Source organism: Vanessa atalanta, chromosome 8, assembly GCF_905147765.1.
Source record: "Vanessa atalanta chromosome 8, ilVanAtal1.2, whole genome shotgun sequence".
NCBI classification, from domain to species: domain Eukaryota; kingdom Metazoa; phylum Arthropoda; class Insecta; order Lepidoptera; family Nymphalidae; genus Vanessa; species Vanessa atalanta.
In genome coordinates, this window is record NC_061878.1 from 658,129 (window position 1) to 1,147,768 (window position 489,640).

A 489,640-nucleotide genomic window follows, 5' to 3' on the forward strand; every position below is an offset into this window, starting at 1 on the left:
TGAGATTTGGTGTACTGGACTGTCGCAAACTAGTTCATTTCTATCCCACAACTATTGCTACTTTATTTATCCATACCTTTCGACTATGCGAGCGCCATTTTAAACAACCTTTGAACTATTTACTGCTAGACACTTTGTAACCTGTATCCCATATGATATATATTTCCTTGCCTCTATACTCCATACTCTTAGATAAGAACGACAATAAGATTGAGACAGACAATAATAATATTTTTTACTAATTTGATATACCTATTCCTAACAATAGCAGCGCAAGATTTGTAGTATATAAATATTACCCTTACTCTCGAAGACAGACGGTAAATTAAATCAGACACGACATGCGAAAATACCGGCTCAGGACCATCAGCACAACATATTTTTGGAGATTCTAAATACTTCTTCTATGTTTTCGATCTCCGGGATGCTTTTGTGGTTTTCTTGACATAAAACTGGCCAGATAATAAGACGTCGGGGCGCAGAACCAATAATATTTATTTATTGAATATTAGCGTATTGTGTAGATTTCTAAATGATTTGTAACAACTACTGATAAATTTTATCCTATATAAAAATATATTTTAACTATTTTTTTTTTTTTGTCAAGAGATGTGTACCTACTTGTCCATGACAGTTCTGTTAAATTGAAAACGTATGACAAATATGCATTCTTTGTGCGTTTTCAACAGCGAGGTCAATATAATAAAACAACTTAAATTTGTTAATGAAGCAAGTAGCAACCCTAAAGGAAGCATCAACCGATGCGCGAAGGTCGTACGTTGTTCTCACGGAATAAAAACTGTCCTTTGTCTATGCGGCGCGAAGACCACAAGGCTGCAGTTCAAATCTGACCCCGCTTATAAATTATATTTTGTAAACATATTTAATTTTTTCATAAATACGAGCATCGTTAATTTTTTTTTTATTATCACAACCACAGGGTTGTTAAACGTAAAAAAAAACTGTTCACGTATGTAACCCCTGTTAACTCAATAAACGATGAATTAATTTGAAAACCACTTGATAAAGCAGAATGAGTTTTCTTAGACTTAAAATAATATTATTTTTAAACGCAATTTATACACAATAATAATATTTTGATCCGCTGTTATATATTTTATTAATTAGAATGTATTTGTTCAGAACCTTAACTTGCTCTAGTAATTTAAAAAAAGACCTCTTGTTACTATATAAAAGATATAATTACTATGTTTTAGATACTACAAATATTTATACTATTACTTTATAATTTCCCAACAAAAAAATCTAATTAAAGTGATAACTGCGAAGTTCAAGAATTAGACTATATAAAGCTTTTCATTTCGTCTAATAACTATGAATACCTTATTCTTAGTTTCATCTACATTAAACTAAGAATAGACAGTGGATGAACAGAAACAGAAGAAGCAGTGGTATCAGCTTGGTATCAGCAGTGAAATGTGGCCAACGCCGTTTCCGCTAGGGTTCCGATATATTATCTTACGAGAATAATAACTTGTCTAAAATTTCTGAATTGTTGCTATTTACATAGTCCATTAATATATTCTTGAAAATTTAACATCATTCAATTATATCAAAGAACCAGGAAAACAAGCTTTAAAATGTATTCTCAGTCGACGGAAAAACCAATTCATTTTCAATTATCTTCGCCGCCAAATAAGTTCGTATCCGTCACATTTTCCGCCATATCTAATTGCTATAATATTTAAGTACAGTATAAACCACAGAATATATAACACATTATTATTCATCTTAATGTTCTTAGATCACAATAATTGTAACACCTAAACTATTATTATGTGACGCTTTACAAGGCTGGAGTTACGCGTGAGAACTTTACCGTCGAAGTCATCTCAGCGCCATACGCGTTAGCCAGATTTAATTTACACTTGATTGTTTAATAATCTCTTCCTTGTGTTTATCTGTATTGTTGTTATCATTATATCTGTTCATTTGTTTTAATTAATGTTATTGTCATGTTTTTTTTTTAAACATCAATTCTATGTATTACTATGTTCCGTGAGTTCACAAGAGACAACATGTATTAGGAGTTTATTTATACTTCTTGAAGCGATAAGTCTACCATTACGAAAAATGGTGGATGACACATTTCTATTAATGAAAATAATTAAAAATAATCGTCAATACAATAGTTGTTACATACTTTCAATTTATCTATCGCATAATACCTAATGCGATAGATAAATTGAAAGTGACCTTTAGGACTTTTAGAAGCGGTCAACAAACCGTCTACCGAACAAAACTAAAAAATCACTTAAACTGATTACGCCTACTAAGTGACATGTTCTTTGAGAAGTACGCCGTCACGCACGTCTCACGTAACTTGAAATCAATTAATTCACAAAAAAACACACGATTTTCCAATCAATGAAGAGTGTCTTACAATGAAACTCTAAGTTAAAGGTCAAGTTTAAGGTCTTAAACCAATAGCTCTATAATTGACCTATTGTGATATAAGCCCACTCTTTGAATTCGGAGGTCCCTTTAATTAACACAAATATGAAACACTCAACATAAGCTCTTGTGAAATTCATTCATAATTCATAGCAAGTTTAGTTGCTATTTTCAATTTAAATACCAATCAATCTAAAGCGAACATGACATTTTAGACCTTTAAAAATATTTGATATAACAGACAGTAACTGCTATTCATTTATTCGAAAGTATAAAGGCCAAAAAATTCTGATGCCTTTAAAATGAAATATTTATAGCAGGCATTGTCGGAATTTTAGTCATTTTGGTTTTTTATTACAAAAAGTAAAATTAACCAAGTGAATTTTTAAGATAAGATTTTTTCTAAAAAGGTACGATATGTACCTACTACTGTGGGTACCTACTGAAGATCAATTGTATAGAATGTTTTCATTCAATCATGCCAAAATCTATACTTTAAGAAAAATGAGACTTGTATTAAGTTACTATAGTTCTATAACGATCATAAACATCATTCAATTATAAAAAAAAAAATCTTTTGAAAATAGTATCTATTGAGTGAGAGGCAAAGACAAGATTTTTACAAAACTCAATAGAAACTTATTATAAAATTTTCGATTTAAATTTGAAATTTGTATTCTAATAATTAGCATGTAGTAAAAGCCAAATGAAAGTAACGTTCTTAAGCTCGGATTTCAATGAACATTCTCATGAGAAAGAAACAATAAGCATACGCTCGTAGAAAGAGGTTACTGATAATGTTCTTAATTACCGCGTTAAAGTTATCTTAGTGCACGCAGCACGACATATATACTTGACACTGCTCGCTATTCGATTTTCAAATATTTTTTTCTTTTTCATTACTATTTACAGGACAAAGACCAAAATATATACACATCATGCACTTCAAAAAAAGCATATTTTGATTTGGTTTCTCCATTGAAATAAAATATAAATTAGACAATTGTACGTAAAATAAATTAAATCCATTGTTGACATTGTTATGTTGACTTTAATTTATTTTACCTACACTCGTATAATTTTATTGTATATCATAAATTGAGACACATTAAAGACCATGACAATTAACCTCTACATAGACTTGCAGCTAACACCTCGGAGGTTAGATACCTACAAATTTTTAAATATCATTTTTATGTTAATCATATAAATAAATGCGTCAGATCGAGGCCCAGTGATTAGAACACGTGAATCTTAATTGAAGATTGCAGGTTTAAACTTGGAGGAAGAAATATTGAGTTTTCATGAGCTTAATGTGCTTCGTATTTATTTATAATAAAAATAATTTTCACGCGGTGAGAAAGATATGTCCTGAGATGTCTTGTATAACCCTGTCCTGGGTAGGTACCAACCACTCATATATTCTACCGCCAGACGTCAATACTCAGTAATCATGCATTCTGAATTAAAAGCTGAGTGAACCAGTGTAATACAGACAACGGATATAACGTCTCTGTTGAAGTATAGACCTTAGTTAAGGTTGGCGGCGTAAAGGAATGGTTAATATTTCTTATACCGCAAATGCCATGGGTGGTGGTGACCACTTACCATCAGGTGGCCCATTTCCCAATCCCACATACACCACTTTACATAACTTACTCCTTATAAAATTCTATCATCCACGAGTAATATTTTCGTAAGATATAAAAATGTATAACCCGTACAAAAGTATATATCACACTGAATAACACGTTCTACAAATAACATAAGACGAATGTTGGCTAAAGTAAAACGTTGTAATTGAACAACGACTTATGTTAAATCGTTGTCTCACGTGTATTGTCGCACCGTGTTGTCGCAGGCTCATTATTTTCAAATTAACTTTAATCTTCCACTTAAGAGCAACGAACTTCCGTCGCCAGTCGAGGTTTAAAACCCATGACTATTAATTCTTTTGTCTTTAACGAATAGCTGAACAATTTTCATTAGGAGGTATTTCCAACAACAAAAACATAATTAAAATACGTAAACGAAATAATTTATTATGAACACAAAAAAATTGTAGATATCAAATAATACAAACTATATTACTTTATCTTATGTATGGGAACTAATTACAATGTATTCTAGCTAAAGTCTTAATGTAATGAGTCACACTTATATACAAAAACAAAGACACTGGAAATACAAGTGACGACTGTAGCTCTAATGTCTGAAACATTGTCGAATTATATATTCCCAATTAAATAATTACCTCCTAATCCATCTTGAATTATAACTATATTTTCACACATACGTACAAAGCTAAAATAAGACATACAATTAAAATTTGTTGTAATTAAATCAGTGTTTTGGGTAGTTAAAAGAACTTCAATGAAAATACTTCCATCAATAATAAATGAAGTTAGAAAACCTTTCTAATAAAAGTATTTTATTTGACTCGTGTAAACAAAAACAAAATCTGATATAGGTACCCGATTGTATTTTCAATAAATTAAATTCAAGTGTGTGATCAATTTAAGTTCAATCGATTGAAAGGACTTGGTTTAAAGTTCAGTTGCAAGATTCATCAAACACGCACTATACCAGATATAGTTAAATAGAAGCTTGTAAAACGATAATTATCATATGAAATTGGTTTCGGTAAATACTGTACACATAAACAACTATGACACCAGACTATGGCAGCATATATTTGGTTAACAATTAATTAGCCGAACATACAAGCCGGAAAACTTATTCAACAGTCGACAGTCGCTCTCGGGCACTCGTCAGCTCTACCACTAATTGCACGGCCACTCATTAATCACGCCACATCGAGTTCGCGTCTCGCGATGACTAATTCCAGTCGTCGGGCATCATTATTTAATTCACTGCGTCGGACTGTGCCTGGGCGTCCGTATTTGCCTGCCTTTGTCGGGCCACCTGCCCGCCGTGTACTGCACGTAACCGGGATCCGTGGGGGTGCCGGTCGCTCTCCCTTCTACATCCGGCCCTTCCCTATCTTTCTCCTCGATCGGCTCCATCGGGAATAAGGCTGGAGTTTCAGACCGTCTCGACCTGTTGGAACTCCGTAAATAGTCTTCAAGTTGTTGAATCGTCGGTGAAGGGACCGTCTTCGCTCTCGTCGGAGACTTCGATTGACGTTTCTTTTCATACGTCAGCGAGAGGTCCTCGTGCAAATGTTTCAATCGGCCCGATTTCACTTTGGAAAACACCGGTGTTTGTAATTCAGGCAAATAGTCTTCTTTCACCGGCAATCGCCCCGCTACGTTATCTAAATAGTCTCTCAGATATTTTTCATTGAATTTGGCAAGTTCCTGTTCGTAATGCAGCTTGTCTGGTATTGACAATGGATCTGAGAGCCGAACGTAAGTTCCTGCCTCGACGCCGTTGCGCAAAGATCCAAACTTTGATCTTTCTAGATCTTTCTCTATAGGAAGGTTGTCTATTTTCGTAAACACACTATCGGGTTCGTCGAACAAGCTGCTCTCTTCGTTTTTCGTTTCTTTTTCTTTAGCTTTGTTAAGATCTAAATCCTTCGGCCTCTCGGCGGGTACGTGTCCGTTTTGCTTTCCGTTAGGCACGTGGCCATTAGTTGCTGGCGTTGTATGGGACAGTATGGAAACTTTCTTTTCGGGTTTCGGCGAAGAAAATGAATCGGTTTGCGAAGGTCGTGTCGCTGTGTACACTCTGGGTCCCAGGAGATCTATTAGAAATAGAATAGCGGTAGCGAGCGACAGCGAACCCAGTACAGACGCGTTTACTATTAGGTTTCTTGGGACTGAGTCTAGTGACGCTAACTCTAGACCACCTGTGGAAACGAAACAATTTACAATAATCCATAACATTCCTTTAATACTTACATGAAATTCTTCTTACTTAATTTAAACTTACCCAAAATTAAAAAGAAAAGCATTCCAATACCGAGGAGAAAACCTTCCAATATCCGTCGTCCCTTTGGTACTTCTTGAAAGATCCGACCCAATATAAGTCCGAAGGTTATTATCACGTAACCTGTTACGAAAGGTTATGAAATAAATAAAACAATTTTAAAAATACTTGTAATTACATATTTTGAGAGACGCTAATATTTTATTGAGATAAAAATAAATTTTATCGGAGGCTAATCTGTGACAGGCTATCTTAACCCTTATAATTATTTTAACTACTAATTTAAATAGGTAAAAATAATTATATTAAAAATACCAGGAATAAAGTTACTAGCACTGTTCCTAATTAATTCTTACTATCATATAAATAAAATCCACGAAGTAATATCGAGCTGCAAGTGCACTACTATAGGTAGTTATTTAATGAGAATAAATGATGTTTACCTGACAATATCAATATCGGCCTTGAAATTCTTGCAACTAGTTAACTAAGTTTATACAATATTGGATAAAATAAAAACTGTATTTATTAAGAGTAAAAATAAAATAAATGCAAAAATAGCCTGGATAATGGATGATGGATAACTCAAATAAAGTTAACCTATTGGCTTGTTTACTTTTGATATATGTAATATAATTATTAATTACTAAAAAAAATATGTAAGTAATCACAACTCTTAAAGAACTTGACAATATTATGTACAGACACCCTCTACTCCTACAACAGGTATTTAAACGCAATCTTACCCCCATATGTAGCATCAGCAAAGGCTCCGCCAACGGAGTCCCAGGTAACGGACGTGAGAAGGGACCACTCCCGCGAAAACTTCTGCAAGAGCAGCGCCAGGCGAGCCTCGTCGTCAGAGGACACTCGCTTTGCAACCAGGCACGCCACGCAGAACAACTACGCACGACATTATGTAATGGTTATATCGAAACGTGTTTTGAATTAATATTACAACGATCTGACGAACGATCTTACGAGAGTAGTATGTGTTACCTGCTTAAACTATCGTCAATAAATAAATACCAAGCAAAAGTTTCCACTCTATTCTACAAGAATTTCTTTGCACAAGCGTTGCTTAATAAGTGATAAATTATTCGCTTTTATATTACTCAAATATTTTTAAAGCACATTGAAGCACGAATAACAATTAATTAAAATTAACCAAACAAATATTACAAATTCCGAAGCAGAGGAATATCTAGCAAACATCCTGCGACACCTATCAAAATGTATTTAAATGTAAGACAGGAGAAATTTACTTATATTGGGTTTTAACCTCTGATAAATAGTAATTAGGTATGTCTAATCGTAAGTGCAATTTTATTGAACATTTAATATTTTTTTAAGAAAATTCGTCCACACTCATACCACTTTTACTACTCTCTGTTCTAAGCTCTTAACTCGTATATCAATATTGTGCAATTGGTTTCAACTTCGTAGGTGGAAGGTGCCTAATATAACATACATCGTTTGTAAGCTAAATAATTTTATTCAAAAAAAAAAACAAGCAAGACGTGCCATATTTTCATTACGTAGGTGTATAACAGATTAGTATAAATTGTAAAACATGGTATACTTCAAAAAGAAATAACTATTCGTTTTCAGTCTCGTTGCAACCGGTGACAACCATGTTATAAACTTTCATGATCGACATTAAGTGTAATATTACTACTCCACCAAATACAACATGCAATGTCGAGTGTGAAATAATACTATAAACTAATAAATATTTCATGCAGGCCTCAATATTGTTTGCTAATTACTAGTATACAGCTCCTTCAAAGGAAGTCTGTTTAAAAATCCTTTCGAACAATACCCAGCTTACAATAGCTGGCGATTTGTCAGCATTTAGCCCTACACTTACCTTCAGAGCTACGACCTCTCGTAAGACTATCGTTACGTCATTGTCCACCGTGGGATCGGCATTGAAACGCATGTATTAATAAGGAAATTTTACAGCGAAAATGAGATAAGGGAAACTATATGCACACATTAATTTTAAATTATCTTTAATTAATCCTGCGAGCTCTAGGAATAAAAAAAATACCTATTAGTTTCAAACTTGTGACCTATGACAGTAAAGATGTTCAGGTCCCTTGGCTAGAATTATTATCTCCGCGAAAAACCATTACAAGTTTTCACAATTTAAAAACAAGTTAAAAATAATTAAATAATTAAAAAATAATTAAATTGTGCAAAATCAATCATATCGTAATTGGTATACCTTCCAAATGGAACGCAGGTAACTCAAGTAAGCCATCTACATAACATGTTGTGAAACTAAACATTTGGTAATATGCATGCTATAATGTCAACACTGGCCAGAGGCGAACGAAATGGAAAGAAGTTTTTGAACAACACTCGAAAATAACTTATTTCTGTTAGATATACTTTAATACTTGCTCAATTTATTTTTCTAAATTATATATTAATTGAACTTAGCTGAAGCTTTTATTTAAACAATATGTACCCTACCTAATATTATTAATTTCTACCTAACTTGATTAGATACTTGAGTAAGAACGAAGCCTGTAATCGGCAGAATAGTAAACATAAGATATAGTTAGTCAACTAGTTTTGGGTGTGTGGTGTTATGTGAAGCGGTAGTGCGGGCAGCGCTATCGGCCTGGCCCGATGTACTCACGAACTCTAGGATCTTGAGCGCGACCCACTTGTCGCACAGCGGCATGGCGCGTGCTGCAGGCGGACGACCGAGCGACGCAAGCGCGCACTTTTGTTTGACACCAACCGACTTGTATTTTCACGCGCTTCTGCGTGTGACATTGAATGAAAACGTACTCACCTGAGACGCGTCGCGCCGCACGGTCGGGGGATACGTTAAAATGAAACACGGCGGTAAATCATTGTACTTAAATTTATTAATCGACCGATCGATAGCGTCGTGCGATATTGTTTTGAACACCGAGAGCCGAGCTAAATTCATATCGTCTCGTTGCGGAATGATTAGATTTTGCCGATTCTAGTTAATTTCATAATGCCGCATTCGTTCGATGCCGACAAAATGGTTCCAAATTGATTCTACTTATAACCTGATTTTATATAGAATTGTACACAAATAGTAAACTACGATATTAATGAACATTTCGTTGAAAAAACATCAAAAAAGTACAGATCGTTGTGCAATAATACTATCGCTATATGCCCTTAATTCATATTCTACCGTAACATAAAAATATTAAATAATGACAGAATCGTTCTTAAATATACCGATGCTGGCTTAAAAGCTTGAAATTTAATTAAATACATAAATTAAAAACATATTGAAATTGGATTCTTAAATTTAAAATATCGTACTTGAAAAATTAATAATAAATGTCAATCATTAAAAACCTGTACCCACATAATAATGTGGAGCGCAAGAGACGAATTCTATAGTCCTGCAATTATTATATGGACGCTGAATAAATATAAGGCAAAGCAATTGAATTCTTATAGTAAATAAAATCACTCGTAACAAGTACATAAGGTAGGGAAAAATACAAATCAATTTAACACATTAATCAAATCCACATGCTACTTGATAAAACGTCATCTCTTACGCGCCAGAAACTCCTCCTTAACCATATAAAATATTTCGAACATGTTTACATGCATTAAAATAATTTAATTACATACAGTGCTGCAGAGACAGAAACTTGAATGAAAATGATAGAACATTTTTCAAAATAGATCTTTCATGCAAGTAAATTTAATTTAAGCATTTGCAAATATTTATGCAATTCTTCAGCGCGTACCGATAAGGCGATACACCTAAGTAGATACGAACGGTTTCGCAAATAGAAAATTATCTTCAAGTTTTATTCCAATTTCCGCCTGTGCCTCACTGTTCAATATACTATGGTATATTGAGTGCATTAAGCTTATGTTAAAATAACAAAACACCAGTTAGTGCAAAAAGAAATAAGTGCAATCTTAATTCATGCAATAAATAATCAACATTAAAAAAATAAACAAAAAGATGCAGAAATTGACCATGGGTTAACTGTAAAGTTAATATTGGTACAAGTCTGAAACTATTGCCTTAATAAGCTGGACTATGAGCACAATATTTTTAAAATGAACTCAACCTAAAAAAGTACAACCATTATCCCACAATATTCAAGTTAGTACTTCATCTAGTTTTGTAAAGTCAGATATACTTACAATCAAAATAAAATGCTCATAGTCCAGGTCCATGACCAAAAATATTATTGTTAAAAGAGTTTCGAGACAACTTGTAAAAAATAGCAACCATTCAGAATATAAAGACTGCAAGCAACCGACAATTTCGTTTATATTGTTTACAAATCGCATCGAAACTTTGTCTGCGAGTGTCCCAGGCGGTCGCGACTCACTGGTGGCCCCGAGCGGGCGTCATGAACTCCCCGAGAGGGTATCGCGTGGTCCACGGGTTGAAATCCCGCTGCGGCGGAGCGGCTGGCGGTGACCACACGCGCGCCTCTGACATGCCCAGCGTGGACATGGACGACACCAGAGACTCCATGCTATGCAACTGACTCGACCAGCTGTGGACAACGACTTAAGGTAAAGTAAGTAATGTCATATAAATAAAATCATAGAAATATCCAATTATATAAATGAATTTTGAGGATAAATAAATAATGTATTAACATCTTTATATTCCTGTTAAAGTATATATTATAGTATACAATTAAAGAGTAAGAGATTTATGTAGTTGATGGAAGTAAAAATTCACTAACTCCAAAGACGCGGAATGCGAGGGCGGCGTTTGCGGCTGCGCGGCGCGTTGCGCCTCCCGGATCATGCGCAGGCGGCGCGCCGCCGACCAGCGCTCCAGTGAGTACGAGCCGCCCGAGCCCGGCGACGCCGCCACGCTCGTCGCCGCGCCCTCGTCGTCCACGCGGGACAGCTCCACGCCACGCTCGGGGCTCCAGCGACCGATCTAAAATTGATTTCATATCAAGTTGAAGACTAATATAGTCCCGTTATACTTTAATTCTTTTTTACCATGTGTAAATTAAATGAAAAAATAATCATCAGTATTTTTTTAATAATTACCTCTCTATACTGTCGCAGCAACTGGGGGGACTGTGGCAGTGACCAGTCTACGGCGGGTCGCGCGCCACAGCCCCAGGCTGCCGCCGCCGCTGCCACCAGCGCCTTGCGCGCCATAGCTGCGCCGCGGTGTGAGCGGTACTCCACGATGGCGGCGCAAGATGCGGCGCCACGTCGAACGCGAACCTCTTGGACCTCGTCCGTCAGCGCATACAATAAGCGAATTATCTCCGCAGTGGGGGTGGTCGGTGGGATGCGGGATATGAATATGCGACAGTTATTGATCGATGGACAAACGCCTGGAATTTCGTTTTATTTTATATGTCGTCCAGTTAAGCTAAGAAATTAAAAAAAGCCGCCAAAATCAATTACCCAATTGCCAAGAAGGCCTGATCATGTAATTGTTGAACATGCGTATAGCATTTCCCGCCTCTGCCTCCGTGGTGTACATCGCGAAAGCATACCTAAATAATATATTTATGCTTTTACTGTTACATTATCAGATTTCTTACAAAACATTTCGATAATTATTATAGTTTTAAAACACAAAACATTTTAAAAGTATCTGTAGGTACAAAACGTTACATACAAAATTTAATCACAGACTTACCCTCTATTCCACCCGGAGAAATTGATCATCAGACGAAATTCAAACAGTTCGCCAGCCTGTCGAAATAGAGGTACAAGCGTGTCCTCGAAGCAATCGTGGGGAATGCGTCCAATAAAGACCTAATATTAAAAAAGGATAAATAATTTAATAATATGCATAATTTGTAACGTGAAATCTAGCCATAAAATATAAAAATATTTTAATGCTCCGCCGGAACGATACGTCTAGTGAGGCGCTCATGGTGTCCGTCCAGACCAAACAATATTAAAACATAAATTACAGTTGGACATTAAAAAATCATTCCCCATGAAGAAATTAGTTAATTTGTACTGATCGTCATTTATAGACAATATTTTACTGAGAATACGTTTACGTTTTATACAAAAATTATACTAAAAATAGAATAATTGTAGAGATTTTTAATGTAACGGTAAAAAAGGTTATAAAAAATCTTCAAAATTCTTAATACTAATGTTATTAACGCTAAGTTTGGGAACAAAATTTCCATATAATTCACTCATGAGGTAAATTTTATTAGTACCACTACTTGTAGTTTCGAGTATAAAAATTATCGAGTAACACGTCTACCTCCACGATATCGCTCCGTTGTTAGTTCATAGCGCTTCGAATTTATTATATCACAACTTTGAGTAGGATTGCGCGGAGTTACATATATATTTTACCTTAGAAATTTATAGACCACGGACTATTATCGTTTAAGTTTTCTTGGGGTGCTTATTTTTATTGCTCTATTAAAAACAATGTAAACAAGTAAAAAAATATATGCTATACAAATTGCATTGCATGACCAATTGACTAGAACCCGTATCCCTGACATTAAACGATTAGAAACATGGTCAAATCAGAAGTTCAACAAAACAAGCAGTAACTGACGACGGTGGTATATAAGGTATATAACTACTACTGAATACTAATTTTTATTTACGTCTACTGGACGCTTCTATACAATTCAATATTTCGAGACAATGAATGGTACCAAACAAACAAAGGTTCTTTTTTTCATAATTATTAGATAGCAGCTCTTAAGAACTAAAATAAAAGTCTAAGGCGCGTAAACAATACACATTATAAAATCAATCTATATAGAATATTGTAGCTCAATATTTTAACAATTTATTTAAAAGGAAATATTAAAAGTGTATTAATTATAAATTGGCGTACATAATTGCAGACTAGATGATTCGTAAGAGTAAATGGGATGGGAGTTATAGATTTTTTTATGCAATGATAAAACTATAATTATGCTCTATACGCGCAATGCTATATATAAGTTGAAAACCAAATGATACGAACACTAAAAAGAAGACTACTTTCATAATAAGTAACACCTAACTAACACAAGCTCAAAATAATTTTAGCGTCTAATATTTTAAGATACACAATGATGGTGGCGGGTAAATCAAATAGGCCAAATACGTTATATAGGCTTATGTTAAAAGTTCATACGTTTAACTGAAAAATAATTACCTCACAATTCCTTGAAGGTTCAGGGCCACTCCAAGCATGAGGAGCCTTTCTGTATATTCTTTGACCATTTATTTGTGTTAGTGTATAAGATGTGTTATTTTCTGTTAAGGATAATAATCTTGATGATAATTCATATTGATTTACTTCACTTGACGAATAATGCTTAACGGATGGCATTTTTAATATATTTTAAGCTTATAATAAATATTTATTATTTTTTTAATATACGTGCCCTTCTGATGAGCAAGAAAAATGAAAGAACTTCAAAGAAAGCATTTCTAAAATGGCGAGCAACAAAATGGCGATATTAATATGACCTTGAAACTAAATCAATTCAATGTTTCTTTATTTGGTCATCATTTAAAAATATTTTTTAATAATCTACAAACATTAAAGTAATAATTAAAACACAGCTTAATACTTATTTCTTGCTACTTAATATTGTTAGGTTTTATTTTGAATTATAAAACGGATGTTTATACTAAGCTGTTTATTACTTGTCTATTTTTAAATTTACATTTCCTTCTCATAAATTCAGTTCCGTATATTTACTATAGTTATAATTATTCATCAACATTCCTATTAAATTTATAAAGTGAATTGATTTTACTATACTAATATTAGAATATTATAACTTTACATCCAAATGTTTGTGTATTTCCTACTATGTCCTATTCAAAACCAATATTTATATTAAAAAACATTATGGAAATATTTAAACATACAATACAGATACTTGGATAGTAACAATAAGGGTATTATATTGTAAAATTAATATTCCAATTACACCTGTTCCAATGTTGAGGCAATTAATTCGTTAATTGATGTTTTAATCTTTTACGATATAATTGGAAACAATAAATAAGACAAAAATACATGTACACGTATTTATTTAGATAAATCGATCAAGTAATTTATAACAAGTATAATATAGTATAATATTTAACAAAAATTATTCTATAATTGCAAGTAGTACTAGGGTAACTATGAATTTTACAAGGATATTTGTTTTAATATTTTGAATACTTTTTTTAGCTATTTGACTAGTATCTAGGCTATTTTTTAATTGCATACGTAAAATATAAATTCTTCGCGTTTTTTGATTCATTCTCAGTATCTGTGGTTTAGTAAAAAAATCCAACTTATTCTGTTTAATTAGTTTCATTACATTTGGACTAATGGCTGTGATCGCTTCCAGTTGTATAGAACTTATTTTTTGCTTAGGAACGCCTGTAAAGATTTTTTTTTAATATTTTTTTTGGCAAATACATTCAACAGACATTACTAACATTTATAGTTTTTGAATCTTGACTTACAAGGTGAATAACGATTTATAATTGCAGGCAACAGCAGGCCGTCTTAACTTAGGATGACGGGCGTGCAAAAACTCGGGCGCGGCTATTTGGGGGTACCTCAAAGATAATGGTAAAGTCTTGACCTATTGGTATGTTTTTTGCGAGGAGGGCAGATTGCCAGAATAATGCTTGCACGTGGACGCTTTTTGTGGTTAAAATGGGGTTGGGCATAAGCGACATAACATTCTATGAGTGATCTTAGATCCCATAATTGACGGCTCGTTGACTGACAGTGTAAAGAATGATTTATACAATACTGCAATAAGTTCAGTGCCAGAGTCAAGCCATCGAAAGTGGCGTGAGCGAGTTAGTCTTCACTCATCTATATTTGTGAAATAATAAAAAAACACTATGATCTTTTTTATTATTTTGAGGTAGTAAATTTTGATAATCATTATAAGATATACTCAATACCTACACGTAAACAAGGTATTTAATCGGCCAACTTCATGTGAAGACCATGTATATGGCTCCCCGTAAGCATTCGGATGTATAGCAATGTCATATAAAGTCTGAAAAAACAAAAAATAATTGCATATTTCATTTTTAATGACATATTATCATGTTTCATCATCATCATTGATTAAGGCTAATAAATAAGGTTAATTATATATGGCTATTAGATAGAAGTGCAATTTTACAGAAAAATTCTGACTTTTCTGTAAAATTGCACTTCTACCTCGTAAATATCTATCGTATAGATATAATGTTAATTTATAATGAGAGGGCTGCCATTCATAGCCTTTATTTAATGTATCATCAACTATGAAAACTAAGATCATAACGATCTCCCTTGTAATAACACCTGTATTTTGAAGCATAATATGGCACCTTTGTTTGTTCAGGATTACATCGCCCAAGTTTGCTCAAGACATCAAATGTAAGTTCCTTAAATGTTACGGGTGATATTCTTCTAAGATCATTTGAAGGGAATCCACACAATAGATATCCTAATTCATTAATTTCAGAACCACTTTTAAACCAGCTATTACCATAGTAACGCCTATAAGCTGCAGCCAAAATGCCAATCTGTAATAAAAAAAAAAACACTTATACCGTAATGTAGTAATATTTTATATATTGGTTTCTTATTTTAAAGTACAGTTTATTTATTTAAAATTGCATTACAATGCTCTACAAATGCAGTTGTAACACACAATGATTAAACTATATAGTTAACTATTCTGCCAGTTAGAGAAGGAGTCAATTAATACTAATATCGACAGATTAACGCCAGATATATGTTTAAGACGGCAACTTTTACAAATAAATCTTATTATTAACACAGCTAACCTTGCGCTTGCTTAAGTCTACATTATTCTTCGAAAAGTACTTGTGAACAGATGGGTCACCAAAATTAACATAGTATAGATCTTCTTCCGGTATGACATTTAAAAGACTTCCAAATGCCAAAAACTCTCTGCCTTGTAAAAATGCTGCAGTTTTTCCATCTATCAAAATTTTGACCATGACTTTTATTAAGTTCTTCTACTGAACTCTTACTGCAACCTTAATATCATAAATTTACAGATAGGCGGACAGGCAAATGGGCCACCTGTTAGTAATTGACATGGAGCTGGTAACCATTTTTACATCAACAATCGACAATAATAAATATTGCTTTTTTGTTGAATACTTGACGAGACATTTCAAAACGGGCGTTCACAAAGTAGACTGTGAACGCTCGAATGCCTCACATGCTGAGACTATTCACAGCATGTGAATATTTAAATATATTAATTATAAGTCTTTAACTATGAGTATAACTCAAATATCGCAGTGACTATGTATTATTAGTACAAATACCCACCGGTTACAATGTCCCATGCTAATAACGCTCTTGATATTGGTATTAAATTTTTCTTTGTATTAATTAATATGTGCAGTATTGTCTCAGGATCGATCCTCGAAAATGAACTGGATGGTCCAAAAAAGACAATATCCATTGAGTTTTCAATTTTTATTCTGTTATCTACTTCATCATAAAAGTCATCATAAAAAGTTTCGTCTGCTGAGATAAAAATAAGATAAAACAACTGAATATTTTAAATGCTCAATAATACGTAGTTTTGTATATAAATATAAGTAGATTAAACCTACCAGTTTCTGTTATTGCAATCATAGAATTCTTTTCGTCCTCATAAGCTAACTCCAATTCCTCTATAGATCGAGTTTGAAGCTCTTGAGTATTAATTCTGAATGGATTAAGCAAAACAATTAGTGAAAAAGGTCACAATTTAATGTATTGTATATGAATTAATAATTATGACACGAAAATCAAACGTTCCTTCCTATACTATATACTGTAAATTGTTTTCCTTTAAAATTATATCAGAGAGTCATCCTAATTAATGTTGTTGTTTTAATACACTAGATGGCGTCCTTAACTCCTAATTAAGGTTCCTCGACAAAACATATAAAACCTTCCGTCAGTTAAAAGATATTTCTATTAAAAATAGAGAATAAATAATAATGATGAAAGATAACAAATAAAAAGTTCAAAAATATTAATGATACTTCTTGTAACATATATATGAAAATGTTGTAATTTCATTACTATATTTGTGAAATAATGTTGTACATTACCTTCTGATTATTAAGAGCAATATTAATTTTAATATATACATTTCGTAATAGTGTTTAATAATCTAGTAGACTATGGAAAATATGTTAATCAGGGAAATTGAAAGAGATTTTTGAATAATTCGAAATTAAATAATAATCTTTAAATATTTAGTTGTAGATAAGATTGGATCAATTAATCAGGTAAATTTTATTCCTTATTTCATTTATTATACATATTTACATAAAGTGTTTATTTATCTGAAATACCTTTAAATTTATACAAAAAATCGATAGAATAACGTCACTAACGATAGTGACTACTGTCAATGTTTAAAAAAAGAAATGTTGCTGACATGTTGACATCACTAAATTGATAACCTAACTTTACAATCCTACATTATTTTTTAAATAATAATTAAGTACAAATATACAAGAAAGATAATCTATATGCCTTAAATCGAAATGATATTTGTGTCGTAGTAGTCTTTTAGTATATACTTTTTGTGTAGGATTATACTAATTTAGTTTTGTTTTAACATTGTTAAAAATTTTGGTCTTGTACCATGGGTATTTTAGAAAAGATATCTGAAATTGAGAAAGAAATAGCAAGGACTCAGAAGAATAAAGGTACACTATAACATATTATTCTATTCCATTATTCATTTAGGCTTACAGTGTTTGTTACTATCAAGTTACGACCAGGCTAGACTATACAAGAAATTTTTAAATTTTTTGATCATGAAACTTTTAATTCAAATCAATTGTGGAAAGTCTCGCTAGCACTTTTACACACAAATAAAATAGGTTATGTTTCAATTAGAGTTTTTTTTTACTTACCTCAATTTCTGCTTCTTATTCAAGTTACACCATTGATAGCTTTTGTATTCAAAAGTACTTGCCCATACAATATTTATAAATAAATAACATTGTTCTTAATTTGTATTCGATTCCATAGCTATGCACCTAAACTTTTTGCACTATTAAGCATTTTTCTATGCGCATCTAGTAATGTAAAATTTTTTATTACAGCAACTGAATATCATTTGGGTTTATTAAAAGCTAAATTAGCTAAATATAGATCCCAGTTACTTGAACCATCTAAAAAAGGAGGTGATAAAGGGGAGGGTTTTGATGTGCTCAAATCAGGTGATGCCCGAGTCGCTCTTATAGGATTCCCATCAGTTGGTAAGGTGAGAATTGTAAAATGATTAATAATAATATTTATTTTTACTAAATATTTTTCAAAAATTATAATTTTGTAAATGTAGACTGTGGAACTTCAGAAAAATCACATAAACTGTTACTTAAATTATAAACACAGTTTTAAACAACAAACAAAATTAAAATAAATAGCATGCATTAATTAAATAAGTTGCAAGTATTTAATTCTTTATCTGTATCTGATTTTCTCGAAAGCATAATTTTTATTATATTTAAAGTAATCATGTTAAGTTAAGTTAGATCACTGATATATAAATGCTTTAAATTAAATAATAAATATTAATTGAGTGCATAAAATATTACCTCACCCACTCATCAGATATTCTATCACCTAATGGTAGTACTCAGTACTGTTGTGTTTCAGTTTGAAGGGTAAGTGAGCCAGTGTAACTATAAGCACAAGGGACATTTATTCTTAGTTCCCAAAGTTAGGGGCGCATTGTCGACGTTTAGTATTTGTTACAGCGCCATCATCTATTGGGTGGTGGTACCATTTAACATCAGGTGGTCCAGTTGCCCGTCCTTCTATGTATAATATAATAAAAAAAGGACAAGTGTTCATTCCATCGTGATGCTCCATTGTATTTTGATGGACGTAGCTATGACATATACAATTTCTTTACTGTGTTTTCCTTAACTAATGCGCCGAAGTTTTCGAAGCGCTACATGACATGTTTACGCAAATTGTCATTCATCAAAATATGTATGGTGAGTAAATTTTGACTTGGTTTTATTTTTTAAATTCTAGTCAACCCTCTTGTCCACGTTGACGCACACGCACTCAGAAGCTGCTAGTTATGAGTTCACAACGTTGACATGTATTCCTGGAGTTATTGAATACCGCGGTGCAAATATACAACTGCTCGACTTGCCTGGTATCATCGAAGGTGCCGCTCAGGGCAAGGGTAGAGGGCGACAGGTGAGGTGATCATTTCATTTATGATAATACTGAATTATTTCTTACGTTGTAGTATTCGAATTTCAGAAATACAAAAGATCACGAATAGTGTCAATACCACATTTTTACCGAGATTAATTTCTTTCCTGAAATAAGATGACGTCACGTGAATCTTAATGATGTACACTGTATAAACTAGGTCGTTTTACATTTATAATTTGTAATAGTATAAAATTTTATTATTATCAATTAGCTTCTTCTAAAAATATTTATGCACATACATCGAAATAATCTTAGCACTAAAAAAGATTGAATAATTTAATTTCCTTCATTGTAACCTGTAATTATATATCATACTTAAAATAGTAAAAACCATTTCAACTTTGAATATATTGTTAATTATCGCAACAGGTGATAGCGGTCGCCCGTACAGCGGACTTGGTGCTGATGATGTTGGATGCGACCAAACCGTACGTGCATCGGCAGCTGTTGGAGCGAGAGCTGGAAAGTGTGGGCATCAGACTGAATAAGAACAAGCCCAATATATACTTTAAGGTAAACAATTGTACAAGCTTCCACTCATTACATATCCTACCGCAAAACAGCAATAAAATAGGTTATTTTCGGTAGTGAAAAATAAATTATGAAATTTGATATTGAGATAGCGATTGTTATTCATTATTTTCGCAAAAAACATCAATTATTTTGTAATGATTTAATTGTTAATGTTGAGTGAGTAACGGTCGTACATACAAGACTGTTGTTTTTAATAATCTGACGTCATCAAAAGGACTGACAGCATTTTTGCGGGAATAGAAAAGTAACTTGAGGCAAAAGACATAACATCCTAGCTAAGGTTGGTGTCGCATTGGCGAAGCAAGAAATCAGTAATGATTCATATAATAGTTCAGGATCCATGGTCCATTTTTGCCCTTGATTAACCGGGGTAACGTAACACGAAATTTAATCAATAAATTTAAAAAATACGTTACTATTAATCGGAAATATTTATGAACACTAGTTATCTATCAGATCTATCTGTTGTTGTTACCTTATTCTCAAGTATGTGACGACTGTATATTGATTTATTGACGTAATTTTCTTTAAACCTAATTATACTGGAACACAGTCATATAGAATATTGACAGGGGTAGAATGAAGGGGATCCTACCCAAACAAAAACTGGCCTGCACAAACTCTTTCTACAATTCAAAAATGTTTGTAAAGATGAACATTTTATTTTTTCAATAAAATGTATAAAAATAAGTTAACTGTACTATATTGTAACTGACCCCCCCCCCCCCCACACGCAAGCAAGCGAAAACTAATAATAAATAAAAAAATAAATAATAAATAAAAACTGATAGATGATTAAAATATGTATTAATATGATTTCAGATTAAGAAAGGCGGCGGACTGTCCTTTAACTCAACGTGTCAACTCACTAAAGTAGATGAGAAAATGGTGCAGATGATACTGCACGAGTATAAAATATTCAATGCTGAGGTAATTTCATAAGTCATACTAATCTTTAAACAACATAAAAAACAAATTTACACTACTAGAGTTTGATGTATTGGACCTTAACCAAAGATGGCGGCTACTAAGTTTACAGCAATAGCTTAGTCGATAAATATTTGTTAAGAGTTAAGTAATAACGTTCCAGGTGCTATTCCGCGAGGACTGCACTCCGGACGAGCTGATCGACGTGATCCTCGGCAACCGCGTGTACCTGCCGTGCCTCTACGTGTACAACAAAATCGATCAGATCTCCATACAGGAGGTCGACCGGATAGCGCGCCAGGCGCACTCCGTCGTCGTCAGGTACGGCGACACTCTGATGTACTTTAACTGAAACAAGTCGAATCGCGTTAAAAAAGAATCTTTACATTTGGTAGATAGTCATTGCGTGGTTTATGTGTAAGTTATAGTTAAAGCCTTCACACTCCATATTTCCAAAAAAATTAGGCTGTTTTTCAAATTTTTTAAAACACAAAGTTAACTTTCTAGTAGTTCTGGCTGTGAGTTGATATATATATAATTTTACATGTTTTTGTAATATTTGTAAAGTCAAAATAACTTCCTTATTCCGTAGTTGTAACATGAAGCTGAACTTAGACTACCTCCTGGAGACCCTCTGGGAATATTTATCTCTTATCAGAGTTTACACCAAGAAGCCCGGTCAACCTCCAGATTTTGACGATGGACTTATTTTAAGAAGGGTATTTTTATTAAATTACATATAGCATTAACCTAAAATAATAATTAAAATATTTTTTTTTAAAGCAATATAACAAAACTAAGAATTTAATACTAAAAAAATACTGATTTATTAGTATATCAACTTATCTATATTTATCATATGAGACTATTCGACTTTACCTGCTGTGGTTGTTTGGTTGGCTATACACACCAAAGACTGTATGTTTCTATAATTATGGGAAATGAGTGTGTCTGTGTGTGCAGGGCGTGTCCATCGAGCACGTGTGCCACTCGATCCACCGCTCGCTGGCGGCGCAGCTGAAGTACGCGCTGGTGTGGGGCACGAGCACCAAGTACTCCCCGCAGCGCGTGGGGCTGGCGCACGCCGTGCACGACCAGGACGTCGTGCAGCTCATCAAGAAGTAGTGCACACTCTTACGGATACTTTTAGTTCATTTCATTTTATTTGTAAGTGGAAAGCTAACCGGCGACTCGCTGACTAGATGGTAAGTGTTCACCATCGTCCATAGACATAATTGGCACTGAGAAATATTAATTATTCTGTACACCACTTGAGCGCCGACAACTGAAGTATCTAAGATGTTACTTCTCATGTGGCTGTAACTATAATTGCTTGCTCATTTTAATAGCTAAGAAGGGGGCGATACCGACCTTGATGAAATTTCACAAAGACCCAAATTGATAATAAACATTTTAAAAATTAGTTTCTATATCAATTGAAATGTCAGTATGATATTTTATTACATCCTTCGAAGTCATGTCAAAATATTACGTTTTTCATTTTTTTTTATCTATAAAACTTAACCCTTGCTGTTTTTATATGTACCAAATACATAAGAGGTGACCACTCAAAACTAGAATATCTCAAGTACTTTAAGTGTACTGCAAACCGTCTTGTGTCCATGATACCTATTTGCCATAATTATATGGAAACAAACAACTTAATAAAATTGATCATTGTAAATTATTTGTTTTAGCGTGTACAGATTGACTTCATGCGTAAATATATATACAACGTAATATATATAAAACTGAAACATTTTTGTCACAGGTTTTCAAATGTGATTCACAAGTTATAAAAAACGGCATTAATCTTAAATAGTGATGTCCACTAAGCCTACAAAATATGAAATACTTTACAGGTCAAACTCTAGCAATATTGTACACCAGTAAAATATAAAGAAAATGTCAACTATGTATGTACTTGATTTCCAAATATCAGGGGGTATTAACTAAATTAATTAATCATTTTTTTTGTTATTTTATGCATGCTTATATATATATATATATTTCAGCTATTTTGCAATGTGTATCCGAAATGAATTATTTGGTACATTGCATATTTTTCACATGTATACCGAATTATAACACAACTCAATGGACAGTATATACTAAGAGTTACATTTAGTAATAATAATTCAATAAAAAATCAATAGAATGGTTAACATGGGTTAAGAGCAGTGTATCATTTTTCTCTTTTGATGTATAAATAAAGACATGATGCCTTTATACAGGTGTATTTTAAAACTCCTGTTAACCAGATCACGATTGATATATACATGAACTGTTGCAATAAAATTATTTATTAAATTTTTATAATGCATTTTATTTGTTTGACTTGTTTGTTTATCTATTTAATAATTCCTTTCCTCCTACCAGTTATAAGTATTATTATATAAATTATTAATCTATATTCAAAAGAAAACACAGCACACTGAGTAGCAGCACAGTAACAGAGTGTTGCTGTTTTGTGGTAAGTGTTTTCTAGCCAGGCCAGTTTTGCACAGCCCCCTTAAAATGTAATTATATGAAGGCAATTGAATGTTTGTTTACAATTTTTTATGTAGGCATTCATTTATAACTTTTAAATCTGAATGAGGAAAACAAAATTGTGCCATTATAATTTATTATTCCAATAGTGACATAGTTTAATAAACAGTTTTGAGAAGACATAAGTTCAACTAATATTGAACCCTTTTCACTTAAAATTACTAAGATATAATAAATAACGAAACAAATTAGTTTACATTAATTTTAATTCAATTTTATAGTTGAAATTCCTATTTCACAGTTCACCAAAATAGTTGATTAAATAAACATTTAATCTAACTTAATGTTGTTATTGTTCCTTTGCTTCATTAACAAGCAAGTCAGCCTCTGCCGTGGCCAGAGCCCAGCGATGCTCGGTGATCTCTAAAGCTTCCCACTCAGCTTTGAATGCAGCTTTAGGATCAGGAGGCATGGCCATTGCTGCTCCTGACATTTGCTCCTGCATCACTTTTGATTGATCTGCAGCTGTAATAAATATGTATAAAAATAAGTAACTTTAATGTAATTATAAAAGGAAATTAAACATTAATTCAAAAACAAATGCTTACCATTATTCTCTCCAAGTACAAGTGTATAAATTGTGCGTAGACCAAAGACATTTAAAAAGTACCATGAAGCTGATGAGACCCAGGATGCATCAAGATAGGCCAGTTCCACACCACGTTGCAACATGGGCTTGAAGCGAAGAGTCAGTGGAAATGGTACTTTTGCTGTGGAATTTGTATAAAACTTTAAGAATGCCTTTTGGACAAGATTTTTATCTAACATTACCTTAAAAGTTTTATTAATAAATAAAATTGTCTTAAAGTATTCAATCATATTACTGTTTAAAAAACTTAAAACTTACTTGTTAAGAATCCACTGAACATCCAATTAATCCAACCCCCAATGACAATCATTGGTAGTACATTTGTAACATTACCCTTCAACATATCAGTCATCATACCTGGGTCAGTCATGGGGTTCTAAAAAGTAAACAATTTGTAGATAAAACTCACGTTGACACTATTTAATCCAAGATGTATTTAGCAAATATTATTCTAGCATATTTCTATAGCCCTGATGAAAATATTTGGCGTCAGCAAAAAACGGCCAAAATAATTTTTAAATATATGGCAATCAATCCCTACTTGTGAAGCTGCTGCTCGTTTTTGAACTTTGAAATATCCCGTATCCTCATTGTTAAACCAATGTCGTCTCATTGCAAAGGACTGTCTCGGCAAATACTTGCCGTTCTCACGCAGTAGCCGAGCACGAATCATCACTTGACTGAAAGTAAGGTTATTTTACTATTTGATATTTGCTAAAATTATACAAAATAACTTACTAATATAAATATACCTATCCTGAACTTGGATTATTTCTATCTTCTTCTGTGATGATAATATAATCGATACATAATGTCTAACAATTCCAACCAAAAATGTTATAATCACAATGGGTAAAAATACCCATAAACGTATTTTCGGATCCAATAATAACTCTGCCATTTTTTACTATAGTTAACTTATTATTTCATTAAATATTACTCTTAGTAAATAATCCTACACCAACATTACATTCATTCAATTTCAAACACCTTAACAATTTCTAATTATATAGTAATTAAATAATGACTTGTCATGTCAAAATTGACAAACGTCATTTGCTGGATTCTGAACAAATTTGGATACGGATCTTTTAAGCCAAGACCATGTTAGCCATCGTGTTCCGTCGATACACTAGGTTACATATAAGAATGGAGTACAGTTCAGTGTGTTTGGTATTGACATTTGGCCGTTTGATAAAACGATGTAGAAAGTATTTATTGCATGCTAACAAATATAATAAATACGAAAGTGAGTTGTTATTTTGTTTGCTTTTTATGTTTTAACTTCTGAACTCTTGTCAGGGGTTCAAAAAGGATAAGATTTGACTGACTTGCACTTTTTTTTATACTCTTTATGCATGACATTTCCTTGTTATAATATTATTATCATCTATAAATTATATTATCTGTTTCTGTTGTGTTTTGAACAATTTGAACCACTTCTTTTATTTGTTGTGGATGTAGATTGTTTTGAATATTGTAAATTGGTCACTGAATCGCTAAACATATACATTTTTATTAGTAAATAAGTTATTACATATTAAAATACCAGATTTATTTACCAATAAACATAACAGTACTTACATACTAAAAAAGTCGTTAACGTAAATTATATTTTATTTAATAATGCCTCGCAAAAATGCTAACTCAATAGAAGCTGTCGGAAATATAGTTAAAAAAAGTACTAAAGCGACTAAACAAATAGTTTCAGAAAATGTTAAAGAATCTGATGATTTATGCGCTAAACCTAAGCATGTTTTAGATTTGAATCAATTTAAATTTGAAAAGAAACCACCTGTAAAAATTGAATTTGAAAATGACTCCCCAGGCAAGGAGGTAAAGTATATTTTATATGTTTAATTGTGTGTAGCATTTCGGTTTTTATTATTTATTTTTATTGTTAAATGAACGAATTTTATTCACAACTTTAATATAATTTTAAACATAAAAAATTATTATCTTTTAAAATCAAAAACTGGTTTGTCAAGGAGAAACAACAATTTTCTTATTAATAAAACAATATTATGTTATATATTCATAACTAAAGTACATGCACTTTTTGCACTTGAATCTATATTCAACTACTGTACTCAAATAAACCACCTAAGTAAGATCACCTTTTATTATTATGAATCTCATTTTCATTGACATGTTGCGAACCATGGCATCTAAGATGTTATCTGGATGCCATGGATAGACTAAGCTCTACCTAGGCTCAGTGGTTGTTTTCTATAGACAGAACATTCTAATTGTCCACTGCTATTTAAATAAAATTTATTTGGAAAGAGACTTAAATAACTTATTTTATTTTTAGAAAGGAAAAGGTTTATGGGAGCCAAACAATTGGAAAGACTTCTTAATAAATTTAAGAATTATGAGATCAAATAATGATGCACCTGTGGATACTATGGGATGTCATATGAGTATGGATGAAAATGCACCACCCAAAGTAATTTTATAGTATTTTCTTCAGTTTTAATTTGGAACTATCATTAAAAACTTTTTATGAAAACTAAGCAAAATAAATTACACTCATTTATGGCTTTGGAATAAAAACAATTATTTTAAACATCTAACCTGTGCTAAAATAACCAAATTACACTAATATTATTTCTTTGCTCTTAGGTCATAAGGTACCAGAGCTTAATATCACTAATGTTGTCAAGTCAGACAAAAGATCAAGTGACATTTGCTGCCATGGAACGTCTCCGGGCCAGAGGTCTCACAATTGACAATGTGCTGAAAATGAGTGATGAAGAACTTGGTAAACTCATTTATCCGGTTGGATTTTGGAAGGTTACATTAATGCATTAATTACCCACTTACAGCTATGTAAATTTAATTATTTTCTTGAACTGAAATTCGAAAATATTCATGAGTCTTATGATATAAACTTTTACCTCTAAATATATTTAAATTAACCCTTGGCTCTTTTTCTATTTAGACAAAAGTGCAATACATAAAAAAGACAACACAAACATTAAAAGACCAGTATGATGGGGACATACCAGACACAGCTGAAAAACTTTGTAAACTAACAGGTGTTGGACCAAAAATGGCTCACATCTGCATGAAGGTTGCATGGAATAAAGTTACAGGAATTGGTAATTGTATATTATATATAATTCTTTTTTAATTTATTAAAATATGTAACTAATATCTATTTATACCTGTATCCAAGATTTCATACAAATATATTGTTGTGAAAAATGTGCAAAATGTTTATTAAAAGTATAAATATAAGATAATATTAAAGAAGCAAAGAAATTCTGAAAACATATTCTAAATCAATTTGTATTCCGCAGGTGTAGACACACATGTCCACAGAATAAGCAACCGAATAGGTTGGGTGAAGAAACCCACTGCTACACCAGAAGACACCCGTAAATCATTACAAACTTGGCTACCATTTGATTTGTGGAGTGAAGTCAACCATTTAATGGTTGGCTTTGGGCAAACAATATGTTTACCTGTGGGGCCAATGTGTCACGAGTGCTTAAACAGAGATATTTGTCCTTCAAGTGATAAAGGAAGAAAATCACCCAATAAGAAATCACCAAAGGTTTTAAAAGAAGTAAAAGCTGAAAAACTAGATCATGTTTTACCCACTTCGTTAAAGGATTTTGAAGAAACCCCAACAGATCCAAGTAAAAGCAACATAGATATAAAAATAAAAACTGAAAATTCTGTTACCGAAAACTTAGCCTCAGAAATAAAAGATACTAAAGTTGATATTGAGTTATCTAAAAAATCTGTGGCTGGACAAAATGTGTTAAAACGGAAGTCACCAAGAATAGCCAAACAAAACATAAAAACGAAAAAAGAGGCTTAATTGTCACTAAGAAAATAATAAAGAGTATTTCAGAAAGATCATTTGCTTAAAGCTCAATACAAAGTTGAAACATGTTAATTGTGAAAGAATAAAATTTTTTAATAATAGTTTGGTCATAAGTGTTTCCAATATTAATATTGTTTGAGAATAAAAACAATAATAAAATTTGGTTGAATCAATTTTTAATTTTCCTGTGATTTTTTTTCTTAGATTTTTCTTTCCTTTGATCTGTTTTTGCTTTCTTTTTATGAGTTTTTTTATTTTGTATCCTATCTAACTTAGTTTTCATCTGGAATACTTTGCTTTTTTGCAGTTTCTTAGTTGCTTGTTTCTTTAATATTTTTTTAACATCCTTTTTGGACTTTAAATTTTCATCATTGTCCTCTTCTTCCGACTCTGCAGCTTCAGATTCATTTTGTTCAGAGGAAGCCATCCCAAGAATTTCTTTACTAAGATCAACTTTCATTTTTGCTTTTACTTTTTTCTCTACAGCTTCCTTCGGTCTGTTCTCCCCAATGACAATATCTTTCTTTTGAAGTGTATCAGAAGAAAGTTCTACAATTTTAACATTCACATCTTCATCTTCATATTCTTCTTGAAGCAGCTGCTCAATATCAGGTATAGGACGGCTGGATACCACAAGTTTTTTGTATGATTCTTTATTCTAAAATAATAAAATAAAACTATGACTTTTTATTTGTTTTTGTTATTTTGCCCTAGATACCTAAGGCTATAGGTAACTTATCCATTATTAAACTATAAAAGGATGGTCGCTGTGTACGATATTAAGTAGACTACATTTTTCTATTACTAAATTTAAACATAACTTACCTCTTGTTTTATGCGTCGCTTTTCCTCTTTTAACATTCTCTGTAGATCCTCTTGTGCTTTCTTTTTTCTTTCCAATTTTCTTTTACGAAATCCGCATAAGAAATCCCTAAAAATAATAAATAGGTAAATTGGTTCAATGTAAAATTTAAAAAGCTAAAACTATATAATAGTAATAATAAAATATTTACTTTCTTTTGGTTTCATCAAAAACCAAACTAATTTTTCGCTTGTTTTCATTATTTTTATTCCGTTTCTTGCCCATAGTTCAATTTGAAATAGAAAATTACTAATAAAATATTTGTTGTTATTTTTTAACACGAGTACTTGACAAATGTAACCTTAAAATCAATTTTGACATTTTTGATTTTTTTATAATATAGTAGAAGTAAAACAATATACAGTCTTGAACATATATTTTACCTTTATAAAAATGAACGTTCGATTACATATAAATAGTAAGAATAGTATACTTAAAAAAAATCTCTTGATTTTATCGCGTAAAACTCAACAATCATAATTATACTATTTTAATATCAATGTTATGAATAAAGATAGTTTTTCTTAATTGAAATTAAAACTATTATTTATTTGACACTTATAATATTATAAATAAAAGTAATAATAAAAAAAAACCTTTTTTTATGAGAATAAACAGAAAAACTTAAATATTATTAAATAATTTATATTTATATTGCATAAAATGCCAATGTGAGTAATTTTTTGGCAACACATCAAGAATTTGAAAATGTTAGTTTGTGATTGGTCCATGCGATTTTTTTATACTCTGTTTTCTGCCAATCAGCACACAAGTGCACAATAAAGACGGACTCATCAGCAGCATGGCTGTCAGTATATATTTGAAGCTTGGACGATGCGTTTCCTCTCGTCACGTTGTTTTTTTTTGTTTGTGCATTTTGACGAAAATGTTATCGTGTATGAATTTCAGTGGTTTAAAATATGGAAAGATTTCGGTGCAGTGACGTGATATGTGCCTTATTACGCAAGGTAAGCGCTTATGAAAACTTTCAACCAAACGCAATTTTAAAAAGATGTTTAGATACGAGACAATATCAAAAATATTATCATGGCAAAATTTAACACATTTCAATTCAAGTCTTTACTAAATACTTTTAGAATTATCTGATTTAGAAGCAACTGAGTTGAAAGGTTATTATGAAAGAGTTACCTAGTGGTAATACCCTTTTTTCGAATCAATACTATTATATAGTACAGCCATATGTTAACGTGTGTGTCTGTGTGAGGGCCTCACGTTATGTTATATATACCGTTATTAAACCATTTCATTCAACTGATCTATTCAATAATGTTCTGTTAGCTTCAATTTATTCACACTTGATATAACTCCGTGGGATACAAAAATATGTTATGACGTTATATTTTGTTTTTGCGGGTGAAAATTTTCACAAGTGACATATCGATTGACGATTTTAGACCATAGGCCGTTCTGCTTTTATGAAAAAAAAACACTAAAGACTTATATTTAGATGAACTGATTATGTAAATTTGATATTTGATACGAAAATTGGTTTACGTTGAAGTCAATAAAATGTAAGACAGGAAACAATTATATCATGAGCAACTGTGCATTTTCTTTAGTACGCGAGTTTTTTAGTTTAATTAAGTAGTATTTGTAAGTTTTGATGTAAACTGTCGATTTACATGTTCTCATAACAGTTTTTATGTAGTACCAACGTTTTATATTACTGGATTCCATTTTAGCATAATTTTTAGGGCGAGTGGCAAAATATATTTTTATATTTTAACATATTTTCCTGGTATATATATAAAATAGTATCTTGATGTATATATAGATGTAGGTACATATCAGGTTAATATTTATATCTGAATCAATAAAAATATAATTTTATGTAGGCTCCGATTGCACTCCAAATCTATCTTTTATTACTTGAATTATATATATATATATATATTAATAATTAAATAATATATGTTCCAAAGACAATTAAGTGGTTACTCTATGTACTAAGTACCAAAAATAATTGTAATAAATATCTTAACTCACTAACACAAACCTATGTTGATCTACTGTTCATCCCGAGGTCTTCGTTTCAGATCTGGGTCTAGACAATACATACCTATTGGATAGTTTTTTGAAAATCTCAGTACTAGCTAGGAATTTAGAAGTTCCCAGTGTTTACACTTAAATGCTTGAAGTCTGTATAGCTGTTGGTTCTGCCCCTTAATTATCACCAGCCTTGTCAGATTTTTTTTTCAATGCTTATCATGTTGTCATATCAAGAGATGACATTTGTGCATGATATTTTTTTTTTTTTTTAATAATTTTTGATAAATATTTTAGTACATCAGTACTTATCATCGAGTGTGATTGATACATAAACATTCATTAAAAAATAAAATAAACATTAAACAAATCATTATTACTCAAATCAAATATTTCAGTTCTCCATCCTTCCTTTTACTAACTAGGTAATGGGTCTGAATGAAAATGCCAATAAGAATATAGTTTTTAATTTGTGTGATTAATGATTATACAGAATATTTTATTTTAGAAAAAGGCTTTGGAGTATGCATAAACATGGATGTTTATTTGATGTTATATTATAATGTAAAAATTAAAGTCCATTTGAACTACGATATCTTTACCATATACTTTCACATTCGCATTTTGAATTATTAAATTTCAGGTAAATATGAGCAAACACAATATGCAGTCATTGTAGATTTCTATATCAATACTATGCCTACCTGATTCTATTGTTCCAATATGTTATACTATGATATTCAGGTGACTTTATGTGTTGTAATAAATAACTAGTAAAGTAAATTTGTATATAAAGTCTATCAATTTATTTTCTTCAAAAATATTTAATAATATTTACTAACAACTGACATACTACATTATTGAAGTAGGTTTGATTTTTGATTCCCGTGGAAAACAACAAATACTAACTCGTTATTCAATTACAAGCTTTTTTAATGTTTTTTTTTTGGTTTTTAAAAATACTGTACCTATACACATTTTTTATAAAACATATTTTATTTTGTCTAATTTTCCATACAAACTGCTATTGAACAAATAAACCTTATGTGGTTTTGTTGTATGTGTACAATGTGTTTGAGAAAATGATGATATTTCCATCTTTTTGAAATTGATTGTACTTTAGGCGGATAATAAAAAAAAAAATCGGTATTATTACTGAATTGAGGCTTTATATCAATAAATTTAAAGACAAAAGTGTGCCAATGGTGTTAGTGCTCGAGATAACACGTTTATTGACCTCAAAAACTGTTGACGCTTAAGAATAGGTTATCGGCGACATCTTGTAATCTATCAAGATAGAAGATTATAATGTTGTCAATCGAGATATAGACTTAAGCTTATTGTTAAATTACAATGTTAAATTTTAACAATGCCAACACGCCAATAGTTAACAAAATTAAAAATTGCAAGGGTCACGAAAGGTCACAGATACTTTTTTGTAACTGTCGCTTAGATGGCGCTGCATTAACTTCTATACAGATCAACGGTTCGCAATGACTGTTGTTATGTATCTTAGGTGTGATATTATGCAGGATAACCCTGCCAGCTGTTATTAGCGTAGTATAATAATATTTTGTCGTAACATTTACCTGCAACGAAAACGGAAGAGCTGATTCTTGCAATAAAAGGCTGATAACGAATTTTTTACCAATACCCTTCAAGATCATCCTTGGAAATTAAAACAAAGAATCGTTCAATTTAATATATATGAGGAAGCTGTTTTTGTTATTTTTTATATTTTACAAGTAGACACTGGACGAATGAAGATAATGATGCACTTATATGTAACTCTGTTGCGCAACTTGTACACAACCTCTGAATTCCGGAATATCTATAATCTCTTTTACGTGTTTGGAATATTAGATTTGCTAATCACCTAGATAGTCAGTGTATACTCAATACTAGCCAGTTATTCTACCGTCAAACAATAACTTTGTATTGCTATTTTGCGGTTTGAATGCTGAGTGAGCCAGTGTAATTACAGAAATAGGTGACGAAATATTTTACAAACGCTTGTTAGCGGCGCCTTACTCATATGCTGGCCTGCCTTCCAAAAATAATTGGTTATCTTACACAACAGAATTGAATTTTCTAATCAAAGAGGAACAATGATTTACAAACCTTAAAAATACATATTTCATGTTAATAACTCTGTTATATCATGCACTACAAACAGTTCTTGATTAATATATCTTTATTTATAATACGACACTATTCCACTTAAATCAACTTTAGTCTTACTTTCAAAACTCAAACGACTACAACGACATTAAAACCGCCAGCTTTAGAGAATCCATAACGAATACCATGAATTCTACAAGATATCGACCAATAGTATCGCGTCAATTCAATGTCAAAATTATTTATTTGTCTTTACTTACTTTGTGGTTGGATTAGGCTTTACCTCATGTCCAAGGCCTATTAATAAAAAGTAGTATTATATGCTTCAAATCTGTCATGACCGAGGAACGATCGTTTTGCCTAAAGATCAATAACAAAATAAAAAAATATTTTAATAAATCATAATGTTACATTAAATCTGTATAATTATAAGGTCTTTCTGCTTTTTGACAAGTCCTAGTTTACGATACACATATAAAACAATTGTGTTTTTTTATGTATATGGTATATTTATTAGAGCCAGTCATATATATTGATAAACTAAATAAAATTTTTAATCTATATCATATTATTATTTTGTTCTAGGTAGAAATATAGACAGTCTGCTGTTATTTTGATTCAACAATATGACGTCACGGTAAGTTGCCTGATATGTTTAATAAGCTTTAATAATTAAAATTCTTCTGATAGTAAAGGATTTTTTCATTTTTTTTTATAGGATATAATTGTAATGAAATGTTACGAAGTAACTTCATATTGTAAATTAAAACTTCATCCGGTTTGGAATAGAATTATAGATCTAAGTGTATGTACATATATGTTACTTTAGAAGTCAAATGATGTTTGTTTAGCACGGTACATTTCTTAGTCCTGAACCGTATATAAATGTATGTATGTTTAGTTTTCAATTGAAAGAATAGCTGATTTGGTGGATACATTTCGAATTCGCACTGTTTGTTACAATTAGTTCTAATCAATTAATTTCGCATTATCAATTAAAGTTATACATTGCGAGAGTTGACCTACGTTGACATCAGTATTTTCAATGAAGCTTATCTATTGATAGGTACTATCGATTACATCCACATCAATTAAATTAACATAGCCGAGTAAAAACAAATGAAAATAATGAGTGCACATAAACGTAAAATTATATTATTCAAGCCTTTCTTACATTAATAACTGTATTTAAAACGGGATATTTACCATGTTTTTTATTTTTATTTGGTGGAGCTCGATATTTCGACTTTACCTACGAATGTCTTGTTCATGAGTCTTTCTTACATTACTATGAATTAGAGAATATATATTTTAATCTATGAACCACGAAAATTGTCGCAACAATTTCTTATTTATCGGTGTACTATACCATGGTTGAGGCACAAATTCAGGTTAAGACCTGTCCAATGGTAATAAATTTAACAAAAAGAAAACATTTTATTAATAGTACGCTGTGACAATATTTTCCTTAATTTCTTAATCATATAATTTCAAAACGCCGAGCTTCGGGTTTATTCCGCATTGGCTGAGCCATGAGTCGTCCGATAAAATAATTAGGCATAACCTTTTTTAAAGTTAAAAACAAAAGCAACAAAATTTCAAAAGCTATCTAATCTTAAGTGCAGTAGATTCGAAGGTATTTTGTGACATCGTAGAGTTATCCTGTTAGGTCAAGTAACGAGTTTATCAAGCGTTAACGTCTAAGTCAATAGAAGGAAATATATAAATACGATTACGGAGGATTTTTATATATTTAGCTGAGAACATTAACAACACGGTACAATGTCGTCGCAATATATGACATAGGAGGAAGTATTTTTTGACATCTGTCATGAACGTCAGATAATATTTACCTTTATGAACAGTTTCAACACTAACCTTATATGTATGTAGGTATATCTGAATCAACATAAATATTGAAATACAGCGCACCAAAGGCTAATATTTATATTAGTTTTATTCATTGCTATAAAAATTGATCAGGCTAGATCGGTTGTTCGTGTTGCTGGAGGCGGGCGCCGGTGCCGCCACACGGCGGGCCGCGGCCCGTCAGCTCGGCGAGGTGCAGAAAGCCCGCCCAGAGGAGCTGCACCGTCTGCTCGCTCGCCTTATGAAGCACCTGCGCTCGCCCGCCTGGGAGACGAGGATTGCGGCCACGCAGGTTGGTTACATAACGTTTTTGGATCAAGATTTTTTATGAGTCCTATTTATCTCTTTCTTAAAATCTCGACCCATATTGTATTCTATACCGAGTACCTACTTAATTATGATAAAGAAAGAAGAAATGGTTCTAAAGTATAGACTATATATAATAAATAATACTATATATAATAATAGATATAAAATACTTTAAATACGTTTTTCGCAGGCTGTTGGAGCGATATTGTCAAATGTTCCAGAATGGCATCCACCCCTCGTTACCGTTGTCAAAGGTAAACTAACTATAAATTAATAAGTGTTTTTTTTTTAATTTATATTAGCAATCAATTCAGATTTTTTTTCTTTTATATTAATAATGAAAGCAAATAATAAAATATTTTTATCGACGATGTAATTTAAAAAAAAAGAAATAATATTTAAAGTATATAGCAATAATATAGTATATAGCAGCAATAAATAGCAAATAATATAATCAAAATCTATATAAAAACGTAAACTTGCAAAGAATTTCAAATTTTGAGCTTAACTCATATAATAAATATATTTTGAATAAATAGGAAAACCATATGTCCAGTTTCAATGTTACATCAGAGTAGTGTACTACTAGAATTGATAGACATGAGATATCTAATTTTAGCACACGACTTCGGTCCTTTCTCGAGAGGAGAGCGAGGTCACTGTTAGTCTGTAGGATATTTCCAGACTGTTTATTCGGTCCTTTTGGAATATTCGCGGATAAAAGTAATATAATATGAGACTGTTAGGTGTCAATTGTTGGTTGAAATGTAAAACAGAAATAGATGTAGCGAAATGATATCGTATACACACAAAGTTAATATTTTTATTAGCGGATGTGTCGTAACAGCATTATAGTGAAACGACGCTGATAAGCTAAGCAAATGGGTTTTTCGAATTTTATCAATTTTTAAATAATAAATAATATTATGGAATTTTAATGATCACGAATCTGAGTTTTATGAGAATTTGACTCAATAATTCTTGGTAGTAATTGCTCGTATCCAAACTTTTTTAAATTTAAATAGCACTCAAGCAAGACGATTTTTAGCTGTGCAATGTATCAGGTCTAAGTTTATTAGTCATTAGCCTTGTATTAAACATATACAAATGTATGTAACTTATTGTAAAAAAATGACTAAATTTTATTATAATTGACCAATATTATTTAGTTGTAAAAAATAAAGATAAAATTTGAAAATCTAGTGTTATTCGTAAATTATATTAAGTAAAGAGAGAAAATAAAAGGATAAGTATAAAATTGTGTACATTGATCTTGATAGAAAGTTATACTGGAAAAAGGAAATTAATGAAAAATTAGGCGTCATTATTGAATGCGAAACATATCGTTCCGTTCAGTTACAGTACGTTTATTATATTCGGTACTATTCCACGTCCACGAATTTGATTTTTTTTACGGTGCTATCAGCTGGTGCAGTACCCATATCGAGAAATATATCTTCTTAAAGCGATTCTCGATTTATTGGACTTTCATATTGGGCTATTTACGTACTTGTAAATTACTATAGTCCACTCAACCATAATATGACAAAAGGCAGATAAACAATATTTGACATTGGAACTATCCAATCTGCCGTTATGTCATTGGTCGAGAGCTTCACTAATCTACGATATTTATTTTGGATTGTCGAAAAAATGTCGTTATGAAAGATGAAGTTGATATAAGTCGATATAGTCGTTAAGTGGAACAATGTTGAATATTATAAAAAAATACATTGATCAAGAACTGTCAGCAGTGCACAATATAGCCGAGCTATTAGCAAATCGCATGAAATAAGTTAATCTAAGGTTTGTTCATCTTTTTTCCTTCCACGATTGGAAGACTGTATATCGTCTTATTGATTTTCAATTGGATTATCAGACCTGAAGATGGACGAGAACTATTATCAGAATGTATCCTCAACAATGACATGACATTAACCCACCTTATATCTTACCGACAATCATTGTGACAACAAACGTTGTATTCATCTGAAAGTGGAACACAGAAATACACAGAAATATGTTGAAGGAATTTTCCCATTACTAAAATAACTTTTAACATAATTTTTTTGCCCTTGAAACCTTTGTTCAAACATTACAATCCATGTTAGCTGACGTGTCGTGAAATAAGCGGATTAAGGAACGTTTCCCTGTTTCCTGACCAGTCGGCGCGTGAATTTGAAATCTTAACTTAAAAACCCTTCACAGTTGACTTAAACGTAACGTATTCGTCAAATATATTTCTACTGGCACAAAAATCGTGTTATTTAACTGGATACTATTGTAGGTCCACATAGTATTGGTATACTATATTATCGGTTGGTGTTTGCTGAAGCGTTATTAGAACAAACAGATATTTTGATTATTTGTGTATGTCATTTAAAATTATATGTCAGTCGTGTCTCCAATAAACACGAGCTATAATCCAATCCAAGGATCTCGCATACAATAAATAAATAAATTGAAAAAACAAATATTGGTACACAGATGACGTCCAAGGGTAACTATTTTTCCGTGTCATTGTGTTTTATGTAAGTTGACCTAGTTTAAAGTCTATTCGACTCGATCTTGGTTGACGTTTGCTACAATAGCCTAATAGACGGAGCTTTAAATTTAGACTCGGACCTAGGGTTGTTGGCTTTATTAAATAAATGTCTATTGTGTAAGTCGGTCACACTGATCCTTACGTAACTAAAGACGTGTAATCTTCTTAAAGACATTTATTTCATTCACGTGACGGAAAAAGTACACGTTCAATATTTGTTTGAAGTTTTTTAATTTTGTACGGTGAAGGTTAATCTAAAATAATATTATAAATGCGAAAGTAACTCTGTCTCTCAGTCTGTTGCTCTTTCACGACCAATCCATTACCGAGAAATTGATGTGATTTGGTGCGAAGCAAACTGGAACTACGAAAGGACATAGAAACACACACTTAAAACGCGTGCGAAGCCGCAGTTGACACTTAGAATGATATTGATTGTATCATTCTGTAAATACTTCTCTTGGGAAGTTGGTTTGGTAATTATTCCATCACACTGTTCCAATGCAGGATATTTACGCTCTCCTTCACCGCAGAGCACGAAATAAAATAAAAATTATAGAAGTAATAGTGGACGTGTAGAAGGTCTCGACGACACGCCAAACTCTGTTCAAATGTATGACAAAATAATAAAAAATCCTTGTTCAAAGCCGAATATAATATATCAATTTCTTACAGTTCTAAGACAAATTCCCATCAGATGGCCTTTTTTACTCCTTTCCTATATTGAATATATCTGAGATTTCGCATTCGTATTATTAAAATCTCTGAAAATTAATAAATATAATTACAAAGTTTTTGTTTTATTTATTGAAAGTTTGATACAGTCTTCTAAATGTCTTTAATATTTTCTAATGTTAGAACAAGGCGCGATAACAATTTAACAGGTATATTAGTAACTACCGGTTCTTACGTAAATCGATTGTCGTATGACCTCATCGAGTCAAGGGCGAGCCAATAGCAACTGAGGGTTTGGTGATCTAGTTTATTTTAATTCGGAGACAGGACAATAAAGCAACCTACATTTCAAAAGCTATTATTATCTGACTACTGGGCAAAGCTCTACATTCTTGCAGAGAAGGATTGGAGATTGTTCTCCAATATAACTCCTGTTCCTACTGCTGTTGGTGGATACAAGCGTATCAGAATTTCATCTGAAAAATGCAGATTTATTAACGTTTTATTTTCCTGCGCAGGATATATAATAAGTGTACATTATTGCCTTATTCTCAATACATATCATCGACGGAACGTAAAATCTGACGCGATTGGAAAAAGTTCAGATGCAGGACTCTAATCTGTACCTATAAACATTATTTAGTTAATGATTACTTAAACAATGTCTCCTTTTTAATGTGAAATCAATAATGACGGAATGAAAGAAATGAGTAATTAATCAAATCTCGCCTAACAAAGATTTTAAGTTAGGCCGTCATCGTCCGCCAAGCAAAAATATCTTCTACTAAAATGTTCTAATTCTAAAAACTATTAGTATAGCAGCATTTATAAACGGATCTAAGACACATTTTTGAGAATTACTTATTAAATTACAATAACAATGTTCGAATAGCGGTCATTTATGTATTCTTGGAAGCGCGCCCAACACGAAACGTTTATTAAAATCATAGTAATCATAAAAAAAGCGTGTTAATATTTCGGTAAATCTTAAGCGAGACTATGCAATTGCGTGGGACACCGCAATATATCTGCTTCTGGGTATATTTAAAAATAAATCCCCAATAACTTGTCGACCCGATCCGGTATTTGAACCCTCAGAACCTAAGGCCATATAAATATAAGATAGCTATTACTAGAACAGCTATTCTCAAACATCAACTTGCGTTTTGCTGAGCTTTTGGGAGTGGACCAGATTGTAAAGTATTTTATGTAAAGTGACAACAATTTTAAATTTCCCGCTGATCTAGAGAAGGCGTAGACGCGCTGAGTGAAATTTCAGGATAAGATTCACTTTTAATATTTTCAATTATGACAAATAAAATGTTAGCTTATCTAGCCAGACCGATTAATTAAGAACACTGCAAATAAAACCGTTAAATATAAATTACGATTTTTTTATAAATTTCTTTATTAAAAAAAGTTCGTACCTTCGATGCAATTGTTTGCGTTATCATTTCCCCCTTTTATGTATAATATATATTATAATGATACATTATTATATATATATTAATACATTGTACATGATACAAAATATATAAACTGTTCATATTATAAAAGTGTATGATAAGCTTGTTCATTTCCGCGCAGGAAATCGTCATGTCGGAGAATCGATTGTTGCTTGCCCTTCATTCTGTATTCCCTAGAAGCGGTTCTCTTTTTAAATACGTTCAGTTACGTCTGTTGGGAGTTATGAAACGTGTACGGTTTTTATATTAGGACACAATTTATCTATATTTATGAAATCGTCTGTCCTGATCAACTATCAACGCACAGCCAAGCAATCTGCTGTCAAGAAAAACAAAATTAAGAACATTTATTTTATAACATAAACTTTTTTATAACATAAACTTATACTATACTATATAATATGCTATAGACGAAACGCCTTTTATCTCGAAACCAAAGGGTCTTCTTATAAGTTCGCAAAACATTTCAACAATTCAATAATTCAATAAACAAAACATCTTACAGTTGAGTAGGTGGCTTTTATCAGGCACTACGAATTTTGAGAGCTCAACCAACGCAGGCGCTTCAATGACGCCTCAAAAATATTTTTTATCGTTATCTCAGGATAGGTTTTTCCTACTTTACGACAAACAAGAATCTTGATGCTGCCCACATTTAAAAGTTCGGGTCAGTATTGAGATCTTTTTTGGAAGAAAAATACAGCAACTTTTTGTTGGCCTGACCTAGAGTTTTAACATAATATATATAGTATTCACTAAACCAAAGATATGTACATCTTTCGAACACGCCAAAACATGAAAAGTTTATTGTTTTTCCACAGATCTTGATAACATTTATCGATTTCACCTTCCCTTAATGAAAATTAACTCAATAATCGACTGCGCGTGCTTCACATATAGTATCGTATACACATTTGACCTTTTGTGATATTGCTAGCAATGGACACCTCAGTACTATTATTTGTGGACTATGTACGATATGATTGTCAAAATTCGAGATTAAATATTTGGCCGTGATCACTGTTCGAAACGAAAAAGAAAGTGTTTTTTTATTATCTATTTTTATTATCTGTACTAGCTATACTAATATTTCTTAATTCATTCATACTTTAGCTTCATCTTTACATTCTTGAATCCCATCCAAGGGTTATACATAAAATTTGTTCTTCAGAATTGAAAATGTTCATATGGGTATGTAGGTCCTTCTCACAGGCGGACGATGTCATTATTATTATCTGATGTTGTGACGTTTAACACATGCATCCATTTTATTCCTTAGTGATTTTTTTGGAAATAAGTCTCTTTATTTGTTGTAGAAGAGGAATCGGAACCAGATGACAACGGTCGACTGCGTTGTGAAACATTTGACATTGAACGTGTCCTCGAACATGGCGCTCACCTCATGGGTTCCGAAGGACACGAGTATGATATGGACGAAGAATCGCTGTCAGCTTCAGGTGAGAAGAAATACTTGATATAAATATTTTAATTATATACAAACTCTTTACATGAATTGTGAATATAAATTTCGACACAGAGTACTTATAGTCTTATTTATTTATTAAAGGCTTAAGATTGATAGTTATTTTTATGTTTGCACGCAATAATGGCGCTCCAAGAAGTTTAAGCCATATTGTGTCTCATTTAAAAAAAAGCATACGTTCAGTTACTTTTGCCGATTCTAATCAGTTCTAAATAATTTATTCCGAACCGTCGGTTGATTGTTGATCAATAAGCAAGTGTTTCTATATTATCTTAATTAAATATCATTTTCATATTGAAATTAGACCTGAAGGAGAGTTTGGCGAAGCAAAGGCAGCAACTCAACGCACGGTTGGGGTTAGATGTTGCGTGTTCATTGGGAGTGGATTTGAGTGGGATGTACACCAACGAAGACCTTTGTCCTGTGAAGACACCCCCGAAGGTTGAGGTGACAAGGGTAAGCCTTATTTTAAATATATATTTTATATATGAAGGCCAATTGAAAATAACTGATTCCAAAATTAGCACTTTTAGTATAAGTATTATGAAATAGACATTGTATTTATTAAGACTATTGCATTAACTCCTTTTGTAACGTTCTAGCGTCCGGTACAGGAGCTGGTCGCCTGCAAGGGTCTAAGTTCGCGCGAAATGAACCTCGCCAAGCGTCGCGCGCGCGCCGCCTTCAGTAAGCAAAAGTCACGCGACTGCGACGACGGCGCATCGACCGCCCCCCTCACTCCCGTCACCCCCACGGGCCCCGCGCCACCCTCCCCTCTCGAACCAGAGCGAAAGAAGATGAAGACCGAGCCCGTCGATGAATCACTGGGTGAGTTTGATTGATCATGTATGAAGTGAGTTGATCAGTAATCTATAAATCAGTCCGTCTAGCGTGATTCGGGCTCGGTATTGGGTCACATTTTTTAAAATTTAAAATTACGTACATTTAAGGCGAGGTCGCTTTTGCGGTTCCACGACGTGACGGTTCGTGGGGCGAAGGCGCGCGCTGGCCCCTGGAGGCGTGGTGCAGCGCACTGCAGGCGCAGCTGTTCAGCGCCGCCTGGGAGGCCAGGCACGGGGCGGCCGGCGCGCTGCGCGAGCTGCTGCGAGCCAGGATAGCGGCCTCCGCGGGGCAGCGCGCCGGCATGACCGTGCAGCAGGTGAGGGTCACCCTCGACCACTCCACACTCGCCTAGTCGCAGGAGACGATATCGATGGTACTAATTCTAACCCTCATTAATTCAGATGGAAGATGCTCATCAGGAGTGGTTGGAGGATATGTCGCTGCGGTTGCTCTGCGTGCTCGCGCTGGATAGATTCGGCGACTTCGTATCGGATCAGGTATAGTCGTAAAACGAACGCCTTCGAGAAGGAGCTCCGGTCCGCGGCAGCGAACGACGCGATCTCAACATACCCCTCGCGGCCGCCAGGTGGTGGCGCCGGTGCGCGAGACGTGCGCGCAGACGCTGGGCGTGGCGCTGGCGCAGCTGCGGGCGGCGCGCGTGCGCCTCGTGGCCGAGCGCGCGGCGGCGCTGGCGCGGCAGCCGCAGTGGGAGGCCCGCCACGGCGCGCTGCTGGCCTTCAAGTACCTGCTGGCCGCCCGGCAGCAGCTGGCCGTGGAGTGCGGCGCGCTGGAGCTGCTGACGGCGGGGCTGGAGGACGGCGCCGAGGACGTGTCGGGCGCGGCGGCGGGCGCGCTGGCGCCGGCGGCCACGGCGCTGGCGGCGGCGCGGCCCGAGCGCCTGGCGCGCCTGGCGGGCCGCCTGTGGCGCCTGCTGCGCGACCAGGACGACCTGGCGGCGCCCGCGCACGCCTACATGGCGCTGCTGGCCGAGCTCATGGCGCTGCCGGCCGCCGCCTCCGAGCTGCAGTCAGTATTTGTTGTTTTGTTTTATGAACACAGTTACAGAAAACTGTTACTGCCACTTAAGCACAGCCCTGCCTTCACGTTGTCTAGAAGATTTTGTCATGAGAAACATCGTTTGAAACTACGTTTTTTATTAATTTTAAATGTGTTTATTTTTGCAGTCCCATCGATCTGACGGACGTTCTGCCGAGGCTTTGGCCGTACCTCGATCACTCGACCAGCTCCGTGCGAAAAGCGACGTTGCAAACTCTGCGCACTCTCACGCGACCCCTAGTTACGGCTGGCACTAATGGTCAGACCAACGGCAACACAGAAAGTAGTGAAACCAAGTGCGACACGAATAACACAAAATGTGAAAATGCCGGTGACGGTACAAAGGACACAAGTGAAGTGAAAAATTGTGAGGTAAAGTGTGATAATGGTGAAAACGGTCAGTACCTGAATTGGACGCCAGAGTTGTTGCAAGAGGCTATGAGACACATATATCAGAGGGTACTCTTCGAGCATGTGCATGAGATACAAGAGATTGCCGTGCAGGTGAATATACAAGATGAATAATTGGTATAAGATTATATCTATTTATTATATAAATAAATAGATTGAAAAATTATTTAAAAATCAAAACCAATAATAAATGGATTCAAATAGATGATGTTATAATGAATATTCATGTAGCCATTGGCTATAGTATAAACTTTAGATAGACTGTATCCAAATTAAATTTCGAAGTTCTGAGGTTTGGTTAGGTTTTTTATTTGAAATTTAATTTAGCTTACCGCTAGTCATATTGAATATGCTAACATATGTTAATGCTCATAGTGGCTACCGTTGTTAGGGCTCTGTAGAGATCTTGGTAGGCTTCAGTTTTTCTAACATCGAAAGCAATTTGAACGGTTTTGTTTAGGGTACGTTGTTAGTATGATGTAGTTTATATAACTGAAACTCTCACTATCATCGGGCACTGGCGAATTCCAATATGGCGGTTCATATGTTTGTCTGTTTTTTTCCAACAAATAAAACAATATATAGGTAAAACAGTATAATACCCATATATACCACTAAAAGGTAATGTGTTGGTGTGATCCAGGTGTGGGAGAACATCCTGCGGCACGCGGCGCTGGGCACGGTGCTGGTGGCCACGTGTCCGCTGCTGGCGCTGTGGCTGTGCCTCGCCATGCAGCCCGCCCGCCTGCCGCTGGAGCCCGCGCTGCTGCTGCACCCGCCGCCCAAGGTACATTGACTTTGTCACAAACGGGGACATATTCAGTAACATTAATTTTACCCAATGATAATGAAATTCCGGGTGTATTATCAATGTGTATTTGAAATGCCGGTTAGTTTACCTCAGCATATAGATTAAATTATAAGCTTATGACATAAGAATCATTCAAAATCAAAAATATTTTTATTAAAAAAAAATTTCAACGTGGCTCATAAAAGTACTCTTAAATTGACACGTTACAGCGTTGAATTCAATGTAAATCTACCACCACCGCCATAATGTGAGCTGTAATTATATCAAAAATATGTTCTTATAAAATCACCCCTCAGGAGCGGCGAGCGCGCGTCACGAGCGGCAGCGGCGAGGCGCTGGCGGGCGAGGCGGGGGAGGGCGAGCTGCGCGCCGGCCAGAAGTGGTACCTCGGCGGGGGGGAGAGCCAGCCCGCCGCGCTGCGGGACGCCAACGTCACTCGCGCGCGCTGCCTCGCCGCCGACATGCTGGGTGAGGGCGTCTAATCTCTGTATGATAGCGAAGTACCACTCGCTGATTAATCACCAAATCTCAGAAACTGTAACACCTACGATTTTGAAATTTGGCTGGGCATCCGCTGAGAACGAATTTTACGAAACTTCACCCCTAGGGGGGGGTAAAACGGGAGTTGGGAGTTTGTTTTACATTTCACGCGGCTATAGCCGCAGGTCAGATAGTAAATAATATAATCAATATTTCTTTTTTCCTCGTGATCATCTTTTTCTCATACTTTACGACCCTTGTGGAGGATCAGGACAGAAATTGTTTACAATTTTTCAACTTATACGTTTAAAAAAACGGTCAATAAACGTTTCTGTGGTAAAAGTAATTATAACATTAACACCTTTATAGATGAAACGCCTACGTAAAAATATAAAATCCTTATAATAATATATTTTATTGAAATTTCAGGTTACCTATCCTGCTATCTCGTCCAGCCGGCGCCCGGCATCGAATACAAGGCAGAGGACGAGAGTCCGATTGATTGCTACGTGAAGGTAAATGTATAGCTAGTATGAGATCATCGATGGCACTATTTTAAATAGGCGTGTTTTAATGACTGCCACTGTGCAAACCTGCAGGTGATGGTGGTGTACCTGCGCTCGGGCAGCGCGCTGCAGCGGCTGGTGGCCGGGCTCGTGGTGTCGGCCTGGGCGCGCCGCAGCCGCACGCACGACCGCTTCCCGACCGACACGCAGGTGCGTGTTCTTATCCGTAGCTTACTCGCTCCTGTGGGATAGATCGCTGTACGCTTTGATAGGATAGCGTGTATTGTGTAAAATAAACTGTCTGTATCATGTTTGATGATTTATTATCATAGTACGCTCGAATCATACCGACGCAATTATGCAAATGATATGTTTACACACACACACACACACACACACACACATCAGCCCGCATTCGTCCACTGCTGGACATAGGCCTCTCCAAATGCACGCCACTGTGGTCTTTCTTCGGCAACTCGCATCCAGCTCCTGCCAGCCGTCTTGCGCAAATCGTCACTCCACCGAGCCTGAGGACGTCCTACACTACGTTTGCCGAGACGCGGTCTCCACTCTAGAACACGTTTTCCCCAACGGTTATCGGTTCTACGACAAATATGGCCAGCCCACTGCCACTTCAGCTTACTAATCCGGTGGGCTATGTCGATGACCTTGGTTCTCTGACGGATCACCTCATTTCTGATGCGATCCCTCAGAGATACTCCGAGCATAGCCCTTTCCATAGCACGCTGAGCGACTTTAACCCGGTGGACCAGCTTTGTCGTGAGTGTCCACGTTTCGGCTCCGTATGTCATGACGGGTAGGACGCACTGGTTGAAGACTTTCGTCTTAAGGCACTGTGGGATCGACGATGTGAAGATTCGTCGTAACTTCCCAAATGCTGCCCAACCTAGCTGAATTCTTCTATTCAACTCGTCCTCAAAGTTGTTTCTACCTAATCGCAATGTCTGCCCGAGGTAGACATATTTTTGAACAACTTCGAGAACGGTACCGTGTATCGCAATCGGTTCCGGTAGAACATGTTCATTGAACATGACCTTGGTTTTATCCAAGTTCATCCGTAGGCCGATGCGCATAGAAGAATCAGCCAGCTCATTCAGCATCTGTTGTAGGTCCTGCAGCGTTTCTGCCATGATGACGATGTCATCTGCGAATCTCAAGTGAGAGATGTACTCGCCATTGATGTTGATGCCACGCCCTTTCCAGTTCAGCGTCTTGAACATGTCCTCCATTGCATTAGTGAACAATTTGGGGGAAATAACGTCCCCTTGTCTCACTCCTCGATGCAATGGTATGGGATTCGTTTGCCGACTCTGTACTTGGACGGACATGGTGGCGGCCTTGTAGAGACATCTCATCACTTGGATGTATCGCCAATCAACTTGGCAACGCTGCAGGGACTCCAGAACAGCCCAGATTTCAACCGAGTCAAAGGCCTTCTCATAGTCCACGAATGCGAGACACAGGGGCCGATTATACTCATGGGACTTCTGTATAATCTGCCGCACTGTGTGGATGTGGTCTATGGTGCCGTATCCGCTCCGAAATCCGGCCTGTTCCGGGGGTTGGAATTCGTCGAATCTTCGCGCAAGACGGTTCGTGATCACTATGATATGTTTAAGAGAATATAATGATGTAATGTAATTAAATAATAGTAAATAAAGCACGCACGACGATTGTATAGTCTAGTCATTAATGAATAAAATAAAACATTATACACACATTATAAAAAGTGCCAGTCGACATTTAAAAGCGATATTTTAAACTGATTTATTTTCGTTAACAGGATGAGGGCGATTTGAATGAAAAACAAAACGGTATGTCGAAGCTGGCGTCACCTCTCCTCGTCACGACTCTCCACACCGCTTTAAACCAAAACCTGTATTATGATGAAGTCGCCTTGAACTGTAATCGGTAAGGCTGTTTACAACTTTTAGTCTCTCTCTCAGGTGTAATTTTATTTATTTATATTCAATTGAGAAAAATACATTTATATTGTTATATATATTTTATAGAATCGCGAAAAAATAGCAAACAGTAAAAAATACTACCGAACTTTTTCTTTTTTTCGAAGTTTTTTCTACATACAAACAACGATTAATAATACATGATAGGTTTTACTTAATATTAAAATGAATGTTACAAATATTTCAGGATATTGCAAGAAGCACGCGATTTATTGGCTATGATGAAGCATTACAAGCTGCCAGTGGATAATGAAGAATTCAACAATATCATGAGACTTGAACAGGTATTGCTTTTTTTCAGGTATAAGTAGGCGGACTGAAAATGGGCGATCTGATGGTAAGTGACTGCCACCGCCCATAGATTAAAGATAATTTATTCAAAGAGATGTCGATAATCGTCCATAGTTATGGAATAATTATGTTACATCAAATTACCATACGGAGCCGTAAAATGTATAAATGTAGTATCCAACCAGCGTAATCGGCGCAGGTGTCGGCGATGACGACGACGACGCAGCCGCTGGTGGCGGCGCTGAAAACGAAGCGCGTGGCCAGCTCGCTGGAGGAGCGGCGCGCCGCGCTGGCCGCCGCCGTGGCCGCGTGCGCGCGCGAACAGGCCGCGCTCAACGTGGCGTGAGTGTGCCGTGCCCGCCCGGAACCATTCTTAATCTTGTTCATTTCGGTTACGACCAAATAAATATTTTTTCACATGAGCTGAGGGGTATACCGGATGACCCGAGGTTGTGAATGTTAACATGGATCGTTTTCAATTTCAGCGTCCAGGCGGCGCTGAGCGGCGCGGTGGCGCACATGGGCGCGCTGCCCGAGCGCCTCAACCCCGTGGTGCGACCGCTCATGGACAGCGTGAAGCGCGAGTGGTCCGAGGAGTTGCAGCGCAGCTCGGCGCGCACGCTGGCGGCGCTGCTGGCGCAACTCGTGCGCCGGGATCCCTGCCCCAACAACAAGGTGCTCGTCAACCTGAAGGCTTTTCTCAGGTATGCACTGCCGCCTCATAGAAGGACTAATTCCGATTCATTTTACAGAGTGGGATTCATCTGGATAAATTATTAGTTTTGTCTGATCAGTTTAAGTGATAGAAATGATTCAATGTGATTCGATTTACATGATATATACCTTTACAGATGTGATCCTGAGTTTACACCTCGTATATCACTCGAGAACTCGGAAGATGCAAACGGTGATTCGGGCAGTGGGGATAGCGGAGCTGAATGCAAGACCGACGTGCATTCTAGTCATGGACCTGCTTGTGAGGACAAATCTCGATTATTAATCTGGATTAAATATTTTTATCTGGATTTAACTTTTTAAGCGTACATGTATTATTATTAAATAATTAAAATATGATACTATACTACTTGTGATAAAAATCGCATATTCTTTTTAGTGGATAAGTATAACGGTATCCTCACACTGCGAGAGCAACATCGCAGCGCAGAGCGGGTAGTGCCGCGCCGCGGACGGCCGCCCGCCGCGCACAACGTGCACAACACGCACAACGCACACAACGCGCACAACACGCATAGCGAACTGGGACTCGAACAGCTACTGCCGCATGAAGATGAGGTATGTTTTAACAATTACTGTAAAATAGTACTTCGTACGTTTACTTCGACTTTACTAGTTTAATACTTATAGTATTTCCTATTAGTAATTATAGTAATTTTTTTATTTTTTTTCATTCGTCAAATACGTTACAGGCACGAAAGTTACTCAGAATACAGAGACGGGGCGCCACAATGGCTCTTACTAGTCTAACTGAATATTTCGGTGAAGAACTTCCAGAGAAATTGCCTAAGCTATGGGAATTCATCACGCAACCATTCGAGAAAGTGATGACCGATAATGGTAAGTAATTTTTTTAATTTGCAATATGGATACCTAAAAATTTTTAATGTCTATAATAATATGTTACTATATAAAAACACGAAATACTAAAAACATCATAGTGCAACAGAAAAATTGGAAACGGAAACAGCTGGTCGAATGAATGAAGGGCTTTTTGATTACCGCAGAATGTTTGTCCTTTAGAATGATTCCTTAAAGTCGCTCTAATACGCTACTGATGTAACACTTCGCGTAACGTTTTTTACAGAATTGGAAAATTTAGAAGAGGAAGCCGGCGAGGAGTTGGTCTCTCGCCTGCAGGTGGTGGAGGCGGTGAGCGGGCACGTGTGCGGCGCGCTGTGGGCGCGCGTGGCGGGCGGCGCGCGCGCGTGCGTGGCGCTCACCCGCGCGCGCCACACGGCGCTGCGGCACATGGCGGCGCGCGCCCTGGCCGCGCTCGCCGCGCGCGACCCGCACGCCGTCATGCAGACCGTCGTCACCGAGGTCAGCCCAGGCCTCAGTACACTGCCCCTCTAGTGATACTATTTATTTATAAATGGTAGCTTCTGCAGTTGTCGCACTATACGAATTACCTTTGAAATACTTCGTACTCTTTAGGGTCTCGCTGAGGAGATATACACTTAAAGGCTGCTTATTTACAGAAGCAGCCTTAAACATAATAATCTGGAATCTATTTATAGCGATGAAGCTATAGAACTAAACAATGCCTATAACACCTTATTAAAGCAATAATTCGCAGAGACATATAGGCGTTTATAATTATATACAATGAATCAGCTTAAGCAGCTTAAGTAGATGATAGCCAATGTCGCGTGTCCGCCGGCAGGTGATCGAGGCGCTGTCGGACGTGCGCAGCGAGCGCGTGCGGTGCGGCGCGGCGGAGGCGCTGGCGCGCGCGGTGGACGCGCTGCAGCTGCAGCTCGTGCCCTACATTGCGCTACTCGTCGTGCCGCTGCTAGGTACTACTGCCACACTGATTCTATGAACCAACTTTGTAACGATTTCGTTTGCATTTTATTATAGGTTTATCAGATACATTTTTAATAATATTTAATCTTATATGAATACAATTTTCTTTAATTAATTTTACATTATATGAATATAGAGCCACATTACACAGATATTACTATCCTAGTCGGTGACTCATATGTAATAAATATAAATATCGATTTGATTGACCCATTTGCTATTTTGCTATGTTACAGGACGTATGAGCGACCACAATGAGGCAGTCCGCATGATGTCGACTCGTTGCTTTGCTACATTAATTCAGCTCATGCCGCTCGACGGCGCCATTCCGGAACCCGCGGGACTCTCGCAGGAGCTTCGGGAAAGACGACAGCGAGATAAACATTTTCTGGAACAGCTTTTCAACCCCAAGTTCATCAAGGATTATAAAATACCTGTTCCTGTCTCCGCTGAACTAAGAAGCTACCAACAGGTGAGTGTTGATTATTCCTAATGAATGAATTGAATCGAACAAGTAAAGTAAGCTTTATAAATTATATGATATAATAAACAGGCCGGCGTGAACTGGTTGCGGTTCCTGAACGAGTACAAGCTGCACGGCGTGCTGTGCGACGACATGGGGCTGGGCAAGACGCTTCAGTCCATCGTGGTGGTGGCGGGCTCGCATCACGAGCGTGACGCGCGTGCGCTGCCCGCCCTGCCCTCGCTCGTCGTGTGCCCGCCCACTCTCACCGGTTACTATCAGCTGCTCATTCGCACGTCCCATGTATTCTGGTTCAAGAGTGTGCTAATGACATGGATAGATTTGCTAACGTGTTTTGCTGTTGTAAAGGCGTAGGATAAGCGAGGCGCTTAAAAATAATTGTTTAGTCTTATTTTACGAAACACGACCCACGGGTCGAGATTTTATGTTTACAAAACAATAATATAATAAAATCTATAATACTACTACACTTTTATTCTTAAAACCTCATGTAAAATAAAAATTGTTTTTACAGGTCATTGGGTGTTTGAAGTGAACAAATTTATACCATCAAAATTTTTGAAACCTCTTCAATACGTTGGGCCGCCTGTGGAGCGTGAACGATTGCGGACCCACGTACAATTCTACAACCTCATCGTGGCCTCATACGACATAGTGCGGAAGGATATTGAATTCTTCAGCAGTATTAAATGGAATTACTGTATATTGGACGAGGGTCATGTAATCAAGAACGGAAAAACTAAGGCGTTCAAGGCGATAAAGCAAATCGTAGCAAACCATCGGTTGATCTTATCAGGAACACCTATACAGGTATTGTTAAAGACAATTAGTATGTTAAGGTTTATTCTGAGTTAAAGTATTTTGCCATCCATATCACTAAATCAATATACTCAAGAGATTAGTATTGTGAAAACATTAAAAGCTGTTTATCTACAATTGTTTTATGTATGATAATGTTATGAATAAAAAACCCAAACAATTAAGACTTATTTATTTGTAAATAAGATAAAAGTAAGAAAATTAAATATATCGATTATAGAACAACGTGCTGGAGCTATGGTCGCTGTTCGACTTCCTGATGCCCGGCCTGCTGGGCACGGAGCGACAGTTCACGGCGCGCTACTCGCGCCCCATCCTCGCCGCCCGCGACCCGCGGGCCTCCCCGCACCACCTGCAGGCCGGCGCGCTCGCCTGCGAGGCTCTGCACCGACAGGTACCGTCGAATGGTCGCCGCATCCCAGCGATGTACACAGACACTGTTGATAATAAAATTGATCTTCTTGTAAAATAGATTGCTTTTTTTTTAAACAACGATTTATTTATTACTGGACATAAAAGTTGGTTAATTTTGTACAAAATCAAATCGATTATTATAACTGTAATTAAATTAAATTGCAGGTACTGCCGTTCCTACTACGACGTGTGAAGGAAGACGTGCTACGGGAACTTCCACCGAAGATCACTCAAGACTACTACTGTGACCTGAGCCCGCTGCAGCGCCGACTCTATGAGCACTTCTCGCGCGAGCACATGCCGCAAGACATCTCAAACACCTCCGCGCACACTCACGTCTTCCAGGTCAATATATGATTTTATTTTTTGTGTATAATATGGTTTCTCCTTTTTTTCTAATTAACGCAATAATGTTCTCTCAAACTATCGTATACTGATGATAGTTGCTATGCTATGCAATGTTAACAAAATGTACAATATTTCGTACAGGCGCTGCACTACCTGCAGAACGTGTGCAACCATCCAAAACTAGTGCTGATGGCGGAGCATCCGGAGGCGACGCGCGTGGCGCGACAGCTCGCCGCGCAGGGCTCTTCTCTCGACGACATCGAACACGGGGCCAAGCTACCAGCACTAAAGTCAGTTCGAAAGAATTTGTATTACTTAATTAAGCTAACTATTTTATATTTAAAACTATCAATTTAATTTCTAATTACGAAATTTATCGAGAAGTGCTTGAAACGCTTCCGAAAGACTACGATAAGCACGACTACATTGCAGGCGTAATTTCAACGTATTGTGAACCGTTTACTTCTGTAACGCCTCGACCCTAAAACCGTTCGACTAAGTTGATAACTAAAAATATATCTATTGTCATATTAAGTATGTATTCTTGTATTGCAGGCAACTTCTGCTTGATTGCGGAATTGGAACATCAGCAACTGTCGGCGAGTCCGGCGCAGTCGTGTCACAGCACCGTGCGCTGATCTTCTGCCAGCTAAAGAAGATGCTGAATATAGTGGAGCGTGACTTACTGCAGAAGCATCTGCCATCCGTCACGTATTTGCGGCTGGACGGCAGCGTACCGCCACACCAACGACACGCTATCGTTACGCGTTTCAATACGGATGTGTCTATTGACGTGCTACTGTTGACTACTGCTGTTAGTATTACTTATTAGTAAAATAGTAATAAGTTACTACTATTAATTATACACTTATTGATATTTTAATAAAAACATTACAAAAATTTGATGTGACCTAAAAACGTCAAATCTACTTTTCTGAGTCAATGAATATAGCAGTTACTGCTTAAACATTTTGTTTGAATATTAGTATTTCTGAAATATTTTTTAAATCATAGTCTATTTGGAAAATGTATTATTATGGTAGAAATTTTTAGAAGTAATTATAGATCAATTTTATGAACAATCACATAGAAATGCTTGAGTAATCATTTTTAAGTATTTTATCAACTACTGTACCTAGAACAATGTAATTAATTTTGTTTAGGTGGGCGGTCTGGGTTTGAACCTCACCGGTGCGGATACGGTTATTTTCGTGGAGCACGACTGGAATCCCATGAAGGATCTTCAGGCCATGGACCGCGCTCACCGAATAGGACAGAAACGGGTCGTCAACGTGTATCGACTCATCACTAGGGACACACTCGAGGAGAAGATCATGGGGTTCGTATTTTTGTGTTATTAAAAATCCTATTTTGTTACAGTAACTTTTCGTTTTGACTGATATCGTTCTATATGAAAATAATAAATGTTTTCTTGGTTATTATTATATTATATGGTTAAATATGTATATATAATGATTCTTTATTTCAGCTTACAAAAATTCAAACTAATGACTGCAAACACGGTGATAAGTAGTGAAAACGCAGCAATGGAGACAATGGGGACGGATCAGCTGCTTGACCTTTTCCAACTGTCCAGTGGCCCTGCGCCTTCCACCTCACAGGCCTCCACGACAGGTGCCAAGTCCCTCATAGAAACCCTTCCTGACCTTTGGGACGACAAACAGTATGAAGAAGAGTATGATATGACGAATTTTGTCAAGAATCTAAAAAAAATGAAAACATAAATTTACGTAAATTGAGCAAATAAATTATTTAATTTAATTGTATGTATGATGTGAGGCCAGTGAGGTACAGAAACGAATAGATTTATAATATGAATAATTTATTTTGATAGCTTCCCATTTTGTATGTTTGTATAAAAACTATTTATTTTTAATTAAATTTAACAGTTTGAAATGAGATTGGTAAACAAAATAAGGGCTTTTTGCTGCCTTAAAAAGGTTATCGTAATTGGTTAATACGAGATTTGCATAAGAGACTACACATTTAAAGTTAAAGCTTTCTTTTGTATATTACATGCTTAAATACAAATATTCTATATTTATTCCAATAGTAAAAGAAGGAAATGTAAAATACACTTATACAATTATTCTAGCTTAATTTGTAACAAAATAAAATAAATGTTTCGATAACAATTTCATTAATTTAATTAGTCATTACATATATCTAAATAACATATATTATTATCATGACAAACGTGTTCGTGAAATATGTGATGAATGAAAGAACTTTAATGATTTAAATATAGTTTTGTGATAATTAAATTTTGGACACAATCTCTGGCCTTATTTAATTAGATTTAGAGAATATTTTGCAAAAAGTTTTTCAATATAACATGTGATATTTTTTGAATGAAAAAATAAGTCTCTACTTCTTAATTAATGTAATTCTTAAGCAATTCATTCAGTACTTTCTCCACTATTTGAAACTTAAATGTCATATCAGTGCAAAGTAAAAAATGTTAATTGACTTATTTCTCTATCGGATTTACTACAAGCTTAATTATATTCGTTTTGTCTTTTATTAAAAATAATATATTTTAAGAAATAATAGCATATGCGATAAAATGAAATAAATTGTCTCATACCAAATTATTTTATACCCTTTATTGTATTAGTAACTATGCTGTAGTTTTACAAGTAATTAAACTTATATTATTGTAGAGGCTGATACTGTGATGAGAGCAATAAACAGTCTAAGTGTTACATAACTTTTTAGTGTATTATATTGTTTCATGTAAATTTTGTATATTTTTTATACATTGTCACATGATTTTATAATCAATGATACTATTATCAAATGATTATACGAAATTACATCGAGAATTCAAAAAGAAATTGATTTCGAAAAATTTTCGTTGCTTGAAAAATTAGAAAACATAAGTACTGCATATCAGTACTTAATATTATTTTTAATTTGCCTAAAATAACAAGTTTTTTTTTACTTTGTCGCGGCTTGTATAGTAACAAGATAATTACATTTTAAATATGTAATATTATAAATTTTCATGTTAAAAAAAATAGTTAAGACTTATTTAAAGATATATGTTTACAGATTAAGATTGATTGATGAAGTGCAGCATATAAGGTTTTTAATGAGAGTCTTAAATTAAGAAGTTTTATATACTAAAAAAAATTAGTCATTGGACATCGTATCAAAGCATAAGTAATGAGTTCGAATTCCATGCGCACTGTCGATGAATTGCGAATTTTTATGAAGCATCTGAGTGTGGAATTGAGGATGCTTGTCCATCCGCGCATTGCAGATGTGCGCCGACCCTTAGTATCCTTAAAATAAAATATAATTGATCTATCATTTTGAATTGTCTATGCTCACAATATATTCCCAGTGTACATTTTTGAAATCAAATTATAAATATGTCTATACTGTAAACTGTACTAAGTTCTAAAACTTTCGATTATAAGTTAGTAGTAACGAAACCAAAATTAAATCTGTTAGATATAATTATTATTAAAGTAGTCTTATAATGCCTCACTGACCTATTTTGTACATCTAAAAAAACTACATATGCAATATTGCTTGTGAATACATTTAATATATTTTTTTTATATAAGTTCCTTTATAAGATATACCTCAATATTTCATTCTCTAACAGAAATGTTTTTATTTATTATAATATTTTAGTTAAGTGTTAAGATAAAGTCACATCGCTTAGTCATTTTCGTAGTTCTAGATAGGACCTGGAACGGATTTGTGATTTAAAATATATATATATTATTTCATTATTTTGCTATTTAGTACCTGCTCAACAATACGACGAAATCTGCACTATTTTCCTATCAATTAAAAAGCACTGACAATTTATTTCACAGTTGCCAATCGAATTGTAATAGGATAAGATTTAATAACTGCCGTGTAACGTTTAATAAGACGTGTTTCGCGTAATTTATGCAATGTGTAGATGAATAATGTTTTCTTTTTGTATTTAAAGTTCAACGGTTTTTGTTACAAAATATCAAAAAGTTTTCTTGAAATGTTTGTTTTTTTTTCTTTAACTTAGTTTGAAGTTTTTTATTGTAACCGTATTTCTTTAATAAATTTGATGATGTCATTTGTGTTTTATTCAAAACACTCTTAATTAAATCTATAAAGTTAATAACAAAAATATCCGTCTCATAATCCAACGCTATTAGCGTTATAATAATTCTAAACCAAAAAAAGTTTATCCACTTTCAAATTCACTTAAAATTATGAATCAAAACCGATTAAGTAAGAAATTGACCGAAGAATTAGATTTTAACTAATACATATCATCAATAATTTTATTGCTTTTCTTAAAATATAAAATATTTGTTTAAATTATCTATTATACATCTTAGTCAAGAAACAATTAATCTTGTCTATGGCTACTATATTAACTTTGAATATGTACTTATCCATTTTTTAACTAGATACTTTACAGCTGCTAAAGCTAAGTTAGTTTTGAATTTAGTCCCAAAATCTTTACACTAAGCAACAAATACAAAAACATTTATCTTAAATAATATCTACTAAATTAATTACATTTAAAAAGTATAGTTACAATTTCAAAATTTAAACAGAATAGTAATTAACACACAGTATATAATTAAAATAAATTTGAGAAAGAAGCTAATTTAGTAGTTACAATAATATTAATAAATGGGAACATTAACAGACAACTGCATAAAAAGAATTTACGTTTGAGTAAGAAAATGCGATACTAGATGGCGCTAACGTCTATCAACACCATGGCGAAAGCAACGTCAACCGTGTGTGGATAAATTTTTGTTTTTAAAGGAAAACTCTTGTTTCATGTTTGTTTATAAGTGAAAAGACGTTCCGATAAGTTACTTAAAGTGTCGTATACATATTAAGTGTAAAGGTTTTTATGAGAAAGTTTAAAGTTAAGTGTAAAAAGTTGTAACGAACTCTGGGATCAGTTGAGAATTCAGGTGTCAACGAGGTAAGAAACCGAAGCTTATTTCAAGATTACGACTTCTAAAATTAACGCTTTACGCATTAAAGCATGTTTAACCGCTCTTGAACTTAGTAATTATCTTTATTTGTACGGTTTATGAGACTCCGAAAACAGGTAATGTTTAAAAATAATTTTGTGTAAGGTTATGTCTCGACTACTCAAATAACTAGTAAGTATATACTTAAAAGTTTGAACATTTTTGTGTATTGCAAGTATTTTCATAAGTTAATATTGGCATGAAAATGTTAAAACTCCGTGCTTCCCGCGTTTAAGTTTGTTGTTTCTTTTGTTTACCTATTGACTTGTTATAACTTTCAAACTCATTGAATAGCAAAAATAAACAAAGTGGTGTACCTGTGATTATATTAATTCTTGGGAACATTTTGAATGAATAAAAACAAAGTATCTTAATAAACTCAATCAAAAGTATCTCAATTAATTATATAATGTTATAAAATGCTTAAAAAAATCTTGCTAGGAACTTAATAATTTCAATTTCTTTAGAAATAGTTCCTTTTCTTCACATATTGTATGTGACATAATATAAAACTTCAATGACATTATTACCTGAAGCATTTTAAAAGAACAAAAAAATATATATATACAAAAATGATGTATGACAAATAGCTTACTTCTATGCAATTATAAATTGTTCAGAATTTTATAAAATAATAGAGATAAATCTTAATTATTACGTATACCAAAATACATTTTAAAGGATTATTATTATCAACTCAGATTTTTATTTGATTTCATTGGGTGTTATATAATAAAGTTGCTAAAAATGTTTCATCATAAAAAAATCTTACAATTTAAATTCAATAAAATAAAACAAAATAGTATTTTATATATATTTCATAAATTAAATTAATTTTAGAATAAAATTCAACGACAATTAAATAGTTTCATACATTGCAACCCAAGTATCTGCTCTAGGTTAGGAGGAAGTAGCATCAAACTTAACATTGGCAAGCTGTTTATAATATACTAAAATATATAATAGAATAAGTTTGATATGATTGAAATGTAATTGTCATAATTTCAAAAGTTATCATATTTTAACGTCAACAAATACTAAGTACTATTATTTAATATACAAAAAGACAATAATAGATTTGAATATAGTTGTTTTGCTTCAATAAAGATATCTCAAAAAGTTAATCTTGTAATATTAGTTTACCGAGCAATTATTTTATTTATTTAAATACAGAGTATTGTAATTGTCTTTCATCAATTGATATTAAATTATAAGAGTCGAATTAAATAAGTATTCAAACATATGCTAATTTAAAAACAAATGTTTATTACTCATTATAATAAACATAACCTCATCAATCATTCTCTGTTACAACAGACTAATAAAAAAGGCAGATGTGTGATCGATCCTTTCTCTTTATATCTAGTTTTTTTTTTTTAAAAAGAGGTTTGCAACAATCAATTCCCTTTGTGCGCGACATCAATGGGAGCGGTTGCTGTGTACCTATCCTTTGATCTCGCCGCCCTCTGAAGATGCGACATTGCGCTAATACCGCCCTCGCGCCGAACAAAGACCTAAGCGACACGAGTCGCGACACTAAACATTTATTAAAATAAACCCTTTCTTTATAGTTATAAGGGCTATTAACGGTTTTATTATCTTGCTGTTTCACATGATAGTGTGATTTTTCGCCTTTGTTTCTAATATTTTATTTACAAATCGTGTAGGAAAAAAGAAATGAATTTAAAAAATCAAAAACAAGTTTTCATTACCTTATCAATAAAAAATATGACTAATTAAGAATTTTAGTTAAATATCGTTTTACAGTATCAATGTTGGTTTTAACCAAGAGTGATGTGACGTGACTAAAATTAGTTTGTAAAACTCAAACAATATACGAAGAAAATAATTACAGCCCGAAGACAACTGTTAGGACGTTTCAATAATGAGACAAAAGGAGTCAGATTGCAAAGGGGACGATCACAGAGTACGATTCATAGCTTTGTCGTCTAAGTGGGACTTACTGTCCTGCCGACTTACGGAACGAGCTCAAAAAAGCGCCAAGCTTACATTTTTTTCACAATGCAAGAATCATCGTGTCTGGCTCGAAGTTTGTATCTTAAATGATTCAGTTTTGCATCTGAATTTTACTAATTTAAATATTATAAAGGTTAATTTTCTCTTTTTCGAAAGGAGATTCCTTTTTTTTTGTATTAAATAGTGTTTTACGTAAAAGGGTTTCAGATTTATAAGCGAAATATTCGCTTTTATTACATGTGCTATTTATTATATAAAACCCATATAGACGAGAACTAATCGTTACGAAATCGTTACTCTAATACATTATGTAATGTAACTAAAAGCTTTTAGTTATACTGCCAGAATTACGCAAATATAAAAGTTTCGATGCTAATGTTATCTACTGTGGATTCAATCCTCTAATATAAAAGTTGGTACGCAGTCGATATGCGGGCTCTCTCCCTCATATAATTCATCAAGTTTTCAACTCTTTCATCGCAACTGAAGTAAACACAAAGTTTCTGTAATGTCCCTGAAAATACTCTCGTAAATGCATTTCGACAGTTATCGATAAATGCGGGCTGCTTTTTAAAAAATACAAACCTATTGAAGTTTTACCAACGTCTTGCTTAGTCACGACTATCAAAGTGACTAAATCGTTGTCACGATAATAATCCGGCCATGTATGTAATTACTCTTTATTCAAATATTAATTAAATTGAAATTGATTGTCTCGTATTCGATGTTAATTATATAACATGTTGGAATAGTAATTGTAATAACAGTTAAATACGATCAAACAGAACAAGCGTTGCCGTGACACTGGCGCCCGAGCCGGGTCTGACAAATTGGCTTCACAATTAATGGCCACCTGGGCCGCTACTAATCGACCGATAGAATTAAATGAACGGACTGCACTAATTGCCTGGTAAGACAAAGGGGCAAACACTCGCCTTTGAGACCGATGTCTAGTGTCACTCGAGGCGTAGATCTGTATGTAGGCAGAGGATGCGTTTCTCCTATACCTGATATTGAATCGAGATGCAGACAATTGTTGTTGATATGAGATTGGCAAACGTCTCCCTTAAGAGCTTTTGATCTTTGTGTTGATTGGGATTACATGTTATGTTAACAAAGGGATTAACATACATGAGCTATGCAATTTAAGTCCGTACAATAATTAACCAAAAATGAAGATCGTCATAAAGAAAAATATCATTAATTATGATAATGTATCACCTAAGATTATTGGGCATTATGCGTCTGAGATATGATCTAATAGCTCCAAAACATACCTTCGTATATAATAGTTTATCTATATAGTTAAACGTCAACGAGCATCTTCAAATTATAACACCAAAAAAGTACCATAATTTTAGAAAACCTCAAATTTTGACGGGTCATTAAGGCTCTTATCGAGCATTTCATTCGATGTATTTCGGAAACGATGGTCCGAACAAGGCCAAGGCGAGGAGGCCGAAATAACAGCTTATAATTACCACAACACAATTTACATCTAGGTTGAGTAATAACAACAAGCAATTAACAATTCAGAGAATGCAATTACTCTGTTTAGTCACAATAATAAGCATCAAAGGAGTCCCGGTTCACTTGCTACCACTTTTTCAATAGCCTCTGTTAGACGCGCCAATTACTTGTTTCATCTGTTCGAAGGGCGGGAAAACAATGCGTTCGGTTGGAGAGATTTTTTATATAAACATTCGAGCATATTGAATATTAATTAATAATCATTTTGTTTACAAACTGCTGATTGGTTATTTTACGTAGATTGATGTCTTTGGAATTTTAGTTTTCTTGAATTTTAATGTTAAGTTAAAAGCTTTCTCGAGAAGAAGTATTCAACCTAGAACCATTATATTTGCTTATTGATCGTGAAAAATCTATCACCGCTTCGAAATACCTCAGACCTGATAAGAACCGACGAAAGAAAATCTTTATCAATACATCTCGTAAATAGATGCAAAAAAAAACTTTTGATAAACTTGCGAGAAAAACTAGAGTATTTTGTCTTAAAAATTGATTCATCATGCGATGTTCTTTTCAATGGATTTCTTAAATACGCCATCGGTGGAATTAGTATATGTTAGGTATGACGATAATATCATCACTGTGTATATATTTTTTTATTAAGTAAGGCTGCATGTTAATTTTTATTACTATATTTTCATTTTTTATTTGAAATATATTACAATGTATGTTAAGTTATCATAAGTAAACATTTTATTATTTTTATAAGTATGTTTTATTTAAGTGGAAGTCACAATAATCCGTCGTCGGTAAAATGTAAATAATCAAGTTATAAATTAATTTACAAAACTTTGTAGACAAACGAATTCCATTAAGTGAAATAAATGTTTCTTTAAAGACAATACTTAGGTTTAACGTTTTTAATTTAATCAATTGTATTGAAATACTTAGCTTATCTAAAACAGCTTTTTAATGATTTAATTAATATTTTCATCGATGATTCAGCTCAGGGTTTGAAAAAGTTACGATATTTAAAATTATCTAAAACGATGCATGACTGACGTATTTTAAATATAACAAAATATATAAAGCAAAGAAACAGCTGGTAAATTACCAACTTCTGAGTTAACCTCCTACCTCCTTGAAAGAACCCTCCTTTACTGCTGATCAAGAGTTGTATTATATATAGTCTATTCCAACTATAACATGAAAAAAGCCAAATAAACAACATTGGATATCATTGGTTGAGAGCTTGATTAATTTATGATATTCACTATGGATTTGCCATTTTACCAATGAAAAAATGGCGTTTTAAACATCGACAAAACTGTTATCGGAATTTTGGAAGTAAAATTAAAGTAGAAATAAGTAGTTAAATTTAATAGTGCTGTATTATAAATAAAGATATATTAATCATAAACTCTTAGTAGTATACAATGTAGCTGAATTATGAGCAAATCGCTTGAAATATGTAAATCTAAGGTTTGTTTATCTTTTTTCCTACTTCCATTGGAATAGGCTAAAGTGATGCTGGGATCAGCAATCTTCGGTACACGTCATCTAGTCACTGGGCCATATCGACTTACAAAAAACCAGCAAGTACTAAATGCGAAATAATTTTTGGTTCTTCTCAGAGAAATGTGATATTTTAGTACGCACCTACTTATTTGTGGAGCTTCAAGTGGTCAAGTTTTAAATCTTTTTTATGCTCAGGTAACACATGAATATTATTTATTTTAAATTATATACAAATAATAAAAAAAAGCTACTGTACAAGTCATGACTGCGTGAGTTGGTGGCAAGAATCCTAGCAGCATTTCCCCGTTGAGTCGTAATTCCGATCCTCTGGGCAAAAAGTTAACTTAAAATAAATTGTAAATAAATTAACACGATTATCTACATCCCATCTCATCGAAACATTCAAATATTTAATCGAATTATATTCATTTGAATAAAAAAATATATATTTTAATTGAATTAAGTATGTATAATTTATGAGTAAACGATAAATCATAATAATCAATAAATTAACACCGGTTTGTTAAATGTAAAAAATGCTGAACAAAGACATAAACCCTTTGAGTTTATTTTTCTGGTTCTTCACACGTTTTAGGTATTTGTTTCCTATTTTCCCGCTGTTAGATTTTTAACAATAAACAAGCAAGTTATATGCTTCGACGTAAATTTTGCCGTTCCGCTTACACAGAATATACGAATTCTAAATAATGAATTAATGTGTAATTCGTTTACGCGTGTGATAGCTACCTACTAAGCTTCTTGTCGGTTCTCTCGGTAGAATTTACCTTACGAAGCGATGGGAGCTTTACATTTAATTTTAGTTTGTGTCACGACGATTCCAAAGAACTCGTAGAAGCATTTTATACCTGAACAAATTATATTTTTATATTATGCACAATATAAAAATGAAATCGCGGATGCATCGACCATTACGTTCGGCAGTCGACACTCGAGCGTGTCGTTAGATGGTGTTATGTTGGATGTGAGACGCGAGACGGTGTCAGAGACGAGGCCGAGAGTGCGATAACGAGCCACTCCAGCATCGCTACATCGCTGCATCGCTCCAACCGCACTGATTTCAACCCGATACACGAGTGCCGACGAGATGTAACAACCTTTACACTCGTCGCCACTTCCCATGTAAAATGTCTTGTATTTTTTTGAAAACTCTCATAATAGAAAAATACAAAGTAACATTTCGAAGAAAGCTCTAAGGACACGTTATATTGCGCTGGACTTTTTACACGATGCTGTTATACGATATGATTTTCTACGACGTCGAATGCATTTTGCTCTTTATCTATTGAGTAAATTGATAAAGTTATTTAACTAGAATGATATAATATATTTAATTGTTACTTTTTATAATATAATATGATAAAAAGTAATAATTAAATACATTCGATTTTATGGAAATATATTTTTAAGATTAAAAGTCCTAAAAGTTTTTATCGTAAAAAATCAGTCGTCTATTGAACTGCAGGTTGAAATACTTTATCGGATTCGACTCCTGTACCAACGTATGAATGAAATATCTGTTGCCACGAAACTTTATAAAGCCATCACTAAATCACTATCGAACAAAAACTTACAAAGCAAAAGCCCGGAAGGCGCGACGCCCGTCCAAATACGGGAGTCATTGATTAATTGGTATCAGTGCGGGAGTGAGGGCCGTCGCCGAATCATTTTTAGTGCTTGTAACGTAAAACTCGTTAAAGTTAAACGTATAACGTTATAATTAATAAACGATAATAATAAAAATATTATAAAAAAATTTCAAGCATACGTTCAAGGTCACTGCATTCAGTGTTACCAAAACTAAAAGGTATGTTAATTAAAAATTACGCTCTCAATCAAAGTAATTAAGGTCATGCATCGAATAGAAAATTTACCGGTTTTTCGTTTAGCGCTATTAAAAAATATACTCAAAAGTTAAAAAAGTACGCTGTGACACACCTTTAGTAGCTCGCGGGGCGTCGCGCGGGAGGGTAGTGGGAGTGTCGGCTCGGTCAAAGGGCCCTTTGATGTTTGCCGCCGGCTTAATGCACCGCCCGCGGGCCCCGCTCCGCTCATCATTAGCAATTTCCCCGTAATTTGTTATCTTTACCGCTATTTATTTGTACAATTTCACGCTCGGATCGACGTTTCGCACCTCGGTGTGTGCAAGGCGAGTCATTATGGTCTTCTTTGGATTTTTATTATCCCCGTAGCCGTGAGGTTCCTTTGACAGTTATAGCATAATAAGCGGGAAACTTCGTGCAGAGGTTTCAATCATTTTACTTGAATCTAGTTTACGGTAACTCCGGCGGTCGTGTCCCATTTTCACTTGCGAAAGACGACTTATTTTCTTGATTAAGAAATTAAGGTTTATTCGTTTCGCGTATACTTAGTTATAAAATATAACATTATTTTAGTAAGTCGAATTACGATTAATGTCTTTAAAAAAATCCTTATTCATAATCTCTTAAATAAACTTTTAAACATGAATTATGAATATATTTCGCAATGATGATACAAATATTATAATGAGTATTCAACTCTTGTTTATCTCGTCACCGTCAGATCACGTAACATCTGTTGTAACAACTCGATTCGCTTTAAAACACATTAGCAGCTGAAACGGTCCTCAGTCAATCTTACATTATTAACAGCACTGTTTCTTGATATGTAATTCATAATAAAACAGAATTCGCGAAAGTGGGAACATAATTTGAACACTGGATAAATTATTACTCATTTCTCCATAGAATAAAAAATCCAGCTTTATCAGCTAGGTAAGTCTGTGGGGACGGCTGCCTGAAATGTAGATCCTGTGCGTTATAAATAATAAACTAAAATTTAAACCTTGTTAATTTTAAATAGGTCACATTCCGTCTATTTTAATCGTGTGTCGTGTCGTGTTTGATCGGCGTTCGCATTAATGGCGAATGTAGTGAAATCAATCAAGGGCCGCGGAAGGCGTGAGAGCGGCTTCAGATCAAAGGAAACTCACCGCCTACGATAGGGTTGACTGCAACTGTGTTATTTAAACGTTCGTGACTTCGTTGATCCGACTATAGATTTTGTTCAATTAATAATCCGTTTTTATTAATTTTATATTTGAACATTTTATTTCTTTCTAGATATTTCGATTTCAAATTAATATTATTAAATTTATTTATATTTTAATATTTTTTGTTCAGTCTGGAAAGCTTCTTGACTTAAAAATATTTTGATTTTTCATTTTATTATTAAACTCGACTTTAACAATGTCAACTTAAGAACATAAGATTTGTGTAAATATTGATAAATTTACACTTCTATTATAAAAATCATATTGACATTGGAAGACGTGAACAAATACATCTTAACTAATTTTATCTACCTAATCATTCTAGAATAATAATAAAAATATATTCTAATTATTCTTTATAGAAATATTTAAGACAGGACTTCATAATCACAACAATGGGTTTCATTTCAATAAATCAAATGAAGAAAAACAAAATACTTTTTTATTAAATCATCATTTACTACATTTTATTTATATGCATATGAAACGTATCACGTATCGTGTGGTTACATTATTCCAACCACAAGAGGAATAAAGATAAATAAACAACAATTGACATTGAATTGACGCGACATCATTGGTCGAGAAAGCTCTCGAATCATAAATCATAGATTATACAAGCTCTTATCATATTCATTATGGATTTTCGGGAAAATGGCGTTTTTGAATGCAGAATTTTTTTGGTACATATTGATTTTGAAAATTAAGGCGGAAAAAATGGACTAGTGTTTAGTATAAATTATAAAAATATAAATTATAGAGAACTGTTCTTTGCACAATAATAGGTAAATCTAAGGTGTGTTTGTCTGTGGTCTTTCTTCGATTGGCTATAGTCTACAGTCAGATTGCAGCAGCCCTGTGAAATGCTCCACACAGCTCCGCCTCGTCTCGCTATCGTCCAGGGGATCTTGCTCGCTGTGTCACTGGCTTGTTGTTTACGAGCAGAATGATATATATTTTATAATCCTTATTACATGTTATAATTTATTTATGAACATCAGAGCGTCGAATGTTGCAGTGCAAAATATATTACATTATAACTTTGTGTTTGGTTTACAAAGGCTTTGTTTTATTTTGTTTCTTGAATGTTAATTTTCTCGTAATACAATATGCATGCACAAGTTGCATGTAGTTACTTTAAACTGATTAAATGTCATTACCTACCGACATAATTACATCATGTACCTACGTAAATGTCGCTACATTATACATATTTTTTAATTTGTGTCTTGAAGTTGATTCCTCCTTTTTAATTCTTTTAGAAAAAATATAAACGATTTTTGATTAAAACTTCAATTAAATAATAAAATGTTTTTTTTTTAAATACATTTATCTGGAGAAATAGAAACAGTAATCATTAACGTTGACTATAGCAACCGAGACGTCAAATAAATACCTGCGCGTCGAAAATGAACAAACAAAAGTGGCAAAAACGACTTTATCAAGCGCGGATGATGTCAGCGCTCAAAGCGCTTTGAGGTTTCCGTCAAAGGCTCAGCCTCACACGACACACGGTTAGATCATAACGATTGTCTGCTGTTTACACGGCGGGCACCGCACACGATTTATGATGTTTGAGTTGGGACGACACCAAGGAACTTCGCACTAAGACCTGCTCCACTTGCCAATGAAGTCACTGCGACCGTTAGTTATAGTCAAAAATGAAAAATTACATTCATTCGTTTCCTTCCTTTCATTTTTCTCCGTCTCTTGTTAAGCAACAGAGCAAAACTTGAAGTTTAATAATAAGTTTTGATAAATTGTTTTTTTCGGTGATCTTACGTCTTATAATATATTTTACGTTTTATGCATTCTGTGTATATGATCAATATTACAAACGCTGTCTGTTACGCTTTCTCGGCTAAACTATTAAACCTATTTTGATGAAATTTGGTCTGAAATAAGCTTGAATACAAATGAAGGATATGGGCTAATTTTTTAAATTCACACATTCATGGGGCTTAAGTTTGGATTAAATTGTTAAATATAAAAAGTACAAATGTGTATGCTCCCTACACACGGGCGAAGTCGCGACCGTACCTAAAACTAGTTAATAACACTCTAAATGCAAAGGTCTGAGGCAAATGATTAATTTTTGATGATCGCTCAAGTTCGAACGGTTCTAGAAGACGGATTCCTTGAATAGTTTTTCATAGAAGTTGATTATGTCTTTTAGACTTCCCTATGACATTCCACATTTATCGTATAATTATTATATTAATTAAATATATATCATGTCATAAAATTTAAATCATTACGAATGTAAGTGACGGATAACAGCTATAATAATTCCATTTAATTTACAAACGTAAAATTGAAATAAATTTACATTTAAAATATCGTTGACATGACCTGATAAAAATTAAACATGAGGTATTCGACAATGTTTTGACATGGGGTGAAGAAATCTTTGTAATATTGTCAAGAGTCGGTATGTAGTGAACTCGCCACAATATTTATCGGCGGCTCGGTATCAGCGCGCCACAAAGCGACTCCGGAAGCTCACCTTGCCACGCGAGTGCACGTTCGCTAAACATGAGAAATAGCGTGCTGTTTCATATGAAATAGGTATATCGTTATGATATACTCACTGCATAATTATAACACCTAATCGATATTACTCTAAATGTAAGTGCGTGGGTATGCACGCAGATAAACATTTAAGATTTTTTTTAGATATCTAAGATGAGGATATACATAGATATATTCTTTGAATGAAAACATGTTTTGTGATCAATTAGACTATTCTTTAAAAATAAACTCGAAACTCACCGCAGAATACGAGTTTGAAATGTCAGAATGTGATTTATGACCTCACACGACAACAATTATTAAATTTATATGATACAAGTATCAAAATGTATCAATGTTAGTCGGTTGTCAATATTTCACGTGTGAGATGTTTTTTCTTCAGAATCGCACTGCAGTCTTTTAACAAATTCACTGATAGACTATTGTTATATCTGTTAATTGATTCAGAATTTAATTTATGATTTATTATTTACGCTCTACAATACCAGACGATATTCAATTCAATAATAGTCGACATGAGATTATTTTCTAAATGTCTCTCGAATATCCGCTGTCGCCTTTGTCCTGAGGCGAAAGCTCCGGCCCATTGTCGACTACCTCTATCACTGGATTCCTTTTTACACAGAGCCTTTGACGCCCGAGCTTTGTTTGCTACAAGATCAGAATGAGACCCGGTAGTCGGCCTAACGCGTGCCTCCATTTGTGGCGTCTGCAATCGATTACTGTTATAGATTCTTATAGAGGTGCTATCTAGGCGCCGTGACGCTGAGACACCTCTCAACTTCGGTCTGATTGAAATCTCGAATTCTATTATACGTCAGCATTATTTATTCCTTCTTAAATACAGACAAGCATCAGATTATTCTTATATACTTCTATTTGTGTCTATAATATAGATTTAAATGTTAAACATTTTGAATGATGCTAATAAATATCATGTTTGAAACAATTTATAAGTGTAACTCGAAGTAATTTAGTTATATATAATCTGTCCAATGTATACAAACAACAAGTTCAGTCGCGACTCTCGTTGACAATGCAATTTTAGCTAATTCGATCGCAAGCCGCGAGTCGGACGACGCGCGCGCGGCACGCCGCCGGACGAATATTAAACTAATTATGAACAAACCGTCGGCCACGCAAATTAACCGTTGAACTCCATTAGTGCTCTTGTCCAACTATCTTCCGCTATCAATGCACTGGCCACTTTGTACTTTAAAACGTGCTTTCAAACAATGACTCGTCGATGGGTTATCGTTATTCAATGAATGACGCCTACGCCGAGCTTAGTTTGCAATGTACATAAAGTTAGTTCCCATGCAATATTGAAAATTCGTATAGGTATTATTATGACATACAAGGAAATAATTGAAGCGATTTCACTTGGTTATGAAAAGCTTGAGCTAGCTTACTCGACGCCAGGTTTCGGGAACGAATTTTAAGTTTTGCCAATGTATATATATGTCACAGCGGGACGAGAAAACAGCTGTTGGTATAGCCATAACGTAGCCATATATGGAAGTGTTTAAACTCCCGTGTCTCAGAAACACCGTAATTCCCGCCGTGTTGTATCAAATCGATCCCATTGGATATTATGGAAACACAGAATGTACTAGACTCAGACACATACACTTGTGCTCTTATCAGCGCAAATGTCTTTGACACTGGTCGCTGTAGCCAAAATCCGTTCAGGAGCAACACTGAACGGGTTATCTCAGACATCGACAAACCTAATGGAAGATAGTATTGGGTTTGATGCCCGAGGACAATCGAATACGAGCATAACAACAAATTAACATAAAATAATTTAATAAATAAATAAAAAACTTAATTAATTGATAAAAATTGTTTTTAAATATGAAAATGATATCATTAGATTTTATGCAACATGAATATAGTATGATCTCCAAGCGAGAAATTAATAAAGGCGTTATAAGGCTTTTGTCTATGCTTCACAATCAATTCATTGTATTACGAGGATTCCACCGCCTCGCCTCTCCGATATCACCAATTTTCGCTATAACAGGGTTGCTAAACAATTACTGTCTCGTTTATAATATTATAAATTTGATAGTCACACATATATTATTATATTAAAACCCCAAAGTATGTAAACAGTCACTAATTGTTTTACAGTAGCTAGATTTGAATTGTAAAGCGCAATACTGATAAAATTAATTTCAAACGAAAGTATAATAATGTTGTTCAAAGACATTTTTTCAATTAAATGTTAATTTGTTTAGTTATTTTTAATTTATTTTACATCCGAGAGAGTGAAGCTTAAAGACAAGCGATAATGTATTCATTTAAACATCGCAACCCTGAACCGGTTGTGTTCGGTTCGTCTCAAAGGAGAATTTATTATTTAAAGTGAAAGTTATTGAGTTTCGCTAAGGTTAAGTGAGCCTTTTGACTTGCTTTGCCTATCGAGAGAGGGGTGTGAGGAAACGGTGTCAGCTTCCTCTTTATATGACTCTCAGTATCTACAAATTAGCTCATATTGGATTGTCGAAAGGAAATGTAATTGGCCTCTTTAAACAGACACGTGGTATTTTCCATTAAACAGATTTCCTGTAATGATATTTTTGTAACGTCTTTGTGCTGTTTCAATTTTTTTATTTTCTAATCATTTCTTTGTTGACTCGGATGGCTATAAATATAAATTATAATTACCTTTTATATGTTTGCTTTGTACAATAATATATTTAACGTTTAAATTATTGTTCATATTTTTAGTTTTTATTATTCGTGTTAATATTGATGTAATTTTAAATGAGTCAAGGTTGTTGTCTAACATTTATCAACACCTTATCTTAAATGAAATGTTCTCCCCTACCATTTACCCTTGAACTCTGTGCAATAGGCCATAGGCCATAGGCTTAGTTTTATATCGTGTTCTGTCTTTGACCGATTGCTTGAATTGTCGCATCGCAACCTAATGGATGTATGTGTGATACCCACTGATATAAATGATATCTGACTAATAAATACCTGAAGCCTATTGAAGAAGGAATAAATATAAGGAAATATTAGGTTTAATTCAATGTAATTTGCTAATATCTCAGCTATATTGTACAGCACTAACAGTTCCTGATTAATATATATTATTTATATAATATCTAATTTAATTTTACTCCCAAAGTACCGACAACAGCTTCGTCGAATTTCAATACGCTATTTTTTTCGCAAATCCCTAATGAATATTATAGATTTTTCAAGCTTTCGTAAAATGTTGTTTATTTGGCTTTTGTTCTCTTGTGGTTGGCCCTGTGTAGTCGGTTGTAATATCGCTTATAAAATGTAATCAAAGTATCTTTAGTAAGGTAAGTTGAATTAGTTCGCGTTCATCACTCACCTCGTCTATATGATCATAAGGCTCGTAACTTTGATAACATCGACTGCAGCATTAGCTTAAACTTCAACATCATATTCCATCAGTTTAGATGTTCCGAAACTTATCCTTTCATTATCAGTCACACGAACATGGAAATTTCTTTGTTAATTTCGTCCACTTTAAATTCTGTATTTGTAAGAATACTATGCGAATTGAAAAGAAGGTAAGGTTTTATAACAGTCAGGCGTTTTTATTCATATTGAATATATTTGTTTATGATTTGTATCAAAATATTATGCTCTTGGACTAATATTCAAATTGTTCATAAATTCTATGAAAATTGGTGAGACAGAAATGGCGAGGAGGTCTTCGATAGTTCATGAACATTATTTTCGAATTGTTATAACAACTGAACAGTCGTGCCATGCATCGGCTAAAAATTTACCTTTACAAAATGTTTATAAACATTTCATACTTTCTATAGGTAGCCTCAAAGCCGTTGTATGTTGCTCCATGTAACCCAAAAATAATAAATCAGAGAGCAAAGTATTTTTCAATTTTTTCGTAGTCATGGTTTTTTTTTTAGTTAATGAAACGACGGCAACTACATCTTTGAGCAAATTATATATTAGAGTTTATTTATTTCCATTTTTACAACATCGTTTCGTTGTCTGTCGGGGTGTATTTATTTATTTATTTATTGTTTCATTTGGCAATCCAACAGTGTTACAATATCTTATAAAATTTAACAATATAATGCAAAAATTATGACCAAAAAAGGATTACACTATTATAACATGAATTCGAAAAGCAGTTACAATATGAAAATTTTATACTAGTTATTTATAGAGTTAAACAAATTGTGATAGGTAAAGGTACTGTTCATAAACTGAATATTTGTGAAATTGTGTGTGTGTGTGTGTATGTTTGTGAAATTGTGTGTGTGTGTCTGTGTGTGTGTGTCTGTGTGTGTGTGTGTGTGTGTGTGTGTGTGTGTGTGTGTGTGTGTGTGTGTTTGTGTCATTATTGAGTAAGCTCACCTAACATTTGCTTTTTATTGCTTTTTTAAACGCTCCTTTAGGTAAATTAAATAAATCTATGTCAGCATAAAATTTATTGTATGTTTTAACCGAACGATTTAAAACTGAGGTTTGTGCATAGTTCGTATTAACTGTATTATATAATATACCCTGGTATATTTTTTTATTTGAAGTAATTTAACTTGTAATCGCAGCGACACTTGTTTTCAATAGGCTGAGTAATGTCGATCTGAGCCTTAATCCTGTCTATGTTTTGGACAAATGATAGATATTTATGTAAAAAATTGCCGCCAAATGCCTGACCATTGAGACTAAACCACATAAATGTTAACGAATTGTGCCAAAAGCCAGTGTTCAAGGAGTTCAAAGTTGTTAATTTAGTTAATAAGGGTTAATTCATTTAGCAACCTTCCTGTTTCGGTTTTGATTTTGTAATAAAATATACATATATATCATTTTAAGTAAACTGTAATATTCTAAAGTTCTGTAAACTTAAGAAAAATGTAAACGAATCCTTCCAATGAATCTCCTCTACCTCTGAAATGGTCTAATGTCGGTAACAATGCAATTTAGTGGCATCCGCTATCCGTCGGCTCGTGCATTATGTAGATTGTTGGCATCGGAGGCGCGGGCGCCGCGCCGTCTGCCGCAAACCGAATTTATCGCATTGACTATTCAATTCGCGAGAAACATCTGCCTGCCGCTGAATAGAAAAATGTACCGGAGTGCCTCTCGACAACGGTGAAACTGAAATCTCTTCCTATTTTTATATTTTTGCTAAATTGACAATTTAAGCAATAACCTTTTTTTGTTTCAGCTGTTAGAAACGGTTTTATGATATATTGCATGCACTGAATTTAGAATCATATGTGTATCCCACGATATTATAAAGAGTAGTTTGTATTTAAAACCAGTGAACTAGTGACCACTTAACATCGTTTGGCTAGCAAAATTCTCGATATAGACTGTAGCTTAAGTAAATTATATCAGAGTTGGTACGTGCTTTTATACCGAATCAATCTTCAAACTTATTAAAGAGAATTCCCCAAGGATTTCGTTATTATAAGGATGAGTATAGGACACATCTCGTCTGTGGTTTGTTTGATCTAGCTTTAAACTTGTCAATAATTAGAATTTCCAATATTAAATCCTTTGACATGTAATTTATATATATGTTGAAACGGAGCCATGATCTTGTAACGTTATATGTACATCTAGCGACAAGATAATATCGATACTTCTTCGTATCAATCGAAAATGAAATTTAATTAATTTAGTTAGCGTATAAGTTACTAGAAAACTCCAAAACACTAGAAGTATGGTCAGTTCTTTTAACTATTTGATGTTAAGAATTAAAGTGATATTATTCTCACCGTGTCCCAACTTCTTCTCCGTAATTTTCAGTTGCCTCATAATTTTATCCGCGCGTGCCACATATCGGCGCTGTTCGAAGTGAATTTGTTTAGTCTCGCGAAGTGCACGGTTCCCGCCCAAATTACTATTTCAATCTGAATCACGACTCCGCTCCGCCTGCAGCTCGGGGACAATCAAATGTCGCGCTTATGGAACTTTTATTACTATTTGAGAATGAGGTACGCGGAAAGTTATAGTAGCTATAAATACGTGTCGCTAAAGGGATTCATTGTTATCCTTTTAAATCTTTTATGGAATGTATATTATTGACTTATTTTTGTGTTACACGTAATGTAAATAGTTAAGCACTCAGTATTTTTTTTTCGTATAATTAATGCACTAAAAATGTATACATATTTATATATTAAAGGCGACGTCTGTAATGAATGAAATTCAAAGACAATAAGTTACAAAACATTGTTAACGTGATAACTTTGAGCGGGTAATTTATTTCGTATTTTTAACATGAAAATATGGTATGAAGGTGTTCAAAAGAACCCCATATGTATGACAAAGGGCTGTTGTCTAAAGGGCGCTTGTGAAGTGACGTAGTGGATGGTACAGTTGTACAATATAGCACTTTTGATGGTTAACTCTTTCACACATTCGAAGTACAGTCGCCTAGATTATAGTGATGTCACTCTGATGACCTTCTAATTTCTAAATTTGTATTTTTATGTTCATAAATAAACCGATTTTGGCATTTATTGTATTCTATTATGAAGATAACGCTACATATTCACAGTCGAAACTATCACAATTATTAATATGTTGCATTGATTGAAATACATAATAATTATACTTTTTACAGTAAAATCGAACCGAAATTGTGGTTCAATTGTCTAATGTGAAGTGAACAGTCAACATAAAGACAGACATGCATAATATGTTTAATGTATAGTCACAATTACATAATTTTACCGGGCACCGGCTATTCTTCGAAAAACTATCGTGAGTTCGGTCGAGGTCCTCAGTAAGCATAAGCAAGCATCACAAAGGCGCCGCTGTGTACCGACGAATGTCGCGTATATTTTACCTACTAATACAAACGAGAAAATTCTCTTTTATCCTCCGTCCGTGCCCTGTGTTCCACTGAGCTTTATTTTAAAAACGCGAAGATTCTGTTCTCTTATTACACGGAGTCTGTGATAACTCGACTAGAATTGCCAAGGCCCCTTTGTGAGCGCCGCTTCAAGTATGTGCACACACGGAGTATTTGTTTAGTAATTAATGCTTGTATTTAATGACGTCCGTGACTCTTTTGTAGGAAATTCTCTTTTAAATTTTTTATTCGAACGCAAAGCGCTGGACATGTGTGCTCAGTTAGAATGTTCCACGGCACGATTGTCTCAAGGCCGGTGGACACCTCTGCCAGCATCCGTCGATTATAAATTTGTAATCGAATAGAGAAAGTAATTGTTTGTAAAATAAAATGCTTTATTTAACAGTATTGACGCTTTGCGCCATCAGGCTTCAATAAACGCGTGACAAATCGCTGTGTAAAGTTTTAATTCGAGTCGTATGCTCGATGATGATGGCGCGCACAAAGGGCACAAAAGTAATAAAGGGGTGTCAAGTGTTCATCGCGCACCGCCCTCGCTTTGCTCGCAAACATAGCGCTCCGGAAACCTGCGATACATTATCACCGGAACGATTCACATTGATTGAAATTTGTTGGATTAATGCATTGCATATTATTTAATAAGCGCATTATTCGAAAAACAACGGATTTCTTCTTCGCGAACACAATGTGATACAAGTAATTGACTCGATCCAAAGGAAGTGATATTTATACCTTCCCACCTAATTAAGTTCGTATCATGTAAGCGGCCTCTAGTCGGACTATAAAACAATTAATACCTCTTAAAAACATTCGGTTTAGACTTTATTAATATTTGCATTATGTATATTTTACTTGTGATAGTTTGAATGACAAACAACAGCCGTCGAGTGACTTTCAATATCGTGACGTTGGCGTCGTAATAACGCTCAGTCCCGTCCGGCGTTAACGTCTCAGTGGTCAGAGGGCAGAGAGCGCGGCCGCTAATCTCAAAGAGACGGCTCAAAGTGGAGCGTGCAAATTCGAGGCCGAGCGGGAACAATAAAAGTGCAGGTGGACCGGCCGCCCCGTGTCTCCTCGCTTCACATCAAAGGGAAGCTCGCGATACTATACAAAAGCCCTAATGAGACAAACCCGTGGCGTAATCGAGGCGACGGAAAAAGATGAGACCCGAGAGGTACGAGGCAAATTTTAATAATTGTCAAAGCGGCGGCACCGATCAAACGCGGGGCGGACACCCACCCGCCCCCTCGCGCGCCGGGCTTCCCCGCATCCGTGACGTGTGCTCACCGCGGGCCTCATTAGCGCCGCTGATCTAATGCAACTTCGAACTCCGGCGACGTCTAATTAAACTTAAACAGAATTTCAATTTTACGTTTGAAATTTTAATACGCAAAGCCTTCGCCGCGACGGCCCCGCAAAGGAGACGCGTTCAAAGGCGACGCCGTGTACGTTTTCGCAGATATTAAATGTGTTGACAATTTAATTTTTCATTTCCTCTAGGCGCGGGGCGGCGGGCGGCGAGTCGGGCGCGGGACGGCTCTCCTTTGACGTCGCGATATTGTCTTTGTGCGGCGCGTGGGGTGAGGCGGGCCGCCGCCGACGGAGACTTTGTCGCAATACAATGTGTATCAATAAAACTTAGGATTGGCTTTTAGTGGTTGCACTTACGCTTTGTGAGGCGGCGCGCTCACCCTTTGACATTATATGAGAACGCGTGTGCGAGCGCTGCCAGTGTGTGCGCTACGGGTGGCGCGGCGTGCGGGAGCTAGTAATAATGCAAGCCGAGACGTACCGGCGCCGCCAGCTAGCCGCAACCTGTGCGCAACCGCAAGTGATGCTCGCGAAAAACGTAACACTTTATTACACAAATATCGTTTTTTCTCTTTGAGAAGGGTAAAGTTATTTGAAATTAAGGGTTGGAATATGATATAATTATTTTCATATTTATGCTAATTATATTTGCTAGATTATATGGTATGATCTGTTCCCACACTTCATGACGAACAGAAAGCCATTTCCCTAGCTAAGAACATGTACCTACATACGTGGTTCGAGACGCGAGCGTTTTTGTTTGAATACTGTGTTGACACAAGCCGCGGTTGCGCTCAAGTCGATATCTTTATTAATATCAGATCGTATTGCGATGCGTTTGCGGGTCGCTGATGCAGTCGGCACCGTTGCTTTATGAGCTTTGAATCGGTCGTGATGAGCCATTTGTAAATATCCTTCGTCTGTACCAACTTATCTATACGAGTATGTTAAATAGCTCTTGGGAATGCGAAACTCCTAGTCGTGTGAAGTTGCAGCTTCAGTCCTGACTCCTTGGTCTTTCGGCTCCGTTTTTAAAACAAACTTGATCCTATTAACTGATGGCAAATGTACTAGTGATGTCTAAAAAATTAGCACACTTTTCAGTAGAGCCCTGGTAAGAAGAAATTTAGAGTTGGTCCACCAAGATCGTTACTTCGCACATAATTAGAAACTATTAGTTTCATTTGCCGCCATATCCAAGATGCATCTCGTATTTTACTTACTTACAAAACAAAACATCAGTTTCATGTCTCTCTCTCATGTCTAACTTTTAAAAAGAAGAACTTGCAAACTTTATAAACTATGATCACCAATTTTACCTCCTTAAGAGATGAGTTTTATCGTCTGACCTTTATTCACAAACACAAGCCTCAATACCGATTTTTATATGTAAACCTTAGAAAAAAGGCGAACAAACGACACAAACTTTCTCCCTTTATTTTTTTACCCTCTTGTGGTGTACTCATGAATGGAAGACTAAATACCGATAAAAAAAAATCTATGCCATCTGACTTTAACTAATTAACCGATTTTCAAACAAAATTTAAGAGATGAATATAAAAAAAAAGCTTTCTTAGTGCTCACCTATATTTAATATGGAATTTGTGGGCAATTTTTCATCCTGTTAGATCCACGTCTAACAGGATGAAAACCTGTGGATGTTTAGACTGTGCGTTGTATGTCAGTTAGACATTTAAAAAATATATTTAGTAGAAGATACTTAAAAGTAATTCGCAAGCAGTTTTCGCTTAATGACGTCTGATTGTTCATTTAAAATTCCCTATGTAAAAATATCGATTCAGTCGGACTTTTACTTCCAGTTCTCTACTTTATTAATATGCAGTGATTATGTTTGAGGTAATTTGTAAAGAAAATTGACGTTTATCATTTTATAATCATGTGTCATATATATAAATTATTATTAAGAAATAAATAATAATTAAAAAACGGAAAAAAATCACGTCTCTTTGTTGTGCTGACTGTCTCGGTCTGGTAGCAAGTACGGAAGGCTGCAGATAAGAACCTTTGTCGGATTGCAGTTCCATCGGGCTATGAAACCGAGGGAATAGAGAGTATACCTCTCGGGTCCCTCTCTTGGGCCATTGAGGTCGACTAACCTAACCTAAAGGTAGAAATCTTGTCAGGAGGGTTTTATTATTATTTATTAATATATTATTATTAATATTTTATTATTATTATTGAAGAAGTTCAATGGCCTCTGACAACCGTATTTTATAATTACACGCTACCAGAAAACTTTAAAACAAAGCGAAAGCGTACAAACTCAATTAACTTACTGTAAACCATTAAGTAGCCCTTGCCTACATTAATTTTATTTTTATTCAATATGTTTAGGCACGCTGGCGCAAAGACCACCTGATGTACAGTTACGTCGCCTACGTACCACACACCTTGAGAACTAATATAGTTTGTCCCTCGTGAGTTGTGACTAACACTCGCTCTTCAAAAAGAAATCAAACCAAATCTCCGTTACCATACCTTTTTTTTTATTATTTGCATTTTCTATACTTTCTATTTGTAAGTGGTCTTCACGGCTTAAAAATGTTGAGACACTAATTGGAACAACTAAATATTTTACAATTGTAGTAGGACGTGAGAGGAATCGCTAAATGTCTTAAAACTATTAATGTTTTATTATTACAATTGTTACACTTCATTTTCAAAATAATTGTATTTTCCTTAAAAATAAAATAATATAATTAAAGTAGTAAGCAAAAATTAAACCATTAGACGTTTTCGAAAGTTCGTCGAACGAATCGCCTTTTTTATCAGTCAATTTAATATTATGAAGAAATTGTTTCTGAGTAAATCGTCTTAAAACATCAAATAATTAAGGCCTGATTGTCAATAATTCTTATGTCTTTGATATAGATTATATTTTTACCAATTTTATTGAATTCTAGAAAGAGTGGAGCGGTGAAAATTTTACCTACGACATATGCTTTATTCAACAAATTACTTAAAACCAAAACTAGTTAAATTTTTATTCTTATTTGTAACAAGAATTGTTAAAATAATATATCGAATCACTTGTTACAAAATACTCATTTTTATGAGCCTTTGAAATGTAGAACGGTAATGAACTTATCTTCGTGTGGGAGTTGTCTTAGCGTCTCCTTATTAGATATGACTCGAGTCAATATTAAATTCAGTCTCTACATTTAGAACACATGAGGCTCTTTCTTTGGTTTTCATGCAATGTCTTTGATGTACGGTTATCAAAGGGATGCGTACAATTTTTAAAAACGGCTTACTACGACAAAAAAGGCTACCTTTTATCCTTTGACCAGGGCTGCGTAATACGTTATCGGGATTGCATTCGCCGTCAGTTGCCCCGTGGACCTGCATAGAAAAATAGCCCCAAACCGAAGGACTTTATCGGTCGCAATGCTTGCTCGACTGCCCATAAAAAGTATCCACGTTTTTTAATAAAATTACCTGTTTTAAAGGACGTTACTACCGAGATTAAGGCGCAAAGAGACGTTGTTAGTTGCCGGCGGCATATCAAAAGGAACGCTCGTCCAATAGATTACGTCGTTCGTGGCTAGCCCCGCCTTCTTTTGTGGCCACGTGCGACGCGCGCACGTTTGCAGCGGTCTTCTGACAGTTCCTTCTGTATCTCGGTACGGGCTGGTTACTTCGCGCGGAGAAATATTTCGTGTGACGAAATACGTAACTCTGTGAAAGATAGTTTCAAACTTTTCGTTTGGTAAATATTAAATAGAGGTTAATTAAATTTAAATGCGTGTTGGAAAATGTGGTGTAGTGTCAAGTGAGTTAAGTGTTAAATAATCTAAAGAGGATTTTCTTTAATATTTGGATTTGTACGCGATAAGTCAGGTATAAATATTGAGGTTTTTGGGAGGTTGTGTTGATTTAAAAAGGACTAAGTTTTTAGGAGCGTTACGTCGCCGGCATCCCTCGACGGTACGCAGGCATTGTTTCAAGGGACTTCTAGAGTCCTTGTGTCAAATGTTTATTAGAATGACCTATTGTTTTAGACCCCTTCATTGTTGCCTATTGTTTATAAAAGCTTTGCTTGTTTAAAATAAGGATTGATTGTTTCAGTAATACTTTGTTTTTATGTTCATTTGTTTCAACGTGTTATTTCTTTTTAAATTACGTTACTTGAATTTTGAATGCCTTTGTAAATTATAAAATGTTAGAGCTTTTATGCATGTGAATGTTGAGTGTATTCCATTGATTTTTTCCTATTGATTACTTTCAAAGAAAAGACATCAACGCGATCTTATTCTTATCATGTTCGGTTATCGTTGATTTTTAAAATGTTTCATATGTAAATGTTTATGTTTAGCTAGTAGCTTGTTGTTATATAATTTTGGAAACTACTGAAAATATTTTAATTTCTACATAAAAGTAGGAGAAAGTTAATTAAAAATTATACGAAGTAGATGTTCAGATTAATAATGAAGAAAAGTTCAAAATTAACATGTCGGTAAAATATATAATATAATACTAGACGAAAAATATTTAATTTAATAAACAGTCAACGTAGATCTGTTAAAACGTAGCACGCGAGCTTTAAGATCCCACAGTAAATTTCCTAAAAGTTAATATCAATATATTCTATGTTAACAGTACACCGCGGGGAATTCCCAGAAATTAAAATGTTTTGGCAACCGTAGCGAACATAGGTCAAAATTAGCCAACATTCGCGTTTATAGTTAAACTCGAAAGCATTTCATTTACTACTCGGGAGTTTGTCTAACCCGTGCAACATCAAAGTGAACCCTTCAAAAATACGTATTTAAATTAAAACATGAAGCAAGGAAACGAGCAGGAGCGCAGCCAAACCTACATTTCATTAAAAGCCGGCTAAAACTTGAAAAATCATTCACACAGCACTCCGCTCCGCATAATCCCGACACATTACCGTTTCGCCTTTGAATTAAGCGAACTCGGCGCTTTAAAGCCTGAATAAAATATGTCATTAGCTACATTATCGCATTACCTCTGTCCGTTTGTAGAGAAAAACTTGTCATGAAAACGTAATGCTAAAAGCGACTGAAAGGGTGCGCAGGCGTCTTTGATTCGCCAAGAAGGATCGCTCTGCTAATTTCCAAACTCGGTGCGCACAGATAAGGCTAGAAACGGGAGGTGTCTTTGATGTAGCCGCCCGGCCCTCCGACTTCGAGGATGAGAGCTTTCAATGAAAGGATTTTTTCATCTTCTTTCCCTTTGTACTTAATTTAAATTTCGTTTATATCAATGTTGCGAGTTTCCTTCGATGTGTTTCCCGTTTTACTTTGTCGCGTTTATCCTCTTCAGTTTGTTGTGTTCGAGTTCGCTCTCTAATTAAATTTAGTGTCCGTAATCTGTTTCTAAATTTTTCACCCCTCAGTCGTCGAATCGACATCCTGACGTAATTGCAATTGTATGAGCTACCTTTGAATTCGTTTAAAAATATTTTATTTGTAGTCTAATAAATTTTTATTGGTGCTTACCTTTCACGCCGCTTCGAAGAATCAACGAAGAATGTTTCTTAGAACGTGCTTTGTCTATTATAATAAGTTAACTATATTGAGATACTTAAGAGCATAGTTCTTATCCTCACTAGAGAAGTCTTTATGATCTTTTACATTTAGTAGGAAAAAGTACTCTTAATTGTTGACGTTTTAAAATAGATACTCATTGAATAAAATAAAAATTATAAAGAATTAAATTTGAATAGTATAAAATTTAGTTTTTTATATTATAATATATAAAAATATAACATTTGGGCCAAAATAATAAATAATATGAGAGATATGATGATGATATATTTATATTATTCTACGTCAAAAGTTTCGAAATAGAAATTCATATTTTTCCTAAAATCCTAAACAATCTTGTGATTTACTTCTGTAATGAGGATGTTTAATATGCAAGTGTAAGTCCGTTGGTTTTTCATCAGAGGCCGAGCGCCGTCCACTCTTTGTCCCAAGTCCCGTCGCGTTAAGAGGCCGGCACAAAGTTACCTCTAACTAAAACACAGAGCTCATACGAATTTCAACGACAAAGACATCACTCCAGTCTTTTTAGAATTAAACATCAAAGTGTACCTTAGGGTCTTTGATCTCCAACATCATCGATACAGGCGAGCTCAAGTAATATCGTGCCTTCTGATGTTAATTGTACGTATACTAGCCAAGTTCAAAGAAGAGCTATTATTTCAATAAAATTTAATCGTTGTACCGTGAATTTCAAATTTCATAGGACAAACTTGATTAAATCTACGGGTTGCCTTTTGTCCATATTTGTTTATAGAATTTAATCGATTAATCTAGTACTAGTTGAGAATTGTATTGTTAAGGCGTCAGAAGACAAAGGGTTTGTCGTATGTAGCGAATAGAAACACACGGTGTTTCCCGCGTCGGCGGCGGCGCTCACAAAGGCGCCACTTTGTGGAGTCTTCTTTGCCTGTGACTTTGAGTCTAGGGATCGTGTGATATAACATTAATAACCTACTAATAGCTCTTTTTCGCTAATCTTTTAACATATGGAATATGTAATTAATGCGCTGCTTTGTTCAGTGCGATATTAATATTAATTATAGTAAATATTTTACGTCTATCTAAGACGTCAAAGAGAATTAGTCTAATATCTGTCTCCTCGCGTTCATTACTTAAACTTCGTAAAGAAACATTTAATTTTTTCGCATAATTATATTAGTGACAGTTTAATTAGCACAGCTTTCATCGGAGCCGCTTTGAGTTTGAACGTTTCAAATAGATTTCAGAAGAAGCACTTTCAAAGAGAGCACCCCTAATAAGTACTGAAGAGTCCTCGCACGTGTTTATCAAAGACAGCCTTTCGTTATTCACCGTCTGAATGGCCTCAAAAGAAACTCGTGTAAAATGCTCCACAAAGTGCTGTATCAAAGGGAAAGGCGGGCGCAAATATCTGTTTCGTAAACTAGTAAAAACGAAGCTCTCAAAGGTACTGCGTACTCGCGGCAAATTAGGCGGAGTTAAATACGAGCGCCGCTCTCACAAATGTATAACTCTGAAAGTCGCTCGCTCATTATTTATGTAAGTCGTTGTAATCGTCAAACGCTCCCTCGAGATTTATTTTTGACAATATCACCCGTTCGGTCAGAACGAAGGCCGGGCTCGCTGTACGTACGCGTACGTCTCGCATGTGTATCCATTTAATGCTCAATTCCCATATAATTTAACTTTGCGATCAAAGCGAAATTTTGCAAAGAGCTTCCCGGCGGCGGCGGGCCGGGAGGCGGTGTGAGCGAGACGCCGTCATCGGAGTTCCCGAGATCAAATGCTGGGCCAAATTAGTCACTCTCCGTCTCTCTATCTCAAAGCCGATCCGTAGTAAAGTTTGCGCGAAGATGACATCAAAAGGAAACCACACACCGGGGAGGCGCCGCCCGACCCCCCGGCCCCGTACTTAAATCCGCCGTGTCTCTAGCTGTCTTATTGACACGCGACTGACAACTTGCAAGTCGCCAACGTCGTCTGTTTCAGAAGCTCGCTCGCTTTGGCAGACTTATTTAGTTAATTAATACGGAATGTCCTATCAACTCTCAACTCCCGCAAGGCTGATATACACTTACACGGCTCAACTGTAAGGAAACTAATCGGGCGACCCTGTCCCTGGATGTAATGTCTTTAATTAGCTACAGAGATTGATGGAATTGGTTTTCAAATACAGAATACTTGTGTTCTCATGTTCAACCTTGCGCTCAACTCTACGCTTGTACGAACCTTTAACTAATTACGAAACTAGGATTCCGTAGATAATAACAAATAATTTTGATAGACAAGAACAAATAATTTAAATGTAAACATTTTTAAAGTAAAACATTTCGTTAGCTAATCAAGAACCACAAAAGTGAATCGTTTTGTTCTAAAATTTAATTGGAGTTTTGAATTTTGTAAAAGGCTCGCTTAGGTTTCCCAAAGTTCCGAAACCTTAAAAACAAACTCATTTCGGAACATTTTGTTGCGAAAGATTTTTTGATTGTTTGTCTATTTTTAGAAAAATATTACTTTTTTTCATAATAAATAAATAAGTTCATGTTGTAAATTTTTGCATTGCCGGTATATTTTTCATTTTTTTTGTTTTCCTCAACAATATTTCACAAGCAACTTGGTACATGTCGCCTGCCAACTTATTAATAAGAGTTCCGAATGAAGAACTATCGAAGCTGGAATGTCCCCCTGAAATAGGGTTCAATTAATAGTTGTTAATTTCTAAATCAACTTTTTCAAATGTCATAAATGGATGGATAAACAAAAACAGAAAATTAAATTTAACGTTATTGTTGTAATTGATGTTTCAATAATTAAAATTTGCTGCGTTGAAACGAACGGAAAGTCAAATTCATATTAATATTGCAATAAAATTAATAGCGATGATTCAAAATGAGATGTTTGATTGAATTTATTATATCTACAAAAAAAAAAGTTATTTATTTGCTAAATATTCGCAGATCACGGTGCCTTTAAAAAGAGAAATCTGTTAAGTATTTTTATAAATTAACTCAAAGGAAGTTCCCTTTTGAAACCCTTTTTATCTTCGCCCATGTCCATTTCGCTTATTTGCAAAACTTGCTCGTGTTGCTTTCAAGATTTGTTTTCGCATTTTTTACTTTTTAACGTAAAAATGCTATTTAATAGAGTGCATAAATGTAATTATATAATTGATTAATTTAATTAATATAAGTGTTACTATGATATACTTGTGAGAGTTCACTCAGTGCAGGTAGCTAAGAACCCGTTTGCGAAGAACTGTGAAGAACCGAATATTTTTAAAATAAGGAGCGAATGATTTGTTCTATATCAATTTTTATCAGAACATTGATGGTGAGAAGCAAACTAACTCGTTTCGAAATTTAAATAATCGATTCAATCAAAATATGATGCTTTCTTATTATCATCATTACTACTAGGACCATCCCAGTAAGTTGGGGAAAAATATTTGGGGTGTGCTGTATCTTCTATGCACCTATGTGTTATTGAGTTACTGCGTGTAATAATATATAATCAAAACATAATAGCTGCCAGTCTATCTACAGTCGATCCAACACTTTTTTCCAGTATTTAAGCGCCGTCTCCATCAAATATGATGGAATGTATAAGAAGAGTCTGTACAGTCTCAAAGTAATAGTCGCAGATACGTACGGATACTAAATCAGCTGAATACTATCTATACAGCAATGTATTACTAATGGCTCAAAATTTTTGGGAAAGCTGCATGTGTCTTATGAATTTAATCCAGTAATTGGAAAACGCGGTAGAATAACTTAGGACCTCCTTTCCAAGAAGAGAGGAGCAATGGGACATTAACCGACTGTTACTTTACTTTTTACTGTAAATTCGAAATTTGCATCAACATTTATGGAAAAGTATGTGTCCTTTCTATAAACAAGATGTTTGCTATTCTTAAAATTAAATTCTAATTCGCTTTAAACATCAAAAATGCCGATTTTATCTTTACGTTAACCAAAAGTTATCATTCCAAAGGGAGCAAAAAATCAAATACCATCTTATATCTGTTAGCGTCCGGCGCGCGGCGACCGTCGGCATTGTGCGCAAGAGTTTACGACACGGCCCGTTTCCAGGAACGGCAGGCAACTACCTACGGCGCCCTTTTGTGACGTCACCTCAACTTGGTTCCTTCGCCTACCCCTAATTAAACTATGCTATGTAAATGTTTCGGCTCCAATATTTGATTTTTGTGTAATGTTTAACGAAACCCGCTGTTACTTCATATAAATCATAAATTCATGGTTTAAAGTTTTAAATTACAGTTCTTAATAAAAAAATGTTACGAAGTATGAGTATATCGAAAGAAATGATTTAAATGGGTGCTTGTAAGTTGTTTGAAATGTAAGCATTCGAAGAGATGGTATGTTATCTTGGCATGATGGAGCATCCGATACCTATTAGCTCTAGTGATCACCTTGTTCAAACTTGTTTTTATCGTGACTGCGAGACCACCGGAGAAGTCTCTCATATGAAGCGATAATGACACACTGCTATCATGGAATTCCTTACTTCTTACGTAAACTAAAATACCATTGATAGGAAAAAAAAATCGTGAGCCTCTTTATGTCTTTAAAGTTATGTAAAGGAATAAAAATAAAAACGATACCTTTTTAACTTTCATTGGCAATTCATCAATCAAATCTCCATCGGTTACGAGTCGAACACTAACGTCCATTTGATATTCTGCATCGCTGCTATCATTCAACTTTTTGTTCGGTATTGCTCTTGTAATATGATTATAATATCCTTACATCTGCTACACTGCCTAGTTTTGTTTTACACGATTTTCAATCTTCTATAATTGACTAGGAAGGTTGATATTTGATTGCGCACGCCACGTGTAAATGCTCGCATCGGCTTCCATTGAGCCGGGACCGGTTTCGTGGCGGAATGCAGCAGTGCCAGCGGCTTTTTGCTTTGGATGCGTGCTGCCCACGCGGTCGTCCCTCGGCCCGCCGGCGCCAACGTCGCTGCCTTCGTTCGGGGCCTGATAAAGGACACGTTGCAAATATTTGATGTAACCTTATACTTTTATCGTGACATTTGAGTTTGTTCAGGACTAGTTTATGATTAACAAGTAGTGAAACGTATTTCTTCTTTGGAAGATGTGATAGAGGGCCGTTTTGTTTAAGGCATGAATTCAAATGTTGGTGAAGTTTTTTATTTTAGTTGTTCTAAAAGTTAATTGCTATATATAAAATAAATATTCAATAATTTTAGTCTGTTAATATGGCTAATGTCCTTATATTCCCAACCAGCAATGAAGTAACGTGATAACATTAAGTCTTCTCTATAGGAAAGAGGCATTTGCTCCGTGGTGGAAAATTCACTGTTTCCTACTTTAAGATCGTACACATAACCCGACAAAGTGTGTTGCGTTTGTTTACTATTTACTTCCTTAGGATGGTTTTTACATAAAAGAAATAATAGTTACATGTACGTCACGATCTTACCAAAATTAAAATGTATATTTTCAAAATCATATAAGCAGGCACTGATAGTATCAAGGACAATCGTTGCAATTACACTGGAGGTGTCACTCAAGATTCTGCGAAGCTAATTCAGTGAACTCGTTCCTATAATAGAATTCCGTAGGTAAATTTAAAATTACGTCAAAAGTAATTAAAAATCAAGGTTTTTTACGTATATACGGATAAAGCGTAGAGTTAGTGTTCAGTAATTTTCAAACAAAAAAATATATTTGTACGGGAAAATACTAAAGTAGGTGGTTATGTATGTATGTTTAATAGAGTTATTGATACTGTTTGTTTAGTTATGCTTCAATTTAGTACGATGAATTGGGTGAATACTGATACCACGTGTTGTCTTCACAATAGCTTTATTGAGACTAAAATACAAGTTTATATTCTGAGCAAAAGTATCGAACATATACCCTTTAATATATTCCTTTAATATGGCTATGGAATGCTTGTAAAATCCTACTTGAATAAAATACATTTTGAATTTATAATCTAAACAATCTCTACATAATTAATAACGCATTTCCTGTACTTCACTTACTCAAACAAAGAGAGACTTAATCTATCCATTTTATAATTTGTCCAAATAATGTTAATAAGATAATATATTATTTCGCGAGAGTACCGCTACTCGCGAGGTGCACTAGACTGGCTCTGAATAGCACTGTAAACAAGTAGAGATCATCTGCCATTAGCTGATTATCATGGTACCTGTCTGTTTGCGCTAGCAGTGGCTTATTTGTTTATTTACTTATTATAATACGGATTTTTTTAAGAATATTTACTAAATGTTTGCACAGCACAGGTTTTCGGGTTTTATGTTAAAAATAGTGAATTTAATTGTGAAAAAAATATATCAAAAAGTATTCTGCGAAATTTTGGTTTTGAAGGAGCGCATTGTACTCCCTCAATATTCAACTTCATCGAACCCACACGTTCAAAGTTTCGTTTTATAAATATCAAGATACATATATAAATACCTATTGCGCTATTGATATAAGGCTAACGATTCGAGCTGAAAACAATAATATATTAACTCTCCACGCGTGATGCCGCGATCTGTACTGCTACAAAACTACTAGACAGGCTTAGCAGGCACTTAGTTTAGACGGTGTTTAGCGGCTATATATTAAAAAGTTTTTGTCTCTAGCCTATTTCAACGGAAGTAGGGAAAAAGTATAAATAAACTTTAGATTTACGTACTTCCTGCGATTTGCTAATAACTCGCTACATCGTGCATATGGGCGCAAGTCGCCATTTATCGGCAATGGTTTAAAATATTAATAATATAAAATAATAATTATAAGTATATTGTCAATTATCATTTTAATGTTTATATTTTATTATGTAAGTAAAACTTAATTTGGATTCGTCTTGTAGCGCCACCTGTAATGTGTCATAACGGACTATGTAATAAAAATATTATATTATTTTTTAAGTAATTCAATTGTAATTAATTAAGAGCTATAATTAATAATAATAACCAAATAGATATTCATCTTTAATATTAAACTATATTTTAAGAATGAATTTGCAGTAATTGCATTAATTTATTATAAAAAGTTGTAGTTGTGAATATCCGTTTGATTCATTCGAAAAGGACGCCTTAGAAACGGGCATTGTTATAGCAACGCCATATTGCATTGACACATTTTTAAAAAAGACAATAAATTGTTAACAGAACTAATAAAGATTATTTATATTGTTTGCGTTTCACTGCGATGGAAGCTGTAAACCCGTCTACTTCTCCGACAGCAGCGGTGGGATCACAGCCCCGAGACTCTTCAAGACCTCCGGATGAGTCAATATTCACTATGGAACAAGTTATGGGTCTTCTAACATCTATTACGAGGACAGCTGCGACAAGCGCTGCAAGAGCAACATTAACTGAGGAGATCGTAACTATGCGGCGACACCATGACTTTTATCTTCCGCCGTTCAACCCTGATGAGAGATCACATGACATCAGGGACTGGTGCGCTAATGTTGATCAAATCATTATAAAATTGAATATTTCGCCACACGAAGCTCGAATGAAGGCCATTCTGCAATTGAGAGGACGAGCCAAGATATGGGCCGACACCTGGTCGTTGCACTCAACGACGTGGGAGCAAGTGAAGCAGGAGCTGATCCATACGTTTGGTGAAGAGTTCCGGTACGCGGATGATGTGCAAAAATGGCGCATCTACACTTCGGACCAGGCGAGCAGCTACGCTGAATATGCTACGACGGCCTGGACGCTTTTCAAGAGAGTTAGACCAGAAGCTTCCGCGGCCGAGGTGATAGATGCACTGATCACAGGTATTTATCCTGAGTTTATTCGGTCGGAGTTGTTGAGAAATACACCCGAATCGCTCCCCAAATTAGTATCGATTTTAAAAACATTTCGGAAACGTAAAATTGAAAATAGAGAGAGTAAATATAACGATTCTAAAAAAGTACGTCTTACAGGACCTTCAAAGGATCAAATTATATGTTTCAATTGCAATAAGCCTGGTCATTTGTCAGGAGATTGTAGAGATAAAAATCTCTCTAAGCATAACTCTCTTTTATTGCAATCAAATAACAATCCCGGTACCAGTGGTAGTTATAGTAATGCTAAGATTATTGAGTGTAGTTATTGTCATCGTACGGGACATTCAGAGAAAAATTGTTTCCGGCGAAAAAGTGACGAACGTAACTCCTCGAACAAAAACGCGATTCAACCCTAGCTAATATTGTAGAACAATTGAATAGTGATTCGATTCCCAAAAATAGAGCAGATACTCACGTTATACTTCAGGATAAATTACTGAGACGTAAAGTACATATAAATAATAAAACACACACACACACACACACACATCAGCCCGCATTCGTCCACTGCTGGACATAGGCCTCCCCAAATGCACGCCACTGTGGTCTTTCTTCGGCAACTCGCATCCAGCTCCTGCCAGCCGTCTTGCGCAAATCGTCACTCCACCGTGCCTGAGGACGTCCTACACTACGTTTGCCGAGACGCGGTCTCCACTCTAGAACACGTTTTCCCCAACGGTTATCGGTTCTACGACAAATATGGCCAGCCCACTGCCACTTCAGCTTACTAATCCGGTGGGCTATGTCGATAAATAAATAATAAAACACATAAATGAATTATAGTTCCACGTAATTACTGGTGAAAATCTTATATCCTATTATCATGATAATCTTCAACACTTTAGTTGAGAAAATATCCTTGAAAAATTGCGAGAGCAGTATTAGTTCCCTAATATGACTAGATTAGTTAGAAAGTTTGTAGAAAACTGTATTATGTGTAGAGTAAGAAAGGAGATATCGGGCGCTAGACAGGTTACTTTTCATCCAATTGATAAAATAGCTGTGCCCTTCCATACAGTTCATGCTGATATAACCGGATGAATGAACGGGAAATGCAACGAACCTGAATATGCTTTTGTATTTATTGATGGTTTCACTAAGTATGTCCATATGCTTTATACCAATGATCGTACAAGCGAAACTGCTATCAAATGTTTTCAAAATTTATTACTTAATTTTTATTTATTATTAATTGCCGATCAGGATAAAAGCATGACATCTACAGAGCTTAAAAATTTTTGCTAACAATATGAGATTCAATACTATGTAATAGGTAAGGGAGCTAGTAGGGCTAACGGGCGAGTTGAACGATTAATGAAAGTCTTAAAAGATAATATGACTAATAGGCCATGGCACACCGCTTTACAAAAATTACAACTAGCTATTAACTGTACAGTATAAAAAGTACAGGAATAAATCCAATGGAATAATTATTAGGTAAAAGATGTTTCCCACCTGCCATCAAAATGCTACAAATTGACGATGACATATTGACAGACAACTTAGAGGACATTAGATCAAATGCTTAAAAACGGATGGACGAGCGGTCCCTTAATGATAAAATGCGCTTTGGTAGAAGTAAAGTCGGTAATTTCGTCTTGATGCAGCGCCATGAACGACACACCACTAAATTAGGCCCTAAATTTGAAGGCCCGATGAAAATTTTAGATATATTGGCAAAAGATCGATACAGACTTAAACATGTTAACCTTCGTAGGTGTTCAGAAAAAATTGTAAGTCATAATGCCTTACGGCCTGCCCCTACAGCTCAATCAGACCCTTTTAATGATTCTGTCAACTCGGACGAATTTACCGTATGGGCGGAGGAATCAAATGAGACTGATTAACGTGACGGTGCTTCTATTTCCGCTCCGGTCAATGTTGATACTGTATGATACATTCTGTTGATATGATTTATTTTATGTTGTAATTAACATATATATTTTTTTTGTTGATATGTTTTATTTTATGGCGTAATTAACATCATTTTTTGTTGATATGATTTATTTAATGACATAATTAATATGTGCGTGTATGTGTTAATTTATTTTTCCTAACCTATCCTATCCTATATCCCTTCCTAAAACGCTGGTTGGCCACCATGCGTATCCTTAAACCTGGTCTTGTTGGCTAGATCCCTGGATGGGTGATGCCTTATGTGTTGGCTAGATCCCAGGATGGGTGATGCCTTATGTGTTGGCTAGATCCCAGGATGGGTGATGCCTTATGTGTTGGCTAGATCCCAGGATGGGTGATGCCTTGTGTGTTGGCTAGATCCCAGCATGGGTGATGCCTTGTGTGTTGGCTAGATCCCAGCATGGTCGATGCCTTGTGTGTTGGCTAGATCACAGCATGGGTGATGCCTTGTGTGTTGGCTAGATCCCAGCATGGTCGATGCCTTGTATGAAATTATATCATAACATGTAACAGCGCAGGGGACGCGCTGGAGTCAGTATGGCCGTATGGGCGCAAGTCGCCATTTATCGGCAATGGTTTAAAATATTAATAATATAAAATAATAATTATAAGTATATTGTCAATTATCATTTTAATGTTTATATTTTATTATGTAAGTAAAACTTAATTTGGATTCGTCTTGTAGCGCCACCTGTAATGTGTCATAACGGACTATGTAATAAAAATATTATATTATTTTTTAAGTAATTCAATTGTAATTAATTAAGAGCTATAATTAATAATAATAACCAAATAGATATTCATCTTTAATATTAAACTATATTTTAAGAATGAATTTGCAGTAATTGCATTAATTTATTATAAAAAGTTGTAGTTGTGAATATCCGTTTGATTCATTCGAAAAGGACGCCTTAGAAACGGGCATTGTTATAGCAACGCCATATTGCATTGACACATTTTTAAAAAAGACAATAAATTGTTAACAGAACTAATAAAGATTATTTATATTGTTTGCGTTTCACTGCGATGGAAGCTGTAAACCCGTCTACTTCTCCGACATGCACTACTAAGACTTTATGATCAATATATCTTTACTTATAACACAACACTATTAGACTTAACTACTTATTTCCACATTAATTTTACTTCAAAAACAGATCCGATAACAGTTCCGTCGACTTTCAAAACGCCATTTTTTCCCAAATCCATAGTGAATACCATAGATTAATCGAGCTCTCGACCAATGACATCGCGTCAATTTGCTGTCAAATGTTGTTTATTTGGCTTTTCTCCTCTTATGGTTGGAATAGAGTATATATGAATTTTATATCAATATTTCTTTGTTCACAGGATGTTATACTCCTCATACACGGCACCTTTCAGCTGAATTTTGAAGGTAAATAATATTGTCTTTATTAAATTTGTAGTATTCACTAGGCTTTAGCCATTAAATGTGTGAATGCATATATTGCATTAATTCATAGAAAAAAAAAATAAAGCATTTGGGACACCTAAATTAGCCCATATTCGAAAGGCTTTAGTAGACATATTAGCTCCTCCGAACTTTGTTATCAGATCAGTTTGATGATATCAAATTATTTGTATTGCCATCTAAAAGAAATACTTGTGTAATTTTCTTAATTTTAAAGTAAAATAAAATATGTTTCAAAACCAATCACCCACTACCAACTCAATGAAGATTTGTTAACATGATGACCTTAACATATACAATCGTGTGTATGACAAACAAACGCTATTCAGTCGTGATTTATTCAAAAATAATCGATATCGTATGTCATATGTTATATTATGTTCATATATCTATCTTCATATAACATAATCTATCATTTGTTTTTGTCATATATTAAAGTTGGAGCTTGCGTTGGTTAAATTTACTACGTTCTCCTTACCATATCTCACTTCGAATTTTATTTTAGCGTGCTTTGAAGTAAATTTCGAATTTGTTCTTATAGAAGATCTTTTTATGATTAAACTCTTTCTGTAAATATGTTAGTGGATGGTATGGCTTCGTGCAAGCCCGTCTGGGTAATTACCACCCACTCATAAGATATTCTACCACCAAACAGCAATACTTCGTATTGTTGTATTCCGGTTTAAAAGGTAGGTCAGCCAGTGTAACTACAGGTACAAGGGAGATATCATCTTAGTTTCTAAGGTCGATCGCGCATTGGCGATGCAAGAAATGTTTATTACTTCTTACAGCGCTAATGTCTATGGCCGGTGACCTCTTAGCAGAATATCAAAAAAATTAAGAATTTTGGTTTTGATAATTCATAACAATGCGGTTAGTGTCCCTTTAACCAGTAAACTGCTTCATACCTGACATGAACCTTAATTTTAATTTTTTAATGATCATGTTAATAACATAATAATTGAAAAATCGAAAAGTGTACACACCTATCATTGAAATGATAAAAAAAAAATCAATTTTACTTATTGCCTAATGTTAAAGTTTTAATTTATACAATAAAAATCTTTTGTTTCTTTTTAATCAATTATAATTAAAAGACACTGAGTCAAGTCAAGGGACAAGAGAGCTATTTGCAATAAGAGACCTACAATTACATACTTAAATATATATAATAAAAAAAAAAATTACTCAATTAGTGTTTTCGCAAGTTACAGGTTTTCAGATTATATACTTGATTGACGGGAAAAGTTTTACGACAGTGAGGTATATTATTTATTGAATCAATTTTTAAAATCGCAGTATGTTTCTACATTAAATTGTCTTTACAATGGTATGCAAACTATCTTGATTCCGTGAACTAATAAGATTAATAAGAACAGTTAACGAAATGAGACGAAAATCTTTATTCGATCGTAATGAGCTGTCTCACGCTTCGCATCACGAGTCATGCGATGTGAAAACATGACATAATTAATATTTTAATGTAATTGTGTTATTTATTTTTGATGTATTGCATTTGCATTTAAATGGTTATCATTATTTCTTAAGAGGTATAATGGCCTTGGTCTTGTACAATTAAGCATTACCAATGAATATGCCGCGCATAAACCCCTCTGCCCTGTATCTGTAAAGGAAATTGTCACAAGCCCGTTCTGCTCAAGGTTTCGTCTCATACCGATTTATTAGGTGAAAGACGAAGGTTTCCTTGGTGATATATAATATTCCACGTTAAAAAAAATTAGGAAAATAGGTAATAACAATTCACACTTAGGTACTTTGCATTTATTTATTTCTATGTCTTCTATTTGTGAAATATAATTGATTTCAACAGGACGTAACAAATATAATTATGTTTATCGTTTTTGCTTTAATATAGTTAGCACATTAAAAATAAAAGTGTTATGAAATGTAGCAACGAACAGCAAACCTTAATAAAAAAACCCAATGGTCGGTACTAATTGAATTCCATAAGTATTTTTAGTTCCGTCGTCAGGATTAATAAAACGAAATAACAACGACTCCTGTTGCAAGTTGTTGGTCAATAATTGTCAACGTCAGCGTTTTTAACGCTGTCGATACGTTAGTTAGTTTCGTTAACCGTCATAAAAACCTAACCTAACCTTTGTAGTAAGTACGTTTTCCGTTATCGAGTTGTGCTGACGTACTATATTTTTTTGTTCAATGACGTAATAGGGTATGTTTTTTTTGTGATATTTTAATTAAACGGCAAATACTCTTTCATTTATTTAAGTTGAACATATTAATATTTAATATATCTTGCTTAGTTTTTTTTTGTTTAACCGACAAGTACATTTGTAATATAAGTACTACTTAAGCATCGAAATGTTGATTATTATTAGGTTTTTACTATCGTTATTAAGCGAACGATTATAAGAGTTCGAAGCAAGTGAAGTATTAAATTTTGCCGTATAATTCTCCACTTCGCCATCGGGCCTATGAATTTTGATTTCAATTTAGCTTCATATAATTTAATTTCCCTTTAAAACCTTCCTAGCGAAAACCAAAACTACCGATCTCATAATCCCATTACTTCTACGCGTTTACTCTCAAAAGAGGCAACAGTAAAACGTATAATCCCGCGTCACGGAAAAAAAACGAGCGAATTTTTATATTAAACCAGCTCTCGTAAGCTGCATTCACCTGAGGAGCCTCTAGACGGCAAATTAAGTGACATTAGAGGCATAATGCCGGTCGAGGGAGACGTGAAAGCCGAGTGCTGAGGACAATCAACGCGGATTACACCGCTCAGCGGCACCGTTCAGGCTAATATCGTCGTTATTCCCGCCCGAAAATGCTTAATTTTCTACGTAAGAAAATGTTCGTTTGTGTAGAATTGTCGAGTCCCGTAGGTAAGTCGCAACGCAACGGTAGTCGCAGTAGTGCGTGGTTGGCCCAGTCCATATAGTCGTAAATCTAGGATGAATATCGTTGCGAGGAATGAAGCTGTAGTCGAAAAGCGCTTTGTTTTGCTACAAGTGCGGTTAACTTATACAAAACGTGCGAACTCTGGTTTTTTTCACGAAGCAGAGTCAATTCACACATTTCATTTCGTGGAGCCAAAACAACGAGTTACTACCATCGTAATATTATGCCTATTTTTGAACCCGTGTTCTTTAAAATAACTTTTTAGGATTTTCGAGCAAGACCAAGAAATGAAAGCTAAAAAAGAAAGACAATTACACTACTGCTAAACATATTATTTATAGTGTTTATTAGATGCCAATATTCAATTTAATGTATTAAAATATAGGAAAATAAAAATTAGAATAATGACTTAAAACTAAAGCCAAGCCTGAATGCTGAGCCTAAAGAAGTATTTCAAAACAATCGTTACAGAAATTGTCTTAAATTGAAAAAAATTTGAGCACCACTTTGCACAATTACAGACATCGTATAAGGCAGCTGCGTTTCCTGAAGAAATAGCTTTTATCTAATTTCCTTCTCATTTCTTTTCGATTTATTTTTTCTGGCAACATTATATTATCTGTATTCTGTATTCATTTTGTAGTTTTTTTTTTTATTTCGTCGTACGTAACGTTTAGGCGATCAATTTATTTTGTAGTCTTTTGTCGATTTGTATTATGCAGTGACTTCATCACTTGGTGGTAGGGCTTTGCGCAAGCCTTTCTAGGCAGGTACCACCCACTCATCAGATATTCTACCGCCAAACAGCATTACTCTTTATTGCTGTGTTCCGGTTTGAAGGGTGAGTGAGCCAATGTAACTAACACAACGGACATATCATCTTAGTTCCCAAGGTTGGAGGCGCATTGGCGATGTAAGGAATGGTTAAAAAAATTTTCAGCGCCATTGTCTATGGGTGTTGATAACCAATTATCATCAGGTGGCCCATATGCTCGTCCGCCACACTATACGATAAAAGAAATGAAATGAAAAGCTTTTAGTATAAGGTAATTAATACTAGTATAAAGTATGACAAACAGACTTGAGTATTTATGAAAAGTTTTCCTAAAATATTATATAAAGTAGAGTAAATTTCATCTTGGAGTTGTATTACATGGGATCAAAAGACTAATATACTTTTCTACCATTCGTCTAGTTGAATCAAGATAATTTTTTTCTATATTATCACAAAGTGAGGCAGACAAGCGAAAATAAAGCCCCTCAACTCTTCTATCCCGGGAGGCTTTTCTGACAATTATACTGTGTCCACAATGGCTTTTGCAACGTCTTCCCGGTGTAATAACGCGGCAGATTAAAGCATTGTGTCGCATAGTGGACGATGAACCTTTATATTGGGGATAATTGCTTTCGGACTTTCCATTAACGTACCGGCTCAGCCCCTTTTATTAAAAAGAACATTTTTCGTATAGCCCTCGACAGCAAATAATAAACGTTTGTTGCTACTTAAATTTCATTGTTTTTGTTCGATTTAATTACAACACACTATTGTTAGACTAAATTTTACAGTGAAAGTAATTGTATTCGTTTAATTTTTTCATAGTATTTGAATATTCGGCAAAAAAAAATCATTTGATTTGGGATGTTTATGAATTCGTATTGACTGACAGCTTCAGCACTTCCATCGATATTGTGTCTTGCAATAGATATGAAATGTACAGATGTAGTTAACTTAAGAAATGTGCACTCTCGTATTTTCATGTCTCCGCAATATGATTACCGCGGATTGCTTCGTAGCCTACAGTCTACAAATGAGATCTGGTATAACCCCTGAACTTTATATTACGTATCGTACGAGGGTACTCGTCTATCGACGCTGTGCTGAATGTACGACTGAAAAAATAATATTCATTCGTACGAGATATACCGACGTTTGAAATTATATTTTGTTATGTAACGCTTTTATACTTCTATTTAGAGTATTTAAATAAATACATAAATGAAAGAAAAGGGAATATTAAATGCATCTGATGCATCGCTTAGTTGACCTCATACCAACTATCAGATGGCATAAAAGTAATGCCAATGCACTTATCTCAAAAAAGTTGGACATTTTGCTGCGACGAATTCGTTTAATTTGAATAATGATGAAATAGTATCTGCAAGAGACACCGCTCATTTGTTTTCATTGCATTAAATATTCATTTCACGATACCGAGAGCCATAGATGTCAGTCGCAGATGCACCTGACTGCGTCGACGGGCGGTCGGCGGTCCCTCGCAGGGCCGAGTCTTGAGACCGCTATTGTTTGTTATTGCCATTATTGCTAGTACCGTTATTTCTGCGCTTGTAGGGAAAAAAGTGCAATTTACATAGTATTTGATCGATTTATTAGAATATTGTCGGTAGTTGTAGTTAATAATAATTTGAGTAATATTCTGCTATTTGTCCTTTTGTTAAATGTAGTTGAAAATATTTTTTACTAATAGTATATGATTAAATACGAGTCTTGAATTTATTTTTTATTAACAAATTATAATAGAACAATATGTTGTTTGAAGTATTTGTAGATCTTAATGTGTACAGAAATAATTGAGTCGCAATAATCCTATTTTAATACTACATAATACAACCCTTTATCGTGAAATAGACATGCGTCAGGCGCAATCGGAACGCATGAATGGAATTCAATGACTTGTACAGAAAAACCGGACGGCTAGATTGTCGTTTGCGATTAATTACATTCGTGAAATATTGTACACAAAGTTATGTCTGTCGCCAACCCTTGGGAGTTCTATATCAATTACAAAAAATACTAAGTCTTTCTAATATAATAAATCTGTTATCGTAATCGTTTTTGGATTATTTGTTAATATAAACTTTAAAGACTGAATAGATTGTAATAAAATTTTCCCTGATAGTCGTTTAATACATGCGATAGTACAACTGATTTAAAATAACAAATCAATTTACGCCGAGCCAATAGGAAAGCTAAAACATCTAGTTTTTAACAAAATATAATATGAATGATGTGTTTGCATTGGGTCGGCGGATTAAATTATATACCGAAATCATCCGTCGCAACAACTAACAATATTTATAATAAATTATATAATTGTATAAAACGAAAATCATTTTTCTCATGAAATATAATTGAATATCAAACAATTTTTATTTAGCATTCATACGTTTAGAATCTTCAGTGATTTTTATTCGAGTCCAGAATAATTGAATGGTGCATAATTGTCCGCTCGCCTTATATTATACAAATTGCTGTATCTTTTATTCATCAATCCAATCATCCATACCACAGAGTGCTATCTAGAGGCGTCGCAGACGAAAGTATTAAAATCATTTTTGTTACCCTCTTTAAATGTTGTTAATAATTCCTCGTTAAAAGCGACGTCAGCGCTGAGACCACAAATTATTGGCTTAGTTAACCACTGCTTGATTATATTCGTGTCTACGAATTGTTTTATAATATTTTGAGTTTTTGTGAAAGCAATTGTCTCAATGTTTATCGTCACTTTTATTTGACGGCGCCGTGACACTGACGCGCCCGCTTGTAGCACACGTTTTTGATGTGTCGCGGTGAAAACCTATCAAAACTGTCGATTCATACAACAAGTTATATTCGAAATATGACAAAACTAAATCAGTTTTGACCGCATCATATTGCATCCCTTCCTCGTTTTCCAATGATTTAGTTAGAACGAACGACTTCGAGCGACTGTAAAAAAATATGTAAATTGAAAAAATAACCTTAGGTAGGCTTTTCTTTTGAAAAACAGCGATACTTTTTATGTAGCTAGCTAGGGTTAGGAAATTTACCTGTCCTAATATCTTAAAAAACTGCAAAGGACCTGTCACGTTTTCCCCATCTCGACCCACTCGGGCTGTCACGCGACAAGACATTGTATGCAAAACGTCGCGTGCAAGCGATGTCATTGTTCTTCAAGATTAAGGTGGATTCCATTATTCCAAAACCCGAACCCCCGGGGATTCCGTATTTCATTGTACGGCTGATTGCAGGATTTCTTTGCCTGGTCGGTCTACAAGTTTAATCAGGCTTGCAATTGGAAAAACAATATGCACCGGCGGATTGGTTAGACAGGTAGGCAGTTGCCTGAAGGCTCGTTTTCTTTATGGCAATTACCTATATGTCCCAATCTCGTTTTAGACTTGTAAGTGACGTGAATAATCCTGTTAAAACCATTGAGTAAATTAGCTTTTTATTCCTTATCGTAAAATCCTTTTACTAAACTATTTCGAATAGTGTTAACGTAACAGTATTTTTATAAAGGAGCCAATTCATTTGAAATATTTTCAACACGTCTGAATTCACTTTCATGATTTTTAATGGTTGTTCCATGGTAATAAGAGCGACTCTCCTGTGCATGTCATAATACGTTTATTCACGTGAGATTAACGTGTTCAGCACGTGCGATGGCCAATTTCCCTTCGGCGAGTAAATGGACGAATCGCGTCCACTCGGAACGGAAGGCAGGCGACACTTCAACACGCCCGATCGGATTCCTTGATTTGTGAAACCCATCTCAATTAAATACTAGGATCTATTCGTATTTAACTAACATGGTCCGATATTTTTATTAATTAAACCGAAATCATTATAGTCATAACTTTCAGATGTGTAAGGATTTGTGTTGGTATTGAATAACCTAAGATGATTATTGTTAAATTTATCTCAGTACGTTCAAAATACTCATCATCTGATGAATTCCTTTGAAAATTAACATTTATTTTATACAATTATTAATGATATTTACAATGAATACCAAAATATGAGTTCGAGTTGACGACTACCAAGAATCATGTTTGATCTTTGACAATGAAATTAATATTTAAGCCTCGATAAAACTATTGGAATAATAATAAAAATAACTTCCTTTTAAACATATTTCAGCAGATATGTACGAATATTACAGACAAAAGAGGAGGACATACGTAGTTAATAAGTGCAGACTTGTATGTGTACGTAAACACAAGTGTATACTTGAGTTACATTTGTACAAGTATTATATGTGTGAAATTAACTGAGTTATCATTAAACTTAATGTTATTTATTTAAAAAAAAAAATCTGTTTCTTTTTAAACCGTCAATCGTTACCTATTACCGATTCCAAATTTGGATTCTACCGAGAAAAACCAGCAAAAACTCAGTAGCTTTTGATCTGCCTCCTGAAATACCATATCAAGTGTATTCGTGTTAATCCTGGAAAAACGAGCACGTAAACTCTTTATCATGAACTAAAATATCCGTATTAAATTTATTGATAAACATACTAATGATAAACGGAGGAATTATTTATACGCTATTGGAATTTTGAAATTGCAAATGCTTCGAATCGAACAATATGCAAAATATTCAATATGGAAATACGTAGGTAGTGGTATTTCATATGATACGAACGCAATCGTCGGTGATGCCGTGGTCAAGATGCGACGATAAAAATGTTCTCGCCTCACTGAAGATCTGCCGGCGACGCGCGCCGTCATGCTCCGATGATCAGATATTTATGTATTTTCGTGTGCGATCAAGATTTTCGTTTTAAGCAATGTTTTATGATATTTCCTTTAAACTATATAAATATTAGTTACAAAAAATGCGTGTTTATCAAATCTGTTTATGTCACCGAAAATGTTTGTTACGTCGTCGCCGAGAAAAAAAAAAACAGAATTCAAACAAAACAAAGATTCCAAATAACTTCTTCAATTAAAGAATCTTTTAGTACTATTACGTCAGCTACAAAAGTATTTTGTATAATATTGATGTATTGAGTTTTTGTGTTGCGGTGATTTAGTTTGCTTGCTGCGCCTACGTCAGATGATTTAATTTGGTCATACATATACCTAATACGTACATATTTGTTCGTGTGTGGCATTGAGTTGTATTTTCATTGTTGTTTGGTGATTTTATGATCATCTTAATTTAATTTTATACTTATCTATGTATACTTAGTTCAAATGTCGAATCGTATTCTTTCAATTTTGAAAACCGTTAATTTTTTTTTTAACTATAATTTAATTATTAACAAATGTTTATTTTGGAGATTTATTTCTTATGTTTTATTTTATAAAGAGAGAAACAATTTAATTTATTTCTCTGCGTTGTCCGCTGGCCGACGGACAAATGAGCAACCCCATTTCAAGTGGTGACCATCTCCCAAATAAATTAACAGTGAAAGAAATATTAACCATTTTTTACATTGCCATTTCGCCACCATACTTCCAAGCTAAGATGTTGTCTTTTGTGCTATTACAAGCACTAACTACGGGCACAAAACAAGACTCGTGCAGCCTTTAAACCGATTTACAACAGTACTAAGTATCGCTGTTTGTTATCACCTTAATAAAGATTAATTATCGAATTTTAAACATACTCGTATCGTAAACTAAGATAGTCGTGTTGCCTCATTTGGTGTTCAGAAGAAGTATATTAGTGTTAATTATAATTAGCCTAGTACTAATGTAGCTACTAAGTTCTTATCGTAAATTTATTTATTTAAATTTTAATATTTATATGGCAACTTTCTATACGTATATTATAAGGGCGGGGCCATATCTGCCACGTTTTGCTTGTATTATGATCGAAACTTTGGTCGCTCCCATACAAGTAATAAAGCAAGTGTACTGTGTGTCACTTAGATATAAATAGACATATAACTAGTGTCTGATGCCAGTAAAGTAGGAAACCTTTACCAAAAAGTAGAGCACCTAAGATGTTCATAAGAAAGAGTATTAGAATTCTCGTCTAGGGTTGTCAGGTCCTAAAACAAAAGGTAATCGTGATTTTATATAACCGGACGTATCTTATAGCCAAATATATCGTTACGCTCAACACCTATCTACTTTTATAATCTGAACTGTGCAAGGGTGAAAGCCGCTCTGAACTTTTATAATATAATTTCACATTAACCAACTTCCCTTCGCGCAGCTTCCACGACTACATGCAACATTGTACATTTAACAAAACTCGGATATCCCGAACACTGGCAACCCTATTCGCGTCTCAGAAAGTCTCAGACGACGCCGTTTAAGTGTGATGTTGCACTTTTCCTTTTTTCTCTCATCGAACTTTTAGTACAATACATGAACGTGACCTCAACACTAGTTTAGCCCATGATACTATAAAGTCACAACAAAAAAAAATGTATTCTAGTGTTAGACTGCTTTCATTTTTTAATCAAGTTTTAATACTTAACTACGATTATTTATATTGTAAATATTATTTAGTGTATTGCACAAGCTTATAGTTAACAAACCAAAATTAAAATTAAAAATATGCGTTTTTGACTGTTTTAGCAATTTTAAATTGTTGTTTTACAAGAGATGTTTTACATCAGATATCCTACCTACCAAAAAAAACCTAGAATTTATTTGGCGGAACATGCCCATTGAGTACAAATCAACAGGAATAATGTAACTATACAATAATCATGTAAAAGTTATATAAAATATATCAAAAGTTAGAAGGCTTAAATAATACAAGCGTAAACAAACCGCAGCCAAGTCTGGATATAAGAATACATATTTCATTACAGTGGCGGCGGAGCGGTTAACGAAGGTAATTATATCGATATGCGAGTGTCGTACGCGAAATAGTCGCGTAATGTCGCCTGTGAAATATAGTAATTAATATTGTTACATCTCGCGGTGATTCAGTTTGCGCGCTGCGCCTACGTCAGATGATTTTATTAAGTCATACTCTTACGTGTGGCGGTTCAATGTAATACACACAAAAGGGTATTCGTAATTAATTGTTACAAGCTGTACGCGTAGCTTCCCGCGGAAAGTTAATCGTAATATATAGCTGAACCAACGGCTTTAACAGCACGTAATTTTTTTTTTATTCTAAATATAGCACTCAAACCTTCAACCGCCATTTTATCCCCTGGATGGGTAAAGTGAAAAATACCTAAAACTAAATCGGTTCAGTGGTTAAAGCGTGAAGAGATATTGAGACAGTTGCTTTCGCATTTATAATAATACTAGCTGAACCCGCGGCTTTACCGGCGCGAAATTTATAAAACACCATCTCCAACCCCCGCTTAATCCCTTAGGGGAGAGTTTCGTAAAATCCATTCTTAGTGGTCGTCTACACCCTATAAGGAACCTAACTGCCAATTTCAAGTTTGTAGGCGTTATTTTTTCTGGGATTTCGTGATTAATTGATAGTGTATTTTCTTGTATATATTACAGTGTGACGCTTAGTGACGTCCCATAAAGATAGATATTACCAATGCATATCTGTTTGCCTCGGTCGCGTGAAAGAATGACAAATTGTACGAGTCGATTGGATGAAGTTGAAAATATGAGTGTAGCGCCTTTCTGTTCGTCAATCGTTTGTAAAACACGAATGTCTTCTTCGAATTTCAATCATTTTATATTTATATTCTAGAGTAAGATATGTTGGCAGTCATCTGAATTATATTAGCTTTCTGCCCGGCTAAGCTATTCAATCATAAATTCTTTAAAAATATTCGATAAAACAACTATTATGATAATGAGCAGGATCGCTTTTTCATACGTCATTTCTAATATCTTGTAATATCTCTCAAAGTATTTGTCTGATACGCAGAACACAAGCTGATTTTTGTATATATATTAATAAATACACATTCTATTTAAAAAAAAATGGTAAATATATTTTAGTGTTTGTCACAGCATCGTACATATATATTATGAGTACTGTTTGTACTAACATTATAAAAATATAAGTAAAGATAAACTCCAGCGAAGTTTCCGATTCCGTTAAGCATGTTACTTACAAAGTTTGGTTCTGTGATAAACATTTAATACTTCAAATTTGAACGTTCATAAGTGAAACGTTATCAGACATTAATTTTATATTTGTTTTGCAAAACTAAATTCAAACACTAATTTCAAAATTATAAAATTTAATTATTAATTATTATTGTTACATGATTTTAATTTGTTTATTTCCTGTTTTTAATTTTTTTATTATAATATAAGAAGCATCGGCTGTATTAATATAATTGTTGTGAGTAAACAGTGTACACATACTTAGGAAAGTAATCTAGCCCAAAATTGCGTAAATCCGTAATTTTTACGTATTTTCTGATTGCATTGCTTAAGATATTTATCGTTATGTTACTAGTCAATCTGCATCCTAATACGTATTTTTTTTTTAATTTAGCCAGCTTTTAAGAAATAAATTTGCTAGCGATATTAATAACGTACAGTTTCGTGGGTCACAGTAACGCGGCCGTCTCGTTCCGGGCGCATTGTATAAGCCTAGTGGTGACTGTGACAAATTTGTGACTGCCCGGATATTATATATTTCAAAATGAATATATTTTACTCAATAATTATTCTCTTAAGTATAAAATTATTGCATAATTTATAAATTGAAATACTGTTTATGAAACCGCCCGTTAAGAATCCTAAAAATATAACTTGTCCTCAGTAATGATATTTTACGTTTATTTGGTTTTTGTACATACTAAAACAGCCTTTTATTACTACAAAGATTTAGAAATTAATTATACGCTGAAATAATGAGAAAGTCCCATTTGAAGTTGTTTTTTTAGACGAAAGCAAATAAGAAGAAAATTAATTTCTCTGTAAACATATCTAGGAAAAATATTATATAATCGAGAAGTGTAGGTAGGAACTCTAAACGTGGTACGTGTCGCCGGCGAGCGGCGCGCGGCAGCGGTCTGCGGGCGGGCGCCCGGTCAAATAAATTACCTTCCTTTGAGAATTTGATTCTTTTGATCATCGCGAAATCAATTCCGTCGCCCCTACCATTAGTCGGTTTCGTTTAAGCGACATTTAATCTAAAACGGAACTCGCTCGTCATCGACTATTGTGTGATATTTGAAAATAATTCAAAAATGCATAAACAAGATTCGTACGCATTACGCAAATAAAAACATTCGCTTCCGTCGATAATTGGTTTTGTGTTTTTTTTTTTTTTGTAAAAGTGAACTAAGGAAGTTAATTAAATATTTTTTTAGTTTGAATTATTATTTCTTTTTTAACGAAGAACGATCATTTTTTGCTGTTTATATAGAAAAATAAATTTAATTCAAACGAATTTAAGTATACTTGAATATAAATTGCACGTATTATTCGTTATGCCGTAGTTATCATAAAAGAAAAATATACGCATCAAAGATATTAACTTAATAACGATACAAAGAAGTAATATATTTTTAATACACTTCAGCGCTAAAGCTGGTAGGTTACTAGGTAATGTTGGTATGGCTAATTCGTCAAAGGGCTTGCTGCCCTTTGTGCCAACTCATGGTAATCAGCGACCGGTCTCATTTCACTCACCTAGCTCGGACTAGCTCTGAAGTGAATTTTGTTTCTTATTATCATAATTAAAAGGAAAATTAACTAATAAAACTTATCTTACTTGTATATTTATAGCGATGTCGATTATTTAATGATTTCTATGACATATATTTAGTTCAGTTATTGTTTTATGGAACAGGAAATCTCAGAACGAGCTGATTACGATCCGGTGGCTGGACCACATGAATCTTTACTAAATAGTGCTGGTTCAAACCCGGGCAAAGCAACACTTTCCATTTGTTTAAAGGATTATTATTTCATCTCGTACTCAATAGTTAAGGAAAATATTGTGAGAATAAACCTGGGTAGGATGGATTTTTGGCACGTGTGACCACCGACCCACATTGGAGCAGCGAGGTGGAACCTTTAAAACGAGAGGAAACCTTAGCCCATCAGTGGGACATTTACTGAAGGTTGCTTGTTTACTTGTCGCAGAAAATGAATGAGTTATTTCATTTTCATTTTACTTTTTCTTTCAAGATGTAAATTATTTTATATGTTAATTATTTATGTAAACTCAATGCTTTAGAAAAGAAGCCGACTGCCTCTTTCCTTTAAAAATAAATAAGTGAATAGTTAATGCCGTCGCATGTTGTAAGGAGATGGTCTCTCCCATATTGATGTGTACATACATATCTATAGAACTTTGTTCCATTGTGGAGTAACTAGTGTGAACGGGGCGTAAATAATTCCATTCGGGCGATGACGTAAGCAGCTAACTAGTAATTATCTAATAAGTAGGTAATCTTAATAAAGTACCTCAGGTTTGTACGAAGACGGGATTTCAAATAACTATGATAACGTGAAATGTTACACACCCAAGAGGAACTCTCGTCGAGACAAATGAAAAAATAAATATTGATAATATATTTTGTTTATAATATTATAAATTTTATGGATAATAATTTCAAGATAAGATCCATATAAATTGAATTTCTTTACCTTTGCGAATTTATTATGTAAGACAGGTTGTGCTTTTAAGATGGCAAAGTAATGTCTGTGGCTAATTTATCAAAGGGTACGCCGCCCCACGATCTAGTTAATCGTATTCAAATTCTGCGACCTCTCTCGGTTTGACAGATTTAAAGTGAGAGCGGCAATTTGTTTCTTAATTATAGGAAGGTAGTTAAGTGTTCATACTTATTATTTTAAGACCCAATACCCATGTCAAATGTTCAACTTATCTTATCTCTTGTTTTAAATAAACACTAAATCCATCTTCATAAATGTTCCGTGATATACGAATAAAAAACAAGATCTCGTATAATTTTATGAGACTTGTCAAAATAAAACAAATCCAGTCCAGACTCGAGGAGTTTCCTAGTAGATCTGCTTTCGTTACTACATTCTCCTTCGCGCTCCGTTATCAAATTCACTTGATGGTTAAATATTGTATTGCCATCTGTATTATATATAGGATACTTGCAAATTTTTAAGTCGATTTGACTATAGTTGGAATTTCATTAATTACGTACAAACTAGTAATTATAAAATGTAAAAAAGATTTATTTTATTTCATAAAATTTTAAAGATATGTTATGAAAATAATATGATAGACATTTTATTATTGGTAATTAATTCATTGTTCATTATCCCCTTGTACTTTATTGTTAAATCGATGCACATAATAGCGAATGGCCAGTGCACAATACGCACATTGTCAATCGTTATTGTTCGCAGTTTAGGTGGTATCAGCGCTCAAAGGAAGCCGACAAAGAGACGCCGCGCAGTACGGACGCATTACCGGGCCGCTGCGGTGCCTCCCTCGACAGGGTTGTGCGATGTTCAATACTATATTTTATATAAAAGTAATATTTATATTAATACGTGAACGAATCGAACACTTTATACGTTTTTTTTTTAAATATTCATCGTAATAAAAGGTGAACTGAAATTATAACTTTTGAAATGCTCTACGTACAAAAAATGCGTCAACTTTTGTTCAAAAAAATAATTGACTTTCAACCTCGCAAAATACTATTAAAACCTAATGAGTGTTGGCGAATAAAAGCAATAAGTAGCGCGTACGAAGTAGAGACGAATCATTCAAAATAATATAGTCACGTTTTTTGTATTCTATTATCGAGTTCACACGAATCGTTTTTATTCGATAGGCTGGTAGGAAACAATTTGTATTATCTAAACTTTGAACATCTCTCAACTCAAAAAACTAATCACATAAAGTATTAAGTATCGCTATCCTTGTGATTGTTCGAGAAAGTCTTATGAGATGTTTCTCTTTAGAGTGAGTACATTTTTAAAACTGGCATTAATATAATGTGTAATATTCAATTGCAGGAGTAGCCCTGCTACGGTAAGAATTAATTTATTATAAACTCAAAGAGTGACTCTGAAGTAAATGAAAACCTTTCAAATATAAGTGTTCTTTTTGTTTTATAACATTCTAAAATTGTGTTCTTAGAAATCTCGATTCCATTTCGATGTAATCGTTTAGTTTCAACCTTTAATAGGTACGTAAGAATATTTAAATTCTTAGCATTTTAAAGTGCTTAAAGTGCTAGTAGCGTATTGACGCGGTTTGATTTCAGTCAGATTACATCTTACTGTTAAGCTCCTTTAAATCGATGTCATTGTACGACAATAGACAGTAATTATACAGGAAAGCGCTCGAATAACAGTTCGTGAAAGCAAGATGTCTAGATTTTTCATGTAACCTACATCGTAACGCGCTTCCGCTGCAACAATGTTTCCAAGACATTCTAGATCATTAAGGCGACAAAGTTGCGGAGACAGCCCTGACCTCTCCCTAGCTCAAAGTGAGTGTGTTACTCTTTAACCTGAGCGATTCGCGACCGGCTAAACTTACCACTCCGCTAAATAAAGTTAAAAGGCTCCTCGAGCTTTGTCTCGGTTCGCCTTTGATGTACGCCGAGGAGCTCCCACACCCCCGCGCGCCCCCTCACCCTCGCAAACAGTTCACCGCAAGCTGAAACTATTGCCTTTAATGCCTTTTCCGATCGGATATACGTACGAGTGATTAGTACCTACGACTCAGAGGTATTCCCGAGGAGTCCGTTCAAAGTGCTCTATTGTCTACGGTCGCCGCTGAACGACCCCTATTTTGATCTGTGCGGTCTTCAAAGGGCTATCGGCGATTGTGATCGTTTTAATTATATTTATAAAACGCTCATATTTTCAAACGGTTTTTTATAATTTTTAAACGTTAATATATTATGTGTAAAAAACGGTGTAAGTCGATTGTTCGAACATTTTACAGCGTTCATTGTAAACATCCCGTTGGAAAAGCGAACTCAAACATTAAAGTATGATAAAATCGATATTTTTAATCGAGAGCGAACGAATATCGCTGTTGAAGGTATTAAGAGTATTGTCCGAATCCGTCCCATTAATGCGGCTCGGACTTTGCGAAAATTCAATTAGTGTAATAACATCGCAGTTCCATTATAGCAATCAAAGGAAAACGGAAAGTTTGTGCACATCAAAGAGTCGCTTAGTGCGTGCCAGGCTAATGAAGCTTCAGTGATGTGAATATGTCAATTAAATAGATTGTCGATAAAATCAGGAGTTGCCATATCCTGTTACGTCTATCGATTTTATTAATTTGAACATGTATATGACTTTATAAAGTCATATATGAACGTAACGATTTTTTACTGTTTTTTTTATGCATAACATTTTAAATAATTAGCTTTTATTTATTTTCTTGTTTTATCATTGTCTCATTCTAGTTTATCTTAACAAAATAGTTCTAGAAATTAGTCGATGTTTAATTACCACAAGACATACGTAGCTGACTACATCAGTTGAACACTTATTTTTCAAATATTATATTTATGCGAATGTTTTGTTTGCATAATCGTTACTCAATCACACTCACGCGACTAGACAAGATGAATAAGGCATTATATTCTATGGATTAGCATAATATGCCATATTAACATCGTATTTTCGTACTTAGTAATTGTAATCGTAGTTTCGTACGTATTTATTGTAAGTTACCAAATATTTTTATTTTATACGCTTAGCGAAGTAACCATCTGAAAGTAAATTAAAAAATAATTTGTGTACATTGCATTCCTACATCGTAAATATTAATACTTCTTTTAATCCTGTTTAAAATATCTTTGAAATAAATTATATGTTTCATTATTTTTTTTTATTAGTAAACAAAACTTGTCTTTAATTAAATAACATTTTAGTGAATATAAATAATATATTAAATAAAGATTTATTTATTTTTCTATAAGCATTCTTTAGCCCTATTTAATAAATTGAATCTTATTGTTTCAGAAACACTCACTCAAAAATTGGCACAACAAAACAAAAATGCAGCGGCAATAAGCTGCTAAACAGTAAGTTTTATGTAATTTTTATATTACACACTAAGTGTATGTATATATATCGATTGCGTTAATTTTTATTCTATTCCTTACGAAATAACATGTACACATTAAAACTTCGAGTTTTAACTCAGTCCTGTCATCTGTTGGTGACTTTTGACATTATGCAAATCACCGTCGCGTCGTGACAAGTCAACGAAGCGTCGACGCCGTAAGATTTTCCTTCCTTTCACTAGATGGCAGTGTTAGCTTGTAATGTCAACCTGTTTAAAAATTTCAAGTGTCAAACTTGTCACTATTGTATACAAAACCAGACCGAGCCAAGCTAATCTATTATTTATTTACGTTAACTTTTCTATTTTACACGTTTTCTATTCTTGTTTAGTAGTTATCATCACGTTTCAGTAGAAAGTGTCTGTATCATTTTTTATATAGCGTTTCACTCAATATGTTCCATAAATATAGTTCTTCCGGGTTTCCGAGAAGGAATTCGGTGTTTACAACTACTAATTCGACGCTAATGTACAGTTACGAAGGTTTACGGATTGAGTTATGACTGAAAGTTGCATACGATTTTTACGTCCGTTTTTTCGGCTATCTCGTGCTTTATGAGTATTCTCTTTGTTTACACCTTGTTAGTAATTTTTATGCTCGTCATTGTCAATTAAAACGTTACGGGTTCGCGTGCATCCTTTCCAACCTGCTGAATGGCTGACATATGAGTGTCCTGTAAAATTGTTTTCGATAGTTTTATCAAACAGTAAGTATAATTCATTCATAAACTAGTACATAAGTAATTTTAAGATTTTTCCTTCTTAATCACACTACAAAAAGATAAAATGCCATGTATTAATTCACAATCACATGTGCTTTTAAACCACAGTATATACACATCTCACAGGAACATAAAAAGATCCATAAAAATTTCAAACATTGTAGTATTTGACGAAGGGCAGGCACGGCAACAATATTCAAAACACTTTTTAAGATATTGATTTTATGTTTTTTTTTAAACCCTATCATAACCATATCTATAACACATTCAACAGGGGTACGAGAAATGTTCGATCGGAGTCTATTGTACTCCAGCATCCGACTTCCACTCGGACCATTGCCACTGCACTGCGCAGTCGTGCTTTTCTAAATAATACTTTCATAGCAAAAAATATAAGTAATATAATAAGACTCTCAAAATATTTAATATAAATTCTTATTAGCGGTGAAGTACTTTATTCTATTGTTTGTGTTAAAGCAATGAATATGGTAAGGCCCTTTATATTTTTTGCTTTGTGTTTTTTTTTCTCATATTTATTGAACCGTGAAGTTATGATATAATTTGTTATGACAGGATTCCATTATGGATTATCCCTTTTTGTATAATATTACTGGGATATTTTAAGTGAAGGTTTTTGTGGTGCGTTGCACAATATTCACGCTTCGGCAATATAAAGTTTTTTCTTAATTTTTCTGTGAAATATGATACTTGAGTACATTATGCCCTATAATACCCATAATTTGTGTTGGTAAGGTTTGTAAAGGCATAATCTACAGCTTAAAAACTTTTGTCCGTGAAATATGTTTTCATCCAACGCCGATCGATGATAGAGACTCTTGACTTGTGGCCGCAGCTTCATCTTTGGTTTGCTTTCTCTTTCTATCCTGTACACATAACGTACCAAATGTGATGCCATGATCCTTTTTATTTGTAATATTGATTTTTTACCCTAATTCTTACCCTTGGGTCTAAAATTATGTCGACTGTTATGAAATCTTTTATTATTAGAACATCATATTATAATAATTCTGTTCTATATTACTTATTATGAATAAAAGTGGTGGCTGGGAATTATATGTAAATTTTGCAACAAGTACATTGTGTAAAAAGATAATACTAAAATGGCATTTTAATATTTAGTCATACATCTATTTTTATAATATAATGTACATTTGTTAGTTTAAAGTTTAAAAGATAACTAATTTTCATTATTGCTAGCTATATAATGTAATATGTATGTATTGTTCACATCCATGTTTTTCTTAACCAACGAAAATAAAGTTCATGCTCTCAATTACAGTACATGTTTATTTTTTATTAATAAATATTGTTATTTATAAAATGATACGAAAAAAATTTTTTTTTTCAACTTCAACTTTGGTTTTACAATGTAATGGTATCTGAATATTAGATGTTTAATGTTGTCAATGTTGTTTTGTCACAGGTATTGTCTCGCCATGCAGCGCGCGGGTGGGAGCAGGGCCTGTGCGCCATGAGCCACACTCCTATAGGCGGCCACCCGCAAGGTAAAGCGATTTTTGTCAATAACATTGATCTTTTATATGAGGCAGACATTTTTTTGAAATTTTATGCTTTGTTTTTTTTTTTAAGGAATTAACAAATATATTCGATATTTTTGTCCAATTTAGTCTTTGATTTTTTTCTCTTTCACTTAACTAATGTGTTAAATGTTGCATGTATATGTTTTCGGATACCAGGTTGGGAGCACAAGCTTGCAGACAGGTCGTCGCTGCCGCCGGCGTCAGGGGAGGAGAAGTGCAAATCTCAGTCCAGACATGTGTTCACTCAGCCACATCTCTCTAAGTATGCATTCTATTGTTGTTCTCCCAGGGCCTTAGGCCTTTAAAGAGAGGTTTATTTTTTTGTTGTAATTTGGGATGTAGTTTCTGTATATTCCTTTTAAATAATGCATTTTTACTGAATTACTGGAATAGTTATCTATAACCATATTTGTAACTTTAAATTGATTCAGCATTTCTTCGTAATAAATATAATTGTGTATTTATTTATTTTATTTATTATTGTATTTAATATGTGTCGTGCGACTAACGTGCGGTGTGTGTGTGTCAGGGCGGGTATGGCGGCGTGGCGCGAGGAGACGGAGGGCTCGTCGGGCAGCTCCGCGCGCTCGCCCGCCTCGCCGCCCTACATCCGCTGGGCGCGCACGCTGCATCACCTGCTCGAGGTGACCCCGCACTCCCCACACTCTCATTCCCTTCTCCGTCTTTGCACAAATTATGACTTTCACTCGCCTCGGGATCTGCGATGCAGGAAAACATTGTGAAGAATCTTTGATAGTCTATGATATGTATGTCATTTCTCGACTAACCTGATACGGGCCCCCTAAAATAAGAACATAACAATACATATGATTGATGTTTTAAGGTTATTTATTGATGATCGGGTGGTAGTGCATCTGCATCAAATTAGAAAAAAAGTTGTATCGATCATAAATTAATTAGTTACAATATTACATATTTTGACTATTTGCTTGTAAAATTATAAAATGTTCGAAGTGACGTGATTTCTGTTTCGGGTCGCTCAGGACGCGGAGGGGGTGCGCCTGTTCCGCAAGTTCGTGGGGGGCGCAGGGGGCCTGCACGTGGACAGGCTCAACTTCTACTTCGCCGTGCAGGGCCTGCGCCAGGAGACCGAGCCTGCCAAGATACGCCAGGTCGTCTCCGCGATATACAAGTCAGTAACTTTTATATTATCCGTAACTGTTAATTGTTAACTGAAATCTATAAAACTTTCGCCCTCTATTTACCCTCTTAGTTCACCTAATTATAAAAGTACTCCATGTCCTTCCCGGGACTCAAACTACTACTACTAAATACGTAAAAAACGTAATATTAATAATTTTATTTTTTATTAAACTTATGTTTTGTTGGTAGAAAAAGCTATGTAATAAGATAAACAAGATATACCTATACCGTTAGCGAGAAATTCGTTATTGAACTTGGAGTAAATACGAGCTGAACAGGTTACAGATTACTCTGATAATTTATGGAAGTTTTGTAAGAGTTGACTCCAATAAAGCAAATTATAATAATTTCAATTAGGTTTCTGCGCAAGTCTCAGCTAGCGATGCCCGAGGAGCTAAAGCTGCGAGTGAAGCAAGGGCTCAAGGATGGCGTCAACATCGAGAAGACGATCTTCGATAATATGGAGCAGGAGGTAAGACTGACTGTATTTTCCGAGCGCTGTGTGTTACTATCGATTCGATTCAGGGAGATGTAATTTTAAAACTCATTCCGAATACCTCATATCATCTCAAATGGCTCAGTCCGTCCCTAACACTAGCCATAAGCCTGTACGCGTGTCCCTCAGGTGACGCGCGCCATCACGGAGTCCACGTACCAGGCCTTCCTGCGCTCCGAGGCCTACGTGTCGTACGTGAGCGCGGCCACGCAGCCGCTGTCCTCGCCCGACGCGTCGCCGCCGCACTCGCGAGAGGTACGCTCGGCCGCCTCGGGCCGCCTCGCCGCCTCGCCGCCTCGCCTCGGCTCTGACGCAGCGCGTGTTGCAGGTGTGCGCGGGCGGGCTGGCCACGCTGCACGAGGGCGAGGAGCTGTGCGCCGGCGCGCGCCTCACGCACGACGCGCTCATCGCCACGCAGACGCGCCGCCTGCACTCCGACGTCGCGCCGTGAGTGTCGCCCTGCACGCACACACACACACACACCCCCCTTGCCCGCTCGGAGTGCCATGTGCTCCTTGCATTGACGACACCTAGGAGGTGGCTCATTCTGAGTCACATCATTGTCTTATCTCAGTTAATTTGTGACTAGGCCGAGTTTTGTTAGGAGTACTCACTGGCACTCTCCCGCGACCCCTCGAGCCCGCCTGCGTGCCTTAGTACTTTGCCGTTTTTAGTTAACCAAAGTGTGACCCCGCATTGCATGAGCGCCACCCGAGCGTCGAGCTTAATTTATTTTGATTTCCTTTCGAGCGCTTCACTGATTTTTTCGTTATATTGTTTCTCCCCATGTTTGTGTCCCCGCGCTGCATGTGCGCCCCCCCGTTCCCCGCCCCCCGAGTAGGCACCGCAAGCGCTCGGTGTACAGCGCGCACGTGTCGTACGCGGGGTACACGCCCGCCTCGCGCCAGGACTCCGAGCGCGCCAGCCTCAGCAGCGGCCGCACCGACAGCGACGCCGTGTCGCTCTCCGGCAGCAGCGTGTGAGTACCCGCCCCCCCGCTTACTGGAGATGCCCACTAATTTTACTCCGTTACGTTTGTTCCTTTTTAGTTTTTCATTTTGAGTTGACGCTTCTTTTTTTTTAACTCGACACTGACCGACGGTACACTCGTAACTCGTCACTCGTCAGCGAGTGGCGGGCGAGGTCCTCACGTGTGCGCGTGTTGCAGCGACGGCGCGTGCGCGCGCGTGTGTCGCGAGGCGCGGGAGGCGCGCGAGGGCCGGCGGGCGCGGCTCTACGGGCTGGACCGCCACGCCGTCATCAACAAGGAGCAGGAGCCCGCCATGGTACGCACGCACCCCGCCTACTCTGTTCGACGACATTCGTTGTTTGCTACATGTGTTTCATCTTACCTTTACTCTGACCCGTAAACCGGCGGGTCAAAGGTCAACATCTTTGAACAGAAAAATAAATTCCCGCCGGACGCATCGTATTAGTGTGCGAGTTTAGGACAGTATTAATCGAGAGCGATCGGCCTCAGGTGATCCCGCGCACGCAGCGCGTGCAGGCGGAGCAGCTGCGCGTGCTGCCGCCGGCGGAGTTCGCGCCGCTGCTCATCGAGAAGCTGGAGCGAGTCAAGCGCGACCAGGAGAACAAGGAGCGCCTCGAGAGGAGGCTCGCCGAGGTGATACATGCTCGTTACCGTCCTCGAAGTACGGGTGCTCCCACTTTCCTCTTAGCTAAACTCATATGGCTGCATCGAATTCGCAAGATCATCATCATCGTAATCAGCCTGTATTAGTCCACTGCTGGACATAGGCCTCCCCCAAGTGAGCGCAAGACTATTAATTATAAACAAAAAACGCAATCTTAGGTTGTGACTCCGAATTATATATTATTACTATTACAGAACGCGTTTCCTTGGATGCACTTGTTAAAATTAAAACGTCTGTGGCAGGGCGAGGGAGACGAGATGTTGCCGCCGCAGCTGGTGGCGGCCGCCATCCGCGAGAAACTGCACATCGACGACGACAACGACCAGGACATACTCGGTGAGCTCCCTCTGACCGCCGCCTCGCTACACGAGCACTCGTGTACCTACTGTTGTGCTGTCTCGTTACTGAGGCTCGCTGCAGATCTTAATCCATGGACTATTGAACGAGATTGTCGGTTATGAAATCCACAATAGCATTCAAGGTTTATAAAATTGGCAGTGTTTTAATCCCCCACCTCGGTGGAAACAAAGTTGTTAGTCCAATTTCGGTCTGTCCAGCGATTTGGAAACGGATTGTAAGAATGAAGGAATTGAGAGTGTATCCATGTTTGCGGCTAGTGCTAGGCCAGATAACATAGGTATAAAGAGCGTTTGAACGATAAATTTAGTATGTTCCCTGAAAAATAAAAATTCAACAACAAAGTAGCCTTCTACCAGTATTATTTTTAGAGTTGGATCATTGGTTCCGGCGAGTACGCCCCACATGCTACATTAGTATAAATGTATATGTATTTTTTATCCACAGACCAACACGTGTCCCGCGTGTGGTCGGAGCGCACGCCGGGCGCGTCCCCCCCGGGCGGGCGGCGTGCGCGTGCGCGGCACGGCACGCACGGCTCGCACGGCTCGCACGGCTCACACGGCTCGCACGGCTCGCACGGGACGCACGGCTCACGGCGCGCACAGTCCGCGCTGTCGGCCGACTCAGGCCACTACGACGCGCCACCGGACTCACTGCATCATCCGCACTCGCTTACGAGAAGGTATGTGGTGGTAATGCGATGGGCGAGTGATACACGAGGCCCCCCTAACATTACATGTTAGGTCCAAAGGTGGTGACGATGCACACACACCGCCATTGCCTATGGGTGATAACTATTTTCCATTGTATGGGATTTGTCAGCCACATGGAAGAGTTTTGACATTTGAAGATATTTTGATAATAAGAATTATTTAAATGCATATATAAATTAACATTTTTGTGTTTTTATAAAATATTTTACATGGAGGAAGCACTATTTTTATCTTGTATATATTTTCTCAGATCGTTTTCAAAGAAGACCGTCACCGAGTTGACGGATAGTGGCGTTTCGGTTGTCAGCGAGGGTACAACTAGTGCGGCGGGAGTCGAACCCCGCATCCTCTTATGGATAGCGGAGGGTTCGGAGAGAATGGAACGCAGGAATTACCGGGAACTTTCTTCCCGGGGATCTTCGGCTGATCGCGATGAGCATCGACGGAGAGAAAAACAGGCGCAAAGAAGTCGGTAAGTAACACTATCAGTCTAATATTTATGTTTGTAAGGTGTATATAGGCGGCTATGAGAAACCAGTATTGTATACACATATAAGTTCTTAAAAAATAAAAACATTTTTAACACTGCTTTTTCAACACTTTAAATTGTTCTATGGACATGCCGATTGAATTGAATTTGCTTTATCGTAATGAACCACCTGAACAGACTTTCGATAAATTATAAAAACAAAATTCTTATCGGATATATATTCAACCCAAGTATAAATAAACATTGAAATAAAAATAACTTATGATTTCAGTGCCGCGGGTGGTGGCGGCAGCACGGGCAGCAAGTCCAGCGCGAGCGGCGGCGACCACACCGTGGTGGTGGTCAGCTTCCTGGACGAGAGCGTGCCCTACCGGTTCAAGGTGCCCGCTGCGCCGCTCACTCTGCGCACTTTCAAGGACTATTTGCCCAGGAAGGGCAACTATAGGTACTATACTCATACACTATATACTAATCCTTTTAATAAACTTGGAATAGCTATGTACTTATTTAATACATATATTTCATTTCCTTCTCGGATAAAATAAATACAAAAAAAAATATTAAAAAAATTTAAACAAGACAGTTTTGTTAAAATTCAGTATAGGTATTTTATATAAGAGATAACACTGTTTGTTTTCTCTCAGATACTTCTTTAAAACGGAGTGCGCAGACCTCGACAACACCGTGATCCAGGAGGAAGTGAGCAACGACAACGACACGCTGCCCATGTTCGAGGGGAAGGTCATGGCGCGCGTCAAGAGCGTCGAGTGAGCCCGGGGAGTCGCCGAGTTCGCCCCCTAACCTAGCTATGCTATGCTAATTCTACGCGTCGCCCTGGCTGTTCATTTACTACTATAAGCCTTATCATCAAAAACTTAGAGCGATCCCAAATCGATCATAGCCTAGGGTAGAAATTACGAAACAAAATCAATACTGAGCGGCTCACGAGATGCGCCATCGTAACTATCTCTAAAATGTCGTTAAATTGGTATTGTAGACTTAATATTCGGAATATTATAATGATTATTAGATTAATACAATGTTATTATTATTTTTGAATAATTACTAGTGAATGAGTATAAATTATTTAAGAGTGACGTGCATTTTCCAGTGTATGATGACTTTACTATGAGTAATGTGTGTGTAATTAAATAATTATCTCGTACATTTATTATTTAAAATGAAATAACGTTCGTCCTGTGAACGAAACGACACCAGTAAGGGCAGCCAGGGTGACATAGATATATTGTAAATTATTTATTATAAAAAGAAATATATGACGATAGTAATTACGGTATAAATAAATACGGCGGATACAATGTAAATTCTGTTCCTCAACGATTTTAGCTTTTTATTTTTAATATTACGTTTTACTTCAGCTAGTTGAGTACGCTTACTATTGTACGATATATTTTTAAAATGCGAATTTTTTATGTGTCGTATGCAATTTTTTTTACTCTTAGTGTTTACTTGAATGACTGCTTAGTTTGTACATTTTTAAATAATAGAATGTCATGTGTTCCGTTTCAATGTCTATTAAATATGGAGATATCATATTTGGGAGTATTGTTAATTGTATTGTAAGGGCAAATTGTCGAAGAAGATATTGTATATTATTGAACAAAATTAAAATCTATTTCGTTTTTAAAGAGTTCTTTAATGAAAATTTATTTCGTTAATTATTATATATACAAATATCAGTATCTTTTTCGTCGACTTGTGCATCCGAAACTGTGTAGTAATTAAATCTTCCATCATATGAAGGGATCTCAATGAAATATATAAAAAATATATTTTAATGAAATAATGTATAAGTGGACAGTAAATATCGTTTCCGTTCAACAGCTGTGAATAGGACTTATATATAACTCCATTTTTGTTATTGCCAGTCGCTGTACAGTTGACCGAGCCGGCTATGTCAATTATTTAACAATTTTTGTTATTTCTATATAAAAAACGTTTGTAGGTGATTAAATACACTGACATAGCGGCTTGTAATATTCTTAATAAATCAGACTGAGTTCCCTATACCTTCGAGTGACAATGACTAGTCCACACTCGCAACACTCGTAACTGCATCGAAACTTCGCATCAATGTTTGTACTCTTATCGGTTTCAATGTAGCGACGAGTTTGCGAGTCGAGCGAATAGTACTTATTTCTCATAAAAATAAGACTTAATTTAGCTTGTCACGTCCGGTCCACAGTAAGACGTTGAGTTGCCAGCAGTTGCGAGACGAGTGCACCTCTACTGCACAATATTGAGAATAGGGTGCGTAATCATGTGCCTTCAATGTTGATAAAATTTTTCATAGTTGATGCTTCTAATTAGTTGTAAGTTAACAGTTGTAAATATAGATGTAATGCTACTTCAATTCGAACACTTTATTTTTTAATTATTTAATTAATTTTTAATTTATTGCCTAAGGTTGCGTCGCGGGTTGAGTGAGACCCGCCGGCTGATATCACGTAAGACCGTCCCGGACTCGTGTGGCGCGTGACTTGGTCGCTAGTTACTCGCTCCGTCTTCCTTATTCTTGTAATATATCAATTTTATTATTTCAGTGTCTTTTGCACCGAAAAATTAACGAATTTTGGTTTTAACTTTAGAGTACATTTCTCACTTTTACCCAAATTATGCGTAACACGAAGTCTGGGACATCTGTGTCCAGATATAAGTATAAATGCGACATAAACGACTGGCCTCCGCCAGTCGCGCCAAATGTATAAATAGATGAACTATATCGTTGTAATTATACAATAAGGCACTTTCAGTACACTGTAGCGTCTAAAAGTACCTTATCAAAAATTATGTACCAAAAAGTCCTTGTGGGCTCAAATATGTCGAAGTTAAAATTGCTTGTTAAAAATTGTAAAAAGTATAATGTTTTTCAAGTTTAGAGTGTATACGAATGTGGAAATAATCGATTTGTAATAATAAAATAATTAGTATTACCGACAACAATGATAAATCGTGGTCGGATCGACCTTTTGTCTAATAGTAAAAGAGTTTCACTAATCGGACTGTATTATTTTTTTATCTAGCACATGTAACATTTAAAAATAAACTGGAACTGTGCCATATACCTTTGTCTTTGATTTAGCATCTGCTGCGCTTGCTATGGTATTTATAACAGCTTACTGACCTCACACGGTGCACTTGAGGTTTATTTAACACCTATATATTTAAATATGTCAGTAGACTATGACCTCGAACCAAAATATGACACTGTAAATGATTTAACCATACCATATAAGCACCTAATTCGACCATAGCGGTCATTTTAAACCGAGACTTGCTAACTAAGCAGGTGATATAGTGTGCCCATCTGCTTCTTACTAGTCAATAGAAATAGAGAAATATCAGAGACAGTATAAACAGCTTATTTCTGAGGAATTTCAGTGTAATTAAAAATATAAGTAAAAAATTCAAATTTATTTCATCCATCTTGTATTTGCTAGTCGTATTTATGTAACCTGTTTAGCAGAAATGATAATGTCATTGATAATTTTACTTTTAAAAATGCGAAAGTAACTGTCTACTAAACCACTGAAATTAATTTGATGAATTTTCATTTGAAGAAAGCTTGAACCCCAAGGAATGACTACTTTTTATATCTAAAACCTAAGACCCCCTTAATGCAAATTACATGCGAGCGAAAACTAGTATTATAAATGCAAAAGTTTGGAGGGATGCATGAAGGTTGTTACTCAATCACGCCAGGGAGGCCGAAAGGTTATAGTTTGGAATTGCACATCGGCACTTTTTGTCACTAACGCTGCAGGCGTCACTAATTTCACTTTAGTAGTACCTACTATGGCAGAAACTTCCGTTCATTTGCCCACAACAGCCTACTTTGTATTCTGTGAAAAGTTTTAACTCCAATCGAATTAATGAATCGCATCGTTTATGCCAGTGAATATAACTTATAATAGATTTAATTTTTGTTATTAATCATACAATTATTTACTTTTGTTTTGAATAAAATTACAAATACATTTTGAAAAATCTTTAATTGAACAGTTATTTTACGGAAAATAAATAATAAATGATTTAAATAAAATATACTATTTACTTATAACTTAAATTATATTTTAAAGCAATTAACTTGAATACCATCGGTCTACATTGAAAATTTTATAAAGTATCAATCCATTTCTCTTATTGATTAGTTGGGTTCGCACTTCGCAACGTTGAACGCAAAACAAACGTTCACTGATGAGGACAATGAGCATCGCAGTGAGCAATTCACGATCGCTTGAAAGAGTTTTTATTCATTTAAAATACCAATACCAGATTATTTATAATTGTAAAAGCAAATTGCTTCGATTTAAAACTTCTATGGTATTCGTATACCATTATTTTTTGTAATTTTACGTGATACTGTTTTCTCTGCAGGATTACAGGACAGAAAAATATTTCAACGTTTTACTTAATAACTTAAACAGGTACTTATTATGAGCACTAGAAATATACAATATTAGTTTTATCAGCGACATATTATTTTCTTAACATAAACAATAGGCAAAACTATATTAAAATTATACATAGAGTGGTTAATTTTAATTTATACAGAGTTTATGTCCTTTCATAACTTACTCGTATAACACTGTATCTCAGCTGATTTCTCGCACCACTCATAGCACTTCCGGGTTACAGCGTAAACTCTTTATTTCGCGTAATTTCTCTATCTACTTCTTTAAATAGTGATCTATCTAAATATGTCTCGTATTCCTTGTATCAATTGTTCTATTAGCGGGTCGTCATCTTCATATCCAGCCGAGTGCATGTGATGACGAACACTGGATATACACTAAAAAATAATAGTTATATATTTAGGATTACAAGAAATAAAATAATAACACAGGAAGTATATCGATAAGGCCTCATTTTCTCTACAGAAAATCAAGAAAAAATTAGTTTGGCGTTAAGCGAAAAATAGTTGAGTTTTAAAATTTAGTCGCATCACCTTCTCCAAGTATGTCAGACCGGCTTGCGGACAGATATCCTTCACCATATCGACACTGAGGTGGTTGCGATCACTAAAGTTGCACAACAGGTCACGCAACTCCCGAAGGAACTCCGGCAGCGAGGCCGCCGTCAGGTCGGGCACGATCTTCACGCTCAGCTGGTAGCCGACCGGCAAGTCCGTCGCCTCGTCGTACTCCTCGACCCGAAAACATCTAAAAGGAGAAGGCATTTCAGGACACAGTTCGGTCACTCGTCGTCGGGCGGCACAGCGCGCTCCTCACCGGAGCGTGGAGGCGCGGCGGCCGGGCGGCCAGTGCTGCGACGTGACGAGCGCCAGGAAGGGCAGCGGCCAGCGCAGCGCGGCCTGCAGCGCGTGCTGCGAGCGCAGGTCCTGCGCGGACGGCGCGGCGGGGAAGCGCGGGTGCGAGTGGTGCCACGCGCACACGGCGGCGCCGCGCGCGCGCAGCCAGTCCGCCGCGCGCGCCTGCGACACGGGCTCCATGTCGCAGTGCGTGGGCGCGGCCACGGCGCGCACGCGGCGGTACAGGCGCAGGCGCAGGCGCGGCGCCGCCCAGCGCCCGCCCAGCAGCCCCATCACCTCGGCGCGCGACGAGTGCGCGTGCGCGTCCATGTGCAGCAGCGCCGACACGTGCAGCGCCACCTCGCACGGCGCCTGCGCATGCGCACGGTTAGCATTTGCAGACTCATTTTAACTTATTATTATATATTATTTTATTTATTACTTAGCACATGTAATGATCTCTAGTCTAGTTAATTAAATTCGATTGTTTAATGAGGACATCATTGTGAATTATTATTGCATACTGACCGGTTTCTCTGCATTGTAAAATCGGCATGGAATAAGATTTATAACGGGCTTCTTTTGTTGTCGTTCCTTGCGCGGCTCCTGGCCTATTTCGTAAAGATCGCCGGAGTCCGTGTGCATGATTGTATATCCACCGCCTCCGTCCTGAAAAATAATATATTTATTTGATGCATTCGAAAATTGGCAGAATCTTTATTGTGTATATTAATAAATTAATAAATAACTAATATTTTTAAAATAAGCTGTACCTAAATATATAATGATTCAAACACATACCAAATTAATCTTTCGGTTCCTTTTGGGCATTGGTTCAAATTTCCTCAATGGAACTGCTATTGGACCATCAAGCTCTTTCTCTTGTTTCTTCACTTCTAATTTAACTGGTGAACTCTCTTTGTCACTATCAATGTCCACTTCTATGTCACTTTCACACTCTGTATCCTTCTTTACAATTTTTATCTGTAAGTTTAATATACAAATATAATGTTAATGAAAACCATATATTTTGAAAACATTTAAATACTGAAAAAACTGCTAAATCAATATAGATAAAGTAATACCAAGGTATGCAGTGCTTTTCAAGGGTTTTGGTATATTATAGTATTACATAAGTAGCTACCCCTTGCTGAGACATGAGAATAATTGAATGACATGTTATTGTCCCATAATAAATGTTAATTATTAAAAGTTTTATGACACTTACAACTTCCTCTCCCTCAGAGACGGGTAAAGCTTGTCCTGAGCCGAGAACTATTTGCATCTGAGGACTTTTCACACTATCATTTGAAAGGCTGGAATCCTTTCTTTGTCTACCTTGAGGGGATTTTAAATTATCATTACTCTTATTCCTAATTCTTCCCTTATCATAATTCCTCGATACTTTTCTTCTATGATTGCCAATCTTTTTCATAGCTGTAACTTTTTCTTTTTGTTGCTTAAAGGTTTTCTTTGTTATTGGCTGCGTTACATCTGACTCAGAGTCTACAGATTCAGTAGAACCAACGACAAGATCATCTTCAAAATATAATACTGCAGAATCAATTGTATTAATGTTAGGTTGAATTTTTGCTTTTGGTTTTATTGGAGTATTTTTTACATTTCGATTGACATTTTTCTTTTTGAAAGGTTTTTTTGTGACAGGTATTGTTGGAACTCCGGTTGAGACTATGTTCAAGACATCGCTCATGCTAACGAGGCTCTCTGAAACTATTTCTTCATGAACAACAGGTATATCTTCTTCAAGTTTCTCAATATCATGTGATGTGTCAAGATGAATTCCATGTTCTGCTTCAATTAATGCTTGTATTTCTGCTTCTGTCTTTGTTTTTATTGTCTTTGATATTTTTTTTACATTTCTGCCATATTTTATCTGTAAACATGAATTTTATTAAGTATTTATGTTAATAATGTTTTCAATATTTCATTAAGAAATAAAGATCTTAGGAAAAACATTAGTAAAATTAGTTTACAAAATATATTATAATGGCCAGTTAATTAAAAATTAATTAAATATAACTTTCAATTTTACACATTAGCTTTAATATATATATGACTGTTACCATTTCTGTCTTTAGTAAATCTCGTTCAATCTGAGTCCATGTGGTATGTTGCTCTGTGTTGTACTTAGCTGTTGTATTATGTCCAGAAAGTTTCCTTGACGGACCTTCTTTTAGCCTAGAACAATAGAAACACACTCATAGCAATTATTCTCTCTTTGAAATAGTAAATTATTATTAACAATGTTTTAGCTGAAATTATCATATCACAATTATGATAAAACATTTAAAAAGAAAAAGTAAAAAGAATCTTTATGAATGAGAAGGTTACAAATCTATTCCACCACACTGCTGTAATGTGCTTTGATGGATACACATTAAAGCACATTACAGCAGTGTGGTGGACATGGAACATGGCAATTCTATATCTGACATGCAGGTTTCCCTACAGTGTTCTTGTGTTTCTTCATTGTCGAGCACAAAATAGATAATTAACACAGATTAAGCAAATGAAAATTATTTGTACTTTGGTTAAGATTTACGTGTTCAAACCTCAGGGCCATATCGCCTCTTATGATACTCTTGTATGCTTCTTCTACTATGCAGTGAATAAAAAGAATATAAAGATGTATACTCCCTTCCCAAACCGAATTGCTATTTTATTTTATCCTTTTTATCAAGGCTTACCTATTTTTATCTATATTCTGTGTATCATACCAATTGGTCGCCGGTGAATCGAGCAGCCACTGAGGGTGCACTGTGTCCTCCCTGTCTGAACAAGAGGGTCTAGAAATAGATGAGACAAATTGAAAAAAAATATTATTAGTAAACAAATAAACGTACTTGCAAAGCGTTTAAAATTTCTCACTTTTATTAATTTTTCTCTTTAAAAACTTTTTAAACAGTATTTAATTATGCCTATTAATGATCATAATATTTTGTTTTGAACGAATAAATGTCAAAGTATAACAACAATATAAGATACATAATAATGAGTATGAAGTACATATAATTTATAATTTGATTGAAGAATAACAAAGCCAAAACTCGAATTTAATTACTTACATTCCTTGATTGTTTTGTGCGAAACAGGAATTAAAAGAAAAGTCTCCAAGTACGTCAATTTCATCTTCGTCCGCCATTTTTGTGCTATAAAAAAGAATCAAAAATAAAATTACTAAAATTGCCAACATAACAGATTAAATATGTTTTAAACTTTAAGGCTTATAATTAGTATTTTTAAAGTTTTATTTCTCAATATATTTATGGGATTTAAAAATTCAGATGAAAATACTTACTGATCTGTATGTAATGAAAAGATGAAATCAAATCTTAGGTGAACAACTTATTAGCCATCTAGAATCTTTATCTTCTCGAAGTTAATAACTTGCATGTTAATAAACGTCAACTGTCACTCATTGTCACTGTGATCGGTCGAATATCAACAAATCGCAAGTTCTCAAAATAAGAAATGATTATGATTATATAGTAAAGACAAAAAACATTCATTATTCCTTGCGTAATGCTAGTGATAAGTTCTGATGTGACAAGTATAAGAAAATATATGTTAGTGCTCATATGAAGTTTCTATTTGTGTATTGTAAATATGAATAATTTTCTATTTAAACTTAGTTTTTTAAGTACTAACGCGGGGATATTTAGACATTTTTCCGTTTCAGCAGCTAGAAATGCGAACTACTCGTAAGTATTAACAGTATATATTTTTGTATGGATGTTAAAATTAATACCTTTACTTACTTTATACAAAAAAACTTGTGTAAAGATTTTCCAGTAATATATTTACGCATTCACAAATGTAATAATAATAATTTTATTAATAAATAAAAATTTATTACACGTACTTTTCAAACAATACGTAATTCTTTATTTAAATGAGCTATTACGAATGACGAATGAACTATGATTTATTTTCAATTATATTATAAATTGAAAATAAATTACTTACTTATAGTTCATTCGAATTATAAGTACGTTACCATGGTTTATTAATAGTAGTTGTATAATTTTTTAATAACAATAATGTGACTTATTTTAACATACAGATGCAAATTACTCGTGGTGGGTGGTGGCTCCGGGGGCTGTACGATGGCAGCTAAGTTTGCAAGACGATTGAAAAAAGACTCTGTAATTGTATTAGAACCCAGTTCGGTAAGCGACACTGTTTATATAATAATACATTTATATTTATATAGGGAACTATAGACAGTGAGAATTTGAATGCATATTGACAGTATAATTTAATATATAAACATTTGACCTGTGGATCTATAGGCCAACTTGTATGCCTGATGACTGCGGAATCTTATGTTTTGAGGATTAAAATCTTACGTTTTGTAGGTTCAAATCTGTAAAATATTTATGCACTAAACCACTTTCACTTTTAATTGGCTGTAGAAAGTGCAAATTTGTTTCTGCATATACTTGTACTACTGTGAACTACAATATCTCCTTTATAGCTAGGCTTTTAAATAATTCTCTGTGTCCGAAACTTGGTCAAGAGGAGGAAGAGGTTTGAACTGGCTAAACTCAGGATCTAGTAGCTTAAAAACTTTTTGCATTAGTTGAAACATTTGTTGTGAAATGTTAAAATATTTATGTAAAATCAGACGGGCGTTTCACGGCGCTACAAGTTACTGCTCCTTGAGGTGAGTGAAACCTGAGATAAAATGCGTTTCGGGCGAACATTGACAAAACTATAAAATGATAGCCTAAAATTTCTACAGTTATCCTACAAATATAATAAAATTTCGGTATCGTAATTTGGACCAGCTGATAAACCGAAGCATAAACTCGAAAAAAAATGATCGTACGAGTGTGGTTAAAAATGTAAGCATATGAGCGAACTACGTAATGGCAGTGTTGACGACAAATCGGGAAATTACTTTGTGTAACTATACTCAACACTACACCAGGTTGAAAACAAATAATCATGACGAATACAAGAGCTGTTTGATTTAAGAACAATAATACTTGAGTTATAATTAAAGTAAATATTTCCCTCAGTATTTCAGTGCAATTTAAGCTCGTTCCTCCGAGGGATGAGTTTGCTGGTATACATATGAATTTCGCTGCGTTAATACAGAATATTAAATTGAAAATATCTACAAATTATATTTTCAGCACCAAATTTAGAACTAGCCGGCCACTAAACTTTGTTGTTACTATTTTTTGACACTTAAATAATATTTTTTTTTTTTTTATGGTATTGGTTGGCGGACGAGCATATGGGCCACCTGAAGGTAAGTGGTCACCACCGCCCATAGACAAAGGCACTGTAAGAAATATTAACCATTCCTTACATCACCTATGCGCCGCCAACCTTGGGAACTAAAATGTTAAGTCCCTTGTGCCTGTGATTACATGAACAAAATAATGAATAGATTCTGCATGGATTGGAAATTGATTATTCAAAATCCACTAATTTCTTACCATACTTATAATTATTTATTCACTCTCTATGCCATTCCATTTATTTATATATATATAAAATTCATTTTGAATAAAGAATATTAAATTCAAAAAGAAAAGTGTGATTTATTTTTTATAATTAGGAAATTAATATTTAATTATTCTTTTTGTCATTTTTTTGCCCCTTGAGACAGCTATAGATGCTACACCATCGAAATGTATGCAAAGTATAATAAAATGATGTATTTTATTGACGTATAAAATACATCATTTCATTTTAACGTAACATTAATTCGTCAATAACTAATTGATTCCCGTTCACCACAATGTAACTATTCTTTGGAGCCATTTTGATGTTATATTTCAGGATCAGGAATTAATTTATTAGCTTTCCGAATAAATAAAACGCTTCCATTGGTGCAGATATCTTCGTAGTAAATATATTCTGTGTCTCCTGTACGGTCAGTGTGCTACCCTTGCCAATACCCTTCTAGAATTAGGCATGTTTTCTGCCTATAGCAGGTACACTTACCCGCTTAGGAAATGTTGAATTCCTGTATGTAGGTACATAGCCAATACTGACTGAAATTTGGATTTTATGATATGCGCTCCTATCATTTTTCGTATCATATCTATTTTCCTGATAATGCAATACTCGCCTTTCTACAATTCTTGTATTGCATTTAAATAGAATTTGTTCATGATCGAGAATGATAATTCATGACATGAGCCAAACATTTTAAAATATACTTTACTCAAGTGGGCTATATACATTCGTATGATTTACGAGTAGTGAACCGTTCAAAGCCACTCGATATTATGTTTAATATTTTTATACGTTTGCTATCGGTTAGCACAGCGCTAAAATAACAATGGATAATGACGAGTAAACAGCGGCGATTACACGTCGCGAGCAGCGAGTAACGAAGGTCATCTTAATTCACATTAAAACGTTATCTCTTATCTGTGGAGGTACTTTTTATAAACGGTCATAGTATTGATTAATAGGTAATCTCTATGTTACTATGAAATACTTGAATTCACGGTAACTATTCATGCATTTCAATGTAGTGAATATTATTTCGTAGGCTAATATTACTGACCACTATCAAAATGCGTGTGAGGTAGGCTCGCGTTTTGAAGTCAGTCGTTAGTTTACTCTACGTTCTTTCGGAACCTCTGATAATGTTTAGGCAAAATTCATGATTATCGAATGAATAGTTAAAACGTTCCCGCTGTCTGTCTGTCCCTGTATATAACGGATTTTGATGTAGTTTTTTTTATAGACGGAGTGATTCAAGAAGAAGGTTTATATGTCTAATACGCTTTTATTCGCTTACATTGCAAACGCTGGCTGAACTCTACGCAATAGATCAAAATAATGTACTACAGCATTGTAAAACTTAAAAAAGTCCGTGGATGGTATATGTCTATCTCTTATGGATAACTCACAGTAACCATTTTTTATCTTTTACTTTTTACAAGAAATAATGGCTTATTTACGAAGTGATTTTAAGCAACACTGCTTATTTATCCAATTAAGTACCTTAAATACATTGTGCATTTAATATATATATCGATACGAGCCTTTACAGCATGTAATTTAAATGGATATTTTCGAAGATATTATAGATTTAAAATGCAGGGACAAAGCGATTTGTATTTTATTAAATTGAACAGATTGTATGGTTCAAAGCTCTGCACGTCCTGCAATTAATCAAACCCATTCAATTAATTTAACTTCAAGTCTACGTTCAGATATGTCTTAGATGGGTAAATAGTGTTAGCCCAGGGCCCCCTAACTTACGATCCGGCGCTGCGCACAACCAATGGTATTACGTTATTTCAACAAGAGAAAGCAATGCTAAAATCTTAATTCGACGTTGATACTAAGATATACTCGTTAACCCTTTGACCTTTTCAATAAGCTCGAGAACTAAGCAGGTAAAAACAATACATGAAAAAAGTTCCAGTAGAATAATTATATAAAGCACAGTGCTATTACAAATATTTCGTAATTAGTTAATAAAAGTACTTTAATATCTATGGAATCACGTCAATTTCTTTGATTAGATATGCTTACACTAATCAATACGTATATAGAATATTAAAAGATACACAAGATTGAGTTTAATAATAATATAAGTTTTTTTATAGAAGAATTATTGATTTATTGATATTATCTTCCAGGATCATTACTACCAGCCTCTGTTCACGCTGGTCGGCGCGGGCGTGACGTCGGTGGCCGCGACCCGGCGGAGCGCTCGCAGCGTGCTGCCCTCGGCCGCCCAGTGGGTACAGGACTCGGCTGAAAGCATACACCCTAAAGAGAACGTGGTCAAAACCACTGGAGGACATACTATCAACTACGAATATCTAATCGTGGCCGTTGGATTGGTGAATGACTATGCTAAGGTAAGAGAATATTTTTTAAAAAAAAAAATATTATTGTTAACCAGCAACCTAGCAGGTTATTCCTAAAATGTTTTATTCGATTTTATAAGTATGACGGATAATTCAAGTAATTATTTCTATTGTCGTTAGGTACCCGGTCTGACCGAAGCATTAAAAGATAGAAACAGCGGGGTATCAACAATATACTCCTCCGACTATTGCGAGAAGACGTGGTCAGACTTCAAAAATTTCAAAGGTGGCGAAGCGGTGTTCACGTACCCGGACACCCCCATCAAGTGTCCCGGGGCGCCGCAAAAGATCGCATATATGGCTGATTCGTATTTTACAAAGGTATTTTTAAATACTGTCCGTTTTGTATTAATCAAGCAAGCTTGACGTCTTTGGCGCCTTATAATCATTGAAATTAGCATGAAACCAGTGTCTGATTATGTATTTTTTATATTAATTCGTAAATCGTTCAAAAAGTAAATAAAATAATATAAAGATCCGAATTTTCCTATATTATTCTTGGGGCACAGTTATCGATTCTATTTTAAGATCAATAAATTTTAAGCTAACCCGAGCTACAAAAATGTTAAAGCATACTATTATGTAGATTATAAAACAGCTCGGAGTTAATTTTCGTTGATTTTCATACAGAATAAATAAATTTTATATGTATATGATTATTGCATTTAACGAACAAACAAAATGATGTATAATTTAATGATTACCAATGTCTAGACGAACGTGCGTTCAAAGTCTAACATAACGTACAACACGTGCCTGCCCGTCATCTTCGGCGTCAAGAAGTACGCGGACGCGCTCATGAAAGTTGTCGAGCGGAAGAAGATCAAAGTCAACTACAAGACCGTGCTCAAAGAGGTCCGTCCCGACAAGAAGGAGGCCGTGTTCTACAACGTGGACGACAGGAGCAAGGTAGGGTGCTACGCGACCAGGTGCGAATATGAGCCAGTTGCATTGTTGAACCGACGTTTGCATCAGAGCATATCCCAAATTGTTGCGACGCTCAATGGTTTATTTGCGGCTGGTACAATGTTTGTTTTTTGGTGCGATAAAAGTAACTAAAAATATAGCTACGATATACTGCTTGATAGCTTGTAAATATTCCACTGCGCGGCTCTTTTCCTCCTTTGAAGGTGGTTTTTTGTCGATAAAAATTTACCGACGCTAAGAGGAGAGTCACCTCCGCCCATTCCGCTGGTAGTCAGTACGAGCCCCCCCCAGGAGTCGACGCAGGCGTACTCGCTGCTGCACGTGACGCCGCCGATGCGGCCGCCGCGCGTGCTGCTGGCGGGCGGCGCGGCGCTGGCGGACGCGGCCGGCTTCCTCACCGTGGACAAGTTCTCCCTGCAGCACACCACCTACCCCAACATCTTCGGCATCGGCGACTGCACCGACACGCCCAACAGCAAGACCGCGGCCGCCATCGGTGAGTTCCTCTCGGCTGAACTCTCCGTACTTACCTGGGCGGGCGAGCAGGGTTCGGCTATAAAAAACAAATAATAATATAAACCGCACGTGCCCCGCAGCGAAGCAGGCGGCGGTGGTGGAGCACAACCTGCAGACGGCCATGGGCGGCGGCGGCGGGCGGCGCGCGTACGACGGCTACGGCGCGTGTCCGCTCGTCACGTCGTACCACACGTGCGTGCTGGCCGAGTTCCTGTACGACGGCGTGCCGCACGAGACCTTCCCCATCAACCAGGTACCGCCGCCCACTACCTGGCCTCTGATCCTATATTTTAGTAACTCATAAAAATAATTTATCCGAGATAATATTATTATATTGACTGATCTGTGATTGGCAAGTGTGCTTGTCTTTTCAAGTAAATAATAAATATTGAAAATCGGATATAAATTATTTAATTATTTATATCTCGTGATTGTAATTGATTACTGCTCCCAATAGAAATTAACACACGTAAATGACATAACCTATAATTTATACAAAAATATTTCACGACACAGGCGCGCGAAAGCATGATGGCGTACTACATGAAGAGAGACTTATTTCCTTTCATATATTGGAATTTCATGCTGAAGGGACACTACAACGGACCGGAGTTTATCAGGAAGATCATCAACCCGTTTGCTAAATAAAAATATTTTATATGAATATAAAATAACATTTATTTACATGATAACAAATACAAATGTTGGATTTTCAAAACTAACCAACCTAACCTTTTTAGGTTTTCTTAGTGATGGAGAATGGTGACGTGTGTACTACGCAATGTTATCGAAATATATTATGTGAACTGACGAACAAACGAATGTAACTGTTATATGTACTGCGATAAGGTTTCATTTAGATTGTATTAATCCAGACTTGTATAACAAATGCTACTAAAATTAATAATTTGATTCCTATAATATATTATTATAAAGCGATTTTATTTGTAGTGAGTACTAGAAGAGACAGTCTATATTAGTTTGGAGATGAAAATATGAAATTGTATAATATTCAGAGTATATTTTGTTAATAAAAAAAATTATATTTACTTTAAAAAAAAGTATATTTAAAATTAAAACTAAAACTACTGACTTTAATTATTTATATAAATTATTTAAATTAAAACAATATTGTTTTTCGTTTTGAGCATATTTTGGCTGTGAAATATTCAAAATTAAAAAAAAAGTTTTTAATGTTTAAAAAAAGCTATATTAAAGAGTAACTACCGCCAATATAGAGTAAGCATATTGTATTTTGTCAAATTAACATATTATATGTCGTTGTATATAAAGTGATACTATAATATTTCAATATTTAATGACGTGCAATATGATGTTATAATAAATTTTGTAAATTAATAGTATTTGTTTTTTATTTATTTTTAATGTAATTGTGTAGTAAAATAAATAAGCAAATAATCAGTCCAATCATTTTTAATTAAAATTAATATATAAATATCTCAAGATAAAAACATCATATTTAAAATGACAAATTACGAAAAAAATGTTTGATGATGTTCAATGAAATATTTTTTAACATCACGCTGTCAAAATAATGAGCAAAGTAAATTATCTAGTTGGTTTATGAATCGTACAAAATATACAAATGTCGTGAAAATGTAAAATATCCTCCAATAATCCAGAACAACAATGAACGGAATTATTAGACCTCTGACACACAGACAAATTACTTTACAGTTGTATTCCAGATTAAGCACATGCAGAGTGTTCAAGTGAGTTTCATATGTTAATAGAATAAGTAGAAATAATGACAAAAAGTATTTAACAATTAAATCTAAAATTAAACGAGAATAATAATAATATTCTATAATAGATTATATTAAAAAAATCAACTGTAAATAATAACTCTGTGTAAGTTTTTTTTTTTTATGTATATAATATTCTGAGGGAAATATGTCTCGATGTCTTGGTTAAAATAATCAAATCAAAATCTCTTTTTATAAGTTCACGTATAATATCTATCATATTTAGCACTTGGGCGTACGTCAGATGACTATGTGTACTATGCCGGAGGATTTTTTAATAATATTTTTTTAAGATATAGTGTTATTAGTAAATATATCGCTTAGTTATTACCTATAAGACGATAACTCAATAGAGATAATAAATCTGAAATGGTCCAAAGGATGGGCCCGCAGATTTTAACCAGAAATGAATGGCTTATATCCGGATAAGTACCTACCATGGAAAACATCTTATTTCTACTATACCAGAGCCATTTTAGTTCCTATACAAATTGGTGTCATCTTATGTTATGTATATTTCATTAAATAGTGTAACTGCAGATGTAAACTGTTGGTGGTCGGTGGCGGCACTGGTGGATGTAGTGTTGCTTGGCGATTTTCTAAGAAATTAAACGACAAAGACATCATCGTGTTAGAACCGAATAAGGTAATAATGTCATTATTAAAGCGTTGTATATCAGGTAACTATGACTGCCGCGTTGGTTTAATGACTTTATAGCATAGATCCCGAGGTCAACCAAATTCAAACAAATCTCAGGTCGGGTCGATAAAGATTATTGGCTTTACTGTCGGAAAATTCTCAGTAACAGCCCGGAGTCGGGAAGTTGAAAGTGTCTATACTCCCGAGCCTCAGAAAACTCGTAAAGCGTTAGTCGCGCGCCTGAACTCTTTCTTCCCATCGGTTTATGCAGAGTGTCGGAATAGAGAGTACCTACACCTGTGTTTCCGCACACACTCGTCCACTGTAACTGATCTCCCATAAACGAAATCAACCGGACGACATCATCATCATCAAATAGATAAACAAAGATACGTCTCTTTCTACCACCAGTAATTCAACATTCGATAGAAAAATATAAAAGTAGTCTAACCAACAACCGCTATGCGTTTGTTAGTCCGAGTTTAAATTGCAATAAAATAAATATTATGTTTCCAATGGTGTAATATACATGATATATATACACGTATAATAATCATGTACTCGATGAATGACTGAACCTTTCAAATTTCTAACTTGGCACCCCTTGAATGCAGCTTATTATAAACCACTACACCAACGAGGCATATTTATGCTAAAATTTAAAGATATTATTGTCATAAACGAATTACTTACTTGGAGATTGTAAAATTATATTGAAAAAAAAAACGCCATGGTAAAATGAAAAAAGCTGTTAATAATTACTTCAAAAACCCACAGAACCACTTCTACCAACCGCTATTTTCGCTTGTGGGAGCTGGTATTAAAAATTTCGCTGACTGTCATAAGCACTTGAGGTCAGTGTTGCCTCATAATGTGTTATGGCTCCGAGATCATGCAAGCTGTTTTGATCCTTGCAACAATGTAGTACATACTGGCTGTGGATTCAAAGTGCGATATGATCATATGGTGCTAGCGGTCGGCTTGTTAAATGATTACGATCAGGTAAAGTTTATTTAATTTAGTAGCATATCACACATACGCACACATACATAAACGACAAAAACATTGTTCTTCACGCAACACAGCTATTTGAATAAAAATATATGAAAGAATGTTAATGTCTCCATATATGTATATCAAAGATCCATCTCGATTCACTGATTTGACAAAAAACTTAAGATTCTAGGCTTGAGATACGCCCTCAGCAACCCTCTTGCTCCAGTCTCTACGATCTACTCGCCTGAATACTGCCAAAAATGCTGGTGTTGTATACAGGGGTTCAAAGGAGGACACGCTATATTTACATTTCCTAAGCGAGCGGGAAAATGCTCTGGGGCAGCGCAGAAAATCATGTATCTTGCACATGATTTTTGGAAAAAGGTAATTTAAAAAATGTAACACCTAATACCATAACTTATATCCTCTTTACCCATTTTAATACATCTTATTACAGAATAATATTAATTCGGTAACAAATATAACGTACAATACTGCCGGAGGCTCTCTTTTCGGAGTACCAAAATACGCAGCTGCATTAGTGAAGATCACGAACGACAGGAACATAATTGTGAACTATCAACTTGATCTGATAGAGGTGACGCAACACAGGGCTGTATTTCTTGATGTCAATGGTCAGGTATTGAATTAATTGTGAATTCCTGGATTTTATGTATTTCTGGCTAATGGAGCCATTCCCAATCAATATGCAGGAAATATTATAAAGCAGGCGTAACAAGTATACTCTCTGCTCGCTTATTATCTTAATGCGATGTTACGGTAATCCGACTTGAAAGGAATTATATGAGAAGTAAGCGACTTTTTATGTTCTCGAGGCACGGGAGTGTAACATTATGGGAGTGATTTTATTTACAGAAAACTAGCCATCATGGCACACAAGTTAGGAACCTGACTTAAGAAGCTATTTAATTATAATAGTACTCAGTTGCTAGGTCCCAATAGTGGACGTCAATGGGTAGACCGGTACCCATTTACATTTGCTGGTTCAGGGTCTTGGAAATACATATCTGTTAATTTTCGAAGTTTACAATAATATTTCCTTGAAATTTTTATGTTAGTAGTAAAACAAGCCAAATTTAATTCTTATAATAAAAAAACGCCCATAACTATCTGTCCTTGCCAACTTTATAGTTATTCAAAAAATCCATATAGTTAATATCAATTGTATTCCACGATCAGACGATAATACTACCTTACAAGTTCCTACACGTGACGCCGGCCATGTCTCCCCCGCGCTGCCTGAGCGAGTGCTCACAGCTGACGGACGACAGCGGCTACCTGGACCTTGACCACCATACTCTGCAGCACAGGCGGTACTCTAACATATACGGGTTGGGAGACTGCACGAATACCCCTAACAGCAAGACTGCGGCTGCTGTTGGTACAAAAACTTATGATTTTAATAAGCATTACAATTTGAAACATTTGATTGAAATTGATGTTTTTGTTATTTTTTTATGAAAACGGTACGAACATATTTATTTAACTACTAGTAGTTTATATAATCACACATACATATTGCTTGCATCACAACCTTATAATATTATGGGTCATGAATGGCAAAGGTCGGGTCAGGAACATTACGGTCACCGTCCACACTCCCACACAAAAATTACCCACATTCATTTCCGTCAGAAGCAATATAGATTATAGAGTCGTTTTTTTACTATAATGCGTATGGCCAAGTTTTATAAGGATTATTACGTTACGCGTCGTGTTACGCACTATGTATACGTGTGGTTTATATAACTTTCAATCGTCGTGTTCAATGTTATTGTGTTTTTTTTTACATTATATTAGACGTATAAAAAAATGCTTTAATCTAAGGACAATTAATATGAGTAATTGAAATTGTTTTCTGAAGTTGCCAACACTGAGATTGCCCGACATTGAGGTGTTTGTTCATGTGAAGTAATAAAAAATAGAAATGGATAAATATTTCCTTAACTTTTATGCGTAAAACGGTAAGCATGTGTATTTTCTTTTGTTTCTAAAAACTATATCTGCACAGTCACTAGTGACTAACTACAGCCCGGCCAATTTAGATCGTGCGTGCAACACGCAAATATCAAAAAAATCTTATTATATATTTGTAATATTAATGGAGGTTTCCGAAATATCAATTAATTAACTTTTCAATATATAGATTTTACAATACATATATTTGACTAGCACTGTCCTGTTATAACTAACAGCTAAAGTGAATATAAAAATATTCCAACGAACTAATTAGAAACTAATCCACAGAATTTTTAAAAGAGGTACCTACAAGATTAATTTAAATTACATTACTTAAAAATGTAAAGATAATTTTTTTTTCTCATTGATAAAAATAAATGTACATTTTTAAAACTTTACTCTACCACTAACGTGATAACCATCTATGATAATACCTTTACGTTTCTTAAACGTATTTTAACTTCAATCATTTGGCAACAAGGTATCTATAGACATGGCACATGTTCAAGCTTTGTTCAACGCAGTGAACTGTTCTCTTTGTAAGCCATTAGTGTTTTTCTCGTCAGACGTGCTCTGTCTCTTTCTGTTCAAAGCAGCCTGCCTGATTCTATGTCTTCTTCGACTCTTCACCAGGTAAATGAATAAGGCGATCGCGATAAGTAACGCAACAAGGATGCAACCAGCGAGGATTAGCGTGAGAGAGGTGACCTTTGATCCTGGGTCCGATGACGGCTCAACCTGGAAAGTGCAGGAAATTAATCGTATTTAGCTTAACTTCGATAATATGGCCCTTTTTGCCACTATAAAATTTAATATACATAATTATAAAAATAGCAGCAGCGAGGCATATTAATCAATTTAAAAGTGTCAAACTGCTAAAACTCACAACTTCTACATTTTCGTATCAAATAGATTCTAATTCTACCTTCAGTTTTATACTTATTGTTAGTGGGAGATTTAAGTTTGAAATACAATAAACTGTATTAACTGTATAATATCGATTAAATATATATTTTTAAATAAAGTAAAATATTCGGATGAAATGTTGAAAATACATGGACAAATTATTGTTAATTGAATCAGTTCTGTAATATTAGGTGCTTGAATTCAATCAATTGAATATCCAACAAAAAAGAATTAGGAATGAAAAGTCAGTTGTGCAGCTCACCACGTAGGTGCCGTGCGGGCCGGCGCGCATGTAGAGGTCGTTGCACATGGCCTGCTCGGTCCAGTTGTACCAGTGCACGAGCCGCAGCCCCGAGTACGCGCGCGGGGACCCGCATCTGAAACACGGTTGCCTCACATCAACGGTAATCCTGATTAATTCGGAATTTCCAACTAGTTTAAACTAGCTTGACATCGTTTGTTTTCGCTTTTCCGTTTATTTTTGGCCGGTGCAGTGTATTTTATCCTCCAATCATCTCTATCTCGAGACGTATTTTCAGTTATTAAATTGGGCTGTTGTGGTTTCTTGCCGATTTCCACTCACGGTAATCGGTTTAGGTGCTTATCGACCTAGTCGATCATGTTTGTTCAGTATGTACTTTGTATTTCATCAAACGATCTGATGAAATTGCTTTAACAATAAAATCGGACTAAATAACAAGATCGAGGGACTAGGGAAGGGGCCACTTAATCCGATCGTCTTGAGCACTAAATACCACATTTACATTCTCTAACTCTACTAGAAGAGTTTAGAAATTATCTTTGTCCATTTTGCATACTAGTTAGATAAAAGATATTTGGTTTTCGTTACAAGTACAAGTGCTCCGTTAAAGGAATATGCTGTATATAGAAAACGAAAAATCCCCGATATTCCATTAAAATTCAGTAGCACCTACCAATTTTGAGAACTCAAATACATATTTAATACTACTTAAAATTACTCCAGTAATAAATAGTATCTTGCAATTACCAAAAATAAATTTTACCTTAGTTCAGCCAGAAGTCTCGAGTTAGCTTGGTACATTTGAGGCAGTAGGTCGTCTAGCAGCCACTGCAACTCGCAAGAACAGTGCCATGGATTGAACTGCAAGTTGGCTCCCTCTGACAACGATGGCCAGTCGAGTAACGTTTTGGACAGACTTGTTAGATTGTTCTTGCTTATGTCTAACTGAAAATACAATGTTTATTTTTGCACGTGATCTTATGCTGGTGACAGATACCGATTCAAAGATTAAGTGAAATCAAAATATACTTTATTCAAGTAGGCTTAAACAAGCACTTTTAAATGGTAAATTTACAAGGTTAATTATGAAACCTCGTAAAGTGATTCAAAATTAATATATACTGTTCAAGTATGGCTTTACCTATACAATTACCTAAGAATCGACACATAATTTTAATATTTTTATAAAAGAGACCATACATTTTAGGTACGTTTAAAAATGGATACTTACCATGCACAAAGATGTTCCATCAAAGGCACCTTCTTGTATACTGTGCAAAGACGCACAGTTTGATAAAAATAGGGTAAAACAATTATTTTCCTGCGATAACTCTTCATTATTGCGTCCAATTACGTTGCTGAAAGCCTTATCTTCAACCACAAATAATTTATTTAGATCATTCATATACAAAGTCTTTAGTGCCAAAATGTTTTTAAAATATATACTTTCTATTGGGTTGCCATCTAAGCGTAACTCCTCTAAATTGGGAAATATTTGGCTGCTCAAACATTTCGGTACATCTGTAATTAGGTTGTATGATATATCAAGACTAAAAAGTTTGGGCAATTTATTTTCTATATTGAAATCTTTTATTTGGTTTCCGCCTATACTGAGAACCTAAAATGATAAACAAATCAGACAAATTATATAAGAACACAGTAATTACATGTTTCCATCATCTTTACCTCTAGGTTATTGAAGTTGACGTTACTTTCGTCGTAAAGAGCGGACAATCGATTGTATGATAAATCAATATAGGTGATATTGCTTGGAAACTTTGGCCAGTGATATAAAGTGTTTATCTTCAATATGGCGATTTGAAGCGTCGGCGGTAGAGCGAAAGTAAACGTTATGTTGTTCTGCGCAAGATTCAATTCTCTTAAATTGATGCAGGACAATAAGGAATCCTCTTCGACTACCTCAATTATGTTGTTAGATAAATCCAGGAGCTCTCTGAAAGAAGGCCACGATGTTGTGTTTATTGTATTAAAGGACGTTGCATATATTTTCCATAACACTGTATTCTGTTTAGCTACAAAATGTTAAACCTACTGTTAACCTAATGTTAACTAGTTGATGAATGATTCAAATGACGTATCGACTGTTACATATTACGCATACTTACATATTGTTGTTCTCTGGAAATGATTCTTTTACAACCGATCGAATTCTATTTCCGTTCAAATTTAATCTCGTAATTCTTCTAAGTGGCTCACTTTCAATTCTTCTAAGCAATAAGTCAAAAATGCCGTTCTTGCTGAGATCCAAGTCCTCTAGTAAAGCCATTGGCTGTATCGCATCAACAGGAATTTTCTTCAAAAGATTGCTTTGCAAATTCAATCTTTTTACATTATGTAGAAATTTAAAATCTAAGGGATTTAGGTCTGTTAATTTATTGTAGGATAGATCTAAATCCTCCAAGCTTTCGATATTGGTGAAAAGGTCAGGGGTCATCTCAGCTAGTTCGTTTTGGCTAAAAGATAATTTCTTCAAGTTTGGGACGTCGCTGAACGGGTCCGGCCAGTATGTCTTGATGGCATTGTTACTGAATCTCAGAGTTTCTACTTGCGAATTAGGCGGTAACCTGAAATTTATTAAGAAATATGGAGTTTAGAGCGAATTACGCACAAATCTATTTTTAATAAAGTTTATTAACAATTGTGTAATAAGTTAAAGAAATAAAAAATAAGTTAAAAAACAAGATTTCCCACGATAAGTGATCAGGATCACTTTAGCTATTATACATTCGCATTGTAAGAAGCATAACTTTTCCTTACATTGATTAATACATTTTCAATCACAGAACTTCGACTAGTATAATATTTTATAATCAACCATTTGTTAGAGTCCGAAGAGAATAAACTGAATTCGTTAGTCTTAATACAGAGTTCAGTTACTTTTCAGAATTCCTAATTTATAATGAAAATATTGTATCATTGATAGATATTTTTATTGTGTTTTTTTTTTTGCAACAGAGCAAGCAGGCAAACTTTGATGGTATTTATCGTTATCGTTCTATAATTACGTAAAATATAGTCGTGTTGAGGACAATGCAGAATTCTTGCAGTGGTGGTGTCATTAAATAAATACGAGCTATAACAATTGACTGCGCTATAAACTGCCAGAGGTCCAGATTACATCATATAATCTATTTTTAATGTCGCTGTAATTTACCACTTGACAGTCTTGATTTTTGATGGTCATGCGAGATAAAAAGAAGGATAGTCAAATTTTGCATTTCCTAGAGAGGTAAATAGATAAACAATTCGCCTCAATTTAAAAAAAATATTCAAAATGGAACGTGAAAACTAATTATATTTTAATGATATAGATTCGTGGCCTTAAACTTTTTCAGACAAGGTCCTCCTTAGGTATCTTATGATGTGAGGTTTGTCCGTTATTTGATAGTGATGACGCAAGCTAAACGTAGTAAGTAAATTTACATAAAATGATAACGTTTATATTTAATATCATATACTTACTGCTATAAGTAATCTTCAACGAGCCTATGCCGAGAATAATACATTTTTTTTGATTTGAAACGAATGATTTATTCATTAACATATGTGTTACTTGTGGTTATTGTATAATATTTCCTTCATCATGGTTTTCAGTATGAGTTAATTTAACAGATCTTGTTGTTCTAGTTATTTATTTTATTTATAATAATGATTACCCAAACGAATTAGTTTGTTTTTTTTCTAAAAAAAAAGAGTAGTAGCTATCATTGTGTCATAATTGTAAGGAATTACTAATATTTACCCCTATAATTAAGCTTATAGATTGTGCTAGGAGTGGGGACAACAATAGCCCAAGAATTTTTTAACATCGCTAGACGCTTCGTAAACATATTATTGTCAAATGAAATTCTTAAAATAATATTTTTCTCCATTAATATCTAACTCTAGTCAATAGACACATGCTTAGCTACTTTTATCTTCCAAATATCCATCCCTTACCCTCCATACATCTAAAAGCCTAAAAAATTTAGTAGTTAGGAAGATTTGCACCTCACAGCCACACACATTAGTATTACTTATTGATAAGTTCCTTGTAATATTATATTAATCCATATAACATCAACGTAATCAGTTTGTTAAAATTAATAATTAGGTACATGAGTGTCAATGACCTTTACTGAACTGCCAAGTTTGTTTTAGCGCCATCAATCAAGGTGAGAATGTCACGTTGTTTAATTTGCGAACCTGCACAGAGTTAACTAACTTTCATATTATATTTATTATTAAAGCCAAAATAGAACAATAGTTACTCTTAGTTTGCGTCAAGCATATTAATTATTATTTACTATTGGAAAAGACGTTAACCATTTAATTTCGTTACATAATACACATATTATTATTGTTACTATTTATGATATATCATATGCATTCTCTATTTGAAACATAACAGCAAAAAGCCAAATAAACAACATTTGACAGTAAATTGACGCGATATCATTGGTCGAGAGCTTGATTAGTCTATTTTATGTAGATTTGCGATAATGGCGCTTTGAACGTTGACGAAACTGTTATTGAAATTTTGGAAGTAAAATATAAGTGGAAATAAGTGGTTAAGTGCAATAGTCTTGTATTAGGATTAATCATTAACTCTTAATAGTGCACAATAGCTGAGTTATTAGCAAATCGCGTGAAATACGAAAATTTAAGGTTTGTTTAACTTATTTCCTACTTCTATTGGAATAGGCTATATAATGCTAAATATGTCAACAAGTAACAAAATCGTGTTTTTCGTGTTTTTAATCGATGATAGTGAGTTCTTACTAACTAATACAAGTTTTCATTTAATTATGTAACAATTCTCTTCGTATCTCACTCCTGAAATATTGACCATCCACGTATGTGATACGACATTTTGATACGTGTATCATATAAAATTTATAATGATTACAGTAAATATCATAAAACCCATTCTGACATTTCTCGCTCGTTTTCTGTTGTGAGTTTCTTCTCACAGAGTACCTTTACAATTGTCAAATCTAGTAGTAAGATTCAGTTGGAACTTAAAACGGTTTCACCAATCAAATAAGGTGGAATTTTGATTGATGATTATACACTTTACAAGCACTATATAGCTTTAGTAGCATAATATATTTTATTTACTTATGTACAGAGATTTAATAAAAAACAAGTCAAGAAAAATTTTCGATTGTACATCGATTTATAGCGAAGTAAAACTTACTTAAAATTTCGTTTGTCATTCCTCCAAGAGAGCGTGATAGCTTTCGATCGTATTAGCGTTTACTTTATTACGACGTTGTTTAAAAATCAAGTTATTTTTAAACTAAATAAAAATAGTCTTTAATCGAAATTACTAACGATTAATATGTCTTGACTTTTTGTCGTAACTGGAAATACTTAGAGTTAGGACTTTCGGCTTAATTTTAATTGTCTGAACTTAATATTTAGGCTTTTTATTGTGTCCAATCTTGATATCACAATAAAAAGTAAATAAGCAAAATAAATATTTGTAGCAAATACGTAGTTATTTTACTCTAACATATTCAATAATTATTATAAAATAAGTTCATTTTAAGAAATGCTGTGCAGAAATACGCAAACTACAAAATCTAAATAATAATAGGCACTGTGTCTTAATTTTACAAGATTTATTAATCGTAAAACTATTACCGGTTCGAAATCTAGAATGACCCTATTACACGGTTTGATTAATAATAACACAAATTCAAAATCATTATAGTATTTATTCAACTAGTATCATAAAAGCACTATAAAATATATATATCTAGACTAATTTCGTATGAACAGCTCCACGTGGGTAGTGCCTATCACCCACAAATGTCAAATGAAGGCTAAAACATCTTGATTGCGGTGAATGAATCAGAATAAACATTTTTAAATATAATATATCAATGGATAAACAAAGGTAGGTGAGTAAATATATTTGATAACAGCTGATAACCGTTCTTATAAGTACATAGGTATACTATTAACGTCAAGTTTTCCAGTGTACATACTTTTTGTACTGTTCTATGTTATTAATAAAATAGCTACTTATTACCTACTAACACTAACGTTTTTATGTAAATTGTCTTTTTTTATGTTATGTAACGTGTCTACTACATTTATCTATACATATTATAAATTAAAGGCCTACCGTCGCGTTTATGTACGCGACAAAATAAAAAAAATAAAAAACGCATTTTTATACGGTTGTGTTCATCAATGGACTGTGACTCATGAGGAAGGTTTACGTGTATATTTTTTCTTTAAGGTTTGGTCTAAATTAATATGTGCGAAGGGTCTGGTAGCTTATATAATAAATGTTTAAGTTTGGATAATATATATGTATTTCGAAGCCCCCACTCTGCAAACAGATTCGGAGGATTAGATCGATAATGTAGTATGAAATAAAGCGAACAATTATAAAATATAATTCATAAAAAATTACAATACTATAGGATAGTTACTAGTAGAAAGATATTTTTGTTGCACTATTTTCGGTGTTGAATAGGATTTTACAAACATAAATCTATTAGAGTTTAAATATTCATTTGTAATATTATATTGTATTTAATTAGTGGTTAGAACGCGTGCATCTTAACCGATGATTTCGGGTTCAAACCCAAGCAGGCACCACTGAATTTTCATGTGCTTAATTTGTGTTTATAATTCATCTCGTGATCGGCGGTGAAGGAAAACATCGTGAGGAAACCTGCATGTGTCTAATTTATTCCGTATTCCGCCAACTCGCATTGGAGCAGCGTGGTGGAATATGCTCCAAACCTTCTCCTCAAGGGGAGAGGAGGCCTTTAGCCCAGCAGTGGGAAAATTTACAGGCTGCTAATGTGCCTAAAAAAATTATTTCTTTTATTTACTCGCATACTATAAGAACCCAAAAACAAGCTGAAATTAAAAGTAACGTTATTTACATCTTCAATATAGTTTTTACATTAAGTTTAATATATTTTTTTTATATACAATTGATAGAACATATGTATTTGATTATTATTTTGATATAGGATTATTATACAATTATGAATATTTTTTTTTAAAGTTGTAGTTTTTCTAGACGGCTTCAATATTTAATTATAGCTCGTGATCAATAATGCATTAGTAAAACTTAATAACCGTTTCTCAAGTAATTGTCCCTATGATCCCGCCGAGCAGAATAAAAAACATCGGTAATACGATATGTATTTGTTAAAAAGGAATAAATACGGGTTCATCGCTTTTAAAGTAATATTTATGGGGTTAGAGATAAAACAGTTAAGAGAATCGAGGCGATTTATACCTACAGTATAGAATACAGATTATACCTACTAGCTGACTCAATAATGAAACATCTAACATACATACAGATTACAAGTAGAACTCAAGCCTCAATTATGTTAAAATCGAAGCAATAAATCTTACATCGGATTGCCTTAAAAAAATTGAAATTTAAAGTTATGAGATAGTATTTCATTTTGCTTTTTATAAATGTTCGAGGAAAACTATGATACATTTTTCCATAGAATTTTATCTTTATGATGATTCAGCTTTAGTGTAACCCTGGAACTATATTTCGTATATTAAAGATAAAATAGAGTACATAAATTGTTTACTCACTTGCCTAGAGTGGAAAGTCCCAAGCCTTCGAATGCTGCCGCTATTTTCAATCCATTCGGATTATCGGGCCACTGTATTTTGTCTAAATCAGCAAGATTTTCAATTCTGTCCAATTCAGAACACTGAATATTTAAAACCAAATGAGTACCATCAACATCTGGTATTTCACTGCACGTACAATATTCACACACTTTTATTAATCTGTGCACTTCCTCTGTCACTTCCTCTTGAGCAAGAACGATTTTGAAAATTAAAAAATAAAATGTCAAACTGTTTATGGCGCGCATGTTGTATTTTTAAATCTTTACATTAACACATCTACGTACGGCTCGATATCGAGGTGGAATGATAAGATTCCTTTTATCTTTGTGCTATCGCGGCATTGGTGATGCGTGTGTACATTGCTGAAAGTGACGTATACTAGATAGAAAGGGATTAGAATACTAAAAGTTAGGTTGGTGTATGAGATAAACATTTAACACAAACTTCCTCTTAACAAACTAATATTATTCAAAACTCAGTTTCAATTTTGTAATACAATGTAACACAAACTCAACTGTAAACTCTATAATAATAGAAAAAACTAAATATTTGCGAACAGAAACTTCGAAGCTATAAATGTGGCGTGGGTTGAACATAAGAGGCGTATTATAGTCGAACGAGTCAAACAATATAATGATCATTACTATTAGCTAGGCAAGCTGCAGGTAATGTAAGCGTTATATTGACCACAATGTCACAGAATTGGTTTTAACCGACTTCAAAAAAAAATTTTTGTTTGTCGGTTTTTTTGCATGTTCCCCGATTACTCGAAAACCGTTAAATCGACTTGGGTTCTTTAAACTGTACTTTCTATTAGGATAGGTTCCTCTTTTATTCTTACCAGGTCCCATTATATTTTTCTTTGACGTACAGTGCATAACTTTTCAGATAGTTTGATAGTTTTGTAGTAAGAAGATAATTACAATTAAAAGAATTTAAGAAAAGATCAAACTGAGTAATATTTCAGCACATTATTATAATTAGAAGTTAAAAGCGCTAAGCGTTTTAAACTCTTTTTTTTTTGTCTATATACTGATAATTTAAATTATTTCGCTTAGTTAAATTATTTTTGCAATGGAATATTTTTTTTTTTTTTTTTAAGGATTTAGGTTAACTGCGATCCTCGTTTTTAATCTTACAAGTATATATTGAAAATTCACAAAAAACAGAATTGCGCGTACAAACAAGTAATTAAAAAAATATATATCGTTAGCAATTTTTAAACTTTAAAACATTATCTTAAGTTTTAATGAAATATAATAATTCTATGAGAACAGATAATCTGCTGATGCGTAATTATTTATATTAAGTTTCAAAGATTTGTTTTTCATTTAAAAAAGTCGATATCAAAATATGTGATTAAGAACTGATACATATTGCCCATGGGGGTGACAGTGAAGTACAAAGGATAGCAAAAAATATTTGTATGGAAACTAGCACCATCTAATATACAAGGCGTGTCGTCTAAGCCACATAAAAAAATTCAGTATATATATATTATCTATGATATTGCCTATATCACAGATAATAATATGTTGCAACGGAACAGATAATGCACGCAGCATAAAATACGAGTTAATTAATGTTGCGTCTCCAACCATTATATTTTGTTATCTATAAAACTTATCTAAAAATAATCGATGCTTGAAAACTACTATTTCTAGTTACTTTATCAATAGGTTTGATAAAACCCAGTTCAGACACATAATATATACAATATCAAATTCACGTTTGTAACGTGAATAATCTAAATTTGAAGCGTGTGAAACTTATTTAGTAATATATTAATAAATCATTCCTAAAAACGCGCTGCATCTTAGGTTATAAGTTTTATGTTTATTTAGTATTTTTTTCAGTATGGCAATACTAAAAAACCTTTTCTCGTTTATTACTTTCCATAAACATATATTTTTTCTTATCTATTTTAAATGTATATTTCTTGATATTTAAATAAAAACTCTGTAATTATAAAAAAATATATTTATTTATAAATTTTAACAACATAGCATAAAAATCACATATTACCTAAGTACTGATTTTATAAACTGTAAATATAATTTTGTATATAATCATAATATTAAGATTAAAGTTTTAAAATTAATACAACATCCTTTACTATAAACCATACTTTTATTGTCATATTTGATATGAAACATCCAATTTTAGCAATAATAATAAGTTAAAAAAAAACAACATATATAAACAATTCAAAACCCAAAAAAAAAAAAAAATCCTTCAACCTGATTTACAGCCAAATTAACAAATCATATAATATTTGGAATGCCCATTTAAATCTTATACTAGAAATGCCTCTCAGCCTTATCAAGATATTCTCACACAAAGTTGTAATACATTCAATTTTAAATGTGAAATATCAATCGATTTAAGACAATATCAACAGTCTTAAGGAATTATAGTTGATTATATACGGCCACTATAAAACTTGTTAAAAGCAGTTAGACGTTCGTTTAAACTAAATATATCATTTCTGTCATTAAATTCTTACACGTGGGAAAAGCCGCAGGCAGAAACTAGTATTAAATATACTTTGTTTTCATACATTTGAAATGTGCTTATATTATTATAAATTTACTTTCAATTCCAGTGTTGACATGTCGTTATATTTGGCATATTTATATTTTGTGACTAAAACAAAGTACATATAACACAAATAAAAAAAAAACAATAAAAATGGTATTTTTAAATAACATTGCAATAAAATTAATAAATTATTGCTATTACTTTATACGCCATAGAATTCCTGTAACATAGAAATGTATTTAAAATACCGCTGTTGTTTATTTTGTCACTCACTTCAATAGCTAACAAACGTGTCTTACGACAAGCGCACGTTACAACTGTATGGCTCACATGAATATATTTAAGTCTTTGTTTATGGTACATTTAAAACAGAATAACAGATTATTAATATTTCTATAATAAATAAACACACAGGCAAATGTGCAATCTGATAGCAAGTGGACTAGTTTATTTAACTGTTAATGTGGCACCAATCATTGGCTCCAAGTACTTAATAACTTGCGCTTAAAATAATGTTGGCTCAATTACTCTTCCGGGTACACTCGGACAAAAGACAAGGACAAAATACTGACGTTTGACTGTAGATTAAACTGTCTATGTTCAACGAATCATTGGTTCCATGATATTTTACCTGTACATATATTTACGATATAATTGATAAAAATACATTGTATTGTTTTATTTTCATACAATAACTTATTATAAATGTTTTTAAATGATCCAATACCTATCGTAGCATGTTCCGTAAGGTCGAGTGCGATGTGCGCGTCTAGCTGACAGACTCCTCGTCGCATCAGAGGGCATCGTGCTCCTTGAGAAGGAAGTGTCCCACGAGACGCTTCTGCACGTCCGTAACGCCACCGTATATCTGGGTGCCTCTCGCATCTCTGCCGACAACACGAAAGGCGAGGTGGCGAATCAATAACCGAACCGAGCGTTATGAAATACGTCTTTTAAAAAAGGAAGGAAGCGAACTGTCAAGAGTCGGTACCTGTAGTGGCGCTCGGCGTCGTAGCGCGTGGACAGGCCGCGGCCGCCGAGCACCTGCACGCAGTGGTCGGCCGCCGCCGCCGCCGCGCGCCCCGCCGCGTACTTGGCCATGGCGCTGTGCTTGGTGTGCACGTGCGTCGCCGCGCGCCACGTCAGCAGCCGCGCCGACTCCACTAGGATGCACATGTCCGACAGCCGGTCCTGCAACGAGTGCGTTTGCTCGGCTCAACGTTCGGGGGGGGGGGGGGGAGTCGTCTGCGATTCGACCGTTTGCGCACCTTCACCGACGGCAGCGCCGTCAGACTCTTGCCGAAGGCGACCCGCTCCTTTGCGTAGGCGATCGCCGTGTCCAGGGACGCCTGGGCGATACCTGTTCGCAGAGGAAAGCTATGCTTTGATTCGGTCGACGATATTCATCAAATGAGAATTTAACACGTCTCGCAGTGAAAACTTCATAAAGGATAACTATATATAAACTCGTCGCTGTATTTTTATAGAATAAAAACAAATATGAAAAAACGTCTTTAAGTGACAATATCCTGTTAATAATACTGCTTCATCTGTACGTAAGCATTAATGAATCTTGATCTACGAGTCATACGAACCGACAGCGTGCGCCGCTATGCCTATGCGGCCCTGGTCCAGCTGCCGCATGGCGATCCGGAAGCCGTCGCCGGCCTGGCCCAGTAAGCAGCTGGCCGGCAAGCGCACCTCGTCCAGCGTCAGATCGCACGCCGTGGCCGCCCTGTGACCCGAGCTTTAATTCTGTTTTATATGCCCCGTTTGACATACTACTTGGTCGGATTTACAATTATAGGGCGCGGTTAGGTCGAGTCACATTACAGAGGGAATTTGGTTCTTAAGAAATAAATAAAGATAGTATTTTTAGTTGTTAATTTATAATTAATTTTACAAACTCTCAAAGGTTCCTTTAAAACTGGAAAACAACACAAGTCATTGTTGTTAAGTGAACCAACTGAAGGAAAACTAATAAATACACACCTCACGCCCATGAGGGGTTCCTTCTTCCCCCTAAACACACCCTCTGCATCGAGAGGAACGAGAAAGCCTGTAAGAAATTAGCTACAGTATAAACGTCACAAGCTAGACATTATATACTTAAAATTAGTCAGTACATTTGACTTGTATAATTATTATGACAAAAAGAAGTAAAAAAAAATTACACATGTTTGTGAATAGCATATAATTATATTCACTTTAAACTCACAAGCCAGTCCCTTGTGTCTAAGTTCAGGGTCGAAGGTGGCAAAGACCGCAGTCGCTGAGCCTTCAACGGCGGATGTCACCCAACTCTTCTTGCCGTTAAGGATCCAGTAGTCACCATCTCGTCTTGCTGTCGTCTTTATATTCGCTACGTCACTGCCCGCATCTTGATTGTAATCAAATGATTTGGTTAACCATTTCTATATCAGGCAAAACATCACATTATAAATTCAAATTTGGAACCCCATGACACCCTATTAAGAAACCAAAGGTTACGACGGTTAGTTTATTGTTTCAGAGATAAACTGGTGTGTTGAACAAATTTTAGCAACCAGCAATCGGGTATTTCAATATACTGCACCAAAAAAGTTTAGCTTTGATGTAAATATTCTTAGTCGTCGGACTGCGTTTAAATCCCGTCTAAGTTGGATACAATTCAACTGCCAAACATTAGTACAAGCATATAAATACTCTACTGGTAGGAAAATCTCCACTCCCTTGGGAGAGTTTAGTGCTTATTCTCCCAAAGTGTTATAAGCACAAGGTCATGTCTATTTAAAGAGTGCGTACGAGTGATTATAGATACAAGGAATACAACATCGTCAAGTCCATATTTTGCGAGGCATTGTAAGTGCAAGACATTGACTTTAAAATATGGCAATACTTGACGCAAACTCAAACTCAAATTCCTTTATTCAATATACAAGTATTACACTTTCTTATTGATTGTCAAGTAAAACACTACCACCGGTCCGGAAAAAGAAAACACCCTGACCTGAGAAGAACCGGCGAAAGAAACTCAGCGGGACTTTTTTTTTTTTACGTCAAATTAGTTATATACATAATTGTATATGAGTAGAAACAGCCAGAAGGCGATCGTTTCATTCCCAAGGTGTGCATCAAACATAAACTCACTAATTGTATAGTAACCTTTCGCACACAAGCGTTCCTTAACAATTTTTTTAAATTTCGCAACAGAAGCATTTTGAACGCTTTCTGGGATCCTGTTGTAGAAGCGTATACATTGCCCAACAAAAGAGTTACTGACTCTATGCAATCGAGTAACAGGAGTAACAAGATTGTGTTTGTTCCTTGTACCAACGTTATGAGAAACTGGTAGTAACTGCTTCATATTTTTAAGAGCCGTTAAAGTATTCAATTCCATTATTGTTCTTAACCAAAGAACCAAAGGGGCAGTCCTTTGGAAAATTTGGCAAGGGTCATAGCAGTGCATTTATTTATTTATTTATTTATAAGGTTTGCTAGCGATTTTTACATCTTTTCATACTTAACTAGTTACATCTTAAATTATAATCATGCTCAGCGTATGTAAAATCATATAAAAGCAAACATTACATGCATTTAAAATTCCATTCATTAAAAATATTAGTTACGATAAAAAGTCTAAAATCTAAGTCTAAATTTATGGACAGTTTTAATAGTTAAATAGTAATGGTATCTATCAAATAGAAAACTAAGTTAATACTAACCTGGCTCACTCAGTGCAAAGCACCCAATTGATCCCTTAGTGAAATTGCTCAGGAACCTTTCCTTCTGCTCCGGCGTTCCTTGCTCGTTAACCAAGTTGGCGTACAGGAAGTTATGTATTGAGACTATCATGCCAGTGCTAGCGCAACCACGTGATAGTTCCTCGACAGCGATTGCTAATGACAGGTAGTCGTGACCGAGGCCGCCATACTTTTCATCTACGCACGCCCCCATTAAACCGAGTTTGGTTATATGTTTTATCTAGCAAATAAACATATTTCAAATTTAAAAAATATTTACAAAGATAAATTATATATTATCATTATTATTTCATCTAGGAGGTTCATTGAATAATAACTTTTTTTTTTTTATTGGTAACTAATATTTAAGCTTAGATTTTTAATAATATCTACAAAGACTAACGGATTTTCACAAACGAAACGGAATCACGAAATACTATCGGTGTATTCTGTGGTTTATCTAAGCTTAAGTTAAGGTTGTGTGTCGTGTGGTTGAATACAATAGTTATAATGGTTATATAAATAAAAAAGTTAGATGATATTATCATGTCTTTCTCATTCAATCAACACATTTTCTTTCTATTCATTTGTAATATTGTTAAAATACTGTTATCAAACTTAAAGGCTACAAATCGAACTGACTTTAATACTGCTGGATTAGTTATTTTGTAAAAATTGTTATGACCAATTACGTAAAAAAACTCGTTTAGAACATACTATTTATAATATTAGAGTCCGACACACTTCATTATGTATTTACAAAGTAGGAAAACACGATTGCATAACAAACATTATTTTAACACGGGAATTCATAATCAACAATAATATAATATTATATTTTCACCATATTACATTTTTCTGCCGAAAAAATCACATAACCAGAAGCGTTTTTAAATTTGAAAGAGTCGAAACCCGTACTTTGGAAAGAAAGTAAATTCGTTGATCCTGTCCCTGATATAATTCCGATCGTTTCAAATTTTCCGTCTCATCAACTTATAAGACGGGGGGAATAGAAACTGTGTCCGTAATAGTGCATCTGTGTGTGCACTCGATTGTGCACTATTATATATCCATATTGATCTGACAGAGTACACTCGGTTCATAATAAATTTTAATAAAGGGCTTTTTTAGTTTGATTAATAAATCTATATAAAAACGTTTAAACTAAAATGTACGACATAACCTTCCGCTCAATGGTATAAACTAAACAAAACATATATTTTTATACAGAAGGTTAGACAAAAAACAGTACCTAATTGTGAGATATCATACTATCTATTTACCGCCGGATATATCCGATATCGAAGACACGCATAGAACATAGCTGTTTAACAAATAGCTAAGGCTGTTTATAGTTTCCAATGTCCATACAACGAAAATTACTAAATATGAATGTATGAAATATATTTGTTTAATATTTTATTGATCCAAATCCCTCTTTTTAGTACAAGCATGAACAAAAGGTACTTAGGGATTAATATGCCGGCTTGCACTTAAGATAAAAATGTACGATAAATGTCTTATACCTTCTTATGAAAGCGACAAACACCTTGGATGAAATGTAAATATTTATAAAGTTTACTGATAAATTTGGTCAGACCATGAAATTACCAACCTTTATTGAGGTCATTACTTTATAAATATATTTTTTTACCAAAATTTAATATTTTTATACTATTATTAAATAAATAATCATGTTTATTTTATTTTATATTTATATAACATATCAAAAGGGGTACATATTTATTATAAAATGTTTTATTTTCTAAACTTATATTCGGCAGACTGTTTTTTTTTTTTTTAGGATTTAATAGTTAAAGGTCTAATAGTAACAACAATAAGTAAGCTAATTAGGCTCGTGTTAAACACACATTATTCATAGCAATACTAAATATACAGTCATGACATGCATATAAGACTTTTAAAGATCACTCTTTTTATCTATGCCATAATACTATCTATAAAATACTCTATTTGTTTTAATAGATTTCTTTATCTGATATCATAATCAAAGAAAGAAAAATTGCCATAGTGACTGAATAATAAAATTAGACAATACCTTTAAACTTACAGACTTTACGAATTAATGTTGCTAGTTTATGTAGTAGTAACAATTATAGTAAATTTACATAAATTGTAAATAATAAAAAAAAAAGTTACAGCTGGAGAGTGCATTATTACATCTAAATACATAAAATATGTTAATTAATGTTGTTTTATTATTATTGTTTCTATGATAGATAGTCATTGTAGAAAAATCAATCCTCATGAAAGAATATATATATTTTTTAATAATGGAAATAATTATTTTTAAAGTGTTATATTAAAGTTTATCTGATACAATTTTACTCAAATATTAAAACGGTTATGATGAATACAAAATTATTTTACATCAATTATTATTGTGTAAGGAAACATATTTATTTTTTTAGCTCATATAAATAAATTTGTTACATTATGTTTTGTTGGGTGTTTTTTGTATATTGTTTAAAACTTACCTCATCAAAAGGAAACCTTCCTTGTAGGTCCAGTTGAGATGCTCTAGGCTTAAGATATTGATTAGTATAATTTCTAGCCAATTCCTGTACAGCAAGCTGCTGTTCATTCAACTGGCTGGTAAAGCTACGGTTTTGTGTAACCAATACTTTCATGCATTGTGTAAGATTAACTGAAAATAAATTAAATAAATATACTTGAGGTCTGTACCTAAATGTTAAATCTATACTCTATTTTTGAGTCTGAACTAATTGGTAAATATAATGTCATGCTTTATGAACTTAAGACTGAGATATTTTTGACCACTTACTTTCATTTTTTTTTATGTACATACAGATTGAAATTTTTAATTATCTCAAAAGTAAATACAAACCTAAACTACTTACTAGATTTTGTTGAGTTTAATAACGCGCTTGCAACCATTTTGAATACTCTGGCTGTAAATAAAGTTGATACTACTCAAATGTCGTGAAATTACATATAAGCGGCATATGATAAATAATGATAATGACCAAGGTCACACGTTGACTTAATTTTAGGGCGATCGTCAGTTTAGAAGGAAAATACCATTCGGTATACGTGTATATTTCTCCTGATTTTTAATACTTTAGAGAATAAAAGGAACTCTAAGAAAAATCGTTTAAAGTACAATAAGACATTTTTATTAACTAGTTATAATATCTCCTATTCTAAGCTAATAAAATTATATATTTGAGAACAATTTGACGGTAAACTATAAATAATCAAATGAAAATAATATTTATTTTGAACAAATTGTCATTTTGTTAAGTGTCAACTGTCAATACAAATCTCACAATAAATTGACAAATCTTAAATTACATAAAGAGAAATACTTTTATTCGTTTTGGATATTAATCAGTCTAAGAAGTATCCGAAAAATAATTTAATCGCACTGATATATTAATAGAAAACAAAAAAAAATGAAGTACTCTGAACTTATTTATTTTTAATTTGGTCACATTTTTATTACGATCGTGAATGCCAAATAATAATGATTATTTTTAAGTAGTTATTGAATAAAAAATGACTAGCTTACTCAACATATTAAATGATATTTAAATACAATATATAAGTTTTCAAACATTTACATTGAACCATACTAATTGGTATTTAAACGTAAACAATAACGTCAGTTGTCAAATAAAGTTAAATGTCAAATAATATCAAGACAAGGTAGTAGATAATGATCGATTTGTTTATAAAAATAAATAAACTGAAAAGTATTTTGTATTTTATAAAGTCGTATAATAGCTTTTTGAAAGCATATAGATTATAAAGTAATAAATTGTAATAGCAGTCTAAAAAATCTGAAGCATTTTCAATAGGAACACTTATCAATAGGCCTTTAAGATGACTTCGATTTTTGATCAATATGAGCAAGCCTCCCAGGTTTCCCAGCGTTCTGTACCTGCATCAGAACAGATGACATCTTCTGGATATATTAACATGCAGTTAAATGATAACACACCAATGTTCTCCAAACAGAAGATGAATTTCAATCCCTCAGATTTAATAACCCATGTTGCCGTGTCTAGTGATTTTCTTGTCCTTGCTATGGCTAATGGAAAGCTGTTTAGACTTGATTTGAAGATGCCTGATCAGCATGAAGGTAAGCAATGCAATAAAACGTTTTTGAAGATTTTTGCATGTACATAAACTAAAGATTATTATTAGATAGTGATACTGTTATTTTTATATACTTTATCTTAAAAATAATATAATTCAATATAACTCAAATTACTATTATTCTCAAACATTTTTATACTATAATTAAAAACTAAAAAAAAAAATTTATCAAAAATCTACTAATCATAATCTAAAAATAAAATTAAAAAAATATATTTCTCTTAAATTTTCAGAAATACAATACACAAAATTTGTGCAACCAAACTCAAAACTAACTTCAATTTTCCTCGATCCACTTGGGTACCATCTTCTCATGGCATTCACTGCTAGGAACAAAGATGGCAACCCAGAACTAGTATACTTGCATCGTAAGAGTAGTAAGCTCAAGACAGTGACAAAATCTAGAAACTATGAAGTGACAGAAGTAGGTTGGAATTATGAAAACAAGTCTACAGTTACGACGGGACCTATACTGCTGGGTACGTCTCAAGGGCATATTTTGGAGACTGAGCTTGAAGCTGATAGTGACAAAATGTTTACAGCTACCCAGCAGTATTGGAGACAGGTAAGATAACAAGTGTACTCTAAATTTTATTTATCTAATAAAAAAATAATAATGTGAAATAAAGTCTTACTTGTGGTGGGATAGTGCAATTAGAATTACAATGGACAAAACTTGCATCACTAAGAAATTGCCAGCTCTAAAAATGGATTTTTTTTAACATTCTAATTATATAAAATTTACAATAAGTGCCAAAAAATTTGAGTATGCTCATTGGCCAAACTAATTCCTTTAACCTATATTTCATCTACTTTTACCTCATTGCCTTTGTTAAATAATATATATATATATAGCTTTGCGATTTATGACAGCGTTTTATTGTACTATTATTTATATCCTACAAATTCAATCAAGATTAAGAAGTATTTTTTTGTAAATTATAATTTGGATACAATAGTACTTCTAAAATTTGACTCACTATGTGTAATTACAATTATTTATTATTTCCTTACCCAGACTAAAGGCTCTCTATATCAAATAAAATAATTATCCATTATGTGATTTAGTCATAATGACATTTCAAAGAAAATTATCATGTTAATAACATGTAACTCCTCTCAATAAAACATCAGAGATAAAAGCTTAGTCTTAGTCTTATATTTTTTGGAGAAGCTGTGATAGATATTTGACAATCATGAATTAATGAGCAATTTTAATCCTTCTATATTTAATAAAGATTTTAACTTTGAATCGTATTGAGTATAACAACAGGTTCTAGTTTTGCATGTATAATAATGAATATTATAAAGGCTATTGTTGTTTGCAATGTTAACATTTACAATATAACCTGATGACTTATAAATTATATGTATTGTATGATGTTTATTATATGAATTTGTTTTTATCTCCTTAAGCTGCCTAACTATCTGCCTATATACGGAGGCAAGGAAATCGATGGTTTGGTAACGAAATATTTTTTATCTTTTGCACGTTATATTGTTATTTGTTCTTGTCACTTTTTAATCACCTAATATAACTGAATCTTTTTAATAACTGTGAGATTGAGTAACAGTTTCTAATTCAATATATAAAATTATATGTTAATTTTATTGACAACAAATATTACAAGAAGAATGACATGATTTTCTAACAATAATCTTAATCTAAACTTATCGTAATTGTTTCCTTTCCAGATATTTGATATCGGTAAAGGCACAGATACACCAATAACTGGAATCCAATTCCATAGGGTATCAAATACAAGCAAATACTTTATTTTTGTCACTACCCCGACAAGATTGTACCAGTTTATTGGACATGCGATGATAACAGATGACAAGCCGTCCCTCCAATCCATATTCTATTCATATCTGACCACCCCGGAGACTGGATTCCAAGAAATACCTTCGACATTGAAATATTCGAAACTTCAGTTCTATTTTGATAAAACGAATACTCCAAAAACATTCGCATGGTTGACGGAGCCTGGAATATTTTATGGACAGGTAAGACATGTCCGTATCAGCACTCTTGGTTTTTTATACTTAGACAATTAAAGTTCTTGTTTTGATTTGCAGTTGGATCCAACATCTCAACAAAACTCGAACTCACTTTTTACACAAAGCGAACTCATTAACTATCCATCCGATGATGGAAATAGTAAAGAAACGACACCGATATCCTTCGTTTTAACAGAATTTCACGCGGTTCTCATGTACTCTGATAGAGTCAAAGCCGTGTCTCTATTAAATCAAGATCTAGTTTATGAAGACAAATATTCTGAAGTACATGGAAAGTTAAAGAATATAGTCAAGGATCCAATAAGACGGACTATTTGGGCGGTCACCGGTAACGCTGTCTTCAGATACAAAGTCAGTAGAGAAGAGAGGAATGTTTGGAGGATTTATTCCGATAAGGAACAATTCGATTTAGCGAAACAATATTGCCAAAATAATCCCGCATTCATCGATATCATCAACGTGAAGCAAGCCGAGCTGCTCTTTGGGAAAGGCGATTATGATAGGAGCGCAGAAATTTACGCGGAAACTCAGAGCAGTTTTGAAACTGTGTGCCTGAAGTTCCTAGAAGTCGAACAAGTGAATGCGTTGAAAGTTTACCTGGGGAAAAGATTAGATGCCTTGGAAGACGATAAAACACTCATATCGATGATCGTTATCTGGATGACTGAATTGTATTTATCACAGCTCGGCACACTTAGACGTAAAGGAAAAGCTGATGCGCAAGAATACCATCAAATACAAAGCGATTTCGAAGTTTTTCTTCTACAGCCAAAAGTGGTAAAATGTATGCAGCACATAAAATCAGTAGTATACGATCTCATGTCCTCGCATGGAGACAAACAGAATCTAATCAAATTAACGGTGATCAACGAGGACTATGAAAACGTTGTCGCCCAAAATATTTACAAGAAATCATACACTGAAGCGCTAAATATGCTCACGTCTTTGAAAAAGTCCGACTTGTTCTATCAATTCGCTCCAGCTCTCATGGAGGAAATGCCGAAGCAAACGGTCAACGCGTTGATCGACCAAGGGCCCTTGCTGAGTCCCTCGAAACTCCTACCGGCATTCCTCTCGTGTGAGAATGATAAGGCCCACGTGACTGAAATTATAAGATATTTAGAATTTATGTTACAAAACTTTAACGTGAAGGATCGGGCGATACATAATTATTTATTGACGCTGTACGTCGAGCACGACCATCTAGCTCTAATGAGGTATCTGGTGAGGCAAGGACAAGAGTTGTCGATGGTGAACTATGATGTTCATTACGCTCTGAGGTGAGCATTGGTAAATAAGTACACTGGTAGTCGCTAAAGATTCGTTCGGCATGTTGGAATTGTGGGACTATGAAATGCATATACACGAGTAGGACGCGTAGATATATCTATCAAAATATAGTTACTGATAGTGCCAAACGTCCTAAGGATCTACATAACTAAAAAGTATTCTGATTTAGTATCGTTTAAATAATTTCAGGCTCTGCAGAGAGAAAGGTCTGTCCGAGGCCTGCGTGAAGCTGTCCGCCCTTCTCGGGCTGTGGGAGTCGGCGGCGGAGCTGGCGCTCGACGTGGACGTGGCGCTCGCCAAGGGCCTCGCCGACTTGCCGGACGACCCCGCGCTGCAGCGCCGCCTTTGGCTCGGCATCGGTGAGTTGCTTCGTCGGCCTCGCTTGACGCTTTAGTTACATCTAGTATATGTGTTTTATTACGATAAATAAAAAAAACACAACAATATTGAATTAAAAATATATCATATTTAAATATTGCACATTGCTGTTTTATTCCACTGGTCAATAGTAAAAAATATTACAGCGGAACATGTGATAACGAAGAACCAAGACATCAAGGAAGCTATGAGTCTTCTCGAAGAGTGTCCTCTTATTAAAATAGAGGATATCCTGCCGTTCTTCAGTGATGTAGTCACCATCGACCACTTTAGAGAGCCTATTTGTCAATCTCTGCAGGTATGACCCTAACATTTCTTTCATCTGTAATTTTAATCTTGCACACTACACATGACTAATTACACACAGACCACGAAATGTAGTTTAAATTCAGCTCCTTAGTGCCTTATTAGATATCCTCTACACCAGCGGGGCAGCGAACAGTGAAAGATATAGTTTAATATATTATCAAATCAAAAAATGTAAGGAGCGTATGCTTCAGTACTGATCTGACAACATTATTTAATTCCAAAAGTGTATGTACATGACAGTTGCAGAGAGATCTTAAGTTTTAATTTGTTTTCGTAATTCAAATATTGAAGTGTATTTATTTTTATTTTAGGAGTACAATAATCAAATAGAGGAGTTGAAGGCTGAAATGGAAGACGCAACGAAATCAGCCGAATATGTGAGTAACTGTTTAATTTGTACCGTGATCATATGAAATGTCTTTTTATCGAATATTCAAAATATATTTTCAAAAATATTTTATACAGATAGGACAGGTGCTATATATATCTGTCAAAAGTAATGTTCTTTATTGGCAATTGCAATCGGAATATCATTGAAAACAAGTAGGTATAACTAAAATCCATCATATGGACGGAAGTTATTTCGATATATTTAATGCACATCGACGCATAGTCAGTTCTAGTAGTCCCTTAGACGTTTCTCATATTATAGTTCAACAAAGCTTTCTCTTGATATTCTATTACTGCAAGCGCTCCGCCCGCACCAGGTCCGCAGCGAGATCCAGTCGTTCCGCAACCGCAGCGTGCTGGTGTCGGTGGGCGACGCGTGCTGCCTGTGCGACATCGCGCTGCTGCTGCGGCCCTTCTACCTGTTCCCGTGCGCGCACCGCTTCCACAGCGACTGCCTGCTCGCCGAGACGGCGCCCATCCTCGGTACGATACGGGCCGCGCCGACCTTGTGTCGTCGTCGAATTATTGCGACACAAGAGTTAATCTCGTATAACTGCAGTTTTTTATGATTATTCGACAGCTCCGGCGCGGCGAAACAAGTTGACCGATCTCCAGCGGCAGCTCGCAGTGCTGTCCAACATAGAGCTGTCCACGGTCACGTCGACCGGTTTGCCCCTCAGGGAGGTGCTCAAGAATGAAATAGACGACATCGTGGCCAGCGAGTGCGTCTTCTGCGGCGAGCACATGATCGCTTGCATCGACAAACCGTTCATTGCGGACGAAGACTGGGACCGAGTCATGAAGGAATGGGAGTGAATGATAAAGTTCATTTATTTGGTTTGCAATAAGCTTTGATTAAAAAACGGAATGGTTATGAACAATTTAAGAAAAGTTAAAAATATTTTTTTATCTGAGGTCATTAATAAATTATTTGATGGTAAACATATATCTCATATATATATTTTAGTGACATAAATTATTGTTGTCCTAAATATTCTAACAGCCTAATCATTTCACACAAGATTAATCTTAACCGTAGAAAAGACTGACCATCTTGTCATTACTAAAAGTTTTTAAAATTTGAACGAGAAAACCGTCTCTCGTAAGGCCAGTACCCGTTACATAATATTCTGATTTGTTCTCATTTATCTATAAAACAATAATTATTCTTAATATTAAGTATCAGGATTACTGGCACTATAACAATTGTTTTATCTTCTAAGTTTTAATAAATTCTTGTTTATACAATTCGCAATTGTAGTTGATACGCATTCACGCTTAAGTACTCAACTGAAATTGAGGCTGGCATGTAATTTGTGTTTTTCTAATGGAATGCATGCAGGTGTAATATGTAGAAGTACGTTATATGATTCATTTCGTGCTCGGCGCTAAAGGCAACACGCTGTGAGGAAACCTACATACTCTAAACCTTCTTAAATGGAGAGGAACTTTCAAACCAGAAGCGGGACCTTTGTTACTTTACTTTATGTCAAAAAAAAAGTTTGTGTATATTTTAGTTATATATAATAGAAAAATTTACTAAATATTTTCAAATGCGTTATATTTATTTCAGCCACAGGTTTTGTCTATGACTGTATTAGAGAAATTTTAATTATTTTATTTTAAGGTGCGTATAGACTAGATCATTTACTTGAACAACCGTCCTTGCGTATCACCGTTTCACGAACCGAACTTTGAGCAACACTCCATATTTTGTTGGAACTTGAATTTTCAAAACAAAGAGCGTTTTGGTCTTGAGTAAACGAACGATAGAAAGAAACTTTAAAGGTAAACTCACTTGAAATAAAACTAAACTGAAATAAAACAGACGTGTCTGCCCGTGACCACGAACACTGCAAAGTGCTCGAAACGTCGGGATGTTAAAATAATTAATATACGCGATTAAATCCGTTAAAAACTAGTTTTATTTCAATGTGTAATAATCGCGAAAATCTAAGACAACATTATGTAAACTCACTTGCCGAGAGCATTACGTCTAACACTCGCATTCGCAGGAACGGGTCTAGTCTATATTCAACTTTAGATTTTTTTACATCTATTTAAGCTATTAATAAAGTAATAATAATATATACTGTGATCGTATGCTTATTCCATAAATGTATTTAAATTATAATAAATAAATATGAATATTATAAATATAGTTTTTTATTTAATGGTATACTATAAGTAATATTTAAATTGTATTATAATCTCTTTGAGAGCCGAGATGGCCCAGTGGCTAGAACGCGTGCATCTTAACCGATGATTTCGGGTTCAAACCCAGGCAGGCACCACTGAAATTTCATGTGCTTAATTTGTGTTTATAATTCATCTCGTGCTCGGCGGTGAAGGAAAACATCATAAGGAAACCTGCATGTGTCTAATTTCAACGAAATTCTGCCACATGTGTATTCCGCCAACCCGCATTGGAGCAGCGTGGTGGAATATGCTCCAAACCTTCTCCTCAAAGGGAGAGGAGGCCTTTATCCCAGCAGTGGGACATTTACGGGCTGCTAATGCTAATAATCTCTTTGAAAATGTTTCGATATATATCTAATAATATTTTTACGTGCACATAAATATAAATTTGAAATAATATTTACCTTATTCATGTAATTTAACTTATTAAAGTATGTAGGTACAAACAAAAACAAAAATGTGGATTCATAAGTTTATTGAGAAAATTGTGTTATCAAGTAATGATAAACAATAAATTAATTTAAATATTAGGATTTTAAATTAGAGGAGACCATTCCAAATCCTATAGTACATACAGCATCTCTAATGCCAAGTTGCAATATTAAAAACTTAAAATGTACAAACGTAAACAATATATGTGGCAACACCAGTGTTAAATAGCACAAAGAATTAACATGAAGAAGGGAAAGGCAGGTCGTAGGCCACGTGCGGCGGTATCTAACCGTGTCTAAAACAATTCACTAATCCAAACTAAATTTATTGACTAGCAGCACCGTCGACTTCCATTTCCTGCGAATCAGTTTTATTCGAATCTCCCTTAGCATTAGCATCAACTTGCATTACTTCCTCCTTTCCGTCTTTATTATCTAAACTCTTATCTTGCTTATCAACTGTTACTTCACTAGTGTTTACAGCTTCACTTACTTCGTTTTTATCTGTAATTTCTTTTTTGTCCTCCTTCTCACTATCCTTAGTTTCTTTGTTTTCGGTTGCCACTTCTTCCTTTTTGTTTTCTTTAACATCTTTCTTATCTTTGCTCTTGTCTCGTTTCTTAATTGTTTTCTTGGGGCTTTGCTTTTTTTCAGCATTTTCTGGAGCCTTTTGGGTTTCAGTGGTAGGTTCTAAAGTTGCATTGGAGGCTTTGGTATCATCAGGTCGTGTATCGGCTATAACTGGTTGCACTTTTTCTGCTTTGTCCGTGGCTTGCACTTCTTCGCATTTTGGTTCTTCGGGTTTTTGTTCTTGAATATTTTCTTCTATTTGTCCTTCCAATCCGGGGGTAGTGTCTTGTGCTCCTTGTGCTGTCAGAGACTGATTTTCTTTGGTAGTTTCTTTCATTTCTACATCACCGTTTTGAACATTTTCTTGTGTAACTGCAGCATTTTCACCATCTTTATTTTGCATATCTATATCTTGTGGCTGAGTTGAGGCGAGAGCTTTGTTGCTGTCGGCTTTAGCCTCCAATACAGCTATACATTTTTGAATGCACTTTATAGCCTCCTTCCTCGCCTGTCTAATGTTTTCTTTACCATCAGTTTCAATATTGTCTAATTTAATGAGATTCCTAGTCAACATCTCATCTAGATATAAATATTGTTTATCGTTTTTGGTACCTTTGAAATTCTCAACATCCGTCATTAGATTGAGAACGTCGGTTTGAATACTAAGAATCAGTGTAATGGGGTCGTTAGCCGACGGTGCTTGTGGCTGTGGCGGAGTCTGAGGCGCTTGTGGGGGAACTTGACTATGTGGTGGTTGCTGAGGAGCTGTCTGTTGTGGCGGTGGAGCCTGTCTCTGTTGCGGAGAAGGCTGCTTCTGTTGTGGTGGAGCTTGCTTTTGCTGTGGTCTGGACGGAGTTTCTGCTCTCGGTGCAGGTTGTTCCTGATATGTCTGCGGCTTAGGAGACTGTGATCGCTGTGGCGATGGACCTCTATTGAACGCGGCCTGTGGGTACATCTTCTGTTTTGTGAACGGTTGTGGTCCTTGTCTAAAGAAGGGTCTATCGAAGCTTTTAGCAAAGGGAAATCCTACTGGACCATCATCGGCGAAATATTGGTCCCTATCGATATGTGGCTGCGGCGGCGGTACATAAGTGGGCTTCGCTTCTGCGAAATGAGTGCCATGATCGACAGATTTATTTATCACTGGTTCGTCCCTTCCTTCTACGAAGATTGGTATGTGTCTTACATTAGAAGATTGCTCGGGTTGATGTGGTTGCTGTTGCTCTTGATGGTTTTGTCCACTCATTTTGTTACAATTTGGATTTACTGTACGATGATCAGGAGGTGCTGACATTGATCTGTGCGATCTTTCGTCAGCATCAACCACACTGGGATCTGCTGGGCTTTTCTGTCCTAAGTCGACTGTATTTCTCAAGCCGTATTGTGGTAGCGGTGTCTGCTCGTCTTGTACCTGTTCCGTGTCCTGTTCAGTCTGTGTAGCTGCGGTCTGGTGCTGGGGTGAGTGTGGTTGTGGCGAGGATGGTTGCTGATATTGTTCCTCTCTAGGGCCGAATCTTCGATTCCAATGTGAAGGAAAGTGTTCTCTAAACTCAGGCGGTATATCGTCGAATGGAAATCTGTCGAAACCTCCGAAGCTATCTGCGGTATCTGTAATGAATAAACGTTTTGTTATATTCTACAACTTAAGAAATGATAAATTATGTGAGTGTCTCGATTATTTTGAAATTCTAATATTAATACTCTATGTTAACTACAATCGTACAAAAATGATGTGAGAACTAACTGGCGGTCATTGAGTTGTATAACTGTTATTTTAAAAATAAATAATTAATTTTAATGCACCAACCGTCGATTCCGTCCTGACTGGAAGGGCGTCGCTTCCTGGCCCAGGTGGCGGGGCGCTGCCTCAGTCGCGCCGCTATGTCGGGATGGCGCGCCGCGAGCTCGCTCCACGCGCCCGATCCCTCCTCCTCATCAAATGGAAAACCGCGCTGTTGACAAACATATTATTACTAATTAATTTAATAATATTGATACGAGATGTACTAATTACAATATATAATACGCAGTGCAACTTGAAACGTACTTAATGGCTCTAGTTTAAAAATTGATAATATGGATTTGAATATGCTTAACTTAATTCGTCGAAACTATAGATTTTTGACAAAAAAAGTGTTAAAAAATGAGGAAGAATTAATGCGACGTTAACAGATTCAATGCGGTAGACTTTCAAAATGATTTAATTTAAATAAATATTAAAATTTCCATTAACAGTAGCGATAATTCGAAACATTCACCTTGGACTTTGTATTTAGGAAAATAATATCGAATGAATATAAAGGATAACAAATTGAATGAAAACAATGTCAGTAAGTAGTGTCATTTGCGTGACGAAGAACTGTCCATATTTGGTAGAAGAGGTCGAGTAACGACCTTCCTAGTCTACACTTCTGTATTACGCCGACTATCAGTTCAATACTGTCGTAAGTTTATCTCCACGAAATTCATATTCAATTCGTAAACCAATCGGTTAGTATGCTTATTTACGCCGAGGTATAATCAAATATCATTTCCAATAATTTTATTGCTGACAGCGACGATGGATAAAAGCAATAATTATAGGTTCAACGATTTAATTTATATTCGCAATCGTCGATAAACACTGATCAATGCAAAATTCAATGAACTGAAGGGACCTTCGGTTAAACGGCCGTTTGCGTTTACTGCGTTATTAAAAATATACATGGAGATGACGGATACGATAGGAAATACATATGGAAATGATCCTTGTTTTATCAATTTATAATTAAAATATTATATATTCAGTTCCGCACCTCATTCATTTACTCGGCAATTCCTCCTCGCTATTTCGAATGATAAATAAATTACTTTCATTTCTTACGTAATATAATATTTATGGATTTGCTTGACTTTCTTATTCTGCGCCATCAAATTATATTTTCAATATACATATTGGGAAACGAAATGAGCCTGTGAAATGTTTGATATAGCTATTGCTACTGAATGAGTGTGTTATAGCAAATATATAAAAAATGGAACGACAAACACCGTTACTCAGCAGAAGGTATTATTTTGGACAAGATTTGGTAAAAAATCGTCTATTTATCATTTAGATTTTTAAGAGAGCCATATTTGGATCTATACGTAGTTTAAAACTAATACATTAAAGGAATGCGTGGGCTGGTGTCGCTACAGTTGGGTAAATGCGTTCATATTTCGACGCTAAGTTGCCCAAAAGTTCAAATGCTTACAAAATTCTTACAAATGACTAATATACCTTGTACAGCAACGATAGTATTTTACAGCGACATCAATACCTAAATAAATATGTACTTAATTACAAAAGGGTCGGGTATTGTTACTGATAGTATAAATACCGATTCTTGAGAGGCGCCATTGTTCTGACTCAGTTCCGTGAAACTACGATTATCAAGTTTAATGAGACGTTTAATTGTAATTACAACAGCAATTTTAAAATACCTTTTTATATAAAAATGTTTATTAATTTATCTTAAAAATCTTGTCAATTACATTATTCTTGGTACATGAATAAAATATGTTTCAACTACATGTTTTAAAGTTAAGTAATAATTATGTTCCGTCTGCTAATTCTTGAGTACACTTACAATAAAGTATTTATTTCGATAGTAGAAGTTGTTATTGGTACAAGCGTAACCACTTGCAAGGTTTCGGTTTGCAGTCCGAATGTAATAAAAAGGATAGAACGTGTAGTGTCACACATTGGGGACGTTAAGTCACGTGCACGGATTTGCTTTTCTCGTTGACACGTATGACGATATGGTATACTAAAGTAAGTGACAAATATACCATAGTAAACAAACACAAATCTACGTTTTATTTTTACGATGGACAGGCGAATGGGATACCTGATTGTAGGAAATCTCTACACGTGATACTGACGCTAAAAATATAAACATTGAACACACCATAAATAACATCTTGGACGTCATATTGTCCATTGAGCTTATAATGCCACTGTCTCACTTACTCTTTAAATCCGAACACACCTACAAACTATTAGGTACTGTTTAATAGTTGTATAGTTCTCACCCACCCCGACGTACTTGCACAAATCCCTAATACCAAAAACATACCCATCGGTAATTAATTAGTCGATTACAAGTTTTGCCTTATAAATAATCATTTAAAATTGGAAGAAAATCTAATAAACAATATATTGACCCTATGTTAATATACGTCTCAGACTTTCTACTACCAAACAAAAATATTCTTACAGAATCTTGAAAATAGTCCAGATAAGTATAAATGATCAAATAATATATGGCAACAATGAACAAAAAATAACATAACCCTTCGACCTTCGAGACCCATATGTTCTATCCACTGGATCATACTGGCTCACTAACTGAACAAGAAAACAAAAGTAATAAATTGGTATCCTAATAAGGACAGCATAATTTACGGGAGGACATATTAATATTATTAAAACATTGTCGTTCTTTTGTGCGATACAATATTTCCTCTTACTTTTTAGAAGGTATTGTTCATGACAAAAATGTGGGCGTATCAATGTTTAATTCGGCAATGATAAAAATTGTCGTAAAAAATTTAAATTTTGGGTAAAAGAGCATTGAAATTTTAAGGAAATCTTCATTTAATCATACAGACCCGTTACGTGTTATTTTAAATATGGTCAAATACGTTTTTGGGATTAATCCAACGTGAAAAATAAATAAGTATATATAAGTATATATTTTTACTTCCCTCGGGTAAAGGGCCGCCCCCTTATATATATATATATCTCTAGTCAGCAACCAAATTTGCTAACGTACGATGTTTGTGATTAGAATCGGCAATAACTCATGTATTCAATTAACCATTTAATTAAATTTACACAGATCTAAGGAAAATATAGCTTGGCTATTTTTCAACGTCAATTAAGTACAACTTTATGTTCTATACAAGTCAATAAACTTGACAGCAACAGGAGATTGTCAGGTTTTATTGTCGTAAATCTCATAAATGTAAAACGGATTTACATTAATAATATAATATAATCGTAACAATGTCCTATTTGTGTAGAAAATATTTTTTTTTTCCTGTCTAGAAAATAATCTAATTTACAACAAGTTTACGAATATTATTATCTTTTTCTTATGTGTGTTTTCGAGTTGAAAACCCAGCAAGCACTGCTGACTATTCACGTACTTATTTAACAAATACTTACACGCAAACACGTGCATTTTGTGTTTATATTCATCTTGTGCTCGGTGAAGGAAAATATCGCGAGAAAACCTACACATGTCCGGTTATATTCTGTCACATGAACTAAACAACTAGCATTGCGTGGTTTAGTAAACTCAAACCCATCATTGTATGAGAAGAAAGCTTTAAAAGCGGGACGATCTGTAACTTTACATTTTATGGCCCGATATGTCAAATATACCATTTTATAATATATATAAATAATAGCGATCATTTATGACATACTATGAGCAGTGTGGCATTTCCAACACGATAACATCACAACCACATGCTAAACATTGATATTTAGCGTAACGGGCAGACTTCGATGTTTACTATTTTTAACCGACTTCAAAAACTGGAGAAAAATTATCAATTCGTTTGTGTATATTAAATGTGAATTTTGTATGATTACGTTTTTTTTCTATAGTTATTTATGAGTAAGATTCAGTATAGCTTCTAATTATAACATAACATCAAACATAAAAAAAAATGCAATACTAAGTAATAGAATGTGCACATTCATAATACTTCTTGATTTAAGAATATTAGACAAATGTAAAAAAAGTGTTTGATAAACGTGTTTTAAAATAAAAAATTAGAAATATTTGAACATTAAAAAAATACACATAAGCAATGATACTAAAGAAATACTGATATAAATAGGATCTAAATCATTATTCGGTGAAGAATAAAAAACACGCAACGCACCAACCAAACCCACGTCGAAACTTTCACAAAGGTTACCTAACAAACGGGTCCTTAAAGTAAACATTTAATTTTATGCAGCTGTTATTTAATTCTTTTATCGCGGATGACATCAGCGCGTGTAGGAGATGAGAACTGCGTCAGAGGCGAGAGATCTGAATAAATATCAGGTACGATTATAGACAGCGGCATAGACCGCTTAAGATTCCGAAATCCTTCCTAAGTTAAGGTAATGAATCCCGCTGATACTTACATTATAAGGCAATGTATATTGTTCTAAACATAATTTTATTAAATTTGTTTGTTTTTTTAATTATTATTAAGGGCTATTCTTTAGAAATAATGACCGATTCCAATTTTGGGTTTTTTTTTCTGGTAGGAAGCTTGACATTATTCCTGAGGGCTATAGGGTATAAATTATATTTATATCGTAACATTTTCTTTATTAATGAATTACATACGCGGGCTTGTATATAGATGTATATAATAATAAGCCACATTTGCGCTAGTCCCCGACTTTTTCTCAGTGCAAGGGTAGTCGGTCTTTGGTAGTTCTGGCAAAGACCAGTTATGTGTCTTAGAACTGTTGCAAGTTTAGTGTATGCGTAATAAAAAATAAAAATCCTTTAATTATTATTTATACGTACTCATTATGGTAAGTGATTTGTTTATATTTACATATTATAGTTAAATAATCTTACATATACAAGACTGCGTGTGTTAAGTAAGATATAAGGTCATTTAATAAATTAATTATGTTATTGGAAATGGCAATTTTTCTTAGATAAAAAACGAGATCAGCATCCCTGAAGTAATATCAAAAATATTATAAATATAGCTAGATAGGTGCAGGTATCCGAGTTTAAAGATTTAATCTCCAGATACAGCAGTGAGTCCATAACAAAACATAATAAAATGAGTAATAATTTCTCTGGCTCGTAAGACATTTCATGTTTTTAAAGTTGTAAGTCTCATCCCGCTATCCTATCTGCCAGATATTAACCAGCTTCCGCTGGTTAATATCTGGCAGATCGAAATTCAAATCCGGGATCAGGTCAGTAAAATAAATAATAACATGATGATGGAAAAAGAAACAGTACCTTACGAATTACGATGTAACTGCTTATTGAAACAAATAATTCTGAATATCAGGTGGCACTTGTTTGAAAAGCATAAAAAGTGGACATGTGTTAAAATTGATAATTTCGACATTTAAATATTGAATACGAACGTAATAAGTCATTGACCTGCAAATATCTTCGTTTCAATTTAACATCGACTTCGTTACACGAAGACAGCTAATACAATAAGACTAAAAAATAAGTGACTAAGCACGATGACTTCAAAGTGATTTCATAAGTTCAGAGAGAAAGAGCGAGAGAATTTCCTTTGAGAACATTAATCGAATACGATACATTCCATGTGCCGTTGATTAATTATTGATAAAGTAGTATAATGTCATTAAAGTTTATACTTTATTAAAAAAAAAAAATTACGGAAAAGATGCAGAAACATTGCAAGTGATAACTATATTACAAATTGCGACCACATAAAAAATAATCGAATTAATAACAAAAAGGAAATACCAATTATCATTCGTCTTCGTCTCTGTCGCGATAATGAGGTTAATAAGAAAACGACAGGCCGTGCTTTATATGGTACAAGAGACACGTCCGGTGATTACAGGTATACTAATAATGTATTAATCTCGAATGATTTCTCGTTGTCATACCGTATTTGCATCGTATACGTAGGCGATGTGACGCATTACAGAGACGCCGGACCGTTTGTAGTCGATATTTTACCTTCTAAGCCAAACAGCACTGACATCATCGGCTAAACTTAGAAAAGTGTTTACTTGAAACGAGGATTTCACGAAGCCGGTCTTCGCGGACGATCCATGAACTTGTCCGGTGCTACACGCTATGTAAATATTACATTTTTTTTTGTTTACAAAGCACTTAAGTGTTATGTCAAGACTATTCTTATCAATATATGATATTTATTAGTACTGAAAATTAGTTTAATAAGAATTAACGAGGTGGACGAATAGATTTTAAAAGTTCTGGTTATAACGGATGACTTAGAGTGATCTATTTATATATATTGTAATTCATAAATTCAAGTAAAATAAAAAATTGGCATTCTGATTTTGGTGTGACATTTTGTCATTTTTCAAGGTGACATGAAGGCGATAAGGAAATATAATATACTTATTTGACTAATAAAAAATAGTCGACGAGCGAAAACTCAAGACAAACAATCGCTGCGATGTTTTAATTACTTTCAAAATCGTTCCTAGTCAATCCATTTCAGTAGCCACTCACAACGCTACATGTGTTTAACTAAAGCGGAACTCTGTAACATTTCAATTGGTCATGAACCCCTGATTAACACAAAACAGTTACAGTTACGATGTAATCAAACCGAAATTGCATTCAGAAACGGCGCCTTCCTATCAATACTGTATTTGGAGCAGCACTTAAAATGTTAAATTACGCAGACGCGGAATTATCTGCAACAGAAGAGCCTATAAGTGAACGTTTAAGTGAGACGGCTGTTAAAGAGATTTGATTAAGTTAAATACCTACTATCTCTCCGAAAACCAACAAAGCGATACATACGGACTTACTAACGTAAAATTTCTGCGTATCATTATTGATTCGGAAAAAGGAGCACATCATTGCTAAACTAATCATCCAATTTTTTTTAAATTGTTATATTTTTATTGCCACAGACATATTGTCCGTGCCTTTCGTGTATCTAATCTTTAATTTATATTTGTTTTAGTATGCCTGCATGTTTTATTATCAGGCAGCATCACAATTTAAGTTTTACCTCTTAAACATTTAGGTAAAGCCGATAACGTTCACGATCATTTATTATTCGCGCGTTTTATGTTTTTACATCGTAAAATTTTCAGATTTAAAGCATAAATTTTCGAATTTTACAAACTTAATTAACTTGACCTGCTTGGTATGTGCGTCAAATCGTGTATCTGATTCTTTTAACCAGTTCCACCGCATCGATTTAGCTGGAACTTTACATACTCTTTTGGCGCTGGTGATGATACAATATACATATTTAAATTACATAATAAAATTACTTTCGTATAAGGAGCAAATAAAAAATATTTTTAAAGATGTTTTTGAACGAAATTGCTAAATAAAAAATGTTATGATATTACTAGTACCTTAGCTGATATTATGATCAATTATGAATCTATTATTGATACAGACTCAGACAAGTAAATTCCTACAAAAATAAGCTTTTAATACGGATAAATAAATTGCTTATTTCGATCAAAAACGCAATTTCAACATTCAACAAAATATTAGTTTCTTAATTATGATGAAATTTTTTTAGATTTAATCATTGATTACAACAGTTTTTGGACTTGATTTTTATTAATTTCATATTTATTTTTTTAATAAGTGATCTACTTACAAAGATATATAATATAATATTATATTTATTCTGAAAAGTTTTAGTTTTAAATATATCTGTTTTTTTTTTCAAAATATAAGTACCATCAATTTCGTCTTAGTGACCTCGTCCCCAAAGGCCACTTCAGTAGAAAACAGTATTTATTAAAGAACCCACATCTATAAATGGAGTTTCTATAACAGCTGCGCGCGCGCCGTTGACTCACGACCGGCGCGCGACGTGACTGTTTACATGGATTTTGTTTTATTTTGAGTTAAAACAAAGATTTGGAATAATAAAATTCCCACGTGACTAACGTCCATGGGAATTGTATGAGTTAAGATACGGTTTACGATAAGCACACGGTCCATTAATTTCTATTTCGACTTTGATACGATAAAAACATAATTATTTACCATATAATTTTGTAACATCAAAAAATCTATTATATTTTAGAAATTCTCGAGTAAATAAAGTCAAATCTACTAGAGATACACACCTTAATCATAAGGGTTACAAAGTAATGGTCCAAGATAAGTCCGTACTAATTTTATAAAACGATCAATTAACTTCTACTTCACCTTTCTGTAATTATAATATATTATTTTTAATTAATATTTCCGAAGGTTTCATTAAAATATGTAATTATAAATTAGAAGTATTCATCAATGAATATGTTTATTCAATAACCTACCTCATTTGTAGCGTTTCCGTAATATTCTGGAGGCTTATCCAAAACAACAGGTGATTCCATTACTCAAAAAAAAATCACTGGAATGTATCACAGAAATACACAACACTTCAATACGAAAAGTTAACGTAAAAATATATAAGACACTACACGCGAAATGTCCGTCTCACTGTTTCAATATGAACTGAGCTGGCGTAGCGTGAGCGGTTGTATTTATACAAACGCATAGATTTCTCGAAAAGTCTGGACTGTTCGAGAGAAGCGTGGCTACGACCCATTGAAACGAGCATTCTTTCGTATGAGTTTATCGATTTGTAATCGTACATTGCCGCTTTGAAGCAACAAAATATTGAGGAAGGAGACATTTACGATGAACAACGAGAAATGTATTCTAAAGTAATACCAAGGTCTTTGTTTTATTCCTGAAAGGAATGTATGCCTTTACAGATTGGGTTAAGAATTTTCGAGTACTTATATATACAGTATGAACATTGATATTTTAGGAATATTAAGTAAATGAAACACTAACAACGGACAAGTTATACACTCTGACGGCTCTACAGTAGTGTAATTTGTGTACAAAAGTTACACAAAGTATTATCCAACTTTTATTTTAAAAACGAAAATGAAGACAATATTATTTTCGTAAACAAGTGTGAATCATTTTCGCAATAATTTATTTAAAGTGACAATATGAAACACAATGACAGAACGTGTATATTTATTTACTTCGAAAATTTCATCCTCGGCAAAAAATTCGATGGCCCTTGAGTGCTTATGGGAACGAATCATAAATAATTTATCATTTTTTTATCGAAGTACATAAATATATTTACACGTATCTGTTTTTACTCACGTTCAATAAAAGACGTTACTTCCATAATACTATATGACATTGGCTTTAAAATTCGTCTCATTGGCTCACTTGGCACGACTATATCTGCTCTACGACTAAAAAGTACAAATTAATTGGACACTATCTAATAACTTATAGAGGAAAATTGATTTCGTAGAATGATGTGAGTAATCTGTACAGAATCGACAACAATGGACCAACATTTTTGATTTATCTATAGCATTAAATATGTTAAATACAAATACTTTAATAGAAAAAGTAAAATATTTGTGGTGTTGAAATGCCTAACTGAAAAAATTACATTCAAGTTACTATCAGTATTTAAAACGGGATATTTACCATGTTTTTTATTTTTATTTGGTGGAGCTCGATATTTCGACATTTCGACATTATCTACGAAAGTCTTGTTCACAGGACTCATTCAATCAGTAATAAAAATAATCACGTTAATTTAAAATCTTACATTCAAGTTAAACCACAATTTCAGTATACCAGATTTTTAGTATATAATATTATTATATTAGTTGATGCGTTTTCAGTTACCTGCTTAAATATGCAATAAGAATAAAAAAATAATTATTTAATCCAACGCATCCATTTCATTTGTGGTCGATTGATAGTGCAGACGGTCTAAAAATAATAACATTTTCTTAAACATGCGGAAGAGACGCTACAACAGTGAATCGTATAAATATAACGTAGTTGCGCTCTTTTAAAAAGTATACTTAAGCTAATGATACATCTAAAAGCGCTGAAATACAAAAAACTCAAATTAACAAAAACATACAGCGATTCTTATTTTTATTAGGTAAAATATCAAAACTTTACTTTTATATCGCTTTTTTTTTTCTTAAGTTTAGTTAATATCTCAGATTTGATGTACAGTTTATCGCCCAAATATGAAAAATATAAAAAAAAAATCATATTCAAGCTGCAGAGCGTATAAAATTATCATCATTTATACAAAAAAAGTTTTTAACATCTTTGTAAAACAAATCAGTTAAGAAATTTAAAATAGCCCTAAAAAGAGAATTCAATATAGAGTATGTGTTATAAAGTTCGTTTATGATAAATAGTTTTTAGTATAATTAAAAAAACAACTATGGTCGAGAGATTTAAATTGTCATCTGATAAAATAAATGATGAATGATTTAAAAAAAACGATGCCACGTGTTCCACCAATAGGGAAAGAATTCCACTTTGTGCTACAGATCAAGTTGATTAAGACTCAGTCTTCGGAAAGCTTACGTACATATTGTAAAAATATATATATGATAAAAAATCTAGACATAATATTTGTTGAGATTTTCATGCAAATTGTGTATATAATATACAGTTAATTTTTAACTAGTTAAAGACGACAAAAACACATTCTCACTCAGAGTCACTCTACATTCAATACAATTATTTTATAACATGACGTTACCAAAGTGTAACCACGCATTGATGTCTAGACGTTTAAAATAATAATAATACATTAATTTATATTCTTCAACAAAATACATGATTTTTTATATATTATATGTAAAATTATAGAAACGATTAAGCCAGTCAAATCACAGACGTGAGGATGAGGAGGAAGATTGTAATCACCGTTGACACCGTTGCATCCAAGTGCATTTAAAATTAAAATAAAATGATATTTGTATTTATACGAGCAATATTCTAAATATGTTAATTACTAATAATGTTTTGGTGTGCGTGTATTCGTAATTGTCTACTTAAATGTAGATATTAATTTGGTACTTATGGAATCGTCTGGATGGTTTTCAGCTCTATTTCTCGATTAACTCTTTGAATACAATGTTTGGCGAAAGTTTATAACTCATAGGTTAAGAAAATAACGCTGTATTAAATCAATATTTAGTCCGTACGAATTTCAGACAGAAATCTAGTAAGCCGTAGATAACACTTTTAAAATAAAACATCTAATGGGAATGACCACATTGGTAAACATTACAAAAGTTGGCAACATACTTAATGAGTCGCATCTAGACATGAATACTGTTATGAATGTCGAAAGTAACCAAACACTTGAATGAGTTCTAATTACAAATCTATAATTATAATCCTTAAGACAAATTATACTTACGATATGATACATAAAGGATTATAGGATTTCAAGTATCAAGTAACTTGTATGAATATGATACATCGCGTATGAAATATAATATCTTATTCAGAATTAGGAAAAAATATTATTATTTGTATGCAGTAGAATGGCAGGCAAGCACTATACTTTTGTTTCTTACCTCCTTATACTCTTTTTTTCGCTCTATAATATTTATACGTATCACCTACAGGCGCGGTTCGTGAGCGGTCATTCAGGTTATGAAAAAAATCGTACGTACGTAAAATTAAAAACCATTTAGAAATATAGAAAAACCAAAAAAATGTAAATAGACAAGTAATTTATTTATTTTTCGTAAATTCGAAATCATATTTTTTTTTAGTCGGACCTAGATGTCTCAAATATATTCAACTGGCCAAGAATAGATTACTTTCATTTGACCATCCCCAAATATTTTTAGCTGCGACAACTCCTGTTTTCCCACTGTAATTTGGGGATACATGGGACCCACGACCGACTTAGATTACACATAAAGAATCCTAAGCAGTCCATCATGGTGGGACATCTAAGGATCGCTTACAGTCAACTGTCACACGGACATAACTTCCTCAGCCTCTACGCATAGACAATGCCTTATTTTAAGGAATTACTGTGATATATCTATTTGGTTTAATAAAATATTATTTTAATCGTTGCTGCTGTAAATAATCAGGACGACAATGACTCCATCGGTCAGAATAGAACCTGCTACATTATCATCTAAAGACGACCGTATATTGTTACTGTCGTGCTATTCTCTCTATACTATATCGTATTTATATTTTCATTGTTTGCGCTATATATATAGCATATAGTGATATGCTAACAATATTCATCCCGACAGGTAAATTATGGCAGAACGTCCGATAAATATGACTTGGCCGACCAGCTCTTTATTCTAGCTAAAAATGGCTATTTGGGAAACATTCCAAAGTCTGCACTTAAATTAATGTTTCCATAAACATAAAATTAAATTATTTACGCCTTCTATATTATATATAATATTATTTGAGAGCCTTTATCGTTCGCACAGAGCTGTCAATGCTTAGAATGCTTCGATCTCGTCACAATACGTTACAAATTATTTGTTTATTTATCAGTTAAAAGTAATGCAAAAGGTCACACTATCCTATCGTTAAAAGTATAAAAAACTGACACACATTACCATTATGTTAGTAGGGATAAAAATATCAAGATTTTTAGTTTTCTGGATGTCTTTCAAATGTTCCATAAAATTGATCATTACATCGCCGACCATAAGATTTATGTCATGTCCCATTTTCTCATTATAATACATATTATGTAGATTATATAAGTACTACCATTTGGCACATGAAATCGGTTATGTGGTAACATTATTTATTAAAATCTTCGAAATTTTAGGACTGTAGCCATTTGTATGGATTTTTCTGAATGACTTAATGCCCTGTATTAAACATGAATACAGGAATTATAAACACAGTAATCTGTATGAATCAGTGCTGTGTGCAGTTAGACATTCTGACTGAATGCTACCACCTACCTCCATTAAAACATAGAGACGATCAAGTAATTCCGCATAAACGCATATTAAATTGCTTCATCAAGGTTCAAGGGACATAAAACTAAATATAGTTTCATAATCTGATATGCGATATTGACTATAATAATTATAAAATTTATACGATACGCCTATCAAAATGACGTAATACCGTAAATCGGTTATCATCATTTCACGAATGAGACACAAAGTTAATTCTTACTGAAGAATTAATCGCATCGCACTGATGTTAGTGGTCCAAATATGGGATGTATACCTATATAGTATATTTTTGTTTAATGTAACAATTGGTAATGAAATAAATAATATTTAACATAAAAGATATAACCATATACGCTAATCTTTATACATAAAATGCACATGTTGGGATATCATTTTAATATTATATTGATTAAATTATAAATTCACACAATAGACAGAACTACATATTATATTCAATGAAAATTAACTTTTATCTTTATAATTATGTAATATATCATATTACCATAGATCAGCTGTCTGGTTTTGGCAGCAATCGATGGCTAATGAACGGTCGTTGCCCTGTTTAGAATATACGCAGAGAGCATATCAAATTAATCGAGACTCGGAACACAACGGGCAATACAATTCCTTATTCAATGAACAAACCGATCGACATGCAATAATACAAACCATTCCAATAAATTATAATAAAGGGGCATTGATACATCGCTTTTTTATTTCGTGTTGGGTTTTGAAATAAAAATGTCATAAGGCTGCCTGCATGGGTCATATAAAAATCTTTAACATGTTTGTCCACCAAACCGCATTGGAACCCGCGTGGTATAATAAACTTTAAATTTCCGTCTAAAGAATAGGAGGCTTTAGTCCACTAATGGGAAATTTACATCTCGTTCCTTCTACTGCATTTCTTACCGGGCTCTTTCGGTAGAATCGACTTTTCGTACTGGTGGTACCTTTACATTTAATTCAACACTGTGACATGTCGATTCAAAGTGCTTTTATGAGCCTACTAAATACTATTTTGATTTAATATGCATTGCAATAAATATTTCAATTTCGATATGGTTTAAAGTTTAGTTACTAGTCCTCATTTCCCAAAAATATCAGTTAGGCGCTTAAGTCTTTCTTCCCTTCCACTAAAGATATATGTACATTTCCAAACATTACATTGCAAGTTTTATATATATCTTTTTATTTATTTTTTATTTATTCTTATGGAATCATCATGAAAAGCAAAACTAAATTAAAACTATACGGTAACATAATAATAATAAAAAAAATCTGTATTGTATGTAAAAATTGTTTTGGTGTAATTTTACCAATAACTTATGACTGATAAAGAATTACTCTTTAAAAAATAATGTGAATAAAATTACTCGACAAATTAGTACTCACCATTAAAATTACGTCAAGTCGCTAGGAAAGTTTGCCAGTTCTAATTACGGGCACATTTCGTTATAAGTATCAAGCAAAATATTTTCAGAAAATTCAACTTGATATTGTTTTATCTTGACATTTTCTCTAGACTTGATATGCATTTAGTGAAACTAAATACGATTTAAATTAATAGCTCGTACACAAATCTTCAGCTATCCAGTGTAAGATCCGAAGGAAAACAGACCGCAATAAACAACTGTCTCAATCTGTTTATTTGGAATGAACATGAAATGAAACCTAGAATTTGAAATTAAAAATCACGACTCTCATATTGATATTTTCTTTTGGGATGATGAATTAATGAGATAAGGATGCTAATGATACCCCATACATCCACATCTGTTCAGGTATTTAAAGTAAGGCTTGTACAAAGAAACTCACATACGTATCCAGTAAACATTTCCAGCACCCAGATTTACATTCCTTTTGTTTAGATTGCCTTGTAAAAACTACAAAACTCAAAGTGTATATAATAGCATCAATATGGCCACTATAGAATTATACCACAAACAGTCCTTTCTAAACTCAAAATACTTCAGGGTTAATCACTAAACTATAAACGAGCTAACTGGGGCGTACGTAGGAGGCCCTGTGTCTGAGAACTAAATACCAGCGTTCATTTAAAATTTTGTAACACATAAACACATTGCGTAATAAACAATTATTACTCCTAGTTCTCCATAGACGGAAATCTTCTAATAAGACATATCGAACAGTTCTATAATCCAAAAAACGTTGCGCCATTACCCAATTATGATGATGACACAATAAAAGAGACAACAGTTATCATCGTATAATAAAACCATTTCTTATGAGGATCTAATACCGCGGTTTATTGAGCATAAATATTAATTGTTGGCAACACCACAGGCGGTGATACCAACTAAACACTCAAAACGAATATATTGTACGATTACTAACAAACTGTCATTGTACTCACGTTTCGCTTCATTTTCAAACTTTCATCATCGGACGTACGTACGAGTATATAACAATATTGTCGTTTTTCTTTGGAATTATCTTAATTTTTTCGATAAGTCGCCTCCAGCAGAGCTCACTCGTTCGACTCTGCGTTTGCATGCAAGGTGGGTGGGTGAGACGTAACCCCGAAATAGAACTTTTGGAATAACTCTACACAAATTATATTCCTGCGTCACTGTTGACGAGCTGAAGATCAAGAGCAGTCGTATATCGGAATGTCTCGCGTCTATGATATACTTTTGAGTATTTTTGACGCTCGTACATTTGTAACCACTATGATCCTCAATGCACTATGAACATTTGTAACCTAACTTAAATACTTACTCTAAAATCAAGTTGACATTAGGAAAAGTAAACAAATAAGACTATTTATGTTATATTCATGAACAGACCATGAAAGTTTAAATTGATATTAATCTTTTTTTTTTGTCGACGAGGTCTCAGCGGGACACGTGCACACCTCGCATTTCTTCCTCGACACGTGCAGTAAAAGGCGAATCCTTGGGCCCACAGACGTGAATCATTAGCGCCTACGCGTGCTTCCATCAGAGTGATTGGTCGACATCGTAGTTCTTAACTAACCCATACTGCAATAGCGCAGCGTAATTTACGTTAGGGCCGTACCAAAGACCAATGGTATATGAATTAATTTAACTTTTATGAAAATTTAAATTTTACATATTCTTACATGTGCCATTGGAAAAAGATAATCGAATCATTACGCCTGTTAAATATTCAATTATTTACCTTTTAAAAACTATATAACTGGAAGAATATGTTGGTATATATACAGTGTACTTTGTGTGAAAAACATTTCTATAAAATACTATATGTTTTGACTGTTCAGAACCTAATTATTTAGATAGATAACTGACATGCTTAAAACAAACAAGTTTTATATATCGTGTCAACCCTACTATAGCGGATAAATATATTATTGTATCGACCATAATAATGAATAACGAGTTACTATTGCGCCATTGCCGGATGACCGCATGTTATTATAAATATTAGAACAATCTTGAAAGCGAAATCGTTATTGGTCGTAAAGGTAGAGTTAATGTAACATTACTTCAGGTTATTGCGGCTCCGGACTCCTTAACCTCATTCGTATGAAATATGAAATATCATACTGCAACTTAATTCAAGTACGCCGTTTGTTTGTTTATTTATTTATATGAAGATGAAGATTCGGTAGTTGATACGACATAATACTTTTAAATCTATAAGATCACTGCTGTACATCTTTCTGTTTTACCATTCAATTACTAATAACCTTGCACTTAAAATTCGTAGAGCTGTAGAATCCGAACTATTCCACGACAAATCATAATTATAGTTATTATGTGTTGATTCTTACGTAACTTAGTAATTTATTACGTCTTTACAGTTCAAAATGGCGTCGCAAACGAACCTATTTTAACGATTTAAAAACATAATGCCACGTTAACATTCGATTTTACTTTACTAATTAAGGTGTTTTTATTAATGGTGACAAGACGGAACTGCATATAATTTGTGCTCATGAAAATACAAAGAGACTTGAATTTTTGGTGAGATTCGTTACTACAATCAAAATCCTTTATTAACTAAGGAGGTTGGCAATGCATTGACGATGGCAACGTTGAGGAGAGGCGGAAATATTTTTGTGAGAACAGAAGGGGTTAGTTCCAAAAGTTGTGTGATATTATTAAAAGACATTATCATTCTAGCAATCAATTTAAATTTTATATAGTAGTCAATAACTACATATTTCATTATTAATATTATAAACACATATTCAAATAATATTTTATAGTTCAATAAGTGTATTATAAAAATGACTAAAATAAGAAGGCCCTGTGGCACTCCAAGTGTTGTTGTTACAGCGTTTACAGCTCGTTGACTCGTTGATTTTATTGTGAGTAGTTTTTCTTATAATCATAATGGAGTCTAATATGATAAAAGTGGAAGTAGCTCCTGTTGACACAGTCTGCCTGTTACGCTTTCTAGGCTAAACTAGTGAACTAATGTTGATGAAATTTTGGTACGAAGCAAGCGTGAACCAGTTGTAGTTTAGGAGTTGTATGCAAGTAATTGAAGTACTCACATCACAAACTGAATTCATGACGGGCGATGACGCGGGTTCAGCTAGTATCGTATAATCATGAATACGTTTCTCTTCTCTCAAGTTTCCGTCTTTGTCATATTTTTATACTATTTATGACATTTATATTTAAATTAACTGTCATGCTCTATTTAGATATTTGCAATATTACAAATGTAATATCAATGCGCTGCCAACCGCTAGACTAAGTTGTAACGTTCTTTGTGTCTGAAATTACACTGGCTCACATATAATAAAACTCGTATTGTTGTCTTGCGATTGAACTGACGAGTCCGATTCACAATGGACGCTCCCAACATTTTTCTGCATCGAATCTGCATCAATCTGCCAAAATGACTCAGTTGATATAAAACGTGGATCATTATATCAAAGCGCAGTTTCAAATAAGGTACCACAAACTATTCGCGTACATAATTTGCGTGGTGTTAACGCTTGTTGACTTCCAGGCAGGAGACATAACGTACATATATAATTTTATTTAACTAACATGACTTTAATATTTTTAGATATTGAAAAAGAATAACTACTGAATTTCTTGCCGGTTCTTCTTGGTAGAATCTACATTCCGATCCGGCGGTAGCTTTACTTTAAATAGTTTGTTAAATGACGATTCAAAAGTGCTTGTAAAAGTCTACTTGAATAAAGTATATTTTGATTTTGATTTGTATTTCGACGATGATCGATACGATTGTTAATCTCGGACTGGAATTAACGTGGCGTAATATGCTCTAAGACTTCTCAATTGAAGAGTCATCTGATATGTCAATGATAATCATAATATATACGATGTCATTAATGAAATGTAATACGTACAGATCACAACGAATATTAACAGTTTGTTAGTGATAAAATGGTCCTAAGTAAGCCGTGGGCTGAATAACAACTAAGTAGTCCGTTACGTGACGTGGCAGGTAGGAATACTAATATAGGTATGAAAAATATTCGTGTCATGCTATAATTATGTCACGCGATTATAATGCAATGTGAGACGATTATAAATCACACCAGATCGAATCGCGTATTGTATCATGAGTATATCTTATACATATTTATACCTAATATGTTACCTTAATCTATATATGTATTGTAAAAGCGAAATACCACTCAATGATGAAATTTCAGAAACTAACACACCTACAAACTTAAAATTTGGCAGGTAGATTTCTTATAGCGTGTAGACATCCGCTATGAACGGATTTTACGAATCACCACACCTAAAAGGGTAAAACATGGGTTGGAAGTTTGTTTTTTATAAATTTCGCGCGGGTAAAGCCGCAGGTTCAGCTAGTATAATATAAATTATACAAATATTTCCTTCTAAGCGGTTGAACTGATTACGTCATCAGATTTTTTTTTTTTATTGAATCCAAGATTCATAAAATAGAAAGAAGAAATATATTAAGAGAGACACCTAAAGTACTTTAAGCATCGACTTTATAAGTTTCAAAAACTGCAATGATTTCGAAAGATATTTTTTTTCGACAAAAAATAATATTACCGCTGAAAACAAATTTAATGACGGAATATTTTTTAAGCTTCATTATTAATCACTATGTAGTTATTTTAGGCTTTATCCTAGATTGTTGGCATAGATAAAGAAACTTCTTACAATCTACAAATTTTAAAACGTTCGGCTTCGTCGTTATATTTCGTATTCACTAATCACTGATTAATAAAATTTTTTACTCTTCGTATTAGTAAATTGTGTCGAATACACATTGAATAAATACGATTTTGTTTGCACAAAAATATTAAATACTGTTGAATTATTATTTAATAAAAATTAAATATAGTGCAACTGAGTATATTCAAGTATCAAAAATATCGCACCCTTACTTATGACTTTTGAAAATGTTTTCTTTGCCTTAACAATGTGCAGACTTTTGTATAACATGGATTTTCTCACGCTACAAACGACCATTGAGAATACGTCGAATCAAAATATGGGGTGGGCACAAATAAAAGGCGCGATTACACTTATAAGCAGCAGCAGTAACTACAGTTTATATATTCTCTCTTAGTATTTTTTGGGTATTTCGTTTATAAATGGATTTTTTTTAGTTAAATACGCATTGTAAATGAAAAATGTTTAGGTAGGAACCATTGACGACTTCAGAATATACAGTTGTACTTATTTGTCATACATATTTAGTAATTGAGAAACGGAAGCAGATTAGTGATAAAATCGAACGACTTATATGACCCATATCGAATCGATTCATTGGTTATTAAATGTGTCTCGTCTAGCTAATAGACATCGCCTTGAACTTAAATAATTATATGTGTGTATATATAACATCGTAATATACGTAAGCTGCCATGCTATATACACCCAGCATAACTTTTTCTTTAAAAAAATTAATTTCTAAAAAAATTATCTTCTTGTTCATAACATTTTGTTAATTAACGTCAAATTTTATTGTTAAAAATTATTTTCCGTTTCAGTGAGTTTGAAAGAAAACGTTTTTAATACTGTCACGTGCCTAGATATGTACAAGCTTGTTTTATTTTTGTTTTCGTTCATTGGAAAAAGTGATTAGCTTGTATGCAATAAATATTGTTGATGAAATGGTTCTTTATAGTAGTAGATAGTCCAAACATTATAATCATTTCAAAATGAAAACAAACGAGTGGGCTTCCTTTTATAGATTGATGTTGCTTAAGTTTGTCTTGAAATAGACGGCCGAGCTTCCAAAACAATTAACAATATACGAAACGATTCGAACATCTACTACAGGATATCTTAAAATCAGCCTTCTTAGTTCACAAATGTTATTGAAGCAATGAGGCCTCAATTCTGCCGCGTGCAGTAAGTAACACGTGACTTACTTATTTGCGATCGTTAATGAGAAAGCAGCCACAAAAATACCACTTCTGAAACTCCCTTTATTGAATACCGTTTATATCTGTAATAGCACGTGCCTACCGTTAAAACCAGAATATTTGTATTAATACCTACAGTATTACTGCATGATGGTGGAATATTTATTGATCGGGTGTTAAAGCGTATATAGGGGTTTAAACATGAACCCTTAACCAAATTTAATTAAGAAAAACAAATAAACAATACAATGCTAATAATTGGTATATACTTTTTGTTGTTTTTTTTTTTTAAATAAAAATAGTACTTTTTATTTCGAGTAGGTACATTAGTTCTAAAATCTTATCGTTATTCGTTCGTTGTGTGTGTACCTCAACCATTAATTGATTTTGATGAAAATTTCGTTAATGAATGAGTTTGTGTAAGGTATCATGTAACTTTTCTTTGTATGTGTGTTTTTCGTTTTGTGAAGACTCTCATTCAACCAGTGGCGAATCAGGGACGGAGAGCTAGATATTTATAAACGAGTTCAATACGGAAAACAAAAAATAATTACTTATTCCACGATTGCAGATGAAAATTAAAATGTTCACTAGTTTTTTTCAAACAATATCTCGTAGCAATTCACGAAATTCAAACGAAAACGACTCCTCTGAAATATCTATCGCATCCGCTGCGGCAAAAACCGACACAAGTGTGCGAATTTGGCACACAGATACATGTGTTACTCATGCATTTTATATTTATACTTTGTTTATATATAAGTATAATTATGTACAGTTGCTTTGTAATCTCATTTGAGAGTGTAACTATTGGGATTCTTGTCGACTCTGTCCAGCAGATAAGTAACTGTACTTTCCGAATCCTGTAAAGTGATGATTTAAAAGTACTCACGAGAAAGCTACACAACAGCGTATGCGTATCTAATGCAGTAGTGCGATTCAGTTCGTATCTCACTCGTGAAATGTTGACAATCGACTTAGTGACACGCGATTTTGATACTTGTATCCTATAAATTTTATTATTTTCATGACATTTTATATAGTCAATGTTGTATATCAATTTCTGAAATTCCAAACTCGTGTTATGCGGTCAGTTTCTTTACAGAAGAGCTCTACAGTGATTGCAATACCGCGTCACACGAAGAACTTGACACGGTGACAACCAACGAGACACTGGAGTACAATTTTATAATGACGATCCATAAAGGAGAAGATGATGAGATCATGGACAGGCTGACCGACCATCTAAATCAGTCTAGGAATCAAGATTTCGACTAAAACATTTACACGAAGGTGACCACTGGCACACAACACGAAAGAAAAAAAAACAAAACATTTTATACTGATATTTGAATACTGTTTAATACTACCTGGAAATGAAAACATGCAGACATAGCAACCTCATTTAAATAAAGTATAATTTGAATTGAATTGATTACTTACGGGGATTACCCGAAAGCTACTCATAGTGTATAAGTACGATTCGCGTCACCTGTTCAAAATATAGACCAGCGAATAAAGACTCAAAATTGAGTTTTAAATAGTACTTATGACAACACCTTATGACTATTACATTATAAAAATATATCTAATTAATAATAATGTGTTGGGCAATAGACAGAAATGAGAAAACGAAGGTAGCGGACAAAAAGCCGACAAAAGCCCATGGTATGCTCAATTTGAGTTTATAATGCGTGCAAGGCCAATGCGTGCTCTGCGGCGAAGGAAATTAAGAATGACATGTGTAACAATTATTTACAGCAGGAAAGACGACTTCAACGAGGTGGCGCGACTCTACTATATGCGGAAGGGAACCGAGAACTTCCTCGCACCTCAAGACGGATCTATACTCTGTTCCAACGAGAACGGAAAAAAAACAAAATAAACATCATTTGACAACAAATTGACTCGGATATCATTGGCCGAGAGCTTGATTAATCAATTATATCTTCTGGAATCTTGGATGTAAAAATGAAGTGGAAATAAGTATTTAAGTGCAATCGTGTTGAATTATAAATAAAGATATATTGATCATAAACTCTTAGTAGTGCACAACGTAGCTCAGTTATTAGCAAATCGCATGAAATACGTAAATCTAAGGTTTGTTTATCTTTTTTCCTACTTCCATTAGAATAGGCTATAAGTTCAACAGTCACCTGCGATTGGCTAATTATGACACACAGTGTAGTAGCGTGAAGGATTAACCTTCGAAACTTAAACATACAACTGCCCAATAGTGGAAGATTTAAAAAATGTGATCTATATTAAAATTATATAAGCATTTTTTTATCATAAACTATCTCTACTATAATTTGTCAGTCAGATATATTATAAACAAAGTTGTAATAGATTACAGATGTCGTAACATGCGTTATAATTAATTTTATTTAAAACATTAATAATTGTATTAACGCTAACTTTTATAATGAAGTCATTGACCCATTGTTTGTTTACATTGAGCTCACGAGCGATGCCAAGCTTCTTAAATTAAATCTCTGTATTATCAATCTTATATAAAATACAGGAACATGAACTAGAAGTAAGGAATATCTTGTATTAGAAATAAGAAATTAATATCCTCCTGACCGATTTCAAACACGGGGCGAATCTCAGGCAAAATACTCATCTGTGTATGGTGCACACGTGACTGCACAAACACAAGTGCCCTCTCATTTTCCTATGGGACGGCGAACCAGATACGAGAACCGGAAAGACTTAGGTTTATAGAAATATTTTCTATTAATTTAAAAATAAATACTGGAAAAATCTTATATTTTATTTTCCTGTTACTTGAATGTTTACCAAAAACTAGTTGTTAATTTTGATATAGTGATTTCAGTCTGAACATTGTTGTGTATATTATTTTGTTAGTTTTTTATGGCTTTAATTTTTGAATAGCAGTAACCCTATTTGTTCTCTGTGAACACGCATATTTTGATAAGATCTATATTGGTGTATAGTTGGTTATTTGTGTTTATCGTTAAGTGTTTTGAGTGACAAATGAGGAAATAAATAAATAAACCACGTGTGTAATCTAGAATTCTAGAATATTCAGATATCTGACTAAACCATTATCAAGTACAAAGCAAATAGGTTTGTCTACGGTATTTCCTGTCATGTACAGACGGGACAAAAAGTGGTATTTATCTATTAGTACAAAAAATCTATGTACGCAAACAAAATTTCAAAAGAAATTCTCTTAAAATCAACAATTAGTTAAGGCAACATTAACAAATTAGAACCGATTCGCAACCGTCAGATAAATGTTAAACTCATCATACAAGTATTGTCGAGATAAGAAAGAACATTGACGTCTACATTACATTTTCCGTGGTGCACCACGGAAAATGTAATGTAGACGTCAAGTAACCGAATGTCAAAGCATTTGCTGTCCTTTTCTAATCCTGTAACCTCATATGCGTAATTCTCGCTCATTCAAGAATACACTGAAGTTCGCAACTAAAATCGACATATAACTATTCTACTATCTTCTTACCTGGTCATAGAAAAATCTGACAGTTTTATTTGTCCTTTTAACGGTTAGATAAGTTAATTATTAGTTGAGATTTCGACGACTGAACAATCAGCCTTTAGTAAACTATATTATTGATAGTATTAACATGTTGTATCATGTCAACAGTTGAAATTTTGAGACTCGATCGAGGTACAGAATGAACACATTACTTGGTGGGATAGACCTATTCGCTCGAAGGCGAGAACATTTTTATTTTAAATTATTATTGATTAGTATGAGTGAGTGAGTGTCATTCGTGCTTTCAAGATATCTTAGTATTGCGTGAGATGACTACGAGAAAAGACAGCAAAATATATAGAAATTAGATTATATTTTTTTATATATAATTACAAAATAATTTATTTAACACCTTCGAGCGTGAAAAGATATGTAGGGCTCTCGGCAAGCCCGTATTATTTGTCATATATTCTACCGCCAAACAGTAATACTTGATATTGTTGTTCCGGTTTGAAAAGTCAGTTAGCAATTGTAACTACAGGCACGAGGAGCATAACATCTTAGTTTCCAAGGCTGATAATGCCTTGGTGATGTAAGATATGCCGAATATTTCTAACACCATGGTCTATAGACGGTGATATCGATTCACCATTAAAAAAAAAAAATAAGATTAAAAGAAAATAATTTTAATTCGGGTTATGAGAATCGAGTAACGACTAATAAGTCGATATAAAACATGACAATTGACATGACATGACATGCTAATGACATGGCTATTAACGTATATCAAGTGTACTCAAGCAAGCATTTCTCTATATATGCATATAACATACATTTTTGTATGTCACCACTATGTTATTTACCTTATTTAAATTAAATCAACACGCTTAATGATTAATTCCTACCCTGAATGCGACTTGTTGATACCTCTATTATATAGATGAGGAAAGTCAGTACGAGATCTCGAGACGTCTTCAAGGCGAGCTATAATATAACTTAGGCAGCTACGAGGCAGATGTCACTCACCTTAAACGTTTCAATACTTTTATGCGATGCTCAGACTGTGTAATACCAGATATGGGTAGTGAATAAATATGTACAGAATTCCTGATAAATTTCGAGAACAATGGAACTATCGGTGACAACAAACAATATATTGCTTTATTATGTACGCGAAGTTTTTTGATAAGAAAAATTACCTATTTATTATCGGGGAATTGATTATATCATTTTTTTTTATTACAAATTTTCACAAAATCGCTTGTCCATACTGCGTACAGGAGAGAACATTTCTTACAACCACTATATTTTTCGTCTCGTTAGCTATTGCTTTAATAAACCAATAGCTTCACAATCATTACAAAGTAATTTTACGTGAAATAGCCTAGTACATGATATTACTCGTCGATTTATTTTTATTACAACATCATTGGTTTTAAATAAGTAAAATGCAAACTATAATGAACTCTGTGGGATGATGAAAATTAAGTCACAACTCAAAAATTTTCGTTTAAAAATTAAAATAGAAAAGCATATTGAAAATTGACAGTAACTAATCAATTTGGTACACTTCTAATGATACTGGCATTGTCATTAATATAAACAATTATTTATGACTGGTTAAAAATAAAGCATAAAAAAGTGCTGGCTATGAAATTGTCAAAAAAAAAACTCTGCTCAGAGAACTGATGGTTGTGGATTTAGGACTAAGTAAGCATCATTGACAATTCACTTGAATGTGATTTTTATCAATCGTATTAATCCATCAACTCCCATTGAGGCAGCTTAGTAAATAAGAGGATGGGTGCGACTCCACCTAGCATTGGGACATTTACATACCATTACTTTTGCAAATATATATTTCTTTTAAAATACTCTGCAATTATCATGAAATTTGAAACCAAAATTTTCAAAGTTATATAAAACTTAATTACAGAGAATTAAAATGGACGTTTTAGCATATGACTGTACATTAACGCAAACAATAACACTGGAATCTGTATGACACAATCACCTGAACATAGTTATTCTAAGAAAAACATAACAGAAGGTCATGTCCACAGATAATAAAACATCCAATAATGAAAATATGTTGCCACCTGTCAGTGTAATGGAATCCTCTCGCATGATTAATTACTTGACATTATGAACAGACTAGATATGGAAAAATTTTATCGTTTGACTTTGGTATAAGTTAAATTTGATGGTCAGAGGAAATTAAGAAACAGCATTCAAATGACTTCTACTATAATTTCACATTAATCTTTTTTCTGTGTCTGACTAGTATTGATCAACTGCAGAGCTTTTGCTCTAGATATAAGTGTCAAGCAAGTTATTTCTAACACACTATATACTGATAACTTAACTTTAACATACAAAAAATCTAATGTAACAGAATTCAATTAAAAAAATTTCAACCAAAAATACTTTTTTTTAAATATATTAATTATAGTATTAAATGTAGTTAAAGACTATCTCTTAATCTTTATAAACCAAATAAAACATTATATAGTTCTAAATATAATATTTACAATTCCTTTAGTAAAATTGCTATCATTAAATCAATGTCAGACTTATTAATTTAAAACATAAACCACCGAACAAATTTGATATAAGTTTAAATGAGAGAAAAATTGTCAATTTTAAAATACCTTTACATAATATCTTAAGCCAAAGAGGTTTTATCTGGTTCATTTTAAGATCCTAGCTAATTGGTAATTTTTTTAAACCAAATCTTGAAATAATTTAAAAAATTTGTACATTAAAGACTTGATTGATCTGAACCAGTAAGCAGCAAATAATGGATTCATTATTTTATATAATTAGCATAAATATTTTATTGCAAATATCCTTAGCCGACACCAACACAAGTTGCATAACATCAGAACAATATTTAACATAGTTGACGACATAGTTAAATTGCATTAGTAATACTTCTTAAAAAATAACATACATACTTACTTTGTTTAATTTTTGTAGTATACACAGTATCATACTTATATTTATTATATAAGTTTTTTTTAAATAAAAAGTATGTATATTTTTTAAATAATAATATAATAAAACTAACCTCACAAACAAGCAGTTAGATGGCACTCAGGAGCACTTGTGTTATAGGCAGGCTTCAACTGTCCTGTGAAAAACCATATCAAATGTTTGCATATCCATTAATATATCCCATATTAGTGTATAAAAAATAATTGCTCATAATTATTAAGCAGTCAAGGATACTACACTTGGACTCATGCCAGGTATCTTGTACTGAAGCGAGCAAAACTGAATATCATCGATGCAATTATGGTGCAAGCACGACGATGTCAAAATAATTCGAGAGATTAGTAAACAAATATGGGATGAAGGCCAAAAATTTATTACATAATACCGATTATAGACAAAGGTGTTAAAAACGTGCATAAAAAATCATGTGCAAAGCAAAAAAACTAAACGATGTTAGATATCAGATAACAGTGATAAGAGACTCACGAAACTTCTTCCTCGAAGGGGCATTTCACTCACAAACAATAAAAATGCACAGTTTTACACTAAAAATTAAAATTTGCTGAAAGAAACAAATTCACTCGTGTCACTACAATAGTACAATTTCTAAACAATTTTAATCCGTCTCACTCGCCGTTCTCAGCAGATAAACTTTGACAAAACTATTCTCCTTTCTAGAACAATCACATAAAAATTCCTTTCCATGCATGCCACATAAAGTATGATTTTAGTTCGAAAAAAAAAATAAAAATAAATAATTTAATTCAGTATACCTTTAATAAATAATCTATTTATTAACATGTGATTGATAAAGAGAGCTTAAATATAATTACTTAAAGGACAAAAAAAACTTAGCGTTATTTAGTATAATATTATAGTTAAAGTTAATCGTTTTTCTTTACGGTTTTATAGTTTTATACCATTGCCTTTTCGACAAACGATGAATTAAAATAATAAATTATAATTGATAATGTTGAATTGAAGCTAAATTGCTAAAACGTGGTGTTTATATACTGCTTCGTTGAAGCAAGCAGAAAAATGGCGAAAACATCAATATATATAATACGCTTTTGATCACCACTCTCTAAATTTATTAGCTAAATAATTTTATTCTTTGTTATTTAAATGAATTTTCCCGAGATAAAAACAATGATTAGCAATTATTATATAATAAAATGCAACCTTTACGAAAATATGTATTTTTATTATCTTGCGTTCTTGTTAATGTCAGTACTTAATGTCAATTGTCAATTGTCATTTGTCAATCCTAATTCGTATGTAATGTAAATTGTAATGCATATTACTCTTTGCTTTGAAGCAGTAATTATAGTCTCTATGCTATTTAATGTGAATCAAGTACTTTAATTGTAAATTTCAGTTAAGTGTATTCTTACATGCGCATTACGAAAATTGTAATTCGTATAGACATATATTTATTTTTGAATACACTTTTCAAAATAACATGGATTAATTTTTTATGAAACTGATAAGTGTATTTGTTATATACGATATGAAATATTGACTCAAGTTATCATAAAATTATCATCATGGAAAATGTTGTGATACAAAATAAAATAAAAATTTTGTTTGAAAAAATATCAGATCCTAAATATGTTATGAACAATTATTATGCAGATCACTTCTTTATTAAAATAAATTCTTCTGATCCAGGTTTGTAAAATATTATAATTTTTAATTTATAAATTATTACTTATGTGCAACATTTTTTCAGTTACAGGTAAAAAATGTCAAACTGCCTCTTTAAAGCCTCTTATTTATTTGTTTATTCTACTTTAAAAACAAGTAGTTTCTATATGGAGTAATTTTATATTAAGGTGTTTTGTATTTTGTTTATTATTTATTATTATTGAATATACCTATGCCTGAACTGAAATAAATTGTGTAAAAGTACTAAACTACATTGTTACCACATTTTTAATGCTAAACATCAATATGGAAAATGGCATGATTCTGTTTGATGGCGGAGCCCATAATATTAAAGTCACAAAAGATTTGATGGTGGCTCTTTTACAACTTATACTTTATATTTCTGAAAAAGAAGAAATTATAGTCATATAATTATAATATTTTGAATTTTTATTTTATTTACTTTTGTATCAAATATAGTCTATTCCATAAGGAATAAAAATAATGAACCTTAGATATATGCCATATAATTTGCTAATAGCTCAGCTATATTGTGCACTACTAACTGTACTAACATATCTTTATTTATCACACAAAACTATTACATTAAACTAATCATATCTACTTACATACAGTTTCATCGACAATTAAAATACAATCAAATATATCTTAGATTATTAGATTTAGCTCTCGACCAATGATATTGCATCAATTAAATGTCAAATTTTGTTTATTTGACTTATGTCTTCTTGTGGTTGGAATAGTCAATAGGTTTGTAGGTATCTATTTTAAATGTGATGGTTATCTTCATTTAACTTAAATTACAGCTTAATGCCCACATCTCTACATAGGTTTAAAATTCCTTTACAAATCAACAAAGCGCAGCAGCATTATAAAAACTTGATTTATTTTACTTATGTATGCATAAGTAAAATAAATAACATGGTTAAGAATAAGGTAACTAACTGGTTTGCTATCAAAGCAAGATCATTTAGAAAACATTGTGATACTATATGGAGGTATAAGTATTTGAAATGGGATATTTACCATGTTTAAAATTTAAAAATCTTATATGGGGGTAAACACAATGACAGGCTGTTAAAAGATAACATGAGTCATGGTTCTGGTCAATACTAGAGACTCCAGAAAATTTTATTCATCAACACCAGCAAAGATAATGCCAGTTAAAATAAAAAATAAGTTTAAAAAACCAATCTATAAAATGCAGACAGACTAGTCAGCAGAGTAGTCAGATTTTTCAATTTTATCATAAAATACAATTATTTTACTAGTTTCATCGTGCCTAAATTATTTTGTACCAGTCTGGATACAATTTACTATATCATCTTTGAAGGTTATCATTATGGGTACAATTTTTGTGACTGATAAGTAAGTTATAATCTTTATGTCTCGCCCATTTCAAACATTGCTGTTACATACATAATGGCATATTGTAATTGTAATTTGTTTGATGTGGGTGAAATAAAATCACTCTCACATATGCCAATATGTAACAGACGTTTTCGCCACATAGTCGGTGTAGCGAATTATATATTATGTTAGCAGTGGTTGGAGATGACCAAAATTGTAAATGGGCAAGATCAGGGCCCACATATTCTAGAAATCTAGTGAGAACCATATGTGCTGGAGGGTGGTCCTATTAATTATGCAATTTTTGTTTTGTAAAGTATGAATGAATTGATTAGAAATTATGATATGCACGCAGTAGCACGCTTTTAATTAAAGCAAGTAATTACTTGCTTGAATTCAAGCAAGTCGAGCAAGCAAGACCAGACTTGTACTTTTCTATTGGCACTACTATTACTATTCTATTGGCATAAATGTTCAAAAAAGCCGTCAAAGAACGTTTGGTTTTTGTAAAATAATAAAAATAATCTCACATAGTTTCATTTGCTATCTTCGTTTCCATGTTGAACAAATCACCTTAAAAACACACGTAAAACTTAGTTTTTTGTTTCAGATGTAACCTCTTTGAAAACATGGCCTTTATTGCCCGATTTAGTAATAGAAGCACTCAGTCACATGGATAAATACCATAATACGGTGAAGGTGTTTCTCACAAGAATTTTAGGTGTGATCGCACAAGGGGAGGTACACTTTTCTAAAATATTTTCAAAAAAAGGTGACGAGATCGCCAAGTCGTTCAATGAGATAAATTCACAGAACATGGATTCAAGCTTGAGAGTAGCCTACATGGAAGTAGCTCTCTCTCTTGTTAATCATAATTCTGGTATCGATTGGCTCTTGGGAAGTGGGGTCTGGAAAGAAATACTCAGTCTGTGTAATGAAAATCGCACCGTTTTTGTTGTACGCCAAACCTATAAATTTGCAACTCTATTTCTCTGGAAATTAAACAGCATAGGAAACGATGTTAGTATCAAAGAGATACTGGCTTTCATTTTAAAACCGATTTCAAATCACGACTTTATGAGAATAGATTCCTTAACCTGTGAAGAAGAGGATGTTATTTGTAAGACACTCGAGCCAATGTTTCAAATACTGTTAGCGGTTGTGAGTTATGAAGATCATATCAAAACCCAAAGTTACATAATTGATTTTTTGCTGAAAGATTTCAAAATGGTAACATACTGCTACGTCATCGTGGATAGGTTACGGAGAGAAGACATCATTCTACTTATTACGAAATTTCTATTTTGGATGACTATAGGGAAAATATTTCTTGTAAAACCCATGGCTCTCAACGTGGAATATAGTCGTGAAGATTTAATGGAACTCAGCGTCAACTATTTTAACACTATACATTTTCTAATTCAGCGTCGCTGTGCAACACTGATTTTTGATTTCTGCAATGCATGCAATTTGATATGGGGCTGTATTTGGAACAAACCAAAACCAGCGATGTGGGAGCTGGATGGTAGAAAAGTTGAATTACAGAAGCAACTGTTGGTGATTTGCCTCGTACCATCTGTAGTTTATGCAACTTATAAGAGACCATCGGCTGATAAACACGACGCTAGAGTTAACGATATTCTTGCGAAGATAATGGATTCATCTTGTGAACATACAGCACGAACTGCTTATGCCTTGAGAGATCTGATGATGCAGCTGGATATACAATCGACTACATTACAAAGTGTTAAGCGCTTGACTTGCTTAAAAGATAATTTGAATAATGAACAAGCAAATTTGGTATTCCAAACTCTATTCTACGTTTTGCAAGAGTATAATCCGATAAATGATAATGGAGAATTGAAGACTGAGGAAAATGATGAAGACGATCAAGAGAAAGTGCTCGTGATGACATACGTCTTGGACTCGTTGCTGTCGCTTGTTAAGAACTACAATATAAATTGGCAAGAGAGCCTCGAAATCCTATGTCTTTACAGCGTTGTTTTCAAAGTTTTGAAGCGACAGAATCTTACATGCAAGGTCAGTGAATAAATTGATGGAAACTGTATTTTTTTTAAAACCATTGCATTTAACAAGAATATAAATTTAGATTTTTGAGTATTGATAGAAATGTTTGAACTCAAGAGTTATTGCTGTGTTCAGACTTTAATAATTAGTATGCCAGTGTAATTGTAGGCCCAGGGGACATTATGTCCCTTGTGCCTCTCTCTTTATATCTTAAATTATTCGGTTGGCAGCGTACTCAAATGTAGGAAGGTAATCTTACAGTGCATGGGATAAAGTGACAATTTATCATATTCGTCTCTTTAATTCCTTTTTTTCTTATTCAGTTCGTAGTGACAGCATTAAACGTAATAACAATAACGGTTAAGAAGTTCCTCCCGCCAAACCTTTCTTTGCTGTTGGATGCAAAGCCTGGTTCGCCGATGCACGAGCTCGGGAAACTCATTTATATGAAGATGCACGACTTCCACTGGGAGGTGCGAGATTCAGCGCTTGAGCTGCTGTATGTCTGTACTGACATCTCATTCATAAGTAAGACAAATCTTCATTTGTTATATTTACGATATTCATATATTTAAATTGCAAATATGTATGTAAACGAATTTAAGTATTACCTATTTCAAATGCTGTTAGGATAGGTCCTTCTGAAATGGAACGTCGTATGACGTTAATGCTGGAAGTACGTTAACAACTACCAAAGTTATTTTAATTACGTCACCATTTGTCATAAGGCTATATCTGTACTGCATATAGATTGTACTTTTTGTATTTGTTGTATACTTCTCCTCATTACTTTCACTATGTCGCGTACTAGGTATTTTTACCATTGGATAATATTTTATAATGTCCTCCAGTAAAGTTAGAAGCCTACTTATAATCTCATTCTATATTTATTTATCTAATATACAAAACAACTGCAATTTAGTTTTTTTGTTCTTAGTTGAACTTAAATGTATGAATAATTTAAATATATACGTATGTAATGACATGTTATTATTAAAAATAAATATAATTATTACAGAGTTTCCTCCATTCCAAAAGCAAATTATCTCCAATGATCTAATAAACGTGGCGATGACGATGGCGCTGAACGACCACGAGTACTACGTGCACGTGTCCGCCCTCAAGTGCGTGGGCGCGGCCAGCAAGGTGTGCCCGCTGTGGGAACACCTCAAGGGGCAGTTCCCGGACATACAGGTGCGACGCCTCAGCGACATTATTATGACTCTTAAGACTTCATTTTATTATTCCACCATGGCTAGATACATAGTAACACAGGTTCTCTCACTATGTTTGCCTTCACACTGACCATCGAGTGAACACAAATTGTCAACTTGAAAATTCAGTGTAGCTGGTCAGGTAGCAGGTCAAGAACTCAGTTAAGATCACTTGTCGCCTCATTGTATCGACTTGCACCTTCATTTTGCAGCTCGGATCTTATTTCTTTTATTACGTTAAATAATAATTATGTTTTTTGTTTTTAATTGTATTTTTTGTTTCCAGGAGCAACTTCTATCAATACTTTCAAATAATCCGGAAGGCATCGTTCGCAAAGAAGCCTGCAGTGTTCTTTGTGAGATTTATCAGAATGTGAAATTAAACCGTAATTTTAAGGCTACCCTATATGATCATATGGTGTCTGCTGCGCTAAGCGACTTTCATTGGGAAGTTCAGTTGACTGCACTCAAATTCTGGAAGATTGTTATACAGTCGTTACTAAACGATCAAGGCATGCTTGATGGTACATTCCCTCCGGTGACATTCTCCAGAGAAACCCGGAAAATCGTCACATTAAATCAGACAGAAATCCAAAAACGTTTAATGAGAATCCTTGAAGAACTCGCGGCAATCGGATGCCTTACCGTTCTACTGAAATTGCTTCATGATGAGACCGAAGTGGAGATTATGGACGCCGCTTTTACAATAGCTACGGAACTATTAGATATCCTCGATAGATATAAAGTTCCAGAAAGTTTGACTCCTAGCGAGAACGAACCGAAAAATGTTAACGATTTGCTTAATAAAATCAAACTGGATAACATTAATGTTGAAAATTGTGTCGTTGAAGAATCAGATAACTCTGAGAAAGCAGAAAATGTAATCGAAAGCATTTTAAAAGCCGACGACATCAATTTATTGGCAAATATATATGAAAGGCACATGAGTTTGCAGCCAAATGAACCAAACAAAACAAGTGTAAACCGGACGAAATTCCTAAGATTTGCATCGCCATTTTTATTTGTTTCTTTCATAAGAAGTAAAGATTTAAAAAAAATTATCGAACAAAAACATAATTGGAAGCATGGTATCAAAAGTCTTTCATCATTACTGGATGATGTTTTAGGTATATATGAAGTTAATGATGAGATTAACTCGTTAGATTGTTACTGAGATTATGTAATTTAGTAGATTAGTAGTTGGAATACAAAGAATATTTGAAAATATATTTTCTTGAATATATTTAAGCCTTTGTTCATTGGTTTGATTTTTATAATTGCTATTGATCCTAAATTTCCAAGATCTTATACAATTGTTATAGAAATAAATCTGAAATTACTTTCTACCATATATGTTCTAACACATTTACCTCTATCTGCCAAAATCTTCACATCCTTACAGCTGAATCTGTGGTTATATTTTTAAAATTTATAGTAATGCTGTCGATCAAATGGTCCAAGTGGTTATAGACCAATGTCTATAAGCAATGATAACCAACAATTTCTAAATGCCAATGCATGCAGGAGATAGGATGTTCATTTAATGCCAATGCAGTAAGAAATTGTTACGTATTTCTTACATAATTAACTTACCAACCATGGAAGCTAATTTAAATTTATTCATATATTTCATTTGATACTACCTTATATTCTCACTATTGAGTACTCACTCTTGTTTATTTATGATTTACACTATATGATTATTAATTCAGAGTACTCAGGCATAGACCTCTAGATACTCTAACCCTGTCTAGGCCAGACCATAAGTTTAGAGGGCCCTGGGCTAACACTACTTAGGGGCCCACCTAAGACATAACTGAACATAGACTTGAAACCATATGACCTGTTTCATTTAATGAAGTTATGGATTCTTCAGCATTATCATCTTTTGACTTTGACTAGACTTAGTTGGGGCCCACTTGAATCCACGGGACCCTGGGCTTAAGCCCAAAAAGCCATATGGTAGATCCGGCCCGGGTTTCTAATCAAAAGCCATGACAATTTTAAAACTTTACTAGTATTCCTAACACTCCTGTGATTGGAGCTGTTTCTATGCATTACTAAAAAATGGTATCAGAACTAGAAGACTTTGATAAAAAAGGTAACCATAACTCAGATATCATTTTGAACCTTTTAATCTTAAGTAAAAAGAATAAATTGATTTTAATATTTTAATCACTAATTTAATATACATACACTAAAATTAAAAATCATTTCTATGTCTAATCAATTTCTATAACAGCACCAACTTTAGTTAAAGCCTCTTTTAATTTTTCGGCTTCATCTTTAGAAATATCAGCCTTAACAACTGTAGGTACACTCTCCACAAACTTCTTGGCCTGCACTAAATTGTATCCTTCTAGAAGACTCTTGACTTCTTTGATCAGTGCCACCTTCTGTTTGTCATCGAATTTAGTCATTTTAACCTGTAAGCATAGAAAAGTATATATTATACTTTTAACATTGAAAAGAGCTGTCGGCAAATATCTTGATCACTTTTCTAGTAGGAGAAACTTTGAATATTCATTGTAACTTATGCCGAGATAGCCGAGATGGCCCAGTGGCTAGAACGCGTGCATCTTAACCGATGATTTCGGGTTCAAACCCAGGCAGGCACCACTGAAATTTCATGTGCTTAATTTGTCTTTATAATTCATCTCGTGCTCGGCGGTGAAGGAAAACATCGTGAGGAAACCTGCATGTGTCTAATTTCAACGAAATTCTGCCACATGTGTATTCCGCCAACCCGCATTGGAGCAGCGTGGTGGAATATGCTCCAAACCTTCTCCTCAAAGGGAGAGGAGGCCTATATCCCAGCAGTGGGACATTTACGGGCTGCTAATGCTAAAAAAATATGAATGTCCCATCAAAAATGGTCAAATGAATCTATAAATTTCTCAAAACTATATAACGTCTTTGGAAGCTGTAAATAGATGAATTGATTTCCAACAAACAAAAAATTGGTGGAATGTATGTTAATAGTAAAGATATTTGCAAGTTATTATAGGTATGTAAAGATATGTTTTGCGAAGAAAAAATATATTATGATTAGGTGCAATTCTGAAATTATATTAAAATCAAAAACAACATCTTATATAGCTAAAAATAATATTATCTTTCTCACTACAAAAACAAACTAGAAGCACCAAGATGATTTTATATTAATATTTTAGGCTCAAATATATCTTATAAATATTTTCTGAATCAAATTACTGTACATACTGTAAAGCTTGTCTTCACAGCCTTTGGTGTAGCTTCCTCCTCTTCTTGTGGAGGTGCTACCATGCCAGCAAAACCTCCCATTGGCATCACTGGTGCATCGGGAAGATTCAACCTCTTCTTCAAAACTTGACTAAGTTCTGACACTTCCAGTAAGTTTAGAGTTGTTATTTCTGATACTATTTTTTCAATTTTAGCAGAGACTGGTTTGTCTACACCTTCGGGAGGCGGTATAGTAAGAGGATTTATTGCTTCCGCCACCTCTTGATGTAGGACGGTGCTGAAAACATTTACATTACTCAGGTACCAAAAAATTACTTGCTATTAATAACATAGCCGTACAATTTACAAAGAAGATACGAATTTATGTAATTCATTGAACAGTTAATTTAGAGTTTATCAAGTCAATCGAATAATTGTTTGATTATTAAGCAATACATAACCTATAAATAAGATTTCTATATACCATCGCGAGAATGAACGCCACTGACGTGAGGGAAGTGATCTTAATAATCTGATGCTATTCATAATGGCTCAATTGAATAATATTAATTGTTTAATAAATGTATTTCTAATTATTGATTTTCTTGACACCGCCTGCTTTTTCCAATTTTTATTAACTTTTCTACTCATTTACCAAAATAGCAACACTAACAAGAACCACTGCAAGTAGGCTTGCCACTTCTAAAAAATTAGGAAATAAGAAACCCGTTCTAACGGCCCAAGACATATATTTTAAGTAATATTTTCTAAAGTTCTCTACTTTGTTATGTTTATAATTTAAAATAGCTCTAATATTTTTTTATATGAAATTTAATTCTACCACTTGACAGTAATGTTTTTCTATTTTGTTCGTTTAATAGTCCTTTGTAGGTATATGTTAAAAACCATTAAGCCTCAAAATATATTTTTCTTGCCCCTCAATTATATAATTATACATACATAATTATTTATAAATCAACATAGAAACATATGTTGGTGTTTGATAAACTATTATGCTTATTCAAAACTATTTAATCACTTCTTAATAATTGACTTGTATTTTATCATCGATATAATTGTATAATATTTATGCTAATATTTGTCGAGAACACGTCGACGAAAATCGCAACAAACTTGTGTTATTATATTTTTTCAACCACATTGCAATCAATTTATTAAACAGACTAGTAGAACCCAAGGCCTTGCAACTTGTAATGCGATTTGTGAGAAAAATACTGCAAGAACTTGTTTTGAAACCTTGATACCTTGTCACTATATTTAATAAATGTGTCCTTAGTGGCGTGTTTCCTGACCTCATGAAACATAGTAGAGTATTACCAATATTTAAATCAGGTAGTACATCAGACCCCAACAACTATAGGCCCATCTCTGTACTACCAACTCTTAGCAAGATCTTTGAAAAGTTATTACTAAATCAAATGCTAGTACATTTTAACAATAACAAGTTGCTACACAAGAAACAATTTGGATTTACAAGGGGTCGCTCGACAACTGACGCTGGTGTTGAGCTCGTTAAAAATATTTACAGGGCCTGGGAGGAGTCACAGGATGCCTTAGGGATATTTTGTGATTTATCTAAGGCCTTTGATTGTGTGCAACACGAAACGTTGGTCAGGAAGCTACGTCATTATGGAATTAGGGACACTGCACTCAGTCTTCTGATTTCGTATCTGAGCAATCGCATTCAGAGGGTTGATGTAAATGGAAAGAGATCTCCCGGGTCTCCAGTTACTGTGGGGGTCCCTCAAGGATCAATTCTTGGACCATTTCTCTTCCTTGTTTATATAAATGACCTGCCACATCTCCTAGGTGATAAACTCGAGATAGTATTGTTTGCTGATGATACTTCTTTAATTTTTAAAATAAAAAGACGTCTTTCAATATATGACGATGTGAACAATACTCTCTCTGAAATAGTAAATTGGTTTAGTGTTAATAATTTAATGTTAAATAGTAAAAAGACTAAATGTATTAAATTCACTACTCCCAATGTAAGATGTGTCAAAACGAGTGTACGTTTAAACGGGGAAGCATTAGATGTTTTAGAATCAACAGAGTTCCTTGGTATGACAATAGACTCTAAGCTCCAATGGGGCCCCCATATAAATAAATTGGCGAATAGACTTAGCTCTGCAGCCTATGCGGTAAAAAAAATTAGACTTTTGACTGATGTGGATACGGCACGCCTTGTGTACTTCAGTTATTTCCATAGTATAATGTCGTATGGCATCCTACTCTGGGGTAATGCAGCTGACATTAATACTATTTTTGTACTGCAGAAGAGGGCTATTCGTGCAATTTATAACCTGGTCCCAAAAGATTCGTTAAGAGGTAAATTTAAAGAAATTAAAATAATGACTGTCGCTTCTCAATTTGTTTTTGATAATGTTATGTATGTACGCAAAAACATAAATGATTTTCCCAGAAATTGTGACGTACATTCTATTAACACTAGGAACAAGAATAAACTTGTTACTCCAAGTACCCGATTACACAGGGTTAGTAACTCTTTTTTGGGGCAATGTATACGTTTTTACAACAGGATCCCAGAAAACGTTCAAAATTATTCAATTATAAAATTCAAAAGAGTCGTTAAAGAGCGTTTGTGTGCTAAAGGATATTACAACACTAATGACTTTTTAGTTGACTGCACACCTTGGGAATGAAATGATCGCCTCCAGGCTGTTTCAAACAACTAATATATACTTATCATTGTACCTACATGGAAAATGGTTAAAAAAAAAAAAAAAATATATCCCGCTGAGTTTCTTTCGCCGGTTCTTCTCAGGTCCGAGGTGCTAAATTCCGAACCGGTGGTAGATTTTTGACAATCAATAAGCAAGTGCAAACACTTCTATATTGAATAAAGATTTTTGACTTTGACTTGACTTTGACTTTGATCCCAACATCCCTCTCAGAAAAGGAAAAAGTAGCCTATGTCTCTCCTTAGAGTAAAGGCCTGCTTTGTACCAAACTTCATTAAAATCGATTCATTTGTTTAGCCATGAAAACGTTACAGCAGACAAACAGAATTATTTTGGCCTTTAGAATGTTACAGATTACACATGAGATCTGTCAAATTTCAATTTGACAGGTGACATAAACCTGTTGATAGTTGTTACTTGTTATTTGTGGTTGTTGTTAAGCTGAACTATAGTATTTTATAGTATGTATATTTTATTTACTATGTGTATTCCACATCAGAACTCGCTGGATAGCAGTCGTACCTTGAGTTTTAACGAGAATATTGTCAGAGTATCAGATTATTTTAATTATTTGAACCAATGGTGGAAGGGCAGTATTAATCTGCAAAATCATATTATCGATTTAAGTTTAATTTTGAGCTTCATTCGGTTTTATTTTTCAAGGTAAGTAGTAAGCTTAAGTGTTAAAATTATAATTAATTGTAGAATTCTCCATAATTGGAAACAACGTTTGTATTTTTTAATATAGATCAAGATATGTACGAAGTCTGTTTAATAAAAATCATCCATTCTTCAATAATATAAAAAAAAATGTTATTACTTATCCAAAAATATATCATCATATTAAAATATGTCCCAAGACACCAGTGATCTATATAATTAAACAGGGTTATGTATTGATGCACATATATCTTTATTTATAAATTATCAAAATAAGTTTTGAAAAAAAATTTGTGTTTTTTCTATTTATGTTTCCTATAAGTATTTTTCTTTTACAAATAATTACTGAATAAAAGATGATTAACCGATTTTAAGTTTATTACAATCGGTAAATAATAAGTATTGATATAATTTACAAAATCAAGAATTCTCAAAATTTGTAAACCTAATTTTTAAATAGTACTAAGTTCAGTTGAATATATACAGATTGAAATAGCTGCTGATGATGATATCATTTTTGATGTGTCTGTCAATGGCAATATTTCTAAGCTCCTAGAATGGGAGCAAATTTGGCTTGCAAAATCAGATTATTTTTTAAATTAATTGCTTATTTTATAACCTTATTGTAAGAAATGGTTTAAATAGGATGCTTGGCAGATATAAAACATCAATACAAACTGTAATTAAAATTACAGAAACCTAGAAATAAATATGGAGGAACATAAATAAAATCATAGTTTCATTAATAAGATACACAGATTTTTCTTATAATTATGTATAGGAAGTAAATATTATACACGGTATGACCGCACAAGGGGGTAGGGAGTGGCTGTGGAGACGGCTAAAGAGACTTTCATGCCATATTTCAGAGTATAAGTCGGCTTTACACCAAAGAAGGGCCAATAGATCGGCGTCAAAATTCAGTTGCAGCCGTTATTACTTGCAGAGACGCCTTCAGCGTATATGCTTAAAATGGTTTGCGTAATTGACGTTAACACAAAAATGACCTATATCCTGTTAGATAAGACATTGATAGACCAATTTGCTCCCTCGTGTAAGGACAAGCTACGACAGTTACGACAAGGGTCGTAATAGATAATCTGATTTATAATTCATTGTCAATCTTGTGACTAACGTGAAGTATTAATGAATAATAACGGGTCAATATTGTATTATATATTTCTCTTATTTTATTTTTTACATTAGACTAATTGGTGAAGAACCGTATAAGGATTAATAACATTTATTCGTTTCAAAACACGTCTATCGTGTTAACGCGACGTTCGTTGCCTTAAACGACTAATTGAAAATAAGTACCAATATGCATTAAACTAATGTATTTATATAAACTTACTTAAAGACATCTAGTTTACCTTTGAAAACCTCGCCTATACTTTTTACTATATTATGAATAACAATAAATAATAGAAAACTTTAAATTATTCAAAATAATACTTAAACTAAGAACTATCCACCACCAATTAACCATCAGCCTCGTTTTAAGCTAGGAGCTTCTCATGCTTGCGAAAAAATGTGTTTAAGAGATCTGGTCAAAGACCTTTCTAAATAATACTGTTGTTAATAATACTTATCTATAATTTCTCTATCGATACTGTGCAAAATATTTACCAAATATATGTATAGGTATTACCTATATCTTTTTCGTTTGGAGTAATATAATAAAATGTATGTCACAAGAACGACAATTAATTTTTCACCATTATTTCTATGTTAGACGTCGCTGTATGTATGTATGTGTGGTTCATAACTTGTGAAATTATATGATTGCATCAATATTTCCAGTGTCGAACAAGTTAATCGGTATTAGTTTTCTAAATAACAAGTGAATTATATTGTTTACTAGGCGACGAAACTTTAAAAAAATTAATAAATTGAAAGGGACTTTTGCCACGCGTCGGGCACCCCAATTAACACACCCTAAGCGAAAAGGAATCTAGTATAGAGAGCCGCGGCGAGTAAACGTCATTTAACCTCAGGATAATGACAGTCTACTACTACTAGCTATTTCTATCTCTTTTCGCATATAGAGAAGTGCCAGGAATGACTCGCTTGGTACAACCGTCAGCCGTCTCGTCAGTTGAGATGTACTGCCCTAATATGGGCACCCTTTATTTATACGTCTTCTTGAAAATGTTAATGAGTTCTAAACAGGAATAATATCCAAACATTCACTTCGAAGGGATAGGAAGCCTTAGCCCAGCAGTGAAACCATTACAGTAACTGTGAAAATTAGATAAATATTCAAATAAAATTTATTATGACAAATGTTTGTTCATGGGTTAACGACGTCGAAATAGGATATTTTATTCAAATATTTGTGAAGTCCTAAATACCTTGAAAGAAATGGAATATGGATAGAATTTCTCATCGTCAAAGTTTCAAGAACGACTCGAATTCAATACGCAATTTAAGCCTACCTACAGATAACAATAATTTCCCTTTTCGACCACTCATTTGTTGTAGCAGATATAATATTAAGCAAAGCTGAAATGGCATTTTATTTCATCTGCTATTTTATTTTGACTTTTGACCAATTTTTAGTTTGCATTTTTTTAAATGTTTTTAAGAAGCCTGAATCCTGACCGAAGGTTTTTGATTAAAACAAGGGCCAACACAACTAAATTTTCATGCTTAATTTGTGTTTATAACGTACCTCAGGGAAATACTGCTAGCATTCTTGCCATCATTCCAAGCGGTCATGATTTGTACTTTGCTATTTTTAATCTGTATTTGTATATAATTCAGTTTGTAATGTGATTAAGACAAATTACTCTTGTTTCGCATATTTCATATGAAAATACTTGAACGCATTAAAGCAGGTCGAAAACCTCAAGAGGGTTAGTCCAGCAGTATATCATTTACATCCTTTTACTTTTGAATTGGTTATATATGTATCCCCAAAAAACATAATGGCCTTGGTGTTAATAAGATATTCATAATATGATCATCTTATTTAATCTGTGTCTAAAGTTTTTTTAATATGAATTTTTCTGTTTGAAGGAACTGCTTTATAGTGCTGGGTCATTCCAGATTTTACGTAAAACGAAACGAACCGGTTTTTTACATTTACAAAACAGTTCTTCGAAATGGTTATAAAAAAACCGGTTTGTTTTCATAGGTTCGAGAACTTACTATATTTACGATACTTTACTGAAATAATGTATATTCAACACTGGAGTCATATTATATAATTTTGAAAATAAACTTCGACTTTATAATTTATTTGGATTGATTCTCCGTCACGCACTTATTTGCATTTAAAAAAAAAGAAAGTTAAGAAATATTTTTAAATTATTTGTAATTTTAACTATTACGGCTGATATTCTGAAAAAACTCCCAGCACTACTGCTTTATCTTGAATTTTATACGTGTTGTAGCTTATATTGCTTAAGTAAATTTACCAGATTTTTTTTATATCTATCAATATATATACATACATAAAAGACGATCATCTAAAAGATTAAAAAAAAACATTGTATTATATTTCTCAATATTTTCATAATTTTATCTTGAGTATACGAAGCCGTATTCATTAAAAAATTCTTTTGTTTGTTGGTAACTTTTAAACCACTTGCAAATAGCTGCTTATATAATTTGTCAAGAAATCTGGAATGTTTCAAATAAAATTATTTGTAAAAATAAATACAATTATTTTAAATAGTGTTTGGTCATATAACATAATTTTCGTTCGTTTTATCACTGCCTTCATAGTTTTTCTTGAACTTAGAGATGTTTTGTCTTCTGTAACAATATGGAGCGATATTATAGATAAATTACCTAGATTTCATTTTAGACATTTTTTTCCGGGATGGGTGCCGGATTTTTTACGGGCTTTGTGCACAGTCCGCGTATTATCCTTATATTGCTAACCTTAAAGTATAATTTTGTGCTACTTATGCGGCAGATGATCTTCAAAATAATTTCATTATGATTCCAGTAGTTTCCAAGTGATGTATCTCTATTTTGTTACTTTTTATCAGATTATTGTTCTTTATTAGTTATTTGTGCCTCTGAGATAACTATTTCGATTTGTCTAGTTTGGAATGCTCTAACTTTTTTAAGGGCGTTTACGAATTACTGTAGTTGTGATTGTTAGGTTTTGTATTCAATATAACATACTTAAGTAGAATTATAACACCGAGTCAGGATTTAATCAATGTTCTTATATAGGTTACCCATGACAAATTAACAAAGATCCCTTTGCGGTAAATTTTGCTAGTTGTGAAATATGGTTTCAATTTCTTATTAAAGATCAATCTAGACTGGCTTATAATTACAAAAGTCGTCTATTGTGCGATATTGAAAACCCAAACATCAAGTTGAGCAAGGCTTTATGTTCTAAGTGGTTATAAGGATTACGTAACAGTTTGGTGAGTTACCTATGATGTTGATAGTATGGTTTTCATTGCATAACTTTTAATAAATATTTTCATTGTAATTATAGTTATTAAAATATTATTTTCGCGGTCTTCATCGCTTTGAAAAAGAAAATTAGTGTTTAGTGTCTAATGGCAGTGGGTAAACACTGCTCATAAAATTACCCTCCTTCGTGCTGCGGAAAGCACGCCAGTCCTGCCAGATTCTGCGCCTAAACTCTTTCTCACCTTTTATTTGTAAAATATGACACAAATTAAAAGTTAAAGATAAAGTACCTATGGTATTATTTTGTAATAAGTATTCACGTTTAAATATTCTGACGACGAAAAAAAAGCCTTACGGAAATACAAGACGATTTGGTATTTATATGGGTACAATGAACCTCATGCAATTGAAATCACATGGAATGCATGAAAATTTTCCAAGAAATGTTCATGTAAGCGGTGTTACGTTTTCATCTAGGTCACCTGGAGTTTCCTTTTACAGGCGCGTGTTCCTAACAAATGGTTATTGTATGCGTTGAAGCTATGAATGTCTTTGACGGCTGTCTGAAACAGTACGTAATTGGATGCTAGGAAATAGGTATCGATTCGACCTGAATTGTAATTTGTTTGAAGAAACGTGTTACAGGAATTTATACTCTATGGTAACTCGTTGTCGCAATCAAAATTGTAGAACTTTGTTTCCAGAATTGACGCAAGTAAATAACGGGCTTCTTGCGTTTAGGTAACTTCGATTGTTTCGTTTTATAAAGTTATTATTGCTTTCGACTTCATATTTCAAACCCACCCGCTGCTTTTGTCTCGGGTTTCTTTCAGTTTAAACAGTTTTCAAACACGGTAACAACTTAACTCGGAACTTGAAATAGCAAAGTAGGTGTACAATCAATTTTTATTTTTGTACCTGGAACGTGTTATAAAACGTAACCATTGGTTTTGCCATTTATCGACGAAATATAAATATATAGACCTACACATATCCAAAATTAAGTCTCATTCTGTATAGGTACTATAAAAATTAGAAAATTCACATCGAAAATCGAAACTTTCTTATTGACTCTCAAAATTTTCACAATTGGTTCAATAAGAAACACTACAAACCTGAGAAGAACGGACAAAAGATATACAACGGAGTTTTTTAAGAGATGATATTCTATCATTAGTATTATATTAACATAATTAGGTATAAGTCTATAATCGTATTGAAACTGCTATCTCTATGCTGTGAAAGCTTCACTCAACTTTCTCCGTATCTAGTTTTAGCAGTTTTTGCATGTGTCTATAATAAAATTAAAAAAATAACAATTTAATCATAATATGGGTATATTAGGCCTAATTCTTTAAATATTATAGTACTAATTCGTACTTTGGTTCAAGTTCTCCAATCAGTTAGTTTCAGATAATATTTTTAGTATGCATGCGATTTGTTCAGTGGTTATTTGTATAAAAATACAATTTTTCTTTCTACTTTTTTAATTAATAGAAACTTTATATTCATTATTTTTATTTATTACATTTAGGTACCTGATATTGTGTATGAATATTTCCTGAAAATTCGGAGATGGTCGGTGGCAGCGTGCTCTGGTTCCGACATGGACTACGTCTGCACGACAATCCGTCGTTGCAAAATGCCCTTGAAGACAGGCACACACCATTCTACCCTATCTTCATCTTTGATGGAGAGACAGCGGGTAAATTGACTCGGCAATTCCTATTCTCTGAACTGAGGTCTTAAATAAAACGGGCTTTTCTTGCCTGAAAATATTTTTACTCAAATACTCCAAGTATTTTTTCACAAACTTATTTTAATATTTTTTCAACTTGATTTAGCTATAGCTTAATATCTTATTCAGAAAAGTTTTAATTCTTTAACTAGGTACGAAGATCGTAGGGTACAATCGCATGCGCTATTTGTTGGAGGCGCTGAACGATTTGGATGTCCAGTTTAAAAAGTATGGAGGAAGACTGCACATGATAAAAGGCAATCCTGATCTCGTGTTCAGGCGTCTCTGGGAAGAATCCGGTAAGTCCACAATATATTTGTTTCTTTTATATCTGGATAATTAGGAGATGAGTAGATGGACAAATAGCGTAGCCATACATTCATCAACTGCTTACTAAAAGAAAAAACTGTACTAATTAATATATTTAACAAATTAAATGAGTATAAGATTTGTTATAAGTACTTCCATTGTATGAAGTACAATAAGCAATCTAAGCATTCTAAAGTTAGGTTTTCAGAGAGTCGAACGTTTCGGCCTAATGCATGTCAAAAAAACAACAACAAAAGATGAGAATAATAAACTATTAATGACTAAGTTACTATTCGTATGTCTTGCTCCTACCGATCCTAAAAAATATATCGGCCGAGCCACTCATATCTAACTTCCGACTGGTCAAGTTAAGCTCGTAATACGTATTCTATAAAACGTTTTGGACAGGAATACGGAAGATTTGTTTCGAGCAAGATTGTGAGCCAATATGGCGCGCACGTGACGACTGCGTCCGAAACCTCTGCCGTGAGATCGGAGTTTCGTGTCGGGAAAACGTTTCCCATACACTATGGGATCCAGACAGCGTCATCCAAGCTAATGGTGGAATCCCTCCATTGACCTATCAAATGTTTCTGGTTAGTATAGCTGACCTTCTTAATGTTTAGAAGATTGTTCTGTATTTCATAAAGGTTAGGTTTGGAGACATACCCGTCTTAAAGTATTAATCGGTTGTACAATATTAAGAATAATAATAATTTAAATATTTTCAGCACACCATTGCTATTATTGGAGACCCGCCTCGCCCTGTGGACGATGTAGACTTGAAGGGAGTCAACTTTGCGTGTCTTCCAAAAAGCTTCTACGATGAATTTACTGTGTTTGATGTGGTATAAAAATTCATATTCAATATACGTACTTAATACATTTGACAAAAAAAAGACCCGCTGAGTTTCTTTCGCCGGTTCTTCTCGGGTCAGGGTATTTTCTTTTACGAACCGGTGGTAGTGCTTAATTTGACTATTAATAAGTAAGTGTAACATCTAAAAACTTGAAATTGACAGGTAGGTGACCTTATAGGGTGTAGACATCCGCTAATAACGCAATACACGAAACTCCTACTAAGGAGATAAAACGGGGGATGGAAGTTTTCGTTTTACAAATTTCACGCGGGTAAAGCCGCAGGATCAGTATTCTTTACTACGTAGCAATAATAATGGTTATATAACCAACAGTACATTAACATTTTTTTTACATTAACAGCCTGTAAATTTCCCACTGCTCTCCAATGCGGGTTGGTGGATATACATGTGGCAGAATTTCGTACAATTAAGCACATGAAAATTCAGTGGTGCTTGCCTTGGTTTGAACTCGTAATCATCGGTTAAGATGCGCGCGTTCTAACCACTGGGCCAACAGTGATAAATATTAATATATTAATAGAAATTAAAATGAAATAAGCACTTCCAGCTTTCGTCTTCATAAGGTCGTCTTGTTTAGTTGAAAATTCATCATCGTTTTTATATGACATTATTATATTTAACGAGGTCCCCAAACCTGAAGACTTGGGAGTGTTTTTGGAAAACGAAGACATTCGTATGATACGCTGGATGGGGGGCGAGACTGCTGCTTTGAACCAGATGCAGGACCGTCTGGCCGTGGAGTACGAGACGTTTTGCAGGTTAATTGACAACATTTGCTGGTAAAACCAACTATGATAGTTTTATTTCTTTTGTATTGAGATTTTGGTCACATGGATGCAGGATAAGATATTTATGGCAGTATTAGAACGATTTAATTGCTCGAACGATTTAATAAGTTTTTATACTTATTACGCCCTTCAATTTGATGTTTGACACATTTAAGTCATCACACACATGGTCATATTTTTTCGGCATTCTTTGTTACTTCTGACTTGGCTGCATGAGCACACCTTAAAAAATGTCTTCTCAGGGATAACCTCTACTTAAACACTTCCACTGATTATACCAGCCCCCTATCTTAAACATAATAAGCGCCTCAGTGCACGTGTACGTTTGTTGATCTCGTCTCGCCTATATAATGTTATATTTACAGGGGCTCCTATTTACCGACGCATGGTAACCCAGACCTGCTCGGACCACCGATATCGCTGAGTCCGGCGCTGCGGTTCGGCTGTCTGTCTGTGCGTCGGTGAGGACATGGTCAAAGATATTCAAATGCGACATTTTGTTTTTTACTAATATTTATTAGATGATATAATAATTCTATATATTTTTTCTTTTGAAATGTTATAGATTAAGTGTAGTCTCTTTTTGGCATGTATATTATATTTCTTTGCCTTTATTAATTAATTTATTATATAACCTTAAACAATTCAATACCTGATACGCTTTAATATTTGAACGGATTATAATGAAAAATGTCGGCTAAAATGTCCATAATGTCACCGAATAGATTATAATAATATGCTTTTAAATTTAAATAATAAAACATTCATTAATAATACCCAGCTAATCTTATAAAAATAATTCTCTTTCAAGTTTCTATTGGTGCGTCCAAGATCTGTTCCAACAAGTGCACCAGGGACGCCTCGCTTCGACTCAGTTTATAACTGGTAATGATATGCGACACATCTCGGAGTCCTCAATTTCTAACAAAATATTAACCTGTTCCTCGTGCTCGAAGGTCAACTGATATGGCGTGAGTATTTCTACACGATGAGCGTGAACAATCCGAACTACGCGCAGATGGCCGGCAACCCGATCTGCTTGGATATACCGTGGAAGGACCCGGAGAGCGACGAGCTCCAAAGGTATCGCTGTTGTAATAAACATTTACTTACATATACACACTGCTAATTCCATATATTTTAGGCCCTATGACGCTAAAATTGAATTATCAGATATATATTTTTTTCAAGTTTTCTAAAAAAAGTAAAAGTTTTTGGATATCTCTCGGCTCTCGGAAATCCGTGGTGAATATGTACAAGCGTGTCATGAGTGCGCAGCGCAGTGCAGTGACGCGTGGGCCCGCAGGTGGAAGGAGGGCCGCACGGGCTTCCCGTTCGTGGACGCGGCCATGCGGCAGCTGCGCACGGAGGGCTGGCTGCACCACGCCGTGCGCAACACCGTGGCGTCGTTCCTCACGCGCGGCACGCTGTGGCTCTCGTGGGAGCACGGCCTCGCGCACTTCCTCAAGTACCTGCTGGACGCCGACTGGTGCTTACTTTGTTTGTAGCCCATTGCATGCGGGTCCGATCTCCCCTTCGATTTGCATACAAGCGAATTATTCGGTGTCGCTGTTTCGTTGAAACGGTTGATCATGCCCCATGTTTTATTCCCTAGTATGACTTTTTATTATTTTTTCACCGATTTTGGTTAATATTTTTTATCAAATATGTTATATTATTCGAATGTGATTGATGTATGAACTGGATTATATTCTAACAATACAGTTTGAATCACCCAAGCTATTGTAGATTCATGATATTTTAACGCATTTTAATTTATCGCTTTTTTTTAAAATTATTATTTGATCGATCCCTATTTGACCTAATTCGACGATTTATTTCGAGCACTGTAACTGTTCACTTTTATTTATCTTCTAGTTTTAAGATAGTTTTAACTAGAAGAGAAATACAAGTGTGCAGTTAATTTACAGTGCTCGGAAGAAATCTTAGAACAAGAAACTTAAGTACACATTAATGGTTTATTTCTAACTTTATATGAAATCGTAAAATGGTCGGTAACACGTGAACCGTGAATCGATCGACGATCGGACAAAACAGACTATTCCAGATCAGGCTAATGCGTGCCGTCAGTAAACGCCGACCGAGCATTTCTGTATGAAAATAGTTTACCGAAACGATGCAATATATGATTGCATTCAACGGCGACATTGTCAATCTCTTCGCGAAGAGGTTGCACCCCCCGACCTCGAACGACTAAGAATATGTGGCGTCGGTGCCGGCAGGTCGGTGTGCGCCGGCAACTGGATGTGGGTGTCGTCCAGCGCGTTCGAGGCGCTGCTGGACTCGGGCGAGTGCGCGTGCCCCGTGCGCCTCGGCCGCCGCCTCGAGCCGTCCGGCCACTACGTGCGCCGCTACGTGCCCGAGCTGGCGCGCATGTCCGTCGACTACATGTGAGTCCCCTCGCTCCGCCGTCAGTTCGAGCTTCGAGCTCGAGGTATATGCAATAACGAGAGTCGTGTGTCCAGCTACGAGCCGTGGAACGCGCCGCTCGAGGTGCAGGAGCGCGCGGGCTGCGTGGTGGGCCGAGACTACCCCGCGCCCGTCGTCGACCACCGCGCCGCCGCGCAGCGCAACCGCGCCGCCATGCAGGTACCGCCCGCTCCGCCGAGTAGATACCGCCCCGCGCCGCCGGGCAGGTACCGCCCGCTCCGCCGAGTAGATACCGCCCCGCGCCGCCGGGCAGGTACCGCCCGCTCCGCCGAGTAGATACCGCCCCGCGCCGCCGGGCAGGTACCGCCCGCTCCGCCGAGTAGATACCGCCCCGCGCCGCCGGGCAGGTACCGCCCGCTCCGCCGAGTAGATACCGCCCCGCGCCGCCGGGCAGGTACCGCCCGCTCCGCCGAGTAGATACCGCCCCGCGCCGCCGGGCAGGTACCGCCCGCTCCGCCGAGTAGATACCGCCCCGCGCCGCCGTGCAGGTACCGTCCGTGCCACCATGCAGGTACCGACGCCGCGCTGCATCTGCATCATTTCTTCAATAGCTTGTGTCGCTTGTTCTCGCGAGTGTCGACTTCGAGATATTTTCAGAAGCCTACAGAATAATATACCGAAGTACCGAATGACTTCGCATTCGTTCTTATTTTTTAAAATATCTATATACTTTTTTTCTGTTTAAATCAGTATCACCTTGTTTCGTTGTTACATGTTTTATTATTTCTATTTTTGTGTTAATTATGATATCATCTTTTCAGTTTTCACACACACAGCTATTTTTACTTTAACCCTAAAATTTTATGTTTGCAATACAATATAAAATTTTCCAACGAGATAAATGAAACTTACTGTGTACAGTGTTACTTCGGCAGTTTCGGGTCGATGTACCTAATTTTTTTTTAATATACATTTTATTTTATTACAGGATTTGCGCAAAATGCTCGAGAAAGCACCGCCTCATTGCTGCCCGTCCTCGGAGGATGAAGTCCGCCAGTTCATGTGGCTCGGCGACGAGGGCCAGAACGAGATAACCAGCACCTAAATACATAGACTGCATGGAGTACGTCAAGCATTCCAATCGTGGAAGGGGTTAAGATAAAGAAACCTTAGATTTACATATTCCATGGGATTTTTAATAGCTCTGATATATCATGCACTACAAACAGTTCTTGACTAATATATCTTTATTTATAATACGACACTATTCCACTTAACTCATTACATCCACTTAATTTTTGCTTCTAAAGTGCCATTAACCATATAACCGGAATTTAAGACGTAATTTTTTAGAGAATCTGTATTAAGTACCATAGATTACTTAAGATGATATCGCGTCAGTTGAACGACAAAGTTGGTTATTTGTCTTTACTTCTCCTTAGGAAATAGGAATATTCTAAAGTCAAAACTTGTTTTTTTTTTTTTAGAATTGACTAAAGATCTCTGTTTTGTTCGAAAGTATGATGTCACTTTAAAGATTGTTCGTCTATATCCTTTCAAATTTTCATAGTCTGCATTAGAATGTACTTTTTCCTACGGATTGTACGATTTAAGCAGTTAAGGGTGATTTACTAATTGTAAATTTTTTAACATAAAGGTGCGACACGACGGTTATGTTATTTTAAACCGTATTGTCCATGTTTGTTTGACCTTGCTCATATGTCAACTCCCAATAAGCGAGCCCAGTTACTCTCCATTTGGAATAGCTGGAATTACGGGCAACATATTGCATTTTCGAGGCTATTTTTAAAAAAAGTGTGTTTTAACTTAACAAATACTTGCGGTACAGTAATTGTATCATAATTTATATTATTATTAATATTTATCTCTTGTCTAGTATTTTAATAATAAATAATATACATATTTCGTGACTAAAATTTAATTGATCAAATCTATATACCAAAATCAATATACATTTTTTATTGCATTTATGAAGCTTAAACCATTTAAATTATATACAATGTCCTGATAAGAATTTGAATATTAAAAAAAAAAAAACTTTTTCTTAATTAGTTTCAAATTCATCTTTTTTGCATAAGAATTTATGGGTTAAACGTCTAAGAGAAATCTGTGTCTATAAGTGATATTAAAATTATAGTTTTTTATTTGTTTTTACTTCTGTTAAATTTTTTTAATTCTTTTATAATCTATTGAAGTTTTTTATTCCTTTTTATAATTTTAAGCAAATCTTAATTGCAATTATGTTAGGGAATACATTTAATAATATGTTTTGGTGTTAGACAAAATGTAAGTAGTCCATAAGTTATTTTATGTTTTGAATATATTTTTTTATAATAACTTATTAATATATAGCCTATTCCAATGGAAGAAGGAAAAAAGATAAAAAAACCTTAGATATACGCATTTCATTATCGACCAATAATATCACGCCAATTGCAGTCAAATGTTGATTTGGGTTTTTTTCCTGTTCTTTAATAGAGTATACTTTCGTGGACAGTAAAATAGATGTCTGTTGTATTCCATGATAAAATTGGCATAATTTTTTGTCTGTTATAAACTTCTTGTGATAATTATGTGGTATTAGGAAATGAAGCAGTAAGTATTACTTTAAACAAGTTTATATTAACGATTTATTGGATATTACTGTGTATTTACATAAACAATGTCTTCATAAAAAACATCCGGAGAATATTTGGAAAATAAATATACATATGTATTTTTGTAATCATAATCTATATTAATGTTGTGTTTTAATTTGAATAAATGTGATAAAATTAAATGTTTTTTTTCTTTTGTGGTGTTAGTAGTGGTTTGTTATTTGTACCACCCGATTATAGTTCTCACTACTGCCTATAGAAATTGGCGCTTTAAGAAATATTAACCATTACTTTTATCGCAAATGCGCGACCGACTTAGGAAACTAAGATGTTATGAAAGTGACTGTTTGTCCGTTGTTTTTAAGGTGAGACCACTGAACTGAATCTGTTGAAATTAGGTATGAAGCAAGCTTGAACTCCAAGGAAGAACATAGACCATGCTTTTCATGCCAAGCTGATGACCAACCCCTAAAACACGAGCGAAACCGCTGGCGACAACTAGTTACATATGGTAGAAATAACTATCTTAAAACAATAATATACTCTTTATGGTTTTAACTTCGATGTATAACAAAAATATATTTATAGCATTTAATTTTTCACAGATAATATATTACAATAAAAATTTTAAATATCTAATTATCCTAATAACTAATTGATTACATTCAGTTCCTGTTCTCAGTTGAAATTATTTCACCTTATGAACCATTAGCAGTTGTATGAGGTAAATGATTTATTAAGTCATTAAAAACTTTGCTTGTAGTACAATCTGGTAACTCCTTCACAGCGGCAACACCTTTGCCAGCCAATGCCCCGATTCTTGGGTCTATGGGTATACTTCCCAGGAATTTTATCTTTGATATCTCTGCTAGGGATTTCCCTCCTCCCGTTGAAAATATATTTGTACATTCACTGCATGTCGGACATTCATATCTGAAATATAAAAATATATAAATTTGTAATTTTTTATTGAAAATTAAACATGGTAATTGACAATTGAAATAGTTTTTTTTCATACTGATTACAAGCAAATTTATCTCACTACTAAGGCTTCATAAAAGTCGGTCTAGATTGGTGCCACTGCTTATAATTTATTTTCTAATAACATAGCTGACGACCTCTGTGGTCGAGTAGTGTGTACACCAGTTTTCATGGGTACGCCACTCCGAGGTCCCGGCCGAGTCGATGAAGAAAGGTTCATTAGTTTTCTATGTTGTCTTGGGTCTGGGTGTTTGTCGTACCATTGTTACGTCTGATTTTCCCTAACAAATGAGATTTAGCTACTAACATTGGGATCAGAGTAATATATGTGATGTTGTCCGATATTTATTTATAGGTGATCTTTAATTTATAGGGTAAGTGAGTTATTGTAAAGCATGACAAGGAACAAAAACACCTTAGTTTGGAATAATGAGACGGTCTATTTGTGACTAAAGACCACTTGCCATTAGCTATTGCTATGACTAGTAACCATTTAGATATCCAATTAAGCCTGACATAGGAACAAGGAAAAATATGATTATATCGAAAGATTATATATCTTAGTGTTATTTGTTAACTGGAAAATTTCCTTACCCACTCATATTTTCAATAAGGCCCATTATTGGTATACCAGTTTTCCGACAGAATGTTATTTCCTTACGGACATCCTCAATAGCGACTTGTTGCGGAGTTGTCACAATTATTGCTGAGCATTGAGGCACATTACGAAGATTTTCCATCACTGTGATGTGTTCATCGGATGTCCCTTTAAATTAAAATAATTATATGATAATTCACATATTACTGTTGTGTATATAGTATTTTTTTAAATTGTTTCCATATATTGTATTAATAGGAAAAAAGGTTTACATGGGATTTCCATTGTATTTCACAATAGGAAAATCATCTGATGTCAGATACTCCTGATAAATAAGGTAATATTTGATTATCAAATGTTATTGTGATATGAGGCGTGTAGGGATTTACAAGAAATATATGATTATCAAGTGAGACCATATTAAAGATAAGGCTGATTACTTGCAGTTTTTAAATTTATTGCTTATAAATATCCCAGTTTGTGTAAATAATTATCTTTTTTGTTGTTTACATGGTTTAGTTCAAGATTGTGCAATCTTTTCTGAGTGTAAAAATATGTTCCATTTATATACAATTGCTATTATTTTGTTTTGACCGAATTCTTATTGATTAATTGCTTATAAATTTAAATATAACCAATATCGCAATGTTATTACCTGGAGGAGTATCGATTATGAGATAATCCAAATCCTGCCAATAAACATCTTCCAAAAACTGTTTAATCATAGATGTTTTCTTAGGTCCTCTCCACACTACCGCATCATTACGAGACTTCAGAAGAAAACCAATAGACATAACAGCTAACCTTTTCTCATTGTCTAAATACACCGGAATCCAATGCCCTGAGCCTTGATGAATGTTTTGATCTTCTAAATTCAGCAGATATGGAACACTCGGCCCACATAAATCAATATCAAGTAACCCAACCTGTAAATATTAAGGTGATGTAACATGGTGCTATGGTTTTAAAAAGTTATTCTACTCTCAGAATATAATTAATTATAATCTAAGTTTTCTAACCTTAAACCCTTTTTCTTTAAGAGTTAAAGCTAACTGTGTGCTCACTGTTGATTTTCCTACTCCACCTTTTCCAGACAGGACTAATATAACGTGTTTAACCTCTTCTAACATTTTATTGAAAATAATATACTCGTATTTACAATAGAAGAAAAATAAACACTACAATAATATATCCTGGCAACTACTGTCAATTGTCAACCATCAGTTATCACTTATCAGTGTTATCACTCTTCGTCATCACCATTATTTATTATCACAGAATAAAAACATTCCAAGAGCTAGTTATCACATTGTCATAAAAAAAGTTTTCGATAATATGATAAAAGGTTAACACTTTCTTTGGTGATATTTTACAATTATTATACACTTTGCTATTATATTCTTCTATTCTATGCTATGGAAGCCAGCATAAAATATATATTTATAGTAATGTTTCTTATATTTATCAACGTTTTAAGGAAACTATTATTATATGGTTTTTTTTTATATAATCGCTTAATTAATTTTGACGTCAAGCAATTTTTCATATGTAACATTAATAATGGTAACACTTATGAAATAGAAAAAAATACGTTTAATAAGTGTATATATTGTTGAAAATGAATATATTAACTGGGTAATATTATATGGAAAATAATTAAAAAACGAATCCATTATATATTTCATTATTAAATTTATATGAAAAAGGGCTAATTGATTAGAATTGAAATCATAAAAAAAAATTTTTCATTAGCGCTTGCGCCAAAAAGCGACAGTAGCGCCGCGTTGAATGTTTTTTTGTCAGTTTTAAATAGGTTTTCTGGGTTGAGGTAGTGTTAATCGTGTGCCGGTACTTACATAGGGAGATGCTACAATTTTTCCATTTTGTAACAGATTATTGGACGTTTTATAACATAATTAGATTGTGATACACGTTGAATTTTTAATTTCACATGAGTTTCAAGTGAACATCAGTGTCGGGTGTGTTTTTATTTTAGTAAAATTTGAGTTTAGTGCTTGTGCAAGGTTTTATGAGACAAGGTACGAGAACCGGAGACTATACTTCATTCTTAGTTATTTACAGGTATTTTTCTTTTTCATATTTCACGTATTTGTAGTTTTTTATAGAGATTGTCGGCTTATATTGCAATTCATGGTTGTTTCGTTAAATATCCGAATACGCTGCGATTAGCTTTCTGTAGTGGGCTTGGATTACCCTTCCCCCTTAGTCGATATTCAACTAAATGGTTCAAAAAAGCTGTTTTAATCTCATTTTCCTCATACAATATATAGATGATATACCAAATTTATCACTTAAATTTTTAATAAGAGACAGTTTTTCAAGTTACGAATTCTTTGCAAGATATTTTACGATATATTTATGAATTAAAATAGTTTAATATCTTAAAATTTATAATATAGGTCGAAATTATTTACTGTACACCTTAAAATGAATGTGTCGTTACAATTCATTTGTTTCTCTTTTTGTTAATATCACACATTGCCATAATTGTAATATAATTTCAGCATATAATATAAATAATATACAAAAGTATACATAAGAACCAAGTTGATTTATGCCAATCTCACTTTCAAAATTATATCCAGAGTGTAAATTCTGAAATTTATTATATATTTAATTTTTACAATTTACATTGAGATAGATTGACTTCAATTTTAATAATAAAAAAATAAAAATGTAACAGCCTGGCTAAAACCTATTGAGAAGAAGATTTGGAGTTTATTCCACTATTCTTTTACATTGTATTTTTGTTGATTATTTCTAATTATTTATATAGGATTCAATTACAACACAAACAAATCACCTGCATGCTGATTCTGGTTGTGTCATTGATCTACATTTTTATCAATTAATGTGTATCAGATACAATTAAATTATTTCTTTATTATTTATATATTTATGCCGATGGGGCACATATTATTAGGACCAGGAGTTGGGGAAAATAAAAAATAGACTGTTGCAGTTATTATTACAAAATGATTTGAATTTAGAATGCTTTCTTTTTGATTTTTTAATTCCTCATTTAAATCAACACAAATATTAAAATTGAAAAGGATATTTGTTAGTCGGAGTAGTGCACCATATTCAATTATTCTAATTATTTCAAAAATTACACTATGTATTTTTTGTTTTTAAATCCTAACTACCCAATTCCTTGTCTCCAACTAAAAAAAAAAGAAAATTGTTTATTAGTCTAGTATGAATAAATTATATTTTGACTTAATGTTACACAATGCTCTTAATACTTGTAGTTATGTTTAGTAGTTTTATAATCTTATAAGATATGTAGTAATTTAATTATTAAAAAAAAAGGGTACTATTGTACCTTTCTACTTGAATACCTTTATGTAATTTTTTTACAACATAATAATTATCTTAAAATAAAAATGTTTATTTTATTTTTCGTTAAATTTTCTATATTTAAAAAATAATTTTCTATATTTAATACTGGTTTTAAAACTTGCGTGATTTATTCGTCGATTTGATGAGCATAGTAATAAAAATAATTAAGTAAGTATTCTCAGTACCACTTTCAGCCCCATGACCTTGGAGATAACGTCAATAAATAAGGGTGAAGTCAATGTTCATTCTCACCCCTCATGAGTCACATTTAGTCAATTGGGGTTTATTTTTGCACTGTCTTAATTGTTGATTACACAATATTTTATTTAAAGAAAAACGTTTACATAAATCATCGATAGGCTTTGATAACGAGGTTGAACTGTATGTATGTATGTATGTACAGAGGTCGCCCGCGTCTTTCTCGCGTTTTACGGCGTGGTCGGCAGGAGTTAGGTACAAAGTAGCCTATGTCCTTCTTTAGGTTTCAAGCTTATTTGACACCAGATATCATTAAATTCATATCCGTGGTTTGGCTGTGAAAGAGCAACATGCTTTACTTTCGTATTTATAATATTAGTATAGATTAATTGGGCTTTAGACTTGAATATTTTAGTGCTGCGTAATTTCCTATTCATCTTCACAAGAGATACTTTACATTCGACAATACATACATCTTGAACTTCTTCCAATATATAAATAGTACAAGAAAACAAGGTCAAGGACCCCTAGGTCGCGGGTTGATATACAGATTCAGATCGACGTTTATATCTACGCAGTCATCTCTGCTCGAATATTGTTAGAAATAGTTGATCGGTGTTTTAATTAAATAAATATAACAAGCTGTATATTTTGTGTTTTTTCTGCTGTCTCTACTCCTAGTATTCTCACTCACACTAAGACATGACAAGACGCGTGCTTACAAGTCACACTCACTCATGTTAATGCGCGCTGATAATAATTAAATGTGGAGGGAAGCTCCTTCGCGTATTTATCAATATTACACAGTATATACATCAATTGCTAAGTATTAAATTTTTTAACAATTAGTTAATGGTGAATTTTCATTTCTTCTCACCGGCTAGCTACTGTTTGCTGGTTTGTTCACAGGAAGCAACGTGCCTCTTGTATAAGTGCATGACTCCATATTTCTCTCTTGGGACATTTACGACGTGCGGTGAGTGGCAAGAAGTATGTTCACCCTTTGTTCGTTTTAGATCAGGATACTTTAACGTGAAATGAATGAAATATCTAAATATGTTGAGATTCTCTTTTAAGTGTGAAAACATTAGTAGCAGAGGGAGTCGCTCCTCCATAACTAATAATTACTCTAATAATATTTTAAGCTTTAAGTCTAAGCTATTATCATATAACTGTTCGTATATCTTTAATATCAAGAGCAATGCGTGGCAGAGACGATCGTGCTGAAAGCGCTGGCTAGAGCCGGCAGGGGTGAATTTGTATTCAGCTTCCGTGTTATAGTACTGCATCAACACATTTATTTATTATAATATTGTAATGGCAATTAATCGAAACACGTTCTGTAGAAATTCAGTTAAAAATTAATGGGTTTTAATATTTTTAACTTTAAAATTATTACATTATTAAAAAAATAATTACTTAAATAAAATAAACTTAGTACAGTTTCGGAAATTGAAGCTTGAAAGACCGTAATGCGATCGTTCTCACTGAAGCGCTGTTTTCGAGAGTTTATATAAAAGTAATAGAGTATATTAATTACCTTAATTAAAATATTAAGCATTTCCATTCCAAAAAATAAATAGAGTCGAGCTGGAATAACAACGAGAGTTATAACGAAACAGCGGACGCTTTCGAGTCCTCTAAAACGCGCTTGCGTATACCGACTCTACGAAAAGTCGCCTTCAGTTGAAGATTAAATGTTTTAAAGCCTGCTTTTATATATCGTACTCTGTAATAAAAATAAGCACGCACACTAACATAGATACAAACTACAGATAAGATTTAATACACGCACGGACATCGTGTTTATGTAAATATACAAATATAACAAAATATATCAAATACTTTGTCGTTATGTGTTTTCGTTAAATGTGTATATAGTTTTTAAATTATTTAAAGAGCTATCAAGTTTTGAAAGTTCCTCGTCCGTCGTCCGTAATAAAATTGCCTCGTAACTAGATTGCTCTCATAGCGTTGAGACTGCCTTTTATACATAGCCATTAAGGGGACTACATGAGCTAAATGCAAGTTTTATAATGCAAAAAAGTATATGATCCAATGCAGTAAACCAAATGAAAAAAATATATGATAATCTTCAGGATACATGCTAAGTATTTGTTATTTTGAAAACATGATGTAATTAATTTGGTACGATAGAAAAAAATCACAAAGTTACCTCTAAAAAGATCTTTTAATCAATAATAACTATACTTATATACGTTCCATAATTCTGGTTTTTTGTCAGATTATTCTACAAGCAATATACTATTTAACCTGGGTGTCACTTTTTTAGTAAAATCAATAGATTTTTTTTAAATCCGATATTCTTATTTTCGAACAAAATGCGTATGCATGTGTGCGTAAACGCCGTGTACAGACAATGCCGGCCGAGGCCTGATGCTATACAGACGTGTCGATCTTTTCGCCGCATCATTCATTACGTTACGAGATATTTTTTTGTAATTTTAATTGTAAATTAATTGTTTCATGTTTTCTTATAATAAATTTTATTCTTTCTTGTAAATAAATATATTAAGTTAAAATAGTGTAGTAGTAATTAGGCATTTGTTTTTTTATTATATTATTTGTTATAAATTTTAATTGTGTAAATATAGGAAATAAAGTGAAACGCGTGAGGAAAACTAAAAAACGTTTATATAAATCAAGCGCCGAACATACATATGAACGATATTAAAAGGTAAGAGTATTTAATTAGTAAACATATTTTTTGTTATAAATTATGAATATTGAAAACATCTATTAGAAAAATGTGCAATCAGTTCGCATATAATCAGATTTTTCGAGCCATTCTTAATAATTACGATAGAGTATTTGGTCAAAGGAAGGAAAACATCAATTGACTTTCATGGGGATCAAGTGACTACATTCGATCCCCATGAACTCGAAGCTTTTTTTTTTCATTATAACTACTATGACATATTAAGATACATATTTTTTAAATACATAATTTTATAATTAATAAAAATGTAATTACTAACATATATTTATTTTTTACAGAATAAAGAAAGTCGAAAACAATAACACGGAAGCTATTTATATTGCGTAAGAGTTTAATTTTATCGATTGTTTATAATAAGAATTAAAGTTATGTATGAACTAATTTTAATAATAATAAAAAAAGTAAAGTCGTAACAAAAAAAATGTAATTGTTGTGAACCAGAGAACTAGAATATTTAGAAGTGTCATTTGTACGTAATTCATAAATTTAAATTTTTTTGTAACGTCCGCCATATTGGATTGAATATAGCAGCAATTCATGAATCGTGCATTGTCATCGAGATTAAATATGTGTGCCAACTTTCAGCTGAAAGTGGGTGTAATATTTATTCCAAGATTCCAGGACATATGTAACAACATTAATACATACAAGTGAAATTAAATAAAAAAATTAACACCAAATGTTTTTTTTTGTAGTACTAAATATAAATAAAAATATTTTAAGTTTAATTAAATCAGTTTTATTTTTTAATCATTTTTGAATAACAGTCAAAAGCAATACAAATAATTCTAATATCCTATCTATTTTTATGAGATTTATGATTAAACCTATTATGATTAACCTTTCATTCATCAATGATTCAACCAAATCGAATTGACAACATTTTTTTCTAGTAAATATTTAGTTTTTTTTTTTAAATTGCATATATATTTTTTCTTTATGAACCAATATTAATAAAACGATCAAATACTACGCTATATGTTACCCCACGGTCACTACACTACAGATTTCGAACACTTACGATTTTATTATATAAATAGATCATTAAACTTTTATAAAATGTTAAAAATTGGTATGTTTCAATATTTAGTATAAGAACTAATTGTGGTATAATAATATAAATAATAGAAAAAAGAGGTTAAAACTAACTGTCTATTTTATTGTATACAAAATATAAATAAAAATATTGTAAGTTTAATTGAATCAGTTTTATTTTATAATCATTTGTTAAATAACATCGAAAGAAATAAAAATAATTCTGTTGTCCTATCTATTTTTTATGAGATTTATGATTGATCTTACGTCGCTCGGTTTGGCGCCATCTATTAAAATATTTGGGCGTAATCTCGTTACCTCGCTTAACCCTTAGTACACGGGCTTGCCGTTTTTGTCGATTTTGTAAGTGTGTGCGTGCGATTCTCAAGGGCACTTAGCTCTTGTAGTCCTCTTAATTTGATGTCTGATTAATAACAGTATTTTAATTTTACTATTTTGGTGTACAGTAAAGTATATTTAGTTATATTATATTTAAAGCTGAACAGATTGTTTGAAGGCGTTTATAACAGGATATTTTAATCCAAATTGATATAATATTTTTGCATTAGAAAAAACATTTATTGAGAAAGCCTGACACACGAATGATACCACTTACTGCCCAGTAAGTAGTATTAAATTTTATCATCATTGACATTATTTTGCAACATCGAATGTCCATTATTAAATACATATGTAATGCATGACGAGACATTTAAATATTTCCAAAATTAATGCAGTGCGATGAATATACTGGATAAGACAGTCAAACGAATACAGTAATATTTCTATTTATATATTAATTAAAAACATGATATTCCTTTTAAATTCCCTGGGTATGTATAACGACGATCTAAGCCCTCCGTTTGGCAATGCGTTCACAAATATCTAGGTCGTAAATCACCAACATGGGGGATCGCTTATTATTGGCTACATCCAGCTGTGAATTGTTTATTTTATTAGACTTATTCCCCGGCGGTTATGTCCTTTCATTTAAATGTTAATTATTTTAGTTATAATTCCCTGTTGCAATGAATCATGCTTTTAATGGGATTACGTTTATTATTGTAGCTAATTAATAATATGAGAAGTTAGAACTGGCGTAAAATTCAGTGGCGTATTAACAAAAAAGTATTTATTGTTTTGTTATTAGTTATGGTATTAGTATTATTGGTATTATATAATGCAGTTACTTGTTAATATTTTTCGTCATACACGAGTACAATACTTCTAAAAATAAAAATCTCATTATGGTTGTAACCGAAAAAGTTTGACTGAATTAGAATTCGTTATTTTAAGCCCCTTATTTTACCCCTGTCCATTGGGAAATTTTTGGCCCGGCTAAACAAAACCTAATTAAAAGTGTTTAATAATAACATGATAATGATTAAAAATAGTTCTCGGTCTAAATATGGGTTACTAACGAAACCATTTATTTTGGTAGTACTTTTGTCTCGCAATGTTTTCAGTCTGTTTGGAAATGTTTAATCTATTCTGTCGCATCAGCGCGGCAGGCCGCCTCAAAGCTTACATTATAACAGCCGTTTATTGCGATCAAATAATTCAAACGAGTTCGTTACGATTACAGTAATGCGGGCGTAGCGGTTCGTTTGTGCTTCCATAATTCGGTGACACGAAAAAATTTCGTCGGGAGCATTCGAAATATAAATGTAAGAGAACGTTCTAGAAGTATGAAAATGAAGCGATAAAAAGTGTTATTCGAGAAATGGGCCGCAGTGTTGCACGTTGAATTGTAAAAGGCTGCGAGTTAAAATTATTGTTTGTTCAAGCATTCGACCACTGCAGTTCTCGAGCGGGTTCGCCTCGGGGCTGGAACGCTTTGAATTGGATTAATGTTTCTTTTTTTCAGTATTGTATTATGTGCTAATGGCCCAGCTGTGGGAATGTTGGAACAGTCACGTTTCCCTAAAAGTAGGTCTGTCTGTTCTTGAAGCTAATCGCCTTGTCGTTTATATCGAATAGATTTGCATTTTAAAGCTGTGACTTATACAGTGCTGTTATTACGGCTGAAACTATTACTACTGAGTGTTTGTCACCGATAAGTACCTATTTAAAAGGTTTTTTTTGAAATAGATTACAAGTACATAAATATTTTTAAATCTCCTTCAAATTAAAATAAAAAAATAAAAGAAGTTACCTAATAATTTCAAATAGCTAAAACAAGACAAGACAAACGAAATTAAAAATTGTTTCGACATTTATAACTGATTGCATTTTTGTATAAGCCCACTGAATATAATATAGATAGATAAAAAAAGTATGACTAAAAAAACTAACGTAATTGTGGTTATTTTTTCAATTAAGTTTAAATGTTTTTGTGAAGTGGTTCTTAGTAATATTCTATATATAGATATATATATTTCGTTTCAATTTAGAAGCTGTACTCGTTCGTGTTGACGTCGGGGTGGGAATCCAATCAACTCCCCCACAACGAGTGAGCTCTCAATTCGTTTGACGACTTGCTTGACGCGCTCACGGCTGTAGACCAAATGACCGTACGAACACTGTAGGGAATGTAATTCACTTCCTGACATCATTCTTGTATTACTAAAGTCTTAAGAAAAAAAAAAATTTTTTTTGTTAAAAGAAATAGTTAATGATGGCAGTATCTTAAGTTGCTTTATTTCAATCAATGTAAGATCAATCACTGAGAGCCAAGATGGCCCAGTGGTTAGAACGCGTGCATCTTAACCTATGATTTCGGGTTCAAACCCAGGCAGGTACCACTGAATTTTAATCATTTCATGTTCAATTTGTGTTAATAATTCATCTTGTGCTAGGCGGTGAAGAAAAACATTGTGAGGAAACCGGCATGTGTCTAATTTCAACGAAATTGTACCACATGTGTATTCCACCAACACGCATTGGACAACGTGGTGGAATATGCTCCAGACCTTCTCCTCAAAGGGAGAGGAGGCCTTAGTTCAGCAGTGGGAAATTTACAGTTTGCTAATGTAAAAGATTAATCAAAAGTGCTAGTAAACCTACTTGAATAGAGAATATTTTTTTTAAACTATTATTATATCTTGTGATAATTTGCATTATATGTAGACTATTAGAGAAGGATTTGAAAATCCTTTGAAAATAACCGTTATTAATAACATTATATTACTAATACATAAGTATTAAAACAATTACTTATTATGGCCTTTAGCGAGCGGCTAACGATACCTTGACATATAAGTGTGACTTCGACAGACGTCTCCTGGTCAAGTTAGAAAGACACCTTGCAACATACAATTATAAACGATCATGAATTTCGGGGTCAAAGACTTGATAATAGAAGTCGTTTCGAACAGTTCTTGCTATTAATATGTTATTTTGGCATACAACGTATACAGACATGCTATTAAAAATCCAACTAAATCTAGATGTACGACAATTTCGTTAATTAAAATTGGCGCACTGGTGTTATGTAAGAAATGTTTATTTTTTCTTACAGTGGTGACCACTTACCATCAGTGGACTATTTGCCCACCCGCCTACCTATTAGGTACTTAAAAAACAATAACCAAAATCTTCGCGTCTTATTAATATTACGTCAATTTTGAATTGGACGACCTATTATGCAAAATAAAAATATTTAGTTTGTAATACTATCTGTGTAATGTTGAAACTTCGGGCACGAGCCATGAGTTTCCATTTGTTTCTAAATTATTAATCTTTTGTTCGACGGTGAAGGAAAACATCATGAGTCGCGAGGCGGATTTAAGCTAATGTACAGTTTCCACCAACCTGCACAATTGTGTAGCAGTGTGGTAAATAATCAAAATCTATTCCTTACGATAAAATACCTATACAAGTGACGCTGTGGATATTACAAGTGACTGTTTAATGTTTATCTTTAAACTTAAATCAGACTTGAAACTGTGTAAATACGCTGTCTGTACGACTAACTACCGAGTTTCTTGCTGGTTCTTCTTCGTAAAATCAAACAAGCCGACACGGAGGTGGCTTTAATTTTAATTAAATTTGTAAAATCACGAATCAAAAGTTAATAAGAGCTTTGTGAATAAAGCAATTTTTCATTTTATTAAACTTGTTGAGTTATTGAACGTCTTATTGCGTTATCGTATCGTCTTGTCGTTGCGTTTTCCTTTGCGCTCCTTCAAATTATAAGTTGCGGAATATTTGGCAAGAATTAAATTAATCTCTTCAATCAATAATAATAATATACAAATTAATTAATTTGAAATTTTCAATTTTCGACGTTTACTGTTATTCGTACCTACTAAATTATATACTTAATTTTTATTTAGAATTTTATTATGAATTGTACATTTCATATTATAAAAAAACGGTTTATGTTTTAGAATGTTATTTCGTTTTTATTTTAAATTTCTCGTCCATTCAACGTTTAACGTTCTATAATACGTAGAATATTTTAACTGCATCTCTACATTTCGTCTCGCAGGTGCAAATAGGTCATGAACCCCAGTATGCAGCATATTGAGCCGTATCGGAAACCACGTATGATATTATGAAAAATAATATTTCAGAATTGTTATTAATAATATTTTATTCAGAATTAATATTTCACATTTGTAGATTTATTTTAATTATAATTCATATCTGAATTATTAAAGACCAAAATACATTCGTAGTTTAAAGATAACAGTCAGCGATTCATTAAATGAAATTTCCAAGAAACAATAATTAAATTGTGAATTATCCGCATGACGTATTTTGGTCATTGTGGCTTTCTAGACCAGCCACATCGGGGCGGCTTCTGAGAATTTATTGACTCTAAAACCAAATAAGTTTATTGGTACGGCACGGGATTTGAACGCAGGTTCTCGGGATCTGCAGGCTTATATTATGTTAGCTAGACCAACTAGGTGTGTGGGTGTATATTTAAATGAACATTTTGTATATCTCTTCAAAGTAAAATTATAGTAGGTACGACACAATGTGAATAATTATAGCATCGACAAGTTCAAAAAAAGAATCAATTGTCAATTTAGAGAATGTATGTATTTAGGATTTTCGGATGTGATCTGTTTTACGATTGTGTCGTACTATAACAGCTTAGATGTGTTCCACTGCTGAGCTAAGACTTTTTATAACTTTGAAGATTTATTAAAGCTTATGTCACCATTCCTCTCCAATGCTGGTTGGTGGATTACCTTCATTACCTCCATACCGTAATGGAATGGTAACTTAAAGATTTTCAGAGATCGCTTTTGAAGCGCTAAGAGCGCCTTTAGTATAGTGAACCTATTTATTGCATGTATGTTATATAATTCTTTGTTGTACAATTTATTCTATTTGTTTTTGTATTTATCGATGTTCTACATTCTGTCTACTATTAAACAATGACATCATTATTGTAATCACAATTCAAAGTTCCCGTGAATGCATCCATGCAAGAGGCAACCGTTCACACACGCTTATCAGCGGGTGGGCGGTGTCCGGACTGATATCGGTGGATCGGCTACTAAATAGCTCGCTGTGTCGCGAATAAAGATAACGAGAACATATATTTTGCAAGCCTTAATCGCTAAAGCGTTCAAAGCGCTTCATAGACATGATATGTTTCGGTCATTTCACTGATTTCTAATTTTGATTACAGCTGTTATGTTTTTACGATAATGTATACTGTACGTTTTTAATCCTTGCCGTTACTACGAAAATAAGATAATGAAATAAAAAAAAAAATGTGTTAGTTTTAAATTCTATCGTGATACATCTAATTTAACTTTAAGTAAGTTTATATATTAAATATGGATATGAGTACAGTAAAAATAAATGACAAATCAGGTTTATAATCGAAGAAGACCGAACAGCACGTAAAAAAAAAAAACCGATAATGAAATGATAAAGTCCATTGTTGCAGTAGGTAGTATATTTAGTGAGTGGGTGTCATTGTCAACACGGACCACCTCGGCTCTATCATTAGTAAATTGTAACGTAATTACAATTTATGTTAAAATTTTCTTGGTGGTAGGGCTTTGTGCAAGGCCGTCTGGGTAGGTAACATCCACTCATCAGATATTCTACTGCCGAACAGCAGTACTCAGTATTGTTGTGCTCCGGTTTGAAGGGTGATTGAGCCAGTGTAGCTACAGGCACAAGGGACGTAACATCTTAGTTCCCAAGGTTGGTGGCATATTGGTGATGTAAGGAATGGTTAATATTTCTTACAGTGCCATTGTCTATGGCACTGTAAGAAACTGCACTGGGCGGTGGTGACCATCAGGTGACCCATTTGCTCGTCCGCCTACAGGTATCATAAAAAAACAAAAATCAATTAAAAAAAACCGCATTGAAATCATGCGTAGAGTTACGACGGCACAGATACGAAGACAATATAATCCTCCAATTTATAGCACCGCCGTTTAAAAAGGTTTCGAATTATCTTTAGAACTCACGGAGTCAGATTTATTGTCTTGGATTAAGTAAAGTAAAAAAGTATATACCTATATATTTTTTTTGAAGTTGGTTTTATCGAGGTAAACGTTTCTCTGAATGTGGAACTTCATAAAGCTCATGTATTTATAGCTAAACTGGCTCTAGTAGCGAACACATAAAAGTACAGATCTCTTTGAACCCAGTAGGTTCAAAGCTTGGTCGGGCTGATAAAACACCTCAGACGCGATGCGAAAATCACTGCTTTTCCCCCTTTTTTTATAAAGAATACTAGCAATGTCCCTTTATGAGGAATTACTAATATTCCTACTTATCTCTTCATTTAAGCTTAATTTTTATGTTAGGATTAGGAGTCCAAGGGGTCAGAATTGGTTCTGCGACTTTTTACATCGCTAAGCGGCCCTTAAACCATTGCGCTATTGACGTCTATCTATTAAGGTTATAAATATAAAAAATACACTAGTAGGTAGATGACAATAATAAGTTATTTTAATTAGACGTATTTTTTATATACATGTTCGCAACAAATATATCTTATATTTGTTATAACGTCGAAAGTTTTTAACTAAAATAACGATAAAGTGTAGGTGTAGTTGTCTAGCTGTAAACGATTGCGCTAACCCAATTTCAATTGACACTAACAAACTTATCTGTTTGGAGAACCAAGATAGCTACTGTTCACTGCTGCACCTAATTGCAATCGACTAATATTAACTCGGAGAATATACAAAAACGTTTTCGTTGTTATCATTACAATAATAATTAACTATATTTTTATTGCAGTTGCGAGTTGCAGAGTACCACTTTCATATGAACATTTTTTACATTACTTATTTATTTATTTTTACAGTAAATTATATTTGCTATTTTTTTTATGCTATTTTTTTTTTTGGGAATACGACTACTACTACTTTACGAATTAAAGGATAGCATAGATAGGATAATATGTATTACATATTCTTTCTCAACTGCTCATTTTTTGCCATAGTATCTAAATTATAAAAAGAATCGAAGTTTAGTTAATATTCATTCGAAGGAAGTTCTAGTGTTGGTTTTGGATGGAAATGAAAAACAGTACAAGTTTAATAGTTCTTTCAGCTTTTTATGGCTAATAAAGATGTACTTGCCTTCAATGACAGATTTTATTGAATATTTGTGAAGTACTTCTATACTTATTTAAACTTTAGGTATAGTTATTTACAATTATTATTACTAACAACACCAGTTAATTACTGATATAAATAAACACACAACACACGAACGATCGCTGAATATGGATGATAAAAAATTTTTTTGTTAGTATTTCTTAATTTCCTTCAAGGTAGTATTATTGTAGGTAAAAAGTTCTTATTTAATTAGTTAAAAAGTGTAACGGCGGTTATTCTCAGTTTGATGTATAATTAAATTGTATAAAATTAGATGTCGTTTTAGAGGTTAGTCGTCAAGTGTTAGGTATGGGGTTCAAGCTTGCGTCATACCAATGCTCGTCATATTCGGTTCATTGTTTTGATTGTGAAAGCGTAACAGACAGACAGAGTTATCTCCACATTTATAATATCTGTATAGATGACTCAAATGAGCCTATTTTTATTTCAACGGTAAAGAGCAAAGGAATGTTCCGCTTTCGGAACTTTTGTTTCATTTGGTGATTACTTATCAATATGACAATGAAACCTTTTTTCTAGTGACCTCTATCTTAAGTACGATAAGTAGATTCTAGTAAATAAATTGTTATTCGTCGTGAATAAGCTTACTGTTTTCTGATTGTATTGTCATACCACTATATATTGTTTACGTACAATTGACAATAGTTTATTAATAAAATGATAATAAATTAATTTGTTGGAAATACAAAACAAAGAGCAGTTATCTCATACAGTGTAGAGAACAAGTAACAAAATTGTCAACGATATTTATAGAAAAAAAAAAATCGAATGTTATCTGTAGTTCAACTCTGACAAGGTCAGTGTTCACTGATTCAACTGCATCTTTAATGAATCGTATAGATAAGTCTGTTGATCTTGATACTTCGAACCAAAAAGTTTTATCAGTTTTTCTGTCAATATATTCTCATTAACAACCCGAAGTTACTAAGTATTATATTGGATTAGATTCTAGGCTTGATCTCGCTGACGTGTCAGACTGTTATCTCAGCTGACTGTGTTTGTGCACCTATGTCCGCGCACTTACTAGTGAGCTTTTTGAGCTATAATATCTTTTGCGCCAATGACTGGCTAGTCATGCGTTTTTATCAAGTTCTTTGCCAATGACAAGTCTGTCATATTGAGAAATACTTTCAAGAGAACTAATTTATTAATACTATTTATTCAATACTCTTTATTTCACTAATGACTGATTGAAGACTTGTTCATTTTGCTCGAAAATCGGAATAGTGATTCAACTGAGAAAAGCGCTAGCTTTCGTTACCACTCCGTGTCTCGAGGTTTGTTGTTGGTCAATCTGAAGAGCAAGTGGATGGTGGCAACCGATGACGTAATAGGCAACCAATGCGTGTTTAGATTAAAGCCAAATTAGTTAACTTGACTTTGATCAACGTTTTAGAAACTGGAGATTAAATTCTGTCACTATACAATTTCAAGTAAATATTGTATTTTTGTGACTGTTGATAGATAAATGTTAAGTTATTTAAACCATCGCAAAACAATTGTGTCTTGTATCAAAAATATTATAAAATGAATCTTCTATTTGTTAATAATTTTGATCATCGTTTCATTGATTGATTTGAGGACCTCCGTGGTCGAGAAGTGTGTACACCGGTTTTCATGGGTACGCCACTCCGAGGTCCCGGGTTCGAATCCCGGCCGAGTCGATGTAGGTTAGTTTTCTATGTTGTCTTGGGTCTGGGCGTTTGTGGTGACACAAATGCTTTAGCTACTTACTATACTTAGCTATTGGGATCAGAGTAATGTATGTGATGTTGTCCAATATTTATTTATATATTATTTATTATTATTGATAAAAAGATGACTTCTTAAAAACGAATGAAGCGTAAAGCTACCATGTTAACAGTAAAGGATAAAAAAATAGCGTTTAATTAGCGAACCATAACGGACTTGGATTTAACGTATAAGTTTCCTCAATTTATCGCAATAATTTAATGATATAAAAAAAAAATCAATACGCAATTTGTCGGAGTTAATTTTCTGCTGCGATTGTGGAGTGCGATAAAAGATTCACGATGTCGTTTAACTGCGAAGTCCGTTTAGATGACAAGTTATCGTATTAAATGAATGCAATATTTTTATACGGATTTATGTAGTGGTTTCGATGTCATACCAGTAAAAACTATCCGGGTAACTATCTTTGTTTCCAATGTTGTTTCCAATCGTTTTATAGCGTATCAGCTATAAAACGATTTATTTATTTTTTACAATTTTAATGTCTATAGCCTGCGGTGACCACTTACCACCAGGTAATCCATTTGCAATTCTATCTACCTAATATATAAAATAAAACATGTTACAAATGTAAATACATTCCGGATGATGTCACGAATATTTGCTCGATATTAGAAACTGTAATAAGTTGATATTATGACGACTAGGCACTTAAGAATAAGTAGAAGAGTCAGCACGGCCCATACGTTTAAAACAGTAAATTGTATAATAGTAGGTAAATACTCGCGTAAATAATATACCACTCTGGATAAACAATTATTTTTATGAAATTTGACAAAAATAATAGAAATATGATGGTATATTTATAGTACTTATAACGTTATTCTTATGGTTTTAAATTTTTCTGAAAATGTTTTAGTCCAAATTGTACGTCATCGTAATTTTAATAGAAGTAAGTCAAACTATAATACTACGCGTCTTTTTTTATATACATGAAATTATTTATAAAAATGCCGTTTTTTATATTTTCTATTAAATGCGATCAATCTAAATGTTAATCTAATTTTTAAAATGTAATCTAATTAAAAAAAATGCAATTAACACCATTCCATTATATTTTCACTGCTATTAATAAACCCGCCATTATATCTGTCAGTTTACGCGCCATAAAAGCGTACAGGATGCATAGACAAGAGAATCATAGACAATACTTGGGCCTAAATTATCCCGACCGGACGCAGAGTGCATTGAATCGCGGCATTTCCTTATTCGTTGCTGCCCAAATATGTATACACGTGTGGATCAACCAACTCGAGGAAGTTTTGGTCAACGTTTGTAACGTATAAGTATTGTAAATATTTTTCTTTATCATATCTATATTAATCTGAAGTATTTTCGGAAGTACACATAACTGATTTAGTGTAATATAAGAATTTTAATTAAGAGTGCTAATTAAAATAAATAACATAATTAAAACTTAACATTATTGAACAAGCACTTCGGTTTCAATTTACACGATTAAATTAAATGCAAAATTACCGGTTAATACCGGTTCGGAATGTAGATTCTGATGAGAAGAAATCGCAAGAAACTCAGTACAGTGATTCTTTTTCAAATATACTCATATAACTTTAACTTATCAAGATTCAAGTTTATGTAGCCAGTAAGAATATAGTAGGTAGGTCTTTGTGCAAGATCTTCAGGGAAGGTATCAACTACTCATTACAAATTCACTGCCAAACAATAATACTCAATATTGTTATAAGTGGGCCAGTTTTACTACAGGCACAAGGAATATAACATCTTAGTTCTCAAGGTTAGCGCATTGGTGTTGTTGCTGACGACTTTTTTTTTTTATTATTATAGGGGTATACGTGGGCGATGGTACTATGAGATGGTTCATTTCCTCATTCACCAAAGTATTTTATAAAAAAATATATCTGTTTAATAGTAAGTAGTTATATTTAGTTTTGTGGGAAATTGTTTTTTGGTCTATTTATAAATTCCTATTGGCTCATCCCTACGGATATTATGTTGAAAGGCCGGTGGGATGTGAGCTAATTTACAGTAAGCAAGTTGTAAGTTAATGTTTAAATGCTATATATTTACTAGTTGTTTCCTGCGGCATCGCTCACGTAATAAATAAAAAGTATCCAATGTCCTTCTTCGGAATTCAAGCTTTCTTTCTACTAAATTTCATCAAATTCGGTTGAGCGGTTTAACCAGGAAAGACCAAAAGACAGACAGAATTACTTTCACATTTTTAATATTAGTATTGATATACAAAGACAAAACCGTTCAGTTACTTTTTCTCCTCTGTTTGTCAACCGATTATATTTTATTATTTGGTAGCAGAGAACTCAAGTGTTGTCAGTTAAAAATATTCGAAATTCACATGATTTCCTCAATGTTTCAATCATGATTTTGTTCGAGTTTTGTCCACTGGGCGAAAACTAGTATACAAGAACAATAATTGTTCATAAGTATTATTCCATTATCCAATACATGAATAATGTATTCGTCATTGGTCATCCGACCTTCATATATCAATCAATGAACCACGTCAGAAGGTACTTTATTATGTCATCGTTTGAGACAATTAATTAAACGTTACGGTACTGATTTAAAAACTATTACATTAATAATACGAAATATTTTCCGGTTCGTTTTGATTCATTGAATTTGACGTCATTTATTAATCATTAATCATTGAATATTCTGGAATAAAAGGACGCTTAGGTACGTACGAATGGAAGATAAAATGTTTCATTATTTATCCATTAAGTGTTCATGACGTAACTATTTTATATTTTGGTGCGTTTACAATAAGGCCTCACTGGAGAAGCACACCGATTATTTATTTTGGCACGCACAAACAACACGCACTGAGAGAAAAGTTTGAAGTAAAGTTCCTATAGAATCACGAGATTCTTTACTTGCAGTTTTAAACGAATTAACAACAATTGTCTTGTACAATACTTTTGAAGTTGTACATGAGTGGATATATGTATCGTGTCAAATAAATGGCATACACATATTTCGTGGTAGAGCTTCGAGCAATGCCTCATAATAATCGCGTAACTGTATTTAATATTGTTGTACTTCGGTTTGAAGGATGAGTGAACCAATGTAAATACGGTTACAAAGCACATAACAATCTCAGTTCCTAAGAATGGTAACGCATGGACGATGTAAGTCATAGATAATGAATATTATGTTTAATAATTCTTACAGTACCAATGTCTATGGGCCGTGCTGATCACTTACTTCCCTGTGGAAAATTTGCAAGTCGGCCATCGCACCTGAATAAAATACATTAAGACAATTTTTAATGTATTTATCACATTATCTTTTTAACGAACACCTTGGGTTACTTACACATTTAAATAAATTTTGACCTTTATTGAACTTTTAAACATCTTGAGTCGACTGTTCACGAATATCGTGATCGTTGCGGGCGTAATTGCCGAAATGTCGTCATTAAAAACATGATCACGATAAGCTACACAGGAAATTCTTGTGTGAATAAAAAACTGATTTATTCATTACAGATAAATTGTCAAATAACTGTTGTATTACTGATAAAATAAATATATTTTTTATTAAACAAATTGTCTTGGCAGCGCCAGAATGGGTTCAATGGGATTTTCAACCTTCTTGAATACGCGACCGCTTTACAAATTAAAAAAATCCGAAGACCCCATTGTATCACTTTAAAAAAATGTGTTTAAAATCGGTGCTTTTAAAGACTACTAATTTCATTTTCTTTCTCCTGAGAGCTACCTACATATTGGTGATAAAATTGATAATTTCTAACAGCCAAGGCTTTGCCTTGTGATGTAAATTACATACTTAAAAAGGTGATCAAAGCTCTGAACTCTATTAAAGGAACGGCCATTCCGCGGCCTTTTTGATAACGACTGTGACCCAGGGAGTCGCGACCCACAGGTTGAAAAAACACTGCCTAAAAGATTACCATATTCGTTCATTTAGAGATTATATGTACTTGAAACAATTTACTATTTATAATTTAATTAATTATTTGTGTTCTTTAATTTAGCTGAATTTTATATCATATCAATCTAGGCCGATATTCGTTGTAATGCCTCTTTACATTAAGGTCTGATGGTAAGGTAAAATGGTTTTAAATAGCTATTGTCAGTGTTCTAATGTATTCATATTATCATGGCGATCGTTCGAACGATATAGAAATTGATGGTATACAGTGACAACTAGCGGCGTTTTACAACGAAATCGATATTATCCACTTCTTAAAAACTTTCTTAATTAAAAAAAAAATATTTGAGCCAATTTCCATGGTGATCGGTGTCCCATTTATTTTATTATCATTATCTGTCTGTTTTAGTTACTTATTCTATATCCAAATTCAATAACTAATAATCCAAAACAATATGGCCGAAATTTTAGGCGAAATTTAAGACGCATTTGAATGTACTAATATGTATACGACCTTTGACTGTTTATCTTGGACAAACCGCTTTTATACTCTGTAGGCAGAATCAATTTTATAATCGGAATGCATAACATTTACTTGTTGTAAAAATAAATGAATATTGACCCTGTTTTAATAGTTTGAAATCGTTTTATACGAAGTTATTTAAAACGCAGTTTTTATGAAGTCGGTACAAAACGATTGTGTAATTTTTTGCGTTTTTATTATTGGGTTGCGACCGACAATGGCCGCCCCGTTCAGAACGGATTTGCTTCATCGAATGAATTGAATTAATTGACTCGTGTCTTTGTTGCTCCGGACTAGTGATTCATTCGTTCCGTTTTTATCTTCTACTTTCTAGATTTAAGCGTTAAGCTCAAGATTAAAAAGCGTTTTTCTTGTAGTCGGTATACGGAATTTATTTTTGTTTTTAATGAACGAGAAAGGAGCGTGGAATATCTACGGAGATTACTAGTGATGGATGTTGTAACTTGCCTGAAAGATTATATGATCGAATTTAAATTTTGGAAATAGAAACTAATCGTGTAACTAATATACTTATACTTACTTTGTTCGGAATCATTAATAATGATTTGTGGTTTTCGATCTGGGACAGGTTAAGCCTCTATAGAAAATTGCATGCATGTGTGTATAGCCTTTTCTAAACACAGGAGGACAAAGGGCAAATAAACAATCTTTGACGTCGATTTGACGCGATATTGTTTTTCGAGATCCTGGATGAAAATGGCGTTTTAAACGACGACCAAGCTGTTATCGGAACTTTGGAAATAACATTTAAGTGAAATAAGTGGTATTGAGGAAGTGTTGTATTATAAATAAAGATATATTAATTAACTGTTAATCGTGTATAATATAGCTGAGCTATTAGCAAATCGCGTGGCATACGTAGAGCTAAACGAACGTTTGTTTGTCTGTATTCTTCTTCGTTCTTCGATTGGAATAGAATATATACAGTGATTATTTGCGATAATTTTCTCTCACCCCTATCACCTCCTAACGGGTATACGTCGAATTACCAATAACCCTGTATATAAAAATAAGTGCAACATGCACTTTGATATAGAATTTCAAAAGTTCTAACCAAAAGGTTGTCCTAAATGAATCGCTAGTAAGTTTAGTATATGACGATTCAAAAGTGATTTTATGAGTCTATATGAATAAATAATATTCTGATTTTTATATCGATAGATTAAGTAGCTTTTGTGCTGTTCAGATATTTGTCTATCTTTAATGTATGTAAAGAGGAGTACGTTGAAGGGTTAAGTGAATCCTAAGTAATATTATAGATGTGAAAGTATATATATATTTTTTTGTTCGATCTGTTAATAAATCGGTCATCTTAAAATTTTGCATACAAGTTCACAGGGGTACAAACACCTGACATACATATATAATTATAGATGAATATAGGTATTATGATTTGCACTTCAGAAGTTGTAACTATAAACAATTTCGAATACAATACAGATATTTAGGTATTCTTCTTGAGAAATATTACAGTCATCGAATCGACTGTTATTTATAGACAGTTGTTAGTTTTTTTTTTAAACTGCATCATAGCAAGCTGACGCAATATTGGCAACTCATTTTGGTCGTATTGGGTTTCTTTCAGCTTCGACCGAGCGTGCAGTTGTTGTAGATCCGTCAGTCTTTAGTGCAATGAAGCGTTTGGTCCATTGTATTTCGGGACAATAACTTTAAAACCTTTTTGTAGTTTCTCTTTCGCTTAGATGACTGCAAGAAAAAAATGGAAATACGAAATTTTGATTAAATAAAAGGTTTTTGTTTGATTAAAATGTTCATTTTGAAACGTTTGGGCGATTTATCGATATATTTTTTTTAAATATTAAAGAGGTCGTTGGAGATTGTATCTTAATTTCTCCCCTTACGATCTAGTTAAAGGAGGGCATTAAACGTAAAATATTATTATGTATAATATATTTTTTTATCAACTGCGGGAAAAAAACAAGATAGCCGAAAAAAATGTAAGAAACCGTGGTATGGCCATCGGTTTATTACATTTTTTGCGAGCTCAATTGGGTGGTAACATTTACTAACCAAGTGTTCCACTTTCAAACATCCATAAACTGTATGTGTATGTAAATATAATTTAGTAAATTTATTTATAGACTTATTAACGCTGCACTTTCTAAGGTTTGATGTTTTAGCATTAAGTTTATTTTGTTGTACTTATTAATATTGCTTTTGTTTCGTGCGATAAATTATGAAATAAATATTAGCAGTGAACTAAATAGCTAACCTGCGGATAGCCTAGCTTAGCTGTTTAAGTGACTAATGCATTGTACAGGATTATCTCCTATTTATTAAGCGTTTCGAGAACTTGGTAATGTCTTATCAGTAATATATAGTTTATATATGAATGAATTGGTTATTTGTATATACAATTTGTTTTGGGTACGATATTGAATAATCACAAAAGATATTCACATATTAATTTTACTTTGATAGCAATACGGCTGGGTAATCTCCAAATCTCCTCTTAAAATAAATATTTGGAGCCTATACCGCTATGCTGTCTCAATGCGGGTGGATATACATGTGACAGAATTTCACCTGACGTATGGTTTCCTCACAAAATTTTCCTTGACCTTAAATTATGAACACAAATTTACAGGTGCTTGTCTGGTTTTGAGCACGGAATCTTTGGTTACGATTTTAGTATGCTAACTGGGCCATTGATAATTGTAGTAGGGTAATAGAGGTAGGGAATTATATTAGAAATAGGAATAAATGGAAACATAACCAATAATTCGGCTTGAGTCAGGGCCAAGAATTGGGAAATAAGGATTTATAATATTTCTTCAATTTTTTTATGGTGCTAATTAAACAAATTCGTAATATAATACAAAAACAACATGATCTATTATATACTGATCTATACTATATAACAATATTATAAATTTGTTTGTTGCTATTTCACGGCTAAACTACTGAATGGAATTTGATGAAATTTGGCATGAAGCAACGTGGCGGTAGTTTTACGAGCGAAACCGTAGGCGACAGCCAGTAGTATATAAAGTATAGATTTTAGAAAAACACAATTTTCTGTCTGAGGCAAGTATGTTGAAGTCACTAGCAAAATGTAATCGATCAGATCTTTTACAATATACCCGTTGTTACATAGAAGACTTCGCAAGAAGCTTGTCTCCCGAATAGAAGAAGTTTTACACAGGGTTTCCGGTGAAGTTTCCTTAAAGTGAACGACGGAACGATCCTGTCTGGAACTTTCCATCCGGATTAAGTTAATAACCGTCGCCCAGAGTAACATTTTATGAGATTTAACATAGTTTTATACTTGGCAGTTCTAAATAATATAGAATTATTTATGTCATGATATTTGTTATTTATAATTCAAAGAATTGTGATACACGAATTTAATACTGGAGTTGAAATTATGACGTCAAATTTTGTTTTATAATGTTTATGTAAAAGAAAAGTATGCGCATGGAATTGCCACAGTGAACTTTAATCAGTTCCTAAAACAATCTCATTAGTAAAGACTATTTACTGTGTCTATAGAATATATATCGGGCAAAAATGGATGGATCAAGTTATTTCTGGTTATAAAATATAAAAATTTAACAAAAATTCGTAATAAGACATAATGTAATTAAGAAACAGTAATTTAAAATAAACTAACACTATATGGTGTCAATTTCGCGTAATAAACAAAGGTATTTGAAATTATCAAATAATTACAGCACTCTATCTTATTTCAATTACCTCGATGTAAGCAGGACACCCGACACCCTTCATCCATCACGAGAACACGATGTCATGATGTGATGTCGTGTCAGCGAAACTTTTGAACTTATATTGATTGCTCCATAAAGGAACGTGTTGAGAAATCGTTCGATATAAATTATATTTATTTTGAAAAGGAATCTTTCTTTATGTATGTTTAATAAATATCGTACGAACAAGATAGACTTTAAGCTAGCTTTTTATGGGCCAACTACACCTATCAGGGCTATATAGCTTTTCACATGTTTACAATATCCCTGAAAGATTCTGGTGAGGCTCGATTCTACAGCGCGACAGACATGTTTGAAGATGTACAGTCGGATGCGATAAAAATCAGCTTCTAAAGGTCGGAGTCCATAATGCTAGACACACCCGGCTCCATATCAGTATGGAGACTAGTTTATTATTTAAATTAATGGTTTTTTATGTAACGTTATACTAAAACTACTTTTAGATATTTTTAAGTAAAATGATATGGGCACATATTAAGTTTCAAATAAGTGTTTTTATCATACATATTATTGTCTTGACAGCACTGGCTAGGTACGACCGACTCATCAGTTATTCCATTGCGAAACAGCAATGATTTCTATTGTTATTTTCCGCGTCTACGTGTGAATGGTTAATATTTCTCGAGTTAATGTGTCTATGAGTGGAGGTCATTACTTACATACGGTAGCCGTATCGGAATCCTGACTTCCAACTTTACTGCTATAATATTATATTTACTATTTCTTGTATTATTTGTTGCATAAAAAAAAAGGTAAATAAAAAAAAAATAAAACTCAACATGAAAATGTCGTACAATATATTGGAGTATATATATATATATATATAATTAATCAATAACCAAATAAAAATATTCTATATTCAAATACACTAACAAAATCACTTTTGAATCGTCGTATTACAGTATTAAATGAAATGTAAAGCTTCGACCGATCGGTATATAAGTATATTCTACCGAGAAGAATCGGCAAGAAATTCAGTAGTTACTCTTTTCCACCATTTTGATTACAGACTATATGACAATCACTATATATACAACAAGATTATATAGATGATAAAAAAGCGTGGAGTTAATGCTTGTTGACTTCCAGGCAGGAGATATAACATACATATATAATTGTATTAATTAACATGACTAAGAGCCGAGATGGCCCAGTGGTTAGAACTCGGCGATGAAGGAAAACATCGTGAGGAAACCGGCATGTGTCTAATTTCAACGAAATTCTGCCACATGTGTATTCCGCCAACCCGCATTGGAGCAGCGTGGTGGAAAATGCTCTAAACCTTGTCCTCAAAGGGAAAGGAGCCTTTAGCCCAGCAGTGGGAAATTAAACAGCCTGCTAATGCTAAAAAAAAAAGAAAACATGACTGTATTTTTAGATGTTGAAAAAGAGTAACTACTGAGTTTCTTGCCGTTTCTTCCGGTGTTACTTTACTTTAAATAGTTTGTTAAATGACGATTCAAAAGTGCTTGTAATAGCCTACTTGAATAAAGTATATTTTGATTTTGATATCAAAATAATATAATAATTTTATTGCACAATAATATATATCGAATTTATGATAGGCAGTTATTTAAAAAAAATTCGCAGAACCGCTGACCTTGTTCTGGTCATCGGCTCTGCTATAGTTATAACAATTTTATGTTTATATTGAAAAGCAACTTTAAGATATCGTCGGCATTTATTTGATTTAAAAATAAAAAGGTGAGTATTAACAAAAATAAGCAATAGTTCAAAATAGTTAGTTTTATTTAATCAACACAGCTTTTTCTTATTTAACCAACATAGATTTTACTTACAATGTTTTCTCTTCCGAAGTCGGTAGCAAAGTGCCCCGCGTACTTAAATCAACCCTCTTTTATTAAATCGCCCGCCCCACCAGAGGCGGACATCAATAACAAAAACACTTCATTATTAAACAAACGGATGTTATAAAATCACTGTATTAGAAAATGGTTTTGACAATTCTTTTTATAAAATAATTTAATAATTTTAAATGATAATAATTAAAAGTAATTTAAACCGAATTACAGTAGCATTATCTAATTAGTAACTAAATAATTAATTTTAACAATTCATTTACACGATTAATCAATTTTTATAAAATCAATACTGAGCATATTTTAACCATACAATCATTTTAACATTTACAATAATTTTATTTAGAGTATAATAAAATTAACCTTAACAGCTAAATAATATTTGCGGCGACATATATATTTAGCTGGAAATCAGAAAATACTAAGTCCACCTTTATCATTAATATAATTTTGTATTGAGTGGTATGTTTTATTTATCAACGTGTTACTGGTAAGAGATGAGATAAAATTTATTAATAGGTATGTCAAAAATAACCGTGGAATCTTTTTATAAAAACATTTGCTAGGAAGGATGTATTTACTTTGCGAAGTAGGACACTACGTGTTATAATGTACCTTTTACTTTTTCTCGCGTACATATAAACAATATAATAATATAATAAGATTTTCATTCAATTGTTTTATATTTATGACGTCATAAAATTTTAATGATCTACATTCGTGAGTGATGTTCCCACGGGCGCTGGGTTAAATGTTTGCCAACAAATAAATCCGATACGATTCAATTTCGTTGAATTTCATTGCAAATCAAGTCCAATTTGTGTATCTGTAAATCCGTGGCATGTGTTTCACGATGAATTTGTCGCGACGTATTATATACATCCACTTTTAAATTTTTATATTCACCTCGAATATAATATCGCTTTTTATAGGATTTTCTGTTATTTTCGCTTCTGATGTGTTTTTATATAAAAAGTAAGACAAATTGAATTACAAAGCAACAGCAACAATAATAAAACAAATATTTATTATTATTAATATGTCAATGTAAGTATTTTAACGTCCAAGTCCATAGATGAGTATACGCTTACAAAACAGTTTACATATTAAAAAATATGATTAAAAAATAGACACCAAGGTACGTTTAAAAAAAAATAAGATTGAATACAGATGATTCGATACGAAAGTAATTTTGAAAACCTTGGACTCGTTTATCGTTAACTAAAACTCGTTAGGACGCGTGCTTGTTACCAGCGATACAGTCAATCAAATAATAATATGTCATATCACTGTAAATAATAACTGTGGCACGTATAAGTAATTCTAGTTAATATTAAATAAACTAAAAGCTTCGCAATAACAATATGATTAAATGTTAGGATAGTTTAATTGTGGTTTTTAGTGAAATAAACAAACGAACATAAATTCTATATGAAATAAATACAATAAGTCTCAACGATCTTCAGATCACATCCTATTGAAATGATCTCGACTATTGTAACAGATAAAAAAAACCGTTTTAGAGATTTAATTTTATTCCATAAATTCCGTTATTAAAAAAATAACAACCTATTTTTTTATCCTGTATTATGACACCACATATTTACGAATTTATTTCTGAAAAGAGCTTGATACTAACTCGCCATTTCAAAAACACAACCCAAATTGCAACATTTTCTCATAGTGCACATAAAAATATTAATTAAAAGTAAGTATATATATTAATATTATGCACTCATAAATATTTAAACAGCACCTTTTGGAGTTTATTTTACAATAAAAATATTTGAAGTCCTCTCAAGTATTGAGATTTGATTTTTAACACAGGCTTTGAATATTTAAAGCTGAAGAAATTATTTTGATCATTTAATATCTACGGGGTAATTTTCCACATTTTTATTTCTTGAACATTAAAGGACCGATTATAAAATTATTTTTATATTCAGATACTGTAAGCAAAAGGCTCTGCGGTGTTCTTAATAAGGATGGCCCCTCAAATATATCCTTCAAATAAGGAGCGCTATCAATTGGCGATTGTACTTTATAAAACGCCAGTACATTACCAGGATATAAAGTAGATATAAAATGCTCTATTATTGTTAAACAAATTCTATTACTATGTTGTAAATCACATACGAGGCGAGACAGTTGAAAGTCAAGTCTACGAAACAGGTTATTTAAAACATACATAATATGTCGTATAGCCAATAAACCTTCGGGTGCTTGGAATCGTTGATTTTATTACCAACCTTTGCCGTGTAAATCTTAGTGCAGCGGATCGAGATGAGATTTGAATAATTTTTCTTGTATTATTACTTTTTTTTTATATCAAAGGTCAATGCTATAAATATATTTGGAAGTACAGACTGTTAATTTATTTTATCATGTTTATTATTTATCCAAAAATGTATGCAAATGAATGGAGCTTTTTAATCGTTTATTAATGTTTGGTTTTGAAATTAATTTCAAATGTCACGAATATTGATTGCCCTGATTGTTTCTGATGCGGAATATATTCAATCCGTGGTGTTTTTAATGCATGCTTTGAGATCTCGCTGCAGTTGGTACCACAATCAGGATCGGACGGATATGCGCCGTCACTATTGTTTCCGTTGCAATCAATTAGTCGGAAACTGGAGTAGGATTTATACCGTACATTATCATCCGCTGTGACATTGATATGTTCGACCTCTCGTGTGATTGTGAAGATCGATTAGTTTGTATATATCGGTTAGATCGTATGTTTACAGGATTTGGTTCTTAAACAATTGGCGATATAATTCATTCGATTTCTCAATTGAATTCGATTAAAATTTTTGATAGTCAGTGTAAATATTGCCGAGATTATTCGCTTGCACGTGGTAAGCCGGTGAATGGACCACGTGGGGTGCGGGCGCGGTCGTTCGATACAGCGGAGGCTGCGCTGTGAGCTGTAGCCCGGAACTTCCAACCGACCAGATAATTTCGACCTCTCCTACCCTTCAGAATTCCACTTGTTTCACTATTAGAAGAAACATCTCAACAACAGACGGAGGTCGCGACTAGATGGACGACTCATCGTGTGTCAGTTACGCAAGATCCATCTTAGCTACTATAGTACTATGACCATGTTGCATAAAAATATTATTATTGCTTAGATTCAACCTAATTCAAACGAATGCAGAGTAACCTGTAGCCTATAATGTAATTTGAGTTGATGTCCTAATTTCAGTATAGAATAATTGTTCTTACATTAAATTAACCATTTTATTTAAAAAAATAATTTCTTTTATGTCTAAATATTATTTTTAATAATCTTGCTTTTATTAAAGAAATGACTGATTATATTAATAAAGAAACTAGCAGGATACCTTTGTTTTTTTTCTACTACGAACTCTTAAAAGGCAACCTATTTAATTTATAGTAGTAAAAATGTTTTAGGTGAATGTTAGCATGCAGCGAGTTCGTTTAATGTCTTCTTTAAAACGTAACCATTACAAACTTGAACTACTTTTGTATTCATTGTTTTTATAACTAATATAATGGGTTTGTCGTCGGGTGTCCCGGTTGGCTCGCTCCATTTTCAGGTCGTGTCCAAATGGGCCAGAGTATAGAGGCTTCGCGTGTCTAAATATCTTATTCAAATCCATGGCATTATTATTAACCTCGTTTGGTGTTCCTGCATTTTAAATTTAGAATGTTTTTTGTTTTTTTTTTTTTACTTTACATGGCAAAGAAATTAGCTTTATTAGTTTTACAATTTTTGTAATTAGAACAGGATATTTCGAAATTTTAGAAATTTAAAATTATTTTTTAATCAAATGATAGTAATCAAAATATTCTCTATACTAGTAAGAATCGTCAAATTACAGCATTAAATTAAATGTAAAGTTACCGCTATATATATATATATATATATATAATCAAATATAATCAAATATAATCAAATATTCAGTCATCCGATTAAATATTTGATTGGGGTAATTATCCCATTATAATTTATAATGGGAAATAGCAATTTGATTTAGTGGTTACGTAATTTTTATACGTGTAGGTAAACCAGCACAAAAGTCATCTTCAACTAACAAATCGCAAATTTAAAGGATCACATATCTCACGTATCTTTATATGTATAAATGATTGCATAATTCAGTATTATACAGTGTTCTAATAAGCGTTATTCCTTGAGCGATAAGGTTCATAATTCGGAATAGATTCCTTTGAAAACTGGATGGGGATCTCGGGTACGTGGGAGTTTCATGTTCGAGATAAGAGAGGCCGTTGAACCCACGACTTGGTTCTTTTCTTATGCTGATTTCCCTTTGATTGAATAAGTTTTATTGTGAAGGGAAGAATTTAAACAGCCTACTGAATGAGAGGAATTCAAAAATGGAATCGATATATTTTTTATTATCTATATCAATTCAAATCTGATTTCGTTATGTAAAACATATTTATTTATATTGTTCTTTCATTATTAGAGAAAAGAAGTTAGTTTTTTATGTATGAAATAATGCAATATAGTAATAATAAAATTAGATTTGCATACACTTAATGGAATATTTTGGTTGATTGGATACCAATGGTCGGTACTGGTCCGATCCGCATGTGACGTGATCAAAAATATGAAACTTATACAATCCAGATCAATTATTTTAAAGACGTCATTAATTTTTACGAGTTCGTTTAGTAGTTTGTTATACAGTTTTAGTCATATATGAACAGTTGCCGAACTTTACCGTTTTGGACGATGGAATTTGTAACTTGTCTCGGTGTCTCGAACTAATTGTATTTCCAGACAGTTGATATACTTTTTGGTGAATATTAATAATCTGTAGATACAGATAAGGGAGAATTAAATTATTAGCCCATGTCTGCCTCGGAGCTTAAGCTTCATCGTGTCAGCCGAAGGACGTCCACTGCTGGACATAGGCCTCCCCCAAAGATCGCCACAACGACCGGTCTTGTGCAGCTCGCAACCAGCGGCTTCCCGCGACCTTGCTTCATAGCAAATTCCAGCAAATTCGGTTCCGTGGTTTAACCGTGAAACAGCATGTGACAGACAGACAGAATTACTTTCGCAGTTAATAATATTACTATAGTATAGATTTAAAATAAGCATTATGAGTAACAAATCGGATCTCTCCGTTTACAGTTTTAGAGAACACATATATTTTAAACGTCATAGGAAAAAAATGCATTTAAATATACAAATTCCAATTATGTACTCAATTCAGTTGATATTATACATAACTGTTTCATATGAAACTCGTGTTGAATAAGTTCAGCTCCCAATACGGTTATAGCATAGCTGATCCCTAAATATAAAAAAGTAATCTTTCGAAACTACAAAACAGTTATCGACATAGGGCGAGCAAAAACTTATCACCTCCAAACCAATATTCATCTTTATCCACACGATTGTAAAAAACCGTTCATTTAAATTTGAACCTTTTGATTATACAAATAGGGTTTATTTAGTCAACGATATATATAATGTATACCTCTGGCTTGAACTCTGACTCCAATCGCAACCTTTTTAATCTTTCACGAATTCTTTACATTTAAAATTCGACCTTATACATGTGTAACTTTGATTTATTTTTGAGTGCTTTAATAGTCTTTGTTGTAGTTTTGCTAGATCGGTAAATGTGCGCAGAAGCTCACGTGTTCTTTTATGCCTTTTGTCGCAGCTTTGAACGAGGGTTCCTCCAAGCCTTCAAACGGTCGACCTTCCGTTTATAATGTGTTTTATATACGTAAGATTTCTAAAAAAACGTTTGAGTAGGATGATCAAGAAAATATCCTTTTATCACATAGGCTTTGGCAAGCAAATTTGATTCTTAAGTTTTATGAAATACGACTTAGAACTACCAGCGGTTTGAAATAATCTTTAGTTTCTACTCTTAAGATATTCGTCGTAATTTATATATTTAGCATAGAATTTATTAAAAAATAAATAAAAAAGAAAACTTTTTTTTTTTTTTTTAACACTAATTTAAAAGTAATTAAAAAAATCATAAGAGGGTTTTAATAATTCTATAAACCAATACTCTGACCCTAAAGATATAATTTATTGGCGGAACCGGAAACATGGAGCTCAAAGTTTATCTTTACTTTCCGTTATAAATACATTGCATAAATCTATAAATATGTGTTTTTTGTGCTATTCTTAGCGCATATATTCTTTATATACAGTTTGGGTAAAATGACAACCAAAACTAAATAGGTACAGTTAGGTTTATTTACTTTACTTGTATGTAACTTATTAAGAAATTTACTATTATATAAAAATGTTAATTTTTGGTAATTGCCAATTCGTGGTAGGTACACTAATCCTAGGATCCAAGATAGTATGTGTGTGATCTTGTGCCTGTAGTTATACCGGCTCACTCACCCTTCAAACCGGAATACAACAATACTAAGTATTATTGTTAGAATGTCGGTAGAATATCTATTCGTATAGTCGTACCTACCCCGACTTGCTCGCACAAAGCTATACTATATCATATTGTTACTACAATTATTGAGGTCTAAAGAATCGCTATGGTGACGAAGCCAGGTCAGGTGAGGCTAGCAAAAACTCCTCAACGGCTGGTGCTATTAGTCAATTATCGTGTACCTACTTTAGGATCTCGCGAGCCCACAATTCATTAATAATAAGCTATAGTTTTTAAAATGAAAATCTTCAAATTATCAGAAGTCTTACAAAATATCCAATAGTTTGGGTCATTGTATCAAGTTGGTTTTAATAGGATAACATATAAAACTCGCCAGCTTAGTCTCCGAGTAATCTGATTACAAAGTACAGCGTTTACTTATTTACGCGAACATTTAACCTTTGCTTGAGTGCTTCGACGTTCATCCAAATGGTCACTGTGAATGTCTATCTGAATAAGACACTGTTTCTTTCTCGTTGTCATATATCTTATGTTAAAATAGTTTTCGAAATTTCATTCTACTAATTATCGAAAAGAGCAACAAAGCTCGTCAAATCTAATATAAAAAGGTAATCTATTACAATAGACAAACAGAAGGTACGGTACTGTTGTGGTCTTTGCTTATTTATGTATAGATATGTGATATTGGATGTTGGTATATATCTGTTTGATAAACAGACTCCGATGCCATTTGATCGATCACCATAAAAAATGACAAATATATAACGTATTATTTCATGATGGTAGTAGTGGGGTCTACCTGGCTGTGTACGGGTATCAGGGTTACTTACTCTTCTTACCCGGGCATACAACCACAGGTAGCAAAGGCTACCAGGTCAATCCGTGTACATCTGGAAGGTCAAGGCCTCATAACCCTAGGGGGATAAAATTCCGTTGTTGTCATGTCCGACGCGGTTAGTGTTCTATCGTACTTCCAAATCTTCGTCGTCGTCGTCGTCGATGCCCGCGTCTGAGAAGTTGGTCGGCGCACCAGGAGCTCACGAGGTAGACGGCGTTTCATTAAGGTTTTGATACGATCTATTAATTGTTGTAACTCGCTGCTAGATAGCTCAGCGGTACATAAACTTCAATACCGACTAACCAATTAACGTCTGCCGATTTGTGCTACAAATATACATATGTTGACGCAGGTTGATGTTTTGGCGAATTACATGGTGCAACGCGTGTAGTCGAAATGTAGCACTACGCGTAATGAAACTTTGCACTGAATACGTAAATGTCAGCTCGTTTTTAGTTTTAAATAAAGGGGTCAATGACCGAGGCGCCAAAAATTTATTTTGCCAAATTCTTTTAATATTTTTATTATATGAAGTGACGTAATATCTATTCATCCGTAATAATATGGATGTTTCCGTCCTTTAGTACATACATTAGTGTATAGAAATAAATATAAACTTTACGTTATATAAATTTACGGTATGACCTATATTTTTTTAGAAGGTTTTTTAAACAAACACAGCATTATTTAAAAAACATTCTTTCTAAATCTGTTACAATTTTGTCAAATAAAATTGTAACAAAAAAATGTTGTATAAATAATTTACTTTTAATAGTTTGATTAAAAAAAGCTAATCTTTTCTCTTGAAATAGTTTTCATTGTGTAGACTTGATTGCGGATTGAGAACCGCTGGTCTAAGATTACGGCCATTATTTGAAAATTTAATTCGTAGTAAATATAAGGTACAGCGAGGTACTGATATTTTCTATAGATTATTATCAGTATAATCTCGGGATACTTCAAATTTATATTTCAATATTAGTAATAAGGTATGTCTGTACGATGGAACTTGATTCAGCTTCTGATTTCAAATGCAACGACTGCTTTGTGTAGGAATGGAAATGACTCAAAACAAAACCACGGACAACTTAGTAGACGTGAAACTATATCAATAAATAAACAAGAAATATTAACTCAAATGTTGGGGATTTACCCATTTATGTACACAATAGCATCTGACGTTGCGAAATTGATAATAAGTTTATTGTACTTTGTAAGCATTTTATTATAAATACTTCACTTAAGTGCGTATTATAATATTTACGCAATATTAATTATTTGAATATGTAAGCTCGACTCCAAGAAAACGTCAATTCATTATATAGTAATAATAATAATAAATATTGGACAACATCACATTACTCTGATCCCAATGTAAGTAGCTAAAGCACTTGTGTTATGGAAAATCAGAAGTAACGACGGTACCACAAACACCCACAATTAAGACAACATAGAGAACTATGATCTTTTCCTAGATCGACTCGGCCGGGAATCGAATCCGAGACCTTGGAGTGGCGTACCCATGAAAACCAAAAAAAATGGCAAAACTGCATAGATAACAACGGTGCTTACTTTGATTAATTAAATATATTTTACAAAAAATTAATTGACTATATTCCCCCCTTACAAAATGCCAATTTTATACGTACGGACCTAATATATACCCATATACTTCAGGTGGCTGCGTATTGACACTGTCGATAATCGTTACTATTTTTTTTTCTTGCAAAGTTAGTGTCTATAAACAGAAATAAAATTCCTAAAAAGATGCGGAATCAAAAATAATATTAGACCAAACACATTACACGGCACACCGTGCCTGTGCCAAAGCTCGGTCTGTCTTGTGGAAAATGATGACAATACTGGTTAAACTCCCGGAGCCCCCGTAGAGATATTAGTCGATAGATATTAAGTTATATATGAATATTTTGTAAATGGTCGTTTGAAATAATATTCAACGAGTGGTTAATTCGTCTTTTACGGTTCAAAGCAACATAAATCCCGTGAAAATGTAGGCATTGAAATTGTCGAAATTTGGTACGATCCATTAATAATAATGTCTATTGTTTAAATTGCTTTCGGAATAAGCGAATAACAGCTGTTTCTGATGAGTTATTCACTCTATTCATAGTAGTTTATAATGCGAGTACATTATTCTTCCAATATAAATTGTTTTCGTTTTATTTAAAGAAATGTTACATAATATATTATCTAGTACTACCAAAAATTCTATGTATGTTTAATGTTATGAAGTGTTAAACATAAAATGATGAAATTGTATGCTAATTCGTTTTATTACCTCGAAATATACGGACGATATGGCTGAAATGATGAGATGAAATGGCTTAGATGGATGGAATATGTAGATATAGCCGTTTAGGCTATAGCGATTTAAACACAGATCCTGTATGTGTTTGATGTGATACCATGTGTGCTAACAAAGAGCAGCGTGGTAAAAAAAAGTTGTATACTTCTCCTTAACAGGAGCCTTATCATTGAGGGTAGTTACTATACCACCCTTTAGTATATCGATTATACGTATAGACATATTTACTATATTATATACAAATATGACTGTAAAAAATAGAAATTACTGACGCAATAAGCATACACAAGACAGGAAAAGGGTTTAAGCCGTTAAGCTTAAAAGTCTTAGTAATTGCAAATGTGATGCGCTTTTGTTTTTTTATTTTATTTTACGTGAAGTCCATACAAGTATGGGAGAACTTTAATTAACATAGGTATGTAACTACTGCGATATTGAGTTTCTTGCCGATACTTTTCGGTAGAATTTACATTCCGAACTGATAGTAACTCTTTATTCAATATCATCCTGTAAAGTTATGTATGATTCGACGGTGCTTATAAGAACCTTCTTGAATTTGGTTTTGTTTTTGATAGTGCACATGTTACGACTTGGTGTTTTAATGAGAATGTAGTAATTAACTGAACATATGATTGTGATTGATATTGGCGTAACCGACCGCATATACCGCGAATGCAGTTCAGAAATCGATACCACATCGATAATTCTGCAGCATTTTAAAAATGTATACGACCTCGTTTTGTCTGCATAGAATTCAATATTACATCTCGATTTAAAAAAAAAATTGTGCCGTCAAAATTTTGTAATGTAGCTAGTACGTTTATATGTTTCAATTAAAAAGCTTGGTAATATATCCTAAATAAAGTATCAATTAAACTGAGATGGGATCTTAAAGGTATACTAAACCCAACGCATTTCATTTGAAGAGTTTACATTAAATCATGTTAAAATTATTGTTTGGAATATAAGAATAAATATTTATTTTGAATTTTACAATTTACCTCAAGGTCACATATAACAACATTCAGTGTATACTACTACTAATACCAACTTTTAGTACAATAAATCGTAATGATCAATGGTCATGCGTCATTTGCAACTCATGTAAATGGGTCAAATGGGGAGGGGGGGATGCATTGTTACATTAGAATATGGCAATACAAAGCCTTTGAAAGGCGTGAGAAATCGTACGTCACGAATGTTCTATGATATATTGTAACTTTGTATGGCTAACTGTGTCTGTATTATGATACGCATATTCGTATGAGATCTGTTTCTAAAAGCCTGTGTCCGACTCATATATAATAAATATATATTGGACAACATCACATACATAACTCTGATCCCAATGTAAGTAGTTAATGCACTTGTGTTATGGAAAATCATCGGTACCACAAACAAATATCATCGGTAACCCAAGACAACATAGAAAACTAATAAACTTTTTCTACGTCGATACTACTCGATCGTGGAGGTCGTATCAAAAAACGGGTTCCGTACTATCCGTTGTCCTCGAGGCGAAGATTTTCGAGTATTTATAACTTGGCGATGTAAGAAATGGTTAATATTTCCTACAGGGCTATGTTGACCATTTAACATCAGGTGATCCATTTGCCTGAACTTTGAAATGTAATATAAAAAAAAAACGAAATAGAACAAGTTAATGGTACAGCGAATTCATTGAAATATATATTTGTTTTAATTGAAAGCAACTCTTATAATGAATTGCGAATTCAGTAGTCCGCGACATCCAAAAGGTTGGTGACCGCTGCTGTATCTGTATCTGTGATTTCTATGCACTTTAAATACGTAGTAGCAGTTAAACGATGAGAACGTAACAGAACAAGGACGAAAGACATAGTCTTAAATTACTTGAATATTCATGAAAACTTGATTATTAAAATATAGTAGAGCAGCGAGCGCGTCTCTAGGAGCCGGATTATTTACATAAATGTACAGCGAAGATTTTCTCTGACAAACAAATTTGACACTTTGAGCTCGATTCAATAAAATGAGACCAACTTAAAATGATATGCATTGTTTACCGCCCATGGACAATGGCGTTGTAAGAAATATTAACCATTCCTTACATCACCAATGCGCCACCAACCTTGGGAACTAAGATGTTACGTCCCTTGGGCCGGAACACAACAATACTGAGTACTGTACCTACCCAGACGTGCTTGCACAAAGCCCTACCACCAAGTGCAGTGCAGCAAATAATGTGAGAGATATCTCTACCCTCTACCCTTTCTCATTGAGAATCGTAGAGCTAAGTATTTCTCGCCCCGATGACTTGCGATTCAAAGGGGAAATACTGCTAGCATCCTTGCCATAATCGACTCGGTTTTGATTTGTGCAGTAACTATTTGTTATTTTGATTTGTGAGTATTTAGTGAAATATAATAATGGTTAATACTGAACGTAAGAACTCAACAAATTTTCAACATCTTAAATTGTATTATTAATATATTTTTTGCTCTTTCAGATAACTACGATGTTCGTCGTTGATTTTGTGGTATGTATTCTTTATAGTAATAAATTTATAATAAGTAGGAAAAATTTAAGTCTACCGATAAACGGCTTTAATTTAATGTGTTTGGATTTCAAGTAAGTGAGCCAGTGGTAGGTATAATTAATCCCGCGGTTAGCGGCGCATTGGCGATATATGAAGTGATGTACTTACGGAGTCTTTGGACTCTAATGCTACAACTAATCAAAAACATTACCTTCGCCATCCTATATATCTAATATTTTAGTTCCCAAGATTGCTGGCACAACGGCGATGTAAGTAATGGTTAATATTTCTTAAAGCGCCAATGTGTATGGGCTTTGGTGATCATTTAGCACCAGTTGGCCCATTTGTACGGATAAATGGGCTACAGTAGGAAGGGCTTCATTAAATATATCCACTCCACGTTGACTGGATAAAATTCTCTCCAGTGGCAAAGGATGCACTGGCGATAATGTGACGGCAGCACTATGTCAAACAAATCCCCGACTGGGTAAACGTAATAATAGCCTAAGCCAATGTGTGAAGTAGGCATTAAATTCGTATATATGAAAAGTAAGCTGTTATTGTCGAAATAATTGAATGACGCACCGCCTCATATAATAAAATAATACTTAAACATATTTAGTTTTTGAGTAATGGTAATTTTTTTTGTAATTGATAGCGTTAGCTATATATTACAAAAAAAATTGTTAAGAGGTTGAATATATTCTTCACATGCGATCGTTATATACATCAGCGACGTTAATCAAAATTAAAGTGAGCCAGTATATTTAGCTAAATCTCGCATTCGTACAAACATCGCTAAACGAATAGGCAAGTACCATATAATTAATAAAGCAAAGACGCCGCCACGCGTGTAATCGCTATGAATGGGCTTAGCTTACTCGGCCGCTATTCGAGTCGGCGAGATAAGACCAATAACCCACATGCGTGGATATTATCGCGTATCAACGCATTCATAGAGTCAATTATTACTGGTATCGCATGTTGTCGTAATTCGCCTAAATATTAGTTATGATAAATCATTTCATCACAATGCCCGTGGTATTGGAAATTATTTTATTAGTAGTTGTTCTATTAAACATATAAATACGGTACTTATATTTTAACAATTTAAAAGGTATTGAGACAAATATAAGTAAAATTAAATATATTAAAAGTTGGTCGTTTTCGTTCAAATGAAATTGACCGATTTCGACCACACTCGAGCTAGAATTTGATATATTGTGTACAAGTTTTCCCCTGAGGATTCGCAGGCTTATTAGATGGGGCGGTCGTAGGTTTAGACGTAATAAAGTAGCCTCTGCCCGTTCTTAAGTTTCATAAAAATTGCTTCATTGTTTTAGCCGTAAAAGTGTAGCAGACAGACGGACAGAGTTACTTTAGCATTTTTAGTAATTAGTGTGCTAAGATGTCAAACAGTCGGATATATTCAATATTTGTAAAGAATACTTCTGAGAAATTTTTTGAGTCACCAAATTTAATTTGTATTTTTCATAATTATATCAGTGTTGCTCGTGTCGCTTATCTAAATATATTGTTTTTAAGAAATGCTTATCTAAAGAAATTACGACTATATCAAGTTCGGAATAACCCGCAGTTTTTACTTTGGGTAAAGGAAGTTGAATTATAATTTGAACGTTAACATTTTGAAAGATTTCGTTCTATCGGCATTTTATTTTGTCTAGTAGATGGAGCACGTGAATAGTGGGTTTGAATATTATTATTACACAAATACGGACCTGCTGAGAATGGGTGATACTAACAATATGTCATTTTTCTATGTTTTTTTGAAAACATGTTATATAATACTATTATGTTTTAAATCTATATTTTGATAAGACCGTATAATGGATAAGTTATGAAATAACTGAACTAGAAGATGGTTGCAGTTATTAAAATGAGTTCGTTGAACTGAGATCTGAGAGCAGTTTACGACTCTTGTTTAAGACAGTCACAAGTCTGTTTGGTAATTGATAAGATCAATGTATTTTTTGTATCGGAAACCATTGACTTGGGCTTTAATAATAATAATCTTACAGGAAATTATGTTGAAAGATTGAATAGATCTCTCTCGCACGCTTCTTATCACAGTTATTATTATACTTAAAAATATATGTTATGTCAAGGGTGCATGTTATTACACTGGTTCACTCACCCCTTATGCCAAAACAAAGCAATATTTTGGCAACAGATAGGCTTGCATAAAGCCGTACTACCAAGCACCTATCCTATTTTTTATATTTATAAATACTAACTATGTTTATGTAATTGAACCTCTTCTGAACCGTTGAACTGATTTCGATTATTTTTTTTTGTGAGTATTTAAATGATACGATCGGGAAGTAAATAAAATTCTTATTTTATCTTGACTGAGTCGTAACGGGCTGCTTAGTTATCTTATATAAATACAAATATTAAACATTTAAGGAAAGAAATTAAAGAAATGGGAAGAGAACCAAATGGCTTTATGCGCAGAAAGACAATACAGCGAAAACAAATGAAGCAAAGTAATAGATGGTACAAAAGGCGGCCTTATCGTTGAAGAGCTCTTCGAGGCAATTTTGAGGCAGAGCGAATGCTCTGTTCACATTATGTATTAGTAAACATAATAAGCTTGAAAGTAAATTTCATATTAAATATGTCATAACCATATCCCCGATATTTGATTATGTAATTTTACATTACACTGTATATAAATAGAAGTGAGTTCTGTTTTGTGTGTATTATTCTTCTTAAGGTTTGTCTGGGTTTCATAATCAATCACTTAATCTAATTACTAATTTCCAAATATGTCGTAAATGTGACTCTACATGACAAAATCCTGTTCTCGTCTTAACCAAAATGTAAGCTTGTTGTACCGAATAGAATCGTGGAGATACGAGGAGTGGACGTACCTCGAGAATAGGTATCGGAATTTCTAGCGACACGTGCCGGTCTCCGCATGGAATCCTAATCTTATTTTTTCTTTCACAGCCGGGCAAAATTTTACCATGTGAAAAATCCATCGCGCCTTTTAGGTCCGCAGTCCGTTACGTTAGGTGTAACGTTAAGGTCAAAATATCCAGTATCCACTGTATCAGAAAATAATTCCGTTCTACAATTTCAGTATGTCAGTTTGCTCCAAAATCACAATAATAACTGCAGCCATAGTAGCATCAATAAATTGGTATAATTGGCGTTAGATAGTTACCAATCGAAATGTTCAGAGTTATAGATCGTCACAATGGTCTATTTAATTTTATTGTAACCGGGATCGAGAATAATTGTCGCTCGGGGCAGATAGGCACTTTGGCAGTTTCTCCTCTATCAGTAATTCTCGTTTGGTAATGGTTATTAGGGGATGGCCATAGACTACGTCCTATAAATGCAAGAGGAACATTTCGTCGTGATTATAAACAAAAGAAAATTTAAATGTTTTTTTTTTCTGTGATTACTTGTCCAATTTTGAACCCAAAATCTCCTGTTAAGGTCACGTATTCTATTCACTGGACCATCTCGGCCTTTTATGTGGAATAGTTTATAGTAAGAATTGATAAAATTGTAATTGAATATAAAATTTTAAGACATCGCTAATATCACACATGGTTCGAAATCTACAAGTGACAAGATTTGCCCCTGGCGTCGATTACGTTAAGTTCAAAATAACCAAAAAGTAGGCTAGTAACGTGTCCATTGCATATTGTTATCAGCACGGTTTGGGCAATCTTGTTCATTTTGAGGGGCAAGGCCACCGGACGTCGACCCGACCGGTACGGAAATAGAGGCCACGTGCGCGCAGCTGCTCTGAGGTTATGTTTACTCTGAAATCGATAGCTGAGCTGACCGCGCTACGCGATACGGTGCGCGGCGGTTTTCCGTTTGTTATTTTGCACATTGGACTCGACTTAACTCCAAAGCCGCTTAGAGTCCTGGACATAACATTGTGCAATCTTAACTTGTATATTACAACGCATATAACCTATGCTACTAAATGCGGAGGCGATTTTTTTAATACCTAATTGAAAACAAAAAAATAAAACCAATTATACATAAAGCTTAATACTATGAGTTGTACCGCGTTTCAGAGAAGGTTTTAATATATAATATGACTATATTAACCTAAGCAGTATTGTTCGTTTTCAATTTAAGACCGATAAGTTAAGAAAATCTTACATTTTGGATATAACTTTTGTATCATTCTATAAGATTGAAGAAATAAGATTTACTTGGTGGTAGGGTTTTGTTCGAGTTCGTTTGGGTTGCTACCACCTACTCACCATATTTTATCGCCTAGCAGCAATACTTAGTATTGTTGTGTTCCGCATTAAAAGGTGAGTAAGCCAGTGTACAGCACAAGGCACAAGGGCTATAATATCTTAGTTCCCAAGGCACATTGGCGATATCTATCGGCGCTGGTGATCACTTACCATTAGATGACCCATTTGCCCGTTCGCCTACCTATATCATAAAAAAAAAGATTAAACTAAACTTATAGTTATCGCCGGTTTGGACTGTAGAATCTACCGACAACAACGCACATTAAACTAAAGTAGTATTTTATACTGATATATTATATATGTTTATTTTAATGTATAAAAAATGTACATCATTTGATTCCTTCGTAAACATAACATTTTACTTAAAACTTTCAATAACGTTTGTGTTTTAATTAAAGTTATAGCTTATCATAATATCTTCAAGCAATGTTTTAATGAAATCAAGTGTCGAGTTAAGGAATTCCATTCGGAGTTACACCAGCTCGAGACATTTATATCGTTCGCCATCTTAATTTTATAAATGAACAAAGTGTCGTCGTAAAATTCATTCTTGAAATCATGATAGCTTTATTCATGTTAATATCTGAGATGGCTTAATTATGTGCTTGGTTTGTGTTTATAATTCAACGTGTGTTCTGATAATATTCCTCACATGTATAAACAACTCGCACTCGATAGGCGTGATGGAATAGGCTTTAAAGTCGGCTCGAGTGGAGCGAAAGCTTTTGCCCAGCTATGGGTCCTTTTTATATTAATAGCTTAAAAACTATATTACTATTAATTATAAAATGATTAAGATAATTATGTACAAGTAAAAATTGCCGTGAGGTTACAGACAGACTAAATTCCGCGAAATAATTGGGGCGGTCAATTAGTCCCCGTTTAAAGCTTTCACTTATAAAATTGTGCTCATACTGATTTAAAGTTATAGATACCAGGAAAAAGTTGATTATGTAGTATATATGTAATAAATTCAAGTAATTGTATACGCACTAGTTGTCATCTGCGTCTTCGCTCGTGTTTTAAGGGTTGTTGTCGGGTATTAAGCACAAAAGTAGCCTATATCCTTCCTTGGAATTCAACTTGCTACATACCGAATTCAAATTCGGTTCAATGGTTTGTCAGTTTAAGAGCAGACAGACAGACAGACAGACAGAGCTACTTTCGAATTTGTAATATTAGTATAGTTTAGTACAGATATTAAAGTAACTTACATCCTTTTCAGGAATCATGTATGTATCCTATTCCAATGGAAGTAGGAAAAAAGATAAACAAACGTAGTTCATGAGATTTGCTAATAACTCCGCTATATTGTGCACGAGTTGTGTAAGTGTTTATGATTAATATATCTTTATTTATAATACAACATTACTACACTTGAATACTTATATCCACTTTAGTTTTACTTCCTAAATTCCGATAACAGTTTCGTAAACGTTCAAAGCGCCATTTTATCACGAATTCATACCGAATATCATAGATTAATTAAGCTCTCGACGAATAATATCGCGTCAATTTGCTGTCAAATGTTGTTTTATTTGACTTATATTTTATTCCTGTTATGGTTGGAATGGAGTATATATTATGTTTAATATTGTGGGTTTTGTTTTCGATTTACGGAACTCTAAAATAATAATAATAATTACATGCATTCGAGCTTGCATACAGTAGAAATGTTTAGTACTGGAATGTTTGTTGCGTGTCGTATTCCTCAAAAACGATTGTATAATAAATAACAGCCCACGCGTCGCCCACTGTAAGTTTCGGTGTAAATTGTTCTCGAAGTGAAAGTACTTGTTGCAATTCAATATAAGTGTTCACTGAACGATTTAAATACGTTCGTAATTAGTTTTTTTGTTACTGTTTCTCTATATTTATTTATAGAAAATCCGTGGAGGTGTTTCTTTTGGACCGGTCGTTTAATTTTATTAATCGATAATGAAGTGCCTTATACTACATGCTTACAAATATTGTTAATACTGTTATTTACTATTCTATTCTACTCTATTCTATGTAGAAAACAACTTACTTGGCCCAAATACATTATAATTGAGTTACTTTACGTGTCGTAAATGTATATGTTTATATAGAAGTCAGCTATGTACTACTAATATTATAATGAGGTACAATTTGTTTGTTTGTAATAATGCTATAGGGTATAAATTATGTTTATATATGTCATATCATTTTTTTTATTATTAAATATCACACGTGCTAAGTAGGGCGGTCCGCTAGTTTATTTCCAAACAACAAACGTAATGTTTGTGGTGTCTGAAATATTTTTACTCTATATGCAAGTTGAAATGCATGTAATCTTGTTAAATTTCAAACGCATTTATCAATGTCATCGACATTTAGCGCGTCTATCCAAATCGTCGCGGAAATTACCGTCCGAGGCACCAGCAAAAGCATTCCTAAACCTCCTTATCCTCCTCAGCCTTCTCAGCCAACAGTTCAAATCTAGCCAATTTTTTTTCTTGAAGTGTGTTCACAAACAACTTCGAGCAAATCATATGTTTCACCTAGGCTTTATTTTTTTACAAACTTTATCGACATTTTCATACAGATAGAAGGCGAATAATTTTATATAGGTATGTGTTTTTGATTCACTTACGTTGCTGAAAGCTATATTTTATAAATAAAGAACTCTAAGTGTAAGTCTGTGTAAAGACCGTACGTTATTCAATCTTTTTGAAGTTACACATATCTAAACTTTAATATACTTAAAAATTTTCCGTCAAAAAGACTCCATAATATAATAACTTTTATTGATCGCGCTTGACATTCGTACTCGGAACCGTAGGGTCAATAGTTAGCGGTATAAGCTACAAGTACGAAGTAGTTACATATTTTTAACTTTAGTAATAACCAATTATAAGACCTATCCCGAATCTCGTAACCAACATTATCGATCATTATCTTATTCTCTTAACCGCCACGGCTTGGATTAAATATTAATGAAGTATAAACAACTGCGCTCTTTCCTGTATCAAGTTATAGCCTGCCGAGATCTAAGAAAGGTATAGAGAGTACGTTGTGTATGTTAACACGTAATGCCTTTCAACCGTTGACATTGACGTGTCTATCCGTCTGTCAGCGTATGGCCGGCGCCGCTAATGTATTGTAATAGGTGAATATAATGGAGCTGTCTTTATGATTACACGGGGCAAGGGAAAACGCGATTATATTTATTTTATTACGTAATGTTACAAGAATATGAAATACACGCATGTCAAGTTCAATAGTCTGAATTTTAAGCGGGCGAAACTGCGACGCGAAGCGAACTTTGTCGTAATAATATGACTAAATTCTTCTCTGAAACGCGCAGGATCTTCTGGTATAAGTTTTATGTATATTGGTTCAGTTATTATTTTCTGTTAGGCATCACATTCACAAAAAGTACTTCATGATTCAGTATAAAATTACTTAAATTGGCCATTGGTCGTCGTGATGTTATATTGAATTCAAAGTTTTTTTTTTAATTGAATGCGCTATTTATAGTCGAATGTTAACACCTAAAACTCGAACCAAGTACGGCATTAAAACTATTTCATTTGAAGGAGCACAGCTGTATAACTCTTTGCCTCTAAGTGTTGTAAATTCGAAATCTCTAAATATATTTAAAAAACGATTAAGAACCCATATATAAGAGGATTTCTCTGATCTTGTTTAATATCACTACTGTTATTATTTGTAATATATTAATTGTAGTTGTAATTTTAAAATTTCCTTTGTAAGCGAACTTTGTTCTTTTTGGAAATAAACTTCTTTAAACCTAAACCTAATGTTTCTTTCAAATTGGACTCAATGATCCGGTGATAAGCTCTCTTACAAACAAACTTATCAGCTTTACAATATTAGAATGTTTCATTTCTACATCCCGTACTAAGAATTATATCTGACGTAGGTTAGTTGTGGTATTTTTTTAATAACTAATATAGCTTCTAGTTATTGAGTCGAGGCAAGCTATTCTTAGCTTTCTATTCCTGTAGTATGGTAAATTAATAGATGTCTAAAAATAGAAAATTTAGGTATGACAGTATTTTATTAATCATTATTATTCTATGAATATATTACCTCCCATGTTAAACCCATAGAAACACGTAAACAATGCGTATCTTACTGTGATGCCCGAGCTACGTACATTATGTTCCATCGTAACAAAAATCCAAGATTGATGAACCCCTTCGACGATCAAACTACTTCAATCGTAGACTTTAGCTATTCTTACGTACTTTCTGATCTACCTGAATAGAATTCGAGAATGTTCCTAATTTAAAATAATACATGTATATAAATAGCCGGTACCGTGACAGTGTGATCAGTTCACCTTCTGAAGCGATAGTGAAAACGTATGTAACAAATACAAGCACGATATGTACGTCTATAGAGAAGACAGACCTCGGAACTAAAAAGCGTTTTGGCATATTGAATAACTGTATTTTGTGTACAGTGCACACAAATAAAATCTCATTTTCACAGACGAAATTTTATAACATTAAAGCTAGTATATTACATTCATACTGTATAGGGTTATAATGTAAGCGTTTATTTAAATGTTAATGTTTACAAATGAATGTAACATATCTTTTAATTAATTAAAAATAATACTCTGACTTCGTGGCCCTCAAACGTGAATACCAGGACGCTCGCTAACCAATTACTAAAATTAACACCTGCCTATCTATTTCCCTAGTGGTGAGTGTGGAGAGTTGTTTGTACGTACCAACCATTGTATGAATCCTGGATTCCGTATGAAAGGAAAAACTTGTAACATTTTATTTTCACGCTATTTATTTTCATTCTGGTTAAATGTATAGTGCATATGATAACACATCTTTTTAAATAAAATAATTTATTTATAAAGCTTAAAGATATATTGATATGTAGATGGTTTTATTTTTAGGTTTAGAATCAATCACAGAATTTAGAAAAATAATATCGTTCGACTGCAAAGTTATGTGATCTTGCTTAGTTTATTTCGAAGCACTTAACGTCACACCTGAGAAGAACCGGTCTCCTCAGGTCTCAGATGTTAGGTATTTGATACTGTATACTATGAAGTTTAGTCATATCTCAATTGTAGTTAAATGTAGTGGTCCAATATTAAATAAAAAATACGGAATGTCAACTATCAATGAAACACAGCAAGTGTGAAATTGACGCGCTTTGACAGAATATAGCCAGACGTTTGTGCAAATCGATAAGAAGGGGAGATCCCGTGTCGATTCGCTGTTATATCAGACGTCGTGCAGAAATAAAACTGTTGTAATTTTATTAAAACCCAGAGTTTTAACGCACAGTAACATAAAGTATCAGTCTATCATCTATCAGTAGATTTCCTACTGCTGGACTATGTCCTCCTGTACTTTTTAGGAGTAGAACTGGAGCATATTTTACCACAATACTTTAATGTGTGTTGTTAAAAGAATAATAACAGAATTTTATCCGACGTGTGCAAGTTTTCTAACGATGTTTTTCTTAACAGCTAAACGAACACGAGATAAATTAATTACATGAAGACTCAGAGCTTCTTTGCTTTTGAACCCGCTCTGAAAATTGCCAACTTTAATGATGACTAATTGTAATATCATTTTACAACGTTAAAATTGATTTTGTAAAGGCAGGTGATTTAAAGAAGCCTTGTTTTCAGTTCTGTTACTATTCATGGCGATATTCGAACCTCAGAACAGGTCATGATCGAAGTAGCACGTGCATAATATCACATGCGAGTCAGACGCTAATGACATGGTAATACTGGTGTGATGTATAAAGCGATACTGCCTCACACCTGACATCACTCCTTTCCTTTTTCCTCCATTATTTTGTATTGCTTCTTATAAAGAACAGACAGTAGTGTTGATTTCAATACTAGAATTACGGTTATTTAAAAGTGTTAAAATATATCTTGTTTCATCTGTTCCTAAGATTAAACATGATAGTAGACCTGAAGAGACAAAATTAAATTAAACACCATAAAATGTTAAAACAGAATATGCAAAATTAATAAAAAAAAAAATTTTTACTGCGCCACAGTACTGCATACCTATTTAGTATTGATTTCAACTTTATACCACTACGCTTTTGCCATCACCGCATACGAGTCAATGGCATATTTTTCATGAATAAATATTACAAAAAGAAACATTTGACGTATTTTCTGTTTAAATGTGTTGGTTTTTAAGTTATAAGTAAGCGGACGTTCAAACGGCTCATCTGACGGTAACTTCCCACCATCACCCAAAGAAATTGGCGCCGTAAGAAATATTAACTATTCTTTAAAACACTAATGCACCACCAAGCTGAGGACCTATGATGTTATGTCTGTGTGTGCGGGTGGTACCTACCCAGGCGTGCTCAAGCCCTACCATTGAGTAAGTGTTTGTTCATCGATTGAAATATAAACAATGGGAACACACGACCCACTTGCATCTCATTCTCTGATCCGACTATTAGATTGCTTTCTAAACACACATGTTTTGGACACGTTTGATTTTTAACTGAGTGACAATTAAAACAAGTAATCCGGTTTACTTAAGCGCTCCAGGCGTCCTGTGCATAGAAGAGTCCCATATACCGATCCACTTCATATGCAGGAAACTCATAACGCGTTTTTTCAGCGAGATAAAAAAAGGCCGTTTCATCTTAATTGAACTCATCCCTATATATTCTACAATTATATAATAACATGAACCTTATAAGCGTCGATAGCGCAATGGTGTAGGTAGGTGAAAAGTTGCAGGATCTATCCTGACCGCTTGGGCTATTGTCGTCCCCACTCCTAACACAATTAATAAGCTTAAAAGAAGGGGTAAATAGCATTAGCATTAGCAGCCTGTAAATTTTCCCACTGCTGGGCTAAAGGCCTCCTCTCCCTTTGAGGCGAAGGTTTGGAGCATATTCCACCACGCTGCTCCAATGCGGGTTGGCGGAATATACATGTGGCAGAATTTCGTTGAAATTAGACACATGCAGGTTTCCTCACGATGTTTTCCTTCACCGCCGAGCACGAGATGAATTATAAACACAAATTAAGCACATGAAAATTCAGTGGTGCTTGCCTGGGTTTGAACCCGAAATCATCGTAAATAGAGTAAATATATTAGTAATTCCTTGATTAATTTGGAGCATTACAACTACAGTCTAAAAAAAAAGTAATAAAAAACAAAATTTACGGTGCCTTCAGTCGTGATATTAATTGTAATCTTTTATTTAAAACCTATTTAATAGAATATACTTGAATGACGGGAATAATGGTCAAGCATAAAAAACATTAGGATTTGTTCTCTCTCTCAGTTTTAATATCTCTAAATTACAAAATTTAGAGATATCCAAACTGAGCAAATACTGCAGCTCCATTAACTCTAGGTACTACTTGTCAGGTACCCTGACATCAAGCCTCAATAATATATATGTATTGTGGTTTAAGTTTAAAGTTGAATGAGCCAGTATAAATACAGGCAGAAGATATCATGTTATGAGATCTCATTATTAACGGTATTGGCAGTGCGTGTTGGGCTGAATTGACTATATACCATCGCATGGCCCATTCTTCCCTATACGAATAATAGTCTGTGATAAAAATATTTTAGTTACAAGTGAATTAAAACATAATAAATTTATAATCGATATTTGTATTTTATTAAACATGATTTAATCTTAAGCCTTAGCTGACAATTCGATGTGTCAGTTACGGTGTGACTGGAGGTATTTAGCAATAACCATTTGTACCGTTTAAGACGAGACATTTCGTTAAAGCAGCGAAAAACATTTCGAAATAAACTTTTTATGAAGTCAAGATATGACGTTGACAATGAGGGTTGGAGACTGAAGTCGTTAGCCAGCGCTTCGTTAGGTGAGCCTTGAAAAAGGTATAGAGGAACTCGTGCGGTCGACGACCTTACCTTCGTGTCTTTATAATTAATGTTAACGTGTCAACCACCTCCAGCTTAAAAGCCACAATTGCGTGAACCGTATAAACGATCGGGGGAAAATGTGTTGGAAAATATTATGTTTAGTTTAGTGGTCGGAATGGGAAATTAGTTGGAAACCATTTGAATATGTTAACATTGGAATGAGAGCCGATAAAAACAGTAATTATATAGAGTATGGTATTTAATAGATGTTAAGTTCGTTAATGGTTTCATATATTGTAGTCTAAAAAATCATCTGGTTGTAACTTACTCTGTAAGTAGACTCATGAAATGAGCTTCCTCGTCATGATTGATAGTGATAGATATGATATTAACTTAAATGATTTTCTAACATGTTTAAAAAAAAGGATACGACCACGTCACAGATTTTATTATTTTTGAATTGAAAATTATTTTTGTACAACGAGAGTACAATTTTTGTGCATAGTTTCTGTTTTATGTAAATGTTTAAAATGAACCCTTTCTGGCGCAACAGGAGTGTCACTTATGTCACGTCACGTGTCACTGAGTTGCACGCTATCTATGTTAATGACGTAAAATAAAAAAAAGTAATAATTAAAGACTAAATATTACTCTTAATGGTCGCGGTATTAACCTAAATATAATTAAAATTAATTACTTTATTCGAGTAGGGTATTACAAGGACTTGAATAATCGTTATACAAGACGAATTAAGTTTAAAGCTACCATCGGTTCGGAATGTTAATTCTACCGATAAAATATGGCAAGAAACTCAATACTTATTTTTTACGTAAGTATGGTGAGGTTGTAATTGAACCTGCGAATTCTACATCGTTGGCGATATATATAGTAATATTATTAATGCGAATGTAACTCTGACTGTTTATTGCCCTTTCAGAGCCGAACCATTGAATAGAATTGGATGAAACTTGCTATGAAGCAATTTTAAATTCCAAAAAGGATCATAGGGTACTTTTCCGCCTAACACCTGAAGAACAACAGAAACGCGAGCGAGGTCCCGTTTGCCCACTAGTTTGAAATAACCGATTTCGTAAAAGTATAATTTGAACTTTGATTCTGGTCTTGACTCTAAACCAGTTAATTCGGTTTTGAAATAGTAAGAGATGGTTCTGAAGGTAAACGATACTAAAGCACTGCTAGACGGTCGAGCTTTTGTAAGTTAGTGGATCAATTATTTAAATAAAGGTCACAAGCAGCAGGTTTTCCTCGTTGACTCACATATAGCCTTAAAGTCACCGCAGACTGTATATCGTTGTTATCCTTTCAAAAGATAAAAATCAATATATTGTTGAAGAACTGAAACTTGTTTGCGTAAGTAAAGTTTAACTTAAATGTTACCTAAAACCGTGGCACTCGAATTTCGATTTAAAGTAGTGAAAAAAACAAAAAAAAAAAAATGCTGAGATAGCCCAGTGGTTAGAACGCGTGCATCTTAACCAATGATTGCGGGTTCAAACCCAGGCAAGCACCACTGAATTTTCATGTGCTTAATTTGTGCTTCGTGGTGAAGGAAAACATCGTGAGGAAACCTGCATGTGTCTAATTTCAACGAAATTCTGCCACATGTGTATCCACTAAACCGCATTAGAATGTGGAATATGCTCCAAACCTTCTCCTCAAAGGAAGAGAAGACCTAAGCCCAGCAGTGGGAAATTTACAGGCTGTTAATGATGATGTAGTGACACTTTAAGATTGTCACGATGTTTATGACATTCAACTCAAAATAGAATAACGTTATCGACATTGGTTTAGAGGTAATTGAAATGCGGTATATATGTATCGATAAAATTTGATTCAAATATGTAGTAATTTGATTCAAGTATGTAGTTTTGAGCAAAGCTTATAGTTTGTGTAATTTAAATACACGACGAGAGTCGCGTGTGAAATCGAAATTCCACCAATATTCCTGTAAAAACTTATGCTACAGTATATTTAGTATAATATAAGACGAATTTCTTAACATTCTACGACATTCTATAATAAATACTTCTTCATAACTAAAGTAAAAAAATGTGACTTACTTTCCAGCACAATCTAAAGGTCATTTGAGGTCATACTGAGCGTAAAAAAACCGCTTATTTCCTCCGTACCCGTAACGATGTGTTCCTAATATCGTTTATCACGTTCTCGGCGGTTTTTCGATTCAAATAGATATCAATCGGTATCCACGTAGCGTGAATATCATTTTGGGTGTAATATTTTACATGGAAACATCAGAACTGTTGTACGCAAGAGTCGTTCTATTATGTTTGCGGAGGTAGGTACGTTAAGTGGTTTCCAATATAGAATTAATTTATACGATCAATAATATCACTGAATTACATTACATTTAAGATATACATTGAAATAAAATACTTGTTATGTAGTTTTTGAAGTTAACGATGTAGAAAATTAAACGACCGAATTATGATGAAGTGGGCAGCGATAGGTTTAAAACAAAGCTCACGTAAAGGGCTATGTTCATTTGTTAAATGGGTTTCGGGGAAGATATATCCATTCCATCATCATTTCATCATCACCATACATCCATTAATTAAATTATAGCCTTTTAGAATTGACAATACATTTAAAGAAACAAGCACTATATAATACGTAGAACTTGAAAGCAACTTGTTATCCAAATGAAGCAAGTTTTTAAACAAATATCTTATCGCTGTTCTTATTAAAAACAACAACAATAACGACAGTAATGACATGGTCACATTTATCCTCTAAATATTCACTGTTCCGTTCCGCACTTCTTAGGTTGGTTTGTAGAGTTTTTTTTTAATGCATTTACCTTTTGGTAAATGGGCAAAGACAAAACAGTTCAGTCCCTTTTTCTCCTCTGTTTGTCTAACGATTTATTTTATTTTTTCATTTCATTGTGGTCTGTTTATGGTGTGGTGGCGCTGGCCGAATTGTAAGGGTAGAATGAATAAATAAATAAGAATTTAGATATCTGGAATATATTAAATGTTTGTATATACTACGCTGTTAGTATGCATTGCTTTTCGTTTTATTATTGCAAGCGGTGCCTTTGATACGAGACTGTTCAACCATCGGTTCGCTCAATCATGTATGTAATAGACGTTTCAGACAGTTCAATATTAGCTGCACACGATATTTTTTTTAAAACTAAAAATAAAAATTATATCAGAAACGATTGAAGTTTGGCATTATGTAATTTTATCTTGGTGGATTTTTCATTTTCGTTCATGATTATTTGTTCACACAACGACTAAAATAGACTCATGTGAACGCTTTATGAGTATCTATTGTTCGTTGATACGCAACCTTTGGTTATATTAATACATATATGTCTGCGATGATTAGGGTTTAGTGTATTTATTAGGTATTTTAAATTTACTCTCTAAAAATTTATATTTATTGTTTTTTTACTGCTTAAAGTAAGCTTTGTTTTAGATATCTTGTTCTCAAACCTGGAAATAATAATCACATTCATTTTACATACTTGCAAATTTTTGCCAACCACAATGTCAAAATCATTTATATGGGTTAGAAAGTACTTAGTGTTAAATTATTTATGACAAAATATTCTAGTTTGAATTTACAACAGATATTTCACGTTTACTTTTCTAGCCGAAGAACTAAAGTCGTCAGTTTTCATATTCGTCTAAATATAGGTATAAAATTAACATTTTAACGTTTCGAGTTGCATAGTCGACACCGCAAAAACAGAATTGATTACCATATGCAGTAAATATGGTCACCTTATACCTGACGGCCTCCCCACGACCATATGTCACTTGTGTATATAAATACACATATTCCACGATTTATTGTCAGTGTGTGTAGCAATAACGCGGCAATAGCGTGTTCAAAGAAACGCCCACTTTAGCTATGAGCACGTGCGGCACGCCATGCAATGCATCGTCATAATAAAAATTCGACATGCGTTTTGATTCGATCTTCCAGCACGACCCGCATTCTTGTAAATTATTTAATTATTGTATCTTAATGTGAATTTAATTACAAGTGATGTATGAAGTTAATAAATATTTTAATTCTTAATCTTCTCCTCTAACTGTCAATTGCCCCCAAATCATTCAACCCCACTGCTAGGCACAAAGTCAGTGGAAAGTTGTAATTGTTAATCCATTTCCTGCATTAATATTTTCAAATCATGATATAAAATGCGACCATGCATTACATAAAACGTATTATTACGTAAAACGTATATTGTAATATGTAATTTAATTTAATTATATTTGTTTAAATTCCGCCAAGAAAATGATCAGGTAATCTTTAAAACTCGTTAGAGTACGATAACCCAAGGGGGCAGACGGCAATGTAAATGTATAAACGGTCTAAATAACAAACAAAAAAAAAAACAACTGCGCGACATTTACCTTAATAAAACATTCTAAAATTATAAGCATTTCAGAGAAGTTTGTTTGTTAAACTTAATATAAGATAATCACCTAAGTGATGAATTAAGGTGCCGTTGTAAAGATTATATCTGAGCAGCTTCATATTAAATGTTTTAATAAAACTGAAATACAACTCGTGTCGCAGGAAATTTAAGTCAAAGTATTAAATCGTTTAGAGCCAAGATGGACCAGAGGTTAGATTTTAATATTAATCGAAAATTGCGGATTTAAACCAATTTACACGTGTTCGATATTTATTGAATTACATTTCCTCAAATAACTTAGCCCAACGGTGGGACATTCACAGTCTGTTACAAAAAATATACAACAATTTCGATTTTTAAATGTATACTCATTTCCATAGTTTACTCTAAGAAATAGTCTAGGCGACGTTTTTAAACGAATAAGTCTTGTTACTTACGTGTAACACGAACATTTATATGTATATACTTTGATAAAAGTTTTAGTCATATGTGTCATAAAATGTACATTCTATTTCTACTGTTAGAAAATAGTATCCTGTCGTAAATAAGACTCGGGTAAAATGACTTGAATCTCGTCTAATATTACTGGTCCTTCGAGCAGGATTTCAGATCATCTGCAGCGAAAATAAGGCAGTCTGATCAAATGTATATTCTCATATCTTTATAGTTTTAACTAGACATGATACAACCTTAGGTGTACTTTCTCTCATATTCATAATTTTACATACAAATAATTCAAAATGGGAAAATATTTCAAAGAAATTGTTAGATTTTTTTTCTTCTTATAAATACGTATACAAAAGTTATAAATGTTTTTTTTTTAAATAATCTATGATCAAAGTAATCGCAACAATTCACGTCAACTAATAATATACGTAGTTTCAGTATAAAATTTCTAGAATCAACTAGTGGTATCACTACAATAGACATTCTAGAGAAACTTCTCACAATTATTTCAACGCTGTTCGCTACTACGTATTCGGTAGTTTACAAATACAACTTACGAGCCACCCTTTAGATCTGATTCCAGTGTGTGTGACGCCAAAACGAACAGGCTGCTCTTAAAGTTACAGAATTTACGACTCTCACATACGTCGAAGGCGGTACGTTGCAATGAAGTAAGGCACAAGTGTAAGAAACGTAACCGTTTTGTTATTTTAGAAGGATTTACTTTTAGTTTTTGGTTACAATTTGTTGTTTTAAACTTCAGTGGTACACTTCCTTAGCTTGAAAGTATGAATACATGATCGAAAAGCAAATCGTATGATTTTTTTTTTAAATATAAATTGAATATGATCAAGTATAGTGCCCAGTGATCATCAGTGTTGATGCATTGACGCACGTCCCACGTCTTTTTTCACGCGTTTATCTTGCAGTATCTTTGATATTGCTGGTCCAAATTGCAAAGTGTAAGCGACAGTTTTTGTAACACTTTAAAGGTAATTATTTAATTTCATAAAGTTTAATGTTGTTTGCAAATAAAAAAAAAATGTCTTTTATGTTTTTAAACATTATAGCTTATTACTTCGTGCTTCTTATTTGTATTAGATATAGCTGGTAAGTTTATAGTTTAATAAGTTATGTGTTATTGTTTTTTTTTATATTAGAGTTCTATTGTACTGTTTTTCGAAAAAAAAAAACAATTATATTAAACATTTGCAAATATTCTGTGCAATGTTTACTTATTATTAATATATTTTAGTTTTCATAATGTTCGCAAGTAAACATTTTATTTTCTACATAAACGTTGATATAACAAATATTACTTCCAAAAAACCTATCCCTCAAAAAGAGGAGGCATTCGCTCATCACTGGACCTTCATCACTTCAGCTGGCTAATCCTCTGAGCTATGTCGACCACCTTCATTCTCTGTCGTATCACCTCGTTCCGTTCGAATTGGTTTAGCAACTAAAAAATATTTATATGAATCGAGTCCGCTGAAGTTTTTATCTTGTACCAGTTAACTTCGTTGTAATTCTCTGACAATGTAATAAACAAGTAGGTTTATTGGCGTCTCGATGTTGGAACATGTTTTGTTGTCGAGTGAAAGTGCTTCGCGCTTTTAGGGATACAACTGTCGTTATATCTCGGACTCGTGCTCTTGATGCTCCTTTTGTGATCCAATCTAAATACGAGTCGTTTTTGTACTTAGCTTTTGTTCTTTTAAGTTCCGACGTCGAAAAACGAGAAGTGTTATAACTTTGACGCATGTTCTTGCCTCGCAACTACTATGTACACTGTTTGTTTTTTTTTTTTTTCTGTTTCAAACCTACATAATAATACAACCAGTATTCGGTATTGTCCTTTTCTAAACTAGGCTTAAAATTAAATGTATAACAAATCTAGGTCAGAAATAAGTGTCGTATGTGAAGCATTAAATTTGAAAATAATATGTATAAAAATTTGATAGTTTTTAATATACTAGCAACACGTCTCGGCATCCGTTACTTGGTTAATTTTAACATTACATTTACATACATTAGCGGCCTGTAAATTTACCACTGCTGGGCTAAGGGCCTTCTCCCTTTGAGGAGAAGGCAGCTCCAATGCGGGTTGCTGGAATACACATGTGGCAGAATTTCGTTGAAATTAGACACATGTAGGTTTCCCCACGATGTTTTCCTTCACCGCGGAGCACGAAATGAATTATAAACAAAAATTAAGCACATGAAAATTCAGTGGTGCCTGCCTGGGTTTGACCCGAAACATCGGTTAAGATGCACGCGTCCTAACCACTGGGCCATCTCGGTTCTTTGTTTAATTTATTATATAGTAATATAAAAAATAAATCAAAAAAAATGCTATAGGCATTCAGAATAAATGTAGCTTTTTACGACTGGATTTTTGGAATTGGATTATTAGTTCCCGAGATTACACCGTACAGAAAAAAAACCATTATTTTTGCGATAGTTAACAATCTGGCATTAGATTAATAAAATGTAAATAGGCTAACGGTTCTTAAAATTATTTGATAAACATGTCTATTATATAAGTTAGGATGTAGTACTAAACTGAATTTTGTTAAAAGCCATCAAATATTTTCAGCAATTATTAAACAAATAACCAAACATATGTATGTACGTGTGTAGTTGACCTGTGTATTTATAAAAAAACCATTAGTATAACAGTCGTTTATAAATATTAGTCTTTTCTTAAAAACGTTTAATGAATAGACACAGTAATATTTAATTTATAATCGCTTACATAAATTGTTTATAAATTTCGTTTATAATAGATTACTCATAGTACTAAACTTGATGTAAATGTAATGAGTACAACTTTTTTTGATCTCTCATCATTCTATCAAAGGCCATTATAGACAAGATTAGTAAAAGATAAAATGGGCCAATACCGATTGATGATAGAAAGTTGCGTTCTTTTAATAACAAATTACATATCAAAGGGGAACCACCTTTACCAAGATCAAAAGAAGTTTAAACGAACATTAACAACGTATTAATGTAAATAAACATTTATACGATATTAAAGAAAATATGAAGCTTTTAAAGAGCGCTCAGAAGTAACCCCTTAAATCAAATGCAACCTGAATTGCAGTACGAGTATTTTTAAATAGCATCCAGCTGCCTATCAAATATAGATCACGTAGAGTAACACTCGCAGTAGTACTCTTGCAGCGTGATAGCTCTCGAGTAATTGGCACGCGACGCATCATCCAGAGTTCGAGAGCTCTGCTCACTATGAAATAATACCTCGATGGCCTATGTTCGGTGTTGCTAAGGGGGACTGTGAAGATCTAGGTTGCCTGGTCGATGTAGGTCCGGGCGTTTGCTCATCGCGCAGCCTCCGCGATATCGAGCGACCGCGCCCGCACCCCACGTGTTCCATTCACTGACTAACCACGTGTGCTTAAACATACTATGACTAAATTAAATGTACTAGTGATTATAATCTTAAAGCATATCGTCATTTTATACATTACTTGATGTTTTCAATATATTGCTACCATATTTATGTATAATTCTTGATAACATGAAACTAAAAATATTCTATTATTTCAATGTTTCTTATATGAATATAATCTGATCATTGATTGGCGCCCGAAGTGGGACTTCATAATACCGTAAGGAAAATTTAAACAAATATAATAATACAACCATACATAACGACAGTTCCTTCAACACGAGCGATATTACTGAGAATAATTTTAACACGAATTCAGTTCTAAATTACAAACGCGCATGCGTCATTCAAAGAAAACCCAAAGGCTATTAGTGCTAACGTCCCTCGTGAAATATAGCTTTGTATTTTAATTAGAACCTCGGACTTTCCTTTTAGGGCAACAAATTGAACATTTACGTTTGTACACTCTTAATTTCCACAGTTTCCGTACATTTGTATTGAAAAATTGCCCTTCTGACTTCATTGGCACGTCAACATAAAAAGTATCTACATGAAAAATAAAATAAAATATTCAGAACGTTTTTCTTATGTAAGGATTATATTTTTATATTGATAAAAAACAAGTAAAGGTAATTAGAATAACAAGAAATTAAATTGAAAGTGGCGTAGGACAGATAAATTGATAAAGAGAGTAATAAAGAAACAGGCATAAAGGATTTACTTCCCAAGGTTGGTGGTGCGTTGGTTATCTGAGGAATGATTAATATTAAGGAATAGTCCTTAGAAGACATTGCTATTGACAGGACAATATCAATGTCTTTGGCCATAAATGATCACTTGCCATCATGCGCCCTATGACATAATAAAAAATGTCATGTTCAGTATTGTATGCGTTTATTCGTATGAAATCACGTACGTGTAGGGTTCGTGAGAAATGTTGGATTTTCATATATTGCTCTATTTCTACGCCTATCGAATTTGAGACTCATTACTAAATTCGTAACTTCCTAGGTCGTGTTTCTTACAACCGGTGGGGGACCGCCTGGATATTCAAGAACGTCTAGTATGCAGATTATTCAATTAGCCAACTGCCTCGACCAGGCATTTGATTGGAAACTTCCTCAGCTGAAACTAAAGCATAAATTGTTTCTATGTGGAACATAGCACTGGTAATCGATTCTAGCATAACACGTATTTGGAATGTTTGGAACTATAACTAATTCGAATAGTTTTGACGTACGAAGTCCTAATAGACGATAGACGATCAACGATTTAAGGGATACATTTTATTATTATCTTCTGAAATATGTCAATTCAAAATCAAAATATAATCTATTTAAGACGAATTATTTTTATTCGTGTTATTTATAATGAATATTTATTCCGTATGGGAAACCAGTGAATGGTTAGTCCACGCTTAGATATAACATTTTATTGAGTAATATATCAATGATTTTTTTAAATTATTTATTTTGTTAATTGACATAGCTAAAATATTCGGGAAAATTTATTATAGTAGAACCTTTCACAGGAATATGGCGTTTTTCAATATCGAAATAATAAATATAATATTGATCATTGTTGTAAGTATACTGTAATGTCAATTACAATGTCAAGTTATTAGTGTTAATGCCAAATAATTTAGATCTAAATGTAAAAGACTAAATCAGATTAGTAAACTAGATTTTGGGTCTTAAAAATTTAAATAACGAGCAATAAATTTGTAATATAACTTTAATCCTCCCTGAAGATACGTGACATTTTTGATACTGCTAAGATTTCTTAGAAACTATGTACGTATGCGATGTTCAAAACTACAAATGTGTCTGTTATTAAGGTTACTCAAAATATAGGTCACGAGTCACCACTGCCGTTACGTTTTGTAGGCGATGACGTAACGACGGCACGGCGAGAGTAAAACTCATATAGACATCAGCCGGTCCGAATGGGATGAAAAAGGTAATACGAGATCTGAATCCGAATATAGGTTGAGATAGTTTTACGTCCATTTACGTACAGATTTTTGTCACATGTTACGATGCTATAACTTGTATCACCAAATTTTCGACTGCAAAGTCAATACATCTTTCCTGCGGTATTCGATAGAATCGATGATGATATCTCGTCAAAAACGCCATATTCCTGTGAAAGGTTCTACTATAATAAATTTTCCCGTAAATCTCGTAAATCATCATTCATTTGCTCACTTAAAAATAAAATACAATAAATATTAATAAAATGGCGTATTATCCTCTACAAGTTTATATACGAGTAGGTGTTTAACGATTTTATTTAGATTTAACTTTCCTTGTTTTCATACGGGATTTATAAATTGAATGTAATTATTATATGTAGGTTTAACATGATTGTTGATCAAGAGCTACTACTGAGTATCTTCCCGGTTCCCGACAGAATCTACATTCCCAACTGGTCGAAGATTTATTACTATGTATTAAATTAAGTGTGTTGAATATTTTACTTTTAATCTTTTTTTTTAAAAGTATCATATTTATGCTTGGTGTTTTTTGTTCTTATTTTTTTTTTTTCTTTCGAAAACTATCAGTACAGTCAGCGAGAATTTATCGTTATTATTGTTTCTTCCCTTCCAATGCCGATATACAAAAAATAATGCGGCAATTTAATTGAGGGAACTTTCATTAAACATACTTATATAAACATAAGCAACTCTGCTATTATATAGGAATACAGTTACATCCGAAGCGGATCGATGTCCGGAAATTCCGGAATTCTGATACCGACGGTCGCTTCCTCGCTCTGATATGCTGATTTATGAGGCATATATTCTGTTGCAAACATTTTAAATCAATTCGTATAATCAAGAAATGAATATTTAGTAATCGGATAGAACCGAAAACACATGCGCGTAATTGTAGGTATTAATCACTCTTGTGATTGCCGTGGCCAAAATCGGTTAGGAGGACATTAACAATTTAAATTATAATCATTGATGTAATTGGATCTATCTATTCGCCATGATAATATGCAAGCGATATTTTTTTAAGGTTACAACTAACGTGGGAGCTCCGCGTGCTCTCCAACGGCGTTTGTACGAGTTGTCTTCGTCTATCACTATTGAACTTTTGCTGCCTTTATTTCTTCTATAATGCTACAAAAACCCTCACTAACACAATTTAAAATCACAAACGTTGTTTCAGGCACTTTAATTTGAGATAATATATCATTTTATATTAAACTAGTTATCGCCCGCGGCTACGCTCGCGTTTTAGGGGTTTGGTTGTCACGTGTTAGGCAAAAAATTGGCCTTCCTTAGAGTTCAAGTTTGCTTCAGACAGACAAATAGACAGAGTTACTTTCACATTTATAATATTTGTATAGATTGTTAATACTCGTTACTCATATTTAGAGTCTCGTCATTAAATTATCAAAGTAAATTACCATAGCTCAAATGTTTTAGCGCAGCTCGAAACGGAATGAAACGTATTTTATAAAGACGTAATTTATGTCTCGGAACAAAAAGATCAATCATTATAAAAGATGCCTGTTGAGATAATATTGCATGCTGTTTTTGCCTAATTAAATGGATCGTTTAAATACATTAAATAAATGGATTATCTGCTTAGTCCGAGGAAGTGTGTGTTGTTCATTATGCTAAATATCTATATTAAATTACGAATCGTCGTTCTGGAAATCCGGCGTGAAACATGACATTGTACGGGAAATTGGAAGAGAGAAACCTTTTTTTATTATTATACGACGAAAATATGACATCACGCATTTTATCACGTCAAGTTTTATTATTTATGTTGGTATTTATATAATTTATGTACCACTAGCTGAACCTGCGGCTTTACTCGCGCGAAATTTATACAACTTTACCTTTTAGATGTGACACAAAGAGCCATCCCTCATTTTACACATTAAGTGAATTAAATAAATTAGTCTATATTCTTCCTCGGGACATCATAATATACAACTATCTTCATAATAAATTTCACCTAAATATGTTCAGTAGTTTAACGATGAAGAGGTAACAGATAGTTACTTTCGTAATATTAGTATAGATTGTCAGTCGTCTACAGTTTGCAGATCAGGATATCGTAGTTATTAAAAATTAGGAGTTTTTCCATAAATTAATATTTAATAATTTCGAACGGCTGACAATTTAACATATTCAGGTGAATTTTCACATATCTTTTTGACCCGTATCAATAACATTAAGGATATTTATCTTAGGATCTCCCTATTTTATGATAATAATCTTAAACTCTGCGTAAACAGTAAATGTAGATCTTCTTGGCGAGCTTGTCTAATTAGCTCGTCGACCTTTCTGAAATAAGTTAAAATGAATAACATGACATAAAATTCAAACATATTTAGACTATCATTTTAATATTGTGATATTTATTATTATAAAGCTATTTGAAAGTGTAATGCAGTTTAAGATATAGGAAGATATGGCGGCTTGCCAACAGCGAAATGGCATGGACCATAAACGACGTTATTATTCAAAATAAAAATTGATATCCCTTTGAGCAAAATGTATCACTGGGTTACTTTTACTAAACTATAAGTTTCAGTTTGTTTTATAAATAATAAACCACTATCATTTAAGATTTTGAGATGTTATCGCTGTCACCGCCGCTCATAGACAATGTCGTAAGAAACATTCACCATTTTTAACCAATCTTGGGTATTGAGAAATGGTGTCCTTTGTGCAAATTCTCAATTCACTCACCCTTCAAACTGGAACACAACAACACTAAATAGTGTTGCTGTGAATACGTGAATTCCGGTCAAGTGAATATTGTTGGACCATTATACCGCGACCTGTTATGTTTGATACTCGTAGCTGACATTAATTTTCATCATACTCATTGTTACGTTCCATCAAAATATTAAATGGTTCTACGAACTCGATGTGTAAACAATGATCCATGATAGCCTATAGATCACTATCGGAGTGCATTATGTTCGGTGTGATTAATAATACGTTCAGTTTTGTTTATTATTTGTTATGAATTTTGCTACTATTTTATTGTTAAATAATCTTTGTGTATTAAGATTTAATATGGAAGTATTACAGATAACAATGCGGTTTGATTAGATTCATGTTAAAGGTAAAGGTTTTCTCAGGATATTTTAAGCTTTTGATATTTATTTTGTGACGTTTAAACCCTGTGTCTTCACGGGGTTAATTTGTGATATTCTTTGAGTTAAATATCGTCAGGTAACCTTCATGTGTCAAATGAAACTGCCTCATGTGTATCCACATTTAATTGGTGATAAGACTCTGTGCAATCCTGTCTGGGTAGGTACCATCCCATTTATATATTCTAATTCTAAGTAGTATTGTTGTGTTCCGGTTTGAAGGGCGAGTAAGCCAGTGTAACCAAAAGGCACGCGAAGAGATGGATTTAGATACAGTTGTTTTTTTAGGTATCCTGGTGTGGAAGAGCTCATCAAACGCTTTATTTAAGTTATGGTTAATATTTGTTACAATACTAATGTCTGGCCAACCCAATTTGGAGCAGCGTGGTGGAAAAGTTCCTATCCATGTCGTTAAGAGTAGAGGAGTCCTTATTCTGATTAATGGACTACCGGATTACGGTTAACTTACTTCACTTTTATTTGAAGCTTGTAAACGTTTGATTGATTTGAGTAATAAACTATAACGAATTCATTAAATAAATAATTATTCGACTGAAGATAAATATATATTTAAATCGTTAACTGAAATAATAACCATTCAATTAATTATCAAAGGATAAAGGTCGCTTATATAATCGAGAGAGCGGCTCTTGACATTTTAAATACCAAGCAATAAATCCCCAATAGCCATATGGGTTTCGAAATGACGTTCAAGATCGTGATTCATTGTGAGAACTAGGGCTGCTTGTGTTCAAGTGTAAGTGTAGTCGAAAACATTTGTGTATAACCTATTCCTATCGAAGAACGACTAAAGATAAACAAACTTTAGATTTACGTGTTTCATGCGGTTTGTTAATAGCTCTGCTATATTTTGCACTACAAACAGTTCTTGAGACATATGTATGTATAAATTAATTTTTTAGTTCAATACTATTTCACGTAACTACTTATGTCCACATTCTAATTTAATTTTACTGGAACTAATGTTCGAAACGCCATTTTTATATCCATAAACAAAACCATAGATTATTTAAGATTTATTATCTTTGGTTGACCAAAATATCATAAAAAATAAATGTCTAAGTTGCTTTATTTCTTGGGATGGAATAATTTAATTTATGGAATAATATATGAGTATAAAATTATGTTACTAATATCAATTTAATCTTAACTTTACGAGGCGACAGATCGTCGCGTCTGTCGGGCCTTTTTTCAGAATATACGTGTCAAGCTGTTTGACGTTTTAATGGGACCACTTAGGTGTTCTAGATTTAGTTCCATAAAAAGTGTGAGCTTTCCTACGTGTCTAGGAATTGTAAACTTGTCTGACCGGTCTTGCGTTGAGTCAGAGCTTTCGTACTTGTTTTTTTTTTAAAGTATTTCTACCATATTCAATGTGTCAGAACTACTTGATGCATATTCATTGCCTTTAATTCAACGTGTCCATGTTTTTGCGGTAAATCTTATTTATCTATATTATGTTGTAGTATATGGAAAATCCATCAACCCACATTGGAGCAGCGTGGTGGAATATGCTGCAAACTTTCTCCACAAAAGGAGAGGAGGCCTAACCCCAGCAGTCCCACTGCTGCGATTTACAGGCTGTTAAAGTAGTATATGGAAATCTAAGTCTGAGATTGAATGTTTGTGTTTGTTGAACATTTCACGGTACGTAAATCGTGTTTTTACAGAGTATTAATTGAGTGTAACATAAAATGTTTGGCGGTCTAAGAAATTACACATAATACACATAAATAGATCTCTTCGTTTGCGAAGATGCCTCCCTCCACGATAAATTATTATCGTTCATATTCGAATCATTAGTTTGAGTGAGTGACACTAGTGCTTACAGGAGATGTCTTAGTGTGCGTGATATGCCTAAAAGTAAATATCGCAAAAAATACAAATTAGATTATAGGTATAATTAATTATAATTTAATGCCAAGGAGCGCGCTTTCGTAAATGAACGGCTGTATTGGATTTCTGTTATTTTAACTATACTATTTTATTACTAACTATACTATTATATGCAAGCTGTTTTTTTTTACTTTCTCAAAATTTATTTAAAAAAAGCAGACGAGCCATCAGGCCTCTCATTGGTAAGTGTCCTGATGGCCATAGATACTGGTACTGTAAAAAATATTAATCATTTCATATAGCGTCAATTATTTATTATTGTATTATAATAACAGGTTAGTGGGTGGTATAAACGCAGACGGGCCCGTTCAAAGCTCTGTCACCGGTTCAAATATTTCATATTTCAATAAAAATGCTTCGCGGTTAGTAAAAAGGGCTCGCTTTAATGTTCACAAGACCGAATATTAGAGTTTTATAAACCGTTAATTTTATTGCTGTAATGACTGAAACTTGTAACTATGGCACCAAGTCAAAGCTCGAAAACGCTCGAGGCATAAAACGAAACTCGTTGCTTTTTATGACGTAACCATTTTACCTTTTTAATAACAGCAGAGCGTTGAGACGGAGCCGGGAGGGCTAGTGGAGTTATAAAGCAAATACTTTACGAGCTCGTATTCGCTGAAGCACTTAAAATTTAATATCAGCTCCTTGGACACGCGCAGTTTAGATAGCCGAGTTTTAATAGGCCATATCGAATACTTGTGTTCGAACGCTTTGAGTTTTTCAGTCGGTTTTGACATGTGGGTCCCGATTGTAAATTTAATTGGTTCAGATATATACATTTCTGTATTTATTTTATTATGATTTGTTATGAGTTTATCAACTGACGATTGCTGTTATCATGTCTTTACTATGAATATTCAATACTGTCGAACTTCGAATAAATAATAAAAAAAAAACAAAAACATAGTGTTCATTTTAATGCTTTTTGATACATAAAATCCTGCTAAAACGTAATAAGTGTTATTTAAGTTTTCTAAACATTTCCAATTTTCTGTGCAATTTTTTTGCTCCAACCTTCTAGACGATAAATCAAATCGGTAAAGTCGTTGTCAATGTATGGCTCGACTAAGGGAAGTAAGGTATCATTTTTATCTATATAGATTATTATGTATTTTTATAATAACTAAATAAATATGAGATACCCTGGGAAAAATATAAACGACTTATGTCTAATGTCCTTTGTGTCTGTGATTTAACCACCAAGCAATATGACTTATTACTTATTGACGGTAGAATATACAACCTCACCAGAAGAGCTCTAAACTTAATCACCAGATTAAGATTGTATAAATGTTAGCAAAATATTCATTGTTTATGTCGATTAAGACTGAGGTTCCATCATAACTGGCTACATAAGATTGATTAGGATAGTTTTGAGTGTTTTAGAATCTCTCTTTCAAGTAAATAACTCATTGTAACATCTCTTGTTTCAGATATGCTCCCGGTAAAGGCCTGATCTCTTAGGTTATCGACAATATGGCGTCGTAAGCAGTGCAGTGTTATTTATAGCGGTGAGTTGAAGTTTATTTGTCTACCCATTGCCCTTCATTACGATTCAATGATCAAAAATAGATGTTTATCTTCCCTTTGACAATGTAATAGCAATGATTTTATGATGTTTGATTATATTTCGTAACGTTTCCTTCCTTAAACATACTAACAGTGTTCAGCTGTACATAACATAATAGCACGTAGCCGTCGGCTTTTAGAGAAGTTTTTTTTATAAAATCATACCTTTAAACTGACTGTTACATGGCAATCTTTTAAATATTTTTTACATTACATTAGCAGCTCGTAAATTTCCCACTGCTGGGCTAAGGCCTCATCTCCCTTTGAGGAGAAGGTTTGGAGCATATTCCACCACGCTGCTCCAATGCGGCTTGGTGGAATACACATGTGGCAGAAATTTGTTGAAATTAGACACATGCAGGTTCCCTCACGATGTTTTCCTTCACCGCCGTGCACGAGATGAATTATAAACACAAATTAAGCACATGAAATTCAGTGGTGCTTGCCTGGGTTTGAACCGGAAATCATCGGTTAAGATGCACGCGTTCTAACCACTGGGCCATCTCGCCTCTATTTTTTTTATAACGGCTTTTAAATGTAAATAGTACTAAAATGGAATTGCCTCACTAATCATGTTTTCATTTAAATGTTGGTTTTAATCAAAATAGTTGAAAGCTAAGACTGATATTATATTTCATGTGAAACAGTATAAACCTCAGTATTGTCTGTACGTAATGTAACGCAATATAGCGTGCGGACAGGTTTATATTAATGACTATATTTTGGATACAATGAATTATCTGATATTTAAGCAATCGTTTCATTTTGGTCTACTTTAATTATTGTTTGTGTAATTAACGCGTAATTTAAATGAGTACTGTTCTGATGACGACAAACACTTTGCAATGGTACGAGGGTTAATTATTATTAAGGGTATTGTTTCAGACATAATCGATAATTTTCGATTCTCAATAGTGCTCGTTTCGGCGTCAAGGGGTCGTCATTAGTGTTCGTATTACTTAAGGATTACATTCAACAATTTCTATATATATACTAGTTTCTCGCGTGTTGTGTTTGTAGGTTTTAGGTATAAAAAGTTGCCTTTTCAGCCTCGGCAATTCAAGCTCGCTTCATACCGAATTTTAACAAATTCGATTCTGTGGTTTACCCGTGAAAGCGTAACATACACACAAACTGAGCTACTTTTGCATTTGTAAAATCAGTATAAATGTTGTGGGTTATTTATATTCAGAATTACTTGATATTACCCAAATATTTCGAGGAAATTCCAAATGAATTGCGATAAGTGAAGTGAATACTTAATGAATACTTTAAGTGATAATTTTAAACTTGATATGTTATCAGGTAGTTTAATTGATAAGGAAATGGTTTGATTCATGTGGAATACCTTGTATTGTATTTAGAGTTGTACTTGAAACATCAAGGACTGAGTTTGCCTCGATGATACGTCGGTAATTGACAATTATTAAATTTGTTTTAATGAAGGGGTGATTATATGATTAGCTCATTTCTGATTCTCGGACGATAATTTCTTGAAAAAAAAAAAAAATTGCAATCAGTGCTTCTGTCAAATATCAAATAAAAAATTTATTAACAGTATTATTATTTAAGAATAATATTAAAAAATCGAAATACAATTGAAACCACAAATTAATATTTCTTCAATAGATTTATTATATTCTACGATGTCGGCCTCGTGGATTTCCTTTGATTTTTGCATAATTTAAATAATCAGTCCTAATGATGTTTATGAGCAATTAATCTAGTGCTTTCTCTTTTGTCGTGGTTAAATGCAGCAACGTGGGACCTTAATGAACGGGATTATATAAATTCCTCTTGCTCCGCACTTCAAATCCTATTGTTATGTAATACGTACGGTTCAAAGAGTTAATTATCTAACAATATAGTGCTTATGTTAATAAAAATAGCTAGCAGTGCACTTTTGTTTTTTTTTTTAAATAGTTGTGAGTATTCAATACAGGTAAAGTTCAGCAAGGTTACGGCCGCATCTTCTGTAGATATTAAATATTTATATGAGAAAATTCAAATTTTAAATTTGCCGATTCATTATTTCAAATAATTTATAAATAAAGCATGTTATTCAGCACAAAAGTATACAGATGATAAAAAGTCGTGGTGCTAATATTTGTCGACTTTCAAACGGAATATATTGTATATATAATTGTATTTAACTAATCTTTTGTATTTTGATTATTGAAAAAGAGTAACTACTGAGTTTCTTGTCGGTTTTCCTCAGTAGAATCTACATTCCGAACCGGTGCTGTGGTAGCTTAACTACCACACACTAGTTTTGTGAAATGACTATGATGACAAAAATGATTGTTAATCATGCTCGCCTTTATAACCATTCAATCTACTAATACATTTTATTAATCCGATAGGCGGACGGACATACATGCTATATGTTATGTGACATTGTCGCTGTAAGAAATATCACACCTTGGGGACTAAAATGTCATGTCGCTCGTGTCTGTCAGTCTGTCGTAGTTGTTTTGTTGTTGTGGTCATGTGTAGCATTGTAAACCCTACACAAAGCCCTAACGCAATTTTATAATTAAATGCATAACTTTATTTATGATATATTTACAGTTCATCAATCAAATGTTTACTATCCGGTAATCATCCGGTAATCAGTGGTTTACCGGACGCATTGTCATATTAATATAAATTTTCAGTACCATTTTGTTATCTAACGTTACACAATTTGCGTTAAGCGTATTTGGATACTAAATAAAAGGGGTAATTATACGCGATCTGACTTCATTCATGAAAATTATTATCTGAGTATTACGATCGATGAGATAAAAACGAGACGCCGATGCGTCAATGTGTGCAAGATGCGAATGTTTTTCTCAGCCAGATGTTACTGGCAGGGAATGCTAATTATAAGTTATACAATGTCTACGCGTAGGCAAGGCCGGTGCTCACTAGAGACAGAATAAATTATTTTATTGCTTTGTGGACAATATATCGTTTTTCATCGATATCTATATATTTTATTTGGCACGTGTTTCCGCGGCTTGTATCGCTTGCGGTGTGTGTGGGAGGTGTTTAGGTATTCTCTGCCCTTTTCTGTACCCCTGATATACAGCATGCAAATGCAAGACGTTTGGTTGGGAAGTTAAATGTAAAAGCATAACAAACAAAATGCGACAGTGCATTTATAATATTAGTTCGTTTTCGACAAAAAATTACAAAAAGTTTAACAGTTGAAAAAATGCAATGCCTTTTACGCGTGACACGTTTGTCGCATCGTGAAAAATATGTAATAACGTTAAGATTTCATTTATCTTGATGTGCTGGTAAGGCTTGGAACAGGTCTGTTAAAAAAAAATGTTTTTTTTTTTTTTATGATATCGGCAGGCGAACGGGCAAATAGGCCATATGATGATAAATGGTCACGACCCATAGACAATGGCGTTGTAAGAAATATTAACCATTCCTTATATCGCCAATGCGCCACCAACATAAGGAACTAAGTTGTTGTGTCCGTTGTGCCTGTAGTTAAAATGGCCCACTCACCCTTCAAACAAGAACACAACAATACTGAGTATTATTGTTTGGCGGTAGAATATCTGATGAGTAGGTGGTTCCTACCCAGATGGGCTTGTACAAAGTCCTACCACCAGGTAAAAAAAATATTAAGAGAATACACATACTATAACGTCAAAATTACTCACGATACCATACTGTGCCTTTACATTACGAAACGAAGGTCTCCTCTAAACTTTAAATATGTTTTCTGGTCGATGTATTGTACATATAGTCAGTCTCCTTTACATTATACACACATATGTGAATTGATAAGTATATAGGTATATCTTATGTTCGCTCTTTTACTTAAATTATTGGTAGGAAGATAGTCGATCTTAAAATTAAACTTAAATCAACGCGTAACAAGAGGATCGGTGTATTGTTTGCCCTAACTGCATCAATCATCGTCAAAAAGAAACGGAACCAAGTTACATGTATGTAATTAGTTACCACATAATTGTATCAGCAAACAATGACGTTATGTTATTAAGACTGGTACCGCCACAAGCGACCACATTTCATAAGTCTTTCTGAAATGTATTTTACTTGAGAGTTTTTTTGTACACGAATGAGACTAATATACACAGAATAAATGTCTGTAAAACGAAGAAGTCGTATTTTAAATCTATACATATAATAAAATTGGGGTGTTCGATTGTAATATTGAAATAACCGCTTTTCACGAAATGCATTTGTATGTTTACACGGTACATATTATACCAAAATAACTTTTTTTTCTGTCTGTCTGCCTGTCTGTTTGTTCCGGCTGATCTCTGGAACGGCTGGACCGATTTTGACGGGTCTTTCACTAGCAGAAAACTAATGTTATACGTTGTAACTTAGGCTACAACAATTACTTTTTTGTTAAATTCAAACGTGCTCGATTTATTAGTATAGACTATTTCTCGTTCGTAGCTTCACTCGCGTTTTAGGTATTGGTCGTTAGGTGTTGGGCAATAAAAAGTAGCCTTGGAGTTCAAGCTTGCCTCATATAAAATTTTATCAAGTGCAGTTCAGCGATTTTATCGTAATAGAGCAACAGTCAAACAGCAGTCTGTTTTCTTACTTTTAGCTTATATTATTTACACATTAGACATACTTAATTATGTTTATTATAATGATATATGTATATATAATAAGTGATATTATAACGATAGTCCTTGTTTATTTTCTAGGTGTCAGTGTGAGCGGCGGGGATGGGCGCGGCGGGCGTGTCAGACGAGTACTCGCCGCCACGGCTGGCGCGGCTGCTGCACGCGCTGCCGCACATCAACGTGACGCTGCACCGCGTCAACGATACTTTCGCGCCCAATTCGCCCATATACCTCGAGGTAACGTCACTCAGCATTGTAAATGTACTAGGAATTTTCAATCCAGGTAGACCAAGCTCGTGTAACTTTACCGAAGATAGCAAATTTGCGAGATGCGCATGTGTTAGTGTGTGGAGAAGTACTCACACCTTTGCTTAAGTAACTAGGATTACATGCGCGTCTTAAATATTTAATTAATATGTTGCAAAATAAACGTACCCGTAACATCCGTTGTCAATGGTAGTTTTGCTAACCATTGCGTGTATGCTTACTATCGTTATGGGTGGTGTTTACATGATTGGTTTAAATAGTTTCCTTTTTGTAAATGTTTATTTTGTATGGAATTTGACGTGTGAATACTGGTAAGGTACAAACATCTTTACAAATAAAAGATTATTATATTACCTTCTAATCGTATCTCAAGCCGCGGGGGTGTCAGTTGTCAGTTGGTTGTGGAATCTGAGTTTCAACAAACAAATCGTATAACGCTTATAGCTAATGATTAATGATGTTGATTTATTCTACTGTAATTGTTCCAGAGCTTGGGGATCCTCGGCTCGATACCCGGTGCATGGCTCATCCTGACGCTGACGGTGCTCCTCATATACCTATTGACAAGATGTTGCGACAGAAAACAGCGACCGCCGAGAAGCATAACTGCACTCAAGGTAGATTTACTTTTTAAACTTTCCAGTTCCTCGACGGTTCCTATAAATAGAATCTACATTCCGGATCTATTCACATTTAAATAGACATTTTGTAAATAGTAACTAATAAACGAATATACGCATAGGAGTCTTCTTATGATTTTAAAATCATACGATATGAAACGATAAATACAATAATTTATAAAACCAACAATTTATTAAATTGTTGAGGAAAAAATACAGGCCAATGTATCAGTGGCGTAGCTAGGTGGGCAAGGGCCCCGGTGCATAGAAAATCATCGGGCCCTTACGCCCCCTTTCTTTTCCACTCCATCTTAAACTTTATATTGCCCTTCAAAATTATAACTAGGAATAAGAATAGGATACAGGATACAGCGAGTTGAACATTTAGGTTAGAGGGCCCCCTGTTCTCCGGGGCCCTGGTGCACTGCACCACCTGGCCCTACGATAGCTACGCCACTGCAATGTATACTGAATATTATAGTGCAAAAACTAGTGAGGTGAACTCTCTATTCCGACACTCATCATTCTACACGATCGGAAAGGGTTCAGGCGCAGGACCAACGGCTTTACGTGCCTCCGAGGCACGGATATGTACACAATACCAACTACGAGCTGTTACTAATAATTTTTCCATGGAAAAAATTTTATCAGTCCAATCTGTTGCCTTATACCGACGAGGTCAAATGTTCATTCTGATGTACATATTAATTGAATTATAATCTGCAATAACAGCAGATTGATATAATGCATTTAAGATTAAAATCATGTCGCCTCGTGTGTTTAGTATCTATAACTAAGTCTATCGCGTGTTATTTTATCCTTCCCTGTGAAAGAGATCAAATGTTCTCACATACGGTTTGCTCAACACGCCATATGTTGTAATAATGCTCCTCACATGGACGTGTGTTTATCGTCAAGCTTATAAACCGCTTGATCGTTTCGAATACTTTATATCATCTCGTGTTTTGTAATATGTATTAGGTAATTTTTGTGTTAGTGTAATTGATCTTTGTTTTCTTGTTTATTTTTGAAACGACAATGGCTCAATAGTTCAAGTGCCGCCTAGTAATGTAAAAAATCGTCCCCAGTCATAATATCAGTTTAAGCTTAAATGGAGAGGTCACGCTTGTCACGTCAATAGTCTGAATTTACAACGGGTGTAGCTGAAGCACTTATATAGTAGTATAATTTATTAAACCCTCCAAAGCACGCGTAACAAGTTCTATATATTAGTATAGTATTGGTATTTTTTTCGGTTAGGTATTTTAAGTTCTTATCAATTTAGTTCACTTTCGATCACCGGGGTGGAGCAATGGGATCTTCTCATTATGAGAGATGAGGTCGCTCCCTGAACAGTGGGACATACATAGGATGTTAATTCGTATAATATAATAGGAATCGTATGTAAAATATGCCTGAGATGGTCCAGTGCTTAGAACGCGTGTATCTTACACGATTTATTCGGGTTCAAAGCACGTGATTCGGTAATTTTCAAGTGCTTATCATCCGAGGACGAGATGAATCATGAGTGTGATTTTTACATGCTTTACTGTATATTTATAAAAGCCAATGTTGCCCAGTGGATAGAACATGTCGATCTTAAGAAGATTACTGATTCAAGTTAGGGTGTGAACTATAAATTATAATAAAGATATAAAAACCATTTCCATTAACGCTAGAGATAAAATAATTGTACACAGTTGACGTGTATGGATTAAATAAAACAAACTTGTTTAGTTTGTTTAGTTTTTATCTGTGTCGATAATTTGTTTTCAGATAACACTGATGATATTATCGGTGCTATGCTGCGGCGCGATCGGCGTCGGTCTCTTTGGTAACGACGACCTCCATAATGCGATGCTCCAGAGCATCCAGGCTGGCAACCAGCTGGCGGCTCTTGTCAACACGGTCAAGAATCAGGTATAACTATTTTATATTTTATTCATTTGTGAATGGTGATTATTCGAATCGGTGACATGAGCCTTAAAATGCAGTCTGAAAGTGCATCATGTGATTGAAAATCTGAAAAAAAAAGTCGAAACCAACAAATTGATTAACTCTTTATACCGGTTTTCGTAGAGTAAATATTGCAAGCACTAGGTTGGACTAGCACACTTTAAATTGTTAAGTCTTTAAGCTTAATTAAATGTGTCCTGAAAAACAAATAATTTATTTTAAAAATAAATTGTTTTAATTTATTAATGAATCGATTATTCGATACCGCATAGCGTTGGGTACACGTGGCGGTGGTGTAATTAAACGTAAGTTAGTAATGTTTGTGACTTGTTGTACAATTTTTTCTTCTGTCCTTTTCCAGTCGAGTATTTTAGAAGAGGCGATGGGATCTCGCGCGCGCGCCCCGCTGGCCCGCCTGGCGGACGCGCTGGACGCGCCCGTGGCCAACCAGACCGCGCTGGGCACGCTGCTCAGGGCCCTGTCCGCCCTCAGGAACAACGCCAGCGCCGCCGTCTCGGCCGCAGACAACCTGCGCAGGCCGCTTGCCGCTCTTAACCTAGACGTATTCATGAAGGTATACTTTTAGCTTATAAAATGTATCAGTTGTGGGTATAAAAAACAAAATTTTAAATCTAAATTAATTATTCATAATGATACCTATATTATCAAAAACGTAAAAATTAAAATAAATAAGCTCATATATTTTTTCTTATGTATTTATCGGTTTCACGTTGGAGTTCTTTACCATTGCAATGTTGTTTTACAAATAAATAATCTTTAAGGCAAAAAAAATATCAATCGTTTCCACCCAACTGCATATAAGACCACGAAAGAAATGAAAAAAATAAAGTAAACATAACGATAGTGTGAAAGTAATATCGGAATCTCGCGCAGCGGCTGTGGGTGTGGGAGGCGGCGCGCTGGGCGGGCGGCATGGCGGGCTGGTGCTGCGGCGGCGCCGTGTGCGTGGCGCTGCTGGCCGCCGCCGCGCGCCGCTCGCGCCGCGCGCTGCTGCTGCTCTGTGTGAGTACTCGTGCCAGCAATATTCAACGACTTCTCTCGGTTCCGTGACTGAAGAATTATTTAATTTGCTGAATTTTTTTGTATATTTTGCACAAGGTCAAAATATATTAAGCATCAACATAGCTACAAAAAAATCCCCTAGATTTTTATGTAATTGTGTGAGTGGGAGTTGCCCAGGAGCTGTGTTCCAAGTTTACGTTTCGTTCTATAACAGGTGTGCGCGCTGGGCGCGCTGGTGGCGTGCTGGGCGGCGGGCGCGGCGCTGGCGGCGGGCGCGGTGGCGGCGGCGGACGCGTGCCAGGACCCCGCGCGCGCGCTGGCGCTGCACGCGCCGCACGGCCTGCCCGTCGACGTCAGTGCTCCTTACGCTGTTCTCTGCTATTAGATCGTGTCACACCCGGTCGGACCGAAGTCGCTCTCTCTATATATTGTGTATCGAATGACAGACACGATGAGATGAATTATCCACGTTTGAGAATAATTAAACGTCAGTGATAAAATTGTTTTTAAAAATGCCCTGTAAATTAAAACCAAAGAGAGCTAGATAGGGAACGGTCGCCTGGGGAGGAGTAAGGGTTTTTCTTTACGATCTTTGCTAGTTCAAATCTCGCCAATGTATTAAAAGTAGCCGCCTGCGACTTTGAACATGACAGTCATTAGTTCTGCCTTCGTCGCTGCTGGCACCGAGTATAGCTGGGGAGTGGTTGCAGATGGTGCACTACTACCTGTCGTGCAAGGTGTCGCGCGAGAACGTGCTGACGGCGGAGCTCCGCAACGCGCAGCGCGCGGTGGTGGCGGTGCGGCAGGCGCTCGCGGTGCTGTCGCGCGGCGCGCCGCAGCTTTTCAACGACCCCGGTTCGCATGTCAACTCAACATATTACAGATACATTTCTCATTATCCTTGCCGATGAGATTAAAAGTACCAACAACCAACAAATCAACATAGACGGTTAACTAAAGCTGCCCGTACCGCGCGCAGGGCTGCAGCCGGCGCTGGGCGCGCTGGGCGCGGGCACGGGCGAGGCGGAGCGCGCGCTGGTGTCGCTGAGCGGCGCGCTGGAGTGCCGCATGGCGCGCGCCTACTTCGTGGCCGCCGCGCGCGCCGCCTGCGACGGCGGCCTGCAGGTAGCGCGCGTAGCCAGCCGCCCGCACCCGGCCCGCCGCCCGCGATTACACCGTGTTTTCATGTCGTTTCAGGCGCTATCTCTGCAGCTGCTGGCGGCCATCGTCGCCGGGTTCCTGTTCACTGCTATCGTTCTGGTCGATTCGCATGCTTGGATTTACATCAACCCGAAGTGAGTGCTCGATCGTTTCCGGTCCATCCGGTTTGTGTTTATTGAGAAGCGCCGGCGCGAGTTATGTGCGGCGAGCTCCTCGGGGGCGCGCGATATGTGACATCCCTCCGTCCTCTCCAGACGCAGCGTGTCCGGCGAGGAGCAGGCTCCGTTCCTGTCGACGGGCAGCGCCGGCTCGCGCACGCTGCCGCGCCCCGCCCCCTTCCCCAACGGCAAGCCGCCCTCCTACAGCGCCGCCGTGCAGCTCATGGACCTGGCCGACCGCGACAGGGACCGCGAACGACCAAGGTCAGCCTATGAGAGTGACCGATCATAATCGTTTATTTACACCTTTTGAATGTATTTTTTCCCCTCATTATATTGCACGTTTTTTTTATTATTATAAAATAAAAGGACATCTGAAACTGCAACAAGTCTCTAAACAAGTAAAAAGTGTATACCGAGTGATATGTTGATTTAATTAATGATTTAAACGTGCGAAGTATTCATTCACGCCGTAGTGACGAGTATACGAACGTGCGCGGTCCGGTCGGCAGGTCGCGCATGTCGGGCAGCGCCACGCTGGGCCGCGCGGCGGGCACGGCTCCGGCGCTGGGCGCGCTGGGCGGCGCGCTGGGCGGCTCGCACACGCTGGGCCGCCCGCCGCACAACGGCAAGTACGCCACGCTCAGCAAGCAGTGCAAGACGCTCGAGAGCAACGACTTCTACTGAGAGCGGGCGGGCGGCGCGGCTCCAGAACACGCGGCGGGTGAGTCCGTCCGCTCCGGACCACTGTCATATCAGTTTTAATGTTCAGTGCAAATATATTTGGTTCACGGGCAACGGTGGATATGAACTTCAATGAGAGTCTCAATTGGATTCATTGTCGGAAGAGAGCAAAAATAAAATATGTTTACTTTGAATAGAAAATGAACTAGGCTTAAATTCCACCCTTCCAGGTCAGACGAATCGTTCGGGCTCGCTGAACCGCTTCGACCCGAAGTACGCCTCCTTCGGGCCGCGCGCGCCGCGCCCGCGCCCGCCCGCGCCGCCGCCCGCCCTCGCCACCTTCTCGCCCGACGCGCCGCGCACGCACGCCGCGCACGCGCCGCACGCGCCGCACGCCCCGCACGCCCCGCACGCCCCGCACGCCCCCCACGCGCCGCACGCCCCGCACAGCGCGCACGTGGGGCCCGACAAGTACGCCACCGTGCGCCCGCAGCGCCGCACCGACCCGCAGCCGCTGTCCGCCGCCGCGCTGGAGTACCGCAGCCTGCAGCGCCCGCGCCGCCAGCAGAACGCGAACGCGCAGCACCGGCGTCGCCACGAGCAGCGCGACCAGCGCGAGCAGCGCGACACACGGGACCAGCGGGACCAGCGGGACCAGCGGGACCAGCGGGATCTCTACGCGGTCACGGAGTTGTAGGAGCAGCTGCCGGGGACCAAGCAGCTATCTGTGCATCTCCGGTGCTCCTACGATTGTAAAACGGCTACGAAACTCTAAACGTGTATCGTGTACATTTTTATCGAATATTCGTTATATGAAATCTCACTAGGTCGATAATTCTCAGGTGAAAGTGATTTCTACGAAAGTGACATTTTTGTGATGAAATGATCGGTTTACGATAACTCGACGGGAAACGATGTTACAAGGTAGAGTAAACTTTTTACTTATTGGTAACCATTGGACACATTGACTTTCTTATTTATCTGGAACGTAGTATTCAATAATTATTTTTCCTAATTTATTGCTTATTACTCGAACATTAGCTATGCTCATCATAGTAATGCTGAGAGTAGTAATTGCCCGACGAAACGATTTGATGAAGACGTAAGTGAAAAAAGACATGAAAATACCTTCGAAAATGATTTATTAACATTTCGATCCGACCTTTTAGGTTGCGGTTTCCGTGACTAAAAATATTTTGCAAAATGTTTGCAGGGTTTGTTTGTAATGCTCAATCGTAGTTCATTTTTTATCATTGATATAAACTACGGTCTAATATTTTTGTAGCACTAGTATTTGCGTATTGAATCTAATCGGCACAAAAGGTTTTTTGATATATATTGATTATCAAAAGACGTTTCGATAATATTTAGTATGGCCTATAGTATTATATTGAAAAAAGGAGCCCGGTCTTTGCTCGTATTTTATCATAAAATTCGACTAAAATTAAATTAAATCTTCCAATCATATTCATTCAAAATATTACCTGAAAATAACGGAAATACTGGGATAATAAAGACAGTGATGTAAAAATTCATGTATTACTTTGTAAATGTCGTAATAATATATAAGGAGTCCACAAAAGGCTGTGCTAATAATCAGGAGAATTGACCAAAAAGTTCTTGCGATTTTGGTATATAATAACGTTATGTGAAATAATGTTATAACTTATAACGCTATGTTAAATAACGTTATAAATTATATCGTTACGTTAAAGCTGTCTCTTCATTGATTTATCGAATCGGTTTTCGCTCAACTTAGCTGTAAGTTAACCTAAAACTCTCTTAGGAAAGTTTATCTAAACGATGCTATGTAAAAAAAAGACTTGACGAAAATTCACTTCGAAACAAATAACGAAAAACGGTTTTTTTATATCTTTTAAAAACAAATTCGGATTTTATAAATAATAATCGTGTAGTTCTTAAGTGATGTAGGAATAAGTCGACATTATGTGAACATATTCGATTTAATAATCTAATGTTTATGAATAGCTAATTGGAAGAAAAAGCGATAGGCCATAGACAATTGTATTTGATATTGATTGGTGTTTTAGGGGCTCGAAGCCTTCCATTGAGATGTGGATGTGTACATCACATAGATAAATTGTTTATAAAAATATTTAATACATATATCATACGGTAATATTAAATAATGTCAAATTTACTGAAAGTCGAGTGACGCTTATGACGGATGTATGCTTGTAATGTGTGATCGACTCGTGTAACTTTACCCCCCATTTAGGTATAATCGGAGTGACACATCTTTTGCGATAGGAATCTCGTAATGGAATATATAGTCTTAATTTGTCTACCTATGTAATTGGAATCGGCTCAAGTTAAGGCGGTTTTAACTAGTTCAAAATAGTGGACCTATTTGTATATACACTTATTAGATATATTTTCATTTCGACTAATATAAAACGTTCGATTTATAGTTAAAATCGAAATATTCAATAAAGCATTCCATCGTGTGTAGCTAAAGTGGAATTGGTAGTGAAGTAATCTGAAATCGACCTAAGCGTATGGTTATAAGGTGCAAATTTAAACTGCCATTCGATGATCGTTTAGTAATTAATGAACAAAGTATGTTCTCACTGTGACACCACAAACGTATTTTATAATCAACGGAATATGATCACGGAAATGCCTTGTCCCGAAAATTAGAGCTCGTTTTAAAAAAAAAAAAAAAGTAACGGCTCAATTATTTTCGCGCCAAATATTGTAATTTTCGCGATCATCTTTCAAACGTAATATTCTTAATAGATATAAATTTATATGTAAGTGTTAATAGGAAAGGTACCAGTTTTTATTCAGTATTATGATAGATAATTTTGTGAGATTTTACAACGACGTTGGTACATTTTTTATGGTCAATGTAATATTTTTTTTCTCAGCGTAACTTCACGGTACCGCAAGCAGTGTATTCGCCAAAGATAATGCATAATTTTATATAAGCATAGTTATCGTAAGTATAATGTAAGACTTTAGACTTTCCGTGGCTGCTGCGTATCGCCATATGTTTTATTTAATTAAACCTTAGGCTTTTAACGTAAAAATCTCTAAGCAAGTCTTAATCCCAGTCAAACATCATTGTTGCGTATGTTGTAATATTTTAATTAAAAATTGCTCAACTTATTTTATTTGAGTATCGAATGTGTTAAACGATTCAAGTTTTTTTGTTCGCAATTTATTTAAAAAAAAAAAAAAAACTTGTATAATTTTTTTATGTCAAAGTTTTATAAGAAAAATCTACACGCAATAACAAAATATATTATGCTATATTATGTGTAAGTTCACTGTCTTTCGATGTAATAAATGCACACTATTTAACGACGTTCTTATTAAATAATTAGGCAGATGTAACATTTTTGAGGGATATTAAAGTTCGTTATATGTTCAAAGTTTGCGATTATGAATTATGAACATTATGACGTCATTTAATCAAACGATGGCCCGTACATAGATGATATCATGAATCAAAGTTACCAAAGTGTGGGTTATTGAATATTTAATATCCTGTGAGCGTGGGTGAGTGTAATGTACGTGCCATACTGTGTTGTAAAATTAAACTATTTTTTTTTTAAATAAATCTTTCTCGAATATAGTACGTTATTAATGAATATATCGTAAACATTATACCGTAAAACATTTTTTTTTTGTTGGTTTTGTAACGATTTTTTGATTTAAGGGATATTCTTTTGTTAATTTATATAATTTATTTTAAACGTGTATAATATTGTTTGTTTTTTTAAATCATTCGCTTTTTGCAATAATATTTTGCTTTTTCAAGTCAATTATGGTGCGAGTATGTTAAATTTATACATATACAACCTTATTACATTACAAGAAATATATATCCATTTGTATATTTTTTATTATCTGTTACTTCTTATAACACTTTAAATGTCATCTTTTATAGATTATATTTCGATACATTGAGCCGTTTTAGTTACACTATTCGCTGATCTAATGATAGTGTGTCTTATAAATAAATAAAAATCGCTTTGTCGATAGACCAAAAATTATTTTAATTTTGGTATAAATCGTTCGAGATTTTTTTCAGTATTTTATGTAGTTGTAATATTAGATTTGTCTATTCACGCCCATTTTAAATTCGCAAACATTTCTTAAATATTTATATCACTGCAGGTCATTAATTGTTAATTTTTACGGTATTTTTTTATTTCTTGTAATGTATAAAGGCTGGTTAATCTATGGTGATGTAATGACTTGTATAAGGTAAATTATAAACGGTTGATGAATAGATCAAGTGTATGGGTTTACAATGCAAAATAATAAATGGATTAAAATGTATGGTGTTGTTTTATTGAAGTATATTATCTTTAAATATTATTCATGATATATCTCTGAGTATAAATTAAATTGGTTATGTTTTAAATTAAAAATTTACATTGAAATATTGCAATTAAAACAGTCTTTGTTTGCGTTCGAAACTTCTGGACTTGTGTTTTTTTTTTGTATGAAACTTAAAAACTTCTGCTCATAAATATTTGTAGAAATTAATTTAAAAGTGCCTGGAATGAATCTGATCCTAACCCTGGTAGCTCTCGTATTTTTTTTATGTCATAAGTTGGCGGTCGAGCATCTAGAGAGAATAGCGCTTAAAGAAATATAAAATGCGGCACCAATCTTGGGACTAAGGATGTTATGCCCCTTGTGCCTGTAGTTACACTGGCTCACTCACCCTTCAAACCGGAACACAACAATACTAAGTACTGTTCTTTGGCGGTAGAATATCTGATGAGTGGGTGGACTCGACTATCCTGGTATTATTAAAAATTTAGGTACCTAGGGGCTGATATAATGACTCCAAGGATATGATCCTTAAAAACATTAAAATAGTTGAAAAATCTCGTCTATCTAATCAATATATAAATATAACTATTTAACTATATATTTTTAAGTACACAAGATTTTTGTATGTAAATTGTTATACGATCTCTGTAACAATTGATGTCAACCTTGTGTTTATTATTTCTGAAGGTGACTATTGTGATAAGTTTTAAATACAATTCTTAAAAAAAAAGATTCCGACGAATTGAGAACCGTCTTCTTTTTTTAAATCGGTTAAAAATAACCCTTGAATGTTTTCAGTGTAAATGTTACTGAATATATAAATATTTTATACATTTGGTTCGAACATAATTATTAAAATAAAATGGTTTAAAACTATTAATTTTGTTTTGTTCTTTAAATCAACACTAATACTATAAATGTGAAAGTAACTCTGTCTGTCTGTTGCTCTTTCACGGTCAAACCCCTACAAATTTAATATGGACATAGGCTAATTATTTGCTTAATACCAACTCTTAAAACGCGAATGAAGCCGCAGACGACAATTAGTGATAGTTTACCTATAAACGCAAAAATAAAATCAATTTTTTTTTATAGATCCCTAATGTTGATATTTAGGTAAAAGTTTGTTTTTTTTTTTTTAAACTGGTATTGCTATTTAAATATTGGTGGTCAAGCAAATAAGAGCGAACAAGGGTGTTTATTGGGCGGCGGCGAGGATTTAAGAAGTAAAGACAAAAGTAATCAAAAGTCCGGCTAAAAGAAATAAAAACAGAAGTGTAATCCTCGAAAACGATGTGATAGGTATTTATGATTACTAAACATTTTTACTTTTGACTTGTAGTTTTTTTTTTAATATAAATCAAACGTAGCGTTATATTCGGTTTACGATTTTTTTTTATTTTGCAATTACACTAAAATGGATTTCTTTAAACAATAAAATATTACTCGCTCTTTTTTCATTTATTTGTGCTAGCGGCGGACGTTCATTCGTTCTTTTGACTACACGTACACGGCACTTTATTAAGCTAACATGATTAGTATAAAATCATTGTAATTATAAAGAATACGTATATTGATTAATAAAATAGTGTTAATGGTAAATTACAAAAAATAACATAGATATGTGAGCAACACGTTCAACATCTTAATTAATTTCTGGGAAGCGTAGGTCCGTATTCTTCATGTGTTTCTCAAAATATTCTTCGACCTCTTTCTTCATTTTGTCTGTATTGAAATAATTAATCCAGTTGCCAGATTTACCTGAAAAAAAAAGAAACAAAAAAATAGGCTATAAAGGTTATAACCCACTTAGTCGATAAGCTTGCAATTATGTTTATAGTAATGATATATTTACTCGAAAAACATTACATACCAGATATAGAATAACAATAATTAGGCAGAGTTGGTTAAATCACAGACAATTATTTCCTCCATTAAAAAATATCCTACGTGAAAATCAACGAATGATCACTCACACCATCCATGTAATGTTTGTGGGTAATATCATCCATCCATATCATCATAATAAGCATCGTGGCAAGGTTTATTAATTTTTTATCAACTAAGTGGGTTAGTCTAGTAGTAGAGTTATATCAGAAATGTAAATAAATCAGTTTAAAAGTAACCTTAACATAAATTAGATTGGAACTCGCTTGCATTCGGTAAACATTCATGTTTGCTTACTTGAACCCACATCGCGCTAGTTCCACTCACAATTCAGATTTGTTTGACTTTTAAATTAGTGTACCTCCGTGCTTTTTAAATTTGTTAGGGATTTATTGGTGTCTTGGCTTTAAAAATATTGGATTTACGTTCCCTTAATAACTCAGTTAAATCTGTTTTTTCTTTCTTCGCGAGTGATTATAGACCCTTTTAAAATTAAGGCTACAAAATGTTACAAGAGTATACATAATATACACAAGGGTGAATTGGTTTAGCATATTCTTCTGATACCCGTTTATAGATTAGTGCGTAGCCACATATAGACAGACAACAAGTACATATAGACAGACATATTGACGGATATCATATTGTAAAACTTAATATAAAGTCATGTTTTTATAAATATATTTCATGTAAATACGAGCTTTACAGTTTTATATAACCGATAAAAAACTATTACACTCAAAATTCTTAACGATGTACCTTTTCTCATAAATGTTAGTTCGCTATCTTTATTTTCGGATTTGCCAAATTTGAAACCGGGTGACTTCTTCATGTTTTCAAAACTAAGATATTCAGCCAGTTTTTCTTTCTGTTCAGTAGCATAATCTTTATCGAGGAATTTGGATACTTTATCAATCACAGATTGTAGATTCTGAAACAAAACATTATAGATTGTTAAAAGTTCATAATATGTAATAACAAAATTTGGACATTCGGAGAAACAAGTCAGACTATACATATATACATTTATATAACACGCATATTAGTGAATGTCTTTCAAGAAATTTGGACCCAAGAGTCTGATAGAAAAGAGATCAGATGTATGAGTAACAATAGATGAAGTCATAATTAGCTTGTTTTTTATTATTTCTTTTTAAGTAGTGAAGTATATTCAGCAAATCATATAATAACACTTTAAACATATAAAGGAAAATCATGTATTTTTTTTATTTTTAGCACCTGCTAAAAATAAAAAAAAATACCTTATACTGATCCCTGTGAAACACCTACCTACAAATTCAGATTATTTTATTCTATTTTATACATGCTAAAAATAAAAAAAACCTAATACTCATCCTTGTGAAACACCCATATTACAAATTCAAAAAATTTTTTTTTGTATAAATATAAATATGTTGAATTCTTTGAGTTAGTTATGGATCATTGAGATCGTCAATCAATGAATTTGATCTGGTGTATATACCTTTTGCATTTCCTCGTAGAATAAAAACATCATGTTCTGATGGTCCCGTTTCGCCCAAGCCTCTTCTATGTGCGGGAAAATCGGCAAATGTAATACTAAAAATATTTTTATAAGGAATTAATTACAAATACTGCAGTATATTATAAAGTAAATAACTTAAACCCCGAAAAGCGTTTAAAAATTGGGTATCTGTCTATTTTGTACGAACATAATGTAAGCCTAAACTATATTAAATATTATTAATTATTTGACGTTCTTGTTTACTTGAAGCTGGGTCTTATAATAGTATAATATATATATATATATATACATACTATATAATAGTAATAGCTCCAATTGCAGCTAATCATTGCCAAAATCATTATTGCTTTGCCAGCACTAATATTAAAAAACTGTATATTGTTTTATTAATAAAACGACAATCACAACGCAACATCTACAAATAAATATAAACGATGAATTCTAAGTTTTCTGGGATCTGATATTTGGACATAACGTCTAGTGTCAAAATTAAACAAATTGATTATGTGAGCCCCATAATTCATAATTAATTTATAATAAATAATAAACTGTGCTAATTATAAAAAAATAAGAATATCAATTTATTAAGAGATGAAAGTCATCATCAGCTTATTGAGTCTCGTCCATACGTCATATCCCAATGAATAATTGCAGAGTTACTATCACTTTAAAAAAAACAAAAAAACATCACTAGTTTCGAGAGCGCTAAATGTACAAAAGACTGTTCAGAAATTTTGACAAAGAATATTAATAAAGCCTTAAAGCCATTCCATTCTCCAACTAAGCGTTGAAGTTACTCGAAGCGAGCACAACAATGGCCTAAGGGGTCAGAATGGAAAATGCCTTTATTTTTAAGCTATTGTGGTATAATTTAGTAAATTGAAAATGTGAAATTGTTAAGAAAATTGTATTTTTCAGGCGGCGGTGCAGGTTTGTCTCGCTATTTGTCACTGACGTAACTTTTCCTTTAAATGTTAATAAAACGACCGCATTCATTTCTTATGTATTGATGGATTAAAAATAAAGAGTTTTAAGTCGAAATTTGTCAATTTTTTTTATCAAACGCGATATCTTGTGCATATCCAAGGCATAATCTCTTTTGAATAAGCACTTCTTTCTCGTTTCTTATAATAATATCTCCATAAATTAAAAAAAAAAAAATCTTTCCAAATAACATCTATGTTTAATCACATTACTCAATCTTCTATTAAACATATTAAAATCAACTTACATAAGTCCTTTTTAAAGAGGTCCCAGAACTCTTCGAACGTGACGCCCTCGTCGAAATATCTGAATAGTTTGTGCATAAAATGGAATGACACGGCGACGTCCCGAGGATCTCTCGCTATGTAAAGCACCTGAGAAATATGCTACGTTCCAGTAATTTCATTCTTTGTCTCATTTCCAATACAATTTAAGGAATGCCTATTTTCTGAGAGTTACTTTTAATGTTCCCATTTTTTCCTTAAATCTGAATCTGAATTACATCGTAGTTGCAAAAAATCAATCTATAGTGATAAAGTAATATTTATTACTTAATTAATTTTGGGATGGGCATCACAATTATTGTACGCAACGACATATTACAGACTAACTTTTTAAAATATTTTGAAATCATTCAATATATCCATCCATTTAATTTCCGTATAAGGCTACTAAGCAGGCAATCAGAACAATTTAATGGTGGTGAAGTAAATTATTTTTATACGACTATTTTTGATTAAAGTATTTATAATATTTTTGCGATTAGATGTCATAAAAAATCGGTCAAGATAATTACATAACATATAAAACGTTAATACATATTACGTACCTTAGCCGTGTCAAGTAATTTCGGCGGCAACAGAGACAGCGGTAGATGAGTTTTAATAAAACGCGGTGAAGTCAGAGTATGTAGATTTCTGAAGTCATCGAACGTTGCTCGATGATTGCTGTTGACTGATGGCGGTTGTTCTTTTCTTATTTCTGAAGCCTGTGTAGGATATCTAAGTAAAGGACGATTTTTAATTAATTTTAAATCTTTAATCACACCTATGAATTCATTTGTGTATTGTGATTCATGGAAGTCATCATTTAAATATAAATTTTTAATTTAACTTTTGATTTCAGTAGCATGTAAAGTAATTCTCCCATGGATCGAAGCGTGATTTAATAAAGTTTTTTACCAATCTTTATAAATGGGTTATCTAAATTGTAAAGTGAAATGTTCTTACTCAATGAATGCGTATCTTTTTGTAAGAGGTGTGGCTGCAGCACCCTCGTAATCCAGATTGGTTGCGATCAACCACACCAGTTCTTGTAGCCACGTGGTACCTTATGAAAAACATATAATACGGTCATTTAAATTTTATTGGTTTTGAATTTAGGAGAATAATAACAAGGAAATTACCAAAAAATTTAAAAATACTAAAATTGCTTGATAAATTCTACAATACATTTTACATCCTTTGTTTCAAATTGAAACCGTATACGATAACTGTATAATATAGCAATAGACTGTTGGATAGTCCAGGAGACAAAACTCGAACTCTTACTCCTTTATTCAAATAGAAGCATTATACTTACTCATTGATTGGCAAATAAAATTCTACCAGAAACACACAGACAGAATTTAGCTACAGTTACTTTATCAATATTCTCCATCTGTACGACATAAACGAAGTAATCTGTGTCCGTTGGGCTAGAAATTCCGAAGCCAATTACTTGAACAAGTGGTATTCCAAATTCTTTCGAGGCATCGAAGATTTTGATAACATACAAACGAAGTAAATACCATCAAATAACAAGAAATAAAATGAATTTCGGTCCTTGTTCCTAAAGTGTATAAAATAGACATTCTATCTGAGTCAATGTATGTATGTCGTAGAGAAAGAAAACTTTTCGTATGTTATTCAGCAACAAAGCACAAAGTCGTCACAACCTCACCAAAATTTGGTGGTCAACCAACCCATACACTAAAGCGTTCTCAAGAAAGCTTTCTTGGTGGTAGGCAGGTGTCCAGATATGAAAGTTTAGCAAGGTATTTCTATACATCTTAAAAAATTAGCGAATAAATTACGTCTGTGAGTTCAGAATTATTACCTGATCTAGAAAATGAGACGACCCAAATATCATCGGGTCTGACTTCAAGATTGTAGATATCTGCGGCGTGGTCACCAAAACCTGCCATCCAGAAGTATCCATGAGGCCCAACACGGATGAACGGGCGAACATAGTCTGGAATATTATTTAAAAAATAATTTATATTTTATATAAATTATATATAATTATTAATTAATTATATAATTATATATATTATATTAATCAATATCAATTATAATAAATTATTATATTTTATATTTTAATCAAGTAACATTGTAACATTTATTATGATGGTGATGACGGTTTCAGTCATAGCAGCCCTTCTCAAGGGACCCTAGCCATGTCCGCAGGTCATGTTACAGTCCCCAAATGAGTGCCCAAGCACAGGTACACCCTCTGTTCCCTCACACACAGAGTTTAGGTGTAGGACCAACAACTTTCGTACACGAGCACGGGAGCTTAAATAGTGCCAATTTCCTGACACAAGGATACCATTCATTTCTCAAAATTAGTAAAATGTATCGACATAATTCGGGCCTTGAACCCAATCATGGAGATCTGGAGCCTAATAAGTTACTTCAACAATGAAATAGATCAAAGTAACATAATTTGTGAACAAAATAAATTAATATCATCAATTGTTTACGAATATCAAGTTCAAATATGTTTAAAAAAATCAAACCGATTTCTGAGAAGTTTCTTTTCAAATTTCAAGCGGAATAAGTTAAAAATATTTCGTTCGTGTTGCATTTTCGATGCATTACTTGCACAAAACATTTCTCTTATAAATTTCTAATCTCAAAATGTTTTGCTGTATCTGACAGCGTTATTATGACAATAATTTTGTGTGCAGTGACGTGGAACGCAAATTGGATATTTCAAAGGATACTGGGCTATGAAATTGAGCTAAAATCGACTGAGAGTAAGGTTCCAGCGAAACAAAGGGTTCATAGAAGTGGTTTTATCAGGAGTATAATAGGAAGCGTAGTAAATTTATATTTTGTGATATTCCAATGAGAATGAACTCACTTCAAATATCACATTAATTATAGCAAAAAAGCATTCGAAGTTGAAATTCAGGAAGTCCAACTTTGACAAGAAAAGAAAGGCAAGGAAGTGGGTTGATATTTATACTATTTGTGTGGTAGGAAATACTGGTAATAATGCCAAGTATAGGGAGAAATTGCATGAGATGGTAGAGGCTTTAACCCAACAGGGACCATATCCAAATGTGAACAAAAAGTAATACTAATAATAAATATATGCCTTACTAATGCCAATACTAATCTTTCTATTATTTTCAAATAGAGGTGACCACTTACCATCACTTCACCACCGAGTAAAACTGATTTCATTACTACAACTATATTTTGAAACATATATATGGAATAAATAGTTTTCCTAATACTATTATTTGTCAGTCTATACTAAAGTAGAATTAGTTTTGCTTGATCGCGTTGATGTTTTATTTTTATCAAGGAGTCTAAAAAGTGCAAATCTGATGATGAAGCTTTAACAATTTATGCTAATTTGGAGTTAAGCTAGCTAGAAAATTAGGTAATTTTCAGTAGCTATCCCAAAATACCGAAGGTTAAATTTCTAAATGCTATTACAGTACTATAAATATTTCGATTTTCGATCACGTTAGGTTTTAAATAGAATAAAAGATAAAATTTGGTTTCTCAGGAAATATTTTCATCTTTTTTCAAGTTTATATAAGTGAGAAGAAACCGACTTATGTACTTTTAAGACTTTTTTACCGAGTATAATTTTCTTACAGTTAATTCACAGTTTTTATAAAGTTAGTCAGTAGAGAATCTGTAAGGTTTAAAAGGCATAACTTTTAGCGGGGATCTTTGAGCTCGCTCCACTTCAAGTAATTTAGTTTTTGAGGTGAGCCCATAGACCGGCATAATATCTTATAACGTATTGAACAAGATCAACATCTTCAATCTAATTTAATGTTTTCTAGCATGTTCAATACAGTTAAATTTTGTAATTCTTTTGTTAACATATTCAATTTGTGGATGCAGAGAAAATCGCTGACGGAACATTACACAAAGGTATTTACGAGTGTGTGACTTCCTTTAATGTATGTAATCAGGAAATACCAAGAATATGTATACTCCTATCTATGATCCTTTATTAGCAGCCTGTAAATTTTCCCACTGCTGGGCTAAAGGCCTCCTCTCCCTTTGAGGAGAAGGTTTGGAGTATATTCCACCACGCTGCTCCAATGCGGGTTGGCGGAAATGATCTTATTTATGATCCTAAGTCAATTTTAATTTCCTCAATGTTATCTCTTAGAACGTTTATGGCCTAAAAATCCTGGTCTGGTATTAGAAGTGGACTTATGAAGGTGTAAGACAATCCGTCGGAGTTTACAATATTACGGATTGTTAGTTGCGTACGGAATGTCGTTAAGAATAGGAGATTGTGTGCGAAAAAATTGGGATGTGACGATAACAAAAATTTAAGGCGTACTTTATTCAAGTAAGCTTTTATATAATAATACCTTTGTAGTACTTTTTGACCAATTTGTCCTCTTCTTCCGTGACGTTTTTGATCTCATACGGAAATGTTGTTTTTTCCGTCATTTTGTTCTGTAACGGAAAACAATACATATATAGATTTTTTATTGTGTACCTTAGAATTAAACTTAGAAAAAGTTCAATTTGTTGCGTTAATCTTAAATTTTAGAGGCAGATGATTTGTTAAAAATGTTTTAAATTTATTTATTTTTAAAAACGCGTTTTTTCAAATGATTTTTGGTATGAAACTAAATGAACATTTTGAAAAAAAAAAATGTTTTGTTTAACAAAAAAACTTATTCGAACGTGTTTGAAGTTGAGTAAGTAAGTTTGTAGCAAGTTTGATTAACTCGGACTCTTTTAATTATGTTTATAAAAAATAAAATTTAAGAATTAAATCTTTAATAGAGTTTGGATAAGTTTAACTTTTCATTGTTTTTATTACGTTTATAGTTATTATTTGACTTTTAACCTCCTATTTTTACAACTATACATACTTCGAAACTCCTTCGTCGGCGTTTTGTAAAATCAAAACTGAAAAATAAATTAATATAAAAATAATCTGCAAATTATATGACCACTTAATTACAATATTATATAGAATATCAGATAAACTCGCAGAACCGAGAAGATCTGTGGTTAGACAACGTTAATCGTCACCGAATATTGCGGTCAATTTTTCCATCTTCGTGTTTATATTATTTATTGCGCTCGTAATTTAAAAAAAAAAAAACACTGTTGCATGTCTTTGAGCATCGTGGTGGTATGAGCTCCAGAAGGTAAAATGGGGAGAGAGGGCTTAACATTAACATTGCGTTAACTAACTTAATTACTCAAAAATACTCACATATTACCAATAAATAATAATGGTGTATTTTTTTTGCAGAAGGAGAACTTTAAACTGACATAAAAGAGAGAAAAATGTTTTTTTGTTTTTCATGAAACCATGTTATATTTGACAGATGACCTGATTGCGTTTATGTTTGAATATGATTTTAGACATTGGCCACCGTGGATTGCGCGAACATGGCTTAATCTGAAGGTCCTATTTTCGCACACCTTTTGCAGTAAATCAGGATATATTTCAGTACTAACGCGTCGAATGTTGGCTTCCAACTGCTAAATCTGGTTTATTGTTTAGTGACCATTTATGTTATAAATGGTCACTTCGCTCGTGATATTTAACACCATTGGATTATTTTGTCTGAGGATATGTAAAGGTATATCTACGTATACCAGGAACATTTGCACATTTGGAATAGTGTTTGAAAGTAGGACCTCTTGATTACGCCATTTACGCATTAGCCACCGGCGGCGGCCACTTGCACAAAATCATATTTAAAAAAAAAAATCATAAATTAAAAGACAATTTCATAGTCATTAATTTTTCTGTTTTATTTCAATTTAAAGTTCTCCGCTTCTAGAAAACATTAGTTACTAAAATTTATTTATTCATTTCGGAATTATAACATTTTTTACGGACTGTAAAGTAAAAACTATTAACCGACACACAAAACATACATCAGGAGAGACAACGCGTTTAAAAGGATTTAGAATATTATATGCCTAAGTAGCTCGGTCATTTTGAACGGTTTAGAAAAATATTGAGTCTAAATCAAGAGTGAACTATTCTATTCTAATTAATATAAAACAGTTAATTAATTTAGAATATTAAAATATGTATATTTGGTCCACTTTAAAAAGTAATTGTTTGTAAGAAATTCAAGCAAACATCTTCAGAGTTAAGAAGTCAAGAGGAGATCTTACAAGTGGACCTACGATTCTCAATTCAATTTACTTAGTAGGTATTGATAATGGAAGGTATAAATTTCTTCATTTTGCCACCTTACGAAGTGCTACACTTGCTACCATTTAAAGTATAAGCCTTGCAAGGTTATATTAGTAATTATTTTTTATTGGCGTATTAACATTTATCTAATTATTTTAATTCTCTTTTTGAACTCGTTTTTTTACTTCGTTGTCCCACGCTTCATTAGTTAGTAATTTCAAATATTTATACATAGGTAATCAAAACATTTTTTATTCAAGTAGGTTTATATAAGCACTATTGAAACGTCATGTAACATTGTTGATTTAAAAGTAAAGCGACCGGTGCGGAAAGCTCAGTAGTTATTCTTTACGAATATTAGTATAGTCAGTGTCGTATAAAGGAAGTTATTTGGTCTCGTACTATTTAGTAACAAGTATTAGCGAGTGTCAAGTGTAAATTGTACTAGTACCAAATTGCGAAGTATAACCAAGAATGATATTATTTACGTAATGGAACACTATAACCTACAGCTGGGCTTATAACTTTGGTGCAGAGTGGTGGTTCGATACACCGAAGTCGGTTTATACACATGGGACATAAGCTCATTTGACACATGTAGATTTCACGATGTTTTCCCTCGACGTTAGCACGAAATGAATTAGAGACATAAATTAAACACATGACGTCAGTATTATATATTAGCAAAGTTATAAAGTATGTCTGGGAGAGATCGCTATTCAGAAATCAGACCGACTTATTCTATATTTTGAATTATTTTGTTTATATCATAAAATTTTACATAAAATATAAATTTACTATGTACCATTTTTTTGCAATTATTTATATCAAAGGGAAAATACATACCGTATTTGTGAACATATAAAAATACGGAATAAGATTACATTAGCAGCCCGTAAATGTCCCACTGCTGGGATAAAGGCCTCCTCTCCCTTTGAGGAGAAGGTTTTGGAGCATATTCCACCACGCTGCTCCAATGCGGGTTGGCAGAATACACATGTGGCAGAATTTATTATGAATATAAATTATAAAAAAAAATAGTTATAATGAAGGCTGCGTTAAAGATAACACTGATAAGACAAAACGAACCACAAATACTTCTACTGCTCCGACTGTATTAAGAGAAATCCGTTGAACGTTATATTTTTTAGAATTCTCCAATAAGATATAGTTTCCAGTCACGAACTCGGTCTATCAAACGGAATATTATACGGGCTGAAAAAGGATTTTTCAATTATTATATTTTGGAATTGAGCCAAGAATATTTGGAGCATATCGCTTTACAAGCGCACTATCTTCTACGATTTTAATAACAAAGTGGTTTTAATTAAAACCACAGATTCAGGATTCGAATTAAGAGCGGTTTTCTGTGATTGTTTTACATATTTTAATATATCGAATTATCGTATGTATGACGAAATGACACTAACCGCAAAATATATTTATGTAATAAAAGCCTTTACATATTAAATAATAATTATATAAGTAAACTTTGGAGAGGAAAGCGGACTGGCAAAACGCTCTACTGATGGTAAGTGGTCACCACCTCCCACTTAGGTCTTGTATAAAATATTAACGATTCTCTAAAACATCTTCAATGCGTCACCAACTTAATTATAAAATCAAAATATTAAACATACTTTATTCAAGTAGGCTCTTACAGGCACTGTTGATTAGTCATTTTACATGATCAATTTAAAGCATGTTATCTTCAAGAAACATGACTCAAGAAATTAATTAATTAATCTTTCTCAATCAAAAACAATTTACACGTAATAATCATATACAATTATACAATAACAATATAATGTACAATTATATATATTTATCTGACCTTTTTATTGATCTTTAACGAATATTATCACCAAGCTCTTCTACCATTTATTTAATACTGTACAGTATAATATACCTCATTTATTATTTATTTAAAATAAGTTTTAAATTTAGCAAAAGGCTAACGTAAAATATTCCGCGGAGTTTTATTGATATCACGCTTCCAAGAACATACTACATTTGGACGATATTAAATTGTTTGATGTATTTACAAATATGGATTCATATTCGTTTATAAATAAATTAAAAAAACCTTATAGTTTATATAAAACTACTTTTTTTATTAATTATTTATCCTATATATTATCGTTACGAATAACGAATAAGAGGACAAAAAATTCTTTCAGGCAACCTCCATTAACCGTAATCTGCCAAGAGGTCGTTTCCGGCCCGGTGAAAAAAAAACGAAATTAGAAAAATTTTGATATAAAAAAAAATGTGTATGGGACAAAATCGAGCATAACGGGCACTTACAGTTAAATAAGATAAAAGTTAAGTAAGGTAAGGCAAATTGAGATTTAGTGTTTATAAGTGTAAAAATAATTTAAAAGACAAAACCGTCATATTGCCTCTACAGAAGGGGCTGGATATTTTTTAATTATTTTGTATTGATATGCACTTTTCCTGTCCCGCGGTTTAAAATTTGTAAGAACATTCTAAGATAGTTGCTCAATTTTAATTACAAGAAAGCTGAAACGCCATCGATCCGTGTTTAAGATCAAAGTAAAGGAGAGGAGGCAACAAAGGTTAGATTGCTTTGAAGTGTCATCGAGTTTAATGAGCGCGTGTGCGGCGACTTTAGAGAGCTGTGTACGCGAAACTCGTCTTTATGAATTGCAATGACTGTCTCTTCGACTCTTGGGAGTTTTACTTATTTAATATATTTAATAAAATTCAATATCTCAATTTCGGGTTAAGGTAAACGAATTGAATAGTAAAAATTTAATTAAATGTAATTATGTAATCGTTAAGGGAAGATGGCCAGTGGTTCGAACACGTGAGTTTTAGCTGAGGCTTGCGGGTTCGAACCTGATCTACCACTGAATATTAATGTGCTTAATTTGCGTTTAAAATTAAACTGTAAAAGTGATAAAATATGACATATTAATTTTCACTAACTCGCATTTTTACCAACTTGGTTAAAGAATAACATTAAGTATTTAATTAATATAAAAAAAATTTGCCAGTTTTATTATCTTAGTGTGCGTTAATAGCTACGCTTGACACTCGCCAACGTCAAACTGCTTTACTAGTGTGCGTGTACTTGCCAGCAGTTGGCCACTATTTTTCGATGCGTTCTTAGCTGTGACAGTCATATAAATAATCAAAGATCTCCTTATATGAAGAGGAAGCTCAATGATATGCTGTTACTTTTTTTACATAAAATTTAGTGTAGGTTTTTTAAGACAATTTACATATGAAATCTAGTAACAAAATCGATTACTTTGCCTGAAATTTCGAAAAATAAATAAACAATGAATCATCAAACTTATCAATCAAGTAAGTATTATCATTTAATTGATAATTAATTAATAAAGCTATGTTTGATAATATACAGTGCAGATTATAAAATAACAAAATATTTTTAAATTATGACCTATATTTATAAATAAATAATTCAACACTTAATATTGTATACATAAACATATATAATTGTACTGTAACTGTAACTAACATAATTTATTTCAAGTGTTAAAAGAGTATTTGAGTGTCTTGCCGATTCTTTTCTGCAGAAACTACATTCTGAACCGGTGGTAGCTTTACTTTTGATAAAATTCTGTAAAATGTTGATTCAAAAGTGCTTGCAAAGGCTTACTTGAATACAGTATACTTTAATTTTTATTTTTAAGTAAAATATCCGATGTGAAATAATTACAGCAATAAAAATAATTAAATTATTTATAATCAATTTTATAAAACCAACGTAGATTCTACTTACAGTGTTTCCTCACAAAAAATCTGCACAAAAGTGTGTCCGAATCTCAACGTTTAAGCCTTTTATTGTCGTCGGCATCGAAGACGAAAAACACCAGATTACAAATCGCAAAATATTCAAGACAAAAGATGGCGTGATAATCGCTCACAATTATTTAATTTAAGCCATTTATGTTTATAAAGAAATATCTTAAAAGTTGATGAGATACATTTAAATAATTATTCAAGTAAAATCGTATTAATTACCTGATTAATATTAACACGCAATCAAGTTCATGTAAAAGGAAAGGCTAGTTGAATCATAGTTGTTTTTTATATGTAACATAATAACAGAATTAATCTAAATTTTATATTTTGTGAATATATTACTGCGACATATTACATAAAATGAGTAACCGCTGATTCAAAGAGGAAATATTTATAATATTTTTCACGTAACGTACGAGTGCAACCAACATTGACTTTGGTATTTGAATTTTCTAGATAAGCGCTGATATTAAAATTGCATCATATAAAAATTATTAAATATTTATTGAGTCATTTTATAATGAATTATAATCGATTACGATGACAATGATTAAACGACCATGAGCATATAGAACCAGAGGAACTAACAATGTGTCGGCCTCTGAGGTTTCTCTTTATTTTTCCCTTAGTTTTGAGTTACATGTTTTGGGGGAAAAGATACCTGGAAGGTAGTTTCGAAGTTTGCATTTACTTGGCAGAAATAAAAGATTGCTGTAGGTATTTATTCGCCATTCGTCATTTCTCCTACAGATGTATATCCTGAGGAATCCGTTGATTTGTATTTTATCTTATTATTATTTCATTTGGTTAATATATTCCACAACACACAACAATACTTCTAATTGTTGTGTTCCGGTTTGCAGTGTGAGTTAGTCAGTGTAGCTACAGGCACAAGGCTCATATCAAATCAAATCAATTTTATTCAAGTAAACTTCACAATTGAGCGTTTTTGAATCGTCAATATTTAAACACTAACACCGTTTCGGAAAGAAGCCTCTAGCAAGAAGAAACGGCAAGAAACTCGCATATTTGTTCTTGTCAAATAAACAGATTTACAATACTGTTTTTCACAATGATTAGAGTCCTGTGATGGAACCCAAGCCTAAATACAGGCATTTTTTTCTAAAAAGTATAATATATCTTATTTTAAAAGGGCGGTGTCGTATTCGTGATATGGAATGGTTATTATTACTTAAATTACCAATATGCCCACTATGACCACCTACCACCTTGCGGCCGGTGTGCAATTAAGCCTACCTACATGTAAATAAAACAAAAGACATATTGTATAATAATGCCCACACTATGACAGAACGAATGGTTCATTTTTCCCTCAGACGATCGGAATTGCGTTTCAACGCGAAAATGCTGCTAGCATTCTTGCCACCATCCCACGCTATCATGATATGTACAGTACCTATTTTTAATTTTAATTATTATAAACTTATTTAATGTTAATAATTAAATGGTTTTTTTTTTATGTATTGTTCAATAGGTTATTATAATTTTTAATAATTAATAAACATTAAATTCAAGAATAATCGTTTTATTAATGCAATGCATCTGTTTTACACGAAACACAAATTCGTAGAACGAAAAAACGAAAACATTATTAATCCAATTATATTTTATTTTATCGTTCTAATAAATTTTAATATTTTGTAAATAAAAAGCAAATAATTCTTATTTTATAATAATGATGATAGAATTTTATTTTGACAAGATTTAAGAGATAACCGTTCCACACCAATGAAATAGTTTACAAATTTTATGTCAAGCCGCGTCCGGTGGGATTTCTAATCGAAAAAAATCCAGAACTATTACAATATCTAAATTGAACTATACTATCACGTTTGAAATAAATTATACATAACAAATAATATCGCCACATGTTATATTAAGACTTATTTTTAATATATTTGTGAATAGATAATACGTATTAGTTGTTGAATATTATCTGTGAACAATTGATCTAGAATTATAATTCTGTCATAGCTGTCAGAATTCTCTCTTTTGCATAACATCGAGAACGTTCTTTTGTTTTCTATGAGTATAATATCATATAAATGTTGTAAATTTTTATATGTTTTTTATGTCTTCTTCATTCGGTATTAGTGTGCAAGCCCCTCTGGGTACCACCAATACATCATATATTCTACCGCCAGACAGGTACTTTGAAGGAGAAGAGAGCCAATGTAACTAAAGGTATAAGGGACATAATACCTTAGTTCCCAAGGTCGCATTGGTTATGTAAGGATTGGTTAATATTTCTATGGACAGTGGTGACCTCTAACCATGAAGTGGGCCATTTGCTAGTCCGCCTACCAATATCGTCTAATCATAAATATATAATATTTGGTCTAATACCGTATAGATTGGCACAGTGGAAATATATTAATGTAAATAAAATAACAAGATAACCCAAGAAGCATAATTAAAATAATCCTTATTCAAGGTTCTGTTACACCTATTTACCGTAAAGTTTCGGGATTCAATTAAACGTCAAGCTAACACTTGACTCATAACAAGGAACTACGTATTGTTGTACTTAAAATAAATAAATACCTTAAGAAAATAATTTATAAATTAAATTATATCAATTTTACAAAAAAGAAGCAAAAAATTACTAAACTTTGTTATGTAATAATAACTTTCTCACTTTTTTACATTTATGAATTGTCTTATTTCACTGTATGATGAATATTTTATCCATCTTTAGTTTTTATAGTTTATAGCGTGACGTCCAACAAATAAATTTGTATCGATTTAATTTGACCGTGTTAAACGAGAAATCTATAAATAGTATAAAATAAAGTCGCTCTATGCCCAATCTGTATCTCCACTTACTTGTTCTAAACCACTCAACGGATTTTGTTACTATTTTCAATCGAAACAGCGATAAACCAAGAAGATTTTTATATATAATATGTAAATATTTTGTACAAAATGGCTGAACTATGGTTAACCTCCGTACGCTTACATGACTAACGCTAAACCTTTAGATATACAATAAACAATGTATTGGAAAATTGTAGAAATTTCTTATAAAATAGTGTACGAAAAAGTTCCGGATAGCTTGTATCTTCTAAGGAACATTGATATTATCTGTAAAAGATTAGTAAAGATATAGGTTATATGCGAAAGCATTTTCTTCAATTTATCATGAATCCTTATTACAATTAAAATATTAATAATGTGGAATATTTAATATAGATTAAAATTGTCTTTTACACTATACGATATCACCGTTTCCAAATTATGGGCAACGAAATAATTCTTTGCTGCGAAACGGGTGTCGGAGAACTGGATCTAACAATGACCTTGGCGTTTAAAATTTATAATTGAATCCATAAGCCGTGGAAAATTTTTGATAAATGTTTCACATGATAACTTTTATTTATATTCGGCTTAAAACGCTATTAAATAAATTTACCTAGTTAGTATTTTCCTGCGTACTGCTAATTATCTTACATAAAAAATCTTACCTCAATCTCGAAGTGGGAAACGGAATACGTTCACTCAGGACTTAGACTAGTATAAGTGTGTGGTTTGCAATGAATGCATTTGCAAACTGGTTTAAGCGATTGACAAAATGATATTCTATAGATATTATATAACTATATCTGAGTTTAGCCGAGATGACCCAGTGCCAGTAAAACGTGAATATTTGTGATGATATTGGATTCGAACCAGATTAAGTATTGCGGAAATTTCACGTGTTTAATTTGTAAATATTATTTTTATTCTTATTTTTCTTTCATACAGTGGAAACTTTCAGAAAGGCATCCAGATCTTGGAGGGTTTGGTTGGCCAGGTTTTATGGCAATCCTTCTCAATAGAACCACTGCGATGGCCGTCTTCGGCACAGATCGGAGAGGCTGTGGGATCGTGTCGATATAACACGTCTGCGGCTAATTTGTGAATATAATGCAGAAATGCATTTCCTCCTCCTAAAACTAAAAAAAAAGCGTCTACAAGTCTCCATATTTAATTATTGAGGTCTTGGCCGAGTATTTCGACAGGGATTCCAAGGATTTAATTAAGATATATATTATTTTACAATATTATATGTTTTCAATATCTTTTGGCATAATGAGTCTTGTAGTCAAAGAGCACAGTGTCTTAAACGAAGATATTACTTTTAATCCCGGGTATGTACCAAAACATTTCTGTTCATAAACCTGATGATTAGTGAAAGAATCGTGAAATAATGTATCGGAAAAGTCTGTCACTTGTGTTTCCAATACGTTAGAAAATCGTGGTGGAGAAGCTTCAAACCCTTTCATTGAGAGGATAGGTCTCTATCTAGTATGAATAGTAATAGTATGGTCTATCAAGTACGTTTACCGGTTTAAGTTTTGCAAAATAGGTCAGTTATAGAGTGCAAATATCATTCCCAGTCCGTTGTGTCGTGAAAATTATTTCTATAGATACGTGTTTCTTAGTACTAATAAGTGGTCGTTCTAATGAACAAAGTCCTTTGCTCATGTGTACTATTAAGTGACTAATTACAGGAGGCTTTCAACTATCGGCCTGTTCCTACTAGTGCTCATAGATTTATGGGTTGTGCGTCCTATATATAATATATCTAATAGCATGGTTATTTATGTCTAATTTATAGTTTGATATTAACAATGGTATTTTAATCTAATAGTATAACATACCATACCACTAATACCATGCCATATATGATGTGATATCGATACATTAAAAAAATATAATGGCCTTCGTGAAAAAAAAAATGAAATAAATTCTATAAACCTAACCTAACTTATAAATAAAATTCAATTTATTTTCAGATCGCTTTCCAAATTTTTCATCATAAAATATTCATCTTCAAACGTCTGACGTCTGTAGACTTTCTTTATTAACTGCTTCATATGTAATAAATATCTTAGTACTGCCTCTATCTCAGCTTTACTTACTATATTGACTGGGATATTTTTAAGGGAGTTCCACAGGGTTCTACATTAGAGCGATTGTTTTATGTGTGTGTTCGTTTTATCAGTTGCATTGTACATTATGAATTATGATTAATAATTTGAGTTGAGTTTATATTTGAGTCATCGGAGCGAATAGTATGATACAAATGTTATATTATCATTTATCTATTTCCAGCTTGTAGTGTGTCTATCGTCAATATCAGTGCTATTTTAATATTTGTTTGATTTACAGTGGTTGATAATGTTTGAGACGTTATGACTAATAATTCGTCTGGACCGTCGCTTTTACGATACTAGACTTTGGTTTATTAGTTGGGATGATATATATTTTTGTTCGCGTACTTTTGAGTGTTTAATATAGTTGATATATAAATATTAATAACGTCTTTCCGAAGCAATTTCAGTTGCGATCGCCGTCTGCATAAGAGTTTTTTTAATCAAATATAAAAGTTGTTTTTTGTAGGTCCAATAAATTTTTGTTAAATATATATTAACACAATAATAAGTATTTATATTCTCCGTAATACGGGAAATAAGGCACAGGTTTTATGTCTGCACGTGCTCTCCGAGACACGGGATTTTAATACAAAGGCTGTTATATAAACTCGTAATTCGCTCTAAAACTTTTAATTCACTTGCAGTGAGTTTTAGCCCAGGAACTTGATGTATGCAGCCTTACAGCTTCTGGAAGATAGAGATAGTTGAGTAATATATGGAGAAAATAAAACATAAAACGTCCCTCTTCGACATTCTCAGAGAGTGGAAGGTGTCATTATGGCAAAAATTAATTCGCATTACTAATTAAAATATTATTTGCATAGTTAAGGATCTAAGCTTTTGCAAAATTTGGCTCTTAACTTCGTCAGTGTGGCAACGATTTTTAGTTAGATTATCTAGATCTGGGTTTCCATGAGTATTATTCTTATTATTATTTTTGTATCGTCACATACAGCTTTATATTTTCAACTATGAGATTAATAATATTATAGAATCAACATAATATAAATATATTATATGTTTTCAATATAAATATATGAACGCAGATGCTAATCAATCTGTAAAAGCTATAAGCCTGTTCGTGTAAGAAAGAATATTAATGACATTTTACTGTACTATCATATATAATAGAAGAATAATTCTGATAATACGATTCTCGCCCTCTTTCTGATAATATTGTAGACTAGAACTAGCCCCGGCTTCGCACAGGGACAGTTCATAAATAAAGACAATTTAATTATATAAATAAAAATTTATACACCTATAGAACTTAGAAATAATGTAGCTTTCTACTAGTGTTTTTTTAGTTCTCGTTAGTTCCTGAGCTTACTCTATACAAACAAACAAATTTAATTCCTTTACTAACATTATAATATGTAGTATAGATCATAGCAACCTAATATGACTCATCCCAAATTGCTCCGATGTTATCAGATAACATCTATCTGCCTCAAATCTTGTAACCTGATGTTTTACCAATCAAGTTCTACTACTTAACTCTAGTTATTAATTCGTACTATAAATCATTTACATAAATATGATGAGTACTTCTATAACTAATTATATGGTTTAAAACAATATTTTCGGGTCATTCGTGTGTAATTAATACTACTCAGTTTTATCAATATCTTTAATTTTACTTCGAATTCCAAAATTAAATTAATTTTGTTTTAACTAATATTAACTCTGTCCGTCTGTAGGTCTGTCACACTTAAGCACTGAACCGAATTTGATGAAATTTAAATGGGTGACAGTCAATTACTATAAATTCGAAGACATTGTATAGAATTTATATTAAATAGTGTTATTATATATGTGTCTGTATATATGTTTTATTTATAAGTATATAGTGTGGATACGCTAACCACAGAACTATATGGATTATGGAGGTTTTTAGGAACCAGTTGGAAAGTGGTAACCTCCTAAAAAAATTAGATTTCATGTCCATGGTGCCTGTAATTACACTGGCTCATTCACTCTTCAAATCAGAACACAAAAATACAGAGGGTTGATATTTGGCAGTAGAAGATGTAATGAGTTGGTGTTATCTACCTAGACCATCGTCCTCAATTCGTGAATAACGATCATTTGACTTATTAAGAAAGCATTGTTGCCGGGAGATATATGTTCAGTCTATATGTCAATAATTACATACATTGGTAGAATATAATTAATATTTCATTATATTGTAGTCCTTGGTTTTACTAACACTGAAACGGACTTGAGTCCAAAGATCTTTTCGGAAAATAGCCTTTGTCAACAAAAAGTAAAAATAATATAACAGCCATATACGGGATGTTATTTTCTTTTTACTCTATCTGGCAACAAAGAATATTCAATAACCTGTTTATTTAATAATAAAACAAAACTTACCGTAATTCTATTTTCAAAACACAATTCGCCGTCTGCGAGTGCAATGGTGTCACTGTAATGATATCACTAGATATGAGCAAACGCTCGACAAACATTTGATATAGAAAAATACATATTGCGATTGGCATGTTTAAAGGGTATACTTTTATCTTTAATGCTCTTGAGCCAAAATAGTCCAGATAAATAAAAATCGAATTGTTTTACGACTAAAATCTTCCATCAGCTACTTATTCTACTTCTGTTCTGAATTGTGGAGAAACTTCGTTCGGAAATTTACATGTAAGGAGTTCTGCTGCACGATATCAACAAACTATGGATGTCATTGCAGTATTAGTTAAGATCGTTATTAAACATTAGTAATGGAATGAGGAGAATGTAACGCATTCACAAAATATCAACAGAAAGCGGAAAATCGAATTTCCACAGATGAGAACGTGTTCAGAGGAAGATGTGAATGTATTAAAAAAAAATATGCAAGTAAGTCGCGTACTGATGAAGTGAAGATCGATCATTATTATATGAGTTGCTTCATTCGAAGAAGCAATTGACTAAGTAGCTCTTTTAACTTACAGGCATTGTACACACACCCACATTCAATTGGTATATCACATATCGACCATATCTTTTGATTGCCTAGACGGAGAGGTTTGATTTCTTCACAGCTCCTAGGTACTGTTGAATATTTTAATTGAATACTGAGGGCACTCGGTATTAATTTAAACCTTTACATGTTTTTTAGACAGAGAACCCTAACAAGAAAAAAAAATAGTTAGTGGATCAGTATTACCAGACCCAAACCCATTTAGTCGCTGATACAAGTCGTCTTTTGTCCAGAAATATCGACGGTCTGTTAGTAGTATTTCCAAGATCTACAATAATAGATATTGGTACATCTATAAAAATAGATTCTTTAGGTTACGCTTTGATAATATAGAACGAGTTGATTTCTTCGCCTTTATTATAAATGTATCAAGAAGCTAGCTCAAAAGAGAAATCCTGAGATCTTGTTCAAACACCTAGTCAGAACAATAACGCTAAATAATTATTATAGTGAGTTATATTATTAGTAAGAATTTCAAAAAAATCTTTATAGGCACTGTAGAATGTTAAAGTTAGCAGAGCTTCCCCGTGCCTCATGAAGAATAAAAAATCGTTGTTCCTGCGGAACCCTTTTTTATATGATTGATGCCAAACGAGCTCCTGCATGTTCGGCTCACCTGATGGAAAGTGACTACCACAGCCCATGGACATCTGCAACACTGGGGGGCTTGCAGGTGCGTCGCTGACCTTTCGATTCGAAATTTGCTAATGATATAAATCATTGGTTCTTTTTTATTTCCTTTACAATTGATTTCTATAAAATAATTATCTACCCAGCATCCCAGTGTTTATATCTTGCCAGCGCGATTCAGGAATGCGATATATTGAATCAGCGCCATTTGTCAGTATCGAGTTGTAATATACGAAATTAAACTAGTACCTAATAGTAATATATATCACCCATGAAATTGTTATTATATTCATGCAACAGTATACCAAATTGAATCACTAATTAATACAGAATTGGTCATTGTAGCATATAGATGCAATTATTCGAGCTTTCAGTACAAAAGAGAGACTAATGAGCCTACGAAAGCCATTGGTGTGAAATTTTAAACTTTATTGCACAAGAAATAAGATTAAATATGTCATATTCGAGTACAGGTGGCTTAGTTTAGTAAATCGCGAAGACAGTTTTCAGGAAGAATGCATAAATTTAATAATAATTAGTGTTTTTCTGTAATATTAATTTATATTGGTATTTATGGGCATAATGTCGGCAAGCAATAAATACTGTACCTGGCAGTAGCTTTATACCATAAAAAAGCATGCGAATGAAACTCTTCCGCTAAATAATTTTTCATGATTAATTAGTGGACGTCTGGAACGTGAAAGTAAATTACTTCGAGAATCGTAAGCATTGGATGATTCATGTATATGCCGACCATACCGGGTCACCTCACTAATTTTCACTAAGCAACGTTGTGGTATGAGCTCCTTTTAAACAAGAGGACAGGAGACTTTTTCCCAAAATCAGGACGTCACTAAGCAGGAAACCGGCTCACCTGATGGAAAGTGATCACCACCGCGTATGGACATCTGCAACACCGGGGACTTGCAAGTGCGTTGACGGCCTTTATGGAATGAGTATGCTCTTTTCATGAAGGTTCCCAAGTCGTATCGGTTCGCAAAAACCACTGGCGAAAGCTGGTTCAACAGAGTAGTTGTGCTTGGCAGAAAATGTCTTAAAACTCGCCCTGTTGTGGATTTTCCGACATCTAGGTGGTTCAGGTGATATTTGGAATTTTGATGAGATGTCCAAAGGTGAAATTTAGCAGCCGGGATTAATCCACGCATTTCCTCGGTCCTTTCTCCGTTATTTTCATTTTCAGTCATTATAAAAGTACCGGTACATAAAAATGTTATCTACTTAATAAATGCTGAATAATAATATTAAAATAATTGTCGTTGTCGTGTGGCACGTAGTGTCAGATATTCAGACATGGAATAGTCCAAACTAGACATTTCGCCTAAAATTCCTCTCCCATGCATAACGGCTGTATATCTGATGGTACTCTCGCTACAAAGGAATTGAAGTTGGTCTTGTGGCGCGGTTCCAAGCATTCGACGATAAATCCAAACTCAGGCTTAATTTATTCCTGACCTGTAACTACTCCACGATATCCTTAATTTTGTGCCGATGATTAGATGCCATAATGCAACCAGAACACCTGACAATTGTCATATCTCTCCTTCATTTGCGTCTTTTTCAAGTCCTTTTTGTCACCGGTTTTTCTACGCAAACGCTTCTATGTGCCGAGCCTCAGAAACTCGTTGGTTCTGTTTTTGATTTTTCCCTGATCGTGCCAATTGCCGTCCCACCGGATCATACGCTTGAAATAGAAAGTGTTAGTCAGCCCACACACTTGTGCTCTATGACATATGTTTCCCAGTTTACAAGTATAGAAATTGATTGCCTTGGCTGAGGTTAGCATGAGTTGACCTTATTTAGCCCTTATAATGTCATTACAATAATATGCCATTAATTCTGATCTTAATGGACGTTAAACAAATCTTTCCTTTCTTAATTATTGTTCGCGACATAAAACCTACGCGACCGCTTTTAACATTTAATATAAGAATTGATCATTTGTTTTATTTAATCTGTGACACTAATTGCACAGATGATTATAATACATTTTAATTTAAAAAGCTATAACTAATTAGTCTGTAGCATCTACGTCGCCCTAGCGTGTACGTCACTAGAAACACGTGCTTAGTGATAAATGATGTAACAATGGGACTTCATTAGCGCGCAGAACATTAATTAATTTCACGTCACGGATTCCACAAGACATTGAGGGCGTCTGTTGTGATTGTCTCGGTGTGTGTATCCTTGTTCCGATTTAAACCTGATTTTTGTTTTATGAAAGTTTGTTTATATTAACGTTACGTTGAATGTTACCGGTTTTTTGAATCACAACTTTTTTTTATATTATGGTAAAAATTCAAGGTCGCATTTATACTAACGAAGTGCAGCAATTTTGTTATTTTTGTGTGATTTTTCTGATAAGATAAGGATTCAATTAAAAATGTCATATTAGTAATAACTTTATCGTTAATATGTTGTTTAAATATATTCTTAATGTAGAATATTGGTAGACGCAGGTTGCGAAAAAAATAATATAGGTATAATACTTAATATGTTTTTAGCGCGTTACTTTTATCTTAATCCAATATTGCATATAACTCATTTAATAATTTAAATAACTCTTCGGTTTAGTTATTTTGATGAAGATAAAATTAAGGTCTGCGCTCTTTTAAAATAATAAAAACAACAAAAGCCTGGTAGATAAACATGTGGCTGTTTTTAACGATACATATTGGTTATCCACAATGTTTCCTATAGTGTATATTAAAAATTGAATTTAGGCATTGGTTAAGATCATAAGAGCCGAGATGGCCCAGTGGTTAGAACGCGTGCATCTTAACCGATGATTTCGGGTTCAAACCCAGGCAGGCACCACTGAAATTTCATGTGCTTAATTTGTGTTTAGAATTCATCTCGTGCTCGGCGGTGAAGGAAAACATCGTGAGGAAACCTGCATGTGTCTAATTTCAACGAAATTCAGCCACATGTGTATTCCGCCAACCCGCATTGGAGCAGCGTGGTGGAATATGCTCCAAACCTTCTCCTCAAAGGGAGAGGAGGCCTTTATCCCAGCAGTGGGACATTTACGGGCTGCTTATGTTAAGATCATTGGGCCATCTCGGCTCTCTTTATATAAGTATTTTATTTAAAAGAACTAATAAATACCGTACTGTAAAACATAGATGAAAATATATTTCAAAACAAAATTTACGAGCTCGCAAATAAATATAAATCTCAACTCGAAAGCAATCCCTAGTCTATTATAAATCATTTGAAAATTTAATAAGCCCTTTGTTGAATAAATAAATTAATTGATCCGTGTAACGGAACCATAAACACTGTCCACAGAGTCGGTGAAACGGAACGTGATCAATTGAACACGGATCGATGATGTTTTTGTAGAGCGTAGCGTAGCTATCCTAGGGCAAGATGAGGCGGTGCACCATATTAAAAAAAAAGATGCCTTATTTATTAAATATGATTATATTTTTTACTAGCCATACCAAATTATGAGTAGACGTATATTATTGACACATGTATATTTCTTACTGTTTTAAAAGTAGAAGAAAATCGAAAATAGGTCAACTTCAAATTCGTCGTATTTGTTTCGATGCCTGATGTCTAGAAAAGATTGTTCCAAAATTCAATTGCTAAGCCCAATTTTTTTTTGTGTGAATATGAGAAGACTCACTGATACAATAACTTAAATAAGTCCCATGGCTTATTATTACTTTAGTTATTCGCGCAATTTTTATATTGATTTTTTTTTTTATAGTTTGTGTATGGCCGACTCGTATTCCGCTTTCTTCTACCGCTTTCTACTTCCTTGTTATTGTTGTGGCGCGTATACTTCGGTGATTCTCCGTAAAATCATAATTAGAATATATATTTTATTAATAAATAATTAATGCCACTACAAACAAACATAGCTAACAATATTACTGAAATTTCTAATAAAATATTTCAATTTGTTTATTTTATTATTCTTTAAGCTGATTAAAAAAAAAAAAACAACAGATAACGCATATATAACTGCTTGTAGTCGTTGCCTAGGTGATTGATCATATCGACAACTAGGAATAAAAATACACTCGAAACGCCGTACCTCGAGAAATAATAACTACAAGTATTACGAGGAAATGAAAAATATTAATAAAATATAATAATCAAACAGATTTCGAAATCAGTATGGAAATGGATAATATATTATTATTTACGAAATATTGAGAATCTGAAATACACGAAGAATTTAATTAAATGTTAAATTTTAATAAAACGACGCAAATAATAACAGAGTCGGCGGCAGTTGGCTGCTTTGCAACAATTTCATAATTAAACTCGCATTACTCTCACCGGCTTAAATTATTGTATAAGTGTCGGAATCAAAGGAATAGGTATTGTATAAATGATAATAACCTTCGTATTTAATGAAGTTTGCAAATAATTTACAATAAATGATAAGAATTAAATGTAAAGTCACGAAATGATTCAAAATTTCGTGACTTTACATTTATAATGCTTTTATTGTTTTTACTTTTTACTTTAAAATCGTCAGTCAGACTTGCAAAGAGGTCTAGTAGGTGGTCGCTCAAAATCATTGGAAATATAAGAAATATCAATACTTACGTTGCCGATGCACCTTAAAACCTTGTTAAGGTAGGTGCTGTTTCTTATACCAGTAGTTAGGACTGGAATAATTACGTTTCTAAACCCTCCTAAACAGAACAGGAATTATTTAATTAAATAAATGCGTTTTTCTTCTTCAGCAGACATGAAAAAGACAGTTTTCCCTAAAAGTAATGAACTCTTTCTAAATTTCCAGTAGTAGATTGGTGTAAACTTTGGTAGTGCTACCTCGTTCTTTCAGTGACTGATCTGATGGCACATGTGTTTCTTACTCAATTGGTATCCTTAAATTTGCAACAGTGGTTGAAGTTCGCACAGGAGGACTTCGAGTAATGTAAAGAGGCTTATTTAAATAATTTAAGTTTTCTACTTAGAGAAAAATAATCGTAAATGGAAAATAAATAACAAATGTAGTTCAGGAATCGTCTTTAACTTGAAAAAACAAAAGAACGTTCAATTAGAAAATTGGCTTGAAGTTTTCATAGATATAAATTTCATGATGAAACCGATAGCCATGTTTTCGAACTAATTAACTGTTATCGCTCCCACTCATCTGATTTCAGTACTGAGGCCTCTCAAAACTAAAACTCCTAGCAACTTTATTTATAATCATTCTTCTACAAAAATAGTCCTTAATGTTAAAGCAATAAAGACGAAAAATATCATACAGCGTAGACGCTACTGACAATTTTTTTATGCGTAATGTTTTAACGAAATTCACCTCTAAAATTGAACGTATAAGGTCCATTTTTTATCTAAATTATAAAAAAATTAAATTGTACTCCAGAGAATCCTATTTCTCGTAGGATTGCTTGAAGTTTGGAAGAAGTTTAATAGCTAATTAATCTGTCTACATCGTCGTCTGACCAACAGAAACTCAATTTACATAAAGAATATGCTGAAATAGCATTTTCAGTTTTTAAGTCATTCTTTAGATTGTAAAACGATAAAATGAAGTTTTATTTGACTGAGAAAATTACAAGTTTAGTTACCTTTTTAGTTTTTATTTCAAATAATACAGATAGTGAAAATATTCTGTCCCACAAAAAAAAAAATGGCCTGAAATTGTAGAAACGTTTTAGGACATGGGACGCTATGAAATTTCAATACAATTTTCGGTTCCGAACAATCACCTGATTATTGTTTCAAAATTAATGGAGTTTGGCGAATTATACTCTTACTTACCATTACTTAATTTTTCTCAGAAACGACTGGATTTACACGAAAATTTTAATCAACAAAAGTGTTCATTTTCTTACGGCCTACGACCTTTCCAAGAAATATTTTCCTCGAAAGTAAATATTTATTACAATAAGCATAAAAAAACTTATCATTCCTAAATCAACCATTTACATGCAATATGTGGGTGATAAGCGCGTCGAAATACATGTCACGTCGAAAATTCAAATCAATCCGAGGTTTGGATTTTATGGAATTTTATCCAAACACTAAACAAGATCAAATAGAGTTGTATTTAATCTTCTCGGTTGAAAAACAAAAGACTTAAAAGACGATTTCAAATGTGTTTTTTTGCTGATTGGTCTGTTAGATCCGGCCACGTGTAACACTTGCTATGTTTTGTTGACATTTGGTATTTTTGGCATCGGTAGTTGCACTTGATAATAGAGAGATGTAAAGGTCAACACTATCCTTAGACATTGGCGCCATACATATATTATATACATAGATATTTATTACTTCAAGTTTATATTTTTACAAAAAAAAACTGATATTTATGTATTAAAAAGCTAAGGCCGGCTGTTTGGCCGATTCAAATCATCCGTATCATCCACACTACGTACATACTTAATTGCTACTCCTGGCGAGAGTGTGCACTGTATACTGCATAAGCAGCGATTTTTTTTTATGAATGAGACCGTGATTTATTTATGTTACTTCTTTTTTATTTCTTAGTCTACTTTAATTCGATATTATTTCAATAATTAGTCAATCAATTTCGATGTTCACATCCTGAGGTGTCGTAACAATGAGGTCCTCTTTATTTATAATAATAACAAATAACAGTGTCCTGTAATGTAATTCCTATTCTGTACGTTTAATATATGATTTATGTATTAATAAAGTTTAAGAAACTCTGTTCATTTTATTACCCTAAATATATACCCTCTTCTCAGGCTGTATCAGTGAACTTAGCCCACACTTCAGGCTAGTGTGATCGTGTGTACGGTAATTTAAAAACTGAGATTATTAATATGTTGTTTTTCATAGTATGTGCTTTAAAAAAAAATAGTAGTATGTTGAACAAAAGTCCACTTACGATGCGAGGAGAATGTTTGAAGCTTATTCCTCCCATTCTCAGCACCTTTTCTTTCTTCTCGAAATTATGGACAAAAATTAAGTGTTTTAGTTCAATTCACATTTGCTACGTTCATGAGTAATATACAGGATCATTCATTTTGATGAATCACTCTCTGTACATAACATCCTGAATCCCTTATACAAATTAATTAAATAATTAGATAGAGAGCCTTAAGTGGAACTTAGTGTTAAGTGGAACTTTTAATTTATTATCATTGTGAATCATAAGCTCACGATATGCGATAATAACCGGAACTGTGTGAAATAGTTTACGAAACGTCCCTTTCAAAGTCAAAGTCAAAGTCAAAAATCTTTATTCAATATAGAAGTGTTTGCACTTGCTTATTGATTGTCAAAAATCTACCACCGGTTCGGAATTTAGCACCTCGGACCTGAGAAGAACCGGCGAAAGAAACTCAGCGGGATATATTTTTTTTTCATTTGTTTTAACCATTTTCCATGTAGGTACAATGATAAGTATATATTAGTTGTTTGAAACAGCCTGGAGGCGATCATTTCATTCCCAAGGTGTGCAGTCAACTAAAAAGTCATTAGTGTTGTAATATCCTTTAGCACACAAACGCTCTTTAACGACTCTTTTGAATTTTATAATTGAATAATTTTGAACGTTTTCTGGGATCCTGTTGTAAAAACGTATACATTGCCCCAAAAAAGAGTTACTAACCCTGTGTAATCGGGTACTTGGAGTAACAAGTTTATTCTTGTTCCTAGTGTTAATAGAATGTACGTCACAATTTCTGGGAAAATCATTTATGTTTTTGCGTACATACATAACATTATCAAAAACAAATTGAGAAGCGACAGTCATTATTTTAATTTCTTTAAATTTACCTCTTAACGAATCTTTTGGGACCAGGTTATAAATTGCACGAATAGCCCTCTTCTGCAGTACAAAAATAGTATTAATGTCAGCTGCATTACCCCAGAGTAGGATGCCATACGACATTATACTATGGAAATAACTGAAGTACACAAGGCGTGCCGTATCCACATCAGTCAAAAGTCTAATTTTTTTTACCGCATAGGCTGCAGAGCTAAGTCTATTCGCCAATTTATTTATATGGGGGCCCCATTGGAGCTTAGAGTCTATTGTCATACCAAGGAACTCTGTTGATTCTAAAACATCTAATGCTTCCCCGTTTAAACGTACACTCGTTTTGACACATCTTACATTGGGAGTAGTGAATTTAATACATTTAGTCTTTTTACTATTTAACATTAAATTATTAACACTAAACCAATTTACTATTTCAGAGAGAGTATTGTTCACATCGTCATATATTGAAAGACGTCTTTTTATTTTAAAAATTAAAGAAGTATCATCAGCAAACAATACTATCTCGAGTTTATCACCTAGGAGATGTGGCAGGTCATTTATATAAACAAGGAAGAGAAATGGTCCAAGAATTGATCCTTGAGGGACCCCCACAGTAACTGGAGACCCGGGAGATCTCTTTCCATTTACATCAACCCTCTGAATGCGATTGCTCAGATACGAAATCAGAAGACTGAGTGCAGTGTCCCTAATTCCATAATGACGTAGCTTCCTGACCAAAGTTTCGTGTTGCACACAATCAAAGGCCTTAGATAAATCACAAAATATCCCTAAGGCATCCTGTGACTCCTCCCAGGCCCTGTAAATATTTTTAACGAGCTCAACACCAGCGTCAGTTGTCGAGCGACCCCTTGTAAATCCAAATTGTTTCTTGTGTAGCAACTTGTTATTGTTAAAATGTACTAGCATTTGATTTAGTAATAACTTTTCAAAGATCTTGCTAAGAGTTGGTAGTACAGAGATGGGCCTATAGTTGTTGGGGTCTGATGTACTACCTGATTTAAATATTGGTAATACTCTACTATGTTTCATGAGGTCAGGAAACACGCCACTAAGGACACATTTATTAAATATAGTGACAAGGTAGGGTGCGATTACATCAATTATTGAATTGACTACCTTGACAGAGATCCCCCACAGATCGGCCGTTTTCTTAATATCTAGTGATCTGAAGGAACTTATTACATCACTTACACTTACTGTATTAAATTTAAAGCTAAAATTACATTCTTCCACATGGTTTTTTAATAATGATTCAGCAACGGTAGGAGAGGAATTTAATGAGTTAGTTGTCGAAAATGGAATGTCAGCAAAAAAATTTTCAAAAACAGTTGCAACATCCCGATCTGAGGAAAATAAATTGTTGTCAATAGATAAGCTAAAGTCGGAGATGTTATTTTTGACTCTTCCAGTTTCACAATTAATAATTTTCCATGTCATTTTAATTTTATCTGGTGCCTCAATAATTTTTTTTTTTATATGCAATGATTTAGCTGTATGACATACACGTTTGAATAGTTTAGAGTAGGCACTAACATAACTGATAAATGAAAAAGACCGGTTGTATGATCTTTCACTATAAAGTTCATACAACCTCTGCCTACTCTTGTGAATTCCGACAGTCGCCCAATCATTAAATTTAAGAAAATTCCTAGAATAGACTGTCTTGGAAGTAAATATGGCATTAAATTCTGTTTTAATTAATTTAAAAAAATTGTTATAAAGCTCATTAGAATTATCATTTAATTGTAAATATGAGAGCTTTGCCATGATATTACTTCTGAACTTCTCAATTCGATACAAATTGATTGGAACAAATGTCTGTTTTAAATCCTTAGCATTGTTATTTATTTGCGAATTAAATGAAGCCAACTGTCCGCAATGATCAGAACTTAACATATTTATAATACATTTATGATTAGGTACACAGTTGGTAAATATGTTGTCAATACATGTTCCAGTGGATTCAGTGATTCTAGTTGGCTCTAAGAATAAGTTAATGAGGTTATATGAATATAATAATGATCTGAATCTAATACTTGTGCTACAGTTTTCTAATAAATTTATGTTGAAGTCACCACAAATAAAAATATATTTACTTGATCCAGATAATTTCAATAATGCACTTTCCAATATTTTCTCAAATGCTTCATATAACCCGCTAGGAGGTCTGTATACGCATACAACAATGACATGCTCAAGCTCTGCACAGGCTATTTCAATAGTCTGCTCAATAGAAAGGCTCACAACATCCTTACGTTCTTTAAATTTTAGATTTTTGTTAATAAGTATTAATGAGCCACCACGTATAGCTTTTTTTCTATTGAACATACTAGCCATCTGGTGACCACTAAAGTTAAACATAAACTGATAATTTACAAGCCAATGTTCTGTTATACATAAAATATCAATGGCATTACTGTTTATGAATAACTCAATTTCTAAATCTTTTCCTGTCATTCCTTGAATGTTTTGGTGCACCAGGTTTACAAGTTTACTATTATTATTGTTTTGATTATTTCTAATTTTAAGATTTAGGAATTTATCCAAGGTTAAATTACTATTAGGTAAATTAATATTAGTATTAATAATACTTGAGCCAGAGACTATCTCTTTTGTCTTAAAATTCAATTTAAATTACTTTTATCAGTGTTAATATAAATTAAATTGTTATTTTTATTATGCATATGATCCTTGGTAACATTAGGCATAAAATAATTATTGATATTGTAAGCTATTAGGTTACCAATTTGTCTTCTCGATTTTATTGGTAGGTACATAGTACCCTCTGTCAACTTAAATCTATATATGAATTTATTAATGTCAAATAACATAAAATCATTGCTACAATGTCGGGTCAAATTGTATAAAGATACATTTAAGTCATAAATATGTAAATTCTGTGCATCTGTCAAGGTATGTGAATATGGAAATGTACTAATTATAAATTTGCATTTCTTTTGATTTTGAATTTCACATAATATATTTATATAAATAAACAATAAAAAATCATTAAACAAAAGATATAGAACTTAATACACGTTTGATACAGTTTATAGTGAAAATATGTCCAAAATTCGTTGTATGTTTTTTTTTTAAAGTATACTCGAGATAGGGAATTTTGAAAATTTTAAAAATAATTTAAAAAATGGAATAATTTTATTACCTAATAAAAATGACCGCCTATTTTTTTTAAATCACGACTTTGATTCGTGATACGCTTCAAGCTGTCTCCTGGGTACATTCTCACACACGGGGAAACTCTTTGCTTACCTATTAATTTTTCCTATTCGCATTACGCAAGCATTCAGCACAGATCACATACCAGGAGCGACTCATATGGCATAAGCGCTGTATTTGTTCGCCATGGCCGACCTTTCCGAAGATAATTAACACCAAATTATATACATCGATTGCTGCGTTAATATTCATTATACATAGTGTATAATTATATACTTTTAAATAGTAATTATAATAAAACATACATCACAATTATTTACTTTAACGACTTAAATAAGTAAATACATACCGACATTGAAAATAGCTGTTCAAATCACAACACTCGGTCATGAATAATTAATGGGGACAATACTAGCAGTTTCCCCGTTGAATCGCAATTAAACCAGCCCTCCTGTCATCAATGAAGGCAATAAGACGATATAATCAATCTTCACGGAATTGTCGTTCGTGACTTCGGTGAACCTTTTATGTGCTTGCTAGTTTTTAATTCCAAGCAGCCGATCGAAATATAAATTTGAAGATGGATTTTTTTTTTTATTTTGTACAACAATTTTGACTCTGATGTTATGTGAAAATCGTCTTCCTGAAAGGTATGTTATATGTCTTTGCCATGATATTTATCTTGTCGATTCTCAGCCATCGATGGTCGTTGCATGGCTGGTCCTGAATAGCTGGTACTCCTTGTACGTAAAAAAAATCATTATTATTAATTTTTGCAAAGTAATATTATTATTCCTATTTTGATATGGTGGTGATACGGTGGTAGGCTAAAATCGCTGATAATAACGATAAGGATGTGAACCGTAGCGTTATTGATTATATCTTGTATTCTGATAGTAAAAACCCTCCTATTATGTGATATATTATTTTTTTTTCGTATAGGATATAACTAAGGCATAGACGTTCCACGTGTTGGATAATGTGTTATGCGTGATATTTTAAATTTAAGAGACATTAATAGTCGGTTAATATCATATTCGGGCAAAGATCTCTTTTTTCACTTATTTCACACTAATAATACAAGACGCTTGCGACAAATTACACCTAATAGGACAGGAAGCCTTTCCAAACTGTAGGGACTATTACAGGACTGTTAACTTCGTATTAAGTCAAATATATTTTTGCCTATTCTTGGGCACATATTCGCAGTTAAATTATCGTTAGGAGACAACTTTATTGCTTGTGCGTTGCGATTTGCCATGTTTAATTTGAGATAAAGAAGATTAAACTTAGTCGCTTAGATGTAGCCACTTAGTGTTTTGTAGTAATAGACATCCATTTATTACAATTATTTTGATAATTATCCTGGAATTAACTGTTTGGTATTCCACATACACACACATAATCTCAATTTTTCATATGTTTATTTTCTTTATTCGTTCTTTAGACACACAGCGGCGCAGCTAATGATCGTTTAAATTATGATACTATCTGTCTCCACAAACTTTTGCTAACTTTTTTACACAGGCAAAACCCCCAATTGAATGATGACGGATTCTTATCCACTGAAACCTCTGCAATAGTCGTGCTCGAAACGGATCGTAGGCCGTGGGAACATTTTTACTCTACGCATCCGCCCCTAACTTGCTCGTCTCAGGGGTCGAGAGAATTTTTTCATCCTTTCCGTGCACTCCTCCTTCCATACAGTATTTCGAGCCCATCTTAGGCTCCAACCCGTCAGGGCAGTCTGAAACTAACACGAGGTATTTTTTCTATTCTATCTGAACCCATCGGTATTGTAAGAGCCGACTATAGGCTATTTGTTGGTCTTCAATAGCACCAAATATAACATACCAATAAATACACAAATTAATACTTTTATTGGTAGGTACGAAATAGCTAGACGGCATTTAATTCAAACTGTTAGTTTAACTGTAACGCTTTGACAAACTGTTATCATGTGGGCTTAATTAATGACTTAGTGATTACAAGTAGGTCGCGTTTCTAAATGGTGCCTGAATAAAATGTCTATGACATGAGAAATTCTTATCAAGAATGAATTTACTGCGAATTACTAAGTATTAACTAATGTTTTTATTAAAATAACTCACGTCACCTTATTTTGTTTTTGAATAATTCCTTGTATTTTTGCCACAATTTGCTGACATAAATGCGCCGCCAACCATAGGAAAGTCCTTTGAAAGGTCGACTCACAGTGTTTTTGGTAAACTGATTTGTTGAAATAACGATTTTATTATACTAAGTTCTCTATTATCGGCTACTTTGTCTGCATACAATTATGATTAATATTTTGATGTCATGTCGATTTTCGCATATTTTGGAAAATAGCTTATATTATTTAAGAATGATCGGTCCAAGGGAAATGCTGAATACTGAGCGATAATGGTCCTCACAATTTTGGTTGCGACAGCCATTTTCAGCAGAATGCACACTGGTCTACTCTTCCTTACTTTGCTCTATGCAAGCTCGTCTGAGTTGGTACCACCTGTCATTCCATTCCATTGGCACACAGCAATACTCAGTATTGTTGTATTCTCGTTTGAAGGGTGAGTGACCCATTATAACAATAGCCACAAGGAATATAATAAGCTTACAAGGTTGGTGGTGGATTGGCGTTGTAAAGAATGGTTTATATTTATTTCGAGCCAATGTTGACCATACCATCAAGTAACTTATTTCCAATCCGCCTACCAACATTACATTTAAAAAAATCATTCTCATAACACGATGGATAATATGCCACGATCGAAGAGAGTTCAAGTGCAGGATTTATAGTAGTAGTATTAAGCTGTTAGTTTTCAAGCTTTATACTGCTACTGAGAATTTAATGACTAATCAATCCAGCAGTTTTAATGGCCCGACTTGGCTTTTATATTGGTATCTAAAGACTTCCTATTAACGAATTCGTTTGTTGGAAAAATCAAAACTAACGACAGTGACTAACGATTGATATAATGAAAATGACTTAGTTGATTGCTTGTTTTCAAGCGATCAATCTTATTCAAATTACCCTTATACGAAGATAGAGGGGATTCAAGGGCTACAAAGCATTTAATCCATCAATCCATACTAAAATCAAGACTAAGATAATGAGCACTATGACAAGACGTGTATTTCTATAATATTGTGATATTTATTTGAGATGGTAGTAATGCTGTTCAAATAAAAAGGAACTACTTGTTTTTTTAGTTGATCACGATTTCTTATTCAATTAAGGTTGAAATATAACTTTTTTCAAATCGATTTCAGTTGCTGAAACTTGATTGAGAATCAATTCGAGAAGTCCAAAATACATCTGTTTTTTTTTCATAAAATTATTGAAACTCTAAACTTATGATATACGTATGCTTAATTATTTACTGAAGTTATTGAATTTGAGTGCCAATTATAATATTTATTATTTAGAATAATTTTATTTTCATTAAATAAAAAATAATGATAGAGTCCAACTTAGAATTCTTTCTGTTATTTCAAATTAACATAAATTTAACCCATATCGCTATTCAAGGCCTTTGTTATCAATTTAATAGACAATTTTGAACTTTACACATTTAAAAATAAGGATAAAAATAAAAGCAATACCATTGCCATTTTCAAATTTCGAATTTCAGAAAATTTCATCGAAATAATTGCCAGTTGGTATAGCATCGTCATACATGAAGGCAATATAGTAATTTTATCGAAATAGTAGATCGATAGGAGATTGATTAGATATGCTTTATTGAAAACCGCTGGATCTTACAATTCTACAGCAGTACAGTGTTTTGCGTGGTCGATATGGCACCTTGTCTGGATCTACCCTATGAGATATGGGACGTGACGAAAGAGGAAGATAAAATTATTAAGAAATGCCTATTAGGTGCGTTGTCGATGTGTAGTGTTGTGCTTTGTTACATCTTGTTCCTTTTTTTCTTTTTGGTGTTTTGACGGTAAGGTACGGTGGATTTATTTTTAAATTTAGAATGTTTGGGATACGTTCATTTTTCGATTAAATGTAACTGTTTGATTTATTGACGTCGGTAATTTTACAAATTTTATGAAGCGCACGAGACGCGTTAACTGTGTAATCAATTTACATAATGTGTTATTTAATGAACGTGAAAATGTGTTAATTGTTTTATTTTATATTTAAAAATGAAAATGTTCGCGATTAATTTTTATAAAATATATGTAGGAATTTTTGCCATTAATGTTTACAAACGTTACCTTTAGTTTTATTAGTGTATTAGTTTAGTTAGGCCTAAGGTTATATATATAAGCGAAATACCGCTCACTGATCAATCACGAAACCTTAGAAACAATATCATTTACTAACTTGCATTTTGGCGGATTTTACAAAACTCCACCCCAAAAGGGGGTAAAGCCGGGATTGGAAGTTCGTGTTTTATAAATTTCAATCGGGTAAAGCCGCAGGTACAGCTAGTACCTTATGAGACTAAGTAGTTTAATGTACTCGTCTGGATTTTAATTATTGTTTAAATATTTTCCATTTACTATCAATGTCATCGACTAATCCCCTACAGGACCTCCCTCTTCCTTCCACTCAAAGCCAGGGAGCCTACTTCAGGGCATTTAGTGCACCTTCAAAATGCGTTTCAAACGTTATATATCTTTATAATAATAAAAGTATATAAATGAATACAATGTCAACTAAAAACGTTATATCTGAATTGTTTTTTATTCCCAGACTTTATAGAATATATCATAGTATATATAGCCTTTTTATTTTTGTATGCACTTGCGTGAGCCAGTATAGTAGTACAGGAGCAAAATTCGATGTTATGTAAACTTCAGAAACTATGGTCGACATTGCACTGATCGAATAAATTGCTGTTTTTATAGTCCTAGTGTCAATGATCTTAGGTGACTTATGTCTAGTCGTTTACTAGTCTTGATTCTTGAAAATAGAGTTTTGTATTTAAGTTAATAAATATAAAACTGTCATATTAGATGACTCCGCGAACTCTTTGGAATTGAATTTTGTATGTTATTATTTATTTACCAAATAAAAAGGGAGCGTTTTTAACAATTGAATCTTTTGTTTGTAACACAAGCAGTTTACCCAAGTTTCTAAATTTTTAGTAGAAGTACTGTTTCAATTTTGTGAGTTTATATTGGGGCATTTTTATCTTCACACATACAATTTTGATAAATTTAATATAATGCTAATTTTATACAAAGTTTAATTTTGTCTATTTTCTCTGCTGTCATCTGTCACTTTGACAGTTGACAGATACATTTGAATTCGTAATTAGCAGTCAGAATGTTAGTTTGTTTCGTTTAAAATATGAAATGGTAATTACATACAGATATTATTACAAATATGCGTTTCTCAGCTTGTAATGCAAATTTATTTTCTTCTAGCTTTTGCCTAGCCGTGAGGTTGCAATATATTCACGTCACGTTTATTTACTATTTATAATATATACTACTTATTGTATATTATTGATTACGTCGATCGTTATCGTACGCGGTGTTAAGGAATGATAAAGTATCAAAAAACCCACATTTATATATATGATATTATCATCAACAATCTAATCGAATGAGTTTTCGAAACTATTTTAGTTCTATTCAACTGGGAACTATATGTTACTCATACTACGTAAGAATGTAGTTAGCAGGTTTAATGATTTCTTTGTAAGTACTGACGGCATTGGGTAACATCATGGAACCATTAAGGTAGGGTTGGAAAAAAAATGTTTTTGTAACATATATATTTGGATTCAGCTTAGCATTCTAAAAGAGTGAGAGAGTGTGAACAACAACAACGACAATGAATTAACCATTATCGTCAATATTGTTCGTGTGTGATATGTCCCCCATAAGTTCTAAGTGATGGATTTAAAAAAATCGTAATACAAGAAACCACTTACTTTTAATTATAATTTAAAATACCTGACACTAACTACATATACATACAAAATAAAATAAATCATTCGAGAATAGAATATACTTATGTAGGAAAAAAGCTTTTTAATGCAGAATTATTTTGCAAACTGTACTTTTCAAGTGCTAATCGAAAATTCAAAGTCATCGTCATAAATGTGAGTAATAGTTCGAGCATTCATATTAGTACTCACATTATTCGTAATTTCCGCGTGTTTTATCACATCTTGCTTTTTTAAGCTGAGTCTTCATACACTGAAACTGCGAAATTTGTTTTTTGTATTTTTGGCACAAATTTCCGCAGCCGTAATAAAGTTGTACATAAAAAAAAACCAAGCCTTATAGTAATCGCATTTGATATGTATAACATCTGAAATCCCAACTTTGTAAAGAGCAATATTAACATCATAATTATCTTCTCGGGAAATGGTTTGGTACCATTTGATAATCAATTCTAGGACCGCGCCCTCATTGGTCAATTTAAATAGCGCGCGCTTTATCGGCTTCTTTGTGACACATTTCCGTCCCTTATAACAAAAAAACTACTTTTTAACTAATGTCTTTAATTACAGTAAACTAATAAAAAAATGAGAGCGTTGGAAAGGGACAAACGACATAAGATAACTTCATGCCGTTTCATTCAAGTCGGTGTTATCCCAAAATCGCACCAAAAGATGTTATACATGAGAATAAACAAATGTTGATAATCATTTTACATTTTTAAGCAGTAAAAGTCACGTGAGGCGAAATGGAAAATTAGACACCTGATGGCAAGTGATGACTGCACATAGACATCGGTACTTTAAGAAATATTAATCATAAATCAATAAATCCTTCTTAGTACAAAGTATACGTTTCTATAATAAAATTCCGCAGATATTTTTAATATTGACATTAATAAAACATATTATTTAATACAAATTTATATAGATGATAAAAAAGCGTCGAGCTAATATTTGTTGAATTCCAGGAAGGATACATTATATATATATATTTATATTTAACCAACATAACTTTGTATTTTAAACGTTAAAAAGAGTAACTACTGAGTCTCTGGTCAGTCCTTATCGGTAGAATCAATATTCCAAACACCGGTTCGGTCCTTTACTGAATATAGTTTAAATATGACGATTCAAAAGTGCTCGTGAAAGCCTACTTGGATAAAGCACATTTTGACTTAGATTTTTTGATTCCTCATTCTACAAATCCACCTCGAACCTCGAACTCAAAAATACTAAGTATTACGGCTAGTGGCTGTGGGATATATTATGGTGAGTGGGTGATACCATCCTAGACGGTCTTGCGCACAGCCTACCACCAAGAAAAGTATGAAGTATGTTTATTGGCGTGTAAAATTTTTCATTTAAATTTATTCTAATTCTATTTCAACAACATTGAAATAAACTTGTTGATTTTATGAAGAATTGCAAACAGTTAAACACGGAATATCCAATTATTTAAGTGGAAACGCACCTACCACAACATAGCGTCGTAGCTATAATATTTAAACAATGAAATTTGGCATTTCTTTCTATCACCGTAAATATTATAATCCTTTAAAAGGTTTTTGTTATCTTATCTCGATACTAAATGAAGTAAAGCTTTATAGATTAAAGTCAAGATATCGAAGATACGGTGATCTCCTTTCAGCCTTGAGCTGAATCGATTATCCGTATCGAAATTAAATTGGGTACATATCTTTAAATAGATACTATTTAATTACTATTTAAGTATATATTTTAAGACTAAATAAAAAGTTCAATTATAAACTTTTTTTATAATTTTTTTTATTAAATCCACATTCCTCGTAACTTTTTTGCTCCCGACTATTTAAAAAAAAAGTTTTAATTAAAATTAAAGAAATAAAAATTAACGCTCTGTTGTTTAAAGATTAATAATATTGCAACACTAAACACTTCTTAAAGGAGGAATGTAATCGCATGATTCTAATTTCCCAGTACTTGAAGTCTTGGGAAATTGGATATCTATAACATGATGTATGTTGTGTGTAACATTACAAATACACACACATAGAAATATAGAAAATGCCTCCTTGGCTTCGTAATGGAGCAATCATTTCAGAATTGATATTCATTTGTGAATGAATGAAGCGAATGAATAGAATTGTATGTCATAATTTTTTGTGATTATGTTTAGTATGCTTATTTTCATTCGAAATTAAAACAAACGTCTTTCTTTTGTTACATAAAAATGTCTTCTGTAACTGAATGAACATAATTAAGCAATAATGTTGGGTAAATATCTAGATTTTTAAATTACAGTCTTTTGAACTAAATTTTTGGTCTCGACCAAACCAGGCCAAAGTAAAATAGAAATTGTTCAATGAACGATTTTGATATTTAGAAAAATAATAAATTAACATATATAAATAAACTATGACGAATTGTTTTCCAAATAAATAATGTTGCCAGTTCTTTATTTGAAAAAAAAATTAAAAGCAAGGAATAATTAAAACGGACCTTAATATTTTTGCAGTGGCAATAAAATACGACGTTTGTACTGCTCGTAGTGATGTATTTGTATATAATTTTAAGACAGAAACCGTTCATAAATAATTGATTAGATATTGTTTAAATATCTATACCAATATAAAAATGCCAAAGTAACTTTTGAACACCCAAAAAACTGAACCGAATTTGATGAAATCTGGTGTGATGCTTCACCAAATATATATTTTTATACAATCTGGGTAGGCATATGACTCTACTCTACCTGATGGTAAGTGGTAGTGGAGTCCAAACGCGAAGACAGCCACTGACGGCCCGCAAGATTCCTCCTCACACCTGATTTGAAGGTATCCAGGTTATAAGAGGAGGGGAACACGTGTGCTGTTAGAGAGTTCCATTTTTTGGCGGCGTGACAAAGAAAATAGTTGTCAAATTTCTTCGCGTGATGGGATCGATGTCACAGTTAGTCGATGACATCGGTGATTTCCAGCAAGCAAGATCCGTTATGCTTGCCAGCTTGGACCCCAAAATAGCATTTTATGCTTAGCACCTAACGACCGACCCCTAAATTGCAAGCGAAGTCGCGGGCGATAACTAGTAAAAAATAAACTACGCGAATATAAAATTAGTAATATATTTTATTTACGATATTTGATTATCATCTGAAATTAATAAATCATTATCATTCGCCCTTAGATTGAGTACAGACGAACTTTTATCTATTTTGCACTTAATATATTAATGGCGATATTAATCAATCAGATTAACATTTCAAAACAATACGTACGTGATAAATTCATGCGCCATTAAAAGAATTAGGGATCAAAGTACTTGGAACTTTAGAAAGATATTCGTTCGTATTAAAACATATATATTATTGTTTTATACTTTTTATTTTTTTATTTGGATTTTTTGGCCAGTCGATCGGAAAGGGATATCCATTCATTATATTCGAAACTCGAATCTTAAATTGATGATTCAAACATGTCATTTAAGTCGAGTTTTGAATTGAGATTTTTTTGGATAGTACTTTTGGAAAGTAAATGTTTGTATTTTTATAGATTTCTAAAAATAAGCAGGTTCTCACATGCTCCATACAAAACTCCTTCAAAAGAAAGAGATTTATTTTGAAATGGTACCATTTATTTTCGTAAAGATCTAATGATAAATTTCAGATATAATAATAAGCAATTCAACCGCGATTGCTATATTATAGTTATATGCTTTTGAAGTCGGTTTTTTGGGAACGAAGTTCTTTTACGCGGCTTATGGTAGAGTGAATTGCCATTAACCGTCACGTAAGGAAATCTATATGGGGGGCATTCCAGGCGATCTTCTATTATATAGAGTTTTATATAAAATATTTATACTCACTTTTTTATTTTTGGATTTTAATAACAATTTTACTTCTCGTCAATTTAATTCTCGACCAATATTAATTTATTTAATTGTGAATTATGTAATGTGGGAGTACCGATCAATTTTTTGTTAAATTTGAAATGTCAGATGGTGCGCCGTCGGGGGACTCGTGTGCCATGATGGGAAATGGCGTAGCGCTCTCTTAAGGTGGTGCTCCTCTCTCTGCTCCATTGTGTGTGTGATGCCTGTAATAATAATTATCTACATCATAAGCACACGTAATAAAAAAACTTCGTATTTATTTGATTAACGTAACCCTATGTTTTTATTGATATTACTCAACATTTGTTTTTTTTTTAATAAATTATTTTTTTAAACCTCCAGATCGATGGTTTACGTATGCCGGTTGTCAGTTTATTAGGATTTAGTTAAAATGAAAAAGGTGCTATTTCTTCGGCGTTATTAAAAATAGTTTTGATTTGTATACAAATAATTTATTAAAATAAAATAATTAAAACTGCTTATTAATAATAAAATATTTTTTACTTTCATAAATGTAATTTATTCTTTAATCACTACTAATATAACACTCAGAAATTTAAACATTCACAATTTAAATTTGTTATAAAATAAACATTTTAAAATAAGATAATGTTTGAAGTTGTCTATTTCGACAGACTTGCTTGACATTTAATGATTTTTTATCGAGCAACTTCACCATGTAGGAAGAAGTTAAACTGTGCGCGCGGATCATAATAATTCACGCATAAATTTTCAATACCGTGCAAAAGTAATATTAAAAAATAATTTCGGTTAAGTAAACAATTAGAAATAAGACTATTGCTTCAAGAAACAACAGCTTAATGTTACATTTAAGAGGACAGTAATTCACTCTAGAAGTGGCGGCAAGTCCAAAGCGAGTCTGAATTTATTTATTTATAAAAACGAAATTAGATAACAATTTTCATAATTTTACATCGTTAATATATAATTGTGTTTTCTGAAATATTTCTAATCTTATTATTATTTGTCATTCGATCGACCTTTTCTATTGGAAACAAATGACTTCTGAGTTTCTTGCCGGTTCTTATCGGTAGAATCAACATTCCGGACCCTATCGGTCCGTTTTATCTTTGCGTTTTATACAATTCTGTAAATTTTATCTGCATTTCTTCTTTTATTGCATCTGTTTAGTGAGTAACCTGCGTAAATAAAGTATTTGGTTAATACGACTGGCCACTTACCATTGGTGGTTCCACGCTGGTACACTGACCATGCGTTGACCCGCTCGAAAATTTCCCTTACTGTCAACATTAGTCAATTTTACGTGGAGGTAGGGCTTTGTGCAAGCCCGTCTGGGAAGGTACCACCCACTCATCAGATATTATACCGGCTAAATAACAGTACTCAGTATTGATGGGTCCCGGTTTGAAGGATGAGTAAGCCAATGTAACTACAGGCACAAGGGACATAACATCTTAGCTTCCAAGTTGGTGGCGCCTTGGCGATGTAAGGATTGGACAATATTTCTTACATTGCTATTGGCGGTGGTGACCACTTACCATTAGGTGGCTCATATGTTATTAAAAATTTTAAACAGGAACTCTTTTGAATAATAACTTTTAGACGATTCTACTTTCCGTTATCAAAACGATCGTATCTTGAATAACGTGACCGGGGACTAGTCCACGCAATACATAACATCTAACTTCCCAAGGTGGGTGGCATATTGGCAATTGGCCGCGGTGACCACTTACCACCAAGCGTCCTATTTGCTAGTCTGCCTGCCTATTCAAGCCATAAAGAGTATAGGATTCCGTGTGCAAATGCCACTTGACTGTATCGAACATTCGACTTATATGATTTATATAACATTGTAAACATAAAATATGTATTTACATAAGAATAAAAAAAAATTTTCCGTTCATTTTTAAAGGATACACGAAACCGTTCGTGAAATGTGGCAAGAAGGGGTATGTGATGCCGGGCGCGTTCAGGAATCACGCGGAGGCCATATACAACCTCAAAGTCCGACCGGACGATATCTGGGTGATCACGTTTCCAAGATCAGGTAAGAATTCTCATATAAAGTACCCACTATTATATAGATAGGCAAAGATAAAATATTTCAGTACATTTTTCGCCTCAGATTTTCAACCAATTTTTTATTTTTATTTTTGCTATCGACAATCTTTATAATTCATCAATAAAATGTCGCCAATATCAAATATAATCGTGCCGTTTTATTTCTACGTTTGAGTTAGAAAAAAAAATATCTAACTTCAAATGTTTTATTCAAATTTAAATGGGACGAAACCGGAAGTATGGGGTTTACTTCCCGTTTGCCTTTCCAAAACCCAAGTTATAAATGATGGAGTTTTAACAAACATAAAAAATATATAATTCAACCAAATTCGAAACGAAAGTTGGTTTGAAATTTGAAAATTTGAAAAAACACGATTAAATTATGCAAATTTGTTATATTATATCTTTCGAAATTATTCAATAGGTTAATGGATTAATTTTGACCATATAGAGAACTAGTGTACTTCATTTCGTTTCGGTTCTTGTTCTATTGTTATTGTACTAAATAAGTTACTGATATCTTTTGCGTTGATGATGGTCAAGACAGCCATCGGTGAGGCACCCCAAAATTTCTCTTATAAAAGTTGGGGTGCGGGGTGCGTAGTGGCGTACTGCTTGCACTTTAAAATATATAAACTACTAAGGAATTATTATTATAATTGTATTTGATGATTACATTTAGGTATATGTGGGTTTCGAGAAAAAGATTAAGTACACCGTTTGGTTATTGTTTACTCGGTAGAATCTTAATTCTATACTAGTGATGGCAGCTTACATTAAATTAAATCTTGGCTAAATCTTCTATATTTTAAGCAGATCGGTCCAAGCAGTACCCCTACAAAAAGATTTTTATCAGAAATTCTGGGGCGCCTCACCGATGGATACCTTGAACATCATCAACAAGGCGATCTATACGAATATAGCATAAATAAGGACTGGGCAGTACTTTATTTTTTTCATAAATAAGCGAAAGAGCGATATTGAAATACGACACAAAACAAATTAATCAAAAGATAAAAATCGATTGCCTGATAACTTAATTTGTTTATTACAGGTACGACATGGACACAAGAAATGGTTTGGTTGATTGAAAACGATTTGGACTTCGAAACAGCTAAAGAAAAACCTCTCTATGAACGATTCCCTATGTTAGAGTAAGTAATTTATAAAAATAATAACATCCTCACACATACAGACAATACTTAGTATCGTTGTGTTCCAGTGACATCTTAGCTCCCAATGTGTCGCATAGGCGATGTAAGGGTTAAAATTTCATACGGCTAATGTCTATGGGCTGGGAGTGACCAACTACCATCAGGGCATTTGTCTCTGCTGTTTGGTTTCCTTTAAGAACTGACTACGTATCTTTCTCGTGAAGTGTTTGTATGCGTAATATCGCATTTCAACGAATGTCAAATGTCATTACATGAAATTTCACGAACGTGTTCTGCGATTTTAGAAGTAAGTTTTGAGTATGGATTCACAGAATAGGTGTACTGGTGAGGCTGGTAAGGAGACATATAAATGAAATGATAACTGATGACGTATATTTGAAACGTCGAAAGACGAATAAACTGTTAACTCACGCAATAAACATTCCTGATACGTTATGCTAATTAAAATTTACGACATATTACCATTATTATCAATTACGTATACATTATCAATATTACTTAGCCTACTATAAATAATAAATTAAGTCTCGATATGTAAATTCATTTTTAATTCCAGATTAACTGCACAGATACCAGAGCTGGCGTTTCAACTTATCAAGAATAATTTCATGAATCTAAAGAATTTTCAAGGTTTGAATCAAGCAACCAAAGTTTCAAGTTGGAAGACGATTGAGGATGCACCTTCTCCTCGATTGATTAAAACTCACTTGCCCCTTTCTATGCTGCCCCCAAATCTATTGAGCACTGCTAAAGTCATATACGTAGCTAGAGATCCAAGAGATGTTGCTGTTTCATACTATTATTTACACAAAATGGTTGGCAAAAGTTTTGTGAGGACAACGTTCCAAAATTTCTGGGAAGCATTCAGGAGGGATTTGCGTGAGTTTTTTTTTAATCAATTAGGCGACAACATATTATACGATAGGATAGGATAGGATTACATATTGGCCTCCTGATAAGTAAGCACCTACACCAATAGTGACTCAAATTGGAATAGAAATTTCATACGTCAGCCACGGAATTTGAGATATCTCTTGTGTCTGCATTCAAACTGACTCAAATGCTGATCACAATTCGTAGGTGAAAGGCACCTTTCGGGTCTCACCAGATATACCACTGGTATAAGCTTTAAAAAAAATTTCTGACGATAAATGTTTCTAATTCTAACTTAAGTAACTGAATCTAAATTTTGAAACACAAGTTATCTATACTAATTAATAAATGCGAAATTTTTGTCTAACTGTTACATTTTCACAGCAAAAATACTGAATCGAATTTGAAAAAAAATTTATATGAAGCAAACATTAACTCAAAGAATTGTCATAGGCTACTTTTTTTTAAATAAATATTAACACGCGGACGAAGCCGCAGCCACAAAAAAAATGGCATTTTGTATGAATTGCGTTTGAGTAATAAGAAAAGGCTATATTAAAAAAAAAAATTGCTAATGTCTAACAAAAACTCATTAAAAAGTCTCTATTCAAGTAGGCTCTTATGAGAAGTTCTGAGACGTCATGTTTCACGATTCAATTATAAGGCTGATTGTAAAGCCGGTACCACCGGTAAATTGATTGTACATTATATCAAGAACATTCGGCAAGAAACTTATATAACAATCAAAGTTGAGTAACGTCCGTCGTACCATATCGTCTGTATATTGGCTTTCAAGTGGCCAAACTTAGTCAAGTGCAGACGTACTAGAACTGATTATTATTTTATCTTTGTAATAAAATTCCGGACAAATCTACGTGTACTGATAAAAAAACCATTTATCAATTTTTGAAATATAATTGGTGTAAATATTTATCGAAATCACGTGGCATGATCATTGCATAATTTCTTGATAACGGTGAACAGTACAAACAGTTGAAATTTTAAGAATAAGCTATGTATTTAATTCCATATGGATTTTTTTAAATCTATCGAAGTTAGCCCACTGCTTGGGTCATAAAGACCACCACTCACTCTATATACCCTAAAAATTCAAGATCAATTTATTAAAATATGTTTTGCTTTTAGTACCTTGGACTCCAATAATCGAGCACACGAATGAAGCTTGGAAGCAGCGACATAATGAAAATCTCCATTTTATTTTTTACGAAGAAATGATAAAAGTAAGTAGACAATATTACCTGGGGGATTCTGGCCCCAGACCCCAGGCCTGCTGCTTAATAAAGCAGCTGGTCCTTGAAATTAACTGCCGTGACCGTAATTCGATCACGAGGATGTTATCATTCAATATTTATATGAAAATTTAAAAAGAAAATAAAAAAACGAAGCCTCGTAACGCCCGTGAAAGAATTTATAATTGAAGAGAACAAAAATAATAATATATTTTTTTATTATTATTTGTAAAAGCATTGACCAACACATACGGCCCGTAATCATCCTCAGAATCAGTCATCAGAGGATATAAAATCTTATCAAAAGACTACATTATATTTCCGATAACAAATGCAACCCAATTTTCTAAAAATTCAGATTATTTAAGAGCAATTCCTATTTTTGCCAACAGGATTTACCGAAGATAATTCATGACGTGAGCAAGTTCCTAAACCGAGATTTGGCTGAGAAAGAAGTAAATATCTTGGCGGATCATCTCAGCTTCGACAACTTAAGAAAAAACAAAACAGTTAATAACAGTACAAGTGACAATGGCGAAGTTCAGTTCATACGAAAAGGTATTATTTGATCAGATAATAACGTAAATATGTCACTATTTTTGTTTATTGTTATTTCCGAATTTACGCCAAAACTATTATCTCGTTTGATAACGGCGAGACATTTTATTATGTAAGAGTTAATCACTTGAAATATTGAAGACTGACTGACGTTGATATACAATTTTGATACGTGTGTCCTTTAATTTTTATAAGTATTATAATTCACTTCCATCTATGATCGTATTCTGCGGGACTTTCGAGTTTGTTTTTAGCGAATAACTCTACTAGAAAAAATATAAGACATACTAAAATATTAAGTATGGTCAGGTGGCACATATTTTTGGTGCCTATGTTCTCAATTCGGTAGACGCTTTGTATTACTATTTTGATCCGATAGGCAGTCCTTAAAGAATGACTACTTCGAATAAGATTGGTAAACTAGGGGTTTCTTACTCATTTTACTAAGCGGTTCTATCATGAGACTCGTTAAAACTTTTATATACATAGTAAAAATACTGACGTCAAATATTGATAATATCTTATCCAGTTTTGTTAAATTAGAATCAGCGAAAGCACTTCGCTTTGGTTGTGGCAAATATATTTAGATAGCAACACCGGCTCCAAAACTGATAACGTATTGATAATATTTAACAGCTATTTTACTTCGTTCCCTTTTTTGTTTTAAACGTTAACTTTTTAAATAGGCAAAGATAGTTCAGTCCCTGTTTTGTTTGATGGCAATTGACGAGTTTAATGATCAATAAAATATTAGAAATACAAAATCAAATCGTATTCGTTAAAATAATATTCTCGGATGTATTCACAATAATACATTTATTAATAAACAGTAGTGATGTTTATGTAACCGATGCTAGTGTTTAGGAATCACATAGGTTTCGAAACTTCATTGGAATCCCTCATTTATCGTACCCAACAATAAAACTCAGCTCCTCCTTATAAGCGGTTAGAACAGTTGGACAACTATGAGACGCTGTTCCAATTGTATGCTTTGGTTCTTTTCATAGTACTGTGTCTAATAGTATATTACTTTGGAATAATTGGAATTGGAATCTACTATCTGATCTGTTTATAACCTTGGAGCTATACTTACAATTACATCTCAATGTCATAACGACTACATCATGTATATATGACTTTATCATGTGTACAACAGTATTGATTATTATAAGCTTATAACGCCAAGTTTCAGACTCTCCAAGTCAATAAATAATTCCCGGGGCAAGGTTTCCGTTTCTTAATAATGAAATACCAAAGATGTTTTAGCCTTTTCCAATTAATTTCCAAACATTTCTTTCAATAAGTTTAGGAAAATCGTGGTTTTTAATAAGGTTTGATGAAATAAATAATATAACCTTCGAGCATTTTCGAGAGAGTTTTGGCTCAGTGTAGGAAATTTTTAAGCTGTTTCTTAATTATATATGACACTAGCTGAACCTGCGGATTTACCCGCGCGAAGTTTATAAAACCTAACTTTCAACTCGTTTTTAGCGGATACCTACACCCTATAAAGAACCTACCTGTCAAATTTTAATTTTCTAGGTGTTATAGTTTTTGAGATTCGTGATTAATCAGTCAGTGGTATTTCGCTTTTGTATATATAAATTGTATTTAATCAACAAGCCTACGTAAATTAGTCTATAAAAGTAACCACTGAATTTCTCGCTAGTTTCTCTCGAAGAATTTACATTCCGAATTGACGATTACAAAGTACTTTTATGAGACTACTTGAATAAGGAATATTTTGATTTTATAAAATATTTTCAGGCGAAGCTGGAGGCTGGAGGACGCACTTCGATGCTAAGATGGAGATGGAAGCCGAGGAGTTCATAACCTCAAGACTACGCGGTCTCGATATAAAATACCCTTCAATCAGCAGCGATAAAGAGGGCTGTTCACATTATTAGATCAAACTTTACTTAGTTATTAAGAAATTCAGCTCAAACTCTTCTAACTATATATTAAATATTATATTTTGTACATACAATAGTATTTATGTTTGTATAAATCCAAAGTTGATTACGATTGACATACAATTGATTTATTTTTCAATATTTTTACATTTACAACTCGCTACCGGTCCCGGCTTTGCACGAGTAGAGTAAGGGGTCAACATATAACGTATTATCGTTATACATACTATTGGGTTAGGCGGCGCACGCCATTAAAACTACCAGTCAACTATTGCCATCGTCATCTTCATATTCCCACAAAACCTCTAGCATACACCGTTCACCATGATTCACTTGGTTTGATATAAATACGTGGCGGGGCGCTTTTATTTGTAATATAGCCTATTCCAATGTAAGTATGAAAAAAGATAAATAAAACTTATATTTACATATTTCATGCGATTTGCTAATAACTCGGCTACATTGTGCACTAATCAGAGTTAATGATTAATATATCTTTATTTATAATACAACACTATTACACTTAACTACTTACATCCACTTTAATTTTTCTTCTAAAATTCCGATAACAGTATCGTCGACGACGAAAAATCATAGTGAACTTCATTGATTAATCAAGCTCTCGACCACGAACACGGCAAAGTGCTCGAAACGTCGGGATGTTAAAATAATTAATATACGCGATTAAATCCGTTAAAAACTAGTTTTATTTCAATTATATCGCGTCAATTTGCTGTCAAATGTTGTTTATTTGGCTTTTTTCCACTTATGGTTGGAATAGAGTATAATTATGTTACTTTATTATTAAACACATAATGTATTTATGTAAAGATTTAGTTCCTAAAATGACGCCGATTTGAATCGTTGCATCCAATCCTGTTGCTGTTTAGTTTATGAATCTCTAAAATACTGAGCAGTTTTATATAGTAATGTGTAGATTTATTATTTTGATAATTAATGTAAATAAATAATGTATATAAGCTAAGGCATATGTTGTGTGTATGTATATTGATTAGAAATAGATTAAAGTGGAAAAATAATATTGTTTGAAAGGTTTTTTATTTACCTGCACTTATTTCGATTGTGATTACTGGCAACACAAAAACAAAAAAAAATGCAGACGCATTAAAATAAGATCAGTAAAATTATAAATGCGATATGACAACGACGCCAGATTAAATAATAATATGAAGATAAAAAAAAAAACTATTACCTGAAATCGATTATATTAAAATATTCTTCTACTAAAAACGAATCGATTCTAATTTCAAATTATAAAAGGTACAAATTAAGCGCAAAATGAAATAGGCTATTAGACTGGTTTTTAAAATCCATTTTATATTATTTAGTAGAGGTTAAGGAACCTAGTACATATTTGCTGAAATATATCAAATTAAAAATTCCATATTTAAATAGCGCGCGAAAACGCTACTTTAACAATATGGTGCTGCAATGGGGTCGGTGACATCACTTACCTGTATTGTAATCTGTGGCAAATATAAACCACATACAGTAGGCAAACGAGGTTACCAAGCAAGTGACATCATCATAAGTCCGATCAATCAGGAGCGTTTTGTGTCACGAGACAAACGTTTAAAAAAATGCATTTTTATTTATGAATTTTTGAATAAATTAATTATCATTTTCAACTTTCATTAATAAATAATCATTTTTAAACTCATAATATATACTGATTACAATAATTGACACTTTATTCGATTGTCAAATAGCCTATTATTCCTTGGCAGGGCTTTGTATAAGCCCTTCTGAGGTACTCACTCAACATATAATCTACCGCTAAACAACTATACTCAGTATTTTTGTAATCTGGTTTGAAGGGTGAGCTAGTGTTACTACATGTACAAGAGACATAGTTTCTTAGTTGCTACATAAATGCTTAATACTTTTTACGGCGCCAATGTCTATGAGCGATGGAGATCATTAACATCAGAGGGATTATTTTCTAGTTATTTCTGACTATTAGATATTGTTAGATGATTGACGGTAAAGCAGGACGAATAGTATAAAAGGCGGAGCGCAGACAGCGCGGACACTCTTCGTCGGAATCTCGTGCGGAGCGGATATGCAAATATATTTAACTAGCGACCCGCCCCGGCTTCGCACGGGTAACGCTGTCACGAAATATACTGCAACGTTTACAGCTTTTTTGTTATTAGACAACACGAACCGCTATCTCCCTGCTTTTGAAATATGTCATATCTTCGAAAATATTCATTTAGGCATATACCATCGCGTACTTTTTTGTAGACCTTTTTAAAGTGTACAATACTGTACATTATTTTGATCTATCTCGTAGGGTTCAGCCAGCGTTTGTTTATTTACGACATCACATTAGAAACATTTAAAATTATCAGCGTTTCTCTATTATATTATGCAAGTATTATACATATAAACCTTTCTCTTTAATCAATCTATCTATTAAAAAAAACCGCATCAAAATCCGTTGTGTTATTTTAAAGATCAATGTCGCCCGAGTTTGACCTCAAAATTATCAACCGCGTCTTCTAACCACTGGGCTATCACGGTCTTTTGTCAAACTGGTGATTATTTATATAATACAATTCATAATTAAGATTTACGAACCATAATTTAACAATATTTGATATTTATCAAAGCCGGGAATATTAGATGTAATATTTATTAGTGCTGATAAGATATGTATATCGTACACATAATTTTGAGCTAGATAACTGATATGATACATTTCTCACAGATATATTGTAGATAATGAGCGATACGAGCGACTAACAGTTGTGATCCGTCCGTCCGTCTTTGTGCAATATTACATTTATATAAATATAAAAAATCTATGTTAGTATTCCTGTTAATGACTTCGATTTCGATACCGTTTGACTGACAACCACGAGGGGTGTTAAAGCAAAGCACTAGAATTTTTCAAGTATTATTTCAATGCAATGCTTATTTAGTAGTCTTTCGGATGTTACTTACTTCTAGATCGCGCAATCTAAAGAATTAAATATACTTTATTCAATCTTATTTGAATCGTTATTTTACAGAATTATGTTAAAAGTAAACATACCACCAGATATAAATTCTACCGACAAGAAATTTATAAGTTAGTCTTTTCCAACATTTGAAATACACTATATCAGTTATATACAATTATATATGTATAATATATCTTGCCTGAAATTCAACAACTATTAGTTCCACGATAGAATCTTTTGAAGATTATTCTTTATTTATTAATGTTTCTTAACTAATGATTTGAATTTATAAATTAAGCAAAGTATTTGCAGAATTTCATTATTTAAAACAACAACATTAACAAATTATAAACACAAATTAAGCACATGAAATTTCAGTGGTGCCTGCCTGTTGGTGTTTGAACCCGAAATCATCGGTTAAGATGCACGCGTTCTAACCACTGGGCCATCTCGGCTCATCTTATTAAATTACATAGAATGTATAGAAAATAATAAAATTATTATTACCATTAAAAATATAATTTAATTACTATTACTATATAACGCCGATATGTTTATTTATCGATCGTTGTTTATTTTAATCCTGTTATTTAAGTAATTTTTGTAATTTATTATACGTAGAAAAGATAAGCATCTTGATTGCTTTATAATATTAATTAGGTAATTGATGGCGATTTGAAAACTTTATTTACTGAATAGCTTGATAAATGCCGCTCTGGTTAGGTACCCACCCACCTACCGCCAAACAGCAATACTTAGTATCGTTGTATTCCGGCTTAAAGGGTTAGGTTAGGTTAGGCTGAGCTAGTGTCACAGGGATACAGTATCACCGTTCTCAAGTCTGGAGGCGCATGAACAATGTTTACAATTTCTTACGGCCGTAATGTCTACGGGAGATGTTGACCACTTAACATCAGGTGGCCTATTTGCTAGTTCTACCTGAGTTATAAAAGTCAGGTATCTATCCTAAGGACTGGTAGGATAAAACATATTACCTTATATAAACATTATATTGCTGGCGTCTGTAGAACATCAGAGAGCAGTTCAGGAACTCGTAGAGGACAAACGTTAATTATCAAAACGAATAATAAAATATATATATTCGCGTAACAATATAATAAAATTATTTTTCATGTAGATCGTTTTTGCAACGTAAAGTATAAGTAAATAATATAAAAGTCTGTTAATGTCTAAATGCTGAGCAAAAGAAGGTTTAGAGGAAAATCCACCATACTGCTTCACCCTGTGCAGGTTTAATAACGATGTTTTCGTGTGAATTATAAAGACAAATTAAACAAATGAATTCAGAATCATCGGTTGAGATTCATATCTTGTCCACTAGGCCATCGTAAAGAAAGTCGACAAAACAAAACTAAGCCATCTAAAAATCACCCTAAGATTCACTTAGTCCCACTGGGCCTCGTCTAGCAGAAGCCTTATTTACATAATTTAATGTATTTTTTATATTTGAATTTATTAATTGATAAAGCTAAAAGCATTTATGAATCATATACGGCAAACACTTTATCTCTTTTAAAATTTCTCAAACTTTGTGAATATAAAACGAATACTTTAATTAATTTAAGTGTCAGGTGATACTTGACTAGGATCACTGGAAGCGCCTGAACACTAAAGAAACGTTTTAACGTTCTTTTACTGGAGGTCATTCCAGTTCAAACAGTGAACAGCTGCAAAAAAAAAACATCGCGATCTATTCAAGTTCGTTAAGAGAAGGTAAGATCAATCAATTTGTGTAATCATTAAGATGGAACTAAACAAGAAATGGGAAGCTGAGTTTCCCAGACTTTCGTTTATTTTATTTTACAAAAGTTTGTCTTTAGTTTGTTCTGAATGTTTTTTAAGCTTTAACGATAAATTACCTTGATGTGTATTTTATATACAACTCATAAATACACAATTTATCCTAGCAAAACCGCCGACCGACGTCTGTCATCTTTGACATATATTCTACAATAGACAAGAAAATCTATGTAAACAATTCGTTCAAATACTTGGAATAGTGAGAACTAAAATCCGCTGCAGCGATAAATCTTAATTATGTCATCTAATCAAACTATGAAAACATACAGCGCTAGATCGCTTACAAGGAACGCTTACAAGTTGTCTCGCGACCAAAACGTCGTAAATGTTGGGAATTTTATGACACTTTCGCTTTTCGTTCATCGTTGTTCAACAATATCTCGTCTTTATGGACTTGACAGAAAGATAGATAGATATTAATAGCTAGGTGTTTAATCCGTTGTATAAGAAGTAATTTTAGTTACTTGACACTGATGTGTAAATCCAGGTACATCCTCTGATTTAGATTTTCGAATTATCAGAATACAAGTAAAGCAAAGTCACACTAATTTCAGGTGTAGAGTCTGCAGTCCAGTTGTCATATCTACTGTGTAGTACATATCGCACTTTTAATTAAATACTAACCGAAATCAAAATTAGCCTTTGGCAATACATGCTGCATTTTCATGTGTATATACCATATTTTTGTAATTTCGGTAGAATTGTAACTAAAATATATATAGATGTCTGTCAAATGACGTGATGACAATCTTCTGGTATAAGTTCCATAAATTGGTTTATTATTATTTTTTTCAGTTAAAATTACGACTCCTCTGTTATTTATATATAAAAAATAAAGTTGTCTTCCTGTGTAAATATTTCACGTACACGTTGAAAGGTCATTCTCGAAATAAATTTTAATCGTTGATTACTTCGCTAACAAATTATCGAAATATAACTTGCTTCAGGTTTCAATGTCTAGATTTGTATGAAAAAATTAAATTCATATATACTAAATATCAAATTATATTGTTATAAAGATCATCTTTCCCAGTTTTCATCCCTTCTATTTTTATTCTATGATAAATTTAGCGGACGAGCAAATGGGCCACCTTATGGTAAGTGGTCACCATCGCCCATAATGGAGTTGTAAGAAATATGTATCCTTACATCGCCAATACGCGACCAACCTTGAGAACTAAGATGTTATGTCCTTTGTGCCTGTATTTACACTGTCTCACTTACCCTTCAAACTGTTGTTTGGCGTGAGAATATCAGAACCAAGAATATTTCACATTAATAATAATATCTAGAAGTCATATATGATTATTATAAATATTTAGGCGGTATATTATAATAAGTTCTCTAATAGCAATCACGGCGAATAACTTTAATGTGAACTATATCGAGTTTCAGTCAGAAGCAACGAACGCCGGCGATACTTGGCGAAGTTACGAGGGTTATTTGGTTAAATGGAAACTTTACACATAACATATATCGATACGATAGAATAAGTTTCAATGTATAATTACGTTATATAATTAATTAAAAGGACATTACAAATGATAATATTTTAAACTGTGCTTCCGTAGGGTTAATTTGGGAGTGAGTTGTCGGGGTTCGGAAACCGCAATTGTTTTCGAGAGGAAGTTTCGATTAATTATTTATTTATTTGAAACACCACCGGCATATTTACAAAAAACAATGCAATCAAAAATACACGGAACGATGCACAACTACAGGCATTTTCAGCACTATTGAATAACAATAAAAAAGTAACACACTCTTAAATTAATAATAAAATCTTATTGCAATTAAATACTTTAATTACTCAAATATATATTTATTCAGTACAAATAATAATAAACAAAGAATTGAACAAAATAAAAAGGAAAATGTTAGTAAACAAAACGTTTCACTCCACGGGCGCAGGAGTGGAGGGAACAATCAAACGTTGACCTTTGCCTTTAAATTACCGCGACGCACTCATTTGTATTTTTAAAGTTAGAAGGAACTAACGCGGAGGGAAGTGTCAAGGACGAATTGCACTGGACGTCGTCGTATTCGTTGCGGCTTTAAGGGTGACAGGCTAGGCACAACATTTGCTATAATTTTAATCAAACACAAACTTAGACAAAGATATGGCTTAAGACTTAACACAAACATATCAATTGTAAACCTTCAGAAACAAAAACAACGATAAACAGTATTCATTTACAGCGTATAATAATGATTGATTATTTATAAATAATATCATTTTTGTATTGCCGAAGAGCCCTTAGTGCATAATTGGCCTCTCAATTTATTGTGTTATGTGTGTACGCAAAATCATAAATGATTTTTTTCAGAAATTAAAATGTGCATACTATTAATACTAGGAACAAGCGTGGTCTTGTTACTTTGATTATCTGATTTCACAGGATTAGTAACTCTTTCATAGGAACATGTATACGTTTTTACAACAGGATCCCAGAAAACGTTCAAAAAGTCCAGAAAAAATTCAACTGTACAACACAGGCTGTTCCAAATAACATTTTTTTTTTAAATTCATTTATGAAAACAATAGTTGGATGACTTTAAAAAAAACCGGCTGAGTTGAGTGTGGCAGCATGTATTCATTACCAAACAGATTATTATTTAAGTCTATAGTTAAAATTTAAACATAAAAATAAAATTTAAAATACTTATTCAGTTACTATTAGCTGTTAATATCAGTCTACGCCTTGCCTCGTGATGCCCTTCCTTGCCTTGCCCTGCCTTCCTTTAGTTACAAACACAATAATAGAACTACATACACTTATAGGTACATATTGTGTTCAGGGCGTCAACGGTGCAAACATTAGGTACATAAAATCATTCTTATTATAAATATTGTATTTAATTCAATGAAATAACGAGTGCACTTATTAATAATATCAACTTTCATTCAGAGACACACTTGTGTACACACTTCTAACTTTCAGATCCCGGGCTGCTACTGAGAATTTTGAGACGGAAAAACTCAATATTGGGCAGACCTGGGGTTTGAATCCAGGACCTCGGGAACTGCGGCGTTGAACATCTGACTCGACAGTCTACATTATATCTAAAATGACAAGTTTATTTACTTCCGTTTTCTTGTAGACACTACAATAAAATGAAATGCCGAAATCATGGTTATAATTTTTTTCAAAATATGGTTACGAGTACCATTCATACTAATTTTATAAATGCGAAAGTAAATCTTTCTGTCTGTCCTACCGAATATGATGTATATAGGTATGAAGCACGCTTGAGCTCCGAATAAGGACATAGGCTACTTTGATACCTGAAATCTGACAACAAACCCCTAAAATGCGTGCGAAGCTGCAGGCAAAAACTAGTATTTTATACATTTAATATGAGTATTAAATGTAAAAAAATGTAAAAAAAATTATTAAATGTAAAAAAATTGTCAACAATTTTAAGGTGACTGTAGGTATTAAGGACTACTAGAATCTAGAAATGTACGGATCAAATTCATTAACCATTAGTGCAAAATAAAGTTGATTTTTATAATGTCGAGCTGTTCACAAAGTGCCTGGTGTATTAACTCTTAGAAGGTTGTTGTTATTTACTATTTGATTCTATATGTTTCCAGAAATGCCATTGGAAAATAATAGCAGCCGTATATAAATGGTGAGTTCTGCGAAAGCGTGATCAGTTTACTTACAGAAGTTTTATTGAATACGTATTTTGAAATCGAAGAAAATGTAAGATTGCAAAGGGTCTGAATTTCTGCGAAATGAGAAGTGATCTGGCATGATGTATTTTCTGTACTGCAGTACTAAATTATTTATTTATTTCCATGCTGTAATTTTTGCAAGCATTGAAATTTTGCTACCATAAATGCTTGCCGATTATTTAAGATGCTGTGCGTCATCAGATCCAGAAAAGATGGAAGGTGTAAAGAAAGTTTTTTTAAATGTAATAGGTACGCGGTCCGGTAAATGACATTGACGCTGTTATGATTATTAACCATCCCTTAAATCAACACTGGCCCACCAGCCTTGGGAACTAAGATGTTATATCCCTTGTTCCTGCAGTTATACTGGCTCACTAACCCTTCAAATCGGAACCCAACAATAGCAGATATTGCTGTTTTGCGGCAGAATATCTGATGAGTAGATGATACCTACCCAGAAGGGTTTGCACAAAGCCGTGACATCAAGAAAAACATGTCATAAAGATGATACAAGATACAAGGGTAAGTCAAAGATAAGAGGTGACTTGTGTCAGCTTGCTTGCGTGGCTGTAGAGAAAAGGGAATGTCCGCTAGGACTGTTATTGTAAAAAAAATTACGCTCTCTAATTCTGATCGTCGATCAGATCTTCGGCTAAATTAAACATAGCCAAATTGCCAGATTAGCACTAGTCGGTCAGATCAATGTGGAAAGTTTGATCGTCCAGAGAACTATTAAGGGTTTGCCTAGTTTTGAAAGAAACATTTAAAATTGGTGACAGAGCCATTGCTAGTATATTATTATATACTAGCAATGGCTCTGTCACCATATATTAGGGAATAGACTTCAGAATTCAATTTACATTGAATTTTAGATATTAGAAAACGTTAGATTTTCATGGTGTTAATTATAAAAAAAAATATTTTGAAGGTCGAACTGTCCAGAAAATTGAACTTAAAACTTATACGTTACTCTGTTCGTTCGATTGTTAACAAATCACATAATTTGATTTATGCTTAATTTATACTGTTGGTTGACCATTCATCTTCCAATCTGTATATTCTAAGGAGTTTGACGTCCTTTCGGATTACATAATTTTTGGCAGTTTGTCTTCAGAGCAAGGTTCTCATGAGAATGTCCTCATGTTTGTCTGATGATACGAAATAAAATTCCAAATCAAAATCTTTCCTCAGTATAATATTTTTCAATTATATATTATGAATTAAGAATGTTGAAAAAGAAAAATGACTGATTTTTCTTTTTCCTCATCAGTCAAATTTAAAACTATTATAGGAGCTATAGGAGCGGATACCACAATTGTTAAATCGATCCACCGTCTTATACAAAACTAGGCGGCTGAAAACAATCTCCAAATAATATAATAATAATAACATCTGTACAGATATAGTACATAGAGAATGACAATGATATATACTACTAAAGTATGCCTTATTGGTTCTTACACGTCACTACCCTCTGTTAGACTCGTTCCCGAACGCAGTAAATCAAATCGGCCTTGTAATAACCTGGACCATAAATCAAGAGCGTAAAGAGTCATTGTACGTTTAAATTTCTGGTATGTTATACTCTGAGTCTTATGTGAAGTACCTAGTATTCATAATTTTCAATAGGTATATAAATGCAATATTATTTTTGTATTAGAAAGTTAATTATAAAGGATATCCGGAATATACGTATCCTTATAAAATACTTCCTAGCACCGGCCATGTGGAGATGGCCCAATGGTTAGAACACGTGCATCTTAAACGATGATTTCGGGTTCAAGCCCAGGCAGGCACCACTGAATTTTCATGTGCTTAATTTGTGTTTATAATTCATCTCGTGCTCGACGGTGAAGGAAAACATCGTGAGGAAACCTGCATGTGTCTAATTTGTGAAACGAAAATCTGCCACATGTGTATTCCACCCGCATTGGAGCAGCGTGGTGGAATATGCTCCAAATCTTCTCCTAAAAAGGAGAGGAGGCCTTAGCCCAGCAGTGGGAAATTTACAGGCTGCTAATGTAATGTGAAAATGTAAAACCGGCCATGTAATGCTTATTTAATTTTTTGTATATAATTTTGAACGACTCGTGGTTTTGAGAAAAAATAAAGCCGTAAATTGCCTCCACCGCATACGAGTCCTGACCTGAATTCACGTTAAAAGTATCTCACAAAGAAAAATCTATACGTAACGTTAATGAAAATCATACAAATACAGTTGTTTTTTCAAACACAATATTTTTTTTTTCCAATCAATGGAATTGATCATACATTACTGTTTTGTACAGATGTACCACTGTGCACTAACAATATATGGCGTCGATGTGACGTCAATAGTTTAGCGGGTTAAACTGCGAAGCAAATCTACATAAATAATAAAATGATATACTAAAACCTTATCCGGAACGCACTGCATCTTCTGGAATAAGTTATACCTATGTACTAAGTGTAGTAAACCAAATCAAACGTATTTTATTCAACTCTACCACCGTTTCAGGAAGCAGCTTCCAGTGCGAATAGCTTCCCGATTTAGTAGTATTATAGTTATTAGTAAAAACAATCACGTATATCAATAAGAGACTTAATAAATTAGCATATCGAAACATTATTCCGTACTTTAAACCGAAGCAAATACTAAACAATAGAGGTGTTTGGCAGGCTTTATTATAAATCCGTAGAGCGTTAATTATAACATTAATCAAGCGATAAACGATGACTGAACCTGAAACAGTAGTCTCTGCCGCTTGTTCCGTGATAAATCGTCCCGGTACAGCGTATATTTGTTATATTCAAAAATTACATAGTTTATGAACAGTAGTGATTCTGTTACCACAGCAAAATATTCCATAAAATAATTTGAATGAATGATTTAGTCAATAATATTGAATTCACAAATTTAGAACAGCATTTGGCTAGAGGGATTTGTGTTAGTCTACTTTTTTTATTAAAAATACCGAGCAAGTTCGATTCGGACTCGCGTACTGAGGGTTCCGTACCACGAGACAGATAAATAATTTAATAAATGAATGTATGGGAAATGTTATAGAAACGACCCTATCTTTCAGACCACAGTATTTGGTATTAATTTAAACTTTATACCTCCACGCGTTCCTGAGAAAAAGGGTAATGACGTACAGATAGACAGACGGTCAACTAAGTAACCTTTTAAATATTATTGTTTTGTTTATATTTTTCAAAATATAAACAAAAACGTTTTAATTTTTGTATGTATGTACAATATTCAACAATCTTAATGCTACCAAACAGTAAAGCAAATTTGCAGCCTGTAAATGTCCCTCTACCGGGCAAAGTCTTTCTCTCATCCTAATGGAAGGTTTGTAGTTGATTCTATCACGCTGCTTCAATTAGTTGGTACATAATAGCAGAATCATTCGATACATGATATGCAGTTATGCAGTCTTCATCCTGACGTTTTTCTTCACCGCCGAGCATAGGATGAATTATAAACACAAGTTAAGCACATAAGAACTCACTGATACCAGGCTGAAATCCCTGGGAATCCCTCACTGATACCAGGCTGGGCCATATCGGAGCCAAAAACTCATTTTTTCACAGTCGACGTTGCAATTTATGTTTATATAGTAGGCTATTACGTCTGCATTGAACGATTTCTATTATAGAAACAAGATTGAGCCTGATGAAAAATTTTAGCAAAAAAATATTTACAATTAATTGCTATATTTTATTAAATCTATAGCAATTAAATGTAAACAATACCTCAGATCGAAGTTGTATCATAATTATTAAATTATAAACGAGTGTTTAATTGAGTGCTTTAAAATATTATAATAAATTATTTTTAAATTTGTACTGTGACCCTTTTTTTGCGTAAATATATATTTTGTAACAATACTATATTATATAGTATATATAAACAAATATTTATTTATTTAATGACACCAACAAATTATTGTGAAAAAAAATCAAAATTCGTTAATATTCTAATATGTAGATTTACGCGAATTAAGTCACGTAGTGCGTAAGAGAACAAAGCAATAGGCCATAATGGCGGACTAAATCTCACCACGGTTCATTGTGAAAGACAAAGCGCTGCAAAATTAAGATAAAACCAGCACAAATGAACTTAATACATTCAAAATCGGTTAATCTCGGGCTAAAGCAATGATAGGCTGAATAAGAAACAGTGTTTGTTCACTGATATTTGAGTACTTGCATATTTTAACATTAATTCCGTACCATTGATGCGCAATAAACTGGACTTTAATAACTCCACAACTCCACTCCTCCTCCATAAGTGGATTTATTAATACATTTTATATAATCGCCTTATAAGTCAAAGTCATTTTTTTATATATTATATAGAATCGTTGCACTTGCTTATTAATTGACAAAATAAACTCTTAAGAAAAACTGGCGATAGAAAATCTACGAGATTTTTTTAATGTCATATTTTTCAATTATGGTTTTCTAACAATACTAAAAATAATTTAACGTATTAGGTAACCTGGACTATAAACAATAACGTAAATCAAAATAAAAGGAATAATTAACCGGGAACGTAAATAAGTATATAGAGATATGATTGGTCAAAAAACTTGCTAACCTATAGCGCAACAGATCCAAAAACCTAGGTTTGAATAGTGTATAAAAAAATCGAGTTTTTCTTGAATTCATGGTAGCTCAGGTCTAAGAAATTTTCAGTTACACTCCGTGGTTTGGATCCTTTGGATTAATCTCTCACTCCAGTTTTGTGAATAAAAAATGTACTCGTGATTGCGCGTAAATCTGTGCAATTTAATAACTTCAGTTCATTTGGGTAGCCCATGATACCAAAGACAAAATTGAGTATATAATTAGGATTGGTAATTATTAATGGTAGTAATTTTATACACACAAATTAAAATAAAATTTTGTAAGACATTTTACACAAATATTTCTTTAATATTCCGAAGACATGTACTATAAACATTGTCGCATCAAATGTTTGATTTTCATCAAACTTTTCAAGTAACGAAGAAACTTGCATTCCACAATTGCCACCGCATTTATGAAGCACATCATGGATGCGACGCAAATTCCCAATTACCTTTGTGGCAAGAGAATAAAATCAATCTTCTGTTACGACTTGAAGATCCACAAAACATCAGAAAATAAAAGCAATTTACAATCAAAATCTATGTGACGACCAATTTATTACGAACAGAGCGAGTTCTGGTGCGACACGTTTTTGTCGCGAGTAATTATTCAGAATCAATTTATCTGATATGATCTCATACGAAGAACATATTAAAATAAACTGTTTGGTCACTGAGGGATGGTAAAACTACCAAAATTATTATTATTTCATTCATGTCTATGTCAATATATCCTATTATGTTATATTTTCCTTGTACAAAATGTATCCTGATGATTAAAATGTACACTACATAAAGCTCACAAGTTTTGGGCTTATTAAAAACGATCACGTACTAAAAAAAAGCATTTTCTAAATTATATAATAGACCATTTAGATTTCTCTTGATAATTATGTTTGCATGTGATACAATACAAAAATACTAGTACTAAAACGTACAGCGAGGTGGGAGTCATTTCACATAAATGCTTGCAAACGAAAATTAAAGAGAAAAGATTTTTTTGAAAATTAAAACGGTATTTTTCCAGAAAAACATTACGTTACATATTATTATATAGTAAATAAAACATAATTTTATTTTGCCATCCCGAACTACTGAAATTACATATCTACACTAATATTATAAAGAGGAAAACTTTGTTTGTTTGTTTGTTTGTTTGGTTGTAATGAATAGGCTCAAAAACTACTGGACCGATTTTAAAAATTCTTTCACCATTCGAAAACTAAATTAATCCCGCATAACATAGGCTAAATTTTATTTTGAAAAAAATAGGGTTCCGTAAGATATTTTGGGTTTTTCGTACAAAAAAGGAAAAAAACTACCAGAAAAGTTGATTTTTTGCGTATGATGCCTAAACTATAAAAGATAGAACTATAAAATGTTCTAATTAAGTGTAGATCTCATTAATATCTACAAAAAATTCCGCGACACACTATACCTATCTATGTCGGGTGAAGAACAACAACCATTTTTTTATTTAAAAAAATTGATTTTTTTTTGGGCTACATTAAAACGCGTTTATTTTACTTATGCTACTAATCCTTATCAAAATAAATTATTTCATCACTAAGAAAAGTTTATGTAGATAGTATTTGGTCTTTGAATGATTAAAATTGGACGTTTGGTTTTTAAGTTATGGCGAAATTAAAATATTATTCTGCTGCACGTCCGTCCGTTGAAAAAGAATCCGTGGTTGACAGCTGTCACCGAACCCATGCTAGCTGAAAAAGAGTATAATAACTAGAACATCCACATGCTCGATTGCCCTGTTGTGTTTAAGAGGCACTCCAAACACCTAGAACGGCCACTCCAAACACCTAGAACGGCCACTCCAAACACCTAGAACGGCCACTCCAAACACCTAGAACGGCCACTCCAAACACCTAGAACGGCCACTCCAAACACCTAGAACGGCCACTCCAAACACCTAGAACGGCCACTCCAAACACCTAGAACGGCCACTCCAAACACCTAGAACGGCCACTCCAAACACCTAGAACGGCCACTCCAAACACCTAGAACGGCCACTCCAAACACCTAGAACGGCCACTCCAAACACCTAGAACGGCCACTCCAAACACCTAGAACGGCCACTCCAAACACCTAGAACGGCCACTCCGGTCCTTAGAGGGCATAATGGCCTCCGACCGTAAGAACCTCATCAGATTCGTGGCTGATGTTGGTCTGGCTGAGGTGTTGTGATCACGAATTTGAGGTTTATCACAATAGATCCAAGCGCCGGTTGTAGTAATTCTTCAATTGTGACCGTGCCTCAGCAGTAGGGATATTAGAAGACAGATTATGAACCGTTATCTACGCGGGCACAGCCGCGGGCGACCGCTAGTGTTATTATAAAATAAGTAATTATGAACACTGAAAACATCAATAATCTCTGCAGTCTGAAAGGAAAAATATAAAGTTAACACTATTTTTGGGAATGCCGTGAACAGCATTAATAAAAGATTTATTAATTACATTTTTAATTACTATTTCCTCAGTGTTGTAGCTCGTAATATTACTTATTCCTAGCCTAAGTATTCATAATTAAGAACTTCGGCTATAAAAGCGGACGAATGACGACTAATGAGAATAGTTTGGCGCGGATAAACCATTAAAAAAGTTCAGTTATATTTTACGCGTTGTATTCGTAAATTGCGATTAAGAGACTCATCAGCGTATACTTATGGAAGGCCTCAAATACAAGTGGACAAAACATTATCTTAATATGCATCAGTAATATTTTATTTTATACTTTCACAAACTCAGATCATAATATTTAGGCAGTTGTAAGTGTATGTGGTGCGGACCATGTCTGAGGTGTCAAATTTTAGCACGTTCGGTTTTGTGGCTAAGTCGTGACGATGTAGCATATACGTAAAGTAACTTTTGCGTATATAATATCAGTATGTCTAAGTCGAAGAAAAAAAAGAGGATGGTGGATTGGATTTTTTTGAATAGACCTAATTTACTACAGTGGTAATCGAGAATACAGTCTGACTAAATTTATTTATTTATAATATATTTATTGCATTTTTTATTCGATTTTTTCCTATCTGGTAATATCTCTATTTTAAAGATCAGTAAGGATGATGAAATCAAATAGTTCACTTCAGCAAAGGGTGGTTTATTGTTGTCATACTGCCTTTTTTATTAAAATTAATAAATGACTACACAAATAAGCAGTATATCACTAACGATAAGAGCAGTAACAATTATACTGCTCTTATCGTTAGTGGAAACTATTAGATCAAGTTATCTTGCAAATAAAATCTACAGTATGTTGCGATACTGTACTTTATGGGTTATTTTTTAGTTATTTCCTTTAAACACTGTTACAAAACTCGACAGGGTTTTTATAACACTGGTAAAACATAGGATTTTAAGTCACTTGTTCAAATCAGTGGAGTACTGCTCTACTAATTTAAGTCCTTACTCCTGTAAAATAGTTTTCCAGAAAATATTTGTGTCGCTATCTATCGTCATTTATTCCTAAAATAGTTACTGGAAAATATTTGTGTCGCTATCTATTGTAATTTATTCCTAAAATAGATAAAAAGATATAGTATTAACTTTTTGAACCTTTATTTTGCAACGATGCTCTGATATAGAATAGTATTTACAAATACTAAATAATAACGGAATTACTGCTGAGAACTGAGAAGATATCAATAAAATATTTAGGGCCTTAAATATAAATGAATGTTAAGAACTTTTACCATTTGATTGAAAAATCAACAAAGGCTAAAGAAGGCGTTCGATTTTAACGATTTTGTCCATTGTGTCAAAGGTTGTAAGACTGTATTTAAAATAGTCTATAACTGATTATAAACTGACAATTTCAAGGTAAGTTATTCCAGCACAGATTTCGGAAGTCGCAGCCTAGAGTTTACCATAGAGAAATACTTGCGTACAAGTTGCCGTAGTTTTGATTTAGGCTACAAAATCAGCCACAGGGATGAAATCATTAAATTTTCTACGAGTAAAATTTCTAAAACTAGTGATAATAATAATAAGGGCTAGTGAAAATAATAATTAGTGACTGAATGACGGATGACATTCCGACAAATCTATATTATTTTGAAAACTGCAAAGTGCGCATACCAATTTACTATAGATATATAAATTTCGCACTGAAATGAAGAGTATGGTTGTTTAATGTCTAGTAGAATCTGTACAAAGATTTTCAAAACCTAAGGAAAAGGGCAGTAAAGTAATATAGGTACAGTATACAGTAGTACAGTAGAGGTGTAAATCTGTTCGATGAACTTGCTGGTTCATTTATTATAGTCTAAATTTAATGTATAAAAATGTATTCATGAATTTCAGATTACGCTTCCATAGAAATGCCTTTGAACATGCAGAAATCGGTTCTCGCTAATCATGTTTTGGGATTAAGTTCTAGTTGAACGATTGATATAGAGGTTCTGTTGAACTCCGGCTAACCGCTAAATGTGGTCTGGACCTCGCAACATTTTGCAGTTGAATAGCGGCTTTTTGTGGTCAGACCGGTACAATATATCTGCTACGGCATTTATAAAAATCACTGATTTACACCTGATGCTCGTTTTACTTGTTCGTATAAATATATTAGCATATTATATATATATATATATTATAAAAACTTTATAAAAAAAATTAATTTTAAAGAATTCTCTGAATTTCTTACTGATTGACTTCAAAAATCAACAAAATCTTCAAAAGAACTGTTTTAGGAATTTAGTCCGAATACATTTCTGGGTCAGGATTTACTTCTCGATACTACTACTACTACTGAAACTACTTCCAAATCTTGACAGTCAATGAAACTCAAATTCAAAATCCTTTATTACCTGCTTACTTATTGTTTGTCAAATTAAAAATTAACGACCCGATTTGTTTATCTGGATATAATTCACTAACCAATAATAATTATACCGACAACCTCAGCCGGCAGCATTAATATTTCGTATTGCTGTGATCTGGTTTAAAGGTCTTTGTTTCGGTATTTCTCTTTCTTGAAGCCATCCACGTCCACCCCTAGCTTTTTCAAAATATCTCGTATATACCATAATAATCGTTTTTGGATTATTGTATTTCTTAATATGGCAATGCTTTCGTAAATAAGAATGAATTTACTTGTCCTTTTCAAGAGAGGTTATCTTAGTTTATCCGACATAACAATAATTCTGTATAATGTAACTGTTATACTAGTTGAACGTGTAACTATACTTGCCTTTATAAAAAAAAATGCAATTACGTCAAAATGTAAAAAATATACAAAAACAATCGAACAATTTTTTATTTAATATTAGGTTTAATACTATTATATATATACTAAAAAATGTACTTGAGCAATCATAACCAAATATAAAAGAATATATGTATATTATTTTAGTCAGGTTAGTAAATTAAGACTACTTAATTAATTGCTTATAAACTCATTGCTTACCCAAACTATTACGAATTATGTAAAATAAAATTACCTCAAGAATTAAAGTACAAATAACACAGTATAGTTTAAAACAGAATAAAAATCCATTTGATAGTATTCAGATACAGTTTTCCGTGTGTTTAGATTATAATAATAAGTGTCACGCCTTCTCTGACGTCATTTAACCTTGAGTGGCCCAATTCTATGAATAAACAACGCACTATTAGGCCGATTACACACTATTAAAATTCTTTATATACTCTACGTCATAGCAATAGAATTATAGTTATTATGTTTGTCGTTTTCTTGAGAGAAGAAATAGGAATGATAAATTGTACTAGCAGATACTAAGAGGGTAGTATTTAAAAAAAAAAAATGAATTTGTAAAAAACTAGTTTACTACTAACCATTTTATTATTTGATTTATATTTATAATTTTAATGTGTTCTTGTTTAAGAATAAGTTCATGGCTTTAGGTAAAATTGTAAAAAACATATAGGTACTTACAAATTTTATAATACTAATTGTTGTTCGTCATCATTTCGTACGGGCAAAATTGATACAAGTTATCCTTCCCACTTCGACCCGTAATGTTGAAATTTCCAAACATCATTCCTGAGCGAGCATACACGTCGCGAAATTCGTGTCGAGATTATTCAAAATTTCACGTCAATCGGACCTATTGTTTCAGAGATCTCATAGTGAAGTAGTCAGTAGTATCATTGAATCTTAACCGCCTGTTGCCACCAAAACCCGGATAAGAACCATTGAATTGAATGTGCTTAATTTGTATTTATTATCCGCCAAGTAAGGGAGAACCAATTCGCATTGTAACAGCGTGGTGTAAATCGTCAAACTTTCTCCTTAAGAGGCGAGCCCTCTATCACTCCGTGGGACATTGTCCAGCTGTTACTAATCACTCTTACTAGCAACGGAACTCATAGGTAACTTCGCATGTAAAACGGGGCTTATAATAAAGTCAGATATTCACAATACGGTAGGTATTCATTTAAATATATACTTAATACATACAGAAAGAAATAATGTACACGGTTACATAAGTATTTAAATTACCCACTTCGATATATAAATGGAAATTGAATAGAATAATTACTTTATTTTATAATTTAAATATAAATTTATTTAAATAGACGATAAACAAAAAATATCTTTTCTTTTTCTGAGGTTACATTGTAATAAAAAACAACCCAAGTATTTAACTTGTATAATTTATTTTACTAAATTATACAAGTGAATTTTGTTATATACACCTTTGCTATTTATTTGTATATGTATGTAGGTATTTTTTATTATAAAAGGTTGCTTAAATACACCTACATACCTATACAACGAATATAATTATGCAAATATACACACATGCTTATGAAAATATCGAATTCAGAACGAAGAGAAAAAACAAACTTATACCTAAACCCAATTACTTACATATATATCTATGTATATATGATCAATCAATCAATCATCAATCAAACGAGTCAATTTTATTCATCTTAACATTACAAATTAAATCGACAGCGTAGCTTTAAATGATAAATACAAGTTTTCGATTTAATAAGCCTTTTAAATTTCGTTGATTCATGTCTTTTCGTTGAAAACTATTCAAAACGTCTGAATGTTCTACTGTTGCGATAATCAGTACATTATAATTAATAATAAATCCTCACCTACTTATTTAATACTTCTTAATACGTTTTCTGTTATTTTTCAAGTCGTTATATTTTTTCTTAAATACAATTATCGAGAACTGTATTTTAAATCAGCAGTCATCAGGTTCTAGCAAGTACTCGTTGAAGGACGAACTATTAATACATAGCAAAAAGTTAACATAGTATTTGTAGTCGTAAACTAATAGTACAACTGTTAGTTTGAAATTATAAATCTATAAATGACAGCCTCATGTATAGAACCTTATTAGTCCATACAGTATCAATTACTCGTAGTAAAACAAATCTCTGTTAATAATTATGTCACTACTGGTCTGATACCTCAGTCTATTTTGAGAACATTAGAGCCCTTTACACCTTCGATGCGGTTTGGTTAATACATTGACTGAACCATCTTTTGACTCATACTGGTCACCTAACAATGTTTTCGTTACCGCTGTGAACGAGATGAATTATTGAATATATAAATGAACCACATCAAAACTCAGAGGCCCCTGCGCGGATTTGCTTTTTCGCCAATGCCAGTTTTTATCAATCTTCGTTCCAAAAAGTTTTCAACGTAACAAACGGAACACATTTAGAATTTAGAACAATTATGTTGTTCTTAATACGAGTCAAACACGAATAAAAGAGGACTTACTGTTATCTTTGAAATTACACTTTTTTTATTAATTAAAACATACTCGTGTAAAAATGTTAATAACGCCAATAAAATGTTTGTTTTAAACAATTTACGTAATTCAAAAACATACAGGAATTAAGAACAAACACAAATTATAATTCTTATCACAGATTAATTTATTGTAAACAACGTGCGCGAGAACCCGTTGCTGCTATGCCAGCCCGGTGCCAGTCGCGTTGCGCACACGCCGGTAACGAACGTGTTATTCATAGCTTACAAAATGGCGGCGCGCACGATCAGCCGGTGTTTCGTTGTGTCCACGAGGAGTTATAGTTCGAAGACAGATAAAAATGTCGCTTTCCTCGGCCTCGGGAACATGGGAGGTTATATGGCGGCAAATCTTGTCAAGAAGGTAATTCAATGTTTAATTGTTGTGCGTGTTCTTAATCGTATTCTGTTAACTGGTAATCATTCGCATTTATATCGTCGGAAACTGACACGCCTATTCTGGTATTGGGTTATTCTGTAACAACGAATTCGAAACTCGACGGTATATCAAGATACTACTATGTTAAAACGTGATATGCGATATTGGCAGCAATAATCACAATACAAGAAGATACGTAAGATTGAACTTCGTATCAAATTATTTTCTTAAAGAAAAGCCATGTATATATTTGTAGTAGACTAATAGTATGCTCGTAGTATGCTCGTAAGCGCTAGTATATTTAGATATAAACTTGTATTATTCATTAGCTCGTTCATAACAACGCTTTTTTTAAACTTATTTTCGTTTCTGGAGTCAGTTAAATGACATCTAATATTTATTTCGAGTTTCTTGCCGTTTCGTCTCGCTGGAGGCTGCTTTCCGAAACGGTGGTAGTATTTTAATATTGACGATTCAAAAACGCTTCGTTGTGAAGTTTACTTGAATAAACTTGATTTGATTTGATTTATTATTAATTCGTAGGCGTTATGAACTTCGAATCATTGAATATTGTATGTATAAAACGGTTGCTTGTTGACGTGAATTGAAATGAACCTGTTGCGTAGTTAAATTTAAAAATATCAATAAATAAAAAGAAATGCCTGTTAATATCCTACTGGTTGGTGGAATTCAGGCAAAGAACTCAACATGCTTCTCCAATGGGATTTAAGTAGGTTTCTTTCACTATTAAAAATTAACCCGAAATGGAGCCCGGAATTGATCGTATGGTACATTCCATTTTGGTTACCATTTTATACCGATTCCTGTAAATACCTGGTCCATCACTACTCTTTTGTACCATAATATAAGAGACAAAGTTATCAAAATCCTGCAATCCTTCTGCTGGACTAAGGCCTCACTTATTAGGCAATCGGAGACTATTCCAATCTTGTCCAATGCTTTGTTCCAATGGAATGGATATGGAAGACAAACTATCCTTAAATTTGAATACATATAACTATTTATTAGATTAATTAAAATAGATATCACGATACCAATCGTTTTTGTGTCTTAGAACTTGTTTTAATGATAGCTATTCATAATCTCTTCTATATATTATGAATAAAATTATCATCCACAAGTATGTTCTGTAAGATCAAAATCAATTCGATAAAATGTCTTAATAAAAGAGGTTTGGAGCATATTCCACCACGCTGCTCCAATGCGGGTTGGTGGAATACACATGTGGCAGAATTTCGTTGAAATTAGACACATGCAGGTTTTCTCACGATGTTTTCCTTCACCACCAAGCACAAGATGGATTATAAACACAAATTAAGCACATGAAAATTCAGTGGTGCCTGCCTGGGTTTGAACCCGAAATCATCGGCTAAGATGTACGCGTTCTAACCACTGGGCCATCTCGGCTCTTTCGAATATTATTGGCTCAAAATAGCTTAATTGTTAGAAGACATTAATCGTAAAACCGTTTACTGGTCCAAATTCAGGTAAGCACAACTTTTAACATCGTAAGGAAACCTGCGTGTGTCGTATGTGTGCTACCTTTATAATCTTGTCACAACAAATCTTCTCCTTAAAAGGTTTTCGTGGATGATAATTAATTATTTATTTCCGTATATTTTGTCAAGATAATTAAATTACGGGCTCGTTTTAATGTTGACGAATATAATATTGTCTGTTCGTGTTTTATCTCATTAACGAGCGAATGGAGACAACGATAATGACATCGTAATTTCGATGCGGTTAAAGTTTATAAATTAAACGATTGTAGTTATTAAAAAATCGAATATATAAATATGTTGTAAATTGTTGAATCTGTAGGTACGTATTTATTTAAATTAACTTTAAAGCATTTATTTGAATATGAATGATTGACATTGAGGACTTATTTTACAAATCATGACGGCGTGGAAATTTGGTAAGAACTCTACCTGCACTAGCCATCCACGTTCACGGATCCGATTTTCTATGAATAGGATTATTTTATATACTCGTATCATATTATTTTTTGATATTAAAATATTAATATGTCTGTTGAGTTTGGGGCCCTACTAGGGCTTCGTGCAAACCCGTCTGGTTAGGTACCAACCTCTAAATCATGTGTTGTACCAAACAGTAATATTTAGTATTATTGTGTTCTGGTTTGAAAAGTGCTCACTCACTTTATAATAATATAACCAATGTAACATGCACCAGGGATCTTTGGTTCCAAGGTTGGTGGCGGATTATCGTTATAAAAAATAATATTTTTTTTAGGGCCAATGTCTGTGGGCCGTATAGACCACTAGTCCGCCTACCTGAAAAAAAAAAAGTTGAAATTTGTTATTGGAGAATAGCCCAATATCAGAATAGATGTTTAAGTTCCTTTAAAAATAATAGACGTTACGTATACTTTTTGAATTAATGAATAATAATTCGTTTGGCAACATTGCCAAAAAAACGTAAAATACTATCATCTCACATTTCACGACCATATCATACCCAGTTTCATGTTCGTTCATAAAATAATTCCACTGACGTGAGCAATCACGTTAATTTTATTCAACTTTTTTCTCCGCCTTTAAGCCGAGATGTGAGATGGAATTACATACATATAAATAAAGATAATATTTTACATTGACCTTGAAACGCAAGTTTGGTTTCTATCAGAGCAAATATAATAAATGTTTGTGTTAATGTATCTGTTATCGCGTTTTAAATGATAATAACAGCGTGATAACGAATAGTATTTCGTTGCAATCTGTATGACCGCTCTCCGATAGTATTTATTCTAAATTAATGTTACATTTATTAAACTCTAATTATAATACAATTTAATTTAATTTTTTGAAATTAATTAAATTTTAAAATGTATTCAGTCCAGTATAGCTAACATTTTTTTTTATTTATAGTCCACAGCTCGTAATTTGAGTTCATGACTAATAATTAATAAGTCTAGCATAATATGACTTGCTCTAGGCCGAATAATAGAAATTACTAATCTCAAAGACTAGCTCCAGATTTGAATGTATAATGCATTTTAATGTACCCAAACTCAAGTTAACACTGTATTAACTCCTCATAATTGTACGACTGCATGGATATCTGAAATGTTCGCTGACACAGAAATTTGGTTCTGTGCTGCGGTACAGAAATCTACCACATCTAACTTTCTAATTCCGAGATGTAGATGTATTATGTAAGAAGATACTCGAAACTCACCGCAGAACACGAGCGAGTAATATCAGAGTTTGATATACGACAGTGATTTAGTCATTGCCAAATTTATTGCGTACACGTATCAAAATGGCATATCACTGTAAGTTGCTTGTCATCATTTCACGGGTGAGATACGAAGTGAATTCTTAGGCAATCACACTACTATTACTAACTTACCGGTCTTGGACCTATACCAGGCATTGGGGTCTGTAACCCTTTACCTAGCTACATCTTATTTAGCATATAAAATGCTGACATAATATATTTATTTAAATACGCTACAACTATCTAGCGGTTACATATTATATATGTTTAATGAAAAGTCAGTCAGTCAGTCAGTCAGTCAGTCAGTCAGTCAGTCAGTCAATTCAGCAGAAGAGTGTTTCATTAGGTTATCAAATCAAATCAATTTTATTCAAGTAAACTTCACAATGAAGCGTTTTTGAATCATCGATATTTAATACTACCACCGTTTCGGAAAGTAGCTTCCAGCGAGAATAATACACTTTTTAAATTTAATAAATGGTAAATTGATTTTATTTCCCGGTGTCTTATTATATTATATGTGTATATTATTGCTCAAAAACACTCTCTGTACCGTATGCAAGTGAAAAGTAGGGGTTACAAGTTTGTAAGGGTTAATTCTTTTAATATCTGATAATTTATTTAACATATTAGTAATGAAAAGTAAAGATCAAATGTCGTAGAAAATTAAATCAGGATTGCGAATAAAAATAATGTATGAGTCAAGAGCTAATATTTAATCACCTTTAAAGCGATGCATTTGAAATCGTTTTTACAATTAAAAATTTAAAACGGCTGATCAAACTGTATAAGGATGAGGGACAAAGAAAACAATAACATTGAAATCCAGTTAAATTCTCTTGATTCCGTACATGAATGACTATTCCGAGTATTTACTTGCACAGTGGTCGAAATTAACAAATACATTTTTGTCTACTTTCTTGTCTACATTAATTTCCAATTTTATTTATTTTATTAAAACGAAATTACGACAAATCGAGAAAAAAAAGGGCAATGAACTGTTTTGTCTTTTTCTATTTAAACATAGATTTATACTTAAAGTAACAGAGGGTAAATATGCCACTCCAGCGTTGAACCTTCTCGCACAAGGAAGGTTCGAGAATTAATCACACCGCTCCAATGTGTCCTTGGATACACATTTGGTAGAATATCCAATAGATGCAGATTTCCTAAAGATATTTTTCTCCATTATGTGGCAGGACATGAATTAAATACAAATTAATCACATTAATATGTTCTGTTAACGTTGTTTTTAATATATGCCGAATGGCATATGAGTCGGTCATACCCCCTAGACGATCCAATAGGTATATCACCACAGCAGGTACCACCCACTTATCACATATTTTTTCGCCAACTAGCAATTTGTTTTTTTGTGTTTCAGTTTGAGAGGTGAGCCAGTGTAATTACAGGCACAAGGGACATAGCATCTTCGTTCTTAAAGTTATAGTGGCGCATTAGTGATTTGGGGAACTTACTACTTACAGTACTTATTTCTATAGGCACTTACCATCAGGTACTATTCGTCAGGCCACCAAATTATAATATATATATATAAATAGTACAAGAAATCCATATCATCCATCGAAGATATTGTCAAATCATTCCTATTTAGAAGTTGAACCCTAAAAAATCCGAGACACCAGTTAATACTGGCTTTTACTGGTATTTAAAATTAAAATCAGTTCAATTAATGCAAATATTATGTTAAATAATGCAGATGGGCGCTTTTCGCGTTAATGTTTAAGGTCGAGTAGTAATGAAAAATACATTAGCCTTATATAATTGTACTAAATGTCGTTTTCGTATACCAATAGCGAGAGTTCAATTATTTCATATTACTTTAATGTGGTATGGTCCTGTAGGTGAATCTTAACTTAAGTATGCCGAGCTGATCTAGTCAGAACACCCCAATTATAAACTACGATTTCAGTAGAATTAGCTCGCTGATATGGAAGTGGTTGTGAATAAAGTATGGGCTGGTCGTGTTTTCAGGGGTCTTGATTGGCGATGTTGTCGACACGTGTCAGAGTGGATACCACGCTTAGCCAAACATAGTGTAGGACGGTCTGTGGCGAGGTGGATAGACCATTTAAAAAAAGTGGCAGATACGGGATGGATGCGGGCTACTCAAGATCGGGATCGGGAAAAGCCCAACGATTTTGGGTTAAAGCCTGATACTTTATTAGTTTCCACTTTTTTCCTAGACTCCCAGTTTGTTTCAGGGGTGGGCCCTGACACATATTTAATTTATATAACACAAAATACGGTCGGTTAAAATTAAACTGTTAAGGTATAAATGTGTTGACTTCAATAAGAATTACGTCCAACGTAAAACTTTAATGAAATTGTGTATCAAACTTATCACATTATGTTCAACAGAAGTCAGTCATTTATTTAACACTTAGGTACAAGGTTATTACTAACTAGATAAAGTTTTATTTTTTCTTTACACAAGATAAATTATATAACGATTACCTAAATGATATATGGAATAAAACGTGACAGGTGCCTCCTCAATTCCTTAGTATATACGTAATTATAGAAATATTGTACTTTGCCGTAGTTGAGCTTTGTGCAAGTCCGCCTTGGTAGAAGGGGGAGGCCCTACCACTCATCACATATTCTACCGTCAAACAGAAATACCGTATTGTTATGGTGTTCTGGCTGGGAGGGTGAGTAGGCCTGAGTGACTATAAGTATCAGGGACACAAAATCTTAATTCAAGTGGTTCAAGCCCATTGGACGTCTCTAAACTCAACTTAAAATCAGAAGTTGGAAATTTTATGAATTATTTTCCGTCTCGATTTATTTCTGGCAAATTTATCAATTATGTTTGCGTAATTTATTATTTTACTTTAAAATATTGAATGTTGCAAATTCGTGACTTATTGCGGTCAGCCTTGGCGCTGCTATGGTCAAAGTAGACAAACCTGGAAATTAACTGTGCTTGAAATATTTAAGTGTATGCGAAAGCATTTATTCCTCGCACTTTCTAAATACAATGATACGGCAGAGTAGGTTTTTTAGGTGTCAAACGTGTCAAAGTAGGAAACCAACCCATAAATTTATAAATGAGTATAACCAGCCAATGAATTTATTTTAACCAATAACTGTTTGTTACGTAGCGTGTTCTATGTTACATTATCAAATATAAAGGTTTCATGAATATTATTGCAAATATTATTTCAGTAAGTAAATTGTTGAGTGAAATGTTAACTACGTTTTTCCGTTTGCCAAATAATTTGAAAAGTAATCGATATATTACTGCTAAAACGGCTTACGTTTAACTTTTCTGATACCAAAAATAGTTTTATTTACATAATAATTATTAAAATTAAGTCCTTAAAATAACTTTACTGTTATAAATACGAAAGTAACTCTATATGTCTGTGTAACGAATTTAATGAAATTTAGCTACGGTTGACAAATAAATATAATTTAATTACATAAAAAATTATGTTATCTACAGTAACCAAAATCTGTTCATAGTCACTATTGTGATTACAAAAAGTAAAGGTCACTGACCTTCTAGGTACACTACATTACTACGAAGGTACTTTACATTATGTCGGTGTAAATAACAGAAATGTTTCTCCGTTAATATTATTGTTGTGTCCGCCTATTGTGTGTATGTACATATCATTAATTCTATTATTTGTTTATACTATGTATGTCGTTCCTTACTCTTTTGGTACAAAACAAATATTGTTAACAATATAGCTGTTAAAGAAATCTATACTTCACCTTTTTTCAGGGTTTCAATGTACGTGGCTACGATCCGTCAAAGGACGCTTTGACTGCCGCTTCCAAGAATGGTGTAACTGGTGCCACCTCAATCGCCGCAGCGGTAGACGGAGCTGATGTCGTTGTGTCCATACTGCCAAGCAACAAAGTCGTCCTTGATGCATATCTCGGCAAAGATGGAGTTGTTAAGCATGTGAGTAATAAAAAGCTATCAATATTCTAACTCGTAACGGTTACGATACGTTCGCGTTTCTATTCCAATCAAACTTCCAAAATTCCTCACAAAAGTAAATCTCAGCATTATCGTAACTGACGGTGAATTCTTATTTCTATCGTTTTTATTTTAATTGCACTACATCCACGGGCTCACAGTTTCCCGTGTCTTTTAACAATTTTCGGTTTTAGTTTGGTGTGGTGGTTTACATTATTTTTTTTATTTACCAAACCACAGCAGATATTCATTGGAGTTGTATCATTGTCCTTCTCGAAAGACGTGTCCAACGCTGACTGTTTTTTTTTATGTTATAGCCTATACTTAGATAAATATATGTAATATATTTAATAAAATGTATATGTAATATATATAATATATTTGTCTAATTTGGCTATAATTAGTGATAACAGTAATTTTATTATTATCATTATTTCGATCCAACTCCGAACGTACCGCAACTGGATTGTTGCGTTAGTACAATATGAAAACGGATAAACGGCAACGATTAAATTTCGATTCGATTACGATAAAGTAACAATTTGTTCGTAGAGTTCGCAGTATAGGATTATGTTAGATGATGAAGGCTTTGAATAATAAATGATCTAAATTGATAAAGTTACCAGAGCAAAACGAAGGCCGTTAAGTCTTTCTTCTTCTATGACATTTTTAATACGTCACAGTCGTTTCAAATGTATAATTACCAATTACTTTGATATAACAACAAACAAGATGAAGAAGGAAATAAATCACGTTACTTTAAATTAACTTTGAATAACAATAGGCATTGTTTAAAATCCTTATTCAATAAAATCTTCATTTGAAAATAGTAAATTAAGCAAAGTCGTTTGAACTTTCCTATTAAAATCCTTTAAACTTTATTATTGAAATAAATATAAATATAATATACAAAGTATTTCACAGGGTTAAGTAAAATGTGAAACAATTCACAGATATACTCTACTATTATGTAACTTATTCTCCTAGAATTTAAAGAATTTAATTTTAGAATTTAAATACGATGCAGTAATTTTATTAATAGGTTACTCAACTCAGATTAGGGCACAATGGGACTGACATTTTCACCTGTGGAAAAAGTCCCTAAATAAAAATAGAAAAAAAAACTCATTCTCCATTCAATTGCTCTACGGATACATAATACAGAGAAACAAACATAAGTAAAAAAAGTAATACTTTTTTTGTGCCTGGAACATTCACTGAGTACGCGAAATAACGAACTAAAGATTCATCACTATCGAAGAAATAGTTTCGGAACGAATTGATCACAAACACACGAATAAACATATTTATTTTATTTACTTAATGATATATAATAAACTTTTGTCGGACATAAATAATATTTTACTTTTTATATTACAGTATTAAATAATGATATAGTTTTTTAAGTCCATTTATAGTGGCAGACTATATTTACGTGATGAAATAAAATGAAAAGAAAAATAAAACCTCTTTGTGTAAAAGCTGTATCGTGATGTTTTCTTTATACGAATCTACGCTCACTCTCTTGAAGTGAAACAAAATTTCTATAGGCCCCTGATGAAAGGCTATTTGAAACAGACGGAGAAGTCAAGTCTCGAGCAATTTTCAAAGAAATGCGGATTATTTTTATGTACGACGACGTAAAATATTTTTAGGCAATTATTATAGTTTTCAGTTTCAGTGGTTATTTCCCGGTTAATAATAATAATAATGAGTATTTTTTGTAATATTTTGTTAGTAGGTCTTTCTAAATTTTTAAGAAATGTATAAGAAAAATTACGATGTTTAATACTTTTCTTATTTAAGCACATCGTGTAAATAAATACTATGTTTGGATATCGTATTAATTTCTTATTGTTTAAATTTAAGGTCACTGAAAGATGAAGATACATTAATATATTCAGATAAAAAGATCAGATAACACTTTTAGTTTAAAATCTAGTAAAATGTTATTACAAGGATAAGTTAGACAACTATCAAATAATCATTTAGAAAAACTACACTCAAGATAGGGTGAATTCTTTGTCATAATACTAACATCAACTAGCAAGTCTAACTTGTCGTTTAAAAGCATCAAACGTGCCTATTAAATGCATTTCACTAAAATATAAATATTACTGTATTTAATTAAATATCGGTTAGGTATTATTTAGTATATTTTTGTTATTCGAAAGTAAGAAAAACCTTTTTTTAGGTCCCAAAAGGTTCACTACTCATCGATTCAAGTACCGTCGATCCGAATGTGCCCAAACAGATATTCCCCGTCGCTACCGAAAGTGGTGTTGGCTTCATTGACGCCCCAGTGTCTGGAGGTACGTTTTCATTTATATTTAATGTTACTTTTGCAAAGACCAAAATTACCTCATCTGGTGAATATATTTACTTCATCGTTGGGTTTTGTTAAAGGTGGTCTAGATGAGTAGTTTTATTCACCACTTATTCTACCTCCAGTGAGCTAGTATAACTACAAGCACAATGGACATTTTTATAATCGAAATATATATCTTAATATAACCCTACCATAGATTGGTGATGCATTGACGAAGTAAGCGATGGTTAATTCTTTTATAGTCCCGATATCTATGGGCAGCCTCTTACCATAAAGTAGTCAATTTGCCAACCTATATTAAAAATAAAAAGTTAATCGGCTAATAATAGTTATGAGTCAATTAATACATGTCTAAGTTTTCGCAAAGACCCCTGAGTATTCAGGTTAATGTATGCTTAAAAATTCCCAATTTTTTTCTACTCGGTGGAATGAGAACTTTTTGATGAAAGTTACTTTTGTGGGGTGGAATTCATAGGAATTCTGTCACATGTATATACAACTGTACACGTGTCAGAATTTCCAATCCCATCTGGGAACAGTGATGAATTCAACTCCAAAGTTTGAAAATCGGTTTCTCCTTAGAGGAGGTTGGCTGCCAAAACTTTAACCAATATTTAAAATGAGTTTATTATTTCATATTGCGTCCTATACTTTAGATTTTTGTTTGTCAGATAGACTAGCAAATTGGCCGCCGAATGTTAAGTGGTCACCATCGTCAATAGACATTGGCGCCAATGCCTCAATAACCTTGGAACCAAGATTTGTCTGTAGTTACACTGGACATACATTGAAGTCGATACTACAATATCGATTGTGACGTTTTTGACATATGATTTGCCATGTTTCGTAATTATCAGGAGTCAAAGTTCATATCAATACGAATCGGTTGGTTCGTATCGAAGTCCTACGTCACTGTGTTTTTGCATAAAATGCAAATTAACTGTTTAGTAACACTGTAGATTATTATAATTTAATAATTTCCACCCGTGGCATGATGCTCGTGGAATATTGGGTCGTACCCTGTGTCCATTTTTGTACCCTTGACAAATATTTATGAAATACCAATATTATCTGTTTGATAGGTGATTAGGTGGACGAGTGTTTAATTTGACCATCAATAAGAAAGTGTAATGCTTCTATATTGAATAAAGGAAATTGAGTTTGAGTTTTGAGTTTGAGCTGACTGAATGAGCCACCGACTTTGGGAAATAAGTATATCCTTTATGCCTGTAGTTACACTGGCTCACTCACCCTGCAAAACGGAGCACAACAACATGAAGTGTTACCACGGAGACGAAAAATTAAAATTGAGAATATGAAAAGTTAGTGACAACTGGATTTGAACTATAATCCATTAAGGTTCACATGTTTTTAGCCACTAGTCCGTCTCCGATCTTTGTGTGATGTATTATTGTTTTATTGGTTATATAATACTGCTCGATAACTTACTGACCTTTGTCTGTTGAATACTAATATGACGCATAATGATAACGCAAATATATTGCCATTTACGAAATTGTGTCAATTTTATAATCGACTGATTATTATTATTTTTTTTTGTTTTATGGCATTGGTTGGCTGACGAGCATATGGGCCACCTGATGGTAAGTGGTCACCACCGCCCATATACAAAGGCGCTGTAAGAAATATTAACCATTCCTTACATCACCTATGCGCCACTAACCTCGGGAACTAAGACGTTATGTCCCTTGTGCCTTTGATTGTGCTCACTCACCCTTCTAACCGGAACACAACAATACAGAGTACTGTTATTTGGCGGTAGAATATCTGATGAGTGGGTTGTACCTACCCAGACGGATTTGCACAAAGCCCTACCACCAATAAAAATGGAAAAAAAAATAAAAATATCTCTACCTAAATATTCTTTATTCAAATATACTTGTTACAAGCACTTGTTGTTATGTCTTGTCATGTTAGGTTAAGGTTTAATTTTGTTGGATTATATAGTCTATGGTTTTTTTTTTTTTAAGTCAATCAATACATATTTTGTATGAAAATTACGCAATACTATTTTTAAGTACAATAGCACAATAAGTAAAAAAAAATCCACGATTAATTTTTTTAAAGTGTAACGTGTTTCTATATTGAATGTAGATTTTGACTTTTGTTTTTCTTGAACGATTATCTAACCAAAAATTGGTTAATATTAGTAAATCGAATTTCAGCTCACTGCTATAATGTTTTCTTGACCTCCTCGTTGGTAAAGTGGGTAGACATTGCTAGCTGGGTTCAAGTCCCAGGTGAGGTCGATAAATAGTTATTGGTTTTTTTTGGGCAAAAAATTTGCAGTCAAAAGCCAAATAAGTCCGGATCTTGATTGATGATTTGACATTAACGGAATAGAGATAGTGCTGTGTTTGTATGTATACACTTGTATGCATACACTTGTGCACATATGTCCTGCACAGTTGGCTAGTCTCCCTTGACACATGCTACCCTGGCCGAAATCAGTCAGGATGACATAAAAATAATGTTTTCTTGGTGCAGGTGTAATGGGCGCTCAGAATGCAACTCTGGCGTTCATGGTCGGTGGTAATAAAGACGATTTTGACAGATCCTTACCAATGCTCCAAGCAATGGGAGCCAAGCATTTCCACTGTGGAGGCAGCGGCGCCGGCCAAGTTGCTAAGCTGAGCAATAATATGCTCATGGGTATCACTGGTATGGCGACAGCTGAGTGTATGAACATGGGTATAAAGTGAGTATTTTTCTTATAAAAATAAGTTTTTCTTATTTATAAAATTAAGAAGAACACGAATTTCACGCTTGTTATCAATATATATATTTAAAGAAACAAAGTTGAAACTGCGAAGTTTATCTCCTTATACACTAATATTGTATACTAAAACATTACATAACACACACGCTAAACCTGGTATAAGTTGGATTAATAGTTTTTTCAGTTAGGTATAATACAAAAAAGTCATCCATATGTATAGGTCATTAGTCTTGTATGGTGGATTACTAAGAATTCAAATAAGTTGGATTGTGATGAAGCCACTGAGCTCGGGGACGGCTCAGCAATTGTAACTACCAATAAGTATGTACCTAAAGGTAATTTGCAATTGTCAATGTTTAAAGTGATTGTCACTCATTAAGCAAATAATACTCGTTTACTTTAGGTAATCACGAGTAATTGTCAATATTGTTACCTCATTGATTACGAATAACAAGAAATAAAATAAAATAGATTGACGTTCAATGGCACATATCAATTGTTATTTTAATCCCAGTGAATCAATGGATGTATCAGGAGTCGCACTTAAATATATTTTCAATGTCAAAGAAATAACAAATTTAATATGTTATGTACCTTGCGATTATAAGATTAATTTACAGATTTTCTTGAGAGATCTTTTTGTATTATATATTATTTAGTAACTATATTACACACAGACACACTAACGTACTTTCAGGTTTGTAATATTAGTAAGGATAAGAGGTTCTCTTTTTTACGGAATAATATTCGCCTCTTGCGAATGTATAATGCTACGACATTATTGTATTTCATTTTAATAAGGTATTTAAATTTGATTCATTTTCCAAATATCCATTTAGTTTAGTACGAAATAAATCAAAGGAAATTCACAATTTACAGGCGTCCAAGTTCATAGCTTTTCATTATAGTTAATTTGCCCATCAGTTTCCCATGGAAGCCGGAAATATAGTCACGTAGTGTAATAACAAAAGGTTCTTAGTAGGGCTGCCTTGAAGTGATGTTATAATAGGAAATTCATACTTTGCGTTTTGAACTAGGGCTGGCATATTTACTTTTTATTTTTGACAACAGATAAAAAATTGAACAACAGCCAAGTCATATTTAAAATTAATTTTATAATCATCGTATAACAGTATTGTATTAATGTAATTCTACTTTTTCGGGGAGTAGATTTTACTATGAAGAACCGGCTAGAAACTCATTAGTTACTCTTTTAAATAATATTAATCACAGAGTTTATGTCAATAAAGTAGAATTCAATTTATATATATGTACATATATCCTAGAAATATTTTTGTCATTCATGTAATATTCAGTATAATGACGTATTTAATTTATTTTTGGGATGAGATTTAAATTTATTAAAAGGCCAAATTATTGTAGTCAATATTGTATATTACATTCCGACATCACACTCATGTTTTGCTGTGACTTTTGAGATACTTCTTAGAGAATACCTCTACTGCTCAGTAGATTTTTATCCTCTATTTGTTGACTGTTTTTGCTTGTTAATATACTGGACCAACGCTAGTCAATTTATTTATGTCACGTATTTACGACCTTACTCTTTTCGTCTTTGTAAGATTGAAACGTATATTTGACTATAAAAGACGGGGCCGCATTGTGTGAACGTCAAAGGTTCGATATTTACTCCCTCGACATTTCATCTCACAACCATCCGGAGTAGCGTAGTGACGCTGCAAGCCTAATCCTCAAAGGGAGATTCCTTTGTCTACCACTAGGCTAGGTTGTTACTTAAAACTTACTCTAACTTAGAGCTATAATCGCCTCTATTTCTAACTCAATGAAAAATACATTATCTGTTTGAGAATTGCAGATTTTCTCAAAACTTACGATTACAAAAATAATTTTGAATTGATAATAAAAAAAACAGCTTTTATAACAGTACACTGTATTGTTGTGTTCCGGTTAGAAGGGTGAGTGAGCCAGTGTAATCACAGGCACAAGGGACATAACATCTTATTTCCCAAGGTTGGTGGCGCATAGGTGATGTAAGGAATGGTTAATATTTCTTACAGCGCCTTTGTCTATGGACGGTGGTGATCACTTACCATCAGGTGGCCCATATGCTCGTCCGCCAACCAATGGCATAAAAAATATATATATATATATATATTTATTACTGAGAGCACTATGGTAATAAATTAAAAGATAGGCAAGACGTAACCCTATGTGAAACTACCTTCATCTCTAGACGTGCATACGGCTTAATTTAATTAAATAAGATAGATGCATAAAAGCAATTTACTTGGTTGTATCTTCTTGTTTTGCATTTAATCACACTAATAATATAATAAGCTGACTGTAACATCTTTGGTTTGTGTTTGTAATTCGTGTATTCTAACATAAATTAATTACTGCGTGTTATCGTGTGTTCATTTTTAGTTATTTCAAAATTTAAAATGTTCATTTTTTTTTTTTTTATTAATATTTCGTGCTCGGTGAAGGAAAACATCGTAGCTATACTCTGACCAAAAAAAAGACCCGCTGAGTTTCTTTCACCGGTTCTTCTCAGGTCAGGTTTCCTTTCCCGAACCGGTGGTAGTGTTTAATTTGACTATCAATAAGTAAGTGTAATGCTTCTATATTGAGTCAAGGAATTTGAGTTTGAATTTGAGTTCAAGAAAAAAACCTACATGTGTCAAATGAATATCTGGCAAACTTGTGTCAACCAACTGTCATTGGAGCAGCGTTGTTAAATCAGCTTCAAACCTATTTAAAAAGGAGAAGTGCTTCCTTCCACAGTGGGGGATTAGTAAACTGTTACTTAACCAATTACTTAACTTTATATATGTTAGTCTCACAGAACAAAAACGTTCATTAAAGCTAAGCGAACATTGTGGGCATTGTGAGCATCGTGATAATCGTGTTATGCCTCTTATAAAATATCCATCACGCGTTTTTCCAAACACAGAAAGACCACATAGCAGTAATTTTACTGACGCAATCTTCAGATTAGAGGCGGTACTCAGAGACACGCAGAGAGCATATACACATGTTTAGAACATAAATACAATGTTCTGAGTGGTTATTATCAAAACTCATTTTAAATTATAGGACATAAATCATCATCATCATCCTCCTGCCCTTATCCCAATTTTACTTGGGGTCGGCGCAGCATGTCTTCTTCTTCCATACTTCTCTGTCAGACGTCATCTCACAAGTAACATTCTTTCTAACCATATCGTCTTTCACACAATCCATCCATCGTTTCTTGGGTCGTCCCCTACCTCTATATCCATCCACATCATTTATAGGACATAAATAAGAGTTGGAAAATCCGAGTTCTATGATTAAAAGTCGCACTAAGAAATTATTTTGTGAAATTTAATTTTAAACCTAAAACTCTTGCTATCTTCGACCATCTGTTTGAAATATTATTATACTGAAAAAAAAATCGACCGCGCAGAATGTTGACAGAAATGCGGGTAATATTTCCTCGTAGAATTGCAATTCCAATCGGCGTCAAAATAAACCAGTCCTCTTATAACCGATCGAGGCATACGATGAATATAAAGAAAAAAAATATGTTTAGGTATATACATTGAGATCAAACATACCGCGCTAAAAAGTCTTATTATTGATTTCAATAACGAAATTTACAAAGTTAACTTTTCTATTGTTATGTGATTTGTTGACTTATGTTATTTTGATGTTTGCTTTCGAAAGTGAAATCGCGTTTGTTCACTAGTTCATTTTATAATTCTAATATTGAATTATACATAATAATATATCAGTAACGTGAGATATGGGCTATTTGTGACAAGAAATTCGAAGTCAAGGAAAATTGATATTCTGATCGTCTCAGCCCTAATTCATAAGGAAACTACCGATCCCAGTTATACTAGCAGACAGTCCGGACAAAATGAAACCTTCCAATCATATTTATATGTAAATGAAAGGGTGTAGGGTTTTTTATTAAACGAGTCGAAGTGAAATTCGTCGCCAATTCGTTGAAGATTCACGTCTGGTTGGCGAGTTGAAGATAATTTCATTTTTCTTTTCGTCTTTCGTTTTTTCAACAACACTCAATAATAATTCTCCATTGTTAGGGAAATACTTATTGTATACGTAATTAATGTACTTATGTATTTCATCTTGTAAATACTAGATGGCGTTATGTCAAATTGTAGATAATTCTGAATCGCGATGGCAAGATTCGCTAATTGTATGCATATAGCATTTATAAATTTTTTGAATAAACATGGTTACCAGTGGCACCTAATAGTTTTATTAGTAAAACGTTAGTGTTGTGGAGCATCCTTAGGATCGACTGAGCTAGTTGTTCACTTATATTACAATGATTACTTTTGTATTTTACTACCGTTAATATTAAATCTTGTGTCAGGAGTGGGAATGAGTCCAGCTCACGTCAGGATCGTACCTGAGACTTTCACGTCATTAGGTTCGCCAGATACTGCTGAGCTATTGACGCTTTAAAGTATGCTTTTCGTACACTCCTGTCGTTTAAAAGGTCGTGCGCTCGGTGAAATATCACAAGAGAAATTTTACGACTCACTCTAAAAATACTGCTGAAATTTTTCTATTGTAAAAGCTAAAGGGTTGAATTCAGTTGAAACACAGTTCTGTAAAATGTTGGATAAAGAATCGACGTGTCTGACGAATTTTCTATTTCAATAAAAAAAGTGATATTTCAAAGTAAATAAAAATAAAGCTTATCTAACAATTTATTTGAGATACATCTATAAAACATGTACAAATAATTTAAACGTAGTTTAACAAAAAACATTTATATCACTAAACTGATATGTATATTCATATTAACATATTTATCATTATGAGTCCAATAGTACATCGTTAATTTTATGCTTAAACTAAGTAAGGAATTTAATAAAATATCAATACTTTGCATAAATGTACGTATGTCATTATACTGACGGCATATTCTGTTGATTGGAGACTATTTTGCAACATTGGTGCGAGTTAAATATCACAATCAAAATGTACTTAACTATATACACATAATAGCCCAGTAGTTAGAACGCGTGCACCTTTCAGATGATTTCAGGTTCAAACCCAGGCAAGCACCACTGAATTTTTAATGTGCTTAATTTGTGTTTACAATTCATCTCGTGCTCGGCGGTGAAGGAAAACATCGTGAAGAAATCTGCATGTGTTTATTTCAACGAAATTCTGCCACATGAGAATTCCACTAACCCGCATTGGAGCAGCGTGGTGGAATATGCTCCAAAACCTTCTCCTCAAATGGAGAGGAGGCTTAAGCCCAGCGGTGGGAAATTTACAGGCTGTTAATGTAATGTAAATATACACCTAATGTGATAAATTCATTATGTATATTTTTGCAGCTACTCGTCCCGGCTTCGCGCAGGTATAATAAGGGTTTATATCGTAATCAATATTGGTTAAGGGCGGTAATTTTTGAGATTATCACAATCAGATATTCAAAAAGACGAGGGGGGAAAGATTTTTATAATATGTAGTATTTTTTCTGATTGTAAGTTTTATCTTTCAGAATGGGTCTTGACCCGAAAGTTTTGCTGGATGTGCTGAACAACTCGTCAGCAAGATCTTGGTCCACTGAAGTGTACTGCCCCGTTCCTGGGTTGGTGCCAACTGCGCCATCCAGCAGGGACTACGATGGTGGATTCAAGAATGAGCTGATGGTTAAGGTATGTTTTAATATATATTACATATACATACAGATACATATTTGTATCTGTAGTTGCTTATAAAAAAATTACGAAGTTGTTACATATTTTTTATTGATTTAAATGATGAAAACAAATGTTAAATGTATTAAATATAAACTCACTTGAATTTTACTATCATCAGGCAGGTAAATATTTATAATATATGATAACAAGAGATTTTAGTGTTACTTTTATGTCCTTCGATAGGCCAAGATACTCGTAGCACATTGGAAATGTCAACAAATAAAACAATCGCCTCCAAACTGCTTCAAATAGAACAATAAAAGATTACCATTTAAAAAAAATCATTTAGTGAAATTATTTCCGAATTTCGAATGTACGACTACATAAATTATTATAAAAATATAAACGTATATAAAGACGATTAGCTTAGATCAAAACTCACAATGACTTGTCTATATGTGTGAGCGATTCATAAAAATGTCAATTTAATATTTTTCCACAATACGACCTTCCAATAACAGTTATTAAAAAAAATATGAAATCAATTTTCTAACAATAAAATACGTGACAGCGAATTTCCGCCGCTATGGTCCGCTGGTGATATTTTGATTTCATATTAAACACAATCAGATGGACTTGGTGGGACTTGATCCGCCACTCCGCTAGAGTATCAGTATCAGGTATATAGACTCGGCATTAAATATAAATTATTATATTTTACTGGAATTTGTAGTTAAACATCAATAAAATAGTTAAAAGACATTAATTATATTAAACATTACATTGGCAGATGTGAACTCCATGTATAATTAAGCCAAAAAATAAAAAGCCCAATAATTCTTCTATCATGATATTAATATACCCTTTATCTTGATTTCAGGACCTGGAGCTCGCTAGCTCAATGGCTCTAGGAATCCGGTCTCCCATACCTTTGGGAGCTGTTGCAACTCAACTATACCGCATCGTGCAATCTCGTGGCTACGGACAGAAGGACTTCTCATTTATATATCAGCTCTTGAAGGAAGAAGCTGCGAAGAAGTAGAATAAAATGTAAAACAGTCACCTTGAGTTTTACTATTTATTTTGGCGTACGTTCTTTTCAGAACGTTTCACTACAAAACATGAGTACTAAGCTAGTGTTGCATATCGATAGTCCATTATCGATAGACTATCGATAGACTATATATACTAGTCCTTAAATTAAAGGAAACATTTTTTTTTTTATTATTATTATAAATTCGAAAGTATGTTTGTTTACTTTATACTTTCACATGTGATAAACTCAACCTTTCATCATGAAATTTTACATACGTGCTATTCAGAAAAACACAGGGTACTCAACACCTACCGTCTACCTTAATGGCAGGCAAAGCCGCGGACGTAAATTTGTGGTCCAGTAATTAAAAGTTAAGTAATCGAAGCATAACACCTGAGGTTAATTAGTAATTTATTGAGTAAACAGATACTTGAAGGATTTATTGTAATTAATTAAAGTAAGCTTAGATTAAAAGTAAAATCACGTTCGGAAACTTCGGCAATTTTTAATAATAAAGTAATTTGATTTCTAAAAACCAAGATGCTATATTTATAGTCAAAATCTTCATCACAATAAAAACATTGTATATATATCATAGACCAATATATATAATCTTTCTGTGCGTTTGTTACTGAATTTCTTCTAAACGACTGGAACGATTTTGGTGAATGTATGTGTTTAAGTGGGTCTCTGAATTGTTTAGATTGGTAGGCTAATCGATGTGTACGAAGTCGGGACGTTATTGTTGAAATAAACTGTTAATATGACCATAATAAGTAAGTTCTTGTGGAGAAGATCTAGAGTTACTTTAATTTTCACCACGCTGATACAATGTCGGATGGTGGATACACGTGCAGAATTTAATACAAGATGGCCATCTTGTAGCTCGAAGATGGACATCGCCGAGCATGCGATTAATTATTTAAATTTCTCGGATTTAAACTAGAAATCTCTTTAGTTAAGTTTTAAGAATAAGACTAAGAAAAAGTTTATTTGAGACATGTCTACGTTCTGCTATTTAAAAATAAGTTAGTATTGAATTAGCAAAATAAGACAAAAACCTAAATTAATAAATTAAAAATTCAATTAAAAATCTTGCTCTAAATAGGTATATGAATGTATAGTTCTTAAATTGTGTTCCAAAATTTAACACAGAATTTCAATGGGACCCTATGTAGTTATGACGGGTTGTGACAATGTGTCTATTCTCTGTAACGACGTAAGGTAAACGAACATAAAGTAATAATAATATTTAGAGACTAAATGTTTGTAGGCACTGGGCCATATGACTATAAATCTATACTATTATTATAAATTAGAAAATAACTCTATCTGTTACCTCTTCACAATGCCGCTAAATCGATTTATATAACTTCTTTAATTCACTCCTCGAGGGGATAAAATGGGGAGGGTGGGGGTAACGGTTTGTGTGCTATAAGTACAGTTTCATATTTTTCGCCCGGGTCAAGCCGCAGGTTCAGCTAGTGGGTAATAAAATAAAATGACATAATGGTCAACCAAATTCTAACTCACAATAAAAGTGACAGCGACAATGCGGCCATGATTGCTAGCCTTTTTTAATTTCCCGACTGGGCTTAGGCAGCAAAAATGCGAGCCATATTGAGGTTTTTTTGTGCGAGAAAAAAATCGAATAAAGGACAATAGGAGGGACGGTTTGTGTCATAATCATATTTTTCTCGGCACAAAGGAGTTCTTACGTTAATGTGACTGGATAATAAATGAAAGTCGGAGGCATGTTGGGTGAGGTTTTTTTTAACAACGTGTGAGCGTTTAAGTTGCATTCAGGAATTTCAAAAGTCACGCTCGTTCCTTTTAGCTTGTAATTATCGTTTGAAAGTGCACCCTTATGTTTTTAAAGGATGTCGCGTCGGGCCTTCAAGTTTAGTGACAAACGACGTCCTTAATAAGGGCGTGTAGAACAAAAAATTGAGAGAAATAATGTGGAGCTGAGTCATCAGATAAATTAAATATTTGTGTAATATTGCTAAAATGAATTTGTTTTTTTTTTTTTAGTTTTGATTTGAGGGCGTTATGTCATTCGAAATTTAAAATGTCAATTAAAATGTCATGTTATGTTGCCATTATGCGGTGATATAGTAAATTATTGTATATATTTATTTTATTTATAGTTAAGCGGACGTTCGACTGTTCCACCTGATATTAAGTGGTCACTACCTCCCATAGGCTCCTCTCATTGCCAATGCGTCAAACTTGGGAACTAAGATATCTATCACTTACACTCACTTGTGCTATTAGTTACACTGGCTCACTTGTATTACTGTGTTCAAATCGGTACACAATAATAATAAGTATTGCTGTAGCGCGGTTGAATATGATAAAGTCCTATCATCAAGTATATTTCAAACTTAGTCCGACCATAATTAATTAATAGTATTCACAACTTTAGTAAAATATACATTAATTACAATTATTTCTTAAATGTCTTTATTTATAATACTTAAGGTCGTTAATAGCAACCAAGGGAAACGACTATCGGATGGCAAACTTTAAGAAAGGTAACTGAACTGTTTTATCTTTGTCTATTTACTATATACCTATATATGTACGTATTATATATACATACGTACGTATGAATAGAATTTATAACAGTATTATTAAAGGAAAAATATTTTATGTGATTCGTAAAATGATTCAATAGTGCTTGTATGAAATATTTTACCGATTTTATTGTTTGATTGTTTGGAAAAACTGTTTGGTTCGCGATCGATCCGACCATAGAAAATACATTATCAGAGATTTTCCCCTAAAACAAATACGTCACACCAATTATTTTCGTATTCAATATTCATCAATATTCCGAAAGCGTGTACTTCACAGAGGCAAATTAAAGTGGCTTGTGTGAAAACGTTCAATGAAACTTTTTGAGTCTACTCTCAAAATCCGGAGCGAACTGAAAAAGTAGTTGAGAAACGTGCTGTATTCAATACAAATTTATATTTGAAATACTATATTATTATTATGAGTGAGAAAGTAATTATGTTTCTCTGTCTGTTACGCTATCTCGGCCAAACCACTGAAGCGAATTTGATGAAATTTGGTTTAAAGCAAGATTGAAACTTAACTAGTATTTATGAAATATTAAAGATTTTTCTAGAAATAGTTACTTAAATACTATCAGCTTTATGTCACATGACGACAAAGTATTAATAATCATTTTGTGGAGCAATAATTATGCTTTTAGAACAGGATCCCAAAAAAAAAAAAGAAAAACTAAAGGAAGTAGACAGCGTCATGCCATTTGTCGTCACGGCGTACGAGTAGGTCTTACCCCAAAGGCCTATCGACAGACGTATCACATCAAACATACGTTATGTGGAATATTATGTGTGTATGGTTAATAAATTAATTTAAAATTGTATCAAAGTTATATAACCTAACCGAAAGTCGCAGATGTGGAATTATCGGGGATAAAAATAATTCTAAAAAGTTATAGGAATAGGTTGGATTATTTCAGAGTGGCAAGGATTATTATATATAAATGACGTTTCCCGCTCTGACACAACTCAGGGCGCTAATGAGCGTGCGGGCGATCCGAATTGCCGCCATTACGGTTTTTGTGATCGGTTCACACCACAGATATATATACATTACGTGTTCCGTGAAGCGTCCAACCAAAGGTTATTTTGAATGGAATCATATACAAATGTCATTGAAGAAAAAATAAAACAAATAGTAAATTTAAAATTAATAAAACAATAAAATCAAAAAGAATACCTTGATATATGTATTATTTTTGATTTTATTGTAATTAAAAAGGAAATCTCGTGGGACAATTAGTTGAATCGAAGTTGCCTTCGCCATATATTATGTTTTACATAATCGAAATAATGAAACAAATTAACAACGCTCGAGAATTATCCAATGACACATATAAAATTGTTATTAAAATCCCGTGTGAATTGAAACAATAATAAAAAACAAGTTTAAAGGCAAATCAAAATCAAACTTGTATCTTTCAAGTAGGCTCATAAAAGCACTTTTGAATCGAAATGTTATAATGTTGAATTAAATGCTGGAAAAATGATTTGGAAAGAAGATTCTACCGAGGAGAACCGACAAGAAACTCAGTAGATATTCTTTTGCATCATTTTAATTACAGAGTATGTAAGTAAAGTATTTTACTTTTTTATGTATCCTACCTTAATTGGTATCTTTATCAATGTTTTTTGACATGAGCTTTAATTTTATGAATACCAAGTTAAAAATTACCGTGGTATCTTATTACAGAAACGTATACCGTGCCCCTAGAAGGATGTATTTACTTAGCAAAGTTGGAAACTTAGTGTTATTAGTTTCGCTTTCCTCCTCGTGTCTATACAATGATGTTTACCGTTTCTTTCGAAAAGATTCCTCTGAAGTTTAGTATCGCTATTCCTAAAATCACCAGAGTATCGGCTACATCAACGTTTATTGATATATTAGAATTTTGCTTTCTAACATTTTTAGGGTAAATCTACATATTTTGTTTTTTGAACATTCAAAGCTAAATTATTTATTGTGAATCAATCCTCAATCTATGATAATGCACTGTTTAAATCGTTATAGTTAGCTTTTTTTCCTGTTTACCTTAAAAACCAGTAAAGTATCGTCAGCATACAACACTATATATTTATACAAATACTTTTAATATCATTCGTATAATTATCATTATCACCTATCATCTATATCATCATCATTTATATACACTAGAAATAGAAAAGGACCCAAATATCATACTTGTGGAACAACTACTTTTTGCATAGACCCAGAAGACCTTATTCCATTAATGAACATTTTGACTTAAGTATGCAAGCATGACATCAAAGAGCTCTACCTTTAATACCGTATTATTTGAGCTTATATAGATATAGAGCTTATATATAGCTTATATAGCGTTTCGTTCGCTAAGCAATCAAATGCTTTAGACAAATCACAGAATACTCCAATAGCGTTCTGTGATTTTTCCAATGCATTGTAAATTTGAGAATATTCCCACATCAGTTGTCGAGCGACCCATCGTAAAACCGAATTGCTTGCTATGAAAAATAATATTTGTACCGAAATGGACGAGAAGTTGATTTAAAACATATTTTTTCAAATATTTTACTTAAATATGGGAGCATTGAAATAGGCAGTAATTACTGAGATTGCTTCTATTTAAAAATATATGCTATATACAGAGCAATATCATATATGATGTGATTAATGAATTTTACAGAAATACCCTGTACATCGTTAGTTTTTTTAATATTTAGTGTTGTAAATACTTTTATGATATCAATTGCAGACTGTTTCAAATGAAAAATCAATAAAGCATTTAGAAACATTATTGTTCAATAATCTAGCTACATCAATGTTAAAGATTTGAACTAAAATGTTTTACCATCCATTTTTACTTTATTCTACCATCAGAATTTAAGAATCTGCTCTTTATGTATAAATACCACTGGACCGCACCACTGTCTCGTCCGGAGTACAGTGCCGGTTGCGCGGTACTCACGACCTCGTTTCGTGGGCTGCCGCCGAGTGTGACACTACAAGTCAGCAGATTGGGATGGGATGCGGTCCTTCTTTGGGGGCTATCTATATATCTATATATATATCCTACCCATGGGGGCAGGTATGTTTCTCGCCGGATGATCCGAGCGTTTTTGCTGATTCTGTCGCCGATGTGGTACTTCAGGGTATGGAACTGTTCATTCCGTATTCTGCGGTCACCATTGGTGGCAAGTCCCAGCCAGATAACATAAAAGAAATACACTATGAATGCATAGTGTTTTAAAAAATTTGTAATTTTGATTGATATGGTTTAAAAAGGCTATGTTATAATTTCACTGTTTCATGCTACATAGGTCGTATAGTTTGTATTTACTTTTATATATACCATTAGTAGACCAGTCACTAAACTTCAATTATCAATTACATGTTATAAAATGATTTCATTTAAAATACTTTGAATAATAATTCAAAAAAGTAATTTACTATGAATTACACTTTATTTGGAGCTTGCGTCGTTAAATCTAAATTAGATAAATTACCCTCCACAATATCTTTAAAACAATTTAATGAATTAGCCTTTATTGGCCTGTAGGTATATATATATATATATTAATTAGTAATTTCTTTGTGTGACAGAAGTTATATTATTTATAATTGATACTTCATATATTTAACAGTGACAAAACATATGATTGTTAATAAACGTAGGAGTCTCGTTGTTTATTCGAGTCAGTTCATTAATTCTGTGCGTTCAATTAAACGATTTAAACAAGGTGACTCACAGAACACTCAACGTAGTTTCCTTTATTAAGTCGAAATTTGGGCAGGAGATTTTTTAATAAGCCAAGTTAAAAATAACTTTAGAATCTTATTATAGATCTCACTCACCTCTAAAATCGGAATCATTATGTAAACATATTATATTCTCATTGGCGAAAATTTGTCAGGAAAACGGTCCATTATAAACATTGTAACATGACGTAAATAAAACCTTTTTTCCCGGCAAATCTATTAAACGATGACACATTTTCTTCCCTAGGGACAGATGTCAATTTTAATTTACCGTAAAAAAGAAAATTCTATTTCCATCGTTATACATTTAGTCTTCTATTCTATGAGTTTCGATTTTCATCACTGTGACGCGAAGTATGGGATGATTACTTTTTATTTTTGAAGAACCGATATGGTTCAGTGGTTAAAACACGTGAATTTTAACTGAAGATTGTGGGTTCAATTTTAGGTAAGTGGATGAGCAAATGGACTACCTGATAGAAAGTGGTCACCGTCGAATATCATGGCCATCTACAATGATTGGCGGCGTAAGAAATAATAACCATTGCTTAGAACTGTTACGCGCCACCAACCTTGGGAACTAAGATGTTATGTCCTTTGTGTCTAAATTACACTCACCCTTCAAACTAGAATACAATAATACTAAGTATTCCTGTTAAGCAGTAGAATATTGGATAAGTGGGTGGTACGTACCCAGACGACCATGCTCTACTACCAAGTATAATACTAATTAATCTATTTTAATTCTTTTTGTATACGGTAATTAGCTTATTGTTGTTCCTATCTATTCTTGGTAAGCCTAATAAATGCAAAAAAAAACTGGTGCTCGGCTCGCGCATTGTAGCAGGTTTCTGTGTTAAGTGCTGGTTTTTGTTTTGATTTTTTTTAAATGTTAATCAAAGACTTTTGAAGTTATACTTCTTTTGAAGCGTCATGAATAAATGATGAAAGTAAATTTTTATGATGAGCGCGCACAAGGTGTCATGGAACTATATGATGAAGTTACTAGTAAGTGTCACCTCGTTATAGAAAACTTGTCATCTGTCGTATTGTACAATTTATAAATTTAAATTAGGAATGTTTAAATTTGTGAGTGAATGATATGTAGTGGAAAAAGAATAAATTAGATTTATAATAATAATCATTTCACTATTAATAAGAAGATTATTATTGTAAATAAAATTACTCGTGTGCAATTAAAAACTATTTTTAACTTAGTCGAAATAGCAGTTACACGAACCTTTTTATAATTTATAAATATTTTCGAAGTATACGTTTTAAAGTTAACTTCTTTGAATTTGTTTTTTTTTTTTTTATATCGCTTTCGTCTGTAAGATAGAGCTTTACATGCTAGGCAAAGTGTATCGACAAAATTCAAATGGCATTCCTCTCACGAACAGCCATTACTCGCTGACAGTGACTTCCAATTCTAACATTTTATGCTAAAAAGAAATATAAATATACAAAAATAAATTAAAATCAAGCCTTTTGTCGCAAGTAATAGAGTTGAATTTAAAAATTCTATAACGGTAAATGTGTCGCTTTGGAAACGTGTCGAAAATGCCGTAACGTGAAAATTTAAAATTTCGTGTTTAAGTGAAATTTTATTGGAAATACCTGTTTTTATTGGGTGTCTTCCAAACGGCTACGATCAAATAGTTAAATTATTTACATTTACTATGAGTATATCTAGATATATAAGTAAATTAAATGTATAAAAACATATCCTATTTTAATAGAAAAATAATATGGATGGATGGAAAAAAAAGGATACAAAGATTGTATATACATAAATACATACATGAGGCTTATTTATTGTAACTTTTATTTAAGTATATAAGCGTTTACAATGTAAAGTACTACTAAGAAACCTGTACGGTAAGAAGATTTTTTCATCAATCATATACACCAGTACAGTATATATAAATATATATATACGTAGATATTGTGTATAATTAGACCGCGTTTCGTAATAATTACAGTAGTTATGTATTAAATATATATTTTAGTAAATATATATTTTCAAAGTCACAATAAGAGCAAAGTTTGAATAAGTAAAGACATATACGTCTTTTGTTAGTTTTTTTTTATTTAAATATAAAAATCTCTGTGGAAATATATTACGATTTTTTACAATCTAACGCTATTAATAAGGCTATTTAGGAATAAACTAATCGTTTTTAAAAATAAATAAATAAATTCGTTTTGTAACGTATTATATTTATTTTTTGACCAATTTGCGCTCTTAACAAATAAATACTGATATATATTATAGATATGTCATATGTTCAACGATAAAAATCCAGTCAGCACACGTATATGTACTAGCATAAGACAGATTTCCAAAATATCAGTTAGTTGAATTTATACACATTTTTTGATTCTCCGTTAAGTCTGCTATTTTGCCGATATGTTAAACTAATCACACGATCTATTGGCCTTATAGCTTTGATAGCGTCAGATTTCTAGGTACAGTGACTTAGTCGTGAAAACGTGTACCCTCGAGAGATGTTAAAATTGACTTTCATCTTCTGAGATTACACCTTATCTTGCGATATTGTCAGAGAGAAGAAGAGCGCTTATATAAGAAAAACGATATTAATATCATTCTTAATAAACAATACCGCATAATATTTTTTAAAACAGAAGAACAACAATACTCTGTCATAATGACTTTTATCAAAGGAAACAAATGAATCCAGCTCTGCTGATTTGGAGGTGGAAGAAGACCGTACGTTCCTACGTAATTTCCGATGGGACGTTTCAATATTCTTCTCTGCTGATTATCATTCGAGAAGTTCCACGATCGACCGGTTCATTAATTACATCACAGTGTCGTCAGGCATTCCACATGATACGGAATTACTCCAAATAGTCACCAATTACGCCCAGGGAGCAAATAGGTCACTGACCTAAACCCCACAAACTAGCTATTGAACCAACGAGACAAGTACAGACATAATCAGAAACGACCGAGGAAACGTTTTGATTTGCATTGTATTGCTTATAATATTCAGCCAACGCGTCTAGTACATTAATTTGATTTCCAATACTAATACAAAGCTGTCGTACAAAATTCAGATTAAGTTTTAATAGCTTTTCCTAACTGAGATTCAAACTTCGAGCTATCACGCCGCTGTTGCACACTTGATACGCTTAACCGAATTAGTTTTTGGTTTGGAGTTCTGATGGTCTGTTATATTAATTACATGTTTTTGTTTGGTTATGCTTTTTCTAATGCAATCGTATTGATTATTAAGATAAATTATGTTATGATTGATGTTATTTAAAACAGTTAGGTAGTCTGGCAAATGGGCAATTTTAATTGGTGAAAGACGAAACTACCGATTTTGTGGTTGTTCTCGACATAATTTACACTTCGAATTGTGATAGCTTTATAATTAAATGATTGAGAAGTGATTGTAAGGGCCTGTTTATACGTCACGACGTCTTCAACGTGGAACGGTGAGGTAGCGTACCACATTACGTTGCCGCGTCGTGCTAGTGCACGGTACGGCAACGTCGCCGTGGGACGGCGCCTCGTCGTCGTGACGTGTAAATGTGGACAGGCCATATGTTTCTACATGAATTACGTATATTTTGATTTTTTATAACTTGAAAATAGTCACAAATATGACGCGGTATTTGAGTGCCGACCAAAACTCAGTTTGCTTCAATCTATATAATTTTCTTCAAGACACAAAGGTCTAGTAATTAAGACAGTCATTAAATAGTTTATACTAAGCTTAGAAGATGATTTACAACTAATTTCATAATTAATAATAATAGAACGGGGAGATAAATGGTCAATATCTATTAAAAAGCCAACTTAAAAACATTAGGTTACCAAAATTTGTGCCGAAAGAAAGAACCTAACATTTTTTTTTTTGCAAAATTGATTTTAAATTTGGTCTATTTCACTAAAAATATTATTAACCGAGGAAATTAAAATATATTTAGTTAGTTACCATAAAATATGAAGATGATGAAAAAAGGGGTGAGGGAGCCAGTATAACTACAGAAAAAGCAAACAACATATTAGTTGCCAAGGTTGGTGGTGCATAGGTGGTATGAGGAGTAATGTGTATGGGTAGTGTTCACCACTTATCATCAGCTGGCCCATTTGCCAATCTTCTTTTATTTAACATAAAAAAAGCCTTTTGAGTGACGTTCACTCAGGCCTTGCAATATTACCCATTGCCCCATCTGCCTGCAAAATAAATACTCACTATTTTTTCGTATTTTATACCAAGGTCGAGGCATAGATGATATCTTTGTTTGGTTTTTCTCAATTTTGTGCAAATAATTTGATAATTTGTAACATAATATGTTATCCATATGGATTATATATTATATTTATTTTTGCACGGACTAATATGGCATTCATTTCCAAGCTGGGCAAATTTATTGATTATATTTTAGTGTGACCTTAAAAAGTGTTCACGATGAATATTATTTTTAGTACTTTAAAAACATGAAACTTAATTTAAACATTATCTCATACAACCTACGTTCAATGTTGCGTAATGAAGCTGGTTGAAAAATTAAAATAAATTACTATGAAGCCAGTGACAGTTATAACTTGAACGCACTGCAGCATCTGATGACGTAGACCGCGGCAGTATCAAATTAATAGTTTGCGGACGTTTTATAAAGTGCCCGGATTAACACTCTCACCGCAACTTAACGTACCATAAAATGTTGATTGGCATGAACGTGGAATGGCAGTGTATTTTATCCAATGTGTTTGATTAATGTCGATCGTGAATTTGATACCCGATCATAGCAATTATTTGAATAGACGATGCTGACCCTAGATATATTAGTATCCCTCTTTATTATATTATTAGAAGAAATAACAACGAAAAGCCGAAGCATAATATATTATTACAATGAATATAATACGATGGAAATTAGGTATGTAGTATTTTTTATTTTATTATTGAATAGTTAAGGCGTACGGAGCACCATGTTTGACGTAAAAAAATTGTCACTTGTATGTTCATAAACTTGGAATAGCGAGGTCTGTAAGTAAAATATTTCTCAATAATTTTCCCCTGGGACATTTGTAGGCCGGCATTGCACTTACAATTTCTATATCTATATATGTATGTATATTTTTTTCAATAAACAATTTATGCCAATGAATAGAAAGAAAAAAGAAGGAGCGAGTTAAAGATACTACACATGAAATTTCTGAGGTATTTGTGAGGTATCGATTGATCGGGTTCAGATCAGGAGGTTGCTAGCAAGGAGGATTTTTGTTAAGGCCATAAAAATACGTAAGGTTTGAAATGATGATGGTAGTTTAATCAACTCTACATCTCAAGAGCGCTCAGAAGAGTTAGGCAGGCGGCCAGATTTAAAAATCTCGTAAACTCTTTATTTCTTGTAACGTAAAACAGAAACAGCCTGTAAATTTCCCACTGCTGGGCCACGGCCGTTTTTCCATTTGAGGAGAGGGATTGAGCATGTATCGTTATATATAGTTTGTTGAAATTAGACACATAAAGGTTTCTTCACGATGTTTTCCTTCACCGCCGAGCACGAGATGAATCACAAAAGCACATGAAAATTCAGTGGTGCTTGCCTGGGTTTGAAACCGCAATTATCGGTTAAGTTGCACGAGTTCTAACCACTGGGCCATCTCAACTCTCGTCAAACGGACGTTCATGATGATATAGCTAGTATTAAACATAGTTGAATATATTTTGCTCTGTCATTCCTCAAACTCAAAGTTCAGAGTTGCTTTATATTATATATATTCAATATTATAATGTTTCTAAAGAGTTTTAAAAGAACTTACTTTATGTGTAAAATATTCTGTTTTTATTGCGAACATTGCATAGCGTTGCGAATTCCGATCAAGATTGTATTCTATAAAAATAGATAGATATATTGTCATATATATAGTATAGTAACATAAATTATCACTCTAATGTTTGTATTTATTGTAATAAGGAAAATAAACAGAAAATAGAACGTGGTAATTAACTGAAAAACTGTGGGTTATATAAAAAGGGAGCAAAGTAATATAAAGCCTGTAAATGAGATGGTTTGAGTTTATTCCACTACGCTCCTCCAATCAATCCACTTAGAAATTCAGTAGTGCTTGTTTGGGCTTAAACTCGCATTCATCGGCTAAACGCATGCGTTCTAACTGCTAGGCTATCCCGGTGCTATTAATAATAAAAATAATAATAACATGATCAGGATATTTATGGACTGTTCCTTTTCTCACGCTAATTACATTGTTCAAAAGAAAATAACTTATTCCGGCGATAATTTTAAAATAAGCTAATAAAAAAGAATACACAACAAGTTTACTTTAAGATTTCTCCCCACGAACCGAGGAGTTCCCAGGAGGAATTTTGAATTCGAAAGACATAAGGCTCTGATGAGGCAATAAAAAGTGTCTCATTGTTACTTGAATCTCAACTTCTCGAGATTCAAGTCACGTACGATCTTCTGTCTTTGACGGGACGTGTTTTGGATTTTTTTTTGTTAAAACATTTTATTTTCAGACGAACTGTGAGAGGATTTTAACAGGATTGCGACTTGAGATTTGGAAAACTGTAATTTGTTTTTTTTTTTTAATTTCTTATTTGTATTGTCTGTCCGTCTAGGGAGGTAGTACCCATCAGATAACAACGACAAACAGACGTACGCAGTATTGTTGTGTTTTATTTTTATTTTAGTTTGAAGGGTGAGCGAGCCAATGTAACTACTGGCACAAGGGATAAGATTTTAGTTCCCTAAATTGACACATTGGCAATGAAATGACTAATATTTTTTTTATTAAAAGTGACAGTGCCTATGGGAGGTAGTAACCACTGAACATAGGGTGGGCCATTTGACCTATAACATAAGATTATATACGTTAACTAACTACATAACCATATAATGGCAACAAAACAAAAACCAATTTAATAGATATTTCTAATTTCGAATTACATCAAGGGTGGTATTGCCAATTTAATTCAGGTACATCTTAGTTCCCAAGTTTGGTGGCGCATTAGTGATATAAGAAATGTTAACCATACCTTAAATCCTCAACCTCTATGGGCAGTGACGACTTATCTATACCTTAAAAAACTCCTCAATAAACTTTTAAAATGACTGACTGACATACAATGCAGTCTTAGTCTTAATCAGCTGTTCATACAGATAGGATGAAATTTTACTCAGGAATCATTTTTGGGGGAGGAGGACTTAGCCCAACAGTGGGCCATTTACAGACGTTTACTCTTTAGATATAATTGCAAGATATGTAGCGTCATAATAAATTTAGCTTATCAAGTTAACTTAAATCAATTTATCAAGTTAACTTTGCTCGACAGAGAATATTCTACGAACCGGACGTTGATCTCAACAGATGGCTGGATCGAACAGTTGTTACAAAAAGAGCATTTTTTACGCTCTTATTTTATTAAAGCGCCCAAAATATAATAGCTGTGACAATATCTAAACCAAAAAGAGATTACATCAATTATGATAAATCATTTATTATTTTGCTTATATACGCATATGACTCTCGAATAAAAAACATTCATAGAGATAAGCATTCTTTTGTGAATGTTTTTTTTTAGGGTAATGTTGGTTGAAAAATATTTATTTTGAACCATTTTTTAAAAAGGCATATAAATCGTTAAAAGATCATATAGGTAATGAAACAGCAAGAAAGTAGACCTTTTTTTTTATTATGGCATTGGTTGGTGGACGAGCACATGGGCCAACCGATGCCAAGTGGCCACCACGGCCCATAGACAAAGGCGCCGTAAGAAACATCAACCATTCCCTACATCACCCATGCGCCACCAACCTTGGGAACTAAGATGTTATGTCCCTTGTGCCTGTGATTACACTGACTCACTCACCCTTCTGACCGGAACACAACAATACAGTGTACTGTTATTTGGCGGTAGAATATCTGATGAGTGGGTGGTACCTACCCAGACGGGCTTGCACAAAGCCCTACCACCAAGTGACATATATAATAATATTGATGTAATAAATTAAGAATAATAATTTAACTTTAACTACTGATCTTTGTCTCGGGTCAGTATAATCTTCATTCGAAACCGGCGATAACTCTTGCTTAATCTTGTATAGTACTTATCTTAAGTATGTTTACTGCGACTAAGATGATTCCATAAATAATTTACTTTTTGTTTTTATTAGTCGCAGGGTCGAATAGTCATTAAATTAAGGTACCAGAAGAGCTAAGGTAGGGAAGTATTAAACAAATAATGTGGGTCAAACCACCAGTAAAACAATTCCCCCAAGTTCAGGAAACATTTTACGAATTCCGAGATTTTCATATTCCGCTTGACAGTTACGTGCATAATTCTTTTTTAAACAAACCGAACCAAACCGACGCCTCTACTATTTGTTCTCTATTATAATCCATATTCAAAGTAATAGTATAAATATTATATGAGTTTGGTACATTTTCACGTCTTAATACCTCAAGTGATTATAACGAAATTTTGCATAGACGTTGTCTGGGTTTCAGTTAAATACTTATCACTTGAGGAGGAGAGGAGGAGTGTCTCAGATGGAGTGAACCCGCAAGCCGAGTCTAGTAGTAGCATAAAGTATGTTTCTGATAAAAATATCTGTCTTCGAGTTATTGGTTGATCGACCAAAAACGTTACAAGCGACAAATTTAAGGACCTCAAAGCTGTCTATCAATGATTAGTAGCTCACCTCACAAGATAGAAGTTTTTTTCTTGTATTGCAAGTAATAATTTTATGACAGAAAACCCGAACACTTTATATTGGTCTGACCCGGGATTTGAAATAACAAACCTTTTAATTCTGCTTTAAATTTCACTCAAAGCAATTTTGAAAATTATTTTTAAGTACCAAATAACTATTGGTTGTCACACGTAATTGTTGTAATGTCACTTACATTGATGAGAACAATGGTAGTGGTATTCGCATTATTTCAGTCACGGATTTACAACGCCTCTGAAATAAGACAAACGCTTCGACGCAACTTTGCAAGCAAATTTCGCGGCCAAAAAAATACACTCGAAGAATCCTAAGCGACGCTTTCAAAGGCTCACTGGAATTACCGAAGCCACAAAGGCGTTTATTGGCTTCGAAGTTATTTTTTATATTCGCATGTTCAATGGGGATCTTGTTTTTCAATATTGTAAAGGTTTGAGTTAATACGGCAGATCCTTTATGCAAATGTTGTTAATAAAGTACGCCTTTGATGTGGATTCTTTATTTAATGTTTGGAAATCAATTTCTTATATTTTTACACGTTGAAGTGACGGGAATTTTGGAGCTCTTTAACAAATGCCTAATGCGTGGCAGAATTTCATACGACATACGCTTATTAGCTCTTTTGGAATTTTTCGGTTGAAGATAATATTGTAAACAATAAATCACAATATTGATTAAGACTATAAAGAAACTTCTTTAAATAAGAACGAGTTTAATTTAATAAAATATGAATGTGAAACTCGGAGTATCTCTGAAGGGTAAAATGAAGTTATATCGAGAAGAAACGGAGTTACCGATGTAACTTGCATGATTAGATTGAAGTGGCAGTGGACTGGTCAAGTACATGTCGAAGGAGCGATCGCTGTTGGAGCAGAGTTGGAGGAGTGGACACCGTGGATCGAAAAACGCAGTGTAGGACGCCACCAGCCAGGTGGATCGATGGAGAAGGTATTGGAAAAGAGACCTGACTGAATGCGGAAGACGAAGAACCAGGAGCTTTAGCACACTTTGGGAGAGGCTTATGTCCAGGAGTGGATTGTGATTGGCTAATCATGAAGATGATTAAATTTTCTAACACTTATCATAATATATGCGCTATCAGGTTATTATGATATCTTAAAAACAACAATTACAGATATGTCATGGCTGGGCACAATATGGTAAAATGTCAGAAAAGTCTTATGCGCCACTAATTATAATAATGATGACGTTAACAGGATGCAGGTAAGCATTGACACAAAGCACCACCGTATATCGGCTTGCAGTATTTCAAGTTGCGAGTGAGATACGCAACGATTTCTGGCAGAAAAAAAAACAGCTGTTCTTTTACGTGAAAAGTTTCACTTCGAATTAATATTTTTTTCGTCACATAAGAATGATTTATAAATAAATGTATTTAATAATTTTATCTTATTGCATCATGTAGTAATAAATTAATGTATTTACATATAAATAGTTTTTTATTAAAACCCGACATAGAATTTTTCTAGTCGACTTAATTTTATCGAATTTTATGGTGGATGACAATTACACCGTACATATTAAATATAACAAACATATTTTAAGTTTTAAGTATTTTTAATGAGAAATCTGCGTTTATATCGTTTCAGTCTCAAGCCATTGTAAATTATATGTGCATGAAGCTTTGACGTTAAATAAATAACAAAAAAATAAATTTATTCTAATTTTATAGAATAGGATTCCAAAGAACTAACTACATTACTTGGTAGTCCCTTCCACCTTTGGGCAAGCCCATCTGGATAAGTTTCATTCACTCATCAGATTTTCTACCGTCAAAAAGAAATACTTAGTTGTATACCGATTTGATGGGTGAGTGAGCCAATGTAACTTAATAACCAACCATTGATGAAGTAAGGAATGTTTAATATCACAAACAGTATCAATATCTATATCTTTGTGTGGTGGTGACCACTTACCATCTGGAAACCCATATGCTGATTCGCCTAAATATATAATTAAAAAAAAACTTAAATATATATATATATATATATTATATTCAAAATTATAATCAAAATATACTTTATTCAAGTAGGCTTTCACAAGCATTTTTGAATCGTCATTTTTAACAAACTATTTAAAGTGAAGCTACCACCGGTTCGGATTGTAGATTACAACCTCAAAGATTTATTATTTTTAAACAATAAAATATTTAACAATAGGTGCTCTAAATTACACGTAAAATGACAGTCGCGTAAACGTTATAAAACCTCTGATATTGTTAATGCGTCCGACGACGAGACGAAGTTAACGTCTCGTTTTCTTTAATTACACCGGTTCAATCACGCTTCGCGGCTTGACTACAACAATTAAGAATACTGTTACTTGAAACTTTAGCTTATGAGCACTTAGTTATCGTGTAACATATATTTATGAAATTAAAAAAATTTACCTCGAAAATCAAGATCAAACTGGCTGTGTTTTAATCGTTTGTAGGTGATCTTTTTCGATGGTAGGGATCTGTCTAAGCTTACGAGTAGGTTTGGTACTAGCCATTTTATAAGTTGTACGATCCCTAAACATTATTTCACTTAGACGGATAAAAAATTATACTTGTTGACTTCTAGGCAGGATATATTACATATATATTGATATTCTACCTCCAAATAAAAATACTCTGTATTGTTGTGTTCCGGTTTGAAGGGTGAGTGAGCCAGTGTAATCACAGGCACAGGGGACATAACGTCATAGTTCCCGAGGTTGGTGGCGCATAGGGGATTTAAGGAATGGTTAATATTTCTTACAGCGCCATTGTCTATGGGCGAAGGTTACCACTTAAAATCAGGTGGCCCTATTGCTCGTCCGCCTACCGATATCATAAAAAAATTATATAATTGTATTTAAATACTGGTGGTAGCTTCACTTATATAGTCTGTTCAATGACGACTCAAAAGTGCTTGTTGGGCTGTTGGACAAAAGTTGGGCTTAGACTTTTCCTTTCAAGGATAAGATTTGGAGCATACTCGAACACTCTGTTCCAATGATCAAACGCCACATGCAGGTTCCTTTTACGAAGTTATCCTTTAACATCGAGCCCGAGATCAATTGTAAAAATAAATTAAGTTAAAGTTTTTTTTTTTTAATATTATCCATGGCAGTGACCAGAGCAGTTCTATTAAAAAAATATGAATTAAAAATAATTATTTTGACATCGGTGTGACAGACGGTATATTTTACTCGATAAAACTCGTTAGTCATAGCGATGTCGTTTGTTTGAAACGTTCAATTTGCTTCAATTGAATTTATTTTCTTCATTACATTCTTCGAGAAATCGAGACTTTCGAAGTTACTATAGCCCAGATTATACATCTTAACGTTCTCTTGTAAATACTTTATAGAGTTTTTATGGTTTAGATTTAATTAGCATTGAATATATATTTTTTTCCGGTTTCGCACGGGGGAAAATTATTTATAAAGAAAATTATATGACATTTATAATTTACCTATATTCCAAAACACACGAGGATATGAAGGTTTGTTATTAAAAATTGGATCATTAGTTCCGGAGTTCAGATTCCTCTAAAACAAACATACAAATTGTAACTTAATATATGTATAGATAATTAAAATGCCGTTATTTTAGGAACAGTACAATTTATATTCCACTGTTGGGATGAAACGTCCTCACCTTTGAGAAGAAGTTATGGAGGCTATTCCGCCGTTTTCATCCTACACGACAGTTTCCCGAAGAAAATGAATATAAAAAAAAACAAAAGAAAACTCTGCCAGGCATGAACTTGTGCCAGATTGAACCTAGTATCTTCAATTACGATTAAATGTTTCAAACACCTAAGCTATGTATTATAGATGGCTTTACTTATGTACATATGTATTTTAATTCTAATCTTTCGCTCCTATATTAAAAAGAAATACTTACCCGTTATTAAATTGTACGATTAGAAAAAAATGCTTTTGAAAGTAAAAAAATCAATGCTTAAATTAATTTCCCCATTACAAGATCCGTCTCTAAGCCATACAAATTAAAAAGTCGACAATCTCACCCATGTCAGGCGTAAACTTGGGTAGACAACCAATTTGGCGTCACGTGGGGGAAGGAAAAATTGAAAATAGATGGATCTTGTAACTCGAGCGTGTAGTATGCAATGGTTCAGAAGGAATAGGATTACGCATGCCTTGAACCAAATCTAGCTTGGTTTGAGAATAACCACCCCGAATACCGTATGTTTACGATGTGCGAAATTTCTTCTTTGTATACGTGACTGAGAGGCGTTAGAAACACAAAAATATAAATAAATCGACTTCATAAAATCATCCTGCATATAAATCGCAGACGACTGATTTGTTTCCAACTAACTAACATAATTTTGTATTTCAATGTTGGAAAAAAGTAACTACTGAGTTTCTTGCCGGTTTTTCTCGATAGTCTACATTCCGAATGTAGCTCCATTTAGTATAGTTTTGAAAAATAATATGTTATTCTGATGTACACAGCTATATAACTGTAAAGTTTGATTAAAATTTGCTTAGTAGTTTTTTCCTGAAAAAGAACTTCCTCACAAACTTTCGCATTTATAATATTAGTAGGATGTGACGAATGCATATATTAAAAACGAAGATTCGCTTCTCAAATGAAACCATATCACTCAAAGGTTATAAATATTGAATCCGCTAGTTTTTCACGGGTGAAAATATTCCACAAAAACCCCTTTAAGAGATGCTCATCAGAATCGGTTTATAATCGGTGCGAATACAAAGTGAAAAACAAATAAATTATAACCACATTCGATTTATCATCTAAAATGAAAAATTTCAATATTCCGATATAATTTTATTATTTAAATTGCATGAATTATACATTGACAGCACGCGTGACTTCGGGAGCGTCGTCCTTGTAATGTGCAATTAGAAGCATATGTCGTTACGCTAATACGATATGCCGCCATTTTGAAAAAATGTCACGCGCTGATTGGCCAATTTAAACCGCGTCCCTGGAGTTCGCTACGAAATAGCAATTATTTTTATCAGAGAAAAGTCAAACTGTAATTTCTGGGACAGGTTTTTTGATGCTCGTCGAGAGATTAAAGGGTTGTGCTCGTTAGTAGTAAATTGGCAGGCATTTAGATTTTTTTTATTTTCCCCTTTTTACGCGAGACCGAATATTATTTGTCAATTTCGTGTAATCATATTTTTTTTTAAATTAAATTTTTTGGATGAAAGTTCAACCTATGGGTAAGGTCATAATAATTTTAGTCTGAATTTCTTTTAATTTTAAGCTTAGTTGTTTTAAGTATGGCCACTAGCTTAATATTTATTCTGTCGCTAAAGAGTACGACTTATTATTGTCGTCTTCCGGTTTAAAGGGTGAGAGAGTGTAATTACAGACTCGAGTGACATAACTTCTTACTTTCCAAGGTTAGTGGTGTATTTACGATGCGCTAAGAATAACTTGATACGATGCTAGAAAATATTAAGATTTCTTGAAATGTTACTGATCGTGATGACCATGACAGATCAGGTGGAAACATTGTCAGTTCACATTCCTATTATAATTTTTTTTTTCTGTTGCCTACGTCAGTATTTTGTGTCTAACTGAATACCAAAAACCATTAGTGTCACTTTTTCTTGTATTCGTGTTTTTTTTTTTTTTAAATTTTAAAGCACCAATTATTGTACCAAATTAATTCATATTACTAATATTCCTATTTACCCCTCCTCTTAAGCTTACCAGGTGTGGCAGGAGTGGGGACGACAATAGCCCAAGGAATCAGGATCGATCCTGCGACTTTTTACATCGCTAGGCTCGTACACCTTTGCGCTATTGCCTCTTCATATTAGTAGTGTTTACACATCTTTATAACAAAAATGTTTTCTAGGACTCATGGTGACTTGTTACATCGTATTTTTTAAACTGTTACGTCAAACGGAATAGTATTCTGTAGTGGAAATATGCCTGTCACAACTTTGATTGAATTTGTCGCAGCCATGTTGGTACATTGTCAGCTGTTGCGGTCTTTCTTTTTTTTTCAACCAATGAAAATAATCGCTCGCTGGTGCTTAAATTTCGCTGTTACACGCGAGAATATTTTTCGAAACGTTTGATAAACAATATTTTTCGTTACGAATTTTATTATTTTTTTATTAGAAAAAATGAGTAATACGTAATATATCAGGTGACTCCGGATTTTGCAATAGATAATGAATTCGAATTTAATTTTGTTTTAAGGAACTTAAATCGATACATGATTCATATATAAAGGATAAAAATTGCAGCATGTATTTTTTATTTTAATGCGGGATATACATACATAAGTAGTGAGTTTCTTGTTAGCTTCTCTCGGTGGCATACGAATTCCGAGCGATCAGTAGCTTAACATTTAAATATGTCTTGTTAACTAACGATTAAAAAGCGTTTCAGTTATTTATTATAGGTATTTCGTTTGCAAAACTGAATTCAATTACATACACTTAAAAATGTAAGTACCACACATACATTCTTATTATAAAATAGATTGGCGGACGTTCGTTCAGCTATCTACAGCGCCAATATCTACATTGAAGAAATTTTAACCATTCCTTACATTGGCAATGTAGTCTCTTATGATTATTTATTTATTTATTGCTTTAGAAATACCATCGGCATATTCACAAATCATATTTAGGAAAAACAACAAAAGAAAACTTGTACAGTATGATACACCATTACAGGTATTTACATTTTACAACTTACATGTTAACAAAGGTAACTAAACACTACACTCAAACATTTAATAGAATCTGTGAGAATAAATTTTAAACAAAAAATATCAATACAATAGGATAACAAACAATCTTTGATAACAAAAAGGATATTATAATTATTTGACTTACCAATAACACTAATATTTTTAAATATTAAATATTAATTACTAACTAAAACAGTATCTAAATTTTTCTTAAAACGATCACTACTTAGTTCGTATATGTCGATGACATGGGAGTCAAGTTCATTGTAGGATCTCATACAACGAATTAATGGCGAAAATTTTCCAACATTTGTGCGATATCTAGAAATGGCGAAGGTGCCTTTAATTGGATATCGAGGAATGGTTTTCGGAACATATAAATTTATTTGAGAAAGTAGCCTTGGACAGTCTATGGAGTTGTGAATGAGCTTGTGTAAAAACATTAAATCGTTCAGAGACCGTCGTTTCTCCAATGTATCTAGCTTAAAGTATTTTAAACGTGTCACATAGTCTGCTCGATATGGACAGCGCCTGTCTTTATATGCTAAAAATCTTGTAAAACCCTGTTGAATTTTTTCAAGGCGACTTTTATAAATTTTGTAACTTGGACTCCAAACTGGTGATACATATTCTAAAACACTACGAATCAGGGAACGATACAACGTTATAATAGCTTGAATATTTTTAAAGTCATGACATGTTCTTTTAATAAAACCAACGAGTTTCAAGGATTTTTCTAAAATGTTGTTTATATGATTACTGAACTGTAATTTTTTGTCAATAACTACGCCCAAATCTCGGACCTCTTCAACTTCCGCTAATTCTTTATTGTTAATAGTATAGTTACATGAAATGATGTTTCTATTTTTAGTGAATCTGATATACTGACATTTATTTGCATTAAGTATCATTTTATTGTTATAGCACCACTGTTGTACGGAATTTAAATTTAATTTTTTTAATTATATTTACATTGGCTCATTACCAGTGGCGTAGATAGGTGGCACCTTTCCACCCTCCACCCCTCTTTAACTTGTATTGCCCTTCAAAATTATAGATAGTTAAAAAATTCTATCTTCTTCTTCTTCTTCTTTAATCAGGAGCTGGCGAGCTGGCTCTCCCGCTCTTTCCAAAGCTTAGGTTAGAGGGCCCACTGAGCTCAGCCCTGGTGGACTGCACCACATGGCCCTACGATAGCTTCGCCACTGTTAATTTCCCCTCAAATCAATACACAACAATGCTAAGTATTACTACTACTAGAGACAAACACAGCAATAAAATATATAAAAGTATCTTTAAATCACTAACAGCTGTGACAGATTTTTTAGCATACTCGAATTAATCCATGAATATCCAATAAAATTGTAAACACAAAATTGTATTGCTGTGATGATCAATAACGTATAGAAAGTGCGATGTCCCGGGTTTATTCCCGCTCGAGTCGATGTAGAAAAAGTTCATTAGTTTTCTATGTTATCTTGGCTCTTGGTGTAGGTGGTACTTTAGCTACTTACATTTGCATCAGAGTAATGTATGTGATGTTGTCCAATATTTATTTATTCTTTATATCGCCAATGCGCCACCAATATTGGAAACTAACATAACATATGTCCCTTGAGTTTCTAGTAACAATAAATCACTCACCCTTCAAACCGGAATTCGATAATACGAAGTAATGCTCCTTGGCGACCAACCTAACCAGATGAGCTCACACGAAGCCTTGCCACCAACATGATAATCTTGTATTAACAAGATACACATTTGAAAAAAAAAACTTTTTACATTATCACTTTTGTGGCAGTTTCAAATACTTAACCAAAGATAGACGGTCTCATAGTTAAAAAGCGATCACTTTCAAACAACCTTTAGGCATAGAACTCGACTTTATATGTAACTACCACATAGATATAATAGAGAACCCGTTAATGTTAGGACCGTGATGGATGCTCGAACTTTTAAAGGCAAAACAAAAAGGGTATTCTTAAACCAACAAGAGTATCGGAAGGGAATAATCTATCGGCACAAGTTTAGTCGTTAACAGTTCGCAACTCAAACAAGGGGTGTATAAACTTGCGTAGTAAGCGTTTTTTATTGTATATCTCGATGGCAAGAATGGCCATTGTAGTAAATTTAAGCTGATACAACACTTAAATTATAAAGACGATGGAAGTTATTATGGATTTCGTTTTGTTTATTGGAAAAAAATATATTCCTCAAGCATTGTCTGGCTACGCCTCTGCTCCCTGTTGCAGATGTTCATGGGCGTTGGTCACTTTAGGTGCCACCTGCTCATTTGCCACAATAAAATAAAATAAATTAGTAAACAAATCCGACTAATGTACTATTGATTCCTATTAGTAGTATCTATTGTTGTAATAGATTGAAATTATGTATTAGATAGAGCTTAGCGATAATACTAGTAACGAATATATTTCTCGAACACTTATCAAAGTCTGTTTTAATCCGATCAAAAAGTGTTTAAGTTTATTGTACAGTTATTGCCTCATCATTTGCAATCGACCACTATATATTCAGATTAAAATAAAATTGGTTGACCAAACTTTAACTTTCAGACGTGTGTGTGTGCGTGCGTGTCAATCAAATCAAATTTCTGATCAGGTAAATCGTCCATAAATGACATGGCCTGGCATGACATACATTGCTGGGCTTCTTTTCTTAATAAGTAAAAATCTTATTGGTATACAATTGTGTCAATATCTGAAAATGTGTGTGTGTGTGTGTGTTAATGTTTCATGTTGAAATGATGATGATTACGATGTTCTCCAAATCGATTTAACAACTATTTTTTAACAGTACCGGAGTGTACTGTGTGTACTGTACTCCTTACTCATAATTCAGGGCTTTACGTCCTTCATTGAGGCACGGATGCTTTATACTAGACTGCCTAACGAGGAAGTTATATAATGAATTATATTTAACGAAAACCCTCTTAAAAATTAAACATCGTTCTTATTTTAAAATAAAACTGTAATTTCCACAAAGACGTATAGATACACTTCGAATGACGTATATTTATTTTGAAGTTAACGCTCACCACTCGCTATTGAAGTATTTTAACAAGGTATATCTCCACGTAATTTATATAATCGGTTGTATATAAATCATAATAAATAATACTGATAACTTCAAACCAAAAACGAAGCGCATTGGGAACCATTGGACTAACACTAAAATATATTGCATTGGTTAGCCGAACTCTGAACATTAATTTAATAGACAATGTGTCTATTGGGATACATGAAATATATGTACATATAGCTTACTAACGATGATAATATAAATACATTTATATTCATAATTATTTTAGCGTATTCATAAATTTGTAGTAATGACACGCACACGCATACATTTGTAACATTTACACTTACATAGACAAATTTCGTTTATGTTATTGTTATTAAAAGTCGACCCATTTATTAAATATCGAATTAAGAGGATATTCAAATAACTCACACGCGAATAAACATAGGCGCGCAACATACACAAACACTTACACAGACAAAGTAAATTTATAATATTATTATGAAAACTCGAACCATTAATTAAACAGTCAAACGGGTGGGGATATCCGAAATATAGAACTAGTTCGAATTAGTGGCAAACTATATACGTAAATTAATTTAAGCTCCGTCGAAAACTACGGCGTATCCGTTTTGTAGTATAAACATTTGTTTAACTAATTTAATTGTTAAATATTACGTGACATGTTTCGTTGATCGTTGATTTATTTGATCGTTAATTAAGTAATTACATTTATCTATAATCATTTAATAAAACACTTAAAGGTATGGAGAGTTAAGTATTTGAAAAAAATATTTAAATATAAAAATAAAAATGGCTATTTATGTTCAGAATTTCTCAGCGAGATCGAATGCAAAATGACGAAATTCGCAGGCGAACCAAAGTACCCGAAGATGTGGCATTGGGTGGGGTACATGACTGATGGCCGTTTTGGTAGAAAAGTTCTCGATAACGACCACAAGGTGGACCGATGTCTGCTCGGGTCGGAGGAAGCTGTTAGTTGCGGGTAGCACAAGGCAATTGTGGAGATATTTGTGTAGCAGAGTACTGTCTTTCAGCTGATATGACTGATAGCCGATAATTAAATAAAAATCGTCGAAAGAAACCTTCACAAACACTAAGGAGCACTTTAAGAACATTCTCAATTCTGGAGACATTATAATTAAGAAATGATCACAATACGGAAATCTTAAAATGTAACCAATTACAAGTTATTACGTTTGGGTTCAAATGATGTTTATTCATTCAATGCTGATAGATGCCCTCATGTAATCGGTCGTAATCAATATTTTCCATAGACTGAGGCATTAATATTCTTCCAAGTCTTCATACAACCAGTCTAATCTCGACTCAATCGAAAGTTGTGGCGCATTAAACAGTTTATCGAGAGTGTCTTCGACGTGCATATAATACAGAACTTGTAACTATTTTCAGTTAGACCGAGGAGCGGTGGTAAAGTCTTTTGTGTTTAGTTTTAAATAGATAACATGGAAGACTGTAAATGGTATTATGTTTTCATTTTCGGTTAGTATTATTAAATATGTTTGTGAATTACTCTCCGTTAATATTCTAGTAATTGGCAAAGATCTTGTCTCCTGATAAGGAGAAGGTTTAGTGATTACTCCACCACGTTGCTTCCGTGTTGGTTCCTTACTAATACTATGTAATATATAATAAAACTACTAACGTACTAGGAAGTTTTCAAAGAAGAATTCAACCAACTGGTTTATATGGCAAATACTTATAGGTTGCCTCATGAAATTTCCTTTAGTAAAATAAGGGATAATGTAATTATTATTTAATCTAAATAATTAAATACTAGATAAATTGATGTTTCAATGTCAAATCAGTATGATGGTCTAAGCCACTAGAGAAAAACTAGCTGAATAGACCTTATTAAATAAGGAAGTTTACTAAAATAGAAATCTGTACAATACATTTTATAGTTTAAACGAAATTCGAAATATACAGACGAAGTCGTTTCTTTTACATTCTACCGCCAAACAGGATTACTTGGTATTGTTGTGTTCTGGTTTGAAAGGTGAGTGAGCCAGTATAACTACAGGCACAAGGGATATAACATCATTTCTTACAGCACCATTGGCTATGAGCGGTGGCGACCGCTTACCATCAGGTGGCCCATTTGCTCGTCCGCCTACTAATATCATAAAAATACCGAAATAAAATATCGAAGTAATACTACCGCTTATCATTATCATTTACATAACCATAATTATTATTAGGGTCAGACAATTTAAGAATATTTAATCTCGAAACTTCCAGAATAATGTTCCTGTTCTATATTTAACTATTATTAACCCTTTGTAAGCCGAGCACAAAGTAAATTTGAATAAAATAAACATTTCATAATAATTTACGAGACATTTAAATTAGGTCATAAAATTTGAGATAAGCTCCTGGTCTATCTGGAAATATGGCTTCCATTTTAGGACAGCTACTCGACTTAGAACATCGGATGCGTTTCAACAAAGTTGCATATAAGATTATACATATCTGTTAATTTTTTTAATATATTTAGTGCTACTCTCAATAAGATATTTATCACGAAACTTATTTTTTCAATGGTTGTCTGTGAGCGATGGCTGTTTGTATATCATTTAATAATTACTTTGTTAAAGTATCTGACTGTAAATACCACACTGGTGATCATAATTACGACCATTCTTTTAAGGAGACATTGAGGAGTTTATTCCAAGATTCTGATCAATTACAGGCTGATAGATAATAACATATAGGTAGCATAATTACTCCCAATACAAAATGATTATATATCCATCATCGCGTATGAGAGAACTTATAAGCGTAAACTGCACTTGAAAATTCGGAAGTGCTTGGTCGGAGTTTAACTCTTTAATTTCAATACTCACGTCCACTGGGCCATCTCGATTTAATAATGTTACCTTTTTATTTTGTCCTATAATCTCTACAGAGGTCTTGTCCGTGCCTTTGGTTTAACATATCATATCTTCCTTTTGTTTGGTGGAGTTAGGTAGTGTGATTTTTCTGCTTGTTGTTATTTCCAGGCAGAGTCAGAATCACTATTTCAGGATTGCATTTTTGTTTTCGTCTTGTGATGCTTTTGTTCTTTAGGTTGTTGTCGGTTAATCTTAGGGTTATTCTGTATTTCTATGTTGACTTGGATATTATTCGGGAAGTCGGTCCATTAATTATTCATCCATACGTTTTACTTTAAGACTCCGTGATTATAAAAAGTGTTATATTTTAGTATAGGTATATTTCGACCATTTTCAGCCCACTACTCGTCTATGTACTAAGGTAGAGATTTGAGGTGTATTTTATTATTCCATGACTACGCAAATCATTTTGCTTTTATCATTGCAAATTTTGAACACTTTGTAATATTTTTGAAAACAAGCAGTTTTTTTGTATAGATAGGCGGGTAAATGGGTTGTCTGATAAGTCATCACCACCGTCCATAGACCATTTCTCGCCAATGCGCCACCATCCTTGGTATTAAGATGTTATGTACCTTGAGCTTGTAGTTACACTGGCTCACTCACCCCTTAAACTGGAACACAATAATACTAAGTATTCCTCTTTTTTGGTAGAGTGCTACTTACTCAGACGGGCTTATACAAAGCCCTACCATCAAGTGCGTTTGTGTGTTTATAAAAAATACAATCGTATATTATATATAGAAAAGTGCGAGAGCTAAATAATTTTTTTTTAACACGCAGTATAAAATAAATTCATAAGATAGTTTGTCAATACGCTACCACGGTTTAGTACTTTGACAATCGACACCGTCCGACTAGATCAGTTAAAGTTTCTACAATGCGATTGTCGTTGTGTCGGGACTGGCTTTAGTTCATTAGTATGTATTTCCAGTACAATACGACAGCTATTAATAATAACTATAAGTGTACTAGGTACTACTATGTATTACTTACTTAAGGCTCATTTCAAAATTAGAACTGAATACCCGACTATAAGGCAGGAATTAAAAAAATACCTTTGAATTCAACTAGTGATATCATAGCACCAATATAATTATGTATATTTTTTGTTTAGCTTCTCATCTCTGAATAAAAAGTTTTTTTTTATTATTGATAGACTGGCTGACGCACTTGACATAGCCAATGTACCACCAACTATGGGATTTAAGATGTTATGTCTGCTGTGTCTATAAATACGCTTGCTCACTACTTTTTCCAACGGGATTAGAACAAAACTAAGGATTGTAGGTGTTTTGCAGTAAAATACCAAGTAATTAAATATTAAATAAAAACTATAATAAAATAATGTTATGTAATATTTATTATGAGAGTATAATATTAATGTTTCACAGAATAATGTACATAGTTAAAATAAGTGCTGCAGTAATAATTACCAAACGAAGACTCATTCAGTAATTAGTCAAAGCAAAACACGAACTACTCAAAGCAGTGCTTCAACATCGAGCTTCAGCGGTCTCAAAATGGTTATGTACTGCTAACTACGTTACGGGGCAACAAAAAAAAACCTTATAACGCTTACATTAAGAAAAACCGAGTTTCTTACTTACTTACCGGTTTTTCTCGGCCGTATATGTATTCGAAACCGGTACCTTTAAAGTTAATTCTGTTATATGACGATTTTAATGTACTTCTTATTTGGTGGTAGGCCATTGTATAAGTCCATCTGGAAAGGTACACATTCATCAGATATTCTACCGCCAAACAGCTGTGCTCAGTATTGCTGTTCTAGTTTGAAGGGTGAGTGAACCAGTGTGTGGTGCCAACTATAGACACAAGGGACATTACATCTTAGTCCCCAAGGGTGGTGTATTGACGATGCAAGGGTTGGTTAATATTTCTGACAGCACCAGTCTATGGGACAATGGTGCTGTAATCCACAAATCTTGGGAGCAAAGATGTTATTCCATAGTATCTGTAGTTTCACTGTCATTAATTTTAATGGAACTAAATCATTATATATGAGAAATTATTTATAATTAATATAAGTTTTTAAGAAAAACAACAGTCAAATGGAGTATTTCTAAATTTAAAAAAAGTTATTGACGTATTCAAAGTATCTCATTAATTTATCACGCTCTTCCGTACAACAGTTGGTTAACTGTAATTTAAATTCATACGACGTCGTCTAATTCCCAAGGGTGTCTGACAAGTAGTTTTTACAAACAGACAGTAGATAGTAATACACACGCGTACCAGAAATGATATAGGAACGAAGTTCCTTTGCGCGGTTTACAGTAGAGTGAACTGGCAGAAATCGGCATGTAACGAAAATGCGTTTGTCCCTTCTAGGCGAATTTTCTTTCTCTCTCTTTCTCACTCTCTCTCTCTCTCTCGCTGTCTCTTTCCATTGTATATGTTTTTATACAATATTATTTGAACGAAGTTCTAATTCGCGACTTACAGTAGAATGAACTGGTAGCAATCGTCACGTTATGAAAAAGCGTTATATCCCCTCAAGGGGATTTTTTCTTCTCTTTCTTTTTCTCTGTAACCCTTTCTTCTTAATGAGGTTTTATAAAAAAATACATTTCAAATTATTGTTTGTTATTGTCTTAATTCATACAGCGTTTTAATAGCTACTTTATTTCTTTCCTTTTAATTATTTTCAAACGTAGTTTATTTATTTCATTGTGTTTTATTTGAAACATGATATAAATCGAAAGGGGATGGGATGGGATACCCAGTTGGAACGAAGTAGTCGTTCCAACTGGGTATCCCACGATATATGTATCGTTATTTATATATATGACAGTGACGTTTGAATTTGAACCCACGTTCTTAGTTTAAAAGTATTCTATCTACGTAACCATCGCAACTTAATGAATGTAATATTAGGAAGTCGAAATATGAATTCCGCATGTAAAATCATAAATGTCATTCAGTTCTCATTTACTCGACTAATTATGTGAGACAGACTCCAATGTCAAGGGAGTTTCATCTCTTTTAAACTACACACTGTCCTGAGGAAAAATACTATAAAATTATAATGAAAAAAAAAAAAAACGATATCAAATTATAACGAATTATATGAAATCATAGATTATAAATAAAATTAGATCTTAATAAAAAAACTCCTGAAGTATTTTTTCATCCTTAGGGGTGGTTTTGTTTTGCTCCCAAGAAAAACTGAATTTTCCTAAGCGGGTCATAAATTAAAAATTTAGAAGTAACGAGCTTTAAAAAATATAATCGAATTGATAACATCCTTAATTCTTTGACGTCGGCTAGAAATGTTTTTATTTCAATCATATCATTTTATTAAGGATTACTAGATTATTTAAAAGATTGAATTTCAAATTAACTAAATTAAATCTTAGAATAATCAACTTAATTCGAGGACGTGGCTAGAATGTTAAAATGACCAAAGCAATTCAGAGAGCAAAACAAAAAAAATGACTTATTTCGAAACGTAACCTAAATTATACTTTTTTTTTTTAACATCGTATATTTATAAAATCAGCGCTGCAGCTGTGTGTGACTTGTGCAGTTGTCCGGGTTATATTCCAAGGGATTCACATTACTCTGAATATTCTCTCCTGACGTTACGTCTAAAATATACGAAGAAAAGAGGCATTCTCCGGGAGGCGTTGCGATTGTAGAATGTTTCAGGACGATTCTTGCATAATTTGTTTGGATCTATAGTTTTATATTCTTAGAGGAATTCTTAATGATTTTTTTTTTCTGGATACGATTAACGCCGATTCCAACGACAGCAGCAAATAAACAACTTTGACTGAGAATTGATGTGACGTAATTGGTCGACATCTAAATCTAATTTATGCTACATTGTTGATTGGTGAAAAATATGCGTGTTGAATGTCGATACAGTTGTTATGAGAAATTTGGAAGTAAAAGTCAACTGGATATAAGTAGTTTAGTGGTATAATATTATTATTTAATGGAATTTATAAATTAGTTTTGTTTATCTTTACTCTGCCATTAAGGTAGCACCCACTCTTCAGATTTTCCGCCAAACAGAAATACGAAGTATTATATTGTTACGCTTTGAAGGGTTGAGCCAGTTTAATACAGTCGTAAGGGACATAACATTTAATTCACGGTTGGCGTATTGGCGATTTAAGGTATAGTTAATATTTTTCAAATGGTGATGGAGACAACTTGCCATCAGGTGCCCATTATCAAAAATGTTAACAAAAAGAGCTATTTTTTTAGCTTTAAGCAATTTCAAAATTTGGCATGTTAACTCCGCTGTGTTTCTTTAACATGATTCTCCACAAATTTTTGTTTTCTTTTTAAACTAACCAGTTCTTGCTTTGACCATCAATGATAAAGATAAATAATAAATATAGAATTTAAATAAAACGTGACTATTATACTCTTATTTTTATAAGTTTTATTAAAATTAAGACCTTATAGTTTTTTACGATGCAAAATTGTATTTGAGCTTCGAATTCGTTGTTACAGAATATGTCCGCTGAAATCAAAACTCCGTAAAATTATAAAGAGACAAGTACCTTCTAAATAAATGTATGCAGCGAATGTTTCAAGGAAGTCGGATTCGGACGTGCTCGTTCAAAAATTTAAATTCAAGTTTCACGTTACGCAAGGTTTCCTCCTTTGTTTCTAAATATATTTTACATTTGATTTAGGACAGAAATTATATGAAAAAGTTAAATGTAACATTTCTTACGTCATTTGAATATGAAATACACAAAAAATGAAAATGTATAGTAATAGATATCTATACTATAAATAATCATACACCTTAACATACTCCCTGTTTCTGTGATCACCTAAAATTTATTTTAATACTAAAATCCTCCTCCAATTTCGTCCAAGATAGCCAATCTCAAAAACTGGCTATCTCCACAGGCTATAATATAAAATCAAATAGCCTGCAACGGCATTGAGACAAGATCAGAGAAAAAAGAGCCGCAGGACTAAAGGCATTACGTTTTTACCAAGGTACGGAAATGTTGAGAATTTCTGAACAACTGAACTGATCTCCCCGCAGTCGTTCTCACCATATTATTTCCATTCCATTGAACTATGATCACCTGTGCAATGTAAATAAATTATCGTAACATTGTTTGTGTGTGTTGAGTTAATGTTCAAGTGTGCGTAGGCACATGAAACTCTGTAGAGTATGATCATATAAATTAATAATATAAATGAATATGAATGTGGTTAAATACATCGGTTTCGAACAAAGTAATGAAAAACAAGAGAATCGTTACGTACTATATGAATATTATTTAATCAGAACTTCCAACGATAAATGATAATTACAACTGGCGATACTGTTTGTCGAATAAAATAAAATTATACCATTACTGCAACATTAATTTACGAATGTACGGATGTTTCCACACGAAATGTAATTTTGTTATTGTCTCTTTAAGTTAAATAAATCAACTGTATTTTTTTAAGTTATTTAATTTTATCTTTATATGATATATATATGATTATATTTGAACACATATAAAGTTTTTATTAAGATTGGTGTTCTAAATTTGACGTATATTGTACACGAAAGATAATTTCCTGTGACTTTTTACGCACATCTTATATTATAAGACACTGGAACTCTTCGTGATGTAAACGTATCAACAAAGGATTCATAATGTGCTTGATAATATTTTAAATACTACTATCTATGCCTGACTATAGGACTTTCATACAAACTTCCAACCGCCATTTTACCCCCTTAAGGGTGGAGTTTTGTATAATTTCGTAGTGGATGTCTGCAACTCATAAAGAATCTACCTACCAAATTTTAAATTTGTAGGTCTTTGTAGGTTTCTGAGATTTCCTGATTAACCAGTGAGTGATATTTTTGTTTGATTTTTTTAAGTATTAAATTAACCCTAATTATGACGGAAATCTACTGATCCTATTATTACAGCTTACCATCGATTCGGGATATTTCTAACCCATTTACGAACATTCTACAGGGTATAAGTTTGGGTCAATTTTTATTTTTAATATATATTAATGGTCTTCTATACATTTTGAACAATTTGCGTAATATATGTATATGCAAATGAGACATCATCAATTTACCTAGCAGGTGCCGTCATTCTTCTTAGAGCCAAAAGATCAGTCCTTGAAATGATTAACAATCTTAAAAAAAAAAGGATTCATATACAAGACTTTTTAGAATGTCAAATAATTTACAGGACGAGATAGAGATTCAATTAATTAGGAAAGCCAAATTTAACAGAAATTTGACTTCAATAACAACCGACAATTGACTGTTTAATATTAAGAGGGTTGATATATCTAAGATTATCAAAGTCAAAATGTTTGTTCATTATTATATCAGAATTAAGCTTACTCATCATCAATTAATCTACCAATCTGAGTACTGAATACTAAATCTGTAGTACTACAGTCAGTATTTCCTACATAAATAAATCAATAATTATTATTCTCACGTAATGTAAATTTTTGTGTGGACATGCAATTTTATATTTGAAATAAATGACATTAGTAATAAAAATAGTTCTAGCATTTGCCATTACTTGACGTAAATACGGAAACATTATTCAAAATGGTGCTCCCTCCAGACGTCGCGAGTCAAGAAATAATTTTGACGTCATTTTCGTTAAAGAAATGGAAAAATATGTAACTGCAGTTTTTAAAAGAGAACTCTCCGAAATATTTAGAAGTAACGTAATTTTTATTAATTTATTTTTATCTGGCTGGCTGTAAGGCAACCTGATGGTAAGTGGTCACCACCTCACATAGACATAGACATTGAAATAAACTTACCCTTACAACCACTAATCTTGGAAAAGAAGATGTTATAACTTTTATACCAGTAGTTTCATTGGCTGAGTCACCCTTCAAACTAGAACACAACAATGCTGAGTATTGCTGTGTGGCTCAGCTAGACGAATAATTAAACTTCTGCTAACATAATAATATATTATTTATGGAAATATGTCAATTCGAGTAGGCTTATTAATATTAAAGGGCCTTTGTGCGGTGTTTTGACTGTGTTTAAATTATGCAATACCATATAAATTATGCGATCTCATCATTAACACCAAATCAATGGTAATTATCGCGTCATCGTTAGTAAATAATATGTTGAGCTTTTCATAATTCATTTATATTATGTTTTACGTTAAAATTCGCTTTAAAAATGCGAAATATAAGACACTTTAATTTAACACAATTATTATATACATTATTCTTATATAATTTCTACAGGGATGGTGATTTTTCTTAATAGGGATTGACCACGAAGGTTACGACCAAATTTTACTTCGTGCAAAGTTGCTTTGTGCAAGCCCGTTTGGGTAGGTATTACCTATTCGTCATGTTTTCTTACTTTAAACAGCAATACTTAACATTGTTGTGTTCAGGTTAGAAGGGTGAGTAAACCAGTGTACCAACAGTCACAAGGGACTTAACATCTTAGTTACCAAGGTTGGTGGCGCATTGATGCTATGAGATATCATAAATTTTTCTTACAGTACTTTTGATAATGATGTCCACTTGTCATCAGGATTCCATTTATCAGTCCGCCTAATTATATGATTTAAAAAAGGAGATATAAAAGTACACATACACAGATGCACAAGCTATCCCATACTCTTAAATTTCGTCTTTATCATATTTGAACATACATATGTTTATCAGTTAGTCGAATATGTTTCCTAGTGTCTGTAACTTATCGAATCATAAAATCGATTCGATTCGAAAATAATTTAACCAATAATTAATCAAAAACTATGCCTTATTCCATATTTAAACCAATTGCAATTATTATTTTATAAAAATTGTTCTTATAACTAAGTAAGTAAATACTCGTAGTCAGTATACAAGTGTACTTGAAGATAGAGCTTCGTTACGAGAACATGATTCAAAATGGCGTCCCCTCGAGATGTCGCGCCGCTAGAAATTATTTCAGGATGTCACTTCCTTTATTTTGCTGAAAAATGACGAAGCCGAACAAGGGCATAAAGTTGAAATTTAAATATGAATCTTCGGTATAAAATATTTCGGTATTTTTATAATTCATGGAGACATTTTTTTAATATTTGAAATTAAAAGACGAGACATGAAAAGCAGGAATAATTTTTATGTACAAGTATCTATTTATTTCTTTTTATTGGAACCAACATTATGACTTAAAATGATGTTATACTTTAAAAGCAGTCACAGTACCATAAAGCATGACTTTAATATTAAAAGATAAAAAAGAAAATTTCAGAACATAACAAGGAACACAAAGGAAGTAAGTACTATATACCAAAAATAAATAAATAAATCAAAACAAAAATCACCATGTACTTAATTTTTTCCGTATTCACCTAAACAGTCATGCGAGTTTAATAACATGTATAAATCCTAACTTATTTGCAAACACGAAAGATAGTTTAGTGTCGATACTACTTTATATACGTTTAATTAATAGTGACATATGATATTCCATGCGAAAGATCATGCATGGTAATTATGCAATATAATAACAGAGGTTCAATTCAAGCAAGTACTACTTACTACGTAGTTTTCGTTTGCGCTTATCATTCATTTATCCGTCAGATGAAACCAGTCCTATATATCAATCTATCCTCAAACACGCATCTATTTGATGGGATGAATTTCGAGCCTTCCCTGCAACAGTACAGAGCTTAGCAGTGTTTGTTGTGGTCCGATTTTAAGGGTGAATCAGCCAGTGTAACAGGCACAAGAGACAAAAAATCTTAGTTTCAGACATAAAAAGACGTGAGTCTTAACCGATGAGTGCAAAATCTAAGTACCTATATACCTAAATACCTTCATTTTGTGCGCGTCGATGAAGGAAAATATCGTGAGGAAACCTGCATGAGGTGGATGAGAATTTGCCATTTGTAATAAACCCCATTGAAGCATCATAGTAGAAGAAGCTGCAGACTTTTTGGTCAAATAGGAATAGAGTCCTCAGCCCAACTTTGACATTGTGGGTCATTTACAGTATGTTATTTTACTTTATATTAGTTATACTCGCGTAGACTCACAGATTCTCTGACCACAGAGAGTTTTGGAAAGCCAGCGAAGACAAATGTAGTTTTTTATGTCCCGGTTCCTTAGTGTATCTTTTTATTCTTCTGGACGATTCGTCACTTCAGTGCTGTGACACGCTTGATAATTGGTCTCCATTCTTCTCTGTTAGCCATCTTTCTTACGCACTCGTGTGAATGTGTAAATTTAGATATGAGAGTGCTGCACTTTAATCGTTATGGTCTCAGCCGAATGGTCACCATTGTAATTGACTATTTTGACCAAATAGTGATTTTCAAAAAGACGTCGAGCATACCTTGAAGTATAACGTTAGTGAAACCAAAACATTCAATAATAATATTATAAATTGTGTCATTTTGTGAGAAGATGATAAATATTGTTTTGGTTTACTAAAATTATTTAAGAAAAAGTGTGAAATTAAACAAGATACCCATCATTTCAGTACAAACATTTGCTATAGCTATAACTTGTAATTTGAAAATACTTAGTTTTAAAATTAGCTGTCGTCAGCCAATGACCATTAATCCAGGATTTTGATCATAGTTTCAGAAATTGGAGGTTAGTAAAGTTATGACTTCATGAAAAACACTTCGCCTAATACTAAAGTATTGTACTGGCGATAGAATTGATGTTTTTTTGTTCATAGAATTGAAATTTATGACCGAGAAAATTACTAATAACTAATAAATGCCATAAGCGACTTTGTTTAAATTGTCAATCAACTCAAATTAAATTTGGAATAGAAGTCGATTATTAGATGAAAAAGGACATAGAGAATTAAAAAAAAAAGCGCTGTTAAAATTTAATTTACGTGGAGCGAAATGGATGTGCTAGTTCAATTAATTTTAATGCACTCTCGTGTATTACAAAATATTTAGGTTTAAAAACAAAATGTGACCAATTTATATAATCCTAGCAAAACTCTACATACGTCATGTTTGTGTATATAAACAATTTTCCTGGCGATCAGTTAACGGTATGGAAGTTGATGTCTGAATTAAACTAATATGGATGAGATAAAATCCTTCTATGTCTGATGATCTGACTGTTTTGGTAGTCGGTCAAAAAGTATCGAGGTCTATAAATAATCTCAAACAGATGTAACAACATCCATATTTATATACATAGATGCATCTTACACGTATGTGAGGGTCTTACCTATCTTTGTATGTTGTGGGTCGGTATATAAAACCACATTACATTGGTATTTAAGAAAAGCTACTTCAGAATTCTTGTTAGCAAATTTTCTGTCAATAGCTGTAGTGTGAGTTAGGTTATGCAAGTAAAAAAATATTAAAAACAACTATAAGGGTGCGAAGCCCGCAATATACCTCACAATTTGCATGGTTAGGCTTCAATGTACACCAGCTCAAAAGACGACGCAAGTTACATGGCATCTTAACTTTTGGTCCAAGTTAAAATTGTGTTGACTGTCTTGTCAACTTTTTTCCCTCAGGATGATGTTGAAAATATCAAAGGATTTTAGAAAGTAACAATAAATCTTCTATATAGCAAAACGTAGTATGGTGTGTTCCGGTTTGAGTGAGCCAGTGTATATGCTGGCATAAGGGACATTACAACTTAGATCCCAAGGTTGTTGTTGCATTAGTTACTTGAGGAATGATCAGTATTTCTTATGGTACCTATGTCTATGGGCAGTGAATGCATGCCTATATATATTATATAAACATCTATATTCCGAGTTCCATATTCTAAGATAAATACATATATTGGAAAGTGTAACCGTTTTTTTTTTATATCATTACATATTTATTTACTTAAGAAACATTAACATTAAGTTCTTAACTATACACAAATAAGAATTAAAAAAAGTAAATGTATAAATCATGATCGCGTGGAATGGTTGCAAGAATGCTAGCAGCATTTTTACGTTGAATCGTAATTCCGAGCCTCTGGGGACAAAATAAACCAGCTCTCCTGTCACCAGTGGAGGCAATAAGGAGAAGTGTTATTTTGAAGATATTTGTTTTTTTTTTTATTGAAGGTTAAAAAAAATTATTTATCGTTTCGATCGGGTTTTTCCACCTTATTGCTGCTTCCTTCTTCCCTTAGAAGTTCATAGCTTTTTTACGGCCAAATTTCAGCGTTCAACAACCCATTTGGTAAGGTTCTTAAAATCCGACATAATTTGCTGATGAAACTTCATAATGGTGTCAAGTATGACGTTTATATTTAGCTTATTTATTTTCATGAGTTTTATGTTAGGTTTAAGCAAAGTTTTCTAAAATGTACCAATTAATAGCCCAAAGTTGTAAAAAGGCTCCTTACATTTTAAGGTTAAGAACCTTATTCGATAACGGCGTTTTACTATTGGTTTATGGTTATATACTCGTACATTTGGCAGAATTAAGTCCGGCTAGTGCCGATGTCTCCTGCCTTCACCTGGTATCAGATAACTTAATACTAATTAAACGATTTAAAAAAAAAAACTGACTTATAATCTTTGGTTAAGATCATCGTGTTCTTAAGACTAGGCCATATTGACTTATTTGGACCTTTATTTAAAAAATAATACTAGTCATCAAAACGCTGCATCCTATGATATGTACACCACGAACGTCCCACAGTAATACTCGAAACACAATGGCGTGGTTCCTTTGTAGCTCTGAAGGATCGCGGTCGCCATCCGTCAGCGCAGCGCGCACTTTTTATACGTTTCCTTCCCATTAGCACATAAAAAATGTGAGTGGACTTTAATGCTATGGTAATAAGAATTCATTTTCAGTACGAAAAATATTACATCTAGGCTAGACGGTGTTTTAAAATGTACTAGCTTTACTTACAACTGTAAACGGAAACTTATGTTTTCCATTGTGAATCTGTCGCAAAAATATATTACTGCATTTTACTATGAGATAAGAAGTCTTTTTACTAAGATTTTTACATCATTTTAGTAGCATTTGTCTGCATTGATATTATTGGTTAAGTAGTATTTATTATATATACACACTTACATTCAAAACTACTTGTAAAAAATAATTTGGACAAATTATGTTTTGTATTTAATATAATTCATCTAAGCCATGTCATCATTCATTAATATTAGTCGTAAATGTTTTATATATCCAAACCCAATGACTTATCTGGTGTTGTAGCTGTTAGTGTTTTAGTATGTTTCGTCAAAGATATATTTAATTTGTTTGGTGAAAGTTTTTTTTGCATTTCATAGAAGTGCTGCCTATTTAGCTGATTCGAATCCTGGTCTCTAGAAATTACAGTTGCAAGTGAACTTTCCGAATTTGCTGAAACATTCAGATTGTGTAAGAAAGGGAGTAGACATTCAAAAATAATCTTTTAAATTCATTCATCATAATATATTTATCCCAAAAAATAAGTTATCAGTGAATGCATATAAAAAGAAGCCTCGAAAATCTCTAAGCGACAACGATTCTGGTTCGTATGTTGCAACTTATATTAAGTTAAATAAAAGTTTTTAACTATACATAAAAATATGATACTTAGTTTCATCATTTATTTAAACTTTAAAGACGCAATGTATGTGGTATACCTAGTTTTACAACAAAGCAAATATACTTTATCATAAAGGTCCTCCGAGAATAAATAAAATGTAACTGATATTACTCTGGCTCATTTTTTCTTGAAATTACCTCCGCTAGAAGTTTGCGGTGAATTTCGTCTCAGAGGAGTTAAGTTCATTCTTATCGTTTAACTGTTTGGAATAATGCGAATACTTCTTTTATACCTTCCAAGTGGTTACTAACTTTAAAATTAATGTCTATAAATATTAGTAAATAATAAAAACCCTACGGTGAAGTAGTAATAACTATGTGCAGTTTTTTAAATCGTTTGCAATTAGAATCTGCAAATTTCACGGAATATTGTTATCTTACTGATATATCTGAATAATCTATCGGATATTCTGTGATAAATTGAGCATTTTTGTATTTATTTGAGGTGAAGGCAGAACTGAATATGTGCAGTATGATTTCACAAAGTTATTAAAATGCCACCAGTCAAAACTTCAAGCATTTCATTTTATTAGAAGAAGAAGTGGTTTTTGCTCGGCAGAAAGAGCAATTAGTGGGTTAAAATCATATCTTCTCGTATGGAGAATTTTGAAACTTATTCCACCAGGCTGCTTCAATGCAGACTACCGCCCAGAATGAATTGTACAAGTATGCTATAGGTTATATTCAGCATCTTAAAAAACTCAACACGATGCTTACTCAGATTTAAATTCACCCTCTACGGCTTAAACAAATACGTCCCCCTATCTTTGCATCGTGTAATCTGTATTATACTTAAGAGCCTATATTTTTACTTTATCTAAAGTATTATCTGCAGGACGATTCTTTAAGAATTCACATCGCATCTCACTTGTGAAATGTTGACAAGCAACTTACTGTGATAAGCTATTTTGACACGTGTAACCTTTAAATTTTATAATTATAATAGTCAAAGTCGCATATTACATTTCACGACCGCATTTTGCTTACTGAGTTGAAATTTTTTATTACCGAGTACCTCTATCTGTCTTCCATATTTAAAATTTTAGTGACTGTATTGTTATGTTAATAACCTTTTTTAGGCACATGTTACCAAATACTATATTTTTTATTCCTCGTTTTTGTGGTCAGAAAATCTCATTTACCGAATTAAAATAATATACCAAAATGTTATTACTAGCGGTCTAATTAGTAAGAGTGTTACAATAAACAGTATTTATTAGTACATTACTCAAATATATTATTTTCGGCCATCAAGTTGTATCGGTTGCCTGAGATTTGTGGATCTATCAATTAAGAAAGTGCTCGGCCCGAGACAGAGTCGGCTCAAACAAACAATAGGGATATAGCGGCCTCTTCGCCTTATCGTCTAATTGGGAATAATTAGGCTCTTAACGCATCTAGCGTGAAAATAACGGTCTAAAATATGTTAAAACTGCTATAACCTAAATTTCCAAATGCATTTTTTTGCAACACTAATCTTCGAAAACTACAGGTTCGAAATTCAGATTTATAACAGGACATGTTATATATATAAACTTGTCGAATTTAAATTCGACGTTTGCGCTGTTTAATTTTTTTTTGATTTTGATAATTATTTGGTTGTACTTCTTGGAAGTTCTTGTGATGAAGGTTATATTTAAATCTTACACTACATTAAAATTTAAACAATTTTACCAGTTGTAGTAGTTTTACCAAAGGATTATGTTGGAAATGTCATTTAAGCGCCACCAGTTGGTAAGTCGTCACCAATGTCCATAGATATGGTGATGTATGAAATATTGACCATTCCTTAATTCGCCTTTCACTTACCATCCGGGGCTCGTTCGCCAACCTATGACAAAAGAAGAAACAAAAATCTTTGTAACTTGTTTGCTTTAATAACAAAAAATAATGATTTACTTACCTTTAATTTATTTTATTTTATCTTATAATTTATAGCCTGTTCGCAAAACTCTAGTTTAATTCAAAGATCCCTCCACACGAAGACGTAAAAAACGACCAGTAGAATTACCTAATTTAATTTTGTCCAAAGACAAAGTCGAAGTTAAATCTTTTTCTCCAAATGGAAAAGATATTTAGCACCCATTTAAGTTTCTCTTCGTACTATTAGAAGATTAATTCAGGAAGATAGTTAAATTTTTATATTTTTTTTATTATGAGCGTTTAATTTGTGTAGGCTATGTGTGCTAACATATATTCTTTTGATCGAATTTAGACAACTACGTTCACTATCAGTCATTGCAGGATAAATTGTAATGAGTGTTTTATCAATACATTTATTTTCAATTCTCATTTTCATAATCCAGTGAGATCGAAATACGACACGATCTTAGAGAAATAAGTCGCAGCACCAACGACGACAATACATGCTTTCCGATGCACAGAAGTGTCACACTGGCAACTCCCTAGCTACAAGACCCAACACTTTTCCACCTCGGTCTCTGAGATCTGTAGGATAAGATAATTACTAGAACAAAACTGCAATTTTGAAAACGCAATTTGAGCACGGCTATATTAAAATACATTTTATATGTTAACTTTTTGCAATGAAAAACAAATTTTGAGATCACCCATTTTGTTATCTAATCGTTGCCATTAGGCTTCCAGGCTATCTGCTTCATTTGTATTAAATCAGCTTGAGATCAATTGTAAACGGTCATTATTATTAAGATAAATACTCTCAATCAGTTAATGAAGAAAAGATTACCCAATACAAAAAAAAAAAAAACAAAACTTTTCTTAGCCTTAACATATTTTATTCCTAACGAGCACAATCTGTGGCAGCTCCGACAGTGAAAACAGAAAAAAAACTGCGTTGTTAGCGCGACACTTTTGTCTTTTCTGGAAAATGTACATGATCATATTTGTTAAATTTGCGTATTTAAAATAATTTCACTATGAATGGGGCGATAAATTTAATTGAAAATGAGTAGATAATCCCATACAATCAAAGGAGTCAAATGCAGAACCCACGGTTCCTACGTACTTTCCAAGGCAAGGCAGATACAATTTTAAAACAGTAAAGTATTAAATAATTGTCTTTACTATACAATTGTTTTTCCATTTAATTGATTAAAGAAACAAAAATAGATTACTTATAAAACGCCACACGTAACTACCGCTTTTTTATACGCCATCCGTTTAAGCGCAATCTTAAAGCCTACGCACTTGATTGAAAAAGTTCCCTTTACATTTTTCCCCCTGTAAGCGGCTTAAGACGGCCTGGAACAATCAATTAGGAAGTTTCATTCCGAATTGTAAATGCGATGTGAAAGTATGCTTCGGATTTTTGCGGATAAAATGAATTCTACAAATTTATAAGTGTTAATTGAAATTAAATTACAATTATGGGCATGACTGTATTGGATCAAGGGTATAATTTTCGTGCAAAATATCACGTCTAACTATGACCTGATGTTTTGCACTTGGCGATTTTGATAAATTTTACGGATTTTCAAGAAATACGTTCCGATTGGTTAGGATACTGTTTTAAACTTCAAACAAATTGAAATATAAAATTGGTTATTATTTAAGCTAAGGAATCTCTCCTGAAATAAATAAGTCAATGCATGTAGGTATATCGTGTAGTTTTTCTTGACAGTTTAACATTTTTCACAAACTTTTGGTAAGCCCAAGAGGTTTTCTGTAGGAAGACTCAAAACTAACTGCAGAAAACGAGTGGAAAATGTCAGAATGTGATAAATTGATGAAATGATTAACTATGATAATTATAAAATTCATAGAATACGCGCATCGATTTCGCGATTCATCATAAGTTGGCTGTTAACATTTCACGAATGAGAAGATTTTTGGAGTTTATTCTATTCGAATATTCTGACAGTGATGGATATTCTTGCTTATTTTGATCGCAGTCAAAAATGCAGTAACCATAATAAGTCTGATTGATTGTGTCAAATCGCAAAGTAAATTTAAACCCAATATGTTTTGGTAATTTTGATCCTAGAACTTTGCTTCTTGCAGAGATCCTATAGTATAGGTTTTTATAATACACATACGGTAATCATCAAAGAGTAATGAACAACATAATTGTGATAGATTCTAAAGATAAGGTAAGTAATGAATCTGGTGACCGGAGGTCGTCCATCCCCAGCGCCCCGGCCGATATAAGTACGGTACAAAAGTTTTTTTAGAAAATTGATGTGTTGATTTTATTGTGTTTGATTTTGATTCTGTTCGAAACAAATAGACAAACAAGTTTAATTCGTAACGTTTGACGTAGGTATTTAAAAAGACCAAACTAGTAGAGACAAAGTATGTCTGGATCCGCATAATACCATAACAGGTTGGAAATATGATTTAGTATAAAAAAATAAATTAAACTTAGTATAAAAATATTTCAACATTTCTAAGAAATTATTTCGTGTCGCTTTTGCTGTATTTCAAAACTACTCCGTCGTATCTAAAAGAAGATCCAACAAACTTACTCATTACACAAAGACTTTGAGACAAGGGTTTTCTTTACGAATAAAAAATAACGTCGAGTGTACAGGGTGCAGACGAACGTTCTTTTATTTTCGATACGTCTCTAGAAGTCAGATGTTAGCCCCTACCATCAGTTTTACAATAAAATCTGATAAACACAAAAATATTCATGTATATTTCTAGCACTATTTCAGATACTGCTTAAATCAATGTCTGGGGATTACCAATTTAAGAAAAACATAATCGTATTACGTAGTTATATTTAAATTAAAAAAAAAACCTTTAATCATTTCGGCTAAAAAATTAAATATATCTAGTTTATTTACAATGAAACGATTTCAGTCAAAGTGGCGTGGTCATGGTCAAACCATGGCTGTAGGCGATTTGAAGGTTAGTACTGCCATTTTCCAAACATCGGCGGCTACCGAGAATTTCTTGACAGAAAAAGGCAATAACTTTTTATTGGTGTCACTGAAGGCTTGAAAGCAGCTAAATCCCTTAAGCCTTGTGTGAGATTGTTCATTGTGGCCGAAATAGGATCGACTACTGTTGTATATGCGAATGTTTGGATGGATGGATGTTTTTTACTCAATCACGCTAGAACGGCTGAATGGATCTAAATGAAATTTGACACAGAGGTAGATTAGATGTGGGCAAAATCGCGGTCGGAAACTAAATATTTACTTAAATATCAGATTTAATACATAATTGAAGTCTAGCTTCTCGGTTTTATTTTATTTATTCAGAATATTTTATTCATTGTAATCTAAAAAATCATTAAAAATACATCGATTTTCTTGGTTTTGAATGTATTTTCCGAAATTTCAAATCTTTCATTGTGAGATAAATAATCGCATTGCAGTTTCCCTTTTGGTATTAGTATTGTCAACTGATATTAAATTGTTCCATTTGAATTTCCAACTAAAATGGATCCTTAAATAAATAGCACTTTTCAATCAAAGCGTTTGCGGACGAAGACTTTATTATAAATTGGGCTTGAGTTTCGAGATTAAATAGTAGGTACTCCAGCATCATGTTTGTTGTAAGTAAAAGAACTCAGATGTTTTCACATTTTTATGACAAAATGAATGTATGTATGCGTCTCGAGTTTTCTACAGACTTTAAATTAAGGAACATTCTTTTAGTTTATACAAAAATGATCTTAAAACAACAAAAGGTGCAGAATTTAAATGTGACATTTGTTTAAGAATACTTTTACTGCACATTTGAGTAAAATTAGAACCGCTTGCTTGCGTAATTTTAAGTGTATATTCTTTATATTTATTCCGTGTATTTGAATTTAGATGAGCTAAGAAGATCCAGTAAATAGGATAAGTGATAAGTAAAGAGCTATAGTTCAAACTATGACAGATTATTTATTTAACACCGATTAATAATTTTTTTTTAAACCTTTTTCAGAAAAGTCAACATAATTCAAACAAACATTTTGATGGTACATTTTTGACAATTGTGCGTTGAAATACTAACGACTACGTTTTGCAAAAAAGTAAGCATTTTTTATTTCAATCAGGCATCGAATAGCTGAAAATTGAAAAACGTTCCATGCTAAAAAAAGAGATGTGCTATTCATGTATTTATAAATATAATATAAAAATATTTATAAAAAATATCAAGAGCCAAGATGGCCCATGGATGAAGTGGTTAGAACGCGTGCATCTTAACCGATGATTTCGTGTTCAAACCCAGGCAGGTATCACGGAATTTTCATGTGCTTAATTTGTGTTTATAATTCATCTCGTGCTCAGCGGTGAAGGAAAACATCGTGAGGAAACCTGCATGGATCTAATTTCAACGAAATTCTGCCACATGTGTATTCTACCAAACCGCATTGGAGCAGCGTGATGGAATATGCTCCAAAACTTCTCCTCAAAGGGAGACGATGCCTTAGCCCAGCAGCAGGAAATTTACAGGCTGTTAATGATGATGATAATGAAAATCTGCATGTGAATTGGAAATCCTAAAAAGATGATGATTTTTTTTTGTGTCGATGATGAAATACAATCTGCAATGTTTTTATGTGTGAATTCACTTCGTAAATCACTCGTGAAATATTGAGAAACAGCTTACGGTGATACGCTATTTTGATACGCTTATCCTATAAATTTTATAATTACTATAGTCAACTTTGCATATCAAATTATAATAAATCACGCTTGTGTTCTGCGGTGAGTATCGAGTTTCTTCCTACACAATGGCTCTACTGTGGAAAGAAAATGTGGCACATAACTCATTAAAGTTTTCGTCAATTATGTTTTTGTTGATTGGTCAATACAATCAGTTTCACTATACAGTTTATATCAAATATTCTAAATTTCCATACAATTTAACTCATTTTTAAATATATATAGATTTCGATATAGTATATGCTACGTTCGATTTAGCTGTTTGGAAATTATGGATAGTCGTGATAAAACGTTCTCAATAAAATACAAGCAATAACCTTATAAACATATTTAAGTATACACTTCAATAGAACACCTCCGAGCAAAATATATATTCGAACTCGTAATAGATATAATATTTAACATATCGCGAAAATGTAGCGAACTCTATCTAATAGTTAAAACAATTCCCTAGTGATTTTCAATTCAACTCGCAGTAAAGTTTCGCTATTGTAACACGGATGTGAATCAGGAATGGCACAATTGAAAATCCACCTAAGGGCGTAAAATATTTAGTGAATTTTCAAATATTTGCCTTAATAGATCACTTAGGAAGTATCCACGTAGCCTTTATTGGATTATCGAACGTTATGAGAGATATATTCTTTGGTTGTTCTGTACCATCAGGTTTGGAGGAATATAATTGGATTTGAATATAAGTTTATTAAGGTTTTGTCTCAAAAGACAGCATGTGTATAGGACGAGATGACCCGGTGGTTCATACCCGGAAAAGCACCTCTGAATTCTCATGCGCTTAATTTGTCTTTATAATTCATTTCGTGTTCAGCGATGAAGAAAATCGTGAGGAAACAGCTATGCGTCGGATGAGAATTTGCCCCATGTGTATCCAACCCGCATCGAAGCCCGCATACCTGTCCCTCAAAAGGACAGGCCTTGGCCCAAGGGACATTTACAAGCTTTAACTTTATGTATATATTTTAAAAAAATATTAAATAATAGAATAGATATTACCATTCGAAACAAGTATTTGATAAACAGGTAAATTAAAAAAATTGTAAAAAAGTCCTTTTATTTTAATAAGAGCATAAGTTATTTTCTCTTTGTGCTTGCTGTCGCGTTGTTCTCGTAACAAGTTGGTCAGACCTGGATTTAAATCTCGCGTCATCGGATTATGAGAGTGAGGGATTAGAGAACGGATTTTGTTAACACACACACTCCGCTCCGTAGTAAGAATGACCGCTGTAGCCAAAATCGGGTCGACGATAATAATAAATCGTATAACGTACGTGCATTCGTAATTTTAAAATTCACTTGGTGGTAGAGCTTTGTGCAAGCCCGTCTGGGAAGGTACCACCCACTCATCAGATATTCTACCGCCAAATAATAGTACACTGTATTGTTGTGTTCCGGTTAGAAGGGTGAGTGAGCCAGTGTAATCACAGGCACAAGGGACATAACATCTTAGTTCCCAAGGTTGGTGGCGCATAGGTGATGTAAGGAATGGTTAATATTTCTTACAGCGCCTTTGGCTATGGGCGGTGGTGACCACTTACCATCAGGTGGCCCATATGCTCGTACGCCAGCCATAAAAAAAAATGTTCGAATACAACGCCTCATATTCGTTCTTGTATCATTCATTCTGATTTTTGTCTACAACTCTCGTTGCATTCATTAACTCGTTCAATTTAATCTTTATCACATACAAATTGTTCTTTGTTTAATTCATAATGTATTTTCCGGTTGTAGTTTAAATAAATAGAACTTTTCTGAGTCAGAAATTGCATTTCTTATTATGAGAAAAATAATCTTATTGCAGTTCACCTCTTGGGATTGGGCGTTACTGGTATTGTCGGGCCCTGTCGTTGGATAGCATAGACTATGAATAAACAGTACTTAAACATTATAAGTCAGTTTATACCTACAAGTATGTCGGCTCTTCGATGATCATAAGTAATAATATACTGAGATGGAAATATTGCTATTTCATAAAGAGGTGATTAATATTGTTCGCTTTTTTATTGTTAGTCTTAAAGTTGCATTTGTTGTAAAGTTGAAAATATTTTTATGATTATAAAAGTGTTTTTATTTTTTAATTAAGAATGTTCGTAATTAATTAACACACTATTTGTACAATCATATATTTTATTTCAATTTTACGAATCGTTCGAAAATTAAAAAGTGGATGAAAATTAAAACGATATTCCGGTTTCAATAATTATAACATAGAGATTATTATTGGGTCAGCGTCTTGAAAAAATGCTAACATAAAATATATTATATAAGTTATTTATTGAAATTATTAATCTGTGAGCGAAAATGTTGTTTTCCAGAAATTAGACACTCCTCCCTCGCCCGCGGCGAGCCGCTTATTTACATACAGAGTGGGTACAAACACTTCTCGTTTGATTATTTCTATTATTATCGCTTACACTGCCTTTTCCACGCAATTGTTCCTATTCTGGACAACTTTTAGATTACTATCACTATCACCTATAAGGAAGACTCAGCTCAGGATTTGTGGATTGTTAGTCATGGTCGAGTGGCGACCATGGGCCGGAAGACGCAGCGTGGGTAGGCCTACAAGGTGGACGACCTGATGAAGGTCGCGGGAAGCCACTGGTTGCGGGCTGCACAAGACCGGTCGTTGTGGCGATATTTGGGGGAGGCCTATGCCCAGCTGTGGACATCCGTCGGCTGAGAGATGATGATGATGAGATGACTAGCGTCTAATACGGTGTCATTGAATGTCATAATGAATCATAACACCTTATTACTACATATTATTGTAAATAACGCGAAGCTGGCAAGATTGTTTGGTTCGTGGTCACCATTTTCGTCATATTTACATTACATTACATTTACATTATGAATATAATAATATAGATTATTTTAATAGGACCAGCGACGATCAAGAGGCTAGGGAGAAAAATAAATGTAAATTTGTATCACCAAGTATCCGAAAACGCAGTCAGTAAATCATTCCTGGGGCTTCCTTCTTTTCTATACTAAAAATCCGCAGATAATTTTTCAGAATTATAGATTTAATATTAAAATAACATTAACAAATCACTATTAGCGAAACAATACAAGAATATAAAGATAAACAAGACAGTAGTTAGAAATAATTAGTCAGTACCTGATTAAAGTAAAATAAAAATCAGGCCAGTTAACCTCTCTAATAGCCGTTAATATATATTTATCAACATAAGAATCTATACATATATATAAATAGGAATTAAAAATAATTACTGTATTGCCTTTTAATGCTGTATAATTGTTGTTAACTTTTAAGTGGGTCTTTCTAGTCTATTGGCGAGCACGCATCGTCTACATATCCGATAAGGCTTTACTATTTCACAGCATCTTTCCTGCTATTTTGGAACAATCCAGTTCTTTGATTTGCATAAGTCAAAGAGATTTTACTTAATTAGAGTGACAAATGCTTTTTATGACGTAGGTCGAGGAAATAGTCACCAGCGCCCATAAAATATGGCGCTATAAGAAATATTGACCATTTCTTACATCGCCAAACTTGGGAACTAAGATGTTATATCCCTTGTGCCTGTAGTACAATACTGAGTACTGCTGTTATGCGGTAGAATGCATGATAAATGGGTGTTATCTACCACGACGGGCTTGCATAAAGCCTTACCACAAAGTAATATCACACTTGCCAGACCAGTTTGTAATCTATTTCAGTTTTTCTTTGTTGAATTTTTCTGAGACGTTTTATTTAACTATACACAGACCTTGAGGTCTCTCTTCTGTGTTATTAAAGAAGAAATTGAGATCACCGTCTTTCTTCTCTAAAAGGGAAAGGGTTTTTTTTTTGAAATCATACACGGCACCTATATATATATAAGTTACCTCGCCATTGAAAGATAACCACTTGAGAAAGGCTCAATGGATTGAGCATTATTTTGTTTTCATTAATTGTCATGTTATAGAAATTATTTGGAAAATTTACTGGTAAACTTTGACACGTACATGATATTTTTTTTATGACAGTTACAAAAAAAATTTAAGACCGTTTGACAGTTCTGTCAGATGTTTTCATATTGTTATCATAATATGATTGAGTACAACTCAAACAAAAGCAAAGAAATAATCTTAAAAGCCAAATAAAAAAAAAAGAAAATCCTACCACTAATAAATAGTTTGATGAATAAGAGCATGTTAAAAATAAACATTGGTAACATTTCACGTGAGTAATGGATTACGAGCTTATCATTTTAAGCGGCTTAATGGCTTTTAAAATATGGCACTTGCATATTTAATGTTAAAAATACAGCGCTAACGGTTGTTAGCGGGACCTATTTTTCATTTATAAATTCACTATCTTTTTAGTGTTCGCTTTTACAACGTAATAAAATCCACATTTTTACATGCCGTAAATAACATGTTTCGACATGTTTAAACATGTTTGATAATCACATCCATATCTTCAAATCCGTATACTTTTGTTTAATTTCGCTATACTAATATTATTACAGAAGTAAAGCTCGCTTAAACGACAAGTTAAATAATAATTTTAAATAGTATTTGCTTATAATTTACTACGGAATCATTTGATCTTGTTAATTAAGCCATGAAATCACGCGACTTTTAGTACATTACATATGTATTTTCGTATATGTATGTACTATAGACAGATTTAATTTAAATTTAAAAAAAAAATAACGATCTTGGTATGATAATTTTGTACAATTCATTAAACATGCACATGTACATGCCTCCACTTATACCCTTTAAACAACTGAAACCTTAAAAACATATACCGGGCTCGGGGTCCCTGGATAGCAGTTTATGTGGGATTTCTCGTCACTAAATCACCCTTGTTGGCGGCCGCAACACGGATTCGTAGGGGTTGTGTGATCTTATTAACATAACGCATCCTTCGGTCTTCCTGGGGTTAATTCTACTAACCAATTATAACTACGCAATCGAATCGAAACGTTATCGTTGCTGTTAAGCCGTTTCCTATTGTACTAACAACGATCCAGTTGCGTTCTAGTCGAAGTTGGATGGATAGTCGCGGACGGAATAAATCAATCGAACGATAAGTAGAATTGGCCTTCATTTACGATTAAGATGAATTTTATTTTTGGATCGGAACAGAATCGGGACCGTATCATATCTCAGCATATATCACCCTTATATGTAATAAATACACTAGTACATAGAATATACATTTATTATTATTTGTTTTATTTTATAAACAGTATAGTATTGAAGTTAAAAATCCAATTAACAAAATATTCCTACTGTCATTTTCTCTTTTTGACATTTTCTCTTTTTTTTTCAAATATTTTGCCTGGGAAAACATCTTGTATTATTTTTTTAAGGTGACACTTTTATGAAATCAAAATATGAGTTTATTAAATATATAATTATAATATAAAAAAGTAACTACATAAATAACTATTTCTAACATATGTTAGTAGAATTGACCCCTGCTCCGTTCTCCGTTTGTCGTCGGTCTTTTACAAATTATACAATAAATTAAAGTTATACCCTTTTATGAACCCTTGGTAAAGCGTATCCAAAATTCAAATTTACATTCAAGGTTGAGCAGTTAAGACTGAAAGCGTAAAAATGTTTTTTATCTCATTTAGAAAATTAATTAAAAAATCCATATATTCAAATATCGAATGTAAGAAAGAGATGCATGTATTCCACAGAACGTGAGACAAAAAGAGAAACAATAATATTATTATGTAAGCAGCATATAATTTGATATTATATCGATTTACATATAGTATATTAGTTCGTAGGTTGAAATTATATTCCCATTATTACGTACCCAGTGTTTAAAATTTATTATCTGTATAATTGTAATTGCTTCTTAAATTATACGTTAGAGTTATATTATGTTCATATATAGTTAATTTACATGTTGCATAATATTTGTTTTTATATATCTGAGATTATGTCAAATTCATATTTTACTGTAAGTCAAGGTGGCCGTTTTCAACGTAGACTAACCCAGTTGACTATTAAAACAGGATATACTTTTTTAATTGTTGCACAGGTGTGGATCTAGATGCTTTCCTTGTCCCTGACTCTCAATAAAAACCAATAACTGTTAGAAGATTTAATTTTGTCAGTGAGTGGTTCTCGGGATTTACAGCCCTATAAGCCACAGAACAAGAGTCGAAGTCTTCTTTTCCAGGGTTTTTGTCCCTCTAAAGCCTAAATTATAATGTGAATAGTGTTTATGAATAACGTTACTAGTTTTCGGGCGAGGCTACGTCCGCATAGGGGGCGGTACTTCCTTGGGGTTCATGCTTGCTTTATACGAAATTTTATCAAATTTGGTTCTGTGGTTTAGCATTGATAGAAAGTTCGATTTAATTTCTCATTTATAATATTCAGTATAGACAATGATTTATTTATTTATAGATAAGTTTAAAACGGGGATCAATTTAGTAAAAACAAATAATATAATAAGGATTAATTTTGCGTGATGAATACGTAGAACAAAAGCTATGTAGTACTTCATATACCAAGCTTTCTTGACTCTGCTATGGTTTTGACAGCGTTTGTTTGTAAAGCACGCGGTCCGATAATTTCCTCTATGAATCCGTTGACATGTTAAAACCACTATCCTATTTCCGTTTTGCAACTATCTTCTTTGTAAATGTGAAAGTTCTATAAAGATCATGTTATGATCATGTGGAAAAAGTATAAATTTTTGTAAATCTGGTCAAGGCAAATAAACTCAACTTAACCTTGGAGCGAAGCGGATTGAGCTCCAAGCATTCATCTCTTGTACCCACAAGAAAAGGAATACTTTTTATTTTCTAGGAATAGAACAAGCTTTTTATTATTTGCGGACATTGCGGCCATTCTCAATCGTGATTGGACATTAGTGCAACACAAATTGTAGTGCAGAAGTGTATGCACGAACACAGATCAGTCCTCTGTTCTTTGAACCGTTCCGAAACCCGATACAATTAGAAAGATTTCAGGCGCAGGAGTAACAAGCGACCAACAGGCTTCTGTTACGTGGTCTGTTGTTAGGAGATTTTGAACAGAGACATCCAATAGCTTTTTATCCTTTTGGGGAGCGGAGATATATGTATGTATAAATATATAAATATTTATATAAGGTCATGGGTTTTTCAAGCATTAAACAATTTGATTCATCTAAAAAATAGAGTTTAATTTTGTTAATAACAAATAAATTTTACAATACAAATGGCTAACTAAAATACAAACCTAAAAAATAGAGAATCGACAATTGCAATGTTCATGCTTTATTTCTTCCTTAAAGAGAACTGGAATTGTCCTTTCCACTCTTAACTGAACTAAAATACTAATTAATAAAAAAAAACGTTTATCACTAAGTTTAAAATGAATATTTTAAATTAATTGACACTTCTTATGTCATTAAAAAATATTATATGGTTTTTTACTGAGACGGCCTCCTTCGACTCAACTGCCAACACTCGAATGTAATCACAAAGCTTACATCTCCCCCCTTCGAAATATAAATGAGAAAATTTATATTTCCTCTTAAGTAATATTTAGCTGTGAAAACTAAAAATCAGTATGCATAGGGATAAGCTTTGTGACATGATATAGTCCAGTTGATCTTGTTCCACGACCAGTATTTATTTTAAAAACTGAATCCGATATTTTTTCTTCTATTTCAAATGGGCCAATTCTAATTTCATCCATCTTTTTTTTTGTTTAATTTGTTCCCATAGTCAACATATACCATATCTCCTTTTTTAAAATCATATTGTAATCTATTCTTGGCAAATAAAGTTTTATTATAGTCATGCGATTTTATTGACCTTTGGAGTGCTATTTTCCTGTCTTCTTCCAAACTTTTTGTTAATAACTGTTTTTCTTTTAATTCATGTGGTAACAAGTCTGTAGATTCCCCAGATAACAAATATTTAGGAGAAAATCCTGTTACAGAATGGTCTGTTTCATTATATCTGTTTCTACATTCTTCAGCTATTTTTGACCAATTTCTTTTTCCTTTTGATTCATTCATTTTGCATCTTATTTTGTTTACAATAGTCTGATTTAGCCTTTCGTTTAAACCATTTGAGAACGGTGCATCTACCGCAGTAAATATTAATTGAATGTTTCGGTTCTTAAGATAATTTTTGAATTCAATCGAATTAAAAGCTGGATATTGATCAGAAAGTAAGATGTCTATTGTTTCTTCTTTAGGAATTTTTTCTATGAGTTTAATGAAGTCTCGAGCGTGTTGATTCTTAGAACATAGAGTATATGCATATCTAGTAAAGTGGTCAACTAGTAGATGTAAATACTTTTTTGTTGATCTTTGCCCACCAAATCCTCCTATTGTGTCCAGTGACATTATTTGAAAGGGTTTATTAGCTGGGCCCAATTGCGATATAAAGCCATACTTTTTATTTAACCTTGTTTTATTTTTTATACAAGTCTCACAGTTTTTGCATATATATTTGATATTTTCTGATAGATTCGGTGCAGTATAAAAGCGTTTTATTTTAGATTCTGTTTGATTTATTCCAGTATGACAATATTTTTCATGGGTTTTTTTTATTATAATTTTACTGTAATTTTCACTTAGAAGTATTTTTTTATTACTTTTACCACTTTTTTTATAGTAAATTCCATCTTCTAACACAATGTTCTTTTCATGTTCTTTTATTTGCAAATTTTGTGCTTGATCACATTTTATGTCATGAATATCAATAATATTAACCGTCCTTAAATTATCTTCATTATTAGCATCTATGTCCAACACTGGGTTTCTGCTGAGACAATCTGCTTCTGTATTATTTTTTCCTGGGAAATATTTTATTTCACAATTATATTGTGATAGATAATATGACATATCGCCTAATTCATCATCAGGTCTGTTTCTTACATTTAACTTCTCTAAGGGTTTGTGATCTGTATAGACAGTAAAATAGTTTCCAATCAACCAATGTTGCCAAAATTTTATACTCTCTTTTATGGCTAAGCATTCCAAAAATATAGCTTTTTTATTTCTTTGTGATTCATTTATTTTTTTAGAAAAATATGCTACCGGTTTTTCTTCGCCATTGTGTTGAATTTGTTTTAAAACTGCTCCTATTCCTACGGCACTGGCATCTGTATAGATAAGTATTGGTGCTTGTGGATTATAAATAGCTAGTATTGGTTTGGAACACAAATAATCTTTAATTTTCTGAAATGCATCCTCACATTGTTGTGTCCAATTAAATATCTGATCTTTTCTCAGTAATTTATGTAAAGGGTCAAGAACGATTGAAACATTTGGAATGTATTTTCCATAAAAATTAATTTTTCCTAAAAATTGTCGTATTTGTTTTCTATTTTGAGGAGCAGGAAAATCTTTAATTGATTTTAAATTGTCTTTTAGAGGTGTAATCGTATTCTTTTGTAATATATGGCCTAAATACTTAACAGAATCACTTGCAAATTTGCATTTTGTAAATTTCAACCTGAAACCCTCTTCTTGAATAGCATCCAACAATTTTTTTAAGTGTGTGATATGTTCATCAAATGATTTAGAAAAAACCAGTATGTCATCAATAAAATTCACTGCAAACCCCGACAGGTCATTTTTTCTTATAATATTTCCCAAAATTCGTTGAAATATGGCCGGTGATGTTTTAAGGCCAAAGGGTAAACAAGTCCACTGGTAATGGCCTTCCTGTGTTACAAAACCAGTTTTGTATTTGTCTGAAATTTTTAATGGAATAGACCAAAAAGCTGAATTTATATCTAGAGTTGTAAAATAATTACAATTTATTGTTTTTGTTATTAAGTCTTCTATTAGGGGAAATGGTTGCGATTGAGGTATGATTAATTTATTTAAATCTCTGAAGTCTATGCATAATCTACTTTTTTTTCCTTCATCCCTTTTAAAAGCTAAGGTCACAGGTGCCCCAAACGGACTGTATGATTCTTCAATCAATCCATGTTTTAACAGTTGTGAGATTTGATTTTCTATCTCTAGCTTGTCTTGAACTGAACATCTATATGGTCTTTTATAACAATATTTTTCAACTTGTAAATCTATACACGCTTCATAGTTCTTCACTTTTCCAGTGTCAAATTTATTTTTTGCAAAGATATCAGTGTAACTATCCAATAATATGTTTATCTGTTTTCTTTGATCAGTATTTAAGTGTTCTGTATCTATATTAAATTTGTTTGTATCTATACCTTCGTTAAAGTTTACAGCATATTCTTTTTCTTCTATATATATTCCCATATTTTTAGTTTGTTCGTCTTCAAAATTATTCTTATTTCTTATTTTGAAATTGTCTGTTTTTTGTATTTGGATATTTAAATTCTCATCATGAGTCAACCCAAATTTATGTATTGAATCTAATCCTAGTATTAAATCATACTCAAAATATTCATTTTCATAGATAAATGCATTTATTTTAATCTTCTTATGCAATAACTCCGCATCTAACGTAATCAATCCTTTTGTTTTGCCCCCTCCACTTATTGTTTTTATCGTGTTATAAAAATAATTTGGTTTCATATTCGTCACCTGAACTAGTTTTGAATTTATTAATGTTATTTGTGAACCAGGGTCATACAGTCCCTTGGCTTCTAATGTATTATTTAATGTCACTATAATCTCAATAAGTGGAGGAAATTTTAGTTTTTTGGATCTTCATTACTCAGTTCAACTTTTAATATTGAATTAGAATTAAGGTTTTTATCATGTGTTGTTTTTTTTTCATAGTTATACCAGCAAACACTCTCTGGATGAGATCTATTCATTTTTCCTTTATTTTCACAAATCCTGCATGATTTTTTTTCAGTTTGTTTTATTTCTTGTTTATTGTATTTATTCGCAGTGTTTAAGTTCTTCTTTATGTCGTTTTTTCTTGTTAAACTTTCTAATCCTCTTATGCTGTTAAATAAGTCATTCACTTCTTTAAGGTTTTCTCTGTCTATTCTATCCGTTACAAAGTTTGGTAGACCGGTGGCAATCAAATATATTAAAGTTGGTATATCTATTGATTTGTTTATTTCTAACAACAGTCTCTCCTTTTTTAGAGCGTATTCTAAGATTGATCCTTGTATATATTTAAAGTTCATAGCGTACCTTATTGGTGACCAACCTTTATCTGCAAATGTTTCACTCAAACTTTTCTTCCATACAGACCAATCTGAATCTATAGTATGTTTAATAATCATTGAGCTGTACCAATCTACACAACTATCTTCCAATAGCAATCTTAGAATTTCTATTTTTTGTATATCTGTATCTATTTGTAATCGTGCACATTCATTTTCAAAATTATCTAACCATTGTTTAACATTTGTTGTATTTTTTGAAAACTTCTCTATTGAAAATTCTGATATTAATCTCATATTATTTTCTGGTTTTTTCAACAATATTGTTTCTGTTGTTAAAGACTCATTTCTTTGTTCTATTTTTTCAAGTAAAAACCCATCAAACTGTAAGTTGTCATCATCTAAATATGTTGATTTCATTTCCTTAGTTAATGTTATCCATACCTGTCTCTTATCGTGCCTTTTTTGAAGAGATTTTTTTATTTTGTCAAATATTTCATGCTTCATTATTTCTTTGTGTAGATGCACTGGTTGGTACTCTCTAGGCACAATATAAGTTTGGTTGTGTATATCCGTAATGGAGGTTATGGCATAAATACTTGTCTTATTATCGTCTGGTTTGGCTTTTATAATAAATTCAAATCTTAATTTCTCCATTACGTAAGTGCAAAAGAAATAATTTTTCCTTTTTTTTTACATGTAAATAAATTGTCGATTTATAAGGTCATGGGTTTTTCAAGCATTAAACAATTTGATTCATCTAAAAAATAGAGTTTAATTTTGTTAATAACAAATAAATTTTACAATACAAATGGCTAACTAAAATACAAACCTAAAAAATAGAGAATCGACAATTGCAATGTTCATGCTTTATTTCTTCCTTAAAGAGAACTGGAATTGTCCTTTCCACTCTTAACTGAACTAAAATACTAATTAATAAAAAAAAACGTTTATCACTAAGTTTAAAATGAATATTTTAAATTAATTGACACTTCTTATGTCATTAAAAAATATTATATGGTTTTTTACTGAGACGGCCTCCTTCGACTCAACTGCCAACACTCGAATGTAATCACAAAGCTTACATTTATATTTTACAATATATTAATACGTTTAAATCGTTTCTAGCGAAAAAGTTTCAAACAATATGTTCGAATTTTCTAAAAATGTAATGTTTGTCCACCATCTTAAATTATGACAGAATCTAAATCAACGATTGCAAAACCTTTAGACATCTTTGATGGGTTTGTGCAAGCCTGTCTGGATAGGTACCACCCACTCATTAAATATCGTATCGCCGAACAGCAATACTTAGTATATTGTTGTGTTCCGGTTGGAAGAGTGAGTAAGACAGTGAAACTACAGGCACCAGGGAAATTACGTCTCAGCATCCAAGGTCGATAAGATTTTGTAGTATAAGGAAAAGGTTTAATTTTTCTTATCATTCTTATCTATGGTCCAAACTGGAGTTTATACAGTCGCTATACGAACAAAAGACGTGTCGCCTTTCGTAACTTATCATGTGGTTAAAATCTAAATACATAAACAACACAGTTGACTAAACATAATTGATTATCACTAAATCGATCAAAGTTAAGCCCTCAAAAATTCACCGAACCGGAATCGAGATTCTGAAATGAACTCGCCGTGTGTATCACTCTTGGTTGATCGTTTGTAATTATGGAAATTCCTTTGAAATATTTAAATGTGATCATTATAACACAGGCCGACAATTTCGACAAAAGTCAGGAAACCGAAACAAGACGTAGTGTTTCTGAAGGTTTTTGATACACTGATTCCGACAATGAGTTCAGAATTGCTCCATTATCCTAGATTTTTAAGATATTCCTAAGAACCTAATATTTTAGGTTAGGTTAGTTTTATGTCACAGACAGATTTTTTGGTGCTTCTGACGTTATGAAATAGAACACGAAAGAAGTGAATCGAAAGTCTGCATATCGTTTGAAATATTAGTGTCATAAAATAAAATGGCCTTGAGATTACAATCTCATCTTATTTCTTTTAGAAGTTATCGACAATTGGAAATCATTATTTTTGGGTATCAAGGTTTCTATTTTTAAAAATTGTCGGTTTTTAAAGAAATATTTTGTATTATTTTTATTATATGTATATTATCTATATCTTTTCTATTTTCTAATAGATAATGGTTTAGTAATATATTAAATAGATGAATTTATACGAGATTATACTTAATCGAAAACCCGGCCAAGCGACACTGACTTTCTTATGTTCTTGATTTGTTCTTTTAATTTATATCATGCTCGACGGCACGGACGGAAGGAAATTACCGTGAGGAATTTTGGAATTGGGGAAACCTGTGTTGCGTTAGATTCTACCACGCGTGTATCCAATTCGCATTAGAGGTCCTGTGTGAATCATTGGTGAAGTTCAAAACCTTCTCAAGAAACAAAAAGGTTTTTGGCCTGCAAGAAGAAATGTACTGGCCGTTTTTAGGAAATAGGACACTTTATGCTACGATTCGACCATTATACATAACTGGCATTAGGCAATCATCATTCTCCCGAAATTACACTGGCCCATTAACATTTTACGATTTATATTTAGCGGTAGGATAACGTTAAAATGGTTGGCACATACCTAGTGTCCAGAAATCAGGCTTGAATGAATAAAACTAAACAAATATGGTCTATCCTTTATTTTTTATATAACGCACGTACACGTCGAATGTGGCCGCTCGTTGAACTTCATGTCATTTAATTTTATGGATTTAATATATAATCTTGATTTCGATTGTACGAATTTTGCGAATATATGTTGTCGACTTAAAAATATTTTTTTAACGATATTTAATTGCGAAAAGGTCTCGATCGGGTCTATTTTTAAAAATGTTTAGAAATATTCACGTAAAGGAAAAATTAAATATTTCAATTTGGTTGAGATAAAATGTATAATAAAACAAAAATTAAAGCGGCGGCGAGAAACGTTTAAAAATAAATTATAACTAAAAAGTAATTAAGCGTTATAGCATCCTTTCACAATTTATGAAAAAAAAAACATTGCTTTATTAAATTTAACTAAACAATAAAGGTCTTGAAAAATAAAAAATAAATATGTGGATTCAGACATTGGACATTGACATTGGCAGCCCGTAAATGTCCCACTGCTGGGATAAAGGCCTCCTCTCCCTTTTGAGGAGAAGGTTTGAAGCATATTCCACCACGCTGCTCCAATGCGGGTTGGCGGAATACACATGTGACAGAATTTCGTTGAAATTAGTCACATGCAGGTTTCCTCGCGATGTTTTCCTTCACCGCTGAGCACGAGATGAATTATAAACACAAATTAAGCACATGAAATTTCAGTGGTGCCTGCCTGGGTTTGAACCCGAAATCATCGGTTAAGATGCACGCGTTCTAACCACTGGGCCATCTCGGCGGATTCAGGCGTACTCGTAAAATACATAACTTGATTACTACTCATATATTTATTTATTTCAGAAAAATTGTTTGTGTTTGAAAAACTAGCCTTGTATCACGACTACTCGCTTTACTTTTTTTCGGATAGGTATATGACTCCACTCCACCTGATGGTAACCGGTATTAAGGTCCAAACGCGAAGATAGCCAATGCAGTCAGGAACGAACTGCACTGGCCTTCGTTGAGCGAACCTGCAAGATACCTCTTCAGGATATAAGAGGAGGGAAATACGAGTGCATGAGAATTAGATTTTTAGTGGTGCGATTAAATCAGTTGGCAACATTTTCGGGTGCGATGGAATTGATGCCACAGTTATAAAATATACATGAAATAAGCGCCAGCGGTACCTTGATTCTACCTATAATATTGCAATTATTTAGAATTCTTTTTTTTTACCCGTTTCCAAACAAACAGACAGACATAAATATAAATATTAGTTCTGTTAGGTAGTTTTGTTTAGATATATTTATTTTAACTTATTACAGACACTTCGATTTTATTTATTTGTATCGTTACTTAGAAATATTGTTCCCTCAGAGTAGATTAGAACCACCCATCTCAATCCGTGGGTGTCATAAGAGCTGACTAAGGGCACTTATTTTAAGTACATCTATAAAATATTGAGCAGTTAAGTGCTTCAAGCCTTTTTTATCACGTACGAGAGAGGCTACTAAGCTAATGTCAAGTATGTGGGATTCTTACGACTGTGCGGTCGAGGTAGTCGAAATTCGCCAACATCAACACAATGTTCGACGAATCTTTTTGTTCTAATTTTTAATCCATACCTCAATTAAGAATAAATAATTTTACAAATACCAAAACATATTCACAGGAGTCTAATGTATTAACAGATACTTTTATATATTAATATACGAAATAGGATACAATCACATAATTGCTGGTTGTAATCCGTATCTTCAACTTTGTAGATATTTAGTTCGATAAGTCGCAATGTGGTGGGCGATGAACTCACACGACGAGACGAGAAATTCAGTTGAAACTTATTTTTACTTTTTTTTTTTTAGAAGAACACAATTAGAAAAAGTATTCTTATCTTTGATGTAATGATGAATCAAATAAGAGAATTTCGTAGAGCATATTCCTTAAAATATTGTTTACCCACTCAAACCATTGAGATTGCTGTCTTCCATCCAGATCGAAGAGCTCTGGAGTTTTTTTCATGTGTAATTTTTCTTCTGGTAATGTCATCACCGCACATAAATACGAACATTGTAATAAATATTCACCATTCCTTAAACCGTCAATGCACTACCAACCTGAGGGTCTATGATGTTATATCATTTGTAGCTGTGAGTTACACTGGGTGACTAGGATGTTGGAATACCCTTTATTCAGGAATAGAACCATGATATTTTATATGATTAAAGTGGAGATTAGTTTTTTCTTAGGCAAAAGGACAATCTGCTGGGAAGTGGTGAACATCACTCAAAGGCATTGGAGCTGAAAGGAATATTAAATGTTTACTACATCTCCAATGCGCTACTGATCTTCAGAACTGAGATGTTATGTGCCTATAGTTGAACTGGCAAAGTAATAATAATACTAAGTTTTGCTAGTTACCTTCGCAGACGGGCTGGGACAAAGTACTGAGTAGTTGACTAATAAGTCTGAATTTTCTTCTTTCTAGTGTAAATTCAGTGATGTCTGCTATATTATTCCACATATGACATTTGTTCGGTATGTGTTCTTAATTTAAATCCTATTCAAATTTAGGGTTAAGTTTTATCTCCATTTAACTTAAATGTAACTCCGCGCATTTAAAAATTACCACATAATTAGGTTAATTAAAAAAGGAGAAATCGTACGTCCACAGTAGATCGGTCGGCAGACTGGCGTAGCGCCAACTGTTCATTACGAGGAATAATTGAATTTTCTCCGCAGATTTCTCTCTATACTTGGAGGGAATTCTTTGATTGACTATGATGTTTTCGATTAGTTTGCTATTAAGGCGTTTGTATCGTTGTTTATTTCTTGATTAGTTGGTAAGCGAAAGCTGACATCTCTCTTTTGTGTACGATCTTTTTTTTTCAAAATGTATTCCTCGGCTGATTCCTCTCAGTGAAAATTGTGTACTTTCCGAACCAGTGTTAGCTTAACATTGAATTCAACACTGTAACATAACGATTTAAGGTGCTTTTTTGAGTGTACGTGAATAAAGAATATTTCGATTTTGATGCAGAATAGAGTCAAATGATAATAAGAATTTAGTGCTATATAAGATACTAACCATAGCAGTGGTATCCTGCAAAAGTCCTTACTTTAGCCTTATTTCCTTTTGCACCAGCGTTTGTGGTGATGACTAATCGTGAACCTGTACCAGATCTTCTCTTTGGATCAGATTTCGTTTGTATTTATTGAGAAAACTTCCACGCGTTTCCGTTTTCCGTTTCCATTACGATGAGATTGTATTAATCTTCGCTCATCACAAACAACAACTCTAAAAACTAAATAATAACATGACAAAAAATGACAGCTGGTAAATAAGTAGTAATTATTTAGAGTTCGTTAATTATCTATAATATTCTTATTTAAAACATCAAGTAAACATAAAGTTTCTTAATCATAACTCACCAAAGTACTTATAAAGCCGTTTCATTACTTTACTTTGACGACGAATCCCAAAGTCCTGTCAGTAACCGTCCCATCAATCAGTCGGTAATCCGTAATGCTAACAAATGATTACAGTAATCGTTATTCATGAAATGATTTTACATAATGTATATTAATTTCATACATTATAAAGTGTTTTTTTTATGTAACCGTAAAATTGTAAGAAAAAAGATAGAAAAGAAAGAAAGAAATGTTTATTTAGTACACGGCACATTTATAAAAGCATTAAAAATAAAAATAAATTGTAGATTACCTAAGTAGTAAATAAATTTACAAAAAAAAAACACAAGAAAAAAGGAATGATATAAGGATGAATGGTGTCCTAAATACCATACCTAAAGTGTACCATTCAGCTTCTACGTTGGGTTCCAAAAACCCAACGCTGATTTTCAATGGTACCCTTTGTATTTATGACGGGCTGTGACAATCTGCAAAATAACAATATAATATTTATACATTAAATAAATATAAAATAACCATGGTAATATTTAAAACTTAACCTAACAAACATAATAAATAAAGGCAATATTTTCATATTTTGTCTTTAAGTAATAATCGGTCGGGGGAGTCGGGGCCAAGGAACATTAGTTTAATATATTTAGACATTAAATAGTGTCGACCAATTGTGAACAAAACATTCAATTTACAATAAAACTCTTAGAATTTCGGTTATTTATATTCTGTATATAATTTACTTTCACCGGCTGAGGAGATACTTACCATACCACGAGTGGAGCACTGCTCGGAATGCTGACGGCACAGTCCGCGGATGTTATATCGACATGAACCTGCAGCTTCTCCGATCGATGTCGATGACGACCATCGTACTGGTCTCAGTGGGTAAGAATTCCACACAACTTATTTCCAACTATTGGAATCTGGGTATATTTTTGACGATTTCGACTGCGTAAACCAAATTTTTGTTTGTTTATAGTGTAACTCAAAATGGTTTGTTATGATTTGATTGTAATTTTTCGTCCGTTTACAAACTGGTTAGATAATCTGTATTTAAAAGGTGACCAGGCCGCAGTCCAGGGCCTGTCTCTTGTATTTTTGGAATATAGGTCCATTAATTTACTTTTTAGTATCGTACGTTAATGTTAAGAATATATTTTATCGATTAATGCAAGTAAGATGATATTTGAAGGATGTATTCGTGCTATATCGGATTCAAATTCAGCTATTGCATACAGGTGAAGTTTTAGTGGCGTTTACTGAAGATATTACAGTATTAAACAGAGAGAGTTTCAAACTAAGTTCCCAGAACTGTATGTATTATATGAGAAATTCTCGAATTTAGTAAATTTTAGTATATTATGTATATATGTACTTATGTATGTTGAAGCGTATTTATTTACAATGCTTTGGGTTTGGTGAATGTATCATTGTTTAATGTTTATTGTAGTGTAATGTCTCTCACTTATAACTTCTGCCTTCTTCTTCTTCTTAGGACTGAGGGTGTTTTCTGGTAAAGGCCTGCAGATAAGTCATCTAGTGGTTGAGCTGTATACTTGAGCGTAACCAGGCTAAGATAAGCTATCTATATAAGTTGATCTGGCTCTCAGGCCAAGGTTACCTTATCACCTATTACCTCCTCTTCTATAAGAAAGCTAATCGTAACTCCAATATGCAACGAAAAGTCTTGCTGTGAACTTATATTATACCAGTACCCTATACACTGACCATTATTAGACTCGTTATGTATATTGTGCTTATATTATCACCATTACATAGTATAAAACAGGTCGCTTACCGCTGTCTGTCCCTATGTATGCTTAGATCTTTAAAATTACACAACGGATTTTGATGCGGTTTTTTTTCAACAGATATATTGATTCAAGAGGAAGGTTTATATGCACATGTAAGAGAGAAAGAGAGAGAGAGAGAAATACTGATAATTTTAGAGGTGTCTTAAGTGATGTCGTAAATAAACACATTTTTTTTGCACTTACACTGCAAACCTTGGCTGAACCCTGCCAGACAGATCAAAATAATGTAATACAGTATCGTACACCTTAAAAAGGCCTTCAAAACAGTCCTTTATGGTATATGTCTATCTCTTAGGGTTAACCCACAATAACCAATTTTTATCCATTACTTTTTATGAGAAATAATGGCATATTTTCGAAGCGATTTTAAGCAGTACAGCCTTAATCCTTATCTAATTAAATACCTTAAATACATTGTGCATTTAATATAGAACAATATAGCCCTTTACAGCATGTAATTTAAATGAATATTTTAGAAGATATTACAGATTTAAAACGCAGGGACATAAAGGTTTGTATGTCTAATAACTGAAAAACTGTAAACCTTGTAAGAAGTTCTGTAATATATTTAGTATCAGCATTGCACCCGTGCGAAGTCCGGGCTCATCGGTAGTTTACACTAAATCACTAATGTTGTCAAGAGAATCTTATTAGCGCAGCCGTTAAAAATATCAACCTGAACGAAAAAATCGTTCAGAAGCGCTTGTGTGTCAAATGATTAAAAAAAAATTATGAATTCTTAGATGATATCACACCTTGCTAATGAAAATATCACCTCCAGGCCACCATATGAATAATTGCATTGTTGATTAAAAAGATATAAAAATAAATAGTCCCGCTGAGTTTCTTTCGCGGGTTCTTCTTTTTCTTCTAAATCTTTCCGAACTAGTGATATAGATTGACAAATATTTCTTACCAAGTGATATTCATTGCATTATAATTTTTGATAATACATTTATATAAAATTAGCGGTATGCTCAATGGTTCGTGAATTATATTTATGATATTTTATATCCCATAGCTGAATTTATTTATTAATTAATACTTTGTATTGAATACCAATCGTATGTAATATATTAATAATTACATCGTTTAAAACGATATTTATAGAGATTATTCATTATAAATTATAAAAAATTATTATTGATATATCTATATATATCTTTTTAATATTTCCGTGCCGATAAATATTTTTTGATGGTATTGATTTCATTTTACTCAAACATTTGTATTAAATTTTTTTTTTAAATTATAATGGCAACACTAAATTACCCATAATTATTAAGCTTTGTTGTCTATGATGCAGACGCTGGTAAATACCACGGCAAGGATAAATATGCTTAGGAATATCGAATTAAAAGTCGCAACTCTCAGAATTGCAGTCTTTGTTCGACAATGTTTAACCATCTTCAAATAATGAAGGGTTGGGGGACTCCAATAAATTAGTTATTAATAAATATAATAAATATTGGACAACATAACATACATTACTCTGATCCCAATGTAAGTAGCTAAAGCACTTGTGTTATGGAAAATCAGAAGTAACGACGGTACCACAAACACCCAGACCCAAGATAACATAGAAAACTAATGAACTTTTTCTACATCAACTCGACCGGGAATCGAACCCGGGACCTCGGAGTGGCGCACCCATGAAAACCGATGTACACACTACTCGACCATGGAGGTCGTCAAAGTTCATAAATGACGAAGTTATAAACTTCGTCATTTATGAAGCGATTTGTTTTGGAGGGTATACTATCCGTGTTGTACAATTAAATTTTTTAGAAAAAAACTTAAGATCTAAATATAAATAATATGGCGTCGTATTTTATTTGTTTTCTCAATCGTTTATTGATTTTTTTTTTAATATTTAAAGCTAGTTCATTGTTATATATTACATTGATAGTGCGTATGTAGGATATACTTTTAACTTGTTCCAGAATTTAATTTGCCTAAATCAGGTTTTACAATATTGTTTTTTATAATAACGGTGCTTTAAAATTAGCTACCATGTGGTCATCGCCTACCAAATACATTGGTGCTGTAAAAGTGCCCATTACCACCAATCACCAACCGACCAACCAAACCAAATCATATGAACCTTGTGCCTGTTTTGATGTCTTTAATTTTTTTTGTTGAGATTAAGTTCTGAGTACGTTATAATAGGTTTGTGGTGTGTATAATTGCGTTTTCTTCTTAAAAAAATCTTGTCTTAAATATTTTTCCTTATGTTGCTTGGGAACACCCTCAGTATTAATCAGTAACAAATTATCAACCACCTACTGTACGGTACCTACAAAGGCTTAATCAAAGCCTTACCTCCAAGTAAAACATCATTCTGCGCCAATAATTAAATTATAATTTGGTTTATAAATACCTCTTTAAGCACATGACAAGTAACTAATTATTGCCCGGAATTGAACTCGTGATCATCCACAAAGATCCACATGTTCATTTCACTGGGCTGTCTCTGCTTTTTCTTGAGCTTAATTTTATTTTGCCAAGCCTCATTTTTCTTCTTTAGAATTGAATTATACGCAATCATCAAAAACGCGACGATATCAGAATTAGATTAATTTACTTACATTAATTAGCTAATAATTCATCCAAAATTAATCGAAATCTATGAAGAATTAAAACTTCTAAAACAAATAATGCCTTTTCGTAACTCCTATCCGTCTTTCTTTTAATTTGCATGGCGCGTTAATTGCCTCCGAGAAATGTTACGTTTTATAAAAACTTTTCTCAACTTTGATAGCGAGAAATTGCGTGAATTTTTAGACTTTACTTTGATGAATAATAGTGGAGTGCTATTAAGAGCTATAGACTATATTAGTTTTGTACATATTGAGAGATGTTAAGAGCCGAGATGGCCCAGTGGCTAGAACGCGTGCATCTTAACCGATGATTTCGGGTTCAAACCCAGGCAGGCACCACTGAAATTTCATGTGCTTAATTTGTGTTTATAATTCATCTCGTGCTCGGCGGTGAAGGAAAACATCGTGAGGAAACCTGCATGTGTCTAATTTCAACGAAATTCTGCCACATGTGTAACCCAAACAACATTGGAGCAGCGTGGTGGAATATGCTCCAAACCTTCTCCTCAAAGGGAGAGGAGGCCTTTATCCCAGCAGTGGGACATTTACGGGCTGCTAATGAGAGATGTTAATATGACGAAAAGGTTAAAAATAATGCTAAATTATCTTAGAATATAGTTTTCTTCTTTGCCTTGGGATTGTGTTTAAATTTGCGCCAATGCAGGGTAGAGTATATACGAAGGAATTTGACTATTCATCGAGGAAACGATGTCAAATAAATTTGTGAAAGATTGATGTTCATTGCAGATTATTTTAACCTAGAAACATAAATTTTATGGCGCGTCTATGTAAACAGCAACAATGTAAAACTGGCACTCTAGATAAGCATTGTGTCTACAGCTCACGTCTGTGGTAGCGAGGTAGAGGAGTTGATTTTTTTTAGTATAAAGAAATTGAAATGTCAACATTACTTACATCACCAATTGCCTTGCTCTCTTATAAGTCCCATATAAGAGGCCATTCCTATTTAATTATTAATTATTATAAGAAGATTTTGTTAATAGCTTGTTGTTTAGTTTTGTTAATGGAACTGGAAGATCGTTATTCTTTGTTGTGGAGAAAGCTTAGTTTGTCATTTTATAAATATATATGTGATACGATTAATGTACAGTGAAGCGGTCACTCGGCACCGGTGAGTGCGACAAAATATATATTTATTTAGTATATATATTTTGTACTGTAAACAAAAACCAATCCACTTATTATACGAACAGGAGATACCATTGAATTTTATTAAGTACGCTTTAAGCATCAAGTTGCTTATCATGACCATAAATTTAAATTACCACAAAATAATTACTCCGAAACGAGATCATTGTGTCATATCTAAATTAAATGATCATTACGACGCATAATTTTGTCTAATGTCCCATTCGGTGGCAGACATCTTGATATGGGTACCATAATTTGCGCCCTTGTCATACATGACATATTTATAGCGATGGCTAACCCTGTTTTAATTTTACATACCCTTGTTTCAATGGAGACGTAAAAAATTGGTTTATAAGAAGTCAACTTGTTATATTTTAATCTCTTTTTATCCGACTACGTTGGAAATGAGAATAATGCTTTTATATTATTATTATTATTATTATTATTATTATTTTGATCTTCTAAACAGACAGAAAGGCAAATGGGCCACCTGGTCGTATGTGGACACCGACGCATATAGATATCGTCGCTGTAAGCACTATATCACTGATTCTCCACCAACATTGGGAACCAATGTGTTATGTTCTTTAATATACATCATCCACGGGCTCACAGTTGCCTGTACCTTTTTTTACAGTTAATTTTTATAAATTGTGGCTTTATTTTATATTTTTACTGAACATCAGCAGATCTTCGCTGGACTTCAAGCTTGTCGTCATCTTGGAAGACGTGGCCCACGCTGACTTTTTTTTTCATTTTAAAATAATATATTTATAATCTATAATAAATAATATATAAGTAATTCTTTTGATCCTATTTACTGCAATCCAGCGGGCTCTGCTCCGCGCTCGTTCATAGAGAGTACAGCCTCGGCTACTCTGATGAGTGCCATTTTGCCAATATTTATACTGGCTAACTCGTCCTTCAAACCATAACGCAACATTACAAAGTATTGCTGTTTACCGGTAGAATTTAAGATACTCATCTAAAAATTCCCAAATCTATCTGTGTGGACCTACCCAGATAGATTTGTTATAAGTTATTCTTTGTAAAGAGTTTTTATAGGTTTGATGGCAACACCAGAAATTAAATTGGTAGAATAAACACAATATAAAAAAAAACCAGGCGTGCTTATGTACGTAATGTTACAGATGCAACTTAGTCGAAACGTAGGCGTGACGTAAATATACTCTGTAAAATAATGTCAATGTACCGATACTCTTATTAGTTTCTAATAGTTTCTAATTAATAAAATTAATAATTAATCAAATGCCTTTATACACGAGAGACATGATCAAAGTTAAAAAGAGAAGCTGTTCCAGTAAGTATCTGCTCTTTAATAATTAATAAATCAAAATATAATTAAATAATTATGTATAAAAGAACGTTATTAAGAACTGCCTTTGAAGTTTGTTTTAAATTTTAATTACGTTAATTAAAAAATTGTTATGTTAATAGCCAGGGATTGCTAGTGTTCTTTATATAAAAGAGAAACGCGACTTTTCCTGGACGGGAATGATGTTTAAAAAAAAAAAATACGAAAAGATTTTCGTACAATAAATAAATACAAAGTCAATTAAATTATATTATAGTTTTTCGAATATAAAATTAATATATTTATAATAAAAAATAGGGTGGAGGTTGAAGGGTGAAGGGCGATGGCATATGAGAGCGTCATGCCGCTTGCTGTCAGAGGAAACGAATCGAATGCTAAAGAAACGTCATTGAAAGACTGTCCTCAAATAATTTAATAATGGTTATTGAATTTATAGCACAGTGACTTTTACTTGCTAACAGGGCATTGATTATTTCGACAATATCACGTGGGATAGACATAAACAATTGGCCTCTAAATTTTCTGACGACTTCCGTTGCCAGAAACCAGAAACCATGCGGAACTAATTCTTCATCTGTCAAATGAAGCCTGTTGTCAATGTTGGATTTCAACGAGCAGTGTTTTAAGAGTTATTTCGAAGAGAACACTAGTAAAAATCTTTCGAAAATTTTCTGAAGGTATTTTATTGTTAGTGGTAAAATGTTTTATAAGCAGTCTATGCTTTCATGAATTTCTGAATTGTAATTATAAATATAATAGAATATAATATAGAAATATTGAGCCGAGATGGCTCAGTGGCTAGAACGCGTGCATCTTAACCGATGATTTCGGGTTCAAACCCAGGCAGGCACCACTGAAATTTCATGTGCTTAATTTGTGTTTATAATTCATCTCGTGCTCGGCGGTGAAGGAAAACATCGTGAGGAAACCTGCATGTGTCTAATTTCAACGCAATTCTGCCACATGTGTATTCCGCCAACCCGCATTGGAGCAGCGTGGTGGAATATGCTCCAAACCTTCTCCTCAAAGGGAGAGCCTTATCCCAGCAGTGAGACATTTACGGGCTGCTAATGCTAATAGAAATATATTTGTTCTGATTTAAAGAGTGAGTAAGCCAGTGTAGCACGCACAGGATACATAACATCTTAGTTTCCAAGGTTGGATCATTGACAATGTACGCAATAGTTATTATTTTTTACATTGTGCAAGCCTGTCTGTGTAGGTACCACTCACTCATCATATATTCTACCGCCAAGTTGCAATATTTCGTATATCACTTTCGAATTCCTAATAGAGATAATGACCGCTTACCATCAGATAGCATTCGACCGTCCGCGCCTATAAATTTCATAAAAATATATATACACAAAGAAGATTAAGCTAATTACGTCAAAATTCTTAATTAAGTTTTATATGTATATCTCGGCTTAACTTATAAGATTAAACAAAACATAACAAACTCTTATAAGCATAATATTTTGTTGGGATAAATTAATTTTCATTTATTATATCCTGACTAACATCCGAAGATTAAAGTAGAAAAACTCGTTGCGATGTTTATTTTAGCTAAGGAAGACAAACAAAAGCTACGATAAACATCAATATTATTATTACGAATAATATATATTGCAGTACAAATCTACAAGAATATTTTAATAAGTATTAGATTATTTATGGTATTACATATTTGACGACCTCCGTGGTCGAGTAGTGTGTACACCGGTTTTCATGTGTACGCCACTCCGAGGTCCCGGGTCTTCGATTCCCGGCCGAGTCGAAGTAGAAAAAGTTCATTAGTTTTCTACGTTGTCTTGGGTCTGGGTGTTTGTGGTACCGTCGTTACTTCTGATTTCCATAACACAAGTGCTTTAGCTACTTACATTGGGATCAGAGTAATGTATGTGATGTTGTCCAATATTTATTTATTATTTTATTTATATGTGAATATCTATTATCTATATATCTATCTTTTTGTCGTTTCGAACGACTCACATCGCCCCTTGTGGGTAGATTTGATTTATTATTAAATAAGCTGTTGGTTTAAAATATAAATATAATCATAAATACACTAATACAAGTACATAATGATGTATTAGAAGCAGCAAGAACATTTATCTTGATGGTTTTCACGCCTGCTCACGTGTGTTCGCGCCTTCGCAACGGAGGACCCGTATTTCACATTGAGTCCGGTTCAAATAGTTGTCGGACCGCGAATGTAAACGTCAACGGACACACACTCGCACAGTAGAGTAGTGTACGTTTTCTTTACGTATACATTTAAATGTAGTACAATAACACAGTTATAGAACCAGCTGATTATGATATTTCTCGAATTCTCGAAAACATATATAATTATTTTTTACTTGTGTGTGCCATTGAACTGTTATTGTGTGTGTTACTGGACACTGTGTTAGATTGGACTGGATGGTGGTAGGTCGAATAAACTAAAAAATGAATTAACAAATATTTTAATTTTTCGGCAAAACGGAAGATAGCGGTCCTTCGCTCGTTATTAAAAACAAAAATGATTAATTGACAGGAGCTCCAAACATTCTACTAATTTCTGTAACTAGAAATCTAAAATTACTAAATAAAAAATAAAAAAAAAATGTATTACATTTATCACAAATCTAAAAGAAATATGTTATAAACGTGGATAGAGTCTTAATGGCAATTAATATAAAGTTCAAACTAGCACAGGGTGTGTAAGAAGGTAGGTTTTCTCTCCTAATGTTGTAAAAGCCTTTTCGTGTTTGAAAACAATTTTATTGTTCATAATTGGAGATATGTGTGGTTGTTATGGCCGCCGATACTTATGTAATAAAATAATATGAGCGTTGGAAGTAGCGACCTCACTTCCATTAGCTAATCAAGAGAGTCGTCCTTTTTCTCAATATTAAGGAAGTATCGATAAAAATATTAGCCGACTGAGTGAAGTTGATGATGGTCAGAATGAGAACAAAGATTGGAAAAGTGTTAACATTATTTTTTGTCAAGTCATGTTATGTGATGATTCTATATCTTAAACACAGTGGCGTAGCTATCGTAGGGCGAGGTAGTACAGTGCACCAGGGCCACTAACCTATACTTTCAAAAGGGCGGGGTAACCAACTCGGCAGTTCTTGAAGCTAGAAAACCTCGATCCTGCTCACAAGATTTTTTTTCTTATGTATAATTTTAAAGGGCAATGTAAGTTAAAGAGGGTGTGAAAACTGGGGATGAGGGCCCGATTCTTTTCCTATTTATCTGGGCCCTCGCCCACCAAGCTACGTCACTGCTTAGACGATTTGATCTAATGCAATCATTCTCACGTGAGACGATATGCCAACTGCATATACATACATACATACACAAATATGAATAAAAAAAGTGCACTATCGATAGGACGACAAATCTAACACGTAAAAATCTGAAGTCTAGGCACAGGACAGTGGTTTTACGTGATTTGTGAAACACGCGTGTTTAAACTTCAATAATAATCTGGGTTGCTAGGGACCCTCGAGATCTGTGGCCTTATAAGTATACTAGATTAACAAGGTTCATAAGGTCTTAAAAGTATGCAATGTTATTTCGGTAAATAAATAAATAAATTATCGTCAAAATTGATTTATGGTTATGTATGCATTATAAATCAAATAAAATTGTCAATGTACATTACGAAAAAAAAATTTTTAGAAACATATCACCCAAGCTTTAGTCGCCATTTTGATTAAAAGATAAACGAGTTATTTGTACTAGTTAAACTAAAGAGAAAAGTATGGAATGAATTTATTGATGAATAAATAGTCTAATAACGAATGATGTTATTAATTTAATGTGATTAACGTTATTTATTTAGAAAGATAGGATAGAATAGGATAGACGTAAATTAAAACGTTCGTCGATCTATTTTGTTGATTTTTTTTTATTTATAGTATCCAGTACTTTTTTCCTTCGGTTATATTTTTTGTAATGAAAATATACTTACAAATATTAGCAATGTAATTTTTATTGTCGTCGTATATAATGTAATTAGTTATCGCCCGCGACTTCTCTATAATAATCCCTTTAATATTTCCAAAAACATAGAAGGATACTAAAGTGATCAATAATATTCATACGACCAAATACGTCTCAATAATTCTCTGGTCTTTTAAATATCCATTTTGAACAAATCTATACTATACCAAGATTATAAATGTGAAAGTAACTCTGTCTGTCGCTCTTTCACTGCCAAACCAATGAACCGAATTTGACGAAATTCGGTATGAAGCAAACTTGAACTCCAAGGAAGGACATAGGCCACCTTTTTTGCCTAACACGTGACAACTAACCCCTAAAACGCGAGCGAAGCCGCAGTCGACAACTAGTATATATATATATTTTTTTTTTTATTTAATATACAACATCCACGGGCTCACAGTTGCCCGTACCTTTTTTACAGTTTATTCTTATAAATTGTGGCTTTATTTTATATTTTTACTAAACATCAGCAGATCTTCGCTGGACTTTGAGCTTGTCGTCTTCTTGGAAGACGTGGCCCACACTGACATTTTTTTTTTTTAGTTTAAAATAATATATGGTAATATATAATATATGAAAATACTGTATAAAGTAGTTTTTTTTATCAACTAGTATATTATAACACGAACTTCGTTAGAAAGATAAGTTTATTCAAATCATCATGAAAATGGTGGTAAGCAATACGCCAGAAACCACTGGCGATAAGTATACAAAGCATTCAAAAATATAGAGCACGCTATGAAAATAAACTGTATACTAAAAATAGATATGTCGTTGTACAACCGGTTGGAATAAAGTTTCCTTGCTATAAAAAAATGGTTTAAATAATGTTATATATACATAGTAAATAGGAAAAGAAAGAGAGGGCAAGGTCACCTGGGGGGAGGGGGTCATATCGCTTATTCCTTAAGAGTTCGCTCTATATGCCGTGTACAAGAATTTATTTCCAATAATACATTTTAAGTAGCAGCAGCGCGGTTTAATTAACTCCAAGTGGATATCTAAAGATCAGGGCTAATAAGTCAAGATAACCAATATTATTCTACAAGTAAAATCTATGAGTCTTTTCTGAAATATACAGGCGAGTACAATAAATGTCGTGACTGCATCACCTTCCTCGTGTACTGTTGTGTAAAATTTAAGCATTAACCGAAAATTGTTCCTTGTTACACAGTTGTTATTGTACATTTCAAGTCCTATTAAACTTGCTTCAATTGCTCTTTTATTAACGGTGTCGTCATAGAACAGGGACGTAGGCATATATGGCATCGGTGTGTTTATACAAAATTTTCCGTCTAAATATCAACTGACTCGTCATCAATAATCATTAAACGGACGGATATCCTATTAAAGTAATACGAATGAAAAAAATTTAAATAGGTTTTGTTTTCGAATGCTCGTGTTTTGTCTTTATTTTAACGAAGTTTTTTTACGCGGCTTACAGTAGAGCGATCTGGCATAATTTGTCACGTAGGGAAGCGTTATACGATGCTCGAGATTATATTTCCCTCCCTTTCATTTTCTCTCCGTCTCTTTCTACTGTATGTGGTTTTATATGGCACTATTAACTTATTTATTGTCGCTGTTTTAATTCACACCGAATTTTTACTAACAATTTTGCCATTGTTATTTACTTATTCTCACACCTTTTAATTTTTTTTTTATTTTCTATTATTTAGTACATTAACTATAGGAGTCATCACCGCCCTTAGACATTGTCATTGGCAACTAAGATGTTATGTTCCTAGTGCATGTGGGTACACTGGCTCCCTCTCCCTGAAATTGGAACATTAAAATACTAACTTGAGCTGTCTGGCGGTAGTATTTCTAATCAGGGAGTTCTACCAACCCAGATGGGCACACACAAAGCCCTACCATTAATTTTTTTTTTTTTTTGTACGAAAACTTACTTCGTTTGCAATATTATCTGCAATCCATACACGCACACATAAACTATAAGTAAACAAACATAATATGATGAACATTGAAATAATTTTGGCATACTTTTTATATTATGTATCAAGCTTAAAATGGTTTGCAATGATTGATAAAACTTAATCAAGTGAAGGCGATATCATGAAAAAATTTTATTTACGTAGTTTCCTACACATGCACAAACGTATGTAGAGTTTAGTCAAATCAAAGACTTTTAGAAAAATCGAACAAATGTTAACAATATAACTATGTTATTAATATTGGTAGTTCTTCTAAAATGGACTATTCTGTGGTATTAGACCGTATTTTAACCCGTGCGCTATGTAAATTGTACCCACTACCGCATAATTTACTCGGGTCTATTTAAGTGGACATTTTATCCGCAATCCGACCCTATCTGCCATTTTGTGTTTTTACTCCACATTAAAACATACAGAGAACTAAGTTTCCGAATAAATGAGGCTTAGGTATTCGTAGAACTGTAACGGCAAATTTAAATAATACGTCACGTATGTTTTTTTTATTATAAATTCTTGGCACTTAATTTTAGTTACAACAATTAATATTTGTATGAAGCGTCATCAGATGTAAGTTTTAATTGTCGTTATGAGCCATCCTTATCATTTAATAGGATTTCACGAACGTTCTAGCGTGATACGTTTAACTCGAAAACGCATCTGGTCATGTTTGCAGTCGTCACTTGCACTTGAATACGTTAGGATGTAACTTTTGCGTAACAAATGTTTGATAGTCATTCAGTCAGGATCTTGTGTTTAATTTTATGAATAATTTCTGCTCGTGGGATTATATGGCAAGTTAGGGCGAAGTGGTAAGTATTAAGTGCCTGATGTTCTTTTCTGTCCTACTATTTATGGAAAATTCAATGATGACTGGCTGAGTGTTAAAGCTGTGAAAGCGTAACGAGCAAACGAATAAGCAAATTCACTCTCGTATTTATAATGTCAGTAAGGTTAGCGCTCTAATAGGAACTACTTAGAAATAGTATCTATTCGTTTGTAAATATAATAAATAATAATAATAATAAATAAATATTGGACAACATCACATACATTACTCTGATCCCAATGTAAGTAGCTAAAGCACTTGTGTTATGGAAATCAGAAGTAACGACGGTACCACAAACACCCAGACCCAAGACAACGTAGAAAACTAATGAACTTTTTCTACATCGACTCGGCCGGGAATCGAACCCAGGACCTCGGAGTGGCGTACCCATGAAAACCGGTGTACACACTACTCGACCATGGAGGTCGTCTGAATATAAAACTAAGTAAGTAAAGTTACACTTTTTACATAATAAAACGAAATTCTATAGATTACATTAAAGATTTGATCGTTTGTTTAAACACGTAGTACGTATTAATTTACAAGGAATTAGCATGAAAAAGCAGAAAACTATATCGCCATACAAACTTTGCCTCTCTCGGTACCGTAGTGAAATTAGTTGAATTTTATAAAATTCAGAAAATTCGAATTCAATTATTTGCAGTGTATAGCGTTTGTGGAAATTTTAAATTAATTTCGCTGAAGACGAAAATATTTTTCCATATAATTTTTTATCCCTAACGTTTTGCAGTCGGTCCTTTGGTAGCTTTTGAAACGTGACTGACGGAAGTGATCATTTTTTTCGATGAAAATGTAAAAAAAATATATATATTGTGATTTGAAAATGTATTTCTCACCTAGATGACCAGAGTGCGTCGAGATTGACATTTGGACAAGCGCGAATGCCGAGCGCCAACAAGTGGCTTGTTATACCCGCCGGTAACGTTTACGCCGCTTGTTAGCTGGACCTGTCGATGTCATTGAACGGATATGAGCTATTGACCGAACTAAACTGCCTTTGCAGTTTGGTGTAGCACGCCACACTGACTTGATTATGGGTACAAAATATTATGTTTAATTAATCACACATTGTTCTAAAAACAGTTAATAAGTGCAATTGCCAAATTTACTGTACTGTATAACATGATGAATCGCATATATACCAACTATTTCTCATGGACTATCCGATCCTATTCTTACTTAAACTGACAAAATACGTAAAAGCAAAGTGACACTTCTCGTCAGAGCTTAGGGCCTGTGTCGCTAATCCTTCCATCCGTCTTGATCGCACGCACGAGCCTGAAAAATTACTCCGTTGATGGCGTTTTGTATTTTTACCATTTATTATACATGTTTCGAGTGTTATCTCTTAACTTTATTAAAATCAAGCGACGTTTCTTCCTATCATACTTTTGAAGGTTATATAGCATTACATGATTATATTTTTGTATCTCTTGAGACTGAAATTCAGCTTGGAGGGAGACATTGATGGCGTAAAATTAATCTAAAGGCGCTTCTTTAGCAGCAGAGATAAGGAGGCACATTTTTTCTTAACTTAACTTTGACTTTAGAAAATAGAGTGATAAATTACTTTTATCTCAGTGTGATATATGTTTTTTTTTAAACATATTTATGTATGTGAAAGAGGCTATATTAAGGAAACAATCTTTTATTATTTTGTTTGAATTTTTTGGATTCCAAAAATTTTATAATACAATTTTTTCGAGGATAAAACTTGGAATAAGTCATTCATACACATATGGCTTGTTTTTGTTTTTCTGTGATATTTATAAAGTAATATTCATTATATTTAATAATGACGTCACAGAGTCTGATTGTCACATAGTAAATATATTTTACAAATACTTTTTTCATGAGCACCTTGTGTCCATTTTTTTGGCGAAGAGGTATTTTGACGGCAAAACATTTTTCACCGAATCCACTGGGCGAAAAAAATGAAATTTGACACTCTAAAATACACTTGATGGATCGACAATTAGAAATTATTAAAAATATATTTTGCAAGAGTGACCGTATCCATAAAATGACAAAGCTGATTATGAGAAATAGACATATGTATTTATACATTTTTTATTTTAATAACTTGTCTTAAATGTTCCAAAATCACGTAGACGTTTTTAGGACACACCTTACCAAACTAATCCAAAAACATGGATTTTATAGACGTCCTTTAAGTTTATACGAAAACGAGAAATGTTCTTAAATATAATAAAAGTGAACAATTGTACGAATAGTTTAACGCGAAAAAGAGGAATATGAATTTGAAAAGAAATCTCATACTAAAAAAAAGGTTGGATATCAAATAACATTTTATTACTGTATCGCCTGTCGCAAAGGCAAGCTTTAGCACGCTATTTGAATGTTCAAGGATTGAACACACCTGCGCATTCAAGCAAAGCGGAAACGACTGTGACGCGGAATCGTTTATAATGCTACGGTCACACATGTGCGGCTAAACGACTGAATATACTTGACTGTAGTAATCGTACTTCATCTCACTGGTGTTAGAGCTTTACGGATATTTCCGTGACGAAGACATTATCGCTTAGCTTAGATCTTAATATAATTATTAGCTTAGTTCTGTACTGAAATTAAAAATATTTTAGCCGTTCAATAGCTTTGGGTAAACTTGTTTTGGTGTTACCGTGCATACCAAATAGTAAAAATTTGTGTTGCTGTAATGAATTTTGTAAAGTAAGTAAACCACCATTAACATACATAGTTCCTAAAATCTAATAATTAGTATTCACCAAAGCCAAATTTACCAAGTTAAAGATAAATAAAAACACTTACTTACCACCAGGAATCAAGTAGGTAATATTTTCGGATAATTATTGTTATTAAAATGTGAACAATACACAATACTTTTTTACACAAATGTTTACCTACTATCTCGTCACACTATTCAGAAGATAGATACAGCTCAAAAATGCAAGTGATCTGTCAACTAACTGTCAAAAAGTATAATAATCTGCTGTTCTTTATAATATGCTTGCATATTGTTACAAGTATATTTTAGTTGATATTGGAAAGTTGCTAGAGAGTTTTAAACTGGAGTTTATATACATCCAAGTCCATACTTCGTAGTAAATGTCCAAATTCTTCTGGGTAGGTTTACCACCCACTGATTAAATAATCTACCGACAAATAGCAATATTTCTTATTGTTGTGTTACGGTTCGAAGGCGCATACGCAATTTAAGGAACGGTTAATATTCCATACAAGGTCAAAATGTTTGTGGGCGATGGTAACCACTTACCATTAGGTGACCGCTAACTATATCATATAAAACAAAAGTTCAAAGGTCCGATTGTAATTGTCCATTAACAACGCAAAAAAAACGCTTTTGCTAAAGTGTCATATGTATTTGCAAATGCATCGAATTTGTAAAATATCCAAAGTCCCAAAAACGATATAATCCATCCCAACTCCATCATCTAATCTTCTCGTTCGGGCCGCGTTAATGTCCCCGAATTAAATATTCTGATTAAAATTGATAATACCCTTTATTATTTTAGTGTTAGATCAGAACATTGGTGATGTAAAATTTTAATTTTCATTACTTATATACCATTTATATTAGCACCGTGTATAATATAATAATATAGTGAGCTTACAATGCTATACCATATATGGGAAGATGCAACGTCTCAACCTTTAGATCCAAAATACAAAGTACTATATTTATATATGATAAATATTTACCTGGGGTAAAATCAATGGCGAATATTACGAGAGAATGATTATCTTTTGTAGAAGCCTTTTTTCCCATGTCCTGTCTTAAGATATGAAGTACCGAAGCAGTTGACACCAAGTGGTTAGCACACAATGCTGATTGTAATATAAAATATTCCATTCAATAAATACTAATTTATGATGTAGGAGCTTTACACTAACTAACTGATAGTCAAAGGAAATACTACCAAGTAATTAAGCATCATACGCTTGTAAAATATTACAACTTGCAATCATTCCAAGATTCTTTATTTGGTTGAGCGTCAAAGTAACTAAGCCCAGGGTTCCATTATGTGTGGCTCGAGTTTGTAAAATAAACAGGAATTAAAAAGTATATTTTAACAGCGGAGTAATCCTACGTGTGCGTTTATTTTTGCACTACACCAAATGTACGTAACATCAACAGGAAACGTTCGCAAAAACTGGAAACAGCTTGCTCGGACCCGGCAAATACCAGTTTTTACCGGATTAAGCCGGCGCAAGTCGGATATGCAAATAAGTGTATGAGAATTTACAGTTGTTGTATGCAAAGTTGCAGTTTAACTAAACCTTTTTAATACTAAACGAACACTAATCTTTTACTTTTGTAGAGAAATGCTAGACGTTTTACTTACCCAAACGTTAATGCGAGCAAAAATTTTCATCATTCAAATTTAGGTCTTACTAAAATAAAAATAAAGTGTTATTTAGCTTAAAATGAAACGTTCAAATAAAATATATGTAGCTACAATCTTGAATAACGAAAGTTATGTGAAAAGGGGAAACATGTCACATTATTCATCGTTTTATAAAGTTGCAGTCAAAACGAGCCTACCGAGTTTGTTTTGGTTATAGCATTTATATATTATCAAAATATTCCTTATTCAACTAGACGAATTCTTATAAACACTTTTGAATTGTTTTTAAAACTAAATTGAATATAAAGCTGGTACTAGTTTGAAATTAGATTGAATTGAATTTTGATAATAAAGCGGGCGAGCATTTGGGCCACCTGATGCTAAGTGACCATCGCCCAAACCGTTTTGCATCATGAGACAATATCGCTATAAGAAATATAAAGCATTCCATATACCACCAATGCGCCACCAACCATGGAAACTAAGATATATATATCCCTTGTGCCTGTGGTTACACTGGCTCATTCATACTTCAAACCAGAACACATAAATACTGAGTACTGCTGTTTGGCGGTAGAATTTCTAATGAGTGGATGGTACTTACCCAGACTGGCTTGCCATGGCATGCCAATGGTCAACCACTGAGCTAAATAAGATCTGTAGGAACGCAGTAGTTACTCTTCTATTAAATGAAATTAACGGTTATGTATCGTTGATTCACATTTCCCTGCATGAGAGAGATGAATCTGGTTACAGATCAAGGTATCTCGTTTGAAAATCAGGGTAAGTCCAATAAAAGGTGTTGGATTTTTCTAAAAACTCTCAGAAACAGCCCGGGATTGACGGACTTATTCTTTCATGTCTTTGAGCAGGGATCAAAAGAAATCAAATCAAAATACTCTTTATTGTACATCACTAAACACATACATAAGTCACATTCAAGAAACATAAACAAGAGGTGGCTAAAACAGCGATCTCTTCCAGGCAACAATGGCATTATGTAAGTGCTTAAATATTATTTAAGTTATACTTCTTTTGGGCAGAGGACTGGTTGTAAAACTAATTTGTTTGTAAAAAAATATATACACGATAAAGTTGATAAAGCTAGCCGAACTGCCAATTGAGTGTCAAGTCGCTTGAAATAGAGAACTTTACTTATCTTTTTACAATGTTTAGTTTGTTACAAATTTAAATTGTGAATGTTCTAGTAGTGGAGAAAGAAGACATGACAAGATTACACTTATTAATAATAAAAATAATTTATTATTATTAATAAGTCGATTATTATTATTTTATTGTAAATAATTAATTATATACAATTGAAAACTATTTTAATTACACCGAAGATGTACTGAACTGTTTATTTATTTCTAAACTTGCAAATATAATCTTATGGTCAGGCATTTTTTTTTGCTGAATAAATCTTTTGATTTAAAATAAAAGAGAGACAGTATCTAACGTATTAAATAGCAACGTTGAAAAATAATTCAATTAAAAAAATTAATTTATAATTGAAAATCCCGTCTGAATTAAAATAATAATGAAAAAAGATTCAAATAATTTTATATATAACCGAATATAATAGAATGACCCAGAGAGAACTAGGAGGACGGGTCGCCTGGAGCAAAACGCTTTTTCCTCACGTGATGGCTTCTGCCGTTTCAGTCTACCGTAAGCCGCGTAAAAGAACTTCATTCCAAAAATAAACATACATGCTTGTCTTTGTTCAATAAACTATTTGCAAGATTTTGATTACATTTCTGGCTAAATCTTTCTTGGCATAACTAAAGTCATGTCGTTCACTATCGTGGCAATCCATTTGAATGTGTCGTATGTTCGAAATTCGATTTTCAAAAAGTAAAACGTTCTTCTTTTCGTATTTTTACATATCGTATATTAAACCTCTTTGATGTTTGAAACAATAACAATATATTAAACCTCTTTGTCAATTTGATGACAGTAAGATTGACGGAATAAGAAAAGCATTTTTATTTGACCCGACATTTGAATGATATGAAGGCAATTCGATGTGTTTATGCTTTTATTATTTATATCTATAGATAGACTGTCAAAGGGGAGGACGCGTCGAAAAATACACGCACTTTAGTAAAATAGTGTGACGTTTTGCGAGTGTCAAGCGCAGCTGTCAAGAAAATAAAGTTGGTTCGTTTTTGGGGTTAGGACTGAAACTCAAAAAATATTTTTTCATCGAACCCATACGATGAGGTATTATCCATCTATGGATAGGTCTACAAAAATGATAATGAGGTTCCTAATATAATTTTTTTCTAATCTGAATAGTTTGCGCTAGAGACACTTTAGCTTCTACAGTGTGTACGTGAATGATAAAACTAAAAATAATATATGATATACATTACCATGCAAACTTCTACCCAAAATTGGTTTGAACGAGATCTAGTAAGTATTTTTTTTAATACGTCATAAATCGAAAACCGCAACTTACTTTTCATTCAATCAACTCAAATATAATAAAAAAAAAACCTTGTTACTTGCTGCTACGGAACCCTTCATGGGCGAGTCCGACTCGCACTTGGCCGCCTTTTTTTAGTTATTTTGTAGTACGACGCTATTTCTGGATTATGTAAATAATCTAAGTGTTTTATTTACATAACAGTATGAAGTAATTGTACACCCCTTGAGGATTATATATTTAACTTTTTTTTTTCATTAATATGAAACTTATTCTTGTAAAAATATTGTTCTTTATAATAATAATTATTGTTTGATAAATCTAATCAAAACATACTTTATATAATTTAGAACTTTACTTGGTGGTAGAGCTTTGTGCGTACCCGTCTGGGTAGGTACCACCCACTCATCAGATATTCTACCGCCAAATAACAGTACTCTGTATTGTTGTATTCCGGTTAGAAGGGTGAGTAATCACAGGCACAAGGGACATAACATCTTGGTTCCCAAGGTTGGTGGCGCATAGGTGATGTAAGGAATGGTTAATATTTCTTACAGCGCCTTTTTCTATGGGCGGTGGTGACGACTTACCATCAGGTGGCCCATGTGCTCGTCCGCCAACCAATGCCATAAAAAAAAGAAACCCTGTTTTGCCTTTTAGCTATGCTTTTTATTTAAGAATTCTTAGTTTATCATTTTACAAGACTATATGAAGGTAGCTTCTCAACTTCCTCATAAAATATTATATTATGTAATATATATATTATGAAAAATATGTTCTAATAATACAATACAACTTGAATAATTAATGATTTTATTTCTCGGATTTCTCTTTTATTAATTTAAATATATTTTGAGAACCGTCAGACCGAAAACCCTCCTCTCACCTTCACCTCACTGAAACACTATACTTAATTCCTGTTCACCTCATAATATCACCGTTACCTAATATTATAAATAGATAAGTTTTAAGAGATACCGGAAAAAAAAGCAAACAAATATACCTTTTCATAATATTTGTATAATTAACAAGATTTTAAAAGGCAAATAAAGTACGTATTTTGTTTCGATTCATGTCTAAATGGGTCATATTTTAACCCCCCAAATGACTAAACAATGTGATTGTACCCATCGTAATACATTACCCGAAACTGAAAATGACTGACGATCACCCAGGTGTCAGGACGATACAAAGCGAATTGAACGAGATGGATGGGTGCGGTCGAAAAGACCGTGACAAATTGCCCGAAGGTTTTTTTAGAGTTAAGACTAGTTCATACGAGAATTGGGGTACGATTGAAATTCTATTTGTTCCAAATTTTCGTTGTCATTAATTATTTAAAGCGTGGCTGTGATTCATTTTGAAAATGGAATACCATTTTGACTATTGGTTTATCGATTGAATAGAAATGTATACTATTAATTATGGATATCATATAACAGCAGATTATTTTCACCGAGAACTATTTCTTAACTTAAATCATAATTTTTTTGACTCAAAAAATTTTGACTTAAAGAAAAAACGAATGTACTATGAGAGCTGTTAATTACACTTTTATTCATGAAATACGAATTTAATATTTATAATGTAAGTGTAATTACGTTTCTCATTAACGATGATATTTCCAAAAGAATATATTCAGTTCGAATATATTGCAGTCATAATTTCGTCAGTTCATTGGATAAAGGAAAGAAACTGTTTCTAAAGAACGAATTATAAAATGTATTAACATTCCGTAGAAGTAAAAAAAATAATGTATTCACTCGTTTAAATTATAAATCTGTGTAAAATGAAAATAGAACAGTACTGTTGCAGTAATATAAAGCCCTAATAAGGAATACAATTATATTTAGCTATAGGAATAGAATAGTTTTGAACGCAACAAGTTACCTGAATCTTTAGTAAAGAAAGTTAGATCGGAATCCAGACTTTTTCTTGTTTTAAAAATTAATGTTTTTTTTTGTCTATTAAAAATAGTTCCATAGAAATAAGCTATGAAGTAAATTCATTTGGTGTCATTTGTGCAAGCTCTTTCAGGTAGACATCATCTCCTTATCACATGTAGACATAACATCTTAATTACTAAGGTTAGTTACGCAGTGTGATATTTCTAATATTGCCAATGTACACTGGCAATTGTAACTATTGCCATCGATTGTCGGTGCAATTTAGTATATATATATAATATACATAAAGAAAATTAGATGTTAAATTTTTTTAAAGGTAAATTGCTGTGTATCCTTAATTTATATTTTTAGTTTTATTTTTAATTTAGTGTACTTACGTGTATTTATTACCTGCCAGGATCTGGATTTAAGGTTTTATCCAATTTAAACAAATACGATATAAAATTAAAATCATCCTTCATATCTTGATAACGCTTCAAATTTATTTTCATCCATAACAGAACTCAGATGAAGCCAGACAAACTAAAAAACAAACCAACCTCATCAAATACGGTTACCGCAGTTGAGAAGTTCGCGAAAGTTCTATATCCATAAATACTTATCGCCCACTCAGAAACATGCACTAGCCGAGCTATATTTCTTGGTGAAACTTCACAAATGTCATAACCAGGTCAAATTGAATTTGAATTAAACTTTGTAATTGTTCATTGAATTTTACTAAAAGTTATTTACTATTATAATTATGGTTTTGTAAATAGTTATAAGCCAAGATTGTCCAATGGGTAGAATTAGGAAAATATAGAGGGTCATGTTTTCAAATTTAAGTTTCCAAGTCATTTGAGTTCTCGAATGATATACTATCGTAAAAGTACGATTATATATCATAAAATACAATTTATTTATTTATTTACACGCCAACCCGCATTGGAGCAGCGTGGTGGAATTTGCTCCAAACCTTCTCCTTAAAGGGAGATGCCTTTAGCCCAGCAGTGGGAAATTTACAGGCTGCTAATGCTAATGCCATTTACACGAAGCCCTTAATTATATACATATCAAAATTAAAAATAACTATTGTAAACATGTGGAAAGGGTGGCAAAAAGTTCCCCGTTGAATTGCAATTACGATCCTCTGGACGAAAATTGATTTTTAGCATTAAGCCATCAGAAACAATGACACGAGGTGTTATATTCAAAGGCCCAAGTGTTTCCACTTCAAACGGAATAAAAGCAATTTGAAAAAATAATATACTACTTAAAATTTAAATTAGTATGGAAAAAAAAAGCGATTAAGTCGGTAATGCACTTAAATATAATCAAGAAAATAACTTTTGCAATAACATGTATGAAATGAGCCTAAATCACGTAGTTGTACGCCGATGTATATTTGATGTCTGTTATAGCTTTCTGACGAGGGTATGGCATGTTTCTAATAGCTGTAAACAATGCGACTCGTAAGTTACACCTTTTAATTTTATTGATTTCATGAACAAAGTTGGTGAACACAGCGTTAGCGTTTTATCCGTTTGATCAAGATTTTTTTTTTGTCGCTTAAAAAAATAATAGTTTATGACGTCACAAGTGAGCCGAGATGGCCCAATGATTAGAACACGTGCATCTTAACCGATGATTTCGGGTTCAAGCCCAGGCAGGCACCACTGAATTTTCATGTGCTTAATTTGTGTTTATAATTCATCTCGTGCTCGGCGGTGAAGGAAAACATCGTGAGGAAACCTGCATGTGTCTAATTTCAACGAAATTCTCCCACATATGTATTCCGCCAACCCGCATTGGAGCAGCTTGGTGTAATATGCTAAAAAACCTTCTCCTCAAAGGGAGAGGAGGCCTTTAGCTCAGCAGTGGGAAAATTTACAGGCTGCTAATGCTAAAAAAAAAGTGACACGAATGCAAAGAAACCGCTTGGCTAGAATATCAGTTTTGTCTTAGGTACACGTGGTCGAAAGTCAGACATTTATTAAAAGTAATACTCAGACATCAAGTAATGTTCTGACCGACTAATAATAAGACATAATATTATACACACTGGTAAGTTGAGGACATCTTCACCTATTAATGTAAAGTAAATATATAACTGCTTGGTTAAGTCCTCCTTTTCCTTTAAGAAGAAGGTTTGGAACTAGTGCCACGCACTTCTCCATTATTGGTCAGTGGATATACTTGCGGCATAATTGTATTTATATTAGACACATGCAGGTTTCCTCGCGATGTTTTCACACACCGCCGAACAGAAGATGCGCACAAATTAAGCACATAAAAATTTAGTGGTTCAAAAAATTGTCATTAAAAAAACAATTCCAAAGTTTTTTTTTTAAGGGTTTGCTGCCTTGTTACTTATTCCATTCAGTGTAATTTCGCTCATTAAGATAATTAATATAGTCATATATTATTTCCAATGAGGATAAGTACTGGGTAAGGTTTCTATTATGATGTCCTCTTAACCGGCCACGGCCAACCAATTACGCTACATAGGTGTGAGACAAACTTACTTGGTGGTAGGGCTTTGTGCAAACCCGTCTGGGTTTTTATTAGCTTTTTTTTCTTTTTTTTTCCTGTGGCAACACTAGCTAAATGTCATAAAAAAAACTTCTCTCAATAATTTAAAATCATTTTTACTATAAAAAATAATTGTAATTAGTTTTGATTATATATTTATATCAAGCTATTAATGTACTTTATATAAAATATAATAATATACTGAGTATCGAGCATTAATGTGCAGTGTTTCCTTGTGTTGTGTTCGTCAGCTGACATTACGCAGGTAACGAACTCAATTTTAAAAGATTTCTTGTTCAACTTCTTGTTATCCCTCTAACTCACTATAGAAACCATATTTAACAATTTATAAGTCAAATATTACAGTAACTGTTTGATCACGCCGTCTATATTATATTATCAAACAATTTTTATTTTTATTAAACATGATGACTCGTAGTACCAAGGCGCGTCAGGCGGAGGAACAACTCCAGCTGACGCTCCAGGAACTAAAAGCATCTAAGACACAGTGTGATCTACTGTTAAAAGAAAGGGATGATAATGAACAAGAATTCTTGCAAATTCTTAATAAAAACAACATATTAAAATCTGAGCTCTCGCAGTTACATTTACGATATGTAGAAATGGAAGAACAAAGAAATAATTTGCAACAAATAGTCAGTGGGTTTGATAATTGCAGAGATGAGTATGAGCAAGCTCTCATGCTCACCAATGAGTTAAAAGTTAAATTACATAAGGCCCAACAATATATATCAGAATTAGAAAACAATAACCTCAACCTGAAGGCCTCTCAAACCCAGTGTCTATATGATGAACTGGTTGGACATACAACCACATTAGTGTCCCCGCTCACCAATAAGAATGACAGTTCGACAATTGATTTGACTGGTGATGACATGGGTTCTTCCAGTCTAGTATTAAGCAAAAATAAATTCAAGAAATACATTAAAATTAATAGATATATTAAGAAAACACGAAAATTAATAAAATCTAGAAATAATTGTCTTAATTATGAAAAAATTAGTAAGGAAAGAAATACACTCAGATTAAAAATGGTTGAGTATAATAAGAATGTGAAAGATATGAGACAAGGTTATGAGGCTGATGTGAATGCTCTTCAGGCTGAGATATCATATTTAAAAAACTCATTAGATATCATATCAAAAAAATATGAAATGTCCCAAAATGAAATCTCTGGTCATATCGCTGCCATGAACGATTTACTAGACCTAAGTAAATATAATTCGGAGCGCTTTGACTCTCTCATAAAACACTATGCGTGTGATTGTCAGGGCGCTTCTGACTCTGGGGATCGTTCGGGGCTGTGTACTGGTATGCCTCCATCTCAGTCAACAGCTCATGTCAGCGCCATACCAAGCAAAACACATCATGTTCCTACCAAAAAATGTACTAAAATTTATAGTGATGGAATGGGAAGAGATATGGGTGTTTTGCTCAATGACATGTGTAAGGGACAATTAGTAACAAATTATAGTATGCCAGGTGCAAGTTATTCACATGTAATGAATAGTATTTTGAACTGTACTCATTGTCCTTCTACTACACTAATTATATTAGTTGGGAGAAGGGGAAATGTGAACAAAAAAATTCTTGATAATTATTACTCTAAATTATTATATTTAAATGTAGAAAGAATATTAATGTTCACATTTCCTTATATTAAAGAAAGGCCACAGGAAAATGCAATTAGGTTTAAATTAAATAATATATTACATATAATGACCAATAGTAATTATGTATCAAAAAATGACATCAATAATAAAATAGAATTAATTGATATCAATAATATAATTAATAATAATTTATGTTTATTGACATGTGATAGGTGTCACCTATCCAATTTTTATAAGAGACAGATAGCAAGCATGCTATCATATTTTATTCTTACAAAATCAACCAATTGTTTGGTTGACCAGACAACTGCTTCTATTGAGCAGTATAACACAAGACCATACATTTTGGAACATGTTCCAAATCATTTAAATTAAATTCTAAGACAATAGAGGTAGTCTCTGGCACCAATAGTATAGTTTCCATAGAAGCCAATAAAAAAAAAAAGAAAATAGCTAATAATAAAATTGTAAACCTGGTGCACCAAAATATTCAAGGAATGTTAGGGAAGGACCTAGAAATTGAATTATTTTTGACCTGTAATGATATTGATATTATGTGTTTAACCGAACATTGGCTTTTGAATTATCAGGTCATGTTTAACTTTAGTGGGCACCAGATGGCGAGTTTGTTCAGTAGGAATAAAGCTATACGCGGTGGCTCTTTAATACTTATGAGTAAAAATTTTAAATTTAAGGAACGTAAAGATATTGTGAGCCTTTCTATTGAGCAAACTATAGAAATAGCCTGTGCAGAGCTTGAGCGTGTCATTGTTGTATGCGTATACAGGCCCCCTAGTGGATTATATGAATTGTTTGAAAATGTACTGGAAAATGTTTTATCGAAATTATCTGAATCTAATAAAGAAATTATTATATGTGGAGATTTTAATATAAATTTACTGCATAATACAACCACAAGTATTAGATTCAGATCATTGTTAAGTTCATATAATCTGGTAAATCTGTTCTTAGAACCAACTAGAATAACAGATTCCACAGCAACTTGCATAGATAACATATTTGCAACCCATATTCCACAAAATAAAATTATAATTAATAAACTAAATTCACATCATTGTGGACAACAAGCTTTATTTAACTTCCATGTTAAAAAATAAGCAATTCCGAAAAAATAATGTTTGTTCCTTTGACCACTAGTCGTATTGAGAAGTTTAGAAGTAATATTTTGGCTAATCTACCACACTTATCTTTTAGTGATAACCCCAATGCTTTGTATAATAATCTATTTAAATTAATTAGAAACAAGTTTGATGCAATATTCACTTCTAAAACAGTTAATACAAAAAACTTTTTAAAATTCAATGATTGGGCTACTATTGGAATTCATAAAAGTAGGCAACGAATGTACGAGCTTTACAATAAAAGGACGTACAATCACAGTGCCACTTTTGCCAACTATGTAAGTAACTATTCAAAATTATTTAGAAAAGTGTGCTTTTTGGCAAAGTCTTTAACTATAAAAAATAGAAATAAGAATGCACATGACAAAATAAAAATGACTTGGAAAATTATTAATTGTGAAACTGGTAGAGGTGGCAGTCGCAGCTCCGAATTGAACTTAAATTATAATAATAAAGTCATAAATAGTGAACGGGAAGTTGCTTCAGTTTTTGAACAATTTTTTGCTGACATACCAGTTTCTACAACTAAGTTACTTATTTCTTCTCCAGAAGTTGCCGAATCATTAATGAAAGAAAATGTACGTGAATGCAAATCAAAATTTAATTTTACCCCTGTAAACACCAATGACATAATTTGTACATTTAAGTCATTAGACATTAAGAAAACTGCTGATCTATGGGGTATTTCTGTAAAGGTGATTAATTCAATTATTGATCTAATTGCACCTTATCTTGCAATAATATTCAATGATTGTGTTCAACGTGGTGTATTTCCTGACCTGATGAAACATAGTAAAGTCATTCCAATATTTAAATCTGGTAGCTCTTCAGATCCTAACAACTATAGGCCAATCTCGATACTACCAACCCTCAGCAAAATATTTGAAAAAATTATTTTAAATCAATTTTTAGCATATTTCAATAGATACAATCTGCTTCATAGAAAACAATTTGGATTTACGAGGGGTCGCTCGACTACCGACGCAGGTATCGAACTAATAAGAAATATCTATGAAGCCTGGGAGAGGTCGCAGGATGCCTTAGGGATTTTCTGCGACTTATCCAAAGCCTTTGATTGTGTTCAACATGAAACTCTGGTCAGGAAACTATATCACTATGGAATTAGAGAATGTGCACTCGACCTTCTGACTTCTTATCTTAACAATGGAATTCAGAGGGTTGACGTTAAAGGGACAAGGTCTCCTGGGGTCTTAGTTGGTATGGGGGTCCCACAAGGATCAATTCTTGGACCTTTTCTATTCCTCATATATATTAATGACTTGCCCTTTCTTGTTGGGAACAAACATGATATAGTATTGTTTGCTGATGATACCTTTTTGGTTTTTAAAATTAATAGGAAACAGGTACAGTATGACGATGTAAACAATGCTATGTCTGATATAGTACACTGGTTTAGCGTAAATAATCTTAGGCTGAATAATAAAAAAACTAAAATTGTAAAATTTAGCACACCAAACGTGCAAAATGTAAAACCCGATGTACTTATCAATGGGGAATCGATGGATCCAGTTGAAACAACTGAATTTCTTGGCCTTACTCTTGATGCCAAATTACAGTGGCTCCCCCATATAAACGGATTGGCGGGTAGACTGAGTTCTGCGGCATTTGCGGTCAAAAAAATTAGATTATTTACCGATGTTGATACGGCTCGCCTAGTTTATTTCAGTTACTTTCACAGTATAATGTCGTACGGTATTATGCTTTGGGGTAACGCAGCCGCTATCCATACTATATTTGTGCTGCAAAAGAGGGCTATTCGCGCAATCTATAACCTGGGAGCCAAGGAATCTTTGAGGTATAAATTTAAAGAAATTAAGATATTGACTGTTGCTTCTCAATATATATTCTGTAATGTTTTGTATGTACGGAAAAATATTAATGTTTTTATGAGAAAATGTGATTCTCATAACGTTGGTACAAGGAACAAACACAATCTTGTTACTCCTGTTACTCGACTGCATAGAGTCAGTAACTCTTTTGTGGGGCAATGTATACGCTTCTACAACAGGATTCCAGAAAGCGTTCAAAATGCTTCTGTTGCGAAATTTAAAAAAATTGTTAAGGAACGCTTGTGTGCGAAAGGTTACTATACAATTAGTGAGTTTATGTTTGATAGCACACCTTGGGAATGAAACGATCGCCTCCTGGCTGTTTCTACTCATATATAATTATGTATATAATTAATTTGACGTAAAAAAAAAAGTCTCGCTGAGTTTCTTTCGCCGGTTCTTCTCAGGTCAGGGTGTTTTCTTTTTCCGAACCGGTGGTAGTGTTTAACTTGACAATCAATAAGAAAGTGTAATACTTCTATATTGAATAAAGGAATTTGAGTTTGAGTTGAGTTTGAGTTTGGGTAGGTACCACACACTCATCAGATATTCTACCGCCAAACAACAGTACTCACTATTATTTTATTACGGTTTGAAGGGTGAGTGAGCCAGTGTAACTACAGGCACAATGGATATAAGATCTTAGTTCCCAAGGTTGGAGGCGCATTGGTGATGTAAGGAATGGTTTTACAGCGCTATTGTCTATGGGCGGTGGTGACCACTTACCATTAGGTGGCCCATCTGCTCGTCCGCCTATCGATATCATGATAAAAGGTGTGCTATCTTTTCCCTCACTCTTAAAATCCGATAAGATGGCAATATGGTACGACCGAAATGAGCTTAAGCGCAGGACCAAACGACTTTACGTCCTTTTGTGATTTGTATACAGCGTACACTGTTCCAAATTCCAGATTCCGACCTGATATTGAAAAAATTGTGACAGAAAAACCTGATAAAGACCTCAGGTCTGCGGTTTTATATCTAACCACTATACCAAATAGGCAGCCATTTCTATTATAGTTTAGTAGGGAAATATGTTCGACAACTTAGTTAACAATAGAAGTCTTTCGGAGTGATTTTGGCTGAGAGTGTATACCTAATTCTAATAATGTCATAAGTTTTATTGGTTTGTTTTTTCCGGATCCGAGGAAGAACTACAAATCTTTTTGACATTGAACTTTCACACATTGATAGTTTATACTTTCAGTTTTATAGACAGGAAATGATATGGAGCCGCTTGCGTTATTTTTAAAAGAATATTGAATTCGTTGGCGACGTAGCTTAGACGCGTTCGTTACATATTTGGTGATTTGAGAAGACAATCACCAAGATATATTGTATTTTCTTCCATAAATAGCATATGTTAACATTAATTTTGTTCGACCTTTAATAAAGAGGACTACTCAATTAACAGATAAATTAAGACGCACCGTAGTGGCGTAGCTAAGTGGGCAAGGGCCCCGGTGCATAGAAAACCTTTCCACCACCTCTTTAACTTAAAAATTATTGCCCTTTAAAATTATAGATAGGAAAAAAACAGTTGTGAGAAGGGTCGAGATTTTCTAGCTTCAGGAGCTGGCGAGTTGGCTGATCCGCTCTTTTCAACGCTTAGGTTATAGGACCCCCTG

General features: G+C 33.4%; 25 protein-coding genes across 39 annotated transcripts; 13 read left to right on the forward strand and 12 right to left on the reverse strand.

Annotated features, from left to right (window-relative positions):
• Positions 1-5,046: 5,046 nt before the first annotated feature.
• On the reverse strand, positions 5,047-9,048 carry LOC125066002. The gene is made up of 4 exons (XM_047673879.1): positions 8,960-9,048; positions 7,056-7,212; positions 6,313-6,432; positions 5,047-6,229 (listed from the first exon to the last, which is right to left on the reverse strand). The coding sequence occupies exons 1-4, from the start codon at positions 9,002-9,004 to the stop codon at positions 5,286-5,288; spliced, it is 1,266 nt and encodes a 421-aa protein (XP_047529835.1). The 5' UTR covers positions 9,005-9,048; the 3' UTR covers positions 5,047-5,285.
• A 1,618-nt stretch (positions 9,049-10,666) lies between these two features.
• LOC125065881 (probable RNA-binding protein 46) lies at positions 10,667-13,627 on the reverse strand. Its single transcript, XM_047673736.1, has 6 exons — positions 13,451-13,627; positions 11,963-12,081; positions 11,725-11,816; positions 11,356-11,651; positions 11,037-11,239; positions 10,667-10,841 (listed from the first exon to the last, which is right to left on the reverse strand). Exons 1-6 carry the CDS (start codon positions 13,625-13,627, stop codon positions 10,667-10,669), a joined length of 1,062 nt encoding a protein of 353 aa, XP_047529692.1.
• Positions 13,628-14,402: 775 nt separating this feature from the next.
• On the reverse strand, positions 14,403-17,432 carry LOC125065882. The gene is made up of 7 exons (XM_047673737.1): positions 17,392-17,432; positions 16,906-17,000; positions 16,616-16,816; positions 16,099-16,256; positions 15,637-15,834; positions 15,224-15,317; positions 14,403-14,680 (listed from the first exon to the last, which is right to left on the reverse strand). Exons 1-7 carry the CDS (start codon positions 17,430-17,432, stop codon positions 14,403-14,405), a joined length of 1,065 nt encoding a protein of 354 aa, XP_047529693.1.
• A 300-nt stretch (positions 17,433-17,732) lies between these two features.
• LOC125065898 (developmentally-regulated GTP-binding protein 2) lies at positions 17,733-23,329 on the forward strand. The gene is made up of 8 exons (XM_047673756.1): positions 17,733-17,997; positions 18,400-18,560; positions 19,340-19,510; positions 19,901-20,044; positions 20,888-20,995; positions 21,156-21,313; positions 21,585-21,711; positions 21,956-23,329. The coding sequence occupies exons 1-8, from the start codon at positions 17,934-17,936 to the stop codon at positions 22,115-22,117; spliced, it is 1,095 nt and encodes a 364-aa protein (XP_047529712.1). The 5' UTR covers positions 17,733-17,933; the 3' UTR covers positions 22,118-23,329.
• Positions 23,330-23,730: 401 nt separating this feature from the next.
• On the reverse strand, positions 23,731-25,147 carry LOC125065706 (ER membrane protein complex subunit 3). Its single transcript, XM_047673480.1, has 5 exons — positions 24,884-25,147; positions 24,673-24,811; positions 24,390-24,507; positions 24,091-24,252; positions 23,731-24,007 (listed from the first exon to the last, which is right to left on the reverse strand). The coding sequence occupies exons 1-5, from the start codon at positions 25,030-25,032 to the stop codon at positions 23,832-23,834; spliced, it is 744 nt and encodes a 247-aa protein (XP_047529436.1). The 5' UTR covers positions 25,033-25,147; the 3' UTR covers positions 23,731-23,831.
• Positions 25,148-25,561: 414 nt separating this feature from the next.
• LOC125065677 (endonuclease III-like protein 1) lies at positions 25,562-28,138 on the forward strand. The gene is made up of 5 exons (XM_047673441.1): positions 25,562-25,967; positions 26,446-26,580; positions 26,757-26,927; positions 27,076-27,235; positions 27,437-28,138. Exons 1-5 carry the CDS (start codon positions 25,758-25,760, stop codon positions 27,961-27,963), a joined length of 1,203 nt encoding a protein of 400 aa, XP_047529397.1. The 5' UTR covers positions 25,562-25,757; the 3' UTR covers positions 27,964-28,138.
• On the reverse strand, positions 28,135-29,137 carry LOC125065678 (nucleolar protein 12). The gene is made up of 3 exons (XM_047673442.1): positions 28,983-29,137; positions 28,795-28,900; positions 28,135-28,627 (listed from the first exon to the last, which is right to left on the reverse strand). The coding sequence occupies exons 1-3, from the start codon at positions 29,054-29,056 to the stop codon at positions 28,139-28,141; spliced, it is 669 nt and encodes a 222-aa protein (XP_047529398.1). The 5' UTR covers positions 29,057-29,137; the 3' UTR covers positions 28,135-28,138.
• A 536-nt stretch (positions 29,138-29,673) lies between these two features.
• LOC125065588 (TATA-binding protein-associated factor 172) lies at positions 29,674-56,065 on the forward strand. Its single transcript, XM_047673289.1, has 33 exons — positions 29,674-29,799; positions 33,545-33,596; positions 34,943-35,120; positions 35,328-35,391; positions 41,140-41,280; positions 41,611-41,762; positions 41,909-42,134; positions 42,257-42,465; positions 42,551-42,646; positions 42,736-43,175; positions 43,334-43,709; positions 44,260-44,403; positions 44,724-44,895; positions 45,337-45,422; positions 45,507-45,623; positions 47,218-47,345; positions 47,586-47,682; positions 47,889-48,031; positions 48,175-48,393; positions 48,541-48,665; positions 48,804-48,982; positions 49,117-49,264; positions 49,512-49,747; positions 50,091-50,223; positions 50,470-50,705; positions 50,787-50,967; positions 51,232-51,527; positions 51,757-51,930; positions 52,116-52,295; positions 52,440-52,588; positions 52,854-53,112; positions 53,462-53,637; positions 53,788-56,065. The coding sequence occupies exons 2-33, from the start codon at positions 33,586-33,588 to the stop codon at positions 54,041-54,043; spliced, it is 5,727 nt and encodes a 1,908-aa protein (XP_047529245.1). The 5' UTR covers positions 29,674-29,799; positions 33,545-33,585; the 3' UTR covers positions 54,044-56,065.
• A 988-nt stretch (positions 56,066-57,053) lies between these two features.
• On the forward strand, positions 57,054-120,587 carry LOC125065682 (axin). Of its 3 annotated transcripts, XR_007119635.1 has the most exons (19): positions 57,054-57,264; positions 92,657-92,702; positions 110,238-110,299; positions 112,507-112,588; positions 112,781-112,886; positions 113,154-113,268; positions 113,629-113,777; positions 114,146-114,260; positions 114,414-114,539; positions 114,613-114,731; positions 115,126-115,263; positions 115,453-115,570; positions 115,765-115,908; positions 116,182-116,275; positions 116,744-116,981; positions 117,263-117,484; positions 117,774-117,947; positions 118,147-119,835; positions 119,930-120,587. XR_007119635.1 is itself a non-coding variant. In XM_047673447.1 (18 exons), the coding sequence occupies exons 4-18, from the start codon at positions 112,555-112,557 to the stop codon at positions 118,271-118,273; spliced, it is 2,019 nt and encodes a 672-aa protein (XP_047529403.1). In that variant the 5' UTR covers positions 57,054-57,264; positions 92,657-92,702; positions 110,238-110,299; positions 112,507-112,554; the 3' UTR covers positions 118,274-120,587. The 3 variants fall into 3 exon arrangements, 2 of the variants coding, with proteins under 2 accessions (XP_047529403.1, XP_047529404.1); XM_047673447.1 differs by having other exon boundaries at positions 118,147-120,587; XM_047673448.1 differs by lacking the exons at positions 57,054-57,264; positions 92,657-92,702; positions 110,238-110,299 and adding an exon at positions 110,607-111,047 and having other exon boundaries at positions 118,147-120,587.
• Positions 120,588-121,498: 911 nt separating this feature from the next.
• On the reverse strand, positions 121,499-125,944 carry LOC125065966. 3 transcript variants are annotated; one of them, XM_047673830.1, is made up of 9 exons: positions 125,861-125,944; positions 125,483-125,567; positions 124,859-124,973; positions 124,003-124,668; positions 123,576-123,758; positions 123,303-123,443; positions 122,755-123,146; positions 122,472-122,685; positions 121,499-122,315 (listed from the first exon to the last, which is right to left on the reverse strand). In XM_047673830.1, the coding sequence occupies exons 1-9, from the start codon at positions 125,922-125,924 to the stop codon at positions 122,214-122,216; spliced, it is 1,962 nt and encodes a 653-aa protein (XP_047529786.1). In that variant the 5' UTR covers positions 125,925-125,944; the 3' UTR covers positions 121,499-122,213. The 3 variants fall into 3 exon arrangements, with proteins under 3 accessions (XP_047529786.1, XP_047529787.1, XP_047529784.1); XM_047673831.1 differs by having other exon boundaries at positions 125,513-125,581; XM_047673828.1 differs by having other exon boundaries at positions 125,483-125,581.
• A 281-nt stretch (positions 125,945-126,225) lies between these two features.
• LOC125065904 (sulfide:quinone oxidoreductase, mitochondrial-like) lies at positions 126,226-133,170 on the forward strand. Its single transcript, XM_047673762.1, has 8 exons — positions 126,226-126,496; positions 126,859-126,964; positions 130,415-130,639; positions 130,769-130,969; positions 131,363-131,557; positions 131,867-132,071; positions 132,172-132,344; positions 132,608-133,170. Exons 1-8 carry the CDS (start codon positions 126,402-126,404, stop codon positions 132,737-132,739), a joined length of 1,332 nt encoding a protein of 443 aa, XP_047529718.1. The 5' UTR covers positions 126,226-126,401; the 3' UTR covers positions 132,740-133,170.
• Positions 133,171-133,748: 578 nt separating this feature from the next.
• LOC125065883 (sulfide:quinone oxidoreductase, mitochondrial-like) lies at positions 133,749-136,975 on the forward strand. Its single transcript, XM_047673738.1, has 6 exons — positions 133,749-133,824; positions 134,387-134,503; positions 135,275-135,499; positions 135,677-135,877; positions 135,951-136,133; positions 136,694-136,975. The coding sequence occupies exons 1-6, from the start codon at positions 133,810-133,812 to the stop codon at positions 136,973-136,975; spliced, it is 1,023 nt and encodes a 340-aa protein (XP_047529694.1). The 5' UTR covers positions 133,749-133,809.
• A 530-nt stretch (positions 136,976-137,505) lies between these two features.
• LOC125066063 (leucine-rich repeats and immunoglobulin-like domains protein sma-10) lies at positions 137,506-146,843 on the reverse strand. Its single transcript, XM_047673965.1, has 7 exons — positions 146,232-146,843; positions 140,768-141,226; positions 140,328-140,595; positions 139,873-140,259; positions 139,405-139,586; positions 138,642-138,756; positions 137,506-138,211 (listed from the first exon to the last, which is right to left on the reverse strand). The coding sequence occupies exons 1-7, from the start codon at positions 146,516-146,518 to the stop codon at positions 137,978-137,980; spliced, it is 1,932 nt and encodes a 643-aa protein (XP_047529921.1). The 5' UTR covers positions 146,519-146,843; the 3' UTR covers positions 137,506-137,977.
• On the reverse strand, positions 141,118-155,764 carry LOC125066064 (short-chain specific acyl-CoA dehydrogenase, mitochondrial-like). Of its 5 annotated transcripts, XM_047673967.1 has the most exons (11): positions 155,419-155,764; positions 155,035-155,204; positions 152,519-152,777; positions 151,033-151,194; positions 150,807-150,873; positions 150,410-150,561; positions 150,083-150,174; positions 149,806-150,005; positions 149,570-149,701; positions 145,632-145,638; positions 141,118-141,229 (listed from the first exon to the last, which is right to left on the reverse strand). In XM_047673967.1, exons 1-9 carry the CDS (start codon positions 155,453-155,455, stop codon positions 149,608-149,610), a joined length of 1,233 nt encoding a protein of 410 aa, XP_047529923.1. In that variant the 5' UTR covers positions 155,456-155,764; the 3' UTR covers positions 141,118-141,229; positions 145,632-145,638; positions 149,570-149,607. The 5 variants fall into 5 exon arrangements, with proteins under 5 accessions (XP_047529923.1, XP_047529926.1, XP_047529924.1 ...); XM_047673970.1 differs by lacking the exons at positions 141,118-141,229; positions 145,632-145,638 and having other exon boundaries at positions 148,343-149,701; positions 155,406-155,469; positions 155,545-155,764; XM_047673968.1 differs by lacking the exons at positions 141,118-141,229; positions 145,632-145,638 and having other exon boundaries at positions 148,344-149,701; positions 155,419-155,469; positions 155,545-155,764.
• A 456-nt stretch (positions 155,765-156,220) lies between these two features.
• Positions 156,221-163,158, forward strand: LOC125066062 (vacuolar protein sorting-associated protein 18 homolog). Of its 2 annotated transcripts, XM_047673963.1 has the most exons (10): positions 156,221-156,662; positions 156,913-157,244; positions 158,096-158,143; positions 158,375-158,686; positions 158,759-159,981; positions 160,181-160,350; positions 160,516-160,667; positions 160,990-161,055; positions 161,386-161,551; positions 161,649-163,158. In XM_047673963.1, exons 1-10 carry the CDS (start codon positions 156,404-156,406, stop codon positions 161,882-161,884), a joined length of 2,964 nt encoding a protein of 987 aa, XP_047529919.1. In that variant the 5' UTR covers positions 156,221-156,403; the 3' UTR covers positions 161,885-163,158. The 2 variants fall into 2 exon arrangements, with proteins under 2 accessions (XP_047529919.1, XP_047529920.1); XM_047673964.1 differs by lacking the exon at positions 158,096-158,143 and having other exon boundaries at positions 161,649-163,156.
• Positions 163,159-163,725: 567 nt separating this feature from the next.
• Positions 163,726-193,260, reverse strand: LOC125065572 (BAG domain-containing protein Samui). Of its 3 annotated transcripts, none has more exons than XM_047673256.1 (3): positions 193,093-193,260; positions 166,076-166,220; positions 163,726-165,876 (listed from the first exon to the last, which is right to left on the reverse strand). In XM_047673256.1, exons 1-3 carry the CDS (start codon positions 193,114-193,116, stop codon positions 164,024-164,026), a joined length of 2,022 nt encoding a protein of 673 aa, XP_047529212.1. In that variant the 5' UTR covers positions 193,117-193,260; the 3' UTR covers positions 163,726-164,023. The 3 variants fall into 3 exon arrangements, with proteins under 3 accessions (XP_047529212.1, XP_047529213.1, XP_047529211.1); XM_047673257.1 differs by lacking the exon at positions 193,093-193,260 and adding an exon at positions 181,167-181,193; XM_047673255.1 differs by lacking the exon at positions 193,093-193,260 and adding an exon at positions 174,305-174,490.
• A 671-nt stretch (positions 193,261-193,931) lies between these two features.
• LOC125065834 lies at positions 193,932-200,129 on the forward strand. The gene is made up of 5 exons (XM_047673681.1): positions 193,932-194,277; positions 196,235-197,664; positions 197,976-198,180; positions 198,671-198,846; positions 199,153-200,129. Exons 1-5 carry the CDS (start codon positions 194,154-194,156, stop codon positions 200,038-200,040), a joined length of 2,823 nt encoding a protein of 940 aa, XP_047529637.1. The 5' UTR covers positions 193,932-194,153; the 3' UTR covers positions 200,041-200,129.
• Positions 200,130-201,029: 900 nt separating this feature from the next.
• Positions 201,030-202,742, reverse strand: LOC125065751 (39S ribosomal protein L12, mitochondrial). The gene is made up of 3 exons (XM_047673549.1): positions 202,552-202,742; positions 202,089-202,365; positions 201,030-201,292 (listed from the first exon to the last, which is right to left on the reverse strand). Exons 1-3 carry the CDS (start codon positions 202,611-202,613, stop codon positions 201,089-201,091), a joined length of 543 nt encoding a protein of 180 aa, XP_047529505.1. The 5' UTR covers positions 202,614-202,742; the 3' UTR covers positions 201,030-201,088.
• A 2,508-nt stretch (positions 202,743-205,250) lies between these two features.
• LOC125065637 (cryptochrome-1) lies at positions 205,251-218,956 on the forward strand. Of its 2 annotated transcripts, XM_047673373.1 has the most exons (14): positions 205,251-205,456; positions 211,371-211,541; positions 211,727-211,873; positions 212,292-212,479; positions 212,615-212,731; positions 213,389-213,522; positions 213,918-214,013; positions 214,364-214,437; positions 214,509-214,635; positions 214,859-215,041; positions 215,796-215,963; positions 216,039-216,162; positions 216,932-217,095; positions 218,927-218,956. In XM_047673373.1, exons 2-13 carry the CDS (start codon positions 211,412-211,414, stop codon positions 217,046-217,048), a joined length of 1,605 nt encoding a protein of 534 aa, XP_047529329.1. In that variant the 5' UTR covers positions 205,251-205,456; positions 211,371-211,411; the 3' UTR covers positions 217,049-217,095; positions 218,927-218,956. The 2 variants fall into 2 exon arrangements, with proteins under 2 accessions (XP_047529329.1, XP_047529328.1); XM_047673372.1 differs by lacking the exon at positions 218,927-218,956 and having other exon boundaries at positions 205,252-205,456; positions 216,932-217,880.
• Positions 218,677-221,346, reverse strand: LOC125065638 (cytosolic Fe-S cluster assembly factor NUBP2 homolog). Its single transcript, XM_047673374.1, has 4 exons — positions 221,160-221,346; positions 220,796-221,066; positions 220,137-220,308; positions 218,677-219,494 (listed from the first exon to the last, which is right to left on the reverse strand). Exons 1-4 carry the CDS (start codon positions 221,268-221,270, stop codon positions 219,260-219,262), a joined length of 789 nt encoding a protein of 262 aa, XP_047529330.1. The 5' UTR covers positions 221,271-221,346; the 3' UTR covers positions 218,677-219,259.
• A 612-nt stretch (positions 221,347-221,958) lies between these two features.
• On the forward strand, positions 221,959-298,714 carry LOC125065598 (protein tweety-like). Its single transcript, XM_047673304.1, has 15 exons — positions 221,959-222,222; positions 258,824-258,853; positions 287,728-287,805; positions 292,555-292,710; positions 293,229-293,357; positions 295,137-295,280; positions 295,678-295,890; positions 296,211-296,339; positions 296,554-296,691; positions 297,050-297,194; positions 297,319-297,464; positions 297,537-297,634; positions 297,755-297,922; positions 298,171-298,382; positions 298,573-298,714. The coding sequence occupies exons 4-14, from the start codon at positions 292,576-292,578 to the stop codon at positions 298,343-298,345; spliced, it is 1,620 nt and encodes a 539-aa protein (XP_047529260.1). The 5' UTR covers positions 221,959-222,222; positions 258,824-258,853; positions 287,728-287,805; positions 292,555-292,575; the 3' UTR covers positions 298,346-298,382; positions 298,573-298,714.
• On the forward strand, positions 298,465-299,039 carry LOC125065884 (oleosin-B6-like). The gene is made up of 2 exons (XM_047673740.1): positions 298,465-298,480; positions 298,573-299,039. The coding sequence occupies exons 1-2, from the start codon at positions 298,465-298,467 to the stop codon at positions 299,037-299,039; spliced, it is 483 nt and encodes a 160-aa protein (XP_047529696.1).
• A 5,065-nt stretch (positions 299,040-304,104) lies between these two features.
• On the reverse strand, positions 304,105-324,633 carry LOC125065597 (sulfotransferase 1 family member D1-like). Of its 3 annotated transcripts, none has more exons than XM_047673302.1 (9): positions 324,557-324,633; positions 311,644-311,731; positions 309,129-309,263; positions 308,261-308,360; positions 307,861-308,032; positions 307,279-307,405; positions 306,027-306,121; positions 305,303-305,474; positions 304,105-304,417 (listed from the first exon to the last, which is right to left on the reverse strand). In XM_047673302.1, exons 2-9 carry the CDS (start codon positions 311,723-311,725, stop codon positions 304,302-304,304), a joined length of 999 nt encoding a protein of 332 aa, XP_047529258.1. In that variant the 5' UTR covers positions 311,726-311,731; positions 324,557-324,633; the 3' UTR covers positions 304,105-304,301. The 3 variants fall into 3 exon arrangements, with proteins under 3 accessions (XP_047529258.1, XP_047529257.1, XP_047529259.1); XM_047673301.1 differs by lacking the exon at positions 324,557-324,633 and adding an exon at positions 320,729-320,792; XM_047673303.1 differs by lacking the exon at positions 324,557-324,633 and adding an exon at positions 317,221-317,236.
• Positions 324,634-340,517: 15,884 nt separating this feature from the next.
• LOC125065743 (sulfotransferase 1C4-like) lies at positions 340,518-354,754 on the forward strand. The gene is made up of 7 exons (XM_047673538.1): positions 340,518-340,609; positions 348,403-348,537; positions 349,606-349,705; positions 350,283-350,605; positions 351,746-351,840; positions 352,242-352,407; positions 354,175-354,754. Exons 1-7 carry the CDS (start codon positions 340,528-340,530, stop codon positions 354,312-354,314), a joined length of 1,041 nt encoding a protein of 346 aa, XP_047529494.1. The 5' UTR covers positions 340,518-340,527; the 3' UTR covers positions 354,315-354,754.
• Positions 354,755-375,339: 20,585 nt separating this feature from the next.
• On the forward strand, positions 375,340-394,562 carry LOC125065652 (3-hydroxyisobutyrate dehydrogenase, mitochondrial). Its single transcript, XM_047673406.1, has 6 exons — positions 375,340-375,537; positions 382,574-382,756; positions 384,969-385,086; positions 387,612-387,822; positions 393,359-393,515; positions 394,381-394,562. Exons 1-6 carry the CDS (start codon positions 375,406-375,408, stop codon positions 394,540-394,542), a joined length of 963 nt encoding a protein of 320 aa, XP_047529362.1. The 5' UTR covers positions 375,340-375,405; the 3' UTR covers positions 394,543-394,562.
• The last annotated feature ends 95,078 nt before the right edge of the window (positions 394,563-489,640 follow it).

Coding starts and splice junctions, on each gene's coding strand:
- LOC125066002 (XM_047673879.1), bottom strand. CDS start 9,004: ATGCCGCTGTGCGACAAGTGGGTCGCGCTCAAGATCCTAGAGTTC. Junction 7,213..8,959: donor CGCTCAAGATCCTAGAGTTC/GTGAGTACATCG, acceptor TGTCGTGCGTAG/TTGTTCTGCGTGGCGTGCCT. Junction 6,433..7,055: donor TGCTGATGCTACATATGGGG/GTAAGATTGCGT, acceptor CTTTCGTAACAG/GTTACGTGATAATAACCTTC.
- LOC125065881 (XM_047673736.1), bottom strand. CDS start 13,627: ATGCCATCCGTTAAGCATTATTCGTCAAGTGAAGTAAATCAATATGAA. Junction 11,652..11,724: donor CAGGCCTTCTTGGCAATTGG/GTAATTGATTTT, acceptor ACGAAATTCCAG/GCGTTTGTCCATCGATCAAT. Junction 11,240..11,355: donor TGCTGCGACAGTATAGAGAG/GTAATTATTAAA, acceptor AATCAATTTTAG/ATCGGTCGCTGGAGCCCCGA.
- LOC125065882 (XM_047673737.1), bottom strand. CDS start 17,432: ATGTATATATTAAAATTAATATTGCTCTTAATAATCAGAAG. Junction 17,001..17,391: donor TTGCTCTTAATAATCAGAAG/GTAATGTACAAC, acceptor TAATCCATTCAG/AATTAATACTCAAGAGCTTC. Junction 16,817..16,905: donor GATTGCAATAACAGAAACTG/GTAGGTTTAATC, acceptor TTTTTATCTCAG/CAGACGAAACTTTTTATGAT.
- LOC125065898 (XM_047673756.1), top strand. CDS start 17,934: ATGGGTATTTTAGAAAAGATATCTGAAATTGAGAAAGAAATAGCAAGG. Junction 18,561..19,339: donor GATTCCCATCAGTTGGTAAG/GTGAGAATTGTA, acceptor TTTAAATTCTAG/TCAACCCTCTTGTCCACGTT. Junction 21,712..21,955: donor ATGGACTTATTTTAAGAAGG/GTATTTTTATTA, acceptor CTGTGTGTGCAG/GGCGTGTCCATCGAGCACGT.
- LOC125065706 (XM_047673480.1), bottom strand. CDS start 25,032: ATGGCAGAGTTATTATTGGATCCGAAAATACGTTTATGGGTATTTTTA. Junction 24,812..24,883: donor ATAATCCAAGTTCAGGATAG/GTATATTTATAT, acceptor CCTTACTTTCAG/TCAAGTGATGATTCGTGCTC. Junction 24,253..24,389: donor GTTCAGTGGATTCTTAACAA/GTAAGTTTTAAG, acceptor CAAATTCCACAG/CAAAAGTACCATTTCCACTG.
- LOC125065677 (XM_047673441.1), top strand. CDS start 25,758: ATGCCTCGCAAAAATGCTAACTCAATAGAAGCTGTCGGAAATATAGTT. Junction 26,581..26,756: donor ATGAAAATGCACCACCCAAA/GTAATTTTATAG, acceptor CTTTGCTCTTAG/GTCATAAGGTACCAGAGCTT. Junction 27,236..27,436: donor GAATAAAGTTACAGGAATTG/GTAATTGTATAT, acceptor TGTATTCCGCAG/GTGTAGACACACATGTCCAC.
- LOC125065678 (XM_047673442.1), bottom strand. CDS start 29,056: ATGGGCAAGAAACGGAATAAAAATAATGAAAACAAGCGAAAAATTAGT. Junction 28,901..28,982: donor TTTGATGAAACCAAAAGAAA/GTAAATATTTTA, acceptor TATTATTTTTAG/GGATTTCTTATGCGGATTTC. Junction 28,628..28,794: donor AGCGACGCATAAAACAAGAG/GTAAGTTATGTT, acceptor TTATTATTTTAG/AATAAAGAATCATACAAAAA.
- LOC125065588 (XM_047673289.1), top strand. Junction 42,466..42,550: donor CCGGCATGACCGTGCAGCAG/GTGAGGGTCACC, acceptor TCATTAATTCAG/ATGGAAGATGCTCATCAGGA. Junction 50,224..50,469: donor ACTCGTCGTGCCGCTGCTAG/GTACTACTGCCA, acceptor GCTATGTTACAG/GACGTATGAGCGACCACAAT.
- LOC125065682 (XM_047673447.1), top strand. CDS start 112,555: ATGAGCCACACTCCTATAGGCGGCCACCCGCAAG. Junction 113,778..114,145: donor GTCGTCTCCGCGATATACAA/GTCAGTAACTTT, acceptor AATTTCAATTAG/GTTTCTGCGCAAGTCTCAGC. Junction 115,264..115,452: donor TCGCTCTCCGGCAGCAGCGT/GTGAGTACCCGC, acceptor CGCGTGTTGCAG/CGACGGCGCGTGCGCGCGCG.
- LOC125065966 (XM_047673828.1), bottom strand. CDS start 125,937: ATGGCGGACGAAGATGAAATTGACGTACTTGGAGACTTTTCTTTTAAT. Junction 125,582..125,860: donor GCACAAAACAATCAAGGAAT/GTAAGTAATTAA, acceptor ATCTATTTCTAG/ACCCTCTTGTTCAGACAGGG. Junction 122,316..122,471: donor GTCTGACATACTTGGAGAAG/GTGATGCGACTA, acceptor ATTATTTTTTAG/TGTATATCCAGTGTTCGTCA.
- LOC125065904 (XM_047673762.1), top strand. CDS start 126,402: ATGAATAATTTTCTATTTAAACTTAGTTTTTTAAGTACTAACGCGGGG. Junction 130,970..131,362: donor CTGATTCGTATTTTACAAAG/GTATTTTTAAAT, acceptor ACCAATGTCTAG/ACGAACGTGCGTTCAAAGTC. Junction 132,345..132,607: donor AGACCTTCCCCATCAACCAG/GTACCGCCGCCC, acceptor TTCACGACACAG/GCGCGCGAAAGCATGATGGC.
- LOC125065883 (XM_047673738.1), top strand. Junction 134,504..135,274: donor TCGTGTTAGAACCGAATAAG/GTAATAATGTCA, acceptor AAAAACCCACAG/AACCACTTCTACCAACCGCT. Junction 135,878..135,950: donor CACATGATTTTTGGAAAAAG/GTAATTTAAAAA, acceptor ATCTTATTACAG/AATAATATTAATTCGGTAAC.
- LOC125066063 (XM_047673965.1), bottom strand. CDS start 146,518: ATGCGCGCCATAAACAGTTTGACATTTTATTTTTTAATTTTCAAAATC. Junction 140,596..140,767: donor TTTCCAGAGAACAACAATAT/GTAAGTATGCGT, acceptor GCCTTCTTTCAG/AGAGCTCCTGGATTTATCTA. Junction 140,260..140,327: donor TCAACTTCAATAACCTAGAG/GTAAAGATGATG, acceptor TTATCATTTTAG/GTTCTCAGTATAGGCGGAAA.
- LOC125066064 (XM_047673967.1), bottom strand. CDS start 155,455: ATGGTTGCAAGCGCGTTATTAAACTCAACAAAATCTA. Junction 151,195..152,518: donor CTTTGCACTGAGTGAGCCAG/GTTAGTATTAAC, acceptor ATTACAATCAAG/ATGCGGGCAGTGACGTAGCG. Junction 149,702..149,805: donor GACGCCGAGCGCCACTACAG/GTACCGACTCTT, acceptor TGTTGTCGGCAG/AGATGCGAGAGGCACCCAGA.
- LOC125066062 (XM_047673963.1), top strand. CDS start 156,404: ATGACTTCGATTTTTGATCAATATGAGCAAGCCTCCCAGGTTTCCCAG. Junction 158,687..158,758: donor CTGGAATATTTTATGGACAG/GTAAGACATGTC, acceptor TTTGATTTGCAG/TTGGATCCAACATCTCAACA. Junction 160,668..160,989: donor CTATTTGTCAATCTCTGCAG/GTATGACCCTAA, acceptor TTTTTATTTTAG/GAGTACAATAATCAAATAGA.
- LOC125065572 (XM_047673255.1), bottom strand. CDS start 174,364: ATGGAATCACCTGTTGTTTTGGATAAGCCTCCAGAATATTACGGAAAC. Junction 166,221..174,304: donor ACGGAAACGCTACAAATGAG/GTAGGTTATTGA, acceptor GTTTGTCAACAG/CGCGGTTTTCCATTTGATGA. Junction 165,877..166,075: donor CAGTCAGGACGGAATCGACG/GTTGGTGCATTA, acceptor TATTCATTACAG/ATACCGCAGATAGCTTCGGA.
- LOC125065834 (XM_047673681.1), top strand. CDS start 194,154: ATGGAAAATGTTGTGATACAAAATAAAATAAAAATTTTGTTTGAAAAA. Junction 194,278..196,234: donor AATAAATTCTTCTGATCCAG/GTTTGTAAAATA, acceptor TTTTTGTTTCAG/ATGTAACCTCTTTGAAAACA. Junction 197,665..197,975: donor GACAGAATCTTACATGCAAG/GTCAGTGAATAA, acceptor TTTCTTATTCAG/TTCGTAGTGACAGCATTAAA.
- LOC125065751 (XM_047673549.1), bottom strand. CDS start 202,613: ATGAATAGCATCAGATTATTAAGATCACTTCCCTCACGTCAGTGGCGT. Junction 202,366..202,551: donor TGGCGTTCATTCTCGCGATG/GTATATAGAAAT, acceptor AAATGTTTTCAG/CACCGTCCTACATCAAGAGG. Junction 201,293..202,088: donor CTGTGAAGACAAGCTTTACA/GTATGTACAGTA, acceptor CTATGCTTACAG/GTTAAAATGACTAAATTCGA.
- LOC125065637 (XM_047673373.1), top strand. CDS start 211,412: ATGGTCGGTGGCAGCGTGCTCTGGTTCCGACATGGACTACGTCTGCAC. Junction 211,874..212,291: donor GCGTCTCTGGGAAGAATCCG/GTAAGTCCACAA, acceptor CGTTTTGGACAG/GAATACGGAAGATTTGTTTC. Junction 214,438..214,508: donor TTCGACTCAGTTTATAACTG/GTAATGATATGC, acceptor TCGTGCTCGAAG/GTCAACTGATATGGCGTGAG.
- LOC125065638 (XM_047673374.1), bottom strand. CDS start 221,270: ATGTTAGAAGAGGTTAAACACGTTATATTAGTCCTGTCTGGAAAAGGT. Junction 221,067..221,159: donor TTAAAGAAAAAGGGTTTAAG/GTTAGAAAACTT, acceptor TAATATTTACAG/GTTGGGTTACTTGATATTGA. Junction 219,495..220,136: donor CTTATTGAAAATATGAGTGG/GTAAGGAAATTT, acceptor TTTATATTTCAG/ATATGAATGTCCGACATGCA.
- LOC125065598 (XM_047673304.1), top strand. CDS start 292,576: ATGGGCGCGGCGGGCGTGTCAGACGAGTACTCGCCGCCACGGCTGGCG. Junction 296,340..296,553: donor GCGCGCTGCTGCTGCTCTGT/GTGAGTACTCGT, acceptor GTTCTATAACAG/GTGTGCGCGCTGGGCGCGCT. Junction 297,465..297,536: donor CCTGCGACGGCGGCCTGCAG/GTAGCGCGCGTA, acceptor ATGTCGTTTCAG/GCGCTATCTCTGCAGCTGCT.
- LOC125065597 (XM_047673302.1), bottom strand. CDS start 311,725: ATGACGGAAAAAACAACATTTCCGTATGAGATCAAAAACGTCACGGAA. Junction 308,361..309,128: donor CGTCTCATTTTCTAGATCAG/GTAATAATTCTG, acceptor GTTTTTCATAAG/GTACCACGTGGCTACAAGAA. Junction 305,475..306,026: donor TCTACGAGGAAATGCAAAAG/GTATATACACCA, acceptor GTTTTGTTTCAG/AATCTACAATCTGTGATTGA.
- LOC125065743 (XM_047673538.1), top strand. CDS start 340,528: ATGGCACCTTGTCTGGATCTACCCTATGAGATATGGGACGTGACGAAA. Junction 349,706..350,282: donor GAACGATTCCCTATGTTAGA/GTAAGTAATTTA, acceptor TTTTAATTCCAG/ATTAACTGCACAGATACCAG. Junction 351,841..352,241: donor TTTACGAAGAAATGATAAAA/GTAAGTAGACAA, acceptor TTTTGCCAACAG/GATTTACCGAAGATAATTCA.
- LOC125065652 (XM_047673406.1), top strand. CDS start 375,406: ATGGCGGCGCGCACGATCAGCCGGTGTTTCGTTGTGTCCACGAGGAGT. Junction 375,538..382,573: donor CGGCAAATCTTGTCAAGAAG/GTAATTCAATGT, acceptor ACCTTTTTTCAG/GGTTTCAATGTACGTGGCTA. Junction 385,087..387,611: donor TGACGCCCCAGTGTCTGGAG/GTACGTTTTCAT, acceptor TTCTTGGTGCAG/GTGTAATGGGCGCTCAGAAT.